The sequence below is a fragment of the Epargyreus clarus genome, unplaced genomic scaffold (genome assembly GCF_041222505.1).
Source record: "Epargyreus clarus isolate Ecla_fem2 unplaced genomic scaffold, WU_Ecla_fem_2.2 ptg000021l, whole genome shotgun sequence".
In the NCBI taxonomy this organism is placed as follows: domain Eukaryota; kingdom Metazoa; phylum Arthropoda; class Insecta; order Lepidoptera; family Hesperiidae; genus Epargyreus; species Epargyreus clarus.
In genome coordinates this window covers 2,756,899-3,311,085 of record NW_027332228.1, presented here as the reverse complement: position 1 = coordinate 3,311,085, position 554,187 = coordinate 2,756,899, and the positions used below count along the sequence as shown (strand labels likewise).

General features: G+C 35.1%; 7 protein-coding genes across 12 annotated transcripts; 2 read left to right on the top strand and 5 right to left on the bottom strand.

The window, feature by feature from the left end:
• Positions 1-6,900: 6,900 nt before the first annotated feature.
• On the top strand, positions 6,901-55,801 carry LOC140750584 (uncharacterized). The gene is made up of 13 exons (XM_073084226.1): positions 6,901-8,092; positions 14,549-14,708; positions 16,450-16,551; positions 18,250-18,387; positions 18,744-18,827; positions 30,560-30,716; positions 38,671-39,307; positions 39,385-39,544; positions 49,606-49,707; positions 51,400-51,537; positions 52,306-52,389; positions 52,975-53,131; positions 55,499-55,801. The coding sequence occupies exons 1-13, from the start codon at positions 7,298-7,300 to the stop codon at positions 55,596-55,598; spliced, it is 2,814 nt and encodes a 937-aa protein (XP_072940327.1). The 5' UTR covers positions 6,901-7,297; the 3' UTR covers positions 55,599-55,801.
• A 17,725-nt stretch (positions 55,802-73,526) lies between these two features.
• On the bottom strand, positions 73,527-85,862 carry LOC140750813 (proton-coupled folate transporter). The gene is made up of 7 exons (XM_073084538.1): positions 84,946-85,862; positions 84,374-84,530; positions 83,335-83,436; positions 82,051-82,188; positions 75,605-75,688; positions 74,567-74,723; positions 73,527-73,623 (listed from the first exon to the last, which is right to left on the bottom strand). The coding sequence occupies exons 1-7, from the start codon at positions 85,795-85,797 to the stop codon at positions 73,527-73,529; spliced, it is 1,587 nt and encodes a 528-aa protein (XP_072940639.1). The 5' UTR covers positions 85,798-85,862.
• Positions 85,863-86,319: 457 nt separating this feature from the next.
• On the bottom strand, positions 86,320-97,247 carry LOC140750903 (lysosomal proton-coupled steroid conjugate and bile acid symporter SLC46A3-like). Its single transcript, XM_073084635.1, has 7 exons — positions 96,443-97,247; positions 94,290-94,449; positions 92,131-92,232; positions 91,545-91,682; positions 89,244-89,327; positions 87,429-87,585; positions 86,320-86,407 (listed from the first exon to the last, which is right to left on the bottom strand). The coding sequence occupies exons 1-7, from the start codon at positions 97,130-97,132 to the stop codon at positions 86,332-86,334; spliced, it is 1,407 nt and encodes a 468-aa protein (XP_072940736.1). The 5' UTR covers positions 97,133-97,247; the 3' UTR covers positions 86,320-86,331.
• Positions 97,248-104,435: 7,188 nt separating this feature from the next.
• LOC140751009 (lysosomal proton-coupled steroid conjugate and bile acid symporter SLC46A3-like) lies at positions 104,436-133,494 on the bottom strand. 6 transcript variants are annotated; one of them, XM_073084798.1, is made up of 8 exons: positions 133,191-133,494; positions 128,640-129,689; positions 119,851-120,004; positions 118,490-118,591; positions 116,568-116,705; positions 108,658-108,741; positions 107,746-107,902; positions 104,436-105,299 (listed from the first exon to the last, which is right to left on the bottom strand). In XM_073084798.1, exons 2-8 carry the CDS (start codon positions 129,444-129,446, stop codon positions 105,179-105,181), a joined length of 1,563 nt encoding a protein of 520 aa, XP_072940899.1. In that variant the 5' UTR covers positions 129,447-129,689; positions 133,191-133,494; the 3' UTR covers positions 104,436-105,178. The 6 variants fall into 6 exon arrangements, with proteins under 6 accessions (XP_072940899.1, XP_072940900.1, XP_072940903.1 ...); XM_073084799.1 differs by having other exon boundaries at positions 133,241-133,494; XM_073084802.1 differs by having other exon boundaries at positions 128,640-129,525; positions 133,241-133,494.
• A 2,313-nt stretch (positions 133,495-135,807) lies between these two features.
• On the bottom strand, positions 135,808-148,303 carry LOC140750832 (proton-coupled folate transporter-like). The gene is made up of 7 exons (XM_073084558.1): positions 147,504-148,303; positions 146,726-146,867; positions 146,042-146,143; positions 143,977-144,114; positions 138,238-138,321; positions 137,636-137,792; positions 135,808-136,069 (listed from the first exon to the last, which is right to left on the bottom strand). Exons 1-7 carry the CDS (start codon positions 148,299-148,301, stop codon positions 135,973-135,975), a joined length of 1,518 nt encoding a protein of 505 aa, XP_072940659.1. The 5' UTR covers positions 148,302-148,303; the 3' UTR covers positions 135,808-135,972.
• An 18,068-nt stretch (positions 148,304-166,371) lies between these two features.
• LOC140750996 (uncharacterized) lies at positions 166,372-508,709 on the bottom strand. The gene is made up of 10 exons (XM_073084780.1): positions 508,579-508,709; positions 411,421-411,593; positions 328,935-329,143; positions 306,238-306,373; positions 234,782-234,915; positions 221,251-221,412; positions 220,108-220,224; positions 219,359-219,536; positions 168,976-169,042; positions 166,372-166,899 (listed from the first exon to the last, which is right to left on the bottom strand). The coding sequence occupies exons 2-10, from the start codon at positions 411,482-411,484 to the stop codon at positions 166,884-166,886; spliced, it is 1,083 nt and encodes a 360-aa protein (XP_072940881.1). The 5' UTR covers positions 411,485-411,593; positions 508,579-508,709; the 3' UTR covers positions 166,372-166,883.
• Positions 508,710-525,173: 16,464 nt separating this feature from the next.
• Ir40a (Ionotropic receptor 40a) lies at positions 525,174-549,062 on the top strand (the record flags this gene model as incomplete). The annotated part of the gene is made up of 16 exons (XM_073084403.1): positions 525,174-525,190; positions 533,194-533,340; positions 533,987-534,080; positions 534,464-534,559; positions 535,042-535,178; positions 538,715-538,874; positions 539,317-539,423; positions 540,030-540,123; positions 540,248-540,406; positions 541,051-541,204; positions 543,892-544,124; positions 544,416-544,575; positions 545,368-545,464; positions 546,716-546,866; positions 548,377-548,470; positions 548,860-549,062. Coding segments are annotated over 16 exons (2,091 nt in total), but the record flags the coding sequence as incomplete, so codon positions are not given.
• Between the last annotated feature and the right edge of the window lie 5,125 nt (positions 549,063-554,187).

Here is a 554,187-nt window from a genome sequence, read left to right as displayed (position 1 = left end):
CGTATTTAGCTTCGGAAGCGATTTTTCGCTGACTTATGTGACAAATACCACGATGTTACATAATTTCTTTTATTTTTTAATAACCCACACCCACACTACGAATCAGTTTGAAGAACTAAACAGCATTCCTAACTACGACTATTATAATTACAGTCTATTTTCTTGAAACTTTTGATTTGTGTGCTTCGACTTACCATTCTGTTATAAGGAATAAATATAGTGGTAGTGGTCTCACATTTAATAATATAGAAAATATTATGAGTTTAAAAAACTAAATCAAAACAAACAAAATCAAGAGTAGGTAACTCTTATTTAAAGCACAACCTATACAGAACCCGCAGTCACAAGTACTTTCAAAGAAATGACTATATTACCAAAATCCGAATAGACCAGTTACTTTCAAAGCCAATGAATTCTAAACCACGAAAGCATAAACTTTTCAGCTGAAACCGCTTACTGCGTAATATTTGATACATAAAATGTATCGACAAACATCCAATAACTGATTTGCCTGAGTGTTCCATGCAGTGCATTTCGATATTGGAAATATGCATGCATCAACTAGTTTTAACGAAACTGGTGCAAGATGAATCGTGGTTGCAGTGGAATAACGGTTGCTGGTGTATGCGTAAACAATTTACTAGATGCTTGTTTATTTGCTACTTGGGCCTGTGGATTTAACGGTATAAAGGTGGGTTGTGGTTCGATTCCGGCGGCATCACCGCCAAACCTCTTCTGCCTAATAATAGCAGTGTTAAGCGCTACTGCGTTCTGGTTTGAAGGGTGTGGTAAGGGAGATATACTTTTCCGAGGCGTTCCTACTTAGTGTTCAGGGGTAGCGACGCATGTGTGGCCGACCTCATGTAAGACACTACTTTTATCTGGGGTTGATTACAGATGTCCATGGGCGGCAGTAGCCACTGGTCGCTATATGAAAGTCAGCCGGCATTCACTCCTTTACTGAAAATATATAGCTAAATATTTGAAATGTTTTTTTTTATATCAAATCTAATATTTCAATTTTAGGTCAAAATTTAGTGTCTGCTGATTCCTAACAGCAATGTTCCTAAGCCTCACTATTGCTAACTACAATTATATTATGATAAATACGCCAAATAAATATGATAAATTGACCACCCCACAAAATGGCGGGCTCTAAATAAGTAAAATAAGTTATCCAAGCCACTAACTAAGAAATACGACAATACTTTATTAATAAGGCCGGTTTAATAAATTGCGAAATTCAATAACAAAGTGTTGACCTCGATTTGGGGTCAGTACAACCTCAATCGACACATTCGAGGGATTACAAACAAAAAACATTAGAACTTTGCAATTGCTGCCCTTTTGTACTTTTGTTGGAACACGCAATGACAGTTATCAAAGCTTTTTTTTAATTTAATATTTAAGTAAGTTAAGTTTGAAGGTGGTAGAACCCTTTGTGGTTCGACTCCGGCGGCACCACCGCCGAACCTATATCTGCCTAATAACAGCAGTGTTAGGCGCTGCTGTGTTCCGTTTTGAAGGGTGTGGTAAGGGAGACATACTTTTCCGAGGCGTTCCAGCTTAGTCCTCAGGGGTAGCGGCGCATCTTTGGCCGACCTCAGGTAGGAATATCTAATCCTATCTGGGGTTGATTATAGATGTTCATGGGCGGCAGTAGCCACTTACCATCAGGTGGACTGCATGCTCGTCTGCTACTCCTATATTATAAAAAAGGAGTGAACGAGTATGCAGTCCTGATGGTAAGTGGCAACTGGCACTCATGGACATCTGCAATCAAGAGATATTCCCAGATAAGATTAAGGACCTCCCTGAGGTCTGCCACAGATGCCTTGCTTGTGTTGCTGTTGACGCGTGAGAAGTTGGAATGCCTTGGGCAAGTATATCTCCCTCAATAATAATAACTAAACCGGAACAGAGCAGCGTCAAGTACCATATGTGCACGCATTCAACCTCATTATAATAATAAAGAGAAAAAGATAAGGTATATACAAGTAATATAACATTTAAAAAATGTGTAAAATGATTCCACCGAATTATCCAAGGGGTTTATAAAACGAATCCCCATTGTCCAATACACTAAACGGTTAGTTACGACCATCAAAAGTTAAGGGTAAGTTAAGGGTAGGGGCAACATTAATTTGTGTGGCCATAAACATTGCTTATGATGTTGACCCTCAAATCGAAACCGATCTTAACTGAAAATACATTGTATAGGAAACCATAAAATTGAAAAATGTTGTACCAATCATATACTTACTGCATCTAATGTAATCAGCGATAGCCTGGTGGTTTTGGGTATTTGGCCATTTACTCGGGTTCCAGGTTGAAATCCCTGGAACGCACCTCTATTTTTTTTTAAAGTTATGTGCATATTTGAAATGAATTACGAGTATTACTTGCTCATGCGAAGGAAAACATTCGAAAAAATATGGGGGATGTGTGAAGCTATAATTCACATTTGTCCAGTGCTGTGGTCCATGCCCTACACCTCTCACTTTGAGAGGAGACCCGTGCCCAGCAGTGGGATAGTAACGGTTGACGACGAAGATACTTACTGGCTGCAATTATTGTTTCATTGGGTATGGCTCTCGTAAGTGTAGATATCCCAGATATCATGCTTTCGATGGGTGCGTCTACTATGTAAATAGTGAACATACCGGTACCTCAAACTACAATTTTATTAAAAACCAATAGACAACTTTATATTCAAACTTGAAAATGTTTTTGTGCGAAAATAATAATATATTGTTTTATTCATAAGTTTCATTACATTAGTAGCATACTACATACTACTAATGTAATGTATACGTTACAAAAAATCTACAGCAAATTATTTATTAGATTCATTACATTAGAATCATACTACATGCTACTAATGTAATGAAATTAATGAATAGTTTGCTGTAGATTTTTTGTAACGTATACCTACTATGATGGACTTAGGTATGTACATTGGAAAAAACATTAAACAGCTCAAGTCCGACTTCAACCTGATGAGTGACGACTTTGTAAAGTAAAACTCAGACATTTGTTTATTAATGCTGTAAAATAAAACCCGCTTCCTTAGTTTCTGTTGGATTCTTATTTATTGGGACGAAACGACAGCGGCACGGCAGTGGTAACGACATGGAGGCATCATTCCATGAAATTGTACTATATGTCTCACTACACGACACGACGGATCGGCATCTTTATAATATGTGAAGTGTACACACGTAAGCTTAATGTGTTAGGATCGATTGTACACATATGTTATATCTGTCACATAGCAAATAAATTATTTTAAATTAATTGGAATAGTAGAGTCAATGTCGACGTCGTGTCGTGTCGTCCCAATGAAGAAGATTCATTCCCAAGGGTTGAACCCTTCTCATGTTCATGAAAAACTGAATTACGTTCAGACATCTTATGAGCGCTCGCCCATTGTTATTTTTTGGACGCGAAACCAAAACACGTACGTAGTTCGGTGAAATACCCTTTTATTACACGACTTGGCCTATTTTTAACATTATTACCCGCAGGGAACTTTGTACATAAAACTAGTTGTTCAGCCTTCCTTCACAACCGTGGCACGTCCAGATGTGAACGGAATACCTGCTTCGAAGTCAATAGCTACTTATCTAGTATGGTAACGAAGATATAAGAAGTTTTAGATAGACCGCAGGAACTTAAATTTATTTCGTAATTAAAGTAATGATTGACACTTAATCATTAATAAATGATATATTTCTAGGAACAGAAAGTTAATCTAACTAATAATTTTCATTTCCATCGAGTATAAAATAAAAAAAGCAAAATTTTAGATAGAGCAGTGGAAATAGAATGAGATGTATGTGTTAATGTCTTTGCATACTATTTAAGATATCACAGAACACATAATGAAATGAACATAATGAACACATAAGAAAATTGGAAGAAATGTGAACCATCTATATTTACCATGCTAATGAAGGATTAATCAAATTTTGTAAACCAAATTTGTAAATCAAATTTTGTAAAATTTTGTGTGTTATTCAGTAACCCTTATCTGTCTTTCTGGACATTGTTCAAGATTTCGTATTACGCATAGTGCTATCATAAATACAGAAATATAAAAATAAATAAAAAATACAAACATAAAAACAAATTGAAGCAATAATAATATTTTAATCGACGTTTAAAAATAACGATAAACATGCCAAAATGGCGACCATTGTTTCCGATTTATATTACGGTCGAAAATAATGCGTGACGAATAAAACTCCATATTAAAACATTTATTCAAAAGGTCCACGTGATGTTATAAACCGAGCGATTTCCATAAAAACAAAAAGAGAGACGCGTGATTTTTATACGATTTTAATGGCGTCATAAATCAGAACGATAAACTGTTATATCTGTTATGAACTGTTATATCTGATCCATATTCTGTGTATCGGTATGATGTATGGAGTTTTGAGTGCATGTTTTTATCTTTTACGCTAAGAGGTGCGTATCTAGTATTGTGCGCCTCAGGTTGTTTGCGGGTTATTTCAGCTTCGATCTTTATCGACCTTCGATATATGTCGACTTTGTATTATTTCAAAAAAAAATAGTTTTTAAAGCATTATGATATAGTTAAATTTAAAATAAGAATGAATAAATCGGATAAGGGTTATAAACTGAACGATTTCCATAAAAATAAAAAGAGAGACGCGTGATTTTTATACGATTTTAATGGCGTCATAAATCAGAACAATATATCTGTTATGAACTGTTATATCTGATCAATATTCTGTGTATCGGAGTGATGTATGGACGTTTGATTGGGTATTATTATCGTTAACGCTAAGAGGTGCGTATATTATATTATGAGTCTCAAGTTGTTTCTTGGTTTCAAGTTGCTTCGATCTTATTATCTGTCGATTCTGTATTATACGTACCTATAAAGTAACATAAAAACATAAAAAAGAAACAAATTTAAAAATAATTTTGTTTTATTTTTTTGAAACTAAAGACCAGTATTTTATAGAGCAGCAATAAAGTGAGCTGCCATAAAGTGGGACTCAGTTCGGAGTTCAGTCGATAGTGTTGGCGGCCGCCGAGGAAACCATCCATATTGACTAATGTTTCCTCGCTGCCACTTTATTGCATGCCGCTGTCTACATCAAGACGTTTTCTGCTAAAGTACTGCCGGTTTGTTGAGATTGTTTTTTATTTCGATTTGATGACGTCACACTAAAATGGGCTTGGAGTACTATCTGCTGTCTCAGATACGTTTTTGCTTCCTAAGTTGGAATGTTTTGTATATGAATCACTTTTATACTACAAAACTTGATACTGCTGTCATAAGACTGAAAAAGACTGGCTGGTGGAGCCGTAGACGAAACCCAATTTGTACTTAAAAAATAAAAACACAATTTAAAAAATAATTTTGTTTTATTTTTTTGAAACTAAAGACCAGTATTTTATAGAGCAGCAATAAAGTGAGCTGCCATAAAGTGGGACTCAGTTCGGAGTTCAGTCGATAGTGTTGGCGGCCGCCGAGGAAACCATCCATATTGACTAATGTTTCCTCGCTGCCACTTTATTGCATGCCGCTGTCTACATCAAGACGTTCTCGCTTAAAGTACGGCCAGTTTGTTGACGGAATGTTTTTTATTCCGTTGTAATGAAGGTTTTATTACTGGTTCTATATTGCATTACATTAAGGTTTTAGTTTAACTTTTAAATACATTATATAGACTTGTTAGATTTATTACTAGGTTATGAGTATCTTGGACATACACAAAGACAAAAATACAAACTTGAAGACCAAGAACAGATATATATTATGTCATTTAGATTTGCTGATTTTAAAGGAATAAAAAACAGTGATAACCTGAGAGTCGGTCTATTATATAATAGATCCGAGGTTCAAATTCTGGACACGTAAATCTGATTATTCAATAAATAATGTCCATATTAAAAATTAATCATTACTTGATCTTACTTAATTATGCTTGTAATGGCTAAGAACACTATCGTGAACAACACTATATTATGCCTTGTCATCTAATCCGCACTTGATCAGTGTGTGTTTATGGGCAGACCCATGCCCAGCATGCCTAGCAATGCCCATGGGACAATAATATGTTAATCATAAAAAAATCAATATAGTGTACGAAGTAACCTTGAAATCTGGTGACTATTATATGCAGATCAGATAGTTGTTGTAACTGTTTAATACTGCTTCTAACCAGCATTGTATGTCGATTGGCCGTATGTGATGATAATCTAGTCAAAAAGAATTAGCCTAGATTTTTAGACTAATATAAACATACACTTAAGTACTAATATAAACATACCCCATTTTTTTGTTTGATTTAAGTGTAATTGATAAAAATAATTTTTGATTTTGGTTATAATTCATAATCATATTCTTTGTAACTGTAATTTAGCCTTAGCCTGAGTAAAATGTGATTTATAACAACGACAATTATTATAATATAAGTAAAATGCATTCAATGGTAGCTTACTTTGGAAAAATTACATAATATATTTCGAGTAGGTAGTAATTTTAAGAACATCTCAAGGGTTTATTTATATCTAGATCGTGGCAGACACAGACTGTATACCAATATTTTGACAGATATAGTCTGTGTCTGCAAGGTCAAGCTAGATATATATAAATACGTTAATACCCCTTATATAGGAAAATATTAATGCTGATTGTTTATATGTAAGTACAAACGGGGCCTAATACATTCCGGTCAAACGGTGAGGACATTCGCACAACGCACTTTGCAGTCAACTCAAATCAGGTAGGTGACGTGCAAACGATCTGGATTAGGTAGGAAGGGAACTAACACCGCCCACATAAAGCGTACCTTGACCGTGCACTAATGGCAGCGCGGTCCCACTGTTTCACAATACGCCAGGCATTGGTCTAATGGGATAAACGTCTGCTTAGAGCAAGGTTGTATCACTCCCGTCCACGCAGTCCCGCGGGCTCCGTCGTTCTGAGCCGACACTACGTCCAGCCAATTGGTAAATAACACCACTCGAACGCGTATCCGTTCAATCAACTCAAGACAACGGCGAGATCCTTCAGTCTTCTCTGCAACCCGTGACACACTGGTGTCCTTATAATTCTCGTGAGAGTTCAGTGCAAGTGTCAGCGCCAGGAACTTGTCGCTCAGACGCTAATAGGGCGGAGATGGGACCAGGATAGGAAGTGTTTATAAACAAAATGACATTAGATGAATGTATGTACAATGGAACTGAGCAACATAACTATAACGCCGTAGATCGGCTCGTGGTTCTAATTAGAAGAAACGTTTAAACTCTAACCATGAACGGTATCAGCGTTTTGGTGGACAAGACTGGCGCGACAGTGGAGACACCGATCAAGGAACCACCCAAGCCGAAGAGATCGGGTGTACGGGAGAAGTTAATGCAAATCAGATCAAACATTACGGTGGAACCGATCATAGCTTGCTACATCATGTCCAATGTGTTCTCAGGATTGGCAGTACAGAACTTAAATTTGGAGAAAGCGTGTCGAGTGAACTTAGGTTATAGTGACGAAGTATGTTCAGCGCTGAACCGACGGCAAACGGAGAACTATACGACGGAAGAAGCCGAGGTGCAAAAATTGACTGCATCTGTCCAAGCGTGGAAAAATATAGCTCAGACGGCGTTTCCCTGTATATTGGTGCTATTCGTCGGATCATGGAGTGATAAAACAGGAAAGCGGAAGGCGTGTATCCTCCTGCCGATAGTCGGGGAAGTGTTGTGTTGCACGAGTTTCATTCTGAACACATATTTCTTCTACGAATTGCCGTTGGAGGTCACGGCCCTCTCCGACCTGTTTCCGTCGCTAACCGGAGGATGGATTACGGTTTGCGTTGGTGTATTCAGCTACATTGGTGACGTAACGACAAAAGAAATGAGGACATTCAGAGTAGGGGTAGCTAATTTGTGCATGTCCCTAGGTATACCGTTGGGAATGTCGCTCAGTGGGATCCTGTTACAGCAAATCGGTTATTATGGCATCTTCTTCATATCAAACTGCTTGTATTTCACCAGTTTGATTTATGGATACATACGACTTAAAGATCCGGCCATTTCAGAGGATAGACAACGAGTAAGTTCAGAATGTTCTTTTATTTCTATCTTTATTATTTATTACTTCCTGATATATGATTGTGGGTATTTGGGAATGAAATTGATAGACCCTATCCTGCAAAACATCATGTGTGTGTATATACAAAATAGTTGTATAAACAACGAAAGGAAATTAAAAATAGAATCCTATCGAATCATGATTCATGTTTTTCATTTTTCATTCTGCTGACAGGTTTTTGTGAAAATATTTAGATTTTAAAATACTTTTCTCTTTCCGTAAATGTCCTACCAAAATCATTTTTTTATTTCAAAATGAAATCTGACAGATAAAAATCTTTTTTTTGTTTGTACGGTAGATAAGTTTGAAAACCTTATGTTAAATATAAACAAAAAAGAAATAAAAGTACGGTAAGGGTGACATATCTGTCCTGTTCACACATAGTCCTTAGAATTAATTAGATGTTCTTGGGCAGCAGCCGCCATTTACCATGATTCGGACTGTATGCTCGTTTTCTACATCAAAAAAAGAATAGATAATACGAGCAAGTTATCAGAAAGGCGTGTCCTATCTACTTCTATTACAATATATGTTACAGTGGAAGTAATAGGACTAGTTATTTTGGTAACGCAGATAAATTACTTCCTCGTGTTCAATGATAGCATGATACAGCAGAAAAGGATTGGCGGTAGGCAAGTTGATTTGCCTTTCAAAAGGCAACCTGGACTTCTGGTATCTGGTATCTGAATATATTTTTAAAGATAAATTAAAATGGATCATACGTTGCGTTGCGTCAGTGATGACAAAATTCATAGAATTTACTGTTACAATGTATATGTACTAAACTTTAACCGCTCGATTTCCATCGGTTAAAGTTATTCTATTTGTCAACTTCCCTATCTGTCAATTTCGACTAAAAATTGCGGTGACAGCGACACAAATGACAAATCAATTGGCGCAGCACAGAATTCTTACATTTCATCGCTACCTTCAAAGTTACTGTTATATTTAACTTTAACGCAAACCTTAACCGGGCTTTCGATGCAACCCACCATTTTACAAATAAATTTGATTTGATTTGATCATTACATGTATTATATGGTTTATTTTATTTTGTTCTAATGTGCGAGACTTTCAGCGATCGATGTGTGTATGTGCGTTACTATACCTACTAGTTTTTTGTAGAAAGAGTATTAGATTTTATCCAGGGTCATTTCTAAATTTACTTATGTAGAACTTTTTAATCCTAATCTATCTGTCCACATCTTAGTGTACACTTTTGTGTGTAGCACTTATTACCAATCTACTGCTATGGAGATACACATAATTATGTATCTACACTTATATATACGTTTATGTACGTATACGTACAACTTAATGACATTTATGCAAGTGATTTATTTAAATGATAATATTTTATTTAATAATTATGATTTAATGCCAATATATCAAGCGCTCATAGCTTTTTTGAATACCCATTTATATTGAATTTTAAAAAGTCTCTTAACATTTATTTGCAAATTCTTAAATGCATAAAATGAGTACCATTTTATGTGCTATTTATTTTTACAATACTAAAATAAATTAAATGCAATGTAAGCTAATCATAATCTTAAATTTTAAGTAAAATAAGTAAGTTGTGACTTGCAAGCGCATCAATTTAATTAACATTTGTCAGTACTTTGTTGGATGACCACAGTAACAATATTTCATTAATCTCCCTGATCAGTGAACGGCGGCATATTAAATATTAGCCTATATTAGAGATTTTTAACAATCGTTAAATATTACCAGTTATCTTAAGACAAACATGAGATAAAGTTAGCCAAGCAAATTAAGATAAAATTAATCTACTTTTTTTTTGTCTACTAATTCGGACCGGAACATCCACAGTATAAGCACAGTGTAATTCGAATTATCTGGTCCTATTAACAAAAAATCACAAAAATAACAGAAAATTAGATCGAACCAGAACAATAAGAACTGTATCGTGGGTTCTATGGACACACAGACACAAATAGAAACCTAAATTCATCATTTAGATATATGTCTGGGAGGGGATCGAACCTGGGACCCTCTGCTCGTTAGACTGGTATGGTGACCACTCCGCCACGCGGGTCGTCTATGGACAAGGGTACCATTCTGACCCTCGCAGTAGATAACTTCTAACGTAGAGCCACACCCATTTCTAGCGTGAAGCAGCTCTACGTCTCGTTGAAATGATGAGGATGCTGGCTGACTAAAATATAAGGCGACTATATTAGTCTTTAGATATGACAATGCTGTTATATTCAGGAAGAACATTTTCTATATGGAGTTCACATACGTCACAGTCCGCTGATACATACGTCACAGTTCATGAACGGCAGTGACAAACTCGATCCCTACTCTAACGATATAAAAGAAAACCGTTACTTTAAAAATAATTTCCGGAAGAACATCTTATGATACAAATCGCGACGTCAGAGGCAATTTATCAGCCCTGCGAGGCGATTTGTCTACTAGAAGACAATGTCCTACCAGCATTACGAATGCAGACACCTATCTGAGCCTCGCGTAAAACTGATTGCGTTACGATTCTCCCCTCGAATTTGCGTAGCGGAGAGCAATTTATCACTTACATAGCATTGGGTGTCGGGGACCATGTTGCCTTATCTCCCCGAACCTTTGGTGCACACGGAGGCGACGGGAGGCGAGGACAGCCTGTCACATTGCTGTGTGAAATAATACCGAGGCGACATGAGGCGACAACCTGTTCCTGTATTATTGATTTATAATACTTTTACTTAGTCGTGTGTTTGTTTATTGTAAGGTGGTAGCATCAAAAGAAAAAAATACAGCCGAATTAAGAAACTTCTCTTTTTTCGTTGATGGATAAAAAAGGCAGGATTGTGTAGTTTGATTGTTCTGTCTTATAGGAATAGCCTTTGAGTTCATTTCATAGTTTCTTTTGGTGGCAAAAGTCACATTTTAACACAGAAAATCTTCCATAGGATGTGCATTCATGAAATGAATCACATAGGTACATACAGTTTTTGTGTGATGATTACTAAGTAGACCAAGTAGTTTTGCAATATGAAAGGTGTATGTTCCTTCTGAATGTTTGTATTGGTAGTATTTAAGCGCCTCGTTTTATTCATGCAGTGTAGATGCCTTACGTCGTCTCTATGTGGCCGACGCCTTAGAGTAGTCATTGGCAATGTCACACTGCAACAAGTGCTGGAATTAAGATTTTAAGAATATACATAAAATATAATATTTTCTGACTGCTTATTTGGCTACTGGCCAGACAGCTGGTTTAGTTAGTGCGATACATTAAAATTGTGAAGGTCTAGGTCCAAAATTCATCAGTCATCATCTAAAACTGTGACAGAAACAGAACAGTACCCTTACCATGAGTTTTTAGAATATTCCACAATTTTACGTTACGTTTACTCAATCCATTATTCTGTTCCGTTTGCTTCAGTAGACTGAGTAAACGTAACAATAAGTAAGTGCTAAAGTATTTTTGTCTGCCTCACTTGTTCGTAAAAAAGAGAGACAAAACATAAAGCGCTATTTTGTCAATAAAGACATTTAATGTTACGTTACTGAGACAATAGTTCTAACTAGACTATAGTTATGATACAATCCGCTAGGGGCACTGATTGAAATTTGCATGGGCAAATACGTAAACAAATACCAAAACAGTCATATTTGTCAAAACGTAAAAACTCATGGTAAGGGTACAGTTTGTTATAGATACAACGTATCTAATGGGAGGAGACGTCTCATTTACGACTTGTTACCAATCGGTAATAAATTGTTCTAAAATATCGTCAATCGATTCGAGATAGTGTCAGTGAGAAAACGTACGAAGGATTTTGTGTAAAAATCTTGTCAATATCCGCCCTATAACATAAATGTATCCCTTTAGTTGTCAGTCATGCACACAATCAAAGCTCTTTATGACATCTACACATACAAGCGCATATGTTTATGTAACGATACATTTCATTACATTCGTGGGGAATGATTTAATATTAAACATGATAGCATTCCATTATGATATTCCTGTCTCATGTTTGGTTTATGTCATTGTAAGTGACATGCGTTTTGATGTCTTCCCGTATTCAATAAACATAGCTACAAGTATAGTTGTGGATTTGTGTCACTAAATATCGCAGACCTGTATTTGTTTTGTACCCACGGTCTGTGCTAAATATGGATGGTTATCCAAAAACAAACGCCGAATTAGATAGATCATAGATATATTATCCTACTGACGTAGTATAACGTAGTATAATAAAAAATACTCTATCTATGAGATAGATAGAGTATTTTTTTAGATCTATTCCACTTTGATCATCTGAGTGATCATTTTACAATCATGAGTGCACTTTGATCACCCGTTCTTACCCGATAGAACTTAACAATAATAAACAATTATATAGGAACGTCGTACGCAATAGGCGGTCTTGTCGCGAATCAATCTGCTAGCGCTGTAAGCGTAATATACTAACACGCCGTGTTTCAATAACACTTTGAGGTTCGAATCTGGTGGCCCATCATCACATCTATTTCTACCTAATAACAGCAGTTAAGCGTTGCTATGTTCTGGTTTCAAAGGTGTGATAAGTTAGGCATACTTATCCAATACGCTTCTATTTTTGTCCTTCTTGTCCTCAGATGTAGCAATCTGTGACCAACCTCATTTAGGAATCTATTCTCAACAGAAGTAGATTACAGATGTCCATGAGCGGCAGTAGACACAAACAATCAGATTAACGCTCGTTTGACTTCGTTACTTCAATATTATTAAAAAAAACACGAAAACACGGTCTTGCACTGAATATTCTCCATGATATTTCTCTTCACCATAAAATACTTTATTTCATCTTACTCCATTATACATATACATTAAAACCAGATGAGATTCAAATAGATCAATAGAAACCAAATTCCACTATCACTACATTTTCAAATTTCATTTACGAATACTAGGTTTTTTGAAGTGATTTATACCACACTCACGCGGCCCATTTGGCTGAGCACCAAGTTCAGGCGAGAGGTCCCAAGACCAGTTACCGTTTAACATATTTATGCCTGATCCTAGCACGTTTATGACTTGCATATAAGTGTTTTATTTTTGGGATGCACTTGGTTCTAATCCTTGTTATATTCTCACGAGTTCTGCTTGAAACTGGGTGATACCAGTTGGTAGAGCGGTGTAAGTTACATAGCTGTCGACCCGTATTAGATGTTTTTTAAACGAGAAAATTTTCGATTAGGTTCATGCGAAAATAGTATAGTTCATTCGAAAATACCCTCCCACGGAAGCTCATTGGTCAGTAGATAAATGTAGTGCTAGCCCAGCTAAATGTCAAAACACAAAATTGCAAATCTTACGATGTCGCCGTCAACCCATTGCTGTCTCACTGCTGGGCTCGGGCCTCCTCTCAGAATAAGTAGGATTAGGCCATAGTCTATCGCGCGGGCTGAGTGCCTATTGATAGACTTCACATATCTGACGATCCGTGTGGCGGAGCGGTCACCATACCGGTCTGACGCGCAAAGGGTTCCGGGTTCGATCCCCGGCCAGACATATATCTAAATGATGAATATAGATTTCTGTTTCTGGGTCTAGGTGTTTGTGTATTTGTCTATGTGTGTGTCCATGGCACCCACGACACAGGGAATCCTAGTGTGGGGCTGTGAGTGTAGAAACTGTTTATCTTTGCGATCTGAAAGGGCTGACGCCTTGGTGTACGAAATTTCATCTCAGCACATTGCGTCGCAGTTTTTGTTTATTCGTGATTTCAGTTATTTATCCATAACTTCGGTATATAATTTGGTATAATCCTTCAATCGATTACGACATCTATGAGAACAGTCCATACATAATAACCGTATGCTATGACCAAAGTAACTGCGCCCATTATGAACCGCTAAGCCAACTGCAGAACTGAATTCAGAATTGAGTAGTTTAATGCAAATTAGTGGGTAACATCGGATCTACATGCCATGACTGTCGGCATATGCACTAACTGGCGCTCCACTTTGTTAACTAACTTATTAACTTAGTGTATTAGTTGGTTGGGCTACCTAGCCAAAAGTTGCACAACCAGTTCGTTATTGGAAATGCATACGTTGCTTGAATTTGTTTTAGTTGGGACTGATGATTAGTTAAAAGTTGTTTTATTAGACAAGTGCCACAATTTTGTAATTTGTTTTTTTTTTTAATATTGAGGATTTAAAGGAGTGTGCAGTCCACCTGGTAACTGTACTACTACTACTTCTACCATAAAGATGCGTTACGATCCTTGAGGGTAAATTTGGAATGCTTCGTATATAAGTTTCTCTTACCGCATCCAAACCAGAACACAGCAGCGCATCACACTGTTATTAGGTATAATGATAAAAAGTGGCCGTGGTGTTTCAAAAGTCAAACCACGAATTTTACTTTTACACTCTAAGTAAATTACTACTTTATTTCAGGAGCAACCAGTGGGCTGCCGTGGGTGGGTGTGCTCGTTCTTCGACGCGCGGCATGTGCGGGAGACCCTCACGGTGGCGTTCAGGAGTGGACCCCGGAGACGGAGGCTCAGGGTCTCATTACTCATTGTGGTTGTGTGCGTTATATTCGGACCTTTGCATGGTAAGAATTTTTCTTTAGTTAAGTATTATTATTTCCAATTCTGCTTTAAGTATTTTTTCTTATATGCTAATTTGTGGTTGTTTTAACTAAATCTATAGGTGTAACATAAACACTAAAGTTAATCAACTTGCTAAGTTTAGATAAAATTTATTATAGTTCACCATCAACACATTATTGTCTTCTTCATGAATACTGGTCTCTTGTTAAAATGAGTAAGATTTTGGTTACAGTCTTAACATTCTATTTTGTTGTGTTCTTTTCATCTTCTGTGACATACTTTATCTTTATATCGCATATCGTAAAAAAACTTTTGTCAGGAAATTTGTAGGCGTCATCTGAGTACTTCTGACGATGTTAAATCCCCGAAAATGTTAACAAATATAGTTTAGTTAAGTATACAAACTAGCAAATAGCAATACCAATATTTATAAATTCCATTTTCATTGTATTTTAATCAAATCTTAATAAACGAAGAAATCAAGAATCCGTCCCTAGTTTGCTATCCGTACGCTTTCAAACTTGATTTATGGCTCTTAACGAGTGACGTCAATCCAATTTAATAGACTCAAACCGCAACAAAGACGTGAATCTCAACGTAATGCCGTTACGTCAATTGTACGATTGTACCTCATACAAAGCATTGCAATCGTACCAACCAACGTACGATTTATTGAATCACAAAGCAATGTCACAATAGACCGCTGCATGCATGCATGTTTGCGCATCATTCCCGTTTGTTAGCCTTATTTGTTTAGCACCAAGTGGCATGCACCTGAAATTTAGTGGACGCAGTGTAATGTCCGTGGATTCGTAGAATCAATTGTTCTATGTCATTGTGTGCTTTGAAAACCCGAATGTTTATTGATTGATTTAAAGGTGGTAGAACCCTTTGTGGTTCGACTCCGGCGGCACCACCGCCACACCTATTTCTGCCTAATAACAGCAGTGTTAGGTGCTGCTGTGTTCCGGTTTGAAGGGTGTGGTAAAGGAGACAGACTTTTCCGAGGCGTTCCAGCTTAGTCCTCAGGGGTAGCGGCGCATCTGTGGCCGACCTCAGGTAGGAATATCTAATCCTATCTGGGGTTGATTACAGATGTCCATGGGCGGCAGTAGCCACTTACCATCAGGTGGACTGCATGCTCGTCTGCTACTCTTATATTATATAAAAAAAAAAAAAAAAAAAAAAAAAAACTAACATGTTATTGTATAGACGTAGACATGTTAAAATTATTTTTTAGGATTTTTTTTTGAAAAATCGCTGCACTTTGTAGGTTTTATCGGTATCATTTTTGAGTTGTACTATTACTATTTGTTTTCATGTGAATTCTAAAATCGACTTAAATAAATTTCTAGGGTTGTAAAGGCACCTATAAAAATGTGGTTAATCAACTACAATAAATGTAGCAAATATTTTAAATTACTCCATTGCAAATAGCCCTAAATGAGGATCGGGACTATTAAGTGATTTATAACAAGCAATACAAAAGAATATTAAATATTAATTTTAACCAATATTTCGTTCTAGATAAGTGCCCAAATTGCTTCAAGATGTCAAACCAATATTTTTATAGCATTTGAACATAATCTTCTGTTACGCAAATCATTTTAAACTACTATCTTCAATAACGAAATAAAAAAATAATACATATAAAACTTGCTTAAGTACACGGCTCTGTCGTCACATAATTAAGCTATCATTTTAAATTATATGGATGTTTATACATTGTTACGTCTATTTCAGGCGAGATGAACGTGCTTTATCTCTTCATGCGGTACCGTTTCAACTGGGATGAGGTGCAGTTCAGTATGTTCTGCACCTACAGCATCATTACCAATTTAGTAGGTGAGTACAAGCATATCGTAAGCATATAGGTGTCGAGACCATTTTTGTTCCATAAGTTTTAACATCATTCAAAAGATAATGAGAATAGAATTAAGAATAATTATGGTGTATAATTTGATCCCAATATTATTTTGGTGATTAATCAATGTGAATTAAAATTAATGTCATATGAAAACTGTTATGTAAAAGCAATCTAGAAATATTTTTGGGGCTCCGTACTCAAAGGGTAAAACCAGGATTCCATTACTTAGCCTCCGCTGTCTATCCATCTGACACAGGGTTCTATCTCCTGAAGAGTAGTTGCTTGAAATTTGTGCAGAGTGTGCATGTCTATTAAAGCTATATTGACAAAAAAAAAATAAAGCTAAGATGTGTCCCCATTAAAACAAACGGAAATAATTTTTCAGCGATCTATTACCTACATTATCTATTAAATCTTAACAGATAGCTTCTTGAAATTATGTAATGTGTGACAATGTATGTGCTTTGGTTTTGTGGCCGTTGTTGTCAATAAATACTTGTTGCTTACTCTTCTTACATGCCATACTCCAATAAACTATTTATATATTTTGCGTAAATAAAGAAAAACATCCAAATTGTTAGGTAAGTATCAATACGCAAATTCAATTCTGCGGAAAACTATGTTTAAGATCATAACCAACTGAGTACACAAATAAGTTAAACAGAAAAAATGTTCACCGGTAATTATTGCTCACTTAAATTAAATTTTAAATACTGAATTCCACGAACGTAATGACTTTAGATACACATATTTTCCTACAGCGTAAAACCTCGGTGACATAAGATTTCCTGGTATACCTACCATTGTTATAGAGTTTCTTATGCTGTTTCTTCTTTATAGCAAAAACATTTGCGAAGTTTTGGTATTCTCCAATGATAACAACATGTTATGTACAGAATAATTCTTGGAGGTACTACTTAGGTATCTAAATATATCTTTGGCGTTTTAATTAATTATTTGTTATTATATTTTGCTCCAAAGTTTTCTTTTATCTATTACTACAAAAATATTTGCTAAAGACTTCAATTCTTTAGTGCCTGGATGTTGCTTGTATTCCATTATTATGGGTAGTAATGTTAAACAAGATGTTTAGAAACTAATTTATATTTCCAGTTTAAATCCTTATTTTATTTTAGTGGTCACTACTTCCCACGGATTAAAGCGTTGTATCCTAGATCGCTTACTAATTTGAACGCTTCGTCTAAATGACCACATCTTTCAAACCAGAACACAGCAGCACTTACGGTGTTATAGAGAGACACTTGGATGGTGGTGGTACTTGCATAACCTTGTATGTTTTACCAAATCCTACAAAGAAAAACATACTAGTGAGTCATACTGTTCCTCCCGACGGCAATAGTGTCGTCACAGCCCACAAGGAGTCACTAGTCCATCATCATCACCATCTTAAACATATTATTTCTGAATAATAACAGCAGTGTTAAGCGCTGTTGTGTTCTTGTTTGAAGGGTCTGGTAATGGAGGCAGATTTATCCGAGGAATTCCAACTTAGTCCTCAGGGGTAGCGGAGCGTCTGTATTCCAGCTCAAGTAGGAATCTAATTTTATCTGGGGTTGATTCAAAATATACATGGGCGGCAGTAGCCACTTACCATCAGGTGGACTGCATGCTCGTCTGCTCTTATATTATAAAATAAATTCATCATTTGCCCCCAGGAACTCTCTTCTCCATAAGCATATTCAGTGACTTCATGAAGCTGGACGACACGGTGGTCGGCATCATCTCCTGCACCAGCAAGATCCTCGCTTCCTTCATATTCGCCTTCGCTACCACCACCACTGAGATTTATATTGGTTGGTATATTTGTATGAAGTTGTATGAAGCAAGATTTTAAATACATTTTTAAATTCCTTAACGTTTAATGTTTACTAAAGTGATTAAGTTACAATAATGTTTAAGAATTAAAAAAAAAATAAACTTTTATTGTGAATCTTTTAATAATATCCAGATATTTATAACACTTATTATTACTTTCTGCAAGTATAAATAAAAACCGCAAGCACTTTCTGCAAGTATAAAATTATCTTTAAAATTTACAATATTATATTTTACAGTTCATTATTACGTAAATAATTAAAGCAAGTTGACATGTATGTCAGGTTTTTTGTAATTATTTAAATTTAAAGTTATTAATTTTTATCTGCTTCAGCGCCGCTAGTCGAAATATTTAACGGGACATCGTTCATCGCGATGCGGTCGATCGCCTCCAAACTGGTTACCAGCGAGGAGTTGGGTAAGTGGAAGACATTGCCAGTTATTATGATAACATTAACCTTGTAAAAGCAGAGATTAGATAGTGGTTGAAACTCAGCCTCATAATCGAGGGGTTCGAGTATAAACTCCTAAACACGCACTCTAAGTTATAAACTTGCTCTCTGTAACGGCGAAGGAAAGCTAACCTAAATGATATTAAAAAAGTGATGTCTACTAATGCACACTTGGCCAGCACGGCAGTACGGCCTGATCCCTTTGATACTGAGACGTGATCCGTCCCACTCTCTAGATATATATATATATATATATATATATATATATATATATATATAGATAGGAACTCTAATAGATTGACGGTCGAAGTCGTAAGAAATTTAATGCATATGCAGTGCATGCAGTCCACCTGAAGGTAAGTGGCTACTGCCGCTCATGTACATTTGGAATCAACTCCAGATAAGATAATATATCTGAGGTCAGCCACAGACGCGCCGCTACTCCTGAAGACTAAGCTGGAGTGCCTCGGAAAAGTATGTCTCGCTTACCACACCCTTGAAACCAGAACACAGCAGCGCTGTTCATACAGCTGTTATAATGCAGAAAAAGGATGTGGCAGTGGTGCCGCCGGAGTAAAACTATCGAGGATTCTACCACCTTTAAATTTGCAGTAGCGACGACGAAGATTTCAGTGTGAGCTGACACAAGTAGCGTCCCCCACTAGAGACCTTCCACTCTTGCAGGGAATAGAAGTTATTCAAGCTTCTTGCCACCAGACATTGTATTTCTGTTGTCAATGGTAAAAATCCATGTGCAATGTACATCTCTAGTTTTTATTACACAACGTAAGATAGAGTATAAATAGATTAAATTGTGTTGCGTTGTACAAATAATACATTATTAATTAAAATTCGTGTCAATGACATATTTACTTATGATTAAAGTCGCTGTTTATGACATGTTAATTAGTTTTATAAAATACGTAATATTTTAATGTATACCTACTTTCAGTCGCACCCATGTCCATAGGATATAAACAGATCCAGAGGGTAATTTATTAAGGATTTCTTTCAAAAGTATCAGATGAAATTTTTCGAAGCTTATAAGTTAAGGTGCGTTAAGGGATTTTTAATGTGGGTGTATGATGTATGGGCCTCTCATTTAAACATTTTTAGATTAAGTGTAAAAATATGAATAATAATTTCAGGTAAGTATTGATTTTTTACATAGACTAATCAAAAATCATACCACGGAAAAAATCAGATTTATATTTTAGTATTTTCGAAATGGTCTGTCAATTTGAAATTAATTTCCATTTTTATTAAGAGTGACATAAAAATGATAGCAGTGATAGCCTAGTGGTTAAGAAACTCGACCTCGCTATCGAGGGGTCCGAGGTTCAAATCCCAGGCACCTCTAATTTTTCAAAGTTATGTGCGTATAAGAAATTAATTATCACTGTCTAAACGGCGAAGGAAAACATCGTGAGGATACTTGCATACTTGAGAAATTTATAAAAAAAATCTTAATGGTATGTGAAATCTACCAATACGCACTTGGGCAGCGCGGTGGACTCCATAGTCCTGTCATAATGAGAAGGATTAGATCATGTCTAATCCTTCTCATTATGACAGGAGACCCGTGCCCAGCAGTGGGACAATAATAGGTTGTTGATGTGATGTGACATAAACATGTTAGTATGGAATATGGGTTTACTTTAATGTTATCAAGGAAGAATACTGCTCAGTGCTGGTTATAAGAGTGATTACTAGGCTCAAAGTCTATAAGATACTACATTTGTTTACCCATTAAGAGCAAGGGCATATTAAAGAGTACATAAAGTCGGTTAAAATACGGTAGTAGTAAAATGAGTCAGTAAATAGTATAATAACATCGATTGTGTAGTCGTTGAAACTCGGCTTGTCAATCACGGTTATCGGGGTTCGAGTCCCAGGCACTTCAGATTTTCCAAATTTATGTTCGAAATGGAAATTAATTGCCTTATAGTGAAAGATGTAATGAAAAAACCTAACGCTTAAGTTTAAAAAAGTTCTCAGAATTATGACGTTAGTGCCTATTGAGCTCACAAGGATTCTTAAGGACCTTAAGGCATTTGGTTAGTTTTGTGGATCCTATGCATAACCTTCATCTTTTGGTTCTTAATATACATCAGCCCAGTTACTAAGAGCTCTCTTTTCTTTATTACACTGTGCTACAACGCCTCATTTCTTATCGTGATTTAAATGTCAGATGTTGGAAGGTTTTTGTGAACGATTGGATCCCTTCACCTTGCTGCATGTTTATTTTTATTAATCCTGTTCTAAATTACTTGCAACTTTTGTTTTTATGTGGTAATGTTCTTGTTATGCACAGATATGGATGAGCGAGTTTTAAATAGTAATTTAAAGGTGCTAGGACAGTTGGTGATTCTACTGCGACAATCCTAGGAGTGGTAGTTTAGTGCTAAAGTTGGATTGGGAGTTCACTTCCTAGGCAAACGCTTCAGATTTTTCGTATCTAGGATTCGAACGTCGGACCCTCAGATTTTCAAGCCCAAGACTAAGTTGTCGTTGCTAACAAATAATTATTGCCCCACTGCTGGGAATAGGTTTCCTCTCAAATTAAAAGCGGTTTGGGCCGTAGTCCACCGCGCTAGGCATGTGCGAATTGGTAGACTTGTCACACCTTTGAGAACTTTTCACTCAAACAAGTAGGTTTGGTCACGAAATTTTCCTTCATAGTCATAGTTTATACTTCAAAGATTCAAAGTTATGTGCGAATACTTATGTTACGCACATAACTTCGAAAAATTATGACGAAATCGGGGGGATTCGAATCTTGCACTTAATAACTATATATTCTTGCTTTCATCATCAACTCACTCAATCCATCACTGTCCCACTGCTGGGCACGGGTCTCCTCTCAGAATGAGAAGGAATAGGCCATAGTCCACCGCGCTGGCCAAGTGCGTATTGGTAGACTTCACATACCTTTGAGTTCTTTTTTTTTTTATAAATCTCTCAGGTATGCAGGTTTCCTCACGATGTTTTCTTTCACCGTTTAGCAAGTGATAATTATTTTCTAATATGCACATAACTTTGAAAAATCATAGGTGCCTGGGATTTCAACCTCGGACCCCTCGACAGAGGCGGAGTTTCTTAACCACTAGGCTATCACTATCTTCATCTATTCTCGCTTTACATATTTGTATACTTTTACTACCCAGCAACAGCATTTGTACCCCACTTGATTTCAAATTAATTCTAAGCCACAAAAACACAATACAAATGTCGATGGTCTGTCCTTAAATAGCTTTGCAGTAAGTCCCCGCAGAATGGCATTTAATTTACTTTTTGCTTACAAGTCCAAAGAAATCTTAACGATGTTAATAAAGTTCACGAAATGATTACTTTGCACAGAAGATGGCAACATTTTGGTTAGAGTATAAGTAAAAAATGAATATAAAGTTGTTAACGTTGATTTACGAACAAATAGACTCTGGGTTTGCTTGAAAACGAGTAGTAAAAGAGAACTGAACGATAAACTATTATCATTGAACTACGAAAAAAAATGGACCGGGGATTGGCACTTACAAGAATCTAGAAGGTACTTATATATGTTGGCTAGGTTACTTATATATTTGTTATAACCTGAACGTTTTTGAAGTAGATTTATTTAGATAGGTACATTTCTGTGAATTTACTAAATGATTTGTGGCAAATATTTGTTGTTAAAAAAAGTAGTCGTATTATAGAATGATAACGTATATCACTATATTATCATATATTTGTATTAAAACAATAAAGAAAGAAAAAACTTTCATTCCTAGATACTTCCGTCAATATAAGAGAAAAATAATATTTCTCATATCATATTTACATATTTAGATACTTTTATAGTTATTTACTGATTCTATGTGGACTCTAACATTATTTCTCTATCGATAAGTATCAGTTAAGAGCTAAGGTTACCGATCCCTACTCTAGCATAATTATCTTAGATAGCTTTAGATCTAGATCTATATAAGACGCAATTATAATAAAGCTCTAGAATATTTAATCTGTAGACATTAACAGAGTCGACTATAAAATATTTATTCTGTGGAAGCAACTATGTCAGCTATTACAGATAACAAAGAGTAGAGTCTGTAGAGTTAAATTATTTTATAACATATTAAATTTAGTAAGTATAAGCACCATAACTATACTTTATCTATGATCTTATAGATTAAAATGTAAGGGTTTTGTTCTCTGTTTTGTTGTTTGTTGTTTTGTTGTAAGGGTGTAATCTGTGGTTGGTGTTCCTTTGTAGGTAAATGAGTTTAATAGGTTCAAAAATATTTGTTTATAATAGAGAAACAACAAACGCGCATGGTAAGTGGCTACTGCCGCCCATGTACATCTGTAAACCCCAGATAGGATTAGATATTCCTACCTGAGGTCGGCCACAGATGCGCCGCTACCCCTGAGGACTAAGCTGGAACGCCTCGGAAAAGTATGTCTCCCTTACCACACCCTTCAAACCGGAACACAGCAGCGCATAACACTGCTGTTATTAGGTAGAAATAGGTGTGGCGGTGGTGCCGCCGCAGTCAAACCACAAAGGGCTCTACCACCTTCAAAAATGTCTGCGTTCATCTCCAGATAAGATTAGATTCCTGACTGAGGTTGGCCACAAATTCGTTGTTACCTCTAAGGACTAAGATCAAACCTCGGATATTATGCGCTTAACACTGCTGTTATGAGGCAGAAATAGGTGTAGCAGTGGTACCGCCGGAATCGAACTACAAAGGGTTCTACCACGTTCATATAAAAATAACACATATAAATTAAAACGGCTGTTTGTATATTTATCTTGCTTGGACATAATATGTATATAAAACGGGCAAGAAATAAGTAGGTACTGCCAATTTGTATTACTATATAAGTATATTATACTTATTATCGTAAAATATTATACTTATTTAAACATTATTCATTCAATGATTAATTAGTTCATTCATTAAAATTATGTAACCGATTATGGAATTATAAATGAACAAACATTCATGCTATTGAACTTGTTACTGTATACACACTATGATAATTAGAACGAGATTATCAGGTACTGCTAGATATTGTAGGTGAATGAACTTTAATAAAGTCAACTTAATTATATGCATCATTGCTAATTCTATACTGAGACTAAGTATTTTAGGGTTAATGTACTGTAAGTTTCTATAATATGTAGAGATAGCCTAGTAGTTGAAATTAAGTCTGTTGATCGAGGGGTACGAATTTTGGATCCCAGGCGCACCCCTAATTTTTCAATGTGGTGTGCGTATTAGAAATTAATTATCACTTGCTTTAACGGCGAAGGAGAACATCTCAAGAGGCCCTAAATCCTGAAAGATCCTTTAAAAAAGTTCTCAAATGTATTCTCATTGTGAGAAGAGATCCGTGCCCAGTAGCGGGACTAGGATGAGTAGATGAAGAAGCTTCCTAACGTTATCATGTAGTTACCGAAGTGCCGAAAAAGCACCGGTTTTGCTTTCTTAAGAATATAAACAAAAAACCGGAAAATAAGGTCATAGCAAAAAATGAATTTGCAATAATAAATCTTCACAGTCAATTAGGTTGTTAATCAAGATTTTTTTGTGCTTATATTATGTGCTCTGTTCAAAACCACTAACACGAAACAAACTTACCTATACCTACTTGTGATCATTACCATTTTGCTCATTTATGTTTATGTTTTTGAAGGTGGTAGAACCCTTTGTGGTTCGACTCCGGCGGCACCACCGCCACACCTATTTCTGTCTAATTACAGCAGTGTTATGCACTGCTGTGTTCCGTTTTGAATTGTGTGGTAAGGGAGAAATACTTTTCCGAGGCTTTCCAGCTTAGTCCTCAGGGGTAGGGCGCATCTGTAGCCGACCTCAGGTAGTAATATCTAATCCTATCTGGGGTTGATTACAGATGTCCATGGCGGCAGTAGCTACGTACCATCAGGTGGACTGCATGCTCGTCTGCTACTCCTATATTATAAAAAAGACATGCCGACGAATGGTGTGGATGGTCGCTAATAGTCGCTGACTGTAGTCGTTCGTCACCGGCTATCGTCAGGTGGTCGCTAATAGTCGCTGACTGCAGTCGTCCGTCACCGGCCATCGTCAGGTGGTCGCTAATAGTCGACGACTGTAGTCGTCCGTCACCGGCCATCGTCAGGTGGTCGCTAATAGTCGCTGACTGTAGTCGTCCGTCACCGGCCATCGTCAGGTGGTCGCTAATAGTCGCCGACTGTAGTCGTCCGTCACCGGCCATCGTCAGGTGGTCGCTAATAGTCGCTGACTGTAGTCGTCCGTCACCGGCCATCGTCAGCGACAAACCGAAGGCGGTTGACGAGTAGAAGTAACATTAATAATTTGTTAGGGTTCCGGTTCAAAGGGTAAATATGGAACCTTATTGTTAAGGCTCCGCTGCCTGTCCGTCTGTCACAGGGCTCTATCGCTTGAACTGTACTAGCACTACTATTACATTTTATTTTATACAGAGTATAAAATAACGATGGCTGCTATAGCGATAAATACTAAAAAATAAAATAGTTTGAATAAATAAATGGGGTCGCCATACCAAAAACTTTAAATACAAAAAAACCCTATTTTTCGACGTTTATCGCATTAATTATTGAACCGTATAAGGTAGACAGATTTATTATTCACTAGTTTTTGCCCGCGGCTTCGTTCGCGTTTAAAAGAAAATAATGTAACATACTAACATACATACAACTGAAAATTCGTACCTTCAACTTTGCTAAAGAACATCACTTGATCAAATGCATAGTTTACGATTCAATCCTTACTAATATCGATTAAAATAATCAATGTTTTGGGTCCAATAGATCGATTCTCCGAATAATCAATCTTAGATCGCCATCCCTAGTTCCCGTGGGAATACCGGGATAAAAACTATCCTATGTCCTTTCTCGGGTCTCAGACTATCTTTGTACAAAATTTCATTAAACTCAACCAGACAGACAAACAGACAGACAGAGTTACTTTCGGATTTATAATATTAGTTAAGACAATGCATTTACTTCTATGGCTGCTAAAATAAAAAATACTAAAAATAAATGAAAATTTGATGGTACGGAACTCTCAGTAGTGTGACTTCAACTCGCATTTAACCAATTATTTTTATTCACTTAACGGGCTTTAGCGAAAAGTTTACATTAAGTTATAACTATGGAAATGATCTCAAGTACTACATATATTTGATTATGTAAATATATAGATTTGTCCACCGGCAACCAGTTTATTAGGTAGAATATTTGTAATTCTAAAATCAGTAATAGATGAGACCACGTTTAATTTTCAATAAATCCATTTTTCAATGGATAGGTATGTGTTTAAATCAATTCATCAGGCGAATCGTGATTTACCAAGGTCAGCGTTTGTATTATTTCTCGTTATTTGCACTTTGTACATGGTCATATATCAATATGATGTGTGTCGTGTGCTCAGGTTTTATAAACATGCATTTAGCTTGAAAACAATGCAATGCGGTTGTTTTACAGCCTATAATTTAACCATATAACCCATTTCCTGAAGGTAACAATTTTATTGTAACTGGCCGTAGAAATTACTATTTAAGATTTAAGTAAGTCATCCTTACCTATAAGACAAAAATGTAAGAGAGTGTAGTCATCACAGTTCATCTACGAAGTTTTGCTTGATTGAGAAGCTTTAATACGCTTGGTAGACAACAGTAGATATTTAATATCCAGGAATTAAATCTGACTCAGTTTACAATCATGCTCATGTAATCTTAATAGAATCTACACTGTAGCATTGTACCGGTTGATTAGTTTTACATATTATTTAACAACATTGTAATTGTATCGTCGTCAACTCATTAACTGTCGCGCTACTGGGCACGGGTCTTCTCTCAGAAAGAGAAGGATTAGGCCATAGTCCACCGCGCTGGGCACGTGCCTGTTGGTAGCCTTCACATACATTGAGATTTTTTTAAGGTCTCTCAGGTATGCAGATGTCCTCATGCATGCTGTTTTCCTTCACCGTTAAAGAAAGTGTAAAATTTGTAATACGCACATAATTTCGAAAAAGGGTCTGGGATTTGAACCTCGAACCCCTCGATTGAGAGGTAGAGTTTCAACCAGTGTTATCACTGCCGGGAACATTATGATTATATCGGTTGACTTATATACGATGTGACCATCTTAGTAAGCTGGAATCGAAACGTATGCGTTCATTTGTTATGCGTTGGCTTCAGGTACAACTTTTTACATGGTCAAACGTGATTGGACATCTGCCTTTAGGAGCGGCAGGGATCACCAGCAAATTAACTGTAAGCTGGTTGCCTGTCCCCAATGTCCCCATACATTAAAAAATACCATTATTAAGTATATTATTATTATTAATAATATACAATCGCTGTGTATTTAAATTTTTAGCGACCTTTGGATATTTCGGGAATAAATGATGTATATGTCATTTTCAGCATTTTATGTAAAAGGCAGATCAGATACTTCAAACCGATTTAAATATATATGGAGCACTATAATATATATGAAGCACTATAATATATATGGAGTACTATAACATATATTAGCAAATTTATATGAAATCGAAATAGCATATTAATATGATTTTCAGTTATATTTATCAAAGGTACTCTTGGTGGTTAGCCTGCAGTGGCACCACCGCCGCACCTGTTTCTGTCTATTATATAACAAGTGGGTCAAATGGTGCCGTGTTCTGGTTTGGAGAGTGTGGTTATTACGAGGCATTTTAACGTAGTCTTAACGGGTAATAACGCATCTGTGGTGGATGTCACGTAGGACTCCAATCCTATTTGGGGCTGATTTATTAACAAACATGAGCGGCAGTGGCTACCATGAGATAGACATTAACGTGGTAGAACCGTTTGTGGTTTGTTACCGGCGGCACTATCGCCACACCTATTTCTGTCTCATAATAACAATGTTGAGCGCTGCTGTGTTCTGGTGTGGTAAGGAAGACATACTTTTCCGAGGCGTTCCAGTTTAGTCTTCAGAGGAAGCAGCGCATCTGTAACCGACCCCGGGTAGGAATATCGAATCCTATCTGGGGTTGATTACAAATGTCCATGGGCGGCAGTAGCTACTTACCATTAGGTGGACTACATGCTCGTCTGCTACTTCTATATTATAAAAAAAATAGTGTTTAGGGGTAATAAATAATTCTCGCACACGCGATGGACCACAGGTGTGATTTCAAGCTTTGTATGGGGCTAATATACAGGTGACTATGGTAGCAGTGGTCACCATCAGGTAGACAGAACGCTTGTGTGTAACTTTTATAAAAAATAACCTTACCTAGTATTTAAATAAGTTAGATGAGGTTTCAAATCACACAATAGAAAAATGTACCTTGTATCGAGTTGAATGAACTCCGTGAAAGTTAAACCGCTAAAGGTTAGTTCAGTGCCAACTGCGATTATTGCTCACAATGGTACAGTTATTCTATAATACTGTACAGAGTAAGCGATCTTTAAATAACCGGTTTTATTTTTAGTTATTTCTAAATTCTAGTATGTTCAAATACGCCAAGGACACGTATAGTTAGATCATTTTCTACATATTGTCTATCAATTGTTAATACTTATTTTGTTTATTATACAAGAAAATGATCATGCCGTCCACCTAATGGTAAGTAGCAATTGCTGCCCATGGACATCTATAATCAACACCAGCATCAAAAAAGATCCATGCCAAGCTGTGAGATAATAATAGGTTGTTGATGATGATAATGCAAGCTAACGAAAATGCAGATAGAGACATAATGACGTATAGATTATTGTAATTATTTACATAAGAGAAATTTTAGTTTTCACTTTGTATATTAGCGAGGCTGAACACTCATTGTTACGTAAAGATTTAAAGACCTAACGTAATGTCATCATCATCATCATTATCATCAACCCATTATTGTCCCACTGCTGGGCACGGGTCTCCTCTCAGAATGATAAGGGATTAGGCCATAGTCCACCGCGCTGGCCAAGTGCGTATTGGTAGACTACACATACCTTTAAGATTTTTTTATAGATCTCTCAGATATGCAGGTTTCCTCACGATGTTTTCCTTCACCGTTTAAACAAGTGATAATTAATTTCTAATACGCACATAAATTTGAAAATCAGAGGTGCGTGCCTGGGATTTGAAACTTGGACCCCTCGATCGAGGGGCCGCGTTTCTTACCCACTAGGCTATCACTGCTTTTTTACGTAACGTAATGTAACATAACGTAAATACCCAGGTATTTACTGTTTTTAACGGTAGATACGGATTTTGTCCTCAATTTTATTTAGGGTCATCACTGTCGCTAGTTGTCGCTAGTAGAAATAGTCACATAAAACAGTCATAAATTGCTATCCTCCATTATTAGTAATCAATCTATCCATTTTTACTTACCAAAAACCGAAATTGAACGATGTCTAATATGGACATTGTCAAATTTATAATGCCCAATAAGAATGTCTACTACTTGATTGAGCAAGTAGCCAAAGGGCAGTAAGCCACTTTCCCAAGTTCAAAGACTTCAATTATAACACGTTGAGAACTATTCTCCTTGTAAGACCACCTTACATGTATGGCTGTACCCTTACCATGAGTTTTCAAAACATCCCACAATTTTACGTTACGTTTACTCAATCCATTATTCTGTTCCGTTTGCATCAGTAGACTGAGTAACCAGGCAAAAAGACTTTAGCACTTACTTATTGTAAGTGCTAAAGTCTTTTTGCCTGCCTCACATGTTCGCAAAAAAGAGAGACAAAACATAAAGCGCCATTTTGTCAATTTAGACATTTAATGTTACGTTACTGCCACTATAGTTCTGATACAATCCGCTAGGGTCGCTGATTGGAATTTGTATGGGCAAATGCGTAAACAAATACCAAAACGGTCATCTTTGTCAAAACGTAAAATCTCATGGTAAGGGTACTGGTTCTAGCTCTCTAAACAGTTTTCTACCAGTCACGGCGAAAGCTGTGCCAAGACCATATGTTTACGTTCACATTCATACGAGTGGTTCTAGAATTATATGTTATGTCTTATTGCAATTTGATTTATATTAGGTGTGTTTGTTGTGCCGTTTAAAGTACCTCTTTGATTAAGTTCAGCCATTTTCTATGTTATACTTCTAAGAAAACCCTCTCATATACTCATACCATGAAGTTGCATAAAAATAATTTAAATAATTAAAATGGTTTGCACCATATTGGATTTAGAATTACTGCAGCTAATCATGCATTGTCATCCAAACCAAACTGAAATTTTATGGCGATTTTTCGGCAAAATGAAGTTATTCTCGAAGTTTCAATCTGTTCTTAATAAAAGAAAATATTGAGGGCCCGGAGCTAGATGTAAATCACCCATGTACATTGTCCATGACCAATCTACCACGCTGGCCAAGTGCAAATTCATGGATTTCATACATCCTTGAGTTTTTTTTCGAACTCTAAAGCGTGTAGGCTTTTAGGAACACAACCGGAGTCCTCTTAGCGCGTTGCCCCGTCGGGCTCTGCCCAGGTGAGCTTCTTGCTCGCCACACCGTCTGGTGCGTACGACGGTATGCGACCACAATTACCGCCGCCCTTCCCGGTGTCGCTTACCGGGCGGTTCGAGCTCCCACTCTTGCCGCCCGCATGAGTCGTGTAGGCTATCACTACTTACGGGTTCCTATCGATATTAGGAAGTTAATAACATATTTCTTTCTAGGCAAGGTGAACTCCCTGTTCGGGCTGGCGGAGGCGATGATGCCGCTGGTGTACGGGCCGCTCTACTCCAGGGTGTACATGGCGACACTGAACGTGCTACCTGGTGCCGTCTTCCTGCTGGGTGCTGGGATGACCGTGCCGGCTGTGGCTATCTTTGGGTAAGGATACGAAGAACGACCGTCGTGACGCTGTGTTAAGGTCCCAGGTTTGAACCCTTTTCGCCGACTCTCAGTGTAATTTAGGCATAGTTTGCATTTTTCTGATGACCTTTTTTCCCGAACGACTACAAATTTTTAATTTGCTAATTATGTTGTATAGGAAAATTCCTTGTTCTAATCTGAAATTAAAATGTGGATGAGTGCAATAATGGATACACTTCGGTATAGCAAACAAAAATATCAACTATAAGAGCTACAAAAGTGCTACAATATCGACCTACTGGTTATTACCTTTATTAACCATCTGATATATTGTATCAATAATGCCTCCTTGTAAAATAACGCCATTCAAAACATTGCACAATTAAAAAAAATGTGACAGTAATCTATTTAAAGCTTATAATAATGGATCTCAAATAAAAGTGTCAAATAAGTACAAGATTCAAATAATAATCTAACCAAACTGAAACTAGCACTTTGACACATTTTTGTCGTAAATTTTGTACTAGGTGCGACGTCCATTTGTTACGACAATGTTTAACAGTGGAATCGATCAACAAAATGTTGATAGCAACAAAATATTCAGTGAATGAGGCACAATGGACCAGTTTACACGCCACTTGCGGCTGTTTTAATAACAACTTCGAGCTATAAATTTTAAAACGACTGAAGCGTGAATGAAGCCGCGTCAACCTCAGAGCATAATTACAATTTTAACACTATATTCTTAATTACTTAATTATTTTTGCGATAAAACATTGAAAGTGATTAAAATTTACATACATACTTTGAAAGTGTTGGGGAGCTGCGTGGTGTGGTGGTATTAGTCTGACCGACAAACGATTCCGGGTTCGATTCCCTGTCAGACAGACTTTTTAACTTTATTTTTTGTTTTGAATCTGATTGTGTGTTCCTATTATTAATATGTCTGTTCATAGCATCCACAAGTCCACATCACATCAAATCCTGTCATGGAAACGACATACGTTTCGTACTGAAAATCTAAATGTACTGAGGTTGGAAAGGCGACCTGGTACAACATAAAGCGTTCTATATCGTCAGTACTCTGGACGTTTTATGTTAAATATTTAAGTTACAACAACCGAGACGTTAAAATTTACGTTTTTGAATTGCACGTCCATTCATTAAGTAATTCATTTCCTAAAAAAATAATATCGCTTGTCGTAAATACTTAGTGTTCATTAATTTCGACAAAAGAATAACGACAATTTCGTAATTGTCAACTTATACAAAGTTCATAGATTTCGACAAAAGATGAATGACGATTACTGTTGTTTGTTTAGACTACAATATGTCCGGTATTAAATGTACACTGTAGTCCATGGACATTATGCAGTGAAGCAGAAAAGGTTTATTAAACGTCAACTGTCATTGTCATTAGAGTCACGGTTGAAGAAGCGATAAATAAAGGACAGATCTGCGCGGCCAAGCGAAGCTGCGACGCGGAATCATCTTAAAGTTAAACTGACGCATAAATTAAATTAAATGCGTTTAGGGTTTGTCGTATTTTTTAATTAAATATCAATGTATGCTAACGCAGTGATAGCCTAGTGGTTAAGAGTGTTTTTTGAAGGTGGTAGAACCCTTTGTGGTTCGACTCTAGCGGCACCACCGCCACACCTATTTCTACCTAATAACAACAGTGTTAGGCGCTGCTGTGTTCCGGTTTGAAGGGTGTGGTAAGGGAGACAGACTTTTCCGAGGCATTCCAGCTTAGTCCTCAGGGGTAGCGGCGCATCTGTGGTCGACCTCAGGTAGGAATATCAAATTCTATCTGGGGTTGATTACAGATGTCCATGGGCGGCAGTAGCCACTTATCATCAGGTGGACTGCATGCTCGTCTGCTACTCTTATATTATAAAAAAAAAAGAAACACGGCCTCTCGATCGAGGGGTCCGAGGTTCAAATCCCAGGCTCCTCTGATTTTTCAAATTTATGTGCGTATTAGAAATTAATTATCACTTGCTAAACGGTGAAGGAAAACATCGTGAGGAAACCTGCATACCTGAGAGATTTATAAAAAAAAAAATCTCAAAGGAATGTGAAGTCTACCAATACGCACTAGGCCAGCGCGGTGGACTATGGCCTAATCCTTCTAACCTAACCTAACCTAATCCTTCTTATTCTGAGAGTTATAATGTGTTGATGATGATGATGATGTATGCTAAAAAAGCAAAATAAAAAAATAATAATAACGCTATTTTGTTTTTCGAATTCTTCTCAGAAAACTCTATGTTTGATAACCATCTTATAAAAAATTGGTCCGCCATATTACGTTTAGAATGATATTACTAATAAATACATTTTTCTGCCTTTCTGAAACATAAGGATGTATCATGTTTTCGTAAGCTGAATCTGGAAGTTCTATTAAGGGTAATTGCAGATGACTTATTATGAGAACTGCCTAAATGAGATATATCCTGAGCCGTTACATTAACTCTTGACCTTCATAAGCAATTGCAGTATCATATTAGTTACAAGACAGGATTATCTTTCTATATTTAATTTAATTGTGTGGATCCTTAGAAACGCCTAAATAGATTGGGTTAGGTGTCTTAATGAACCCCCCCCCCCCCAAGTTGGAGTGCGCCTTGTCGTGGTGGGGAGGGGGGGGGGGGCTCAGTAGCCCGTTGCGCTCCAGTGGCGGTTGGGATACACTGCGTCTGCCCCGTATCGGGCGGCAGTAATATCTCGACGGTACGCTGCGAGGCATTCCAGTCCGAGTCCATCCGAAAGTGAGACGGGCCCGGACGTGGGCAAACGCCGTCGGGATCGCGGACGAGTTCTATTAGCGTACCCGTCCAAAAGGCGTCCAGAGGAACACCGTGGGGTTTTAGCCGGCACGAGTCCGGCTGAGAGGAACCCATGAAGGATTTCCCCACGAAAAAAAAAAGGTTGGCTTAATGAAAAGGCCAATATAACATAATCAATACGACCTATCACGCGCTATTTACCCAATAAAACACGGAATTAAAATATTATAATATTTATTTACAATATATATTTTTACCCTACTACAGAGGGTATCGTTTTTTGAGCGTATGTACTCGTATGTATGTCTAATTTTTTAGCACGCCGTGACTTAAACGGCTTGACAAATTTTAACGTACTCGGATTCGAAGGATTCGTTGGATTCGTCTAAATTGTGGGAGTGAAAATAGCGACATAGGCAATGTTTTTGGGCAGTCGGTTTTATGGTTTTATAATAGTATAGTCCGCGCCAAACTACTAGTCCGCTCTGAAGTAGCGCGCAGGTGTAGTCAGAGAGCTAATGGGGTCGAACACAACTACAAGCATATACTCCGTAGCAACAGTAAGGGCACACTAACGCAGCTATGTACCCGCGGGCGAGCGCGGGCAGCGGACGAGTGCCGGTAGGTCCCGTGCTGTCTTCGTCCCGCTGATATCTACAATTTGCTGTTGCGACGCGACTCATTTCTACATTCTGAGCGGACTAGCAGTTTGGCGCGGACTATACTAAATTTATATTACTGTGATAGCTGCTCAGATTAAAACGGGAGATCACGCTTTACGAAACTTACGAAAACACAACTTTCACTAGGGTTAACGACTTTGAACGCCATCGTAGAATTAGTGAATGTTAAGAATGAGAACTTTCTATTAGATTTCGAATTATGTATATTTGCATTATGTAACGACTTGCGACCACATTTTATTCAAACATTTAACAACAGTGTAACTAGTCATCATGATTTATAATGTTGTGTGTGTTTTTCGTGTATACTACAAAATTCTAACAAATTTAGCATACAATATTATTCGATCTAGTCTATCTTTTTTGGTCTGAGGGTATCGGGTACTTTACCTAATACTATGTTTGCAGATGTTCGGCTTGTTAAACAAATGTTTTCCGAATATATAAATGTGAAAAATGACACATACGTAAGATGGTAAATACATATCTAGGAAGGTATAAAATGAGTTAAAAATAAATTCGCGTTATGGGTAATCGATATGTACTCGTAGTAGTATATAGAAAGTGGAATATTCATTAATACGAAACTGTTATGTTATATTTGGTACATTATGTACTTAGAAGTTTTTAGACCAAGTTATATTATCCACAACCCATTACTGTCCCACTGTTAGGCACGGGATTTCCTATCAGATTGAGAAGGATTAGGTCATAGTCCACCGCAATGGCCAAGTGCGTATTAGTAGTGTTCACATACCTTTGACAACAGTTTACAGATTTCTTAGGTAATAAGGTTTCCGTGGTGTTTTTCTTCATCGTTAAAGCTACTGAAATCAGATTCCTATAGAAACATAACTTTTCAAACTTACAATTGGGTTTTGAGCTTTAGATCCCTCGATTGAAAGGCCAGTTTTCAATTACTAGACATGACTGATTCATGTATGTATAGGAATGCAGACTATTTTTGTAAGGGATAAGTAGAATCTAGTGTATGTATATAGGCATAAGCAGTAGTGTATCTTACATGGAGCTTTTGTAGAGATAACGGAGATTATAAAAAGAAATAAGCTTTCCTTGGAATAAAATTAGAGCATACAAATAAAAGGTATACTTAGTGATAATATGGTGTGCTCTTTATAAATACGCAGTACACATCCTATTTAATCTGTGAATGTTTGCGGACTTTTTTAAATCCTTCACATTATCTCCTTTGTATAATATGAAAATATTACATTGTTTGCATAGATTAATAAAGATACTTCGCCGCCTTGAAATTGAATGAAGCCACAAACAGCTTATTATAGTAAGTTCTTTTTTTGAATTCTTGACAAATAAAAACATTTTTAGAGAAAATTTACGAATAACTAATACTGCGTAATTTACATAATAAATAAATAATTTATAATAATAATTTCAAATATTATAGGGACATTTTAGCACGGAGACGTGGCAAAACTTTTTTACGCAACTATTTCAATTCTAAACTGGGTACATTTTCTTGTTAGGAGTGAGTAATCTTTACTAATCTATGATTGTATGTATCAGCCAAATAGCTTAATCAGCCCTTTAATAAACAGCAGTATCACATCAGTTACAGTTAGCCAGATTAATTACCACGCTTTTATTAGCTTGACCTGTATGTATGTATGTATGTAACGGAATCTTTGAACTCGATTGTTACCCACTTTGAACGGTCCGATGAATTTAAAGTTTTGAACAATTATGAAGCGATGACAATACACGATTTAAATAATTTTATTCCATTAACCTCAACAGGATCATCAGGAAACAGGATTAACGATTTTCCTACTCTTCTTTTCTTTTCCTTAACTATAATAATTATTAATGTTTAATACAATATTTATTGATCTGACTAGCTGTTGCTTAGGCCATTCATCAATTGTAGTTCCGGGAGTAGAATAGAACTACGGTATCTCCTGCCTGTCGTAAGAGGCGACTAAAAGGGGATTCCGGGGTTGCGGGTGGCAAGAGTGGGAGCTCGAACCGCCCGTCCGCAACCCCGGGAACGACCCCTGTATGTGTGGTTGCATACCGTTGTACACACCAGACGGTGTGGCGAGCGACAAGCTCACCTGGGCGGAACCCGACGGGGCTATGCGCTAAGAAGACTCCGGTTGCGTTCCTTTGGAGATCCCGGAGTCCTCTACGTAGCGCCGAGGATGGCCACCGGGGGGGTTTTAGTGCGGTAAAAGTCCCACATCAACCCGGCGTCACTCCCATGATGTCGGGTACTTTTTGAAGGTTTCCCCCTCGTGAAAAAAAAGACCATTCATCAAAAACATTGTTATATCATCATAATTTTTAACTCACTACTGTCCCACTGCTGAGCACGTGTCTCTCTTGCAGAAGGATAAGGCCATAGTCACCGCCAAGTGCAAATTGGTAGACTTCAACTGTGAGAACTTTTTTAAAGATCTCTTAGGTATGCAGGTTTCCTTATGATGGTTTTTTACCCTAAAGCAAGTAATTAAAAATTAAAAATACACACACGAGAGTGTCTGTAATTTGAACCTCGGACCCTACTACGGAGAGGTCGCGTTTCAAAACTTTCTACAACTAAGCTATTACTACCAAATACGAAATACGAGCTTTGAAATAAAATTTCCATGGACTGTGGATATATTAATTGAATAAGAAAATACTTGACCATCGATGGACGTGACAATAAAATATTGCGGTTTATCGATACCTAATTGTATGTAAATATCAGTCACTTTTGGTACTTTTAGTACAAACTTAAACAGTTTTTCTTAGCATGAAAACGTAAAAGCCACAACTATTATTTTTCCCACTTAGTGAAGTAATGTTTGTCGCAATTTGGTGCAGATCACGAGAATCGCGGAAAAACCTTGACTTATTATAGAAAACAGAGGCTAAATAAAGTTATAAAAGGTCATAGTTCAAGGTAAAAAACGAATAATGGTATGCTTCTAAATCACATCTTTTGCAATTTTTTTTATGAAGTGGCAAAATTTACGAGTTTAGATTCATATTATCGCGGATTTTATACATTTTGGTACGACTGGTTTTTTGTTTTATTATTATTTGTTTCTCATGTGCAAAAAAATTGTGATTGTATTGAAGTACAGTAAATATATAATGTGAGTAATTTTAAATCGGATATAGGTAAAAAATCTTTATTTAGTAAATCTACAGCTTCATTTATACATGATATCTAATACTTAATATAGTAAAAGTACTTAATGGATTTACATTTTAAATTATAGTATTTAATTAATTGTTTTAATTTTAAATATTAAAAGAGCTTGTATTAAAATTTTACTTTTCAATCAATCAAAACTATTATGTAAATTCATTTGTTTTTATTACGTTGTTATTGTAGTTAATGAAAAAAGTATGTCTATCATATATAAAGACGATTAAAGTCATACTTAAAAGGATTTTAATTACCTTATTAACTCTTCAGCTCATAAAACCCTATCTTAAAACAGTAATTGGAAAAGACAACGTAATTTGATAAGCGAATATAGTTTCGAAGTTACGGAACAGGAAATAAATATTGATGGTTCTTTAGAAGCAACCGGGTTTGGTGAAAGATCGCAGCTGATTTGTCAGCCATTAAAATTGTCCTTACAGAGTCGGGTCTTTAACCGAGTAGAGAGGACGTGTGCATTCTCTGCATGTATTATTAAAGGTCTCGCTATAACGGACGTTCCTCATTACAGGTGGATGTATTTCGAGCAGCGGGACGACAATAAACAAGTCGAAGAAGTCGACAGCGCGAATAAAGATATTTAGTGCGTTCACATATATCAGAACTTTATTTAGTGACTGAACAAGTGTTAAGTAAAGTGTTTTGTTTATAAAAGTGCAAATAAAATCTTAAGTGGCAACAGTAGCTTCATTTCTTTTAACCCGTTTTAAAGTGCAACGGATGTCATCGTAGACATATTTGATCACCTACTTAACGATCAATCGATTGTTTGAATTTAATATCGGCTGTGTTTAGTTTATTTTCAATTCGCCGCGCTTGTTTGTGGACGCTTAAAGACTGATATGACAACATAAGGGTGTTTGTTTACATAGAGGCGAACAATCGACTAGCTGCGAGCCGAGACTCGCCGGTCGTGTGCTAATCTCCGTCTGGTGTGAGCGTGCACACTGACGACAATGTGATTGTATAGTATTATAAACGTTTTTTAAATCGACGTCCGTTCAACGGAGGCGGATTCTCTATTCTACTATATTGAACTTTTAGAATGCTCTCGCCGTAACGTTTACTTAGCGTCTCAATAGAATTTTAAACGAAATAAATAACAAAGAGAGCCAATACAATACGATTCGCGCCAAAATGGAGAAAGATCCGCCGAAAAAATCCGAAGAAACGACAGAGGAGCTGCCGTTGAAGACGGCAATAAATAATAATTTAAAAGACATGCCCTTTCTGGAGAAATTGAGATATGTGAAATCTAATATAACAGTGGAGCCGGTCTTAGCGATGTTCGTGATGCCGAGCGTGTTGGCGATGTTGGCGGTACAGAATCTCAACTTGGATAAGGCTTGTAGAGTGAATCTAGGGTTTTCGGATGATGTATGTACGGATTTGCGGCTGAGGAAACGTGCGAACCACACTTTCGAGGAGGATGAAGTACAAACCCTCATAGCCTCAGTACAAGCGTGGAAGAGCGTCATTCAAACCGCAATACCCGCTTTCCTGATGCTGTTCATCGGAGCGTGGAGTGACAAAACAGGAAAGAGAAAGATATGTATGCTAATGCCGATCTTCGGGGAGTTCATGACGTGTGTCCTAAATATGATAAACACGTATTTTTTCTTTGAGGTCCCAGTGGAGTTGACAGTGTTTATGGAGGTTATATTTCCGGCCCTCACCGGCGGTTGGTACACGATGTTTCTCGGTACTTTTAGTTACTTGGGTGATATAACATCGATGGAAATGAGGACATTCCGTATGGGAATATTGAGTTTGTGCATGACAGTCGGATTTCCCATCGGGACTGGGTTGAGTGGGGTGTTGTTGCGTTATACCGGATACTATGGAGTGTTCGCTATATCAGCGGCATTTCAACTGATAAATTTCGGTTATGTGTTTTTTGTTATCCCTGATCACACGTGGCTGGAAAATAAGGAAAAGGTTGGTAACATCCATTCAGCTTCATTTTCACTTTTATTCGACAAGACGTTTTAAGTGACATGTTTCTTTATTTTTAGAAACAACGGACCGGTTGCACTGGATTTTTTATGGACTTTTTCGATTTCCACAGTATTAAAGAAACATTGGCGATTGCTTTTAAGAAAGGTCCAAATAACAGAAGACTGAGGATAATCCTAATTTTGACTGTTGTGTGCTTGAGTTTTGGATGCATGTGGGGTATGTATTTAATTTTTTTGTTTAAAACGGCATTCATATTACTTATACTATTTCCTTGCCTGAGCAAATATGTTTTTGCTTTTTCTTTTTTTCTTGCGCAGAAACTTAACTCGTTCAAGGTAAAATGAATATTTGCGCGAGAATCACCACAAATATTGTTTACTTTTTAACAAGAATAGCGCGCACAAATAGATTAAAAATCAATATGGATGTTTTTTTATTATTCTCTAAAGCTTATCTATTTTTATTAATTTGTAAAAGCATAAAATAATGCAACGAGCATTGCGAACGGTCACTTACCGCTTGATACGCAGACTGTCCCGGGTTCGATTCCCGGCCAGACCCATATCTAAATTACGAATGTAGATTTCTGTTCAGAGTCTGGGTGTTTGTGTATTCGTCTATGTATTGTATATGTCCATAACACCCGAGATACGGAAATAATAGTGTGGGTTTTTGAGTGTATAGCGTTTTCTGTTTTGTCTGTACCAAAGTGTTTGTCTTAAAGATAGAATAGGTTGTAAAATCTCTTTAAAAAGGATTTAGGCATCAATTTTTATTCTATTGCAATCTACAGCCTATAAAGTACACCTAATTATGAATATATTTTTAATGTTCACAAACATTACAAAGATATTATATCTTTTGTCAACAAATAGTAGACAACGTATAGGCAAACGTGATATGTCCTCAGAAATCAGTTGCTCTATGGTGTTTGTAGAGTTTCGTTGTATTACTCATGTCTTAATGTGATGTTATCTATCTTTTTATGTCTGAGGTCGTAGTATGCGCATTATAGTATGTATTGTTTTTGTTATTTTATTATGAAGATGCCTTGACATAAAGTGTTATTCTATGTAAATTAAAATAGATATGCGGTTTTTATGACTTATTGAGCAATACAAGATATTATGATACTACCGCATAGTTTTTTTCAAGGGCTTTATTTTTTTGCACAGACACTAAATAATTTTATAATATAAAAGTAGGTTCAGTTACTTCATATAATTAGCTAAGTGCGAGCGAAAGACTCGTCAAAATGGGGCCAGCTGTATTGAAGATTAGCCGGAACAGACAGACAGACAGGGAAAAAAATATTATTAATACTGCATATACTTTTATATGCAATTAGTAAACTGCTATTATTTTGAAATTACAAACAGAAATCGACTTTTTGTTAAATCGATTTTAAGGCGGTAGAATACTCCAGGGTTCGTTTCCACAGCACTACCGTCATACCTATTTCTGCTTAGTAACAGCAGTGTTAAGCGCTGCTGTGTTCCGATTTGGGTGATGCTGTAAGGGAGACATCCGAGACGTTCCAAAGTCTCCAGGGGTAGCATCGCTTTTGCAACGATACTCAGAACATTATCATATTGCTGTTATATACCAATATATTAAATATAATATAAATGCCACATTTTTAATTATCCACATTTATACTCAAGGACTTCGCTAGTAATTAAATACTTATGATAAGTAACAATAATTATAATACGTACTCAGTATAAGCACACCGTACCATACGTATAGATGACCACTGTTGTATAGCATACGATATTAAAACTTAAAAACAGTATACTAAATACCACAATCCTGTACTAAGTAATAGCCTTCCGTACCCAACCAACCATTCTAAATAATAACTTTAATTGTGAATTAATTTAGTAGGTGCCATATATTATATTATTAAAGTTTCTACGTGATTTCCTGAGAATTGAATGTGAAGATTTTTAAGACACTATGAAGGTAGAATCCTTTGTGGTTCGATTATGGTGGCACCCGCGCTATACATATTTCTACCTACGTGTTAAGCGCTGCTGTGTTCAGCTTTGAAGGGTGTAAGTATACTTATTAGCGCCTCTGGATTTAGTCCTCAGGGTTAGTTCAACACTGATGTCTATTGGTGGTAGTTGCTACTTTACGGGACCTGCCTGTATAAAAGAATACTTTTTGTCTGCCACGGCACGTGTCTGATACGCTTTATAAATCGCGGGACTCAAGTTATACGGGCGTTCATAGATTCTTTACGTTAAATTGTTTTCTTACTAAATTAATTATCATGATGATCGATTGGGAGATTTTGTATCAACAAATTTGGAATAAAACAAAAACGCATTTTTTATAAGCTCTTATGGTTTGAAGCCGCAAAATGTATAGGCTTTGTAGATATAAAGTATGTGTACGAACTTAAATCTAGAGTAATCTTTGGGACCGGTTGTGACCACGTACGAAATATATTGGTTGTTTTTGTTCCCTTCTACTTTTGCTTTATTTTATTCGTCCATTGCTCCCGTTTAAAGGCTGAGCCCATTTGTACCTATAGCCAAATTTTGGGTAAAGTAAACTGCACGCTTAGCTGCAACATTTTTTAAAATACGCTTTCTATACTCACATACCTACACTAGGATTCCCTGTATCGTGGATCCATGGACTCACACAGACGAACACACAAACACCCAAACCAGAACAGATATCCAAATTCATCTATCAGATATCTGCCTGGCCGGAAATCGGACCTGGAACCCTTTGCGCGTCCATTAAAATACTAAACATTATTTAAACTTAACCAACTTTCTTAATCTTCTTATATATAATATTCTCGTGTCACAATGTTAGTTACCGTACTCCTCCGAAACGGCTTTACCGATTTTGCACCAAATTTTATAAGCATATTCAGTAGGTCTGAGAATCGGCTAATATCTATTTTTCATATCCCTAAGTGATAAGGGTTGTTCACCCTTAACATTTTTTTATTTGTATGGCAACTTAACGTTTGCCGGGTCAGCTAGTAAAATTACAAAATTAAATAAAATTGCGAGTTTTAAATAAACCTCTGCTTTTCTATCTCTATCTCATATATTTTACTTGAAACGACAGGTATAAGTTAAACAAAACGTAGCAAGGCAGCAAGTGTAATTGCATAATAAAACATTATATCAAGTGCTCATTCGTTTCGAGATGGAAAATGTATTACAACTATGGCTTTACGAGAAGCGCTTATCATTTGTGTGTACTGTTTGAATTTTGAGGGTCTTTTAGGGTTCCGTACCCAAAGTGTAAAACGGTATTTGTACGAACTTTCCTATAGAGCAAGTGGTTTTTCTTTGGGACCGGTTGTGAACATGCAAAACATGTATTGATTGTTTTTGTTCCTTGCTACTAACTTTTTGCTTTATTTTAATTCCTTCATTGCTCCCGTTATAACGAGCCAAATGTAAAGTCAAATAATGTTTATGTATATGAGTATGTAAATGATTACATACACATTATATACAAATTATTACATATACCTACATGTCATAACCACTGTAAAAACAAATTTTGAATCAAGTAACCTACACTTTTAGTTGCTTCATTAAAAGACTAAAAACTAACTCAACCAAAAAGAAATCTTAGTAAAATTACAATATGAAATAGAAATTACGTCTTTTAAATAAACCTCTATCTCATACATTCTACTTGAAAAGACAGGTACACGTTAAGCAAAACGTAGCAAGGTAGCAAGTGCAATTGCATAATAGAACATTATATCTAGTGCTCATTCGTTTCGAGATGTATGACAACTGTGGCTTTACGAGGAGCGCTTATCATTTGTGTGTACTGTTTGAATTTTGAGGGTCTTTTAGGGTTCCGTACCCAAAGTGTAAAACGGTATTTGTACGAACTTTAGTCTAGAGCAAGTGGTTTATATTTGGAACCGGTTGTGACCACGTAAAACATGTATTGATTGTTTTTGTTCCTTGCTACTGACTTTTTGCTTTATTTTAATTCGTTCATTGCTCCCATTATAAGGAGCCAGATGTAAAGTGAAATAATTTGTGTATAATGAGTATGTAAATTATTACATACAAATTATTACATATACCTACATGTCATAACCACTGTAAAAACAAATTTTGAATCAAGTAACCTACACTTTTAATTGCTTCATTAAAATACTAAAAACTAACTTAACCAAAAAGAAATCTTAGTAAAATTACAATATGAAATAGAAATTACGTCTTTTAAATAAACCTCTATCTCATATATTCTACTTGAAAAGACAGGTACACGTTAAGCAAAACGTAGCAAGGTAGCAAGTGTAATTGCATAATAAAACATTATATCTAGTGCTCATTCGTTTCGAGATGTATGACAACTGTGGCTTCACGAGGAGCGCTTATCATTTGTGTATACTGTTTGAATTTTGATGGTCTTTTTAGGGTTCCGTAGACAAACGGTAAAAACGGTATTTGTACGAACTTTCCTTTAGAGCAAGTGGTTTTTCTTTGGGACCGGTTGTGAACATGCAATACATGTATTGATTGTTTTTGTTCCTTGCTACTAACTTTTTGCTTTATTTTAATTCGTTCATTGCTCCGGTTATAAGGAGCCAAATGTAAAGTCAAATAATGTTTATGTATATGTGTATGTAAATTATTACATACACATTATATACAAATTATTACAGATACCTACATTAGTATATGTTATGCCCACTGTAAAACAATTTTTGAGTAAGTAACCTACACTCTTAGTTGCTTCATTAAAATACTAAAAACTAACTTCAACAAAAATAAATCTTATTAAAATTACAAAATTGCAATATGAAATAGAAATTACGTCTTTTAAATAAACCTCTATCTCATATATTCTACTTGAAAAGACAGGTACACGTTAAGCAAAACGTAGCAAGGTAGCAAGTGTAATTGCATAATAAAACATTATATCAAGTGCTCATTCGTTTCGAGATGGAAAATGTATGACAACTGTGGCTTCACGAGGAGCGCTTATCATTTGTGTATACTGTTTGAATTTTGATGGTCTTTTTAGGGTTCCATATACAAACAGTAAAAACGGTATTTGTACGAACTTTAGTCAAGAGTAAGTGGTTTTTCTTTGGGACCGCTTGAGACCATGTAAAACATGTATTGATTGTTTTTGTTCCTTGCTACTGACTTTTTGCTTTATTGTAATTCCTTGATTGCTCCCGTTATAAGGAGCCAAATGTAAAGTGAAATAATGTTTATGTATATGTGTATGTAAATTATTACATACACATTATATACAAATTATTACAGATACCTACATTAGTATATGTTATGCCCACTGTAAAACAATTTTTGAGTAAGTAACCTACACTCTTAGTTGCTTCATTAAAATACTAAAAATTAACTTCAACAAAAATAAATCTTATTAAAATTACAAAATTGCAATATGAAATAGAAATTACGTCTTTTAAACAAACCTCTATCTCATATATTCTGCTTTAAACGACAGGTACACGTTAAGCAAAACGTAGCAAGGTAGCAAGTGTAATTGCATAATAGAACATTATATCAAGTGCTCATTCGTTTCGAGATGTATCACAACTGTGGCTTCACGAGGAGCGCTTATCATTTGTGTATACTGTTTGAATTTTGATGGTCTTTTTTAGGGTTCCGTATCCAAATGGTAAAAACGGAACCCTTTTACTAAGCTTTCGCTGTTTTACCATCTGTCCATCGGTCACAACACTCTATCTCTGGAACCGTTATAGATAGACCGTTTAAATGTTTACAATGCATTCCTTTCCATGGCTGCTGAAAAATAAAAAAAATGAAAATTTGGTGGTAAGGAACCCTCCGAGTGTGATTACGGCTCGTACTTGGCCAATTATTATATAATATGGGAGTAGCAGATGAGTCCATCGTCATGTAATAAACCCCAGATAAGATTAGATTCCTACCTAAGGTCGGCCTCAGTTGCGTTGATGCCCCTGAGGACTAAATTGGAACGTTTCGGAAAAGTATGTCTTCCTTACCATACCCTTCAAACCAGACACTGCTGTTATTAGGTAGAAATAGGTATGGCACTGGTGCCGCCGTAATCGAACCACTTGAGTTTCTGCCATCTTCAAACTTCACTATACACTACTTCTTACTTATTACATCATAATAATACACATCATAATACACTACTTACTTACTACATCATAATATTATCCTTTATTGTTTTACGGATAAAAACATCGACTTAACACTTTTGAAAAAACCATCCGTTCCACCGCTAAAGTGATATAACATGTTCACCGAGCGTTGTTGACACATCGCATATAAACAGTTGCCGAGTAAATCATCGTGTTGTATGCATGTCAGCATGTGCATGCATATTACGGGCGCTGTTAAATCTGTATGCTGCATACATTTCTGGTACTTGTGACACTTGTTAACTTGTTACGTTTGCGGACAATAGTTACGAGTTCAAAAATAAATTCAATAAACACACACATGCACACGTATAGTTTCTTGCGCCGCTTCTTCTTCATAGCGAAATACATTCCGAAGCGGTGATAGTTTGTTGACTTCCAAAAAGTATTCTATATGAATCAATTTTGAATAAATGAGATTTGAATTTGAATAAAATAAGAATGAAAAGTAAAAGAAGGAAAGAAAAAAATAAAGTTCTTTTTGCTTGAATTAAATTAAGTTTTTTATATGCAATTCCAAAGAAAATTAGTATCATCTCGGTATATATGTAAAGGTTAGGTTAGGTTAGGTTATTTAATTCAATAGTTTGTTATAATTTATAATTCCGTAAACTATTGAATTATCGCTGTTGTTAAAGGATTTCAACTGCATAAGATTTACCTACTTATTTGAGAATTTGGAGATTTGTAAATCTAAAACTTAATATGAAATCCTTACCTCACGTTTAAATATTTTGTTTATTTTTACTAAAGTAATTGCAATGCAGTAAGATTTTTGTAGTATCTAGACTTTGTACCGATTTCTGCAAATTAGGTTAAGTAACTTTTGAGTTTTTGAACGATTCCCTTACTTTCCTTATACATCCAATGCAAGCATTTTCTACACGGGGTCGTTTATAGAGATACTGTTTTCAAGGTTGCTAGTAGAAATATAGAAAAAAAATTTACGTCATAGGATTAGTTACTTATATGTCTTGCAAATTGTAGGTGCATAAATTAATTATATTAAATTTATGAAATTGTTTGTATCAACTGACTTTCTCAAGATATTCTTTTATAAAGAAAATGTATGTCATGAACATATAATACAGTTCTATAATTTTGTAGGATCTGTGGTAGGTATATGGTCTGTGATCTTCTTAAGATTTTGAATCTGTACATATTTATATTCTCTGTTGTCTTAAATCAAAAACGACACTGAGCCAAGTAGGAATACTAACAAGCGTAGAATATTATGAATTAATCGCGAGCACCGTAATATCTTACTCAATATCGCAAATTAGTATGTGCATTGTGCGAGGTTCACTATTTTATAAAAAAATATAAATTTTGTTTTTCACGAACTTAACGTCACTGGTTTCGGTACCGGTAAAACAAATACTTTATAAACGCACCCACATAAAATTACACTTAGAAAGCTGGCTACTTCAATACCTTCTTTGGAGAATTGCATTGAACACTTCCAATGCTTAATTCAGGAAGTATCTAGTGATTGGTTCAAAGAAATTGAATTAGATTCTTGTAGTTCATGCTCCGTGAAATGCAAGTAAGAAATAGGCACGCAAATAACTTGAAGACATAAAATGTATATCTTTGGATGAGATTTAAAAAAATGTTGAAAGTGAATATTAACTTCACGCGGTCACCATATCGGTAACGAGCAGAAGGTTTCAGATTCGATCTCTGGTCAGACGGATATCAGAATGGGGAATTTAGAATTTAGCTCTAAGTACAAATACCCAGATTTGTATATTTGTCTATGTCTACGTCCATAGCTCCTACGACACAGAAAATGATCATAGCCCTTTATGAGTATAGAAAGCGTTTTTGTAATCTAAATATATATAACTCAAAGGTGAGTGACTGACATAGTGATCTATCAACGCACAGCCCAAACCACTGGACGGATCGGGCTGAAATTTGGCATGCAGGTAGATGTTATGACGTAGGCATCCGCTAAGAATGGATTTTGATCAATTCTACCCCAAGGGGATAAAATAGGGGATGAAAATATTACTTCGAAACGCGAGCGAAACCGCGGGCAAAATCTCGTGAAAGTATAAATTACAGATGTCCAGGGGCGGTAATGACGTCTTACTATCAGGTGAACTGTAACTCATTTGCCACTCAAATCTTATAAAAAACTAGCTGACCCGGCAAACGTTGTGTCATATAAATAAAAAAATGTTAAGGGTGAACAACCCTTAGCACTTAGGGGTATGAAAAATAGATAGTAGCCGATTCTCAGACCTAATAAATATGCATATTAAATTTGGTGAAAATCGGTAAAGCCGTTTCGGAGGAGTACGGTAACTAACACTGTGACACGAGAATTTTATATATAACATATTATTGCTCAGTGTGTGTTAGTGGCATAGATTAGTAAAGAGACTTCGCCGCCTTGAAATTGAATGGAGCCACAAAAGGCTTAGTAAGTTCTTTTTTTGAATTCTTGACAAATTAAAACATTTTTAGAGGAAATTTACGAATAAACAGCTAATACTGCGTAATTTACATAAAAAATAAATAATTATTTAAAATATTTTAGGGACATCTTAGCACGGAGACGTGGCAAAACTTTTTTTCGCAACTATTTCAATTGTCAAAACTGGTTACATTTTCTTGTTAGGAGTGAGTAATCTTTACTTATCTATGGTTAGTGGTAGTTAATCCTCCGTTTGCTAATGTATGTAGCGACTTCCCAGAGTTCCTCAAGAGACGTTTTTGTATCACCCTGTCGAAGTCTTCTCAAGTTTTCTCTTGGGACTGTATCACGGCCGCTCCCCGGGCATGTCCTAGCCCGGCGGGAGATTTCCCTTTGCCATATATATAATCTAGATTTAGAGGTAGGTCAAGTATTACGAAAATATTTAATTTTAAATATCTTTAAACTAAATTTATAATCTGAAATTTCAACTTTGTAAGTACTTTGAATATCAAAGGCGCCAAAAAGCTAATTGTACCTACAGTATAAAAATATTTTTACTTACGTAAACAGTAAGCTGATAATATTATATATTCTCTTTAATTATTATCGTATAAATTTCTTGCTTTATAAATATTTACGCTTATAATCGTATAGAATTAAATATATCAATTATTACGTAGTAATAACTGATATACTTAATTATACTTAATATAAATATAACATGCTAATTTTTGCCCGCTGCTTCGCTCGCGTTTAAAAAAAAATAATATGACATACTAACATACAAAAAACTGAAAATTCGTACCTACATTGGAATGACAGTGGCGCCATCTGGCGAAAATTGGTCGTACCAGCTCTGAAACCTTCGTGGGCTCATGGACAACAACTTTGCTAAAGATCATCACTTGATAAATTGCATAGTTTACGATTCAATCCTTAGTAATATCGATTAAAATAATAGTTTTTTTTTAGTCCAAGAGATCGATTCTCCGATTAATCGATCTTAGATCGCGATCCCTATTGATCCCGTGGGATTTCCGGGATAAAAACTATCCTATGTCCTTTCTCGGGTCTCAGACTATCTTTGTACAAAATTTCATTAAAATAGGCTCAGTGGTTAAGGCGTGAAGAAGAGACAAACAGACAGACAGACAGGCAGACAGAGTTACTTTTGGATTTATAATATTAGTAAGGTTAGTAAGGATAAGGATGTATACAATGTATAAATTATTAAATATGTATTATAACACCTATATAAATACTAAATATGTATCCATTGAAATCATTATGATTACTGTAAATATTGTAAGTCGCTGTCGTCAATCGACTATGAAGACCCTGGGAAAAGACCACAAAAATCGGGAGCGATTGAGATGAGTTTCATACCACTCAGCTACTTTTGACACTATAGTGTTCATCTACATTTGAAATTTTACGACGTTCATCTAATTATGGTGCTATAAATATAAACATTTGGGTGTATAGGTATTTTTGAAACCTTAATATGTTCAGTTACTTTTGGAGCTGACTGTACATAAATAAATTGCAACCGATATGTATTCGCGGAACACACACATCAAGTGACATTTACCTTTTACGATGTTAAATCAATAATAAAATAATGATGACGTATCATTGGTATTATTGTTCAATGTGCACGTTTTATTTAGTTTTTTCTTGCAGGTGAACTGAGTGTGATGTATATCTTTGCTCGCTACCGTTTCAATTGGGATGAAGTGAGCTACAGTATATTTTCTACGTATAGTCTTATCACACATTCCTTAGGTAAGTATATTTTTATTATTTACATTTTTGTAGGTTTTTTTTATAATATAGGAGTAGCAGACGAGCATGTAGTCCACCTAATGGTTAGTGGTTATTGCCGCTTGTGGACATCTGTAATCAACTCCAGATAGAATTAGATATTCCTACCTGAGGTCGGCCCTAGATGCGCCGTTACTTCTGAGCACTAAGCTGGAACGCCTCAAAGAAGTATGTCTCCCTTACCACACCCTTCAAACCAGAACCCAGCAGCACTTAACGCAGCTGTTATGAGGCAGAACGACACTTATTTCGGATCAATAACGGCGTTTTTAAGTGCCACTGTATTTCGATTTTAAGGGTGTGTTTAGGGTTCTCCTATGCCTACAAAATTAGTACTGATGTGTTAGCATGGCGTTTGTGGCTAACACCGGCACACCTATTTCTGCCTAATAACTGAAGTGTCAAGCGCTGTGTTCTGGTTTGAAGTTTGTGGTAAGGGAGACTTACTTTCCCGAGGCGTTCCAGCTTAGGAATTAGGTTGTTTGCTTTTGTATTAATTGCCACAATGACATAGGGGTGTCATTATAGTGATTCATTCTTCATTGTAGAAAGCATTTATTGTCTTATCATCATATTTTGTCTCTTTAACAGAATACTTGAAGCAATAGTAGATAGGCACTCACCAGCCAATTGATAGTGTGGCGACCTCCCGCTACTCGACAAGAGATGGCGCCACGAGTATTCTGAATCACGCTATCGAAGTTTTATAAATATCTGGCATATATACAAGTTCCGAACTGAGACTGTCGGAGCACGGCCGCTCCCCGGGCATGATCACCTAGCCCGGCGGGAGATCTCCCTTTGCCAAAATAGTTTAAGTGAGAACCCCTCGTATCGAGTGCTTGTTCAAATAATTATTATTGAGATTATTAGAAAATTCTCGCGAATTGACCATAATAGCGTAACGATGTTTGTGATGCATTACCATACCATACCATATAACTTTTTTTATAATATAGGAGTAGCAGACTGTCAGCCCACCTGTTGGTAAGTAGTTCCTGCCGTCCATGGACATCTATAATCAACCCCTGATAGGTTTAGAATTTCCTAGGTGATGTCCGGCACATATGACCGCCGGCCGCCACCCTTGAGGAATAATTAGGAACGCCTCAGCAATGTGTTTTTTTAAATACCCTTCAAATCAGTACAGTAACGCTTAACACTGATTTTATCAGGCAGAAATTATCATCATTATCATCATCATCATCAACCCATTACTGTCCCACTGCTGGGCACGGGTCTCCTCTCAGAATGAGAAGGATTAGGCCATAGTCCACCGCGCTGAACAAGTGCGTATTGGTAGACTTCACATACCTTTAAGATTTTTTTATATACTATAAATCTCTCAGGTATTCACGATTTCCTCACGATGTTTTTCTTCACCGTTTAGCAAGTGATAATTATTTTTTAATACGCGCATAAATTTGAAAATCAGAGGTGCGTGCCTGGGATTTGAACCTCGGACCCCTCGATCGAGAGGCCGCGTTTCTTAACCACTAGGCTATCACTGCTTTCCAGAAATACGAGTTGATAATGTGGCTGTGGTCTTCCGGAGTCAAATCACAAAGTGTTCTTTAAGTTTTTAACTTTTTAATTATTTAATACCGTTTAGGTTATTTGTTGTTTCATTAATTTCTTTGTAATAATTTCTAGGTACAATGTTCTCAATAAGCGTATTCAGTAAGAAGTTTGGTGTTGATGATGCGGTCCTGGGTATGATATCTACCAGCAGTAAGATATGTGGTGCGTTGGTATTCGCATTTGCTAGAAACGGCTATGAAATTTATGTTGGTGAGTATGTGTTACGAGGTAATATGTATCTGTATTTGTTACTTCGTGTGTGAGGGTAAAATTTTGCATTAGTTCTACGTTATAAAAATAAAAATTACTTTAACACATTTCACTCGAAAAATAATGCTGGCCACATATTTTATTGACTGTATTCGTGATTTTAAGAAAAAGGGGGATAATGGCGGGAAATGCAGATGACAAGTACGATATATGTGGAGGTATTGGAATTATATAATTAAAAATAACTAGCTGTTTTCAACTTTGTGATTCAAGTCTTTCATTGGAGATATCCCTTAAAATAAGCAAATGGACTGAAGTTTTCCATAATATGAATTTCATTTAGATAATAATGTATGATTAGTGATTTCACTTTAAAACCAATATGGCGGGCAAAATAATAAAGAACAAACATCATAATCATCAAATAATAATAAACTTAAATCAAAAGTAAATTAGTATTAATATGATACGTAAATCCAAATATATTAATTATTTATTCAGCGTAATTATAAAGTATTCAATGCCAAATATTTCACGAGCAAACTTTTTGCTTTAATTAAAGTACGTAATAATTATTATTTGCTTACGTAATGGAAATGTTATAAAGAAAACATAATTATTATTCCACTTATTTTAAAATTAACTTATTATTGCAATTATATCTTTGTATAGTATTTATTTCAATATTGCTACTAAATAAGAATTAAATTATCTATAATAATGTAACGTGACTGCAACACATGAAATAAATTATATTTTATTTTTCAGCTCCTATAGTTGAGATTCTCAACGGCACGACAACAATCGCTTTAAGGTCCATCGCATCAAAACTAGTTTCTCATCAAGAATTAGGTAAATACATCGAAATGTTCCTTTAGTTCGTTAAAATTCTCAGAAATGTTATCTTTCATTCTATACGGTAATAGGTTTTTAAAAATGCATATCCTACAACTGATAATAAGCAGTCATTGGTAACGGATAAAGCTGAGTTCAATGGCGACTATCGCTTGAACAACTCGAAGCTTTAGCGATTATCGTTCTCAACCCATTACTGTCCCACTGCTGGGTGAGCAGAGGATAGCTTTTAGAGAGAGATAGAGACTGATACATTTAGGCCAAAGTCAGAGGTATGTGCCTGGGTTTAGAACCTCGGACTCCCAGAATGAGAAGCCAAGCTTCTGACTTTCACAGTTTCTTTGCGAATATCGCACGTTATTAATAATCGATCTATCCAATGTTACCTTCCAAAATTCGTATTTTTTAACTTTTGCCTACTAGAAATGATCGCATTTTCATCGTGATTCAGGTCGTCCACGGTCTGTGGATTCTAATCTGATCTAGCATTAATAACAGATGCCTATTGGCGGCAGTAGCTACTTGCCTTCAGGTGGACTGTTTCCTCGTTAGCTACTTCCATAAAAAGGTTGTTTCTTCCAGGCAAAGTATACTCGCTATTCGGTGTAGCGGAGACGACGATGCCGCTGATATTCTCTCCGCTGTACTCCCGGGTGTATATCGCGTCGCTCCACGTGCTGCCGGGCGCGGTGTTCCTGCTCAGCGTCCTTGCCACTATCCCTGCTTTGGGGATCTTCGCGTGAGTTATGATAAGTATTCGGTGTAGCGGGAGGACAATGCCGCTGATATTCTCTCCGCTGTACTCCCGGGTGTACATCGCGTCGCTCCACGTGCTACCGGGCGCGGTGTTCCTGCTCAGCATCCTGGCCACTATCCCCGCTTTGGGGATCTTCGCGTCGAGTCGTGATAAAATATCAATTTTTCCATAAATTAAAATTTATGACATTTATTTATGCCTATTTATCGATTTTTATTTATATACTCATTATGTATGGTTCGTTATTTAAATTTTAATTTGTAATTATTTGTGTATTTATAGTTATTTATTAATTTCTCCTACGTTTTATTAAAAAATACAAATAGAATGGAGAAGGATAACATAGTCCACCATAATAGTAAAAGGTGTAGAACTCCCATGTATTTATGTGCCTCGCAACATTTGTATTTTTTTCTACTTAGGTACTAATTATAATAATATTACTAATTTTAATAAAATTTAATTAGGTACTACTTTTAATAATATTATAACTTGTAGGTAAGGAAAAAATGAATCTCGGACCTCTGAGAAACTAAGTTCATACGACTAAACACCGCTGTTTATATATCTTGTAGGTACATTTATAAGCTACCATTTTGTACAGTCTTTCTATCTTCAGGGACTTTATTCTAGAATTGTTTTCTTTAACATTATAGTTTTTACGTGGCGCGTGACTGGAGAAACAATTCTGTGTACTTAAGTTAGCGTTTTTAGTCCCTAGTGTATTTTGAGAACTCACGGTACGGCGGTAGAACTTAAATACTTTGTTATACAGGGTGAATTTTTAAAACGGGCCTTCAGGGCCAAATCCGAAACTATAAGGATTAGCGAAAAATGCTGAGAGGAGTTACGAGGCCGATTTTGATAAAAACTAAAACTTCATCATTACTTTTTTAAAATAACTTTTCCCCTAGCCGGGAATCGAACGAGTTCATTTTGAAAAAAAAAAAATACACCCTCTATATTATTCCACTATCTGATAGTGTTGCTTATAAGGATCAAAATCTGGGAAGTAATGATAAATGACAAACTAGAGGAAAAGCCTCAATTTTAAGAAAATACATATTTTTTTATATTAATTTGGCAGTTAAGTTCCCGCCATTCATCAATTTAAACATTTCGCGTATTAACAATTTTTTGGCTCAATGTTTCAAATCATTCGAAATGGACGTTTTGTTCTTCAAGAATTTATATTTTTATGTCCGACTTAGTTAAGGTTACTTTTAGGACCATTATAATAGATTTAACTTGCTATGGGCCGAGTATCGTTTAATACAGATGTAAAATTGTCAATTTGCGAGAATGTCTTTTTCGAGTCAAATCCGAGTAATAACTAAACAAAGAGATATAGAAAATTATATTTACTGTTGAAACATAGTTATAAACAACAAACAATAACAATTTACTATTTAATCACTTATCTATTTTTATTAAAAAATAAATCCTAAAAACGGCGGTAATTTACTTGCCAAACTATTACTTACTCATACTAAGCCGTATGTCACGGTTATAACATCGAATAATTAGTTGATTAACCAACAAATTCTTCAATGGTATGATTTACGTATGTTTCTAAAGAATTACACATAAATCATTTGTTATGTATAATCCTTAAAGATTAGTATGGCAATGTATGGAAAAATATGTATTTTCTTCAAAATTTTCCTTTTCCTTTAATTTGTCACATAACATTACTTCCCAGAATTTGATCCTTATAAGCGACACTATCAGATGGTGGAATAATATAGAGGGTGTATTTTTTTTAAAAATGAACTCGTTCGATTCCCGGCTAGGGAAAAAGATATTTAAAAAAAGTAATGATGCAGTTTTAGTTTTTATCAAAATCGGCCTCGTAACTCCTTCCAGCATTTTTCGCTAATCCTTATAGTTTCGGATTTGGCCCTGAAGGCCCGTTTTAAAAATTCACCCTGTATAGTTTTTACTTGCTATAAGCCCTATATTTAAAAGAGGTTTATTTTGGCAAAGTAACGCAAGTATTCATTGATATAAGAGAAATATACGAAAATCGGAAATATTTTGAAGAAGGTAGAGTCAGTTTTGGTTCGACTCCGGCGGCACCACCCCCAAACATTTTTCTGCCTAATAACAGCAGTGTTAAGCGCTGCTGTGTTCTAGTTTGAAGGGTGTGTTAATGGAGACATTCTGAGGCATTCCAGCTTAGTAACGGCACATCTCTGGCCGACCTTGGGTATTGAATCAAATCTTATATTACAGATGTCCATGGGCGACAGTAGCCACACGTTCCTCTGCTATTACAAAATTATACAAAAATATAAATAACTTTTTCTGTATCCGATGTTAAATGTTTTGAACTGTCACTTGTTTCAGATGGTTCTACTGTCGACACAAGAAGGACTCGAGGGAGAGCCGGCTTAATGTAACGCCCCCGACACAAAACGCACCAACAGTTGTTTGCACAACTAATTAGTTTCTGTGATATTAAAGTTATTTTACATGTGAAGTAATTTGTGAAACACTTCAAAGAAGGATTATATAAGGGTGATAACACATGACCGACTGTGAGGTAACAAATCAACGTCAGTTTGTATTGCGTTTCGTCGCCGGTGGTTAGCTGATGGTTGTCTACAGCAGTCTGCGACAGTCGAGAATGGCTATGGATACATTGACGCATGTGTATACACATCCATTATAAGGGCGCTACGCCCTTATAATGGATGTGTATAACTGTTTATAAATTATGTCCGTAATTTATTAGGAAGTTCAAATTTATAAGCAATTTTGTAAAAAATCTCTATAATTATATCATCCATGTTAAGCGGAATTTATCTTTGCATGCCTTGAACTCTAATCGGTTAAGCATTCTCGAAGAATCAAAGGTAATGTCATATTAAAAAATATTCTTTTCGGTTCTTGTTTTACGAAACACCAATAGGTATTCGGAATAAATAATGGTGCAGTTTATTTTAGAGATAGACTGGTCGCCGGTCTAAATATAGCGAGTTCCGAGTTCGATTCCCGGCTAGACAGATATTTAAATATTTTTTTTTGTAGTATTTTCTGGGTCTGGGTGTTCTGTATGTCCATAGCACCCATAACACGGGAAAAGTCCTAGTGTAAAAAGCGTTTCGGAAATCGTTACTTACGAGTACATTATGTGATTTGCTGAAATTGGTATCAACCAATGCTAGAGAGAACAGAATGTTATGAAGAAAAAAATTGTATGTTTTTCTTGGAATAGTAATTTCTTCCAATTTTGTAAAAAGAGCTGATGTCAAAGTCTTCCAGAAATGACTCAAAAAGAAGTTCATAATAATCTTTTGTAATGAATTATAATGATTTTTATATCTTTGAAGATTCTGATGGGGAAATGTTAAAATACATATTATATATGTAACTAATGATAATACTGTTCACTTCTACATTAATTGACAAACACTTTAGCTACTACTTTCCTAACTTTAGTAACTTTTATTAGTTACTAAAACTACTGTAAATAGAGATTTATTTATAAAATAAAATTCTGATACATAAAAACAATATTTCATTTATTTTCAAACCTTGTAATTTATTGAATAACAATTTAGTATTAGAAATGGACGTTGAAATAGTTTTATGTTGAAAAATACCTGTCCATTTGACGGGTTAAGAACCTGTTTTACTATTGGCGATGAACCTAAGCGAGAGAATATTTTATAACACTGTCTGTCTATCAAAAACGTAACCCGTTTCAACAGCAGAGATTAAATATGGCGGTTGTGATAAGCCTAAAATTTTTATACAACAAACATAAATAATATTCGTAGAAGGGATATTACTTTAACTTTATTCGCAGATATGTTACCAATTACAAAGGTAAATCTGTTATTATAATTTATATTATGTTGCATTTATATCTACACACATAGTATGTGTCAGACATGGCCCGTGGCAATACAAAAACATATCCTTCTATATAATGTATATGAACAATTGATCATATTTATATCGTACAAGCTGACTCGGCAAACGTTGTGTTGCCATATAAATAAAAAAATGTTAAGGGTGAACAACCCTTATCACTTAGGGGTATGAAAAATAGATAGTAGCCGATTTTCAGACCTACTGAATATGCATATAAAATTTGGTGAAAATCGGTAAAGCGGTTTCGGAGGAGTACGGTAACTAACACTGTGACACGAGAATTTTATATATAAGATGTAACACAACTGCGCAGACTTGGGTCGTGTCTGTCAAAATATAATATCATCGCGTAATTAAATGTTTAAAGCGATAATATCTCGTATTTCACTCGTTAGCAGTGTGCGGCTGCATATCACACCTTTTAATCAGACCACAGCAAATTTTATATTATGCCTCATGCCCCATGTGACAGCGTTAATCGCTTGTATCTTACCCCGTATCGGTAGGACATGGGGTTTATTCCCATAAATATAATACAAACGTCAAATACTGCGTTGTTGTTAGTTGCGTGCATTCGTAAATAATGGCCTTCGCACGAACACTGCAGTGAGCTATGAAAGATATACGACATATACTGTGCATATATAAAGAGGAATGTCCTGAACTGACAGACAGCGCGAACGGCTACTATAGGTAAAGTTTGAAATATTACGACTTTTTCGTCATATCGATTATTTTTTAGAATCAAATTTTGAATTTTATAGGGGAGTGAATAAATTAAAATTCGTATTAGATAAAAACATTTTGACAACCGTTTTGTTACAAATGTAAAGTTTGATGTCAAATTTAACATTTTAGTAAACATAAAAAGACTCACAGACACGAAAATGATTTTTTCATAATATACATTATTTCAAAGGTCTTTTTAAAAAACAATAATGTTAAATTGTAGAAAAAACTCCTAAAAAATTGTAAGCATTTCAAAGATTAAATAAACATTTCTATAAAACGAAACATACTATTAGTCTCTATTTATTGGTCGAAATGTTTTCTCAAATAACCCAATGTTATAATAAAATAATGTCTTATTTTATCTTTCGAATGACCTATGAAATCATACCTAATAAAAAATCTTTAACATGAACATTATCAGTGAAAGACTTGATTGACAGTACGTACATATATGAAATATTGTATTTCAGTATATATGAAATATCGTAACTAAAATAATATTAAATATAAAATTAGTCTTGTTTCTTAAAATAAATATTATTATTTAAATATTATATTTAGTGTCCAGTAAGTCAACCATAGTGAATATGAAGTAAGAGGAGGTTGTGTAAGCAGAACTGCAACCACGATATCCATAATTACATAGTACTTATTCGGCGAGTTAGTTCTGCCAACCGCATATTTACAGCAATTTGCAAAACACGCAATAGATGAGTATTGGTTATCGCAATAGCGAGCCTACTGTATACTTAATGTTAAATAGTCACTGCTGCCTTAGGTCATTTGTAATTTTATATAGGTACTTATGAAGAATCTTTTTAAATTTGGGTAAATTTTACCCCTAAGACCAAGTTGAAATAGTTCTTGTGTTTCTTAGGCCTTTAAACCATAACACAGCTGCGCAACATAGCTATTATTATTGACATATTGTGTAATAGTTGATTGGTTGTCTATCAAAAAGGAGTTATACTTAAAGTTGAAGGTAGGCTAGGCTAGGTAACTAGGCTTCAGATGTCCATGGGCGGCAGTAGCCACTTACCATCAGGTGGGCTGCATGCTCGTCTGCTACTCTTATATTATTAAAAAAAAAAAAGTTACACAGATTATTTTTTATATGTAAGAGTAAGCAGATGAGCATACAGTCCACCTGATGGTAAGTGGCTACTGCCGCCCATGGACATCTGAAGCCTAGTTAAGATTAGATTTCTACCTGAGGTAGTAACTAATGCGCAAACTTGACCATGATTACCTACGAGTACGATTACGTACCACACCACGCAAAGTTATGGTGTCCTGCGCTGTTCGCATCCGATTAGCCACATTTTCTACTTTATAATAACTCCGAGCAAAAACCTAATGAATTTGTATGTATGCGTTTCAAAGTCAAGACAAAGTTGTAACCGAAAGTCGGTATCAACTCGCCCGCAAAACAACGGGCGAATTTATAATTGTACGTAACGTGGCCATTATTTAGATTTAGGGAAATCAGTCCGCGCAAAACATCGCTTTTCACTTACACTCCCTCGTTTGTCTTGAGTTTTTGGAGGGAATTTGTATGTGAAGTTTCCTTGGATTGTGTGCACTTAAAGCGAGTTATTGTCTGTACAAATAAATAAAATGTGACGGGTCTATACATAGATTAGTAAAGATACTTCGCCGCCTTGAAATTGAATGAAGCCACAAACGGCTTATTAGTAAGTTCTTTTTTTGAATTCTTGACAAATAAAAACATTTTTAGAGAAAATTTACGAATAAATAACTAATACTGCGTAATTTACACGATAAATAAATAATTATTTTAAATATATTTTAGGGACATTTTAGCACGGAGACGTGGCAAAACTTTTTTAGGCAACTATTTCAATTTTCAAAACTGGGTACATTTTCTTGTTAGGAGTGAGTAATCTTTACAAATCTATGATTTTCAGACATAAAACCACAATTACGATTTTATGTTGCGCAGCTATCAGTGTCTCACAAGCCTTACACAGAAGGCAATTATTTTCCATACTCTGTATGAAATTAATTAAACTCGCATTCCATATTATTGCTGATTAACTATGTCTTTGAAATTCGCGAATCAGGATCAAGTTTATTAAGATGTTTTGAATAACAGTACGTGCGCGCAAATTGACTTTTGGATGTGTTGTGGAAATATGTCTAATTATAATTTATTATTACCATACCATGCCTATTTGTAGAGACTGTTCTTGAGTTTTGGTGAAAGGGTGTGGACTGTGGATGTTGCCCGACCTAAATTCATTCTAAGGCGTTTGTCCACCACCACCGTCACCGAGCTGATACCGAGAACGAGGTTATTTCGGGCCGATTATAATATGACGTGACGGCGATAGTTTGTCCACCACGACCGATATCGGCGGTTTATTTTGTTCCAGCTGTCACGCGTGTTACGGCAGTGTATGGACAAGTTCCTACGTGTTTTGTATTACCGGCACATAGGCCCGTCAGAATCTAGGTGCTGATCTAACTACACGACGATGTACTCGAGATGTTGGTGACCGGGATGACGATGTTCGGGTGATGGACGTGCGGTGGACAAGCCGCTATAGTAAATGTATGTACGCTACCTCGGCGCTGTCATTAATTATCGGTATCCAAATCTTATGGTCAGTTTATGGTTTTTAAGATAGAAATTCTGCAGTTTATAGATTCTGGAATTTATGAGCGTGGATTTTGCTAGTGGTATATTGTGTACGTAGAGTATCGTAGTGGTACTGATCATATAGAATATCTAGTGCTTACTCAAAAGAGGTTTAAAGGTCTACGAAGCCTATTCTTGGTTAGAATCGTGGGCTGTAGTCCAAACCCTTTTCGTTTTGTGACTAAGACCTTCACCCAGCAGTGGGAAAGAGAATGGAAGATAGAGCTGCTTTAAACATTTTTAACCATTAACATCGGTATAATTAAGTAATCATGTATAATTAAGTACAATTAAGTAGTTTTGCATTCAATGATGCTTGTTTTCATATTTATGGAAACATAATATGTCAGAAGATCCTTTAAATTCACAACTCTCTTCAGGAAGTTTAAAAACCTGCCATCATCATACCTTTGTAACTTCATAGTAGGATCAACCTGAAGCTTATGTTTTACGCTCAGCGATATGAGATTAAAACTAGGAAGAGAAAACAAAATATTTATAAATGCAAATGGTAAATAAACCTCACGTTAAACAATATTTTACCTATCTGAGTTAGTATAGTTAAGGGGTCCATAAAATATTGACAAACCTTGTCAGAATAATTGTGACAAGTGTTGATTAATGAAGACGAAATGAAAAAACTTGTTATACGCGAGTTATCTCACAGGAAGAGGGTTTCGTGCCGTAACACTATCAATAAAAAAAATATGTTCTCTCATACGTATTGTATGGGAAAATAGGTTCACCAACCGATTTGGTTCAGTAGTTTTGTAGCAAATTGGCTGTGACAAACGTACGGACAGACGCACGAGTGATCCTATAGGGGTTCCGTTTTTCGTATTTTCGTACGTAACCCTAAAAGGGGTTTCGCTTTGTGTTTTTTCGTGCGGAACCCTAAAAAGAGAAAGATCACACTGTTGTCGCTTTAAAAGCAAGTAGCATTGGTGATCGACGTTTCAAATTCCATGTCCAACATTAGCGGGTGAAAGCTAAATACAGGTTGAGCGCTACCAGCTACTTGGACGCGAAAAACTTTAATGCAGTCGTTAAAACGCGCGTTTTATACGACTGAATACAGAAGTCGCCAAGTCAGTCAAAAATCGTAACGAGGTAGACGTCATTAGTGAAACAAGCGCATTATACATAAACATTTTACCATATTTATTAAAATAAATTCTAAAACTCCGTACAGCGCTTCGTATTCAGCGTACGTGTAACCGAGCTAAAGTTTGCCTCGCCTCGCATTATAATTACTGGGACCTGGTTCTGTGATGCAACCCTGCAAAATTTAAAGGCAAGTAATACGTTTTATGTCATAAAACAACAGATTTCGTTTTTGTAAGCTTTTTATCTGTCTGTGTTCGTGATCGAAACGTTTCTTTATGTTCAGGAGTTCTTATAGGTATATAAGAAGTCCTGAACGAAACTAGATAGTTCTGTCGCGTTTGGACTCCTTTGATTTATCATGACAATTATTTTGATGTTGTCTAAGGCGCTAATGAAATTAAAAGGTGGTTCTTTCCCTATAACCTTTCCCTGGGACTTGATTTGAAGAGTAGTATGATGGAGGCGTCGAAATCGTCAGCAGTAGCTACTGCTATCTGGCCGACGTCAGATAGGACTTTAATGACATTCGGGGTCGTAGAAATACAGATAATAAAAAATATATCTTCAGCAGTAGTGACATATTACTATTATTATTAGTTTACCGTCATATTAACTGCATGATCATTTGCTACATTTGTAGCAATTGTTCCGTCATTTTAATTTTAATTTTAATTTTAATTTTACTGCAAGCATGTTCTCTCGTTTCTCTTTTGTTACAAGTTAAACTAGTTTGACATCAAGTTGACGTGCTTGTAATGATGTCTGTCTGCATCTACATCTATGTATGTTACAATAACGAGATGAGACAAGATTTCGTTAGTCGCTCTGCGTCGTACGTGCATTAATTAGACGAGTGTGTTTAACTTGAACTTAGTCTCAACGTTCACGTGTATGAAGTCGTAGTGTCGTGACGTTCGTACAATTTTGCCGTTGTTTCAGAAGTTCGTCGCTAGATGTCGCTATTGTCGCACGTACTGTGAAATTAATTATGTGACTTTAAATAGATGAGACAAATGTAACATTTTTAAAGACAAAATCCGAGGTTTGATAGGCAATTATACGCAAGGTTTGATAGGTTGGTTTGAGGAGGTACTACCTATTTCTTACGTTTCGTTGTAATTCACCTGATGTAAAGTTGTCACTGCCGCTCATAGATATTTGTAACTAACTCCATATAAAACAGTTATAGTTCTACCTGAAGCCGATCATGCTGAAGACTAAATAGTCATTTTAACGATAGGTCTGTCTGCATCCATAGTCTTCTATCAGGACGCAAGAATGTTTCAGGCAAAAAAAACTTCACCTTTACCCTCGGTTTAACCATAAATTCTATTGAAAAGTGGAAGAACCAGCACTTTTCAATTTTGTACCCATTGCACAAGTCCGAATAAATAGTAAGAAGGCATTTAAAAGCTATACACGTTAGTTAAAATGACAACTTTCTTTACACTATTTACAATATTTAAGGGTCAATAATTTATCTTAATTACCATAGATTAGTAAAGATACTTCGCCGCCTTGAAATTGAATGAAGCCACAAACGGCTTATTTTAGTAAGTTCTTTTTTTGAATTCTTGACAAATAAAAACATTTGTAGAGCAAATTTACGAATAAATAACTAATTTACGTAATAATTACATAATTTACGTAATAAATAAATAATTATATCAAATATTTTAGGGACATTTTAGCACGGAGACGTGGCAAAACTTTTTTACGCAACTATTTCATTTCTCAAAACTGGGTACATTTTCTTGTTAGGAGTGAGTAATCTTTACTAATCTATGTTAATTACACATAATGTTAATACAAGTTAGATAAGTGTGAGTCGAAGTTTAAAGCTGTTCCTAGCATTTGTGGTGATGCTTAGTCTAAATTTAATGCAACTAAGTTTGCTTTGGAACTATAACATAAGTCCGAGTTTATGCTGGTATACGAGACATTATTAACGAAACTTTGCAGATAACTTTGAGCATCTAATCGAGGATATAAACAATGCAAGTTTTTGGATGAACATTTGTCTCATAATGATGATTACTGTAGCGTCAACTATCCATTGCTGGTTGAGAGCCAGTTTAAATGACATGATTTAGGTTTATTTTGGGATTGCAGGTTGGTAGATTTTTTTCCCTGTAGTTCCGGGACTAGAATAGGGCTACGGTATCCCCTGCCTGTCGTAAGAGGCGACTAAAAGGGGGCTTCCGGGGTTGCGGGCGGCAAGAGTGGGAGCTCGAACCGTCCAGTAAGCGAACCCGAGAAGCACGGCGGCATGTGTGGTCGCACACCATCGTGACAACCACATGGTGTGGGGGGAGCGAAAGCTGCTCTCCCAGGGCAGAGCCCGATTGGGGCAACGCGCTTGGAGGACTCCGGTTGCGTTCCGGAGCCCCCGGAGTTCTCCAACAAGCGTAAAGGACGGCCACCTCGTCTCCCACGCTCCTACGTCGTCGGGTAATAATATTAGTGTTAAGCGCTGGTGCGATTCGGTGTGCTGCAATCTGAAGTGTTTCAACTTATTCGTCAAGGAGTAGTAAAGTATCTGGTGCCGACCTCAGATAGAATCAAATATTATCTGGGGTTGTTACAGATGTTAATGGGCGGCAGTAGCCTCTTTCCATCAGAACAACAACATGCCTCTTTGCTAATTCTATATTATACAGAAACACTATCACCATCGTCATCCATGAATATAGTATGAAACTTCAATATGGTTACCATATGGTTAACTTCAAAGTGGTTACCCATTCAATTCCTGACCGACGTTGCTTGACTTTGTTGAGCGATCAACATAAACATGCTCGACTATGCTCAGTCAGCATTATAATGGTTGCGTATGGTTCGATTTGTTATTTGTTCCATACAAATTAAAAATATAAACTAATATATAAACGTAGTTCATGTCTATAATTGGCACTCATACGAGCCTTATTATTATTAGTACTACTATAATATACTTCTAAGTAATATATAATTTATTGTGTGTGTTGCTGTTGGCATGTAAATAAATAAATAAATAAAACCCCGCGGTTAAAAGACGAATCAAAGTTGATTCGTCTTTAACTTTTTAGCACAATATTGTTATCAAAGGCTCAAAACGTCCAACAAAAATGCAGCCGGCCTCCAAAACGCTGACACGAGAAACTAAAAGGTCGGCCATTTTGCATAAACAGAAACACTCGTAAAGCGAAAAGAATTTGAATGAAGGAGCCGAATTCACTAGCAACTAGTACCAAAATATTTAAAACTGCAAACCTCCCCAAAAATGCTATTTCAATTTTTCGGAAGGAATTCGGGAGTTTTTGGTTGTGTTTTTGCTGAATTTCAAGTGCTGGTGGAACGCTCGTGTTTTTGCATTATCACGTAAACGTTACATCCCACTTGTGGGTACAGAGAATGACGCTTTAAAGTTCGTTTTTAAACAAAAAGTATTCTCCTATCAGGGCCGAATTTAGAGGTGAGGAGGCCCTGGGGCAACTTAGGAGCAGAGGCAGAATATTTGAACTCGATTTCTACCCATTTTAACGGTAAGCTTTATTTAAAAAAATACGTTTTTGTAGAGCCCCCTTTCTTGACACACTAGGATTTTTCTATATCATAGATGACATGGACATCATTTAGGTAATTATGTCTGGCTGGGGGTCGAACCCGAGACCCATTGCGTGATAGACCAGTATAGTGGCTGGATTGACACGCGTTTAGTACTTTGAGTCGTCACAAAATTGAATTAAATAATGATGTGAATGCAATTAATTGAATTGCATTGAAACCTTTGAATGACATCCAAATTACTTTGAATTAAATGGTGACCATTGAATGCAATTAATTTTGTTACTTTTTTAACTGCACAAAAAACTTCTTATAAATGCCGTTCTATAAAATGAATTTTATAATGAAACTTATTCAAACCGATTTGAATTGAATGGCTTTTAAATCTGCTTTAATTTATTAGTCTTTGAAAGTCTTTGAACATTGCCTGTATACTGTAGTAAGTCTAGTAGGAGAAAACGTTAATCGAATTTGAAGCAGCACTTTCTTTCAAAATATAAGGCCCTTTTCGGATTGACTTTTTTCATTTTACGTATTATTATAATTATAAATTAGATTCATGCAAATTAAAGTTAAGTGAAGTCACTCATTTGATTTTAACTAATTTTGATTTTGCTTTTTTATAGAGTCATTAAATATCAAGAAATAAATCGTATAAAATCTATTTAACATATTATTTGAATCTAGTATAGACGGGAAATTGACGTATGTGATGTGTGTGTGTGACATAATACTAACGATATGTGAATTTAATTAATATATAAATTTGTGATTGAGCTACCAATTATTAAAAAAAACAAAAACAGGACTACTTAAAAATATAGGTTATAGTTATTACACCCATACAAACATACATACATACATAAGATAAGATAAGATAAAATACTCTTTATTGCACACTTACAGTTGAAATTTTACACTACACAATATACATAACAGGTGAAACAGTATGCAATAGGCGGTCTTATCGCTAAGTAGCGATCTCTTCCAGACAACCTATGCATGAAAAAGAAAAGAGAGACAAGCGAAGAAAGGAGGATAGTGTGCGTGAAGTTAGAGAAGGAATAGGTTATAAAGGATAGGATACATTTAGTATTAGTGTTAAAGCAACAGAAATAGAGAGAAAAAACAACACAAACAAAACAATGACACGGTACACATGAAAAAGACGAAAACGAGGTGGAAAATCATACGTTCGAGTAATATTTTAAAAGTTGTTTTTTAAATGAATCAAGCGATTCAGCACGGCGTATGGACATGGGTAACTTGTTCCATAAGCCAACAGCGACTGAAGAGAAAGAGTTTTTGTAAAAGGATGAAGAATGAAAGGGAGTTTGGAGAGAAAGATTTACAGAGGAGCGAAGACAGCGGTCGTGTGCAAGGTAAAGGTATTGGAAACGGTCTTTTAGATAGGTGGGAGCGATGGGGCTGAACAGCACGCAGTAAAGCGCAGAAAGAATATGCATATTCCGGCGAAGTCGGATTGGGAGCCACTTGAGTTTAGTACGATACTCGGATATGTGATCATATTTGCGAAGACCAAATATGAAACGAATACATAAATTTTGGAGACGCTCAAGTTTGTTAAGTTGCTCCTCAGTGAGGTCGAGATAGCAAACATCGGCATAGTCGAGAATAGGAAAGAGTAAAGAATGAGTTAACGCAATTTTAGTAGCAATAGGAAGAAAGTTGCGAAGTCCCCTGAGGGAGCCTACAACGGAAAACATTCTTCGACTTACTTCCTGAATTTGAACAGACCATGATAAATGCTTATCAAAGTATATACCAAGATTTTTAACTTTATCGCAGTAAGGAATGCGTAAGCCGTCGAAGGTTATATCTGGTAACGTACTCAGGTCTACTCTGGATAGTAATCGGGAACTGCCTATTATAATAAGTTGCGTTTTGCTAGGATTTATTTTAAGACCATGGTATTCACTCCAAATTACGATGCGAGCAAGATCTTCATTTAAGTAATAAATTGTCTTAGGCAGGTCTCCTACTGTGGTTTGCTTATACAATTGAAGATCATCTGCATAAAGGTGGTAGAGAGAAGAGAGATTGAGACTTATAGAGTTAATAAAAAGAGAAAATAGAAGAGGAGACAACACGCCACCTTGCGGTACCCCGGCAGATACATCAGACCAAGCAGACTGTGCTTCCTGGACCTGAATACGTTGCCGGCGCCCATGCAAGTAACTTTGAAACCATCCTATCGCTGTTGGAGATATGTTGAACGAGCGAAGAATGGCCAGCAGGATGTCGTGGTCAACGGTGTTAAAAGCACTGCTGAAATCCAGGAGTACTAACACCGTGAGCTTCTGGCCATCCATACCTTTGCGGATATCGTCAGTAATGTGCAACAGGGCAGTAGTCGTACTATGACCAGGGCGGAAACCAGATTGGAACGGATTTAACAGGTTGTGCTTGGACACAAAAGAACTGAGTTGTTGGTGTACCAAACACTCAAGTGCTTTTGATAGGAAAGGTAGGATGGATATAGGTCGATAGTCAGTGAGGTCAGAAGGATTGGACTTTTTCGGAATAGGAATGACGTGGGCTTCTTTCCAAGTGAAAGGAAAACAACAGGATAGGAGATATAATGTCGATGATAGGAATGATCATCTTACGACTAATACCATCGCAACCAACGGAGTCCGAGTGGATGCTTTGTATGCTCAGTTCAACATCAGGAACAGTGAAGGCACGAAACTGGAATGCAGGGAATCCGGGAGTGGCAACATTAGAAAGAGAATTCAACGTTAATTGTTTTTTTGCGCTATCAATGCACGAAGTAGAGGAAAAATGCTGATTAAGAAGATTTAAATCTAAATTGGACGGACAGTCTTGGCGTGCCTTACCAACTCCCAGGGATCTTAGAAATTTCCATACTTTAGAACAGTCTTGGTTTAGAACTGAACTGTAGATATGGCGTCGTTGTGCATCCCTACACACCTTATTGCAGTGATTTCGGACAGATTTATATACATCCAGATTTTCATCAGTAGGGTTCAGCTTATACTTGGTCTTGGCGTTGTTTTTTTTAACAATAAGTTCTTTAATGTTTTCCGTGAGCCAGGGAGCAGGTAGGTGTCTGACACGGACAGGGCGAGCAGGCGCGTGCCTATCCAACAATTGAATGAGAAGTGAAGTAAAAAGAATCACTTGTTCATCCACACTACTCGCACTCTGTATAACACTCCAGTCAACCTCCTCAGCATCACGCCGAAACTGTTCAATATCTATGCCACCAAAATTGCGTCGAAGCAGTATTCTCGACTTAGCTTTAGGAGGTTTTAATTTGTAGGATAAGTAGATGAGGTCGTGGTAAGAGAAACCGTCGGCAGCATGTTGACCGTGTTTTGCAACACTGTCTGGTGAAGATACGAATATTAAGTCTAATAGAGAAGGAGAACAATTGGGGAAGAAATGTGTTGCAGAGAGTGGAAGAATATGAAGATTAGTTGCCTCAATGACTGATTTAAGGTGGTTCGATCTACCGTCATTTTTTAAAAGAAGAGTTAGAGTTATAGCACACAATTTAGATTAATCTTTTGTAACCAAAGAATGGGCCATTCATACATAGGTAGAGTACGCTCGAAAAACATTACTCTGCACAGTCGGGCAAAAGTTAGGTTTATGTTATGATTGCAAAATGTAATAGAATGTTGGGTATACTCAGTATCTCAGAAGGCTAATTTTGGCTCAAACGTATAATTAATGTGTATTGGTTTAAATAGAAGGAGTAAACAAGCGTGCAGTAGATATATCTGATATATGGTTACGTTGTTGCAGCTTCATTAACATTACTAACCTGCCTTACCTTACTAACAAAAACCACTTTAAATGACCTCTTTTGTGTATGAAACTCGCTGGTTTAGAGATGTCAATCTGGGAGTTATATGGGTGGTTTTATCATTCTTATAAAAAACGTATTTTAATAATCATATCATATCATATCATATCATATCATATCATATCATATCATATCATATCATATCATATCATATCATATCATATCATATCATATCATATCATATCATATCATATCATATCATATCATATCATATCATATCATATCATATCATATCATATCATATATCATATCAATACTCTTTATTGTACCCAATAATAGAAAATACATGTTAAAAATAAATAACTAATTTAACAGACAACACAAAAGGCGGTCTTATCGCTAACCAGCGATCTCTTCCAGACAACCTTCAGGCGAGGAGTTATTGTAGGGATGAATAGAAAAATAGGTAGGGTTCAAAACAATAATTTTAGGACTACGATAGCATAAACATGTAGGAATAAATAAAATATAGCATAAACTAACTAATTACTCGTACATAGTAAAAAAAAATATTCAAATGGAACCACTACTTTTGGAGCCTATTCAATGCAAACAAACAAAAATTCAAATCTTTCCTCTTTATAATATTAGTATAGATATTTAGCGACTAAAAATCGCCTCGTCTGTTAATCCTCTAAACCGATTGCCGTCGGATGAACGCCACAACTGACACAAAGCCGAGCATCACTCACCCGAGATCGTTAATTATTTTCAAAACAGCCTTTAAAATTCGAAAACCTCATTAAGATCCCCACATAAAGGGTTTTGGAATAAAACAAAAGGTAATTTTCGCTTATTCATTAAACGTAATTAAAAGGGGAGTGATAATGATGAAGCCCGCAAAATTTATAATGTGCTAAATAATTTAAGTTTGTAGCTGTTGTGAGTGATATGTCGTTAGGGTTGGAAGGATTAGGTGTACACAGCTGGATCTAGAGATGTATTACAAAGGGTATTACGTGTATTTAAAAGGTGGCAGTGCCAGTATGGTTCTACGGGGGGGTTATCAACGACACATCTAGGTATTTGTAGCATTGTCCCTATAGTTGCGGGACCAGAAGAGGGCTACGGTATCCCCTGCCTGTTGTAAGAGGCGACTAAAAGGGGGCTTCCGGGGTTGCGGGCGGCAAGAGTGGGAGCTTAAACCGTCCGACCAGCAACCCCGGGAAGGACGGCGGTATGTGTGGTCGCATACCGTTTTGTACAACAGACGGTGTGGTGAGCGGCATGCTCACCTGGACGGAGCCTGACGGGGCAACGCGCTAAGAGGACTCCGGTTGCGTTCCTCTGGAGATCTCGGAGTTCTTTACGCAGCGCCGAGGACGGCCACCGGAGGGGTTTTAGTGCGGTAAGAATCCCACATAACTCTGTTCGCTCGCACAGCACCGGGTACCTTTCGAAGGATTCCCCCTCGTAAACAAAACAAAAAAAAAAAGGTATTTGTAGCATAAAACAGTTTTGCGTATTGGTGAACGGGTGTGAATGCCGACTTATATGCCTATCTCTGTTAGGAGTTGCAACGCATCTGTGATCGGTTTCGGGTAAAACCCCTGTTATATATGGCGTTGGTTGGCGTTACTTAATAGGCTCTGTTTTACTACCTATGGTAATTGAGATTAACCTTTCTATAAAATAACAGTAGCAAACGAGCACGTAGTCTAGTTGGTAAGCGAATACAGCTACTTATGAAAATCATGAACAGAGTTCTACTTCCAGTCGAACCATGGATGTATTGCCAATCCTAATAGTAAAACGGTCACCTTTTAGATATTAAAGTCAGCTGACAACCACACTCTTTCACCGCACCGTAAGAGAACCGTAAGAGAGAACCGTGTAGTACTCTAGAAATAGGTATGACGGCGGTACCTTCTCGATCAAACTAAATTGGTTCTAACAAATTTAATTCCGTAAAAACAGTCCTTTAATTCCACACATAAAAAGACAATTTCAGTATTCCAACCTTGTCTACATCTCGTCCCGTTAAGTCAAGGGGTATAATTGGATTTCCAGTACTCCAGATGTCTAGTGTAGTGTATTCTAATTACCATTCCTACTTTAGTTGTACGTAAATTGTTCTGTACTGACTTCTTCCTAATTAACTATTTAGACAGAGCAATTATCCTAAGTGTTCGAGCGTCTTTTATTTGATAATGAACGAGTTCTGGAGTAGGTGAAGTTAATTTATACTAAATGTTAGCTTAGTTTAGGGCATCTATAAAATTATGTAAGATTATTCATCATCATCATCATCATCATCATCAACCCATTAACGTCCCACTGCTGGGCAAGGGTCTCCTCTCATAATGAGAAGGATTAGGCCATAATCCACCGCGCTGGCCAAGTGCGTATTGGTAGACTTCGCATACCTTTGAGATTTTTTATAAATCTCTCAGGTATGCAGGTTTCCTCACGATGTTTTCCTTCACTTTTAAGCAAGTGATAATTAATTTCTAATACGCACATAATTTTCAAAAATCAGAGATGCGTGCCTGGGATTTGAACCTCGGACCCCTCGATCGAGAAGCCGCGTTTCTTAACTACTAGGCTATCACTGCTTTAATTTAATTATTAGTAAGTAAGTAAGTGCTAAGATTATTAGTAGAAACATATTTAATTGGCTATACTCTGCCAGGTTTGGCTATGGTGCGTCTGATACTTATTTGCCAAGGGGACTTTAGGATTAAGTACATAAAAACACTGTTGTATTAGTCATTATATCAAATTTTACAGATCAAATTTTTTATGAACACATATTTATGGTATTTATATTATATATATTTGTTAATTTAATTAGTATGAAACTAGCATGGTGTCTAATCTGAAACATATTGCACATGTGCTACTCCTGAGTGGGAACGTCTAGTATAAGTCACTCTACCTTACCATACTCAAATGAAAATCTAGTAACGCATACTGTTATTACTATAAACAATAGGAAATATGCAGATATATGCGTGAGGGTGGTGCCTTCGAAGTCATACCAATAAGTGTTTTATCACCTTTGAATTATACTTATATCTTATATATATATTTCTTATGTGCGTGTGTATGTTACTGAACTCCTCCTAAACGACTGGACTGATTTTGATGAAATTTGTTGTGTGTGTTCTAGGGGACTTGAGAATGGTTTAGATTCGCAATTTAGTCCGTGCGAAAAGGGAAATTAATTTTTAATTCGTAAGTAGTTATAGAATCGGAAACTATGCATTTGATCAAGTGATGATCTTTAGCAAAGTTGTTGTCCAAGAGCCCACGAGGGTTTGGGAGTTGGTAAGACCAATTTTCAACAGATGGCACCACTGTCATTCCAATGTAGGTACAAATTTTCCGTTTTATGTATGTCATATTAATTCTTTAAAATGCGGGCGAAGCCGCGGTCACCACTAATATAATTATAATTATATTATATTTCAGTCATATTTTCCTGGTAATGACAATGATTCGCCTTTTAATTCTACCAAAATTACTTATAATTTGACTCCAATGGACTCTATATTTATTTTCGTAGTAAATTATTTACAATATTAACCTAATAGAAATACAAAAATTATTAATAAAACAGGATTTAAAATAGATATATATAATATATTATATTATAAATGTCATTTCCGCGTTATAAGTCTGCAGTAGTTCCAACATTACCAGCTTAGTATCAAATCCCTGTTGTAAATCTTTCTTATCACTACACATGCTTGTTTAGCACGGTTAATTGTATAGAGATTTACCGTTAGCAAATATTATGCAATTCATATGCAATGTTTAACTTGTCGCGACGCTATTGTTTGCATCTTAAATAGGCCATTACTGCATGTAATGGGTTAAAGGTATTTGGTATTTCTGCGAAAAAAGTGTATTATTTGTAGAAAAGATGATAAAACCTGCTATGTAATTAAACTGTTGTAATTAGGTATATTAAATACTAACAGTACCTGCGGCTCGCCCGCGTTTAAGAAAATATGACACATATAAGTGAAAATATGTTAAGTTAAATAATTTTAACGATAAAATAGGATTAATATTAGGTAAACTGATAAAAAAATATATATAAGTACTTCGTTTTCGTTATCGTGTCTATAAATTGGTCAAGTTTTTTTGATATATTGGTTTGTTGGTTGGGCTTAGTGGGTGGTTGGTTATGTCATGGTACAACACAGATTGTAATTCAGAATGATATCATTTCTCCAAAGCTGCCATTTTGTAATCGTTATTTATTGCAACAAGTTATAAATAAGAGTAATTTTTATATTTGTTAAGTTAGTATGACTTTTTGGACGTAAAACTCAATAAATAATTAAAGTAGATATCACATTTTATTTTTATGCTTAAAATAAGTAACATTGAGTATAAACATTAAACATATACTAAAATTATAACATCTATAATTACTTACATTTTTAAATACAATTTAAAAAATACACAAAAGTTAAGTATTAACTGCTATTTATATGTCCCCTTAGACACGTGTCTCTTCCTATAACGCGGAACTTTGGGGCATACTTCACCACGCTGTTCCAATGTGGATGAATCAAGTTCCCGCTATATTAAAGGTTATATTTGATTTTTTTCTGACATTATCTCAAATTAGATTTAATTTAAGTTCCAACCGGGATCTTCTCTTCTTCTACCGCTGCTTCTACGCACTCTGTGGAGTTCTTTGGAAGTTCTTTCTTTTGTTCGAAATATAGCCATCTGTAAATTACATAATTAAAATTTTATTGTCCTACATTAGTCCAAGACGGGAGATCTTATGAGCACAGTACGAGTTTGTAGATTTTCAGATTTAGATTTACATCAGACATTTTTTAAGACGATTTTCAAATATGTATTGTGTAGGTGGTTCATATGGTTTTCCCTCAACGAAAAATTAAGTACTTAATAATTCACTTTTAATATGCTATGTAGTTACAAGGACCTTTTTTTTTTTTTTTTTTTTTTTTTTTTTTTTTTTTTTTTTTTTTTTTTTTTTTTTTTTTTTTTTCTTCTCGAGGGGGAAACCTTCAAAAGGTACCCGACGACGTGGGAGTGACGCCGGGTTATGTGGGATTTTTACCGCACTAAAACCCCCCCGGTGGCCGTCCTCAACGCTTGTTGGAGAACTCCGGGATCTCCAACGGAACACAACCGGAGCCCTCCAAGCGCGATGCCCAACGGGCTCTACCCTGGGGGAGCAGTTTTCGCTCCTCCCACACCATGTATGTTTACGACGGTATGCGACCACACATACCGCCGTCCTTCCCGGGGTCACTTGCTGGACGGTTCGAGCTCCCACTCTTGCCGTCCGCAACCCCGGAAGCCCCCTTTTAGTCGCCTCCTACGACAGGCAGGGGATACCGTAGCCCTATTCTAGTCCCGGAACTACAGGGACAAGTTACAAGGACCTACCATTAAATTTAATTTGATAAATACAATTTTGAGTAATTGTGAATTAGAAAATTTAAAACCTAAATATAAAATATATCACGACGCGTATAAGCCAGCGTATAAGCCATACGCTCATGGTTCTATTTTTCATGGGGTTTATATACACAAACACACAGACCAGACCAGACCAAGTAGAAATAATTTAGATGGCTCGGAATTGAATCCAGAATATGCTTGTCCGATCGGTATGGAAATAAAGTCTGGATCTTACCCAAATATTATAATAGCCGGTACAGTCAACCCAGCGCCAAGCAGGAACACAGCGCCTGGTAAAACCCTCAGGGTCGCGGAGTATACCCTGGAGTACAGCGGCCCGTAGATCAGGGGGGTCATGGCTTCCGCCAGGCCGAATAATGAGTTCACCTTACCTACAAGAAAGTAGATGTTTTATCACTTTTAAATGTAGTGGTAGCCTAAAACTAACTATAACCTGGTTCATAATTAGGTGTCCAAAATGTAAGCAAAGGTGTTGACATATCAAGAAAATATATTTCAAATGGTAGGTTCTTATTTTTGACGATATTAAATTAATACAACAATAATAAAATAATAATCTAAATAAATTAAAATTAATTCACATTTTCCAATATTTATATTGTCTCAATTTCGTTCCATACAGTAACAATAATAAAAAACAAGGTTTATTGTAGAAATATAAAATGTAATAATGGTAACACAATCGGAATCCAAAACAATTCTTGTGCCGTCATTTTTAAGTTTCGTAGTTGATGTTATTTTCGTAACTGTTATCGAACTCGAATGTTTTCTCGTTTTCATAGCGCATTTGTTAAATTGTGTACAGTTGTTTAAGTTTTCGTTTTTTGTTGAGTTTTTGAAAGTTTTGGTTTCTCGTTAATTTTGACAGTGACATTTCTTTGTTTACATTTTGGACACCTAATTATGAATCAGACTATATGTTAGTTCAGTTCCGATTAAGTGTAACGGTTAAGTTTAATCCAAAAACGTACGAATTGCTAGAACTGACATAATTTTAAACTTCCTTTGCGGAACCTCAAATTGACTTCTCATAATAAGAAAACTGAAAAATTTAAAAAAAAGAAATTCGTATCCGAACTAAAAGAGAGTTGATGATCCTAAAACAGTTGAGGGCAAATCTTTTATCATAGCTAAGATAACTTACTATGACTTAATTAGTCATCTTTAAAAGGAAAAACCTAAATCGAAACGCGTTAGACTTCTCTTCGTTACTCTCTTTGTGCTCAACGCAAACATAAAATGGTTTACTTACCAAACTCTTGACCATTGACCAGCTTTGTCGCTATAGACCGCATCGCGATAAACGACGTCCCATTCAGGATCTCGAGGAGTGGCGCTGGAAATAAAGAAAACAATATATACTTTGATTTGTTTTAATACTTGAGGTTCACGAAAAATTGAATTGTTATTAAATTGACTGGATACACACGCCTTGCAACCCTGTACCCTTAGTATGAGTTTTTACGTTTTTATAAAAATGACTGTTTTGGTATATGTTTACGTATTTGCCCATACATTTTCAATCAACGCACCTAGCGAATTGTATCAAAACTGATTGGGAATATTTGGGAAATAAGTTCCAAGTTCTGACACAATCCGCTAGGGGCGCTGATTGGAAATTGTATGGGCAAATACTTAAACAAATAACAATTCAGTTATATTTGTCAAAACGTAAAATCTCATACTAAGGGTACTGATGACTAATGCCTGTCATTAATACTCAATCTATCCAATAACAAACTCAAACATAAAAAAAGCAATGTTTAGTGTGAAGAAACTGTCATGTGTCAATCTTTGGTGGACAAGAAAAATTGATTTGTAGCAACAGGCAACGTCAATGACTTTATTAATTTTGGGTCTACAACAAAAATATAGAACCAAAGTTATAGATTCAATTTCAGACTATAATTATTATTACATTTTTTTCTGTGTGTGGAATAGGTAGATACGTAGGTGCATAATAGAGTGTGAAAACGATTTGCACACATCTGTTTTTAATATAATGGCTGAGCACACACCCTTCACACAAGCCCTTCCTTGACATCTAAAAAGTAAATGCGTCCTCGGATTTTCTACGATAAGGAATAGAATTGTAATATTTAAATAGACTAATATCATATAGAGATATATTTTTTATCTAGTGTGTCTCATCGTGCGGCGATTAGGCGATAAATTAAATTGGGTTTAGATTATAACGGCCTTCAACTGTAATACTTATCCTGATAAGTATATTTACTACTCGAAAGTTTAAGTCATAAAAAAATAAAATAACTCGCATGATAGGCTCGCGTGCAATATCCATGTTAATGAACATGTACAGTCAGATTCATTAGTAGATGAGCAAATCAAAATTCCAAATATACCGTATGTGAAAAATAGCTAATGTCACTAATATAACATGTCATTGTTCTCTTACTTTTGACACTGTAGTGTTCATCGACTTTTAAACTTTACGACTTTCATCTAATTATGGTGTTAGTTGTGTTCAGCTACTTATGAACGTTCGAGTATATAGGCATTTTTTAAACCTTTATATGTCCATCTACTTTTGGAGCTGACTGTAGATGTTTAAACATAATAATATCTTTAATAAACGTTGTTAATATCTATAAATCAGACACAAACTAGTTCGTAATATTACCTTAAAAAGTAAACTAACGGCGGGAGGGGTCGAGATTTGGATAGGTGACCGCTGGTAGCAAAAATTGAGCGATATTCCGTTCGTGATAAATTAATTTATTTCTTCCCCAATATGGCTATCCTACTTTTGGGGAAAACCTATCAATAGAACATAAGACAGCAGTCTTTGTAAGTCGTTTCTATCTAAATTGAATAAAATACATTCGAATTTTTTGCAAGAATTGTAGGTATGAAAAAAAAAATCGTCCGAAATTGTGCATTGAAAAATTGAAAGTAGAATTAGATTACGACACGTGTTTCGTGAAATAGCAGAGTTAATATTAGATTTCCCTAACAATGTCTGATTGAATCAAGTGCGTCTCACGGTTACATTTCTTCACTCTCTTCTAACTGAGTTTGGGGAACTGGTGAATTGCAAGCAAATTCGTGTTTTCAAACAAGGAAACATATTTTTACTATTGTTTCGCTAAATTATATTTTTGTTAGATGAAATATAATATTTGTAACATAATACAACACTGTTTTTTTAGAATTATATAAATAAAATGTATATTTCATCAACTGTATTTTAAGTAAGTAACATAAATACTTATACATTTTAATAAAATATTTATTATATTTTGTTATGTTCTGTGTATCACTTCATATTTTTTCCGTAATTGCATTTATTTTAAAAAATGATAACTTTGCTTAAATTTAAGGAAATCAACAGACAAGTTAATAATTTCAACTATATAATTTTTACAGTAAATTGTGTCAGTGGTTATCATTGTAATAAATGATTATAGATAACATACTCGTATTACAGATAGTTTAAAGAATAGATACGGATAATTTATCTGGATATGTTTAATTGCATGTTTAATACAGCTGAAGGAGTATATGAAAATGCAGTCCACTTGATGGCTAGTGGTGACTATTGACACGTAACTCTAGATCAGATAGTATTCTTACGTGAACCTTTCTTATCACTTTATCATCAATATCATCACCATCATTATCATCATTACAATCATCAACATATTACTGTCTCACTGCTAGGCACGGGTCTCCTCTCAGAATGAGAAGGATTAAGCCATAGTCCACTGCGCTGGCCAAGCGTGTATTGGTAGATTTCACATAACTTTAAGAACTTCATATTTCATGCATATTTCTCGTTTAAACAGTTTTTCTGCAAGTTTAAGCAAGTGAAGATTAATTTCCAATACGCACATACGCATACACATTTTGAAAATCAGTGGTTCCTACCTGGATTTCAAACCTCGGATCATGAGATAGAGAACAAATATCGAACCACTAGATTTCTTCGGATTCTAATATTACTTCTCAATTTTCAAGTATCGATATTATAAATGTAACACTGAATTCCGATATCCGTTCCGTCAATCAGTCGAGTTAATATTGGACTTCCCTAACAACACCTGATTGAATCAAGTGTTCTTTGCAATTACATTTCCATGCCCTTCCTTCAACGGAGTTTGGAATGGAGAATCGTTGAAATGAAACGCTTATATATTTTTCACTTATGCTTATATACTTTACGTTTATACATGATTTAAAATTAGCAGGAAGTAATTATAAACCATGGAATAAAAGGTTTAAGAAATATTCTAAAGTCTATTGAATGAAGTTCGTATTGATAATACTAGTGAATCGAATAAAAATTTGCAATTTTGCAGATTTTTAGGTGACCGCAATAATTATGAGTTTATACTGTAGTAACTTATATAGACACAATGTTTATAAAGCAATGATAGCGTAATTCAGAAACTCTATGGTACTATCTTTTATTGAGTGTCATTGGATGTCAGTGGACGAAATTAACTTCGATGCTTATTTGCAATCAGACATTTACCCTGTAACACATTTATCGTATATCGACCTATTCTCAAGAGCTTTAAGTTTATCAAAAAGCCAACATTGTAGTGTTTAGTCTTTCAAGGCTAGATTAAGGGTCACTGATGCTTCATATAAAGTACACATTACAAACACTTCAGTTTTATACATATATATTTGTATTGATTTTGATTTCATTTATATACAAATACTAGGTGACCCGGCAAACGTTGTGTTGCCCTATAAATAAAAAAATGTTAAGGGTGAACAACCCATATCATTTAGGGGTATGAAAAATAGATAGTAGCCGATTCTCAGATCTACTGAGTATACAAATAAAATTTGGTGAAAATCGGTAAAGCCGTTTCGGAGGAGTACGGTAACTAATATTGTGGCACGAGAATTTTATATATAAGGTATAAAATTTGACACGAAAATCCTTAATGGTTCGATTCCGGTAGAAGTGCTTCTTATGGCAACTGCATCAGAAGTATCGGCATTAGCTAGAATTTGTTCTACTTGGAGTAGAAAAAAAAGGTCACACATTACCATGAGCGCCAGTGACTTACAACCAGCGAATTTGTAATGTAATTTATATTTCTCTTCATTTTTTTTTATAATATAAGAGTAGCAGACGAGCATGCAGTCCACCTGATGGTGAGTGGCTACTGCCGCCCATGGACATCTGTAATCAACCCCAGATAGGATTAGATATTCCTACCTGAGGTCGGCCACAGATGCGCCGCTACCCCTGAGGACTAAGCTGGAACGCCTCGGAAAAGTCTGTCTCCCTTACCACACCCTTCAAACCGGAACACAGCAGCGCTTAACACTGCTGTTATTAGGTAGAATAGGTAATCTTCATAGTAAATTGCTGAAAACACTTACATTGGACACTCATTGGATCATCATTGGATAAATGTAAGTTACCCTATTTGGAGTTAATTATAAATCGCGATAAGAAGCAGTTGCCATTTACCATCAAGTGAATTGCATGTCCGTTTATTAATTCTGTATGAAAAAGTACTTTGAGGACCAACTATCTCAGTCCTCAACAAATGCCCAAGGGGTTGGGTCAACGCTAACTTGTATCTAATTCGTTGTTTAAACCTCAACTAAATTCGAAAGTTGCACCCAACTGCTATTGGAGCGAAGTTTGCAATTTGGTTTCGTAAGTTTACGGAAATCTACTTTAGGTTACGATGGAAACTTGTGATGTAATCTTATATTTCTCTTCAAGTCCATTGCTGAAAACACTTTCATTGGATACCCATATCATGGAAGTGCATTAAAAATCATTAGTCCGCCTCAAATGTAAGTTAACCTTCTTTGATTTGATTGAAAATGACGATAAGAAACAGTTGCCATTTACCAACACGTGAACTGCATGCTCATTTATTACTTCTGTATAAAAAGTGTTTTGAGGGCAAACTATCTTAGTCCTCAACAAATGCCCAAGGGTTGGGTCAGCGCTAACTTGTATCTAATTCGTTGTTTAAACCTCAACTAAATTCGAAAGTTGCACCCAACTGCTATTGGGAGGAAGTTTGCAATTCGGTTTCGTAAGTTTACGGAAATCTAATTTATGTTATGATGCGGACTTGTGATGTCATATTATATTTATCTCCATAATAAATAACGTTGCTAAAACACTTCCATTGGATACCCATATCACGCAAGTGCATAAAAAATAGTTAATCCACCTCAAATGCAAGTTACCCTATTTGGAGTCGATTATAAGTAACAATAAGTGGCAGTTGACATTTATCATCAGGTGAACTGCATGCTCGTTTAATACTTCTTAATCCTTACTATATTAATATTATAAATCCGAAAGTAACTCTGTCTGTCTGCCTGTCTGTCTGTCTGGTTGTCTCTTCTTCACGCCCAAACCATTGAACCGATTTTAATGAAATTTTGTACAAAGATAGTCTGAGACCCGAGAAAGGACATAGAGTAGTTTTTATCCCGGAAATCCCACTTACTAATATTATAAATCCGAAAGTAACTCTGTCTTTCTGTCTGTCTGGTTGTCTCTTCTTCACGCCCAAACCACTGAACCGATTTTAATGAAATTTTGTACAAAGATAGTCTGAGACCCGAGAAAGGATATAGGATAGTTTTTATCCCGGAAATCCCATGGGAACTAGGGATGGCGATCTAAGATCGATTAATCGGAGAATCGATCTTTTGCACCCAAAACATCGATTATTTTAATAGATATTAGTAAGGATTGAATGGTAAACTATGCATTTGATGAAGTGATGATCTTTAGCAAAGTTGAAGGTACGAATCTTCAGTTTTATGTATGTTAGTATATTATATTATTTTCTTTTAAACGCGGGCGAAGCCGCGGGCAAAAACTAGTAAAAATATATTGTGAGAACCAACTATCTCAGTCCTCAACAAATGCCCAAGGGGTTGGGTCAACGCTAACTTGTATCTAATTCGTTGTTTAAACCTCAACTAAATTCGAAAGTTGCACCCAACTGCTATTGGGAGGAAGTTTGCAATTCGGTTTCGTAAGTTTACGGAAATCTAGTTTATGTTACGATGGAAACTTGCGATGTAATCTTATATTTCTTATTTATAGTAAAATCCGTGACTGAAACAGCTTCATTGGATACCCATATCACGCAAGTGCATAAAAAATAATTAGTTTACCTCAAATGTAAGTTACCCTATATGGAGTTTATTATGAATAGCGATAAGAAGTAGTTGTGATGTAATCTTATATTTCTCTTCATCGTAAATCGGGTATACCAATGCTGAGTTTGGGCCTCATTTTAATATATGTTTAAGGTTTAGTTTAAGTTTAAGCTTAAATGGGGTAAATAAGAAAAATCTGTGGCCGACCTTTGGTAGGAATATCAGCTGATCCTATCTGGGGTTGATTACAAGTGTCCATGGGCGGCAGTAGCCACATGCCATCGGAGTAGCAGACAAGCAAGCAGTCCACCTGCATTCTTGTCTGCTACTCCTGTATTATTAAAAAAAAGTCTTCTCAAAAAATGCTTTTCAATAACCGTATCACAGACGAGCATAAAAAAATTAGTCCGCCATCTTGTGGCGCCCGCCATATTGGATTTAGAATGACGTTACTAAATGAATCATGTATTGCCATCTAAACCAATCAAATGATGTTAATTCTTTTAAAATTCTATTCCAAGATTTGATCCGCACAAAACAAAAAAACTTAACTGAAAGTAGAAAACGACTTACCCATATATATTTCCAGGTCATTCCGCGCGAACGCATAAGCGAACGAAGCTACGATCTTGCTGGAACAGGATATTATCCCTAATATGGTGTCATCCAGCTTCATGTGCTTGCTGAAGAGGCTCATGGAGAAGGCGGTCCCTGCAATAACAGAATATTAGGTGAAGCTGCAAGATGTTTAAAGGTAGTCGAACTCTTTGTGGTTCGACTCCGGTGGCAACACCGCCACACCTATTGCTACCTAATAACAGCAGCATTATGCGTTGCTGTGTTCTGATTTGTAAGGTGTGATAAGGGAGACATACTTTTCACAGGCGTTCCAGCTTAGTCCACAGGGGAAGCGGCTCATGTGTGGCCGATCTCAGGTAGGAAATTAATCCTACCTACTAATTGATTACAGATGACAGTCAGGTGGACTGCATACTCCTCTGTTATTCCTTTATTATGAAAAAAAGTTACTTATTCGGTACATACCGGATATAATTATGAAAGGGAGTTTATCACAATGAAATGAAAATATCCAGTAAAAAAATATACGTGCACCTATTACAATTGAAACAACGATATAAAATTGAATAACAAATTTTTATCGTTGTGTTATTTGGTTAAAGAAGAAAAATACAATGCGTAAAAATAAACATTTACAATTATTTACATTATAGTTTTATGATTCTAGTTTATCATTATTTTAGTTACCATGATGTCATTAGTTATTAGAGTTTTATTACTCTGGTATAAATAGAAACATATGTAACTATTATCGTTTTGAAATTATTATGCAAGTAATTTTGATTATGAATAATTCACAATCGCATTACTATCTAACTACCAATTACGGGATTACGTTAAAAACTTCACTGAACCCGTTTTTAATATTCAATCTATTCAAATTTTGTCTGTCAAGGATCGAAATCAAACTAGTATCGTAACTCTGCCGATCTATCTATACAGTTAGAAATAGTTTTCAAATTATTTAATTATAGTATTATTTTAATTAATTATTTTGTGTTATTTTTATAATAATAAGTGCCCATTTATATAGTTACTGGCTGGTACGATTTTATGAATAAGCATAAAAAAGAAAAAAAGAACTCCTTTGCCGGTTGAGTTGTATTTTGTGCGGGAGTAATAAAAGTTGTAAATTGGATCAAGAAATAGTTTTATTTCATAAATTATACCAATCAGTGTTTATTTTCACATAAAATAACCAAAGCTAAAGATTATTAGCCAATAGATTTCGATTGGCGGTTAAATGTTAACTCGTTAGTAAATTGTACAAAGGCTCACCAAACAAATTGGTAACGATGCTGTATGTGGACCAAATGCTGAATTTCACCTCATCCCAGTTAAATCTGTACCGGGCGAAAAGGTAGAGTACTGTGTATTCACCTGCAAATAAAGGTAATCAAATAAATAAAATAAAATAATAGATAAAAATATATATTTCTATTTTGTAGTAATCAGTTCTGCTTTTACTTTATAGAATTCTTATGGGCGTTTTTTTTTAATTTCAAATAATTGCATAGTACATAATATATCATCTTGTATTGTCATATCTATTAGACGACAATAACATATGTATGTAAAAGACAAATTGAAAAATACTTTAACTATCTAAATATGTCTAGCGGAATATATGGTACATGGTAATGTGTGTATGTATGTATGTATGCATGTATGTATGTATATGTATATATGAGGCACACTCACGCCGGGATAGAGGTTAGAATTTAAAGCATGCACCTCAGATGTTTAGAAACAGCATATTAGTTTAGTATCGCAGGCTTTAACGGCAAAGGAAAATAGCGTGATTAAAACCAACAATCTGCATTCCTGAGCGTTTTGAGAAGTTCCAAAAAATGTGTGTGAAGTGTGCAAAACCGCACATATGATGTTTGTCTGTTTTTTAATTCTCTGGGACTAGATTCATGCCGAGCTGTGAGACAGGACTAAGTTGTGGCAGTTTTTAGAAACAGTGATTTCTTCATTCTTAAGTATGCGATTTTTAAATTTTCAGAAAAACCGTTTTTATTTTTTAAGTTAATTGAATAAAATTACGATCGTAACAACTACATCTTATGTTGTTGGTACTCGTAAATATAATGAATATTTTTTTAATATTATTAGATTATTTAGAGACCAGTAAAAAAATAATTTTATATTCATAAATAAGATCGCTATTTTTTCCACTTCTTCGGTAATTTTTAAATCCTAGCAACATTATGATGTCTAGTTGCGCCCCTGCCAAACACACAGAGAAGTTTGTTGGACTATCTTAGTGGACTATAATTAGTGTGATGGTCTAGTGATGTCTGCTGCCACTCACCCTGCATAGGTCCGAACACGACACAAACTACGATTAGAAGTAAACAGACTCGAAGCCGCCGATTATTTGACCCTTTCCTAAATGCCACTCGAAAAGTCTCCATCACTAGGGAAAAGTCGAAAAATTCTACGACAAAACCAATACACCCTTCACGTTTCTGTAAATAAACATTTGGGAATAAGATGTATTACTGACAAGTGACAACCTAAATATGTAAAATGAACTTAAATTAAAATTAAATGCAAACAAAGATTAAGTTTATTTAATTCTCTTTGTGTTACCAAAATTAAATATTTAAAAATTTAGAAACATTGGCGTTTTAGGATTCTTAAGTTATAATAAGAGACGACAATTCATTTGTTTTTATTTTGTTTGTGGATCCGTCTGTTTATCTGACTCAACCATTGACGGAACTTTTACACACAGACACAGGTTTCTATAAGCTACCATATTACCAATTTTTTATTTAAAAATATATAATTGTATCTAAAAGTTTTTATTACAGATTATTATTTTCTGCATTATTTAATTCTTACTATATAAAATAAATAATGATATCATTTGATACTTACTTTTTCAACGACTCTTCGCTTCGGATCTTTTAAGTAATAATAACCATATATTAAACTAAATAAGTAGAGACTACCAGATATGGAAAATACACCATAATATCCTATCCATTTTAACAAAACCCCGCTAAGAGCACTTCCTATAGGATATCCTAAGGACATACATAAATTCACTATCCCAACTCTGTAAGTCCGTTCTTCAACTGTGGTAATATCACCTATATAACTGAACACTCCGATGAAATTCGTGAACCATCCGCCGGTAACCGCCGGGAATATGGACTCCGTTAACGCGGCCACTTCGACAGGCAATTCGTAGAAGTAATACGTGTTTATCATAAATCCGATGCAAGTTAGAAATTCCCCAACAATGGGCATAAGAATGCATGCTTTTCTTCGCCCCGTTTTATCGCTCCACGCTCCGACAAATAAAATAATAAGCACAGGGATAGCTGTTTGAACGACGTTCTTCCAGGCTTGAATGTTCGCTGTAAATGCTTGAACGCGTTCCTCATATATCGTGTAATTTTCAGTCTCCCTCGATTTTAGCGCGTCGCAAACTTCGGCGCTGAAATTGAGGTTGACTCGGCATGCCTTTTCGAGGTTCAAATTTTGTGTGGCCATAGAAGCTAGAACGCTAGGCATGATGTAGCATGCCATAATTGGTTCCACTGTTACATTTTCCTTGATGAGTTTCAGTTTCTCCAGAAATGTACGTTGCCTTTTCTCATTTCCCACTTTATTGTCAACGCCGTCATGTTCCGGTTTCAAGGGAGATTCCTCGTTGCTCTCCGTAATGTTTAATTCTGCGTCCTTTTCTGTTTTTGCTGATTTTATTTTTGTACTAGAATCCATTGTCGTTTACAATTTATCGCAAAGTAGAGATAATAAAAGAATCATTCCACATTTCGACTTTAACGGCTCGGGATGGAAGTCAAGAGTAAACTCATTAAACTACCTGTGAACTCTATTTGTATTTCGACACAATAAAATGTATAGAAATAAATAAGACAATTATTGTTCAATATTTACTGAGTCTTGCCGTGTGTGCAATTGATAAGGTAACATCTTACTAGATACAAGGTGCTTGGTGTTGTTTATGATAGTCTTTCATTACAAGGAAAAGCAAGTGCGTTTTAATCTATTTATTTTAATATATATTTGCTACATTATTTAACAGGAGATTTTATCATTACTTATCATTAATCTTTACCTACAAATGTCGTATTTATAGTAAAATCAGCGAAGAAAACAGCCTTCTCAACAATCTTATATATTTTATCTTTATTTATGGTTTGTACGTATGTATTCGCAAGTGCTGTAAATTTAATAACTATATATAGTAATTAAATATATATCTACTTTTAAGCTTAGTTGTTAGTTATTAATCTACGTTTCTTTGGTCGTGTCTTCTTCTTCGTCTTTGTCCCTGTTTATTTGTTTTCTATGTTCGTAGAATAGAAATCTGAAAATAAATCAATAATTAATATTTTAATCTAAAAGGAAACTTAGGGCACGGACATATAGTTTGTAATAAATAATTTAATATCTTAGCCCCACATTATTATTCCTAACGCGATTAGAGCTTTCTTCATGGTGAGAAATATAGTTCTTTAGTAGAAAAAAAATAAATGCTAGGTACAGGGCCTGTAGCAGGTAATTCCATCGTGATTCGTGAGAAATGCCGGAACAAGACTAATGGACAATTATCTCATTATAAAGAATGTTAAATTACGGAAGATTTTCCTCGGAACTGGAGACAATTAAGATTACTGACACAAACGAGGCGGAATAATAAAATTAAATAGTATATTAGACTAAATTGGAACAATGAAATGAATTTATTGGTACAATATAATAATGTATGTCACTGATTCACAATTATGACTGTGTGATTTGACGACGATGATATTTTTAGGGGCTACATAAAGAAAATACAGCTAGACTATTTTTATAATAATAGTAATTGAATCTATGGGAGCTAATAATTATTGTTGTGTGGAAAAAGTGGTACATTAACTTATATAACTTTAATCACCTCCAGATAAGATTAGATTCCTACCTGCGTTGCTCCCTGTGGACTAATTTGGAATGCTTTGTAAAAGTATGTCTATTGGTGGTACCGCCGGTGTCAAAACATCGGTTTCTTCTACCTTCCAAATATCTCTCTCTGATATCATAATCAACCCATTTCTGTTCCACAGCTAATCACGAGTCTCGTTCCATAATTATAGTTCTGAATGACACCTATTTCTGCCTTATAACCGCGGCGTTCAGCGCTGCTGTGTTCTGGTTTGAAGGGTGTGGTGAGGGAAACACATTGGTCCGAGGCGTTCCAGCTTAGTCCTCAGGGGTAGCGGCGCATCTGTGAGCGACCTCAGGTAGGAATTGAAACCCATTTATACAGGGTAGACTATAGATGTTTGTTGGCGGCAGTAGACACTATATTATATAAATGATATGACACAATAGAATCATAAACTTACATGAAAACTACAACAGCTGGTATGGTCATAGCTGCCCCCATGAGGAAGGCAGCTCCAGGTAAAACTTCCATGGTTGCTGCATATACTTTCGTGTACAGCGGAATATATATCAGTGGCATCAAATTTTCAGTTAACGCGAATATCGAGTTAACCTTACCTAAAATTATATTTCGATTTCGTTAAGCATTTCACAAACAGTTTCATTATACAGGGTGAATTTTTCAAGTGGGTCTTCAGGGCGAAATCCGAAACTAGCTAAAAACGTTGAAAGGAATTACGAGGCCGATTTTGATTTGTTTTTCCTTAAATACTGATAATATAGTGTGCGTTTCTTTTTTTCAAAATGAACTCGTTCGATTCCCGGCTAGGAAAAAAGATATTTAAAAAAATAATTATGCATTTTTAGTTTTTATTAAAATCGGCCTTCGCTAATTCTTACAGATTCGGATTTGGCCATGAAAGCGCATTTGAAAAATTCAACCTGTATGTGTTTTAAGAACTACCGTGTTCTGGTTTGAAGAATGCGGTAGCATCTGTGATAGTCCTTAGTTAAGATTGTTTCGGATCCCAAAAACCTCTGATTTTCACAGTTATGTGCGTATTGGAAATCAATTATGTTCTATCCATACATTTTTATATAAAAAAGTTTTTCTCACACCTGGTGATATTTTAACTTTACTCGTAAGTAAAATGTTCGTGTAATAATTTTTATTAACTATCATCAGACAGTCTTAAAATTGTTATAAATAGAAATATATAACGGTTGTATAAAATAATTGTCACATCTTTATTTTGAGTACAATAATAAATAACATAAATATACATAAACGTACTCCAAATAGATTTATAAGAAAATTTATCATAATATTATAAAAAATAGTATCATTGTCTATACGCTTATAACTCGAAAACCACAAAACAAATACAGGTCTGTGTCGAAAACATTGGTTTGATTTATTCTATAGTTTTTAACTAACTTCAAAACGAGATTTGGTATTCATCCGATATGTAAATATGTTTGTTTGTATGTTCACGATTTTCTCAAAAAGTAGTATATCAATTTTGATGGGGGTTTCGTTATTTTAAAGCATATTTTACAAGGCAGGTTCGATAAATAATAAAATACAAAAATGTTTTGTTTAGCCAAACTTTAGCGTTGGACTGTAGCCTAACCGCTCTCAGAGAGAAGACTTGGGTCCAGCAGTAGGCATAATGGAAAGGCTAAAGAACCTCTATCTTTTTTTTAATTTTGTTTAAAATTAGAATGACATAGTCCGCGCGAGTAAAGACGCTGGTATAGCTAGTATATCATAGACTTAAGACTGGCGCTTGTTTTTTCCTTAAACATTTTTAGATTGTGCCTTCCTTTTGCTATCTTAAGCCTGTTGTAAAGATATGAAAGTTTTGCGTACAATACTATTTTCTAGGAAAGTAAAATGTTTTTATTAAAATAATCTGTTTACTTGTTCTTTATTGAGGACGGTCATGTCGTTCTAAATCCCGAACATATACTTGAAGTTTAAATGAAAGATAGTATAATTAACTGATAGTTTTGAATAGTTCAAGTGCTAGATATAAGTAAAAAAGTGTGAATGTGACCACTTTTAAAAAAATAACTTCTTTTAAAAAACTTTTAGTCGTGTAATCTGACGATGTGTTCCTTTGCAGCTGAAGCAAGTGATAATTAATTTCTAATACGCGCATAACTTCGAAGACTCGGAAGTGTATGCCTAAGATTGGAACATTAGATAGCGCATTCAAACTACAAGGCTGCAAGATATAACTCAAAGTCTAGTATAATAATTAATACCTTACCTAATTCATCAACTTCCACCAATTTTGAAACTGTCGATCTCAAAGCCAGGAGTGATGTCCCGTTTAAAATGTCGACTAATGGAGCTGAAAAACAAAATCATGTTTAATATGTTTAATATTGTTTTTGGATGATTCTAATAAGTTATGTTATAACTATGGTGCCGCTTTCACAAGCATGCGAAACTTTAACAAACCGTCACAAATTCAAATGTGTGGACAGAGTGTTTGACTTGGTTTGTGCAGCATCAAAGCAAACGTTTCTAGATTTTTGGGTTTGTGGCAGTGCCAAGCGTGAAGACGCGGCATAATAAATTAAGTATGTTTTTTTATAATATAGGAGTAGCAGACGAGCATGCAGTCCACCTGATGGTAAGTGGCTACTGCCGCCCATGGACATCTGTAATCAACCCCAGATAGGATTAGATATTCCTACCTGAGGTCGGCCTGAGGTGAGAACGCCTCGGAAAAGTATGTCTCCCTTACCACACCCGTCAAAACGGAACACAGCAGCGGCTAACACTGCTGTTATTAGGCAGAAATAGGTGTGGCGGTGGTGCCGCTGGAGTCGAACCACAGAGGGTTCTACCACCTTCATAATGTCTCTAAGATATATGAAAATGGTTTTGTCATTGTTAGAAATACATAAATCTGTCTAAACTCTGCAAATTTTGAGCGGTTGTAGTAAAATACTATACCTTAAATTTACTTACTGATATCATCATTTTATATTTATAATGACAATATTTGAAGTGGAGACTTTTATAACATAAAAGCCGTTAACTTTTTCATAATTTAAGTCTGTCAGATTAAGGACAAGCTGTACAAAAAATAGTCTCTATTCTATGCCAATAAGTACTGACAACGTAAATTGTACGAATACTAGAGAATATTATAATAACATAGTCTAGAATCGAGAGCTTGTTATTAGGCAACAGACGTTAGCTATTATTTTGTAATTTAAGGCCTTGAGCTTGCGAATAAGCTTAGCAGAAAATATCATATATCAATATATTTAAGATAGTTTATATATAAATTGTTCAAATGTAAGCAACTGCTATTATAACAAATTTTGTAGCCGTAACTATATCATTGTTATTGCACGAGAAATTCTGAAATGGAGACTTTCTTATAAGATAATAGCCTTGTCTCCATTTAATATGAATAAATATCAACATCGTAAATTGCGTAAATACTAGCCACTGTTATAAAAACATAGTCTAGAATTGAAAGCTTGTTATTAGGCAACAGACTTTAGCTTTTATTTTACAATTTAAGGCATTGAGCTTGCGAATAACGCGAGTAGAAAATCATGGTATTTTTATTATGGTATCTTCATTTACGATAGTTTATATATTAATTGTTCAAATGTAAGCAACTGTTATTATAACAATTTCTGAAGCCGTAACATTGTTATCAAGGGCGTTAACATTTATAACATGACACAGTTTGAAGTCATAAAAAGGTAAAGTTTGTTAGTAGATAATAGGTGTAAAGTGTAGCTTCATCACGACGCCTGAAGTCAAGACTTTCTTTATGCTAACAAACGTTAAATGTTATCACATTTAAAGTTCAAAGTTAAGACTTTGTTAGTAGATAAAAGGATAACTTTTTGTCTCCCTCACATGTTCGCAAAAAAGAGAGACAAAACATAAAGCGCCATTTTGTCAATTTAGACATTTAAGTTACGTTACTGACACTATAGTTATGATACAATCCGCAAGGGGGCTCTGATTGGAAATAGAGTGGGCAAATACATAAACAAATACCAAAACAGTCATATTTGACAAAACGTAAAAACATGATAAGGGTACTGGAGTCAACCCCAAAGAAAATTTAAGTTCTACATGAGCTCTGTGTTGTGACTCTTGAGCACAAAGAGTGAGGTGCCTTGTGCAAGTTTTTGTCTTTTCTTACCAAACCTTTTTGACCAGAAAGTAGTCGGCTCAGTGGCGGACTTACATATTTGCCACCAGTGGGCTATTTAAATTTTGTCGCTGTTATCTCTATAAATCAATGCCCTAGTTCAGTTAGTTCAGGGTTGCACAGACGAAATATCATTGCGACCCAATGACAATAGGCCGCCATTAAAATGTAATTAAAAAAAGTGAATATAAAATGGTTCTTTGTTGGCAAATAAAGATTGTCAAATAAAATTTGCCGGCTCTAGAATTTGCCGCCCTAGGCTTCAGCCCACTGCTGGTAGATAGAAATTCCACGGAACCCGACCCACGAATGGTTCCACCACCTTTCGAATTAAACAGAAGCAACGCTAGGAAAAATAGTTTAATAATAAAATCTTACCAATGAAAAATATCTTTTCGTTCGGAGCAAAACAGTAAATGAAAGACGCCAATATCTTGCTTACAGTGGAAATTATTCCCAGGACCGAGTCGTGCCATTGCAAGTATTTACTGAAGTAAGTTATCGAGAAAATTGTGCCTGGAAATAATTATGGATTTTTGTAGCGTTGGTATTTTAAAAACGATCTTAGTTTTGCCGCAATTACTAACCGCTATCTATGTTTATACTATGTATTCCTGTATTGCATCTCCATTTTCTGTTTCATTGTCAGGTTTTTTATAATATAGGATTAGTTAACGAACATACACTGCCACTGGATATTGGTAATCAATCCCAGATAAAATTAGAGTCCTACCTAAGGGCGCCAACATATGCGTTACTGCCTGAGGACTAAGTTGGAACGCTGGAAGGTTTCACAATCTTCAAAGTACTACACTTCACCGAGTTGGTGCAGTGGAGATTGGTGGAGCCATACATAGCTTAACTTAACTGTTTAAAAATTGTAATCTATTCAGATTGTTCGTATTTTCTAAGAGTTTAATTGAAATTTGTAGAATAATTATATAGAATGTTTTTTTCCACTTACCTATCGTGTGAGTGATAAAGTTATAAGTTTGGAATAAACTGAAGTTCACTTCGTCCCAACTGAATCTATATCTCGTTGATATGTATAAAATAGAAATTTCACCTGAAAACAAAATTACATTTAAAGACTAGCTGTGCCCCGCGGTTTCACCCGCGTTAAAAAAAACAGAGGCGCAGCTAGTTCTAAAATATAAGTAGCCTAAGTTACTTCTTATTACATCAGCTACCTTCCAATAAAAGTCCCGTCAAAATCGGTCCAGCCATTTCAGAGATTAGCCGTAACAAACAGACAGACAAATAATTTAAAAAATGTGCATTTGGTGTATACTGTACGTATTCATATTCATATGCATGTAGTAAAAAGCGGTTATTTCAATATTAAAAATAGACACTCCAATTTTATTTATATATATGGATGTATAGATGTATAGATAATGAGTTATCAGTCACCTCTCACGTATACATAGGTATGACGTATTTAATAAAAACTGATCGCCGGTCACAGTGGTCGAAATTGAACCGTAATTAAACCCAAATTGAAACTAAACATGATATCATTGATATCATCGAAGTATAAGCATGTTCAACAGATTATATTTTATTATGATAAGCTACGTACGTTATTCGAAAACAGTTTTTATCTGTTATAAAATTTATACATTCATCTCTGAAAATCCTCATTCATATTTGAAAATCCTTTTTATATAATATATGAATCTACACGCAGACAGGCATGCAGTCCACGTAATGGTATGTCGCTATATCTGTGATCAACCCCAGATAAGGTAAGATTCCTACCTGAGGTCAACCCCAGATGCGACGCTACTCCTGAGGACTAAGGTGGAACGCTTCGGAAAAGTATGACTTCTGTTAACCTTCAAACCAGAACAAAGCAGCGCGACGCTGTTATTAGGCAGTGGTAAAACATTTTTTTATAAAACACATTTTTGGAAAATTGAATTGGCTTTACAAACAATTTCGGTGTACCTTCAGTACCCCACGATTAGCATGATCAATTTTATAACAGACGCTTTGCCTATAAGTTATAATAATTATGTTGATATAACCATAATCCTAATTATCAAGGTTTAATTTATTACAATACCTATGCCCTTGGAAATAGCGACAATGTGAAGATCACTTATTTACTAAGTGAAGGACCGATAATAAATAAAAAATAAAATGTATTTTCATTAGTGATCGAAGGTATTTTCATTACAAGTAGGTTTTTTTGGTCGTGTGTATATGTATAGCCACTAAAGTTGATACAACTATTTTTGTCTCATATCAAAAATGTAGAGCGCTTCCTGGTTTGAAGGGAAAATCACTTATACGAGGCGTTTTAACCTGAGACTATTCAACCATATTCAACTCGCTTGAGCTACGATGTCACAGACTAATATACATATGGTAAATGTATAACACCCCTGAAGGTAGAATCCTTTGTGGTTTGACTTCGGCGGCACCACCGCCACACCTATTTCTACCTAATAACAGCAATATTAGGCGCTGCTGTGTTTCGTTTTTAAGGGAGACAGACTTTCCGAGGCTTCCAGCTTAGTCCTCAGGGGTAGCGGCGCATCTGTGGCCGACCTCAGGTAGGAATATCTAATCCTATCTGGGGTTGATTACAGATGTCCATGGGCGGCAGTAGCCACTTACCATCAGGTGGACTGTGTGCTCGTCTGCTACTCTCATATCATAAAAAACCCTTTTTTTGCGTCGGAGGTTAAAAATATGTTTTTGTCTGCCACGGCTTGTGTCTGAAACGTTCAATGTAGATATAAACCGAAACATTTCATTATCACTATCCTTCATGTGTTCAAAAATAAAATTTAGTAGTATGTCCGGAAAGCTTGAGAAGTATTAACCAATGAATGAAAAAATCAATGAATGAAAAAATAATTAAATGATTGAATAAAAGAATGAAAGGATAAACGAATGAATGAACTTTATTTGTAGTAACAACAAGTAGCACTTGATGTTTCAATTATCGTTACCAAAAATTTTAACTGAATATAATTTTCTAATTACATGCGTGTGAATATAATAATTAATTTACTATCACAATTTACCAAAATTGCATTTATCCCGAACAATATAATAAACTTTTTATCCTGAAATCCACGGGAATAGTTTCTTATAAATATTTCTACTAACCATGCATAGGTCCGAAAAGAATGGCGGTGACAGCCAACAAGACGATGATGCGGGTTCTTCGAGAGTTGGCCCCTTTCTTCAACACGACTTCAACCGTCTCCTTTATGTTGGTTAGGTCGAAGAAGCAGCGGACCAGATGGCCCATCCCTTTGCCCGTGTTCTGGGAAATATGAAAAATACTTAAAGGTATTTTTAAAAAGAAGAAGGTATTTTACAAAGAACCCTTTGGTTGGTTGGACTCCAGCGGCACCGACGCAACATTTAGTTTCGATGTAATAACAGCAGTGTCAAGCGCTGCTGTGTTCTGGTTTGAAGGGTGAGGTAAGGGAGACATACTTCTAAGACTTTCTAGCTTAGACTTCAGGGGTAGCGACGCATCTGTGGCCGACCTCATATCTATTCCTATCTGAGATTGATTACAAATGTACGTCGGCGGTAGTGGCTACTTACCATCAGTTGCAATGCATGCTCCAGTACTATTTCTCTATATTAATAAAAAGAGATGTGCACAATATACATATAATGCTTATAGAAAAATAAAACATCCATACTGAAAAGGTCTATACGCCTTTTTGATTTTGTATCGAACGACCTTTGCATGACCAATCGATGTAATCTTCGGAATTACACGTAGTTTTTATCAAAAACTGATGTTATACCTAGTTTATGGCAGCTTATAAAATATTATTGTGATCATAAATATCTAAATACATGATAATCTGATAATAATGTCAGTCACAGTAATAATATCATTGTTATTGGACAAAAACAAATGTGAAAGTAACAATGACTTTTCAATAATCGTCGGTTTATAAGTATTAAGATATTCATAAGAACTCATAGCCTAGTGGTTGCAAAACACGGCCTTTCATTCGGAGGATCCGGGTTAAAATCCCAGGCACCTATGATCTCTCAAAGTTGTATGCGTATTAGAAATTAATTTGCATTTGGCTAGCGCGGTGGACTATGGAATAAATACCTAACTCTGTAACTCTCACCTCACAAAAATGCTCTTCAGAAACGTCATTTCATTTGTCATTTCTTTCGATAGAACTTTCATTTGAAACCATGTCAAGGGCGTACAAAAAAAATACGTCCGCCACATTAGATTTAGACTTAAGTAGCTAATCTCAACATATACTGTCATTTGTGCCAAACGTGTATGAAAAAATTCAGCTCAATTTAAGTTCAGCTCAATTTTTAGTTCAGCTTGTTAGTGAAATAGTTTAAAATTTTCTTCGAACCCTCACATACATTTTGTATGTATGTGAGCGTTAAATATTCAACAAATCTACTAACAAAGCAAGTCAAATAAAAACTTGTAAAAACTTATTAGGAAAATAAAAAGAGGGAAAAGGAAGGGGGTGGGATACGGTTATAAAGAATGATTACAAGGTGAACATTTTAAACATCCCTATATACCGGCCATCTGGTAGAACTAGTAGAGTGAAGAAAAAGTGCAGTACTCAAGACTCAAAACGGTAGAGGGACTTTGTATCGGCGACACTTTCATTTATCAAACTGCTCCGCTTAACTACTGCACTATATCAGTCTGCAGTAAAGATAGCCTTAATAAATTAGGAAATATAGAATAGTTGTGTAAGTTACATTAAGAAAACGGCTTCTTTACGTACGTGTATACCTGTGCGAATGCCGTTAAAATATAACAATATGAAAATATTTCTGAATATAGTAAAAATATAATTTGCGCTTTATTCGCTGTTTAAGACATTTATCTTGAATGATTAATACTTTTATGACCGTGTATTCTTGGATCCAAAGAGAGAAAGTATAAAGAAACTAACTATAATATAGTATCAGTATCACCATTGAGTCTGTGTAATTACAGATCTAACGTTACTTCAATTTAAATTTGTTCTTGTTTTAGCTGAAACTGTTACTCATTCGTTACTCACCCTCCAAACGTCTGAGTTTCAGAAAAAACAAGGCTCGACTTGGCGGAGGCACTGCCGTGCCTCCAGATCAAAGTCAAGTTTTTACCGACTATCGTATTTAAGTAGATTAAATAACTATTTGTCGGTAGACTATGTGCATGACGTGGGTTCAGTGATAAATAATACGTTAATGATCTCCTTTACAAGAGCTGGCAAAAGATTTTTAATAAATGAACATTTAATTTCAATATTGCTCACCTTTAATTGTTCCACAGTCCTTTTAGGGTCTTTTAAATAGACAGTATTCAAAAGTATGTTAAAAATGTTAAGTGCACCAGCCGTTCCGTAACCGCCGTAAAAACCCCATTTCTTTATCAAAATTCCACTGAATCCCATTCCTATGGGAAATCCTACAGTGAAACTGAAATTGATGAGACCCATTCGGAAGGTCCGATTCTTATCCGTTGTGATAGCGCTGATGTAAGCGAACAAAATCAAAAAACAGACACACCAATGGCCACTAAATCCTTCGATTATTCCTTCAATGAATACAAGATGCTCCAATCTCAGCTCACGCAGAAAGTATGTTTGAAGAGCACCATTTATGCAAACTAAAGTATTGCCCACTATCGGTATGAGAATAAATATTTTCCTGTAACCGGTTTTGTCTGACCATGAGCCAACAAAGAGTGCCAAGACGCAAGGCACTGTTGCTGTTATGTATGTCTTCCACGACATCGCCCTGGTTATAAGCAACTGCACTTCCCTCTCATATTCACTTTGTCCTTCAATGGACTGTAACCTTAAAGAATCGCAAATTTCATCGGAATAATTTAAGTTTACGCGACAAGCTTTTTCCAAACTTAAATTCTGGGACGTGAGGATAGTTAAAATACCAGAGATAACAAAGAAAAACATTGTCGGTTCTACGGTCACATTCTTCAGCATGTGAGTAAAGGACTCTGCGTACGTTCTCTTTTTCTTCGGTTCTTGAGTTTGTGGTTCTTCATTAAGAGGATCTGCTTCTGTGAAATATGGTGGTACTTCTTCATTTTCTTCTTTAACTGCGGCCGCCATTGTATGTTCTTGTTTTTTTTATTTTTTCTTACATTTACGACAATTTTTTAAAACACACGTTGTTATTGTAACCGCTACACGAATATAATTGAACGTTGGCGATGGATATACTGAACTTTTGTTATGATTGTATTTTATAAGATTAGGTTAACAGCAATTAATATGTTTATCGCCTCATATTCAATTTATCGCTACCACAATCATTGGTTTTTAGATTTCCTTGATATAGATTATAGAAGGAATATTATGATTAATTTGCCTAGGTTTTCCGTTTTATTATTTTATCGAATGTGGTGGGTTATTTAATAAAAGTTTCGAGTTATTGATAGTTCTAAATTATTGATTATCATCGGATTATCTAAGGTAGTAATAACAGTCGTGTATTGTATTGCGTGGAGTTTGAAAGTGTGGAATATGTTATTTCAATGAGTGTACGGAAGTAATCCTTATAATCTTATGACCTATTCTTCTATGTGAATATTGTGATCTTAACTTATATTATGATTTATATCATTATTATTGTAAAGGTGCAATTAATGTTTGTTTTTTCATCCATTTCATGTCGAAAAAATATTATGTTGATATTTCGATGTGTTCAATAAAGACCACAAATTAAATCTAGAAACACAATAATTCAAAAATATAAGCAAAATATAGCTTTGTACGGAAATAAGTGGAAGATTTTGCGGAATAAATAAAACAATTAACCTAATTAAAGCAAGAAGTTGATTTTCATGTAGCCCATCGAAATGTTTTAATTTTCGGCCCTTAGCGTGCAAAAATCAGAGGATGCAATTAAGGAGTGTAAATCGTTTTCACGCTCTATCAGGCAAATTAATTGACGCATGGAAAATTTATAAGACGTCCGACCTATTACATACCTATTTATGAATACGTCCATTATTATAAATCAATCTGTCCAATATCTTGGCACAGATCGATTTGACTATTTCATACAAGGCAATGGAATTTTTCGATATTTGGTGGATTTTTTCTCCTCGTTGTAAAATGACCTGAAACTAATCTCTGACGCTCTATTCCCTCTACATTTTTAGTGAGTTAGAGTTACAAAAGTATGCGATGGCTTTTCGTTGGCTATATTACGTTGATCCAGCTGTAGATTAAATCTGTGTACTTAATACGCTGATGACCTCTTTTACAATGTCTGACTACACTTATTTAACAGATACAGATAATAAATTGAATACTACTTACCTTCAATTGTTCCACAGTTTTCTTAGGGTCTTTTACATAGAAAGCGTTGTAACATATGTTAAAAACGTTGAGGGCTCCCGCTGTCCCGTAACCGCCGTAATAACCCCATCTCTTTATCAAAATACCACTGAATAACATTCCTATGGGAAATCCAACTGTTAAACTGAAATTGATGAGACCCATTCGGAAGGTCCGATTCTTATCCGTCGTGATAGCGCTGATATAAGCGAACAAAGTCAAAAAACAAACACACCAGTAGCCACTAAATCCCTCGATTATTGCTTCACTAAACACAAGATACTCCAATCTTAGCTCACGAAGAAAGTATGTTTGAAGAGCACCGTTTATGCAAATTAAAGTACTGCCCACTAATGGTAGGAGAATAAAGATTTTCCTGTAACCGGTTTTATCTGACCATGAGCCCACAAAGAGTGCTAAGACGCAAGGCACTGTTGCTGTTATGTATGTCTTCCACGACATCGCCCTGGTTATAAGCAACTGTACTTCCCTCTCGTATTCACTTTGTCCTTCAATGGATTGTAGCCTTAACGAATCGCAAATTTCATCAGAGTAATTTAAGTTCACGCGACAAGCTTTTTCCAAACTTAAATTCTGAGACGTGAGCATTGCTACAATACCGGAGATAATGTAGAAAAACATTGTCGGCTCTACGGTCACATTCTTCAGCATGTGAGTAAACGACTCTGCGTAAGTTCTCTTCTTCTTCGGTTCTTGATTTTCTGTTTTTTCATTCAAAGGATCCGCTTCTGTGAAATAAGGCGGCCCTTCTCCATTTTCTTCGTTGGCTGTGACGGCCATCGTATTTGCGTGTTTATTATTTATTTCTTTACATTAACGAGAAACTTTTAAATCACATGTTGTTATAACCGCTCCACGGATATCATTGAACGTTAGCGATATACTGAACTTAAGTTATGATTGTATTTTATGAGATTAAGCTGACAACAATTATTATCGCTTCGTGTACGGTTTATCATTACTACAATCATATTTTTAGATTTCCTTGATAAACATTTAGGGATATTAGGATTAATGTTCTTCGGTAGTCCTTGTAATTTTTATGCGTTTCATTATTTTATTGCATGTGCTGCGTAATTTGTTTAACGTTTCGACTTATTGATTATTTAAAATTACATAACCCTATACCTGCGTATATTATATTTTGTGGAGTTTTATTAGTATGTCGGTTTATTTCATGTTATTTGAATTAATCTACGGAAGTAATCTTTGCAATTTTAATGTGTATCTATCTTTTCATAGTCATGTTTGCTTTATCGCTAAACAACATAGAGTAATATTTCTAGGTATTAGCAATATACATACTTCCGTGATTACTAATTCCATTATTATTAATGAAACATTGGTCATAGGCTTGATTACAGTTAAAATATTATTAATAAGGGAAGTTATTAGATTAGTCTTATCTGTCATTTAATAAGTATCTTAAGGAAACTATCCAACGTTAAAATAGGTCATATTAATATGTTAATGTTCATCTTAGCCTTGGGCTTGAAGTATAATTAAAGACGACTATTAGAAATGGGGTTATGTCCTATAGGTAAGTGATGCGTAGCTATTTCTGAGGGCTGGTTCCTGCTGCGAGTTTTCCGTTCTCTTTAAGGTTTTCGGACTTTCATAAGAGTTTGTAATTCATTTGGAGTTTATTAGTTAGTACAGCTCGAGTTTCTTTATCATCACTGCTGGGCACGTAAATCCTAAAAATCTCAAAATCGGTGTTTTAATATTTTCCAAGGCATTTCAACTTGGCAGTGGTAAGTGGCTCATCTGTGGAAGACCTCGGGTAGGAATCTAATCTTAGCAGAAGTTGATTACATATGTGCATGGGCAGCAGTAGTCCTTCCATAATATAGATGCATGCTCGTCTTATATTACAAAAAATCGGGATATTCACTGAGCATGAGCACTGAGAGGAGTTCTGTTGATTTTGAGAAAATTATTTCGGATTTATTTAAGGTTCATGACTACCTACCATCAGATGGGACTATAAAAATTAGTTCAACTAATAGAAAACAGACTGATATTATAAGTCATTAAGATTACCATCGTATTGTTGCATAAATGATTATTATTGTTATTAATTACATACTAATCCTTAGATAAGTGTTATAAGCGGTAATTAAGCATTGTCTGGAGCTACATGGCAACACATTAACACTATTTCTATGTAGTTACTTCTAGGAGGTACAACTTTGCTGCCAAATCTCTTAAAGGTGGTAGAACCTTTTGTAGTAACTTCGGAGACACCACTGCTCTACCTATTCTGCCTAATAACAGCAGTGTTAAGCGCTGCTGTGTTTCAATTTGATGGGTGTGGTAAGGCAAATAATTATACGAGATAGTAATTATTCCTCAAGGGAAGTAATCAGTAATACAATAATAAACTATTATTATTATTAAATATTTGACTAATAATAATTTGACAATCAATTTATCAAAGACAAACTATATACAATGTAAAACAAAAAATAAATTTATTAATAAAATGAATGTAAGTTACAATGGACATAATATACATCCCTGTTCCTAAATAACGCATACAGTATGTGTATAAAAATGTATAATAGACTACCTCCGCGTTTCCCAACCTGTGGTCCGCGGACTCCTGGGAGTCCGTGAGTATATGTATGGGGGTCCGCGGTGTCATCTCCGGACCATACATAAATTGCTCATTAAATGTAAAAGGGCCGCAAAACGAAAAATTAGCAAACCAGTTTTATTAGAAAAACGTGATCTAAGTACACGGTATTTTAAAAAATTAAAAAATATGCATCCAATGATGTATAACACTATTATTAATCTATATAAAAACAAAATACATAAATCGGTCTTTCAAATTATGTTTTGGGTGATTTTTTTTGCTCTTCATTTTATTAAGGGGGTCCGTGAAAAATGTGCTTGATTTCCTAAGGGTCCGTGGACTGAAAAAGGTTGGGAAACGCTGGACTACCTGATACTTTTAAAAATGTACCGGAATAATTGTTTAAGTTAAAACTTAAAAAAATCTTATAACTTTTATGACATTCGTGAATTTATGACATTTAATATAAATTAGTTAACGTTTAATATAGTAATAATATATAATGTAATGTTAAATCTTTATTGAATTAATTGTATTTAATTATATTGAAATTGTTTGAATTTATATATTTATAATATTTGCATGCTATTAAATTAATATAGCTGAATATGATACAAATGTATATATTGTAAGACCTGTAATGACTGTTATATTCATGGCAAATAAATTATTAAATGATTAAAAGAATTTAATTATAATACGAAAAATTCGATAATATCGATACCGATATTATCAATGCAAGAGTAATGGAGATTTCTATCTTATTCAAAATTTTAATTCGTATTGAAATTTTATTGGCATGACAATGTTAATCGCTAAGGGGGCTTATACACGAGCCCCCAACTTACTTTTTTTTCAAAGGTGGTAGAACCCTGTGTGGTTCGACTCCGGCGGCACCACCGCCACAACTATTTCTAACTAATAACAGCAGTGTAAGGCGCTGCTGTGTTCCGTTTTGAAGGGTGTGGTAAGGGAGACAGACTTTTCCGAGGCGTTCCAACTTCTGTGGCCGACCTCAGGTAGGAATATTTAATCCTATCTGGGGTTGATTACAGATGTCCATGGGCGGCAGTAGTCACTTACCATCAGTGTTGGCAACCTGGGAGATGGCGCTGATCGTACCAGGGGCGTAAAATTATCGTATCTGCCGAAAAATTATCGTACATTTCATAAGAACGCGTTAGTTATTAATGAAAATAGATATTTATCCTCGACAAGTAACAACTTGTTTAATTTTGTGTTATTGGACTGTATGTTGTGTGCAAAGTACTCGAGTACTTTGTGAGTACTTTGGACTCGAATACCAAAAATGGCCGACTCGGCACATCATTAGGCGCGATGCACGCGTTCCGTTTACCGTAATAGAAATATATTTTTTATTAATAAATAGCCCTTTTTTCGAAAAAATGATCAATGAAAGGCATATATATTACGTTTATGAATTCATTAAAACAGTTTCCCAAAAAAGTTTCAAGTAGCCAATTATCGTACATTTGCTTACGATAATGACTCGCAATCGTACATCGTACGGTGGTATCAAATTATCGTACATGTACGATAATTATCGTACGGTTGCCAACACTGCTTACCATCAGGTGGACTGCATGCTCTTCTGCTACTCCTGTATAATATAAAAAAAAACACGAGCGACAGCTTACGTCATCGCTCGCCAACCATCGCTTATGCGCGCTGACTGACGCGCCCATTGCCAATGACTGTTTTAAAGGTGGTACAATCTTTTGTGGTTCGACTCCGGTGGTACCACCGCCACACGTGCTTCTTCTTAATAACAGCAGTATAAAACGCTGATGTGTTACGGTCTGAAGGCTTTGGTATAGGAGAATACTTTTTCGTGGCGTTCCAGCTTAGTCCTCAGAGGTAGCGGCGCACCTATGGCCGACTTCAGGTAGAAGTCTAATTCTATCTGGGTTGATTACAAATGTCCATGGGCGGCAATAGTCACTTACCATCAGGTGGAGTGCATGCTCGTCTGCTACTCCTATATCACAAAAGAAACTGTCGTAAGTGATACGAAATGTCGCTCGTGTGAAACCTCCATTACAGTCTTCCCAAATAGGGAGCATTATCCTGTGTATTCATATACCGAAGGGAAAGAGAGCCCTCAACGCTCGATATAATTGTGTTGCTAAGTGCGTATGTCAGCCATTTTGATTTTTGCCAATTAGCGCTGTTTTATAAGAGCATACTCGTTATCAACCGATAATAAGTAATCATTGAGGCGTGTTCGACGGATTTTTTGTTGGGGAATTTAATTTTGTTAATTAGACAGCTGTTTTTCTTTTATTAAGGTGTGTATGTAATTATTATAGTAGTTATTTTGATGGTAAGTCTTTGATGCTCATGATGACCTACCTGAGGTTATATATATTTTTATATACAGGGTGAATTTTTCAAGCCAGCCAAATCCGAAACTATAAGGATTAGCGAAAAATGCTGTAAGGAGTTACGAGGCCGATTATGATAAAAACTAAAAATGCATCATTACTTTTTTAAAATAACTCTTTCCCTAGCCGGAAATCGAACGAATTCATTTTGAAAAAAAAAAACCTTCTATATTATTTCACTATCTGATAGTGTTGCTTATACGGATCAAAATCTGGGAAGTAATGATAAATGACAAACTAAAGGAATTTATCAGCATTGATCAGTTTTTGAAAAGTTATTTGTTGTTATAGCGGCCACCATCAAGCATCCTCTGTAAAAAATTCAAGTGTCTATCTATTACGATTTAAGAGATAGAGCCCTGTGACACACGAACAGACAGCGGAGGGTTTCGTTTTACTCTTCTAGTACGGAATTCTAAAAATCATTCTACAAGAGGGCATATGTGTATGTTTCAGAACATTTGAGTTATAGGGAAATAACATTAATATTTTCAAAACTAAAAATCACGCCATAACAGTTAGTAAAAACTAAAAAAGTAATAATTGTTGCAATCTAGTAACTTTGCGATGAACTTTCTCTAAGGCGCTTGAATATCGCCCTGATGATGTTGAAAAGCACAATGGAACAAAATTATTAATATCGTATATTGTCATCGGTTCTAGATAATTCTTCAAAATTTTGAATTAAACTGGACGTTCAAAGTGGATAGAAATCGGGTTCAAAGTTTCCGTTACATGGTACATACATACATACATACAACCTAATAATAATAATAGATACAACCTAAGCTAATAAAAGGTTGTTAAAAATCTGTTTAAGTTTCGATTAACTCATTCCTGAAACTAAATGATAGACTAAGTATTTTTCAAGTTGCGTAACTTATATGATTTTTATATTCCATGTACAATTCCAGTATAATTAAAAACAACAACCAATGTATAACTAATTTATACATTATTCGTCATATAATATATTTACAATTTAAAACTAAATAACAAGAAGCATTAAGTATTATTTCTTATGGTTTTTTTTTAAATAATATTAGTACATAATTTTGTTGCAAAGTCTTCTTTTTTGATTTTTTATTTTTATTACAGATCTGTTTCATGGCTAATAGATTTACAGACAGACATTTAATTTGCTATTTAAATATTCTCCCTTTATTCTCCATAAAATACCTCTTGTGAAATGCAGGGCAGGCAAATGAAAGGCAGGTAGGTTGTAAGTAAGCAGGTAGGGAGGTAGGCAAGTAGGTAGGTAGCTAAGTAGGTAGGAAGGAAGGTAGGTAAGTAGGTGTGTAGGAAGATAGATATGCAAGTAGGTAGTATGTATGAATTTTGGTTTTGTCGCGTGTTTGATTCTTCGAAGATATGTGCGTGTTTGAAATCAATTATTTCATTTTTTACTCTGAAGTCAAAATCATGAGGAAACCTTACGATTAATACTTTTCCTCATTATGAGAGACCCTTGCCCAGAATTGTGAAAGACCGTTCCATTGTCTATTTGTGTGTAATACTACTAATAATAATTGTTTTTGACCTATTAAATATTAAGATAATACCAATCTTTACTTAATACAATATGTAAATTCTAGAATAAATCTAAAGTTACATATCTATCTTAATTCTTACTTATATTTAAGATCATAACTTATATTCGTAAAAAAAAAACAATAGTTATTCCGGTTCATAAGCATTTTGAGCAGATTTCATCGCCTCTACTTCTTTCTTCTCTTCTGCCTCCAAAGCAGTCTTTCTTGCAAGGCGCATCTCCTTTCTGTGCTGAACGTAAAATGATCTGAAAATAAATATATTTTATTAATACTAGCTGATCCGGCAAATGTTGTGTTGCCGTATAAATAAAAAAATGTTAAGCGTGAACAATCCTTATCCCTTAGGGGTATGAAAAATAGATAGTAGTCGATTCTCAGACATACTGAATATGCATATAAAATTTGGTCAAAATCGGTAAAGCCGTTTTGGAGGAGTACGGTTACTAACACTGTAATAAGAGAATTTTATATATAAGATAATCAACATCAATATTACCGTCAATACTAATATCATCAGTATAAAACGTGACTACAAGAAAATTGCCCTTCTGTCTCCTTCAAGAAAGTCCCCTTCAGAAGGGGAAGGAAGTCTTAACATGTTACCTACTTTGTAATTGGCCTGTACGGTAGACTTAAGCCTTTGGTTGACGACGATAAACGTCCGTGAATGTGACAATTTCAATCCATTAAAACAGATAAACTGCATACTGGTTTGCCTTCATCATATGAACAAAGTCATTCAAAGTATCAAACTCGTACACAATACATTCTTCTGCAAGGAATAAAAATGCGTTTCTAAGCTCTACATGTTTTTCCTCTACTCAAAGCGTCGGAATTTATCAGCATTAGTCACGCCAGCGCTGCTCTGCGGCTTCTTGTGTACTCCGTCTTATTAAACATTGTACGTTGTACCCAGGTTTCGTAGGACAGAGTGAAGCCTCTTTGTCATTGGTCTTGTACCCTTAATATGGGTGTTTACGTTTTAAAAAATGTACGTATTTGCCCATACATTTCCAATCAGCGCCCCTAGCGGATTGTATCAAAACTGATTGGGAATTCAGGAATATATGGGAAATAGGTAAACAAAAAAAACCAGTCATTTTTGTCAAAACGTAAAAAGTCATACTAAGGGTACTGGTAAGGGATGAAGTTCGTTTGTCATTGGTCTTAATTGCTTTGGATAATGTAAAATTCTTTTTTGGTGCTAATTGCATAGGACAGAGTATTCGTTTCTCATCGATGCCAAGTACGGAATGAAGTTCGTTTGTCATAAGTTGTCATTTCCTAGGACAGTGTAAAGTTCATTAGTCAATTGGGTAGGATAGAGAGAAGCCCGTTTGACATGATGCGCTAATTGCATTTTACAGATTGACGTTTATTTGTCATTTGTAATATTTGGATGTGACAGAGAAGTTCGTATGTCATAATCAGCGCTAATTGCATAGTCCAGAATGAATTTATTTGTCCTAAGTTCTTATTAGTACGGCGAAGTAAAGTTAGTTGTCGTTTGTCATTTAGTGTTAATTGCATTTAACTTTGAAATTAGTACGCTATTCATGTTAATTGTATTGGACTGAGTGACGTTTAGTATTGGTCCTCATTGGTCAATATCCAACTATTTGAATACTTCAACATATGGAGCCGTTATATTTGGAATTAGAAATTACATGCGTGCAATTACCCATGCGTGACTACCCTAAGGTCTGTATTGTTAGTGTCAATTGCATTTAATTTTGAAATTAGTATGCTATTCATGTTAATCGTATTGGACCGAGTGATCTAACGTGGTATTGGTTGTAATTGGTACAATATCCAACTATTTTAATACTTCAACATATAAAGCCGTTATATTTGGAATTAGAAATTACATGCGTGCAATTACCCGTGTGCGACCACCCTAAGGTCTGTATTATTAGTGTCAATTGCATTTAATTTTGAAATCAGTATGCTATTCATGTTAATCGTATTGAACCGAGTGATCTAACGTGGTATTGGTTGTAATTGGTACAATATCCAACTATTTTAATACTTCAACATATAAAGCCGTTATATTTGGAATTAGAAATTACATGCGTGCAATTACCCGTGTGCGACCACCCTAAGGTCTGTATTATTAGTGTCAATTGCATTTAATTTTGAAATTAGTACGCTATTTATGTTAATCGTATTGGACCGAGTGATCTAACGTGGTATTGGTTGTAATTGGTACAATATACAACTATTTCAATACTTGAACATAAGGAGCCGTTATATTTGGAATTAGATATTACATGCGTGCAATTACCCGTGTGCGAGCACCCTAAGGTCTGGGCGAAATTACTCTACAGTGAGGCGCTTTAGTCTACGCCAAGGCATTACTCCCACTAACTTCTTGTGTGCTCAAACTCTAATTAAACTTTAACTAGTTAGATTAGGGTTTGATCCGGCGAATTCAGTTCCACGTACGAGCTTTGTTTTATTGAATGACTGGACGGAGTTTGGTTTTGGAGCTAAGTTTTTTTAACGGCCAGTGTTTACCCACAAAAAGTAGAAAATTGAAGATTTTTAAACACCATTTTTGGATCTCATGGATACACAGCCAGATACAGACATCAGGTTGAGAGCGGATATTTAAACAGTTCTTCAGAGAAAGCAGTTGGATAGAGGAAGGGTAATGTTGGTACCAGATCAATACCTCCTCGGATCACTTACACAAGTATGGCAGCGGCTGGTATGATAAATCCTGCGCTCGTGAGGAATACCGTTCCTGGCAGCACCTGCAGCGTTCTCATGTACAGCCAGGAGTAGAACGGCTGGAAGACCAACGCTGCCAGGGTTTCCGTCAAAGAGAACAGAGAGTTCACTTTAGCTGGAATGAAAAATGGATACATGAAACATAATATCCGTACCAAGCGTGAATAAGTTGACAAGTGGAAAATGCACAATTCTATTGCATCTATTTGTAGTATTTGGTGAGAATTATTTAAATATTTACAAGTGACATGTTTATGGTAAAAATACCCGTTAACTTACCTTTTTACTCGTCATATAGGTAATTCAAACAATCTTAATGTTTATTATGATTAAAAAATTTAAAAATGTGTATATAATATATACATATTTGTATAAGTAGGTCCTATCAATATATTCACGCCTGGTACCCATATAATGACATGGTTATCTAATCAAGAGAAAAATGTTATGAGACAATAAGACTGTGCTCAGCTTTTAGCATTATTGGCAGTAAGCTGTCGACCTTCCACTGCTTGCTGCCACAGGGATTGCATGGGATGGAGCTTTTGCTGTATTTCCAGCAATTGATCATGTGTGTTGGTTACCGCAGAAGATATCAATGTTACTATATGTACATAGGTATATATTTAAAACTGCGGTACAATTTTAAAGCTCTACTTTTAAAAATATTACCAAGCCGATATTTTTTAGTAAAACAAATAGATTCACATTTTTTTTAATTATATGTTGTTTTCGTTTCACTGTGGGGTTAGTACTTAATCTTAATTATTACTTACCTCGGTTTGATTTGAGTATCATTATATAGGAACGATTTAATATAGCGCTAGTACTTAAATAATCTGACAGTAAAAGTTTGAGTAAAATACATACCTATGTCGTGTTTTTCCACCAGTTTTGTTAGTATCGATCTTAATGACGTGAATGTTGTTGCATTGAGTATTTCTGCCACAGGAACTGTAAACATAAAAGATAAGATAAATATTTAGATTAGAAATATTTCTTTGTCTTTAAATGTCTTTAGTAACCCATCTGGATTGTCTTTGCTTTTGGAATCAAAATTGCATAGTGAAGGTTTATTTTAAAAAAAAATATAAAAATAGGTTCAGATTTTCGGTCTAAAAGATTAACTTGTTTTAAATCAATAATAAATTAATTAGATAAAAAAATGATGAAAGTAGTGTTTTGTGACAAATCACTTTCCTATTTAATATTTTTAAACAATTATATATTGTAATACACACATTTTTGTTACTTAAATATTGTTTTATTAATATTTTTATTTAATGGTTTAATTTTTGATTTTAATATTATTATAATGGTCTGTTTCACAATTAAAGTTCGAAATAAGCTTTTTTAAAAATATATTATCTATATATTGAATAAAGATACCACTTCACTTTAAAATCTTTAAACAGGACATAAATACATAATTAGGGCGAGCGAAGCGAGTCCTCTATAATTCGAAAATCTTGCAAGCTTTCCATCCCTTTTTTGAAAAAACTACAGGGCTTACAAATTTGAAACTTAACATAGTTACTTAAGGTCATGTCTAGATTGGACCAACACGATTGAAATAAGGTTTTGTACACAAAAAAAAAAACACTTTTTTATCAAATTTAAATTTAGTGTAACATTGATGGCTGTATGACTTGGATTATTTTTGTTTAAATAATGGCAGAATAAAAAAAACGTCATGATGAATGCAGACATTTATGACATAATTATGTCAATCAAAAATATGAAAATGCTAACGTGGCAGCGTTTCACCGAGGTTTCACCGGTGTATTTTAAAAGCGTTTTGTTTCAAGTTTTTCTTTGTTTTATAATATAGGAGTAGCCGACGAGCATACAGTCCATATGATGGTAAGTGGCTACTGCCGCCCATGGACATCTGTAATTAACAGATGTCGGCCACAGGAGCGCCGCTCCCCTGAGGACTAAACTGGAACGCCTCAGATAAGTTTTTTTTTAAATAATATATGAGTAGCAGACGAGGATGCAGTCCACCTGTAGTAAGTGGCTACAGCCGTCCATGGACATCTGCAATCAAACCCAGATAGGATTACATATTCCTACCTGAGGTCGGCCACAGATGCGCCGTCCGATTTATTTAGTGTCAAAGAAAAAGTTAATCTATTTACAATATGCGTACCGAAAATGTATCTAATTATTTACTATTAATCCATTCATATAAAATTTACGTATCATCGTATGGTAGGTACATCAATATAGCTCTGACAACTAAGTATAGTATAGCCATATCGTTATGAATTGTATTCTCCAGGTTATACTGGTGTACTTATAGACTGTAATACTGTAAAGTTTCATTCAAATCAGATTAATATAAGGCACAAACATCTATCCATACTCACAAACTTTCGCCTTTATAATATTCGTTGTTAATTATAAATGTTTTGACGCAGTGCAGTTTCAAAAACTCCACATATCCGATTAATCTAAGTTTTTGTTTACAGTGGGAAATTATAAAACGATCAAATAAAAAAAAAACTTAGCGACTGATAATGACATACTGTTTTAATAACTTGCGCGACTACATTACTAAGTGAGCGACTGGAAATATAGGGAGGCAACTTTAGTATTAAGATAGATTAGGTTTTTGTAATTGAATTGGTTAGGTTAGGTTGGAACATATAAGAAAATATAAAACGAAGCGAGCAGGGCGCGACAGCGCCCAGCGAGCGGGTCCAATCTGTATGAATTCAGACCTTACCTTTATTCATGATCAATGACCTGAGCACACAATATTCTACTTATTATAGTATTTTTCAAAGTGATTTTTGTATTCGAAACACTTCATTTAAAATAAAATGCTGCTCAGTATTAAAAAAAAAAACATTTGCTAAATATTGAATAAGACGCAGGACGTAATGTTTACACTTAGAAAAATATTAGGTCGCTCAAATTAATGTTTGTAAGTTGCTGTTCTGTTGATTTCTCGTCACTCGCAGCCAGTTGCTCCCTAGTAATACTATAACCAAAATTCATTATTTTTGTCATTCAAAACTTTTATTTGCAGTCACTCGTTTAAATACTACCCGTTTAGAATCCATCCGCAAATTCCATTTCCATCGTCAAAAATACTTTGTTTGTGGCAAAAAGCCCAGTGACAAATTTACAATTTAGCAACTATCACATTGTGATTTACGGAAATTCGTTCCTGTATTGTATAGAATTGGTTATGTTAGGTAGAAACATAAAAGAAAATACAAAACTAATTGAGCAGGCCACACACATAATTCATTAATTGAATTCATAAATTTAATAGTTAATTTAACAATTGATAAAAATGTTTTTTAATAGAATTAATTAGTAGCTCATTCGCAGCTTTACGGAATGTATACCTCGGAGCTTTAGTAAATTAAAGAAGTCGTGGTGAATTCAACATTCACTGATAAATTACCCAAATCGACATGAAGAGAATAATAAAGGTCATTCACCATCTTGTTGATTGGTAACGATCCCAGATTAGCTTATAATGTACTGCGTTTCAGACATCCACAATAGCTTATACCTATATATACTTAAAAACATTTTTTTGCAAATTAGACGCAATAATTTTATAAGTATGGCGGAGTTTAAATTCAAGAGTAAAAAGATACTAAGGATAAATCGCAAAAAAATTACAATCCCAAAAAATGGATCTAATATAAGTTATCCACCACAAGCATTTAAAGTGGTTCTGGTTCTGGATCAAAGGTAGCTTTGCTCTTCATAGGTCTTCTGACGATAGGTAGATTTAATAATTTATTGTTAATTAATAAGTGACCACATCATGTTTGATTTAGGATCTTAAACTGAATATACCATTCACGATACGCGAGCCCTTATAAAGCTGCGCTTTTTGCTAGTTCTATGATCATTTAACTATAAAGAATCCGTCCAATAACAAATCTATTATATAACCTTACTTCGACTTTGCGAAAGAAGCCCAATAATAATTCATTGATATTTATTTTATTAATAGCAGTTATATTGTCATTATATTTACTTTAGTTAAACAAACCAGTTATCTACGAGTCAATGACCTGTTCATTCAATTGTGGGCCACGGTTTATTAATATTATATCTTAATTGATATCGATAACGTTCTTTGAAACAGCAAACTGGAACTACTTCATCGGATATGATTTTCCTATTATTAATGATGACATTTTAACAAATATAATTATCATAAGGTTTGTATTTAAGGATAAATATTATCCTTAATAAAATTCAAACGTAGTCTATTAGATTTTTATTAAAAAAATATTCACTAAGGGCATTTTCCTATCACGCGAGATTGATGTGGTCCGCAAGCGTATTACACGCATCCTATATTTTATTACACTTCTCCTGTTATATCATGTCACGTGTGCCAAGCGCACGCGGGTCGCGACGACTGCATCGAGTTATTTCACGCGTACGGACAGAGATACGCGTGATAGAAAGACGATTTAAAGCAGTGATCGGCAACCTTTTTGAGTAGTAAATATACTAGGTAATGGCGGGACACATTCGAAAAAGGCGATAAATAAGGTAGTCATAAAATTTGCTTGGTAAGAAACGAGGATGAGACATTAGATTCTACACCTGCGCGCAACTTCAGAGCGGACTTAAAGTCTGGCGCGGACTATACGCGGACAAGGAGAGGTTCTAGGAAGACCAATTTGTGTTGCCGATCATTGCTCTAAAGCAGGGGTTCCCAAAGTGTGCGCCGCGGCGCCCTGGTGCGCCGTAGAAAGTAAAGAGGGGCGCCGTGAGTCGATCCTCTAATTATCGGACACTACAAATATTGGCGTTTTGGTCATCGATTCAAAATGAATATCCAAATTTAACATCCAAAGCATTAAAAAATTTCATTCCGTTTGCAACATCATATCTATGTGAAGCTGTGATAAAGAGCAAATATTGGATCAATGTGGAGCAAGAAATGAGAATAGCAGTGTCAAGTGATATTCCCCGCTTTGAAAAACTGCGCGGAGATCACTTAGCTCACCCTTCACATTGATTTGACTGAATAAATATCGTATTTTATTTTTGTTATCCTCAAGTCTTTCTTCTTGTTTTCCGTTTAAATTATTTTATAATAACGTATTGTACAATTTCATATTGTGGTGTTTTAAATTCGTTTCGATCAACCTAAGGTAACCACTATTATTGTAGTTACCTATTTCTTTCGACTGTCTTTTTCAAATAGTTAGCTAGGACAGCGCACAGGGCGCCGTGAAAGAATATTAAACTTGTAACTGCGCCGCGGGTTACAAAAGATTGGGGACCCCTGCTCTAAAGCATATGAAAATAACTTATGAATATATTCTGTTTGTTGGGTCAAGATCTGATATTATCAGCGTGACATGAATTGCTAGGATAATGGGCTTAAACTTTGATAATAATAATTATAATATGTAATCTTTATTACTGCATTTAGTATATTGGTAATGATCCATTTAATATCACATGTTCAACGTGAGTGATATAAAATAAATAGTATACAGGGTGATGTATACAAAAAATATTTCCAATGTGACTGAAAATATGTAGATTGTAGACATTTATTTCATATTACATTTAAATGTATATAATGTAACTTATTTGTATGTTTATGTTATAAAACTGATTAATTAAAAATATAACTTAAGGATATTTTTTATTTGTATTTGTAAAATTATAAAATATTTATTTCAGTTGACAATGTTTTCACTATTATTTCGTTCAATTGACTGTAATAAAATATTCTTAACAAAACGCGACGTAATACATAATAACAAATAGAATCTAATTTTACATTTGTTTCTTATTTTATGATTTTGAACATGATGCAAAATGCAAAGTATTAAAAGAGATACAAGAAACGAAAAGTTCATATTACATCAACAAATTTAAAAACAATATGACAAAACCACGAAAGTTGTGGAACTTGATAAATGATCTTTCAAACAATAGAATCAAAAACAAGGTTGGACCAGATAAACTGGAAATTAATACAAGATGCATCACCGACAATAAGGATATCTGCGAATATTTCAATATCTATTTCTCTACAATTGGTTCAGCCTTAGCTAATATGATCCCAGATGAATATAAAAGAAGTCAAAACAAAATTTATTCAGAAGTAAATGATATACATAAACTGAATTTTATCGCACCAGCTACCGTGAAAGAAGTCGCAAGAATTATCGATAATCTAGATCCTAACACTGGTTCCGGCATTGATGGTATCAGTACTAAATCTATCAAATGTCTTAAAAATATTATCGTTCATGAACTCACAGCATGTATTAACGTTTGTTTCGATCAAGGTATATTCCCTGACAGCTTAAAAATTGCTAAAGTTATTCCCATTTTTAAGTCAGGAAGCAAATCGGATCCTTGTAATTACCGTCCAATTTCTGTTTTACCGGTTATATCTAAAATTTTTGAAAAAGTTTTATACAATCGTCTGGAATCGTACTTAAAATCAAAACATTTTTTATATCACAAACAATATGGTTTCCGACCGCAAGCGAATACTTTATCGGCTACAATTGACCTCATAACAAAAATAAAAAATAAAATTGATCAAAAACAAATAGCTATAGGTATATTTATAGACCTGAAAAAGGCATTTGATACGATTAGTCCTCACATATTGCTAGAGAAACTTCGACATATAGGTATTACTGGAAAAGCTCTTGAAATCTTTAAATCGTATCTACAAAACCGTAAACAAATTGTGAAAATTGACAACCATCAAAGCAGTCCAAAATCCATCACCTATGGGGTCCCACAAGGCTCAGTATTGGGGCCTCTTCTATTTTTAATTTACATCAATAATATATGTCAATTAGGGCTCAAAGGAGACATTTCACTTTATGCAGATGATACAAGCATTTTTTATTTTGGACATTCAGTTGAAGCTATGATACCTCACGTTCAAAGCGATCTTAATTTGTTAAATACCTGGTTCCAAACTAATTTGCTTACAATTAATGTCGCAAAAACTAATTTCGTAATACTCTCCGCAAAAAATAAGAGAATCACTACTAATATAGAAATAAAAATTAATAATCAATTAATTCACAGAAAAACAAAAGAAAAATATCTCGGTCTTACAATAGATAATTATCTTTGTTGGAAGCCACATATTGAGAAAATAAGGTCTAAATTAATATCACTGTCAGGTCCCTTACATAACATTTCAAGGTGTTTACCTCAAAAAGTGCGATACATAATTTACAACTCTTTAGTCAAACCACACATTGATTATTTAATCGAAGTGTGGGGTACTGCAGCCAAATCCAACCTTGATCCTTTACAAAGAGCACAAAACAGAGTAATAAAGGCACTATTTAATTATAAATTTTTAACACCAACTGATAAAATATACCATGACACAAAAATTATGAACATTAGTCAAACATATATATACTATACTTGTATATTAGTGCGTAAAATTTTAAATAAAGACATACATACAAGTCTATCATTTACGAAAAAACAACAAACACAACGAATTAAACTACGGAATGCTAACTACTTAGTAACACGTCCTCCGAGAACAAATTATGGTAAAAAGAATATCGAATTTGAGGGTGTTAATTTATACAATAAACTACCAACTAACATAAAAAATGCTAAAACTATGTATCGTTTTAAAAAGTTATTAAAGTCACATATATTAGAAACATAAATTTAATTTACGAACAACAAAAACACATAAAATAACATGAATACAAAATAAATAATTTATAGAATATTATTTACATTTTAATTTACATATATATTTTTTTTTTTTCTTAGATTTTTTAAGCATTAAATTATGTTAGTGCAATAATTACTTAGTTTACTACTGACTACCATTAATGCCGCATCCAAAGATGTTTTGTTTTATAGCTCCATGTAACATAACTTAAAACCACGAATACGGAGGGTATATCAATATTACTTGATAAACGTTAACCCAGTTTTATAATAATTTCATTTATTTTGTGTCATCTAAGTAACTAGATGGTAAACTTCTAACATAACATAACTTTTTGTACCTACGCCCGATATTATAATGTTTTTAAGTTATGATTTCTCAGTAAGTGAATTATAAATTCTTTATGAGAAATAAAGTTCTTCTTAAATCGTATGTATAATCTATTCCGCTATTAGGTCACGAGGCTAAATAGCGAAGTTTATGAATAGAACACCAATTTATGTTTTTATTTATATGCTATTTAGCTTAACTGGCATTTATTGTGCAGGTATCATCATTATTCTGCATATTTGCCTTTTGTTTTCTGGACAAAAGATGCGTGTAAATAAGTAAGCAGCATGACGACACTGTGATTTTACTCATAGATTGAAGTACCAAATTTCATCGTCGTCAACCCTTTTCTGTTCCACTGCTTCGTCTTAGATTAATTTTAGGGAATGGTCCATTGAGGCTTAGTGTAAAATTGTAGAATTTATATATTTTCGGGATTTTTTTAAAGATCTTTAAGGCGTATAAATCCTTCACCGTTAAAGCAAGTGATAATACGCACATGATTTAAAAAATCAGAGGTGCATGTCTGGAATTCGAATATCGGACCGAGATCGAGATGTCGTGTTTCAACCACTAGACTGCATTTATAAAAGGTATTCCCCATATGACACGGGGCTCTTTAAGAGCGGTGCAAAAAGAGTTCTTCCTCAAAGCCGGCGATGCATTGGCGACTTGCCTGGTGTTTGCAACGGTGACTGCTTTCCACCAGCCCGTGTGCCTTATCGTTAGGTATAAATATGAAAAAAATGGAAGATAATGAAATACTAACTTAAATACATTTCGATGTCAGTCTTCACGAATGCCGTCCAGATGGAACCGGCGAACTTGCTGCTTACGGAGATGAGGCATAATACTGAGTCTTGTATTTGCAGCTTCCGGCTCAAGATCGTTATGGAGAACATGGCTCCTGAAATAAAAACATATGATTTAGGATTTATGATTTGTCTGATTTGTGTGGATTTATGATTTGTGTCCGTGAATGTGTGTCTTGTGTCTCTCTTTTTCTCTTTTATGTTCTTGTGACTCTACAATTTCGAAAATTCAGCGATACTACTTGAACTATTCTTAGTTTTTACATAATACGCATTTATTGATTTTAATTCTATTTAAATTGCCGAAACTTAGTCGAATATAGGTAGATTAATAAATTAATTAATTGTTAGGCACCTTCAGCAAGTACAAATATACATAGCTATAAAGTGTGGAATAGAAACATTATTTTCATATTGTAGTACTATAATTCGGGATGGTTTTGAGCGCCTACCCGTCTATTAGTTCACAGGCAAACGGTACAAGTTGATAAACTGGATCATCAATAAAACTTAAATTGTTTCGAAATTCTACTCTAATTTTCTTTATAAAAGTGACAAGATATTCAATTTATTTATTCGTATCCAACAATAAGTTGAGATAAAACTTATTGAAACGTACTGTATGAAAGGAGTTTGACTGGACGGGCGAGATTATAGAAGTCTGTAAAAGTTTTGCATACGAACCTTTCAAATAACATCTCAAACTCGAGCGTATTTTCAAAACAATGTTCACGTATCTGAGTTTCAATTGAATGGCACTTTGTAAAGACGTAAATTTGGGGCCATTAAAACCGCGGTTTGTAAGAGTTTAATTAAAAAATATAGGTACAGAACTTGTTCCTCTGTCGTTTTTGAGTTAACTAGTAAGTACACAAGTTAAAGTAAGATAAGTAACAGATATTCATTTTCTGAATTTTTTTTTCTTAAATTCCATTTTTAAAAGTTTGTTCGGGCGACATTAGCATACTTCAGTGGCATCTACTATAGAAGTGTAGAAGTAGAAGTAGAGAGGCTATATGGATTAACATATTTTAACATATGAGTTGAATGAAGAATGTAGGCTGCTGGAAAATCAATACCAGCAGGAAAATAATAATAATAAACATATGAGATGACATTAGATTTTTCTAGATTGTGAGAGGGAGCAGTCAGATTTTTTTTTTATTATAATTAAATGTTTGCACTCTGAATGTTGACAAAAAATCGATGTCATTTAAAGTTATTTTTTATGTTGACGCTGTTGATTCATAGCCAACTGTGTTTAATATTAAGACGTGTCACGAATGTTTTGTGGCCCAACCGTCTTGACATACGCAATCCCCATACAATATGATATATTAAGACCCTTTAAGAGACATAACTTTTCGATCAATAGGAATATGAAAATTGTTGGGTGTAATAAACTCGCTTTTGTTTGGAATTTGGCATTTGCCTCTTACTCCGTAGATTTGAGCATTGATTTGTTTAAAATGAATTTTGTCGCTTACGCATTAGCAGATTACCGGGCTACTCAATAAACTACCGCAGGGGCAATCTATGGTGCATGGCGCTCGTGGCGATGTCGGGAGTATCTCTACACACTTGCCTGCCGTGCAGTGTTAAAATGTATGTTGACCTGCTCAGGTTATTGCGGTAGGGGCAATCTAGAGAGCAAGTTAAGGTGGCAATTAAAGGTCATTCCCACTCTTATATCTACCCCATATTACCCCTGCAGCACGTATGTGAGTGGCCCGCTCAATAACATCAGAGGCGGCAAACCGCCTGATAACGTAGTGGATAAAGTTCTATTATTGTTCAAGTTGTAGATATTGAAAAGAATGTATTGTATTTTTCAAATCCCTTAATAACAAATAATGAAATATTACCAAATAGCACTTACCAAATGAATGTAGTATTATAGAGTAGCTGGTGAATACACTGAACTTCACCATGTCCCAGTTCAGTCGATTTCGTACGAATAGATAGAATATTCCGTGTTCCGCTGAAAATATAACGACCTTTAATAAAACGAGTTATGCTGGAACGATTAACGACAATCAATAAAATTATTAATTCAGCTGGAGCCATATATGATATTTAATAAAACTGCACCTTCCGTTGCTGTGTTCAACGACAATCAATAAAATTATAAATTCAGCTGGAGCTATATATGATATTTAATAAAATTGCACGTTCCGTTGCTGTGTTCAACGACAATCAATAAAATTATTAATTCAGCTGGTGCCATATAATATGATATTTAATAAAATTGCACGTTCCGTTGCTGTGTTCAACGATAATCAATAAAATTATAAATTCAGCTGGAGCCATATAATTGATATTTAATAAAATTGCACGTTCCGTTGCTGTGTTCAACGACAATCAATAAAATTATTAATTCAGCTGGTGCCATATATGATATTTAATAAAATTGCACGTTCCGTTGCTGTGTTCAACGACAATCAATAAAATTATTAATTCAGCTGGTGCCATATATGATATTTAATAAAATTGCACGTTCCGTTGCTGTGTTCAACGACAATCAATAAAATTATAAATTCAGCTGGAGCCATATATGATATTTAATAAAATTGCACGTTCCGTTGCTGTGTTCAACGACAATCAATAAAATTATAAATTCAGCTGGAGCCATATATGATATTTAATAAAATTGCACGTTCCGTTGCTGTGTTCAACGACAATCAATAAAATTATTAATTCAGCTGGAGCCATATATGATATTTAATAAAATTGCACGTTCCGTTGCTGTGTTCAACGACAATCAATAAAATTATTAATTCAGCTGGAGCCATATATGATATTCAATAAAATTGCACGTTTCGTTGCTGTGTTAACGACATTCAATTAAATTGTTTGTTTCGGTGGTATGTATAACGACAAATAAGAAATTTCGTGTTCCGCTTGCATAATATTACTGCTACGGGTTATCAACATCTTTGTAGCATCAATGTAGCATGTACTTTTGTTACAATATAATGGTTTCATAAAATCATTATTATAAGGTATTATAATTAATCTGCTCTATAATTATTGTTCTCTTGTATAATTATTATAAAATTAAGTATAACATGTTTAGGTACATATATTATAGAGTTACCTGACTGATATCATAGAGATATGCTTTTTTCTTGGGGAATTATATTGACTGTCTTAATTAGGAGAAATTTATATTATTTCTTTTATCGTTTCTTTACGATGGCATTTTATATCGAGTTAAAATTTTAAATATAATTAACTCACACATAGTCGGTCCATACAATATAAACACGCTGAAAAGTGTAAGCAACACTTTAGTACGTCGGCTGTTCGGTCGTTTCTTAAAGGCTACGCCGATCGTATCCACTACGTGCGTAGTATCGAAGAACGAAACGCCGGCGCTCCCGCTACGTTCGATCTGAAAATTTAATTTTTAATACAATTCTGCGTACTATAATTGTTAACTTAAGAATTATAACCAACATCACCTATTTTCAATTTAACCCAATTAAAACATTGGAATAATTTTACAAAAATATAGAAAATAGGAATATTATTATAAAAAATAGAAATTAAGGATACAATAATATATATAAAATTGTACCATAAGGTATTTAGGTAGGTTAGGTTTTTATTACACACTTGGTAAATTATGGGTAAGTATGTGGGCGCGCCGGTAGGTAGATCTACAGTGGTATTTCGATTCAACTAATTTAACCAATATTTATAAAAATATAGTTAAAATAATTAAATGAATAAGCGTTAATGCCACCATAGTAACAATAACACCCAAGCAAAACACCAAACAGTTCAGAGCACCACCGTGCCGTGACCACTATTGGACAACTTCTGATCTGTTGACAGTTGCGCGCCCCTTTTTTATACCATGATACAGGTAGCCAATTGTTATTACGGAGCGGTAGTTCGAAATTAATATCATGTGATTTTAAAAACGGAATATTTATATATGAAATGAAGCATTCTTCCACAAGTATTTTTATTATTATACAGGCGAAAGTCAAGGTAGCAAAAAGGATGAATAATGATTATGTACATAACAACATTGCGTCATATTTATATTAAATTAATTCAATCGATACTTAAAAACAATACTATCTACAATACTTAGCTATTAAAATGTAAGTACGTATTAGATTAGATGTAAAATACACTACGTTCAGGTGATAAACACGTGAAAATGGTAAATAATGTAACCGGTTATGTGTGTCAAACTCGTGTTGAGGGTTCCGTATTATACACAATATATTTATGACGTATATTTACATAAAAAATATTAGGTAAGTAGACAAGTTCGTTATTAGAATAATATATTTGTTATTCCACCTTTTTATTAGCTTTGATTCGATATTTTCTTAATTTATTGTTTGCGTGCGTTCTTTGCCATGTTAAATGCCCCTTTAGTCTCATAAGGTCCATATCCCAAAACGACTAGTTCCCGAGAGAACAATTTCCCAAATAAACATTTTCCCGAAAGAACAATTACAAAAAAGATAATTTTCGAAAAGGACAATTCCCAAAAAGGCAATTTCCTCCTAAGTTTGGCAGATGTAAAAAAATGTGTACCTATTTAAAAAAAGAATCATTAAGTGAAATGTATTTTTAAAAAGTTTTTTAGTCATACATAAATAAATTCATTTGATTCCATAATAGGCTTCCCACGGAGCCGAATTTCATACTCAACTGTTATCACTCGATTGGGACTAAACTTGCAACCTTGCGTGACAAATGTTTTTTTATCAATATGCCACGTGGACAGATTACATTATAATATAATAGTTGATCCACGTGGCATAAAATATTTACACACACCTATTAAAATAGATAACTTATAGATAGGTTACATGCCCTCTAAACAACTCGAAAAAGTGACGGAACCGCGAGCGCATTGACACACACATTTTTCATTTTACTTACATATTACTACATAGACAAATATTCTATTAAGGTCAGAGCTATTGGAACAATATGATAAAAAATACAATTAGTGTTTGAAAGTGCGTTTCAAGTTTCATTCATACGTAAATATCGACGTAATTTTTTGTCTCTGTCACTTCACTTGTGGAAGGAATATGTAGTCTCTTTCTTGTCAGTTACGTAATCATGGCGGACCAAACACACAAGTACAATGAATGCACAATAAGGTATTTTGAGGCTTAGAAGACTAAAATAATGTCGTTTAACGTGTACAGTGACATACGTGTGAATTACTATGCCGCGCGAGAGCGACTGGCGTCGACGTACATACACCAATTGGCGTATTTTGTATGTTTCAAGTATAGTAACATATCTTTAATTTATATCAATGACTATGCACATAAAAGTTGTTCCACGTGGCATAAAATATATACACGCACCCATTAAAATCAATTGAAAATCTCATTGAAAGTTATGTGTGACATTTGTCATTAAAGTATGCGGACGCGTCGTTTGGTTCCGGTAATGATAATTGGGGTCGTTATGAATTTACATGCATATATCTATGTAAATGATATACAAATATGTCGGGGCATACCCACTGGTGAAGCTTCAACTTACGCACTGTGGAGTATCAAGCATCATATTATTTTATTTTGGTCATATTATCTTTTTTGTTTTGGTATAGTAATTGTCTTTATTTCGTCAGAGATTCATCTTAAAAAATGTAAAAAATAGAATATGTACTAGTTATTAGCTAAGTTTATTCAATTGATACTAGGATTGCTCAAAGGTCAAAATCATACCACCCGCTACATTTTTTTTAAATATTATCATTATTATTTATTGTAACGACTCTCATACTTTCATTGCGCGTATTGCGATGAAACAAACATTGTTCAATCGTTGTTTTCATGTTACAATGTAGATACTCGTAAATTGTAGTACACATAATACGTATTATTGCGATATGTAGAAAGAACATGTTAAAAAACGTACGTTACGGGGACCCATTGTGTATGAACATATAGATGAGTATCATCTTAGGTAGTAGTGACAATCAGAATAGGATAGAAAATCACGGCATTGTATGTTACTAAAGAGATATTAATAAATAGAAATCTAAATGCATGATTTAGATGTTTATCTGGCGGGCCATACCCGGTTATTGAACCCGGAACGCTACATATCAGAAAAGTATTCGGCCATTACGTCAATTTAGTTATATGTGGTTATGGGCCAATATACGCGTACCAATATGAAATATTGTGTTTATCTTTTTTACTTAAAAAAAAAATAGATATTATTAAGAAATAACTTTCATAATAAGGTATTAAAATTCAGTCGCAAGGAGCTTGAATGAGTCTTGAAGACAAACCCTCCTAGTTATCCCATCCTAGTTGAAAAACTATAATAAAAACTATAATAATAATAATTATGCGGTGTTGAAAGTTATGAATGAAATTTGTCACTGCATATGCGAACGTGTCGTTCGGTTCCGGTAATGATAATTGGGGTCGTTACGGATAACCGGAATGGGTTGTTAACGCGACTCTGGACTTAAAATCAATAATGCAAATGGTTTGCTCATATTGTTGTTAATGATGTTGATGTTTAAATTAATTACTGAAAGCAAATATAACGGGTGATTACTAATGTTTGTTTAGTAATTTAAGTTTTTTTGTTTTTTTTTTCAGAATATTTTTAACTGTTTTATACTTTATATATTTTATTATATAATTAGTTAGTTTCTAAATTAAGTTATTTGTACATACACAATAATATATTTAAAAAAATCTCAAAGTAATCATCGTTTTAATTATTTAGTATATTTCATATTAAATTTAAATATCAATTTTCATATCAATACTAGCTTACCCGGCAAACGTTGTGTTGCCATATAAATAAAAAAAATGTTAAGGGTGAACAACCCTTATCACTTTGACGTATGAAAAATAGATAGTAGCCGATTTTCAGGCCTACTGAATATGCATATAAAATTTGGTGAAAATCGGTAAATCCGTTTCGGAGGAGTACGGTAACTAACATTGTGAGACGAGAATTTTATATATAAGATATTAAATTTAAATGTCAGCTTTCTTAAAATATAAATTTGCGTAATATATTCCACAATATGGTATTATATAAAATTCTACGTCATTAAATGATTATATTAATTAATAATACGGGTACTAACAATATAACAATGCTCATAGCTTAATAAAACAAATAAGAAAAGTAAATGACAATGAATAAATTACACGAGGATAATAATTTAATATGATAATAATATTTATATAAAGATATCATTATTGTAATATATTATGACTCCAGGCGTAAATGGCTATAGAAATTCTATGAAGTCTTATACAAACTAAATCCTTAGGGCTTTCAATCCATCTGTGGACGACCTCAGACTTTTAATTGTAAAACCTACACATTTTTGGCAGTGATTATATTTCTCGATTTATCATGATCTTTTTCAAAGAATATTATTTTTAAGATAAGTCCTCTTCTTAAAGTCATAGATTAGTAAAGATTACTCACTCCTAACTAGAAAATGTGCCCAGTTTTGAGAATTGAAATACTTGCGTAAAAAAGTTTTGCCACGTCTCCGTGCTAAAATATCCCTAAAATATTTGAAATAATTATTTATTTATTATGTAAATTCATGTAAATTACGCAGTATTAGTTATTTATTCGTAAATTTTCTCTAAAAATGTTATTATTTGTCAAGAATTCAAAAAAAGAACTTACGATAATAAGCCATTTGTGGCTTCATTTAATTTCAAGGCGGCGAAGTATCTTTACTAATCTATGCTTAAAGTGAGACTTTTATGGGCCGCTGAAAATCATGATGGCGCTAGATATTAGTTTAGTAGGTATATCATTTTTACTTCTGCAGGGTCGATTGCGGCACCATTCATATGCTGCCTCTATATAACGATTCGCTTGTATATACTTAACTACAAGACAAAAACATTTTATCCCAAAATATATTACAGGGTGAAAGCAGACGAGCGTGCCTTGCTTCTATAGAATATAAACATATACATAAAACAATGTTACGTTGCCAAGTAAAGCTCGTTAAACAGAGGTTATTATGCACAGCAGCGACCAGTGTCGAAGTTGTCACTAATTAAATCGTTTATATCGGGCGATAGTTCCAGCCAGCTCACAGGAAATGAGATAGCGAGCCGTTGTGTCTAGAATTAATTTGTAAAATTTTCCTGGATTAATGCTATCAAGTAAAGTTAAGAAATTAAAAATTGCAGTAAGTTTTGTAAATGAATGACTTATATAAATGCTATGTTTTATACATGGATCTGTACATAACATGGATGTGTGTCTTGAGGTATTCCCGGAGCGCTATGACAAGGGGCTCTTCAAAAAGGTACAAAAACAGCTCTCATACAAACCCGGCGATGCATTGGCGACTCCTCTGGTGTTGCAAATGTCCATAGGCGGTATTGACTACTTTCCAGCAGGTAGCACGTCTGCCTAATTGTTAAGTTAAATAATAAAAAATCTTAACCGGTCACGCGTGTTTACGGCCTCACGCGTGTCCCATACGCAAGCGAATCAAGTTGCTGAAGTCTCTTCACGGCCGGAACAAAATGACACAATGGAATTGGCACGCGTGCAGGTATGACGCGCGTGTAGGCGTTAACATGCATGACAGGTAAAGTGTACTTTTAAAAATATTTGTTATTAATTATATCGAAAAATGCCATGTACGTAACCTCAATTTTCCGAGTTGTTAATAATGTATACAAAGTTTATACTGTAATTAAAGGTAAATAGAACTATATAAAATGATATAATTTTTGAATATCAAATACATTTTTATTAATACAACTTTTGCGTGTGTACTAAAATTCAATTTTACTAAGAAATCGAAAGGTGGTATTACAAGTAATACTGTGGGATGTAGCGCAAATAATGGAAAAAATAATATAACGACAACTGTGGATTATAATTAATAATGCAGTTGGTAAAAGTTAAAGTACATTAAAATCTTTTGTGACATTTACTAGGTACCTCTATGTGATGTTATATATAGATCTCAGCTCGGTAAAGGTCTATCAACTTTTAAATTTATTCTGTTTTTTTTGTCGATAGCTTTTTGTATAGTTAATTAATCTTTTGGATGACAGTGTCGTTGGCATTCTATAGAGCATGTACTAACGCTGACCAGCGACCACACAGTCGCTACTATCGCTTGAGCGATACTTACTGAACAGTTGTTTAAGCCACTGGCTCACAGGCACTTGTTTTGTTGCTTTAGCGACTGTTAAGCGATACAAGTTTTTTTTTTAATTTTTTATATGATATTCTTTATATCTTTATATTATTTTAAAAAATCCTCAACATAATATGATCTGTTATCTGTCATCTTTTATTAGTAATCACGTCACGTTTGTTTGTGTCTTTTCAAATAATTATAAAAACCATAAAATAGTAAAATGTTTAACAAGGGAACTGAGACAATGGGTGCATTGAAGTTTTCTTCGATAAACGATTATAATATTTCTAGCGTATATTTCACGCTACTTCAAAGTTACTCGTACGTTGTTCAGTTTGACACGACCTGTCAGAAATGCATTCTCTAAGCGGCCAAACTATAAATGAAATAATTAACTTTAGGTTAAATTATCTTAGGGTCAATGACCAGTAGGACTACCATGAGTTTACAAAAGTATTACTCGCTAGCGACTGCGTAAAATAAATGTATGAAAAATTGTACAGCGCCTCTGGTGGTTACTCGTAGAACTAAAATCCGTAGTGACGTAACTCGATACGTATCCTATCGAAATCAAATCGCTAGCGAATGTCATTATGATCTATTGCCATACAAATTCGGTCCCATGAGTCATTAATTTGACAGACGTTGTCAAGAAATACCGTAACGATAGTAGTTATGTTATTCACTAGCAAAATGACAATAGTTTTCTATTTACCATTTCTATAGTGGCGTTTCTATGCCAACTCATGGTAATGCTACAGATCCTTCGATTAAGGTTACTTTACGGTATGTAAATTTTAAATCGTTATTAATATCGATAACATCAAAACTGTTTTGAAATGTACATAAATTATTAAGAAAATTTAAACAAGCAAAGTGTTAAATATTTTGAAAAGCTTTATAAATATTACTAGTAGCATCGCCACAACAACAACAATTTTTATGTTTTGAATTTTTTTGGTAACTAGTGTTATTCGCGTTATCGAGACGCTTCTAGAGATACTTTTTATGTTTTTATCCTTGAATTTGTTTACATCATAGCACATGCCAAGTTATTAGACATGCATCCATGCACTCGAAAAACGAAACGGTAAAACCTTTGAAAAATACATTACCAGTTCTTCACCACGTTTATTATGGATGACTCTAGGATGATTATTTTATAATGACTCAGATAAAATGATTTGGAATTCGTATATAAATACCGGATAATACATTATCTGATAGCTAGAAAAGATAGGATAGGTGAAGACACGATGCGACGACTCGATAATACTATGATGCGTGTATCCGTCTATGTATCAAATATAAACAAAAAGGTCATGGGCTCTTTCAGCCAGGCAGACATATAAATGATGAACATGTGTAGATGAATGAATGAATGAATGAATGAATTTATTTATTTGTAAAAGCATGCGTTTATAAAGTAGTTCATAACATAGTAATTGCGTTCGGCATACTCTACCGGTTGATCCGGTGTACAAATCTTTGTTTTATTCTTATAAATAAACATTAATTTACATACTTAGTTGTTCATTACAATTTACATATAAAATTTAAAAGATGCTAGATTTACTTAAGTGCTATTAGTATATGTGCTATATGTAGATCAATATCGTGAGTATCACTGCATCCGATTTCATGTGCAGTATAATTCCTATATTTTGCAAAATTTCGTTATTGAAATTTTTTAAGTAAACCCGAAGCCGAAGAAATTATATTCAATTACACAAATATGAAATAATTTTGTTAGCACCACCAGAACCAAAAAGATATTATAAGAGAGTCCAAAAAATATTATATGAAAACACAAATGAGACAGCCGGATGTCTTAATCGGTTGAGTGGTTACTTCACTCATTACATACTTAGAACCAAACTGATAAGTAACAGTGGCCATCCAACAATACACTTGTAATAATTACGTAGCATAATTTGTTTACAATCATCAAGCTGAAGTCATTCCGATGATCGATGGCACTTGAGGAAAAAGTTCTCATAATGACAATGTTTAGGCAATAGAAGTACTAGACTCAGTTACTTGATGAAGACAGTGAGGTAAGTTTCAACTTAGAAGACACAGAGTTGGAGTAGCGCCAATTAAGGGAGGTGTACGGCAAGCAGTGGACTTCAAAGAGCTATGGATAGATTGAATAGAATATTTATAAATGCATTGTAAATTAACTTGAAAAGGCAAATAAAATGGTAATTGTAAAATGTACGAAGTTATATTTCAAGTAACTAATTTCGGGGAACTACTTGTATATACGGTTGTTGCGTATGTCTAGGATTTTTGTACACGAAACCCTGACTAGTTTTGGATCTATAATAGTTTCTACTTATAAGTTCCCACTGATTGCATCAAATGCGTTACAGAGATTGATCATGAGAATCTCGAGTCGGTTAGGAAAAAGTCGGGTTATCTTAAACAAAACAATATACACACCCATGACGAGAATACGTTTTAAAGTGAGTATTTAAGTGAATTAGTCAATACATAGTATTAATGGATATAGCTAGAAACACAATTGGAATGAAAGTTTGTTTTCACATTTTAGTAGAAAATCTTGAAAGAAACTAATCCTTAGTAGAGGTTATAAATGTTGAAACTACTTATAATATAACACGTGGATGAAGACGCGAGTAGTTAACAAGTAGATTGTGATTATAGCTTGATAAAATTATTGGCATAATTTATTTTTATCAGAAATGGATAATAGACGGATTAATTTGATTCTAAATGATAACAACGTCAACGATTAAAACATTCAATAGGTACAATACAATAAACAAATATAATAGAAAATGCTACTAATATTTATTAAAATGATTAGGCAAAATAATAATTTGAAAATAAATAATTTTGTACTTACTGGTGTTAGTCCTTTGTTTCTTAGAAATTCGTCAGGCTCCTTCAAACAGAAGCATCCGTACATGAGTATTAAGATGAACATTACAGTTGTCATTGAAAATATTCCGTAGTAGCCCATCTTTTGCACCAGTATTCCACTCACTCCGATCCCGATAGGCAGCCCCGCCGTCATGCAAAAGTTTACTAAGCCAACCCTAAAGGTTCGAGATTCTTCCGAAGTTATATCACTAATATAACTGAAAACTCCCAGAAACATGGTCACCCAACTTCCAGTTATCGCTGGGAATATCGTCTCTAAAAACACTGTTACTTGAACTGGGATTTCGTAAAAGAAGTAGACGTTTATAATATTGTTTATCGATGTAGCCAATTCTCCGCATATCGGCAGCAATATGCAAAGTTTCCGCTTCCCAGTTCTGTCGCTCCAGGCACCCAGAAACATTATTATGATGCATGGTAACGCCGTGTGAATGACACTCTTCCAAATGTCTATCGACGCTATCAACTTTTGCACTTCCTTTTCATAAGACGTGTAGTTTTTATTGTTTTTCCTGATCAAGGCATCACAAATTTCGTAAGGAAATCCAAGATTGACTCGGCACGCTTTATCCAAATTGAAGTTACCCATCGCAAATCTTGATATCACGCTGGGAATAATAAGCCCTGCGAGTAAGGGCTCGACTGTGATGTTGTCTTTGATGTAACACAGTTTTTCGGTGAAGGTACCATCTCGGAATGATTTGTGATGTTTCTTGTTTAGTGGTTTTTCTTCTTTTGTCTCCTTAGATTCCTGCTTTTCGTCAGCCATGATTTGGTTTGAGTTTTATTTTTCTACAGTGTTATTCCATTTTATGTTAGATCTCACCAAGCGCGAATAACTGTCACGGCTTCAATGCACAGTGAACGTCAATGTAGGTACAATATACAATAGCTGTCTTTGATATTTACTCGTCCGATATATTTGTTTGATATCAATTAAGCGTTGATAATGATAAAGCGTGTAATGTAGATAATTGGCATTTGTTTTGTATTGGCCGGATCAACGCGTGTTCTATTGAATTTGTAGGTTATAATGTTGTTATATAGATTTTGCTAATTGTGTTTAGTTTAGTTGTTGTACTTTTATGTTTATACAAATTAACGAAGTGTTTTATTTACGAATCGAATCTAATGATTACAAGTACTTAACGTTGAATGTTATTACGTTTAGGTAGTAATAAAAATGGCGCTTTATCAGAGGTACCGGTCTATCGTTGACTTCTGAATACTAATAATAATTATTTGGGTAAAGTTTGTGATGTAATGGAAAACATATTTATTTACATTCGTTTGACGTAAGATCAAATCTGTCAATACTGCTAATGAATTACTAAGAAATGTATTGTATATATAACCGCAACAACCAAATTTTGTGGGAGGAAAATAAACAGGGTTTTCCAGCTAAAATACCCAACATATTGAAATGTTTTAAAGCGAACATTTTTATTTTCAATGACAATATAGACACGTTTTAAGAACACTTATGTAGGCGGCAGTCTGTCTGTCGGATATGTTATCAAGAATCTATTGTGGTTCGCCTCCCAATCAACCACGGCCTGTCTATTTCTATCTAATAATAACGAAAAGCGGTGTGTTTAAAAGCTGAGATAAGAAAGAGACCCGTTCGAAACATATCAATTTTATTTTTTGAGACAGAATCCATCTGAGGTGAAGGACTCATGTAGGTGAAGGATTCATGTAGGACTTCGATTCAAACTGGTTGATCAATTTTGTCATCGGTAGTAGCCAAGTGAGCTGCATAGTCCCTTGCTAATTTAAGGAAACTTGACAACTTAAAAATATACTTTAAATGTCACTTCCACAATGTTGTCTACATACATGTGAAGACACCTCATATGCAAAACAAGTCAATCTGTTTGAGCTGCAAGACGTTTCAAAGAATGAGAAATACATACATACATACATACGTTCGAAAAACGTTAGTTTCTGCCGTCGGGTAAAAAAATAAAATTTAAGCTACATTTTGCTATTCATCATGTGGAATAGATAATTGATAGAATCTGGTGTTAATTTGTATCTTTGGTGAACACATCCGGGCTATAATAATGGCCGTCACGCCAACATCGTCACGTTGAATCATGACATTAGATAATTTTCATAAATTGCTAACATTTACCGAATGAATTTTCCTGACCACAGACCGTAACATAATCTAACCTTGTATTAGTATTATATTTATTATAGAGTACCGTCAATGTTATTGTTCCACTACAGGCACGTGTCTCCACTCCGGTGAGAGTGCAGGAAATAGTCAATCGTGCTGGCCAAGTGTTGGTAGACTTCACAGACCTTTATGAACATTTTTTAAAAGAAATCTTTGGCGCGGCCCGTCGGCTTATAAAATTTTTCTTCGTCGTTTAAGCAAGATAATTTATTTCCAATTCAAAATTATTTCGAAAATCTGCCCCATTGCAAGCCTTCCCAAAAACGAACCTTTAACCCAAGGATATAATAGGATGAATAGGATAGGCCGTGACCCAAGTGTGTTTTAGCTTGAAAGTCGGAAAAATGCATTTATTATATACTCTTTTTTTTTTCTTATTCCACTTTCGAAAAATTCCCGTCTATTAAGAAGTCGAAAGTAGTATTTTAGGTGAAGTACACACGTAGCGACTTACATTAAATTCAGAATAGTCGCATTAGAATCTTTTTTCGTCTTTATTAATGAGTGAATTATTACGCATTACGTTGTTTATTCATTTTGTTGATTTCAGATTGTAGGTAACGTAACTTACATAATCAATTATATAGAGTTATAATGTTACTACTCGACTACTCGTATTATTATATTACGAATTGTTTTCTGCGGTTATATCCGAGTTAAACAGAGTAAATTTTCTCGAAAGATTTCATATTTTTTCTCGCAGTATTCTAATTCTTAACCTCATATAAAAGAGGCATATATTACTGTATAGTCTTTTCGAAATCGATTTACTTGATTCAGAAATTGGTCGGTGAGACAAACAGCCAAAATAATTGCTTTTTTTTTTATAAGTATCTACTCTCATAATATTTTATAAATTGCTTTAAAAACAGACCTTATAAACAGACACTACAATTTAATTTATTCGCATATAACATAATAAATATAAATATGTTTTAATAATGATATCAATGCCCTGTTCTTTGCATTGTTTCAAAGTTGTCGGTAAATATTAGATTAGTAGTGAACCACTTGTATTTAGTAGTTTATAGATTAATCGAATTAATCGAATTTCGTACAAATATAGCGATAATATTCTGTGAATTGAGGTGGTTTTGTTGTCAATACATTACTGTCCCACTGTTGGGCACGTAGGCTACTGCGCCCTACGCGAGCAGATTGGTGAACGACCCGCACCTTTGAGATTTTTTAATGAAATTCATATAATCGTTAAGGATGAGTATACAAATGTATGAAAAAATGTGTACTATCTTTAAAAGAAAATCCTTTAATTTGTCACATAACATTACTTCCCCGAATTTGATCCTTATAAGCAACACTATGAAATAGTTGACTCGTTTGATTTCCGGCTACGAAAAAACATATTTTAAAAAACTAATGATACAGTTTTAGTTTTTATCAAAATTGGCCTCGTAACTCCTTTCAACATTTTTCGCTATACCTTATAGTTTCGGATTTGGCCCTGAAGGCCTACTTGAAAAATTCACCCTGTATATATGATTTTTGTTTATATATGATTTTGTCTATTTATTACACCACCTTTAAATGTTAAGTTTATACCTATTTGCCCGGCATTTAATGTTGCTGTATGTATGATTTGTTTCAATAAAGATTGAAATCCTAAATAACTGTTTTTTATTATGCTATTTTGAATATCATTTTCAAATGACGAATAAGAAAAAAATGAATTCGAGATTTATTAACTTTATTTAACTTGATTTTTTAATGCTGGTATCATAAAAATAATTTGAATATTTTAATTCTAAATTGAATAAGCAAATGTACTGACATTGAAATTACCTTGTTGGATCTTAGGTATTTTATTAAAAGCTTTTTTACAACGTTTTTACCGTAGTTTTAAAACCGAAAAACATCGCGAACATCGCTTAGCAATATTAGCTAGTAAGAATAATTTTGTAATATAATATACCTACTCGTAACACATATACAAAATGTATATAACAATTAAAACACTACACCGATAAATCATAGTATTTAAAAGACCTAGTATTTAGTCAATATTTTTTATTATAACGTACGTATTATATTTTAAGAAGATTAAAGAAGTACTGGACCATGCAAACAAGTGGGCACTGCTCATGGACATCTGTAACCAACTCCATATAGAACAGGGTCCTGAGCCTACCACCATCTTTTAAAAACCATCATAGTTTAGGAAAGTTTTATTTCAATATTGCATTAACATTATTTTGTTTCTTACTACGACCTCCTTAAAACATTATTTTCAATGTATGATTAAAATAATATTGTTTTAAGAGATGGTAGTAACCCCCTGAAGCCGATCACAAAGGGGTTGCTCGCACTAACATGGTAGCTTCATTTGAAACTCATATATTAATTACACTTTCCAATATTACCACTATTCACTATAAATCACTATTGAAATTGACAACACTACACTTTTACGTTTCAGAAATAAAAATTAACTTTTATCACGAGACACATTAAAACGGCTTTATAAATATTTGGAAATCTATTTTTACAACCATCGGGTGCTAATTTATCCAATATAAAATAAAAGGTCACAATATAAAAACGACCACACAATATTATTTGCTTTGCACAAAAACTAGTCGTCCCGCGAAAGGATAAACACGTTATAGATACATCTAGCCACGAGGTTTCTTTAGCCAATAAGTCCCTGGTTTAACTACAAGCGATTAACTGGAACCTAATCCTTTTGAACATGAACTCATTAAGGCAGTTTAAGAAAGAAATACAATTTTTAAAATATTTGTTTACAAAATAGTTAAAAAAATGGTAGGAAAAACAGACGTAATTTTATTTATTTTGTCGATAAGTAATTAGCTTAGTGACGTCATTCTGAATTAATATGGCGGACGCCCTAAGATAGACGACCAATGATTATTTTACACCGCCACGGATATGGGTATAATGTAAAACGATTTTCTGAGTAGAACACGAAAACAATTGTTTTTAAAAACTTTTGTCGTATAAAAATGTTATTTCAATCACACCTTTCGTTTGTCTAATTTTTTCTCATTTTCTATTTTTTTTCGATACAGTAGATATTAAATATCTTGTTTTCTTACAGCTAAGTAACTATAAAATCTATCGCTGTAGATGTATTGGCTGCCTACCAATTGTATTCACGTACAACGATTACGTACTTAACCAATCTACCTTCATATGTTCGTCCTTTGTGCTCCATCATAGCAGACTCTTATCTAATTATAGTGACTGCTCAACTCCTTCGTATGATGTCTATTCTGGTCGCAGGAACGAAGTTTCGTCCGAACATTCGGGGATTCTCCGAAGTTTCGTTCTGCTTTTGATTATTTGATGTTTGGTTTGAACTACAGAAATAATTAGTTTTTTATAATATAGGAGTATCAGACGAGCATGCAGTTCATCTGATGGTAAGCGGTTACTGCCGCGACATCTGCAATCAACCCCAGGTACCATTAGATTCCTACCTGGGGTCGGTTATATATGCGCTGCTACCCCTGAATACTAGGGAAAATAAAGTATAAATAAAATACACTTAGCTTTAAATCACTTTATTCAGTACTTTTACAATAGTGGAGACGCGTACAATTATTTGTAAACCTGCCTACACACTAGATCTCTATATATACTAAATTTTTGGGTTGGGTTGGAGGCACACAAAGATATTTCTTTATACCTGGACCCAGAAAGAACATTAAATTTGATCAAATACTTTTTTTCTGAGATTCTAGTATGAAATGTGTTAAGGTTTTTCTTCACATGTCTTCAATTTTACAAATGTATATGACTTGCACTTAGTAAATTGCTCATTATCATAATAATATTTATTCTTAAAATCTTTGTAACATTTTTAACAACTTTTTTGGGTAACAGTACATCATCGTTAGAAAAATGATTAAAAAAAAATACAAATGACTTATATTTATATGAAAAAGAAAAAAATAGTGAAATATTGGTTAAGTACAAAGTTCAGTATAAGCATAATAATATTGGCAATACAAATAAAGTAAATAAGATCTCGCTTCTTCAACCCTGATGATGTGGTATTTCACACCTATATAGGAGTTAGGGATTTATAAAGTAGGAATAAGACATATTTTGTAACAGTCCGTGAACAACTCGTGTGATGGCATATACTCGTACATACTTTAAGTCGTGCAGTATGCGCCACTTTCTTGCCTACATATCATACGTGCGTTTGTAAAATAAAATATACACCACTAATATCACCATACATACCACCAGCACCACGTGTTTCGCTCCAAAATCTCATCATAAGGGTTAGTTTACGACGGTTTATCGTTAATTTATAACAAACTTCGTGAAATAACGCCTGATACTATTAATTAGTGACATTTTCCGATTATAGGTGTGTAAGGTATGTACGAGTAAGTTCATAAGTAGAGATATTTTAGTAAAATTTATAGATCTAATCCTATCTGGGGTTGATTACAGATGTCCATGGGCGGCAGTAGCCACTTACCATCAGGTGAACTGCATGCTCGCCTACTACTCCTATATTATAAAAAAAAAGATCGTTAACTTACTTTACCACCTCTCTAGGTATACAAGTATAAGAAGCAGTGCGATATGGGGCTCTTTAGAAAAGGTGTAAAAAGAGCTGTTTAAAGACGGCGATGTATTGGCGATTTCTCTGTTAATGCAAATATTGCACGACGGTGACTATTTTCTATCGAGGCCGTGTGCCTTATTTTTTCCTTGGGTTTTATCTTACATATAAATTTTCTTGTCACAATGTTAGTTACCGTACACCTCCGAAACGGCTTTACCGATTTTCAACAAATTTTATATGAATATTCAGTAGGTCAGAGATTCGGCCACTATCTATTTTTTATACCCCAAGTGATAAGGGTTGTTCACACTTAACATTTTTTTATTTATATGGCAATACAACGTTTGCCAGGTTAGCTAATTTTAATAAAAAAATTAAAAAATATTAGGTTACCTATTTACAATACAGTTTAATTTTAATTACAGTTTTATTATACAAAAATTTCGATTATTGAATTTATCAAAAACTATAACCGATTGTGTAAAGCTACATTACGCGCGAGTCATTCGACCAATCATCTTTTTCAAAATACACGCAATTTGACTTCTACGTTCCCTTTTGACCAGTTTCACGAATGTCTTCTTTTTCCAATGCCGCCAGCTTCATCTGTTTCGTCTCCGAACGATGTTTTACAAAGAGCCAGCTGTAAAAGAAAACTCTATTTGAAATGTATGAAGTATCCAAAGTTTCGATGTAACGTGTTGTCAAATTAATGAGTTTTGTATGAAATAAAAGTAGTAAATGATTGTAGAACGAACATGCATTTTGAAGGTGATATCATATCCTCCTGAGTCCTCCCGGAGTGCTATGACATGGGGCTCTTCAAAAAACATGCAAAAAGAGCTCTTATACAAAGCCGGCGATGCATCGGCGACTCCTCTGGTGTTGCAAATGTCCATAGGCGACGTTGACTACTTTCCAACAGGTAGCACGGTAGGTTTTTTCTACCTACCTAGGTAGGAAAAAACTTTGTGGTTCGACTCTGCTTGCACCAATACTTAGTGCCTTATAACAACGGTTTTAATCGCTGTTGCATTTTGGATTAATCAGGGACACATAGTTATTCGAGGCGTTCCAACTTAGCCGTGGCTGACCTTAGGTAGAACTTTAAACTTACTGGTTTAATACAGTTATTTATGGGCGGTAGTGGCTACTTACGATCAGGCGGACAAATGTCTTTCCCTTACAACACCCTTCAAAGACCCACATACCGCGTAATACGTAAAATGCGTACCGGAAATAAGAGTATACTCGAATATTGTGGTGCAGTTGAAGTCAGTTTCACGCAGACTCCTACCACCTTATACTCGTATATCTATACTTTTATGACATTCTATTATAGGACTACGCTTATGTGCTTTTGCGACTGTCTAGCAGATAAGTGATAATCAGTTTATTATAATAATATCAAAGATAACTAGTAAAATTGCAAACAAAGATTATCTGTACTTCGGTTATTGGCTTTAGGTTTACCCTGAACAATAGAATTGATAAACATCTTATCGATAAATATATCGATCTATAAATTAAAACGCATTTACATCAAGTGATCAGGAGAGTTCGCTGGCTAAGCTAGTGTAAATACCTAGTAGTAGAAGTTTGAAGGTAGAACCTTTTGTGGTTCGACTCCGACGGCATCACTGCCACGCCTATATCTGCCTAATAACAGCAGTGTTAAACGCTGCTGTGTCCTGGTTCGAAGGGTGTAGGGGACATACTTTTCCGAGCCGTTCCAGCTTAGTCTTCAGGGGTATCGGCGCAACTGTGGCCGACCTCAGGTAGGAATATCTAATCCTATCTGAGGTTGATTACAGATACCATGGGCGACAATAGCCACTTACCATCAGGTGGACTGCATGCTCGTCTGCTACTTCAATTTTATGTATACAAGAAACTAACAATCCATCTTATTGTTATGCCTTCCCTATAAGAAACTAAAAAAAATACACTAAAAAATTGATTACCATAAGGACTCGAACACAAAACTGCGATGCGACGCGATGCGAATTCGCAACGCAGAAAATTGCGATGCGAATTGCTGCGATGCGATATCGTGCGGCGTAGCGTCTCTCAGGGTGACCAACAACAACAACCACTGTGCGATGCGAATCAATTCGCAAGTTCTTGCGATGCGTCAAGGGAGCGCGCAGATTTTTGCGATGCGACGTCGCATCGCAGTTTTGTGTACGAACCCTTAGCTACAACTTACATCAACATGCCAATTGAAGGTATCGTCATGGTAGCGCTGAACAGGAAGACAGTTCCAGTGAACTTTGTTATTGTGTGCGCGTATAGCTGTGAGTACGTGGGTTCGAACATGAGAGCACCCAGGGTCTCCACTAGGCTGAAGAGAGAGTTCATTTTGCCTGAAAATAAATGTAATTTACGTTATTAAATATACACAATTTATTAAAACAAAAAAACCAAAACAAAAAAAAGAAAGTAATGTACCTTATGTCAGTTTCACAATTTGGACGAATTTAACGCCATCTTGTATGTTAATTGTTAGGTCTGTAGAATGTGCTAATACAAACATTACTCTCCGCAGTCAGGAAAAATTACATAATGTTCTAGAAATTGCTGAGAAGGGAAAGTTAATTTGGAGAGGTACTGAAATTTACAACAAATTCCGTGGTACTTAGAAAAAATATTTTTATGACCTATATCCATCCATACTGACCGAGTGACCACCTTGTTTTTTTAAATAATAATTATCTACGTAAGCCCTTTAGTATATGAATGTGGATCTGCAGTAGGAATATCCTACTGCAGTAATCTATCCTAGTAACCATAGTGACAATAAAAACATACCCATTTCTTCACCATGTACTAGTTTAGATGCCATGGAGCGTAATGATGTGAACGTTGTTGCATTCAGAATCTCCACGAGGGGCACTGAAATCAAAAAGAAAAATCAATAAAATATTTAAAAGAAAGAACAAGCTAACAAAAAAGGAAAGAAAAGTAATAAATTACATGACAGATGAAAGAAAGAAAAGAAACACGAAAAGAATAAAAGAACACGAAAGTAAATACAGCAATTATTGTGTAATAAGGTTATTTATATATTTGTTTCTTCGAAAATATGCGAAACCGAAACAATTTATTAACTTATAAGTTACTAGCTAACCCGGCAAACGTTGTGTTGCCATATAAATAAAAAAATGTTAAGGGTGATCAACCCTTATCACTTAGGGGTTTAAAAAATAGATAGTAGCCGATTCTCAGACCTACTGAATATGCATATAAAATTTGGTGAATATCGGTAAAGCCGTTTCGGAGGAGTACGGTAACTGACATTGTGAAACGAGAATTTTATATATAAGATTTTGTCCAAGTAAAATAAAACAATGGCTTGACAAGAAATAAAAAACATTATCTGTAGATAGATAGTATTTCATTTATTTTCTGTAAATCTTTTCAATTTATACCAAATTTTGTTAATTAATTCATTTAATTAAAAATTGACTTTTGGTGTAATTTTATTCACAAACGATTCGATTGTAAAGACCCGTTCACACTGAATGTTTCATGTAAAACATCTAAAATGCTAATGCTAATGCTAATAGCTATCTAGCCATAGAGTGACATTTACAAGATTTTCATACAAAACTTTTATCCTTTACACTAGAATAATAAAATTAATAATAGAATAATAGAATGTTTGATTATTCGATATTTGATAGGCAAAATTTGGATAGATTGAATAACGGGCGCAAAAGGGCTTAAGTCGATCTGAGATATACATTTACTTTCAATCAATGCAAGATAGTTTCTAGTGCAAAATTTCTATTATATAGATATTGTTAAAAGTCGATCTGATTTTCGATTTTCGAAATCTGATTTTCGAAGATCAGACCATACTAACTTTTTGATGTGAAACATCTATAGCCGCACGTAAAACCGATTTCTGGCATGGCGACGCATGCCGTGGTATGCATGTACGATGGTATATATATACAGTCTATATGCAGTAGTGTGTACGGTGTGGCGACGCGTCGCCATGCGCAATCGACTGTGAAGTCACTGATTAAATGAATTAAGAAGTCACGATTTGAAATAAATTCGTAAATTTTTGTATTTATTGAAAATAAATGTTTATTCAATAAATAGTCATCGCTATCTGGAAAAAAATCGTAATATTTTATTTTATCATTATGACATATTTAGTTCCTATCACAATATGTTCTTTTCTGCATATTACTTTTACAAAATAATGTCGATGTTTCACATCTGCCAGGCGTCCCGTGACGGCTCACATTTTTTTTTTCATTGTATCTGCCTAACCAGAAAACTCAGTGCAAACATGAATGTAAAACTGGTGCTATCCTATGCTACAACAAAAGTTTAATTTGTTCAAGTAAAGCGGATGATGCGCAAACTCCGTAACCCTGATGTCGATTTAATTACAACTGCCTTTAATTTATTGGTGCCCTTTGAAAAATTATGAAAAAACAAAAACGTTACTCAGCCGAGATTGTTGATTCAAATTAATCTTTTATTAATTTTGTTATCTATTTCTCTTTGATGGCTGTTTAATGTTGATTTAGCGAAGGGTTGTCTGTGGTCTTTGTTCGTTCTTTTGTTTATGGTTTTCTAGCTTCGATTTTTAATATATTTCGGCCTTTTGATACAAGTTTTAAATTTGATTTGTTTCTTTTGAAGTTAATGTATAATCATTGAAAAAAATGACCTGTTAAAATTTATTACAACTATTATTTAGCGAATTATTTAGATAACTTACCGGCATTACGAATAAAAAGAGAAGTGTTTGTGAAAGCATATTTTGACTTTGCTTATTACGCCATACCTTCGATCACTAATAAGAACTAGATACACAATCCCATACAAAAATGAACTTAAAAAGTGGCGTCAAATTGACGCTAAAAACAAAGAAAAAAAAAATTGACGACCGTGGTTTGTCACTTGGACAAGGAATTAGTGGAGACGAATTGTCATTACTTTTAATATTTTTATTAGGTCGAAGTAATTAATTTTAATGAACATAATAATAATTTATCAATGAAAGTAAGTAATATGCAGTCACAATTTATTATAATAAAAATATAATAAGTTTAAAATTAAAATATAACCAAATACAAGTAATTTAATTAAAAAATCAACAAGCTGTTTACGCCGTTATCCAACGAAATATATTGCCCACGACTAAATAAATATGTAGTAAACCAACATTTATTTCAATTATTTTTACCTGACTGCCAAGGAAGGGTTATGTTTTTCGCGCGTATCTTGTATGTTTGACTTTATTTATTTGATCGGATCTAACAAACGGCTGGATGAATGTCGACAATTAAGGTGTCATTATATTCGTCTCAATGACCCGAGTGTCCTTAGATAGGTGTTAGAAAAAAAAATCAAGATGGCGGATTTGGCGCGAAATAGTAATATTTCAAAAAAAGTTAACCGAACCTATCGAGTATGATATCAAATGAAAGGAAATTAAACGGAGATTATAAAAACATATAATTTGTATATATATAAAATAGCAAGGTGACTGACTGATTGACTGACTAAATGATTTTTTCATTTTTCAGAAATCAACGTACAGCCAAAACCGCTTAATTTAGAGTTCTGAAATTTTGCACATGGGTTCGCTATATAGCGTAAATAAGTACTAAGAAAGGCCTTTTGGAAATTCTACCCCTAAGAGGGTAAAACAGGGGATGACAGTTTTTTTCAAATCCTTTAATTTTGAAGCAACTACTGTAAAATTTAGTATTTGGCTTTCTGGATAGGAATAAAGACACACCTATTTATCCCTTTCCGAAAAATCAACCCCATAGAGGGCAAAATAAGGGTTAAAAGTTAATTTGAACAACCGTCAATTTTGACGCAAACACTATGAAATTTTGTATCTGGCTTGTTGGATAAAAATAATAAAATTCTACCCCTAACGATATAAAATAATTACTAGAACTTTGAATTACTGAAGTTATATATTGTATAAATCGTAAATGTTTTTCCGAAATAGTAACACGTTTTAAAAAAAGTTAACCATAACTATGGAGTGGGGTATCAAAATAAAGGAAATTAAAAGGTGATTACACACATATTATATGATATATACATGTGTATAACACATCGAGGTGACTGTCTGACTAAATGCGTAAGTTGCTGCGCCAGACACCAACGTAAAGGGAAACCGCGGATCTTTAGCGTGCTGGAATTTTACACATAGGTTCTTTATATAGCGTAAATGAGCCCTACGAAGATAAAATAGGATAATATTGTTTGAACATCTTATGTTTTTGAAGCAGATACCTATTATAAAACTTTTTTTTGGCTTTCTTGCTAAAAAATGATGAAACGCCTATTTCACTGTTTTTGAAAATTCTACTTCAGCCTTTATAGTGCAGTCGGGTTTTTGATTATTTTAATTAAATTACTTGCTTACTTTGTAGTGACAGAAATCCGTTGTATATTTCTTCTTAAATTTAGAGTTTTTTCCAACACCTATCTAAGGACATTTGGATATTTGAGACGAATATAATGACACCTTAACTGTCGAAATTCACCCAGCCGTATGTTAGATCCGAGGGAATAAAATGCAGTGCAGCTAAAGTCCGCTTATAAAGATACATACAAGATACGTGCAAAAAACATAACCCTTCCTTGGCAGTCGAGTAAAAATAAAAATATGGAATCAACAGGATGCCATTAATTCCCTTGAATAAAGTGAGTTTATTGGAAAACAGTCTTTTCGATGTATTTTTATTTTTTTCCGTATCTTTTTTGGCTATGTTAAGCAATCTTATTTTAGTGTATCTTTCGACAATAGACTTTATTATAATAATTCTATGACTATTGTCGCGGCAGTTGGATGAAAAGACATCATAAAATATCTTAAATAATAATTTACTTAATAATTTAATTTCACTCATTTACTATTTACTCATTGCCTATGTTTAATTATTATACAAAACAAATATTTTTATATAACAAAAAAAAGAAAAAAATAATAATTAAATTAAAGAAAAAAATATAAAACAATAGCGTCTCCATTCAAGTTAGAACAGAGTCACCATGTAACCCGAACAAATCAAGTGGGCTTGCAATAGTAAGAATTGTACGTTTAGTAACAGACTTTACAATTTAAATGGTTTATACATTCTGTTGATTTTTGTTGATAATTTTTAAAACTTAAAAATAAATTATTTACGAACGAAATAGCAGTATTTATAATTGAGTGATAGCAATTACCTACTTATAATAATAATACTTACCGAAAATACGATATTCCATCATTTGTTAGCGTACCAGACGTGTGATTTTTGCTGTTTTGAACGAGCACTGAGGCATGTTTATTCTCCGAACGTTCAAACACTACTAACCTAAAAGCGCACCCAAATGTCTATTTGGGTGCTCTTTTCGTCGCGCCATTTTTTTGTCGCTGATTGTGTATCTAGTTCTTATTAGTGATCGAAGCGCCATACCCAGTAATAGCGAACTAAACACCCAAATGAATATAAAAACGGATTCAATAATTTTTAAGGGTTTAGAACCCTTCATGGTTCGATCTGTGGTACTAGACCTATTTCTGCTTATTAAAACATTATTAAGCGCTGCTGTGTTTTGGTTTAAAGTAAGTAGTAAGGGAGAGGCACTCAAAGGCATACCAACTTAATCCACAAGTGTAATAACGCTTGTGTAGCCAACTTTATTTACCTACTAGCTGATCCGGCAAACTTTGTACCGCCTCAAAATCTATTTATCAAATATATTTCATATGAAATATAGCCTATGTTACTCGTGGATAATGTAGCTTTCGAATGGTGAAAGATTTTTTAAAATCGGTCCAGCAGTTTTTGAGCCTATTCATTACAATCAAACAAACAAAGTTTTCCTCTTTATAATATTAGTATAGATAGATGTTGATAGACCCCAGAAATATTTATTTATACTGAGAAATTAATTATGAATTACATTATCGGTGAAGGAAAAACGTGAGGAAACCTGCATAACTGAGAGATCTTAAAAAAAGTTCTCGGAGGTATGTGAAGTCCACCAATGCGCACATAGCCAGCGCGGTGGATAAGGCCTAAGACTTCTCATTCTGAGAGGAAACCTGTGCCCAGCAGTGGGACAGTAATGGGTTGACGACGACAACTATAGTAAACAGGGCGGTTTTTTTATAATATATGAGTAGCAGACGACCATGCAATCCACCTGATGGTAAGTGGCTACTGCCGCCCATGGACATCTGTAATCAACCCCAGACAGGATTAGATACTCCTACCTGAGGTCGGCCACAGATGCGCCGCTACCCCTGAGGACTAAGCTGGAACACCTCGGAAAAGTCTGTCTCCCTTACTACACCCTTCAATCCGAAACACAGCAGCGCCTAACATTGCTTTTATTAGGTAGAAATAGGTGTGGCGGTGGTGTCACCGTAGTCGAACCACAAAGGGTTCTACCACCTTCAAAGTTGTCACTTACCACTTAGTGTACTACATATTATTATGTGTAGTCAGTGTATTAATTGTGCTAAATTGCTACATTAAAATGAGGTCATTATAAATTCATACATACCCATAAACATTTCGAAGTCAGTCCTCACGAAGGCGATGAAGACAGAACCAACAAACTTGCTTACAACAGATATCAAGCACAGCATCGAGTCGTGGTACCCCCATCTCTTGCTGAACACACTGATTGAGAACAGGGCCCCTGTACACAATAAAACATATAAACGATCATTACTGATCTTTAAATCAGTTTTTGAATTAAACTTATGATGTTTGTAGTCATCAGTTTGGGTTGCGCTGGAAAAACGCTATTTAGTGTGTGGTGGCCTTTTTTACGAGGTTACCGTACATAGGTTTCTCTCAGCCACGAAGGCAGTGGAAAGTATATGTTGGACTCTACCGGTATCTCTGGACGCTACTTATCGGGACCACGGGTACGCTGAAAGCGCTCTGCGGCGACGACTACTTAACATCATCCGGGCAAATCTCTAATCGATATGTTTTAAAAGCTGTTTCAAAGATTTATTTTGTTATAGATATGTACCTTATTTTTTGCTACAATAAGTGTTTAAAACCCTATGTAAATATAAAATATATTTATTATTTGGATAGTACGGCCGAATGTAGGAATGTTCTATAACGGCTCGATTAGAAACGTATTTTCCACCGAGCCAAAATAAGCCGGTTGTTAAATAAATAAATTAGTGCTAAAAAGGTATCCTTGTATGTGTATATTCCTTCTCAGGTGTTGTATATGGCTGTTTCCTATTACATTAAAATATCTTATTTCAAGCAGATAATTGTTAACGATTTCCATGCACTAACTTCGAATTTGCAAAAGTGCTTCGCCTGCAAAGTTATGAGTGAAACCAATAGGTACCTTTTTGCATACAAACTTCACCACCCGTCATTGTCCGCATGGACGTGGCGGACGTAATTAAAACTTCAGGTTTCATACAAACTGTAGGTTAACTATGAGATTCCTCATATAAGGGCGGGTTACCCATGTAACCTTAACGTTAACAAAAACCTAACCAGCCGTGAAATCTACGATTAAGCAATTTATGCGTTGCATGGTTGCACGGTTAATCAGACGTCATTATTAACACTTAACGTTAACCGGTTGATTTACGACGGTTAAAGTTTTTGTTTTTGTAATAAATCGTGATGACAGTGACGGTTGGTGCAACACAGATATTGTTATGTGCCATCGCTGACGTCAAAGTTATTGTTAAATGTTAACTTTAACACGAGCTTTAAAGAAGCCTACGATGCAACCCACCTTTAGTCAAAAACAGAATTGGTATATTCTACTGCTATTGTCAAAGTTATTGTTATAATTAACTTAAACGCAATCTGTAAACGAGTCTACGATGCAATTTATTATTAGTGCAAAACAGACCTGCTACATTCTATTGCTATCGTCAAAGTATTGTTATATTTAGGTTTAACAGGAACATTAAACAGGCCTACGATGCAACCCACCAGTGTGTCTTCATTATATTAGCGAATGATATTCAGGTCTTTGTATGTGTATTGTTTGGCTTTTGAACAATGGTGTTGGATGTGTCATTAATTTGAAGTTTTAACGACGCATTGGGGGAATTCTAGCGCAGATTTTTGTAAGCTTCGCTAATGATATTTCGGGTGATATAGTACAAATCGCACCCTCAGTAATATAAGGGACTAACTCAAAATTTTTGTTAACCGGGATTTTAAATGATATGGGCATAAAATGAAATTCTCTACCAGTTAGCGCTGACAGAGAGAGAAAAAGGACAACAATGACCCTATTATTATATATATGTGTCTCTCTCACATTCCCTCCGCCCGCCACCCGCTCTGCGTGCTACAAGGAATCTTTGATTGCGATTTCCCGAAAATCTACTTTTTTGGATTGTGCCCCTATATTACTGAGGGTGCGAAATGTATGTTTGAAAAAAGAATTATTTTTTTATATAATGATTTTATATGACGATAGTGCTGCCGCACCCTGCGTGCGGGTGGTACATATATACATAAACTCACACCAGGGGCATATCGATTTAATCTAGTTACATCAAATTTGTAACCGAATTTAGAATAGCAATCTGCCTTGTGCATTATAATAAATTAAAAGAAATGCTTACCGAGAGAGTGCGTGATGATACTGTAGGTCGAGTACATGCTGTATTTAAGAGCGTCCCATTTTAGTCGATATCTTACGAACATGTATGTTACGATTCTTTCACCTGGAAAAAATCGCATGGATATTAAGATTAACTTAATCATCTGCTTTTGGACAATATGACATATTTGCTTATAATATATAACAGATTTTTTTTGTTGTAATTAGTTTATTATGCTAATATCCAGACATACCAGGCGGCTAAAAAAACAGTAGGTAAGGCTTATACGACTGGTTTAGGAATAGCAAATAAAAATGCAGTCCAACTGATGTTAAGATGCTACTGCTGCCTGTAGCCTCTTAACATCAGTTGGGCTGCACTTGCCTCTGTAATCAACCCTAGATACTGAGGTACCTGAGGTCGGCCAGGGTTGCGTTGTTTTACTTAAAGACTAAGTTAGAACGTTTCGGATTAGTATGTTTCCCGTACCTTAATGTTCAAACCGGAATGCCATAGTGCTTAACATTGCTACTAGAGGAAATAGGTGTGGCGGTGGTGTCACCGGAGTCGAACAGAAAGAATTTACCTCCTTCACAAAATAGGAGTTGCCAATGTACATATTATCGACTTTGCATATTTAATGTGCCTTAGGCGACACCCGTGTATGTTTGAATACCTCAAAGGGATAATTTTCAAATTTCTTACCATGATTTGGTCCATAAATGATCGCCACTATCACTAAAACCAAGATAATCTTCTTTCTCAAATTACCCTCTCGTTTTTTAAATGCTACCATGGCTGTATCTTTGACAAACGATACTAAATGTACTATTTTCACTGGTTCACTCTGAAAAAGTTTTTTAAGTATATTTTTTTGTATTTATTCAAAATAATATACATAAAATAATAAATAATAACCTATACATAGTAAAATAAGTATTTTTAAATAATATTATGGAAATATCAAAATAGATGGCAGTTCATCTGATGGTAAATGACAACTGCCGCAAATTGATATCTATAATCAACCTCAGATAGGATTACAATTTACGTGGGATCGGCCATACATGCATTACTACCTCTGACAACTAAATAAATTTATTATAATAAATTATTGTAATTAAAAGTGTATTTAATTCAGTTATAGTTACAAAAAAACCAGTACTTCTAAAATAATTACTATAATGCAGTCTAGTAATTAAATCATACTTAACGTTTATTGTCATACATATTACATGAAACTAAGGAATTCATTTGAAATTGTATAATAAGGTATAATTATATTATTTATAAAGTATAATATAAAGTAATGATTAATTATGAAATCTAATGTTTCAAATTCCTATCAGTCATTATTTATAACATTATGTATATTAATTAATTACATGTAACTTAGTATAAAATAGTTTTAATGATGTTGCAATTGAAATACTATTTTTTGAATAACGTAATATGTTGACAAGTAAATAAAATAAATGATTACCTTTTCAGTGTCTGAAACTCCAGGCTTGGTTTTGTTCTTCAAACAAAGTAATCCATACGTGAACGTTATGAAATAAATCGAGCCGGATATAGCAAAAACGCCGTAATAGCCCAAAAGTTTCAAGAGAATTCCGCTCAGGGCAGTCCCTATGGGGATTCCTGCTGTAAGGCACAAATTAACGAGACCTACACGAAATGTTCTGGATTCCTCATCAGTTATGTCACTTATGTAGCTGAACACGCCTAGATAAACCATTACCCAACCGCCAGTTATAGCGGGGAAAAATGCTTCAAGAAACATGGTGACTTCCACAGAAACTTCGTTGAAAAACACAGTGCTCAGAATATTGCTTATGCACACCATAAATTCACCGAAAATCGGTAATAAGACGCACACTTTCCTGTTCCCAGTTCTGTCGCTCCAGGCTCCCATTATGATCACCAGAAGGGTTGGCAATGTCGTTTGTACGATGCTCTTCCATGATTCTATGTTGGATATGACTTTCTGTACCTCAGTCTCATAATACGTGTAGTTTCCAGTCCTCTGTATTAAAGCATCGCATATCTCATCTCCAAAGTCAAGTTTCACTCGGCAAGATTTATCCAAATTAAGATTTTGAATGGCCAGTCTCGATAACATTGAAGGAATCACCAGCCCAGCGAAGATGGGTTCGACAGTAATTTGAGATTTGAGATGACATAACTTCTGAAAGAAATTTTTGTTTTCCAACACTGGTTTCTTTCCATCTTTCAACGGTTCTTCTTCTATTTGGCACTTTTCTTCTTCTTTGTTCGACATGATGTTATCAAATGTCCCAAGACAATGAAGTTGCTGATAACTAAAGTATGTTTAAAATTTATCAGTTGCATAGTCGATCAGCACCTTTGTGTATAAGGCTTGTTCCCAATTTAGAAGAAAAAATTTAATATAGAGAATGCTCTCTAATTTAACTTAGTTGGTATAATTATTCTAAGGTACTTATTGTAGATAAAACATGTATTTTTAAACTAAAAAGTTTAAAAATAAATGTTTTAATTAAAAAAAATGATTTTGGAAAAAGGGTATTTTCGAAGATATGCGCGATTCCCATTTTTAGTAGCATTTCTTTAAATTTTATTACAGTTGTAAGACATTTTTTATTTTTATTTTTCTTATTATAAAAATAAACTCAAGTATAAATATGTTGGTCTGTAACAAGTTCCTGATAGGGATTTCATAGCAATTAGTATAATTACTCACACCTAACAAGAAAATTTAACCAGTTTTGACGATTATCACTGTCATCTATTTTCGTGTTTGAAGAATATTAAAAAAATGTAGTTTTTAGATCATTTACGAATGAAACGATATTTCTCCGGATTTTTTCTTCGATTTCGTGTTTTTGCACCATTTCATTGCGCATGTCGGCATTGTTCCGCGTAAATTACACCATGTAAGCCATTAAATGGCTGACAGAATTGTTAGCCGTTTAAGCCATTTTAATGGCTTCCTTCAATTACAAGGCGGTGAGATATCTTTACTTATCCATGAGCAGCACTAACTACTGCTGTTATATTCTTATTGACAACATTGTATGTTTCAACCAGATGGCGCTATTTCCGATATTTATTTCTGAAACACGCTGTATATCATTTATCATTATTAAACACTAACAACTAATTGCTGTTTGAACATGCTGTTTGTTTTCCTACTATCGACCGTGAGGTGATAAAAGTAGAAAATATGATTGTAAATTATGTGTTAAACGCATTGTTTGATCTTTGATAGTTGACGCAATGTTAAGTGTTTGTCTTTCATAATGGACGGTTTACGAGAGGTTTATAATATTAATGTAACTAATTCATTGTGTAACATTATTTGTTGCATAATATGTAATATCTTGGTATAGAATATGGTAAGGCAGGTCATTTATATACTTTGTAACTGATTATAAAATCTGAGACCAAGGTGGGAGTTTATTGGTGTTAGGATAACTGGATAGATTAAACATGTGCTCGTATATTCGTATAATATTTACTTTTTATTCTGGTTCGAAGATCAATACGCTCGCTTTATTACAGGTGTTATAAAACCAAAATAACCTTTTGGGACAGCGACACATATGTGATCAACTTCAGTATCTTTACCATGAGTCTTCAAAACATCCCACAGTTTTACGTTACGGATACTCAATCCATTATTCTATGAAGGAAACGGGCTTCAGTAAACTTAGTAAACGTAACAATAAGTAAGTGCTCAAATGTTTTTGTCTGCTTCACATGTTCGCAAAAAAGAGAGACAAAACATAAAGCGCCATTTTGTCAATTTAGACGTTTAATGTAACGTTACTGACACTATAGTTCTGATACAATCCGCTAGGGGCGCAGATTGGAATTTGTGTGGGCAAATACGTAAACAAATACCAAAACAGTCATATTTGTTGAAACTTAAAACTCATGTAAGGGTACAGAGTAGGAGTTTATTACTGAGGATTGCACGACAGTAACTACTCGTATTTACCAGAGCTTCACGTATGCATGTGTGCTTCGTCAATGTGTTATAAAAATCATATTTAATTTTAAAGCCGTTCAACAAGCAAAGTATGTCTAGGATTTGAATCCTACTGCAAAAAACGTCAAAAGCCCTACTACTAAGCTTTCGCTCTTCACGAGTATAAATGTAAATTGGTCATATACGAATTGGGGTAGTGATAGTAGACACTCATTCGAACCCTACACTCAGTTCTACCGTAATAACAATTCCTTTACTCTTTCCTACTGTTGTTCTGTTTTCTTATTCACAGAATGTTCTTGTAACGTCGGTGGGGCTCGAAACTTTGTAACATTTAGAATTCAATTACATACTCATGTAGACGAAATGTATTGAGAGGTTTTACCTGTGTAAGAGGTATGTTTTAAATATAATATACTATTTTATACATAATATATATTTTATATATTAAAAATAATGTCTTTCATATATATAAAAATATATAATATATATTTTATATATAGTACCAGACAAGCATTCAGTCCACCTGATGGTAAGTGTGGTTCGCCCATGGACATTTATAATCAACCCCAAATAGGATTAGATATTCCTACCTGAGGTCGGCCACAGATACGCCGCTACCCCTGAGGACTAAGCTGGAATGCCTCGAAAAAGTATTTCTCCCTTACCTCACCCTTCGAACCAGAACACAGCAGCGTTTAACACTTCAATTATGAGGCAGAAATAGGTGTGGCGGTGGTGACGCCGGAGTTGGACCACAAAGAATTCTTCCACCTTTAGTGTGTTTTGAAAGGGAGAATCAGTATGGTTCCAGCCGGGAGGTATCACTGGGTCTATATTTCTTGCGTGAAGCAGTTCTTGCACTTCGATGGTGTTCCGAATGTTGTGATTGTAAGGGTTAGTTTCATGAAAATAATGCTGACAATTACTTATTGTGTGGTATTATTAGTTTATTATGGAAGAAATTTTATATAGAACAAATTTTATAGCTATTTGAATTTAAAACATGGCAGGCGAGTAGTTTCGTAGTTCGTATATTAGAAAAATGATGACGCGACCTCCCTCCAGGCACCGTGCACCGCGGCCACCCCATTGCCGCCGATGACACGATAAGCAGCACTGATTGGCCACCGTTACCACACAGCTCCCTCTGGTGTGCGGGTGCAATATTACGCCTTAACAGATGGATATGCAGGTATATACTGACTTATATGAGGTGTCCGTATTGGTCATCGGTAGCGGCACTGCATTTGTGATAGACTTCAAGTAGAACCCCTGCTTTATATGGTTGGTAACAGTACTCTTACCATGAGTTTTACGTTTTGACAAATACGACTGTTTTGGTATTTGTTTACGTATTTGCCCATACAATTTCCAGTCAGCGCCCCTAGCGGATTGTATCAGAACTATAGTGTCAGTAACGTAACATTAAATGTCGAAATTGACAACTGACGCTTTATGTTATGTCTCTCTTTTTTGCGAGCATGTGAGGTAGACAAAAATACTCGAGCACTTACTTATTGTTACGTTTACTCAGTCTACTAAGTAAACGGAACAGAATAATGGATTGAGTAAACGTAACGTAAAATTGTGGGATGGTTTGAAAACTCATGGTAAGGGTACAGATATCTATGGTCAGTAGCCACTTACTATAAAGTGGACTGCATACTTATTGCCTACTGTAATATTATCTAAAAAAATACAATCGTTGGAGACCCTCATCTATCGTCGGTACCTGTAAATAGAGCGGGACGGTCGGCAGCAGCTGGTGGCTAGGGTCGACGAGACTCGGCGACTGACGGCGACTATTGTCGACGTCAGTTGTCACTCGTGTAGCAGCACCCTTCTATATACACAAAGTATTATGCTTTTTATTATAATATATTCCTTTTTTGCGTACCTCATACGTACGTACAATCCTTCTAATATATAGCAGAAGGTAAATTCTTTGGACTTTTATACTATATACCAGCTTCCTTACTTTATTTACCATACTGTTATACATTTGTTGAATATTCCTGCCTACAGCAATTCCCAGGCCGCCAATAATCTTAGTAACGTTGAAATTATTCTCAAAAGGCATTCCCATTTCAACCCCTGACTGAATAAACTTATTGAGATTAATGCTCTCGAAATTGAACAATACAGGGAATTGATTTCGTTAATTGAATATCCCTTATCGTCAATACGTGGAAAGATAAAATAAGATTGGCACTGAAATTACGGCATTTGAGTGGATTTGAAAGTGATAGAAAGATTTTGTGGTTTGACTCCTGCAACACCACATCTACAATACTTTCTGCCTTATAACACAGCAGGGTGCAGAGTGTTGTAAGGGAGTCATACTTTTCTGAGGCGTTTCAACTTATTCTTTAGGAATGCGGAGAACAAGCTTGCAAACCACCTGATGATAGGATACTGCCGCCCAAGGACAACTGTAATCAACCTTACATTAGAACATATGTATTAGATTCCTATCTAAGGTTGAATAAAGATGCGTTGCTACATCTGACGTGACGTGACGACCCGCGTGGCGGAGCGGTCACCGTACCGGTCTGATGCGCAAAGGGTTCCGAGTTCGATAATGAATTAAGATTTCTGTTTCTGGGTCTGCGTGTTTGTGTATTTGTCTATGTGAGTGTCCATGGCACCCACGACACAGGAAATCCTAATGTGGGGCTGTGAATGTAAAAAGCGTTTATTTATTTATCTGAGTGGCGTATTCGAGGCGTTGTAAGTTGTAACGGCTCGGATCAGTTTTCCTTACCACACGTTTCAAAGCAGAACACAGCAGCGCTTAACAGTGCTGTTATGAGGCAGAATTAGGTGAGTCGGTGGTACCACCGGAGTCGAACCACAAAGGGTTTCACCTTCAAAGTATGAAAATAATCATAAAATATGACATTCACAGAGTAACTCCTCTGGTACCTACTTCCAATAGATCACAGCATAAATAAAAATCTGTATTCACAGAACAACATGGAAAGGTGTTTGCACGAAGAATACATATCTCTAAGTAATTCTCTTGGTCCGATGCGACTGTAAACTGAAGTTTTATCTCTATCGGGAGTTCCTAGTTTCTTTATAAATGCACTTTTATTTATAAAGTCCTGAGATACCAGTTTAGTTATAAAATTATCAATATGGTTTAGAAATAATATTATTATTCTGCATTTTGTTCGAAATCTTGCTCTGTACAGTAATGCTGAGTAATAATGATTAGTAGCAGAATTTTAAACAAAAAAGAACTAAAAAAATAAATCAAAATATTTTATTCACCGTAGAATCTTAAATATAAATAAAACCTATTTCTACCTAATAACAGCAGTGTTAGGCGCTGCTGTGTTCCGGTTTGAAGGGTGTGTTAAGGGAGACAGACTTTTCCGAGGCGTTCCAGCTTAGTCCTCAGGGGTAGCGGCGCATCTGTGGCCGACCTTAGGTAGGAATATCTAATCCTATCTGGGGTTGATTACTGATGTCCATGGGCGGCAGTAGCCACTTACCATCAGGTGGACTGTATCGACGGGTCCTACGTAAACTGGTGCAAGTGCGTTTTCACAACTTTACAGTAGAGCGATTTGAATGTTCTAATGCGTGTAACTTTAACATTATTCAACGTACATAGTTAAATTTTTAAAATGGTATAATTGAATCCTTTTGGAAAAAAAACTGCATTTATAATTTTTAATTAATTCTGAAACTTTGGAAAATAGCTGTACTTGCATTTGTGTAGCTTGTTTTTCTTAAAGTGCCACAACGCGTATACTGGTATAAGTGGCACTTACACCAGTTTACACTGTTGCATGACTTATTTAAAATTATGACTTTAAAATAATAAATCATTACTTGAAATATTTTATGCTTCATCGCGTTAACGTGGTTGTGGCCTAAAAATTAGAAACAAAAATATTATTAAATATTTTTCATTTCTTTGAAATTAGAATGAAAAATAACGAAAACTCTTTCCACTTACAGCAGTGTTACGCGTTGTGTGTACGCAACACGCTTACTGGTGTAACCTTCACTTGCACTCGAGCGTCGCGCAGTTCGGGACCACGTAGACTAGTATAAGGGACTTACACCAATATTCACAGTCCTTTAGCGCAAAATAGTATTATTTGCACCAGTTTACACATTTTTATCTCCAAAACTTATTGATTTTTGGAAAATATTTTTTCAGGATATTAAAGAATGGGTTATTTAAGTATGAATGATGCAATAAAAACGTTTTTGACATTTTGCTACTTGTACCAAAATGTCAAAAACGTAGGACCCGTCGGTATGCTCGTCTGCTACTCCTATATTATAACAAAAAAAATCTTAATTCGAAATTATTTCTTTTTATTTTTGATTCCGGGCCTAGCTATGGAGTAATGATGGTTTGAAGACGAGAATCATTGTAAAATTATTTTCGAGAATGAAATAATTTATCACCTCTGTCGAAACAACTTATATAACTTATGGAAGAAACTACAAAAAAACGGAACTAATAGAACGTAAAACAGAAGGAACGTAAAAGAAAATGAAATAAAGAATTTAAAAAAGTAATAATATTGTTTTAATTTAGTTTACATTTTATATACAAAAAAAATTAACACTAATGCGTCAGCATTACCTACTTTTAATTTTCTATTCAATTTCTCTCCTAATTTCAATAAATTTGCCCTAATTTCTATTTATATGAATTTAGCACATTATAAAGTCCTCGGGCGATAGACACGATAAATCATTTCCTACGGAATATCCGCTTTGGCTACAAAATGGCTACCACGTCCTTTGTTAGGGAACATTGAAAATTTTTCAGAAAAACTTCGCCATTTACGACACCCGCCATTGTTTCTAACGCTAATTTACTGCTTAAGTCTGAATTTTTACAGCCCCAATGCAAATATTTAATTCTATTCATTTCACGCTATAATTTTGTTGAAACTGAAATAACGTTATGAGATTTTATTCGGTATTTTAGTGTGATCTAAAATCCTTGTAAAAAGTTGCCGAGCATGTATTTTTCTATAATATACAGGGTTGGCCAGAGATGTATTGCTACCCATGAGGACTTTGCAACACTTTCAAACGAACACAGCATTGCTTAACACTGCTTAAACTATCGCCTAAAATATATCCACTAATTTCCATAAGAGGAGACCCATTCCTTTAGATATTATCTATATATAGCTTGTCATCGAAGCCTTCTTGAAGGTAGTCATGTATAAATATTGTCACATATACGGTACAGAGTAACGATATTACAATTACACGTAAGTAGGTACACATTAGTGATTAGAGGTATTATAACTATTCCCGTTATTAAACTGTTCTTGCTGAGGTCTCCGACCAGAATGTCGCTCTCTGTTAACTCGAGCGTCGCCATGATATCATCCCCACTTGACATCCCCACTGCATCTATGTTTGAACTGTAGTAACCAAATGAGTGACTTATTATTTTAAAATACTAATATAAAAATGCGATATCGTTAATATTCAAGCTTCGTATTAACGATGATAACAAGCTTCATTATGAACTCATTTGACACCTTAAAATACAACAAAATCAATAACCTTTACGAACTATATTTCAAGAGACTTAAACTGAAGTATGACACCTAGTTCATAGCTCGATCGTTTAACCGATGCAAAGTTTGTTGCAGGTACCCTGACAAAGTTCGTCGCTTTGTATGAAAGTTTACTAGTTTTGCAAGGTAGGATGCCTGGCTGTTAGGTATTGTATACGTTTTTCTGGAAAGCAGATGCGTTTATTGCTTGTCAATTTTTATTGCAATTAGCTAAGATAAATATTTTCGTTAAGAAATAAAATAAATAGAAGGTGGACCTTTTGTGGTTCGAGTCTGAAGGTTCTATCATTACACCTTATAACAATATTGTGGACGCTGCTAACTTGTTGAGGTTGGAATGGTATGATAAGGTTACTTACATGAGGCTTTCCGACTTCAGTAACATATCTGCAGCAATTTCCAGGGATGATTTCAATGTTCTTTGAGGTTGGCTACTTTCTTTAAAGTCATTGATACAAATACTAATGAGTGGACTAAAATTGGACTTCCTCAAACAGCAGTTTCAGGGTGATACTCATGAGCGGTATCTGCCCTCTTCTAATAGGTATTAAAGTGGGTAGATACCGTATTACCGTAGATTAAGTATAAGTATATATACCTACCTTTACCTATCACGATTGATTGAGTTTACACTTCCGCTTAGTATTTAGTCATAACCAATTTTATGTCTAAGATGCTTCAAAATTTGATGAAGGAAAAATTGTCAAATTTAATTTTATGTTAGTTTAATAAATATTATACAAGATATATGTGTTGACACATATCACACTTTGTATAACTGTAGCAAACTTTGTTTTGAGACAAGATGTCGAAGTTTGCTTTGTTAAAGTCTGCCTGAGATCCCTGTTTTCCTTTTTTACTTTGTTATGACTTATCTTTATTTTGGATATAACAGAGTTCACATATAAAGGACTAAACTAATCGAAGTTTTGTAAGTATTTGAAATTAAGGACTAAATGGGAAAGGGTAAACAAGAAGTATTTAAGCCTAAAAGTCCTTTATTATAATAGTTGTTAGATGATCCTAGTAGATGAATAAGCTCCGAGGAGTTGCTGCTGCCTAAGTCCTGAATCTTCAAATCGTTTTGTCGCTATTTGTCTGCACCCACGGACATAGCGATTTTTATAGTTTACCTAACGATAAAGCAGACGGGCAACCTTATGAAAAGCAATCATCGTCGCCTATGGCCATTTGCAACACTAGACAAGTCACTCATGAATCGCTGGCTTTGAAGAGGAGCTATTTTTGCATATATCTGAAAGATAATTTTGGGAGGAAGTTTATGCCGCATTTTGAAAGCATGTGACAAATATGAGATATTGAGCCATGAGTTCACCTGGATCACTCACCATTGTAAAATCGACGGAAGTGATGCTTTTTGGGGGCACCGCACGTCCTATACAGTACCCTTACCATGAGTTTTCACGTTTTGACAAATATGACTGTTTTGGTATTTGTTTACGTATTTGCCCATACAAGCGCCCCTGGCGCATTGTATCAGAACTATAGTGTCAGTAACGCAACTTTAAATGTCTAAATTGTAAAAATGGCGCTTTATGTTTTGTCTTACTTTTTTGCGAACATGTGAGGCAGACAAAAAGACTTGAGCACTTATTTATTGTTACGCTTACTAAGTCTACTGAAGCAAACGGAACAGAATAATGGATTGAGTAAAAGTAACTTAAAATTGTGGGCTGTTTTAAAAACTCTTGGTAAGGGTATTCCCAGAAAGATAACGGCTTCATTCGTGGCATATTAAAATCTGTGACGGCTCCTAAAAACTAAATTTCGTGTTCATAAGATTGTCTAATAAGGTAATACAACGTATATTAGTGGTATTTCCAGAAGTCGAACAGAGTTTTACCATATTTAAAATATGTTAACATGAATGTTATTTAGAGAATAGTATTATATAATTTACCAATATTCAGTTCCAATAGAATTTAGTGATAGGGCGGCAACAATCTTATCAATCCCTTTTCAATGAAACCTTACAAAGGGAGTATCTGTCCCTAACCCTTTCCGTATCCGTCAACGGCCGCCGTCCGGAAATCCTTGACCATAGAGTAGATATTTATTAGAAATGTCTCTATGTGGTGAAAAAAATATAAACCTATATTTTTCCTATAACACTCTTGTCAGTGTATTGTCATGAATATTAAAAAAAATGTTCATTGAAAACATAATATTATACCAAAGAATTAAATATTATATACATACACTTGATAGTAAATATAATATAACGTACGTTATATTACAATATAGATTATAAATAATAAAAAAATATTTGGTCATTAATTTTAATTTGACACGTATTTCGATCGATTCGTCTTACACACGCTCTACGCATTGCCATTTCTACGCACCACACCGTCTATGGTAGCTAACACCGGTAATTCCGTCGTAATACTTGTAATATCTGTAATACCTGTAATTCTGCGGCTATACTTGTAATTCTGGTGGCGGACGTCTAAACAGGCGAATAGGGTATAAGATTTTATACAGCCCGCTATCTCTATGACTACGCTCACGTTTTAGTGCGATTATCTGAGCTGCCTTGAAATTTAGGAAGAAACGACACCCAGGAGTGGAATTGCTTACGATTCAGCACTAATGCTTACCAGATTATTCAGGCTTTATTATTAAGACTGTCTTAGGTATAGCTGTTTTGTATAGTAGAAGTCTTTGTGGTATGAATTCGGTTGTACAATTTCTCTGTTTTATAATATGGCTACTGCCGTCCATGGCAGCATGGCGTTATCATTATCTGTAATCAACCTAAATAAGTCCTACATCTACTTGCCACAGATGTTTTGCGGATAAGTATGTCTCATTTATTACTCTTCAAAGCGGAACGCAGCAGCGCTTAACATTAGTTTGAAATAGTAAATAGTATCGTGTGAAAACTAAAGGGCCTCACTAGGACGTGAACCTGGTATGGTATTGTGGTAATATATCTAGGTTTTTTCACCAGAAGCGAGGACAAGTCTGGTCGACATATCTCACATGAATTTCTTAATGTCAGATGACCATGGACTCATTGTCTCTACTGCACGTGATGTTCTGGTGATCAAAGAGCTGGCGGCTACTTCGCCCAAAGACTGAGCCTTGCGGTGCAGCAAGGGAACGCCGCCAGCGTTTTGGGAACCATGCCTCACACGGTTATTTTAGATGGTTTGTTTTATTTATAATGATGTTTGTTTTTATTCCCCCTTTTTTGTATATATGTACATAAATATAGTTTTAATATATGTATTGTAAATATGTTTTTTTTTATGAATAATGTAATGTAGATTTATAAGACATTGTAACAAATAAATCAAAATTTGAATTGTTCTTTTTTCTGTAATATAGAAGTAGTAAATCCTGTAAATAATTCCATATTGGATTGCAGTTCTACCTAAGGTCAGCCATAGATGTCTTGCTACTGCTGAGTACTAAGTTACAATAAACCATAAATAATGTATTTAATAAATGTTACATTAGTTAAGTACATAATTATTGTAATATCAATCGTGTTTCAATATTTTCTTGTCTTGGAATAAAACTACCATACAATAATAATTGTGTAATCTTTGTAAACAATAACCAGGAGCGCCTCTAGCTCGTGTAGCGCCCGTTTGCAATGTACCCTGGAGCACCCTACGCCTGACGATGTCCAAGACGATGCTCTTAGCTGTCTCAGGGAGCGTGGCGGCGCCCCCCTGAGATGACGGCGTCCGTGTGGTAAGTTCCTATAAGGTTAAGCAGCCCCTGAGACAACCTGCGTGGTGTGTGGTGGCTATATCCATCCCAAGTCATACAGACGATTATAGCTTCGATCATAGATAAAATGGCAATCATAGCTTACAAAATAAGGATAAGGTTGAATACAAAAAAACAATGTATCATTTTCAATAATTTATTTAACAGACTTCGTCAAAAGAAACGCAGTACGATTGAGCAAATCAACGTAGAGCATGAAACTTCATCGTATAAAATGTATTTTCAATAATAACGAAACATAGAGTAAGTAATCAAATAGACCAATTCTAAAATGTAGAGAATTTCCTTGCGGCTTAGAGTAGATGCCGCTGACTTAACGCTGATTCAAATGAGTGCATTGCGACCTGATTGTGACATTCGATCTATTTAACCGATGTTTTGCCAAAATATACATTTTTGTTAGATGTCTATTTGGTTACTTCGTCTACGTAACGAAATAACTATTCTAACAGCTATTAAAAAGACGGTTTAAATAAACAGTCGTTACAATTTATTTTATTATTAGATTATGAGACACTTTCTAACAATCCGGGTTAACCCAATCTTACATAAATATTGTCTACTTTTTCGAATACATATTTTTATAATTACAGTAATTTCGTTAAAATTTCCTTTCCTTAATGCGCATTTTACTATATCAATATACATAAGAAACTATTGCTAATTAATTTTACATGACACTTTACACTATTATGTTCAAAAGAATAGTTATGTCCACTTTCAATCAAATTTATCGATATCGATGTTCAAAAAACAAATTTATAAAAATGTAGCGTTAACTCAAGATACACCATTTCAATTAAAGTTTAAAGATGCAAAAACAACGATTATGATTTTAATTCTATAATACCACAACACTAATAACATCTTTATTAGAATATTCGACATATTCCATTGTAAAGATGCCTACAATTTACAAAAAGACTATACAAAATCCTATAGCTATGGCGAATGGTGTATTTGAGTTAAGTCTAGCCTTATCCTGCGACTTCAGCCAATAACAGTATCTGAGACAGTGGATACGTGTTATTGGTTATTTCTCGTATTACTGTTCCATATTTCCCTCGCGTACACCGAACTAAAATAGCTTCGTGAGATGTGACATCCAATCTTATTAGTGATGTATCCTGTATGGTATCCTTTTGGTAGGAAACAGGATACACAATTTTAAAGTAGGTTACGAAGGTACGTTTGAAGTTATTACGTTACTAACGAAGTTATGGGAGCAGGTTTTTGGAATTTAATTAGAAAATGAGCATCAGGTTACCTGGTAATAGGCTATTGCCCTTCCTGGATACCCGCGTTTGCTGCGATGACCTGAATTGTCACATAAATACTGCTGGACTGTTTTTTTCTTAACAGTTTAACTAAGGGATAAAGCTGACGGGCCACCTGATGGAAAGTAGTTACCGTCGCTTATGGTACATTTGCCATACCAGGGGAGTGATGCATCGCCGGCTTTGAAGAAGCTTCGGAGTTCCATGTCATAGCGCTCCGGGAGAACCTTGGGAGGAAATTTATACCACGTCTTGCTCATACTCAGTAATCGCAGTTGACTCAGAAAATACAATCGATAAATGAGGTTAATTTAACTTTTTACATCACTAAAAGTACAGTGTACTTAATACAGTATGTTTTTCCATTTGATTATATCTAATACAATAACAGGTATGCTCGTAACGATTTAGGATAGTATCGATATAACTATATCCACTAGAATATATCGATAATATTTTGAAATCATGAAATAAAGTGATTTTGTTTCAAAAATGCAGTGTGTACTTTTTATTTTACATTTTTATATTTTTGTTTTTCGCTTCCTGATTATACCTGAACAAAATGAACATTTTTTGACAATGACTTTTCACATAATTTTGTTTTTAACATAAAATTAAATAAATATATTTATATTAATAAAATTATTATATTCGTTATTTAAATAATATTTAATATATGTTTTAATTACAGTAAGTGGAAGCTATTCATTGCCAGATCACAAACCATTTTTCTAAATAATTAATTATATTTTATTTTCATGTTTTATTTGTATATAAGAAATTTATCATTTATTCTTTTTTTAATCCATATTTAGTTCCAAAATTAAAAATAAAACGAACATATACATGATGTTATGATAAAAACGAGTTAAGTTTTTTTTATCATTTCGTATCTAATCTAAGCTTACAAACGAAGAATGGTTTTTAACGACAAAGTTTTACACAAATTCGTTATTTCTCGTAAGAGACATTAATACATAATCACATACAATTTTAGTTTTTTTTTGCTAAATTCTCTACTTATGAATAATTCTACACATCACACATTATGACGAGAACATTAATAGATTATTATAAGTATTTTACATCATAATAGGTATACTATAGTAGGTTTAGGTATATATTACAAGGTATTTACATACATAGCTGCGGTTTTATTCTTAAAACTACGTCTTAATATACAAATAATAAATTATTTTAGAAATACATAACTCACCTTATATAGAGCATGAGCTTTTTAAATCTACAAACGAAAAGATTCCATTCGTGGTATATTTTTTAAATAAAACAACAATTATTTTGTGCTTTCGTTTCATCAAAAATATTAAATAAATTTTACCACGTATATCAAAAAATAACAAAGTTTATTGGCAGAACGAAAAAAATACAATAGTTATTTTTGTAAACAAGTTGTAGTTATTATTGTCGAAAAATAAAAATAAAAGTATATAGAGGGCTGATATCTCGCAAATACAAATGCAATATGATAATGGATATATCATATTGCCGCATCAATGTAAGTAACCTAAGAAATGCTCATTTTGTGCCGTTTTTAAATCAAACGTTCAAAATTAACGAAAAGATTTATGAGTAAGGAATACCCTAATATAAATAATATGACCCTAAGTATATTAAAAATAGCGTAAGGTAAAAATGAAATATACACCCAGATCAAAATCGCTTATATGCCAACCCGGGATCGAATCCCAAACTTCTAACATATTAAAATGGCTCCAATATAAATATTTATTAAATAAAATATGAATAAACCGACTCAAATTTAAATTGTATTGCGGGCATAACTCGATTGAGTTGCACAAAGTACTCATTATTCCGTGATTTTGAGCAGAAATAATTTATGTTGATTTCAAATTATGCGTAATGGCCATGGAAATAAGTGGTTGGAAAACGTTATTTTATTATGGAGCGGAGTTCCAAATACGTTTATAATATTCAATTTTATATTTTGCGAACATAAGAGATTTTAATTTTAAAAAATCTTGCTGAATATATTGTTGATTACAACTCAACAATATTGCCGGCGATACTCCCTTGGTGCAATATACAATGTGTTATGCAATATTGCAATCTAGCCCACTAGACATGAATATGTAGACATGCAGATATATGAAACTGTAAGTGCAACTGCAATATTGCTCAGGTTTTTGCTACGTTTAAAGTATAAATATAGCAGTCTCCATAATTTTAATTATCAAAAACATTTCATACAATTATTATGATACTGCTGGCATGGGTCTCCTATCAGATTGAGATTGGGTTACGTAAAGGGTGGATGTAGAGGCTTCAAAGACTTGATTTTTTTTTAAATATTTTCGAAAAATCAAGGCCTATAATTCGACCTCTGGACAGCCAGCTTATTATTTATTATTATTATTTATAAGTTATTGCTTTTTTCGCGTTCTTTCCTATTTGCAATTTTACCAACACGATTACAAAAAATCATTCATTTATTTATCAATCTTTAAGAACAATGTTTAGTCGTATAAACGTTTATTTATTGCTTCATAAAATGGAAGGTACAAAATACACGGAAACGTTTCACACAATATAACACAACATTTTTCCTTGAAGATTATTATTTCACAAGGAACCATGAATAAATATTACTTACAAAGTTAAAAGACTATACATATAAGAATATTTCCCGTATGAAATAATCACTTTTTCTTTGATTCATTATTTATTACTTATTTATACTTTTTATAATATTGAAATAACAATCGAGCATTCAATCCACGTAAAGGCAAGTGGCTACTGCCGCCTATGGACATCTGTAATCAACCCCATATATTAGATTGCCACCTGAGGTCGGCTTAAAGGAGGTCGGCTAAATAAACTATCACTTTATTTAAAGAAGTCGGTTAAAAACATATCTACATACCATACCGGTCACCATACTGGTCTGACGTGCAAAAGGTCCCGGGTTCGATCCCCGGCCAGATAGATACCTAAATGATAAATTTAGGTTTCGGTTTCTGGATCTGGGTGTTTGTGTAGGTATTAGTCTCTTTATGTCCACTGTCCATAGCACCCACGACACAGGGAATCCTAGTGTGGGGCTGTGAGTGTAGAAAGCATTTATTTATTTAAACCGTACTTTTGTTAAAATATTTGGGAATATTCAGCGGGGTTACGGGATTGTCGTGAAGTTAACTATATTTGTTAATTAATTTCGGTCAATTTACAGTAAATATTACTCTGCATAAAGCTCTTCCGAAAAATAGAAACTGACAGTTAATTTATCGAAACCTTTATGTCAAATTGCAAATGTCGATTGGCTCGTAATTTTGGCTTTTTTTAGTTTGGACATTTTTTAATTGTACATCTGCCTTTTAATCTTGTTTATTTTTCTCATTTAAACAGTTTTTATATATTTACCACTAGGTACGTGTGAAGTTATATACAAATACTTAAAAAAATTAACATTTTTTGGTTACAAATCCAAAAAAGAGTCAAGTGATGTGAAAGAAACTCAACTGAACTTCAAAATAAGTAGGTTAACAAAATTTCCACCAATTTAGATTGTGACTTCTGACTCACATTTCGCATTAGCGATGACTTTAAATATTAATGCAAATTGTTTGAAACGGAGCAACTGTCAAGATGTCCAGGTGCTGACAAGCAAGTGGCCGTAATTACATTTCAGCTGCAAATTACATTATCAAATGACAAATAATTAGATATAATTAGGTGTCAGTGCCACGGTTTGGAGGATATAATTATCCTTTATTGTTTTGTGTATTTTGAATCGAAGTGGAGTGTTGGTATTGTATTCTTTTTTAAAATAATAAACAACGATGAATATTATAACAATAATAATATATTGTTTCCCTCTTTTATTCGTTATTAATGGATTTCCATTATAACGCTCTTAAAACTTTATTTCTTTTTTATTTCGAAACAAAAGCATCATATAAATAAATTAAGTTATGATGTAATTATAAGGCAAGATTTGTAATGAATTTCAGTAATAAAAATAAATATAGTTCAAAAAACTAAGAAAACCACTTTTATCAACAATTATACTAGTGATTATGAAATAATATTATTATTAAACTAAAAATGACGCTATGAAAGTTATTGAAACTAAAAAGTAAGCTCGACTTGGCGGAGGCACTGCCGTGCCTCCAGATAACTGTTGCAATTTAGTAACTTTGCGATGAACTTTCTCTAGGGCACTCGAACAATCTCGTCTCGAAAATTGTTAATCCTGAGGGTGTTGATAAGGACAATGATACAAAATTATTAAAGTCGCGTATTGTCATCGGATTTTGATAATTCTTCAAAATTTTGAATTAAACTGTACGTTCAAAGTGGATAGAAATCGGGTTCAAAGATTCCGTTACTTAGTTACATACATACAACCCAAGTTAATATAAAAGCTGGTCAAAAACAGTTAAGTCCGATAAGGCATTCGATAAGAATGCATTTTTTAAATATTTGTAACTTTAATAGGATTTTAAAACTTACACTGAACTGTCTCCGCGATTTTTATGTTTCTATTTGCTGATTCTGACTAATAATTCCATTGCTTTTGAACTGAGTAATATTTATAAACCGCGAATACAATTTTTAGCTCAAAACGCTTAAGTAAAATTCAAATAGGTACCACAAAAACAGAACCTCATTACTCGTATATGCAGCTGAAGTTGAGATCTTTTTTGTGTTGAAAATAAATTTGGATGCATTTGCTTGTGGCTCTACAAAAAGCTCTAAATCGCACAATCGACTTTAAGCCTTAATAGAAGGTAGAGTCGAGTTTAATTGCGTTGATTCATAGATGTAGAGCTTCGTTTGAACGTAACTGGGAATTTATTAGTCGCACGCTTCCTTGAAGGAAGCTTTGCTGAGCATTATAAAGGGAAGTTAGGAAGGACTCAACCGTACATCAAGACGTATTCAGAGTGTCCTTTGTTTAGTACTCGTACGTCGTACAGACCAAGTTGGCGTAAATGATGACGTAGATGTCTTTAACGCGTTACCGCAATGTATAGTAACGCATGTGGATAATTAAGTTGAATAATAAATGTAATGTTGCCTGGTATTAGCATATTTTGGCATAATGCTTACCAAGTTTACGTACGATGCGGGGTTCGATACTCAGGCAGATAAAGTAATTGAGAGAAAAATTCTGGGTCTCGGTGTTTTATATTGGGTGTTTTGTGTCATGACACTTACAATACAAAAAGTTATTATACGGTAAATTATGTAAAATAATGTATTTTTTGTATTTTTGTAAATGTTTGTACGCACGTAAACTGTATTAGAACAAAAATAAGTCAATTTATTATTACACTATGTAATTTATATGAGAATATCAAAATTTGATGATAATTGTCTCTATAAAAAGTAATATGGAAGCCATTTCTATTCGTCATAACTCTATGGAAACGCTTTAACGTAAAACTAATTACTTGGGTGTGTATTATGTTGTATAAAGGATCTTATGAAATCTTTTACAAAGCACATTTCGAACCTAATATAGTAGATTTCCTTATAAATATTCCACGAAAAGGAAATAGTGACCGAATTTTTAATATTCAATTTTATTACCTGTATTTTATACGATGTTACAAAAATAATGAAAAATATTTGATAACAATTTTAAACCAACAGCTGCCTGTATACTGATAAAAATAAAAATAAATGCAGTATGAACTTTAAAAAAAACAAGATCATGAAATTACAAGTAGATAGTTTGTTTTCTAAAACCTCTTAGGTTGATGTATACATTACGTAGCAATATTAGTTTGGTGTTGAAATAAAAAAAAAATGACACAGACTCCATGTAAAATGAACATTTATAGTTGAAGTTTTTAAATTGAGAGCCCATCTAATGCAACGTTTAGATAGTCGCCGAGCAGAGACGAATAGACGTGAGTACTGTTTTTTCGGTCGATTGTTCACGAGTATCTAAGCGTTGCATATCATATGTATACTTAATCTATAGTATTAAGTATGTAAATACTCGCGAATTATCTGCCGAGTAACTCGGCGTACAATGACGAGTATGTAAACGCCACGTTCATAATTGATTGCGGCTGAAAAATCAACTCGCCGCGGAGAACGGGTTAGACTCATAGCGAGTGTCGAATACACACGAGTACGTGTTCACATATTTATCACGATTATTCGTCTGTACTCGTTGAGTGTCACGTTGCATAAGACATTTAAGATTACGTCTACATTACACTGCTATTATTTAGCGTTTAAAATCTTATTTACAGTGGGGTCAGCTTCGCCTGGAGCGGTCATCATCGCAGGATATCTCTGAAAGAAAAAGATAAAGATTGTCCTTTAGATAACGGGCAGTTTTCAAAAGATTGTGTCAGATAGCGCTTTTTGACAGATTAAAAAGCGCACAGTGAAATATTTTAATGGTTTTCAGTTGTCATTTTTATAACGGAGTTTTTATGTTCGTTAATAAAATGTTTTAGTTTTATTTTTTAACAATATCTATTTTTAAAATACCTGTAATAAATATCATTTGTTTTAAATTTAATTTTAGTTAAACAATTTATAAAATTGACTAAGATTTTACTTGATTTAATTGAGATAAGAATGGTTCTATTATTAACGGTGTTGAGTTATCAAATAAGTCAAAATCTATTATTTACTTCCCTAGGCTTAAAAACGAAATCTTCTACATCATTGTGAAGGTCATCGTACTGTTATCGTATATCTGATAATAAATTACTAAACTATTACATTTTTAATACAAAAAGTGACAATCTTTAATGTAACATAATATAGTCTGCGCCAAATTGCTAGTCCGCTCTGAAGTTGTTGCGAGCAGGTTTAGACATACAATTTGCTATGGCGACGCGATTTATTATATACAGAGCGGATTAGCATTATTATCCTGACTATAATAGTGCTAAACTTCCCTGTATATTTAGAACAGTGAAAAACCAATTTTAATTCCTCTATTAATATTTAATCTATCTGCTGTGTTATCGACCAACGATTCAATTTTAAAAAAATGGTGCCTACAATAAATTGTAACTGTGCAATTTGTTTATTAATTTGTCTACTTGCAATTATTGTACTATGTTGCAATTTTCCTAAATAAAGTATTTTCTTTCTTTCTTTCAAATTTAGATCTTTGGTAGGCAAATATTGTATAGTTTGATTATTAATAACTGTCATTAATAATATTAAGCAAATACGTAATTAAATTTTCACAATATCAAACGTATATAATCATCATCAACCCATTACTGTGCCACTGCTGTACACGGGTCTCCTCTCAGAATGAGAAGGATTTGGACTAAGGAAAATGGATTATAACGTACATAAAGATACCAATTATTTCAAAGTTAAATACTAAAATCCACCGCATATCAATACTGAAGGTAATTTTACAATCAAAGTCGTTAAAATAACAAACTAAGGAGATAAGTAATTTGAAGTCAAATTGATGGCTCTTCGATAGCACAAAAGTAAAATTAATCTTTATTGATGAACTTTAAGAGCCTTTTCGTGTTGTTTGAAGGTAAGATAATTTAATGGTAAGTGAGTAAAAGAACTTTAGTATTTATTCAGGAGGGTATCTACTCCTTTAAGGCATTATGGATATTAAGAGCTATGTTGTTGAAGTTAAACGAAGTATAGAAAATGAGAATTGAGTCTATTTCATGGTTGAAGACAAAGATAAAGGCTCCTGTCTATCATTAAGTGAGAAATGTATAGGTTTGACTGACATTTTTACAACGGCATATGGAGGTTTGCCGTAATCAGAAGTAAACGAATGGACTTTACTTATTTAAGGTGCAGTGTATGTCACAAAATAGTCTATTGATAAGACCGATAGTTTTTGGTCTGTTGCTTTATTCTTAACTTGCTTCTCGTTATTAAGGAATAGTATGTCGATTTTGAAAAATGATCACACGAAAACCAACATAACTATGTAACTTTACTAGTGAAGAACACCTTAAGACTGTTACTGCCGTAACTGATACAATAATAGATACAAGTATAGTATCGGTACTGGTGCTATTGATATTATCGGCTATACTATTAATAGTATGAATATTTCAAGGAAACGTCCTAACTATTATTATAAATGGGAATGTAAGTTTGTTTGTATGCTTGTTTCATTTTCACGGCTTAACTACACAATCAATTGTACACACGTTGTCAAGGGTTTAGAAAAGGACATAGTGTACCTTATATCCCGAAAGGGTAATACATTTTATAAAGTAGCAGACACGATGGCGAATACTCACTTTTAAAAGAGCTTGTAAACTAACGGTAAATGTAATTAATAAAACTAACAAAGGCGGTATAACACTATCATAAGGCATCGCTGCGGTAGACAGAGTAGATTATAAACCGTTCATTTACCTTAATATTTCACAGATGGCGACTGTAGAGCACAGGAGGACGAGCAGTATAGACGCCGCAGTAGGACCTGGGAACAAAGAACAATTTACTTGCTTGAATTGCTAAGTTTGATTGGTAAAGTCATACAAAGTTTTTGATGAATAACATAGTAATGGGTTTGATTTCAATGAGATTCTAACAAAAGTAGACAAGACATTGGTAAGAGAAGAGATGAATTTTTTTACATTTTTGTTTTTGCAGTTCTTATTGAAAATTGAGCAATTTAATTTTTATCTATGTACGAGAATTTGGTGAGGGTACGTAGATGTATTTCTTTCTATAGCATGCCCTGCAGCCTAAAACACTGCACTGATTTTAACATATAAGTTATAATCCGGTATAAATATATCCGCCGGATATTTTCAACAGCGGGTTTTTATTTAGGTTATATTTTTTAATTTTTTTTTCGTACGCATGCAGAATTAAATTTGTAAATGATAAGGGGACGCGAAAGTCATACCCAAGTCACATACAGAATTCCGGGTTTGATCCCCAGGCACAGTAAATGATGAATTTAGAACACTCTTTTGAGTTCGGATGTATTTTCACTCTCCTTTACGTGTTCCACCCACGACACTAATTATCTCAAACGCACGTACAACTCGTGTAGAAAGCGTCATTTTTCATCCTTAACCTTTTACTAGAATATCTTGAAGACCTGAGGTATCGCATGTAAAAGTTAGCCAAGTACGAGTCGAACTTGCACATGGAGGCTTCCGTACCACCAATTATTCATTATTTTTTATTTTGTGGTATTTAATTTATTCTTTCTTAATATGTATGTCGTACGAAATATACACCATGTCGACAAAAATGTAGCAAGTAAAGTTATCGGATATTGGAAGTTCTGTATACTACCGATATGTAATGTATTAGGTATACTTTACATTGTCCCTGTAGTACCGGGACCAGAATAGGGCTACGGTATCCCCTGCCTGTCGTAAGAGGCGACTAAAAGGGGCTTTCGGGGTTGCGGGCGGCAAGAGTGGGAGCTCAAACCGTCCAGCAAGCGACCCCGGGAAGGACAGCGGTTTGTGTGGTCGCATATCGCTGTAATCACCAGGGGATGTGAGAGGAGCGTAAATTGCTCCCCCCGGGGCAGAGCCCGATAGAAGGGCATCGCGTTAGGAGGACTCCGGTTGTGTTCCGTTGGAGATCCCGGAGTTCTCCACCAAACGCTGAGGGGGGGGGGGGTTTAGTGCGGTAAAAATCCCACATAACCCGGCGTCACTCCCATGGCGTCGGGTACTTTTTTAAGGTTTCCCCCTCGTCAACAAAAAAAAGGTATACTTTACATATCGGTAGTATACAGTTATACATTACATATCGGTGTGCGCTGTCAACTTATTAAATGATGTGAACACAGATGGCGTTAGTGGTAACGCCTGGGAGTTGATTTCTTGTATTTGGACCCCCTTTTATATTCAAGTATTTTTTTATTTTTAGTATTTGCTGTTATATCGGCTAACGTCATATACAATGCAAAAATGTCAAATGTCTGTATATTACCGTTTAAAAGATAGAGCCCTGTGACAGACGGACAGACAGCGGAGTCTTAGTATAGGGTTCCGTTTTTACCCTTTGCGGTACGAAACCCTAAAAACGTTGAGCATATGCGATAAATAAAAGACTGACATGTCGTTAAAATCTTTCAGCGTTGCGTAAACAAAATATTCATTCCGAATCGTTAAGTCTGCCGTAAATCTAAAGACTACGTTCATAGGTGTTCGAGGCGCCTTCCTTTGTGCTCTTTGAGACAACATTTTGCACGTTGGTGAGGTTTAAGTGTAAAGATAGTATTTCCTTAGTAAGGTTTTGCAATGCATCCACGATCCATCTATGAAGTATTTTGAAGGTCCTCTGTGGTTCGAGTGGAGAGGCACCACCGTAATCGGGTTAATATAAAAACTGTATTTTGTTTTTAAGGGTGCGGTAATGGGGACCTACTTATCCGGGAAATTCCAACTTGAAGGTGGTAGAACCCTTTGTGGTTCGATTCCGGTGGCACCCACACCTATTTCTGCCTAATAAGAGCAGTGTTAAGCGCTGCTGGGTTCCGTTTTGAAGGGTGTGGTAAGGGAGGCATACTTTTCCGACGCGTTCCAGCTTGGTCCTCAGGGTTAGCGGCGAATCTGTGGCCGACCTCAGGTGGAATATGTAATCCTATCTGGGGCTGATTACAGAAGTCCATGGGCGGCAGTAGTCACTTTCCATCAGGTGGAGTGCATGCTCGTTTGCTATTTCAATGTTATAAAAAATGTATTCTCTTAAAGTATTATGTTAATATAATGCCCGTCCGTAACGTCCGTGCAAACCGAACCGTGGAGGACCGCCACGGGTCCAGTTGGTGTGGATGGAACTTCATCCTTCGGCGAGTGGTCCGATGAAGGAATGGTGACGTAGGCACCAGTTCAAATAGTTCCTCGGAACACTCACCATTGTAAAGCCGGTAGAACGTGCAGAACCTATGATTATATTAAACAGAAAATAAAAAAGTCTTAGTGCTTATTTCAGATATAAGATCTATTAAGTCACAACTTTCCTAAGCCTAAGCCTAAGCACATTAAATAGTGTGTAAGCATGAAATCACAATTTGCGATCGCTCTATTACTTGAGTGTTTGTTTTAGTATTATTTGCTAACAATGTAGCTCTTATCTTGTTGCTACAACTTAACTACTGTTTGCCGACTTATAGAAGTCATGCTAAGAAATTATTTTAAATTGTCACTGCTGTTATGAGGCAGAAATAGGTGTGGCGGTGGTGCCGCCGGAGTCGAACCACAAAGGGTTCTACCACATTCAAACATGGTGGTTTAAAACATCCGATAAGTGTTGCCCACTAATCTGTAACGTTAATTAATTAGCTACGAAGTAATTTAGTTGACTATGCTTCAGATCTTTCCCAACTGTCAAGAAAGTCCACCGGGAGAGGTAACATCCAAAACCGGCGATGCATTGGCGACTCCTCTAATATTGCAAATGTCCATAGGAGACGGTGACTGCTTTCCATCAGGCCTGCCTCATCGTTTAGGCATAAATATATAAAAAAACTGTCACGTTCTATATGTGTTGTAAGGCTGCGATACTAATATAAGTCATTTCAACTTAGTCCATCAAATTTCCCAGTGAACGCCAAAGAAAATCAATATAATAAGTGGTCTGCGGAGAATATCTGATACGTTTTCCTCGAGTGAGTCAATAAATTGGGTATTTTCTATAAATATTCAGCAATATGTTGATATTTTCAATAATACCGACACAAGGGTATATTAATACAAAACTAACATGTTCGCCAGATGTCGGCCGATCCTTATTTAATAAACCTGACCAAATGAACAATAGATTGGGGTAAAAAGATATTGGTTCTTGTTTGTATTATTAGAGACCTTTGTCAGTTGGTCGAATGGATTAAATAAATAAAGATTGTGTTATTATCGTAATTATGAGCGAATGTAATGAAAGTTTGCAGATTATTCTTAGTTCGACGGCGGTGTTTCTGTACATTAGTGGTATTGACCGCTGTTGTGTTCTAGTTTACAGGGTGTGGTAATGCGAATACATGTACTGTGTTCCAAGTTTGTTCTCATAGGCTGGTGTAGTGTTCCCGACTCAACGTCGGGATAGTGGTATCACTTAAACCCCATTTGACTCGCTGCCCCAACCAACCACCAACTAACAACCAACCAACCAACACGCCCGTCCTCACCGACGGTCTAGCATGACTGCCCCCACACAGTCCGCTCTCATTCCGTGTCGTATGCGCTCGAGACAAACTACCGACAAGGTGATACACTACAGCTGGGTTTAAGAAATGCACTTGTGCGTACTCAGGTCAGACTGTATTCCTATTTGGAGTTGATTGAATACTATGAAGATTATGAATGCTTTTACCCACAAACCACCAAATTCATTAGTATTTATTTGAATCTTATACATAATACCATTTAACGCTCACAGCTCACATAAGGATTCCCTGTGGCTGAGATACAGTTGGCCATTGACGAAACACAAATACCCAGACCCAGAACATAAATATATGTTCATAATTGAGACATCTATTTGACCGGGAATCGAACCCGGAACCAACTTCGTGTTAAATTATGGTGACTGCTCCTGTTATCAAATTATTGGAGTTTGAAACGATAACTTTTAAATGGACCATATTCAAGTAAAATCATCATAATAGTTGACTGGTGTTCAGTAAAACCATAAATGTACTATAAAAATAGTCGCTTAGCTATAAGCACTTGTATCATAAGATTGATCTATTTCTATCCAACAAAAATATTACCCGAGCATTGTCTAACACGAAACAAATCTTGAAAACGTCTTATCTCCTTACTTCACGTTCGGTCCTTTGACAAGAAAATAACTTTCCGTGGGCTCCTTCAACAAATACAGAATGTTGTTTTATGATAAAAGCAAATATAAGAAAGGAATACGCAATAAATACTGTTTTATCTCCATCTTATCCGTTAAACAAGCAGGCTGTATAAACAGCCGCGGTTGCGTCGGTTACACCGCGGGACGGACTCAAGTATACTCGTACTCGGTTTGTGTACACTGTTTTCTCGTGGAGTTTGTTTTGTTGAAATGTTAAAGCGAAATATGTTACTTTTTGTATGTGGATAAATGCAGTCTTGCAGTATATTGAAGCTGTATTTCGAGGGGATTAATTTAAGCATCTAATCCTAATGGTACGGTGTGAATGCCGGATCTTCGAAGTTTTGGAGTTGAGTACGTATTTTCGTTAAATTTGATAAAGGTAACTTAACAAATGGGAGAAAATATGCTTAAAATTATCAATGTTTTCAAAGTTTACATTATTTATCTTTTTAACCGCCGTGTAGCATAAGCATTAAACCAGAAGTCACAAGTGCTTGTCTTAAATTTAAATGTATCTGATTCCACGAGGTTTGCTTTTGTTTTATTTTGTGGAAAAGTCACCAAAAAATGTAAACCAACCCAACCAAACTAAAAAAGTATACCAAAAATGGAATAATGCGAAACGATACATACAATATTGTGATTTTTTTGGAATTGTTTCAGTTTCTACACGTAAATAAATTAACACGCGTATATTTTTTATTTATACAAGTACCCTTTTATTTATTTTCTTAATTTATACACTAAAAACGTATAATTTCTTACGTACTTACAAATGAATGTTATTTTTATTAATACAGTCAATCGTTTTTTATTTCGGCCGCAAGCATAAGATGACTTGGCCGTTACTGAGATGCATGATTATGTAGCCGATTGTACATAAGAATTGAAACGCCTTGCAGGGGAATATAAAAGAGGTAAACAATATTATCATATGTTGGAGGTATTATTCCGAGGTTGTTTATGTAATAGGTCGATAAATGGACTAGTAGCTATATAGAAGATAATAAAAATATTTGTTTGTAGCTTCAGATTAAAAGCTTTTTTTTATAATATAGGAGTAGCAGACGAGCATGCAGTCCACCTGATGGTAAGTGGCTACTGCCGCACATGGATATGGATATCTCAACCCCAGATAGGATAAGATATTCCTACCTAAGATCAGTCACAGATCCACAACCGCCGGAGTCGAACCACGAAGGGTTCTACCACTTTCGAATATAATCACGTAACCCTATTATAAATTAAAAATCTCTAAAATTAGCCCCAAAGTTTAAGTTATTCAAATACAAGCGCAGTTTGGACTATTACGAGGATATTTCGCTAAATTAGAAAATACGTATTAATATTTACTAAAATGCCATTTAAGTAACATGAACAGCATCCTTATAAACTCAATCTCCCAACTCCCCCCGAAATCGGCGTACAATGACCCAAGCAATTGTCACCTTACAACAGCACACATAAATAATACAACGCAATAACACCACCGTCAGCTAACTGTGGCGTGCCACTGTTATTACTTCCTCATCCCACCCCCACATCCCCCACTCCCCCAAAACACCTCCTTATCCTCCCAAACTCTATCCCCATCCTACCTAATGCGACATTCTTACGTGACAACGATTTATCCAGCGTGTATTGTCCCCCTAATTTATGACCGGGCTTAAAACCACGGCCGAATTATTTTATCATGTGTGTGTTTTTTTATTACTGATGTAGTACATGAGCATGCAGTCCAGACGGTAAGTGGTCACTGCCGTACATGCACATCTGGAACTAATTCTATAAGGAGTTGGGGTTCTATATTATGAAGGCTAGAATACATGCTAAGATAGTCGCCTTATAGGTAACTCAGTCGGCATCCACATGTTTCCACCGAAACGCAAGAACGGGTTCACGCTAGAAATAATTCCACCACCGAAACCGAAAAGCAACAAACTTTTCATGTTAAATAAGTGTGGCATCTACCGCGTCCAACCATATTCGTGAGAGTTTTTTAATACTTTAGTAGTAGTGGCACTTCATTAGTTTTTTTTTATGATACTGAAGTATTATAAAAAACGAGCATACAGTACACCTGATGGTAAGAAGTCATTGCCGTACCTGTGCTTAACTCTATACAGAACAGGATTTCTTCTTAAAACCGTTAACATGATGTATTTTCACTCCTTAAGACTAAGATTGGCACTTTATGAATACAGCCGGAACCCACATTCTTCCATCAAAACGCAAGAACGCCTAAAAATAGGTATCTTCCTGATCGAACCATATTCATTCTATCATCTATGAAACAACATTCTAACACGAGACAAATAACCAGTGTTTACAGTCCCCCAAATTTATGACCGGGCTTTAACCGGCCGAATTATTTTCTCGTGCTCAAACAAAAAAACAATAATAATAATGTCCAGGGACAGACCAATGCAAATAGGCCCGGGATGTTAGCTCTGGTTCCCCGGACGCGGTTTCCAATGTTTTGAGATAATTCTTGCGAGTGGATTTGTTTTAGTATGCAAATATTTGAGGAAATAACATTTGTTTTGTAACACCGTAGGTGGTTGGTACGTCCTGTTTTTATGGAAATGGGGAAATACGACCGCGATGGAAAGGGGACACTGGGCACACAAGTACATTCAGTATTAAGTACTTTTATTTTTAAGTACTTTCGTTTTTACTTTTCGATTATGTTATTACTCATGAATGTAACTGCCTATATAAAATCTTCTAAGCCTATAGTGGCGCTACCATCTGATTACCTTGTAATAATGCTGTTAGGCTGCTGATTTGAGGTTTGAAGAAGGTTTTGAAGAAGAAGAAGACACGAACATGCTTTGTGCCAACTTGATTTACAATTTCACTTGATTTTATTGACAATATGTATGTTAATTAAAATGTATACATTTTTAATATTTTTGAAAAATATTTTTTTTCTAATGGCAATGACCCAACTATGGTTAGGTCCGTGCCGGACACACTAGTCGTATTTAAGATCATGTCAATAGTGACCAATTAACATCAAGTAGGTTGCAGACTCTTTGCTATTTCCATTAAACACTAGTAATTATTATCAAAAATAAAAATCTAGAAATAATGTAACTGAAACGGACTGACGTCGCTTATATCATTTCCACCGTATGCCGTATAAGGACACCCCATATGTTAAACTCTGTCATTACTTTTCCGATGTAGGGTTTTTTTTTATAATATAGGAGTAGTAGACGAGCTTGCGGTCCTGATGGTAAGTGGCTACTGCCGCCCATGGACATCTATAATAAACCCCAGATAGGATTAGATATTCCTACTTGAGGCCGGCCACTGATGCGTCGCTACCCCTGAGGACTAAGCTGGAACGCCTCGGAAATGTACGTCTCCCTTACCACACACCCTTCAAAAGGGAACACAGCAACGCTTAACACTGCTGTTATTAGGCAGAAATAGGTGTGGCGGTGGTGCCGCCGGAGTCAAACCACAAAGGGTTCTACCACCTTCAAAATTCCAATGAATTCCAAAGAATGAGACACAGATACATACAAGGACTCAAAGAACATTACCCTCCACGGTTGTCTAAAAACGTACATCCTTAATCCTATATATAGATACACCTAAAACGTACACCTATATAGATACACCTAAAACGTGACACAACTTTTACAAACACGAGTTTCAAACTCACCGAAACTCACTGAAACTCGCCGAAACTCACCTAAAAGTTCATCACTCCGCGTTTTGAGCTAAAACCTAGGTCAAACTCATTTATCCCGAGCCGTATAATATACAAGTTCTCAAGTTTGGCCCAATCTAAACTAACTTAGCCGAATCTAAACTTACTCGACACGAATGTGGTAACATACCTAAAATTAGTCACCATATCGACTCGAGAATAATTTAGTTCTGAACAGACTAAAGTGGGTTCATTTAACCGCGATTAGAATAACCCCTTGTTATTAGTTCCGCTTGAGTATTTTTGATACAATCTTCGTATGAAATCAATTTGTAATATTGCTGTTGATTATGTAATGTCTGCGTTTAAATTCAGGATATATTATACTAGCTGACCCGGCAAATTTTGTACCGCCTCAAAATCTATTTATCAAATAATTTCATATAAAATATAGCCTATGTTACTCGTGGATAATGTAGCTTTCGAATGGTGAAAGAATTTTTAAAATCGGTCCAGTAGTTTTTGAGCCTATTCATTAAAACCAAACAAACAAAGTTTTCCTCTTTATGATATTAGTATAGAAGTATAGATTAAATTTAATATTATTAATGAGCCACATTAATATAAAATGAAATCTTAATCAAATCACGTTTCGCTCAGCTGTTTATGGGTATTTATCAACAGCTGGGAAAAGCCTGAATTGTAGGTACTTCTCCACTGTTCTCAATTTCGTGTTGGTGAAGAGGATACAAGTTAGCTACCAATGAAGAGGATACAAGTAAGGCTTCCGTCATGATTTTAATATCCGATACTATTAACACCGGGACCAATAACTTAACATGTATTCTGAAGCATGGAGGCCCCTTGAAATTAGCTACCAGTGGTCACCTATCCAACTCACAAGCCGATGTAGCTTAACTTTGTACATCGGTTAAGACTTATTAAAACCGTGAGCTAGACAATTATACATTAATACGAGTAAATGTATATAGATAGATATTCTTTCATGAACCTACACAACATCAACAAACTATAATACATAATAAACAACGATATAAATCCAAAATCCAAATAATAAACAGAAAGCAATTACATAAAATAGATTTGCGATTAAAATAACCCAGTAGATTACATTAATTCGACTCAAAGCTATTTTTGTTGTGCGAACTACACAACTAATGCGGGGAGCCCGTCAGCCATCTTGATTTATGTACGGGATCGCGTTTAAATCCTTGTAACGCCTACTTAATGGCAGCAGTTAACAAGAATTAAGATTGTCAAACATATGTTCCGGAAATATCGCGTGCGAACCGTTTGAATTGTGCGAAATTGTTACTTACTTAATGTAGCTCTAAAATACGCTGTTTTCAATAAAGCTGTCCTCTTGTAGCTTCTGAAGGGATGAATAAAAACAATTCTTAATGCCAATCTATTGTATATTATGTAAGAGATAAGGAACTCCTGTGAATAATTTAATTTTAAAGAAAAAATGGAATTGTTATTATGATGTACAAATCAAAGAACTGAACTTTTTATGTAAATGCGAAAGGTAGTATTTTTTGAGCATATTCTCAACATATGGGTACATGTCTCGCTTGTTGTCATGCCCCACGATCCAAGTAACTTGACGGATTTCAAAATATGAGGTGTACCTATTTGGATTTGTCTAAGCAACAAGAGCTTTGGGAGTGTCATAGACTACATTTCCTTCCTTCTCAATTATTTACCTTCAAGCAGTGGAATGTTTGTATCAGTAGGTAATCACTAGTAATTCTCTTACGCATTATCAAACGATTTTGAGAATTTTGCCTTCTAAGCCCCTAAGGCTAGATGCGACGGTTAAATTCGTCGTAACGGTTAATAAACACAAACTATGCACTATTGTACGATACGCTATGCACTCATAGATTAGTAAAGATACTTCGCCGCCTAGAAATTGAATGAAGCCACAAACGGCTTATTTTAGTAAGTTCTTTTTTTGAATTCTTGACAAATAAAAACATTTTTAGAGAAAATTTACGAATAAATAACTAATACTGCGTAATTTACGTAATAAATAAATAATTATTTCAAATATTTTAGGGACATTTTAGCACGGAGACGTGGCAAAACTTTTTTACGCAACTATTTCAATTCTCAAAATTGGGTACATTTTCTTCTTAGGAGTGAGTAATCTTTACTAATCTATGTATGCACTATTATAAAACTATCATAAAAATTAATCATCGAATTCTAAACCGTCACACCAAAACTCGCGTAACGTCAAAAACTTGATTAATGCGCGAGATCGGGCTCAAATCTTCCTAATTCCGACGTGGCAACGCAGTTAACGCGAATTAAGATTCCCAAACACGTGTACTATGCGAATTAAGCTTTGTTTAACGATACGGTGCGAGTGGGCTCCGTGGATTCGTTCGTAATAAACGCGAAGTGTTTATTTTAATTGCTGAAACTTAACGCTATTTTATGCTATTCGTTGAAATTACCACGTTTCTCACGCTATTCACGGGGATTTATAGAAATGAAAGAGGAACTGAATGAATATATTAAAAAATGAATGATTCTATGATGTTTATTTTTGTATCGCTGGTAGTCGTTTTACTTTTAATGATTAAAATATTTATTTCTTATGTTATTGTATAACCTCATTACAAACTAATGTACTGGAGATTTATAAAATATTTAATTTGAATAAAGATATATTAGTCCACAGTTATAACCGTACAAAGCATTTGGGTCTGTTTTCGCCGTTAGTCCGTTAGAAAATAAATGGAATTTTAATATACTCACGATAATAAGTTTGTAACAAAAACACTATTTTTAAACATATTAAACATATTTCAGTCAAACCAAAAAGAACAATATTATAATGCGTGCATACACTTGGTTATATTATAATGTTTCGCTTAAGTTCTAAAATTCAACTAAGCCTCTAGCACTGCTTGGAAATTTTCAAGTAGTCCGACGAAATTAAGTTTGCGAACACGTTACCTAATACGAGTTGAACGACGGTTAATCTCTGTTTTACGGGATGGTGGCAATTGCTTTCGGGTCTAATATCTGTGTAATATGCAAGTGTTTATTATCATTAAAGGTGAGCGTAATCTTAATTATAATTAGGTAACTACGTAAGGGATTAGGTGTTTGTTGGCTGATAGTTTTATTATTCGAAACCTTTACATTTCGATAGGGTATCGATGTCGTTTTTATTCGCTGCTGTTTTCCGATATAACGATGCGATTAGCGGAATAGGGTACAATGTTTTGAATTCGTTTTCAGAAGTTTTTAGTTTCTGTGACAAATATTAAATACCGAGGCAAAACCCGTTTTCAAACACCTGCAGAGTTAACTAAAGCAGTTATAGTCTGAATAGCGGTGGGATATATCATGCAAAGTATGCTTGGAGTTGGCAATTTGTGTTGAGAAAATAATTGTCAAATTGTTTCCTATGCGAGATAAGATGAACTGTATTTAATAAAGAATACCGAAGTTATGAGGGAGGAAAGATAAGTTGAGAGGCTTAGGTGTACTATACTGACTGCGTGAGTTCGGCTGGAATTTGATTGAAGCACGACTGTGCTGTGAAGATATTATAAGTATTACTGAAAAGACTTTTCTTTACTTCCCTAACAAAGAAATACATTTTCGAAAAAAAAGCTACCCTTCATATCCCGAACAAAAACATAAGAATTTTCAAACGCAATACATTTTAACTTTAACTTGATAAAACTGTCCATAATCCCCGTTTATTTTTACAACCTCATAACCTATCTAAGATCGGGCGAGATGAAAGGTCCTGCTTTCAAACAGCCCTAATCATAATTCACTACTTCGTTGAGTTTAAATTGAATTAAGACATGGCGATAAAAGTGTAATTACCATAAAAATCGGGTTTAGTCATTGCGGAGAAGAAAATAAGTTGATGGGAGGGTAGGGGCGGAGCTTAGCGTAATTATCTCGGGTCCGGACTTTATCCAGGATTATAATTATGTTTAAGGCCGACAAGAGGTATAACTGCGTCGTTCGAGTGCGTCCCTACCCTAATTTTGTAAAATGTTCACAACATTAAATCATTAGACATCGCAATAAAATATTTTTTTATTTATTTAAACATTTCTGTAAAAATATGAAATTAAATAATATTTGCCTTTGCCTGACCGGGGATTGAACGTGGTCATACTTTGCTTGAAACACTTATTCACTGATCACAACGATATGTCGGCTGTCGATTAAGGTTCTGTTTATACTTACAGACATTGGATGTGTCAGACACGGGCCGAGGCAGACAAAATCATATTTTCCTATACAATATTTTAACAGACAATGCTATGTTACGGTAGATATAAACACGCCAATACACATTTTATAGAAGAACGAGCTTTTGCCCGCGGCTTCGCTCGCGTTACAAAGTAATATTTTCATCCCCTATTTTATCCCCTTGGGGGTAGAATGGATCAAAATCCTTTCTTAGCGGATGCCTACGTCATAACATCTACCTGCATGCCAAATTTCAGCCCGATCCGTCCAGTGGTTTGGGCTGTGCGTTGATAGATCACTGTGTCAGTCAGTTACCTTTGAGTTATATATATAGAAAAAAGAATACTTCTTGCATGTCACGGCACGTGCCTGCAACGCTCTACGTCTGTAAATGTAAATTGATCTTAAATGGGCATGGGCATTTGTTATAAATGGATTATTACATATGCATACAATTTGAAGGTGTTAGAACCATTTGTGTTTCGACTCTGGGGGCACCACCGCTACAGTTATTTCTACCTTATAACAGCAGTGTTAAGCGTTGCTGTGTTCTGGCTTGAAGAGTGTGGTATGGGAGACATACTTTTCCGAGGCGTTCCAGCTTAAACCTCACGGGTAGCAGCGCATCTGTGGTCGAGCTCAGTTGGGAATATCTAATCCTACCTGGGGTTGATTACAGATGTTAATGGGCGGCAGTATCCACTTATCATCAAGTGCATTGCATGCTCGTCTGCTACTCACAAAATATGTTTAAGAAAATATGCGTTCCAACTTAGTCGTAGTATTTAAGAATAACATCATAAAAGTTTCTTATAATCAAAAATAATAGAAAATAGGGAAAATTCGTAAGCAGTTTAGGAGAAACGATTTACATAGCAAAGTCAGAACGAGAAAGTGATTTTCACTACAATCCGAGACCGTACGACCCGACTACTGGATTTATTACTTTTATTGTGCTAAGCTATTTCTATACAACTAACAAAAGAGAAATCTGGAGGCACGGCAGTGCCTCCGCCAAGTCGAGCCAATGTATTTTTAAACGCTCCATTTGTTTTTATATTTGTAAGTTGGAATGTGGAAGTACCTATTTTTTATAAGACTGAAGTAGCATACAACTGTGCAGTCCACCTGATGGTAAGAAGCTACCGCCGGCATCTGTAATCCAGATAAGACGCACAATACATTTATGGTCCACCTTAGTTAGGAATCTAAACTCATGCTCGAGGTTGGCTATACAGGCATTGCCCTCAAGACTATGTTTAACCACCTCATATGTATCCATTATAAGTGATCTGAGTATATTATATCCCATACCTTTGAAAGCGGATTACAATAGCGCTTAACTGCTGCTGTTTATTAAACAGAAAAGCTATAGCGGTAGTGCCTCCAGAGTCGATTCATAAAAGAGTTGTAGTCAGCCGTAGCCACTTACAATCTATCAATATGAGTTTTTACGTTTTTACAAAAATGTCGATTTTTGTATTTGTTTGCGTATTTCCCATACATTTCCAACCAGTTCTGTACTGTTTGACTGGAAATGTATGGGATATACGTAAACAAATACAAAAACACATTTTTTTTGTAAAAACGTAAAAGCTCATACTAAGGGGTTGTACATCATGGGGTATTGATATTTCTACATTATCTTATATATAAAATTCTCGTGTCACAATGTTAGTTACCGTACTCCTCCGAAACGGTTTCACCGATTTTCACCAAATTTTATATGCATATTCAGCAGGTCTGAGAATTGGATACTATCAATTTTTCATACCCCTAAGTGATAAGGTTTGTTCACCCTTAACATTGTTTTGATTATATGGCAACACAACGTTTGCCGGGTCAGCTAGTAGAATATAAAAATAACTCTATCATCTTGAGATCTCTGAATAAATGATGATGATTTAATCATTTACAACAGAGTTTACAAGATACAGTTTTCTCGTATTTATTCACGCATTATTTTGGTATAATGTTTAGTGATAAGAGTAAATTCTCTTTATATACTATGACATTTTAACAAGTTCATTTTCGTTTCTTTGTATTTAAAATAATTTATTATAAGATATATGTATTTTAAGAAACCACTATCATTTCAAGAAAGCAAATATTATTAATTATAATCTTAATTATTTATAATCTAGAGAAATTTTAAATGAAAACAGGAAAAAGTTGAGACAGTACGTATATTCAAACTTTCTTAATGTTCTAGTACTTTACAAGTATGACTCCTGAAGCAAAACCACCAAAATAAGAAACAGAATCCTTTAAAATATAGCGGCATTTAACATTGCCGTAATGTAAATTTGGTAAAATCCTCCGTTGTTCGACTATATCTGCTTTATACCAATAGTGTTAAGCATTGCTGTCTTCTGGTTTATATAGTTCACTTGTGCGTCTATGATCTATGACTTGCAGTGACCACTTATGACCTGTTGGAGTCTAACGTCTTCTATCCTACTGCTGGGCACGGACCTCCTTTCGAAGTAAGGAGAGTCGTGCCAAGAAGGGTTTAGACCATAATCCACCGCAGTGACCAAGTGCATTTTAGTAGGATTCACGCATTTGCGATTTTTAAAGGACTCTCAAGCATTTAGGTTTCCTCACGATGTTTTCGTTCACTGTTTATGGAAGTGATAATTACTTTCACAAAGGATCCTTTTGTTTCTGGTATAAAATATGATAGATCTGACTCATGAAGCTTCATTACAAATTAGAATTTACAAATTCCCACATTGTATTTATATTTAAATGAACAGGAGTTCAAATAGAATTTCAATTTAGCTAATCGTTCTTTCAAATACGAATTTCTAGTTTGCCCGGCCATTAATTGTTACATGCCAATTTGGTTTCGCGCATTCAATGTAAAATTCAAATGGAACATTCAAACTACACTTTAAATAATTACTATCCTTTTCACGTGATATTTGAAATATTTGCTGCGATATTTGCTTTACCTCTATTTATTTTGATAAATGTGATGATATTTTAGTTATAAAATAAATAATTATAATAGTAATTAAACTACGAGTGTATCTGTTAATAACTGAAACTTAAACAGCTATAAATTTGTAGATAATTATGGTTTTAGAGTAATATAAAATAAACATTATAATTAAAAAAAACTACTTTTTTGCGATTTATGTCATTATTAAAAAAAATATATATAAGAGTAAGGAATGGAAGTTGCAGTAGCAGATAAGTTAGTGGGAGTTTGCCATTTGGAAAAACAGTCCACGCATCAATAATATAAAAAACAACAATAGGTTACTGATGAATTTGTGGTCCTAACAATACCGAAAAACACTCAGCGTCCAAACGTTGAAACAAGCGGCAAAAAATTAGAAGCAACGACAAAAAGGAAACAGCCACGCCTAATGGGCTCAACTTCGGGAAACACTTTAGCTAAACATTTGCTAATGGAAATGGAAGGCAGCCAGCGCGAAGTGTAGTGAGCGGTGAATCACTTGTTTTTTACACGCACACTTCTCGTGCCAAATTGCGGACTTAATTTTGCGTTGGTTCCATTTGTTGGATGCTAGAGTGGCCGATTTTTTTATTGTAGACCGCGATAAATATATCAACTTAGAGGATCAAGGTAGATTAACTATAACGTATTTATACATAAATAATATTTTATCGTGTTTGAGTTTATTCATTTATTAACTAGAATTAAAAAATAAAGGCAAAAGAATATTTTTATGTGTAATTCTAATAAATAATTATTTTAAAAATATGTTTTCACACACAATTATCATCAGAGCGTACGATACAAAAACTGAATCAAAATAAACTCGTCACGTTTAGTGCGCTCGAAACCGGGAAACACTTTAGCTAAACATTTGCTAATGGAAATGGAAGAAATCCACGCACACTTCTTGTTATTAGACATAGTTATAGTTTGATAAGATATTTTATCACGATAAGAAGTAAAATTCGTTAGCAAATAATGTAAAAATATGTTGTAATCTTTGATTGCGCTCATTTTATTCATTACATTATATTTTAATTATTTAAAAATCACCATTATATCCCACAGCAATAATTCAATACATTATTAAAGAAATTATGATTAAGAGAATAGAATTTTTTATTCAACTATACTTAACACAAACTTTATTATCCGAGAAAATGATAAAACAGGAAGGCTCAGATAAAAATAAAATAATCCCGGCTAATGCTTATACTAACCGTTTGCTAATTCAAACTATTTGATAATGCTAATTTTCAAATGGGAATGGAAGGCAGCCAGCGCGAAGTGTAGTGAGCGGTGAAAATATAATTTTTCATTCAACTATACTTAACACAAACGTTATTATCCGAGAAAATGATAAAACAGGAAGGCACAGATAAAAATAAAATAATCCCGGCTAATGCTTATACTAACCGTTTGCTAATTCAAACTATTTGATAATGCTAATTTTCAAATGGGAATGGAAGGCAGCCAGCGCGAAGTGTAGTGAGCGGTGAAAATATAATTTTTCATTCAACTATACTTAACACAAACGTTATTTTCCGAGAAAATGATAAAACAGGAAGGCACAGATAAAAATAAAATAATCCCGGCTAATGCTTATACTAACCGTTTGCTAATTCAAACTATTTGATAATGCTAATTTTCAAATGGGAATGGAAGGCAGCCAGCGCGAAGTGTAGTGAGAGGTGAAAATATAATTTTTCATTCAACTATACTTAACACAAACGTTATTATCCGAGAAAATGATAAAACAGGAAGGCACAGATAAAAATAAAATAATCCCGGCTAATGCTTATACTAACCGTTTGCTAATTCAAACTATTTGATAATGCTAATTTTCAAATGGGAATGGAAGGCAGCCAGCGCGAAGTGTAGTGAGCGGTGAATCGGTGCTTTTTACACGCACACTTCTCGTGCCAAAATACGCGTTTACTCTTGCGTGGCTTACTACAGTTTGGAATGGGCAGTGATACTGTATAAAAGGATATAATATTGGAAATTTAAATCTAAAATGGCTTTTGATTACCTGAAAAATCTAGAAACTCTTTAATATAAAATACATAATTTAACTTTATAGTTTTAGTATTGAAGTGTCACCGATATACTTATTTTTTGCAATTCTTGTTTTAAGGGAACAAGACTAAGTAAACTATACACTTATATGGAAGGTTAATAGAGTAAATGAAACTACTGATTATGAAGATTTCTATAAGACTCAGAAAATTTCGTCAAAATTAATTTTAGTTTTCGAGACAAAATAAAAAGTGAAATTGACGTACTAAGAAGCTTTTAAAATGTCAGCTTGATAGAAAACACGAGTACGTGACAAAATTGAGAACAATGTAAAATTTATCAGACAATAAACTCAAGTTAGATCTATGCTTCTACGTTCGGAGCGTACTGATGTGATCCGATAGAAGTGCATATCGTGAGTCTTGAAGTACATTACGAAATAGCAAGAAACAAGAATAACTACGAAATTGCAAAACTTTCGAATTTATTGTCTAAAAGCTATATAGGAAGATTATATTCTTATTTCATGCAACTGAGAAAAGTGTTAAGATTTCAGATAGTCAGCTGAAATTTAAAGGAGGCATGACACCGCTGTTGAATATACTTGACTTGATCGAATGAAATTTAAAAAATATTTTTCTAGTGTTCATTATAAAAGGAGTGCAAAATTGTAAGAAAAATATTGCAAGAAATCCTGCACGCCTGAGAATTGTTTGAAAAAAGTATTCAAAGGTTTGTGAAGTTTATCTCGATTATGGCTAGCGCGATGGAAGAACACCTAAGCCCCATTCTGAGTGGAGACCACGCACCCAGCAGTGGATATTAATGGGTCAGCCAGTTACAATCTTATTGAGTAGAAATACATGTTAAAGACAAAAATATACACTTACTAAGATACCTCAAATGCCATTAAAGTAAGTTTTAGTTTCCGACTTTATGCGGTAAAGGAAATCTTATTCAGCTCCTTACCGCTAGCTTCAAAATAAATATTAATCATGGCCGGTTTAATAAGCCGCGTACCCACTCGTGAGTCGTAACTGTAATCATTGCTGTTATTTTAAACAAAATTCATAGTGTGGCTGTGGATGCGAGCTTGTCGCAAGCACAACTCGAACGGTGAGCTGTCGGTTCTTATCGCAAATCAAAAGCCGCGCACAGTACGGCTCGAGGTTACGGTTAAATCTCCTACAGTGAACACGCATATTGCTCATGTGTACACTTTAGGGCATGTTAAGGCTTTAATATTCTAAGGATAGTCGGCGCGGGCAACAGTCACGGACGTTCGCCAGCAGTCGCTTACGACACGCAGCAACCAGCAACCGCCCCTAGTCGCTGACGATCGTCGCCATCGGTCGCCGACGATTGATGACGATCGTAAACGACGACAACTGCTAACGACAGTCGGGGACGGTCGTCGGAGTGAGCAGTCACTTATTCGATCAATGTTTAATGTCTCTCGTTTGACCTTCCCACAGTATCAGTTCGGTTACACTAACAGCCCTTAATGAGCACCCAGCCTTACGGACGGAGTTTCAAAGTTTTAATGCGGGCGAGTGAAAAAAGTGCAAAGCAATAATTCAAGAGGTCTCCGCGATCAGGTGCTCCTAACTGCTCTGATTTACTCGACAACTTGCTGAAATTTCAGTTTGTTTCTTTTTCAAATTGGCTGATAATGACGGAGGGCCCGGCTTGTTTTATTAAAGTTTCAGGCTTTACTTTTTTCTGATACGTAGTATGAGATTGAGCGTCACTGTTTTACAAAGAAAATGATTCTTAAGGTAACGGTGATGTAAAGAAGCAGTATCTAACGTAGAAAATGGAATGTAACTTTTTTATGATATTAAAGTAGCATCCTGTTTAGGTCCTTAGTCCATCTGATGGTAATTGGTCACTGCAGCCCATCGACATCTGCTACTAGCTTCATACAACTATGAGAACTAGGATGGTCGCCTTATATATAAGTCAATCAGCATCGAAATCCTTCTACTGAAATGCAGAACTGTTTTACGCTAGAAATAGGTACCAAGGGTATGGAAGCAGGTCTGTCATCAGCTTCAGGTGGAAATTGTCCTATATGCAGTTGGTCAGCGGTGTCTATGAGGAGTAGTGACCATCTACCATCAGGTGGATTACAGCTCATTTGTTACTCCCAATATTATAAAGAAAACCCTCACTCTGATGACCAGTTCATTGCACAATCTTGCGTTCGATAGAAGAGGATACAATAGGATAACGGATAGGATGGATATAAAAGAAATCTAATCAAAAGAAGACATAATATTTGAGAATGATTACATATGTGATATCAGTCATACATGTATTTCTACTCCCGAGGACTAAATTAAACCACTTTATAGGGTACTTGCACAAGTAATGCCTTAGTTGAAACATCTCATATGCTTAAACGATCCCAGAGTACTAGGATTTATCTTACTTTTGATATCCAAGAATTCCAAGCCTGGATATTTGATGAAAAAGATTTCTTATTCCATATCACATCCATTTCATCCGTTCAAAATATGTGACGCGATTATGAAAGTGGTTCCATTTGGGGTTTTTATTAAAAAAGTTTAAACGTGATTCTCACCTTGGTAGAAAAACAAAAATATCACGCGCTGTTGACGCAATATATCTCAAAATGTACGCTTTGTTCTGACTTTTTTTAATTTAACAAAAGAGTGGTACGACTCCCGTGGAAATTGCAAGAGTTTCCGCACAATTAATGTTCGCGTTTTTCACAAACTAATGCCGTTTAGGTTTGTATTGGAGTCCTACTTTTTTATGGAATTGGGACAAATGAGAGTGCAGTCCACCTGATGATCACTTTGGACGTAGCCGAATCTAAATAACTTAAGTCCTATCTGAGATCGGATACATTATTAATAATTATCAACTTATCAAATTTCCTACGAAAGGATGAAATTGGCAATTTCGATTTTTGCCAGACAAAAGTGAATAGTTTAATTATTAATTATCCAACACAGGAGCTCTTAATATAACATTTGTAAGCAAGAAATAAGTGTGATGTTGGTTCCATACAACAAGAGGCTGAAGCGGTATAGACAACAATTCTCAATTTTTCAATTAAAATAAAAATATCACACACACTCTTCCACCAGCCTACTCATGATTCCATTATATTTCAAAAATCCATTTGTCACACTTTTTTAATTTAACAAGTATGTCATAAGCACCGCTGGAATTGCCAGTTCGAGCACAATTAATGTTCCCTTGTTTTCACCAACTAATACTTCGAAAGCGTTATTTGGACCAACTTTCCGTTATTTATTTGTAAACAGACCGTTTTGATTTCGCGCGAAAGTTCAAAAATTAAATATATGGGTTACAACACTCGATCGTAGGAATGGGATTGTTATTGTAACTTTCGAACTTATATTCTTTTGTTTCGCGCCCAGTGACGTCGCTTCGCGGAGTTATTTTTTAATTAATTTCCGATGTTCCGTTGGTAAGTTTCTAATTCTAAATGGGTTTTCTTTTACATCAATACAAGTTCTTGTTCACGACTGTACTTTGATGTTCCATTTACTTCTCTTTGTTTTAGCGTTAATGTTTTAAACTTTGAGCAAACCAGTAAGAAACTATTGTGGACATTAAATTTGAACGTTCACATTTTATCAATAGAACTATTGGCGGTGTCATAAAAAGTTAGACAATGTTTAGTTACGTCCATTATTAATAAAATAATAATCTTCTTATCAATCTTTTTATTTTTACTTACCAAATCGATCGAAATTTGAAATAGTCCAGTATGAAGAAAGATTCTAACCTTTTTCATTTTAAGGCAAAAAAATAGATATATCGATTATGAAAAACGGCTTTAATATATCTGTTAAAATTTTAAAGTGTTTATTTTATTTAAATTTGTGTGTTAATTTATTTATTTAGTATATTTAATGCAATAAAACCTGATTATTTGTTTATAAATATTTGTATTAAAATCATAATTTAAATATTAATTTATCTTTTAGGCTTAAACTGGGATAAGAATACTCGATTTTTTGTTAAATAGTAAAAAAAATGTTAAGTAGTTAAATAGTAGAAAACGAACATGCAGTCCACCTGATGGCAAGTGGCCACTGTTACAGACAATAGACATGGCCCATGTAACTGTTTGTAACCGCTAATCGACAGCTGTAATCAACCCATATAGGCTTAGATCTACCTACCATACCATATAGGATTAGATCTACCTGAGGTCGGCCACAGATGCGCCACTACTTCTAAGTACTAAGCTGTAATTCCTCGGAAAAGTATGTATCCCTTACCACACTTATCAAACCAGAACACAGCAGAGTTATTAGGCAGAGATAGGTGTAGCGGTGGTCCCTGTAGTTCCGGGACTAGAATAGGGCTACGGTATCCCCTGTCTGTCGTAAGAGGCGACTAAAAGGGGTGGGAGCTCGAACCATCCGGCAAGCAACCCTGGGAAGGACGGCGGCATGTGTGGTCGCATGCCGTCGTAAACACCAGGCGTGCGGGAGGAGCGTAAAGTGCTCTCCTCAGGGCAGAGCCCGACCGGGGCATCGCGCTCGGAGGAGTTTCCCCCTTGAAAAAAAAGGTGTAGCGGTGGTGCCACCGGCGTCGCCCTAGAGTTGTACCACCTCGTATTTACCTTACACATGTGAAACAAATATATAGGTACCTACATGGTTCTGATAGGTATTTAAACTTGTAAGCATATACTCCCATGATGTATTTGACTAATGAGTAAAACGTTCGCTAATTACACGCGGATTGATTAGCTCAATTAGCTCTATCCTGTTTCAGATTGATTAAGCGTCGCCTCGGGAGACAGCAGCCACTTGTCTTTGTCTCATCGTACTGTAATGTATGTAATTATCTGTTACGTAACTGTTTGTTACGGTATTTTTGTCGTCATTAACATCGGTTATCATCATTAATTCATTACGGATATCGGTTTCCTCTCGTTATAAGTCGGCACTAGTCTATCACGCTGGGCAAGAGCGTATTGGGAGACTTCACATATTTCATACACTAAAGCAGTGATAGCCTTGTGGTTGAAAACTCGGCCTTTTAATGGTTGGGTTCGACGATTATTCAAGCCATTAGAAATCACTTTTTATTATACTTATATTTCGATTTTCAAAAAATCTGACAGGGATTCATTTTATTTATCGTATTTAATTCGTTTATTGTTTATTTTCTGACTAAACTAAATCGTTTATCGAATCGTATCGAATAATATTCTATTAAAAATATTTTTAAAACAAGATTTTAGAAAGATACCCGTATTTTTTACATGCATAAAACAAATTAGTCTGTTAACTTGGGGCGCCCGCCATACTGGACTTAGAAGAACGAACTTAATCATGCATGTATCAAAACCAAACATAGGAAAATCTATGGAATTTTGTTGTTTTATATTCTGCTGTAAGATTTGACTCTCTCAAACATACAAACTAACAAAGAAGGTTAAATAAAACCTTTTAAAAATGGATCAAGTAAAGAATACACAGGTACACATAACTTTAAAATCGAGCTTCCCGTACAAGATGATAATGACTAGTGGTGTGGGCTGGAGCACCGCCAAAGCGATATATCTGGCAACTTAGCGCTTGTCACCTAACGACCTTTGGAGATCCACTTCGAGACCCATACACATGTGGAGCACAGAACTGCGAGGTCTGACTTATGTGCTATTTCTACAGAATTTGGTTTAATATGCGTCTTTGTTCAAGTTTCACATTAAAATGTCAATTAATTCAGACTGTAGGAATGATTATATTGCCAACCAAATAAAATCAATGAACAAACAAATCAAAAACGTGGCGTACTAAATGCAATAAAAGAATCTGATGAAACATCGTAATCTACCATCGTCACATTACTTCAAATGAGATAGATATATGTCAAATGAAAGAGAGTAAACAGGATAGAATAATTAGCGACTTAACTTGTGAAATACTTGGCCCAATATCTCGTAAACTGAAGTTTCAGTCGTCGAGTGCATGAAAACAATTTACGGAAGACAATTTGCTGTTTAAAATTGTTTTTGTATGCCGTTGTTTAAAACTTCCATAATAACTCTATCGGCGTCGTCAAGGCAGAAACTAATAAAATTATGCAAAGTCGAAATCCACGAGAAGGAGGCCCGAACACGGCAGCGCTTAGGACGCGTACACACTGATGTCTTATGCAAAGGAATAAAAAACAAAAAATATATTGTAGGATTGGTTTTATGGGTTGGTAGAATAATATATGAATACTGACTTAGTCGTGGCTTGGTTTTGGTAAAAAGTGACGTAATTCGTAAAAAATATTATGAAAAAAGGAGTTTGTAAATGATATACAAAAAGTTGGTATATTTATCATAAATATGTATTTATGGTACTAAAAATAAAAGTGTTTCAACGGTAATAAATTTTAAGGTTAAAATATAATATATTTTTGAAAAAAAAAAAAAATTGTAACTCCACTGCAAATTAGTTCCATATTTAAGTATTAATAAATCGTTGTAAACAAAACACGAGAAGACAGCATTAAAATTTGCAAAGGTTAAAAAATTATGAAAACCTATTAAATATAAGCTATTAAAAACTACAGAAGGATATTCATCTTCAGTTATGACTTCATTCTTCATAACAGCCAGACTTCTTCATAACAGCCAGTGATTATAATTTATTACTACTGACATCCAAAAGGATTACATTTAATCTTCATCAGGAAACATTTCACTTTTATTTGAAGCTATTGGCTTCAAATAAAAGTGAAATTGAAAATTGTAGCCACAATCCTCTACAAGTGTTTAATAAATTAAAGGTTCTAGTGTGGCCAGAGCCTTAGCTCATGTATTTTAGCGGACGGCGTTTTAATTCATCTAACAGGGTAAAAGTCACGGCGTCATTGTACAAATGTTTGGTTTTAATTAACTGCTTTCGTTCAGTTTTAAATTGCAATGAGTTCCGAGTGAACTGATTTAAATACAAGTGTACGGATTGATTGGATACCGAGTATTGGTTATGGTGGAAAATTCGTTAATTTTATTATTGTTGCAAATTTTAAGAGGAGTGGATGAAATATGAATGTTTTACGGTCCATTTCATTTGGTGCAATAAAAATTCCATCGACTTTATTGAAAACGTATTGCATTTTTTTACTCGTGATTGACTAATGAATATTAATTTTACCCTTGATAACGCACTGGGTAAAAGTATGGATCTAGGTACAAGTATACAAATATCCAAGATATACTTAGATGGAAGATACTTATAAGTGTACTCGGTTGGGACCTACATCTGAATTTTGATGGCAGTCCTATTTCATGGAGTGCCATTTTTAATTGATTGATTGATTTTTTTATTTGAAGGTGGTAGAACCCTTTGTGGTCCGACTCCTTCGGCACCACCGCCATACCTATTTCTGCTTAATAACAGCAGTGTTAGGCGCTGCTGTTTTCCGTTTTGAAGGGTGTGATAAAGGAGACATACTTTACCGAGGCATTCCAGATTAGTCCTCAGATGTAGCGGCGCATCTGTAGCCGATCTCAGGTAAGAATATCTGGATATAAATCCTATAAGGGTTTCATTACAGATGTCCATGAGCCAGTTAACATCAAGTGGACTGCATGCTTGTCTGCTACTCCTACATATAAAATATATATATATATATATATATATATATATATATATTGCTTTGAAGTAGAAGACGACCATGCATTACACCTAATGGAAAGTGCTTACTGCCACCCATGGACATAAGGTCCACCAATGCCACTTATGTGGACTTAGATGGTCGTTTCATATATAGTGAGTCAGTCGGTTATGTAAGGGAATGTTTTTATATAAACTATTTCTTCTGTGCTTCTGTGCTTTGTACTGTACAAATGAAGTTATAGCTACTACTAATAAATCGTTGGTGACACATACACTAGTAATTTGACAGAGGTACAAAGAACGAGCCAAGAACATTGCCAACATGAAGAGTCTAATTCAACAGATTCCGATGCAGTGACAAATGTTGGGTTTTTCCGCGCCCGGCATCAGTAAGAACTAAAGGCGCTCTAAAACCAGCGATTTGAAGAGACTTGCTACGAAAATAATGATTTTTGAAATAATATCTAAATATTGAGTACCAGGGTAGGTAGAGGCGACGACGTGCGACACGGGAGCAGTTTTTTCAGATAAAGAGGAAAATACAGATTTTGTCCACACTTGTCTCGAAGCTCAAACGCTATTTAATGCAAATAAAATTAAAACACAAACAAGAAATCCATAATTATTTCAATGCACAATATGAAAAAGTACCTGCAATAAATACAATAAATCTAAATTCTGGTTAAAGACATTTATTCTCAAAAGAAATATACATTTCACTTTATTAGATAACTTAATTTAAAATAAACAAATAGTGAGCATGTAGTAAGTAAAACATTAAAACATTAATAAATGTATAACACCTATCTGATATCTGTATTGACAGACAAAAATATATGCGCGCGTGGCGTTTTTCGAAAACAGCTTTTATGTCAGCTTCATTAGCGTTTTTTTAATTTCCGTAAATAAAAAGTTTTACGTCAATTTTAATGCAAACATGTTCAACCGAAGAGAAGCGTAATAATATATAAATAATAATTTGTAAAATATACTTCTCAGGTAGTTTTGGCGACCTAGCAATACTTAGATCTTCAAGTATACTTCTGCAATACGCATAGAAAAGATTACATAAATTTAGACCACTATGGTACGTTGATCTTCAAATCGCTACAGCTATGGCCTTAGCTTAGTCCTCACAAAAACCGTTCCGAAGAGGAAATTCAAATTGAATGACAATAAGATTGACGGGCCGCGGGCTGATAGCGGACCCGTTTCATTCGCTAAGGTTTTATGTATGGTTTAAGAACGGTATTACTTTTTCCATCTTTCGTGTGAACGGAACGAAATGCCGAAGCGAATGTTCTGTTTCGATACGTATTGGCACCGTTTGTCACGAGATTCGAGTAACAAGTACAATTGCTCACTTTGAAACGATTTGTCGTTAATTTTATATGGGTTTTTAAGATACATTTTAGTTGTGACCGTTGAGGATTTACCTATTTCAATAATTAAACCAATGTCATATATTACTTCGAAGGTGGTACAACTCTTTGTGGTTTGACTACACCACCACCGCCACACCTATTTCTACCTCAAACACCAGCAACCTTAAGCGCGGCTGTGTTCTGGTTTGAAGGGTGTGGGGTAAGGGAGACATACTTTTCCGAGTCATTTCAGCTTAGTCCTCAGGGGTAGCGGCGTGTCTGTGGAGGACCTCAGGTTGGAATAAATATTCCTAATTAATCCTATCTGGGGTTGATTATACATGTCAAGGTGGAATGCATGCGCGTCTGCTATTCCTATATTATATAAAAATAATAATGTATGTATGTCTATTAAGTTTATAAATAATAAAGACTTACATAACAATAATTATCAATAAACAAAATGCACACGCAAACAAACACACATGCACGCATGCAGGCAAAAAGTCACGCACTCACACATTCACATACACATTTTTGCCTTAAATCATCAATGTAGACCTGTTGTATTGATTTGTGTGTGAAGGCTTACCGCTTACATGTGTTAGTGAAGCAGTACGAAGCAATGTGTATGTAAACTTTATGGTCCTATATTTTCCGCTGCGGAGCACTAATCCGTATTAAACTTTGCCCTGGAATCTATCCAACTGCGTGCAAGAATATTCCCGATACAATGCAGTGTACCTAAAAGTACACTCTGGTGCATTCAAGTTCCTTTGTATTAAGGGCAAAGAGTGTAATAGTGCTTGATTTGTAAGTGAAATATTTCAATAATGTAGAAGGTACCTACTGTTAGCAAATTATTTTTATTATAGTATTATAATATTATTTTAATAAATTATTTGATGTTATTTAGACGATAATAATTACAAAGTTTAAAATAATAATTTATATTTATGTCATACTGGCTGGAGATATTTTAGAAGCTAAATAAAAAAAAGAAAGATATGAGATTCGGAATTTAAAAAAAACACACGCGTGTTTTTTTTGGGGGGAACATTTTGATGATCGGAGGTCAGGAAAAGGAGCTATTGTTAATTTATGGTTAAAGACTTTATTTTCTCTTAAGAATTTGGTATACTGTACCGCAAGCAGAAATAAAATTAATACCTTTGAAGCATTGGTTTAATCCTTTTTACAGTACAACGTACGGTTCTTAAGAAAGAGACGTTTTTATCTAACGGCGGAGGGTAATGTTTTTCGGGCGTATTTATGTATGTCTCATTCTTTGGCAAGCTCGGCGGCCCAAACGGCTTGAAGGATTTTAACATATGAGGTGTTGTTGCTTTGTATTTTTGGGAGTAGCATTGACTATATTTTTGAGCAGTCGGTTTTTTTATAATAATTATGTTTCTTATGCTTTTAAATTATAAATATGCGATGTACATGATGTCGGAAATGCATTTCGTGATAGAAAATTTGCAAAAAGTATTTCATATTTTGTCCAAGTGAAATTAAGTATCATTGAAATTTATTATTATTCCTGAACCATTATTTATTAATTATAATGTTTTAAGTAATTAAAACGAATGATCAAAAATATACTGAATTACACGATTGATGAAATATTTGAAGTGTTTTATTCGATATTATTTAAATTTATGAATACCAATTTATAGTAAAATTATGATAATGTTATAATGAGATAAACCTTTATAGCGTAAGAGTACTGTCAGATCCATTAAAATGTTTATCGGATATCCAATTAAACGTGAAGTACCTTAACCCCTTGATAATAATATGAAAATGCTCGATATTCAAATTTTCCGGTTCATCAATCCACAACCGGTTTTGCGGATTAAGTAAAAAGTCGCCATCCATTTGTATCCAATTTAAAATCAAATTAGAAATAAAATACACTTTCTATTTCATTCTATCACGTGCGAGTGGGAGATCGCGGGGCGAGGCGAGGGGAAAATTTGCCCATTTCCCCCGACCGGGGAGATTTAGCCCAAATCGAATCCCGTTCTTCGTCCGGAATAGCCTTAATTTAACGGACGAATTTGTCTAATTCCAATTCTTATGCTGTGACGAATGTAGTGATTTTTATTCCGGCTCCGTTTTTCCGTAGCACAGGCACGAGTGCCGCCATTTTGTCTTTTTTCTCTTGTGCCCTTGTTGCGTTTTTCTTAACCCGTAGCTCTGAAGTACGGATTCTCGCATTTAGATTGAGTATTTATGTGTCACGGAACTGTTACGGAGATAAAATGGAATCAAGTTTCGAATGAGTTTAAAAGATCTGTTGCTCAACGTACGAAAGTGACCGAGATTGATTTTTGTTTGACGTGTTTTGTCATTTAGTCATTTATATTTACTGAAGAAGAAGGATCCGGGCATTTAGCGTTTTTCATGCAGTATAGAAAAGGGAAATAGCATATAATTAATATTGTACTCTTCCGATGTTACAAGTATCGAATTAAAGAAAGATCACGATCAACATGGTTGATTCACTAAGAAGCTTAAACGTAAAAAGTATTTCGGTTTAATATATTCTGAAATTAGCCTTTTAGAATAGAAAAAATATAATGGAGCACAAAACTCCTACATAATGTACAAAATAAAAAGAATCAAATTACAATTTTTGAAGAAAATATTTTGAAGTCCGAATTTTTTACTGGCACTTGAAAGATCAAGTGTTTTATCAACTCTTGGCTGTTTTCCGATCAAATCAAAGCACGAATAAAAGGGAATTCCTGGAAGTATTTGTCTGCAAACCACTTAACGAACTTAAATGAGATTTTTGCCATTAGTAACGTTTTCCGGCACGAATGTTAGGGTGTTGAAGGGTGGTAAGTAGTAGTGAGCGCCTTGGCTTTAGCGTTCATAATCTAAGAAAAAAAAAACTAACAGTACGTTACTTCTTTATACCAAGATAATTATGGTATGGTATATAAAGGTTATGTCCTAGCCTTTATTTTCCATACCGCATAACACTTTAAAACTTGTCAAAGTTTGACGTTTTTAATGGCTTTCTTATACAATTAATTTATTTTAACTATTCATATTATGTGCATATCATATTATGCTAGTTACAAAAAAAATACAGGTGATGTAGAGAAAGCGTACATGTAAGTATACAAAAAGCACACGTAGCTTCTATATTTAATATAAAACATTTTTGCTGCAAATGCATGATGCTAAAACGCACTCTTCGAAATAAACTCCATAACCTTTTGCTATGTATTAAGGTGTGGTGTAGAGCTGAGCCTTATGTTATAAAAGTTAGTGTTAGAGTAGTATTAAGTTAGTCATAATAAAGACGTCAACCTATAAACACGCCTCTCAATACATAAGAACCTGCTACCACATTACAAAGGAATATATCAGAGTCATAAGGCAGCAAGTGTTGCTATTTATAAAGCACTAATAAAAGTAAGCGAAATTTACATGTAACCAAAAGACCGCTTAAAAAAGGTAAAAACATACAACTCCAAATTACTGCAGCCGCTGTAACAAAAATAATAACTACAGGATTACGCAACACACCCGCGCCTAGGTTTAGTGTAAAAATATCAGATTTGCCAGTTTAATTAAACCGTTTAAATTTAATGCGGCAAAGCTTAGCTCTGAAGTGGAAATTTGCGAAAATTTACTCTAAATTCGGTGTTGGAACAAATAGAGAGGTAGCTGAACACCGCCGCTGGCTTATTGTGGTGTAAGGTATACGCTGTAGCGGGTAACGTTATATAAGTAATTGTATGACGCAATTACCACAATGTCTATGAGATATTTCAAAAGGTTTAAGCTAGAATAAATAGTTTCGTACAAATCTAATTTTTTTGTTAGTCATATGTTTTTACTTAATTTTATAGTTTACCAGAAATTAGCTGTATGATTAACAACCTTAGAAGAATGTTATTATAACTTTAAATTATTTCATTACATGACTTGTATATTTTGATTAAACTCTTGATAATAATGCTAAACGTGCGGAGAAATATGGCAATGAATTATTAATAAAATGCTTAAGCATATTTATCTGAAATAGACTAACTATCAAGTAAAATAAAAAAAAATGTCAGTAAATAGGCGCCGGTTTAAGCAGAATAAAATCAAATATCGATTATGTAAAACGACGATGTAAAACGACACAAAACAACTGAAACATGTAATACTAAGAACATTCTGAACATAACGACACGTGATATTAAAACGTAATTTTAAAAAAGAATATTAATATTAACACGTAATTTTAATATGAAGCGACAACAGCATATAATGCGCAATACTTTATATTTAAAACGATCATAACAATGTTCCGCATATGATCTGTAAACATTAAAGGCAGGTGTCATCAATGGCAGTTGTTGCACCATGAATCAATGGTGTCGTTCGAATTATGTATGGACATATTTTTTCCAACGTTTTTAGTACTTTTATAAAGTAATTGACCTTTCATACATGCCCGTTTGCAGAAATTAATCTTAACCGTTGCCTTCCACCATCTTAATTGTTGCCTTCAGAAATTGTAAATTTTTCGAGGAAATCATTGTCAAAATTTGAATTTTGGTAGGCAAGAATTAGTAAAAATTTGAATCCCACTTAAACTCGGTTACATGTGTTGTATTAAGTCATAATTCGTTTTAATATTATTCTGTATATTCCAACAACCATTTACGTGACAACCACATCTACTTAAATGAAAGTATACAATTGCAATCAATTTGGTTGAAAGCTACTATAAACTACATTTCCTTTATACGAGAATATAAAATGTGTAACATCTAGCATCTCTATAGCATTCTAAGATTAAAGAAATCGCTATCGCTTATGATCCAAATAGTCCGCGTTCCACTTATAGCTTAAACCGCACAATTCCTCACTTGTATTCGTGAACTTGTTCTGAATCCGCGCGTACTACGAGTCCGCAGTGTGCAACTGCACTTATCGAAATTAAACTTTAATCGATTTCTCGCAAATAAGAAATATGAACTAAAGCTCTTGAATTTCGTTCGATTTATTGTTTTACTGATAGTATAATTCAGGGAAATCTGATAATTAGGTGTTCAAATAATTATGTAGTAGTAAAAAATAACAGATAACAAGGCTAGATAAATTAACATGACGTAAGTTACAAAAGAGGATTAAAAGTAAAATGTAATGTAAATACACTTAAAAATGAATTAAATTAGTGTATTAATGAATTAATAAGAGTAAATGTAATGGTAATTTTGGATTTTACAGAATTAATGTCAAATTTCAAAGATCCTACGTAAGATCTATTTGACTGATGTATTAACAGAAAGTATATATCTGGCCTTAGAAGTCTCTATAACATTCGTAGTACGCTCCTAACTTACGTCTATCCCGCTATTTCGAACTTGTTTACATTAACTTGTTCTGAATCCGCAAATTCGCGCAAGGAAGCCGCAGTGTGCAGGTGCACTTATACAAATTAAACTTGGATCGATTCCTCACAAATTGAAAACAAATGTGATTACAATTCTAATTACTTTAATAAAGTATTTTAAGAAGTTATATATTAAATGCCTACGCGTGCCTATATTACCAATTGTCTGTATGTCTGTATGTGTCTATATAACCACTGCGGCAATAATTGACATTATGTGGCGACGGTAGATTTAATACAGTTTAATACAGTTTTACTTGTATTAATTTAGTTTTGTAAAGCCAGCAAAGAAGTAAATCCATCGCTTAGTTACGGACGCCTTACATAGGGTCGACCGCCCTACCTACAAAGTGAGTCAGCGTCAGTCTGTCAGTCCTGTTACCAACAAAATTTTGATAAAATCATTACTTTTTTAACAATATAATTGTATATTTGCGTCAAGGTCTTTATAAACTCTGTTTATACAACAATTCTCGCTTGCGTTTAACTTACGTCAATCGCGTTATTTCAAAGTTGTTTACGTTAACTTGTTTTGTTTTAAATCCGCACATCCGCGCAAGCACACCGCACTGTGTGCAGCTCCACTTATCCAAATTGAAGTAGAATCGATTTCTCTAAAATTGATACCATATTTTTTATAATATAGGAGTAGCAGACGAGCATGCAGTCCACCTGATGGTATGCGGCTACTGGCGCCTATGGACATCTGTAATCAATCCCAGATAGAATTAGATATTCCGTAATGAGGTCGGCCACAGATGTCCCGCTACCCTAGAGGACTAAGCTGGAACACCTCGGAAAAGTATGTCTCCCTTACCATACCCTACAAACCAGAACTCAACAGCACTTAACACTACTGTTAATAGGCAGACATTTGGACGTAGAAAGTAAAATTATCTAAATCCCGCACAAGCCCTTCTCACAGATTTCTTCTCACAATGTATGGATGTGGTTAAGGTGATACACTTATACGAGTATGTCGAATTAATTTGAAGATAGTCTTTGTGGTACGATTTCGGAGGCACCAATAAATGTCTTCCATTTGAACTTGGTACTCAGAGGTAGCAACCGTAGCATCTGTGGCCATTATTAGGTAAAAATATAATCTCATTTAGACCCAATTACGGCGATTCGGTAGTTACTTATATTTCGTAACAAACAAACGTGGAGTAGGTATTTGTACAGTATTCTATTATTCTATGTCAACTTAACCCGTTGTCAAATTAACAACATTTCCACCGGTTACACGAATTCGTTGACATTAAATAGAGAAACAGCAAATTATATTTACTATAACGATTGGTTATTATCTGCACTGCTCATTGTTTGTTTGAAATGCCTATTTATACAGACGAGTAACTACAGGGTTAACAGTTTACAGTTAATAATTATGTATAATCAGCTCGCGAACTTAAAACAACAGTTTCCATGCATTGAATTAACGAACAATAATTTTCTGTTGTGAACAAACAAAATAGTTTATTGGGCTTGTTATTTGTTTTTCATAGTGCTTTTGTAGTTCAAGTGTTATTGCGTATTTTTTATAATATAGGAGTAGCAGACGAGCATGCAGTCCACCTGATGGTAAGTGGCTACTGTCGCCCATGGACATCTGTATCTGGGGTATACCCCAAAAACCTGGGGTATACTCTACCCCAAAAAGTTTTAGTGAAGGTGGTAGAACGCTTTGAGGTTCGACTCCGGCGGCACCACCGCCACACCTATTTCTGCCTAATAACAACAGTGTTAGGCGCTGCTGTGTTCCATTTTGAATGGACTGCATGCTCGTCTGCTACTCCTATATCTAAATTATAAAACAAAGAAAAACTTGAAACTAAACGCTTTTAAAATACACCGGTGAAACCTCGGTGAAACGCTTTGTGTATAAAACCTTATTTCAATCATGTTGTTCCAATCTAGACACGACCTTAAGTAACTATGTTAAGTTTCAAATTTATTAGCCCTGTAGTTTTTCCAAAAAAGGAATGGAAAGCTTGCAAGATTTTCGAATTATAGAGGACTCGCTTCGCTCGCCCTAATAAAAATAGTATGTCTTCTTCACCACACCGCATCAGAGATGTAATGCGACTCGTGAGATAACGCCAATCGTAGAACCATTCAGTGCACTACTTGTCACGTACAAAACAAGACAATTTCGCGAGTGTCACACTATCATTCAAACATCATATCAAATCATATTATCACGCAATAAACTTAATTTCTTACAAAACCTCTATCATTCACAACTATCAAAAGGTGTCCCCGACATCTTTATGACGGCGCAAAGACGCGGCTTGCAATCAACCTCAGATAGGATTGGATATTCCTACCTGAAGTTAGTCACAGATGCGCTGCTACCCCTGAAAACTAAGGTGGTACGCCTCAGAAAAGTATGTCTCCCTTACCACACTCTTCAAACCGGAGCACAGCAGAGCTTAACACTACTGTTATGAAGCAGAAATAGGTGTGGCGGTGGTGCCGCTGGAGTCACCACAACGGGTTCTACCACCTTCACTATTTATAATTAAACCTGCGGATTATTAGCGGTAGAACAAATAAAAACCTCTGCGGCTAGGAGATTAACTGTTTTAAATTCCTTTTAATAATATCAAGCAGATTTAAATCTAGTCTTTTCAAACAGACATTATTCACGCTTTGACAATCTATCTTTTTACCTTAAAAACAAATTCCAAAATCGTCACGTGACACAAAAGCAGATAAGCTAGTGACAAATGGCGGGCTCCTGTCACTCACGTCTCTATTTGAATAGCTAAACGATTATCAAAAGGAATTCGCCGTTTTTTTAATACTTTTTTAAATTCAAATGATTTAAATATGTCAATTTTAAAACTAAATCTTCTCAAATCTAAATCGTACATTTTATATCCTTTTAATACAATCTATAGAAAAATAGAAAATTAAATTAAATTTTACCTCAACTAGCTAAGTACTATAATCAATTTATTTAATATAAAATACAAGTATTTTACAATACATAATGCTATCGACTATGTACATTGTAAAGTGAAACTCGAGATTCATGCGAAACCATACGTCTATTCAATTAGTTCAAATATTTGCCAACAAAGCATTAATAAAGGAATAAAAAAACCAGAATCAATTTATTCTGAGCTGCCTCTGCTTATTCAGTAAAAACAAAGGCTCTATACTGCACACACGACGATATGACGTATGTAGATAATCTGCGATCATTATTACGAGTACGTTCTGCAGACTGTCTTTATGCTGATTATATCTTATGAAGAGTCCGCAAGCTTCACAAACCGCCATGAACTCATATGTGTGGATAGAGTGTTTGTCATGGTTAGTGAAGGTTTGCAAGCGCTTGTAGCTTAGTTTCTAATCAAGGAACGCCAAGTGTGTGTATGTGTGTGTGTGCTAAAAGTGATAGCCTTGTGGTTGAAACTGGGCCTCTCGATCGAGGGACCTCTGATTTTGTCAAAGTTATGTTCGTATTACAAATTATTAATCACTTGCTTTAACGGTGAAAGAAAACATCGTGAGGAAATCTGCATACGCACTTGGCCAGCGCGATGGACTATGGCCTAATCCTTCTCATTATGAGAGAGAGCTGGGACAGTAATGGGTTGACGGCGGACACCGAGTGTGGACGCGACGTTAGTATTCGTCGCTTCTTTGAAAAAAGAGGAATCCTATAAAGAACACTACTAAACTATTCAATTCATTATTCCTCTACTTATTCAGTAAAAACAAAGGCTTTACACTACACATAAGACCCCGATATAACCGCGATCATTATTACGAGTACGTTCAGCGGAAAGAATGTCTTTATGCTGATTATATCTTAGGATTCCCCGCTTCTTTATAGAAAATTTAAATTTTAACAACCGCAGCAAACTTTTTGAATAAGAAGCTCGGAGTAGAAAAATATTTGACGAATATATCTTATATATAAAATTCACGTGTCACAATGTTAATTACCGTTCCTCCGAAACGGCTCTACCGATTTTTTTATTTATATGGCAACAACAACAATATAATATAGTTTTCGAAGGAAAATTAGATGTTATTAATTAAGTTCGTCGGAGCATCACTGCATCTTTGGTTACTTAAAATATAAAATATAAAATATATAGAGACAATAAGAAGATAATTTGGAATTTCACGTCAATATTTATATACATGTAATTTATACATACTCACTTTATGAAAAAACACGTTACGAGTATCTCTCGTTCTGTAGCATTACCATGAGTTGGCATAGAAACGCCACTATAGAAATGGTAAATAGAAAACTATTGTCATTTTGCTAGTGAATTAGAGGTGCGCAAAATATATCACTAAAGTGAAAAGAGCGAGATATATCTTTTGAACTCAGTGATATATATCACTCTTTTAGCTCACTAGCTCACTTTAGCTCAGTAGCTCTATAACGATATAAGCGACATTTTATATCAGTATTTCAGAGAATCAGATCAAAATCTTTTGACAACATTTTTGATTCCTATAATTAATACAAAACTGGCAAGAAATTATATATGAATTTCACAGCCAACACTATTTGTATATCCCTGTTTTCATATTCTTAGCAAAGAAAAAATATTTTAATTTAGTGTTTAATACGTCATGCATTTGACTCAAATCAGACTCTCTCAATGACTCCGACTCAGAATGACTCCGAGTGAGTGATGAGTGTGACGCGGATATAAAGATATAATTCAAAATCGTCGGAGTTGATGAGTGATTAGCTCTTTGGTGAAGATATATATCTTTTATATCACTCACTCGCGAGCTACTCAATTCTATAGTGAATAAAATAACTACTATCGTTACGGTATTTCTTGACAACGTCTGTCAAATTAATGACTCATGGGACCGAATTTGTATGGCAATAGATCATAATGACATTCGCTAGCGATTTGATTTCCATAGGTTTTTTACGTATCGAGTTACGTCACTACGGATTTTAGTTCTACGAGTAACCACCAGAGGCGCTGTACAATTTTTCATACATTTATTTTACGCAGTCGCTAGCGAGTAATACTTTTGTAAACTCATGGTAGTCCTACTGTTCTTATGCGTACTTTATATTTAGTGTACGGTTTTCTTATTTTCTTAAGAATCTACCTATTTTTCGGGAAAAGCCTATAAATCACTCCTCGAAAAATCCTTACGTCTAACTTTGAGTGAGATTCTGATTAATTCATTTAGCTGTCTACAAGAAAGTTCACACATGCAAACAAACCAAAAACTAACAATATTTAATTTGCTAAGATAGAAATGTAAAGATTATTTTTATTTATTCTTTCTGTTATTTGTGTAAGTTCTTTTATTCAATGTTTACTTCATTCAATCATTTATAAACTTATTAAATTTTTTTAAAATGCTTACCAACGCTTGGCACACAAGTTATACATAACATACATATATTGCTATGTTATTATCGATTATTCATATTCTTATTAAGGAGATGGATTAAATTCATCTACGTAGCATCCGCGAAGCTCTCCAATGTAAACAGCTCCATCGATATTCGGGCTTTATCCTAACAGATATACATAGACAGTTGTTTACATTCGAAGCGGTTACTGCAATTTTAGGATTATGAACAATGTTATTAAGCGTTATAGAAGATAGATAGATGGATTTAGAAATTGCTGACGTACTTTTTTATTAAAATGTTACCAAAGGGTTAATAGTGACAGCATAAGAATATAATAAATCATTATAAAATTGACAATTAGACTGAAATAATTATATTACATAACGGTTTCCACATTTATACCCTGAGACTATATCTTGAGTGTTATGTGTACACACACTACCTTACGTATACCTGCAAGGTAATAAAACAAACAAATCAAATGAGATTTTCAAGTAATAAACTCTAAGTATGAAACTACGAAAATCCAATTTAAAGAACCGCCCGTGCTACGGACGCCGCCATATTACGACCGCAAAATATATTGCAGCAGAAGAGGGAAATCTTTTCTTTCCTTTTTTATAATATCGGAGTAGCAGACGAGCATGCAGACCACCGTAAGTGGCTACTGCCACCCAGAGACAACTGGAATCAACCCCAGATAGGATTAGATATTCCTACCTGAAATCGGCCCCAGATGCGCCACTACCCCTGAGGTTAGTCCTCACGCCTCGATAAAGTATGTCTCCCTTACCACACCCTTCAAAACGGAACACAGCACCGCCTTATACTGCTGTTATTAGGCAGAAATAGGTGTGGCGGTGGTGCGGCCGGAGTCGAACCACAAATGGCTCTACCATCTTCTAAAAAGGTTTCCTATAAACTTGCTAAAGATGCTTCTATACATGTATTAGCTAGTTGCCGTAACTAAAATAATTTAGATAAAAAATTGTAAGCAAATTAATGAAAACAAATTCAAATGCAATTTCAAACACTAACCAAAACTGTAAATGCTTATATTTAAGAAATTTACCATGCTATGGGCATTGCATTATTATTACCCCAAAATTTAATGCAATTTTGAACCAATAAACTTAAAAATGAAATTGCAAATATCTAATTTTTAAAGACAACCGTGTTTCTGTCACTGCAATATTACGGCCGCAAAATATATTGCAGTAGAAGAGGGAAATATTTCCCATAAAACTTGTTAAAGATAGTTTCATATATTTTTTAGTCAGCAGCCTTTATTGATAAAATATAAATAATCAAATAAAATTTTGAACCTATAAACTTTCAGAAATGCAATTGAAAGAGACGATCGTGCTGCAAATATTACGACTTCAAAATATATTGCAGTATAAGAGGGAAATCTTTTCTTTCCCGCAACAGTTGTTAAAGATGGTTCCATGCAGGTTCTTAGCCATTAGCCATTACAGAAGCAATTTAAATAATAACAAACTCACGTTGCATTTAATTACTGACAAAGAGGTTGCACGTTCATTTTATAAATGTATTTGAGGGAAGAAAATGTTTTAAATGTATGTCTTAAGTGGAATTTTCCTGACTATGATTCTACCTTATAACAGGAAAAACTACCCTCTTGTCTGACGAGTGGGTTAACGGGTACACGACGCGTTTCAACTTAGTCTTCTTCCTTCTTTCAAGTTTATAATCGACGATATTTACAGGCAGTTACTACTACTTGGACTAAATGTTACTTTTCTATTTATATTTAAAAAAATCGTGCAAAAAAATTAATATCGAATTTCTACGTCTATGAATACTGCAATTATCGACATCCAAAAATCAGTACATTTAAAGGCCATAATTACATTTGTTAAACTTAAAAGTACCTGTAATAAAATTTTACCAGCCGTTAAAAAACAAGCACCAATCCAATTTGCATTTCGCTGTTGCACATCAAACGGACATTTGGCAAATTTGCACAGCGCGTGTATTTCGTCGGCGTCGAAACATCGACGCAAATGATCCGAAACCGGTTCATTATCGCTCGTATCGGAAATTAATTCCGGCGGGTCGTCAAATGTTAGGCAAACGGTATCCCGCGTGTACGATTGTATGCGATACGTGTGTTTGGAAATGCATTCGCGATAAAACGGTTGGAGAATTATTACTATTCACAAACTGCATCAAGGAGCGCGCTGTTTGCTTTCTAAACATTAACTTTGATGTTTCTGATTGAATATTTTGGCGCTCTATAATCAATTCCTATACCTAGTCTATGTAAATTTACTTAATATATTATTATTTATTTCTCATGTGGAAGTTATCGGTATGTTGTCAGTGGTTACCACGTATTGTACCTGCCTACAATAGGTGACAACTTCCTTCCTTGGCAGCAGTTTCGAGGTGAAATTGTTCGTCGTCACTAACACATACAATCACATACGGTAAAATCTGAAGATGTATTTCTCACATAATAATCTATTTTAAAAGTTCTTAACTTGATGAACTCAAATTCATTTATAGATAGAGGCATCCTTAATATGCATTAATTAAACAAAACCCGTATTTCATTCATTCTAACTAATCGTGTATTTAACGAGTTACTATTCTTTACCAGAGAGCCTGTTAGAGCATTTTGTGTAGAAAATAAAAAGAAAAACAGTTTCTTAAACACATTTATTTACTGTAAGTGCGCTCTTTGCTGGTAATTAAATGCAACGTGAGTTTATTAATTATTTAAAGTGCTTAAGTAAGTGCGAGCATCTCACATGTGGGAAGTCTTTAAGAACGTTGCGGTGGGGAAAGATTTTTATTTTGCCGGTGGGAAACATTTTTGTAATTATTAAATTGTGTGTAACGAAATGGTAGTAATAGAATTTAGTTTTAATTTTTTTGTGTTTTTGATTTTTGATGTATATTTCAAAAAGGTATGATAGAGTAGAAGAATTAAAAAAAGAGGAACATGTTTTGAAAATAATGATTTTCAGCCATTGTGTTGATGATAAAAATATTGGATTTTAAGCGTCAGACAGTTTTCTATTTTTAAAAAGTATGTGAAGTCTTACTTATCCATACTGGGTTGTAGACTATAATTATAGAATAATGAGTAGAACTATAATTATGTATAAACAAACTTTGTAAAATATATATCCTTAACGATAAAAATGAATTATATCAAATACCTATACGTTATATAGACGCATCAGTTACGAAGGGATACTTCAAATTCCAAAGCTCAAATATTCCTTTCTTTTCACCCCCTGAAAATATAGTTAAGGACAAAAAAATACCCGACCTAAGACTCACAAAGTTAATTTGAGGCAGCCCACGATCTTTCTGCGAAAACTAGACTCCAAGTAGGTACGTACTCAAATACTTTTCCCCTCGGAATTTCTTTAAGTTCCGAAGAGTTCGTCGCGATTATTAAAATTTAAATTTTCGATAAAGGAACGGATCCTTTACGACATAATCAGCATAAAGAAATTCTTTCCTCGCGCGCGAAACGTAATAATGATCGCGGATTATCATCTATATTCGTCATATCGGGGATTTGTGTCTAGTGTGGAGACTTTGTTTTTGCTGAATAAGCTGAAGAAAGGCGGGGAATAAATTTAATTTCGGCTCTTATTACAAAGTTAAGGGATCTTTGTAAGTTAACTGGTATTCAGAAAAAGTTTATGCCTATGTTAAGACGTAGAATCGGTCTATTACGATGCTTATAAGATTTTCAAATAAGATTTAGAAATGACGGAGATTTTGCGAAAGCTTCTTAAGTTTTCTGAGTATTTATTTTATTTATTGTTTACTTTAATGATAAGGCTGACGGACTTCGGATTATTCAACTTACAACACAAGATTAGTCACCAATTTATCGTCGATTTCGGAGGAGGGCTTTTTGCACATGTTTTGTAGAAACATAGTATAGCAATCCAGGATTACCTCGATTTCGTGGTAAAAACAACGAGATTGAGAACCATGAATTTCATTTTTCACAAAGTGATTTGAAACTTTGCTGATTTTTGTTATGTCTGTGTGAAAGTTACTGTATGTATTAAATATTGTATGTTTCCCAAATAAAAATAAAATAAAATAAAATAAAATAAAAGTGATGTGATTGGGAAATTCTTACGTAGGTATTATATCAAATAGTTCCTCGGAACACTTACCCTTGTAAAGACAGTAGCAAACGGAACCTATGTCACCTATGTGTGAAAATAGCCCTCACCTGATAATATATTCTCACAGAGCATGAGAGATCTATAACGAACCTCACCTGAGATCTCCCATAATTGCTTTGCTATCCCAGAGGATTAAGGACATTGTCTCTAGTCCTTTCAGTCTGAAATACAATATCACGAAGTATTGCTATTTTGTGGTAGAAATAGACTGAAGTCGTTTTTCGTTTTCCCAATGGTCTTGCTCATAATGACCTAAGAAACTTTTGATTATTAATATTTAAACAGAACTTATTAAGTTAAGTGTGCCCCCTGTTACTTTTGATATATGATATGAAAGGACCAATTGCAAAGATTATTTTAACTTCATAATTTTAATTAAAGTTTAAGTCTTAACATTTTATAATATAAAAGTAGGCATAATTAAGTTTTCACTGTCATAATGCATATCACATAAACGATCGTTATTACGAATCAAGCTATTGAATATGTTTATTTCAAATATAGATCTTTAGTCTCAAGCATTAGATAGATTGATTATTAAGAGCGAGAAAAAGACAATTAGACTACACACTTAAGATAGATTGAAGAAAAAACTGGTGAACGACTTGGGAAATTGTATTGCCATTCAAGTCGCTAACGTGAGTGACAGCCGACCGCCATTTGTCACTCCATCTTATCTAGCTTTGTGGAGCTACGATTTAAGGATTTGTTTCTTAGAAAACTTAAATGTAGAAGGAATAGGATAAGAACATTAGTGATTTATCACTATTTTAGGTGGCTTACGAAATTATAATTTTGCTGATTTTTAATTTTTTTAAAAATCCGGATGCGCATGTCGGGAATTTTAGCCTCGCACTTCCAATTACGTAGCTAAATCTACGCTCAGATGAAGCTGCGATGCGTATTCGCTGCTGCAACAAACAACGCTGCGTCTACAGCAATACGTAGCCGCTACTACTGTCAGACGAATCTGCGTCTACAGCGAGATGAAGGATATTATGCACTCAGATGAAGCTGCATACAGTCAGACCAAGCAGCGTCTACAGCGAGACGTAGCCGCTACTATCCAGTGACGTAGTAGATTTTAGTCAGACTAAGCTGCGTCTACAGCGAGACGTAGCCGCTACTATCCAGTGACGTAGTAGATTTTAGTCAGACTAAGCTGCGTCTACAGAGAGACGTAGCCGCTACTACCCAGTGACGTAGTAGATTTTAGTCAGACTAAGCTGCGTCTACAGCGAGACGTAGCTGCTAATACCCAGTGACGTAGTAGATTTTAGTCAGACTAAGCTGCGTCTACAGCGAGACGTAGACACTACTACAGTGAGACGAAGCTGCGTCTATAGCATGAAGTAACCGCTATTACAGCACAGTACCAATATGGTCATATACAAACAAGAAATATGGATACAACAAATATAGTACAAATATGGATATATTTCTACTGTGATTACAGTCAGACGCAGCTGCGATTGCCGTTAGACGTTGCCCATTTTATAATTAGAAGAAGCTGCATCTACAACGAGTCGTAGCCGATTGTAAAGTCAGATGAAGTTACGTCTAATGCGAGACGTTTAATTGATGTTGATTTAATGAATTAAGTTTTTAATTACTAAATACTCGCTGTGTAATTAAAAACTCAATTGATAACATTATAGATGTTTCAATTTAATGTCCGTCTGGACTAATTTTAAACATAAAATTCAGGTATAAAGTTCGTTTTGAAATTGAAAATGATCGCCTCCCTACCTACAGCGGCCACAAGTACATGAGTTTTGGTGCTTCAATAAATAAAATGAGTGTTTATTTTGCAAAACAAATACGACATATTCACGAGTGTGGTGTTTCGTGTGTACACGAAAGTAATAACATAACACGCAGACCAGTTTTTACCGCATATAAAACTTCAATAATATAAACTTGTATAAATTGCAACATAATATAAAATAGTGTTTAAGTTGGTTTGTACTATTTACATGGAGACATAATGCTGTTTCGAAATTAAAAATAAGCACATATCGCACGCATGTATTTATTCGCTGCATTGTCTTTGTATTCGTGTGGCATGCGTGACAGGAAAAGTATCCACGCGGACCAGTAGCGGACGCGCTCCTAGCGGATTGTATCCCTTACTATGAGTTTTCACAACATCCCACAATTTTACGTTACGTTTACTCAATCCATTATTCTGTTCCGTTTGCTTCCGTAGACTGAGTAAACGTAACAATAAGTAAGTGCTCAAGTGACGATAAACGTTTTGTGTCCCTCACATGTTCGCAAAAAAGAGAGACAAAACATAAAGCGCCATTTTGTCAATTTACACATTTTGTTACGTTACTGACACTTTAGTTCTGATAAATGCGCTAGGGGCGCTGATTGGAAATTGTATGGGCAAATATGTAAACGAATACAAAACAGTCATTTTTGTAAAAAACGTAAAAACGCTTACTAAGGTTACAGATCCCCTCGCGTACATAATGCGTGCACACATGTGACAGGAAACAGGCCCTACAGCTGCTCCTGTTTAGTTTTAAATATACGATCACAAAGTTAAAATAATATCTTCAGTTTTACAAGTTAAACTGCTTTTAAAAAATATTAACAAGGCCTTAAGACTTTTTTCTTCACGGAAACAAAGGAAACGCGATAATTCGCCGTAATGAATATTTAATTATTGTTTTTGTTTTTACCATAAATCTGCCTAATTAATTCATTGCTTTACACGTTTTTGTACTATCCATAAAAGGGAGAGAATGGGGGATTTTTAAATTTCCTTTTTTGCTCTTTTTGGCTTAATCTGTGTAATTTTCATGGAATTTTCACTTAAGGATAACGAATTGGAGTAATATCAGTTGACATTTTCTTAGAATCGCTATATTTTTATAAAACGTATTTCTATCTCTGAGTAAGTTAACAGTGATGATTAAGGAATTATTTTAGTAAAAAAACAAAGCCTTGTTTTGTTTTGCATCGATGAGTGATTTATGCAATATAGCTTACATAATATGGCAACATTAAATTTTGTAGGATTAATATTACTAATATTTGGTAATTTAGCTAATTAGTGCATCCGAGCAATATTATTTTACATCATCATATTATTATCTTACTTATGAGAAACTGATGCCTTTAATTATAATACGTGTCAGGTGACCTTATTATACAATACTTACAGTATTGCATCTGATATAATTTTTCTCCATAGCCACACCATCCAAAGTGATGGTAGATTTTTGACGTTCAAAAAGAGTTCTATATGAATCAATTTCGAAAGAATGAGATTTGAATAAGGTGTAACCTAATTTATTAATGAGTATTCCGTGTCTATTCAAGATTGAATTCATATTCGAAAAATCATATTAATCATTATTTATATAATTTACAAACTCGTATTCGCGCCTACTCATTTGTACTTGGCGAGTATTTTTTTGTTCACGAGGGGGAACCTTCAAAAGTTATCTCGTAGGGAGTCGGGTACGTGGGAATTTTACCACACTAATGTACACCTGACATTAGAATATACTGCTTATAGGTAAATTGGGAATAACAATCTACATTGTTCTTTGTCAAAATCAGTATGCTTGCCTATAACCTTATTGTACGATGTGACGGACGTTCAATATACAGTGTCGACCAGTTTATTCCTGTGGGATTTATAAGTAACAATATGTACAGAGCTAACTCACTCGCAACACTAGTCCATTGCACACAAACTTGCTTCAACGTAACTGCATTCACTATCGAATTGTCTCCGAATGTCGCTGTGATTTTGTATGCAAGTAAATACTGACGTTCTGAAATATCATTTCACAAGAATTGTCTTCTCAGATAGTCCAAAGACGTAGAACATTCCAATTCGCTACAAAACTGGATACTGTAAAAATTTAAATACGAACTTGGTACAATTGTGAGTCAGTCGCCTTAAATGACTTGTATAATAGAAAGTTAAAAACGATAAGCGAGAATTTAGCTAAGGATTTTGACCTGATATTTTAATAAGATTTTATTTTTAATTGACTTCAACCCTAAAATCTAAGAAGCTTGTAAACGGAGAATGGTCAGATCTAGTATACACCGTTAATTATACAATAATTGTATAAAAATTGCCATCTTGTCGACATCGTTATTTATACACAATGTAGGTATAATTGTTTAATGCGTCTGATTGTGGTACGTAGTGTCGCAACCGAAATGTGACGAGGCGATTTATACTTTTTGAAAACGATGACTTGCGGGCAACCTGGAATATTATTTCGTTTCTTGTGTTAATTTCCAACTGTTTCTTGTTTCTAAATATTGCGCCTCATATCAGCTTTTGTAACTTTATCGCTTCGTTTTTCACTTTATTCGCTCTCAATGATACAAGTACTTAAATCGGGGTATTATCATTTTATACAATCTGAATTTTAAGAGAGTAGGTACATCGTCAAATGCAGTGTTATTTTAAATGGAAACGGCTTAAAATCCAAGTGTGGAACTTTAAATGATTCTTTTACACTAAATTAATATTCAGTGTTGTAGTCAATATTCTTTTACATTGTATCGGAACTGGATTAACTATCTGACTATATATTTAACTGGATTTTCGACGTAGTACCTTACTTCAAGTAACAAAACGCGTATAATTAAGAAAGGTTAACACTTAGAACCGACCGCCTGACTATTTTGGGTATAAATCATGTATAGTGAACTATTTTTGTTTTTAGAATTTTGTATATAACTTCAACTGGAAACGTTACGACAAGTTTTGGTCTCTGAAAACAAAATAATTTGAAATATATTTTTATGTAAATTGTATAAAATAAATATCGTATATTGTTTTTTAAATAACATTTGATTTCTCCACAGGCGAGAATAATATAAAAACTGGCCTTAAAATCTATGCAACACAGGAATGATTATGAAAATCCACATCATGTATCTTTATATAGGTAGCCAAAAGCCTATTGTACACAATCCTTAAATCTACATACGTTAAAATCCACATACTGATTGCACGGATATATTATCAGATTGCGCCTAGTTAGTACAGCTGTCTTCTGCTCCCGTTGTCAAGGCGTCAAAGCGTATACAAGCAAACGCATGTTTACTCGCAGCTAGCGAGTAAACAATGCTCGCACACATCGCCTGCGTACACTAAACATTACCTTTGCTCGCTCGACCGAATTCAGTCGACAAACGGGCAGTGAGATGCTGCGAGCAAACATTTGAATGATTGCCTTCATATACCGGCTCGGCTTGTTTACAAGCCAAGCTCGGATATTGTTTCCAATGTGCGTGATCCGTGATATTGGGTTTTTAATGCGGGTTTGTGTAATGTAGGTAAGTTATAGGCAGGTACGAGTGTGATACTACTTGTGCTTGTATTTCATGTATTTGAGTTGTACAAGCCCAACTCTGTTATTTACCTACTTGGTATCCATGATATGACTTATTAATTCAACATTATGAATTTAATTGTTTTTTTAGTATTTTTACTTAAGAATGTAATTGTAAACAATAGTGTTTTGATATAAAAATGAAGAAGTCACTTATATTAGATATTATAACTATTGCATATTTTTTAATCAAAATAATTTAATTCTCTTCATGGCCCATTATTAAGGAATAATTAAACGAGAAAAGTGCACGAATACAGTTTAAAATAAGTTGTTAAGAAATATTGGCTCTAGAACTTGTTAACTGTTGTAGCTCAGTTCCTTTCCGTTCCTTACCTTTGTTCGTTCGACCGGAATATTCGGACGAGAAACGGGTAATGAGACTCTGGGAGTACATTTTGAATGACTGAATTCATATAGGACGGCTTGTGCTTGTGTACAAGCTAAACTCGGATAACTGGGGTATTGGGACTCCGTTGTTAAAGCCTAATCCGAATGAGAAGTTTGAAATGCAAGTAGATGCTTGCAACAGATTATAGTGGGAAGGCAGATAAAGCTAAAAACAAAACGAGACAAGCAAAGAAGCTTTACTGTCGAATAGTGTATGCTATCTGACTTTTCCGTTGCTTGTGGTGTTTGATCAAATATCGGGTCAAAATGTGCTTGATAGTTTTTAGTTATTTAAAATAATTAAACCTGTTTCCGTAAGAATTATATTTATGTTGATCGAAAGCTGTATACATTATACAATATGATACAAAAGGACGTCTTGATTAACGACTATTTTGTTGGTTAAACCAACAAATTGATTAAAACCGAATTTTTAATCGGAATTTTTAAACCGGATAGTTAATAAAGAAGAAGTCGAAAAGCAGTAAATATATCGTTTCCTGAATCAAAATTGATTAATCGAAAATAGGTTTAACGTTTACTCATGTTTTCAAATCAAGTAACCAAACTACCGACTAACAAACAAATAATTAATTATTGCTTCTTATTCCCAATTCGCAAGCACCATATTTGTCAAACAAACAAACATTGGCAACAAACATTTGAATAATTGCCTTCATATACGGTTGATGCCATTCACAAAGCCGATGCTGAGGGAGAATATCGGGATTTCTCGTCACCCAATAAGCTGCGTCGCTCTGCGTTGCAAATTTTCACAATCGCAGATATTACGTTTGTGCGAGTACTAGTTAGGATTACACCATCGGGTTTTTATTGTGTTCTGTTTATTGACTTAGTGACGAATGGAAGATCTGTTGTATTTACGGTTAGAAGTATTAGTACTCCATCTATAAAATGTCCAAGCAAAACATTTATGTCACAATATGGTTTTAATTAGTAATTTATACCATTAAGATCATTGTAGGATTTTTTACGTTTAGTACTAGTTTTAGTTCTACCGATTTTGAGCGCAGGCCCGAAACACAAATATTTGTCTAATATTTTTTTTTATAAGCTAAGTTATTAGACGAAGTTTAAAAGCTTCCCGAAAACGTGATATTTTAAAATATATAATTTTTAAAAGTCAACATAATTGTATTCATAAAAGAATTCATTTCAATATTCACTTTGTTAATTATATTAATGGTTTCATTGCTTTGTAATAAAAGTTTGTATGAATGATTTTAATGGAATAAGTGAAAAATTGAATATATTTTTATAAGTAATACATTTTACAGACGTGTTGATTTTGGTTTATCTGGTTAGAATCATAGAAAACATGGAAGTGAAATACTGTTTCAATTATTTACATTCATTTACGTTCTACATTTGCCCTGTTAGCGCAAATCTACCAATGCACGGCTTTGTTAGTTGTAGGGGATATAGTGTGATGGACACGTACAGCCGAAGCTTAATAACCCTAAAATCCCAAAATAATTGATGCCACGTGCAATGCAAAACGCACAAAAAAGTTTTTTTTTTATTGAATTCAGTCCACTTAATAATGACTAGTCACTATCACATAAGAACATTTGCAACAGACGGCAGATAGGATTGAAATGAGGCTTGTCTCCGACGCGTTGCTATAATGTGATTAATTTCCAGGTTACCAGGAAGTTGAAATGCTTCTAGTAACTGTCTCTCCTCTCAATCATCGAACCAGACAACGAATGATTAGTGCTAAGGTATACCATATCCTACCATAAAACATACCTTCCTATGTTGTATGTATCTATAATATGTATATTAAATCTTTGAGATTGCTCAGACTACTTGAATATGCCTTTTGCAAAGAGATAAAAAATACTAAGAGTATCATAACCTAATCAATATAATTCAAAATACATCAGAATTGTAATATCACGGGCCATTTACGCAAATAGAGCTCTCAACATATTTTACTTTAAAATATCTTCAAAATCCAAGATAACGATGTTTACACGGATACCGGTGCGATTTTTTAGCGTAATATATTTATTCAGTTGGCAAGAACCACTCGCGTTTCACCCGAAAGTTCCCTCGAGGCAAATTGCAACGCAAGTCAGTTGCAGCAAATATTTGAATTGTAGAGTGGGATTGGTTTGCGTTCACGTATTCAAAGGCACTGTTTACATCGAAATATAAAAATTCCCCGCGATTTGAGTCAGCTTAGTAGTCCGGTCGGAGATAGAAGGCTCTCGGTGGAACTTGGATGAATTTTTCATGAGACGCTTATTGATTGACAAGACCAAGTGTTTTAGTTCTATTAGGTATAGTGGTGCTAGTTGTGTACCTTGGGGAACGCTCTCATATTGAGTACTGTGTAATAGATTTTGGAGTTTTATTGGATGGGATAATGTCACGTATGTTTCATTTCTTTGTAAGTAAATAAATCTCTTTCAAATCTTACATTAAAAAACTCCTCATCACTTAGTATTCAAACTGATAATACTAATTAAGTATCGAAAGCTTCTTATCAATATTGAAACATGAAAAATTAGTCAAATACTAACATTGATAGAAAGTTCCGTGTTACTAACGCTGATACACTATCACTCCAATCAGCACCGGATACAAACTTAAACGTTTGTAATTTTCTAGTTCGTTGCAAAATGAAGTTGAAATCCATTGGCTATAAGCAAATAATGCGCTCAGTGAGCCGCGTCGATCTGTAAAATGCTTTCAACGGATTCTCTCGTGATTAATATCGAATTTCGCTTCACGGTGACAAAATAACGGATTTAAATTACAGCTCAATGTTATCAGCTGTACGTCAGTTTCGTTGCTTGCATATGCATATTGTGTCGTTATTGGATCAACGGAAATTGTTATTCACTTGTACACCACATTTTCGTATTAAATTTAATTAAAGAACATCGGTTATATTTCCAATAAAGATATTCGTACATCAATACGTGTAGTCTATTGCAGACAATATATTATGCAAGTACAATAATTCTGTGACACATACTCGTATTTATCTTTTAACCTAAGGCTAATTGCTTTTAAACTTGGGCGAAATAATTATTATCTATGTGCAAATTGCACTACTTATAATCTAAATCGACAAGTCTGAGACAATGAAGACATTACATCAAACTATTATATACTTGTAATTTAGTAATGTTTAAAGACGGACAGCCCTTACTCTCAGTTCACTAGTCTGTTCAACTCACCTCTTCGCTTCACTTTCAATATCCTTGTTAATAATATATTAAATGACACAATAATTAGAAATAGCAACATTTAATATTACGTGTGTTATATATTAAGCACATACCTGCGGACCCGTCCCTCGTTCCAAGAACTGACGCGATCTGAGGACGTTCCTCATTGATGACCAGCTCGGCTTGTTCGCTGTACACCGAGTGCACTGTCGAGATGCAGGTCAGCCGTAACTGGCCTCTCTCGAAGCTGTCGGGCCGCACCATGAACGACAACTGACTAATTGATGCAACCTGTTGAGGTCAAAGTAAATTGTCAGTATTACCAGGAAATAGAAGTTTATCAAGTGTACACAGGAAAGTTAAGAGATAATATTTGGATTCTATTGCCGGTTTTAGTGAACTTTTCTGCACTTTGGAAGATGTTGAATTGTCAGTCGTATAAATATGTTGGTATAAGTAATTAATATATTGTAATATGTTAAGTTGATCAAGTGTAGCATAGGACTTTGTGTGACGCATAAAATTCACACACCAGCATAAAAAAGCAGTTTTACGATACAAATACGTTATATTGATAGATATACACTTCAAATTGCTTCCGAAGATGTTTTGAAGCAAAAATGTTCCACATAAATATATACGAGTATATATATAACTTTCGTAACAAACTAAACGTAATGTTTGATTAAAATTACAGACGTATAAGACTTGGAGGTTGTAAGAGTTCGCATTAGCTACAATATCAATCTGAAGCATTACAACTTAATTTCAGGCATTATACTCAAGGGTAATTTGGAATCTGTAAATCAAAATATATCTAACTGGTACCATTAAGAGACTTACTTAGAAAAACGAACTTTACCTTTTTGGAAGTTTCTGTGGTAGGCATCGGATCCGTGACATCTTCATCTAAAGACCCATCACTGCTTCTTGGAGTTGGAAATACTACTGTATCTTGACTTGGTAATAATTCTCCATCCTATAGCAAAGAAAAATTTAAATAGACTTAAAGAAAAACAATCGACTAATGAGCCTCATTCCGTACATATTAATGAAGGATATTCAGCGTAATCTGCTTATTCATCTCCCAAACAACAATAAAAACATAACACGAAATAATGAATATGTTCAAGAAACCGAAACGTTTGGAGATGAAAACATCGGTCGTTGGCAAGATATCATTAATCAACGTCTGAAACCAATTAGAGAATAATAATTGTTCTAAGAAAATCTCGGATATCTACTGAATTTATTGTTTAACGTGAATTAGTTATGGAAAATTTATGCGAAGCCTCGAATTACTTTCGGCTATTATCTGTAGTTCTGTAAGAGTTATGGCATCATAATAAATCAATATAATTTAGATGGAAACTTTGCGTGTAAAAGATTTATCTTGTAAATGAAATGTTTTGCTGTAAGTTGCGTTTACAAGTTTAGCACGACATGCTGTATCAAAAACTTGAAAAAACCTATTTCGTTCTCGAGTGTAGCCAAAAGTGTAGCAATAAATGTGTCAAAAGCTTTTGACAAGTCTTGAAAGTTCAAAAGTCGTGATTTTGTCACATACATAGAATAAAATTCTATCTTCGGTCTTTTTTTTATTTTTTTACGGTGTTGTTATTACGGTAACACCATATTTAAAAAATAAAACTAAAATAAAATATGTAAAGCTGTGATTTTATCAGTGAGTGTAAAACTTAGATTTTATTATCCTTACAAGAAATAAAGGCTGATTATCACTTTCTATTTTGTTTTATATTTTATTTCATGTTAATAAGGTTAATGGGGATTTGTGAACCTTTTCAAAAACTTTTCCTCATATCCCCATCATGGGCATCAATGGGGATTATGGGACAAAAAGTTCACTAATCCCCATTGATGGGGATTTGTGGAATAAGCCTTTTTTTATTAAATAAGTGAAATTAGTGAATATCAAGGTAACGATTACTTAAGTTTGTGATGGATTGTTTTAAATAGTATAATATAAGTACAATAAAATACGAACCTGTATAGTATCTACGAAAGGTCCAAATGCCTTCCAAGGACTGAATATAATGTTATTGTTCTCGTCACCAGGTGCAGAGGTGCTGCGAGCAGAATGCGGAATATCGATGGACACCGCTGGGCTGGGTAAGATCCTCTGCTGAATTATTGGCTTCCCTTGGATCTAAAAGCAATAATTCAAAATTCATGTTTTAATCTAAATTTTGATATCGATGAAGGAACAAATTTACTTAGTGTGATGAAGCAGACAAAAATATATGCACTCCACTTAAGAGTAGAGTACGTTGCTGCCCTTTATTATCACATCCAAAAGAACAAAAGTAGAGTATTTGTCTCTTCTGAATTTATTTTCTTAAAATATAGTTCTCGTGTAAGTTGCTCATGCATCATGCAGTGGAAGGTAAATTCCACGAAAATAAAGATTTCTGTGATTTATGGCTTCATTTTAAAACCATTATTCTTATAAGAGCAATGTCCAGTGCAGTGCTTACGTAAGTAAGCATATGGAAATGAGAAGTACTTCTGAGCGAACCGGAATATTTTTTATAATATAGGAGAAACAAACGAGTTAGTCTACAGCATTCAGTAAGTCTACTATCTACTACGCTTATACATATCTGTAATAACTCTAGATAAGATTAGATTCCTATCTAAGGTCGGTCACAAATGCGTTGCTAAACCAGAGGACTAAGTTGAAATGCCTCGGGAAAATAAGTCCTCATAACCACGCCCTTCAAACCAAAACAAAGCAGCGCTTTATATTGCTGTTATTACGCTGAATTAGGTATGGTAGTGGTACCGCCGGAGTCTAACCACAAAGGCTACCTTCAAACTTCACCTTTAACCTTAAAACATAATCAATTACTTTAGACATTTCTATTAATGCAGCTCGTTCGTAAAATATTTTGAAATTGAAAATATTAGGTCTGTGGAGAATCGGGGACGAAATAAATCGAGAATCGAAGTGTATGAACAAATAATATATGAGGACGTTACAAAATTCTATTACGGTTCAGTCTCTTGGGATGTTGGAGTCAGCCTCTACCTTTATTACATAACTGGGTACGGACAAACGGTTTGTGCAATCACGAACGAATAAACTATAAGCGATAAACGATAACTTCATGGAAGAAATGCATTGCTAAAAAGTCAAAGGGCATTTACATCATTTTCGACTCTTTGTTGCTTTCAATAACATCGTTGATAAGTCATTTTATAATGTTTTTATCATTTGTCAACGAATAATCCTTTCATTCGGTGATCACTTTAAGTGAGACAGGTCACTTTATTGGGTAAATGTCGATTGAAAACTGCACTTCGTTGAAATATGACTTAGCTAAAGTTCTTGAGCTTCGTATGCTTTTTATAATGAATGAAATATCCTCCGAGGAAATAGCTTGGCTTGTTCAACGTTTCTTGCTAACAGCTATTAGGGCCATTAAAACTAAAGCGATCAAAAAAGCAATTTATTTCTCAATGCAGTTAAATTGTGGAACGTGTATGCTTTTAAAGCTTATGTATCCAAATGGTTTCCAAGAATGTTTGCGCTTTGAAAAATGTTTTTTGTTTGATTTGTGAATTATGATGAACATTTATCTACTGGAAATTTTGTTAAAACATAGAATACAAAAATGATAAAATCCTTATCCTTACTAATATTATAAATCCGAAAGTAACTCTGTCTGTCTGTCTATCTGTCTGGTTGTCTTTTCTTCACGCCTAAACCACTGAACCGATTTTAATGAAATTTTGTACAAAGATAGTGTAAAACCTGAGAAAGGGCATAGGATAGTTTTTATCCCGGAAATCCCACGAGAACTAAATTTTAAGTTTTATGTATGTTAGTATGTAATTTAGTTTTATGTATGTTCTAATATAATATTATTTTCTTTTAAACGCGGGCGAAGCCGCAGGCAAAAAACTAGTACTTAATAAGTTAAGACAAATAAGATATTTTTGTCATAATGATGATGACACCTTATGGTATTTGTGGAGAGAGTACGGATTAGTGACCAACCCGTGTCGGATTTATCAAAACGGCTTAAAGTACCCTTCGAAGCATATATTTCCGCGTATGTAATTTTGCCACTAGCGGTCATCCATCCAACTTTAGACTGTTCCTAACGTCGCTAAACTGTACACTACACAAGCTAGATAAATCCTTAAATTCTGTGAAATAGATATTTAATGTCAAAAAGATATCCTAAACAAACAAAAAAAAACTGACTCTAACATTACTACACAGTAATAAACGATTTAAATAAAATCTCTTTAAGTACACAGTTCTACAGAAAAAATAGACCGAAAAAACAAGCTCTTCACTCCGGGATTTCATAATTAAAAGACCAATTATTACATCAGCCAGTCTCCTATTTACTTGTGAGAAGTGGTCGGTGGACATTGATAAACATCGCCCTATTCGATTCCGGGCGTTAGACGCTGTCACTGATTAAGTGACGTCATCGCTCATCTCACTCGCGGCGGACCGGCGAACAGCTGACAATGAAATAGATATCCGCAGTGTAGTTTATGAGGAATTGTAATCGAAAGACGATGACGTATAAAGGATGAAGTAGAAAGGATGACAGATAAGCGATGGAGTTGATAAAGAAAAGAGTGAATGAGGGTTGATATAAATAGAGAAGATTCTGATTGTATATAATAAGCGAGAAAAATATAAGGTTTTGTGTAACAAGGGAGTTATACTCTTCAGAGACGTTCCAATTTAGTCCTTAGGGGTAGTAACGCATCTGTGGAAAACCTCAGATAGGAATTTTAATCTTATTAGGGTTGATTATAAATGTCTATGGACGGTGGTAGCCAATTACCGTCAGGTGGACTGAAACATAACAGAACAGTTTCTTTTTTCCTATAAAAGTTATTAGAAAAAGGTCTGAAATCGTTGGTGTAAGGTATAAAATAATGTTAGTAGGTATGATAAGGTTTGCGAGCGTACTCTAACTTTGCGAGAAAATTGCAGCAAAAATTTCACTATTTTCAAGATTACCTGAAAATTTCAGGAAAATCAATATGGGCGTTGTGGGAATGAAAAGATATTTTAAAGAATTGAATATTAAAATTACTGGAAGTATTTTCTCTTCACTGTTCTGAATAACCAATGAAACAAAATTAGTAATTTCATTCGGGATTTTTAATATTTTCATACTCATATGTCTTTGTTAAGACTTGGTTTTAGTATTTTTAATGTGTTCTTCTTATTCGCTGTCTATGAGAGATTGTAATCGTTTGAAGATGGTGGCCATCGTATAAAATATGAAGTGGACGCAATGCATCTAGTTGATAGAAAACGTCAGAACAATAATGTAACCGAGCGGAAAGCATCGGGCTTTGTAAAAGAAGGGAAAATAAGAAGAAGTGGGAACTGAGGTATTACCTGATCAAAAAAATATTATACTCGTATATTGGATTTGAATTTAATCTATGAAATGAAATAAATATTTATTGTTTCATTCATAATTTAGAATGTGGAGATTGAATAAATAAAACATGTTAAGATAATCTAACGGTGTGGCTTGTTAACATCATCATCATCAAACCATTACTGTCCACCGCGCTGCCCAGGTGCGTCACACATTGACAGTGGCAATTTTTAACTTATTCCATTTATTCCGACTTAAAAAGCTCAAAATACATCACAACTTATTCAAAGATGAGAGATAAAGTATGTCATCTATGATTGATTTACGAGTTTCTGTCCTCAGCTTCTCACATTTATATTACTTCCATAAAGTCGTAAAGTCGAAATTGTAGAAGTGCTTACTCAGGTCGCTATAAAACCTACATTTTTTAAGCCTGCTTTACTATGAGTAGGATAATAATTTTACGGTTTTCATTACGAATTAAGACTCTTACCCAGCTTAATTAAATTCTATTCTTACTCGAGGACTTTAAGTATATTGCGAAAAATAAATGTCACATATTTTTCATAAAAGCGACTTCGCTGTTAGAATTAATCTGGATAGAGAAAATTGTTTTGCGAATAGTTTCGTGGCGAGATACATTTCAGGGATATTAAAAATAAGAGCATAATGAAACAAGAATATTATATTATGAGGAAAATGAAAAATGTTAAGCGATATAGAATGATTTGTTCTGTAATTTAATTCGATGTTTCGAAAACAAAGGAGATTGTTTAGTGAGAGCCTATTAGGGCCTGTCAGTTTCTGTAATATTTTCTTTTTCTTACAAATCCTATTATTGTGTATCTAAGGTATAGCTTTATGTTTCTTTTGGAAAATAAATATCAGTTTTTGTTTTCGAATACCTTCAATGGGATTGTTTCATTCATAAGCTTTTTTATATTAAGCGTGTAATATTTCTTCATACATATGTTTTGACATGTATTGATTGGTTAGAGAAAGGTGAAGCTTTTCAAATCTATGTGTATGAACAAATACGGTAACAATGTATTATTCTGGTATCATAGAAACAACAAAGTGAATACAGAATAATCGCTCTGGCAACCACAAATTGGCTCTAATCATTACTTACACGGTAAATTTACAAGGAGCGGTCATGCTCTCTAAAAACATCCATGATTCTATTGAGAATAAAAATAGTTCTAATGAGGTTCATAAAAAGCAATATTACAGTAACAAGGAAAATTTCTACAGTCCGTATATTTTAAACTATCTACAGCTCTATGTTTTTTTCAACTTTATAATGCACTCACAAAGGTTTCTACGTCAATATTAAAAAAGCGTAGGTTGATCAGCTTGTCCATCTGTCGAACGGCATACAATGGATGTCTGATAACATTTATCAAAAGAGGCGCTTGAACTTGGGCCGCCCGCGTGGGCATGGAAAAACACGTTTACAAATTAAATTTACAAAGAATCATCTTTCCAGCTTTGATATTTTTTCGATTTTGGCCACAAAGACTGACAATTTTATCAGACTGGCCGGTTTTATCTTCGATATTCGAAAGAAGTAGGGATGGCGATTCTTTCCTAAAAATATTGATTCGAATCGAGGCCCGAAGAACCGATTCACCGAATTGATTCTCGAAAAATCGATCTTCGATTTACTTTCGCCAAAAAAGGGCGCAGATGGGAACAAAACGTCATCAGGACCACACAAGCACTGAAATACGCATCCGTCAGCAAAAAAGTCTATAACACATTCATCCAACTTCGAAAAGATCTCGATTTTCTAGGATGAAAGATCGATTCACTGAAGATCCATTACTGAAGATCGATTAAAATAATCGATTTTTTGGCCCAAAAAATTGATTATTCGATTAATCGATCTCTTCGCATCCCTAGAAAGAAGTAAGGACTAATAGCGAAGGTTGACCGGCGCGCCAGGCCGTCAAACGACGCACAATAGACGTCAGCCGCCATTTATTCACAAAGGAGCGTTCTAACTTCGTTTTGTATTCTTCTTGGGCGTTGAAAAAACATGTTTACAAATTGAAAGTGTCAGCTTTGATGAAGGTTTTTTTTTTTGTTTTGCAGCGAAATATAATGCAGATTTCATGGGTGAAGTATGAATTTTTTACTATTTTGGTCTTCGTTTTCTTTACTTTTTGTAAATCTTTTTGAGCTTTCCTGTTATTCATTATATTATTGGGTACTTAATTAAATACTTATGTATTTAATTAAGTACATACATTAGGTACGTACATACATTTTAACATCTAACTAGTATGTTAAAATGTAGGTATGCCCAGTAAACTACAATGGAACAAAAACAGAGGTTATTGAAGAACAAAACAGCATTAAGAGTCATATTTCAGCAGTTCAATCCATAAGGATGACTTCATTAAAATAAAAAAGACTAAAACTACAAAAGATAAAAAAGATAATAATGTTAATAATAATAATAGAAATTCTCGTTCAAAGCAATAATATGGTTACGTTATAAATTCCCTAATGCATCGCGAGAATCCCAATCAGTAAGGCGAAGGTAAAGTCATGCATGCGAAATTTATTCCAGTCTCGTTCGCTTTTGACTCTTTGTGTTGCTAATTCCATTTTATACTTTTCTGTTCTCCTGTCATACCTTGCGGTAGTGCTATGGGTTGTTGTTGACGGTTTAACGTTAATGCATACACAATTTGGATGTTAACGGGTTTTTAATAGGTTAAACGGCATTATAATAAAATAATAATAAAATCATTTATTCGCACAATGATATAAAAATAGTCAACACAAAAAAGAAATGATAATTAAACACAATAAAACCTACTCGTAAAACAAAGTAAAAAAAATAATAACTTAAAAACACTAACATAAGAATTTTGACAAGTGTGCTGCAGACACAATTTGGATGTTAACGGGTTTTTAATAGGTTAAACGGCATTATAATAAAATAATAATAAAATCATTTATTCGCACAATGATATAAAAATAGTCAACACAAAAAAGAAATGATAATTAAACACAATAAAACCTACTCGTAAAACAAAGTAAAAAAAATAATAACTTAAAAACACTAACATAAGAATTTTGACAAGTGTGCTGCAGCATAACACAGCGAAATGGGCCGAACTCAGCAATGCCATTGCCGGCATTACATGTTAAAATTTTAAAAACATAACCGTTTTAATATTTAGATGTTATATAAGGTAGTCATTGCCTTTTAAGCGAGTAAAATTAAACTGTAGTGGTTTAAAATCAAAATTTACTAGCAACGTGTGAGAAGTCAAAGATAATTATAATTTATTCATTGTTGTTTATATTTGAAATACTTTATCTGATGTTGTAATTATCCTTAGAAGATTCATCACATGTTTAATGTATTTAAATTATATTTAGTTTATTTTCTACACAGCTATGGCATAACTATATGTTTTAATTGTACAGGATATTTTTATAAGACTAAAGTCAGCAGCTTCAAAAATTACTTGTGTTACTTTTAATAAAGAAACAAACAATAATCAGATAAATGTTTAAGTTATTTATTATTTCCGAAACAAATGCAAACATATTAATTCCTTTGAATTTATAAATGCAACACGCTTCATGCAAGGACATATCGAATGTGTAAATACGGAGTGTTGAGAAGAACGCGTAAATAATACGAATAGTGGAACGCGCCACGCATAGCAATGACGACGACGTCCATCAAAAGCGCACTGAAACGCCACGCCGTGGAGAACGGGAAAACAGATATCGTAATAATGCAAATACGGTTTTTGGGGTGTGAATGATCCAATATCGTCTTCTGGGTCAAATCTTCGCTCATCTGTAAGCGAGGCTTGTGCCGAGGTGCGATTATGTGAACCGATTCTGTCACTTCATGTTCTCGTTCTTTAGATAGAAATGCTGCCTTTTTGTTTTATATTTGCTTTATCGCCCTTTGTTTTATTTAGATCACTACACTACAATATCGGATCTATTTTTAGCAAGTTTATAACTTTGTCTTTTAATAATAAATTGTTACATCAGAACAAAGAAGTTCTTTGAACTTTCTTTCCTTTTAATGGCAACTTATCAACTTAAAAACAAAGGTGTCACTTTATCGAGGTTCAATCATTGTTCAAGTCCATTATCCGTCTTAAGGTTTCATGATTGTGTAATGGATACCCTGCGTCCATTCAGCGTTCAAAGGCGAATGAAACTTTCTTATCGTGAAATAGCACCCTTTCAAAAGTTTCTTACACAAATAAAAGTCCACGCTTCAACAGCCTCTTTTATCCTGTTTCATTGTTTTCCTAACAAATTGTTTTGTTTGGGAACTAAAATTTGATCTGCGTTCAAACGGACAGAATCGCAGATATAGAAATAGAATAGCAGATAGCTCGTTTGCATTCCAAGAGATAACAGTCACTGCCGCTCATTAACATTTGTAACTAATTTCATATATAGAACAAAAAATCAGCTAAAGCCGTTTACAGATGCATTGGCACTCCTACATACTGAAAAGAAGATTATACCAAAGACAAAGGTGAAAATCCTAATTAAAATAATAACAGAACCAAAAGTAACGATAATAAAAAAACAAATATATTGTTTTTTGACGGAATTGACATAGACAAACTGGTCCCGCTTGTATAAAATTTGGGACAAAATTCGACGGCATATTTGTGAACGGCGGACATTATCCTTTACATTGTCCATTCATAAACCTTTTACCCTCGCATTGTTCGCTATCTTTGTTGCGTATGACATTTTGTTTGACGCGCCTGCAGCTGATAAGTAAACATTCATTTATCTTTTTTTTCCTATAAATAATCCTTTCTCCCCTATAAATAATCCTTTTCCTATGAATTATGCCTTTCCCTTTGTACGTGTGAATAGTTGATAAAAGTTTTGGATCATATTTTGATTGATCCGGTATCGATTGCTGACATGTTTAAGAGATTTCTCTACCTTGTACTTTCAGTTATAATATAGGTCTCACATATGACGGGACTATGTTAGTCCTCAAAAGTGGCAACGCCTTTATGTACCACTTAACGTAGAACCCTTGTTTTATACAGAGTTGGTCACATAAGTTTATGGGCGGCGGTAACCACATGCCCTCAAATGACTGTACTGATTTCGGCTTTATTTGTATACATAAAAGGTATTATAGGTAGGTAGAAGAATTTATTAACTAGAAACACAAAGATATAGGTTATCGCAGCTATCCAAACATTCAAAGGTCAAATGCAGGAAACATCCCCTCATACAAATTAAAAGTCCTAAAGTATATTTTTAAGCAAAGCTTTCCGTAGATAAGTAATAAAGAAAATAATTCAACATAATGATAGTGGTTAAAAATAATAAATGAAGCCAAGAAAAATGTACGACGACAGGAGAAAAACTATTTAAATTAAAATAATTAAGTCAAATGAAAATGTGAAATGTAGGAATCCTATGCAGAGCCTCATCATATCATTTTTAAAACCAACAAGCGAAAGAGGTATATTTAAGTTAAAAAAACTTAATACGAATTTAATTCTTATTCTATTAATAAAAATAGTTAATGGAATCTAATATTATATCTTAGCCATTACCGCTATGATAGATATACCTTTTGTTCTACAGATTACTTCTAATTCCAATCAATAATTAATTTATGAATGTACGGGTTGTTCTGCTGTTTAAAATCCGTGTTTAAAAGTGTAAATGTTCAGGCATTTTTTACATATTTTTTTCTTAAATAAAAAAGACCTCTTTTAGTCCTTATAACATCAACTAACTGTCAATGAAAGTCGTGCCGGTCCAGACAGAGTTTAGCTAGAGTAAAGACAAATATTTTTTTTAAATAAATGTTTTTTTCATTTTTTATAATTACTGTATATACTTTCATAGGTATTTAGTAAAAATCTGTTATTTGACACTTGCTATTTAACAGCCACTTCAATTTAATTTATTTGTACAGATTAAACAAGCAAAATCAGACCGATCAGGTCATCCATTTTTCTTTTTGGACCAATAAAGCAAAATCAAATTTGGAGTTTACTATTAAATTTGTAGTATAGGGCGGTCATGTTTGACTGACTCTAAATAATTTGAGGAGAGTTCGCCAAATAATGACTTTGACCTTTGGTAAACTTGTTTTGCCTCTTAGTTTAGTACCTTAGTAGGTTTTCAAGTGAACAAAGTTGGCTTTTCGGATGTTTATGGTTCTACGGCTAGTAATAATGTATTTTTGACATTAAATCAATCTTGGGATTGCTTAAGATAAAATGATTTTATCGACGTTAAAAGTGAGTTAATATCAGAATTTTTAAGATGAAGCAAAAAAATCTTATAAATGACGAAAAAATTAAATGAAAGAGGTACAATAATTATGACAGAAGAATAAATAAATGAATACCAATTTTAGATAAATGACGAAACGTAGATAACTGTTAAAATAGAATAAGTACATAATTGTATACTTTGTAACTAATATCATATTGATATTATAAAAAATAAACTCATCAAAAATAATTATTCTCTTCTTGGACATGAAACGGTAACTTCTTATTAAGACGCGGTGAACGAAATGTTTATTAATTTTATTCAGAGCAGTTACATTGCCTTTCATTTGAATGGCGAAATTCAATTTTGTGCGAAGCCTTAATGCAAGGAATCAAATCAAGTTGGCGATAGATTTTATGGGGCAATGGAAAGTAGTTTAATATATTAAATCGGTTTACTGTGCTTGATTTATGAATGTGAAGGCGGTAATACTATATTTGACGGCGAATTCTGAAGCTTATCGAATACTGTCCTGTTTTATTTGGTTTATAACAGTAGAATAGTGAAATAGAGCTCAAGCCGATTACATACATAATAATATAAATATATAGTAGTATACACATAAATGAAGGTAAGAACATGTAACCAAAGGTATAACTTAAGGTAGAATCCCTGATTGTATACATTTTCATGATAACCACTGAGACGTAGTGACATTTTTCTATTTAAAGAACCTATAAAGATAGACAGATTGACCTTATAGGTTCAATGAAAATATTTATGTGCCAAAAAATGTATAGATTTTAATTATGCTTCTTAGTCAATGACTTTTTCTTATTTTACATGTATAACAAAGTTAACAATAAAGGACGTTAAATTTTATTTTAAATATTCAATTCAATTACTTCCATAGATTCATTCTACCCTATCAAGTGAATCGTGCTCCTATGGCCCCACCATTGAATAATTAATTTTCATGAGTGCATAATAGTGAAAATTGGATTTTGTACACAGTTTTAGTTCTTTTTTAACCGGTGATTGATTTTGTAATGAACAAAGGGCTCGGCTGAATGCGTTGACCTCACGATAAGTTCACACGATTTTACAGTACGATCACTGTCGCTTATGGACTGTAATTAGTCCTTTTAGTCGACTACAAATACGTTTACACGACGAGGAGTAACAAGACATTGGAACGCCCCGTATAAGCAGTTTTATTACTTCCAGAATGCGGTATCTATTTTATTTGTCATTGATATAATATTATACATTAAAATTGTAGAAAAAAAATTGGTATAGAATAAAACAATTAAAGAAAATTGTACTAAAACTGAGACTGTATATATTACTACTACTGTTTTCCAAAATTTTTATTGACTTAAGGTGATGGAGATTTTGCCCTATCTATTAATTATAACTACCCACTTTTACGATTTCACTTCTCGCTCTTGCACACGCTGGCAACAACGCAATGTGTCTGAATTCATAACGGCGAAAATTGAATTTCACGTACAATTTTAGTTCCTGGTCAAGCGGCACTGGATTTTACGGAATAATAAATTAACTGTTTAGCGTCCTGTTTAATATTTATTATTTATGTGTACATTGTACAATATATAAACTAATTAGATATATTCTCTATAAATCATTAAAATGACTTAAAAAAGAATGATATTTACATTGAGACTATTGGTTTATTACAAAAGTTTTTGTTTCTGTTTAGAGTATTAATTTTATCGTAGTAATTGAGCCATTGTTTGATCTATAAATTATAACGATTCTCAGCTATAATTTTACTAGAATTCCGCTCGCGGCGACAACAATGCAATGTGTCTGAATTCGTAATGGCGAAAATTGAATTTCGCGTACAATTTTAGCTCCTGGTCAAGCGGCACTGGATTTTACGGAATAATAAATTAACTGTTTAGCGTCTAATTTAATATTTCATATTTAGTTACCGCAGTTGATGATAATAGCTGATAATTCTGAATAGAGTGGAGGTAATTGTTATTAGCAGCTTTCAGGCTGAAATTGGCCAAGTTATGTTTTGTGTGTTTAATTTGTTCGATGAATTATGTTTTGTATATATTGTTAGTGTGATTTTCTGGTCACTGATTACTTGTTAAATTGAAATATATTGATGTAATTTTATACAGAAATGTTTATTATTAATAAATAGCATTATTCATTAATTTTATGTTTTACCTCTGGGCCGCGAAAGGTGGGATACCTTTCGTGGCACCGTATATAATATTAGTACCTATTGTTGATTGACAATTCACGACCAAGTTCATCCAAAACCATAAAATTAACTGTAGTTTTTAAAATCCTTACGACATACCGTTACACGAAATCTAGCTCAAAATAAAACTGGTAGATATCATAACATTTCGAAACATTAAAGCTTAAGTCCGTTTACGAAAGAAAGCAACAAACTTGCACATTCACACAAACGGAACCGAAACGGCAGTTGCCGATCATATCAATTGTTGAACACAAAACCATTTCACGGCAAAAGACGGTGCACTCAACATTTGTTCGATGCGATCGAATTCGCTCAAACATGAAGGCATTGTGAGAAGATACGGGTCCAGTCCAGTTTTATACAATTCAAGTAATAGTTTCAAGCTGTATTTTAAGGGATTTTGCTCCCAGATCAGCTTAAACGAATTGAATAAGATCTTTACTGAACTTTCACAGTCAAAGTGGCACATTTGGTGAATGTTAGCTTCTTGGCTCTGTGGTTATTTTATCAACGATTTCTTAGCATTATAGTGTCTTAAAATGGTAATAAAGTTTGTATGAAAATCAATTATCTCAATAATCTAGACTAATACTAAGTCCACAAATACTCTAGTTATTTTCAGAAATTTAAGTAAATAGACCCTATATAAGTTTGTAGCTAGATATTAGTATTGTTGAAAAGGATAAATTAAGATTTATATTCTAATCTTAATTTATCCTTTAATTTAAATAAGTATTCAACATCAGGTGGAGCTACATCATTTGTCACCTCAAAAAGCGATCTCGAATCTACAAGAAGATTGTGTTAATATTGATGAGTAGCAATACTTTCCGGGCATTAGCTCGCTCATTTATCATGCGATGTCACGACGTCACGTCGACGTCACGTTGACGTCAGCGACACGAACCCGCGGCTAATTGATAATTATTTCAAGCGAGACCAATGAACCCCGAATCTCTTACGAAACTACGTGGAATAATTTAGGGGATGATACGTTGAAAACCAATAAATGGAAGGTATTCTATAATCTGGATTAAGGTGATCGAGGGAAATTGTAGGGAATGGATCCAAAACAAAATGTAGATTATGAAAGACAAGAACGTGATGAAAATATTTAAGGTGACTTATATAAAAAGATCTGGCATACACCCGATGGTTATGATCACCAAACTTAAACAAGGTCAGGGGCGATTATAAATTGTATGGGCATAACTTCATGTGCGCTTTCATGCTTTGGAGACATGTTAAGGCGTCTGTCCTACGTATTATCATTAGGTAGAAGTCGTTATACTTTATCGGAGATACTGTAGGAGGCCTTATTGTGGACGATTCCAAACATCCGACACGTGTTGATCACAAATGTACCTTCTTCCACCCATTCCCATTATGGCAACATGATGGTCAACACTTCAGGCTACCTCTGATTGCGAGGAGAAACCCGTACCTTATAGTGCGATATTTTTTATTTGGCAATTTGTAGTTATTTAAACTGCAACTGATCGTTCAAATCTAGTACTTCCCTGGGCTCAATTTTGTCCAACACTAACATTAACAAATAAGCGTATAACATGTACACTATCTACAGTAAATAAAAATGCTTTCCTGTAATGTTTTCTGTAAATTAATTATCCATGTACAATGCCACTTACGTCTCGTCCATTAAGCAGCCAAGTTAGGTTGGCGGGTGGGTCCGCTGGTGGTGACGTGCACTGGGCTCGTAGCGTGTCTCCAGACGCATACCAGCCCTTCTCGGCCTTTATTGACGGCCTTTCTGGTGGTAGTTCTGTGGACAAAAGGAGTTGTCAGTGAATTATATTAAAACAACGCGTGTTAATAAGCTCTTAGACTTTCCAGAATCGTTTAGCGAAAGGCTTTCAAAAGCGTAGAAATAATTCTTTAAAAATGGAAAGTTTACTTTCACACGACATGATTTCGTTCGAAGCATTCGGCGTTTGGTCATTAGCTATTCTGGTTTACGTACAGATACTTCGGATCACTACCAAATTGGAATGATATTCGATATTTCTGAGAAGTTTCGGGCAATTACCATTCTAGGATAGTTACGGATATATTTAGGTCATGAGCTATACGAAGAATAAACAATAACCTAACTTCACTCTATATGACTTAGATATTGTCAAAAAATGAATTAAGCTTTAATAGTTGTGATAAATGTAAAATTTACTTTCGGAAGGAACCGAGACTTCGCACGTATTACGGTTTAGTGAGTTCAAAATTCTCACTACTTTCACCGTTTCAGAAACTGATAGTTAATTTTTAACCGACTTCGAAAAAGGAGGAGGTTACTCAATTCGACCGTATATATTTTTTTTTTTTTTTTTTTTTATGTTTGTTCGGCGATTTTTTCGCGATGCCGCGACCGATCGACATGATTCATACACCATTGTATGCGGCTAGTTTCACAGGGGGTCCCATTTGGAGGAAATTTGAAAATTTCCGCCAGTTTTCCCGGAAAATTGGAAAAACCCGATTTCATATAAACTTGAATAAGTCGAGTTTTTCTTAACCAATTTTAATTTTCTTTTTTTCATATGAAAGGGTGTTTCGTTGCGGTACTTTCCTACCTTAACATTAGTACGCTCTGATGATTAGAATTTAAGTTATGGGGTGGAACTCATCATCACTACCCCTGCTTTTTACATATTTTATGACAACTTACCTTCTGTCCACTCAATTCTCATGAAACTTAAAATGAACATTGAGTGTCTAGGTTATCATGATATGATGGAAAATTTGACCTTCAACTCTTCAACCCTGGTAATGCAGAAGTGCCTCCTGCCTCAACCATACAAGTTAGGCATTTGGAACTTATGGATATTTAATAAAGTCGATAAGTTGAGATATATGATGGAAAATTTGACCTTCCACTCTTCAACTCTGATAATGCAGAGGTGCCTCCTGCCTCAGCCATACAAGTTAGGCATTTGATGCTTATGAATATTCAATAAGGTTGATAGGTAGAGATATATGATGGAAAATTTGACCTTCTACTCTTCAACTCTGATAATGCAGAAGTGCCTCCTGCCTCAACCATACAACTTAGGCATTTGGAGCTTACGAATATATGATAAGGTCTTTGAGTAGAGACATATGATGGAAGATATGACCTTCAATTCTTCAATCCTGATGATGCAGAGGTGCCTCCCATGTAAAGTATATAGATTAGACATTTGTTGTAATGAAGTAGCTAGACAGAGATATATGATGAAAAATTTGACCATCAACTCCTTTTTCTTTTCTTAACTATTGAATTAAGGTAAATTGGACCGGTTCACTCGCAGAGTTTTACCACCTAGTTTGATTTATTTACTTATCTGTTCCTACCTAACCTAGCCAATAATTAGTATCTCATAAAGCTTCGCCTATAGTGTTTCGTATTGAATTGGTTAGGTTAGGTTGGAACATATAAGACAATATAAAACTAAGCGAGAAGGGCGCGGCAGCGCCCTGCGAGCGGGTGGGTCCAATCCGTATCTATTCAGACCTTACCTTTATTCATGATCACATTTATACAATTTTACATAATATTAATACAAACGTTAGCATATCATCACTAAAAAGGGTGAAAAAAAAACACTTGGACACGCTGTTATCAAACGAAATATATTGAGCGCCGACTTCAGAAATATGTACTAAACCAACATTTATTTCAATTATTTTTTACTTTGTAGTGACATAGAAGTCGGTTTTATTTTTTTGTTAAATTTTTTTTTTGAAACGCTGTCTTTGAAAATCACGTATACTTATTATGTGCGTGTGAAACCTAGATTCTTACCGTAATAAAACCAAATGTATGTTACATACCTACATATCTACACACAATATTCATAGCCACCTTAAACGTAATAAGGTACACAGGATAATGATTAGTGCCTAAGAAATCTTGTTTGTACCAAGTTCTCCGTTATTCTAAGCGTCAACAATTTCCATAATTGCCAACAGCGTACCTTAGCCGAGCTTCAAATCCCTAGAGGGGATTATAACGAATCTTCACACAACCGACGCTAATACTTTGACCTTTTCAAATACCACGTATGTTTACTTATTTAGTTTAAACTTCAGCTTAAGCGGGGAACGTGAACAGGTTACTTAATTTGTGTTCAAGGAATAAAATGTGTAAATATTGTGGTGTTTGCAGATAAAACAGAATTGAATTGAAGAACAAATGGTCGAGATGAAGATTATACGTAATACTTAGTTTTACTTTGAGATTTTGTTAAAATACATGTCTTACTTCACAGAAACAAAACCAAATTCATTGAATTTTTTTGTAAATGTTGCACCTAAATAACAATCTTTTATAAAAATGAACAACGGATTTTTCGGATTGCCTTTCTTGTTTAAAAATATACTTTGTAGTGGTATAATAAATGATTTAATAATACGTTTTCTGTAGAAGTTTAATATTATACAGGAATATCAACAGTCCATGAAGCGGAGCAATAATTATACCGATCTGACCTTCGAAGGATTCATCGATCTTCAAAAAGGCAATCCTATTTACCTATAGCTGGCATAAATCAGTTTTGCGTTCCAGTGGGAGTGTGTGATATTCATTTATATGTGAGAACTGACTTATGTGTGAGATGACCATCTTCGTCCTCATAAGTGGCAACGCATCTGTTATCGGTTTCAAATAGAACCCGTTCTTTAACAAATGTCAATAAGCGTCAATAATCGTAGCGTCAGGTGGATTCCAAGTTCGTTTGCTAAATACAGAAATCCTAACAAAAAGATCCTAACATACAGTGTTATACGTTCAGTACCATTGGGTAGGTATCTATCAGGAGAAAACGTATAGTTTTCTTGCAAAACAAAAGCCTCATCAACGTCAAACTGACGCTAACCTTCGATTCTCATAATATTAGAATTTGTTTCTTCCTCGCCAGAAATCCAGTTCCAATATGGCGTGTATTCCTTGCTCCGAAATAATATTTGCCTCGAGCCTCGAGGCGTGCTAGGCTCGTTAACTTCCCTGCATCGAGTGTTGACATTGTCAGTTCGTTGGACACGGGCTGGGACTGTTTATTTATTTCTGCAATTTGGGACGTTTCTTTAATGTCGGAGTTCAGCTCGTCAAAGTATGTTATATTCGTATATTTTGGGGCTATAGGTACTTTCGTTGATTGTATATCATGGTAATGTTTTTGGTGCTTTTGTTTTTTTATAGTTCCTAGAATCCTTCGGGTTACGAGAAAGCGCCATCTATTGCCGTGTCAATTGCTATGCCACTTGAAGATGTAAGGAAGAGACAGTATCTATAGATCACCAGTAGTGGAACACAAGACGGAGATATTTTCTATTCAATATTTTACTGTCTACGGGATTGCGTTACGTTACAATTATGTCAATACACTATTAAGCAGCAAAATACTATTTTGTCCTCTGAGAATGAAAGGGGCTTAGGCCATTAATCATCGCGCTACGCAAATGGTAGATTTAACACTCCTTTGAGTGTGTGAAGTTTGAATATGTGAAGGAGCTTTTTATTAAATCTTCAAGCGTCTCTTCATGATAATTTCCTTCAACGTCAAACAAGTGATAATTAATAAAAAAAATCTAACACATATGGCGTGCATGTACGCATGGCACGTGCCAGGGATTTCAACCTCGGACTCCCCGATCAAGAGTTTTAAGCATTACGCTATCACTGCTATGTATGTCCAGTTGTTCACTCCCAATTTCCTGCAATTCGCTGAACGTGAATTCGCCATATAAATAACGTGAAGTTAATTAACAGTATTGTGTTACAGGAGATAATTAGTTAAATTACACCTGATATTGGTTGATTTATAATGAATTTCATTTCCAATACTATCACTACAAAGCCGCAAATGAAATAACACATTGAAATTTACACAATTAACTGTGTTTGAATATTTTAGATGGAACTATGAATACTGTTTGACTGAACAATAAATTAATTATTAAGTTAAACATTTTGTAGCGACAAGGAGGAGTTATGCAACAATGTATTGTAGAGTTTTTAAATGAAAATTTGATTCCAATACAATGTTTATAGCGATAATTTTTTAATGATTAATTATTAAGCTAGTGGAAATAAATTATTGTAATATGCATACTATGGAAATATAATTCCAGGACATTGTTTTTAAACATGCTAACATTATTTATATACATAATTTCCTTGAATGTTATCGGATGTTTTCTACCCCAAGAAGATCTTCGACTAGGTTTAATATATTCAAGCGGGCATGCAGTCCACCAGATGGTGAATGTTAACTGCCATCTATGAACATCTGTAATCAACCCCAGATAAGATAAGAGTTTTATTTGATGTCGGCCCTCTATCTATAGTTGCACTGCTATCCTTGTGTAATAAGTTGAAACGCCTTAAAAAGTACGTCTCCCTTACCTATAAATCAGAAAACAAAAGCGCTTAATATCGCTTTTACAAGGCAGAAATAGGTGTGGCGTTGACGCCACCACATACATGTATCCTCGAATGTCCTCAGATGGATGCGGGCACGCATCAACTTCTGATCATCTATATTTTCCCCATAAATATTAAGTAAAGCGTTCGAATAATAAAATAATTAATATAATAATATTTACATGTATTGATCTAAGTACAGTATTTACGAATTCGAAACATGATTATATTCGAAATATGTAACAATAATTCTGAGAGCAATTTTCGAGAATGAAATCTTTTAAATTATCGCGTGTACCTTACCGTAAATGCTTGTAAAATTCCCTTCGTATTTACGGCTAATACGTACTAAATTGTGTGAAATAATGTTACGTACACACAAAACACTAAAGCCTTTTTATTGTTATATTCCAATTGAGCAAAACGTTTTGTTGTAAAACATTGCTAAGAAAAGCTGCTATTACGGGGCTTGTGCAAGGCACGTAAAGTGAAGTAAAGGTTTCTTGTAGGGTTGTCAATATTTTTGCCGATTCTGAGGGATGCCGTTTGATTTAAAACTAACAATCATTGTTTAATAGCGATATAGAGTTAATGACATAATTAATGGATCTTCTGTTATTTATTTTAATTTTGATTAGGCTATTTGAGTAAATTAGATATACGATTTGTGTTTTGTGACGAAAAAGACTCACTAGAAAGTTTGCATTTTTAATCTATATTATGAATTTAAAAAAAAAATAACAAAAAAATACAATAGACTTCTATGTCACTACAAAGTAAAAAATTATTAAAATAAATGCTGGTTTAGTACATAGTTCTGAAGTCGGTGCTCAATATATTTCGTTCGATAACGGCGTAAACAGCGTGTCAAATATGAGCACAAATTCAGAAATATGTACTAAAGCAACATTTATTTTAATTATTTTTTACTTTGTAGTGACATAGAAGTCGGTTGTATTTTTTGTTAAAAAATTTTTTTCAACCTTTTTAGTGATGACATACTAACGTTTATATTAATATTATATAAAATTGTATAAACGTGATCATGAATAAAGGTAAGGTCTGAATTCATACGGATTGGAACCACCCGCTCGCAGGGCGCTACCGCGTCCTGCTCGCTTAGTTTTATATTGTCTTATATGTTCCAACCTAACCTAACCAATTCGATACGAAACACTATAGGCGAGGCTATATGAAATACTATACTATTGGCTATATTATTGGCTAGGTTAGGTTGGGACAGAAAAGTAAATAAATCAAACTAAGTGGTAAACTCTGCGAGTGACTCGGTCCAATTCACCAAGAAAAACTACAACGGAAACGTTAACTATATTTGATATTTATAACAATTATACCCATCGATTGAGGAGTTACATATTTTGTCTCAAGAATCCACTCTGATCCTCATCCTATTTAAATGGGACCAACTTGTAGCAATTGTCCACACACGAAATTAAAGGTATTAAAAAGGTTCATAAACGGCGAAGTTATGGCTGTTATATTTACATGGGTTCAGGAGTTCCCCTCATTTTCTCCAGAACCCATAGATGGATCCTAACCATATCGATATGGGATCAACTTCCAGCTCGCCTCTACACAATAAAAAAAGAATAATTAAAATCGGTCTATTAACGGCGGAGTAATTCGTGTACATACACAAAAAATATATATACCGGCCGAATTGAGAACCACCTTCTTTTTGAAGTCGGTTAAAATGCATTTAAAATATAAATGTGGTAAATTAAAATATGAAGGTGGTAGAACCCTCTGTGGTTCGACTCCGGCGGCACCACCGCCACACCTATTTCTACCTAATAACAGCAGTGTTAGGCGCTGCTGTGTTCCGGTTTGAAGGGTGTGGTAAGGGAGACAGACTTTTCCGAGGCGTTCCAGCTTAGTCCTCAGGGGTAGCGGCGCATCTGTGGCCGACCTCAGGTAGGAATATCTAATCCTATCTGGGGTTGATTACCGATGTCCATGGGCGGCAGTAGCCACTTACCATCAGATGGACTGCATGCTCGTCTGCTACCCTTATATTATATAAAAAAAAAAAAAAAAAATACCAGTATGAAAGCTTGTTTATAATTATCTTATCAAATTCACTGGAAGGCTTAAAAATTCAGCCACATAAAAGCGTACCTTTTTATTGTCGTAGCTGTCACATTTAAAAAAATCATAGCTTAATTTTAAACAATTGTCAACGCAATTTAGCACAGATTCCTACATACACTTTAGAGTGTACGAATACAAGGTATCATATCAAATATATACCCAAAACATCAGTAAACCGAATAACGGTCCGATATTGCCCCAACTTGGCATCCGACGGACGTTTTACGACGGCGTCCGGTGAATGCAAAGTGAGCTGAATATCAAACCTAGGTAAGAGAAAAACACATTTGTGGGCTGAAACTTTAATATTGGGGATTTCGAACTATCGCCTTTGCATACTTAGAAGCCTGTTAAGATATGACTGACTGCTCCAGTTTCGTTTGCAATGTCTTTTGCAATTTTTAATGAAGCTGCAAATACGTCGACTTTTGATGGTGGTAGTAAGTTCTTTGTGACTCGAGAGACATCTGCCACACCTTTTTCTGCCTAATAACGCTGTTATTAGGCAGAAAAAGCTTTTAAGCGTTGCTGTGTTCTGGATTGAAAAGTTTGCTAAGGGATACATACTTCTCCGAAACGTTTTAGCTTAGTCCTTAGGGTTAGCAATGTGTTTCTTTTCGACATCAGATCGGGCTGAGGTCTTATCTGGGGTTGATTGTTGATACGCGGTAGTGGTCATTTTCCATTAGGTGAACTATATGCTTTATCTCTTCTATACAATAATAGAAGCTGTCATCAATATACCTATTGAAAATGATTTGTATTTTCTGAATCTTTCAACGCTTATCGCCCACCCACTCGCAGTCTGAGTTGACGTCAGGGATGTAGAACATTTTATAGGCGGAGTTCGAACCCCTTCAGGCATTATTGAATCTGGATTAATTGAATTTACGAGTTCCAGCCCCCACTTGTGGTCGAAGTGATTGTTCTACGTATGGGATCGTAAGATACTGGACTTGAATTATGAGCGTGTGTACGGACTAGAACTTAGTTAGTTTAGAGTTAATCAAACAATATTGAAACGTATAAACTAAGTTTATTACCAGACTGGCTTTATATCTTGTTTCAATAGTAGCGGAGGCAGTATATAATGTATAAAATTATCCTCTATATAATGTCCTCTGTGGGAATATTAGGTAAATTTGAATGTGGTCTAAATCTTGTTTGATGACGAAAAATATTATTTTCAAAGAAATCATAAATACAAATCAACAATTTCTATTATTTTTAACAGTGGGTAGAAGTCTTAGAAAATGAAAGAAATCATTTCATTCATTAATATTTATAATTTGTTTAATAAATAATCTATTCCTATAACTAATAACCTATTCTATGTGTATTAAAGGTTAAATCTTTGAAAAATCTGTCGTTTAAGGAAAATCTAATCGTCTTATCTCTTTCTTTTTATAATTCCATTAAGACGGTACAAATTAGGTTTAATTAGTTTGACTCTTTGACTTTTGTATGTTACACGTAAATCTAATTTGAAGCACAAAATCAAATAAGCATTAACTTAATTCGCAGTTGAATTTAGTTAAAACATCACATGTGACTTATTCAATTATAAAGTTTAGAAATTTTGTTACTCACTCATCTTAATTTACTGTAACTTGAAAATCAAAGGCACGAGTTACCTTCATTAACATTATTAATGTTTATACAGAATGTCATTTGTTACTCAGGAAAATTTTGATAGTTACAGGTTTCATTTTGTTAAATAGTTACATTTGAAATAATATAATAATAATCAGGAAAATTATTAAAAAATCTTTACAACTCCTACTTCAATCACAATTACTTGAGGAGGCTGTCAGAAAAATATTCCCATAATTATTTAGGTGGATAGTGAAGTACGGGGTAATTCATATGAAATGTTTTCAATGCGAAACTTTTAAAACATTTAACAAACAAAAGCCGGAACCAAAAGCTTTAAACACTCCGAATAATAGCAATACTTGTGAAATATCCATCCGTATTCGCGGTAACTCTAGAGAAAGGTTCACCACCTTCCTTCCAATCATCAAAAATGACGTTATCAGCATATCAGGAAGCGATGGACATATTCGATTCGACCCGAATGATTTATCGAAGCGATCGCGGCAAGCGTCTCGCTCGAACTGTCGCGATAATCGATATTCGATCGTTTCACTTTTACGCTATCGTTGGCCCATGTCGGTTGCAACGTATGTAATTTTTTATCCTCATCTGTGGATCGGTTGCCAAATGTTCAGTATTCAAGAGATTTAATGTCTAACGAGCTTGAATTATTTGAAATGACTCCAATTGGTAGAATTACATAAAACGGTCTACAGGGGAAATTCTGATTGGTCCTTTGTAACTTGCGCTCCCTAGAAGTAGGAGTAAGATAGATAAAGTTTCGTGTGATGCTTCGAATTTGTCAGGGTTATTACCACATTTGTGATTACTTGAATACATCATGTATTTAAAAGTAAATCCAAGTATAATCTTTATGTATAATTTTATTGTTTTTAACTGTGACCTACAGGGTCAAATTTAATTACTATTTTTTCGTTTACTTTCCAAAGACACGTTGATCTGTAATTTTTCATTTTTTTCCTATATGCCTTTTTTGATCTTTGATGACTATAATTATTGATTTTTAGATGCTTTTAAAAAGATAACTCGATGATAAGAACACGCATAACAACAAACTTAAACAGTGTTAGTAAAAGCACCACTCACAGCTTTGGGTTTATTGGTCCGTACCAAAGCAGGAAAGGTAAACCAAAAGGAAGCAATAACTAACTCCACGCAGAGCAATTCAGTTAATCTATACCTTGACGCTCTAACGATATATCCCGGGTTAGTTCAAGTGAAATGGAGCCCGCGGACTCGCCGGCAAATGAGCTTTGCCTTCGAGATCCGGTTAGGAATGAACGCAGTAACTTAATAGAATCCTAAACAAGTATAGTATTTTACATTTATCAACCTGGCCTCTAAGTTTTATTAGCTCAGTGTTATAAGATTAAACAATTTAATATCTTCTTGGTTTGATTTCACATTTTCTGTGTAACTTAATAAAATCCTAAACAAGTATAGTATTTTAAATTTATCAACCTGGCCTTTAAGTTATTTAGCTCAGTGTTATAAGCTTAAATGATTTAATATTTCCTCGGTTTGATTTCATATTTTCTGTGCTGGTTTAAATGTTTGTTCTAACTTTATCTTGAGTTACCAAAGATATCCTACTTTTGTAATCCTTTATAAAGTGGTCTATTAAAGTTATTGGAGACAATGACCACTTACTATAAAACGCACTGGATGATTTATATTTGCTATTTCAATTTCATATTAAGACATTGCTATGCTAAGTTACATAAATTAAGTCGGTAACCTTTCAGTCCGCTGAAATTAGAGTGCTATCTTTAGTTCCCGCAAACCAATTTCGCTTGAATTAAATGTACAAATTATCAGTAGGAGTCTACATCTTTCGTTCGTCCATGATACACGTACGTGGTGTAACTTATAGGTATTTACTAGTTACCAGGATACAACTTTCATGTTCCTCAGTAAATTCCCCAGATTCGCCAATATTGGCCTGTTTCTGTGATCCTGTTAGGAGGAACGTAACTTTATCTTTAGGGAGGCTAAATAATTTCGGAGAATCAGGAGTATTTCTTTTTCCGTTAAAAATGTTGCGTCAAATTTTGTATTGTAAGAAGCAGGTAAAAAATATTTAAGTAATGTGTAATCAGAAAATAACGTAGTTGAATAAACACCGTATGAAATAGCTTATATTTTTTTCTCCATTGTGTATAATATAAATGCATCAACACAATTGACTTATAAACCATTTGTCATTTTTTAAAGTCGAAATATCATAGTCCAAAGGATCCAAACAATTATAGATTATGTCCACGTGATACCTAGTAAGTGGAAACTGCTGGATAACTACTTCATGGACGACTGTCGTCGATCTTGAATAGTATTGAAGCCCTTTATAATCTCGATCATAGATGCTTTGCACTGAGAGTGTGCACTTTGCACTAAGGTTGGAATATTTTTGTAATGTTGCTTTGCGTGTAATGTTCAGATCCAAAAAACATAGTATTTATATGGCATAGTAAGATAAAAGTTGCGGTGATGTTACCACAATCAAACAAAGTTCTACAGCCTGATGGTGATGGGTAGACGTTAATATAGGAACACACATTATTTTTGTAGTACGTTCCCGTGAAACGATCTGAGTAAGATTAGTATGACGGCCGTATTACCCTATTAATTTTTGTGTATGGTACCTAGTCCACCTGATGCCTAATAAGTGAACACTACCGTTCATGGAAGACTGTAGTTTATCTAAAATAGTTTTGAAGTTCTTTCTAATGTCGACCACAATTATTTTGCTACTCAAGACTAGGTTGACATGCTTTTTATAATGTTCTTCTTCCAGATCCAAAAAGCACTGCCTGTTTTACGCCAGAAATCAGAGTGGCGGTGACGTCACCACAGTCAAACAAAGTCCTACGACCTGATGATGATGGGTAGACGTTAATATAGAAGAGTAGTTGATCGAAAATAGTATTGAAGTTTTTCCTAATGTCGACCACAGATTACTTGCTACTGAAGATGAGGTTGGAATGCTTTTTGTAACGTTCTTCTTTCCAGATCCAAAAAGCACTGTATGTTTTACGCCAGAAATCAGACTGGCGGTGACGTCACTACAGTCAAACAAAGTTCTACGACCTGTTGATGATGGGTAGACGTTAATATAGAAACACACATTATTTTCGTACTAAGTTCCCGTGAAACGAGTTGAGTAAGATTAGTGTGACGGCGGTATTACGCTATATTTATTGCGTACGGTTTATGAGGACCATAGTTTATTGTATACCGGCTGTTAGCAATGGTTTCGCGTTTGGATTTATTTTATGCTCCTCTGATTTAGTAGATCGTTAGATTTCGTTCTTATTCTTCCGTCCAAATATTGGCAATTGACGTACTTACTCTGATTTGGTTCTACTTCAACACAATTCTATTGAGGTTTTCTGTCTTTCTTTTATTTTTTCTATATGTAATAAAGTAGTAACAGACGAGTATTTATCTGATGACAAGTAGCCACTGCTGCCCGTGGACATCTGTATTTAACCCTAGAACAGATTAAACTCTTATCTGAGGTTGGCCACAGGTACGCCACCGAGGACTAAACTGGAATGCTTCGTTAAAGTATGTATCCGTTGCCAAACCCTTCAAACCAGAATACAACACCGCTTAACACTGCTATGCAGAAATAGGTGTGGCGGTGGTGCCGCCAGAGTTAAACCCTAGAGGGTTAAATAACCTTGTACGCGTCATACTATAATGGTTTTTAAATAATCAAATAATTAGTGCAGAATAGTTCTCCCAAAATAGGACACAAAATTCATAACACATTTAACAGAACCAAAACAAAATAAGGATCTTTTAGAAACATACATACACCGCTCCAAAATTTCAGTCGCAACAAAATTATTCGCACATTTCAAAACTAAAACACATTAAATCAAACAAACAGACGGCGGGAGTAATTTATTTTCCAAAAACGGAAATGGCGGAGTGGGCTAAGTAAAACCAGTCCAAAACATTTGGACATTATTAATGCAAATTGTATGACACCGATATGTGAAGTAAAGAATTTAAAGTAAGTAGAGTAGGCGGGATTTAAATTGCAAATGTATTCGGACCCAAAATATACTGACATTCAGGACTGAGTCGTGTGTGGCCTAAAATAGCGCGCCATCTTTGCTCGGCATTCGCTTACGACATAAGCAAATATAGAATAAACTTAGAAAATTTTACGAAATCCAGCAGCTTAAACTACAATTTACCAGCGCCACATCTATTGCTGACGTGAAGCAGTTCTTCTGCGTTTGGGTAAAAGGGTGGTAGTGCCGGTGACTTTCTCATGATCTTAGTCCTTAACTTAACATCAGATGGACTGCATGCTTACCGAATTCAATCATATGAAAAGGTACAAAATCAAATTTACGGTAATTCTTTTTATAAACTTCTTCTTCATAAAATAAAGTAGGATAGAATTCGTAAAATTTAACCATTTAAGATCAAGAATATAAAAGTAATTGTTATTTTAAGCATTTTAAAAACTAATTCATACTAAAACCTTATCATCTTTAGAAATGCAAAATTGAAATGTGAAGCACCTACGTAACGCCGTGTTCACATAACATCAGGGTACAAAGGGGACAGAGGAGCAATTAGTAATGCAAATAGGACACCGATATGTGGGGTTGGCAAAGAAATTCATTTTGAAGTGTATTCGTTTGATTTCCAAAAACCCATTGCACGATCTTTATGACTGAGAGCTTTAGGTAGAAAATTAAATGAATGTCGCAACATCGTGAGGTGCAAAAACTGGAGACGATATAGGGGATTTAAATTGCAAATTGGGTTTCAAAGCAGACAGCGGAGGTGCATTAAGAACGTATATCAAATGAATGCAGATTCGGACCCTAAATATAAAAACACCTTAACTTCCGTAACTGAATTCTGTTTTAATTTTTTCATTTTATGTTAGCATGTGGATTTATTGTTTGATATGACTAGGAAATTAATTTCTACTGAATTCTTCATTATATAACTGTAAAAAGTGCCAAATATAATAAGTTCTGCGTCTGAATTTATAGAATATCGAAAATAATTAAAAGTAACTTTTTGTATGTAATTGTGAGTTTTTTTTTACATTTATAATATTAGCACAATAAAAAAGTAAACAAAAGATTATAATTAATAAGTAACAATGTTATGTAATGCAATAGCTATTTCTTACGTGTATAATTTGTGTTTGTAAAACAGTTTTACCTTAACTGTATTTTTACATACTTTACAACTGGACTGCATTACTCTCGCTAAACTTTTAATAAGTCATAAGTAGTTTTCTACAAACGTATAATATAATAAGTATGATAAAGGATTTCTATGCTATCGACACCAGTTCAATCGTTACTTTCCTCCAATACCAGTCTGTTATCAAACCCATTCGAGCATTAACCGTTTGATCTTACATTGCATTCTCTACTTTATCCAGCAAACTCAAGCATTACAATCGTTAGAACAAAAGTATTTTTGGAAACAAACATTTGTCAGAACTGAAGGTAATCCGTCTGTCTGTTGGTGCGTCACACGTCCGTAAAGTCGGCAATTCTTCTACTGCTGATTGACAGTGGCTGATAAGCGAAAATCTCCGCTGATGTAAAGGGATTACGTTAGAGAATCGCGTGATTGATGCTGACGACACTAGAGGGGAGATGTTTGATGCTGGTGATAACGTTTTGAACGATAAAGGAAATAGGCAAATTACTCAAGAAAAAATGTTAAATTGGAAGACTGAAACAGAGGTGACGTATTTCGGAGTGAACTGATTCGTATAAAGAATATCGAAGATATTGAATAACACGTACTTGTAATAAAGGAAAGCTTGGATAGTAGTACAATTAACGGTCTGTAGCATGAAATTAATCATTATAGTCATCACAATTTAATAGGCCTATTTTGGCACATGCCATCCTAATGTCATTAATGTCTTAAACTAACTTTTTAGTAGGCAGTTTACGACCACGTGACGGCCAGAGCTTGCGGATTCATAGCATTTGAAAGAAACCATAGTCGATTATAACCATAACTTTCAAATAATCGAAATTTGGAATTATCATTACCTAATTACTTATCCCTTTTTCATCATGACAACAATAAAATAATTAAGACTTTGTTTCTTAGTGATAAAACGAAAAAAAATACACTTTACGAGCGATGCTTTATTTAATCTTCTAAACATGATATTTTTTTTAAATTACACTAGAATTTATTTTCTTTTCTCCTTTTTATTAAATATTTAGATGATTTAGAAAAATATTAAATAAATATTCTGTTTACAAAATGTTAAGTAATGTATACAATACGATGTGGGATCGAATCGATTTGTACGTTACATGCTTAGAGCCTAGCGATGGCATGTGTCAAAATGGGCCTATTAAATTGTGACGACTATAGTTGTAAAATTGTAAAGATAACCAGTATTAAAATAATATTGGGTGAAGAATATTATAATATTCAATTCGTAGAGATAACGAAAAAACACAACAAAAAGTTTATCATACAGCTAACTGCACTTAACGGGAACATGAAAATACCCATAAACAAAGATAACAACAAGGAGACTTCATGATGAAAAAAGGCGATAAATCAGGAAATTCCGTAAGAAAATACTTATTCCACACGCATTAGCCGACAAAATTGTTGGCTCCATAAAAAATCGACCGTCATAACGCAAGGGGACGAAATTATTATAAATCTTCATGACATTACCATGGAGTAACTTAGGGAACTTTGCTCTTTCGAGAATTCGCTCGGTAAGTGGGCTGTAACTCATCGGAGCATATACGGAGCCTACCACAATTTTACTACTTGTTTTCGGTCATAACTCACTGAACTCACTCACTTGGATTTCGAAATAAAATTAGCGAAGATGTACATTTGTAAATTGTACCTTTAATCTAGCTTTATTATGTACCTTGAACATATATTTATATTTAAAAACAAGATCTTATTTTGAATACTAAATAAATCATCTTTTAAAGGAAAATTATATCATAAAAAATAAATATGAATTTTAAATAAACAAGCTTCTCCCAGCAGTCTATGAGATTTTTTAGAGAACACACAAAAAGAAGCTTTTAAAACACGTCTAAGCAAATTCTCTCTAAAAATTTTGAGTCAACGAAGCGTATAAAAGTAGATATTCACATTCGTAAAGAAAGTAAGAAAATTTAAATTTTTCCCTTTAAGGTCACTTACAGCAAATGTTTTGCCAAAGAAAATTTCTTTTTGCACCTACAGAGATTCTTGAAAGTAAAAATTATTCATGTCATTAATAGTTACTTTTATTCCTTTTATTTCATAATCATAAATTATTTTCTCGAGTATATCTTACATTAATAAGCATTTTACAGTTACATTAATTTCCAAAGTTAAATAGAAAACATTTTAAAACATACATAAATTAAAATTGTCATTCTAAGAAATCGTCTACAATATGTATACAAGGAGTACGTGAAAGATATAAATAATAAATTTGGTCAAAGTTTCAAACATTGGATCAAATAATTTGTCCAAGAAGTCTATAGTGGTAGGGGACATGATGAATGCACGTCACCAACTATTTCTGTAGGGTTACAAGTGAGAAATAACGCCAATGACTCCTGCGGAGGTAATGGTGAAGGATCGGAAGGTTCGCTTAGTTCAGCGGACTTTTTTGTAGCAAAATTAATGGTCGGGAAAATCCGACGTAATAAAAACGGAATGAGACTAGTACATGTTTTATAGAGACGAATTGACATACACAGTTTTTATACCCCTCGTAGCACTTACATTATTATATTTACTAAGGTCGGCTGACAAAGAATATTCTCGTGTAATTTAGCATTGAAATGATATCTAATGTTACAATTTTGGACTACGTTTTGTTTTGTAATGGATATTATAACTATACTACAAGCAGATGAAACCGAACAATAAAGCGTTTCTATTGAAACAGTGTAATTTAATTTTGCACAAAAATAGTTAGCAGATCAATAGTATCTACAGATCAATGAACTACGTGAAGTCACTCTCATTGCTTTAGTGTTTAAATCAAAAAGCAAACTATTCAATGGGTACAAATGGTAGTAAAAAATAACTTTTTCTAAGCGCCAGAATTGCATTCACTGCAAATAGCGTAGCTTCATCAGCTATGTGACAATATCTATGACGAATGCCGTACAAAAGCGAATGTTTTCATCCATCGAGATAACCATTTAAACGTATGCTCGATTCAGTTGAATTGCGAAAACGAACGCAATCGACGTGAATCGACAAATAAAATGAAAAAAGAATCCGTAAAAAGGGACGTATCCATCTCTCCCCGAGTTCCCCTCGGCTGTTGAATTCAAATATGGCAACATTGGCAACTAATAAAATAACGTTCCACGCCGGCCAATAGGTACACGGGAATATTTCATATTCCAACATTTTTTTCACACGCGGCCGAGATCAAAAGCGTAGATGCCAACAATATTTTTTCAGTTTTGTCGACACTCGCCGCTTGACATTTTTTACAAAAATGTTACGTATTTCATACGATGTAACCGAATGATGGTTTCGTATAGATTTGCAGGTGGGAATGACTTTTTGCGATGTCACTATATTGTGAACCGTACAAGTTTACTTTATTCCCCATTCTACCAAAAAGTAAAGTGGACACAACTGGATGCACATTACTGTTATAAGTTTTAAATAAATACTAAACCGAAATTGTCATAACAGTAGTGTCCACCATCTATTTGTTGATGTTTATATGGAAAAGTAAGGTTATTCATGCAAATTTAAATCGACTACATTTTATTTATTTTTAGTAAGTAGATAATGTTAATAAGAATCATTATATTTATTTTCCGTAAATAGACCAACAGCCATCAATACTTTGATAATGGATGATCTAATTACACTGTAATAAAATAAAAACAAAGTCATTAGGTACTACAAAGTTTGTCCCTGTAGTTCCGGGACTAGAATAGGGCTACGGTATCCCCTGCCTGTCGTAGGAGGCGACTAAAAGGGGGCTTCCGGGGTTGCGGACGGCAAGAATGGGAGCTCGAATCGTCCAGCAAGCGACCCCGGGAAGGACGGCGGTATGTGTGGTCGCATACCGTCATTAACACTACATGGTGTGGGAGGAGCGAAAACTACTTCCCCAGGGTAGAGCCCGTTGGGCATCGCGCTTGGAGGGCTCCGGTTGTGTTCCGTTGGAGATCCCGGAGTTCTCCAACAAGCGTTGAGGACGGCCACCGGGGGGGTTTTAGTGCGATAAAAATCCCACATAACCCGGCGTCGCTCCCACGTCGTCGGGTACCTTTTGAGAAGAAAAAAAAAAAAAAAAAAGGTACTACAAAGTTAATGAACCCCCGGCAATATAGATGCTCTTAGAAAGAATAAACAGATCCACTTTTCCCCAGATAAGTCAGCGTCGTAATTAGAGATGTTCAACCTTTCTCTGTTGTATTTTGAGTATTTTTAGGGTTCCGTACCTCGAGATGAAAAAACCAAACCTGTCCGATCACTTCGTTTTCCGTCCGTCCGTCTGTCAAGACCCCTTTTTCTAAGGAACGCGTGGCGATATTAAGCTGAAATTTATATCATATACTTTACATAGGTCTGTCTGTCTGTCCCTTGAAGCTGTGAACAAAGCAAATTTGTAAGCCAACGCAATTAAAAGATACAGTAGTTGGTGCCGCAAATATCCGCAAATTTTCGAAACTCGCTGGGAATCAAGTCCTAAAGAGTACTTCCCGTGAACTTATTCTCTTGAAATTTGGTACGTAGCAATGTCTTATAGCATAGATAAAGGAAAAATTACGGAAACTGTAAATTTTTAGTAACATTAAAAAAATATATATATATTTATCGCTTTAGCTATTGAACCGTAATAGGTAGACAGTTTAAATTTTCACAATGCATGAACTTCAATGGGTGCTCTAATACAAAATACTACAAATTAAAAAAAACTAAATTTTGGTCGTACGGAACCCTCCGGGCGCGAGTGCGGCTGGCACTTGCCCAATATTTTAGGACATAAAGTCAACAATTTAATTATAATCTCTCTAGATTACAATACTGATAGAATAACAAATAATCTTAAGTAAAAAATAAGGAATATTAATTCTACGACGACACAAGCTGACTTTAATGTATCCACATAAACATACGTGATCTGGGTATAAAGAAAGCAAGCAACGAAAATGGAATTGGTTTGACTGTACACCGTGAAAATAACACATGATAGTGCTAATAATATAATAGTTATATATATGAACATATTCTTTGAAATTCTGGAGACTTATGTTTGGAAAAGCAGGCATGCACTTCGGGTTTTATAAAATTAGGAGCAGAAATATTATTAGGACGAATTAAAAGCACTCATATGAGTGACAGTCCTCCGTAAAGATGGCAGAATTCTTCGTGGTTCAAATCCAAGGGCAACATTGTCACACCTAGTTTGCCTAACAGGTGTAACAGGTGTTCTAGTTTAAAAGGTTATTTGGTAGCTATACATATAAATGTTTTCCAATACTTATCACATTTCTATAAGCACGAATGTTCTCACCACAGATGGGCGCTCCCGGAAATCCAAAGGGCTAGTCCCTTTGGTTCCGAACGCATTTGAAATTCCAATGTCGCTAACTTCTTTAAATAATCGCAGCTTTGAGGCCCCCCTTGACGCGTTTAACGGAAATTTGATACAGAGATTATTATATTACGCTTCAATACTCTTTTGTTTAGCAGAAAAAATATTCCTCGTGTACCTATTATCATTAATCCATTATCGTCCCAATGCTGAGCACGAGTCTCCTGCGATAATGAGAAGAATAAAGTCAAATCAGAGGTGCGTGGTATTTGAACCTCCGAACCCTCGATCGAGAGGTCCACTTTCTTACCCACTAGGCTATCTCTGCTTTTGCGTGTACTTAAATAAGTAAGAAATTGTGAGATCCTATAAAATTGATGGTAATTAGTTAAAGCTACGTAATTTAAGAATGTTCTATAGGCAGTTGTTCTGGAAAAAGAAAATCGTTCTCGAATGTGATTGAAGCCAACCCACCTGCTCTTACCCACTTAACTGTGACGCGTACTGAGTAGCGAGTTGACAGAAATAATTTAATATTTATGATTATAATTCCACTTGAATAATAGTTTTAATTACTTCTATAAAAAAACCTTGAGCTAATAAAACACTTTCAGCAAGATCGACTTTTGATTATAGGCAGAAAAGTAATATTTGACATAAACATAACGCAACTTCGGCCAAGCGCTCGCGAAGTACATTTATCGACTGCGCCACTAATGGCCATTCGCTGCAATACATTTTACTTCGCCACTCACCGCGTAGTAACGGGCCATTACGTAGGTCACTTCTAAGAACCAGATGCGATGTGGGGACATTTTGCGATTTTGTTTAAGCCTAAAAGTCATATGAAGGGTTGTTGTTGTTATGAAGGGAATGTTTTATAACAATCTGATTTAAAAAATTAAGTGAAGATTATTATATTACACTTTAATATACATTTTCAGCTAATAAAATGTTCGGTTGTACTTAGCTATTAGATAATTAATAAAATATTGAAGTGTAAAAACTTTTTGAGAACGAATACTTCAAGAACTTGTTTAAAATTTCTACACCATTGAAGATTAAGTCTATACAGTTTAATCAACTATGTTAAAAATATTTTTTGATATCAGAAAATAACCTTTAAGGCATCAGATTATAACGAAATATAGCGAAAAATAATATTTGACATAAAGTAGCAACGCAGCTGCGGCCATAAGCGCTCGCGAAGTACATTTATCGACTTCGCCACTAATGGCCACTCACTGCAATAGATTTTACTTCGCCACTCGCCGCGTAGTAACGGGCCATTACGTAGGCCACTTCTAAGAACCAGATGCGATGTGGGGACACGTTACGAACTTGATTATTTGTATAAGTCACGTTATTAGGTGGTTTGTCTTTAAAAGGGCATTTTTAAATGTAGTATTTTAAGATGTTCTTCCCAATAACAGACCATAATAAAACGCTTTTCATGATTTATTATTAACAAATACAGCAATAATGTTGTATATAATCTTTTCATTCTTTACTTGTATAATTGCTTCATTTATATGAGTAAAATAAATAACGCTCTTTTTATTGTACATTTATTATCACGTTTCAATTGACATTTATTTTTTTACATATAAGGCACAGAGTATATGACTACGATCGCCGCCTACTGTCGACGCCGAGCATCAAAGACTACCAATCACATGAAAACTAATATCCAATTGAAACGGTACTTTAGCATAGTAATAACTGTTTATTTTTTATGTCTAAAGATCTATGTCTAGGTGTTTTTATAATATCCAATATCCTTTACGTCTATAAAACCTAAAATATAATAATATAACTTAATGTTAATGAATAGTAAAAACCTCACTATGGAAATAAAAATCCAGAATTTAAATGATGAATATGCTTCGGCACTAATTGCTACTCACTGCAATCGATTTTACATCGCCACTTAACGCAGTAATGAGCCATTACGGAATCACTACTAGGAATCAAAGAGGCGATATTTGTTAGGTAATTCTATAATACTTTTTAATTATAAAATATATCTTTATAATATCTTATCTTGGTAGAAGTCTACATACAATTTATTTTGAAACAAGCTATACCTGCAGCTTCGTTCGCGTGGTTTCAAAATTATAACGTAAAAATTAAATACAAGCGTAAAATAGACGTACATTATACAACTCGATAAACCCAAAGAACAGACCAATACTACTAATCCATTATATTCGATTTAGTATAGATTATTATACAATATATAATTTTACAATATATTATTAATCCATTGAATTCAATTTAGTAGTTTTCGTTTGATGAAATTTAAGACACAGACAAACAGGCAGACAATTTTTCAAAAATGATAGACATTACTACTATTATATACTCATGAAATAATTCAATTTTGTGAATAGATTGTAATTAATTACAAAATTATTATAAAAACAATCTACCTGACTGCTTAAAGATATAGCCGATAACCAGAGTTTAGACCCAGAGACCCAGAGTTTAGATATTAAAATCCATCAACCCGTTTGGTCTGCAGTGTTACCAAAGAATAAAAGCTACACATACACGCTGTCCAGTAAACATAAGTACAAGAGAATTAATGAAACCAACAAACAAACAGATAATTATACGTGGAGTGAACATTTATCGACTTCACCACTAATAGCCAGTCGCTGCAATAGATTTCACTTCGCCACTTACCGCAATGTAATGGCCCATTATGCAGGCCACTCGTAAGACTATGGCTGCAATGTTTGAACGCATAAATAGTGGTAAATGAGCAGAAATAAATATGTGTAAGCTAATAGTTCTATTCAACAATAAAAATGTATAAGGCAAATAATATTTTCTTAATAGCATAGAAACATACCTTTGACTAAAAATAAGTTAAGACTACTTATCTCTTGTATTTTTAGGAATATTACTTTAACAAAATAAGTGTTCTTTAAAAACGCTCCCATTCAGATAACTGACTCAGTACTCATAGATTATAGACAAATATAGAAAAAAATCATCATTTTGAGATTTGTCTTATCGGAGACCAAGCCTAGACTCCTCAACATAGTAAACGCGTATGATGACCATCGCACGTCATTACACACCAAAACAACGCGAAAACATTTTAAGAAATCAATAACTTATTAATAATGTAGTGAAGTAGAAGAAGAATAAGTAAGAAGAGCTCATTCCAGGTAAAACATTTCACACGAAGTAATAACGAAAACAGTAAAAAACTGTAGTACTCTGATGACCTATCTACAATGGACTATGAAATGTTGATTTAATTTTTCAGCCGACAAAATACCACAGAATCAGATTATTATTAAGTAGACAAGTAGTTAAGTAGTAAAACAGCCCATAATAAATGTACAAAAATGTAAGCGTGTTTTATTTCAATGAAACAGATTTGACAATTTCGTCTACTGGAATATTAATTTGGAAGCGTAAATTCAAGAGATCGGATGTTTTGGGGTCTTTAATTTTATTAACATTGGCCGTGGTCACGATTTATAAAATACGTACCGTGGATTCCAAAATGGAGTGGAAATTCTTGTCACGGATTGGGACAGCCTCGGAAGGAATTATAGAGCCTGGCCGGCGCTTCTTGAAGCAATTTCCTTTCTAAATCCGTTCGTAGCAAATTAGTCGGGATATGGGGCAATACAGCACAACTGCGGACTAAATTGTAATTTCGTTTTGTGTTTTGCTGTCTCTAGTTTCGATTATTAAGGGAGTAATAATGTGATCTTTTATATAATTTATTTCGGTATTCTTTGTGTCTACGGTAAATTCCTAGTATGGGATTCAGAGGGTAGAGGAGGGTATTGCTATTTAGGGATACAAGTATGAAATAATGCTTAATTTGGGATTCGAGTTAAAAAAAATATATTTCCAGATCTTTAAAATCAAAACTATTATTAATCAAATTTATTTTCAATCTTTTAAGGTAAATCTTTAGGTAGAGTCCAAATTAAAAAAAAAAACATAAATTCACTTGTATACTTAAATTAAATACTAGTTAGTTACTAGGTTACTAGTCCAGTCGATTTTATCGATCGACAAACTGTTAAGTTTATTTAGTAACTACAGCTGCTTTTACTATTTACTTAACAGATTGCCGGCGGATGTCTACCAACTTACGTATTCAGTACAATTACTAGCTGATAATAGCTTTTCTCTTAGCATACTTAACGAAAGTCTAGCCCTCGAAACTTAGTTCACAACTATGTTTTCACATTATCCCGAACATTGGATCTCAACTATTTTCAAACTCTAACCTGAACTAAGTAAGTATGCACCAGTACACAAAATTAAAGCGCAATTGACCTAGTATTCATGACCGAAATTGAACGAAGCTCGTAGACTGCTACTCGTACGTGTAGACTAGGCAACTAGTTTGTTGATCGCGATTTCGACATTGTTTATGAGAACAAAAACATATTTGTTGTGGATTCTGTCACATGCTTTAACAGTAAAGGATAAAGTTACGTGGTTGAAACATGCCATGAAACATTAGATGTTCACTTTATCCAAATCAAGAATAAAATACTTTATTCCTCCACACATTTAGAAAACTGTGGCCCCACTCCAACTTATTAACTAAGAGCGGTCAAAGAAACTGTAACCAAACAAAGAAAAACAGCGCATTGTTTCCGAAGATTTCCGGGCGATACAGGGAGCCATTAATCAATTCATTAATAAACCACTAATCAACCTCAAGCTCCCGGGGGACCGGACAAAAGTCGCCATCAATTCGACAAATCCGATTGAAGTTAATGACCAAGCTCCACAAAAGGCATCTGGGACCATCAAAGTGATGTCAAGGGAAATGCTGTCTTATCAATTTAGGAAAGAATAGAATGTGAGGAAAATTCCTTTAAACTCGAATTACGTTGATTCGGTGCTCGAGCGGTCGTCTTTAATCCCGGCCAGTGATTTGATTTCATTAAGGTCTGATGCCTAACAGATTTGCCTCATAGTCGGGGAATAGCGAGAAACACGAGAAACAGACGGTTGCGATAGCAAGATTATTAGAGAAAATATTCGCTTGGTACGCGGCAAATGATTGTGTTTGATATTTGGAACTTATAAGTACGTAGAATATTTATGAACACGCAGAGAAATATACAAAATTACAAAGTAAGTCACCAGGACCCAGAATATACTCGTACATTAAAATTATTTATATGGACAAAAAAACGCCATCAGCTCGCCGGCTTGGATAACTTTTTTACAGTTACCTAATGATATTCTAAATATCACAATTGTCGAAAATTTGGAGAGAATTTGGTATTAACACATGTGTATGTACATAAACTTAAGCAACTACTTTTGCTTATTAAGCCATTGTGACTGAAATTCACTTGCATATTCCCAATTCAAAGGGCATATTCAAATTTCCGTTCCATTCGTCATCATTGGATAACATGACTTCAGAGATGTTTTTCGTGATTTTAAAACATCTGACAATATTGGCTTAAATTATATCTTCCTCCACCGACTGAAGCAACGCGATAACGTATAAAAAGTATTCTCCAAGCTTTATTCAAGTGTCGATAAGGACACATGCCCAGTAGTAGGGCAAATAGATAAATTTTAAAACACGTGATATTTCTTATAGTGGATGACATAATTCGCTTGGAGTACGACAAATACCTTAAGTTCCTTTGACATAGCGCTTCTAATGATTTCTTTGCGACTTTATAAATAACACCTGACAGTCTGTCTAACGACACCAACTCAGGGATTTGTTCGTACAAAACAATTTTATTTTCAACATTATTATTATACTTATTTCTTCTAGTCTTAGAATTTTTGTCTAGTGTACTTAACGTCACTTTGAGTTTAATGTTAATGTTTGTCATAAATTATGTATGTTGTTCATTGCCTAAATAAATTTTAAACTTTTAAAAGATAAATTCTATTAAAATTGATGCAAGGGAGACAGCTCTAGCTAATACAGCGACAGCGACACCGACGGTCACCGGACGTTCGTACATTAAAGCCCTAAATACATTATATTCATTATACATATATTCTTACCAGTTAATATTATATTCATACCAGTACTTCTAAATATATCACATTATTTGAAAGTATTTCCAACTTTTGACTTTGGCTGATAGGCGGCTAAAAGTGCTTCATTTATCTAAATGCAAAATATATTTTGAACCACAACCGCACGTATGTGTACCGCCCAACAATTACTAAATCACTTAGTAGAACGTGAAAAGTCTTTGAAATATTTTCAGCACAATCGTCCTTCGGTGGTCGCGAGATAATGGAAAAAATCCCCCGGCATTAATATTCATAAGCGAACACAAGAGTTGGTTGACACTTCGCCATTTTCGGACAAAAGTCACGACAGCCACGTTTGTTAGTTGTAATGAGTTTCGTTAAAGTTTTTCGGCTTTTCAAAATTTAATCCACGAAATTCGTAAGCATTCGTCAACCCATTATTATTTCATAGCTGGGCACGGGTGCCCTTTACAGAACGAGAAGGATAGAATATTTTCCACCATACTGATCAAATATATGTTAACTTAACAAGCCTTTGAAGTCATTATGAAGGGCTTATAGAAATATTGTAGTATCAGTGATGAAAATGGTTGGTTTCCTAAAAATAAAACATTAAGTAGAGGTAAGAGGACATTTTTAACTCAATATAAGGGTACTACAATTAATGAGGGTAGTTGACAGTAAAATTAAAAATATCTGTACTTAACATTATAGCTCACCGCTAATTCGATACCTTGGAAGGAGTAGGGTCATTAGATTTAGTTTTGACATTGGTAATAAGTTATTGGCCCTCTCAGATAATTAAAATTTATCTGAGTTAATTTTTAGAATCCGTTACTGTAAGAAAGTGGAATAAAAGAAGGAACAACGTCACTCAACTTGCTATTTTAAAATTAAAGACGATTTTTCTTTTTTATACCTTCGAATGTTCAGTAGTAGCCGTGAATTATATAATAATAAAGTTGAAAAAACTTTATAAACCTCATTACAAGTAATAAAATTGGCTTGCCCCATTTTCGGACAGAAGTTAGGAGGTAAGAAAATGGAGCGGCCAGGTGAAGTAGTTCCTTGGAACACACCACAATAAAACCAGTAAAACACAAAGAGTATCTTTCATATAGATACTTATATGAGTATGTAGTATTTGACACACTTTAGTCAGGACTTGCACTCGAATGTGAAGCATACACAATGACCTCAACATTAATCGTTTGTCAATTTGTTGATAAATCAGCAATTTGTTTTGTCACATCACAACTTGATCTACGATTTCAGTTATATTCAGAATGAAAATCAAAATTTATTTTCACGATAATTTCGTTACTGTTTCACAGTTTCACTCTGAGTCTGACTTCGTCGTTTTTACTGAACCCATAAATTTCACTAGATTTCTGCTCGCGATTTCGTTCGCGTACAATTTAAAATGTCAATCTACGGTATAATTTATTGAAATTATATATATTTTCTGTATAGACTTGTTTCACAGGAAATTTCACAACATTCTCTAACTTCCAATTAATGATTTGATGTTCTTCTTTATTTTTTTAAAGTGTTCTCCTACAATCATGATTTTAATTAACGTTTGAAGTATGCGTACTCGATTTATTGTGGAATTTATTGGATTTTGCTGTCGTTCAAATTTACTCAAAATTAGATTTTTTTATATCGATATTTTTAATTGGTTCTACTAATAAAGACCACCACCACCATATCTATTTCTGTCTTTGTGTCGGCTATGTTTGCTGCAATTCCTAAAATGTTAGGTTATACAAAGTCAATTTTAGTTTGAGGAACGAACTGGACTAGGTTATATTTAATTGACCTAGATACGATTTGGGAATGTGCAACATTTTTTTTTAATATTCTATTGATGCATACATGTCTACGTAAAGAAAACGAAACTTCCTCTAAGGATATGGCATGAGTTGGAAGTCTTAACATTTTAAGAACATTGAAGGGTTGTAGAATCAAAAGTAACCATATTAGTCGTCAGGAAAGGCAACATAGCTGTGATCGGCTTCATGTAATATCTCTGTTCTCTACGTACTTATTGATCACTTACTATCAGGTGGACTGCATGCTCCTATAATAATTATTATGAAGAACTATCGTCCATGTAGTCTCAGGATGTTTTCTTACACAAGTAAACGACGGGTGTGGAACATTCGTATGTTCTACATACCTCGTGTGATTCGTATCTCACATTTAAATTAGGCAGAATGCCTTTGCTATAATTGCATTAAAAGTTGGCTAACTGGAATTAAATATACAGTTCAACGCACACATAATCCGAACCGCATCCAGTACATACGTATCCGTTACCGCCCACCGCTTTGCCTTTATCACGTAACCGCCATTATATAAAACCAACTAAACAGTTGGTTTGAATTCACAAAGACCTTCCTATTCGCTAGGTAATGGGATGGCCTAACCCTAAGCTGTGTTAAGATTAAAATTGTATTACTGAATTTTAGGGTCGCGCGGCTCGGAATTGAAAGGTGTAGCGTAATTCATAAGTTCTCAGAATTTACTTCAACGGGAAATTATAGGAAAAATGAAATTATAGTAATAATAATAAAGCTATATTTTAACTAATCCTTTGAACTGAAAATGTGTTGATATTTTTACTTTTAAGATAACCTAAATAGCTAACTTAATCTAGTTTGACATAAGGTATCACTTCATTAAATTATTACATTACGTCACAATCACAGATGTTTAGCATGGTTGTATAGTAGGCTTATTAAATTAAATATACCCGATGTCAAGACGAATGTGCAGAGCAAAGCTACCTAAAATTAATGAACCATCTGATAGTACGAAACGTCAGTATAAAAATTAAAGATTGCAAAGTAAATATTGTAGTTAACCTTAACGCCCGTAATTAATTATCTATCTAATTTTAAGCCATCAAAGATCAAAATTTCAAAACGTCTAGTATGAAGAAATTGTCAACAGCCTGTCTGCAGTAGGCAAAACGTTGGATAGATCGATTATTAATAATGCGCGTAAATCCATATACCACAAATATGTACCTATGTGAGAGATTAAAAAAAACTGAAAAGCATATGAAGTCCTAATCCTTCTCATTCTGAGAAGAGACTATTGCGGAGGACAGTAAAGGTTTGATGATAATGAAGTATCCATTAAGAAAGTTAATATGCGGTGACTTTAGGATAGTTATGGCTGATGTAAAGAAGTTATTGGATTTGTTATGAGAATTTGACTAAGCTACTGATAACTTACGTCATTTTTGGTATTAAGATTATTCTACAAACGGACGCTAATAAACCCCTCTGTACTTTTTAAAGCCCTACTAATTCTAATACTGATATTAATACTATTAGTCTCAAACTTCTTTCAATTCTGCAAATAAGCTTGATTAACAAATAGAGGAAACCATAGCACACGTTAAAGTACACAGTACACGTTCACGACTCCGCCCACTTAACAAAGTTAATATGCGGTGGCTTTAGGATAGCGGTTCGGCTCAGTGAACAAATATCAAATAGCGCTGCGTTTTGAAGTTTCCTTAAAGTATAATTAAGCTGTGGCCGCACTAGTTATGACTGACGTAAGGAGGTAATTGTATTTATTATGAGAAGTTTACTTAGTTATGGTGGTATGACGATCATTTGTCTTTTGGTACTAGGATAGCGGGTTTTATTCTACAAACGGAGGCTAATAAAACTCTCTGTAGTTCAGATGGCACTACTAATTCTAATACTGATATTCATAATAGCAGTTTCAGACTTCTTTCAATTCTGAAAATAAGCTTGATTAACAAATAGAGGAAACCATAGCACACGTTAAAGTACACAGTACACGTTCACGACTCCGCCCACTTAACGAAATTAATATGCGGTGGCTTTAGGATAGCGGTTCGGCTCAGTGAACAAATATCAAATAGCGCTGCGTTTTGAAGTTTCCTTAAAGTATAATTAAGCTGTGGCCGCACTAGTTATGGCAGATGTAAGGAAGTAATTGTGATTGTTATGAGAAGTTTACTTAGCTACTGATACTCGTAACTTACGTCTTTTTTGTATTAGGATAGTGGGTTGTACTCTATGAAATAATTCGTTGAAAGAACCTGTGGTTCATAAAGTACTACTATTTCCCATACTGATAAATATAATAGCAGTATTAAGGACTCTTTCAATTCTTAAAAGAGGCCTGTTTAACATATAAACAAAAACTGCCATTAAAATATAAAATTGCAATGAGGATAGAGAAATAAGGATCTATTAAATTTTCATAAATATTAACAAATGTTTATAACACACTCAAAGATTTGACCTACACAAACATCGAAACTGGAGCACTCTGTGTGTAACAACCATGTTTTTTGTGACATAAAAGTAGAAACTGAGCATGCAGTCCACTTGATGGTAAGTGACTGCCGCCCATGGACATTGCAATCAACCCCAGGTAAGATATCTACCTGAGATCGGCCACAGATGCGCCACTGGACTGAGGACTAAGCTGAAATGCCTCGGAAAAGTATGTTTCCCTATGTACCTATGTAACATGTGCTTGCTGCTGTATCACGTTGATAGCACACTATATAACATAGATATACTCGTAACACTGTGTTAAAGGTTTTGTTTATGTCCTTTCATTTTTAATACCTTCCAGCATCATTTATGCTGAAAATATTTTTACTACCAATGATAGAGAGGCTCTTACCATTAACATTGATAGCTGTTTCAGTTTTCAGAAAACATAGATACGAGTACGTTCCAGTTACCGAGTGGAACGGCCTTTATAAAGTTAATAACGCTGGCTTTAGGATAGCGGATTAGCTCAGTGAGCAAATATCAAATAACGTTGCGTTTCAAGCGGTTTTGTGAAAGTTCACTTACGCTTTGTTTAACTAGTGAAAACTTGCTTGATATTTATTTAACGATCTTGTGGCTTATTGCAAATTTACTACTAGTGGAGCTACTTTTCCGTTAAGCTTATTTGCTATTTTAATATGTAACGGGTACTCATGATTTTTGAATTTATTTTGCCGGTATTAAAAAACCGTGTATCGTGAGTACCTGTTGCATATTAAAATGTCTTATTTTTCATAAACTGCCACTTAGGATTTTAATGTGAATAGAGGGGAAGCATCGTTTGGCATACGTTTAAATATCGTATTTTGAATAAAGATAACACTATTTATATTTCATCTCAAGTTATTTACATTGTATAAATACGTGAACAATACTCGTATTAGTACTTAATCATATTCGTATCTTTAAGTTTTCTAGATGAGAGGATTTGTAAATAATTGGAGGCAAAACGAAAACCACCAGAACTACTAGAAAAAATATTTCAGTTTATTTCTTACTCAACATAATTACAATTGAACTTTTCTTCTATTCTTGAATTCTAAGGCTTTGATATCTCACTTTACACGGGGAAAGCTATTCTTAAATTTTTATTTAAATGTCAGATATACGAACTTAGAAGTGCCTATAAATATTTTATTAATATTATTCATATAGCTTTCAACCACTCAACTCACGCCAACTCAATACATGAACAAAAAGTTACATCAAAAAAATATTTGCAAAGTTATAAAACAATTTAACGTACCTCTTCATGTTGAGGAAATACATGAAAATTGAGTTATGTGAGTTACGGAGATGAACACACTTTTCTGAGGAAATCGAGTTCCCCGGCATTAAAGGGAACTCCGTCCTAATTGGAATAAGCGGGGATACCTATCCGTTCTGATGATCGAGTCTGGAAGAATTTTTGGTGCCGGCTTAAATTTGATTACGAGGGGATTTGGTTGCGTAGTGGTGAGTTCGTACCACCAGACTTTTGGGAAATAATTTACGGATTAGAATTATCGATTCTAAGGCCCTCATTGTCTGAATGGGTACCTGATCTAAATCTTACTGAAAGTACGATAGTTAAGAAACTTTAGTGTTGTTATAATTATTGAATAGCTACAATGACTTTATTTAGATAGGTAAGTTTGTAAGAAGATTATAAGTAATTCAGTAATGAAACCTATGTGAATTATAGTCTTAATGCACACATTAAATTACATGCGAGAACATTTAAGGATTTAAGTGTACCCACGTATACATGGACAGAAACGTGACAACGGCATTGCATTACATCTCAACAGATGAACGCGGATCTGTTCGACAATTACAGCAGTAATTACGGCGGATGTTTCCCGTAATCTCGAGTGGGGCGTAAGAACAACTCTAGTAATTTGTATAAAATTAAATTTCGCTCGTAAAAGGACCGTTTCGCATTTCCTACGATGGAACGCTTGACATCGAGCACTTTGCGTGGAGCGAAATAGCTCTATACTCACGTGTCGTTGCGTATAATCTGTATGCGTATTATATTCATGATTATTATTTTTCCTCGTGTTTTATTTTAAAATTACTCCTATTATGTTTAGAGAATTTTACATAAATAGAGGAATTTAGGAAGAAAAAACACAATTGTAGTTTTAATTAATGTGAATATTTCCTGTAATTTCGAGGTCTTCTGAACAGTCCTAGCTATAATTGTAAAATTAAATTTCGCTCGTAAAAGGACCGTTTCGCATTTTCTACGGTGGAACGCTTGACATCGAGCACTTTGCGTAGAACGGAATAGCTCTTTATACTCACGTGTCGTTGCGTGTAATCTGTAGGCGTATTTATGTTCATGGTTATATTTTCCTCGTCTTTTATTTTTAATATTTTTTGAGAATATATGGGTACATAAATACTGGAACTCAGGAAAAATAAATAAACATCTGGTTATTTCAATACAAAACAGGACAAAGATCGAAACAACTACTGTAATTAATGTACATGTTCCCTGTAATGTAGGGACCGCAAGAACATATCTAGCAATACATGTAAAATTAAATTTCGTTAATTTCGTAAAAGGAATTTTTAGGATATCATGATGGAACGCTCGATATTGAGCACGTTTGCGTTAATCTCCTTTTTAATCTAACGTATTGTGTGGTCACAGGATAATTATTATCTTACATATACATATTTCATAAAAATGATGGATGATTTTAACTACCTACTTCGTAAACTAAAATAATTGAAATTGATTGTACTTAAAGAATAGCCGTTGCAGTTTTATAAACACAGTAATGTTAACTTATGAAACTAAGTTCATAGAAAGTTGTCCTACACAAAACCGAGTTAAGGTAAATAATAAATGCATATAGAATGAAACAATGAAAAACTTAATTGAATTTATTCAAAATTAAATTTCGCTCGTAAAAGGCGTGTTCCGCTCCGCTCGACGAAGGAACGCTTGACATTGAGTGGGCACTTTCGCGTTAACAGAATATTTCCTTCGCCCATACCGTTCGTACAACATACAGGCGAGTTTAAACCTATGAGATCCATTATTATTTTGTATTTTTGCATATTTATTGTTTATAATATTTGAACTATGATTAGCTGGAAAAGTAACCAAGTCGCATTAATTTTGTCGTTAGGAGGTAGACCGGTCCATTGCCAGCACTCATAGTTTAGTGACTTTGTTCTTTAAGAAATGAAAATAGGAAAATATAATACAAGATAGCAACGTTTATAAAAGCTGATAAGCGTGAGTGATGTAGCTGTAACGTTCGTACGTTCAAGCTATAAAAGACCTACCACTTATAGTAATTAGGAAATTTACAGTAGCAAATATATTTTATTACTTGTTTTTTTATAATTATTTGTATTGACGTCTGAATTTTACCAATCTAATTTACGGCAGCTTCAGCACTTTAGGCTTTGACATAATTGCCTATAAGTGTATTTAATTGAGGACGTAATATTAAAATCTATATATCGTTTACTAGATATTTTTAGGAACCTAAATACAAAAACTTGCGCGAGAATCCACATTATTGTTTCTGGCTCCACTTTGGTAAGGGTGTAAGCTAAAAAAATTTATCTACTGAAGTGCACTCGCCAAGATCAGTTAAAGCGGAGTAATTCGGAGATAGGTTAGGTTTTTCTAGAATTTTACGGAGGGAATTTTCCGTTCTTTCATATGTATTTGAAAAGCGCTGCTTGTTATATCACTGAGTGATATTCAAGGTTTTTAAACGAGATTCCATCCATGACATTATCATGATCCCTCTATACATGGCCTTTCGTTTTCAACAGAGATCCTACATGTTTTTAGGATTATAAGCTATGTGTAATTAGGCATTTATGAGCAAACTAGTGGTCGCCCATTGGTCGAAACTCAACCATAATTATATAAAATTATTATCAGAAATAAACATAATCAAAAACAGTTAAAAAAAAAGTATATATGTGTAAGCCAAGTACCTTCGCTTAATTTGCATCCATGTAAGTTTTATATGTTAATGTTTTTTCATGATAAAATATAATAATGTTAATGTGTTATTCTATAGGAAAATATTGATTACATAGTTTGCGAATTGTAGGTGTTTGTGTAAAATGCGTTTTAGTGTGTGTAATGTTTTTATTGATTTAATGTACTTACTATGCATTAATAAAAATATATTAGCATTCTGCTCTTCTTCTCTATATAAACTGTAACTGTGGCAAATTTCATACTCGTCAGTCCGCGAAATTTTCATAAAAAGGGGTTTTTTTAAAAAAAAGGGGTTTTTCCTTCACGTATTAATATAGATATAGATAACGTTCAGAACAATTCAAACGCTTTCAAAATTAGCAAACAGGGATTTACAGAAATAGACAAAACATTATTAACATTTTTTAAAATTCCTTAGTGAAATAAAAGATAGGTTGTAAAAGAGAAGTTTCCACGGAATTGTACGAAGTATCTGCAGAAAATGCAGTCGACACGCTACGGCAAATCCAATTGCTATCGACGGCGGAACGTAATGAAATTTGCCGCACAACTGTTCCTAGTCATGATATTAAACGGATCTATTATTGAGTTTATTAATAAAATTACAATGAATTTAACACACAAATTACAATACTAAACCTATTAGAGTATGATCCAAGTGAATAAAGATTAGAATGAAAAGTTATGGGTGTACTTAGCCAAGTATGGAATGCACATCAATTGATGTCTATTACAAAGGAAAAGCCCTTGTAATAAAGGAGTTTCTACTGAACAATACGAAGTATCTGCAGAAAATGCAGTCGACATGCTACGGAAAACCCAATTGCTATCGACGGCGAGACGTAATGAAATTTGCCGCACGACTGTTCTTAGTCACGATATTAAGCAGGCACTGGATGTATTATTAAGTTTGTTAATAAATGTATAATGAGATTAACATACAAATCACAATGAAACCTATTAAAAAAATATCAGAGTTAGTAAAGATAAAAAATAAAGTAATAGGAAGTTTATAACAAAGTGTAAACTGTTTATTTTTGTTTTTGTTATTATTTTTCTGCATAATATAACCTTAACAATATGTTTTATTTTTTTATGTTACATCAAAGTTCTTACAAACATCTACAAACGTCTTAATGTCAGAGAAGCTTCAAGACCAATTGCTGTCTATTTATTACAAAGGAAAAAGACCTTGTAATAAAGGAGTTTCTCTGAACAGTACGAAGTATCTGCAGAAAATGCAGTCGACACGCTACGGCAAATCCAATTGCTATCGACGGCAGGACGTAATGAAATTTGCCACAAAACTGTTCTTAGTCATGATATTAAGCAGGCACTGGATGTATTATTGAGTTTTTTAATAAATGCATAATGAGGTTAACATACAAATCACAATAAACCTATTACAAAATTATCAGAGTAAGTAAAGATAAAAAATAAAGTAGTAGGGAGTTTATAACATAGTGTAAACTGTGTATTTTTGTTTTTGTTATTATTTTTCTGCATAATATAACCTTAACAATATGTTTTTATTTTTCATGTTACATCAAAGTTCTTACAAACGTTTACGAACTTCGTATTATCAGGGAAGCTTCATGACCAATTGCTGTCTATTACAAAGGAAAAAGACCTTGTAATAAAGGAATTTCTCTGAACAGTACGAGGAATCTGCAGAAAATGCAGTCGACACGCTACGGCAAATCCAATTGCTATCGACGGCGGAACGTAATGAAATTTGCCGCAAAACTGTTCTTAGTCACGATATGAACCAGGCACTGGATGTATTCGGATTTGTCCTTAATACACGCATAATGAAATTAACGTACAAATCACAATGCTAAACTTTATTAGAGAATAACTCAAGTTAATAGAGATTTGAGTCGAAGATGACATGTTAGTAAAGTGAGAACTGCGTATAAACAAAAATATTTGGCATTTCTGTAGACAGTTTACAAGAATCTTATTTCTTATATTGTTAGTTTGAATATATAGTCTGATTCATAATTGGGTGTCCAAAATGTAAACAAAGAAATGTCACTGTCAAAATTAACAAGAAATAAAAACTAACAAATTGAACAAAAAACGAAAACTTTAAGAACTATACACAATTTAACAAACGCGCTATGAAAACGAGAAAGCATTAAAGTTCGATCACAATCACGAAAATGAATAATATTAGCTACGAAACTTAAAAATGACGGCACAAGAAATGTTTCGGATTCAGAGTGTGTTACCATTATCACAGTTTAATTTTCTACCATAAACCTGTTTTTTAATTATTATTACTGTATGAAAAGAAATTTAGGTAATATAAATATTATAAAATATGAATTAATCTTAATTTATTTTGATTATTATTTTATTATTCTTGTATTACTTTAATATCGTCAAAAATAAGTAACTACCATTTGAAACGTATTTTCTTGATAGGTCAAAACCTTTGTTTACATTTTGGACACCTAATTATGAATCAGACTATAGGTATGAAATTTAATGCGCGGTACACAAAGTATACTAATATATAAACGATGATAGGCTAGTGGTTAAGAAACTCGGCCTCTTAATTGATGGGGTCCGAGGTTCAAATCCCAAGCACGCACCTCTGATTTTTCAAAGTTGTGTGCGTATTAGAAATTTAATATTACTTGCTTAAACGGTGAAGTAAAACATCGTGTAGAAACCTGTATACCTGAGAAATCTTATAAAAAAAAATTAAAGGTATGTAAAGTCTAACAATTCGCACTTGGCCGGCGCGGTGGACTATGGCCTAATCTTGCTCATTCTGAGAGGAGACCCGTGCCCAGCAGTGAAACAGTAATGGGTTATTGTTGATGATGCAATTTTTTTATCACTTAAAATTAAAAAGTAACTCGCTTTCTCATAGTTATAGTTATTTTATATACATAGCACGAAAATTGACATAAAACTTTGAATGAGATAACAATATTTTAGCCACCATTTGTGATTCTATTCTTTAATAACTAGAATTATACTTAGTAGATAGGATTGGATGAATTGGCATAGAATGAGGCCGTTGCTTTTAGATGTCAGTGGTGTTTTTATTGAAGCGTAAAATGTTAGACCTCTGTAGAATTACTTTTTTTTATAATATAGGAGTAGCAGACGAGCATCACTCCACCACGGTAAGTGACTACTGCCGCCCATGGACATCTGTAATCAACCCTAGATAGGATTAGATATTCCTACCTGAGGTCGGCCACAGATGCACCGCTACCCCTGAGGACTAAGCTGGAACGCCTCAGAAAAGTCTGTCTATCTTACCACACCCTTTATAACGGAACACAGCAGCGCCTAACACTGCTGTTATTAAGTCGAAATAGGTGTGGCGGTGGTGCCGCCGGAGTCCAACTATAGAGGGTTTACCACCTTCAATATGGGTTCTACCACTTATTTTAATTAATTCAGTTTATTAATACAGGCCAGTTGTTTTTTATATTCATTGATTTAATTTATTATTGCTTAATAGGGGAAGGAAACCAAATATTAAATTACTGTCAGTAAATGGAAATTACAAGGAAAAAACACCGAGCTCTTTTATTTTTCGAGGAATTCAAAATTGCTTTTGACAAGGAAATAAACAGAAATAATATTTCGTTCAATTACAAATAGTCACGTAACATATTGTACTAAAAAGAACATATAGAACTTTATCCTTACGATATATTGGAAGGTGGTAGAACCTTTTGTGGTTCGACTCCGGTGGCACCACCGCCACACCTATTTCTGCCTAATAATAGCAGTGTTAGGCGCTGCTGTGTTCCGTTTTGCAGGGTGTGGTAAGGGAGACATACTTTTCCGAGGCGTTCCAGCTTAGTCCTCAGGGGTAGCGGCGCATCTGTGGCCGACCTCAGGTAGGAATATCTAATCCTATCTGGGGTTGATTACAGATGTCCATCGGCGGCAGTAACCACTTACCATCAGGTGGACTGCATGCTCGTCTGCTACTTCTATATAATAAAAAAAAAATTAAAACTGGGTACGTATATATACCCTATTGTGTGATAGTATTACCACATATGGTATAATATCATAACTTATTGTAGTTGTACATAATATTAATATGTTTAGTTGTAGCTTTGCAGAGGGAACATGTTGGCTCGTAGATTTTCCCGATGTTCCACCCAAGTAAAAGTAACGCTTTTTAAAGCTTACTGTCAGAGCTTTTACACGGGAATCTATGGGTCAACTACACCAAGAAGTCGATTGGGACCCTACGCGTACTGTACAATAATATATTTAGGATGGTTTTGGGACTGCCCCGGTTCTGCAGTGCCTCTGAAATGTTCGCGCAGAACCATACAGATGGCTTTGACGCTATAATGCGCAAGAAAACCGCGGCATTGATGAGAGCTGTAAGGGCCACTCACAACACCATTTTCATGGAGGTGCAAAATTATGCCTCGCCTATGTGGCGGAGCTTTGTGAGAAGGGTTATCAGATAGGAGATAGTTCTTTTGGTAGGCCTCCACACATAGCTCTATTAGTATATTATTATTATTAATTAGATTGAATTAAATTGAATTGTAATGATCATAATACGTACTAATACTAGATTTAAGTTCTTACTAATACACATGGATCAATGTTATCTGTTTAATTAAAAAAATTAAATGAAATAAATTTGCAAAATGACGTCATTAAAAAAATAAAATACGAACCGTTACGTTTTTTTTTAATTTTTCTTAGTTAAATAACTCTTTTCATCTTTGGATATGATTTTGTATCATTCGAATAAGGAACATAACACTCAAAGAATCAAAGAAAAATACAAGCAAACATAATATTTATTCTTCCCCAGAACACGGAAGCTTTAAGTCGCAGTCAATATGTCAACAGTGTAACCTCAAATAGAAAACCAAAACAAACAAACACACACATACGTACGTATAAACACAAACATGCACAGAACGAGAACAAAGAACATAATAACATTAGACGCTCATTTGTTCTTCATAGTTACAGAACCGGGATGGAACTCTGAAGAAATTCTGAAGTTTGTTTCTTAGTGGCAGTGTAATGACAATGTTCTGCGTTTGTGGTCTCGGTCACGAGTTTTATTAGTGTTCTGTTTGTGATTTTGTACCGAGAAATACCGAGAAATTATATCAACCGAAATTCCGGGAAATAAATGAAACGATAAGGCCATTATGTTTTGAAATTTTCATTATTCTACAGTTTTTTAGATTACAGTAGCAAAGAAGGACCTCATGGTACATGGTCTCTCTTGTCAACGAAAATCTGTAATCCATTTAGAACTGAGGTACTATCTGAAATCAATTGCAGAACTAGTGACATCCCTGAGAATTATCGTAAATATCTTTTCTTGGAAGGCAAAATATTAGATAAGTTGATTTATTACATTATATACTAAACCTTAAACAAGTGGTATTTTTTATAATATAGGAGTATCAGACGAACACGCAGTCCACCTGGTAAGTGGATTCTGCCCCCCCCCCCCCAACCCCAGATAGGATTTGGTATTCTACTCCTGAGATGGATGCTACTCCTGAGGACTAAGCTGGAACGCCTTCGAAAAGTATGTCTCCCTTACAACATCCTTCAAACTAGAACACAGCAGCGTTTAACACTGCTGTTATAAGGCAGAAATAGGTGTGGCGGTGGTGCCGCCGGAGTCGATACACACCTTTTACCACCTTCAAAACTTCAAGTTAATAACAATATTTTCACTTAATATTAAGAATATTATAGAAATCAAAAACAATAACTAATTGTTACTGCTATTACACAACTAGAACTCAACTATGCCTTTAAAATTAAACGGAAAATGAGCAGAGAAGTCTTGCAAGATAAGATCCAATTTAGCTCGGAGGAAACTAGTTAGGAACACAATAACGTAAACGTGTCACCGGTTATCAGGGAAATAAGGCTCTGGTTAGACCAAAAGCGAGTAAAGAACGTTGTAACTGTAAATACTACAAATAATATGCAAATAAACACAAAAGAAATATGTATAAGTGATTAAGTATTTTTTATATATAAAAAACTAAATAACTGCGAGTGAAGCCGAAATGTCTCCGTTATGAAATCTCTTGTATATTAACTGTCGAAGTAACCAACTTGTACGCAAACTTGACCACTACCACTCTTGGACGTCAGTAATCAACCTCAGATAAGATTCCTACCTGAGCTTAGCCAAACATATGTTGCTAACCCTCATTACTAATTTGAAACGCCTCGAATCAGTATGTCTTTCTTATAACACTCTTCAAAGGACGCCAACATAGCAACATTTAAATTTGCTGTTGTTAGGCAGACATAGGTGTCGGTAATGCGTCCGGAGTCCACACGGTGGCTTCGCAGTGGGTTGTGTTTCCTTCATCCTTTCAACCTATTTCCTTCTGTTATCAATCTAAAACAGTAACTATTTTCTGCTAATTATTTAATACAATACAAGCACAAGTAGAAGACAGAGTACTTTGCGAAATTTGCAACACATCTGCACGGTAGATCACCACAGCAGGCGCAACATGCAGCAATGAAGAAGCGACTACAAGAAAAAGAATTATAAGTAGTATAAATTATAGATAAGTAAAGATTACTCCTAACAAGAAATTGTAACCAGTTATGACCATTGAAATTGTCACCGTCATCTATTTTCGTGTTTGAAAAATATTAAAAAAAAAATAGTTTTTAGATCATTTACTAATCAAACTATATTTCTCCGCACTTTTTCTTAAATTTCGTGTTTTTGCACCACTTAACTGCGCATGCCGGTATTGTTCCGCGTAAATTACACCATGACAGCCATTAAATGTCTGACAGAATTGTCAGCCGTTTAAGCCATTTAATGGCTTCCTTCAATTACAAGGCGGTGAGATATCTATATGTATCTGTGGTATAAATATTAAGTATAGCCCCATCGCAATGCGACAGGTGGCTTACTGTAAAAAATCTGTTTGGGTATATTTTTCGCAGGAAAGACAATTTTCTTGGGCGATTGCCTGGCTATAAATAAATCCGAGCGTAACGTACATATTTCAAAGTCGCGACCTGCGACTGAACGACGTATCCTTATGATTTATATGCACGCAAAACCCTATTTTACAAATCTTTGGCCGTTTTGGATACGATAAATAAGACTTATTTATCTGCGGGCATCGAACTTTTATGAAGAAAAGATTATAATAATAAAAGATGAATGATTTGTAAGATTTATATTGACACGTATTATAGAGGTGGTAGAAATAGAATGCTTCAAACGTGAGGACAACTATGCTTATTTTAAGGTCTTGCGTTTCTGCAGAACGGTGTGGAATGAATGATTTACGTATCATAGCCTTCTTACGCTGTTTGTCCACCAATCATCGATACCGAGCCGATACCGATAATTAATGACGGCGCCGAAGTAGCGTACATACATTTACTATAGCAGCTTGTCCACCTAACGTCCGTCACCCGGGCACTGTTATCCCGGCCGCCGATATTCCGAGTAGACGGGCGTGACCGCTAGATCGGCGCCGAGTTTTTGACGGGCCGATGTGTCGGCAATGTAAAACACATTTGAACTTGTCCATACACAACTGTCACACGCCGATATCGATCGAACAAAATAAACCGCCGATATCGGTCGCAGTGGACAAACTATCGCCGTCACGACAAAAATAAAATCGGCCCGAAATAATCTCGTTCTCGGTATCGGCTCGTTGACGGTGCAGTGGACAAACAGCTTTAGTATAGCTTACGTATGATAGCCATCTTAGTCCTCAGGAATGGCAACGCATCTGTGAACGAACGGCTTTCGTTTCTATCTAACTTTATATAGAACGGGAGTTCTAAACTCTTGTGCTATATCGAGATGGGTTGCACGCTTGTTCGCTACTTCAATAAAAAAACTAGTTTAATAAAATACTATTATTATTATAGCACTTTTTGGTCTTTCTGAGCTCTTATTTTATGATTATTTGAATTCTTTAGTAACGAACAACGATTGATTTATATTATTTCATGACCATTTCTCTTTCCACTCCGATCTACATCCACTACAAAAGTCACTTCAATAAAACTAAAATACTATTACATAAAATTTCCATATCCATTTAACTTAGTGAGTTTCAATCCAATAACGCTACGAGATATATCATCGTATTACAAAACTTTTTTCCTTTAACAAGTGTAAGTGCAGATATCTGGCGGAAAGCCAGCCACAAAACCAGATAAGCTCCCAACCGTTAAATAAATCGATCACATTTTAAAAATGCACTCAAAATACAATTCCCGGTACGAATGTCGATTGGAGATATCGAATCAAGTTCTCGTGAACAGCTGTGCCTTATCAAAGGATGTACTGAAATGTAAGTGTGAGTTTGAATTATTTATGTGTTATTGGTTAGCACTTAAGGTACTATTGAAGTAGAGTTTCGAGAATGAGTACTAAAAGGAAGCAGTATAGAACCTAAATATAACTCAATCGTTGATAGAAATATGACAAATTTATAAAAGAATTTACTTTTGGGTATTAGAAAAACATCATGAAATTGTTTCCTATAAACTAATACTAAATACAATTGGAATAAGTGAAACAAATTATCGCTTGAAGTATTCATATCTGGCTAAAGACTCAAACCTATTTGTGGGTTCAGATAAGCTACAGATCTGAGATTTACAGTGACATCAATCATACAAGAAAACAATAATTTATAGAAAAGATTTGAAGTAAAACAAGAACAAATTTGGGAGTTCATCAATAACGAAACATTGTTCATAAAAGACTATTACGTTATCGAGTCGTTATTTCAAATATAATTTATTTTCTTTTCATGATTTAGCTTTAATTTAAATTTGGTTAGCGAGCTTGCATGCTAATTGTATTATAATCGAATCTGATGGCAGTAAATCGACCAAAGTTACGCAAACGTTTCAAGCCATTACACAATGACGTGCTAATTACAAGCTATTAGCTGTTTCTACGTAATCAGAAACATATCCTATAATTTGTGCATGCAGTGATTCCCGACATAGGTCCTACAATTACTGGTAATCCCGAACATCGCGGGGAACCATTTACCTTAATTGTGCAACCCCATTGTACCGATGGTAATCACATCAGATCCGAGGGTAATGGACTAATTACATACATTTGGCTAAACAATAGCAGGCATTAAGCAGATTTCACGAAGCAATACAATAACTTAAGTGTATTACTCGTAGATGTGATCTTGTGTTAATGCTGAAGATGTGGAAATTAACGAATTATAAGAATTTTATCGTATTTGGGGCGGCATTAATATTGACACAAAAATGTTACAGAGTGCTTGTCTAGCAAAAGAACAAACATTATAATAATGGAAATGGTGATTACTATAATTTTCAAAACTTTTAAAGATGTGCGCTGGAAAATGATTTGTAATTTGGGAACCTGTATGAGTTATTAAACTTGTATGAATACTCTATTAAACAAAATTATGGTACTAGATTAAAACATTACTCGTTTTATACAATTCCATTTGAAAATAATGTCGCTTTATTGTCGTAAAATACTTTAAAAATATCATATTTGCCAAAGTTTTCGAAATCATCACAACAATGCAAACCAAAAATAAACAGTCAACAACATGTTTGCAGTTTATAAAACCAAATCAAACATTCACCGCTTAATATCATACACCTATTTCCCTGTAACCCCATTCAATCCCGAACGTCATTGAAATCCCATATCGTCTCGGTAATGGGCAATCGCTTGCAGAATTGTACGTACAGAGGCGGGCGTTAAATCGTGGGTTTGGGGCCGAAGGCGCTATCGATCGACTGTCGTGATCCCTTCACGAAAGATTGTATACGTTATTTAATCGAGCTTGAATGGAACTGATCTTGTTAGTGTAGAACTTGAATGAGGATGGAACTTTTCAGGATATGTAAGTAAGTTCAGGAAGTAAATTTCAAATGTTGTTTCTGTTTTAACATTTGAAGTTAAGTTTTCATTTCCATGAAATGAAAACTTAAATAAATGGAACCCTAGTGTCTCCAAAGTCAAACCATAAACGGTTCTATCATTATCCACATATATAATATCACTAGATATAATTAGAATCTATTTGATTGTTTCTTTACAAAAATACATTTTTTTTCTAATGAGGTTTAAATTTTACGAAACGTTTATGAAATAGAACAGATCTATCTATACAACTAAGCTAAAAATGAAGAAGTACACACGCTTAAAACCTACAGAACTAAGAACGAAACATAAATAGACACTAATGAGCACAGCAGTCGTCATTAGAGCGACATTGGAAGGAGTGTCAAAGTCACTTGTCCCTTTAGTAACGTGTGCTCCGCAGTTTTTATACGCTGGAATTTATAACGTATTAAATTGTTACGTTATAGTTTATTGAAGCAGCAGATTTAACCCACCTGATGTTGTGACTGTTGATCATAAACATCTGTAACAAACTCTTAAAGGGATATGAGTCTACTTGAAATCGATCACGGACGCGTTATTATACTAGAAGATTGAAATTGTTAATGTTGGCGATAAAAAATACCATTGAAAAGTAGTAACAAGGAAGGTCTAGGATTAATGCTCTAATTATTATTAAAGGACCATTCGCCATTTTGTCATTCAAAATCGAAGCTCAGATACCAACATGATAACAATCCTTTCATATAGGTTATTTGTTTTCAGACTACGTACGTCAAGCAGAACTAGTAAATCTCCGACTAAAAATAGAGAATATAGTTTACTGCACATTTCTCTAAGAATACGTAAACTGAAGGTGGGAAACTCTTTAAAAATTCAAAAGAACGGACTGTTGAAATTTCGTGAAAATCTCTTCCCAACAGGAATTCTTCACGAACACCCTTAAAAGTTTTCATAAGGAAAGTTTCTCGGTTGTATGCCCGATATTCCGCCGGAGTTGTACAAGCGTATTGGAAGGTTTCTATCACAAATAATGCTGAATTATAGCTCGCTTTTAATAAGTGCAGGTAACATAGACTTAGTAGACGGATGTTTTCGTTCTTATTACGTCTACTTGTTAAATAATATCATGTAGATCTTCTTGGCAATAACCTTTTTAAGTTCTTTTACATAGGTTTACTTATAAGAAAGGTTTTTTCTTTTGAATTTGGTCTCTAAAACGTGGAAGTTGCAGAAAAATATGCTAAACCGGGGATTAAACGCTGAAATCATGCACATTAGATAGACCTAGTTTAGGCATAATATCTCATATATTTAAACAAAAAAAATAAGCTGATTTAATACTGAGAGACAATGATATTCCCAGCAGATTTCTATACCACGCATTACAATGACTGGATCAAGATTTGATAAATCAAAATGGATGGAACAAATCAAGCTGTCAAAGACGATTCACTCGTTACCCATTCCGTTAGTATACATGGAGTTGCATAAACACTTAAGCAAGGCATGTTGACAATGTGCTTCCACTTTAGGAACGCTCGAGGTCCCGTGTAAAGACGAGACGCGAGCTTAATTTGACTGAAAGGTACCTTTCAAAGCAAGAGCGACATTTCTCGAGCGAATATGCACCGTTGTCTAATTTTGTGGAAAGCATCATATTTGGTGGTGGGTTTTATAAGCAGAATTTGATCAGAGATACTTCGTCGCCTGCCTTTTACTTTCCTAAGGGTGGATCTCCTCTCAGAGTGAGAAGGATAAGGCCACAGTCCATCGCGCTGACCAAGTGCGAATTGGTAGATTTCACACACCTACGAGAACTTTTTTTCAAAAGTCTCAGGCGTGTAGGTTTCTTCACTATGTTTTATTTATATCTTATATATAACAAGTTATAATTATTTGTTATACGAACATAATTTTGAAAAAATCCAGGTGGCTGTCTAGGATTCGAAATTTGAAAACACCAATTTAAGGCCAAGTTTATGGTATCACTCGATCAATGATTATTTATTGTGCCATAAATGGACAGATCACATCAAAAGTTATGAGAGTACAGATACTTGGTATTATAAGACGCTTTATGTAATAGCTTGGTTAGCATATACATGACGTCGATATTCTGCACTAGAGAATACTTGTGTTGTAGCCAAGTATAATCTTTTACTATTTCAATATTTTATCCAGTCATCATTGTATTATTTTATTGGACCATTGCTGTAATCGGGTATGTTACGGATACCTTAAAGTAAACAAGCTAAGTAGTGATGGGTAAACTACACACATCTATGAAAACTCTTTTTAGAGAACTAAGTCATGATAAAAGAAAGAAAGATGATAGAAAAAAGGAAGGGACTGGTTTTCTGTCGATATTGTTTTCACCATTAAACCAAGTGACAATGAATATTTAGTCCTTCACTATTCGACAATTAAGCGTTGCAAGTACTTCGTCAGCAATAAAATCATATCCAATAATAAAGTTGATTAAAACATTCATTGTTTTTGATAAACATTCAAGAAGCATCAATCACATCGATACTGTTTTAATTGAATAGAAATATAAACGACAAAAGATGAATAGACAAAAACAGAGCCAAATAATGCACATTCACTGACTGCAACCAGGTCACGAATTCAATAAATCACTTGTAAAAAACAATATAGAAACTTTAAAATCGTAGCCTTTATTCGACGGGTAGCTACATAGCTACTTGTCGTACAAACGAATTTGAACTATTTACTAGGATATCTCTTACAAGGATTGTGAAGATTGATAATGTTTCTTATACTTATAATGAAATGTATTTCATTGTGAATATAATTGTGATTGTAATGAAAAATAATGGCAACTTATTACATTGCAATTACGTTGATTTCAAAAGCATGGACAGGCAATAAACGATATAGAGTATTCCAATATGATTCGCCTTTAGAATATATTTTAACTTAGCTTAGTAAACTATAATCGCATTTCATTTCATAAATATATGAAATAATATAATCAATACTTTTTGTTACTGTAACTTCTAGTGTAACCGGAGTTATATCATATTTTACAATAACATTGACATTTTCTCGTTCAATCGTCGACGGTGTAGCAGCAAACTTATAAATCGTCCAACTTTCTATTCGGCCTACATATCCCGATTTGGGGCTCTTTGTCAGCTGTGACAAAAGAATTCATTACATCGAGACTTGAAAAGCCGTGCAGTGCAAATACATACGAGTACGTAACTTAGCCAAATGGGTCAAAGGCGGAAAAATTTAATTAGTTTCACCCACTTTCCGGTTCCTCCACAAACGACATGTTCGTAAAAGATTCCTTTATTTCTTTCGTTGTGTTTAGAAAGAGCGACGTTTAGATTTTATGTCCAGTATAATTACGATTTTTAAATCGTTCTACTCTTTACGGATTGCGAATATGTACAAACATTGTACGAGCGCAAGTTTTTGTTTGTATATAATTACGGATGTTCCAGCGTATTTAAAATTCTAAAATTGTGTTTATTTGTTACAAGAAAACGTCGATATTTTTAATCTTATTCATTTTATAAATTCTTATTATCACGACAGTCTCTTTTTAATTATCTAATAATTAGAATCACAATAGTTTTCTCATACACGATAAATGACAGGTTAGTAATGGTTGACGATATGGATAGCCGGAAACCGAACCTTTAGTTTCTGACCTAATTTCGACTAGAATCGGAACCAATTTTTTTTAAGACTTATATAAATGTAACAACTCTATATATATAAGTATAAGGGCACTAGGACAATTTACTTCTATAAATTTATGTTTTTTGATCAATAGGTTCGGCCGATTTCTGGCCGAAACCTAATCTTCAGCCAATACCTCTTTTTTGGCTTAAGCACGGCCGAAGCAGAAACCGAAACTTCGATCAGTCGCTTGGTTAATGATTCCGTTGTTTTTTCTATGCTATAATCATTCATTATTCCTATAAGCCTATAGTTATATAAAATCAGAAGAGTTATATAACAGTATTTCATCAAATTATTATGAAATAAGAAAAAGATTAGTAAAATTCTGTTTCAGCATCAAATTTTAACCCTAAAAAGATTTTTGTTTTACGTCATCTATCACTTTTCAACAAGCATTGTTCTGTGCGACGTTCGTTATTTTCGAAGCTCGATTTTTCCTACACTTTTAGACTAGTTTGAAAATACTTACAGTTCGGTCGTCGGCGGAACGCCAAACTTTGTTCTTACAACGCATTTTGAGGGTAGTTAACTTCAAATGAGAGTTACACGAGTCACTTCCCCGAATTTATATCAAGAGTTGCATGCCGCTACATTTTTATTTCCTTGGAACAAACAAGGCCAATAATGTGGAATACTCGGGGGTCGTAATGTTGCAAAATGCTCTTGGAAGACTTCGTATGCAAGGCAATCGAGACTCTATTTCCTTCAAGTTTGTTGATACTAAGATCCAACTCGCTTTTATTGTCGGTTATCATGTCATAAGCGTTGCATTGTATTTTTAGAAATTTTATGTCTACTTTGGCTCGCTTTATGCTGTAGCTATACGAATTCTGTGCGGTTGGTTAAGCTATTCTTTACGCTATTCGCATATTATTTGCATTTCATAGACATATTTGTAACATAAAAAATCCTTAACCTTTAAATTGAAAGCGGATACATTCATTGAAAATTCAAACACCGTTTGATATAGATTTATTTTACACCCAAACGTAAGGTCACTAACGCCTCCGTAGCGACCAATCAAACGAAGTTAAAAGCAAATTCTCGAGTCTCGAATGCGACTTAACTTCGAATTTTATTCCGTCTCCGGAGCGCTAATGGCGTTCGCTTTGAACAAAAACTCGCTTGATTAAAATCGTTTGTCGTAATAAAAGGAGCACTAAAAAGTTACAACCGTACGAAACGGGAGACCGGTATAGGCCCGTAAAATCGATCACCACCGATACTGATCACGGCGGGGACAAAAATTTAACGTCGAACTCGAGATTACGGAGCAGATCCAGTTAATTTAGTGTCTTGAATTACAGGAGAAATATTAAAACTGTCGCGTGCCATCTTCATTGAGCGTCAGTTTCGTACCAAATGTGCCGTGGAAGATTTGGATATACTCGTAATTTACATGACGTCAATGTCCTGCCATTAGTGATGTCACTGCATTCTCCTTCTTCGTTGTAGTATCAAAACCGACCCTATTTTCGTTCTCCAGCGGTTCAACGACGTGTGATATTTTATTTCTTCAACAATCTGACACGAGATTAGCTGTAAATTGAGTTTATGACGAAATCAAATATGCATGTCTTCCACCTCGGCCGTCCCGACTTCTTTCACGCTTCACCGTATTCATAAATTCAGTATTCGCTTTTATTCTCATGACTTGTCATCCGAACGTATCTACTGATCGGCGCGAATGAAATATTATTCCACGCGAAACAATTCTCTCCTTTCACTTATTTACTCGGCTAATTCTGTTATTCCAAGCTGTCCTGATGTTCGGAGCAAAAAGAATTCTCGCCGCAGAGAGGAGCGTGCGGGAACGAATCGAAAAACTCAAATACAATCCGAGCGGCAATTGTTTTTCATTTAAACGTTTTCAATTTTCTGAGGCGCTCGCTATCGATGTAGAGAGTGGAAATTTGTTTTTTAATGAAACGTTTAGCGGTTAGGGTATACATTAAGAACGACGTTAAGACGTTGTCAAAACCACCCTTGCCCCATCAGTACGTAAGTAATTGCATCGTGACGATGCCAATTTCGTCTCCTCTCTCGTGGAGTGCTCTCACGAAAATCCGAACGTCAAGTTGCTTAATATTTTTCATATATTTAAATGTGATTTAGCATATCCCTTATTTCGAGATTGCTGCATGAGAGTGGGAAACGGGTAATAACGGCTTTTGTGATGTTGATGTAGTTTGCCCTCCCTCGGCTCGAGATGGTTACGAATTTTCAATTTAGCCCGGGTTAATAACTTTTCTACTTCACTTCACTTTGGATTTGTGAAGATTTTACGATAATATTGGCCCAGTATGTTTCTTCTCACAATGTTCCAAATGACGTAGAGCATTTACGTGAAATTCATCGGACTTTTTTGTTTTAGACCCAAAAGTTAAGAGGCACAATCTGCTATGCTAAAAAAATAATACATTTTGAAACCGGTGTGGGCACTTCACCCACATGATCATTATTTATGTGTATTTAGAAAGTAAGACTTACCTGTGCTTTATAGACTATCGCTGTGTGCATTTAGACTTTATAGACAATTGTTAGTGTTTAAGTTTAGTGTCTAAGTTCTGACTATCGTTCCTTCACTCCTTCTTATTTAAATATGGTAGATTTAAGTGCGGACTATTGTTTAGCTTTAAGTTCTAGTGTTAGTGCATGTTAAGGACCCTAAGTTTCTAGTGCTTGTGCAATAAACTGTTTTTATCGTACGGACTTGTGCATCATTTGCTTAGCCCTTCCTGCACACTCATTAGGACATTTTCACCGCACACTCACACCCATCTCCATACCGGCAATCACATTGCTTCCTTTCTGTTATATGGCCACTGCTCAAATATATCACAGTACGATCCACTTGACATTAGTTGCAATATTTTAATCACACATAATATAAGTATTTCCTTACGAAACTCTTCAAACTAAAACAATTATTTTATACCATTTTTACCAGTCAAAATTTGTTATTAGGGTGGTGGTGTTACGGTGGAATTACGAAAAATACTACCCCGATTTGCCAATATCGCGGAAAATCACTAGGAAAGCACACATTTCCGAATCAGATCAACATTGGCGATAAACACAAATGCTGTTGGAATTGAACTCATAAAGCATACGGCGTGCAATAAACCACTCTGGGAGGCAATAACAGTTAACTGGTGCCAAGCGGATATAACCGGATATGGCCGGATATAACCGGATATAACAGGTGATTACTGCGGACAATTAACGCGTTCGAGTAATGTCGGAGCGCATTAGTGTTTTTTAATGTTCAACTAAAATTTATAGAGTGCGGTACTGTTTTAGTGTTAATTTAAACCACTTTACGCTTTAATATTGTGCGAGTCAGCATAATTACTTGTGAAGTCGCGACGTTTTTATGTGCGGCTAATAAAATGAAGCTGGATTGGTGCTTAAATACGTTTGAGTTGATTCTTGGAATATTTTTAAATTCTGGTTTTATAACTTTCGATGGAAATTTTATGCTTTTGCCTGTAGTGAAAATTGTAATAATTCGCCAAGTATGAGTCGAACTCGCACATGGAGGCTTCCGTACCACATGCCACATACCATATGTTTTATTGTATTTATTATAATAGTTGTTAAAGTAGAAAACGGATTGTAAAAATGTATTCCTAGTAAAGTTTTTAGCAGTTAGATTGAACAACGCCGAAATATACCGGTATGTTGTATGGATGCTTCCTTTAATATTCAATTTTATTTTATTTTTACTATTTGTCGTTATAGCGGCCATCGTTATGCATCCTCTGAAAAAGTTGTAAGTAACTATCTATTACGGTTCCACAGATAGGGCCCTGTGACAGGCCCTGGGACAGACAGCGAAGTCTTAGTGATAGGGTTCCATTTTTACTCTTTGGGTTCGAAACTCTAAAAACATGAATATTGTTGGCAACCCATCACTGTTTCACCGCTGGGCTCGGATCTCATCTCAGAACGAAAAGGGGTTTAGTTCATATCTAACCACGCTAGCCAAGTGCAAATTAATCGATATTTTGAGAACCTTTTCAATCAATATACTAAATTTATTATTTAAATTTAAAAGAATTTAGTTAATTTGACACTTAATATCATTGTCGTACTTTTGTGGCGTAATCAAATAAATTTAGATGATAATTATTTTATATATTTTGTAAGTAAAGCTATTTATTCTTATTACTTATTGTACCAAAATAATTTATATCGCATCGATCATTTCTTAGCGCTTAGTACGTTACTTACTCGTACGGTAGATTACGCATGATAGATTCGTTTCTAACATGTTACGTACAATCCGTACTAGTAAATAATTACTGGGGCTGCGTACACGAAATATTGGTTAAAACTGTTTTATAATATAATTGTTGCAAAGGAGCATGCAGTCCATCTGATGGTAAGTGGCTACTGCCGCCAATCACAAATTACATAATTTGTGATCAACCCCGGATAAGATAAGAGCCCCTCCTGTACCCTTACCACGAGTTTTCAAAACATCCCACAATTTTACGTTACGTTTACTCAATCCATTATTCTGTTCCGTTTGCTTCCGTAGACTGAGTAAACGTAACAATAAGTAAGTGCTAAGTGACGATTAACTTTATGTCTACCTCACATGTTCGCAAAAAAGAGAGACAAAACATAAAGCGCCATTTTGTCAGTTTAGACATTCATTCACCAAAACAGTCATATTTTATGTATCAAAACGTAAAAAGGTAATGTAAAGTAAAAGGTAAATCATGGTAAGGGTACTGAGGTCGGCGACATATACATTACTACCAGTGAGGACTAAGTCGGAACGCCTCGATAAGACTCTGTTATCACATTCTTGAAACCAGAACACAATATCGACTATAGACACAAAAGGTGTGAACGATGTGGTCCGGAGATGAAGCACAATGAAAATAAAAATTGTGTCAAACCGACTGCGTTTTTCGACTTTTAGGGACGTCAAAAAGAAACTACGCTTCTCATATCGATATAACAAAGCAGTTATCCATGTCGATACGAAAACCAAATATCGTTTACATGCCTTTCTCCAAATAAAACTAAGAACGACAGTGTCTATATTTTATACAATAGGAGTAAAAGACACCACGACACTAAGAAATGTACTACCCACTGTTTACTACTCGTTTTATTTATTATCAGCATAATATAAAGGACTACACCATTAAATAAATTATCCTTTCTACACTCCTATGAGTGTTCTGAGTTTCTACACTCCTAGGACTATTCTTATATTATATCGACTATTCTTATATTATACTACACTAGGAATTTTCTTATATCGTGGGAATGAACATACACGAAAACAAATAACATTCAGAACAGGTTTAACTATTTAGATATCTGTCTGATCGGGGAACGAACCTGGAACCTACTGTCAAACCGATATAGTGACTGCTCCGCCCGAGTTATCAAAATAGAGAATAAAGTACTGACCTAATAAAATCAATTTTCTTATACGTAACATATTATTGTTGTATTACGTAACTCATACGTATTCCTCGGCATATGTGGCGTACTTTCTAAGGTTAAAGCTCAATTTAGCGATTTAAGGGATAAATTGGAAGATTGCTGATTCATTCCTTCAAAATCTGCGTTTCTCGCAGCGTATTATCGGGATTTTGAAATTTTGTATATTTTAATATTCCATGATTTTAACAAATATAATTTAAATTTTTCAGTGGATATTAAACATGTCTTTTAATATACTATAGTACATTGAAATGTACTAGAACACTGTCTACTGTGGACTAAGTTAGATAAGAATAACATAAAAAGAGTAACAAACAAAACCCAGAGCAAGAACAGATACGTATACCTATTTGAGTTACTTTTTAAGTTAAAGTTATTATGGAATGCTTTTTAATTTAAATTTCATAGACGAAAATAAAACCCACGACCATCGCTTAATTATGTTATTAAAAACTATGACATAATTAAAAACTATATGTAGAAGTCAGTTCCAATATATTTTTTTAGGTTACACACTTTTTCAGTTTACATTTTAATACACATTTTAAAACACGCATCACGTATAAAAATATACCCATTGAATACGCTTGCGTAACATCTCCGTAATTCTATACAGCAATACCATTATAAGTACTCGTATACAAAAAGCATTTGACCGAGTTTTCCGAGCAGTGCGGTCGCACCGCACTGTTTTATTCTTCTGTTCAAGCGGTTAACACTTAGTGTCACATGATTATAACGACGCGCATCATCAGATATTACAAGAGTTTGTTCTTATTATTTCAAACAAAATGTAGACATACGAGTATTTAGGTCATAACATTAACTCACTTAAAATCTGGTAAACGCGCCACAATACTTTAGCGCTATTAATTATTGTCACGCTTCATTTTAATTTGCCTTTTGCTTTTCTTGAAGTAAAACAAACAGCAAGAACAAAGTAGAACGAGACCCCATGCATAAACTAAAAATGTCTATGTAAACTTAAGTTTACATAAATATATGGAAATATTGGATAAAGATTAATCTTTATCCAATATTTCCACTGCGTATAAACGCGTGAACGACGAAGATTAAATAATGTAAGCTCGCGTAATTCTATAGAGCAATACCAATACAAGTATATAAAAAGCATTTGACCGAGTTTTCCAAGCAGTGCGGTCGCACCGCACTGTTTTATTCTTCCCGCAGGGTGACACAAGCGCTTAAAACTTGGTATCACATTATTATAACTATGCAAACCATGGGATAATAAATGCTGTTTTTTATTTTAAACAACATGTGCCCATATATTTTAGATCATAATATAGGAATGTCAAGTCACAACATTAACATACTTAACATCACTTGAACACGCGAGAATACTATGTATTCAACGCTTATTTTTACTCATGAAAGATGATTTGATAACTCAATTTTTATGCCTCTTGCATTTCTTCAAGTAGAATAAAGAAACAAAACAGAATAGAACAAAACAATTCATAAACGAAAAATCTCTAAAATAAATTCTTTAATCAATATTTCACCTACGTATGAACGACAAAGATTAAATAATGTAAGCTCGCGTAATTCTATAGAGCAATACCATTACAAGTATACAAAAAAGCATTTGACCGAGTTTTCCAAGCAGTGCGGTCGCACCGCACTGTTTTATTCTTCCCGCGGAGCGACACAAGCGATTAAAACTTGCTACGCCGCGACACGGTTTTAATTAAGCACAGCGACGAACAAGCAGTGAACAAATGGTTTTTACAATGGATACCATGTTGAGAATTTATTTACGATAGATACAAACTATTAATTTGTTCGTTGAACTAGAATCCTGACGATGTTAAAGTCAAAAAACTAAAGGTTTTTTTGGTAATGCAAATATGCATTGATTAATGCGGTTAGAGTTCGTGACTGCAGTTCAACTAATTTCAGCATACAAAACATTTCAAATTGCGAACTTGATAGGCAAAAATTAATTACTATTGATTTTATTAATAACGATTGTTATCCTTTTGTCGTTATATCAATCAATTTTGTATTGTTAGAAATATATTCAAATTATTTATTTATAGTATTATTTTAATTAATTTGTGTTATTTTATATATGTTATTTTTAAAATAAGTGACCATTTATATAGTCACTGACTGCATGCGTTACAAGATTGTATGCATTAGCATTAAAAAAAGTGAGAGAACGCTCTTGGTGGGAGACTTGTATTTTACGCGGGAATAATAAAAGGTGTAAATTGGACCAAGAAATAGTTTAACTATAACAATATATAGGCACTATTGTTTCTTTTTTATGTTCTTATGATTTTGTTGCAACTGCGCGTAGTTTTACTTCGAATTTGGTCAAGTTCAAGAGATGTGTAAACATCTGGAGGCACGGTAGTGCCTCCGCCAAGTCGATCCAAATTATTTCATCATTACTTCAGCTAATTCAATCTATGAATTAGAATTTTAGAGCCCCAGCGGCGATTACAGGCAGAATTATGCGAAGTGAAGCCGCAAGTCGGCCGCAAGCCTCGTTATGTGTTATTAATGCGCGTTCACACTCGATAATTGTCTGCACTGATTAATGCGGTCAGAGTTCGTGACGTCACTGCAGTTCAACTAATGCAGTTACGTTAGAATATCATTATATAGCAAGTGGTGTTTGCTTAGAACGGCGTACTCGTCTAAGGGGGCTAAAAGTTTAGTGTAGAATTATGTATCTATTGCGATTAGAAGCACACACAACAGAGCGCGCTGCCATTTTTGCATTTTTTTCACGATTATTGTAGAAAGTGCAGTGTACCTCATAGTTATTGCCGTCCATGGACATCTGAAAGCGCCTCTTTGTATCATGTTCTAGCTGAAGACGATCACAGATGCGTTTCAATCTGAGAACTAACACTTATATCTAAGTCAACTAGCATTCACAATCTTCCACCAAAACGCAAGGACTACTTCTGCTAGCAATAGGTATGGCGGTGGTAAATCATTGGTCAATATTGCTTCTACCACCGTTCAAAAATGCATAATACTACAGTATATAAACTGTTTATTTCCATGTTAATATAGCATCCCAATACCTGCACCATAAGTATCAACTCCCCTAATCTTCTTTCATTAGCACATCTGAAAGTGTACAATGAAGACGTAAACATCGGCCCAGGTGGCGCTATAGGCAATCTCGTTTGTCTCGCTTGGTGCCACCGAACACTAATTGGGCCATTTACCCTGTTAATCCAAGTCGGCGATTTAATTTGTTGCGCTGAACTAGCCTGTTTGGGAAATGCTACGGAATTTACAAGGTTGCAAGGGAAATAAAGGTGCTTGTATGAAATTATGTAAGCTGATATAAAAATATATTGCTGAAACGGTGAAGGAAAACAGCGTGAGGAAATCTGCATACTTGAGAGATTTATAAAAAATATATATATCTCAAAGATATGTGAAGTCTACCAATACGCACTTGGCCAGCGCGGTGGACTATGGCCTAATCCTTCTCAGTCTGAGAGGAGACCCGTGCCCAGCAGTGGGACAATAAAAGGTTGATGATGATAATGATATAAAAATAAACTTTACATAGCTCTATTGTTTCGTGTATTAGCGGACATAAAAATATACTCATAGAGCGATGTGCCCTGTTTTTGTGTTTAGATAGGTATATTAAAGATGTTAAATATAATAGAACCTTGCCTGTTACAACACCGATACCACGGGTGCATTTATTTCAATATATATTAAAAATATCCTAATCCATAAAGTTCTCGTGTAAAGTTAAATATTGCCGTGGTCTTAACTGAAGAGTCTGGTAAAGCAAACAAACTTACACAAGACATCTTAATCTAGTCCTGAGAAGTAACAACGAATCTGTCTGTAGCTAACTTTAGGCACGGCTATAATACACAGTGCGGGCGGCAGTATGTAGCTACTAACTAACATAACAGTACACAGGCGGCGAACTACAGACTATCAGTTCAAGCAAGCTACTTTGTTAAAAGACAATCTCATAACAGTCTATACAAATAACGAAGTTACTAAGCACCCCGTTACCGCTAGAAGCGATACAGCTAAAAATGAAGCTGGAACCGGAGGCACTAAACATAACTAAGCTAACGTTGGCACGCCGCCACCTGCAGTCGACCTGGCGATTTAGCTTTATGCTCTTCGGTTTAACCGAGTACCTTCAAATACCCGATTTAACGATGTGCAAAATAGAAAAAATGTTGAAGATAGAGTTACAAGATAAAATTCGCACGGAACCGAAAGTTGTGAAGTATAGTAAGTGCTACTTAGTTGTTTAAATCGTTTGTTTAATAAAATTGAAGCAGGAGATAAGCATATTTTTTTATTTGGTAATAAGTGCACTTTGGAGTCCAAAAATATTTGATATAAACCCAAATTGATTTAATTTTTTTCAATGTAGGCAACATTTCTACGCTTTAAGAGTAAGTTAGAGTTAGATTTGCCATATATACCTATATGTCTCTTTCTAATCATTAACTTCAAGCCAGATGTATGATTGTGTATGTTTACCTCTTTCATCACATCAAAAAATGTTTTTTTTTTTTTTTTATAATATAAGGGTAGCAGACGAGCATGCACCTGATGGTAAGTGGCTGCTGCCGCCCATGGACATCTGTAATCAACCCCAGATAGGATTAGATATTCCTACCTGAGGTCGGCTACAGATGGGCCGCTACCCCTGAGGACTAAGTTGGAACGCCTCGGAAAAGTCTGTCTCCCTTACCACACCCTTCAAACCGGAACACAGCAGCGCCTAACACTGCTGTTATTAGGTAGAAATAGGTGTGGCGGTGGTGCCGCCGGAGTCGAACCACAAAGGGTTCTACCACCTTCAACTTCTTTATATTATAAATAATGATATTAGTTGCATTCTTGAGGCACCACCGCTACACCAATTTCTGTCTGAAAATAGTACTGTTAAGCGCTACTGTGTTTTGATTTGTGGGTGTGTTATCCAAGAAACAGTAACAAGAAGAATTTCAACTTAGTCCTCATGGATAGTGTTTTTATCCGTCCTTAAGTAGTTTTGATATTGTTGATGACAGGCCATAGAAACTAGAGAACGCTTACCATCAGGTGAATCGTAAGCTCATTTGTTAGTAGGACTAACAAGGTAATAACAAAAGTAATGTTGGGTACATTTCCACAAAAAGTTTTTTTAATTGCAAATACTATAATGAGTTAATCGTTCCCTTCTGTATAAAAAGTATTAAGTTGTGCTTCTCTTTGTCTATCCACAGAGGACTAATAAAGAACTAAATCCTCTCGCAAATTTCAATTTAATTACAATTACTCACGGTTAGAAACGGTACGTAGGGAAGTTGTAGCAAACTTCGGGTGAGACCACAGAAGCGGGAACAATGGAGGAGCGGGTGGGGGGCTATTTAACTCTATGATATGCCTGCAACCTAAAATACTATGATTATGTCAGGAAATTTAATTAATTACTTTCTGTGACATTAGAGAAAAACTAAAAAAGTAGTTCTGAAAGGTGAAGTCTGCCAATTCGCATTTTGAGTCCGTTGGACCTGAACACCTCACACTCTGAGAAGAAACCCGTGCTCAGAAGTAATGGCTTGATAATGATATTCATAACTTGTTTCAAAGAATTAAGATTGTCAAAATGGCATTTTTTTTTTTTTTGTAATTAGTGTTCAAAGGAGGTCCCAGAAAACACCTGGGCACAAACACACACACGCTAATGCTCACACACATTTACTTCTCTGTAAAATGTAACATCCCTCATATATTACATTTTTGTACAAAATAAAGATATTTAGATATTCAAATTCAAATTCAAATCTTGTTTACTCAAAATTGATTCATATAGAATACCTTTTGAAAGTCAACAAACTACCACCGTTTCGGAAGGTGTTTCGCTATGGAGAAGAAGCGGCGCAAGAAACTCCATATATTTAATATATTTACATCCCCTAATCTCTTGACATATAAGCTGGCTAGGTACAAAACAATAACTATACTGCCTATCCAAAGATCTTTGCAAAACGCTCGCTCAAGCAACAAAGCGCCATCCTTATCTTTTCCTCATTTTTTCAGTGGAGCGAAAAAGGGACAGAGAATAAGCCATCTAGGTTAATAACCCGCCGAGGATGTATTGTCTAATTAATGAAACCGTGTTTTTTTTCATCACACTTAATAGAAACGGTGTTTCTTACCGTCTCTGTAATGGCTTCGTACGTGTGAAGTTTATTAAGTAGAGAGTTAAGTGTTTTTGTTCTAAGTGAATGATGCTTCATGTACTTATGGATTTAGATTGGTTTTCGTTATGTAGAAAGCTATATTTTGGTTTTCATGGCTAAAATTGTTTTGAATTGAAAAAAAAAACAAAATTCTGCTGATGTAGCTCTCTATTGATAAAGAATAAATAAAAATAGATCCGCGAAACAGCGAATTCTTTAAGATTTTTTTGTAATAATTAAATTAATTTAAGTAATTATCTCAATAAGAAATATAAAAACAAATACAATAATTAATAAAAGTTATATCTATAAAATATGTGACAAACTGAAAACTTCTTTTGCGACAACGAAAATATTGTCGAATATTTTAGTACCTAAGTCTTAAAGAGTCGTCAATCATAGCTTCTAAAAATATCTCCGTACACGTACGCCCCCGCGCAAAGTGTTTCAAATTTACGTAGGAAGCAAGGTAACTACAATAATAATATGAACTATGTAGATTCTAATATTTTTTTCTGTTCCTTGGTAACTAAAAGCTTTCTCTGAAATCTGGTATATTATTCTCTCTCTTTTTGTTAATAAAATGTAATAAAATAACCCGTATTTATTGATTTTTTACTGCATAACTATTTGAATTCGTTTTATAATATGTGTCCTTCTTTCAAAACAACCACTGAAGATCATACTTCAAATAATAAAAGAACATTATTCAGCGACATAACCATAAAAGCAATCAGAAAATAAACAAAACGTTAAAATAACTTACAATCATCGCAGAATAGCAACAATTTACTAAACCGTCGCGGCTATTCCGTGTAATTGGAAAAATGTAACCGCAATACAAAAGGATGAAAATTTCTAATCCGCCATATTGTTTCTAAACCACACTTGTGCTTCGCAGATAAAAAGAACGGGTGAAATTACTCGCGAATCGAAGACCGTCGGATGGTGCCGCATTATTAAATTTTTAGACGAAGCCTGTTCGCAACTTGTATTATACTATTAGGATTTATTTTTAAAAGTTGGTCCGGACCCCACTTTGTGGTGCGACTCCGGCGACGCCACACCTATTTCTGCGTAATAAGCAGTGTTAGGCGCTGCTGTGTTCTGGTTTGAAGCGTGTGGAAGACATACGTTTCAGAGGGGTTACAGCTTAGTCCTCAGAGGTAGCGGCGCATCTATAGCCGGTCTCAGCTAGAAATATCCAATCCTATTCAGGATTGATTACAGATGTCCACTCCTATATTATAAAAACAATTGAAGACTTCAATATTCTTTCTTCGCTTTTTTTAAATATTGTAGTATCAAACTAGCATGCAGTCCACTTGATGGTAAGTGACTAGTGCCGCTCCTGAGGACATCTGTATCAAATCCGGTTAAGATTCGCACCTGAAGTTGGACATAATCGCAGAAGCAATCGATTTATGCCAATTCTTATACTTCAAAGCATATTAATGAATATGCTAGGTGGAAATAGGGCGTGTCATAGAATGAGACATAAATAAATACGTTCAAAACATTCGTAAATTCAATACATCCATTAATCAGAACTCCAATTAATACCACATTTTTTATGGATTCATGAGTTTCGTTCATAAATGAAAAGGTATTTAAATTAAAAAAAAAAAAACAATGGTGCAAATACCATATTTTTCGGGGTATTCATATTTTTTTCCGTAAACTCAAAAATAGAATGCAGGTTTTTGGATATGCCAAACGTAAAAAATGGGTTTTATAATTTTTCGAATTCGATTTCCATTTCGGATAACAAGCGCGTAAAATTTAATACAACGGATAGGAATAATAAATATTTTCTATTAAACAATAATCCCTCGGATCGAATTAATTCCTGCGATCGAATAGACTGAACAATGGCAGTGACTGACACGATAGTTCGCGTCATAGAGCAGATATTGTATAACCTGACGTAACCTACGTGTCACGTAGAGGGTTTCGGGTTCTGTCCTCGGCCAGGGAATCTGAATGGTGATTTCGACTATTCTGAACGCGGATCTTTGCGTACTTGCCTTGAATATTACGTAAAGTATATCTCTATTACTACACACTTCAAATCAGAACACAGCTTTGTTAAACTTTCTTAAGGTGCCTTGTAACATATTCGTATGGATTTGAATTTTCTAAAATAAATAAATAATAATTATTATTATATTATAAGCACTGTCAAAGTATGTCAGAAATAACTGTGGCAATGGTGCTTCTGGAGTCGAAGAAATGGTCTACCTCCTTCAAATACATACACATAAAGCGTTATTACTCCCAACTATTGACTTTACAGAGCATTAATCCAGGTATTCCTACCTATATAGCTAAGAACAATCCCTTGTATCCATCCAAAATCATCCAGTAAACATATCTCGGTCGTACTGGGCAGTAACGTGAACACAATAGCTTCGACCTGTCCGCAATGACCAAACGCCTACGTCTTGACGGCTGCAAGGTTGATAAACTGCCTTCGGAAATGTATTAATGATTTATTCATTCGGAATTAATATTCCGTGTGAATTCCCAATTTATTCGGGGGTCGGAATTTTATTTTTGTTGTATTCAAAGTAGTTTTTAAAGTTTAAATTAATGTTTTATACATGTCTCCACAGTATGGTTCGTTGTACTATGCTATACACATACCCATAGATAATTGTAGAAACATCCAGATTAAAAACAGATATTTTCATTTAACATTAAAATGTCTGCCTAAAAGGGAGTTGAACCTTGATTCCTCTTTAAAATAATATGTACTACGAGAAACAAAATTAAATAAAAAAGAAAAATAATAAAGAACAAATAAATATCTGTTATAGAAACGTTATCTCCCGGGAATTAAATGTGGCGCCAGGCAGCCAGTGGACAAATCGGCGAATTATACGAGAAATGTACATACCTAGATAATTGTAAGTAAGCCCACGTCTTAACCCTAAATCACTTTCAACAAATAGCCTCCGGCCTCAAGCTCGGTTAATTTGAATATAATAGCTATAGCGTATAGTGACCAGAGAACGCCTACGTCTTGATGCTAGCTGACAAACTGTCTCTGTCGGAAATGTACTTTGAAGATTTATTCACTGGGAATTAATTTATCCGAGTTGATCCGGAATTTATTTATGGGATCCGAGTTATGTTTGTTTATGGTTAAGCTTTAAGCGCATTTTAATAGAAAACTAAGTCTTTCTGTAGTTTGTGCTGGTGCAATCTCGGTTAATTTGAATATAATAGAAATAGCGTATAGTGACCAGAGAACGGTAACGTCTTGATGCTAGCTGACAAACTGTCTCTGTCGGAGATGTACTTTGAAGATTTATTCACTGGGAATTCATTTATCCGAGTTGATCCGGAATTTTTTATATGGGATCCGAGTTATGTTTGCTTATGGTTAAGCTTTAAGCGCATTTTAATAGAAAACTAAGTCTTTCTGTAGTTTGTGCTGGTGCAAGCTCAGTTAATTTGAATATAATAGATATAGCGTATAGTGACCAGAGAACGGTAACGTCTTGATGCTAGACAAACTGTCTCTGTCGGAGATGTACTTTGAAGATTTATTCACTGGGAATTAATTTATCCGAGTTGATCCGGAATTTATTTATGGGATCCGAGTTATTTCTGTTTATGTTTCTGTACACTAGAATCGCGTAAAAAGAGCTGGAATGATTATGATGAATATTTTAAAAAGATAATATGAAAAAGGGGAAATATTTTATCTCAAATGGTAGACAAATTCAACATATGTGAAATCACATGTTAAAAACTGTCCACTCATTTGAGCTGTAGGGTATGCCAACGAACGACATATAACATACATTTTTGCCGCGTACGTGCAGAATGTGGAATGAACTTCCTTCTTGAAAACTTGACATACAACATACATACACCCAAAAAACATTACCCTCCTCCATCGGGTACATTTGCAAATAAACGTCAAACTGTTTTAAACTTTTCTCTTCCCGGCTTCTTAGAGATTAAGCGGCAAAAAGAAAACAAGTTCCTTACGCATTAAGCCTTACAGCTGTCGTCTTAAGTAAAAGCTTTCAAGATTTTATTAATTTTATAATTGTTTTTTATAATATAGGAGTAGCAGACGAGCGTGCAGTCCGCCTGATGGTAAGTGGCTACAGCCGCTCATGGACATCTGTAATCAACCCCAGATAGCATTAAATTCCTACCTGAGGTCGGGCACAGATACGCCGCTACCCCTGAGGACTAAGCTGGAACGCCTCGGAAAGTATGTCTCCTTTACCACACCCTTCAAACCAGAACACAGTAGCGCTTAATACTGCTGTTATGAGGCAGAAATAGGTGGTGCCGCCGGAGTCAAATCACAAAGGGTCCTACCACCTTCAAACACCTTCTATTTATCTATTATATTGCATCTATTATATCTATTATATTGTATTGACAACGACGACGAACCCGACACCGCCTTCACTTTCACCAACTCAATTATCCACATTTAGCAAAATAACCACTTAAAAATCTCCTTTCAGCTCACAATCGAGTGGTTTCATCCCCTTTCGTTAAGGATTAAACAGCACGAGTTGTTTTCTTTGTGTATTAAGCTGGCAGTTGTATCTTTACAAATTCATGCAACCACTCCGCTTAACTATGGGGAGGGTGGTTCTTTCAAACTTTGGGGACATACGCAAAATTCGAGAAGAGATTAAAATACAAAATGTTCAAACGTTACTCCACTAGTATATACACCCAAAATATACAGATCCAGGACATACAATAGTAAATTTTAGACTTAACAGGGAGAAGTTAACAATATTAATTCGTAATCATCATTTTAGTTCAATCATTAGGATTTACCTTTTTATTTGGATGCGGAAACCCTGCATACGTTCCTCTCAATCGCAGGAGCAACAGAGCGGAGATGACGGACTTTCAGGGCTTTAATACGCTCACGACAGTCCGAGCCGGGAAACGTTGCCAGCAGTCTGGTAAGTGGCTGTTACCATGGGCATCTATAATTAATGACATATGGAAAAGTTTCTACCTAAGGTCAATCACAGGTGCGTTGGACTCCTAAGGGCTAAAATACATGAATCAGCCGCCCATGCATACACTTATATCGAAACGCAAACTTCACGCTAGAGATCGCCGTAGCGATCATATAGTCCGCGTAAAACTGCTAGTCCGTTCTGAATATAGAAATGAATCGCGTCGCCATAACAAATTGTATGTCTACACCTGCTTGCAACAACTTCAGAGCGGACAAGCAGTTTGGGCGGATTATACCTACGTAAGCCAGACGTACAGACAACTCCGAAAAACCTTTTAAATAAGACTTATATCCTTCTTTAGCCTGCAAAGCAACAGATTTTAATGGAAACCATTTCGATTTAAAGTAAAAACAATAATCAACTTTTGACATCTCACCCTAGTTGCTCAACCATTAAGCTTTCATACATTCCCGTTACAAGAGGCCTCTCATTCATTCAGGACAGCCTTTTATAGAGGGAAGACCTTTTATATAAAACTGTGGATTTGTTTACAAATAAAGAAAGGGATGGAGGATCTTTTGACGGAATCTCGAGTTGCAATTAGTCGTGACTATTGTAAGGCGGTTACTAGTGTTGTGCACTACTTTAATTTATATCGATAGATTTGTTGTCGATTTTTTCTGCAAAACTGATATGTATTATTAATCAAAATACAACAAAAAATACAAATTTGTTCTTATCAAATTGTATTGTGTAAAATGTAGACTATACACTCAGGTTACTTGATTGAGAACTGAACCCACAACTCTCAGTTTAATAGACTGGTATGATTACTGTACCACCCGAATCATAAAATAGTATACCAATGATTGGCTTACTAATGAAAGTAAAATTGAAACATCTTCCTAATTAACAACAACTTATTTCTATCCCTGTTTTGGGCAATAATCTTTAAGAACTTTTAACATGATTTGTAATAAAATTCCCAGAGACAGTTATCCTCGCAAAATTGTTCTTCTAAAGCAAATGATATAAATTCGAAAACGCATAGCACAGAAAATTTAGAGATGCCAGGCTAAAATGGTTTTCAAACCACTGCCCACCTCTATATAAAAAAGTAAAGCACTTTCTCCTAAATATACAGGGCATTGCATATAATAATGTATAATCGAGACGAGAGGGCGTTACCGTCGCCACACCGGAAGCGGCACATTACGTCATTTCCGGTAACGCAACAGCACATTACGCTCCACTCGAATTACATCACATAAATACATTACGTGTAACTCTCATGAGGTTACACAACGGTTACAAATTAAATAACATTAGTATTTAATTACTGTTGTATTCTATTCCGTCTTCACTTATCTTAAAGTTATCAATATTTGCTTTAGCGGAGCTCTTCAAAAGAAGTATAAAACGACCCCTTCTTCAAAGCTGGCGATACATTAGCCACTCCTCTGATGTCCCAAATGTCCATAGGCAACTATGGCTGCTTTCCATCGGAGAGCCCGTCTGGTTATCATCGGGTATAAATATAAAAAGTTACACCAAATAGTACTAATATCTTACTTGAAGTTGATCAAAGATAAATTACAAGATTATTATAGATATGCTCAGTAAGTAGTAACCATAACACATCAATTAAAATAATCAAACTCTAAGGATTATTTTATTTAGATGAGGTTTCCTTACCACTCAGCAGAATCGTAACATAAAAGCACAAATCTTATTAAATACAATAAATATACATGTAAATTACCCAAGTTAATTTTAACGACTGATTACTGTGTCAGGGTTGTAAGGACTTCGCGCCGGAAGCAGGGTGACACCACTTCCGTTTTCACTTCCGTTCCCGCCACCTGTCAGCCACTTGCGAGTGGAGATAATGCCTTTATACTAACTAGACAGTATGAGAATTGGATATGTAAAAAAGAGAACTTTTATGGGGTTTCAACCCTTATTTAACCTGTCAAGGGTTGATTGTCTAAAACCGTAAAACAGGTGTTTCATTATTTCTAACCAGAAATTAAAATGCAATTGATCTGATTTCTTCAAAATCTGCAAATTTCATTTTTTAGTATAACATTTAATAAACGTTTCATTTTGCCCATAATTGAACAATAAACAGACATGATTTACTATTGTCATCGGTTTATCTGACGTCACAGTGACGTCAGCGTCGCCACACCGGAAGCAACGCGTTACGCCACTTCCGTTTACGAGAGGCCGTCAGGTACCGTCTACAAATAATTTAACATTGTGGTAAATACCTGTAAAGTTCTAAACACATGAAACCTTAAAAACAAACAAATCCGAAGAATATTTTTTCTGTTACCTAATCTCACACAAGTTACTATGTACTCGTAATAATTTATTTCGTTTTATTATAAAGTATAAGGATTATTATTATACTTAATAATAAAAATATTGTTTGGGTATCAACAATATCGTAGAACATAAGTAAAGACAGTTCTGTGGTAAAAAGTGTAAGACCTACATTATTATATTAACAATATCAATGTCTCGTAATTATTTAAATTAAGAAATTAACGTCGTAGATTCATCAAAATAAATAATACTTATCAAAAATTAAATTGCCGTCGTAGTCAAAGTAGTAGATTCATACGAAAAATTAGTAAGCATAATTTTAAATCGCAACAATTATTTTAACGAAAAAATTGTTATCGTAGATTCATCAATATAATTTATAAACTTAATTTAAAGTTTCTAAAATTATTTCAATTGAGAAATTCTTGTTGTAGAGAATTAATTAAAGTTTATAATCAAAATTTAAAATTGCTAAAATTACTTCAATTTAGGAATTCTCCTGGTAGATTCAACAAAGCTAACAGAAATGACTTCCGAGGAAGGACACCAAGTCGCCGTGCAAGACGGCGCTGCGTCAGTAATTATAAACTTTGCTAATATCTCAAAGCGGGCTGTGCATTAATCTTGCGCAAAGTGATCGAGAGCTCTCCTTGTAAGATAGTACGTTACACTACCAGTTCTGTTCTAAAAATTAAAAATGTCAATGTTTTAAAATTATTTAAATTGAAAAATTCTCATTGTAAATTAATTATTATAAAATATCAAAATCCCATAAAATTATTTCAGATGTACTCGTGGATTCATGAAGACAATTAAAAGCCCCTAAACCGAATTCAACGGAAGAATTCTCATTGTACTTTCATAAATATAATTTATAACCAAATTAAAGATCGCTAAAATTACTTCAATTGAGAAATTCTCGTGGTAGTTTCATTGAAGCGATCGTTCGATTGATCTATTTATCGAAGCTGACTTCCTAGGAAGGACACCAAGTCGCCGTGCAAGTCGGCGCTGCGTCAGTAATTATAAACTTTGCTAATATCTCAAAGCGGGCTGTGCATTAATCTTGCGCAAAGTGATCGAGAGCTCTCCTTGCAAGATACTACGTCACATTATCAGTTTGCTAGTTCTGATAACTCAATCAATAGGTTTAGTTTACGTAGTCTGTCGTATAATTGTTTCAAAACCGGTTAATCGACCTGTAATACATTTTTAAGTATGTATATATTTTCCGATCCGAGGTTCGAATGCCAGGCGCGCCTGATTTAGATATTTTTGTATTAGAAATTAATTTCCACTTGCTATAACGATGAAGGAAAATATAGTTAGGAGACCTACGTACATACTTGACAGATCTCAAAGTTCTCAAAATATGTATGTGAAGTCCACCAACACACACTTGGCTCTTCTCATTCTGAGAGGAGACCCGTTCCCAACAGTGGAATAACAATGGATCGACGACATATATTGTAAAATAGTGAAAAAAAGAATTCTGATTTAAGAGTTAAATTGATTACAAATCGGGAGATCGAAATTCAGCTTACTCTATCAACGGACATCAATTAAACAATCAACATCAGTGATAATAGGAATTCATAGAACCAATCGATTACTATTAAAAGAGCTATCGCGAAATCAATCACTCGAATCATTGGAATCGATTTTCAAACAGGAGTCACGTTTCGGCGCTAATGAATAGTCGCCATTTTGAGCCATCAATAATAGATTTCAATCCGAGTCAATTGGATCTGACCCGACGCTGCCGTTCACTCATTCAACGCAATAATACTATTTTATGAACGAATTTCATTATTCATTACTTGTTTGGTGAGTCAATTAAAAAAAAGCGCTCCTTGTACTGAATTGATTTGATTGATTGATTATTTCAAATTTATATTTCATTATGATTGATTTCATAATATCTTGTAACGGTAGAATCCAATTTATTTATTATTAATTGTCTGTTTTTCCGATATTGATAACTTGATAACTGATGATTTCGTTTTGATAACTAAAAAAAAATACGAAACTAATTTTTTAAATATTTTAGCGCGAAAAAGTAATGATGGCCATTAAAAAATTCTGACATAATTTTGCTGTAAAAGATTTAACCGGCTTAGTTTGGGTATGACGTAAAAATATTTTATAAAGTTCCTCAAAAGCGGAACTTTTGTAAAATCTACTTTAATTTCATTGCAGCGCATACAGCTATCGTTTTGACATCGACCAATAAATCGTTCTTTTCAATTCCGCTCGAAATTCTAGTAGCTGCGGCATGCATTTTAAATATGTTTTTTTCTGTATTTTTTAATATTGAGAATAATAAAATTTTATATTCAACTCTCTTAAAATAAATCTTATATATAAAATACTCGTGTCACAATGTTAGTTACCGTACTCCTCCGAAACGGCTTTACCGGTTTTCACCAAATTTTATATGCATATTCAGTAGGTCTGAGAACTATCAATGAGGCTACTATCATTTTTTCATACCCCTAAGTGATAAGGGTTGTTTACCCTTAACATTTTGATGTGAAACATCTATAGCCGCACGTAGAACCGATTTCTGGCGTGGCAATAAATAGTCATCGTTATCTGGAAAAAAGTCGTAATATTTTATTTTATCATTATGACATATTTAGTTCCTATCACAATATGTTCTTTTCTGCATATTACTTTTACAAAATAATGTCGATGTTTCACATCTGCCAGGCGTCCCGTGACGGCTCACATTTTTTTTTTATTTATATGGCACGTTTGCCGGGTCGGCTAGTAAGCTTATAATAGTAGAACTTTATACAATTTGGTAATCCTAGATACAAGTAGATAATAAAAAGTAGCTAAATTTTAAAAGTGTCCATAAGATTTTTGACAAGGTTTATTCACTGTTATGTAATGAATTATTGTTTTAGCTTACGTTAACTGGGTACAAAAATAGATCTCTATTATAGCGGAACCTGTCGAGTCCAAAAGGTATTAACCAACCATACACTGAAATCTCTTGGTCTATTCCAGAAATTATCACGTACGAACATAGCGACATATGGTTAATGTTATATAATTATTTAAATAACATTTTCTTTCGTATAGAACTCAAATTCAATAAACCAAAGGATCATATGGCATTTCTGCTTATTGTTCTCCATTTAATCAAATAAATTCTTTATGGCATAGGAAATGGTAGCCAAGTCTCCAATTCCATCTAGTGATAAGTGGATTTTATACGAGGTCGGTAAAAGGCGTGCATGTCGTAAAAGACGAAAGAAATCGTGAAAATCGGATGTCATAAGAGAAAGTGCTCTACTAGTATACTGATAGTACTTGTGTTCCGAATAAGTGTCCGGTGTCTATTAATGGGACGTTAAGGATGGTTTTCCACCAGAGACTTAAGAGGTAGCTAAGCGGTGAACAAACCTTAAGCGAGTTAAGCGATTTTGCGATATCGTGATCCTAAGCTCGCATCCGTAGCTTCAATCCTTAACTCAGATCCCACCATATAAAAAAAACGAATCGAGAATTAGCTTAGCATAGCTCTAGATTTGTATTGTAAGAAAACTAAGCTAAGCTACCTATGTCCATAGCTTTGCTTAGAGGTGTGTAGCTAAACTTTGGACATGGTAAATCATGTGATGATGACATACATGACATGTAAATCACAAATGTCAATAACAATGGTACGCATAGTCATATCCTACAGAGTGTAAGTCAAATGCCCTGTTAAAAGTGTAAAGACACGAATAAAAATATAATACTGTAGTGAGCGAGAAATAAAATACTGGATGCGGTGTGGTATGTGATAGGATACTTTGTAATATTATTAAATCTGCTACGATAAAATTATATTAAGTTCTAGGAGTAAATATTACATTCGAAAATATTCCGTAATACATAGGTACCTTCCGTATTTTGGACTAGTCTATATTTACTTTAGAATGTTCTCTCTTTTTTATCTTATTCCTTGGTTTAAAAGTACCCTATAATAGGTAGACTGCAGATACTTTGTAGACCCACGTTAGTTCAAAGCTAATATTTAATTTAATTAAAAATAATCACCTTAAATTCATCACCAAATATCGCTTATATGGTTAAAATACTCCAAATACCATCATATATGCGTAAATATCTATTTATAATGCATTTTATTATACGCGTAGATATGACACAGACAAAATTTCAACGTGCCACTACCATAGATTAGTAAAGATTACTCGCTCTTAACAAGAAAATGTAACCCTTTGACTTTGAATATTAAATAAATGTAGTTTTTAGATCGTTTACGAATGAAATGATGTTACTTCGCACTTTTTCGTCGATTTCGTGTCCACACTGGGCATGTCGGCATTGTTCCGCGTAAATTACACCATGACAGCCATTAAACGGCTGACAGATCTGTCAGTAGTTTAAGTCATTTAATGGCTTCCTTCAATTACAAGGCGGTGAGATATCTATACTTATCTATGCCCACTACTTACCATACCGCACCCCGAGCCGTAAATAAACCTGTTTCAATTGTTACCATTTCTCGGCCGGTGAAATGGTGTATTTTGTTTGTACTGTTTAATTTTTTGCGTTTTGTTCGCGATTCCCGAAACAGGTCAAACTCTTCGTTAGGGACACAAAAGTGGAGTTTAAGCGGAATTCTTTTCATAAATTTCAACTGACGTTACGTTTGGCTTCAAGGTTGAGAGTATTCAAAACAGGTTAGATGTTCACAAGCTTTCAATTTCAAAGGGATGTTGAACTGAGGCCCGGTCTTAGTGCTTTACTATTTCGTGATTTAGCGATGCTTTGGGAAAAGGTTCGGAATGTAGGTCGAGGTGAGAACGGAATATTATGCATGGATCCTGTATTTTTGACCTTTGATCTAATATTTTGGTTATTATAGCAGCTGTAATCTATCGCTTTATTTAGCATTATAATAAATAATATTGAGAATAAATTCCAATAGAATTGATAAGGAATTATACTATAGAATATAGAAATTTAGAATAAAAATAAATAAGATGAACTTAGCACGTCCAATGTCCATTGTATCAATCAAATAAATAATTAAGATTATTTTATGAATATTGCACAAAAGATAAAAACGTAATATAACAACGAACAAAGCATTGTTTTTAACTGCTTCTAAGTTGTTTTGTCTATTTCATTTTCTTTTTTTTTAATTTTACCACATTTTGTGTACTAACTTAGTTAAATCTATTATCTATTCGTATAGCCCCAAAATAGAATGAATCTATCAGAACCTATCTAAAACATTTAAGACTATGTCATTTTGATGAAGAAATTGTTATCCAGATGTGGACCGTTTAATCCACCAAACATGATATATGGGATATAAGCAGCTTTTACTGCGAAAAATACTATAGTCGTAGATTAACCAGAATGTCAAGAAATATTTAGAGTATACCATTTTGACATAATTATAGCTACATAAATAAAATTACCTACATACGTAACCCTAAATCCACCAAAAATGACTTACATCATATATGCAACAATTACTTGAAAGTGACTTACCAACAACATGTATATAAGCAGACCGTACAGCTGTATGGAAGGAGGGCGCGTCGGCTGACACTTCGCAGCGGTACCGGCCGGCGAGGGCCCGCGTGGCCTCCCTCAGGACCACCTGCTGGGACGTTGATCTGGACACCTGGAACAATAAACGAGTTTAGAACTTGGGCTTTTGTTTCATGTTCGTAATCTTCGATTCACTACTGATTCAGAGTAACTAGAGAACTATTTTAAAATAATAATTATCTGAAAAAGGAAGTCATGTAAACTATGTCAAACCCACAACAATAATTTAGCCGAATAGGACTACCCGCATGGCGAAGCGGTCACCATACCGGTCTAACGCGCAAAGGGTCCCGGGTTCGATCCCCGGCCAGATATACCTATATACAAATTATGAATTTAAATTTCTGTTTCTGGGTCTGGGTGTTTGTGTATTTGTCTATGTGTGAGTCCATGGCACCCACAACACAAGTAATCCTAGTGTGAGGCTGTAAGTGTAGAAAGCGTAGAAAGGTGGTAGAACCCTTTGTGGTTCGACTCAGGCGGCACCACCGCCACACCAATTTCTGCCTAATAAAAGCAGTGATAGGCGCTGCTGTGTTCCATTTTGAAGGGTGTGGTAAGGGAGACATACTTTTCCGAGGCGTTCCAGTTTAGTCCTCAGGGGTAGCGGCGCATCTGTGGCCGGCCTCAGGTAGGAATATCTATTCCTATCTGGGGTTGACTACAGATGTCCATTGGCGGCAGTAGCCACTTACCATCAGGTGGACTGCATGCTCGTCTGCAACTCCTATATTATAAAAAAGGGTGTAAATAATTCAACGACACCTCATGTGTTGGAGTGGAAGCAATGAATGAGACATACACATAAATACATACAATATACGAGTACATACGCTTGAAAAACTGTTGTCACCGCGTGAACCATATTATTATTTAATTTCTATTTTAGTATTTCATTTTATTGTAGTACTTGTTTTTCTTTTTAGGGTTCCGTACCCAATAGGTAAAAATGGAACCAGAAACGATACTGTGATTATAATATATCTGGTATACTAACTATAACCATATCATATGGTATAATAACGAGGCTATTGCAGTCTTTGTAAAAACAATTGTATAAATTTAATGTTTGGTACCTCTGTTTATGCTTTTCTATTTGATTTCCATTGCCTTCCGAGATAAGTTCTTGCGTTCTGTTTAAGTTTCGTTAGATTTCCATCCGAGTTAATCCCGGTTAAGCCACACATCCCCGGGATTTCCTTAAGTGCATTAATTGCAAATATTTTAAGACACAAATATATTGCTTCTAAATATATTCTTCGATCGTATTTCAAGGTTTTTAATGCCTATTGCCTATTTAATGCCTATGAAATAAATACGTTTCCAGGAAAAATAAAAGTAACTAGGAAATCTATACATATAAAAATCAATTTCTGTTCGTTAGTTTCGCTAAAATTCGAGAACGGCTGGACCGATTTGGCTAATTTTAGTGTAGAATAATTTATGGAAGTCCAGGGATGGTTTAAAAGGTAAGTAAATATGAAATATATTTCATAAATAGATTCTGAGGCGGTACAAAGTTTGCCGGTTCAGCTAGTATTATATAAAACACCTGACCTTTAAAAGCATAAGTCTATGTACCTACCGCCTACAATTTAGACAAATCTAACGACACCTCATATGTTAAGCTCGTCAAGTGTTTTAGTGTGCAGGATGTGCCAAAGAATGAGACATACATACATACATACAAACACTCAAAAAACATTACCGTCCGCGTAATAAATTATTTCCTCGTGTTCATCTAAAACTTATGACGAAGCAAACGTTCTGGTAAGAATAAAAATAGTCTAAAAAATAATCAAAAACATTTAAAAAATCATACTTAGGCAAATAAATTCTACATTTATATGAATAAAATTCCACGAATATGATCCCCTAACCACGCTAGAGGCGGAGACTAAAACGAAGAGGTTATAAGTTTTATACACAAAGACATAACGTTCATAATAAAAACTCCCTGTAAAAGATTTTATTGTGAACGAGCTGTGCCCCGCGGTTTCACCCGCGTTTAATTGTACTTATACATTTATGCGCGGAATGCTAATTATTTTTCTAAAATAAAAGAAATCTTTATCCTTACAACATCAGCTAACTGCCAGTAAAGGCCCCGTCAAAATTAGTCCAACCGTTTCGAAGATTAGTCGTAACAAACAAATAGACACACATGCAGACAATAATTATCACAGGCAGACAATAATTTCAATAATTATCTTAGGGCCGCATACTTTCATTCTGTTTGTTATCAGTACAGTATATACCTTCATAAGTATAGTAAAAAGCTGTTACTTTGGCGTAAGGCGTCCCCTATTTTACAATGTGGTATTGTACAATGTTATTGTAAATCACAATAACATAGTACAATACTTTTTATTGTACAATAAGATTGAAAGGCCCTCTGAATCCAAAAGAGCAATTACATTGCGCAATAATACGAACTGTTTAATGTTTTCGTGTTCAGTCGAAAATAGTATTGATCCCGTGTTCTGAAAAATATTGCGTTAAACTGACTTTACACGGTGCAATGGAAAAATATGGTGCAATATAAATTAAACTTTCAGTCAACTATTGTGCAATTTTCCATATTAAACCTAAACGGTCAATAATATTGCACAATTCATAATACTGCACAATATAATTGACCGTTTAAGCGGCCTCTTACAAACAGACACTTCAATTTTATTTTCATGTATAGATATCAAGCCGTGGATACTTTTCTTGTCCCGGCATTGAGGCTATTGAGAACGATTGCTCAATTATTCATTACAAGCAATGTACCCATTATTTTATTTCTTTCTTCCGAATAAACGGTAGAGACTCGATTCTTTGCTCTTTAAGCATGTTTGGTGTATTGCATAAATATTGATGACTTGTTCAAATAATATTTAAGACTGGTATTTTGGAATATGCTTTTACTACGAGTTAAGCGTTTATATTATTTTATTAAAATTGTTTATAATCAATATGTCAGATTTAGAAATGAAACAACCATCTTGGTCTTTAGAAGTCGAATTTTTTTGATCTGTTTTAGTTAGAACCCATTCCATATGGAGTTATTCACGTCAGTTACAATATACTGTTGGACTGTAAAATTGTTTTCTAATCGAATCTTATGCGATAAAAAAGAAATATTATAATAAATACCCTTGAATGTCCCACTAATGGTCTCTCGCTATAACTGGGACTATCCTGGAGCTGAAGGAGAGTATTGTATGTTGCTTCAGCTCATCTCCACAAATTGACAGAAGGACACCAAATCGAACACCAATTCAACTGACGGTATCACATACCCTCCAAAGCAATCAGCGGTCAGCCATCCAACTCCTGACCGAACACGACTTTTAACTTAATAGGTTAGGAATTTAGCCACTAGTGGTCACCCATCCACCTCCCAATCGCACCTGACTCTTATCTTCGTAGAGCAGTAAAAATGTATTCAACTAGAGTTCATACATATCTAACTCCATATTATATTTCACTACAAACATTTTTGACCCAGTTGAGACCTGCTTAAAAACGAAATAAAACAAAAGGTACGGCAAAGAACCAGAGGCCCTCAATTTCTTTTGACGCCCTCTCGTTCCCTTTATGACGTTGTAAATAGAAGAAGGAGAACATTCCCTTATATAGCGCACACGTTATACTAATGGTGGAGTTAGAAGTCTTGGAAAACAAAACTACTGAATTTGTTCATATACCATAGTTCATACACGTGAATTGACATTTATAAAATACTAGCTGGCCCGGCAAAGGTTGTGTTGCCATATAAATAAAAAATATTACGGGTGAACAAACCAACTACTTAGGGATATGAAAAATAGACAGTAGCTGATTTTCAGACCTACTGAATATGCATATAAAATTTGATGACAATCGGTAAAGCCGTTTCGGAGGAGTACGGTAACTAACATTGTGACACGAGAATTTTATATATAAGATATTTTCTACACTCATAGTACCACACTAGGATTCCCTGTATCGTGACTGCCATGGACACATACATAGACGAATAAAAAGCCCAGACCGAAAACAGAAATCATTTTTTATAATAAAGGTGTAGCACATGAACATGCAGTCCACCTGATGGTAAGTAGCTACTGTCGCCCATGGATATATGTAATCAACTCCATATAGGATTAGATTTCTACCTTAGGTCAGCCACAGATGCGCCAATACCCTTTAGGACTGGAACGAAGCCGCAAACTTCCAGCTGGAATGAAGCTGGAATGCTTCGGTAAAGTATGTCTCCCTTACTACATCCTTCAAATATTAATCAAAAATCCCAAATCTCAATATTCATTCAGATGTTAATCATTAGATGTTCTGTGAAAGCCCGTCTGTGGTGAATCCTAAATTTTGTATGAAAATCCTAAGATTTATCAACAACTATATACTAGCCAACGACCACCCTAATTTAATCTTAATTTAGGATGCAGCGCATCTGTCTTTTGAACTTCAATCCTATTTGAGGTTGAGACCATAGCCCAAAGTAAAATGGTTTAAAATCTTAAAATAAACATGAGTTGAAAACTTTTAAACAGTCTATAAAAAATCTTTAAGGCTTTAGTAAGATGCGACATAGATCTGTAACAAAATAAATGTTGCAACAAAATTCGGTTAAAAATAGAATACACATGAGAACAAAGCAAAGATACTCAATGGGTGTTCAAAGTCAGAAAAAGAAGTGTCATTACGATTCGATCTACAATAAACCATTGACTCCGCCCTAGTTCTTTCATTGTTTCAGATAATGAGAACCTTCGGGTGAGATCCGGAGTCTATTTATTTCGTAATTCTAAAACGGATCGGTAGAATGTGGGCTTTATAAAGTTAATGGAAAGTAAAGATTAACTTTTTACCTGAACGTTTTACACACGTTTTCCCAAAGGAGCATGTAGTCCATCTAACGGTAAGTGGCAACTGCCACACAAACAAATCTGTAATCGACCCCATATAAGACAGGAATCCTACTTGAGGTTTGTCACAGATGTAACGCTCGCTACCCCTGAGGACTAAGTTGAAATGCTTCTAATAGGTATATAAAATAAACTCTTATTTTACATACCTATTAGAGATACTTACATACATACTTATTACTACATTCTTCAAACCAAAACACAGCAGCGCTTTACAGTGATGTTAATCAACAGTAATAAGTACCGCGGTAGTGCTTTCGAAATCGAAACATAAATTCGAACACCTTCTAACTACTTGCATTTATAACTAGCTGTGCCCCGCGGTTTCACCCGCGTTAATAAGAAATAACGCGGGTGATACCGCGGGGCAAAGCTAGTTCTAAAATATAAGTAGCCTAAGTTATTCCTTATCAGATGAGCTACCTGCCAATAAAAGTCCCGTCAAAATCGGTTCAGCCATTTCAGAGATTAGCCAGAACAAACAGACAGACAGACAGACAAAATTAAAAAAAAATGTTATTTTGGTATATGTACCGTATATATATTCGTATGCATGTAGTAAAAAGCAGTTATTTTAATATTAAAAACTACAATTTTATTTATACGAGTATGTATAGATACTTATGCAGTTGTCTCTATCCCAAATCCCATACAAAACCCATCCTTCATCCATCAAATATATTATACAGAAAATTTATGAAAATATACCCATAATACTTAGATTCCCAACCCACGTATTTACTTACTGCTTAGTCGTCGTCCATTTAATAAAGCGATAAAAAAGCTCCAACAAAGCTCTGAGGCAGTCGGGTCGTAATTAATGCGTGTTTTTTCCATGCCAGTGTCCAGCAATATCCTACGTCCCACTTCGCTTATTGAAACGACATCGGAAAATGGCGTACGCGATGTGTAGTGGAAGAGCCAAGTTCTGCTCGCGGGAGTGCTAGTGCTGTATAATGTAATTTAAATTCACGTCACGCTTGAAACACTGAACTACGTTTAATTTGTACGTCTATTGAAACCGCATTTGATTTGTCAATGTTAGTGTGCAGGTGAAAATATTCGAAATATAACTAAATTTAATTTAATCTATACAATCAAGACACTATTTTTCAGTGAAAACTATATCTGTCAGTACCAAATCTCCCTTAATTTTTTAGAACATCACTCATATAATATTTTTAAGGGTATCAAATGCTATTTGTACCTTTCAATGTGGCAATTATCCAGGCTATACTAATAGCACAAATCCGTTATTTAAACAGAAGTGCCATGCTTATTAGCGTGGCTTCAAAGATTTGGTTAAACCATTTAAACACGTATTGAATCCCCTACAACTAGTAGTTTTACTTGGCCAATAACTGCCGTGCGCCAAGACCCATCCCACTCAATGACCCAACTTGTTTACACTGACCGCGTTCATTTTAATTTCTTTCGCGACGTCTTTTATCGTCTTCATTGTCGAGAACTTTGAAACCTTTTTGTCTCCTTTTGTAAAGATAATTTTATAAGGGAATTACGTTTTTTGTGGGAATGAAGCTATATAAATATCGAGACGACAAATACTTTCTTTTTTCTTGGAAATAATGATATTAGCAGACAGTGTCTAGAATTTCCGATGAATTTTTAACGGTTTCTTACCCAAAGAATTGAGAGCTTTGAACTGGTAAATAAAATTAAAAACTCCGCGAATAAAACCATAACCAAGTAAAATTAAAAATAAAATATTTATTGCACATATTCCACCTTTTTCCACAAAGTTGGACATGTAGTAGGTAAAAATCGATTGTCCCTGTAGTTCCGGGACCAGAATAGGGCTACGGTATCCCCTGCCTGTCGTAAGAGGCGACTAAAAGGGGGCTTCCGGGGTTGCGGACGGCAAGAGTGGGAGCTCGAACCGTCCGGCCAGCAACCCCGGGATGGACGGCGGTATGTGTGGTCGCATACCGTCGTGAACACCAGATGGTGTGGTGAGTTTCAAGCTCACCTGGGCGGAGCCCGACGGGGCAACGCGCCAAGTGGACTCCGGTTGCGTTCCGTTGGAGATCCCGGAGTCCTCTACGCAGCGCTGAGGACGGCCACCGGGGGGGTTTTAGTGCGGTAAGAATCCCACATAACCCCGTGCCGCTCCCACGGCATAGGATACCTTTTGAAGGTTTCCCCCTCGTCAACAAAAAAAAAAAAGGTAAAGATCGATGCGTGTGTCGTAATAGTTGCATAAAATTATTATATTGTGAGGTCTAGTTACATATTAAAATGATCTGAAATTTTCTATATAGGTACATTTTGCTTGGACAACAAAGCATGGTTAGCTTGGTACCGTCCAACACCAATATGGTAGACGCCCAAAGATGGTGGACTACTTATGCACCCCCATCACGTCATAATATCAAATGTAAGAGTTTTTTGAGAAGAATACGTAAAACTTATTAAATTTTTTTGAAGTCAAAACTTCTTACATGATGGGTAAAAAATATTAAACTCGCGTCAGGACACGTGGCCTCATCGAAAATTCGTAAGACGGCAAAGTAAACTCCAAAAGTCAAAACGTCATCCGTTGTCAGCATAGAAAAAATATGTCAACGGGTGTCAGTTTCATTTTTTATTTATTATATTTTATTATTCAGGTTACGTTATTTCTACAAAAAAAAACGTCTTTAATACGCGGGCAAAGACGCAGCTATAACTAATATACTATAAACATACTTTTTAGGTCAAGTCAATAAAATATACTTGTTCGATCGCTGATATAGTAAGTGACATTGAGTTAACGTTTCAACCCCTAGTTAAGAGGGGTCGTTAAAACATTTTTATTCCATAATACAACACTGAAGAGATCATTAAGATAATGAACTGGTGAGAGTGAAATCTCTTTAGTTCTTAAATAAAATATGACGTATACGCTTAGAAATAAAACTCGGTGGTATAGAAATTCAATTCAGTAGAAAATGATGTTGAACATGAGAGAAATTAATATTCTATTATGTGTTTTAATTTGTTTTATTAAATAAATAAAGACATTTGGTCAAAGATTTAGGAAACACCTCATCATAGGAATCACCTTCAAACCAGAATACAGCAGCTATAATGATGTTTTACAAGTAGATGTTTTAAAAGCAAAATGTTATAGAATTGAAAATAAGACGACATTGCAACAACTTTTAGCAATATTTTATTACAATTTAAGCAATTTTTAAACGTAAATAAAAATACCGTTTTGAATAATATTTCCTTCCTTTTTTTAAGCCAGCATTACATTGCATTTACAAAAAAAGTAATATTAAAATGAATATAACTTAAAATAAATAGGCTCCTTAAGTGCTTACACAACTTAATAAAAACCAAATTAACTTGTTCAATTCCATTCACTCAGAAGCGTTCCCTCGTTCATGGTTCAACGCTATTAGCCCCGTTCTGCTTTTTTAGTTATTAAATTGCACTCGAACGTCCAAAGCGTTCAATTCGCTATGAAAGTTTAATGCAAAAATGCTTTAGATTTCAATTAAAGCGAAAATCACAAGACGGAACATGCAGTGCATTGAATGAATGAAATTGAACGAAGTTTGTTTTGTGTTAAGGGCGGTTGTGTGTTTGAGAATGTGGTGATGCTGCAATTATTTCAGTATGTGCTTGAATAGTCCTTATTCTAACACATATTGTAAAAATATTGTGTTTGTATAGTCCGTAGAATTAGTACTTGTAGTTGTAATGCTTCATCCGAGATATACACGTAAGTTTGGTTCTATTTAGGGTTAATAATTAAGTATTAAATTTCATTTTCTCATTATTCTCGTAGATATTGCCTCATAAAAATATAAGTTGTTAACTTAAAATACCTATGATTATTTGAAAATTCAAAATATTGTCGCAGTTTGCTCCTAATATTTTGTGCAAAAAGATTATTTCCCAAAATTGGGATATCATAAACGTTCTAAACCATACCACATATCATTCACTCAAAAAAGCATTCACTCATTCATAACGCAATATGGGTCGGCATTTTCTTTGGTCCAATTTTGACTAATAAATCGTACCAGATTCCACTCCGAACAATTCCATTCCGTTTTATCTCAAAGGCTTAATCGCAAAAACTGCGGCATTAATTTCTTTGAAATTTTAACCGATTTTTTAAATGATGATAATTCTTTTAAACTTTTATTCGTAAAATACGTTCATGTTTAGAACCACAATGTAGGTACTTATATGAATTAGGAATAAATCAGTAGTAAATTTTGCTGTTCCAAGTAAGTTTGCTGATTTAAGGACCTGTAGGACTACCATGAGTTTACAAAAGTATTACTCGCTAGCGACTGCGTAAAATAAATGTATGAAAAATTGTACAGCGCCTCTGGTGGTTACTCGTAGCACTAAAATCCGTAGTGGCGTAACTCGATACGTAAAAAACCTATCGAAATCAAATCGCTAGCGAATGTCATTATGATCTATTGCCATACAAATTCGGTCCCATGAGTCATTAATTTGACAGCCGTTGTCAAGAAATACCGTAACGATAGTAGTTATATTATTCACTAGCAAAATGACAATAGTTTTCTATTTACCATTTCTATAGTGGCGTTTCTATGCCAACTCATGGTAATGCTACTGTTCCCAAAGGATGATACACTAGAACGAAGTTAAATGTTAGTTAGGAGTTAAATAATTTTGTAAATAATATTCAATGCAATCCCACTCATGTTAACCTGAAGGTTTACGTACTCTGAAAATGTCAGTAATTTCGAGTAACTCTCTTATGAAATAATTCCATGCAGAATAAATGATATTAATAATTTGACAGTTAAACTTTACTCTGTATAATTGTAATATAATACATACATAAATATAATGGGATACTTTTCTATCGGATTATTACGTCAAATTATGTTTCGAGTGGATTTAATACGTTGTCGGATAGTTATATCAAATGTACAATCGAACATTAACCTATAAACATTACATAATTATTAACTGACTATGGTCAATAATACTTCAGATTCTGAGAGGACTCAGGGCCCCCTGCCGAGGTCGTTGATGAGGAGCTATTAACAAATAATGTAGAAAGTAGTTCTGCGTTCAGTTCCGTTTATTTTCTCATATTCTTGTTTATATGAGTGTGTATGTATGATAGTACGCTTGAGTAAGAATAATATGACATCATGCGACCGTAACACAAAAAAAACCGAAATTCGCTTAATCATTCACTCCAATATAATATTAAATAATTAAAACGTGTAGATTGACCCGATCACTCAGTCGTTTGCTCAGTAAAGCATACAAATCCGCGTTCAATTCCTTATATGTTCTTATATTCCTGTTCATATACTTGATCGTCACAACATTCATTCATAACATTAAAAAACCTCAAATTCGCTTAATAATTCACTCCAATATAACATTAAATAATAAATGAAGCATGTAGATTGACTCGATCACTCATTCGTTTGCTCAATGGATCATACTCGTATCAATCCCCGTTCAATTCTTTATGTGTGCTAATACTCTTGTTCATATACTTATACTCAAGCATCCATAACGTAAAAAACCCCAATTCGCTTAATCATTCACTCCAATATAACATAAAATAATTAAAGCGTGTAGATTGAACCGATCAGTCATTCGTTTGCTCTGTAAAGCATACAAATCCACGACCAATTATTTATATGTGCTTATATTCTTGTTCATATTCTTGAGCGTCACAACATTCATTCATAACATAAAAACCCCAATTCGCTTAATCATTCACTCCAATATACCATTAAATAATTAAAGCGTGTAGATTTATCCGATCACTCATTCGTTTGCTCAATGAAACATAATCGTATCAATCCCCGTTCAATTCTTTATATGTGCTTATGTTTTTGTTCACATACGAGTACTTATACTCGAGCATCACAACATTCATCCATAACATTAAAAACCCCCAATTCGCTTAATCATTCACTCCAATATAACATTAAATAATTAAAGCGTGTAGATTGAACCGATCAGTCATTCGTTTGCTCTGTAAAGCATACAAATCCGCGACCAATTCTTTATATGTACTTATATTCTTGTTTATATACTTGAGCGTCACAAAATTCATTCATAACATAAAAACCCCAATTTCCTTAATCATTCACTCCAATATAATATTAAATAATTAAAACGTGTAGATTGACCCGATCACTCATTCGTTTGCTCAGTAAAGCATACAAATCTGCGTTCAATTCCTTATATGTTCTTATATTCCTGTTCATATACTTGATCGTCACAACATTCATTCATAACATAAAAACCCCAATTCGCTTAATCATTCACTCCAATATAACATTAAATAATTAAAGCGTGTAGATTGAACCGATCACTCATTCGTTTGCTCAGTGGAGCATGCAACTCATTCGCGATGCATTTCGCGAGCAAGCTTTAACATTAAATGAACCTGACTGCGCTAAAGCTCGATTTTAGCGTTTAACGCTTAAATGGAAATGATGATAGATTTATATGTTGGAAATTAAACTGTTTTATATGTTACAAGCTGACCCGGCAAACGTTGTGTTGCCATATAAATAAAAAAAATGTTAAGGGTGAACAACCCTTATCACTTGGGGTATGAAAAATAGATAGAAGCCGATTCTCAGACCTACTGAATATGCTTATAAAATTTGGTGAAAATAGGTAAAGTCGTTTCGGAGGAGTACGGTAACTAACATTGTGACACGAGAATTTTATATATAAGATTTGAAGTTGGTTGAAGTTTATCACGTTGGTACTTAGTGAGGGCTATTTAGGACTTATATCAGCCGTGTAATACAATGTTATGTAGATTCAATTTTTGTGACCTTTCATGTTAAATCGAAGGGTACCTACTAATATACTTTTGGTCAATTTTAAGTACCTAGGACTACTGTCATCCTGATAACCAGTGGGGCGACACGGTCGGCATCATAGACTTAGATTTTTCGCTACGCTACTCGGCATATAAGTTCCAGGTTTAATCTAGAGATTTAGTCAGGCACGCCTCACACAAAAAAGAAAGACTTAATTGGAACTAAATATTGATCTAGTGTGCCAAATAACACACCAATAGAAATTACGTAAATATATCTATCTATATCTATCTTACGTAATACATATCGGAACCGTACCGTTTCCAAAATTTACAACATTTATTTTAATTACGTTACATTGTTGTATAACATCAAACATTTGAAAAAATACAATAGATAGTGTAAATAACTTAATAACCAATAATTTATCAACATAAAATGTTTATATTCAAAATATTCACGAAATCTGTCATAGTGTTGGACGTAACGCACACAAGTGCAACTTGCTACAATGCAATGTAATATTGTCTATCGCCTTTTGTGAGTTCGTTAAAACTAGATAAAATACCCGTTGTCAGCGAGTATTCAACTGAAGTAGCTAGTTGACTTAGACCAAAACAGAAAGACAACGCCGCGCGTAACATTGTAATAAATCACAACTTGCAATTTATGAAAGTGAATATTAACGCCAGGTTAGATTTTCTTTTTTTTCTTTAATATAGAATAAGCAAACTAGAATCTTATAGTAAGTGACCGACGATTATGGACACTTATAATCGACTCCAGATAAGATTAAAAATTATTACCTGACGTCGATTACAGACACATCGCTACCCTTGAGAGCTATAAGAATGCCCCGTATAAACATCGACTTACATTTTCTCTTAATATTACATAATCTGAGTACGGAAACTTAACATCTCGTCTCATATTCTTATTTACTTATTGTACTAAATACAATAAACTTATTCTGCATTGTATGCGACCAATTCATTATGCAACAGAATTTGCAATACTTCTAAAAGTATAATAATTTCTGTTACAAATGTCTGTGTATAGTAGGCGAAGTCTATCTTTTTAGTCTAAGTTAACAGTGTCAAAACAACGGAGCCAGCAGCGCTGCGGCTACACTTTTACATTACAGATAGCGCTTCATTTCCGGGACGAAACAATAACTCCAGACCAGACAATGTTAACTGATTACGAAAACTTTGTGCAACATTTTACTGTATTAGATAGTGTGGTTAGTAATATTTAGTTTATGATACTTTTTTATCTTTGATTTGATTTCTGTTTTTATGAGGTGTGGTTCGATTACGGGGCACCACCGCCACACATTTTTGCTTGATAAAAAGTTACCTAGCAGATAGATAGAGACCCCTATTGTTTTCCGGTTTGAACGTTGTGAGTAAGAGACCACGAGGCACTGTAATAAATATGAGTTCCAACTGAGCCCTCAACAATAGCAATGCATCTATGACCCACTTGATATATATTTGGGGTTGAGTACTGTCTGTGGGCGGCATAAGCCTCTTAGATAGGTTGCAACGAATCTGTAACTGACCCTAAATAAGTCGCTACTTATTTTTAGATCAGTTGTAATGCTTTGATCAATTTATAGAAAAAATGCACGAATGTTAAACTTCTAAAAAGGCTTTGTTTAATCGCACTTACATATTAAGTGCGTGCTTACATAAAGCTATAAGTCATATTAAGTGCGATTTGTATTCATCAGGAAAATAAAAGCGCATGAATAAGTCCAATAAAGACTGCATTTTTTTCTCTAACAAGTTCGTTATTGCAAAGTGTACAACAAGTACAAGTGTAACTTATAATTAAAGCAAAAAGGTAGGATTTTCTGAGTAAACGAGCTTTTGCTCGCGGCTTCGCTCGCGTTACGAAATAGTATTTTCATCCCCTATTTTATCCCCTTGGGGGTAGAATTGATAAAAATCCTTTCTTAGCGGATGCCTACGTCATAACATCTACTTGCATGCCAAATTTCAGCCCGATCCGTCTAGTGGTTTGGGCTGTGCGTTGATAGATCACTACGTCAGTCAGTCACCTTTGAGTTATATATATTTAGAGACAATCAGTAACTACTTATTTCAAAAACAAAAAGCCGACAACTTAAAAATATAGCCTTTGTTACTCCCACAATTTAGAAGAATCCAACGACTACTACCATCACGTTAAAATCGTTAAATCCGTCGACACCTAACTATTCGCAGTCGAGCAAAAACGAAAACAGTTTTAAAACAGTAAATCAGTTTTGCAACAACAGATAGAATAGCTACCTATAATCTGCATAAGAATTGATAGACCAGTTTTATCTCTAAAATGGAAATTTTAAATTTGATTCAACATCGACATCTGTCCCGTACTTTTTATCTCCGCGACAAATTTTTCTGATGCTATTAATTTTGATTCAATTCGCATTGGGTGTGCGTTTGCCAAATTTTAAACGAGTTCACTCCTTTTTCAATTAATCCGTTTGATATTTCATGAATCCGTTTTGAATCTAATTTGATTTTCATTTAAACGCGTCGGGGCTAAACTATTTTGACTTAACGGGAACTATTTTTGATGTATGGGTACTTTATCAGAATGCACACAACGATTTATTAGTTTGTTTAGGCGGATTTTATTTATGATGAAATGGATTTGTTTTTGAAAGATATTTTTATTGTATGTATGATGCCATCACAATATTACTTTAATATTACTTAGGTCAAAACTTTCGAAAAATGTAGTTTATAATTTTTACATAACAGAAAAAGATAACTTACATGTAACTTAATAGATAGATAACTTTCTTTTTCTTTGATTTTGTAAAAAATGGCGAATTGCATCTTCACACTGCATTTTGGAACAACAGTGACTTCGAATCTCAAGACCGGTATGACACGCTCCGTTGAAAAAAGCTTGTTGTGGCCGTGGTTGCTCAAAGTCATGCGGATAAATCCGGAATATAACCGCCCGTGAGAAGCCGCCATTACGAAATGTTTGCAACCACATAACACGAATCGTTTACAAACGGGGCCTATCAAAAGAAGCCATTACAAATTACGATCTTATTCGTATCCAAAAGCGGTTGGAATAGCAATAAACAGGCAATAAAGATCGACGACAATGAAGGTGTAACAGTAATCGTTTGTAGGCGTAATCGTTTCAATCCGAATCGAAACGATTTAGAATCGGGGTGAAATCGATTCGGCTGTTGTATCGTTATTACGATGCGGTATCTGGTAATGGAAGCGACACTATAATGTTGGTTCTTACATCCCTAATGCTATGAAATTGGGTTTTAAAAATAAAACATGTATTTATCAGTATCATGTATGAAATTTTCTTTTTGGGGTTCTGTGTATCATATGACAAGAAATAAAACTATATATGCGACTATCCGTCCGTCTATTTCTTAGTATATCTCATTTATTGCACTTGATTATTTATTATTATTTATTAAGACTACTAGCATACTACAAACGCAGTGATAGCTCAGTGGTTAAGAAACTCGGCCTATCGATCGAAGAGTCCGTGGTTCAAATCCTAGGCACTCACCTGTGATTTTTCAAAATTATGTGCGTATTAGAAATTAATTATCACTTGCTAAAACGGTGAAGGAAATCATCGTCAGGAAACCAGCATATCTAAGAGATTTATAAAAAAAAAAGTGTGTGTGTGTCAGCTACGACGCACGATTGGAGTTTACTCCTTACGAACGATAATTATGATATATATCGAATAGAAAATAGTTAATGACGTTTTAATGTTTTATATATTGCTAATTATTTTTATTGTAATAATTACTTTCATATGGGATTTGAACTTACTGTATTTTAAATTAATAAAAGCACTCTTGATTCATATTTTGGTTAAAAACGCTACTTCCTTTTTGAGAGGATATGATGATTGTAATAAAAAGGAGGGATTATCATTGCCGCCCAGCGACATGTATACATGTTCGAAACGAAATGTACCGTAACCGTCCACGGACATGTATACATGTCCGAGTTTAGCACCTTCGTATTTGGCTTATTTTAAATTATCTATGTTTTATTTGTGGCTAAAAATACTTTTAATATGTAGTCTGTGAACCTATTTTACCGATACAACGCATTCCTTCACGTCATTAGTACAAAAAAATAAAATTATGACATTTCTATTCAGTGACTTCACTGGTGTTGCGCGTAAAGTGTGGATATATATGTTTGTCTCTTTCTACGTAACGCCTCAACTTTTCGTGTTACACTTGATTTTACTCCTCATAAAATTTCCGTACCGGGCCTTATAACTCAAATCGTTTCTTAAGGAGTAAACTCCAAAAATATCTTAAAGGTATGTGAAGTCCACCAATACCCACTTGGCCAGCACGGTGGACTATGGCCTAATCCTTCTCATTCTGAGAAGAGAGTCGTGCCCAGCAGTGGGACAATAATGGGTTGACGATGACTAGCATACTATTTAAATATAGACATAGTTTGGAGGAAAGATGTTTTTGTGGACTTTTATAAAATGGTAAAATAAAAAATTTAATACAAAATTAAATCATCAAATTATAAAGTGTATTTGTGTACACTTGTACTACTGCAGTTAAACCAGCTTAATCGTAGATTTTAACCAGCTTCAATTTTTCAATGGCTTTTACAACATTGAAATAAAATGGTAATAAAGTTTTAAATTCTGTATTACTCGATCTTTCATACATACTTATACACAATGTTTCCTAATTATTTTTTTGTACAATTATTTCCATATATGTGTATATACGAGTATATTATAAGGTTCCAAATTGAAATAGTTATGTAACATCTACTTACATAGCCTTAAATACATAGAACAACTTCATAGCAAAATATATATTATATGTATAGGCAACTAAGGGAACAGTACCGCAGGGCTACTTCCGAAGATAAATATTAGTGGAGACCCACAACCCGAGATTATCTTGGCCATTACCGGAATTAAACTAAAAGTTCTCGACCCTTCGGCGTTACGTTTAAAAATAGTTAAATGGGTCACTTTGTGTTAAATAAACTTTTTTTGGCTAGTGGTTTTGTTATTCTTGCAATAAATCTCATTTCACGTGACAAGGAACCTAAAATTTAATCGACAAGTTTATTTACCTATACCTAGTCAATATTTTATTAAAACTAACAACAGGTTTGTTTTTCAAAAAACGACTGCACGTTCGTCTTGTGTTTCAAAGATTATCTAACGCAGATGTATTCACACAAAGGACATTTACTGCCTGATACTCAATTTAGTATCGTCTACATAAGTCTTACTTACACGATTACATACTTACATACTTATACGATTTAATTTATGCGTTCCACATAAAACAACAATAACCGATTTATACAAGTTTCATATACCAAAGACGTCAAAATTCATATTTGTTTCATTGTCAAATTACAATATTTGTTAGGCAAAAAATAATAGATTGATTATTAATAACTGACCTAAATCTATTCGATTGTGTTCAGATTACCTATAGGAAGTAATACAACCTTGGTAATCGTAACTTCTCAGTACTAAAATATGCATTTTATTATTCACGAGACAAGACTACTGTCATTACGAAATGAAAGCAAAAATATTCAGTGATTACCGAAATGGAGCAGAATAGAAAAACAACAAAGTGATCGGACGAAAACAGCATCATTAACTAAAACGATTTCAGCCCGCACACGATCCATCATTCTGCCAGTACTAGCACGATGCAAGAAATACGTGCATAATAAGCACTTTTGTTGATGCTATTGTGAATTTAAGAATGGAAGAGTCAGGCCGACCATTTGATAAGATATTAGTTTCAGAATCTACGTCTATTCGTGGTTAACGTGTTTGCTGCGCAATGAAATACAAAGGTGTAATAATAAACACTTTTGTTTATGATTTCTGTTTTGAATTTAAAAAATGAAGAGTCAGGCGGACCATATGATACAAATACAAATATTAAATTTTTACTTTTTTATCTGATGATAACATAGTAGTTCCAAAAGAAGCACGATATATGATAAAATACAAAGATGCGTAATAAGCTATTTTTTTATACTTTCTATTGTAAATTTAAGAAGAGAAGAGTCAGGCGGACCATCTGATGAAAATAAAAATTTTACTTGTATTTCTGATGATAAGATAGTTCCAAAAGAAGCACGATGTATGATGTTATGTAAAGGTGCGTAATGAGTACTTTTTTATCCTTTCTAGTAAAATAAGAGTAGGGAAGAGTCAGGCGAACAATCTGATGATGAAATAGTTCCATTACAATCATGATGTTCAATGAAATACAAAGGTCTACAAGAAGCACTTATTTAAATCCTTTCTATTATAGATTTAAGACTAGGGAAGAGTCAGGATGACCACCTGATGATAAGATACTATCTTAAAGATAGTACCTAGTTCCAAAAGAAGCATTATGTGCGATAAGATGATATGGTGCCCCATGATAAGTTACCCATGATAAGATGACATAGATCCGCGCAACCATGTTCAATTAAAAAATCTTAGATTTTGAACAGAGGATCAGCATTTGAAATTATATAAGAGAATAGGTTGTGAGACATCCAAAATGGATTGCCTGAAGAAAATCTACATCCAGATCACATGTAAAAAAGAAACCAACAGTTCCTCCATGTTTTAGATGATACTGGTCTGATGTTGAAAGTTGACGATGATCCCAAAAGTTAAGAAAACAAAAACTCGAAGTAACGCAAACTACAAAAACTTGGCAAAAGCGAAGAAGGGAACGAATTATCTCGTAAAAAACGATGAGTTTGTTAAAGCACTAATCATTTTATTGGGCTCAGTAACTATTAACTGTTTTTGCTCGGAGATCCCTAGAAGAATTTGCTTCGTTTTGAAGAAAAATAACAAAGAAATAAAAAGCTTGTTTTTAAGGTTTTATTTTTGGTTACAAAAATAGTAACATGCTTTTGACTTAATGTTAACAGCCTTTAGTCATTGATTTCTATGGATATCTGTGGAGATCTATAGAGATGTATTTGAATAGTCCAAATAATTATGAAGCTATCTCCAGAAAGTGATTTTATTAGCATCTGTGCTGTACTAAAGATTCTTTCATAAAATTTAGGAGTAGCAGACGAGCATCTGTATCTATGTCTAAATGCCTGTGCATCTGATAGTAATACCGTACCGTGATGGTAGTAAAAAGGTACCGCTGCCCATGGACATCTGTAATCAACCCCAGATAAAATTACATAGATTCCTGTGGTCGGCTACAAATGCGTTGCTCTTGAAAAGTTGGTGCGCGGAAAATAAAGGTACCCTTGAAACCAGAACACAGCAACTTAAAACTTCTGTTATTAAGTAGTCATAGGTGCAACGGTGATGCATCAAGAGTGGAACCACAACCCTTATTAGCTATACGTAAATTTCACCATCGTGCACGGGGATGCACGTAAGACATGTGAACGGAAACGAACAAATATATGAGATGGTATGGTTTTAGTGGTCGTAAACCAAATCTTCCTAACAAAGGTCGGCAATAAAACATGAAAAGTGCGTTAACGACCGATAAAATTGTGTTTACTGTATATCATTATTGAGGTTGCCTGCTTTGTGTTATGGTAAAGATGAAAAATCAAATAAAATATGTTATATAAGGTAAGCTCTTTAGAGAAGGATAAGGGTTATTACCATCATAGATGGTAGTATATACTAAGCTCATGAAAAGATACAGTAACATTATGGTGGCAATAGACCGGATATGAGAAGGAAAGTTGTCATCCACAAGTTATTACCAATTGGTTATAAGTAGTTATTAAGTCTGTATGAAATTTGTGTCAATCAATTCGAAAATTTTGACAATTTATATTTAATCCCTGTGAACAGATGTAATTCTTGTAAAAATAAAAACCTGACTTTAAAATAATAATGAACTAAAAAGGAAGCTAATCCAATGTCACACTTGCAATTTAAACAAATCTAACGACACCTCATTTGTTAAAATCAAAAAATCTATGTCTATAAGTATGTACATAAATACGCTCGTAAAAAAAATGTACAGTCGGGTAAAAAAAATCTTGAATTTCGAATACCTAGCAACGCTTCAAAAAGTGTTTCATTCCTGGGGAAACGGCAAAAGAAACTCCATAATACAACATAAATCTTTCCCGTAAAAATACCTGTCATTTACAAATGAATAAAAATGAGAGATGAATATAAAAATGTTTTATCAGGAAGTCTACGTTGGCATTACTCTATTTAGTAACTATCAAGAGCGGCTAATATCAGAATAATATTTTCATATTTTACTGTAAACTGGATAAAACTATTTTTATTTATAATGTAGAAGTAGGTAAGCATGCAGTCCACCGATGATAAGTGGCTTCTATCACATGGTATTTAATCTTTAATCAACCCCAAATAAGGTTAAGAGTCCTGCTTGAGTTCGGCAAGAGATGTACCATTACCAATGAGGAATAAGCTGGAATGCCTTGGAAAAGTATATTACCCTTTCTATACCCTTCAAACCAGAACACAGCAGCACTTAACATTGCTGTTATAACAGAAATTAGTGTGGCGGTAGTGCCATTGGAGTTGAATCACAGAAAGTTCAAGTTGTATTTTAAGCCAAAGGTTTTCAACCACTGGCACAATATATTTATTGTGGAAGTAGTTAGAAACCTTTGGGTCTTCGGAGCAACATGACGTAACAAAATTTATAACGCCTGAAACGTGCCAGAACCCGGGGAACTTTTAAACAGTTTAGTGAGCAACTGTTGTAAGTTACAAATTGAATTTTCTAAGCAATTGCTACACGCAACTTGAAAACAGTGTACACCGTGCTACTTAAACTTTATATATTTTTAATCCTATAAATTATAATTATGGGGTATGAAAAAGTAGTTTTTTTATGGTTTAGACTGTCCGTATTTTTTGTGAGTCTTAAAGTTAGGCTTTAAAAATATTTAATTTGTGAAGTAAAAGAGGCGTAAGACTATTAATAGGTGTACGAGTATAAGGACATGCAATTTAATTAAATATTTTAATTCAATTTATTTCAGATATATACGCAACAAAAAATTTTTACTTAAAAAAAATATTTATAAAAGGTTTAACTGTATTTACTTAATTCCATTTTTAATAATTAAATCAAGGATGAGTAATTTGCTGAAGGAACAAAATTGCTACTGGAATCTCCATACAATGTACGAGATTGTATTGGACAGTTTGAAGCCTGTTCGAAGAGCTGTGAAGTACAACTACTTAAGACATTCCAACTTCATCTTCACTATTAGCATGGAATATGAGGTCAGTTTCAAATAGAAATTATTACAGTGACCACTTTACATAAACTAGGTTTATAATAGAGGTACCGTGATATTTCTACTATAGTAAAAACTTATACAATAGTATTTTTAAATAAGATCTAAGAATAACATGACATAATATAATTTACTAAGTGCGGCGTGCCTTGGGAAACTTTTAAACAGTTTACTAAGCAACTGTTGTAAGTAACAAATTGAATTTTCTAAGAAATTGTTGCACGCATCTTCAAGATGGGTGTATACTTATATATATATGTATAATATATATTATATATATATATATATGTATGTATGATGGGTGTATAGTTTTATTCTCCTAGTTGTGAAATGGGAGAAGCGAATTTTTTTATTAATTGTTTTGTTTTCATTACTTTTGATAACATTAGTTAAACTGGTAAGTTAAATAATCACTTTGGCCGCCGACGCAGGCCTTAACAAAATTACACACAAAAAAACAAAAATTCTAACACGATATAAACATTACAGTCTCAGATCACCCCTTAAAGTGTACCAACCCCAAGAAACTTACAAACTTACTACACTATTTCAATTTATGGGACGGGGCTGAGGATAATCATTTTTCAAATTCTATTATTACGCTCACTACCCTCTTCGCTAGTTATTTTTAATGAAGCACGCCGTTCCACTAGAATTTTTATGACCCCGAAGTTTTAGTAAAGTTATTAGGAAATGAAATTTATGGGATCAATTCTTAGAACTTTGCAGTATGCTATCTGGTATAAAGTAGCGGTGAAGTTTGATATTTTTACCCGCTAATGCGACGCAAAGCACATGTACGTAATGGGATTTTGATGCTATTTTTGAGATTCCACCGCTTTTAGCTCGAGTAGAGACGAGAAGAGAAATGTGTGAATTCGTGATAAATGTGACTGAGAAATTTTACTTGAATCATAATAATTTTGAATATAACACAAGAGTTATATATAATGGAGAAATGTTGTTAAATTGTATAACAGCAGTGTAAGGCGCTGCTGTGTTCTGATTTGAAGGGTGTGGTAAGGGAGACAGACTTTTCCGAGGCGTTCCAGCTTAGTCCTCAGGGGTAGCGGCGCATCTGTGGCCGACCTCAGGTAGGAATATCTAATCCTATCTGGGGTTGATAACAGATGTCCATGGGCGGCAGTAGACACTTACCATCAGGTGGACTGCGTGCTCGTCTGCTACTCCTATATTATAAAAAGAAATGAAATATGAAAATCATACCCAGTGCATTAAGTTTAAATGCATAAAGCTATGGTTCGACTGGGGAGATATCACAACTACACCTTTCTACCGTAAAGCCGTTTTTATAATATTTTATAATGCCATGTTATAAGACAATTCACTTCTTCACAAAAAGGTTTAACATACAATAATGAACCATTTTTTTCTAGCGGGGAACACCTTCATGGGTTCCTCTCAGCCGCAGGGGCAGCGGAGACGATATACCGGACTAATACCGGCTAAAACCCCACGGTGTTCCTCTGTACGCCCTTTGTCGGGACCACGGGTACACTAGTAGCACTCATCCGCAGTCCACAATAACAAATCTAAGCTAATGGAACATCAGTTCATACTCATACTCTTTTGGTATTTAAAAAAAAAAAAGTACTCACATCAACATCGATTCCCGGCTGCGCGAAGATCCTGGTAAACGGGTACTCTTTCGGCAGGTAGCTGAAGAACTCCTGCCTCCCCCGGTACCACTTCACACTGTACAGGGTTTCGTTACCCTCCAGTGTCCATTTGCACCCTAACAGCACTGTGTCCCCCAATCTCACTGCAGAGGGCGCTATTAACTGCACGTCTCTTAATGCTATTGTATCTGGAACAAGAGAAAGATATGTTAAAAGATTAAATTGTATGTAATATGTAAAATAAATAATAACGCTTTCTACGCTCATAACCTCAAAATAAGATTTTACTGTATCATTGGTGCCGTTAACATACGCAAAGACGAAGACACAAATACCCAAACCAGAACAGAAATCTAAATTCATAGTGGAGATATCTGAAGAAGTAGCAGTGAACCGCACCTGGGATCGTCTGCTGGTCAGACCGATATATTCAGAGGTACCGTCGCTACTTCAGTATTATAAAAATAAGAGCATTAATAATCTAGGCTCGAAGAACTTCGGTCGCATTATTGTAAAGCACTTGGTGGCCTCCACGTACCCTTGAAGACGGTCACCAGGAGTGTTTTAGTAGATAAATATACCACATGACCCGTATAGCTCCCGAGACGAGGGAGCTTTGAAAACCTTTGCAAATTTCCCTCTCGTCGACAAAAAGAATATGTTTGAGTGTTCACTTTACGATCTAAATCTCCTGGTTTAAAATCTCATATATTTTCTTATATCTTTAATTACACACAAGTTTTCAAACCGAAAACCGTTTTAATAAAACGTAAAAAGCTTAATACTGAGTGCATGCACAGCATTTAGTTTACTAAAGTACAGTTTTACTAAAATAAATTATAAAACGGCTCTAAAAGTTCCATCGCTCTCGCAAATAAATATCGCTCGGACATAAAAACATTTTTTAACCCTAAGCAATTAATCAGCGCTGTGTTTTATCAGCCTAAAACACTGGGTTATCGTCGAAAAGCAATCGCTTGTAGATTAAATACAATTGTACGATTCAATTTTGAGAAAAATAAATACTGTACGCCCAATCAATTTGCTATACTGCCTACAAAAACATTTGGTTCGAGTGTCGTATTTTTCTTTTATAGACGGCCTACGTACAAATTTGTGGGCGGACTCTTAACGGCTGTGTAAAAGTACTAGGTTATTTCTGAATTAAAGATTTTCATATATTTATTTATTATGTAACTATATTAAAGATCCTCTCTGAACGTAACATTTTTATTGCAATTAAAATCCTTTTTCTTGTCACGCGGGCTTATGCGTGCGGTTCTAGTTCATGTGTGCTATTCTCATACTATGGTTTCATACACACATACTCGTACTTTACCTGTCGAGTAAGGCATAAGCATGCGAGACGCGGAAAGACTGCAGCAAGTTATGTCACACGTAGGACACGCGTGCACTGTCCCTGTAGTTCCGGGACCAGAATAGGGCTACGGTATCCTCTGCCTGTCGTAAGAGGCGACTAAAAGGGGCTTCCGGGGTTGTGGACGGCAAGAGTGGGAGCTCAAACTGCCCGGCCAGCGACCCCGGGAAGGACGGCGGTATGTGTGGTCGCATACCGTCGTGCACACCAGACGGTGTGGCGAGCGTCAAGCTCACCTGGGCGGAGCCCGACAAGGCACCGCGTTAATAGGACTCCGGTTGCGTTCCGTTGGAGATCTAAGCTCGCGTGAAAAAACAAGTAAAGAAAATAAACAACGTAGAAATTTAATGCAATAATAATAAACACATTTATAATAATTTAATTATTTTGTCACGATAAAACGTCTGTATAACATTTTTTCATAGAGAATTGCTCACTCAATATTTTCTTCTTGGACTAAAAATGAATATGTCGACTATTAAAATAATATTCACATATTACTATTGTACAAAGATTAAATTCAATAGTTTAATCGTGTTATCCGGTGTGATATTTCAAAGCAAACGTCTATAAATCACAGATACTACAAAAGTTGCATAAACTTTCAAAGCACTAACGTCAAATACTTCGCCCGGAGTTCCGTACACAAAAGCTTAGCCGAGAATTCAACAGAAAACAAATTTTGTTCGTCATTTTATCGCATAAATTTGTTTTCAGCGATCCTATGCGATATCTTTATTCGAGCGTAATGTTACTCGGGATCTCTGGAGGCTACTAGATATATTCTTGAATTCGTTTTGTATCCGAAAATAGGAATAGATATTTTATAACGCTATAAGTGTATTAAGTGAGTCTTGCTTGCTTTTTGACTAAGATTTTTGTTGTCCGATGGTGAAGGGTAAGGATTTTGCGCGTATACATGTATGTATAAATACGTACGTACGTATGTATCTATGTAAGTCTCATTCTGTAGCATGAACTACAGCCCAAACTCATTCAAGGATTTTATCTTATCTTATCTTATACGGTGTCATTGAAGTCGTCTAAATTGAGGGCACGACTATACTTATATTCTATTTTTAAGCAGCTGGATTTTTGTTATTATAAAAATTATCTAGTAATCTTATAGCAGCGCACCTAGGTTTAAAGGATGACGCCTTAACCAGAACCCTTTGCATCTCAGGACGGTATCGTTAACCTTTACCACATGGATTTACCCTTTAATAAATCCCTTTAATTGTCATATTAACAGACTCCGTACACGTTGAATTCAGAAGCTGAAGATAATTGTATTACTGTTAGCAAGGGAGCTTTAATTCAATAAGATCGTGGCATATACACCTTAATAGACTTATTCAGAACTAGGTGCTGTATTTAAGTGATTATTGTATTTATATATTGAAATAGTTAAAAAGAAGTGATATTTAATATAGGGATAGAAAACAAGCATGCAGTCCACCTGATGGTAAGTGGCTGTCGCACATGGACATCTATAATCAACCCCAATAGACATAAATAGAGATAGATAGATATATAAAATATATCTACTCGTATATATCTATGTAAAAAATAGATTGATAGATTAGATTCCTATTCAGGAGAGTCAAGCCGCACTTGACCATCGCGGTGGACTATTCCTAAATGCCTCATGCTCTGAGAGAACATTGCCCAGCAGTGTTACAATAATAGATTGACGATATGAACATTGAATTTACGTAAATTATTCCTAATAAATAATTATAATCAGCAATCAGAAATCGGGTTGCAAATGAGCAAAACCAACTATTGCTAAACCACAAAATTTTCTACATGTCATTAATAAAATTGAAGGTTCGTGGCTGTCAAAGTATTTTACCACCACAGCCACAGATGCCGCACTATCCCTGAGGATTAAGTTGATATGCCTAACCTAACCACACCACAACATAAGTAGCGTTAGCCACAACATAAGAAATTGGTGTGAAGTAGTGCCGCCGGAGTCGAACCACTGAGAGTGCTATCTTTAAACTCTATCATTTCAGAAAAATATTTTGGGTTCCGCACTTACTTAAAAACCTTAAATCCTAGTTACCTTCCGAATACTTACAGATAAGATATTGATAAGAATATCACGTTTGTCATATGGTGGCATACAAATTGAGTCAATTAAAATTAAAAATTTACTTAAATTAAGATATACATTAGAAACTGATAGATTATATCTATTATTAAATTATTGTTTATATGAGGCAATGGCATACTGAATTTATCATAAATAAAAGAGATAGTTAATTGGATAAATTCTTCTAGTGCCCCTTCTAGTACCCTTTAAAAGATGCAAATATGCACACGTATGGAGTTTCTTGCGCCGCTTCTTCTCCATAGCGAAATACCTTCCGAAGCGGTGGTAGTTTGTTGACTTTCAAAAAGTATTGTATATGAATCAATTTTGAATAAATGAGATTTTGAATTTGAACAGTGCATAAAAGCATTTGTCAACTAGCCAACTACGTAGTGTTTTTTATACATGTTACATTTTAATTCTTTTATATTACTTGCACTGGTTTAAAGGCACATTACTAAATAAATGAATAACATTAATTTATTTTCACATTTTCATATTGAATTTATACAGCACTGAAACTCAAGTGTCAGTTAATTCCTAAGTTGATTTGTATTCGAGATGGGCAGGCGTAGCTAACCTTTTTCCACGAACAGGGGATAATAACATTTGGTACCTTATTAATACCGTGTACATTAACACCTGTTGTATAAATTGGGCTAGTGTTGTTATAACGGGTAAGGTTTGGATAATATGATTAGGTAACAATGTTACAATATTGTTCATCTTAGTACCTACACGGTATTCATGTATAACGTGTCGTCTTTGTAAAATTAATCAACGTAATCGGTAAAGCGATTTCAATGTTTTTTTAAGTATATTTATCGTCACAGATCGTTATACTTTATATACCTTTGAAAAATTTTAACTTTTTTTAAAGCTAAATGGAACCGAAATAGGTTCCTTATGATGGTTTTCCCTAATTACAGGTTTAAGTATATGAATTTTTGACTCGATAGTAGGCACTCTTAAATAAAAACAGAAATGATACTGATACAATAACTTATCAATGTTCTTGACATAATGTTATTGACGTAACATTTTGACATTTCTCATTTAATTTCTTAGTCTTAACTCTATACCACTGCCAAACTGCTAGTGATTCAACAAAGCCGAATTAGCAAATTTTTAGCCAATCTGCCAGTTGCTTTTTTTCATTCACATTTCTGCGCTTCGAAAATTCGGTTCTCTTTGTAAATTGTCAAAACCCTTTATTAATTCATTTTTATGTGATAAGCTTGTCGAGTTATGAGTCCGAGGACCATCTGCCTTATAACAGCAGTCAAGTGAAGCTGTGTTTTAATTTTAAAGGTAGGGTAAGGTACTACTTACACGAGGCATTATATACTTTTGAAGGGCATAGGGCTTAGTAACGCATCCTTGGCCGATCTCAGGTGGCACTATTGCGTTAAGCTTACTTACATTCATCAAATGTCTATATATCTATGACTATATGTCTATGTCTATAGTAATGTTTCGTGATCGTTTCATATTTAAGTTTTATTAATAAAAATCTGAAACATCATTTTAACAGCAAATAACATAATGAATTTAATCAGTGACAGTATCTGAATGGGTTACTGTTATAATAATTCTAACAAAATTGTAATACTCTCGCTGACTCCATAATTTTCCCTTTGGCATACTTCAAGCCACTCCAGCGCAGATTAGTGGCCAACGCAAATATAACCTCACTACTAAAACACTTAGCTGTTTATACAAACTTATAGGCATGTTATTACCATGCATGATCTCATGAATCCCGCACGCCAATAAACATTCTATTTACCGGGAAAAACTGGCGCGTTGCCACAACTCCGTTCTAACAGGAATCCCGGATCGACGGGTGAAATTTATATAAAACATAATTGGTTTCGTATCGGTCAGGGCCTATTTCGGTAATGGACAGCGTCCATTGCGTCGGCTGAATGTTTGGTCTTAGGAAGCAAGCACATTGTTGATTAAAGATTGAAGACTTGCACACTGCGGAGAACACAATTTTAAGACCGACGGTCTGTATTTTTTTTAGCCAGAAACTTTATATTAAAGTATGTGAACTCTTCGAAAATACATAAATGTATCGTAGGATGAAATTAAGTTTTTATTCACATGTTAATAAAATTATAATGATTAGTTTTACCCAGTTATTATGTTAAGTTAAATTTAAAGTGTACAAAACGTATAAACAATGCGATTACCGTCACTTTCTTTTTTTTTCGAGGGGGAAACCTTCAAAAGGTACCTGACGACGTTGGAGCGACGCCGGGTTAAGTGGGATTTTTACCGCACTAAAACCCCCCCGGTGGCCATCCTCAACGCTTGTTGGAGAACTCCGGGATCTCCGACGGAATACAACCGGAGCTCTCCAAGCTCGATGCCTCGATCAGGCTCTACCCTGGTCAAGCAGTTTTCGCTCCTTCCAACCATGTAGTATTTACGATGGTATGCGACCACACATACCAGGGTCGCTTACTGGACGGATCAAGCTCCCACTCTTGCCGTCCGCAACCCCGAAAGCCCCCTTTCAGTCGCCTCTTACGACAGGCAGGGGACACCGTAGCCCTATTCTAGTCCCGGAACTATAGGGACAGCCGTAACTTAACCTGGAATTCATATTTAAAGTTTTTTTTTTCGAGAAATAAGTTTTATTTTACTTATTATCTTTTCTCATTTGAAATTTTCAGAATTATCTAATTTAAAACCGTTCTCCTCTTAGTACAATGTGCGTGGGGTCTAAGTCGTCCGGGATTTTTTCGCAATTTCTCCGAGCGCGGGATAACAGTAAGGACCTTCGGCCTGCTTTCCGGGATCGAAATCACTTGGAAAGGTGCTCACAAGTTTCAAATCTTGCGTTTATTTGCGTGAATGGCGAATGCTTAGAGAAAATGCTATCGTATGATACCCTTAGGATACGATACTTTTGATATTTGCTATGTTACAAGTTTATTTGGGATTTCAGAAACATCTTATTCTCGATGCTCATAAGTGTTCAATAAGACTAAATACATTCGCACGATACTTTTATGTAACGCTGCATACCGCGGTTTTACGCGCGTTTAAAAAAGCGTTCTCATTCTGTCTAAAATAGAGAAGCCTGAGTAACTCGTTGTAACATTAGCTGATTGCCAGTGAGAGTCCTGTCAAAATCAGTTCAGTCATTTCGGATATTACCCGGAACAAATAGAGAGACAGACAAAAACAAATAGTTTTCGTGTCGTAAGCACCGTATAGGTATACTTTCATATGCATTTCGTAAAAGCTGTAATTTTGATATTACAAACGGACATTTACTTTTTATTAATGTATATAGATCATTTGCGTGAATGGCAAATACTTAAAGAAAGAAGTACTTTCGATATTTGATCTGTTACAAGTTTATTTGCGAATTTAGAAATATATTACTTATAGTTTATTTTTATTAGTTGCTCTATGAGTCTAAATATACTTTTACGATACTTTTATTATTAGGTTTCCTTTTATTACTTCTAAAACACTTTTGTTACACAAAGACTTATTGATAAGTCTTTTCTTCTATTATATATTTTTTTCTTTACTTTTTTATCAGTTTTTGATCTAATTATTGATCTACTGTCCGTCTGTCGTGTTGTATGAGTAGGTACAAGTTGATCTTGCTTCACCGATTTAAGTGGTGTCCCACACAAGTCTTAAAAAAGTGTTGTACTTTAATTTTGCCTCAAAAATGCCTAGATATTTTCGAATGGCTGCTCACACACAACAACGCATACTTGTATAAAAATGAAAACTATAAAAATATGTTTGAATAAAACCCACAAACAATACAACCAATAGAGGTATCTATCGGTATACCAAACGTTCGCGGTCCATACATCTCGTAATTCTATTTGAAGCCGTCGAGCGGACAGTTGTTCCCAAACGTTGCAATTGACAAGCGAGTATGGAATACTATTTGAAACAAGTTTCAGCAAATAAAAATATCTTTACGGATACGAATTGTTGCATTTGTTTTTACAATTTGGCGTAGTTTTGTATTTGTTTTTACAATTATGTCTGACATGCATGGTGCTGGGTTTGATCCCGGGCCAGACATTTTAATGATAAATTTAGATTTATCGTATGGGTCTGAGTGTTTATGTACTTCTTTGTTTGTGTCTATAGCACATAAGACACATATTCATATTGTTGAGTTACACGGATAAATTCATAACATATAAAACTACAAAATACTATAAAAAATATGTTCGAATAAAACCCACAAACAATACAACCAATAGAGGTATCTATCGGTATACCAAACGTCCACGGCCCATACATCTCGTAATTCTATTTGAAGCCGGCGAGCGGACAGTTGTTCCCAAACGTTGCAATTGACAAGCGAGTATGGAATGCCATTTGAAACAAGTTTCAGCAAATAAAAATATTTTTACAAGCGAATACCGACTTCGGGCACGTATTGTTGTTTGTTTTTACAATTTGGCGTAGTACACTGGTCTGACACGCAGGTTTCTGGGCTTAATCTCCGGTTAGACATTTGTGTGTGCCTAAGATACAGATTCCTATGTTGAATTAGAACTATAGGAATTTGAATAACACAATTTCCTTGTTCTTATGATATTTTCGCTACGTTTTAAATTACTTTTTGATGTGAAACATCTATAGCCGCACGTAAAAAAGATTTCTGGCGTGGCGACGCTTACCTTTAACTACATAGACAAATGTTCTATAAGGGACAGAGCTATTAGAACAATGTGATAAAAAAAGACAACTAGTGTTTGACCTTGCGTTTCAAGTGTACGCAAACGTAAATATTGACCATGTAATATAGTGACCAATGATTACTTCAGTCAAAACGGGACATCGATTTTTTTATGTCAAATACTTTTTACTTGAAAAAATATAGTTAAAAATAATAAAAACACGCTTTTATGATAAAATTAACTAAAAAGTAGAAAATAATTTTCAATCTAGGAATCATTTAAGGAACAGTTAATAGTATAATTGTGCAAAAAATGTGGGGCGCTTTATGAAAACTGATAAATGGAGCACCCCATGTTTTTTTTTTCACAATTATAATATTTACTGTTACATAATTGACAATGGCAACGGTTCATTTCGGAGACGGCACGAAGCATCGAAAAAAGGGACTGTCCCGTTAAAAACGGGACGTATGGTGGCTTTCCCATTGATCCGCATGCTTGTCACAGACAATGAAATAATGGAACAGAAGGTAAAAAATGTCCAAAACTGTCGATAATAGTTTTAGTATATCGTTTACGTAGAAATGTTATAGTACAGTTTAACTAAATAAATTATTATTATATAAATATATAATTTGAAAGAATGTATCTATACAGATGTATCGACTGGTTTAAAATATACGGTTTAAAAATTGTTTATATTTATTATCATAGATTAGTAAATATTACTCACTCCTAACAAGAAAATGTACCCAGTTTTGAGAATTGAAATAGTTGCGTAAAAAAGTTTTGCCACGTCTCCGTGCTAAAATATCCCTAAAATATTTGAAATAATTATTTATTTATTATGTAAATTACGCAGTATTAATTATTTATTTGTAAATTTTCTCTAAAAATGTTTTTATTTGTCAAGAATTCAAAAAAAGAACTTACTAATAACCCGTTTGTGGCTTCATTTAATTTCAAGGCGGCGAAGTATCTTTACTAATTTATGTTTATTATTTTCAGTTTTATTTTACACACGACCATTAATTGCAAAGTTGTGTTCATTTTATAAATGTACTAGTAGCCAATTCTCAGACTTACTGAATATGCATATAAATTTTGATGAAAATCAGTAAAGCCGTTTCGCAGGAGTAAAGTAAATGTTAGTTACATGCGAATTTTATATATAAGATTCGAATCTTACCGTGGTCTTTTTGAGGATTAATTTCTGGCTATACAAAGATTGTTTATAAAATTATGTTTAGGTTAATTTATTCAATTAAAGAAATTTTAAAATACCGTATACTATCCTATACAAATTTTATGGTAATATTTTTTATTATTTACCACAGGTATCGAAGAAAATTTAGAGATTAGGATACTGAATTTCCCATATATCGATTTTATTTTATTAAAATAAACTATAGAAAGTTATATTTTGACTAAAAACACACTAATATAAAAATTAAGCAGTGGGATCTTAAACTATAACATACGACATATGAACATCGTGAGCTTCAATAAAATGTCACTTCTGTTCTGTTGATCTATGACCATGCATTTTGCGTCTTTATCACTTTCATTGACAAAAACATACTTTGTCTCTTTCTGGTTACTCACGTAATCATGGCGGATCGAACACGAAAAATAAACAAAATTTAATAATTTCTCTTCATTTACGTGTGATAGGTGATTCCATGAAGCTTGTTTCTTTTTCGAGCATAATTTTTGCATTTACGCATTGCACAAGAAGGCATTTTGAGGCTTAAAATTCATAATAATGACGTTTAAGGTGTTCAGTGACATTCGTGTGTATTACTACGCCGCGCGAGAGCGACTGGAGTCGTTTTAACTCGTTTTACACCACTTGACGTATTTTGTATGTTTCAAGTTTTGTCAGCTTGCGGCGTATCTTCAGGTTATAGATAAATGCTTGAAAACAAATTATTTTTCTGATAATAAAATGTCTGACCGTGATAATTTAGAGAGTGAAAGTGATCAGCCTCCTGCAAAGAAAGCAAAATCACACTATGACACACCATCAAGTCATCAGTAAGTTAATTAAATTTTTATAATTAAAGTATGCATTTATCTGTGCATTAAGCACGCGTATATTTGGTGTCTTTTGAGCGCCAGCAAATGTAAAATCTACTATCTTGGTAGATTAAAATTCACATAAATTTCATTGCATAGGTACAATGTTTTTAAATTATTAATTAATTTTAATTTCATTCTTATTGAAATTAATGCATTAAAACAATTGATCAGAGAATAAATTTATTAAGACTGACAGAATTGTATTTCAAAATCAGCTGATGGCGTGCAGCGCACGAAAGTTTTTTCTTATTTGTTATAAATATGAACCATAGATTATATGAACATTAAAAAATTAATTAATTTTTCTAATCATAGTGGCATTTATTGTGAAACATTCATTATTGATACTTATAATTTACGATTTTAGTAATATATTGAAATAACTAGTTATAATTCCTATCACAATATGTTGTTTTCTGCATATTACTTTTACAAAATAATGTCGATGTTTCACATCTGCCAGGCGTCCCGTGACGGCTCACATTTTTTTAAATATGATATTGAAATAAACATTGAAGCAAACGAGTAGTAGTAGTCGTAGTCGAACTACAAAGCAGTCGAACAACAGTTTTTTAAACTTTTTTTTCGAGGGGGAAACCTTCAGACGGTACCCGATGACGTGGGAGCGACGCCGGGTTATGTGGGAATTTTACGCACTAACACCCCCCAATCGGTGGCCGTCCTCAACGGTTGATGGAGAACTCCGGGATCTCTGACGGAACACAACCGGAGCCCTCCAAGCGCGATGCCCCGATCGGGCTCTGCCCTGGGAGAGCAGTTTTCGCCTCCCACACCATGTAGGTTTTACGACGGTATGCGATCACACAATCCGCCGTCTTTCCTGGAGTCGTTTACTGGACGGTTCGAACTGGCGCTCTTGCCGCCCACAACCCCGGAAGCCCCTTTTAGTCGCCTCTTACGACAGGCAGGAGATACTATTCTGGTCCAGGAACTACAGGGACAAGTAATAGTAGTCGAACTACAAACAGTTACTTTAACCAACTGTCTTTTATGCGTGCACAAATATTTTCCAAAATATTGTAACGAACCAAAATGGTCCGGAAAATTCATATTATTTAACTTAAAACACGAATAATGCTATTTGCATTTGATTGTCACCAACAAAAGCAACGAATGCAAAATACTGTTACGTGCAAAAATTCAATTTTGAATAATGCTTAAACAAAATTACTCACGATTCATTTTGCTGCAGGCCATCCGTTTATTTGCATTTTATTATTTGTTTCGTTATTTGCATATTGTTATTTTAAAATTTATTTTTACATCTAAATGGTTGAAGCTCGGCCGCTCTATCGGTGTTTGAGGTCCAAATCGAAGGCAAGTTTTGAGTTTGGCAGGCTTTGAGTTTTCAAACTTATGTATTCAGATAGCTTTATCTCTGTGACATATCAGTTGCTATTTCTTAACGAAACGTTGTGTACGTGCGTAAGATTTCTTAAAAAAACTTATAAACGGTGTGTGAAGTCTGCGAATTCGCACTTGACTAACACGGTGGACAATTGTCTATGTCCCTCTCATTCTGCGAGAAGACCCGTATCCAGCAGCGGGAGAATGCGTTGGCTATTTATGTGTCGATAAAAGAAATTTAATTTTATATACAATTCTCAAACATGTACATTCCGTAACGATATTTTCGATCACCATTAAAGCAAATGATAATTTTAAATCCACGTGATACAAATAATTAAAGGTACTAAACCTTGATCAAATTGGGATTTAATGCAAATCCCCGAAGATTTAAAAAATGTCATCAAAAACTATTTATGCTTAAACTCCCCACACAGTAGTAAAACATTGATAAAATATTATACCTACTAAAACTACTAACACAGACGGTCAACGCAACCATAATCAGACTGAACCCTTCTTTACGGCAAATCCTAATAACTCCGACATAAGAAACCACTTTGCCGAACTAGATTCCTCGCATCAAGTCACGTTCAGAGCTATTGTAGGGGAAAATATCTTTCTGAACAGTAATATTTTCAAAGATTTGGAGACTAAATATTATTTATTTGGCGTATAGGCTAGCGATATGAAATATTGAATCATGGTTTGAAGCTGGGGAACGTTTATCTGGTTTTTGGAAGTATTACAATAATGTCCTTCCTTAGTTCTACGTGAAGAACGAAGAACGTGGATGCCGGATGACTTACTTAATAAGCAAATAAATCTGTAAGTGGCTGCTACAGCCCATGGATATATGTCATCAACCCCAGATAGGATTAGATATTCCTACCTGACATCGGCCACAGATGGGCCGCTATCCCTGAGGACTAAGCTGGAACGCCTCGGAAAAGTCTTCTTACCACACCCTTCAAACCAGAACACGGCAGCGCTATACACTGCTGTTTTAGGCAGAAATAGGCGAGGCGGTGGTGCCGCCGGAGGCGAACCACAAAGGATAACCTTCAATAGTAACTTGAAACAGCAACATAATATCTTCCATCCCATTATTAGCGTAACCTGATACAAATTCAAAATGTCTTATGAAAAGGGTATAATTATGGGCTACAGTTTTCAATTGGACGAAGAACAATACTTATTGCCACGTTCGCAATTACCAGTTTCAAACTCGGCAACTAGATTAATTAACACTCAAATTAATATATTTTCTGTATAGAAACGGCACTTGTGTTAGCGGCAGTGCCTGGATAATTTATTAAACTTTGTACGGAAACAGTGTGATTAACGCCTGTATATTTACGACTCGAATTAATAATATTATTATATTTCATATATGTCGTCGTTTTCCTTATCTCATTATTGTAGAGGTACTAATAGCTGGACATGGGTCTCCTTATAGATTGAAAGGCCATAGTCCACCGCGCTGACCAAGATCGAATTGGTTAACTTTACACATCTTTTAGAAGTATTATTTTTTTTAACTATTAGTCATTTAAGTATATACTTAATAATCTTATAATAAATATACATATTAAAATAATTAAAAACAAAATTTTGATACCCATTATCCATTATGGGCGTACATAAAAAATATTGGACCGCTACCTTGGGACGTCTGCCATATTGAATTACGAATGACGTCACTACACTAATACAATGTCATCCAAGTCATACGTTATTGTATAATTCCCACTCAATCGGGTCAACTGTTGTAAAATTCGGTTACAAGATTTGACCCGCAAATATTAACAAACCAGGCAAGATTGTTAATATTGTAAACCGGTTGTAATAACACCATGCACTGCAGCTTATTTATTTAATTTTAATATAACAATAGCACATAATAAAATATGTGTGAATCAATTATGAGCATACATTTCATTTATTAAAAGACCAATTTGTATTCACAAACATTACTGTAATGCAAATGCTCAAAAAATACTCTTACATTCGATACCGAAAACCGAAAATATTTCATAATTGGCAAAATTTTCATAATATGTAGTTACAAACTTTCGGTTTGCGGTTACAGGTTTCGCCGCTGACAAAGTATAATTTATTGGGAATTTTTGATAAGCCCAAATTTGTATTGGTGCTGATAATGAATGGGAATTCATTTCGTGACCAGTTATCATTAGGCTGACTGCATGCTCGGATACTATTACAATTATAACACAACCTTCTATAATTGTGTGTAATAGTAATATTAAGTTCTTGCGCTTCGGTACTAGGATATGGATGCTGGCGCTACCCAGGGTGAATTTTCAAATGGACCTTCAGGGCCAAACCCGAAACTATAACCGAAAGGAGTTACGAGGCCGATTTTGATAAAAACTAAATCTGCATCATTAGATTTTTTAATTCTATTTCCCTAGCCGGGAACCGAACTAGTTTATTTAAAAAAAAACACCCTGTATTATTCCATCATCGGATAGTGTCCCCCTGTTCTATTTGGAGTTCATGCGCATCAGTTAGTGATTAATGGGTGGACTTTTAGCTGCTTTGCGACTTCAATCTTATGAAAAAGGAAGAAGCACTACTCTATGAGAAGTGGACCTTATTATAGAAAGTTCCAGTTTAGTTATAGTGGTACATTTGTACCACTGTAAATAAAAAAAAATATTTATTTTGCCTGAAATCGTGGAGTACAGAAGAGATATTAAGCATTGAACATGTGACTACAGGCTTAACTGCTACTTCAATCTTTTAGGAAATTAACAAGTGTACATGTCACATAAACAAAACAGCAGACCTTTCGAAAGGCAACCGGAGCAACGCTAACTAATTCGCCCGTTTAAAATAATTAACGACGCCGGAATCCGCCTTCTTTCGAACTTACTCAAAGCTCGCAAACACCTGAGAATTTCAACAAATTTTTGCGGCATACCGTAATTTTCAAGCAAATTAAGAGGGGATCAGTGTTTTCGACAGCATCCTCAAAGAAACTTTTGATTTCTTTGGAAAGGAAAGTTTACGCCTTCCGTTTTACATTCCTATTAAAATTTTCTGTGGCGAGTGTTTATGTTTTAACAACCTCACTGCAAACCTTCTTAAAGAGTAAATAATTTTCTTCAAAAAATATAAGAATAACGAAAATATTTTTTTAAGTAGAGTGCAATCTTATTTATTTTCCACTGTTGATCCTGGAACTTAGATATTGCACGATGCGAAGCATCAGAGAGTACTTTACGATCGAAAAATTTTTTTCGCTTCATTTTGGCGGCTATTTTTATTATTATAGCCTTGATAGTTCACGGAATCAAGATATTTTGCATACTATTGTCGAGATAATTTAATGGAGATTAATTCCATACTTTTTAAAAATTGATTTACTGCAATAGAATTGGAAAAAAAACACCAAAATAGATCAAAAAATTTTCCTGTCCGTCATGTGTGAAACCTGAAAACACTGTAACTTGTGAAAAAATCCATCATTTGAGTTAATTTTTTTTTTTTTAATTCTAATCGACGATTGTAGGTCACTGAATGCGAATGATTAATTAATTCAGTGTCGTTTAATTGCAATTAATAAAAAACGAAAACTACAAGACTGTATATCTATAGATATTATGTACATTTATTCCACCAGGGGCGCTTGTGCAGTAACTTGTGCAGTAACAGTAAGTTAATTTTGAACGACTTAATTTTTTTTATATCACGGCGTGCGTAAATGGACGTAATATAAAATTTTATACAACACGCGGACGAAAAATGTTTTTCTGACTCGTGTGATTGCAGTCCTCGCCTGCGGCTCGGCCTGCAAACTCACACTTGTCAGAAAAAAATTTTTCGTCCTCGTATTGTAATGTACTATTTTTATACTTCATAATTAAATGAGCATTATGAGTCGTGCACTTTTGGATTTTCCAAACTTTAATTGTTCATTCACTTTACCGGTGCCAGAAAAGGTCTAAATGCTTATTAACATACATAGATGTCGCAGACGCGGGTATGGCGCGGCAGATTTCGCGATTCGAGTTTAGATTGACCACCAGGCGCTTGCTTATTGTTCCATGCTTATGTTCCAGGGACCACTAGTTCAACGAGAGAACTCGCGTACAACTCCATACAGTTGATTTTACCGCGAGCGCCAATCGCGAGCTCCGCTGCGAGCTTCACCGTACCCACTTATTGTACGTTTTCATACAAACATTTTCATACAATGTCAAATTATATTTAATATTACGTCGCTGCGCCCGCCACCGACCCTGTATTTCAATTGAAACAAGCACTGCACATATCTCTCAAAGATGTACGAAATTTACCAATTCATAGTAGACTAGGGTTATAATAGAACAGCAGGCGAGAATGCAGTTCACCTGATGGTAAGTAAGCTACTCCCACCCATGAACATCTGTAATCAACCCCAGATAGGATGATATTCCTGCTTGAGGTCGGTTACAGATACGCCGCTACCCTTAAAAACTAAGCTGGAATGCCTCTGAAAAGTAGGTATGTCTCCCTTACCACAACATTCAACCCAGAACACAGCAGCGTTTACCATTGGTGTTATGAGGCAGAATTAGGTTAAACCTTTATTTTATTGAAAGAATACCCTACCCAGCAGACAGTTATAGATTGATGATACGTTTAAAATGTTCGAATTCTGCATCGACCGATCACTCGAAGCTGTTACGACTGAAATCTGCCTTCGATAAAGAAGATTGAATACCAACGCTTTAAGCTAGCTATTTTCTAGCTACGATTCTCTGTTTGTAATATGAGAGGCTACTTGATCTGAGATGCAGCTGCTCCACGGAAAACCTAAGAAATCGGTGCACTCTATAGAGTTCCCAGGGCCTCACTTTATACATAGTAAGAAAGATTAAGTGAGTAGAAATTTCACATAACCTGTACTTTCCCCCAGAAGGTGGCGTTTAGAGTTGTTCGACATAGAAACCAAAAAAGGTATTTTCTAAGTGGTACTATTTTGAAATTAACTATATAATCTTTCTAATAGACCTGTAACATACTCCACCACATGGCTCTGATTTCAATTCGTGGAGAAAATTTTTTAAATATTTTCGAACAGATTATCTGGCCGACAAAGTCTCTCCAGCTCCCGTCATATAATATACTATGACCGACAGAGTAATGTCACCTCCAAAGCACAAATTATATATGATATTTAAATACTACCGGTCACCCATCCAACGAACGCTCCCAACGTGGCTTAATTTTGTACGAGTAGATCTGTGACAATATACGCTAGCCACAAGAATGTTTGCTATGTAGATGTAAGGTTTTTCTACAAAACCATGGAATGAAGAAGTCAACTAACATAATACGGGGTTCAATTCTTACAAGTTTCTACTACTATATCTAAATCCTATACGAACGGCTATGATTTGAATACGCGATATTAATATTCAACATTTTATATTCAGCACACCCTTAGGTAGAGGGCCTCACCGGCGACCTCAGACCCTTCCGGCTTAGCCTTGTAAGTAAACTTCCCGGGTTTGTCCCCTAAATTGGAAGGCTTTAGTGGACACCGGTTACGGATTTATTTTCAAAATATCTAATTAAAATTTGTTGTAACGTTGGTGTTTTCGATAAACACAAGATTATGACGCGTCATACAACTCCACTATTGTTCCATTGTTGGGAGCTTCTCAGAATAACCAGAATTTTCCAGAGAATTTTCCAATTTTAGCCGAATATGGATTCGTTGAATTCATACCTTTAAGGACTTTGTCTATAACTTTTAAGCAAAAATATTTCGTCTTAATATTTTCTCATTATAACAAATATTAAATTTGCGCTTCGCGTAATATGGACGTAATATGAAGTGCGTGCTTAGGTTTCGAACATTGAATTCAATGTGAAGGACCGAAATATATTTTTAATTATACATATATACATTTAGTTTTCAAGACCCACGCGTTGGAGCGGTAACCATACCGATCTGTCATGCAAAGGGTTTTGGGTTCGCATCCCGGCAAAAATATCTAAACGATGATTTAAAAAAAAAATTCTGGGTCTGAGTTAGAGTGTAATTATAGAACCCACGACATAAATACCCCAGTATGGAACAATAAGCATAAGAGGCATCAAAAGCGAAATTTTTACCGAATTTATATTACAATGTTTAAGAATTTTATATTATTTCCGGCGAAGGTCAAGGGGTACGGTCCGCAGTCCCTTCGAGATCGTATCTCGAAACTTACCAAAAGTTCAGAGGACATCCCGGAAGGAATACAATACAAAAGAGAGGATTTAAAAAATATTTTCCTTACATTTTTCCTATTCCTTTGTAAGCGTGTTTATTATTTTCCTTAACTACGATGTACCGGAATACGAGTGAATGGAAAATCTTGTCATTTTCTATTCTATTTTAAAATTGTTTAGTACAACAAGCTATATTTAATCTTTATTACCAGCATCGCAATGTTGATCTATTTCTGGATACAAGAGTCGCCTCTACAAGATAACTTTGAAATAAAGAACTATTTTCGAGAATTCTCAAATATGTAGGTTTTCATTACGATCCCTTACGACAAAAGTTTATTTTGAGTACTATAACTACTGTGTAAGTCATGTTTAAAGTTAAACGTGTTAAGCATTGTATTTGAATCACGTACTCTCGATACCATCATCATCAGGGTCTCAGAATGAGAAGGATTAGGCCATAGTCCACTGCGCTGGCCAAGTGCGAATTGGTAGACTTCACATACCTTTGAAAACATTTTTTTAAGATTTCTCAGGTTTACAGGTTTCCTCGCGATGTTTTCCTTCACTGTTATAAGCAAGTGATAATACTATTAATTAATTAAATGAAATGAAATAACTTTATTACGTAATGCATTGTACACACACACATATCAATTACAAATTACTTAAGTTGATTACAAAATAGTGGGATATAGGTAGATACATTTAACAATCAAGATACATAACAAGACAACACAGCAGAATAAAAATACTAAAGTTAATTAGGTACGTTACAGCATATCCCTATGCTTGTATGTATACATTGCACACGGAAAAGGCACTCACTCAGCATTAATGCCATGGTGAGTTGCACCACGGCGCTGATTTTCAGTGAGCCCATAGAGTGACTCACGGATATGCGTACAGCGAAGAGAAGTAAAAGGAAACACGTGAGCAGCTGAGTCAATTAATTGTTATATCGCGGGTAGACGCATTTTGTTCATACCACCGGGAGTCTTTGGTGGTGCTCAATTTGAACTGTGCTTGTAAATAAAATACGCATATTATTTGAAAAATCAGAGGTTCGTTCCTGGAATTTGAACCTCGGACCCCTCGATCAAGAGGCCGAGTTTCTTATTCACTAACAATTGCTGCTTTCTTTACAATAACTATTTGCTTACCGTTGATGAATAAATTTATATCCTTGTAAAGATAAATAAGAAAATAACTATTTTCTTAGGATATTTAACTACTCAGTTACTAAACCAGTTAAAATCATCGTCGCTAGACAAGCAATTACTGCAAGTGACAATAGTCTGTTTCAATAGACCTTCCCGATTGGCTTACCTCTAGAACTCCTAACATCAGGACTAACATTCCAAAGCATATTTAATAGGTCTCAAAATTGTAAGACTTAAGATTACAAGCTTTCGTGGAATATTCTACGTTAATTAGCTTCATAATTTAGAGTTCATTCTTCTCCACCGCATAAAAATACCTCGCCAGATTGTGATAGTAATAAATAAGTGTTTTCTAAATGACTCGTGAATTACTCCGCACGCCGAAATTTGTGCTATTTATTAATAAACATATTTTTAGGGTTCCGTACCCAAAGGGTAAAAACGGAATCCTATTACTAAGACTTCGCTGTCTGTATGTCTATCCGTCTGTTCGTCTGTCCGTGTGTCACAGGGCTCTATATCTGGAACCGTAATAGATTGACACTTGAAATTATTAACGGTGGCCGCTATAACAACAAATAGTAAAAATAAAATACAAAAAGGGGTCACCATACATACCAACAATAGCAGAAGAGAACCCCAGATAAAATTGGATTCTTACCTGAGGTCGCCCACAAATGCGCCGCTACCCCTGAGGACTAAGCTGGAATGCCTCGGATAAGTATGTGTCCCTTACCACACCCTTCAAAGCAAAACATTGCAGCGTTTCAGGCTGCTGTTATAAGAAAATAGATGTGGCGGTGATGCCGCCGGAGTTGAACCACACAGGGTTCTACCACCTTCAAACATCAGCCATTACTTTAACGACAACTTCTAAAAGTGATAACTACTGGCCATGGACATTAATTTCATATAGAACATTTTCTATCTGAATCCCACCACAACTCTTGCGGACTAATGTGGTCGCCTTATACACAAGTCAGTCGATATCCACTTTCCACCGAAATGCAGAACTGCTTCCCTTTAGACATACATGTAGCGATAGTACCTGCCAAAATCACTTGCCTGTACTACATTTAATCCCTAACACAAGATACTATCTAATATTGACATGACACATCAAAAGCGTCATAACTTTAACAATATCGGAACCGATTAAACACGTATTTAGTCCGTTAGAAGGATCAAAGGAACCGACAGACGCTGGTAAACCATTCTTGGGTAAATCCATTGAAACAAGGTATTGTCAGTCGCAGTAATTGCTTTCTTGGCCGCATTGGGACGATCGGGTTGCGACATCGGTCAGAGCTAGATTGATCTAGCTTTTAGATTGTAGCCTTTGGCGTGTGATGTGTTTTTAACTGACTGTAGATTATAGTGTTATTCGAGCGTATGTATGTACGTCTCAATCGTTAGCACATCATTTAGTCCAAACGCCTTGACGGATTTGAACTTATAAGATGTCGTTGGATTAATCTAAATTGTAGGAATGACATTTTTAAGCAGTTAGGCTTTTGTTTTCAAATAATTAATAATAAACATCTTTTTGTTTACGAGGGGGAAACATTTAACCCGACGACGTGGGAGCGACGCCGGGTTATGTGGGACTTTTACCGCACTAAAACCCCTCCGGTGGCCGTCCTCAGCGCTTGGTGAAAAACTCCGAGATCTCCGATGGAACACAACCGGAGTCCTCCGAACGCGATGCCCCTATCGGGCTCTGCCCTTGGAGAAGCAGTTTACGCTCCTCCCGCACACCTGGTGTTTACGACGGTATGCGGCCACACAACCCGCTGTCCTTCCTGGGGTTGCTTTTTGGACGATTCGAGCTTCCACTCTTGCCGCCCGCAATCCCGGAAGCCCCCTTTTAGTCACCTTTAACGACAGGCGGGGGATACCGTAGCCCTATTCTAGTCCCGGGACTACAGGGATAAAATAATAATAACCTAGTGTTAAGATACGTATATTCATTAATAATAATGAATCAGTAAAAATGTTTGCCTATCACCATTGAAAATTAGACAGTGTAAGTAGGCAAAAATGGCCATTTCTTTGACTTTTAGTCTTCGAATTCTAATTCTTCTTTAACAACATAAATCTTGTATAACAGATTTTATTACGATTATGCCTATTTTACATACTTAGTTAATAATAATGTTGTGACTTTCAGAAGCTTAAACTTTAACATCATAAACATGTATACAACTTTCCTTACATTTTCAGCGCCGGTCCGTCTAGCTTCATTTAACGACAATATATTTTAAAGGAAAACAACCTAAACCCTCATTCTTAGTCGTTTACACCGGATTTGTGTATCCATGGATCAATGTTCCTCGGAAATATTACCACTATTAATATAAAAAAGTCGGTGGCAACGTTATCGGGTGTTACCAGCCGGTCGGTTCAAGGGTCACCCGAATAAATATGGATTAGCTGAGGGATATAGGGTTGAGAACAACGTGTGTGCGTTAAACGTGGGTACAATAGGTTGGATACAAGTATAAGCAAAATCGGACATATATTTTTATGTAATAGACAAGCATTTCGAGCGTGAAGCAGATCGATGAAAGGGCGTTGATGACGGCTGACTTACACGTGAGGCGATATTTGAAGGTGGTAGAACCCTCTGTGGTTTGCCTCCGGCGGCACCACTGCCACACCTATTTCTGCCTAATACCTTGTTGTCTAAGTTGTTTAAAATAGTAAATGTGTGCACTGCTCACATTTACTATTTTAAACATCAGGATATAGAGAGCATTAATACCTATTTCATAATATTTTTCTTCTGTCGACAGAAGTAACTTTATATATTACGAGCTTTTGCCTGCGGCTTCACTCGCGTTACGAAGTAATATTATTAACTAAGAAAATTTATACAAACTTATATCCCCTATTTATCCCTTGGGGGTAGAATTGATCAAAATCAGCCAAATTTCAGCCTGATCCGTCCTGTGGTTTGGGCTGTGCGTTGATAGATCACTATGTTAATCAGTCACCTTTGAGTTATATATATTTAGATGTATATCCCGCTTGCCTATATTAACTTAGGTTTTCGAGAAGTTTCCAGACCCTACAGTCAGGATAAATATAGATAACGGAAGGGATATACGACAACAACATTTTGTCTGTGTGTAAAGAGGGTAAAATATGACGAAAACGTGCCCTAAATCTATTTTGTAGCCTTGGTCCAGTCCATAAATATATTTATCTACATGCTTTTTAGTACTGCACCATTAAATTATAAGTAGGTATTATATTCAAAAATGTAGACACACTCGACAGATTAATATTCAAAATTTATTATATTTATTTAATTATTGATTCCAAACATGTTCTCTAAATATAACATATTATATTGACAGTGTTGTAAGAGACATGAGGAAATCTTCATGCTAGAATTCCGTAAAAAATTAAAAGTTTTCAAGGGTGTAAGGTTTAAAAGAATTTCCGAATCCGCATTTGATCAGCATGCTTGAGTAACATCTAAACGTGAATCTTCACTCTGGGTCTCCTAACCCTCAGTAAAGGAAAATAAAGGAAACAATAAGTTGAAAATTATCATCACTTTTGTTACATTCATCATAGGCACGTACGAGAATGAAATAGAACTTTCTGATACACCAGCATAGTGATCTGTGTACAAAATTGTAGTTCATATAACACACAAACAAACAATTGGCAACACCAAGCCAACATTTGCCAAACACGTCCAACATTTGAATCAAACCCATTGTCAGTAACCGAATCAGTAAACTCACTTTGATAAAGAGGTATCTTTATACGACTATTACCTATGATAAATATATTTTTTATATTCATCATCAGCCCGTATGAGAATCAAATAGAACCCTCTCACACACCAGCACAGTGATCTTTATTCAAACTTAGTTTATATAATACAAAGTAAACATTTGGCAACACCAAGCCAACATTTGCCAAACACGTCCAACATTTGAATCGAATTCATTGTCAGTAACCGAATCAGTAAACTCACATTGATAAAGAGGTAGCTTTATATTATTGGCATTCATTACTCGACAATGACACATTCGCAGGTTCCTTGGCCGCGCTCCAAGACCCATAAATTGCCCCAAGATCCATATATCGCCCGATTCGCCGGGTTCGATCCCGTCACGACAACACATTGGCCGAGTGGCAAAGGTTATGTCTTGGGGATTCGACAAATTAGTGTGAAGTGTGGAGTAGTATTTTATAACGTGGATATATGTTGTCGTATTGTTATAATGTTATCGTTGGATTTAAACGTGTATGTAATAAAGAATCCTTTCATTCAATTAAATTTATTTATCATACAGGAAAAGTACAAATATGAAGCAATAATCGATCAGTCCAACTGATGTTGTGTAATAACTTTTGATTTTAAGAATCAACAAGAACTATTTCAAATATAATATATTTAATAATTCCATCTCGTATGATTACAAAACAAATAAAGTATGCTGAATGTTATATCTACCTTAGCTACTCTTTGAAATCAGAGCATGGCATTTGTAATAAACACCAAAAAGAAGTCGATCAAATCAACATCGCTATCCCTGAGAAATAAATTGAAAAATCTCAAAAAACACCTCCAAACCTTTTTTTCATGGAAACACAAATACATACAAGAACTTAATTAAAGTAGGAAAAATCTAAATCCTTCAGGTTCAGAATTCGACTCCAGACCCTTTACATATCACACCAAAATCTCAAAAATACTTAAAAACCTTGAAACTCGCAGCAAAACTCCAACAACATTGATATGAAGGTAGCTTTATGATATTGGCATTCATTATTTGACAATGACACATTTGCAGTCGCCTTGGCGTCGCTCCAACCCCCATATATCGCTCCAAGACCCATATATCGCAGGCCTCGATTTATTAGGTTTAACGATGTCAGAATGACCTATCAGCTCCAAATGTTATACCTAGGTGTTATGACTTGGCAGCTTGATATTCTCCTAAGATTTTAATAACAGGTTTAAAAGGTAGTAGAAGGTAGTAGAGTATCTACTATCGGTTACCATAATCAGACAAACTTTGGGAAGCTGGTTGTGATGGGCAAAGTAGACTGGAAAAGACTTGGAAAGCCGTTGGTGTGACCCCATAAAATATATTACGAAACTCTGTAGTCCAGATGAATGCTGGTCTTAGACAATCCGAAGACGTCAGTAACTTCGCAAAGAAGTAGAAACAGTATTTTTTGATCAGAGAGATACCATCGCCACACCGACTTCTAGCGTGAATCGGGTCTTCCGTTTCGGAAGGCGTTGGTGCTGGCTGACTTACATATGAGGTGAACATCTTTGACGGTGTCTGATACATTTCTGATTGGCTTTAGGTAAAACCTCCGTTTTTATGAAGTTGTACTGGCCATCCTACCCGCACGGCGTCCAGACTAAGAGTGACGTGCCAGATCAACTGACATCTAACTAGATGTCGCTGGACGCGCCCCACTACCCCACGCCACACCAGTACTCGTGTCTATGTTTAGTGTCTAATTATGAGTGTATTTACTAATACACTACAGTAGTGGCCACTCGAAATCAATTCGAAAGTATATTATATTAAACAGAACTTATGAAACTAACATAAATAATTTAATTTCTGATCGCTGAAGTAGAAAAATTGGTAAACTCACTTTATTCTTAAATTCGCTCAATTATTTGTTCGCATTTGTTCAAGTTTCATGATATTGACGAAGTTATACAATACAACAATTGTTAGACGAAAACTCGATGCTGGAATCGAAAATTATTTTCGTTTAATATCAATAGTTTTGTCGCAGAACAATAAGTACTAATATAGGTACATACATACACATATTCCCTACTCTTCCATTATTTCACATGTCATATTTTTCGCTCGCATACCTACCTGAAAATATCCAATAACCATTTTATTGACCTCCCTCGTATAAAACAGTGCATACTAAAGCAAAGTCAAACTGGTAGTGCGTTTTTAGATTAAAGATTTTTATCAATTAAACCCTTTTAAACCCTAAAAAAACAGTACATGGCAAATTATTCATTTTTAACAATTTCACTTAAAGTTTCACAGATTACGGAATTCAGAAAATTATAATTTCAGCTCTGATATTGTGTAAATATTAATGACATACATTACACCATATTATTACGTCATTCTGCTTTATCGAGAAAATGGCTATACAAATTAACAAAGCTTCGTATTAAACCTTCACCAAAACAACCAATGACTCGTCGTAGAAACAGCTGTAGCAAAAGTTATTAACGGATTAAGTTGATACTAATTGCTTTGTGAGACCCTCTAAGTTTTGCGGTTTGATCTCCGAGTAGCTATTTCCAGTCAATCTAGATCGATAATTAATATCGTAAGTTATAAATGCCAACTGGTAAATGAAAGGTAACCTCTATTAAATCAAAGTTGCTTTGATATGTATTTCTGTCCTAGAACTGTAGTAAACACCTATTGTGTTTATTATTTGAAGGGTATTTGAAGCCCTTGTTTGAAGGGTACAGTAAGTCATAGATGTCAATATGGTCTGCTGCACGTCTATGTGCGGTATTTTTACTTACCGTCTGGTACTCCTAATATCGACTACACATGCGTTGCTACCTCCGAAACTGAAAACTAATCGCCTTACTACGCCCTTCAAACTAGAATAGAACAGAAATGGCACAGTTGTTATAATGCAGAACTTATAAGGCAGGCAGAGCTGAATTAATAAGGTTTTTACTATGTTATAAAACATAATGAAAAGTATATATATAAGTATATTTATTTTGATATCGTTCAACACCATTTATTATCAAAATAAATAAAACAAAACATTTTGACAAAAAGTGGAGTTGGCTGATCGATATGTAATGTGCTAAAAAAATCTCGTGCACAGACATGCAACACAGGTATACATTTACATTTAATATAAAAAGGCCGAGCCTTCCAATTTTAAGTACGTTTAAAATTTACCCAAAAAATCCTTTATAAGCGGTTTATTTAAATTCGCCGTCCGCACAAAACTGGCAAATATGAACATTTAACGACGCCGATATAAACTTGGAGCGCGGACCTACCCGAATCTCCACACAATCATTAGGAGCCGTTCGTTGCTTATTGCACCCATTAGACGAATAAAACAATCGTTAAACCGAACCTTGACCGAAACAAAACCAATTATGTTTTCTATAAATCACTCCGTGTGGTCTCTGCGGGCTGTAGTTTACTGTATAGCATTCTGAAGGAAACTCTATTTTCTTAGTGGAAATGCTCATAACACTTCGGTGCTGGATAGAAATTTTATTTTTTTCAATCGCTCCAAATCTTGGGCCACGAAGTACGCTGTAAATGAGTGTTGAAACTCTAAAAATACCTCGAATACTATCATGCTTGTTATGAACAGAATCTTCTCAGACTCTAATACTACAATTTACTTGCGTCTCTTTTAATACGCATAACTTCTTTATTTAAGACCTTACACGTTTCATAGGTTTCAAGTAAATCTTAGCATCAAGTATGATCTTTTCTGTAAAGAAAGGAAGAAAAATCTTTTCCGTAAAGAAAGAAAAAATGTATTATTTCAAGTTGTCTTTGTAAGTAAAATGTTTGCTAATTAAAGGTTAAGGTTTTAGTTTTTACTATGCTTACTAATATAGCATATTTTACTATAAGCGAATAATCTATAAGGGTAACGCAGTTTTTGTGGCCTCTCAGTTATACTCTAGCTCTGTTCGTGAGTCCTGCCTCGTACCATTTATGTGCCATTGATGTAATATTTCGGTATTAACCTTTGCCATTTCACTTGACTTTTCTCTTAAGAATTGCTCTTTGGTTTTCGTTTTTGGCATTGTTGCTAGAATTATACAAGGAATTGTAATAAAATCTGGCTGTGGTTCTGGTTGTGGTAGAGGGGTCACTTGATCGTGTCTTTCCAGGTTTGTCCTTGTTTGAAGGGATTGTTTGGATTGTTTTTTTAAGCGCCTGGGTGAAATCCAGACCACTTTGTTTGTTAGGGAGAAAATTAAATAATTGATTAAAAGGCAAAGAATAATACGCATTGAAACACACTACAGCGCTCACAATACACGCCATGTGCCTAAAAAAATGGATGAGTACCTCCCTGGGAGTGGATAAACATCAAAATTTCTAGTGTGTGTTATGTTTGTCTTTCGTCAGCTATTTAAGTCAAGCCCTACAACAAATCAATTTTGGGTTCTAACGTAGCCAACTATAGCCAACTATTGAGTTATCTCAACCCATTCATCAACATATGTGTGGAAATTTAAGGTGGTAGAGCCCTTTGTGGTTCGACTCCGGCGACACCACCGCCACACCTATTTCTGCCTGATAACAGCAGTGTTAGGCGCTGCTGTGTTCCGTTTTGAAGGGTGTGGTAAGGGAGACATACTTTTCCGAGGCGTTCCAGCTTAGTCCTCAGCGGTAGCAGAGCATCTGTGGCCGACCTCAGGTAGAAATATCTAACCCTATCTGGGGTTAATTACAGATGTCCATGGGCGGCAGTAGCCACTTACCATCAAGTGGATTGCATGCTCGTCTGCTACTCCTATATTATAAAAAAATAATAATAACCACCCAACATCAAATAAGTTACACAAGTAAGAGCCCGTTCCTTACTTCAATAATATAACTAAAACTTAAATCACTATCGAAAAAGTTATCCAGAAAAAAGGTATTGTAATGTTAGCTCTACGTAATAAAAGCTAAGTCTAGAACAAATATGGGTCTCAGGAAGGACGGCCGTACATTTTGCTCATATTAAGTCTTATCCCCGTCTTAGGCCTGTTTTTTTGCCTGTTTCTGTAAGCCTTATACCATCTAACTAATGATACTGGTATTCCGTTTTAGTAAACCGCTTTTGATAAATATTAATGAGTTTATTTAAGACTTATAAAGTTATTAGCCTCTTAGTGGTACGAAATTTAAGGAGCAACTTAATATCTGAAATGAATGATTCACTTACTTTACAGTGAAGGAATACATCATTAGGATTCTCGTATGCGTAAGAGAAACCTATAATGTTCTTAAATAATTTTAACTTGTCCTAGTCGACTAATCTGCACAGAAGTTGCACAAGCACAGGACAAATTTGCGAGAGTGGCAGAATATATCAATCGCATACCTTTCCACATTCGAGAGAACTTTTTCTAGGAATAGGATATAAAAAGTTGGCCTGACTGGTCTCCCTCTTGCACATCAAAAGTCTGAATTTTTTTTTATAATTTGAACCTGACGATAAAGCAGACGTGCTACCTGATGGAAATCAGTCAACGTCGCCTATGGACATTTGCAACACCAGAGGAGTCGCTAATGCATCGCCGGCTTTGAAGGAGAGCTCTTTTTGCACCTTTTTTGAAGAGGCCCATGTCGTAGCGCTCCGGGAAAACTTCGGGAGGAAGTTCATTCCACATCTTGCACGTCCGTGGCAAGAACATCCGTGCAAACAGAACCGTGCAATTACCGTTATTGGTACGAAAAACAGTAAGTTTTAGTATATGATGGTTATGGGTTAACTTTCCAAAATAAATGATGAACAAACTTTTCCACTCCACAGCATCTTTTTATTCCGTTCCAACTGAGTCTTCTAAATTTGAATACAAAGCGTACCTACCGAAATTTTCTTATCAAGGGAAAGGGCAGCTAGGCTAACAAGAGGAAAATTTCTTACTCAAGAATACGGATCACCCAACTGAAAGCCGATATGTATTTGAAATCCTATTGTAGGGCATTTTGATATGTTGTGACGTTTCCAAACCCTTTTTTGTCAGACTAAGCCAGCATATTTTGATGCGTTTGTTGGCCCTTGAAGGGTAACTACGCGCGACTTACTCTCTATGGGGAATTTATGTGAAGCTTAATAGTGGCGCTTCCTTTTGATTACGATGTGTTTATGTGTTATCATGATTGCGTTGAATAAAATTTTGGCTTTAAAATTTGCAAATGGATAAATTTTTTTAAAAGAGTTTTCAATCTCCCGGAGAAGGTTTAAAATTCAAATAATTTTGGTCAAAATTAAAATTTGATATATAAAATAAATAATAATAAAAAATAGTTTATGCTATTTGCCCGTACACGTTGGTAATATTATTACCAATTTTTTGTCCTGTGGTCACCTCAGGTGGGATAAAAATGCATTTGCTATCTTTACAAACTAAATTGGAATGCCTCGTATAAGTATATCTTTCTTACCTTCTTATACAGTGAATAAAGCAGCTTAACACTGCAGAAGACAGCAGCGCTTAACTCTCCTGCTAATTATGCAGAAATAGATATAGCTTACATTGTAAAAATACAAAGAGTTCTGCCACCTACAAATTTAATATAGATAATTATAGAAAATATTGTACAAGAAAGTGTACTAAAATGTACTAAATCTAGACATTAAGAGGACACATAACAAAGTGTCGCCGCGACGCCAGAAACATTTCTGTGACGTAAGTGCTGAAATAGTCTAGTACTTTGGTACAAAAAAACCATTTAGCTACGATCGCAGATAGGAAATACTATGACGGGCTCCACGGTCTGTTACGTAGCGTTCGGAGTTCAATTCCAGTACAGGACTGAATGATAAAAATAGATTTGTCTGATCCTGATCTGGATCGAGGCGTTCATTCGTCTTTGTGTAATTAATATTACTCATGATCGGGGAATTCAAATAAAGTTTAAGCGTCTTCAAAGCTTTATGCAAATATATTATGTTATCTTGCAAATAATTCCAATTTTCCTTCTTCATATACTGCATGGGAAAGTGTGGTAAAGTACGCTTCAGGCATTTCCCTTATTATAGACAGAGGCTGATAAACAAACTGTTATATAACATTGAATACTGTAGAAATTTTTTGAACAGAAAATTGTTGTTACGATCTTTAACCTTTGTCCCGTCCCGATAAATCAATATCACATTTAATGGTAACATGTTTTCTTAAGGCAACACTGATGACCTAGGGCCCAAGTTGCCACTAGGTAATTTCTCTAATGTTATTGTAGAATTACTTTAGTTTTACCCCGAATATTTTCTTTAAGGTGTAACAAAAATGTTAATGATAAGGGCGGGTACATCAATTGGGGGTTTGTTAATACCCACACAATCATCCCCTGTTTGCTCAGACCCGCAAAGAATCACCCTTGACGTGTTTTCATGTAAATGAGGAAACATTTGAGGTTTCAGCAAATATATTATTACTGTGAGTGTTGAAGATTTGGATGTGAACGCAGATATTAAAATGTGGAGTAATGAAAGAACGGTTTCCACGGATTTAAATTTTTTAACGGACTTGTTCTTGAAGCTTCAAAAGATACACTTAATAGCAGGCAATAATCAATCTTAGCCAATGACTTCCTAACAAAGTTTGAAATTTGACAATTATTGCCTGGAAGAATTGTCAAATTTTGAACTTTACTGGGAATAAATTAGCTAAGATTGATTATCAGGCATTAATCGAATTAGTTACAGATTACAGTAACTATAAAAGAGATAAACATTGAAAAGTGTATTATGATCCTTTTTTTAATAAGATTTAAGTAACAAATGTGAATGGGCATTCCACATAATGGTAAGTCACTGCCGACCATTGTCACCTGTAACAGGTGTCCTAGCTGAAGCCGATCACATAAATGTTGGTCGTGCAAAGTAGACGGTCTCATAATAATCAGCATCTACAAAATAGTATCCTAATTCCAAGAATCAATACACATAATATATATTAACAACAGAACATCAGAATTTGTACAAAAAAGATAACAGAAAACTGGGAACAATTACGCAACAGCTATGTGGCCCAAGGACAAAAAGGGAAGTTGATATTTAGTGACAGCGGTCCACTCCCTCGGGGTTATCCCGACATCGGGACTTATCCGACAAAATCGGATCGGCTTACACCGAGATCGGAATACGCACCGCATGTCGAATATCTGCTCAGATGCGAATTTGAAATCGGATGACACAAAAAGTGTGTTGAGATTAGACGTTTTTTATATAATTGTATACTTTGTGTGTTTTTAGAAAAGTTTTGGAGAATTTTATTAATTTTAGTGTAATTTTAAGAAATACCCTGCTAAGAATCGAGCTTGGAACCCTCTAGAACACTTTGAACCCGAAGATTTCTGTCCTTCGTCTATCTGTCCTTTAGCACTTAATTTTCCATGTAAGTACTGTTCAACTCTTAGCTACGGGTCTTATAATCCAACTGATGGTAAGTAGTCACTACAACTCATACACATCAGAAACCAAATCGATATAAAACAGGAGCACTAAAGCCGATCACAGATGTGTCGCGTTTCCTGGGGGCGGAAATAGACGTGTTTTATGTAAGGCGGCTAGATCAAATAAACGAGAAACGTTTTCGAAGAGTCTGCTCAATACGATTCGGCATTGACAAATAAGGGCAGACCCATATTGTCCACCGCCTGTATATGAAAATATACAGCTAAATGCTAACCACAGTCGTGTTATGGATCTGTCGTAACTTTGGACATGATATAAGAAATAGTGTGATATATGAAACACGATAAAGTATCTAAATTCTGCCCGCGACTTTATACGTGGTTTTAATTAACTATATATGAACAGATACTTTTTAAATAATAATCAAAGCAGCAAGCAGTCCAACTGTTGGTAAGTGGCAGCTGCAACTGTAATCTCCCCCAGATGAAATTAAATTTGTACCTGACATCCGCCACAGAAGCGCTGCTACTCCTAAGGATTAAGCTATACCTCACAGAGCACAGCAGTGCTTAACACTACTTTTATTACGCAAAAACAGGTATGACAGTGGACTCGCTGGAGGCGAGGTTTAGAGAGTTTTTATAAAACTTACCGCAATAAAGAAACTCAACCAAAAGATTATTTATCCCGCTCACACAATAGAAAAAAAGCGAGAGAGGGACACAACCGCGATTTTGCATTACAATAATTAGTGAGATAAATTCCCTATACTAGAATTCCTATTCAGTCGCCCATATGAGATCTCTCCTATTATTTTCATTAACAAGCCTGCACGTGACCAAAATAAAGTGGTCTTTGACGGTGCCAACGCGTTTGACTCATTTTTCCGACCGTAGAGTATAGGAATCAACGGAGCGGATTTTCACGGCAATATTCCTCATTCTTTGATGGATATTAACAATTTTTTTGACGTAACTGACAAACAGCGTATAGTCCATCTAGCACGAATAGTTTTAAACCTCTACAGACGTTTGGCTTGATCAAAAGCTATGATACAAGCGCTTGCAAACCTACACAAACTATATCAAATGCTCTATCCACACAATTGAATTTGTGACGGTTTGGCAAGCATGCTGACGCGGCATGCAAATGAAATTGTTGTAAAACTCGTCTCAATAAAGAAAGTAAACCAAAATCAGCTTCCCTCTCACACATAATAGAGAAAGAGCGTGAGGACCAGAATCACCAATTTAGATTAAAATATTTAGTGAGATGAAATACCTGTACTAGAATCCATATCTAGCCACCCGTGTAAGGCCTATCCCATTATATTCATTAACTAGCCCGGACGTGACCAGAATAAAGTGGTCTTTGACGGTGCCAACGCGTTTGACTGATTTTTCCGACCGCATAGTAGAGGAATCAACGAAGCGGATTTTCACGGCAATCTTCCTTATTAAATTTACCAACGGATATTCTGTGACGGATATAAACAATTTTTATGTCAGAACTGACGGGCGTGCAGATCTTCTGACAATACAAGTCATTGGTGCTCATAACGTATTCCAAATTCCAATACATTATCTTTGCGTCCTAAGAGGACTTTCTGCGTTATGGGAACATGTTCTACTAGTTCTACCTTTTAGGTCCATTTACATACCTTTCAGATGTATTTTTTGACACATGGGCACTGACGACTTCAGACATTTCCTAAAAAAATCAACAACGACCTTGTTATCTTTATATCGATCCTGGAAGCTAAAGGTAAGATCTTAAATTATAAAAGGTAGATGTCTCATTCGGTCGACTCCAGCAGTACCACAGCCACACCTATTTCTGCTTAATAACATAATTTTAAACGCTGTTGTCTTATCGTTGAAGTATGTGGTAAGGGAGACATACATTCTAGCTTAGTCCTCAGGGGCAGCGGCGCATACAGATGCAGTCGACTCTGTGGTCGACCCTACCCAAGGTCGACCACAGAGTCGACCTTGGGTAGGAATATAATCTTATCTGGAGTTGATTACAGATGTCCATGGGCGGTAGGCCACTTACCATCAGATGGACCGGATACCGTCTTCTGCTCTTATGTTGTAAAAAAATCCTAGCGCCAAAAGAATTATCTGCGTTATGGGAACATGTTCTACTACGTTTCAGATGCATATATGTCAACATACATGGGCAATGACCGCTTACTGAATTTCCTAGAAAACTCGACAAAGTATATCGGTATAGAAGCACGAGAGACTTTATTCATGTGTTCATTGAAATTTCTTTTCTGGTCTTAAAATTTCTAGTTTTTTACTCAGTCGCGTTTTATTTTAACATCGTTCGTCTTGTTACCATTATTGCTGAACGTTAAACAGCTTTTATGAATTTCCGGAGCAGTAAATCCATGAATGCACTAACAATTATGTGTTTACGTCGTTTTCAAACATTGTTGCGAGCATAAATTCGTTCTTTCGTAATAAATCTCCTACAGAGTTGTAGTGTAGTGACAGTAATAATGCTTCATGTTTCATGCATTTTAGTGTTATTGCATTGTTATCGTACTTTAATTTAGTTGTTAAATTTGACCTTATTGAGGAATTGCTGATAGTGTCTGTGATAGACACACTCGTAGCAAAGACATGGAGCTTACTCGGTGTTAAGTGGTCACTGCTGTCTTTGGGCTGACAAGAACTTTATATGGCCCGATAGTGTATGTCTCCTTACAAAATTACAGGAACTTTTGAGTTTTTTATTGTTACAAGTTTCGAAAAACTTTTAAAAGGTTTCGAGCAAGATTATACTGGCTTCTACCAATGGGAATCAACCGAACTATCAGTCAAATGTGCCGGAAGGAAGTTCGCATGTAGTTTAGCCACTAGCAGTCACCCATCTAGCCCCCAACCTCGCCTCACGAAGCCTTACTTTTTAGATCGGTTATGATATTCCAACTGGGATACACCAGTCCTCAACAGTATACGTAAAGACATAAAAAGAGCAGTTCTACCGCTGCTTTTTAACTACGAAAAATGTTTCCACCATAAAGGTCATGAATCAAAAATGTTAAGCCAAGTAAGTTCTTGCTTAAGAATTGATGCTACTATGGCGGTCACTAGAATAATCTTACAGACAAAGGAGTCCTAGTTCAATCTCACTCCAGTCAGACACCTAAGTTTTAGATGTCTATTATGAGTCTGGATATTTGTTTCATCTAAGACAAGTAATTTTACTGTCGGACTGTATATGTATGAAGCGCCTTAAATTCTTCCGTTTAATTAAACTACCTCCCAATTTACATACAGCAAAGCCGAGTTAATAAGACGAAATTTCTTCAAAGAAAATCATATTTCTCGGAGAGATTGAAGCCGTTCTCACTAAGCTGGAAATTCAGGCCGAATATTTTAGGGCATTACAACTTTACCTAAAGCCGAACTACAGTACGTCCCAGCGGGACAGTCCGTCTTTGTTCCCGCATCAAAACGCCACAAAAACTGATATTTGTTGCTACTTAGGCGGGCCGCTAACGTCAGACCTGATTCCGTTGCTGAATTAAGCTTCCGGCACTATACGAGATTGGAAAAAACATGTTAGCAAAAAGGAAGCTCTATAAGAGTATAAGGTATGTACTCCAGATACTATCAGGGATAAAACTGGCGGAACCAAGAACCTGAAGACGTATATCACAGTTTTCATAATAAGCTTTTAGAGGTGGTAGAACTCTTAGTAGTTCGACTCCAGAGGAACGCCATTATTCCTAATTCTGCCACATAGCAGTGTTAGCACAGGTATGTTTCGCGCTCAAGGATGTATTAATTCAAATGTATTTATCCGAGACGTTTTAACATAGTCCTCAGAGTTACCAAAACAACTGTGACCACAGTAAATCTAGAAGAATCCAGTCTTATCTGGGGTTCGTTACAGAAGTCCATGAGCGGCAGTAGCCACTTACCGTCAGGTAAATTACACACTCCTTTGTTACTTCAATTGTATAAAAGTACCGATAAAAGAATTCAAAGAATTTAAGTACAGAGTATATCATGGCGTTTGGACTTACTTTTTAACAACCACTCCGAAAAACCTGATCCGGTAACTTAAATCAGAATCGTTTGCGGGCACCGTTACAGCTCATGTTTTTTGCGGTCAACCTCAGATCCTGATCATAAATTTTTGCGCGTAAGTTCTGTAAAACTTGTGCCAATAACGTTTACTGAATTGGCCTAATAAAGCCACGGCAAGGGTCGCTCCCGCGTGGGCCATCGCCTTTTCGAGTTGTATATTACAAGCCACAAGCATTTATATGGAAAACGCTTCGGAATGTATCTCGTTTGTGATAAGATCAACCAGCATTACGCTGGCTTGCTTGTTCGGGTGGGATTTGAGTCGCGGTTATTAGCGTCTGGGGGGCCGCGACCAAAACTTCTGTCAGCTATTTTGGTACGTTATCCGGTTTATCGGATGGGATTCGTTTTTTGAATGTTGTCAAATACTAATGAGACTACTTATTTTGTGAAAGAATTCTATAAGACATGAAGTAGTCGTAATAATTATTATTATTAGCATAATCAGGTACATTTGAAAACGACGCCTCTAGGATTAGTTCTAAATTAGTCTCAGAATTAGTTTTATATTATATGTAAGGGAGTCATCGTTTTTCTATTTCGTGAAGCTATTTAAATTAAATACATCAGAATACATGACGTAAACTGTTTATTTGTGTGTATGTTTGCCCGTGTGTCTAAGTTGTGTAAAATGAAATGTAGCAATCTTAGAAATGAATTAATTAGCGGTGTTTATTAATAAACAGCATAAACAGTATGGGATATAATCTTTATTTGAAAAACAAATACAATGTTAATTCTATGGAAACGTGAATAAAATCCCAGATAATAATTCGTACTCACAGACTATGGAATAATAAAACAAATATTAATTTATTAACTATGCACGAAATACCCAAATCCTAAACAAAAATTAACTACGATTTACACCACTTAATATTCTGTACGTAGTGCGACTACACAATAATCTAACTTCATAAATATTCAAATCGTCGACATCATAAATCTGTTAAACACTTTAATTTGTTTGAATAATTTATTTTATTTGCGTTTCGTATCGAATTTGTTACTTATGTGACCGTATACGCGAAAGGCAAGCGTTTTATTAACTCATTATAATGTTAGTTAGTTGTAGTTTGACTGCCACGGTACCATGGTCACACTTCTGCTTTGTAACAGTTTCAGTGGTGTTGTATTATAGTTAAGTGTGGTAATGGAGAAACGCAAGAGGCTTTCCAACTTAGTCCTAAGTGTTCGCGACGGCCGATGTCAGATAGGATATCTATTTGAAAATTATAGTTATCCGTAGGCGGTAGTAGTCGGAGTTACTTAGCACCAAGCATGCCTGCTCATCCACTAAATTCATTTCGTAAAATACAGCGATAACTAAAGGCGCATTCTTATCACGCGTGTTACGTCCACACGCGCGTCTCATTCGCACGCGTGCCACTTGCATCCTATCGTGTCATACACACACACACGGATCGCGAAGAGTCTGCAACGAGTTAATTTATGTGTGTGGGTGAAACGCGCGTGCGGGCATTAACAAGCGTGACACGAACAGTACCCTTACCATGAGATTTTACGTTTTGACAAATATAACTGTTTTGGTATTTGTTTACGTATTTGCCCATACAATTTCCAATCAGCGCCCCTAATGGATTGTATCAGAACTATAGTATCAGTAACGTAACATTAAATGTCTAAATTGACAAAATGGCGCTTTATGTTTTGTTTCTCTTTTTTGCGAACATGTGAGGTAGTAAAAAAGACTGGAGCACTTACTTATTGTTACGTTTACTCAGTCTACTAAGCGAACGGAACAGAATAATGGATTGAGTAAACGTAACGTAAAATTGTGGGATGTTTTGAAAACACATGGTAAGGGTCCAGCTCCCAAAAAATTTTATACAATAAATAATTTCAGAGGATATTGTAAAAGTTCGAATTTTGACAAAACATTCCTAATATTCCTCGCTTCCGATAGAACAAGTCCCCAAAGCATGTCACATTACTCTAACTTAGCCCTGGAAACGTTTGTATGAAGAAATATGTTCTGCTTACTTTTCACTTAAGTTCTAAAGAGACGACAAATAAGTGAGGGTAGACACGTATAAATAACGATTTGGCTCATTACGTCCCCGTGAACGTATGTCCCTTTGAGGAAACTTATATTTTATAGCACTAGCTGTCCGTTCCTTAATCTGGGAGGTAGTGAAAACATTAATGTAAGTTTCGTGCGTAAGTTAGATATAATGGGAATTAAATACTCAGATTCATGTAAATTGAGTTCTTATAGCTCTAGCTATAGTAAGAGACAATGAACGTGTCAGACAGGGGTCGTGCCAGACAAAATTATAACTTACTATAGAGTGTCACCGGCGACAGGTCGCGACATTCAGCAGCCGTTAGTCACGGTCATCGACTGTTGCCGCATGTTGTCGGCGATTCTCGTCGGTCAACAGTGACTAACGTTAGACAGCGACAGTCAACAACTGTTGGTGACGGTCATCGATTGTCGCTGCATATTGCCAGCGATCCTGGCCGGTCATCGGTATAACGTCAGGTAGCAACAGACACCGGCAGTCGCTAGCGGTCGCTGGCGACAGACCGCGACAGCCCACAATCGTTGCTGACGGTCATCAACTGTCGCCGATTCTTGTAGGCGATCGCTTAGAACTGGTTACAACAGTCGCCTCTATGGCGTGGACTTGTCGCCCGTGTGTTATCCCCTATTTGTTTATTTATTTTCCTCACGGACCCCTAAAACCTAACTACGCCATACGTAAGAGACTCGGATCATAAAAGTTACTAAGACCAATTAAGTACACCTATACAAAAGTTTGTTCAAGTTAGGAACACGTTAGGGCAATCTCAATTATTTTTTGTTCGAGTGCAATTAAGGATCGACGGTAATTTTCTTTTTGTGGTGAGTTCTGTTCACTTTTATATTTACTCTCTGAAACCTAGACTAGAATACACAGACGATTTTTGTATAAACAACATACCATAGAAACATTCTTGTGATATTAAAATCGGAGTTGGACAGAAATACCACTTGCAATTGACCATAGTGGGTATTTACTCATAGAGTATTTTTTTTAATATAGGAGTAGTAAACGAGCCTGCAGTCCACCTCATAATAAGTGCCTTCTGCCACCCATGGACATCTGTAATCAACCCAATATAGGATTAGATATTCCTAGTTTCGATAAATGTGCATATAAAAGCTTTAAATGACCCGAAGATTAGCTACATCGGAGCGGACTAGCTGTTTTACGCGGTATATACCAATACATTAAGTATAATCGTGACATTTTTCGCTTATGTGCAATTAAAGGTAACACGTCACGTTATTTCAGTCACGCGTCCCGTTAAATGGCGGAGTTATAACAAACTGGGAAAGTTAGTTGCTCTAATGATGTCATAGTTTTTGCGATAATAACTCAAGGTGAGGTCTGCCCTTTTTGTATCTGTACGTGATTGTACTTCGAGATTATTTTCTATATGTTGTATATTAACGGGATCGTGTAGCTTTTTATACGTTAAGTCATTCAAAGGTAAGACGTAGGGAAATAAAACAAAATATATTGACATAAAATATGTTTTAATCAACAAAGTGATTACCATTTTGAATGGTAATAAAGAAGGTATGGTTCGACCAGGGAAATACCACCGACATCCATTGCTATTATGAAGCAGTTCTGCTATTCGTTGAAAGGGTACGGATGCAGGCTGACTTATATATACTCGTACACGACCTCCGTAGTCTTCATGAATTTCCATTTCCATGAGTTTCCATGAGTGTCCATGAGCGACAATAATCATTTACCAAAACTTGCAATCTCGTTTGTTACTCAAATATTTTCCAAAAAAGAGCAAACGTATACCATGGATATTTGTAACCAAATACAAGTCTTACCCGAGGACTAAATTAGACCACCTATTAGAGAAATCATACTAAATTACCCACTTAAAGGTATTACAGGTATGAATGGTAAACTGCCAAAAATTTCGCGGAATCCATTAAATGTAAACCGTGGCGTGGCGTGCATGCGTTCAAGGAATCGATTACAAGCTATGTAAGTTTGAATAGCTAACGATCACGCATAAGTTGCCAAGCTAATAAAACATTCGAGTTAAGATAGACAACTATTATTACAATTTAAATTGCTTGGCAGTCTATATTGATATCACTCCTTAGCTCATATGGATATTTGGGAGACGACTAAGACAGAACACTAGATTAGGTGGTAGCCTTTGTGGTTCAACTCCGGCGACACCACCACCACACCTATTTCGGCCTCATAACAGCTACGTTAAGCGCTACTGTGTTCTGGTTTGAAGGGTGTGGCAAGGGAGACATAATTTTCAGAGGCGTTAAACTTAGTCCTCAGAGGTAGTTGCGCATCTATGGCCGACCTCAGGTGGGAATATCTAATCCTATCTGGGGTAGATTACAGATATCCATGAGCGTCAGTAGCCACATAGCATTAGGTGAATTGCATGCTCGACTGCTACTCCTATATTATAAAAAAAAGATTTGACTCCTATATTATAAAGAAAAATTCCATGACCGTGAATGGGACAAATGAAAGACCCCGATTAATTTATACTAGAGACCCCTAAAACCTGTTTGCATGAACCGTATTCAAATGAATATGATTACAAGCTATGAACACTTAATCGTCGCATGTAAGGAAGTTATTAGCCACAACATGTTGTAACGGCAGTTTTCCATGACTAAATAGTCACGTTATTCGGCAAATAATATAGCAAATTTATTCATCATACAGCATTTACTAGCAGGAAAATATAGAGAGATGTTTTTTAGAAACCTTAAAAATTGAGCAATAAAGTTTTCCAGATTTATTCTTTTACTTGTTATTCTAATTTAGTTTTTAACTAAGCAACGTGATTGGAAGATAGATAGGTGATCGTTAGTGGCTAATTTTCTTGCCCCCTTTCGTGCTTCAATAGTTAAAGCCATTGGTTCCAAATGTTATCATTGGGTTATACATAATAGTCATTAATATGTTTGTAATTCTTATGGAAGATTTGAAACCGAACACGAGTGACATATTCAAGAAACAGGGAGACCTTCTTTTTGAAGGGAGAGAGGTGCCTAGCAGATATAAATCATCATCATAATCAACCTATTACTGTCCTACTGCTGGGCACGGATCTCCTCTCAGAATGAGAATGATAGTCCACCGTCCACCGCGCTGGCCAAGTGCGTATTGATAGACTTAACAAATATTTGAGATTTTTATTTTATTTTATAAATCTCTCAGGTATGCAGATTTCCTCAACATGTTTTCCTTCACCGTTTAAGAAAGTGATAATTAATTTGTAATACGCACATAACTTTGAAAAATCAGTGGATTTGAAACTCGGACCCGTCGATCGAGAGGTCGAGTTTCTTAACCACTGCTACAGTAGAGATATGTACATACTTAACAGATAAAATAAATACTTAACAGATACAACTCAAAAGTATTTTATTTATCTCGATCGACTTTCCATATTCTACGAAGTTCAACAATGAAACATCTGTTCACTGAGCTTCTGAAAACTATTTCCAAGTTTATTTACACGTTATGATTTTATATTTCAATACCAATGAATCCAGCTGTTGACTTATTTAAACAGATGTCATTATTTAAACTTTTGTAAAATTTTATAATTAATGTAAAATTAGTTTTCAATTTTAAGACATCTTAAGTTATCTGTCATATAATAAAAATAAGTACACAAATAGCTTAAATCTCAGACCTTTTGTTACCATTACCTTATAAAATATGGCTAGAAATCGTGAAGCTAATCTTATCTGGGGTTAATTAAACATGTCTATGGGTGGTAGTAACATCCCACATAAACCCATGCCACTCCTACGGCATAGGGTAGTTTTAAAAGGATTTCCCCCTAGTAAACAAAAAGATAGCCACTTATTATGAGGTGAACGGCATGCTACTTTGCTGCTACTAGTATATAAAATACATTTTTTATGCACTTAGTTCACGAAGTGTCTTTTATTTGCAGCAACTTTAATTGTACTCCAATAACCAACAAGTCACAGTCAATTGTTACTTGGAACTCATCTGAAATTCTGAACAAAGCACTGAGTTTTGTATTTACAGTGCGGGTGAGACGTCTTGATAAATGCGAGGGGGAATTGCTTCCGCACTTGCTTACTGTACTCGTAAAACGGTCTCGATACTTGATTAGCAGATTTCTGTCTTTGTTCTTTATCATGTAATCTTTTTATAATGTTTTTTTGTAATATGGGAGGAACATACGAGCATGCAGTCCACCTGATGGCAAGTGGGTTTTTTTTTGTTTACGAGGGGGACACCTTCAAAAGGTACCCTATGCCGTGGGAGCGACACGGGGTTACGTGGGATTCTTAGCGCGCCAAAACCCCCCCGGTGGCCATCCTCGGCGCTCCGTTTAGGACTCCGGGATCTCCAGGGAACGCAATCGGAGTCCTCTAAGCGCGTTGCCCCATCGGGCTCCTCCCTGAGCATAAGCTCGCCACACCCTCTGGGGTGTACAACGGCGTGCGGCCGTCCTTCCCGAGGTCGCTGGCCGGGCGGTTCGAGCTCCCAATCTTGCCGCCCACTACCCCGGAAGTGGCTACAAGTGGCTACTGCCGCCCATGGACATTTGTAATCAACCCCAGATAATATGAGATATTCCCACCATTTGAACCCAGAACACAACAGCGCTTAAAACTGCTGTTATTAGGCAGAAAGGGTGTGGCGGTGGTGCCAGCGGAGTGAAACCACAAAGGGTTCTACCACCTTTAGTTATTTGGTGCCATTTATACCACTTAACACAAACCGATTTCAATTTTAATCCACCCCAGATATTACTTGAGCAGACGGATGTTCTGCTACTGAACATCTGATAATATCACAATATAACAAGGCTTTGTATTCCTGTTGTAAGTCAGAAATAAGTATGGTACCACCGCCTCCTGAGGCAAATAAAGGTTCTACCTTTAAAGTACCACACAAAAGAGTTGAATAAAAGTTAAGTGCGGTGTTCTTTCTCGAAGTGAGTGACAATCATGACGCTTTCCAGCTGAGTCCTTGATAGAAATTCCTAATTAAAACTGTACTTGGTAAGAAGTATCATCTGAATCGTATGTATTAAATCATTGCGGTTGAAGTGAGAAGTAATTATTACGCGTTTTATTACTGTTGAAGTGATCCTGTAATTATTCTGGGAATTTCCGAAATTCCGTATCATATTATACGAAATGACAAAACATTTAATTCTCAGTTTGGAGTTTACGAGATAATGACAAACTGGAAATGAATATTTATAATGTCATATATAAAAATAAAGCGTGTAATAACGCTTCATATTCTCATACATACATTAGGACTATTTGGATGTGTGGGTGTGATGGACACACTGAAACAGGTGCACAAATGTTTAAAATTAGAACTGTGTTCAGTAGGACTACCATGAGTTTACAAAAGTATTACTCGCTAGCGACTGCGTAAAATAATGTATGAAAAATTGTACAGCGCGTCTGGTGGTTACTCGTAGAACTAAAATCCGTAGTGACGTAACTCGATACGTAAAAAACCTATCGAAATCAAATCGCTAGCGAATGTCATTATGGTCTATTGCCATACAAATTCGGTCCCATGAGTCATTAATTTGACAGACGTTGTCAAGAAATACCGTAACGATAGTAGTTATGTTATTCACTAGCAAAATGACAATAGTTTTCTATTTACCATTTCTATAGTGGCGTTTCTATGCCAACTCATGGTAATGCTACTGATTTAAAGAGTGTGGTAAGGTGGGGTCACTTACTCTAGACTTTTCAACTTTAAACTGGACGTAAAAGAAAGGAAAGAATCCTCTTCATTGCTCTCACGACCAAAAATAATTCAAGCAAGTGTTCACTATTCTATTTAGAATAAATTACAACTGTAAATTATAATTTATGAAGCAATAATAGTCTAGTGGTTTGAAATCTTCTTAAACGGGGGTTGATGACGACAATTAAAGTCCATGGTAAGTTACTTAGATACTATTCAGAAAACGCACATTTACTAAATAAGAATAATTTAAAACAATTTCAAGAGAAAAAGATTACCAATTATAATAACGAAGGTTATGGACTTTAAAATAAAATCATATTTTTGTAGGGAAAAAATAATTTCACTAACAATTATTTATTCGCCACAAAATATTCATTTCGCGTATTATTCCAAGAATTGTTCTTCCGAATGGATAACTCACAATTTCTGTAGAAACGAGCAAAGGGCGGGCTCATTAGAAATATACTTAAAACCTAAATTTCCCAAGCGGCCGCTCCGACCTTACATCAACTGTGATGAGGACAAATATAAAAATTACAATTTACCAACTGTAAAAATTCTACAGCTTTTAGTTTAATTGTCGAGAACTTGGCTCTAGCACTTAGTGTGCAACTTAGATGCTTTGTATTAAGTTTCTCATTAAGTGTTTGTTATTATCCTTACTATATTTTCAAGTGATTCTTACTATACGGGTGAATACACTTTTTATTTTTTTTATTGATTACTATTTCACGGGGAAATTACACTATATTTAAATAATAACTATTATACGGAGTAAAGACACCCTAACTAATTAATTATGATAAAGTCTGACACACAGGGTTTCGAGTTCCATCTCCGTTTGGTCAATTTTTTTTTGTTCTAGTTATACGTGTGTTTGCACTTCAATGGCGACCACTTGAAGGGAGTCCAATTTGAAAGCAATGATTTTAAAAAAGGTTTTTTCATGACCACACTAGGCAAAAGGAGTACTGGGCGTCACCTATAGAAGACAGCAGGATTTGGATGCGGGATATAAGACTGAATGTCGCCAACTAAAGGAAGGCTATATTTAGCAATGGACCTCCAAATACTGACTTAAGGACGAATTATGACGTGTTCCTATTATTACATATCTGAATAAAACGAGCATGTTTAATTTAGCATGAGTTATACATTAGCATGGGTTATTGGGCATTGGGTGCCAAATCTGTAAACATCTGTTACAATATAATTACAAAAGAAAATACTTTCAAAAAATAATTGTACACAATCCCGCATATTCCAAGCGTTCCATTTGCACAGATTATCCCGTGGCAGGCAAAAAAGACGCCGCGTGGAAGGGCCATCGGCGCCGATGAGTACGAACAAATAGAGCGCTCTTTTTTTTTATAATATGGGAGTAGCAGATGAGCAAGCAGTCCACCTGATGGTAAGTGGCTACTGCCGCCCATGGACATCTGTAATCAACTCCAGATGAAATTAGATATTCCACCTGAGGTCGGCTTCAGATGCGCCGCTACACCTAAGGAACGCCGCGGAAAAGTATGTCTGCTTTACCACACGCTTGCAGCTCAACACTGATGTTATGTGGCGTCAATACTGAGAAATAAGTGTAGCGGTGGTGGTGCCGGAGTGGAACCACAAAGAGTTCTACCACCTTAAGAAACATTAAACGTTGTTCAGTTGTTCGTTTACGCCAAGTATAATCGACTAGCTACGCTATGCTTGCATGTAGCGTCGTAATTGGTTACCTGTGATCATTAGATAAAATTGGTGTTTTACCTACCAAATCCCATCCCACCCATCAACATTTGACAGCTTCTGAATATGAGATTGTTGAGATTCGATTTTATATGGGCAAATACGAGATAGATTGAATATTGATAACGGGCGTTAGTACTTTAATGATCAATGTATGTATTATTTGTTTGGTACGAGTACCTTCTTTACTTTGATAACATAACAAATACTAAATATTAAAAAAATGAAAATATTGTTTGAACCCTCCGTGTACACGTACTGCTCACACTTAGCCAATTATTACTTTACACATTGTTAGACAGTTTCATCGCATTCGGACATTGCGATTGGTCTGATATTTCGGACTGCCTATTTGTTGCCTCTATTTGTATCATAGCTCGTTGTCAACCTATTAATATTCGGGAAGCAACGCGATCGCCCGATAGACTATTATCGATGATGGTGCAAATACCAAACCGAATTGAGGCGACAGTGTTCGAAACCGCGGAATTATTTGGACAGAATTATTCTCTAAATCTACAACATTTAACGACCATTTAGGCTTCTCTGGAATTGCTGGGAAATGTTAGTGTTGGAATTCTTTGGAACAATAAAATTTACGTTTATTTCAATTTGTACTTATCGTGATGGTTACTAATGCCTGTTCTCAATAAATGGCCCATCCATTTTTACTAAGCAGAAAATTTCAGATCTCTATCTTCGGCAAAATAAATGATAGATTGAAAATTAATAAGCTATATCTAAGTATCTCTAAATAGAAGTCTGTTTATTATTAGAAATTTATTAAAATATTTTTAAAGCGGAATAAATAAAATAGCTTTAAAACGTAAAAGGGCCAAGTTCTTTATTTTTTACATCTTCATTAATGATAATCAAATAACATTCTCAATATTAAGTAGTTTTTATATCACATTATGAAATACGCTAAGATAAATTTCAATCGTCTAAAAAATCGTATTGGAATACAACTCTCATGAATTTTCTTTTCATTTATACTATAATCCACTTCAAGAAGTTTCTAGGAAGCATCCCAAGGAATCTAACATCTAAAGCAAGTAATCATAAGGTATTCCTTATGAAATATTCTACAATTTTCTATGTTGAAATCATCTGTATAGTAGATTTTATATTGCAGCGTCTTACGAGAAGAAGTCTAAGAAACATCTTGTATTTTGAAATTAGTTTTTCATAGCAATGCTGGCTTTAATATTTACGTTACGAGGCCGGTATGTATCTGCTTCAAAAACAAAAGATGTTCGATTTTCGGGAGATATCGCGCCAAAAATCTGCCATTTTTTTTTTTTTCTAACACCTATCTGAGGACACTCGGGTCATTGAGACAAATATAATAACACCTTAACTGTCGAAATTCATCCAGCCGTTGATTATATCCGATCAAATAAAGAAAGACAAACATACAAGATACGCGCGAAAAACATAACCCTTCCTTTGCAGTCGGGTATTAAAACAAGTGTCAAATATATATACTTACTGCAAAAGAGTGAAATATAAAAATTGGTTCTTATTTTTTAGTCCTGGGCCAAAATATTTCAAGATTCATCATCTTACTTCCTGGTTACTAGTTTTCTCGTTGGCACTAAAACAAGTCTCTGCTGCATCCTTTTAAAGCAATCTCGAGACTCCATAGCCTTCATCGATTATAATCCATCAAATTTTAAAACGAAAACTTCAGCGCGTTTCCATGCCATCGGAATATAAGAAACCTGAGAGAAGAAATTCCTCTTGGAAATAAGCCAATGTTAACAATAAAAATATATTGTTTAGCAAAATCCCTTTAAAAATATTAACATTCCTTGCAACTTCAGTGCAATATAGAAGACATTATAGTTAAAGAATAAGTTTGATTGTAACCGATCAAAAATCAGTTGAATTGGGAAATGTGTTTAATATTACATTTCGGATTTGTCTAGTTATGATTAAGGCAAAATAGGTTATTATGTCCGTTACGTACTTATGAAAGGAAAAAATAGTACCCCTAAAAATTCGCTCCATACCAAAAATCATTATTGTAAAAATCGGTTTATACAAAAAAAATCAGCATCGAACTCGCTGTTCTATTCCAATACCAGAGAATTGATCGAAGTGACCTTAGACCCGTATTATATTCGTGATCTCAGGCCGTAGCAAAATTTACAATTTTATGACACGGTTCAATATAGCCCTAAAATATACTTTGTTATGGAACCCATTTAGAACTGCTATCTTATTTGGACTAGTTCTTACAGTGACCAATTAATATTGGTCCAAAAGTGTGAATTCTTTGGAAAGTAACGAAATAACTTAAATTGTTTGCCGTTCAAAAATCAAGTCGTTTTATTCAACATTTTTTATAATATAAAATTAGCAGACGAGCATGCAGTCTACCTGATGATAAATGGCTACTCCCGCCCATTGATATCTGTAATCAACCCCACATATAATTAAATATTCCTACCTGGGGTCGGCGAGAGATGCACCGCTACCCCTAAGGACTAAGCTGGAACGCCTCGGAAAAGTATGTCTCCCTTACCACACCCTTCAAACCAGAACACAGCAGCGCTTAACGCTGCTGTTATGAGGCACAAATAGGTGAGGCGGTGGTACAGCCGGAGTCGAACCACAATGGGGTCTACCACCTTAACCAATCCCAGCACCACATCACCACCTTAATCAATCTGTTTTATTGTAACATACAACTAAAGGAAATATTCTAGTTTCCACTTGCAAGTTCCGCTATCCGTCATAACATGGACCAATCGCGACTTATTTGGATATGTAAGTGTACGCAGTGATTTATCACTGGAAGCTCGATCGAGCCAGGATCCGTTTCAAATACCTCTACGTCATGATCAACAACTTTGATAATTCAGTCGACCTGAGTCGATTTAGGTAACCTAGTAATGAATCTAGTATTCATAGGCCCAGGAAATAACCGGCGATCCTTGAATCATTTTATTTGTTTGTATTCATGTTCTATTTTGCTGAAGAACAAAAGATCTTGAAGGTTTGAATACAATTTTTCATCATGACTATTTTCTCATAATATATTCCTTCCCCATTGAAGTAAGTGATAATTAATTTCCAGAGTTTCCTGGGACTAGAACCTCGGACCCCTCGATCGAGAGGCTGAGATGCAACCACTAGGGTATCTCTGCTTGAATATGAGCGTTACCATGTATGTTTTTATCGTGATAGTGGCAATACGATAGTTATAGTCGGTTCTAGATATAATTGAAAATTTTAAAAACTGAAGGTGTGAACTGTGTTTTTTTTTTAATTGTGGAAAGAATCAAGCTTGTAGTCCACCTGATGACTAATGGCTACTGCCGCCCAAAGGACTACTAAGGTATACCCCAGATAAGATTATATTCCTACTGAGCAGCAAGTTGGAGTGCCTTAGATAAGTATGTCTTCCTTACCACACTCGTCAAAACTGGTGTAGCGGTAGTTAAAGTATAACACAGCAGCGCTTAATACTGCTGACTAATTTATAAGACAGAAATAAGTCTAGCGGTAGTGCCTCCACAGGCGAACTACAAAAAGGTTCTACCAACTCACAGATTTACAGATAGCTACATACACTTACCATCAGGTGGACTGCATGCTAATTTTCTACTACATAAGAAAATATTTGACGACCCGCGTGGCTGAGCGGTCACCATGCCGGTCTGACGCGCAGAGGGTCTCGGGTTCGATCCCCGGCCAGACAGATTTCTAAATGATGAATTTAGATTTGTGTTTCTGGGTCTGGGTGTTTGTGTATTTGTCTCTGTGTGTGTCCATAGCACCCACGATACAGGGAATCCTAGTGTGGGACTGTGAGTGTAGAAAGCGAAAGCGTATTAAATTTTTAGCATGTCTAATCATTCGCTAATTCTCATAAAATGCACCATTCCACTCATCTAGATACGGCGCGTGGAGCGGTGATTTATCACTAGATCAATAGCCGAAACCCTTTGTATGTGGAGAACGATTCGAATACGATTCGCATTCAGCGTCGAATGCGTCGACTTGAACACTTCACTGGCCATCGAGTACCCTTCCAAGCAGTATGTTAATATGTGAGAGCGGCATTTCATCCGCGTTAAAAAGTGGATTTCATGGTTTAATTATTTCGCGCGGTACCTCGTTTTCTACACTAATATTATAAAGAGAAAAACTTTGTTTGATTGTAATGAATAGGCTCAAAAACTACTGGACCGTTTTTAAAAATTCTTTCACCATTCGAAAGCTACATTATCCGAGAGTAACATAGGCTATATTTTATATGAAATATATTTGATAAATAGATTTTGAGGCGGTACAAAGTTTGCCAGGTACTAGTCTCATATAAAGGTAGACTAAGTTACTGCTTATCAGATGTCAGTAAAAATCCTATCGAAATCGGACCAGCCGTTTTGGAGATTAGCCGGAATTGTCAAACATGTGACATTATATTTCAATTTTGTTTATTTGTATACTCGTACATATAAAATTGAGGATCGGCAGCAGTCGCTTGCGAACGACGCTTGCAGTGTTCGATAGTTGCTGATAACTATCGCCGACTGTTACCAGCGATGCGTATCGCTCGTATGTTACCTCCCATATCAGTACCCTTAACATCAGTTTTTACGTTTTTAAAAAAATGACTGTTTTCGTATTTGTTTACGTAATTGCCCATACATTTCCAATCAGCGCCCCTAACGGATTGTATCAGAACAGATTGGAAATATATGGAAAATACGTAAACAAAAACAGTATTTTTTGTCAAAATGTAAAAACTCATACTAAGGGTACAGAAATTACCTATCTTTAAACAAAACGACATGAAAGTACAGAAGCTATGTACGCCGATACTCCACATAACTGGTGTATTAAATCACGTTTTTTTCGACCAATCCTTTCAACCTCGATAATATTTTACCCCTTTACAAAGAACAGGGGTTGTTTTCACGCAAAATATTTTCCTTGGCTGGCTCGCTACGAACGAATTAGCCGTTAAGCTGGGTCGCTACGTTACGTAAATGTATGGTGCGGAAACTTGCTGAACGGTTTTCTAGAGGTTCGGGAAATGTATGTCTTTGTAGCTGTGATAGGCAACTTGCGTTAGGTCCAGGGTTCAAGTCCTAGTGATTTATGATTTTTTTAATTATGGGGTATGTGTATAAGAAATGTTAACTTACTTTAATCGAGATGTAAAACATCGCGGTAACATGTCTTAGAATTTTGAAAAGCTATTTTCTGAGTTGTGAGAAGATTACTTAGTCGTACCACAAAATAAAAACTCGTACTTGGCCAGGGTGGATTATGCCCTTACACATCTTTCACTGAGAGAAAAACTGTGCCCAACAGCGGACAAATAATAAATTTATCGCAACCTAGGATAAAAGTCGACACTATCAAACCATTACTGCATGTTTGTTTTTGGTCGTTTCAGGATAACAAGCATTAATTCCATTAATAAAATACTTTATTTAAAATAATAAAGTACTTTATTTCTACAGTTCAGTAATTCAGTTAATGAATTTTCTCTAGCCAAATAGTTTTCCATTCGATTTAGCACTAAAGACCTTGTATTATATCGTAATCATAATGTAAAATGCTTTCATGTGATCGTACGCAATATCAAATGGCTTAACATATTCAACCAATGAATACTATTACAAATGACGTTATCACACTATTCACGTTTGAGGCGTTTACAACTTGTTTAGACAACTTCTTTCTTTTAAGGGTGGGTTGCATCATGTAACTTTAACATTAACTGAAGCCTAACCAACCGTGAAATCCATGGTTAAAAAATAATTAGTGCACCATTTTAGTTGAGGTTGAAATTACGTCATAACTAATATTTAACTTTAACCGCTCGAATTCGGTCGGTAAAAGTTACTGTATTTGTCAACTTCCCTATCTATCAATGTCGACTAAAAATTGCGGCGACAGCGACACAAGTGACGTTAATGACAAGTCAATTGATGCAATACAGATTTTTTAAAAGTTCCTATTATATTTAACTTTAACGCAATCTTTTACCGGACTTTCGATGCAACCCACCCTAAGTAAATCAAATAGTAAAGTTAGAATCAAAACCATAAGAATAACGTGAAATAAAAACGTTTGTACTCATTTCAACGATAAAAACGAGGATAAAGCAGATTGTTTCTTAAAACAATACACGCGACACGCGTTTACAAATTGTATGTCGAATTGGAAGTAATACGCTATTTCTTTTTAGATCATGGTTTTCGTATAATATACTGGTTTGACTGTCAACGGTCGAGCGATAACCTATATAAATAAATCGAATATTCGCTTTAAACTTTAAAACTTTAAACTTAAACAATAATGCAATTGGCAACCCGCGTGCCGGAGCGGTCACCATACCGGCCTGACGTGCAAACGGTCCCGGGTTCTATCCCGGCCAGACAGATTTCTGAATGATGAATTTAGGTTTCTGATTCTGGGTTTGGGTGTTTGTGTATGTGTCTCTATGTGGGTTCATAGTACCTACGATACAGGGAATCCTAGTGTGGGGCTATGGGTGTACAAAGTGTAGATCACTATCTACACTTTTGTCCTGACATACTGTCGGTTGCTTGTCAAAAACATATATGTAAGTTTTACTGTCTATTTGACATAGTAGACGGAAGATGAGGAAAAAAAAATACCTAAAACTACCCCCGTTGACTTGATTTTAATAAGGCTTAATTCACTCATCAATTCGATCTACTACTTATAATTGGCATAGGTACATGCACATATGTAGGTTATTTCTTTCTTACGTAAGTGACAGTTATTCTGACTATTTCCAACCGTTCCATTCACAAAAAATACTATTAACATTTCGACAGCGATTCAAGAATTTAAGCCGAATTAATTTCCTCAAGATTGTACTTTATTATTTCCGCACTTAACCGCCACTTGCTTATATTTAAGAGTGAAACAATGCCCTAAATAAAACAAAAGCGAAATGTAAACAAGGAGATTAACCCGGAACACTCAAACGCTCTTTAACTTTAAAAGCGTCTTTTCTTGCCGCTTTTTTCTTTTTGACAAACGTATAAAATATAAATTATGTCATACGCCGTGACGTCATGCCTTTTAACGTTGCTGTTTAGGTGAATGGTTAATTCAAACGCTCGTTTACTATATCTTGAAGATTACTTAAGTTATTACTACTTTGACGGAATTGAATTTAAAATTTATATAATTTTTCATGAAATTTACTTCTATCATCATCATCAAAGGCAGTGATAGCCTAGTGGTTAAGAAACTCCTCCTCTCGATCGAAGGGTCCGAGGTTCAAATCCTAAGCACGCACTTCCGATTTTTCGAAATGATGTGCGTATTAGAAAATATTATTACTTGCTAAAAAGGTGAAGGAAAATATCATAAGGAAACCTGCACACCTGAGAGATTTATAAAAAAAAATACAAAGGTATGTGAAATCTACTAATAAGCACTTGATCAACGCGGTGTATATGGCATTCTGAGTGGAGACCCGTGCCAAGCAGTGGGGCAATACTGGGATGAAGATGATGATGATGAATTGATAGACTTAACACACCTTTCTTTGTTAGGATCTCTCAGGTGGGCTGGTTTCTTCGCCATGTTTACTTCCACCATTACAGCAAGTGATAATACATAACATTCTAAAATAGCCATTTGTCAAGTTTTATAGTCAGTATTTGCAGGCAATATAATCTGAAAATTCAATTTAACTTTCACATTTTAGCAATTTTATTATTACCCTCCAACATTAATACGAAAACGCGTCAGTATTAAAGCAAATTTCACAAAAGCCTCTATCGATGGGTGGCTGTCGATAAACGCAAGGATGGACAAACTGAAACAATATTAAATTCCCATACAGAACGGATATAATGATAGCCAGCTCACCGTAAGATGAGCCTTTGACTAGTCAGCCAAAGCACTAACTATACTCGCTCTAACGTTAAGTACTAGAGCTATATCATGTTTATGCTATTGTGAAGCTGTCTGCCTTACTGTTTGTGTAAACACAATAATAATATTTGGCTAAGTGTGAGTCGAACTCGCATTGGGTTCCGTATTCACCAAACATTCATTTATTTTTTATTTTTAGTATTTGTCATCGTAGCAGGCGTAGAAGTAAAATCATTGTGACAATTTGAATTGTCTACGTATTATGGTTCTATAGATTAAACATATAGCAGTTTCTTGTATGAGAACCTCAATTTATTTCCAAGCTTTTTATATTTTTAATTTAGTTTATATTTGTTGTTATAGCGGCCACCCTTATACGTACTCTAAAAATTTCAATAGTTTTTCTATTACGGTTCAAGAGATAGATCCCTTTGTCAGATGGATAGACGGACAGCGGCGGCTTAGTAATAGGGTTCCGCTTTACATAAAACCGCTTTTATCGTAAACGACTGATTTTGATGGAAGTTGAAATTAAATTAAATTTAAAAATAAATTGAAATAGCAATATTAAATCAGTCTTAATTATCACTTTTTTATTCTGACAAGACTCGTGTCCAGAGGGACAGAATTTACGTTGACGTTGATGATTATGACGAGTCTAGTTGCGTTTTTAAATGTAGAAGTAAGTTGAATAACTATAAGTTGAATAACTTACTTCTACATTTAAAAATATTTTCCCTTCAAAATGTTCGCGTAATGTTGACTTCCTTCCACGCTTGCAATAGTTTAACCCTTCGTAAGCCCTTAAATTAAAATGTCGCTTACCGCTTGTTTGTAGGTGTTGACCTGATTTTAGTCTTAAATGTATCGTTTGAAGGACTTTCTACTTGAGAATTATGAAAATACGGGTTTAATAACATTACATTACATTTTAATAACATTACGTTACATTAGCGTGTAATATTGTGAGGGATATTCGAATTATAACATGTTTGTTATGGAGTTAGTTTTGCTATTTTTGCTTCATCAACGAAATACAGGTCATCGGCGTTAACAAGAAATTGGTAAATTATCTTACATGTTAAACATTTTTTTATAATATAGAAGTAACAAAAAAGCATGATGTCCACGTGATAGTAAGTGGCTACTGATTCCTATAGATATCTATAATCAACCTTAGATAGAGTACTACCGGAGTACGGCTACTCATGCGTTGCTACGAAGACTACGTTGGAACGCCTCGGATAAGTATGTCCTCTTTACTACATGGAACACAGCAGCGCTTGACGCTGCCGTTATAAGGCAGAAAACCTGTGACAGAGGTGCCTCTGGTTAAGCCACAAAGGGTTCTACCTTTGATTGTATCACCGTATATCTGAGGTCCAGGTAATCGAGTCACTTGCTATAATTTGTTTGTTCATACTCGTACACGTTATACGTGAAAGTTACTCGACCAAATTAAATATAATGAAGCCCGTCTTTTCCATAATTTTATTAATTAGTGGTCTCTGGCATTACTTGTATTGGATACTGTTCCGAAATCGATATTAAACAGTTTTAATAAATGTTCTTCGCAACAATCCATGTCTGATATTCAAGAAATTTAAAAAAATCATACCCTCATTCCTCCTCTTTTTTCTGTTATCCATTCCAACATGGCACCTGACTTCTAACAAACACTCGGTCTTATTTCAACGTATAGTTACATTTCGTTTACATTTTACATTCATCATCACCATCATCAACCCATTACTGTCCCACTACTGGGCACGGGTCTCCTCTCAGAATGAGAAGGATTAGGCCATAGTCTACCGCGCTGGCCAAGTGCGGATTGGTAGACTTCACATACCCTTAAGATTTTTTTTTATAAATCTCTCAGGTTTGCAGGTTTCTTCACGTTGTTTTCCTTCACCGTTTAAGCAAGTGATAATTAATTTCTAATACGCACATAAATTTGAAAATCAGAGATGCGAGCCTGGGATTTGAACCTCGGACCCCTCGATCGAGAGGCATTTTAGATTACTAACCGTTATTTCGTGACAGAGTAAGCCATTAAAAATTGCAGTAAGTTCCATTCAGTGGTATCCCTTGTCTGTAACCCATTCCAAAATGGCGTCTCTAACTCCAATTTTATTTATACTTGAACACGAAGTTAAGTTCTATTATGCGTACAGTAAATAAGGTTACCATCAAACGCCGACAAAGAAGTGTTCAGCTTATCCCGTATTCAGGCACCGGAACGATAGTTTAGGAAACAATTTGCAACTGACGTACCGATCTTAAAGTTTCCTCGCTACGTGATAAAATTACGAACCCACAAGAACCTACTTCGAAATAACACCACATAAGTGTGTTTATAGTAGACGACGCGACTTACGACACGACGTAAAACAATCGTGTACTTAAATCATTTCTTGTTTAAGTAGCAACAAATTATTTCGAGTTTCAATTTGGCAATAATTTACTGATTTTATCATACTGGTTTTCAAATACTGTAACTCTTTTTGTAAATCTACGAAGTGTATTTTTTTGTTCTTGTATACTATTTTTATAGTAATTGTATAGTACGTACTGTATTTGTAATATTCTTAAGTATTTTAACTTGATAATTTACTCGCTTTGAGATGGCATATTGTTCTAAAGATATTTAATTACGATATTTCAATACATTGTTTACAACACAAGTTTTTTTAAATTACAGTCATTTTAAGAAACGCAATAATGTTTTTTTAATCAATCGCCTGGTGGAGAATGTTGCTGACTTGTTCTTATTGTTTCTTCCATTCGTCATTAGACCATTTATTTATTTCTAAATTTATTTATAAAACTTTCAACTATTTCATAATCGTAGAGGCTAAAGGGTACGTTTAGTAAGTACGCAAGTTGCAGCACTTGAACCACGCATGTGGTTATGAACAACTTTGTGTTAAATTCAGACGTTGTAATCCCTTTTATATTTAAGACTACTTTTCAAGTTTTCATTCATGAATTAACTTAAGTTACGAGTAAGTATGTAGGGAATTACTCGTAACTTAAATACAATTTAAGGGGTATCTTGATATAATAGTTGCAACAAATTCATTGAACCCGCATAATTCGATAGTTGGTACCACCCACACACAATTCTGTCATGAAGTTCTTTCATTTCAGTAGTAGGATGTGAATGACAGCTAACTTATATAATAATAGCTGACCCGGCAAACGATGTGTTGCCATATAAATAAAAAAATGTTAAGGGTGAACAACCCTTATCACTTAGGGGTATGAAAAATAGATAGTAGCCGATTCTCAGACCTAGTGAATATGCATATAAAATTTGGTGAAAATCGGTAAAGCTGTTTCGGAGAAGTACGGTCACTAACGTGACACGAGAATTTTGTATATAAGATAAGGCGACCATTGTGGCGACAGTTGTGGTTGTGGTGGTGGTTTGGCAAATGTAGCAAAGTTTTTGTGATCGGCTTCAGGTAGAACTCCTTTTATACATAATTATATGTATATCTATGATATTGAGTTTTACATACATAATTGTAAATTTAAACTAATACAACCTGTATTATTACATTTATATATATAGTTTATCTCAAATTTTATAAACTAAAATATTTTGAAAACCTTTTTGTACTTTCCTATTTACTTGGTAAAGTCCGTCAACATTTACAGTAACTAATTGTATCTAGTCAATCCTAAAACTGCATTGATGAAGCTCTAACTCAAAGAGCAGACGGCTCAGCTGCTAAAAGGCACTTTTGAAAGTCTCACCTCCCAGTCTGAAATCTAGTTAAGAGGGCAATTAAGTCTGAGCGGAGATAGATTCGTAACAGATCTCTCGTATTAAGAATCTTGTTCGCCAAATTATTTTATATACATTTCCTATATTGTATGACATCGTTTTTCAATCTAATCCTCAGAAGTAGCAATGTATCTGTGGTTGATTATAGGATTCTTCTAGTGTTGATTACATATGGCTATGGGTGGAAGTAATCACTATTCATTAGATAGACTGCACGTTTGATAACTACTTTAATATGTCAATGCCACAATTAAGACGAAAGTAATGACTAATAACAACGATTAATTTTATGTATTGTAAATGTGATATTCGATTAATAATTATAATAATGTATTGCATATTTAGGCAAAGATGGAATTCCGTAAATCAAAAGTGACCCGTCAATCAGTAATTGATTTATAGTAAGAGCAGGTAAAGGAAATCGGTAGGTAGGAGCGTAGCGTAGGCACCAGACCTGGGCGGAGCCCGACGGGACAACGCACTAAGAGGACTCCGGTTGCGTTCCTTTGGAGATCCCAAAGTCCTCTACGCAGCGCCGCGGACGACCACCGGGGGAGTTTTAGTGCGGTAAGAGTCCCACATAACCCTGTGTCGCTCCCACGGCATCGTTTGAAAGTTTGAAAGTTTAACCAAAACAAAAACAGGTTTCAGATAGATTTTCCGGGGATTAGTGAGAGGGTTAAAAATGCATTGTGAACGGAAAAAGGTATTTCATCGGAAAGGCTTTTAGCAATTCAAAATGATACAGCCATCGGGGGACGGCGTCATTTAAATTTTCAATCCAATCTCGTTATACTTGCACGTTATACATATTGTTGATATCGGTTCAGTGTTGATATAGGATTATGTAACGTACCTATAATTTACGTGGCTTACGGTATTCGTTGTTAATGAAGTTGCATTTCATTAATGGTTTTTTATTGGTTGTTTGTATCGTTGTTAGGATTTAAGGATTTTATAAGCTGTTATAAGTCTTCCAATAATAATACAACCTGTATTAGTATATTTATATATATTTTATCTAAAAGCGATGTCGAATTTTAAGGCTTAAAACACACTGAGGAGTATTAAACCGTGCGTGAACGCAGAGTCCTAGTAAAATTATAAATAGTTTTTTTACAGCAAAGCGTATTATTAGACGCATGCCGTGCCAGAGAAAAAGTATTCTCCTTTTGAGCGTATATTAACGTTACTACAATATATTCACTCACATCACATAACTGTAACGTCAGATACGGGTCATGCCCTTTAAAACTTGCATAAAAATATAATTTTGTCTGTATATCCAAAGATTTAACAATTACTTCATACCAAACAAAAAATTGTCAAATGATATATTTAGTAGGCAAAATTAGGATAGATTAAGTATTAATAACGGACTTTAAATGAATAGTGTTGATGACCCAATCACTCCTCTGCAAAATATTCTACACAACAAGACACCAACTAATGAAGTCGTATCTCATTAACACACTTTCCACGACGTAATTTTACGCCAACAGCAATACGTAAGGCAGTTAGCTCAGTAATGACATCTTACATTACCTAGGTATGACATAAAACATAGGTCAACGTGGTCTTTACATTGTGTATGAATTCTTAATATGTCTGCAATCAAAGGGTTAGCCTAAAGTAGAAAGTATAACGTTGTATACTACTATATGGCATCTCTTTAACACCAATTTCTATGATCCTACTTTAAACGGGAGGCCTGAATCGTGTTCCACCAAACTAATCAAATATGGATTACAGCAGGAAGAGAGTAGATATCTTTAGTCGAGTGCTATACGTTAGCTCATGAAGATTTTCTTACGATATTTTCAAAATCTAAATACTCGTATATATAACTCAAAAGTGACTGACTGACATAGTGATCTATCAACGCACAGCCCAAACCACTGGACGGATCGGGCTGAAATTTGGCATGCAGGTAGTAGGGGATGAAAATATTACTTCGTAACGCGAGCGAAGCCGCGGGCAAAAGCTCTTTTCTAATATTTTGTAATGCGAAATTAAATTATAATACAAAATAACGTTAAAAATTAAATTCGTTTGAGATCTGAACCTAAGACCCGCAAGTCGAAAGTCCGAATTTCAAACCACTAACCTATTACTGAGAAATATTTCATATTTAGGTTTGCTAGATATGATGACCCGCGTGATGAAGTGTTCACAACACCAGCTTAACACGCAGTCATTTCCGAGTTCGATCCCCGGCCAGGCATACGCACATCTAAGTGATAAATTTAGATTTCTGTTCCGAGTCTTAGTAAGAATACTTGCAGATAGCACTCAGAATCTCCTTTTTATTTTGTAACGTAAATATTCTCACCGACATGTCATGTTTAGGGAATTCAACGTAATAACGTTACTTTTACGTTATTACATCAAGAATTCAATTTCAAAGTTTGATAGACGTTACATTCTCGTAATTTTGTGCAATGTCTAATTTTCTTATCTCGAGAGTATCTTATGTATGAATTTATTATAATACAACTCTTTTATTAAATGTACCAGTGATAGCCTAGTTGGAATCTGGCTTATCAATCGGGGGACGAAGGCTCAAATCCCAGACACTTCTAATTTTTAAAATTCTGTTCTTTTTTAAATAGTATATTTTAATGAAGGAGTAGCAGATGAGCATGCAGTGCACCTGATGGCAAGTGGCTATCGCCGCCCATGGGCATCTGTAATCAACCCCAGATAGGATTCGATACTCCTACCTGAGGTTGCCTACAGATGCGCAGCTACCCTTGAGGACTCTCTGAGGAGTAAGTACTCGTATGTCTCTCTTACCACACCCTTCAAACCAGAACACAGCTGCGCTTAACACTGTTGTTATGAGGCAGAGATAGGTATGGTGGCGGTGCCGCCGGAGTCGAACCACAACGGGTTCTACCACCTTTAAAAGTTAAATAGGTTAAATATATTGTCATCTAGTTTATCAACGCCCGACCTAAGCTTTCACATCACAAGAATGATATTTTCCTCATGAAAAATATTTTAATAAAGAATACGGAAAGTCTGGAATACTAGAAGATAAAGTATTATGATCATACTCGTAATAGAAAATAATCTAACAATAAGGCAGTTTCATAAGAAATTTATTAAAAACAAGTTTCTTTATTTTATAGTAATATTTGTATAGTGGTTGCAGTTTTAAAATTATTTTTTCATACTCGTTTATCTTAAGAAATAACTTTTTTTATTTTTTTTTTATAATACTATGGCCGGAACTTTTAACTCTTCATAAACCATTTTATTAATCCTAATCTACCTTCTGACTGCAATTCATTGACATCACTATCATCATTGACATTCGGCCGAATGTCGTGTTACTTTCGGTAGGTATTAAAGAAACTCATTTCTAATTCAAGACAATATAATTGGTATATTTTATTTACATGAAAGATTAATGCATTTAATTATTGAGGCATCGTTCTAGCTACTGTTTTGCGTAACATAATCTTAAGTAATTACTATACATAAAGTAAACCAATAACGTCACGTTGATTAAGAGCAGTAGCGGTGAAAAACGATCATACTTTTACGAATTTTTATTTCTAGGGGCTTCTAGTTTTTAAGGGGAGGTTAGCCCCTTACTTATATATCTTTCAAGTTTATCGTACTACTGGCTCACCTGTATATTGTCGTTCGGATATTTAACTTTCCAACAGATCTTCTAAACTACGAAAATTGTTTTTCCAAAAAACAACTTTTTAACATCAGAATAATTCTGAATATAGATTATTTTAATCAGAAAATATCAAAAAATGTCCAACATTGAAAACCTCCCTATTCAAACTCAAAAGCTGGAAACAGTATATTTTTCAAAAAAATATCCTCTAAAAACCACGACAAAGGTTTTGTAAACAAAAAAGTGTTATCAAAAATTCGGCAAAGCAAAAACGAACTGTGCATTTCACAAAAATCCCGCTGATATGTCTGTAACGTCCAAAATCTATACAAATAAATAAAATCGGAGTGTCTGTTAGTAATGCAAAAATTCCCTTCACTAAAAGCATTTGAAAGTAAATACAATCGTATTTTATTACTAAATGATAACATTTTTTTATAATATGGGAGTAGCTGACGAGCATGCAGTCAACCTGATGATAAGTGACTACTGCCGCCCGTGGATATCTGTAAACCACGCAAAATAGGATTAGATATTCCTACCTGGAGTTGGCCATAGGTGCGCCGCTACCCCTGAGGACTAAGCTGGAACGCCTCGGAAAAGTATGTCTCCCTTACCCACACCCTTCAGACAAAAACACAACAGCGCTCAACACTGCTGTTATTAGGCAGAAATAGGTGTGGCGGTGGTGCCGCCGGAGTCGAACCACAAAGGGTCCTGCCACCTTCAATTTCATTCATACTCCATATAATTCGTATTTAATTTTAACCACATTTCCGTTAAATTTGCAAATACGGCAAAGTTACCGAATATCAATGAACCTTTATTTTGATAAAGATATTGCAGTTAATTCAATTTTTACAGAGATTCCATGTATATCGGTATACGGTAAAAATGTCGAATATAGACAGTAAGCTCCTCCCATGCATCATATTGTTGGTCAAAACACGTCAACAGGATAATAAGCACGTACGGGATTTGCTAAGGACGTACGACGACTGGATGAGACCGGCGAATAACTTGGCGAACAATGACGAGTGTGTAAACACTGCGCACGATTTCATAAGCATAATTGTGTTAGTATAAAAAATCGAATGGACGAATATTCGTAGAGAGTACAGGATATACCCGAGTAAGTTATTTACACATTTGAATAAGCTGTTTGTCTGTACTCGAAAAATATCTAAATGTGTGATTATTTGTTGTCGTTTTTTCTACACTAAGATTGTAAGATTGCTGTTAAACGTATTTTTTGCAAAAAATATTCGTTTTAATCGATTTTCCAACAAACTCCATGTAAATACGGCAAAAAATCCGAATATAGAAAATAAGCAATCGCAGAGCTATTCCCATGCATCATATTGTTGGTCAAAACACGTCAACAGGATAATAAGCACGTACGGGAATCGCTCTGGACCTAGAAAAACTGGATGAGACATCTGAGAATTTGATTTTTACCCGACCGTGCAAAGTAATATTTATTTTTACTCTCCATTTATGTTGAGTATATGTATTTTGTACGTTCTACAGCCTAAACGGCTTTGATAACTTTGAAAATTATGATCAGGTGTTATTTTTATGTTTTTATACTAATACTAGTAGTCCATACTTATAATTCCACAAAATTAGAAAACTTTTTAAAAAATAATTTGTCTTATTTTAGATTTTTTAATTCAACATTTTTTACATTCTTAATGTAATTCTTACGTTACGTTAATATAATTCTTATACAACATTTCGATACTCGAACAATTAACGAAAATGCTAGCCAAATTATGACGAGTCTGTTAATGCTACGCAAGAATATTTCATGACTAACTCTCTACAGAGATCCCATATGATATCCATACAAAACTTTTAAAGCATAATTTTTAAACATTACTTCATCAATGGATAGTACATCCAGCAATTATACATCTTTGACTTTGAGCTCAGGAGACGATGCTCCCTATTTGACGACGGCATCGAAATATAGTCAGCTCTGACAGACAAATATCTCACAAAATAACCATTACCCTACAGCGTACGGATAAGAATGCCCTCTTTTATTTCTCCGGACTTCCTCTCCTCTAATAATATATGTATAAGGGACAAAGGTACTCCATGATACTTACTATAAACTGCCTTTGTATAGCATCTCCCTTGTTCAGTGTACGGCGTTTCTGGAGATAATAAAAGATAGGCGGTGATTGAGAAAGATATAGGATGTCCCAACACCTCTATTCGTTTTGATTTGTTACTCGTATGTATTGTATTTGTATGTTTGTTGCGTGTACAAGTATTTATAAGACAAATAACAGGAAAATGATAGACCAATACTTTAGCATCCCATATAGGTATATGAAATAAATCAATATCTTGTTTGTTGTAAGCATTAAAATATTCAGAAAAAAACACGTGTAAAATTAACAAAAATATATGTTTTATAACCTAACCTATCCAAATATAGTAAAAAATTTAATAAAAGTGGCATATATCTATATTATATAATTTATTTGGTATTAGTTCAGGTTAGCTAGAAAATAACTGGGGTATTTTACCCAACTTAAATTTACTTGTATTGTATTTACTTCGATTGCTATTTAGTCGTACTATAGGGAACTCAAGATCAAAATAGTTGCACGTATTTTTACCTAATAACAGTATGAGCGTTGCTGTTTGGTTTTTAAGGGTGTCGCACATGAGGCGTTCCGTTAGAGAATTAAGAACGCGTAATTCTCAGGAGTAGGAACATGTCTTTTTGCCGACATTGGGTATACCTAATTTTATCTAGGGTGGATTTTGAGATATCCATGTGTGATAGTTGCCACTTACCATCAGGTGGACTGAATGCTTGTTTGCTACTCATAAAAATAAAAATTTACCAATCAGCCCATCATTGATTGTTGAAATACGGGTCACAAGCCAACCCGTTTGTCGGATGTTTTAAACCGCTCAAAGGCCCAAAGGTTTAACAAGTTTAAGCCTTGTTGGGGTTGTTTTAACGTGTCATAACAACCGGTTCTGACTGCCTAACGAAGAATGAAAATGCTGAAGCCTTACTACAAGCTACGTATACATTTTTATGTAATATAAGTTACTCTAGTCTACTCTACCTCCTAGCTTTACCTCTTATAGTAACCAATAATAAAAAAATTAATGACCTAAATACGACCACACATCGCATATGGAATGATATTAAAAGTACATTATCATCAACCCATTACTGTCCCACTGCTGGGCACAGGTCTCCTCTTAGAATGAGAAGGATTAGGCCACAGTCTACCGTGCTGGCCAAGTGCGAATTGGTACCTTTGAAGACATTATTTTAATGTTGCTGTGATAGCTAACAGGTTAAGAAACTCGGCCCTTGATCGAGGGGTCCGAGGTTCATATCCCAGGCACGCACCTCTGAATTTTCAGTTATGTGAATTGTGGGTATTACAGTTTTAAAGACAAAAGTAGAGACGGAACTCTACATCGATCGTCATAGATATCCAGATAGCGACGTCGATGCAATAAATTCAAGCAATTGCTTCCGCACAAACACTGATCGGCTTGGAAAGAATAGAAAACCCTTTTTAAGATGTTTGTAAGCGATAAAGGGTCTAAGGTCTGCTTCACATAGTGGCATTGTACAATAATAATGATATCGTAGCGCAGCGGATACCGGTCTGACATCGAATGGTCCGGGTTCGTTAAATAGTCTGACAGGCATATAAAGGGTGATCCATTTCTGTACTGGGGCTAGATGTATGATTTTCAAGGTGAAAACCTTTGTGTTTTGACTTCGGAAGCACCACCATCATACCAATTTCTGCGTAGTTACATCAGGGTTAAGCGATGTAGTGTTCGGCTTTTGGAGTTCGCTTTTTCCGATTTTCCTCTTCTCCATAACGAAACACCTTGTGAAGTGGTGGTAGTTGTATTGACATCCAAATGGTTCTCTGTAAAGAACCTACTTTGAATAAAAAAATGATTTGATTTGAGAGTGTGATAAAGGAAACAAGTATGTCCGTGCACAGTCTACGGTCAACCTCAGATAGGAGCCTAATCTTCTCTCGAGTTGATTATAGATGTCTATGAGCGGCATAGTCCACTTTCTATCAGATGCATGGTTCAAAAATATTTGCTAGTTCTCCAATAAAAATCTCGATTAAGTATATTAGTCGAATCATATAACTTTATAGATACAGAAATATACATACTTAACTAGAATATAAAGCCTCAAATCGTTAGGTAATATCCCGTCAGCTAACGTACGAATGCTTTTTGCTGAACTTTTTCTTCGTGAAACACTGCCAGATGTATTGCGGAATATTTCAGTGGAATCGGAGCTTTCAGCGGTCCCTCACTGAAACCTTGGGCCAGTTTCATTCGGACTTTATTATTTAAGGCGTTTTAAAGAAACGAGTTACGTAAAAAGTTTCAGATGTTTAATGTGTGTAGATGGAGATGGAACATCGGTTTTTTGTTCTTGAAATAGTTTTCAGTTTTACATGAAATAAATGGAGTTTTTGTTTTGTAGTGTCAGAATGACGTACTCGTCTGCAAATTTACGATACTTAAATATAAAAGCGGCTGAAAGTTTTGTATGACGTTATGGACTAACCTTGGAAACAAAATAGTCAGATTGGAGATTTTCTCGCAAAAAATGTAGAAGTACTAAAATATTTTTTTATCCAAACATATTAATCGTTTCAAATACGAAATCGAAAAGAGCTTAAGGAGTTAGATGAAGGTGGTAGTACCCTCTGTGGTTCGACTCCGGCGGCACCACCGCCACACCTATTTCGGCTTAATAACAGCAGTGTTAAGCTCTGCTGTGTTCAGGTTTGAGGGGTATAGTAAGGGAGTAATATTTTCCGAATTATTCCAACTTAATCTTCCTGGGTAGCGGAGCTACTGCGGCCGACCTCTGGTCCTACCTGACTCCTCAGGTAGGAAACTCAGATAAGATTAGACAATCTTATCTGAGTTTGATTAAACCATACCCATGGCGGGCGTAACCACTTACCATTAGATGAACTGCATGCTCATCTGCTACTTATATATTAAAAAATATGATTGTAGAGCGGATACTGCAAATTTTCTCCCAGCTTCACACTGTGGCGAACTCCCGCTACTCATCAAGAGATGGTGCCACGAGTATTTTGAATCACGCTATCGAAGATTTCTAAACATCTTGCATATATACAAGTTCCGGATCGGAGCGTGGCCGCTCCTAGGGCATGCTCACCTGCCACCTGCCTCCTTTTGCCAAAATACCATCTCAGACTGATTGACGTTTAAAAAATACGAGCTTTTGCCAGCGGCTTCGCTCACGTTACTAGGTAATATTATTAACTAAGAAGATTTATACAAACTTTCATCCCCTATTTTATCCCTTTCTTAGCGGATGCCTACGTCATAACATCTACCTGCATGCCAAATTTCAGCTCGATCCGTTCAGTGGTTTGGGCTGTGCGTTGATAGATCACTATGTCAGTCAGTCACCTTTAAATTATATATATTAAGACTGCAGAACATATAAGTTCAGAACATATAGTCTCATATAACGTAGGTGAGCTTTGAGATTTTTGACTATTCATCTCCTAAAAGGGCTTAAGAGATGAAAGCATACAATCCTATAAGTCTCCCGCACTGAACTTGCTTTGTTCATTCGATCCGCTCTATTACTTCGAATTTAAATTTTGGTTCATGGTTACTGAATATGATACAATTTTTGAACTGTTGAATGTTTCTGTTATATAATAAGTAATGATAGTAAAGTTATTATATTTTGATAATATATGTAAAATGGTATTTACCAAATGAATTATACAGTGATAAAAAATATTTTATATGTTTATATTTATATTGTATGTATGTACAGGTTTATTTATAAATAAGTAACAATATAACTTGTTATAAGCGGCGTGTTCACACATTTCTGCTTTATACTTATATAAATATAATAATTAAGATAAGAAAACAAAAATAAATATTTAAAAATCATAAAATAAATATTTCAAAACACATTGTAGCCCTGCGGTAATATAATGTACATATACATATTATTTACAGCAACACTATCAATTCGAAAATTATAACAGTAAATAGTAACACTGAAAAAGTTTGTATCACGAACCTAGGAGTACTGAAACGGTTTTTGAAACGCCGGCACTACGTCGTTACGTAACGTTTCCGTAACAAGCGTACTGAAACAGCCTTCGCCAAAACCGCTATAAATGAGTAAGGGCGAGATTGAACGAACAGACTACAATATATTACAGTTTTATACCTAGAACTCTAGAATAAGAGCCTTGTAACCTATAACGCTCTCTAGGCGTCCTGTACTAAATCTTATATGTATATAAAATTCTCGTGTCACAATGTTAGTTACCGTACTCCTCTGAAACGACTTTACCGATTTTCACCTAATTTTATATGCATTATCAGTAGTTCTGAGAGTCGCCTACTATCTATTTTTCTTACCCCTAAGTGATGAGGGTTGTTCACCCTTAACATTTTTTTTATTTATATAGCAACACAACGTTTGCCGGGTCAGCTAGTAATAATATAACAAGTTAGCAATTCAATGTTTTTATTATTTTATTTTATTTTACACTTGAATACATCAATCAATTTGATGGTTATAGAACCCTTTATGCTTCCACTCCGGCGGCACCACCGCCACGCCTATTTTTGCCTCATAACAGCAGTGTTAAGCGCTGCTGTATTCTGGTTTGGAGGCTGTAGTAAGGGAGACAAACTTTTTCGAGGCATTCCAGCTCAGTCCTCATGAGTAAGAGTAGTAAGTGGCGCATCTGTGGCCGACCTCAGATAGGAATATCTAATCCTATCTGAGGTTGATTACCATCAGATGGATTGCATGTTCGTCTGCTACTCCTATCTAAAAAAATCGAGAAATGTCAAACTCAAAAAGCACGCTCAATGTTGGCGCCTCCTCACTGCACCTCTCCTCACCGTTACGACATACCACTCGCAAATAAAAAATACAACTTAACTCGCCAGTTACAATGTGTTTCTTGTGTTGTGATTGCCATTGATTCACACAAAGACGACACAAACACCCAGACCCAGAATGGGAATCTAAATTAATCAAAAAATGTTTGGTTGACCGGGGTTCGAATCCGGAAGCCACTATATACAAAATAACGGAACGACATGAAGTTGGATGGAAACTGCTAGTGGCTTAATTTTATGCACGCTTTTGTGCTTCAAACTAAGCTGAATTTCAAGTTACTATCATTGGATAGTATGGTGAAGGCCTTCAAGGATCAGAACCTCATTAGATATACGTTATACCTTTTTTTTGGTAATGAGGTGGAACCTCGTGGCTGTTCACAGCATTGTGTAGAGGACTCCGGGATATCTAAAAAAACTCAATCGGAATCTTATATGAGGTCGACGGCAAAACCTCCTACAAATACTTGTAATACCTTTACGTTTATCTTTCCTACATAAAAGATAATAAAAGCAGTATTTTTTACATTCGCAGAAACTCGTAATAACAGGAAAGAAGGTTTAAAATTATATCATTGAATTACATTCTTATGCACTTCGTCGTCTATCGAATAAAATGAACTTTTTTATCAGGAATGCTGATTAAAGGGGAATGCTCAAAGGAGATGAACAAACGGGGATGGAATACAAATAATATGTAACGTGGAAGCGGGATAGACGGTTTGCCACAGTCGGAGCCTATGAAGTATGTGACACTTTAGAAATAAACTGCTACTAACGATTTTGAAGGTGGAACCCTTTGTGCTACGACTCCGACAGCACAGCACACCTTTTTCTGCCTCATAACAGCAGCGTTAAGAACTGCTGTGTTCTAGTTTAAAGGGTGTGCCTCCCTTGCATACTTTTCCGAGGCGTTCCAGCTTAGTCCTCAGGGGTAGCAGCGCATCTGTGGCCAACCTCAGGTAGGAATATCTAATGTTATCTGGGGTCGATAACAGATGTCTAATCTCAGAAAACGACAATGCACGTCATCAACCAACTACTCTCCCCGCGTTGGGCACGGGTCTCCTATCAAAGTAAGCTTAGGCTAAAATCCAACTCGCTAGCCAGATGCGAATTTGTGAGATTTGTCGTCGTCAACCCATTCCTGTCACACTATTGGGCATGAGTTTCCTCCCAGAGTGGGAGGTTTAGGTCATAGTACGAATTGGTAGACTCAAACACATAATTTTTGGAACTCTCAAGCGGGTCTCTCAAGAGGAAACCTTCCTCGCGATGTTTTTCTTCGCCGTTTAGTAAGTCATAATATGGGAATAAAGTGGAAAACCTTATCTTACCAGACCCAGAACAGAGCAGCGAATTATCTACTATTAGAATAGGTGTGCTGAAAGTACAACTGTAATCTCACTTCGGAGAATTGTACCATTTTTAAAAGTACTGCACTTTCTAACAGAGACTCAGTACGAGTTCGACCGATTTTTTCGTACAGATTATATTATTTTGGTGCACTAAGACTTGGGTACTAATTAATGAGATAACAAACCACTTACAACGATTTAGCCTATAAATAATAAATACTGTACATAATTAATGACCTAGCAATTTCAGCAGACAATAAAAATGTTAAGTCACTTCTTTTAAAATATCTCGCTGGCCGTGTTTAGGATATTCGAGGCCACGATGTCTAAAGGACCTTTTGGGTATTGAAAATAATGGAAATCTTACATTCAAATTCACGAGTTTTTGCCTGTATAGTATGAAATCGTTAAAAAGACACGAGAAACTTTCGAAGTTAATCTCAAGGACAGTAAGGCATTTTTGACTGATTTCTGATAAAACTCTAACATCATTTTGTGCTGATTACAGAAGTCCAAGAAGTACAGTAAGCTTACCATCAGATGGGATGCATGCTCCTGTTATATACACTTATTATATACACAAGAACGCTTTACACTACTGTTATAAAAGAGAAATAGTTGTGGTAGTGGTGCTTTTGGAGTCGCACCATAAATGTTTCCACCTTCATATTCATATAAACGTGAATGCAGTCAACAGTATATAGCACGTCATAAAAAGCTCATAGTTCGAACAACGTTCTCTAAAATCATAAAACCTTTGTATATGCTGAAAGTATTCATCGTACATTACTGTTACTTTTCCGAACAGAATTTTTTGCTCCAAGGTTCCCGATAGAGGTTGATAACACCTGGTTTGTTATGTAGATGCTCGCCCGTTCCTCTTATTGGCATAATTGCAGATACGAATCGTTCGCAATTGACTGTTTTGGTTATATCAGAGGATCTTGTACACAATTACATGTTTTTTTATAGGTATACAGTCAATCTGATTTAATTAAAGTAATTATGGTCAATAGGCTTCTAAAAGCTTGAAAGGATGTTAAGCCATCAATCCAGATAGTGATCTATAGATATCAGTCGCTAAATCTAGTTGAAAGCCTTACTAATGGTTTACAGACATTATAAGTTATTCCAACTAGTTACATTAGAGCAATGTGGTGGACAGTGGCCCTGGGTTACCAATCCTTAAAAACAGAACTACGCAAGCCTAACACAATTGTTATGAAGCAAACATTAGTAGCCACTGCAATTGAACGACAAAAAATCCTAACATCTTTAAATCCATTGCTCCACACAGCCACAAATAAAGTTAGTTCACACACTGTACATCGAAAGGAAATATTTGCGATGACACCACAGTTAAACGCAAATTTGAATATGCAACAAAAAACAAAAACCGTGTACAACCTTCATAAACAATGCGTGCGAGTAACATCGTAAAACAGTCGTGTTTGTCCAAAAACAAAGCGGACAAGATTAACTGAAACGGCGAGAACAAAAAACGAATAGGAGTGGAATTGTACAAATCGGGCGAAATGCGGCCACGACCCGTGCACTCTTGTGAGTTATACACGTATTATACGTAGACGAGTTATGAAGAATTGCTTTAGTAGATTTTTAAGTTTTGGGAATTATAATAGTATATCAATTATAGTGGATCGCTGGATGGTAAAACAAAATATCCTACGTACTATCTGTATTTATAGGTTTTCGTCTATATTACTATGTTAATCAGTATGCACTGTCAAAAATTGGTATTAATAGAGCTGAATGCCTACTTTTGGTAATGAAATTTCATGTGAACGCAAATTTATTCTTTGAATGTGTATACCTTTAGATATAGCCAAGTACAAAAACTGAGGAAGCCTTTCCCTTCCCCAAGAGATATTATAGAGACCGTTAAGAATAAACCACGGAGCAGCAACAACTTTCAATATAGAACAGTCGAAAACTAATCAATCAAATCGTATCATTGAGCATGTTGTAAAAATGTGTGTTACATATACTGTAAATTCTCCGATGTCCGATATGTAAAAGCTATCTTTTTCAGTCTGTATGTGCTTTGCACTGAATATTTCAATTTCAATTTAAAGTCAAACGGAAACAAGGCACGCATCAATGAATCGATTAGGCTTTGCCTCTAAAAGTCGGTTGAAAATGGGCCAATGTGAGGCTTTTACACCACTACCAGCTACTAGCGAGGAAATATATTCTTACATGGTATGTGGTTGATAGAAGACGTTATTAACATTAAATGCAATAAATAAGAATAGTTAAGAACACATATTTTTAAACTTTAAAGCAATGTAATAAGACTACTAATAAGAGAGAATACACAAGAAAATAAATAATAAATTGTTAATAGAAGTTCTTTATCATGAAGTAGATAGAACAATTTCAAAATTCCATACAATATTAGTAACCAAAATGATTTTGATGAAAAGAGAGTTTTTTGAGAGTAAACAGCATTTTTGAAGCATGTTTCGAATTATAATTCAGAGACCTTAAGTATGTATGAACTTAAAAAACCATTTAACGAATGTCGTTGATCCAGTGACGGTGGAACACGACGGTATCGGAGGCTACAAATCTCTCGCTTGGAATATTGGCAACGCGGAATAATACTAATAATGGCGGGGCTGGGTCAAAGAAAATCATTTCGAGACGGCAACTTTGTAAGAAAGAAAGTTTCTTCAATATAACGAATTATTGGATTTGCAGACGTCGCGGGAGAATAATCTTATCGGATGTCCGAGAATGATATCTTTTTTCGGCGTTACTTATTCGAGTTCGCGGGGTAATTTCGCTTTTGGCGTGTTTTGTTTGATTAACATGTAAGCCAAGTTTGATGTATCCTTCGCAGGGAGAATTATTCGCTTCTCAATCGGATATGATTCTTTTATTTTTCCTCATACGGATTCTGTTACGCGCCCCAGTTTTCGTATTACATCCTGTAGCATTACCATGAGTTGGCATAGAAACGCCACTATAGAAATGGTAAATAGAAAACTATTGTCATTTTGCTAGTGAATAACATAACTACTATCGTTACGGTATTTCTTGACAACGTCTGTCAAATTAATGACTCATGGGACCGAATTTGTATGGCAAATAGATCATAATGACATTCGCTAGCGATTTAATTTCGATAGGTTTTTTACGTATCGAGTTACGTCACTACGGATTTTAGTTCTACGAGTAACCACCAGAGGCGCTGTACAATTTTTCATACATTTATTTTACGCAATCGCTAGCGAGTAATACTTTTGTAAACTCATGGTAGTGCTACTGTTTTCTAATTCTATCCTGAATCGTTGATTACTCATGAGCTACTTATAATAATGGACGTGCTTTATTTACACTGTTATTTTCTTTTCCTTTCGTGTTATCATTTATTCATTGATATTGAAGATTTGCTTTGCTTTCAACCTTTAAAATTATTCCTTTATATTTTTCATGTTCTCTCGCACGGATTTCACGGTTGCCGCGTATTTACGATGTTTTTTCAAAGGTAAGGGTGGATAGTCTATATAATTTCCAAATGTTTAATTTCCATAATAATTTGAATGAAATATAGCTTACCTTGAAAATTCCAAGAATTGTTATTAGAGTGAATTCATTTAAAAAGCTCTTACAATTAAAGTTAAATTAATAGCATTAAAAGAATATCGTACGGCCTTGAAATATATTAAACTACTTAACTGAAAGATATTTTTTAAAAACAAAATCTCAACTGCTTACAAATATAGTTTATGTCACTCCCACAATTTAGTTGAACAACAACTCATATTATGTTAAAATCTGCCAAGCGTTTAGACTGTTGGGTGTGCCAATGAATGACACATATATGCACATACACATGCGTTCGAAAAACAGTACCCTACGCTTTCGGACGAAAAATAAAACATTGTCACGAAGATAAATTACCGAGTAAGACGAAATGTAAACGATTTATGCATACAACGTTTTAAAAGTTCCGCGAGACCCGTAGGAAGTAACTGGAGTAACTCCGTATCATATCTGTCTACTCCACACTAGATAGACTTAATGTTCCTGAAGTAACGTCTTCATTAGGCTCCGTTCAAACTCCACAAACTCACTGCTTGGACTTAGTAAGTCGCAAACAGTCTTAAAATAGATGTGGGCTCAGCAAACTTATAAATAGACTATGTTAAGCAGTAGTTGAAATGTGGCCTCTCATACAAGGAGTCCCAGGTTCGAATCCCTGGCGCTCTAATCTTAAAAAGATCGCTTTTAAGATAAAAGAAAATATTGTGAGGAAACCTCCATCCAAAGACATTTTAAAAATTAGGTTTTCAAAGGTATGTGAAGTCTACCAATTCACACTTGGCCCTAGGGATGTATTATAGCCGAATCCTTCTCATTCGGAGAGGAGATCAGTATCCAGTCATAGATTAGTAAAGATACTTCGCCGCCTTGAAATTGAATGAAGACACAAACGGCTTATTAGTAAGTTCTTTTTTGAATTCTTGACAAATAAAAACATTTTTAGAGAAAATTCACGAATAAATAACTAATATTGCGTAATTTACATAATAAATAAATAATTATTTCAAATATTTTAGGGACATTTTAGCACGGAGACGTGGCAAAACTTTTGTACGCATCTATTTCAATTCTCAAAACTGGGTACATTTTCTTGTTAGGACTGAGTAATCTTTACTAATCTATGTATCCAGTATGATTATTATGATGATGGTATTGATGAAGTTTTCATGCAAGCAAGCAGATGCGTGAACGGATGTTTAAAATAGCTGAACAAACTTTGACTGTACTTGTACACGTAGAAGTTTAAGAAGAAGAATGTAATAATGTAATTAATCAGGAATTCTCTGTATAACAGACCGATATGATGGCGATTAGGATACGGGTCATCCTACTTCAAATATGGTTAACTGATGGAGGACCGGATACTTTGTAGTCTTGATGTTGACTTATAGGAAAACTCTTATAAGAAGAGGATCCCCTGGACTCATATGAGTCTTATATCAATGAAGATATGTCTACACATGTCTGATGCACACCAAACTCCAAGAGTGAAAAGTTAACTGTGAAAAATCCTAAGATACAATGTAACCACATTTACGTGCTACTCGTATGTTACGTATTTCCCACAAAATCACTACATCTGCCAGAGTTTGTGAACTAAGTTGGGACTTGTAATGTTGTACAAAGTGGCAAGTAGAGAAGGAAATGAGATCTTTTAATTTCTAATTGTCCTTAACCGTTTAGAATTTCTAGAATTTAATTTCATACAATGTGCCGAAATGTTCATTCATTTTAGTATGTTATTATTCAGTTTATGAAAATTTCTATAATTTTACTGTAGTACCGTTTAAGTAGAATTTAGTAGAAGAGAGCCTGCTCTAACACAATTTGCTTTTAGTTACATTACTAACAAACTGAGTCTGTAAATAAATTAGGAAATTGAATCTAATTTAACTCTAATTTTTCATCGATAAGTACAGCGTGTAATTTGAATGATAACACAATATTTGGATACTATTGAAGTAATATTCTAGTAAGGCCAAGAGTTGGTGTGTAACTTTTCATAGGTTACTAGTAGGCCCTTCGAATTTCCACTAATTAGATGACGAGGTTATGATGATGGAACATGTCACTAGGATACTGATCATCATTAGTTTGGAAGCCTGTCACACGCCTGAATCATGGAACGATATAGAAGAAATTCTTACCCTTTGTATATAAATACAAATTCCCTTAAGCGTATCATACAAAATACGGCGGTTAAGTATAATATCTACATTAAAAATTCATTAAGAAACAGTTTAAGCTATAAGCTACGATTAAGCCACTGTAATAACAACAGCAAGTATATGATAAAGATAAAACGGGGTGCTCAACAACCTTCTTTGCTAAGTTATTACAGCTCTTTGAACAAACCGCTTTACTTAACCGCTATTATCAGACCATTATCCTCCCAACTTATGCATCTTTATTAAAATTGTGTAAGTAAATAATCTTCCTTCGGATAGTATTTTTATATCAGCATAATCTTAAGCGTAATATATTTAGCGTTTCATGAAAGTATTTTTCGTGAGAACGCCAAGTTTGTGCTCTATTAGAATGTGGATTACATTTTTGCAATGTGATAAGCGTCTGTACGCCAATATCTCGACACACTCGATTGAATTTTGATCATGAAGAACTTACTGTTCTGAATAGTATAACAAATGTAAATACAATCTACTCACGGTGCGGCCAGATATGATAAGGAACTTATACAAGCTATTACAAATACATTTTCGAAGGTGGCAACTCATCTATGTCTGACCGAAAATTTTATCTGTAGTTGATTACAGCTTAAAAAAACAAAGTGGCCTGTTGACTTTAGATTGGTTACATGCTCATGTACTACTTTTATTATACAAAAGCTTATATATAAAATTCTCGTGTCACTATGTTAGTTACCGTACTCCTCCGTAACGGCTTTACCGATTTTCACCAAATTTTATATGCATATTCAGGAGGTCTGAGAATCGGCTACTATATATTGTTCATACCCATAAGTGATAACGGTTGTTCACCCTTTACTTTTTTTATTTATATGGCAATACAACGTTTGCCGGGTCAGCTAGTATATTTACTAAAATCTTAAGGTGCATTTATATCTAAAGACATCGCACGTGTCAGCCACGTGCCGTTGCGGAAAAAAATACATCTTCCCTAAAGCGACCGTGGCAATCAGGCCTTACTTGTTAAAATAATTTATAGAAAAAAAATGATGAACAAAATTATTTAACTGAGTCGACACATTCAATGTCCATAGATATAAACGGGGCATCAATGTTGAATTGTTTGACATTCAGCGACTATCACAAGGACTATAAACTCAACATCCAGCCGGATTCAGGTGCATTCACTTAATCAGTTACTGTACGTGAATTGACTGTTACGATCGACAGAACCATTGCCTCGCGAAAATTGGATGAATTTCTGGAAACCGAGCGTCGGACTTGTTGCCTGCCAATCTGGAAGACCCAATGACACCGGAAACCTACCTGATTGGATGGATTTGGATTTATCGTCGAATGCTGAGGGATTGTAGAGCACTCATGCAATTGAAATGTTGCACGTGTTCCGTATATCAAGTGAAGTCTGGAGTATTCAGTTGATGGGCGCTTGCTTAACAGGTTGAGAATCTGGTACGGATTGTGTAAATACCTTAACATGAGATAGCGATCCAATTGCTTGGCGAATGCTCTTAATTTGAGTTGTATAGAATGTGTTGATATCCATCTTCCACGAGATGGATCGTAATCTATTAGTCAATTACAAATTATATTTTTTGTAGAAATCAAATGATTTAATTCCTATTTAATACTCAGTCGTTTTAGCTGTAAAAAGTTGTAATCTTCAGAATTAAAATAACAAACGCTAAGTTAACTTGACTTACAATAAGTAGAATGTTTTGTTGGCCTATTTTCTCGAAATTTTGCTTGAATACTGAACAGGTGCAGAAACAGAATAGGTACAGAGACTGTCGAATGAAGCAGGTTCAATATGTTCTCTGCTCGTGTCAATTGGTCTAGGTCTAGTAGAGAGGGAGATTTCGTAAATGCAGCTTTGTTTGCCATATTTCTGTATACGTATTGAATGCAAATTTGCACTTTTGCAATACTTTGGTGATATTATAGTAGTTCTCATAACGCATTTTCGTGCCGAGGACCATCAGTTATAAAATTTATCATAGATAGTAAGGGATGGTTCAGTAATCTGTTTTTGGTCTATGGCCATTTTATATATGTTCACACAGTATGAAACGATCAAGAGAGAAATAGAAAAGCCACTTTTTCAGATAACACCATTTATTCAAACAGTATACTTTATTAAAATTAGATATACTTGTCTTCGTATTTGCAACGTTAATAATATAAGAGTAGAATTAAGAGAAGAGGAATAAACCGAATTTCGAATCAAAGTCTTAAGATCCAATCTGATTGTTTAAGGTTTCCTAATATCTGGGGATATACTGATAATGATCGGCTAGACATTTTTCGGGAAAACACCCCCAATAGTTCAACAAAGAATAATTAAGCGATACAATCTATTACTGTGTCAGACTGAATTGGATCCATTGATACGGGAGAATTGAGTGCCCGAAATTCAGACCTAATTAAGCTTGGCTGATTTGATGTGGCTCTGTTTTGATTGTCACTCTACGGATGTGTTGCTAACAGTCTTTTAGATGACAAAATTTTGAGTTGAGATGAACTAATTATTAAAAATGCTATAGTTAAAAATAATTAACGAAGTCAAAAATTTCAAATAAGAAATGAGTGAAATTAAATAACAAATATTACATTACAGTTTAGTAGAAATACCAAATAGGCATAGAGTGAGAATATTTTGAAGATTTCCGATGTTTCTTCAATTGGCTACTTGACACTTTTTGGGAAAGTGTTTTAATGAATTAGTATACGTATTATATATGCCTTTCATTGATCACTTTTTCGAAAAAAGGGCTATTTATTAATAAAAAACAAACTTTCTTTACGGTGAACGGAACGTCGCGTTAAATCAGGCGGTCAAGTGTCATTTTGTGGCGAAACGTCATTATACTGTAAACAAACAACGCTCGGAAGAAAACAGGGAGTTATTTAGCTTTTATAACTAAAATTGAAATAAATGACATAAAATTGAAATAAATGAATGAGTTATAAGACGTGTGCAGTGACGATGTGTACAAGTGCGATCGCTAAATATCCTAACAAATTTGCTTATACACGTTCCTAAACCGAAATCTCATGAACGTTAAAAGAACTTGCAAACAGAGGATACAAACATATAAAAGAAGTATTAATGAGAAAAAAGAAAAAGGAGTGATTCCTCTACTCTAAATCATCAAACCCGGATGTAATCAGAACAAAAGAACAAGTTAAAGTATTCATATACTTAATATATGATAAAGATGTCTACGATAAGAATAGAGTTAGAATAGTATTAGTTAAGAATAGAATAAATGAATTAAAAAACGTCTACGAGAATTCTGTATTTTAAGGCCTCATTCTGTAATTAATAAGAAACAATTAAACTATTTCGATGACTGAGTTATTATTACTTGTGCACGGCTTAAATTACAGGACTGTATAATTAAAAATAAATGATTTGCTAATTTTAATCTTTTATTAACCGACTGCTTTGTTTGTTAGGTTTATATGGGTCTATTATTGAGTACACACCGTAGAACTTTAGTATATATTTAACATTATATGTTACATTTACAATATTTACTACAAATAACCTCAAAGCATTTTGAAGCTGTTATTTTTTTGTATATTGAAGCTCTTGCTAAGCTGAATATTTGTGCTGCTTGAGTGTGTACTTTCTTCATTTTTAAAATTATTTTCTGTAACAACTAGATATATCATTTTTATCATTGTCATTTTGAGAAATCTGTAGTGCAATAACAGCAACTGTATGGTCATTTTCCTTCCTTCATCTTGTTGGGTAGGTTACTCAAGTAAAGAACTACTATTTCCCATTTCCTTTACATTATGTACTTCAGAGTGCTGACCACCTTCGAAACTTTTGGTTCCTCACTTTCTATGACTCCATATTAAAAATTCTACTGAATGTTTGCTGCATCCTTGGGAGGCAGGACAGTCATCACATTTAATAATACTTTGTTTTTCATGTACAGTCATGGACACTGAGCATGACTTTTGATGTACCTTGTATTCAGGACAACTTTTACTTTTCATGAAACACAAACTTGCCTGCCTCTTAAACTGCACATACCCTATAGCGTCGTCACTATACGACTGTCGCGAAGATCTGAAAATATAAATATAACCAATAAATAACCTTAAAGCAGTTCACATAAGAATATAAGTATAGTTTAAAAAGCTTGATAATCACTTAAACACAACCTTTCTTCTATCGGAAATCGGTTAAGAAATGTTTTAACTGTCCGAAATGATTAAATGTAAATATAAAGAATATTTTACTTACGTTGTTTATTTGTGATTTCCATAGGTTATTTCACGGAAGTTTTTGTTCGGTTCACAACATAAATTCAACCAACTCTAACAGCAAACGATATAATTTTTATTTGTCTTGTTTATTATGCGTGTGGTGACGTCACATGACATTTCAAGCAGCACTATCGCCGTTTTGGAATTTGAAACCCACAGATAAAAAATTGAAAATTTCTTTTTAGACATAAAAATACTGTAGAGTGTATTAAAAATTAAACGAAATATTGCATAATTTATGTTTACTTATAAGCTATCATATCAAACATATTTCATATTTTATTGTTATAACTGTCAAGCACCCAATTATTAAAGCAAATGATAATTAACTTCTAAATATCTGCATACTATGAAACAATTAGTATCACCAAATTTAATATATTGCGGAATGTGCAATAATCAATATTGAAACTTATGAGGATAATGGTTATTAAAAATATATATAGGCGACGAATAGATAACCTTTGGGAAATCATTGAAAAGCACGTGGTGTTGAAAAACTTAATCCTCTATATTCTATTATATACATTAGTATAATTTACAATAATAAAGGAAGTCAATAGACAAATAACTAACGTTAAATTAGAAGTATCATTTGATAGATGAGTGATAATTAAGAAGTGCAATCTATTAGAGCCTAACTCAATTGACTCTGTTACGATTCAGGGGAATTGAGTGAGTTCCCGGAATACGATCAATTAAGCTTGGGTGCGATGTGGCTTACTTTTGATTATGAATTCACTGATCAAATTGTTAAAGTGTTTATAGAAACTTTTGGTAGGAATATCTCTCCATACTATTATTTTTAAATTTATAATGAAATAAGTTAAAAAATTCAGATGATCTCTTCACATTATGATTTTTGAATTTTATTAATAACCAAACTAAGAATTACTATGAGTATCAATAATCCTACAATAGAATTAAAGAGAGCAGGCTTATGATAATTCTGACCAATAGTCCATTTTATTTCAATTTTGTGACGTCAAACACTGGAGAGCAAGTGACATATTTGAATAATTAAAAAGACAAACTGTATGAGAATTTCATTGAGAATTCATTTTCATCCCGTATATTAGCATAAGTAATATACGGGATTTCAATCTAGAATATGTATTTCTTGTTTTTCGAAGTGGTAGTAGAAAAGAATGGTTCCGTGCTATATCAACGAAAAAACACACTATAAAGAAACTTGAAGAAGCTAGAAAATGCATTTCTAGTTTTTCAAAGTGGTTGTAGAAAAGTATTGTCTCTATACCAATGAAAATAAAACACTTTAAAAACCTTTACGAAGAATCCTCAGAATTCTCATCTTATTCCAACTTGTCAGAAGTCTACGAACTTCTATTTAATTATGGTAGTTTACGTGTTCTACTCTAAAATATGTCCCATATAACAGATAGATCATCCCATTACTGCCCCACTGCTGGGCACGAGTCTTTTATAGATAACAGATAGATGTTAAAGAAACACTAATCAGTACCCTTACCATGAGTTTTTTTGGTAATTGTTTACGTATTTGCCAATACAATTTCCAATCAGCGCTCCTAGCGAATTGTATCAGAACTATAGTGTCAGTAACGTAACATTAAATGTCTAAATTGACAAAATGGCGCTTTATGTTTTGTCTCTCTTTTTTGCGAACATGTAAGATGGACAAAAAGACTTGAGCACTTACTTATTGTTTCGTTGACTCAGTCTACTAAACAAACGGAACAGAAATATGGATTGAGTAAACGTAACGTAACATTGTGGGATGTTTTGAAAACTCATGGTAAGGGTACAGTTATGTGTTTTCCTTACCATTAGTTACACCCACACGAGAGCACATCAGCGTAAGCAATTTTAATCAAACATTAGCTCTAATTGCGTTATTCATGATTTATGCCTTGGATCGCCTCCAGTTTCGTTGAAAAGTTAATCAGCTAAAAGCCTTTTTACTTCCTGGATTAAGAAACGAGTTAATTTATGGCGAATTGAAGATTTTTTCCTCATTAACCTCTCTCAATTAGGATTGTGATGTCTGGTCCTTAAGGGAATATTCTGCGCGATTTGAAAGTCTTTAACCACCTGTCTAATAATCGACGATAACATTTGAAAAGTTATGGAACTAAGACGATGAAAGTACTACTACCACCACACCTTTTTCTAACGTGAAGCAACTTTTAGGTTTCATATAAAGCGATCATCTTAGTCCTTAGGATGAAAATCCGTCGGTCATCGGCTTTAAGTTGAAGGCTTGTTTCATATGTAATTTCAAAATAGGAAAACAGGAATTAAAATTGTAGCTTTTTTCAGTTTATAGTTACTCGCTAGCTATATGACAAGGCGCTTGTAACGACCGAACAGAATTTAAGGGCGCGTAAAGTTAATCCATTTGTGTTGTCTCCGAATTATTTCTTTTCAAGCGGAAAGTAATCCGTCAGCCCTGAAAAGAACCGTTTAAGGTATCGTTGATCCAAAAAGTTCGAAGCAAAAATCCATGCAAAAAATCTTATCTCTCATTTGCTTTGTAAATTTGGGTTTTAAACTTTGTGAATTTTTATTATCAGAGTTCATTGGGGTTTTGAATTGTGTCAATTTGGATATTGTATATCACGTTAAATAAAACTTATTTATTGATATTTATTGATGTGATGATGGAAGATGGAAACCTGGATAAAATATGGTAAATTGAAGATAGATAAAATGTACAGGATGTAACGAAATAACATAATGATATAAAATATGTTTATTTGTCTCATGATATTGTTTTATAAATCCCTTGATATTCATAATATCTAAGATATCATCGAACTTGGTTATTGGAAAGAAGCAGTAAAAACGGTTACAAACTCGGCCTTTCAACGTTACGTTACTGTTGTATTAATTACTAGCTGACCCGGCAAACTTTGTACCGCCTCAAAATATATTTATCAAATATATTTCATATAAAATATAGCCTATTACTCGTGGATTATGTAGCTTTAGAATGGTGAAAGAATTTTTAAAATCGGTCCAGTAGTTTTTGAGCCTATTCATTACAATCAAACAAATAAACAAAGTTTTCCTCTTTATAATATAAGTATAGATTGTGACTTGCATTTACGGTGAAGGACAAATCATGAAGAAATCTACTTGCCTGAGAGTTACCAATAGCCAGCGCAGTGGACTACGGTCTAAACCCCCTTTTACCTTTAAGAATAAACCCGTGCCTACCAAACAATAATAGATTGACGACGTTATTAAAAACGAATATATGAAGATACACATTCGGCGCCGTCAAAACAATCCATTTCAACAATAATTAATATTTAGAATGCGTCATAATCAAATCATACGCGTGTTAATCAAACCAAATTCCGAAGCATTCCGTTAAAATGAATAATTTAAATTAATTCTAATTCAAATCAAAATCCGTCGGTATGTACCGTTGCGGTGTTGCGGTGAATGTCGGATGTGTGGTGTGCAGATTGTTTCCATACGTCACACATAACATACCAACACATTATTACGTACATAATTAATGCATTATTATTATGTGTAAATGGGTGACAATTTATACGATGCTAAAACTGATAAATGTATGTTTATCTAGTTTTAAATGTATGTTTTAGTTGTTATTTTATGATTATGCGTCTTAATTTTTTTTCGAGCAACATGATACTTTATTATCTCGTTCATTTTTTTTTATTTTTGGAGACAGTAACAAGTAACAGACAGTAAGACAATAACATTACTTTTATGTTTTTTGATAATAGTGCATGTTTAGGCTTACTGTATAAAATTTAGTCTGTTGCCGATGTATTTTTTTTTTGGTTTTTGATTATTTCATAATCGTGAATTAATTCCTATTCTAGATTGTTTTGTAAGGAATGTTCAATCATCATTAAATTTTAATTTAACAGTGAAGATAAGCGTTGTTATTCAAATGTACTTCCTACCTAAGTCCTGAAGTCCTATCTAAAGTCACACATTCTTGGGTTAGCCTTACGCTCTACTGTTGTTCCCGTTACATATTTCAACAATTCTAATTACGTTAAGGTCACTTACCGGTAATCCACCCGAAGAGGAGGAACCCGATCACCTTCACAACACTAGCACTGAGCGTCCCCATTTTGCATCCGTCTCACTCACACACACTATGTTTCCTCGATCCCTGATGTTCCATCTCACCACGCTAGGGAATATGGTACGTCATAGTTGAAGAGGGTCTCCTTTGTAACCTGTAACAAAGAAAATAATTTACAGTTGCCTTCAAGATTGCGTGGGTTTTAACGCTCACAAAGATGTAATGTAGAAGACGTCGTCACGATAAAAAATATGGTGTGACGATCGATAGGATAACGATAAAAATAAATGTTCAAAAATTAGAAGAAAATAAATAAGGCTGTAATGAAGAGTTTTAATGAAATTCTCAAATACCTACCAAGTTTCAAAAGAAACGCCTCAACTGAATATTCGGTCTATCAAGGCGTTACGCAAGGCTGCAGACTGATTGTGTATAACAGGACCGCATTTTACATATAAAACAGATTCATAAACTTATTGTAATTATATTAAACCTTTATTACAATATAGAGTCGTTTCAAAATACAGTTTCAAATGTATAGATAGATGGCGTGACATTAGTCTGATTCTGCACGTCGCCACGCCGGTCTGACACTTAGACAATTTACAGCTACCTATCAAAAAAATAGTCAAGAGTACCAAAATAGCCAGCGATCACATAGAAGATATGATTTTCATTCATTATATTATGTAATTTTGCAAAGAAAATTTCTAAATAAGGACAAAGCAGAAAAACTGCATCCGTGTGCTTTAAATGCTAAACAATAACTCATTTTTATTTCGTTTCTTGCTTTTTTAAGGTTACGCGTTTATTAATTCTGTCTTTCTTTTAGGTCCTTAAAATTTGAACCGAACCATTTAATTTGAAGGCAAATTTATAAGTAAAAAACATTTAGCACCAAAAAACACGAAACACGATCACGACACAAAATCAGATTTGGGCGCTTGTAAAAAAGCGCCAAGTTTTTCATCTTCCGTGCAATTTATGGCGCGATGTGTTAACGTGTTACACCGTGAATGATTGATCGCCCGCGACATTGTACACGGTGTGTTCCCGTTTCGTTACTGGGTTGTTTCGTAACACAAGTTGGTAAAAAGGTTAAGCGTATAAATACAGTTGGTGTACAGATTAAGCTGTGTAAATAAAACTACGGTGATATGGTTTTGTTTATAAAAGTTTATTATTCAAGCTTTATATTTGTATTGTTTTACTGAGAGGTGGTGGATATTAGCATTTGTGTAGTGTTCCCGACTCAACCTCGGGATAGTAGTATCACTTAAACCCCATTTGGCTCGCTCACGCACCAACACGCCCGTCCTCACCGACGGTCTAGCATGACTGCCCCCACACAGTCCGCTCTCATTCCGTGTCGTATGCGCTCGAGACAAACTACCCACAAGGTGATACACTACAATTTGATTTATTCAGTGCGTTGTAGGACGCAAATTCATCCAGTAAATACCACTCGAACTTTCCTGATAATGCTAGGTAATTTCGCTTGTGATCTTGCATATCACGGTACATGCATAAGTAAAATCAGAATTCTCAAAAAAATCCCGCTCGGTGCACTTGTGAAGACTGAAGAACACAAACCTTGTGTAATTGTAACATTGGTTTACTTGGTAAGTCTATAAGAAAGCTATAGCTATAGGAAAGGTTGAGCACAGTCAGAAATTGCAAGTGTGACCATTACACACTAAATTTCATCCGTGCTTATGTGCTTCGGAGGGTACATAAAGGCGTTTGGTGCGTTAGTATGGGTAGAAAAACTTTCTACATCAATCCGCAATTGAGCAGCGTGGTAGAGTTTGCATCAAACATCACCGTTGAGAGGAAAAACTCCTTTTCAATAATAAGAAACAACATGGATTACAGTTATCGATTTTTCACTTGTTTTTTTTTTAATGTCTACCGATCACAAAACAAAATAAAAAAGATATACAAAGAAACAATATTTTTGTAATAAAGCAATAAGTTTTTCGTCGTCCAAATAACAAGAAGTTACGAAACGATGTGTAGACGTTTATATCGTGGATGATTGATCATTACAACACGTGTACGTTCCTCCAGTTTCGTTCCAGTAATATTAAATATCTGAGCTAGACTTCATACGAATTTTTCTTAGTTACGTTTAATATAAAATATACAGTTAAATAAAATGTAACGCTCAAAGTTTTTTTTTATTATATCCTTCTTATTATTGAAACTTTATTTAAATTATTTTGTAGACAAAATTAAAATTACGGTCAGAGATGTATAAAAACAAAAATACAATTCTATAAATTAATTATTGTTTATAACAGGAATAGTGACGAAATCACCGCAAGCCGCAACAGAACCAACCCTACGGCAGGGGACAAGTGATATAAAAGGAAAATATTACCATGAATAAAGAATTCCCTTCATAGTTTCTGGCATCTTTTCTTTTCCATGATACTAATATCCTTGGAAATAGCTGCGAAAGGGAAGAAAAATAAGGTTAACTTTCGCTCACTATCTGTTGACAATAAATAATTAGGTACTGATATAACCGTATATTTCATGAAGATTAGTACTTTATCTAAAACTTTTTACATTATAAAGTTAACAGCCTACTAAACGCTAAAGCAAGAGTCCTATCCGAATATGATGATACCGACCATTTCTGCTAATATAAACGCCGTTTGTTCATTTTTGAATTTTTTATTGTTAAAAAATCGGACTATAATGATATAGGCAAAAATATTTTCGACCTATTTCATAATTGCCTAAACTAGAACGTGTTACGTAATATAACACATCTATAATTCAATTTTAGAAGGACCTTTCCATGGACCACATTGCTACTTACTTCCATCGTTCGATATAGGTACTAGCTGCTACTAACTTCCGTTGTTAGTAGTAAAACACGACTTTTCTATAAACTGCCCTTTAAACTAACCCGTTCTAACCTTTTATATACTTACTGTCCCCGATCTATTAAAGAGTAGGCTGGGGTTTCTTCCACTTAACAAAGGAGTAGTCGATCTACTACAATAAAGCAACCGATATTGTGTCCGCACAATGCGCGACCCGGGCACAAACCGTATAAACCGGTCATAATGTACCGGATAACTTAATTAAATAGATTCGCCAACCGTCCGGGACATTTTTCAATTGGATAGTCTGACGGATAGTGGAATGGTCGGGGTAATTGAGTCTGTAATTGGATGTTCAGAAAATCTTTTACATTGATAAGCGTGTATTGTTTTATCGTTTAAAGTACGTGTAAGAAATCTAGACTTAAGTTTAAATGATTCTTAGTAGATTAACGGCTGCAGCGCTACGACCTAATGACTAATTCTGTGTATGAATATATATTGGCAAAAATAAAAAAATAATTTAGTGACTTTTATCAGCAAATTAAATATTATATTAAAGAATTCTTAAATACAAGATTTTTCTCAAAATTCCAAGGGTTTGTGAAGTCTTTTAAACTATATATAGCTACAATTGTACAGCATGGCCGAAATACTATCAATCTGAAAATACCCTGATCAGTGGGATGGTCCTCATGATGATGAAGCCTAACACAGATCAGAGAAAAATATATAGGTACATACATTTATATTTTGATAAAAAAAACTCGAAAAACAGGCAGAGTGAATAAACAGGCGTGACTTGGCCTTACCACTTTATTCTTTTGTAAATAAAAAAGATGAGATGAAGTAAAAAAGATACAGAAACTTTTTGAAAAGATTGAACTAGGAAAGATAAATAAATTGAATAAATTCGCCAGCCGCAAGAGATTTGAATGAATGAGCTGGGTAACTGCGGGTTCAGTGGAATAATTGGGCCGGATAATCGAATCATGCTCTTATTTCTTCATACTTGTACAAGTCTATCCACTTGTATCGTTTTGATGGAGACAAAGATTCTTACAAAGACGTTGAACTAAAAAAGTAAACAAAGGAGCAAAGAAAAGGAAAGAGAACTTAGTCTTATAAAACATACGAATAATGCATCCAGTCTTTAAAAAAATCTAATATTTGAGCGTTTTATATAACGTAAGAGAAGATTCTTTCTAGAAGGTTTTGATAGGATGGATCCCCTAGAAGAGGATTTTCAAAAATGAATTTCCTAAGAATGGGGAGGAATTGAAGAATTGGAAGCAGAGTAGAGAATGTTTGTAACGTATGTATGAAATGATAATAAGGATTGTAACAAAAAACAATATTGCAGTGACCACAATTTGTTCGTAAATATGGAAAACGTGTAGATATTTCACAAACTATGGCGAGACTTACTATTCTGTCACACAATTCCGCAATCGTACAAAATGGAAACAAATTTCAAGTTAACAATAATTTTGAGACATTTTCATTAAAACTCGAAATGAAACATAAGAGGGTAGAAGCTATAATTTTCTAAGTTCGTATCAGGAAACGCCAAACGAAATTAAGAACGGAACCGAAGTAAGTCACTTTCAGAAGAGTTATGGAGCAAGTTAGATTGATACAAATAACCAATGCTATTGTAAGGGTATAATCGCAATGGGTTAAATTGTTGGCGTTTATCAGACCTTTTGTGCTACAGTATCATAGGTATTAAATACCCTCTGTTTGATTCCGGCGGCACCACCGCCACACCTATTTCTGCCTTATAATATCAGTGTTAAGCGCTACTGTGTTCTGGTTTGAAGGTGGTAAGGGAGATATACTTTTCCGAGGCGTTCCAGCTTAGTCCGTAAGGGTAACGCATCTGTGGTCGACCTCAGGTAAGAATATCGAATCCTATGGGGCAGGGGTTCCCAAAGTGTGCGCCGCGACGCCCTGGTGCGCCGTAGAAAGTAAAGAGGGGCGCCGTGAGTCGATCCTCTAATTATTGGACACCACAGATATTGGTGTTTTGGTTATCGATTCAAAATGAATATCCAAATTTAACATCCAAAGCATTAAAAAAATTCATTCCGTTTGCAACAACATATCTATGTGAAGCTGGGTTTTCAGATGTAGCTGTGATAAAGAACAAATATCGCTAAGGATCAATGTGGAGCAAGAAATGAGAATAGCAGTGTCAAGTGATATTCCCCGCTTTGAAAAACTGCGCGGAGATCACTTAGCTCACCCTTCACATTGATTTGACTGAATACATATCGTATTTAATTTTTGTTTTTTCTCAACTCTTTCTTCTTGTTTTCCGTTTAAATTATTTTATAATAACGTATTGTACAATTTCATATTGTGGTGTTTTAAATTTCGTTTCGATCAACCTAAGGTAACTACTATTATTGTAGTTACCTATTTCTTTCGACTGTCTTCTTGAAGTTAGCTAGGACAGGGCACAGGGCGCCATGAAAGAATATTAAACTTGTAACTGCGCCGCGGGTTACAAAAGATTGGGAACTCCTGCTATGGGGGGTTGATTACAGATGTCCATAGGCGGTAATAGCTACTTACCATCAGAAGGACTGCATGCTGGTCTGCTACTCCTATATTATAAAAAAGTTTCTTCTGTGTTCAAATCAAGTGTGAATAGGCTACTTCTAGGAAGCGTATCACATCTTAGGCGTCAACAACGCTTAGCTTACCATAAGGCGAGATCGTGGCCAAACGCGTGGCTGTCCACTAAAAAAAAATAGTATGACGATTTTTTTTGTAATCTAAAAGTATCAAACGAGCATGCAATCCATCTCATGGTAAGTGGCCATTGTTACCTTTCTGCCGAACAACAATATTAACTATGATCTGGTTCGAAAGGTGTGGTAAGACATACTTATTCAAGGAGTTCCATTTTAAATAGTCCTTAGGAGTAACATAATACACCTGTGGTCGACCTCAATTTATGATCTTATATGGGATTGATTTCAGATATGCCTAACTATGGAATAGTAATATAGAATTAAAAATATTATTTCATGACGAAATCAAGAAACAACGAAAAAAGAGGCCTAAAACCTCTTCACAATTCATAATACTATGAATAAATCTTTAGAAGTTCACGAGAAGACATACGGTCCATTACGTTTATATCGGCTTTTAATCTGTTCAATATAACTTCTAGATATCCGACAAACATTGTCGGAGCAATATTTCATAAAGATCTCTCAAATCACATTGATACCGCCTCGGGCCTGTATTAATGGATTGCTCTTGATCTCGAATAGATTTTAATCCGATGTCATTTCTTAAATGCCTTGAAAACGCTCGAAATAAGGCCTTGTTTTACTACGATAGGGTAAGGCGATTAGCGACGATTAGCAAATATTTATACAGAGATAAAATATACAGTGATTATATATACAGAGAATAAATAATGATTATTCGGTCTCATCTAAATAGTGTTTTTTATTTAAATGTTTACTTATCTTGTACCTGAACATAACTACAGCCCACACATCACGAGTAGGAAAACGTCTCCTTTGAACTTGCGAGAGTATGAAGGTGTATGGTGGTAATGTCACGTTAGTTTAGCATAAGCATGGAAATTATTCTTGTATTCATGTATTATGACATGGGCCTCTCAAAAAATTACAAAACATGCTTCAATACTGTCAATGGATTGGCGATTCCTCTAAGATTTCTCTTTACCTACCTTATTACTAAGTAGGGATGAACGCAAGCTAATGTATAACTTAAAGATTTTAGCTAACCTTAAGGCATCCAAGAATTATATACAACGCACTTGACGAAGTGGTCACCACGACACAGTGAATTCTATTCCTGAGGATGTCAATGAAGAAAGCGCGTCTTACAAAAATACAATGTAATTGCTCATTGCTCACCACCATAGATTAGTACAGATTACACACTCTTAACAAGAAAATATAGCAAGTTTTGACAATTGAAATTGTCACTGTCATCTATTTTCGTGCTTGAAAAATATTAAAAAAAATATAGTTTTTAGATCATTTACGAATGAAATGATATTTCTCCGCACTTTTTCTTCGATTTCGTGTTTTTGTGCCACTTAACTGCACATGTCGGCATTGTTCCGCGTAAATTACACCATGATAGCCATTAAATGGCTGACACATTGGTCAGTCGTTTAAGCCATTTTATGGCTTCCTTCAATTACAAGTCGGTGAGATATCTATACTTATCTATGCTTACCGCTTACCAACTCACAGTCAAACAAGTGCACAATTTATTTTGTCGACTTTACAATGTAAATTTCATTCAATTTCGGAGACGGATTGTGGGGAAATATTTTGAATTCATTCACTCGACCGCACAAACTGTTCGTCTTTAGTAATTACTGGCTGTCGAGATTGTTTAACATGATAATTAAACAGTTTCGGGAATTGTTTCTTATAAACATTTGAGTGGTTTAATTGTTCGAAATTTAAATTAATGGGACATAATTTAATTACTGAGTAAATTTTATTTATATTTTTACACGAATGTGGTCACGTGGTTTCGTCTGAGTAGATAAGCATAGATTTAAGTGTAGATAATATCTTGATATATTTGAAATAAACATCAACAAGAATCAATTTGAAACATTTTTCAGCGAATAATAATTGGAAATACTGTGCAGGTTTTGATAAAGTTTTCGATAAAGGTAAGTAGATATATTTACAATCAGCAATTTAGAAAAAGTAATTGAAAGTTACTTAGATTTACGTTACAGGTAAAAGGATACGCGGAAACATACGGACAAGAATTCGTGCGAATATTCACCTATAATACGGAAAAGGCACGTAAAAATACACGAGCGGGCTTTTGCGTGTTCGATGCAGCTGCAGAATCACTGAATATGCATCCAGTGTACAACTGCCTAACCTTGCTTAAATCTAAAAAGTTCCCTAAAATATTAAAACGCCAGAGGATTGCCCAAAATTTCCATCTCTGGCAAAATTTATCTTGAGCTCAGGAGAATTTGAATTATACACTGCCCCGCCGGGACAGTTGGATCGTCCACAACAATTCCACAGAATTTGAAAATCTTTACTTACTTCTGTTATTTTATAAAGGTAGGTAAAATTTGGTTCAGAAAATCCCACTTGAACGTAAGATTGTCCAAAGTGTCGTCACTATCTTGTACGAATAAAATATTTAACGTACTTAAAGACGCATTCAACACACAGCTCACACTAGAATCCCCTCGGTCGTGGGCGCCATGGACATGGACAAGAACTAATACAGAAACACCCAGACCTAGATCTAATATCCAAAATCATTCAGATGTCTGTCTGGCCGGGTTAAAATATTGTGGTTATGTTTTATAATTTATCTAAATATAGGGTTGAATAGGAAGTATCATTTGTGGGAATAAAACTAATACAAGTTTTATCTATACATGCACATTTTAAAGGTAAATAAACCTATCTGGAGACTTTAGCCTGTGGACTTCAATATTTTTTTTAAATTCATATACCTACCAGTTTATTCATATTTTTATACCTTTACATTCCTTAATTACATTATTTAATGTAAGCATTTATTTTTAATTTATATTTTAAATAAAGAACTACAACAATTCAGTTGCAAAATGTAGCGTTATCTGGGCGTTTCGTTAAATTCAACGTTGCCGCGTTAAACGCAATCCGGAGCACCTGCAGGCGTTCCGATTGCGAGTGACGTTATCACGTCGTGTAAATGCACACAATTATTCTTAACGCCTCGCAAATTCGCTTTTTTAACGTACGTTAAAATGACGTTATCCGCGCGGCGGGATTGCGGAAGAACGACGGTGTAATGTAATTACAATGTAATATATTACATTCTTAAAGTTGGTGTAAATTTTTGTCTACACTATAAAAAGTAATGTTAAATAATTGACAATATACAATATATATTATTGATGATGTTATGTATGATGATTATTAGTGATGTTTTAATAATAGAATATTTAAATTCCTTGTAAATAAAATAATTGAGATTGACAAAATTCGTAACGCAGAAATCGAAACGAGAAAGATAGGTATTAGACTTTGTATTACCGCTCCATCGTTAATGTATTTTAACTTCGTTTTTAGCATTTGATACTTCATTTAAAAGATAATATTTAAGCAGGAGTTCACAGTCTCTCAGATATTCCACCCCTACCGAGCGATGTTCGGAAAGTTTAAAATTTTATTACAGTTAAGGTGCAAAACGTCTGACTGGTCAAAACTGTTTCCGCTTTCCCGAACTTTGCAAAATCGAACTTTTCCGAAGACACTTCGAAAGAACTCCGACGAACGGACTATTCTATTTGACGTCATTTGGACAAATGCAATCACACTTTCTTTTTGGGAAATTCGCCTTGTATTTTTTAGAATGTTACGAGTATTGTGTGTTATCGACGCGAATGACAATAAGTCAGAATAGAACATGCTGTTTAGATATGACAACAAAATTACAGTTGCCATTATTATCCAGAATTTGTTATTATTTTTGCCATTCCAAAAAAAAATTAAATTACTAAAATACATTGCAATTTTACTTCGTCTAAGATTTGTATATTCTAGCCAAACTGCTAGTACGCTCTGAAGTTGTTGCGAGCAAGTGTAGTCATACAATTTGCTATGGTGACGCGATTCATTTCTATATTTAAGCGGACTAGCAGATTTACGCAGACTATACCTAATATAAGCTGTCAACCGAATTTACTGTCATACCGGTAACAATAACTATTTCCACTAATATTAAGTTTACGGCAGAAATAACCTGTTATTTATGACTACAGGTATAGCATTGGAGCATCTTGATTTGCCGCAGACATATATCACACATTCATATCGAGTTTTGATTTGTTTCGAGGTCGTAAATACGTGGATTGATAGGTGATTTGGTTCTATACAGTAAAAGATACATCAAATGAATGGAGTAAATTAAATAATAAACAAGCATTTACTATATTTGACGTTAAAATAATATCTGTATAACGCTATTGAATACACAGACACGTTACATTAATTAACGGTTTCATAACAAACTACACACTTCTATGGTAGTATTGCTATTACTACTATTTTCTCATTGTTCTAGCATTTACAGCCAAAATAAAAGTACTATTTATGAAGTATATAACAAAAAAATACCACACATTTGAAATTGCAGCAGTGGTAGTACGTAACACACATACGCGTTTTTTTATTTTTCTGATATTATACTATTTAATACTTTAAATAACATAACACATAAAAATAATACTATGAGAGTTTTGTATTCATTTTATGTATTATAATTTATATAATAAACAAGAATTTAATGCCTTTGAATTTAAAACAGTAGCTACTAAACCTTATTGAGAATACAGACACGCTACGGTAACTATACTCAGTTGCGCTTTCAAAGTAAACAACATGTAGTTTGGTCTGCTGTTATTACCACCTACTGATCTACACTAAACCTACTGTTATTTTAGCATTTACTGCGTCAATAAAGCTGTTGTTTATACGGCTATAGGTAATATAGCGGAGTCGATTCGCGCGCATCTGGAATTGCCGTAAAGATTTATCGCGCATTCATATCAAGTTCAGATTTTTCTGACGTTCTACATACACATAATATTGTTATTTAAATACTAAACAAACATTTAATCCATTCGATGTTAAAACAGTAGCTGATAAACATTATAGATAATAGAGATACAAAGACACCACGGCAACTAGGTATACTCAGTTGCGCTTTCAAAGTAAACAACATGTAGTTTGGTGTGCTGTTATTACCACATACTGATCTACACTAAACCTACTGTTATTTTAGTATTTACTGCGACAATAAAGCTGTTGTTTATACGGCTATAGGTAATATAGCGGAGTCGATTGGCGCATATCTGGAATTGCCGTAAAGATTTATCGCGTATTCGTATCGAGTTCAGATTTTTCTGACGTTCTAAATACACATAATATTGTTATTAAAATACTAAACAAGCATTTGATCCATTCGATGTTAAAACAGTAGCTGATAAACATTATAGATAATAGAGATACAAAGACACCACGGCAACTAGGTATACTCAGTTACGCTTCCAAAGTAAACAACATGTAGTTTGGTGTGCTGTTATTACCACTTACTGATCTACACTAAACCTACTGTTATTTTAGCATTTCCGGCGAATATAAAGCTGTTGTTTATACGTCTACAGGTATAATAGCGGAGTCGATTGGCGCGCATCTGGAATTGCCGTAGAGATTTATCGCGCATTCGTATCGAGTTTTGATTTGTTTCATGCTCGTAAATTCGCGAATTTAGTGGAACATTGTATAAAGTTTGCGCTTTACAGATAAACTGGATATACAATATTGTCGGATACCGAAGATTTGTATTTCATTGGGTTTTCGATTTAGCATAAAATTGTCGGATTGTACCAGAATCCACCTCGTTCGGAATAAGGCTTCAAAGGCGTTTTATTCTTTACTGTATACCATTAAAATGAATGTACATTTTATCACCCCTTTTGTTATTTTGTTTATCATTCTCCACCTTTGCTGCTAGTACTGGTTAGTAACTTGTACAGTAGTGTTATTGTAGTACTCTTGCAAAACGATACCTATTTGCTTTAGTATATTAATTGATGTCCTACCGATTTTATAGTGTTGCATCATATTCCTCATATTTATCCATAGAGTAACTCTTAATGTCGTCGTAAGTGTCGATAGCATTTATAAAATAATCACTATCAACAATCGATAATCAACTTCAAGCTAAAGTTTTTTCTGTAACTATACGTATACATAGACGTAGATAGGTACTTTTATTATTACTGCAGTGTTCCATATATCAACAACCCATTACTGTCCCACTGCTGGGCACGGGTCTCCTCTCATAATGAAAAGGATTACGCCATAGTCCATCACGCTGGCCAAGTGCGTATTGGTAGACTTCACATACCTTTGATTTTTTTTTATATAAATCTCAGGTATGCAGGTTTCCTCACGACGTTTTCCGTCACCGTTTAGCTAATTTTAGCAAATTAATTATCATTTCTAATACGCACATAACTTAAATAAAAATCAGAGGTGCGTGCCTGGGATTTGAATCTCGAGCCCGTCGATCGAGAGGCCGAATTTCTTAACCACTAGGCTATCACTGCTTCCATTCACCATGAATTCACCTTTAAGGAGCACAAGAATTAACTAAATTACCTAAGTAAAGTTTAAATTCTAAGGACTAGCAAACATATACTACTCCTCACTAAATATTGAACAAGATAAAGTTCATTATTTGCTTATTTCTGCTTCACTTCTATTACACATATAATCATCATACAGTACCAAAGCATTTCATCGAACAGCACTTGCGGGCTCCAATTGAATTTCACACAAAAATGTACATTTTTGACCCAGTTAATCGGATGAATTTGCAAGCTAATAGTCAATTAATTCAACGGGCATCTGAAACCACAACGATCACAGTGAGACCCAAAATCACAGTCCTATCGTTAAATCAGCTAATGCTTAATTTTGGGTCGTGGCTAATCTAGCGCTTGGCCTGAATGGGACTGGTGTTCGATTAATTGAAAATGGGTATCTCAATTGATTGGGGATGAATAAATTTAATTGAATATGATATTAAAAAGAATGTTATCCGTGTATCCTTGCGTGTTTTGATAATCTTTTTTCATGATCACTTAATTAAAATTGTTCCGTACACTACCGTACCGTAATATTTTTAAAGCAAATAAACATAAAAAAAGAAATTAGTAAATACTACCTATATGTGTACATAATATAAGCAGCTTTACAATATGTATAATATTTAGTAGAATTGCATTTTTTCAGAAAGAAAACGGATAACATAATACTATAATACTATATATATACTATAAATATGAAATAACAAAATAAATACTATGTTTACTTTATAAACAATAATATATTTCGTCAATTTATACAAAAACCGTATGCATATTTTATTAATATAGGTATATTTTCAAGAAAAATCAAAATACAGTCTTAACTATAAACCAGCTTATCATACGAATACAAAAATATTTATAATCTTATTCAAAAAGTATTCAAAAAAGTGGTACACTCAAAACTACTTCAAGAGACATTCTGGCAGAAGTCAAAAGTCCACTTAAGGCGGCGCCAAGAGACTTCGCAGATAAAACGTTGCAATATGAGAAATGGCCGCTGAGAGTAACTTAAAGTACTGCCATTGTGTACTGAACTTCAATTCTCATGTGCATTTTGTTCATTCGTCGTAATATAGTATATTACGACGAATTAGGGAAATAATACATATACTAAAACAATATGTCTAATAAAGCCCTCAGTTTTCGTAGCTCTTAATCGATATAATTTCGGTCATGGTCAAACGTGGGATGCGTGACCACTAGTGTCAAAATATATCTGTTTGAAAATATCTGACACAGGCTGACGACTAAACCGAACATTCCTTTACGAAACCACATTGGAGCAGCAGTAGCAGTAGCTGAGTTCACTCCAAGTCTTCCATCGTTGCGGAGAAAGTGATGTGAAATAAAAATGGTTAAAGCCATTTCTAGACTATTAAGTCCTGATAGTCAGCAGGCGGCTCCAAAAGCAAACCAAGATTTTAAAAAATCCATACGCGTTCATAAGTGGTTAAACACCACTAGCATAATTAGAGATCGTAATTAGATTAATACTTAACACGTCATAAGTATCTGTACATCGATACGTGCAAAAAGTATTTTAAGAACGTACAATTATATAGTCTAACCAACAAACATTTTTACTTGTTAATTGAAACTTAATGGAATCTGAGATGCTAAAATCGCGCGGCATAAGTAAGAAGTTCACTTAAGTCAGGAGACTTTACAAATAAAAACATGAGAAATGGCTAGACTTGGAGTGGTTTCAGATGTTGCAATTTTGCTTAAACGGACTTTAAATATGCGCCATGTGAAATCAATATACAATATGAATTCTAATTTTGGTGAAATAAAGTGACAAAAATCATGAACCCTTTACTACCCCACAGCTCGGCTCGAGTATCTTCTCAGACTAAATCGTGTCATAATATATCACGCTGCCCAATACAGATTGGGATATTTTACAAATCTTTGAACACTTTTTGGGACATCTTTTAAATATATAGGCTTGCTTAAAAAGTTTTCTTTAAACATTCATGCAAGTAAACATTTTATAAATCTATTCATATGTATATGTTCGAGAAGTTGAACCTCAAGAATTAAAAGTCAAATTCATTGCTATTAAGGCAATCAATTATGTTGCCATTAAGGTCTATCCATTAACTTAGAAGAACTAAATGGTGTCAACAAAGATGATCTCTTACTTAAAAGTACTAATGACTGTAAGATAGTGTACAATATAAATGCACTTCCAAAATAAAAACTATACACTATCCAAGAAGTAATATGTATGTGCATTTTGATTAGCGGTTGTGACGGTTATTTTTGGTAGCGTTCGGATCCAACTTGCTTCTAATTAATTCTCTCGTAAAAACAAATAATAATCCGGAAAATTTAGGCCACAATCCATCCCGATGATAAAATACTGATTGATATATTTTACAAATTTCGTATATGACATTGTAACATGTAGGAATCCTCAGAATCTTTTGTCTTTAACCATTAATCCAAGTAGCAATGAATGTAACATGCACATACTCCCCTGAAGTTCGAACACAGATCTCAAGAGTTAATAGCCAAGATTTACTATCATAAGGCTATCACTTCTTGTATCTAAAAATGTACAAGAGCTAATAGAGAGAACAAAAACGATACACGTAATTTAGATTAAACACTAACTGAAATAATGTACAAATTAGTATAAAATACACTTCCAAAATGAAACTATACAAGAGTAAATAAATTAAACCTTAATATTGTAATCTGGCACACTTAAAAGCGCGCGGCAAAGTCACAAGTCCACTTAAGGCGGCGCCAAGAGACTTCGCAGATAAAACGGTGCAACATGAGAAATGGCCGCTGAACCGAGTGGGTGAGATATTGCGATTGTGTGCAACGGTGTTCTTCACAGTCGTAGCGATGCTAAGCGAGGTTTTATGTATGTGCATTTTGATTAGCTGTCGTGACGGTTCTTTTGGCGAAACGGACTTGCTTATAATGGAAAATCCTTTCCTAGCTAAAAATATTATGAAATTGAGTTACTTGAAACAATAACGGATAAGTCAGCTAATTAAGAATCATAAAGCACTAACCTTTTAGATATCTATATGGTTTTGTATACAAAAAAGAAATCCGGGATGTTTCCCATGAAAAGAATTTTGCTTTAATGTATATAAAGTATATAAACAATGAAGACAATTCTTGCTGTTAAGAATACTCTCCGCATCTCCCAAAACGCTGAAGTTAAATGACATTAAAAATAACTATTTTGAAATTAAAACAACATTTCAATTTAATAACAGTAAAATAAAATCAAGTTCAGAATTATGAAATAATGTACTTTCAGACACAAAATGTAGTGAAGATCCAAACAGAGCACTTTAAACTTCGTTAAGTAACTGTGACCATAACGAATAACGAACGGATCTTCTCGGCCAACCATCAACCATTCCTGGCTCAACATTGGCTACATTACTTTTTCACTAACTTCACAGCGAAGGAAAACATCGTTAAGAAATCTGCGCTTCGAGAATGTTGGGGAGAGCATGAAAAATGCGCAAAAATTTCGAAGATTAATTCATCTGTTCGTTCGTCGTCGCTGTCCTTTATCTGAGTCTGCCGTTCAGTAAACATTTAAATGACGCTCAATAAAGTCACTCTATTTTGATATTAATTAAACTTAATTTATGTCTTCAAATTTTTTTTCACTTTCTTGTTTATGAATATTGAAATTTCGACAACATTACATACAACCTAAATAACAAACAAACAAACGCTTTCTACACTCACAGCCCCACACTAGGATTCCCTGTGTCGTGGGTGCCATGGACACACACATAGACAAATACACAAACACCCAGACCCAGAAACAGAAATCTAAATTCATCATTCAGATATCTGTCTGGCCGGGGATCGAACCCGGGACCCTTAGCGCGTCAGACCGGTATGGTGACCGCTCCGCCACGCGGGTCGTCCGTTTAATACTACTAATCCGTCCGTTTAATAATACGTTTTAATCTTTGTTTGTTTTTCTTACTGTGTGACACCATTGCTTTATTTCCGAAGTACAAATTATTACAATATCTAAGGCAAGGTGTCTGTTAATCTTGTCTACTCAATTTTTAAGACTCTTATCATGTTACTGTGTTAATAATCAAATTGTATCAACCCGAGATTTCTAAATACGCTAAAAACTATGAGTATTTGCCAATTACCTCCGATTCTATATTACACTTCAATCACAAAAAATGTGCAGTAAAGCAAGCAAAATGCGCAAAAATATTAAGATTAATTTATCTGCACGGTCGCCGTCACTGGCCATCTTTTATCTTGCCCTGCGCTGAATTACTGGAGATTTCGCGAATATATTGGCCAAACAGCGCTCGGGATTTGTAAAGTTATGATATGTGACTTTGTATAGAAATTCTTTAATGAAGTTTATTCATACGTGCTGTAACATTGCTCTTAAGTTTACAGATTTGACTTTATTCATGTCCGTCATAAGCTGAACAAATTATCAATAAGATCTTGCAAATCTGCCTTGTGGAACAAAATAGTAATAATTTTATATTCCACTTCCTTTGTATGCATTTCTATACTTCTACAATGCCTTTTCCCTTTCTCAAGGGTATACAAAGACAAGTAAATTTAACAACTAAACCAAGAACAGAAATATAAATTTATTTTTTAGTAAGTATCTAGCGAAACCTTGTTACCCGCAGGTAACTCAGCCAAGCATACTAACGAATAATCTTCTAGTAAAGAAAAGTGGAATCCTGTAAAAAATCCTAACTATAGAATCAGTAGCCACATATAAACAGAACTTTAAAGTATTCTTATTATTTTTAACTATTTGAAAGGTTTTTTGGTATAACATAGGAATAGCAGACGAACTTTCAATCCACCTAACGGTAAGTGGCTACTGCCGCCCATGTACATTTGTAATCAACCACAGATAAGATTAATTTCCTACTTAAGGTTAGCCATAGATGCGCCGCTACCCCTGAGGACTAAGCTGAAATGAGTCTGATGTCACAGATGGGCCGCTATCCCTGAAGACTAAGGTGGAAAGCCTCGAAAAAGTATGTCTTCCTTACCACGCCCTAAAACCAGACCACAGCAGCGCTAACCACTGCTGTTATGAGGCAGAAATAGGTGTGGCGGTGGTGCCGCCGGAGTCGAACCACAAAGGGTTCTGCCAACTTCATAATGTACAATTCTATATAATCATGTCTTATCTCTAAGACAGTTAATTTCCAGTTAATTACCTTCAGTAAAATTAAGTTCCGTATAACGATCAGTACAACGTAAAATATTGTTCATATTTATTCATAAGCAACTACAGAAATGTTATTTTAATTGGCTCTTTAGAAGCTCTCATTTAGTTCTCCAGAAGGCTTAAGAAAAGTTTTTATGCCCGCACGGAGAAAAGTGAAATGTTAATAGATCCCCCGAGAGTCTTGAGAATTTAAATGTGATTTACTATCTATAGGACTTGTTGCATCGCTCACCGGTAACTAAAAACGAGTATTTTAAACGAACGAATGCTTTAAAATAATAATGTAACGCAAAAAGAGACTGAATTTAAATCAAAAGATCTTATGCGTATTTGATATTTATTAACAATTGATTTGAAGACGAAGGAAAGCTTTATAAAGTAACCCAAAAAATAAAGTAAGTTGTGCAAAGTTTATCAATCCTCAAGTTATTTGATGTAATACAGCCTAAACTCGTTATATTCTGAGAGGCGATCACCAGCACTTGCACGCAAACACAAATATATTGTACGAGAATATCATCCAGAAATATAACACGGATTTGAATGATAAAATAAATATGACATAATTAGTTGAATATGTATCATTAAAATCAACCTGTCATCAGTCAATTTTTAATCAATTTCAGTCGAGTGACTAATCGTTTTAAAAAAATTTTTTTTTTTTATATCATGTTAATCAGTAACAATAACTTATCTATCTTTCATATCTATTTCTCCGTTACTATTCGTAATTATTAGACTACAAAGTCGGCAAAATCTAAAGGAAAATCTAAATCACGTAACTCGATTACATTTACAACTTTTCTCATTAGCAAATGCACTGGCACGTCAAAAACAAGTCGTTAATTACTTATAAGAGTCGAAAACACGAAAAATTTCTTGCAATACCCAGCTAAATGTTGAACAGACGGCTAATTGTCGCCTGCTAATTAGGAATTATGGGCCCGTTCATCTAACAAACAGCGTAGTTAACTAATTTATTTGGGCAGTAGTGGCGTCTCCTTCCTTAAACGGGGGACATTAAGCTTGGCGTTTCACTGTAACCTTTTCTTTTGTCAGTTTTTCCTCTGATCTCTCTGCCAGCTTAAAGGAGTTTGTGCTAAGCAATGTATTGGGTGATGGTGTACTGTTTTTTAAAGCGTGACTTGTTTAAATCGTGTTGTACAAAGTTAAGTAAAGTCGGACGCGGTTGAAAGCTGGATGGGTGACAGGCAGGGTGTAGATGCAAGAGTGGGAGCTCGAACCGCCCGGCTAGCGACCCCGGGAAGGACGACGGTATGTGTGGTCGCATTCCGTCGTATACACCAGACGGTGTGGTGACACAAAGTCACCTGGGCGGAGCCCGACGGGGCAGTGCGCTGAGAGGACTCCGGTCGCGTTCCTTTGGAGATCCCGGAGTCCTCTACGCAGCGCCGAGGACGGCCACCGGGGGGGTTTTAGTGCGGTAAAGTCCCACATAACCCCGTGTCGCTCCCACGGCACCGGGTACCTTTTGAAGGTTTCCCCCTCGAAAAGAAAAAAAAAAAAAGGCAGGGTATAGATGGAGCGTTACGCAATCGTCCCCAAATTTTATCATTAGGATAGTAGTCATCAAAGTTTGTTTAAAGCTCAATAGGAGGTTTGAAAACATTAAAATAAATCTGTAGTGGAACAATAAGCCGAACTGTACACCTTTCATAATTATCTTCAGGTACCAGTTCCTAACAATTGGTTATGGTAAATAAATTCGTTAGCCGTTCTATACATAATATTAACCTTTCGCTTCGATACACACAAGTAAATTGATCTGTTACACGTGTTTTTCTACCTCAATTAATAAATCGACAGAATCATTGATGTTAAATAAATCTTCACTGCGGTTCCCAATTACGAAACACGAAAGGTTTCTATACGAAGAGAAAAGGCCAATATTCCGTAAATTAATTCTTCGAATCGTACTGAACGGTATGAGTCGTATAATTTATAATATTATGTCTTATTTCAAGATATTTATTAATTAAGATGCGATAAATATATTTCATGCTATAGGTTTATTTGAAAACTGTTTTGGTTCATGGTGTGCAAAAGTATATTTAAAGGATAGAGAAATAAAGCTTTCTAAAAAAAAACTCATACTAGGATTCCCTGTGGTGCTATGGACACACACAGAGACAAATACACAAACACCCAGACCCAGAAACAGAAATCTAAATTCATCATTTAGAAATCTGTCTGATCGAACCCGGGACCCTCTGCGCGTTAGACCGGTATGGTGACCGCTACGCTACGCGGGTCGTCAAGCTAGGTAAACAGACATCGTAGATAATAATTAACGGTTTTGAAAATAGAATTATATTGAAATATATATAAAGACAAGAAAGAGTCACATACACGCACACCCTCACAAACACATACAAACTTAAAAGATTAAAACTTAATCTACCAAAATGTGTTACTTGGTATGAGTAAAGAAAAAAATGTTCTCTACCACTCCTCTACACTGACAGCCCCACACAAGAATTCCGTGTCGTGGGTAAATATCAATATGGGTGACCATAAACTCAAAAACGAATATACGAACACGCAGACGCAGAATAGATATCTAAATTCATCATTCATATATTCGTCTGGCCGGGGATCGGACCCGGAACCCTCTACGCCTCAGACCGGTATAGTGACCGCTCCGTGTGTCTCCGTTGAGTGTATAAGATGTATCAAAAACGATGATAGTATGAAAGAAAAAAATGTAGTATGTCTACAAAATCTATTTCAAACTTATCCACACGAATACACCACACAGCTTAGATAATATGCTTCTGCGCTGTTGGATCAAACTCAACCGGACGCGATACATGCTCGTTTTCACAGTCCATTACGTTTTTTCATCGGAACAAAGTTGAGCTGATCACATCTTATCAAACATGGATTGAATGTAAGCCAAAATATCGTGGATTTCTGTGGAGATTTTGTAATGTTACTATTTAAAAAAGGTTATTGTGTTATATATTGGCCTTAACTAACAATAGGCATTCGCCTTAACTAAATTTATCAGGAAGAAATCCGATTCTGCACCGCCGCCGTGCCGTGGGAACACTGACTACGCACCTACGTTGCCACCTCATAGTCCCGAACGTGGGAATTCACTCTGGGCGTTAACATTGCCCCAGCAAGTCACTTAGGATAGTTAGTTATAATTTAGGTTAGATTTAATCCAACACTTGTAATATTCGGTTTTGATTAAATACATAATATATAAGTAAATCGGTCTTTCTGTATCCTGGCTGCTGCATCCCGACGCAAAACATAACTATTGTAATAACGTTATGAAGTTGTTGTAAAGTGTAATCGAACGTAACAATATATATAACTGAGGTTCTGAATATTCCAGAATTATAAATTGTGAAAATGAATTTTACTTCACTGAATTTTATTTAAAAAATACATTCAATATTTAACTCATTTGTCAAGGGTTTATTTGTTTTATTGAACTTAAATCAACAAGAATCAATTTGAAACATTTTTCAGCGAATTGGACATACTGTGCAGGTTTTGATAAAGCTTTTCGATAAAGGTAAGTAGATATATTTATAATCAGCTATTTTGAAAAAGTAATTGAAAGTTACTTAGATTTCTACGTTACAGGTAAAAGGATACGCGGAAACATACGGACAATAATTCGTGTGAGTATACACCTATAATACGGAAAAGGCACGTAAAATACACGAGCGGGCTTTCGAGCGTTCAATGCAGCTGCAGAATCACTGAATATGCACCCAGTGTACAACTGCCTAACCTTGCTTAAATCTAAAAAGTTCCCTAAAATATTAAAACGCCAGAGGATTGCCCAAAATTTCCATCTCTGGCAAAATTTATCTTGAGCTCAGGAGAATTTGAATTATACACTGCCCCGCCGGGACAGTTGGATCGTCCACAACAATTCCACAGAATTTGAAAATCTTTACTTACTTCTGTTATTTTATAAAGGTAGGTAAAATTTGGTTTAGAAAATCCCACTTGAACGTAAGATTGTCCAAAGTGTCGTCACTATCTTGTACGAATAAAATATTTAACGTACTTAAAGACGCATTCAACACACAGCTTCATACTAGAATCCCCTCGGTCGTGGGCGCCATGGACATGGACAAGAACTAATACAGAAACACCCAGACCTAGATCTGATATCCAAAATCATTCAGATGTCTGTCTGGCCGGGTTAAAATATTGTGGTTATGTTTTATAATTTATCTAAATATAGGGTTGAATAGGAAGTATCATTTGTGGGAATAAAACTAATACAAGTTTTATCTATACATGCACATTTTAAAGGTAAATAAACCTATCTGGAGACTTTAGCCTGTGGACTTCAATATTTTTTTAAATTCATATACCTACCAGTTTATTCATATTTTTATACCTTTACATTCCTTAATTACATTATTTAATGCAAGCATTTATTTTTAATTTATATTTTAAATAAAGAACTACAACAATTCAGTTGCAAAATGTAGCGTTATCTGGGCGTTTCGTTAAATTCAACGTTGCCGCGTTAAACGCAATCCGGAGCACCTGCAGGCGTTCCGATTGCGAGTGACGTTATCGCGTCGTGTAAATGCACACAATTATTCTTAACGCCTCGCAAATTCGCTTTTTTAACGTACGTTAAAATGACGTTATCCGCGCGGCGGGATTGCGGAAGAACGACGGTGTAATGTAATTACAATGTAATATATTACATTCTTAAAGTTGGTGTAAATTTTTGTCTACACCATAAAAAGTAATGTTAAATAATTGACAATATACAATATATATTATTGATGATGTTATGTATGATGATTATTAGTGATGTTTTAATAATAGAATATTCAAATTCCTTGTAAATAAAATAATTGAGATTGACAAAATTCGTAACGCAGAAATCGAAACCAGAAAGATAGGTATTAGACTTTGTATTACCGCTCCATCGTTAATGTATTTTAACTTCGTTTTTAGCATTTGATACTTCATTTAAAAGATAATATTTAAGCAGGAGTTCACAGTCTCTCAGATATTCCACCCCTACCGAGCGATGTTCGGAAAGTTTAAAATTTTATTACAGTTAAGGTGCAAAACGTCTGACTGGTCAAAACTGTTTCCGCTTTCCCGAACTTTGCAAAATCGAACTTTTCCGAAGACACTTCGAAAGAACTCCGACGAACGGACTATTCTATTTGACGTCATTTGGACAAATGCAATCACACTTTCTTTTTGGGAAATTCGCCTTGTATTTTTTAGAATGTTACGAGTATTGTGTGTTATCGACGCGAATGACAATAAGTCAGAATAGAACATGCTGTTTAGATATGACAACAAAATTACAGTTGCCATTATTATCCAGAATTTGTTATTATTTTTGCCATTCCAAAAAAAAATTAAATTACTAAAATACATTGCAATTTTACTTCGTCTAAGATTTGTATATTCTAGCCAAACTGCTAGTACGCTCTGAAGTTGTTGCGAGCAAGTGTAGTCATACAATTTGCTATGGTGACGCGATTCATTTCTATATTTAAGCGGACTAGCAGATTTACGCAGACTATACCTAATATAAGCTGTCAACCGAATTTACTGTCATACCGGTAACAATAACTATTTCCACTAATATTAAGTTTACGGCAGAAATAACCTGTTATTTATGACTACAGGTATAGCATTGGAGCATCTTGATTTGCCGCAGACATATATCACACATTCATATCGAGTTTTGATTTGTTTCGAGGTCGTAAATACGTGGATTGATAGGTGATTTGGTTCTATACAGTAAAAGATACATCAAATGAATGGAGTAAATTAAATAATAAACAAGCATTTACTATATTTGACGTTAAAATAATATCTGTATAACGCTATTGAATACACAGACACGTTACATTAATTAACGGTTTCATAACAAACTACACACTTCTATGGTAGTATTGCTATTACTACTATTTTCTCATTGTTCTAGCATTTACAGCCAAAATAAAAGTACTATTTATGAAGTATATAACAAAAAAATACCACACATTTGAAATTGCAGCAGTGGTAGTACGTAACACACATACGCGTTTTTTTATTTTTCTGATATTATACTATTTAATACTTTAAATAACATAACACATAAAAATAATACTATGAGAGTTTTGTATTCATTTTATGTATTATAATTTATATAATAAACAAGAATTTAATGCCTTTGAATTTAAAACAGTAGCTACTAAACCTTATTGAGAATACAGACACGCTACGGTAACTATACTCAGTTGCGCTTTCAAAGTAAACAACATGTAGTTTGGTCTGCTGTTATTACCACCTACTGATCTACACTAAACCTACTGTTATTTTAGCATTTACTGCGACAATAAAGCTGTTGTTTATACGGCTATAGGTAATATAGCGGAGTCGATTCGCGCGCATCTGGAATTGCCGTAAAGATTTATCGCGCATTCATATCAAGTTCAGATTTTTCTGACGTTCTACATACACATAATATTGTTATTTAAATACTAAACAAACATTTAATCCATTCGATGTTAAAACAGTAGCTGATAAACATTATAGATAATAGAGATACAAAGACACCACGGCAACTAGGTATACTCAGTTGCGCTTTCAAAGTAAACAACATGTAGTTTGGTGTGCTGTTATTACCACATACTGATCTACACTAAACCTACTGTTATTTTAGTATTTACTGCGACAATAAAGCTGTTGTTTATACGGCTATAGGTAATATAGCGGAGTCGATTGGCGCACATCTGGAATTGCCGTAAAGATTTATCGCGTATTCGTATCGAGTTCAGATTTTTCTGACGTTCTAAATACACATAATATTGTTATTAAAATACTAAACAAGCATTTGATCCATTCGATGTTAAAACAGTAGCTGATAAACATTATAGATAATAGAGATACAAAGACACCACGGCAACTAGGTATACTCAGTTACGCTTCCAAAGTAAACAACATGTAGTTTGGTGTGCTGTTATTACCACTTACTGATCTACACTAAACCTACTGTTATTTTAGCATTTCCGGCGAATATAAAGCTGTTGTTTATACGTCTACAGGTATAATAGCGGAGTCGATTGGCGCGCATCTGGAATTGCCGTAGAGATTTATCGCGCATTCGTATCGAGTTTTGATTTGTTTCATGCTCGTAAATTCGCGAATTTAGTGGAACATTGTATAAAGTTTGCGCTTTACAGATAAACTGGATATACAATATTGTCGGATACCGAAGATTTGTATTTCATTGGGTTTTCGATTTAGCATAAAATTGTCGGATTGTACCAGAATCCACCTCGTTCGGAATAAGGCTTCAAAGGCGTTTTATTCTTTACTGTATACCATTAAAATGAATGTACATTTTATCACCCCTTTTGTTATTTTGTTTATCATTCTCCACCTTTGCTGCTAGTACTGGTTAGTAACTTGTACAGTAGTGTTATTGTAGTACTCTTGCAAAACGATACCTATTTGCTTTAGTATATTAATTGATGTCCTACCGATTTTATAGTGTTGCATCATATTCCTCATATTTATCCATAGAGTAACTCTTAATGTCGTCGTAAGTGTCGATAGCATTTATAAAATAATCACTATCAACAATCGATAATCAACTTCAAGCTAAAGTTTTTTCTGTAACTATACGTATACATAGACGTAGATAGGTACTTTTATTATTACTGCAGTGTTCCATATATCAACAACCCATTACTGTCCCACTGCTGGGCACGGGTCTCCTCTCATAATGAAAAGGATTACGCCATAGTCCATCACGCTGGCCAAGTGCGTATTGGTAGACTTCACATACCTTTGATTTTTTTTTATATAAATCTCAGGTATGCAGGTTTCCTCACGACGTTTTCCGTCACCGTTTAGCTAATTTTAGCAAATTAATTATCATTTCTAATACGCACATAACTTAAATAAAAATCAGAGGTGCGTGCCTGGGATTTGAATCTCGAGCCCGTCGATCGAGAGGCCGAATTTCTTAACCACTAGGCTATCACTGCTTCCATTCACCATGAATTCACCTTTAAGGAGCACAAGAATTAACTAAATTACCTAAGTAAAGTTTAAATTCTAAGGACTAGCAAACATATACTACTCCTCACTAAATATTGAACAAGATAAAGTTCATTATTTGCTTATTTCTGCTTCACTTCTATTACACATATAATCATCATACAGTACCAAAGCATTTCATCGAACAGCACTTGCGGGCTCCAATTGAATTTCACACAAAAATGTACATTTTTGACCCAGTTAATCGGATGAATTTGCAAGCTAATAGTCAATTAATTCAACGGGCATCTGAAACCACAACGATCACAGTGAGACCCAAAATCACAGTCCTATCGTTAAATCAGCTAATGCTTAATTTTGGGTCGTGGCTAATCTAGCGCTTGGCCTGAATGGGACTGGTGTTCGATTAATTGAAAATGGGTATCTCAATTGATTGGGGATGAATAAATTTAATTGAATATGATATTAAAAAGAATGTTATCCGTGTATCCTTGCGTGTTTTGATAATCTTTTTTCATGATCACTTAATTAAAATTGTTCCGTACACTACCGTACCGTAATATTTTTAAAGCAAATAAACATAAAAAAAGAAATTAGTAAATACTACCTATATGTGTACATAATATAAGCAGCTTTACAATATGTATAATATTTAGTAGAATTGCATTTTTTCAGAAAGAAAACGGATAACATAATACTATAATACTATATATATACTATAAATATGAAATAACAAAATAAATACTATGTTTACTTTATAAACAATAATATATTTCGTCAATTTATACAAAAACCGTATGCATATTTTATTAATATAGGTATATTTTCAAGAAAAATCAAAATACAGTCTTAACTATAAACCAGCTTATCATACGAATACAAAAATATTTATAATCTTATTCAAAAAGTATTCAAAAAAGTGGTACACTCAAAACTACTTCAAGAGACATTCTGGCAGAAGTCAAAAGTCCACTTAAGGCGGCGCCAAGAGACTTCGCAGATAAAACGTTGCAATATGAGAAATGGCCGCTGAGAGTAACTTAAAGTACTGCCATTGTGTACTGAACTTCAATTCTCATGTGCATTTTGTTCATTCGTCGTAATATAGTATATTACGACGAATTAGGGAAATAATACATATACTAAAACAATATTTCTAGAATAAAGCCCTCAGTTTTCGTAGCTCTTAATCGATATAATTTCGGTCATGGTCAAACGTGGGATGCGTGACCACTAGTGTCAAAATATATCTGTTTGAAAATATCTGACACAGGCTGACGACTAAACCGAACATTCCTTTACGAAACCACATTGGAGCAGCAGTAGCAGTAGCTGAGTTCACTCCAAGTCTTCCATCGTTGCGGAGAAAGTGATGTGAAATAAAAATGGTTAAAGCCATTTCTAGACTATTAAGTCCTGATAGTCAGCAGGCGGCTCCAAAAGCAAACCAAGATTTTAAAAAATCCATACGCGTTCATAAGTGGTTAAACACCACTAGCATAATTAGAGATCGTAATTAGATTAATACTTAACACGTCATAAGTATCTGTACATCGATACGTGCAAAAAGTATTTTAAGAACGTACAATTATATAGTCTAACCAACAAACATTTTTACTTGTTAATTGAAACTTAATGGAATCTGAGATGCTAAAATCGCGCGGCATAAGTAAGAAGTTCACTTAAGTCAGGAGACTTTACAAATAAAAACATGAGAAATGGCTAGACTTGGAGTGGTTTCAGATGTTGCAATTTTGCTTAAACGGACTTTAAATATGCGCCATGTGAAATCAATATACAATATGAATTCTAATTTTGGTGAAATAAAGTGACAAAAATCATGAACCCTTTACTACCCCACAGCTCGGCTCGAGTATCTTCTCAGACTAAATCGTGTCATAATATATCACGCTGCCCAATACAGATTGGGATATTTTACAAATCTTTGAACACTTTTTGGGACATCTTTTAAATATATAGGCTTGCTTAAAAAGTTTTCTTTAAACATTCATGCAAGTAAACATTTTATAAATCTATTCATATGTATATGTTCGAGAAGTTGAACCTCAAGAATTAAAAGTCAAATTCATTGCTATTAAGGCAATCAATTATGTTGCCATTAAGGTCTATCCATTAACTTAGAAGAACTAAATGGTGTCAACAAAGATGATCTCTTACTTAAAAGTACTAATGACTGTAAGATAGTGTACAATATAAATGCACTTCCAAAATAAAAACTATACACTATCCAAGAAGTAATATGTATGTGCATTTTGATTAGCGGTTGTGACGGTTATTTTTGGTAGCGTTCGGATCCAACTTGCTTCTAATTAATTCTCTCGTAAAAACAAATAATAATCCGGAAAATTTAGGCCACAATCCATCCCGATGATAAAATACTGATTGATATATTTTACAAATTTCGTATATGACATTGTAACATGTAGGAATCCTCAGAATCTTTTGTCTTTAACCATTAATCCAAGTAGCAATGAATGTAACATGCACATACTCCCCTGAAGTTCGAACACAGATCTCAAGAGTTAATAGCCAAGATTTACTATCATAAGGCTATCACTTCTTGTATCTAAAAATGTACAAGAGCTAATAGAGAGAACAAAAACGATACACGTAATTTAGATTAAACACTAACTGAAATAATGTACAAATTAGTATAAAATACACTTCCAAAATGAAACTATACAAGAGTAAATAAATTAAACCTTAATATTGTAATCTGGCACACTTAAAAGCGCGCGGCAAAGTCACAAGTCCACTTAAGGCGGCGCCAAGAGACTTCGCAGATAAAACGGTGCAACATGAGAAATGGCCGCTGAACCGAGTGGGTGAGATATTGCGATTGTGTGCAACGGTGTTCTTCACAGTCGTAGCGATGCTAAGCGAGGTTTTATGTATGTGCATTTTGATTAGCTGTCGTGACGGTTCTTTTGGCGAAACGGACTTGCTTATAATGGAAAATCCTTTCCTAGCTAAAAATATTATGAAATTGAGTTACTTGAAACAATAACGGATAAGTCAGCTAATTAAGAATCATAAAGCACTAACCTTTTAGATATCTATATGGTTTTGTATACAAAAAAGAAATCCGGGATGTTTCCCATGAAAAGAATTTTGCTTTAATGTATATAAAGTATATAAACAATGAAGACAATTCTTGCTGTTAAGAATACTCTCCGCATCTCCCAAAACGCTGAAGTTAAATGACATTAAAAATAACTATTTTGAAATTAAAACAACATTTCAATTTAATAACAGTAAAATAAAATCAAGTTCAGAATTATGAAATAATGTACTTTCAGACACAAAATGTAGTGAAGATCCAAACAGAGCACTTTAAACTTCGTTAAGTAACTGTGACCATAACGAATAACGAACGGATCTTCTCGGCCAACCATCAACCATTCCTGGCTCAACATTGGCTACATTACTTTTTCACTAACTTCACAGCGAAGGAAAACATCGTTAAGAAATCTGCGCTTCGAGAATGTTGGGGAGAGCATGAAAAATGCGCAAAAATTTCGAAGATTAATTCATCTGTTCGTTCGTCGTCGCTGTCCTTTATCTGAGTCTGCCGTTCAGTAAACATTTAAATGACGCTCAATAAAGTCACTCTATTTTGATATTAATTAAACTTAATTTATGTCTTCAAATTTTTTTTCACTTTCTTGTTTATGAATATTGAAATTTCGACAACATTACATACAACCTAAATAACAAACAAACAAACGCTTTCTACACTCACAGCCCCACACTAGGATTCCCTGTGTCGTGGGTGCCATGGACACACACATAGACAAATACACAAACACCCAGACCCAGAAACAGAAATCTAAATTCATCATTCAGATATCTGTCTGGCCGGGGATCGAACCCGGGACCCTTAGCGCGTCAGACCGGTATGGTGACCGCTCCGCCACGCGGGTCGTCCGTTTAATACTACTAATCCGTCCGTTTAATAATACGTTTTAATCTTTGTTTGTTTTTCTTACTGTGTGACACCATTGCTTTATTTCCGAAGTACAAATTATTACAATATCTAAGGCAAGGTGTCTGTTAATCTTGTCTACTCAATTTTTAAGACTCTTATCATGTTACTGTGTTAATAATCAAATTGTATCAACCCGAGATTTCTAAATACGCTAAAAACTATGAGTATTTGCCAATTACCTCCGATTCTATATTACACTTCAATCACAAAAAATGTGCAGTAAAGCAAGCAAAATGCGCAAAAATATTAAGATTAATTTATCTGCACGGTCGCCGTCACTGGCCATCTTTTATCTTGCCCTGCGCTGAATTACTGGAGATTTCGCGAATATATTGGCCAAACAGCGCTCGGGATTTGTAAAGTTATGATATGTGACTTTGTATAGAAATTCTTTAATGAAGTTTATTCATACGTGCTGTAACATTGCTCTTAAGTTTACAGATTTGACTTTATTCATGTCCGTCATAAGCTGAACAAATTATCAATAAGATCTTGCAAATCTGCCTTGTGGAACAAAATAGTAATAATTTTATATTCCACTTCCTTTGTATGCATTTCTATACTTCTACAATGCCTTTTCCCTTTCTCAAGGGTATACAAAGACAAGTAAATTTAACAACTAAACCAAGAACAGAAATATAAATTTATTTTTTAGTAAGTATCTAGCGAAACCTTGTTACCCGCAGGTAACTCAGCCAAGCATACTAACGAATAATCTTCTAGTAAAGAAAAGTGGAATCCTGTAAAAAATCCTAACTATAGAATCAGTAGCCACATATAAACAGAACTTTAAAGTATTCTTATTATTTTTAACTATTTGAAAGGTTTTTTGGTATAACATAGGAATAGCAGACGAACTTTCAATCCACCTAACGGTAAGTGGCTACTGCCGCCCATGTACATTTGTAATCAACCACAGATAAGATTAATTTCCTACTTAAGGTTAGCCATAGATGCGCCGCTACCCCTGAGGACTAAGCTGAAATGAGTCTGATGTCACAGATGGGCCGCTATCCCTGAAGACTAAGGTGGAAAGCCTCGAAAAAGTATGTCTTCCTTACCACGCCCTAAAACCAGACCACAGCAGCGCTAACCACTGCTGTTATGAGGCAGAAATAGGTGTGGCGGTGGTGCCGCCGGAGTCGAACCACAAAGGGTTCTGCCAACTTCATAATGTACAATTCTATATAATCATGTCTTATCTCTAAGACAGTTAATTTCCAGTTAATTACCTTCAGTAAAATTAAGTTCCGTATAACGATCAGTACAACGTAAAATATTGTTCATATTTATTCATAAGCAACTACAGAAATGTTATTTTAATTGGCTCTTTAGAAGCTCTCATTTAGTTCTCCAGAAGGCTTAAGAAAAGTTTTTATGCCCGCACGGAGAAAAGTGAAATGTTAATAGATCCCCCGAGAGTCTTGAGAATTTAAATGTGATTTACTATCTATAGGACTTGTTGCATCGCTCACCGGTAACTAAAAACGAGTATTTTAAACGAACGAATGCTTTAAAATAATAATGTAACGCAAAAAGAGACTGAATTTAAATCAAAAGATCTTATGCGTATTTGATATTTATTAACAATTGATTTGAAGACGAAGGAAAGCTTTATAAAGTAACCCAAAAAATAAAGTAAGTTGTGCAAAGTTTATCAATCCTCAAGTTATTTGATGTAATACAGCCTAAACTCGTTATATTCTGAGAGGCGATCACCAGCACTTGCACGCAAACACAAATATATTGTACGAGAATATCATCCAGAAATATAACACGGATTTGAATGATAAAATAAATATGACATAATTAGTTGAATATGTATCATTAAAATCAACCTGTCATCAGTCAATTTTTAATCAATTTCAGTCGAGTGACTAATCGTTTTAAAAAAATTTTTTTTTTTTATATCATGTTAATCAGTAACAATAACTTATCTATCTTTCATATCTATTTCTCCGTTACTATTCGTAATTATTAGACTACAAAGTCGGCAAAATCTAAAGGAAAATCTAAATCACGTAACTCGATTACATTTACAACTTTTCTCATTAGCAAATGCACTGGCACGTCAAAAACAAGTCGTTAATTACTTATAAGAGTCGAAAACACGAAAAATTTCTTGCAATACCCAGCTAAATGTTGAACAGACGGCTAATTGTCGCCTGCTAATTAGGAATTATGGGCCCGTTCATCTAACAAACAGCGTAGTTAACTAATTTATTTGGGCAGTAGTGGCGTCTCCTTCCTTAAACGGGGGACATTAAGCTTGGCGTTTCACTGTAACCTTTTCTTTTGTCAGTTTTTCCTCTGATCTCTCTGCCAGCTTAAAGGAGTTTGTGCTAAGCAATGTATTGGGTGATGGTGTACTGTTTTTTAAAGCGTGACTTGTTTAAATCGTGTTGTACAAAGTTAAGTAAAGTCGGACGCGGTTGAAAGCTGGATGGGTGACAGGCAGGGTGTAGATGCAAGAGTGGGAGCTCGAACCGCCCGGCTAGCGACCCCGGGAAGGACGACGGTATGTGTGGTCGCATTCCGTCGTATACACCAGACGGTGTGGTGACACAAAGTCACCTGGGCGGAGCCCGACGGGGCAGTGCGCTGAGAGGACTCCGGTCGCGTTCCTTTGGAGATCCCGGAGTCCTCTACGCAGCGCCGAGGACGGCCACCGGGGGGGTTTTAGTGCGGTAAAGTCCCACATAACCCCGTGTCGCTCCCACGGCACCGGGTACCTTTTGAAGGTTTCCCCCTCGAAAAGAAAAAAAAAAAAAGGCAGGGTATAGATGGAGCGTTACGCAATCGTCCCCAAATTTTATCATTAGGATAGTAGTCATCAAAGTTTGTTTAAAGCTCAATAGGAGGTTTGAAAACATTAAAATAAATCTGTAGTGGAACAATAAGCCGAACTGTACACCTTTCATAATTATCTTCAGGTACCAGTTCCTAACAATTGGTTATGGTAAATAAATTCGTTAGCCGTTCTATACATAATATTAACCTTTCGCTTCGATACACACAAGTAAATTGATCTGTTACACGTGTTTTTCTACCTCAATTAATAAATCGACAGAATCATTGATGTTAAATAAATCTTCACTGCGGTTCCCAATTACGAAACACGAAAGGTTTCTATACGAAGAGAAAAGGCCAATATTCCGTAAATTAATTCTTCGAATCGTACTGAACGGTATGAGTCGTATAATTTATAATATTATGTCTTATTTCAAGATATTTATTAATTAAGATGCGATAAATATATTTCATGCTATAGGTTTATTTGAAAACTGTTTTGGTTCATGGTGTGCAAAAGTATATTTAAAGGATAGAGAAATAAAGCTTTCTAAAAAAAAACTCATACTAGGATTCCCTGTGGTGCTATGGACACACACAGAGACAAATACACAAACACCCAGACCCAGAAACAGAAATCTAAATTCATCATTTAGAAATCTGTCTGATCGAACCCGGGACCCTCTGCGCGTTAGACCGGTATGGTGACCGCTACGCTACGCGGGTCGTCAAGCTAGGTAAACAGACATCGTAGATAATAATTAACGGTTTTGAAAATAGAATTATATTGAAATATATATAAAGACAAGAAAGAGTCACAAACACGCACACCCTCACAAACACATACAAACTTAAAAGATTAAAACTTAATCTACCAAAATGTGTTACTTGGTATGAGTAAAGAAAAAAATGTTCTCTACCACTCCTCTACACTGACAGCCCCACACAAGAATTCCGTGTCGTGGGTAAATATCAATATGGGTGACCATAAACTCAAAAACGAATATACGAACACGCAGACGCAGAATAGATATCTAAATTCATCATTCATATATTCGTCTGGCCGGGGATCGGACCCGGAACCCTCTACGCCTCAGACCGGTATAGTGACCGCTCCGTGTGTCTCCGTTGAGTGTATAAGATGTATCAAAAACGATGATAGTATGAAAGAAAAAAATGTAGTATGTCTACAAAATCTATTTCAAACTTATCCACACGAATACACCACACAGCTTAGATAATATGCTTCTGCGCTGTTGGATCAAACTCAACCGGACGCGATACATGCTCGTTTTCACAGTCCATTACGTTTTTTCATCGGAACAAAGTTGAGCTGATCACATCTTATCAAACATGGATTGAATGTAAGCCAAAATATCGTGGATTTCTGTGGAGATTTTGTAATGTTACTATTTAAAAAAGGTTATTGTGTTATATATTGGCCTTAACTAACAATAGGCATTCGCCTTAACTAAATTTATCAGGAAGAAATCCGATTCTGCACCGCCGCCGTGCCGTGGGAACACTGACTACGCACCTACGTTGCCACCTCATAGTCCCGAACGTGGGAATTCACTCTGGGCGTTAACATTGCCCCAGCAAGTCACTTAGGATAGTTAGTTATAATTTAGGTTAGATTTAATCCAACACTTGTAATATTCGGTTTTGATTAAATACATAATATATAAGTAAATCGGTCTTTCTGTATCCTGGCTGCTGCATCCCGACGCAAAACATAACTATTGTAATAACGTTATGAAGTTGTTGTAAAGTGTAATCGAACGTAACAATATATATAACTGAGGTTCTGAATATTCCAGAATTATAAATTGTGAAAATGAATTTTACTTCACTGAATTTTATTTAAAAAATACATTCAATATTTAACTCATTTGTCAAGGGTTTATTTGTTTTATTGAACTTAACTTGTATATTTCATGATGTTACAAATGTTTACTTGTTAATATACATTCTGCTAATAAATGGTTATAAAATATATTAAATCAATGGACGAACTTTTCCAATTTTTGGCCTAAATGTCATTTAGTTCAAAATCCGCCTCTGCGCTGTTGGATCAAACTAATCTGGACGTGATACAAACTCGTTTTAACAGTGCATTACCTTTTTTCATCAAAACGAACTTAAATAGATTATACTCACACCGGGAATGGAGTCTGTATGTATAGTACGTATAGTTGTGTCATTGCTTTTTTTCACATTTTCGCGATACGGATAAATTAGTTTTGAAATTATTTATTTATTTTATCCATATTCACCTTTCTCGTCGTTCGGTCGTTTAGTAGGTCATACAACATTGATTTTAAAGATTTATTTACTTGTTACATCCCAATTACCAAAGATCCGCCCCCAATAAATATTCATCAGCTTTCATCACTAAAATAATTTCATTTATAACATTTAATACTTCGACAAAATGTAACAATTTGTGTTTTAAATATTGACATCTATAAGTTACAAAATATTTAAACAAAGACTAAATTAAATTGTACAAAGCAACAAATAAACTAAATGTCTCAGTTGCACAAAGTTCAGGAACTAAATTACTGTTGTAACTGTAAATTAAATCAACATAAGTGGTTCAAACTCCAGCGAACAGTGTGGGCGACGAAATTCATAAAACGTAACAATTCGCCGGAAGACTGTCGGCACAGCGCTTTGATCCCGCGTTGTTATGACAGGAATCTAGCTCGCGAAGCCTAATCATTTTAAGGTCGTATGTATCATTCAAGCTTTAAATATATGGTGTTATATAAATAGATTATAAGTTATGATAATTACTAAATTAGACAAATGATAAGGCTGGTCAATATCAGTTCCAAAGTCAAACACTAAAAAAATCAGATAAAAAAACCAAAAAGTGGGAATCAAAATACCTAACAAGTTACACTTACGATTGGAAAGCTGACTTAACTAAAACGAATTTAAATGAATGACAAAATAATAAAGAACTAGCAGCAATAACATAAAACAAAAATATGATACGAGCATATCAGACATAGTATGTTCAGTTTTACGATTGGAAAGCTGATATGACTAAAACGTGAATTGAAATGAACTACAATAATAAAGAACAATATATAATATATATTTTAGAATAAGTTACGAATATAGTTTAGTTACGAATATTCTTTATGTACCTATATAAGTTTTACAAAATGTAAATATTTATGTGTATTCTCAAAATAATAAAATTATTCACAATCATAAAAAAGAACTAACAACAATAGCAAAACCCATAAATTTGTAATACATCAGACAAAGTATGTTCATCCCAATCCAATAGACCAGCCTTAAAGAGTCACTTCTAAACCTGTTAATAAAGACCGACAATATACAACAAAAAATCAACACACAAAATATGAAAGAAAAATAAATAGAGAAGAGTAGGAAATAATCCTTTTACCGAACCAAATACTGTATCAAAGCCCTTTGTAAAATCCATTCCATTTCACTTAAAACAACGGAATAAATTGATTTAATGTTACCAAAAATTGTTAAACATTACCCGAGATGTTAAAAGCAACGATGCTTACCCCAGAGAGTCGAGTAATCATAAAAAGGAGTCTCGTCTCAGCCATTTTCCTGCAAATATTATTTCATATTTCTTTGCCTCAGCTCCTTTGTTTTGCATCTACTTTGCGTTTGTTCTCTAGAATCTTGTGGTGAGTACTGATATGAAATTGTTGAAAGATATTTCTTTTCAAATAATGCATGCTTTATAGAAGTGATTTGAAATCCGGTCTCTCGCTGTAATGATTCGTGGAACTAGCACCTTTGAATTCTCTCTGTGAATGCGAAGTTAAGTGCGTATTAAGCATTAATTGCAACTTGTTTGGAAAGTAAAAAAAACATCATGAGGAAACTCGCGAAAGTTTTAATGTGGATCTTTAACTTGGATTGCATGGAGGATATAGTCCTCTGACTTAATTCTTCTGACTCTGAGAAGAAACCCTCGCATATCATTACAATTCCCAGAGTTGTGAGCACCTTGAGTTCATATATAGAGACAAGTATCCGGAAGCTCATTTACATTAATTAATTTACGTACCTTATTTTATTACGCTTGATGGTAATTTAGGCCCAGAGTCTCCAAGCGTAAAGACACATGAACCACATGTCAATTCAAGAGCGCTATAATACAGGGATCTTCTAAAAAACCATTTGGAACCTCTAGCACAGAAAATGTCCTTAAGCGACGATGACTTATCAACAGGTGGGCCATTTGCCTATTTGCCTAAGGTTATGGCAAACCTTTTCAAAGAAACTCATTCAGGCGCAATGAAGCAAAATATTGTTACTCCAACTTCATAACAAATAGGTAAATACAAAACTTGTTATCCAAAAAAGAAAACAAAGTATTTATTAAAGTAAAAATTTAATGAAATATAAAAACTTAATTACTTGGATTTTTAGCCCTACATTAAAAGCGTGCAAAAATAGAAAATCAATTTTGCTTTACGTTCCATCAGTACATCAATAGCCATCTTGACCCAAGTGTCGCTGCTTAAAGATAACCCTGACGAAATAAGGAAACAAAACAGCCTGCAGATCCTATCGGTCCCATCGAGGGGGCCTCAGCAACGAAACTAACTTCCCCGAGTTCCTCGGAACTCGGGAAACAGAACTTTAGAGGTATCAGATACAGTCGTGTTTAGAACGCTTCCGAGCCAATAGGTCGCGTTTACTTCAGAGATAAGTTGGGATAGTTTTAGGTCAAAGAACTGTTTCCCGTATATTACGTATCGTGAGCACCCGAGCTTGAGACTTACAATTCGATAGAATGGTAATAGTCGATTATCGATTCAATCTGTTGTAGATTCTGATGTATCGCTTTCAAAATGTATACTTATAATAATAACACTGTTATTTTCATAACATTTCTAAACTCATATTTCATGTATTGTGCCATAGACACACACAAAGACAAATACACAGACACCCAGACCCGGAACAAAAATCTAAGCCCATTATTTAGATCTGGATCGAACCGGAAACTGAGTACTAAAGCTCAATCCTAATTGAATATGTTGTGTCACTTACCATTCACGAGAGACCTCAATGTGGAGAAGGAATTGCGATCGTGACTTGTTTATAAGTGGTTCGTGTCCTTTATGGGGTTGGTTGTCATATAACGTGGATATAGAACTGTTTGTTAACGTTGTGTTTTGGTCTGCATATTATGAAAGAGAGTGTCTGAGTCTTATCTTACGTATTCTACGCAAATATATTAAATACGTAATATTCCCAATTATTTCTATCAAAATGGGTATCAAAAACAAAATAATGTAGAATGAAAACAATATTTTTATTAAAAAATATATATAAACTTATTAAAGTCCCTTCTTCATGATTAGTTATCTGTTACACAATCTCTCAATTTAGCAATCTTAGCTACACAATATTACTGACAATAGAAACAAATTAAATTTCACTTTAAAACAGCATTACAATTTGACAAACTCCGAATTACACGAACAACAAAGAAATAATGCCTATCCCATTACAACACTCGTTCATAATACGACAAAGACAATTCAATTACCATTAAACAGATAAATTATTTACAAAAAAGGACCAAGGATTAGGAACTTATTCAATTATGCAGATGTAAATGAACACAAACACGATAAGGCAGATGTCTCACTGCAGACGATTCAGGTGAAAGAATGAACAGAATCTATAATCATAAATATATCTAATATCTATTACGGGTTTTTTTTATGACTAGATAAAAGTGCAGGTGAGGTGTAAATCCTTTGTATAATACAAATAATTATAAACATTGAGTTGTGTGTGATTGACGATGGTAGCTAGAGTCAAATGTGTTAAAACTTGTAATTTGACGGGGCGGTAACTCCACTATGACTACCCTATTACAGCAATATCAAATGTTGTTGTTATTACATTTGTGGCTGTGGTAAGCCAAAGACAACTATACAAAAGATTTCAAATCGATTATCACGAGCGACACATCCCGGGGCATCTTACGTCCAATCCTATTCAGAGTTGATATAAGATGTCCATGGGCAACAGTGACCACTTAACGATGTATTCGTTTGCTATTTAAATTTGATCATATTAAAATCGAAAATAGCAATGACGGCATCAAGCAATGAAACATCAAATTTTACAAATATAAGAAATTGGCTTTAAGTATTTACTTAAAGCCAATTTCTTATTTAGAGCGTATTTACGCTCGCTTTTCGCCTTCAATCTAACAAGCGACTGAGGGGAAATGTATTTTCGGAAAAGCGGATACGGTTCGACAAATGAGACTAATTAAGAAATTGCCGGATAACAGTTGTATGAGAACACTTGATTATCTAATATTCTTTCCTGAACAAATAAGTTAGTAAATCATTGTACGAGCATTTTGGTAAAAGCTATTTAAGAATGAGGAAAGTTATGACTTTTATACTCTTTTAATTGCGAATGTAGGGTTTTTTGAAATAAAAGTACATATTTATGCATATTTATGTTAACAACAAATACAACATAATTTAGAACAATTTTCCATTATGCGAGCTTACAAATCATCTGATAGAAAGTGCATGCATCTGTTAATGGTCATCTGTAAATAACTCTATATAGAACAATACCCTTACTATGAGTTTTTACGTTTTGACAAATATGACTGGTTTGTTATTTGTTTACGTATTTGCCCATTCAATTTCGAATCAGCGCCTCTAGCGGATTGTATCAGAACTATAGTGTCAGTAACGTAGCATTAAATGTCTAAATTGATAAAGTGGCGCTTTATTTTTTGTCTCTTTTCTTTGCGAACATGTGAGGCAGACAAAAAGACTTGTGCACTTACTTATTATTACGTTTACTCAGTCTACTGAAGCAAATGGAACAGAATAATGGACTGAGTAAACGTAACGTAAAATTGTGGGATGTTTTGGAAACTCACGGTAAGGGTACAGAGCTCCTGTAGCCACATATGCATCGCCACTTCGGAGACGTTAGTTCTCAGAAGTGGCATATACAAGTACGTATGTAGATAAGTCGGCCAACATCCCGACCTTTCCATCAGAAAGCAACAAATACTTCACGTTAAAAATATGTATAGCGATAGTACCTCCCCTGATTCTACCAACTTTCAGACTCAAAGTTACATATTGAAACGTGGATGGATAGAAATTTCGACGACATACTCGTAAACAGCGATAGCGCCATAATTTTACGAATTGTGAGTTCTGGTTGCTTTAAAATGATAACTTTTATATGAGTGTTATAATCAATTTGCTAAAGTGGTAAATAAATAAAAATGCCGTAATTAAGGTTTGTTTCTGAACTAACATTAGTTGAGGTTAACGCGAAAGTAGGTTAAATACTTGGCATCGCTTGTAAGTACAACTACAGACTTACCGCAAAGGGTTTACCGACGAAGTGCATAATTTAAAATACTAAAAATAAATTATACAAAATTGTACATATTTCATTAATAATTTAGATTGCAATATTTTATAAATATTTTATTTTTTATTTTTATACTTTATTCGCTAGTTCCTACTTAAACTTAAACCCCGACTACTGGTAATGCTTAAAAAAAATTACAAAATAAATAACCAAAAAGCTCCTTGTAAATAAATTAATTAAATGAAATTAAAATTATAGTTGTCCTCACTAAATTAACATATAGATTTAGGTTAAAAGTGAAAACAATACTTCAAATCAACATAACATTTATAAAGTTTATAAGGACACTTTAGAACATGGCTACCCAGAATGAAACACTTCAACATCCTTAAATAAAAGCGATTCTTAATATAACAAGCAATTAATTAAAAAGTCCCCTAAGCTACATTTCTCTCAAATGTAGACCAAAGTTGAATAACAACACAAGTTAGTATAATTTCGAAGCACTCAAGAACTTACCGCTCATGAAATACTCGAGTGCGTAAATATTTGTGGCAATGGTTCTTTTATTAGTTCAACGTTTGAGTAGGTTGTTTCGTCTTTTTAAAGATGTATGAAAGATAGGTTCTGTATGTTTGCTTCACAAAACTCGAAAATCACTTCATAGAGTAAACATTTGTTTTAACATAAGGTATATAAGATTTATATAAGAGTATTTTTATATACTTTTTATTCGCATATTCCCTTGAGACACACTCAACGTACGTATTTAATTAAATAATGTTTTCTCGGTAAATATACATATAATGATTTCTATACTACTTTAATTTGCATTAACATCTACATATTTTTTGAATAATTCATATCAAATAGTAGGAAAGATTTGGTAGTATTTAAAACAATGATTATTTAATATAACAAGCAATTAATTAAAAAGTCCCCTAAGCTACATTTCTCTCAAATGTAGACCAAAGTTGAATAACAACACAATTTAGTACAATTGCGAAGCACTCAAGAACTTACCGCTCATGAAATACTCGAGTGTGTAAATATTTGTGGCGATGGTTCTTTTATTAGTTCAACGTTTGAGTAGGTTGTTTCGTCTTTTTAAAGATGTATGAAAGATAGGTTCTGTATGTTTGCTTCACAAAACTCGAAAATCACATCATAGAGTAAACATTTCTTTTAACATAAGGTATATAAGATTTATATAAGAGTATTTTTATATACTTTTTATTCGCATATTCCCATAAGATTCATACTCAAAGTACGTATTTAATTGAATTAATCCAATAATGTTTTCTCGGTGAATATGTAATGATCTCTATACTACTTTAATTGGCATTAACTTCTACTTATTTCTTGAATAATTAATATCAAATAGTAGGAAAGCTTTGGTAGTATTTAAACGATGACTTTTTAATATAACAAGCAATTAATTAAAAAATCCTGTAAGCTACATTTCTCTCATATGTAGACCAAAGTTGAATAACAACACAAGTTAGTATAATTGCGAAGCACTCAAGAACTTACCGCTCATGAAATACTCGAGTGTGTAAATATTTGTGGCAACGGTTCTTTTATTAGTTCAACGTTTGAGTAAGTTGTTACATCTTTTTAATGATTTATATTTTATATGAGTGTTTTGATATACTTTTTTCCTAAGTTTCCAGGAAATCATAAAGCCAAGGACATATTAATTTGAATTACGTTTTGTCGGTAAATGTATATATATATATATATATATATATATATATATATATATATATATATATACTCTAGAATTGTTTAATTTACTTTTTCTTCTACTTTGTTCTTGAATACGTAATTACATAGATAAGTAAAGATTACTCACTCCTAACAAGATAATGTAACCAGTTTTAACAATTGAATTAGTTGCGTAAAAAAGTTTTGCCACGTCTCCGTGCTAAAATTTTCCTAAAATATTTGAAATAATTAATTATTTATTAAGTCAATTACGCAGTATTAGTTATTTATTCGTAAATTTTCTCTAAAAATGTTTTTATTTGTCAAGAATTCAAAAAAAGAACTTACTAAAATAAGCCGTTTGTGGCTTCATTCAATTTCAAGGCGACGAAGTATCTTTACTAATCTATGCGTAATTATGGCAAAATATGGCCAGATTGACTGACAAAAGACAAATATTTAATATAACAAGCAAATAATTAAAAAGTCTTAAGCTACATTTCTCTCAAATGTATAACCAAGTTGAATAACAACAAAAGTTAGTATAATTGCGAAGCACTCAAGAACTTACCGCTCATGAAATACTCGAGTGCGTAAATATTTGTGGCAATGGTTCTTTTATTAGTTGAACGTTCGAGTAAGTTGTTTCGTCTTTTAATGATGTATGTATATAAAAGTTTGCGAGCCGTATGTTTGTATCCGCAAATATAAAAAAGTAGTAGTTAACATAATGTCTTTTAAATAAGCTCGTATTCGTATATTAGCATGTTTTAATATATTTTTTAGTTTTTTTAATAAGTCAAAAAGTTGTAATAACTTAGTAACAACAACACAGAAAATGCTATAACTATATTAAATTTTACAATATTTGTCAAATTTCATAAAGTTGGCTCTATAAACCTGAAACTAAAAGTCACTAAACTCAACAACAAATCATCAAACCATAAACTCAGTAGGGCCATGCAGGCACGAGCCTAATACCTATGGACACTCTATACAATAAACATTAATATCAGTCGCTTAGCCGAACAGCCGCATAGTTCCCTGCGATTCCAATAAGAGCTTTCGTTTGAACCCGAATGTTTGCGAGGTGCAGTGATACGGCAACGCGATGTTTGCTAAAATTGCCACGCCGGTCTCTCCTCGCTTCAGAAGATCAGGAATGCCTAAGTTGTTCTATTTTTGCTTATATTTTAAAGGAACACAACACCTATTTCTAGCGTTATCCTTTGTGTATCACTGGACATGAGTACATCCTAGGTAACTGTCACGTATAAGGTGACCATACTGACCATGTTAGGAGTGGAGTCGATAACAAAAAAAAATAGGAGTGCCAACGCATTCAGGCTATTTGGCTTCAGGTCCCTGTTCTATATGAATGTTATGTCCATGACAACATTCACTGTCATCAGGTGGACTAAATGCTCAATTCCACTCTAATTCTATAAAAATAAAGGTAAAACTTTATGTAGAGGTACCACAGTCAGAGTTACTTTTGTGTTACAATAGCATTGATAAATGCCGCTGCGTTCTGATTTGAAATCTTTAGAGAATCTCTCTAAAGTCTTTTGGAATACTAACTAAATTTTACCAAACTGCTACCTCTAAAGACTAAGTTAAGACGTCAAAATCCTCACCACTATCTCGACTGACGCTCAGCACTTGTATTACAAAGCAGAAATAGATGGCGCAAATAAGGAATTTGCGCTTACAAATTTTAAATTAAATTATTTTAATTAAAACAAATTCACGACTCGTATCAAAATCCTCTTTCTCGCAAACATTAGATAATTACTCTTGTATTATATATCAATTTACATGTAATCCACATCCTCATATTAAATTCGGCTTATATCTCGAAGGATATGGCTCTTGCCTAAGATTTCCGTAACAGAGGCGCTTCATCTCGCTTAAAACTGTGGATTAAATTTGTTTACAATGTTTCTGTAAGCTTATTCCATTTTAGTAGGTACCTCTTTAGTTTCAACTTTATAATACTTTCGTATTATCTTGTTATTATTTACCCTTATACTCATTTGTAATTGTTTTGTAATTAGAACGGTATAAGAACAGTAGCAGTCAGATTAAAACATGTACTACCTACTACCTGTGATGTTTTACCTGACTGCCGAGAGTAGTTTTTTTCGAGCATAAGGCATGATCATTCTTTGTCACGCTCTACAGCCCAAACGGCTTAACAAATTTTACCAAATAAGATGACGTTGGATTTGTATTAATTGTGGGAGTGGCGTATAAACTAGGCAGTCTTTTTTGTTTTGTTAATATAATAAATCCCTACTTTACAATATTGAAGTAATAATATTTTACCAACCTTAAACAGATATCTATGTGAATATCTGGGCCTTAACCTCACAAGACGCATTCCAAACTCAAATGAGATATCAGACCATTTGTAGCAATTCCAAGAAATCACCTTTGGATTAACAATCTAAAGTCCAGTCAATACCCATTTCGACTCACTGTAACCAATACCCGATAGCACCAAAAGTACAACCGTAGTTGATGATTAGGCGGGGAAATCGGCCTAGCTTTGATTTTGGCAACACAAATACTGCGAGCTGCCACTATTGCGTCCCAGCTCGCAACTTCCAGGATTTCACCAAAGCTCATATTGGAATCACTCGCTACGAACAATATGTGCGGCTGTTCTTGTTAATGGTGGTATTGGATGCTTTTGAAAATATTTGACACGAATATTTTAAACACAATGTTGGAAGGATTTTAACTATATAAATATTTTTGTTGGCAATCCCATTAGTTTCATAATATTAGTAAAGCCTACAAATATTACTGCACCTAAACTTATGAACAGTTAAAAATCATTAGCTTAAATTAACGAAAATTTCCTAATATGACTATTCAGCCTTAAATAGAATTATAGATAAAATGCCAGATATTCCTTATTAAAACGAGATATAGCACTGCATGACGAATATCAAAATACCAAACAATTCCAAGAAATTACCTTTGGACTAACAATCAAAAGTCCAACCAATACCCGTTTCGACTGACTGCAACCAAATATCGGATATCACCCAGAGTACAACCGTAGTTGATGATTAGGCGGGGAAATCGGCCTAGCTTTGATTTTGGCAACACAAATACTACGCGCTGCCAGTATTGCGTCCCAGCTCGCAACTTCCAGGATTTCACCAAAGCTCATATTGGAATCGCCCGCTACGAACAATATGTGCGGCTGTTCTTATTAATGGTGGTATTGGATGCTTTTGGAAATATTTGACACGAATATTTTAAACACAATGTTGGAAGGATTTTGCTATATTGAAATATATCTTGAACCCATTACCATTAGTTTTATTGTATCAATAAAGCCTGTGAATATTACTGCCACCTAAACCTATGAATAGTTAAAATGTTTAGCTTGCAATGAACGAAAATTTCCTGAAATGTTTAGTAAGCATTAAATAGAGAAATAGCTAGAGGACATGATATTCTATATTAAAACGAGATATACCACAACATGACGAACATCAAACCATTCCCTACAATTCCACGAAATTACCTTTGGACTAACAATCAAAAGTCCAACCAATACCCGTTTCGACTGACTGCAACCAAATATCGGATATCACCCAGAGTACAACCGTAGTTGATGATTAGGCGGGGAAATCGGCCTAGCTTTGATTTTGGCAACACAAATACTGCGCGTTCTCAGTATTGCGTCCCAGCTCGCAACTTCCAGGATTTAACTAAAGCTCATATTGGAATCGCTTGCTACGAACAATATGTGCGGCTGTTCTTGTTAATGGTAACATTGGACGCTTGTGAAAATTAAAATATATAACGCGAATATTTTTTTAAAAGATATGTGAACACTATCTATGTTATTTCTTTATAGATGAAAGAAATCGTGAATGGATAATATTGATTTGTGCGTACATTAACTTCGACCTAAAAACTTGCGTAACGTTCCTATGTTTATCCATTTTCAACAACTATTTAGTTAGGTGGTAGAAGCCTTTGTGGTTCGACTCCGACCACCACCACACCTATTTCTACCTAATAACAGCAGTGTTAAGTGCTGCTGTGTTCCGGTTTGAAGGGTGTGGTAAGGGAGACAGACTTTTCCGAGGCGTTCCAGCTTAGTCCTCAGGGGTAGCGGCGCATCTGTGGCCGACCTCAGGTAGGAATATCTAATCCTATCTGGGGTGGATTACGGATGCCCATGGGCGGCAGTAGCCACTTACCATCAGGTGGACTGCATGCTCGTCTGCTACTCTTATATTATAAAAAAAAAACTTAAAATATTGCATAGAAACCCGAAAACTATAAGCAATATCTTATAACAAAAATGATTGAAGACTTAATAAACACGATTTGAGTAACAGTAGGTATTGAGTACAATTGTCAATTATTATAAAAACCTTGTATAAAATAAAGACTAAAACTTGTTTTAAACCCACAAATTTCGCAGATATTACTTACATAGCAAGTACAACGTGCATCCGGGCTGCCAGCCTGGAACGTAACTAATGGCCACTGGATTGCGAGTTACGTCACACGTTCTCCACCGGTCATGTTACAAATTAATATATTAATGAACTCCGCTATTGTATAATACAATAAAAGGAATTGTCTCTTTCATGGCTTACGTCATCGCGAGGTCTTTAAAACGGCTGATTTACACAGTGATCATCTTAGTCTTTATCCTCAGCTACATTTCAATCTGTTTTGAAGTTCATGATAAATATTCATAGACGGAAGTAGCCACTTACTATCGGGTAGCCTATAAGCTCATTTGCTACTTCTATCTTCAGATGTGCCACACTGAAGGTGGTAGAACCCTTTGTGGTTCGACTCCGGCGGCACCACCGCCACACCTATTTCTACCTAATAACTGCAGTGTTAGGTGCTGCTGTGTTCCGGTTTGAAGGGTGTGGTAAGGGAGAAAGACTTTTCCGAGGCATTCCAGCTTAGTCCCCAGGGGTAGCGGCGCATCTGTGGCCGACCTCAGGTAGGAATATCTAATCCTATCTGGGGTTTATTACAGATGTCCATGGGCGGCAGTAGCCACTTACCATCGGGTGGACTGTATGCTCGTCTGCTACTCTTATATTATTAAAAAAAAAACGAGACGCAGTTCCCCGAAGATCTTATCCAGCCACTACAATTTTCGTTAAACCTTATTAACCAGATCTATCTCAAAATAGTTAATTACGAGTATTTTCAGGCATTATTTTGTTGATACCCTGATTTACAAGGGTAGCATGAAACTACTTCCTAACAATCCGCTACCAAAAATTACAATGACAATTATTTTAGTGATAACTTAAAATTATACCAATAGATTACGAGTATCATATTCCTCAATAAGCTGTGTAGTGTATGCGTTTATTCATACCCTCACCTACACAGACAATCACTGTCTCGTTCGCACCACGTCAGTTATACGAGAGCCACCGGCGAGAGTAGACGTGTTGGTAGTCTGTCCATTAAGTGCGTGTACGAGCCTGTGAGATATCCCTCTATTGGACTGGTTTTACAAGTGGCGACGAGTAAAAAGGTAAATTATTGTTTATTTTAGAAAAGGGGAGGAGAATAGGTAATAAAACAACCGGCAAGTCAATTTAAATTACAAACATCTGTTCGTTTGTTACTACTTAATGCAGGTAGTTTTATATTATCTGCGCTTTGTTGTTTTATAAGTGTCGTTGCTAGTATCTATATAATCGCAAATAAACGATTCTATTCTAAAAAGTATTACGCAAACCACGTAAGAACATTATGTATGTGACTTATACAGAATGAGAATATGAAAAGAAAAAATATTTAAATAATATTTAAGTAAAGGTAGTATAATTTCTTCTGTTAGGTAGATAATACTGTCAGACAGAAACCGTCAAATGAAATTCATATATTTCTTGTTTACATCGGAAGGAATATTTTACTTGGCAAGTGATGTGACGGACTTTAACTATACCGACGGGTAGTCCTATATAGTAGGTAAAAAAATAAAATTCGAAGGATCATAATCCTTTACATATACTTAAATTAAGTACGTAATGTACACGTAGATACATCATAGTTGTAGTCTCCAGACAAGAAAATATTATCTTTTTATGCATAATATTCGCAATATATTATAAATAAATGTATGTTCCCTAAATAATATAGACATATAAAATCTGTTTAATTTAACTTAATTTTATTTTATTCTAGAAAAATCTTTGTTTTCCTTATTATTTTTATTGTTATTTGATATACCTTGTACTCGCTCTTTAAGCAAGCAGTTTTATATATATAGTATAAATACTTGCACTTAGTTTTTCCTTATTATAGACTAATGTTCTTTTAAATTATAGTTGGTGTAAACTATGTTGGTGTTAAAAAAAAAATAATAATAAGTAAACCATAAAAAAAACATAAACAGGTGAAAGACTCTGACTATATACCTACATATAACAACTTATCTTCAGTTACTTTTAATAGAAAACATGTTGCGGTTTATTGAAGTAATAGCATTTTATTTCATTAACGGAAGGTTACTGTATTTGCGGGCAGATAAGATAAACAGAGTTGTGGGTTCGACTCCCATCCGGGGACTTTTTGGATGTTTGAAATAGTGTGGTTATGCATGTGTAGACTGTCCTCGCGCTATGATTTGTTTTGTTAGACACTTAAAATACCTTTTTATTCCCTCATTTTGGTAGCAGGTTACCACAATAAGGTACATTGTCACATTTAGTACATGTAGCTGTTAATAGATTGCGTTATTTTCAAAAAAAAAAAAAAAACATAAACAACAAACCAATCAATATTTGATGAGTTAAGTATTTGATGAGGTTACGTATGCTGCCAGTAAATTGGTAGGTTATGTATGCTGCCATTAAATTGGTAGGTTATGTATGCTGCCATTAAATTGGTAGGTTATGTATGCTGCCATTAAATTGGTAGGTTATGTATGCTGCCATTAAATTGGTAGGTTATGTATGCTGCCATTAAATTGGTAGGTGATGTATGCTGCCATTAAATTGGTAGGTTATGTATGCTGCCATTAAATTGGTAGATAGTGTATGCTGCCATTAAATTGGTAGGTTATCTTATGCTGCCATTAAATTGGTAGATTAAGTTATGCTGCCATTCAATTGGTGGGTTATATTGTTGCTGCCATTTTATGGGTGGTGTTTTCAGGTCACCCCGTCAAACCAGGGAGTAAGAGGGTGTCATCATGGCAAATTTTATGCCTGGTCCGGACAAGCTGGATGTGGAAGGTGATACCTCTGCTGTGGGTATTCGTTGGGAGCGCTGGAAGAGGTCGTTGCTAATTTACCTTGAGGCTGCTGACATTCAAATTCCGGAAAAGAAAAGGGCAACTCTGTTGCATTTTGGAGGACCAGGACTTCAGGAGATTTATGCAAACCTACCTGGGGCTAACGCAGTTACGTCTGTTTTAGCTAGAGCAGCACCATCTGGAGAGTTAGAATCTGTAGCAGAAAGGCAAGATGTATTCGAAACTGCACTGAAAAAACTCGATGAATATTTTCTGCCTAAGCAGAGTAAAGTGTACGAACGGCATTTGTTCAGACAATTGAAACAGGAAACTGGCGAAAAAATGGAAAAGTTTCTAGTGAGATTACGTAACCAAGCGGGTAAATGTGGATTTGAGAAACCTGATAATTTCATTATTGATCAAATCACAGAGAAATGCACGTCAAATGAACTCCGCAAGAAGATTTTAACTATGGGAGACAAAGCTACCTTAGACGAAATAATGACACTAGCAAATACCCTGGAATTAGTGAGTCATCAACTGGATGTATACGGAAAAGAAGTAAATGGAGCAAAGAACCAAGAAGTAAACCAAATTAACAATAATAATAGCTATAGAAAAGGTCAAATGTATTCTAGTGAGGCGAGGACCAGTTCACAAAGTATTTCACGCTGTACTAGATGTGGGAGTAAATTCCATAAATCTACCGACTTGAACTGCCCAGCGAAGAATAAAACCTGTCATTCATGTAAAAAGATAGGCCATTTTTCAGCTCATTGTAAATCTAGGGACTCTGAAACAAAGCCACAAAAGAGGAAATACAGTGGTAATCAAAGTAGTAATACATATACAGGAAAGAGACTAAGAGATCGGAGAGGAAAAAATGTTGATATGGTGGACGATGAAGAAGTGGACTATGTTTTTCAAATAGATAATGACTCTACTGTTAGGTGTATGGTTGGTGGAGTGGAAATCGATATGCTCATAGATTCTGGGTGTAAACCTAATCTCATAACAGACAAAACATGGGAAAGGCTGAAAAGTGGTGGTGTTAAGGTAAAGAACCAAATCAAGGACCCTAGCAAAATTCTTCTTGCTTATGGTAGTCAGTCTCCCTTGACAGTGAAAGGCTCATTTGACGCGGAAATTGAAGCAAATGGCCGAAAAGATTACACCACCTTTTACGTAATAACTGGTGGGACAAGAGACTTACTGGGAAAAACGTCAGCGCTGTCTTTGGGAGTATTACGAATGGGTATTGGCATCAACCAAGTCGACAACGGGAATTCTACGCCATTTCCGAAATTCAAGAATGTCCTCGTAGAAATACCAATCGATGATTCTGTGAAGCCCATTTCTCAGCCATGCCGAAGAATACCTATCCCTTTAGAAAAGAAAGTCGATGATAAAATCAGGGAACTTCTGAATCAGGATATAATCGAAGAGGTGGAAGGTTCTTCAAGATGGGTTTCGCCCATAGTTCCGATTCTGAAGGAAAATGGAGAATTAAGGTTGTGCGTGGATATGAGACGTGCAAACAATGCAATTATGAGAGAAAACCACCCTCTACCAACCATGGATAAATTGCTTCCCAAAATAAATAAAGCAAAATTTTTTACTAAGCTGGACGTCAAAAATGCTTTTCATCAGGTTGAGATTCATCCTGACTCCAGACATGTAACCACTTTTATTACTCCAAATGGTTTATATCGCTATAAGCGATTAATGTTCGGCATCACATGCGCACCCGAACTATTCCAGAAGATCATGGAGCGTATGTTAATTCAGTGTCGAGGAGTAATAAACTTTATTGACGACATTCTCGTTTACGGTGATAATGAGCAGGAACATGATGCTAGGCTTGATGAAGTTCTGCGGACACTAAAGGACAACAATGTGTTACTTAACGAAGGAAAATGTATTTACAAAACGCAGAGCGTGGATTTTCTAGGACATCATCTAGAACCTAATGGCATAACTCCTCTGGATAAGTACGTGAAAAGTATAATGGATTTTCGTGTGCCTCAGACCATAGAGGAGCTTCAGAGTTTTTTAGGTCTCCTTAACTACATCAATAAATGGATTCCTAATTTGGCTACAATATCGGAACCTTTAAAAGAGTTACTGAGGAAGAAATTGGGAAAGAATGCAAATATTGAGAAGTTTTGGCAGAAAGAACAAAGAAATTCTTTCGATAATTTGAAGCAAATGCTTACAAAAATACAATCGTTGGGGTATTACGACGTCCGTGACAAAACTCAGGTGATAGCTGATGCAAGCCCGGTTGGACTGGGTGCTATCCTTGTCCAAATTGATGGAAATCAACCACGCATAATTGCTTTTGGAAATCGAACCCTTACAGATTGCGAGCGAAGATATAGCCAAACCGAGAAGGAGGCTTTGGCTTTAGTCTGGGCGGTTGAACATTTCAACATATTTTTATTTGGTAAGGAATTTGACCTTGTCACGGATCACAAACCGCTGGAGGTCCTATTTGGAAAGAAGTCCAAGCCATGCGCACGTATAGAGCGTTGGGTGTTGCGCCTGCAATCGTACAAATATCGGATTATGTACAAGCCAGGCAAAAATAATATAGCCGACCCGCTATCACGTCTATGTAAATTGAGTAGCAACCATCCGGATGATGAAGTTACACATGTGTGTCAGGTGGTTACCTTTGCGCGACCACAAGCAATACCAATGAGCGAGATTATTAATGCATCTGAGACTGATAAGGAAATTTGCAATGTTCGGAAAGGGCTCTATCAAAATAACTGGGACGACTCCGTGAGAAGTTATAAATTTTTTGAAAGTGAGTTATGCTTCTATAATAATATCCTATTACGAGGAAACAAGATTGTAATACCACACCTTCTCCGTAGGAGTGTTTTGGACGCGGCGCACGAAGGTCACCCGGGCATTGTTGCCATGAAGGGCCGTTTGAGGTCGAAGGTCTGGTGGCCACGCATTGACAAGGACGCAGAAAACTTAGTGAAATCGTGCAAAGGGTGTACCTTGGTGGCTTTGCCTAGCCCGCCTGTGCCTATGAAGAGACGAGAACTGCCTTTGGGGCCCTGGATAGATGTGGCAATGGACATTTTAGGGCCACTTCCAAGTAATGAATATCTTCTGGTTGTAATCGATTATTACAGTCGATATAAAGAAGTAAAAGTGACCAAATCCATCTCAAGTGCTCAGGTTATAAAAATTTTGAAGGAAATCTTTAGCAGGCTCGGGTTTCCTGTTTCTATAACAGCCGATAACGGGAAGCAGTTTGTAAGTGAAGAGTTTCGTGAATACTGTAAAGAATGCAATATTCGACTGTACAATACAGTTCCATATTGGCCTCAGATGAACGGTGAGGTCGAACGACAGAATAGGGACATTTTAAAACGATTGCGGATCAGTCAAACAGAACGCAGAGACATGAAAGATTCCTTATACGAATATCTAATGATGTACAATAGTACACCTCACTCGGTGACTGGTCGAACACCATCAGAACTGTTTTTTCAACGACAAAATAGGGACAAAATTCCTACATTAGAGAATACAAATGAGAAGAAAGAAGATTCGGATGTGAGAGATAGGGACAGGATTCAAAAGGAATTAGGTAAAGAGTATGGGGACAGAAAGAGGAAAGCTATGGAGTCAGTGATAAGCGAGGGTGAAAAAGTTTATGTGAAAGCCATGGACAAAGCCAATAAATTGACACCAAATTTTAACCCGACCCAGTATACTGTGGAAAGTACCAATGCAGGAGATTGTGTAGTGAGGAATGACGAAACTGGACAATCTTACAGAAGAAATGTCGTTCACTTAAAGAAGGTAGAAGGGGAATGGAAAGCTATAGTACCGGAAAAGGAAGACGAAGTAGTTGAAAGAAGTTCGGAAAAATAATGAAGTATGTGTAGAATCTATTATTTGTTGATTTTGTTTGGTATGCTGATTATTAGTTAAATTAATAAAAAAAAATGTATTAAGGAAGGGATGTAGTGTATGCGTTTATTCATACCCTCACCTACACAGACAATCACTGTCTCGTTCGCACCACGTCAGTTATACGAGAGCCACCGGCGAGAGTAGACGTGTTGGTAGTCTGTCCATTAAGTGCGTGTACGAGCCTGTGAGATATCCCTCTATTGGACTGGTTTTACAAGCTGCTAAGAACATATTGGTGCTATCATCAACAGTGATATGACGTAACTCGCAATCCGGTCTCCATTAGTTACGTTCGAGCCGGGCAGCGCGGATCCATCACGTCTTGTGCAGATACGAACCTACGAGTATGTACCGTTCTATATAATGTAAAGGAATAAGACACACATTATGTAAAACATTTTAAGTGGATTTCTTTGTGAACTTTGAGATTTACGAGATTGGAGTAGCCAACCCTCTTGCTCCGTGCGATGGTAGGTGGTCACAATCTGTGATCAACACCATGTGGAACAAAGTTCTATACATGAAGCCTTACAATGATACGTACCCATGGAAACTAAGGTGGTCGTATTTCATCACAAATGAACCACAGAGAGTTCTACCACCTTAAATTTTATAGATCCAATATCGATGCTGTGTTTTGGTTCAACGGGCGGTTAGAGTTTGTTATTTATTCCAGCGGTTTCCAATTCCGACCACTATTTGAAACAGTATACTAAATCTAATTTAGGAATTTTCTGAATAAATTAAGTTTTTTTGTGGATTTAATTTTTTATGTCACTTTATGCAGATGCACCGTGCTAATATGCAGGCACTTATTTTTTATAACACTGATAAAATAAAATAAACGTGACATTCAGTAGTATTAAAGTAAAATCCTGTTTTAAGTAAAATTTAAAACATGAGATATTTTTCCATCTAACAGAATAATCATTTTGGTACTAAGCAGTGTTGGACGTCTGAGGGGAAGATATTGATCATACTTCCAGACAAGTCAAGACGGAAAATTGAGTCTTCAGGTGAGCTTCAACAACTCACATCTCAATTTCCGTCTGGTCCGGCTGCGGGTGACCAGGACTCGTCGTCGCCGAGAACAACCGTCCAAAAGTCACAAGTCAATGCACCCAGGAAGACTCGCAGGCGTAACTGAAGCACCAATTTCTTATTGTTTATGTATGGAATTCTCTGAAGGTACCTTCTCAATTGGTCGTACAATAGTCTGTTGTTGGTATGTATTGTTCGTCGGTACTTCGTTATTCATAAAATAAACTGTTATCACTTCACTTTATGTTGCATTGCAATGTAACTAATTGTATGCTCTAGTAGCATTTATTTTTAGCTGATAATTAGTTGCATTCATTTTATTAGCCGATACATCAACGAAAAGTCAGCACTCATTAGTGACATATGACAGTAGTGACAGCGATCTCGATAATGACTTTAGACTAATGTCGCTACGTCCAGAAATTGTATTTCACTTTTAAAGTTTTAGTGTTTATGAAGGCAATATTGTTTTATCTTTTATTTTTGTTTTTCTGTTTTTTAATAAAAAAAAATTTCGGCATTATTTCTAATTTTTATTAGTGCATTAGTTTATAAATGTCGTAATGTAAAATTTTGAATGTAAACTTATTTTAAATATGTATTGTATCACTTCGTAGAATAAAACTTTCTTCCACAGTACCAGTGAGCAGGGGGTTTGGCAGTTTTGTTTATTTTATTTTATTTTTGTTTTACATATACTATAATATTATTTTATATTATTACAATTTGATATACAATTATTTATAGTTTGATTATACTCATACATTACATATTATGAATGATTTGGTTGATATTCAGCTTAACGATAATTTTTACTCTTGTTCTTCCACAGACAATAGTTTTCTTAGCGCAGATGGCGATTCTTTAGGCACAATAACACTGCATGATCAGATTTCCGCATTGTGTCATCCCAATCACCTTAACATAGCACACATAAACGTATCGGTAGAGGGTGTGGCGGTGTTGCCATATATCTACGCTCCGGTATTTCCCACAAAGTAGTCAGCGCATCTCCTTCCGAGTACACTCAATCTGCAGAATATTTGTTTATTGAAATATCTGTTAATAAGGTTAAAGTTTTACTATCTGTTTTTTATAGCCCTAATCTTACTGTTGATTACTTTGAACAACTTGATTTAATTCTTAGCGAGCTGTGTCCTATATTTGAGCATGTAATACTAATGGGTGATTTCAATACATGTTTACTAAAAAATGATTCCCGCTCTTCTAGACTCACATCACTTTTAAATTCTTTCAATCTTGAACTCCTGTCTCTTTCCGCTACTCATACATTCCCTAATTGTACTCCCTCGCTTCTCGATCTGATGATCGTCTCATCCCCGGATAATGTTGTCAGGCACGGGCAACTTTCTGCCTCGTTTTCGTACCATGATTTGGTCTATCTTTCTTACCGCATTCGTTCTCCTAAACGTAATCCTCATTATCTTCTTCTTCGTAGTTACAAGGGCATCGATCTGGAGGCATTGCGGCATGATGTTCGTATCTTGGACTGGTCCCCGGTGTACAATGATTGCAGTATTGACGGAAAAGTAAATAGTTTTTCAGCGGCTATCCTTACACTGTATGACAAGCATGCTCCACTGCGACGTGTCAAGACTAGGCGTAAACCTGCGCCTTGGATCACTGCTGAAATCAAAGAACTTATGGCACGTCGAGACAAAGCCAAAAGGAGGTATAAGAGGTGTCCCACAGATCGTAATCTTACGTCTTATAAGGTATTACGCAACCGCTGCAATCGTCTGTGTAAAGATGCAAAGAGACGCTATTTCCATGATTCTCTCACCAATAAAAGTACAGCTGATGTATGGAGATTTCTAAAATCTGTTGGTATTGGCAAATCTCCCAATGCAGTTTGTCAAGATATTGATCTAAGCGATTTAAATAATTATTTCTCTCACTCATCGACAGTTATGGATCCTTATATCAAATCTCGGACTTTAGATTCATTGGCAGATTTGTCAAAACCATCACATCCTAGTTTTTGCTTTTCTCTTGTCTCAGAGGAAATAGTAAAGAAATCGGTACTTGCCATTTCTTCTACTTCAGTTGGGAATGACAATATGTGCTCAAGGATGATAGTACTGATTCTACCTTTTGTCCTTCCTATACTCACTCATATATTTAACCATTCTTTATCCTCTAGTACTTTTCCAGCAGTGTGGAAACAGGCGCACATTATCCCGTTACCCAAAGTCACTTCTCCTTCCATGCTATCTCACTATCGACCCATCTCCATCTTACCTTTTCTTTCTAAAGTCCTTGAGCACATTGTTCATGCTCAATTGTCCTCTTTTCTATCTGTTAACGGTGTCCTCAACACATTTCAGTCTGGATTTCGCCAAAGCCACAGCACTACCACTGCTCTTTTAAAGGTGACAGAAGACATACGCTGGGCTATAGAGAATAAGCAGCTAACACTATTAGTATTGTTAGATTTTAGTAACGCTTTCTCTTCCGTTGACTTCGACATACTTCTAGGAATTCTCCGATCCATCAACATTTCTTCAACCGCCATTTTATGGTTCGATTCATATCTTCGGGGCCGCTCGCAGCGTGTTCGTGTGGACAATTTCTTTTCAGACTCTTGTGAGCTGCACGCGGGTGTGCCTCAGGGTGGCGTTCTCTCTCCTTTACTTTTTTCAATATTCATCAATTCTGTCACAAATGTAATTTCTTCCAAATATCATCTTTACGCCGACGATTTGCAAGTTTACCACCACTTTCCTGCGGAGTAATGTGACTTAGCCATCACTGCAATCAACGAAAATATAAGTCGGATTACTGAATGGTCTAAGTCCTTTGGTCTCAAGATTAATCCACATAAAACGCAGGCGATCATAATCGGTAGTAGACATGCACGGAGCCTAATAAACTTTTCATCATTGGGCTCAGTAAATTTAGACCGTACCCTTATACCATATAGTGATACAGTCAAAGATCTTGGGCTTATCATCAACTCCACCCTCTCGTGGAATGCACACGTCAGTGCAGTCAGTAGTAAGGTGCACCATTCATTTCATTCGCTAAAATGCCTACAAGATGTCTTGCCCTTGAAAACTAAAATTTCTCTCGCTCAATCAATAATTCAACCCATTATTGACTATGCTGACACCTGTTACCTGGATGCTACAGAGGAGCTACTTAACAAACTTGAGCGCTTGCAAAACCTATGTATTCGTTTCATCTTCGGAATTCGTAAGTTTGACCATGTCTCACACTTTCGCAAGGATCTCAAGTGGCTCCCAATCCGCCTTCGCAGAAACACTCGGATTTTATGCTTGCTATATAATATCCGTTACAATCCAACCTCTCCATCCTATCTGCGAGAGCGTTTCTCTCCCGCACGTCCTTCTATTGCTCCCTGTAGAACCCATTTAAAGACTCTCCTTAACTTCCCATCACATAGAACCAGTTCCTATTCCAACTCCTTCACTGTTCATGCAGTCAGGTTGTGGAATTCGCTCCCTCCAAATATACGCGACTCTAAAAACGTCCATATCTTCAAGAAAAGAGTAAAACATCACTACCTTTCCTTAACCGTATGAGTATGAAAATATTATGTATCTAAGTATTAAATGTATATGTATATTTTATGTGTATTTTATTACTTTATATTTATATATGTTCATATATTATAATATTATTCACGTTATATATTATGTTAAAAGTGCACGCTTACCAGGTGTTAACAAATTTCCAATCTCAGGTCTGCTGGAAGAAATTTCTTTAGAAATAAGCAGTGCCTTTGCACTAAATTTTAGATATAGCTCTCTTTTATGTTGTATTTTTGTGTACATAAATTAATAAATAAATAAATAAATAAATAATTTGGCTCACCCTGTATATGCTAGAATATCGTTCAACGCAGTATCTGAACATCTAGTTTAGCATGATATGTATAATAGTTAATGCACGTTGGATAGCAAATACCGTCATATGTTCCGGATTGACGTTGCTACTATAATTTACCCTAGGTACAGCACTATAACCGGTTAATGACATAATATACAGAGTGTATTTTATTTGGACTTGAGTGGACGAATCCAAAATAATAAAGAATACTGAAAAAAATCAAAGGAGTCTCGAAGCCGATTGTAGCAAAAAGTAAAACTGTAGGATTTATTTTAAAAAATATATGTTTCGATCCAGGAGAAGCAAATCAAAGGCAGAAGAAAACAAACCCAAATTATAATTAAAAAAACTATACTACGTTCTAGAGGGATGACTGCTAGCAGAATGGTTAATACACCTTAGATGTCCAATTGCATTATAATTGGTTTGACGTTGCGAATAAAATTCTCTAACAGACTTAAAACACATCGGTAGTCCTATAAGTGAATTCAACAAGGAACTACACCTTCCTTATAGATAGTAATACTTACATACTTATAAACTACTATGTTATCCTCCCAACTAAATCCCATACTCCTCATGTAAAAAAACAAATCAAAAGTCCCAAAAAACGCGTCACAGTTAAGCCGATTTAGCCAACAATGTGTTATCAACATGAATCTTTCAATCTCATACGATTAACTGTAGAAACAAGGAGAGAGGAGGAGAACATTATAAAGGATGATAGACGCAATAAACTCGTGATTACGATGCTGTAACGCAAATGTGTAGGGTCCCTAAGGAAGCCACGTTGATGTCGACTGGGTTTGAGTAGACGCTAGTGGAATAAACCTAGCTTTATTATAAAGCTTTCATCCTATTTAGCCCCTTAGGGGACGGATTCAAAAATCATATCTTAGTGCTCATCTACGTTATTATATAAGGAATTTCTTGTTGATACCAGATAAAACGGTATTTTGAAGGTAAAACTTGTAAACTGTATGTTATCTTTAAGATTTTTCTAACACGTTCGAAGTAGCAAACGAGGATGCAATCCACTTGTACAGTGGTAAGAGGCTACTGTTATCCATAAACGTCTGTAAGTAAACTCCATATGCAACACATGTCATATCTGAAGCCGATCACACACGAATTGCCTGAGAACTATGACGGTCAAGTCAGCTGGCTGTCACACCATCTCGCAAAGAAAAGCAAAAGCGCAAAGTATTTTCACGGTCAAAATTGGACGATTAATATCTTATACAGAAATTCCTTGTATGCCTAAGAGATTGTATGATGGGCCATCTATATATACTATATATACGTTTTTTTATTTTTCTTCTCGAGGGGGAAACCTTCAAAAGGTACCCGACGACGTGGGAGCGACGCCGGGTTATGTGGGATTTTTACCGCAGTAAAACCCCCCCGGTGGCCGACCTCAACGCTTGTTGGAGAACTCCGGGATCTCCGAGGGAACACAACCGGAGCCCTCCAAGCGCTATGCCCCGATCGGGCTCCACCCTGGGGGAGCAGTTTTCGCTCCTCCCACACCATGTAGTGTTTACGACGGTATGCGACCACACATACCGCCGTCCTTCCCGGGGTCGCTTGCTGGACGGTTTGAGCTCCCACTCTTGCCGCCCGCAACCCCGGAAGCCCCCTTTTAGTCGCTTCCTACAACAGGCAGGGGATACCGTAGCCCTATTCTAGTCCCGGAACTACAGGGACAATACTATATCTACCTAACCTGATATTCTGCGATACCGATACATTCTTCATCCACCAAGTATTAGTTACCTATATATTTTTATAACATAACAATGTTTATATATTCCTGCAATAACAATATAGTACAAGCTAGTATATTCCAAGCTCAAATCTCACGTCAGGTCTCCGGAGACGTCAGCGTGTTGACACCTCGACTGTCGCCTTTGAGGCAAGACAAGATTGTTTTAGAATTATTATTATGAAGCATAATGCCACTGGAATACATTGAGTTATTGAACTACAGATAAAGAGGACGTATGAACAATAAGTCACTAAAGTTTCATAACAATTGAAAGGATAGTAAATTAAATGATATAATTAAAAAATAATGACAGAAAGAGGAAACTTTTCTTAATATGACTAAGCGTATCGAAATATACTATTCCGAGTTTCATACATTGCACTCATCATTTCACTCTTTAGCGGTAGAAAAAGTTGTCTATATTCTTCCTCACGATTCAAACTATCTTCATACCAAATTTCATCTCAATCCAATGAGCGAGTTAGCCGTGAACGTGTAACAAACATAGTTCCTAAGTAACAACATTAGTATGGACTCAACGGGCACGCAATTTTATACACAACTAGCTGACCCGGCAAACTTTGTACCACCTCAAAATCTATTTATCAAATATATTTCATATAAAATATAGCCTATGTTGCTAGTGGATAATGTAGCTTTCGAATGGTGAAAGAATTTTTAAAATTGGTCCAGTAGTTTTTGAGCCTATTCATTACAACCAAACAAACAAACAAAGTTTTCTCTTTATAATATTAATGTAGCGTTCTAAATACAAATGAAAAACAAAAACGCTTCATGTAATTCTATTCTACTTCACGCTATTCAAACGTAAATAAATCCTAAGATTATGCAAACAGCAATGAAATCTGCGTGCGTAATGAAATATTTATGCAAAAGTAGTGGTGGCTAATTAGCGCGGTGGTCCGGACATTAATTTCATTGTTCAAAGCCCGCTAAGGTAATACTGTTTCTTATTTTTCTCGAAAACCCTCGGGTAAACGGTTCTAGTTTTTGTTTCAATTTAATTGTTTTTTTTCCCTTGGCGGATTTTTCTCAGTCATATTTTCTTAGATAATAAGCCTTGAACAAGTCTTTGTTCGTGTTGTGTAAAAGTTGAGTTTTACGTTGAATTCTTTAGGTATTTTTTGTTGTTTTTTATAAAACTAATACGGTAAAGGTAGACTTTCGAGGATGGCGATTAATAACTAGTTACTCTACGATTAATAACTACTAACACGTATGTTTTAATACATTTTATTGTCACGGCTCACTAGCGATATCGCTATGACCAACAAGGTTGATTTAAAAGTGTGATATCGTTTGATTAAATGTGAGATTACAATTTTTTTAAATTATTTGTTCAAATATTATTATTTTAGCAAATAATTTAAAATTAAGACGCAAACTTGATTTTGATCCAGATCTTATCATTAGAACTTAAATTAGAATATTTCTACTACGAATAATCGCAATATAATTCAATGGCAAAAGCCCTATCAAACAATCGTTAAAAATACTTTTATTTTTAACAATTGCAAATGCAATTCACCTGATGCAGTTCACCTAATGTAAAGCTTTAAATCAGATAACTCCTCAAAGGATTTTGTAAATTTCAGACGTAACAAAGCCTTCATGATAATACAATAGAAATAAAGTACAATAGTCTTGTACTGCAAGGTTGATATAATCTCGTCTTCATTGCACAGTGGATCCTTTGGGATCGTATTTAGAATCGTAGACATGCCCTTTCATTTGAATTACATACATAAATAAAATTGGCCTCTCTTTAAAAATATTATTGAACCTTTATAAAAAAAACTGACTGTTTAAAAGTATTGCCTATGTTAAAATCCTATCACATCCTATCACTCCTACAATTTGATGAATCCAACGACACCTCATATGTTAAAGTCCATCAAACCGTTTGGGCTGCATACCGTTCCAAAAAATCGGACATATTGCCGCTGTTAAGTAAAACAGAAGGTTAAACAGGATTGACAAACGAGCAAGCAATTCTTGATTGTAAGCGGATATTGCCACCCATGAACATCTATAATCAACCACAGATAAGATAAGATTCCTGAGGTCGGCCACACATGTGTAACGTGCAACTTCTGGACAACTTGGAACAGTTGGAAAAAGTATGCCTTACCATACATTTATGAAATCTATAAGCAGTAGTAGGTACTTACCATCAAGACTGCAAGTTTGTTTGCTTATAATGGTGGTAGAATCCTTCGTGATTTGACTTCAGCACACCACTGCCACACCTATTTCTTCCTCATAACACCAGTGTTCAGCGCTGATGTGTTCTGGTTTGAAGGGTGTGGTAAGGGAAACATACTTTTCCGAGGCGTTCCAGCTTAGTCCTCAGGGGTAGCGGCGCATCTATGGCCGAGCCCAGGTAGGAATATGTAATCATGTCTGGCGTTGATTACAGATGTCCATGGGCGGCATTGCCTCTTACCATCAGGTGGACTACGTGCTCATCTGCTACTCCTATATTATAAAAAATCGTTATAAACGTCTTATAAACGTCTCTCTTATAAAACTCCAAGATGAAAAAATAAAGAAATACCTTCGCAAGGCTTTGTAGAATGAAATAAACACCCGGCCGCTAATTACCGACCACTACTTCTGCATTAACATTTCATTACGCGATATAAAGAGAAATTAACGCTATTTGCATTATTGCGAGATTTATAATTTTTTCAGCTTGCCTGTTTCCATTTCCGTAGTTTTTTGTATTTTTTTGGAAGTACAACCAACCAGGTAACGATATATTTTGGAAAAAAAATACTTTTCGTACATTAGTAACTAAATCTATATGTGATAGGAGTAAATTAAACAGGGGCATAGTACATTTTAAAGGTGATAGAGCCAGTATTGTTTGAAAGGAGAAATACCACCGCCATACCTATAACGTAAAGATGTTCTTACGTTTCGGTGAACGATCTGTATGCCAGCTAAATCTTATATATAAAATTCTCGTGTCACAATGTTAGTTACCGTACTCCTCCGAAACGGCTTTACCGATTTTCACCAAATTTTATATGCATATTCAGTAGGTCTGAGAATCGGCTACTATCTATTTTTCATACCCCTAAGTGATATGGGTTGTTCGCCCTTAACATTTTTTTATTTATATGGCACCACAACGTTTGCCGGGTCAGCTAGTTATATATAAGATGATCGTGTAAGTCAAGAGTAGAAAACAATCTGCGGTCGACTTTAGATATAATCTTTGTTCTATATGAAGTTGGTTACAGGATTTCATGAGCAGTAAAGACCGTTTACCATCAGTTGGACCGCATGCTCGTTAGTTACTTCAATCATAAAAAAACATCAAAATCGATTTGTTATTTAGTTTCTGGAAAGTGTATCAAGTCTATCAATCCGCACTTGCCGATTATAATAGACCATAGCATTTAGTCTTCTCATTCGAAAATACCCTAGTATAGTAATTAAGCACAGTACCTTTTGAAGATAATAAATTATTGTGAATACCCGCAAAATGTAATTTTCCTTTACAACAATCGAATATTTAGTTAGTTCCACGCTATTTCCCATGATACAATTTCCGTCATAAATAATAGTTGTGCAGATATTGTCTAAATTGTACTGGTTTTACTGCAAAATCTATATTGAGTATCTATATTTAGTAAATACATCTATTTAATGTATATTTTTTTAATTTCCCACAAGCAATGAAACGCTTTTTTTCTGAGAAATACAGTAACTTACAATGTTTTTAATTCAATATGCTTTTTATGTTCCATAGTATCATAGTGGTATACCATACATAAGCTTTTCTTCATCATTTTAATCAAATAATTTGGAATGTTTTAAAAAAAACTGTTACAAGAATCTACAATTCTTTATTTTGTGCGTTTCTATAAGGTCAGATTTTCTTAAAATACTTTCATACTTTGAAGTCACTTACCTACGTTCTTTAACGAACATTAAAACAAAAACAGAACCTAAATCCAACTGCTCAGTCTCATCTACTCGTAGAATCAATTACAGTATGTAACCCTAAGTCCCAGCTTCAGAAAGCAATCTCTCAGAAGCGTTCCGAAGCACTTGCTCAATTACTAATTCCCTTACAACTGATGTTGTGGATCCATTATACCTACGTGTTTCCTAGATATTTGTTAATCGAAATACGTCATAAGTAACCACTAGTAATCACTCAAATCCATCAGTTGTTTAAGTGCCAAGCCAATGAGCGGTCATAATTATAATAGTATGAGATTTCAATGCAAAAAAATCGAAAGCTATCGTTAAATGGACAAATGGCGATTCAAATTAAAAAAAAATACAACGGCTTGCAATCCCGGAGTGCCGGCAGGAGCGAAAACTTGAATATTAACGTTGTGCATTTTTGTTATTTTAAAATGGTTAGGGAATAATTTTGCAATTGCTTTTATTATCAGTATTATTTCATACACAAAAAAAACATTTCAAAGGTATGTGAAGTCGATCAATACGCACTTGACCAGCGCGGTGGACTATGGGCTCGTACACAAAACTGCGGTGCGACGCGACGCGAATCCGCAACGCAGAAAATTGCGACACGAATTGCTACGATGCGATATCGTGCGGTATAGCGTCTCCCAGGGTGACCATTCTTCCGACAACTGTCAACCGTACGGAACGTATTTTGAAAATTAGGTCATGACATGGATCGTAAAAAGAAGTGTGCACTTTTGTTATTGCTTAGGAAATACAGGAAAAAGTAACAAAGAAGATTTTGAGTTCATCCATTTATCATATATAGATAGATAGATAGATAGATTATTTATTTCAAGAACTTAAGCAACAACAACAAATTATAACACACAATAAACAATGAAATCCAAAAATACACATATGGAAACACAAACTTAATTATGAACTTATTGACTAAATTTTTTTAAGAAATAAAATTACACAAAATATAAAAAAAAAAAAAACTGAAAATAATAAAGTAAATTAAAAAATAAAAACAAACAAAATACATAATCGAGTGTTGCAGCTAAAGTCTGTGAAAAAGGTTCCGGAGCTCAGAAAAAAACCGAGATTGGATCTCGGCAACTGATTTTCAGCCCGGACCATATGCGAACGTTGCTCGGAAGGCTGTGCAGTATACATCGTGCCAAGTGTTGTAAACGGGAGAAAAAAAGAAAAAATTCTTCTACCCTTTTTTTTTATTAATTTTATATTAACCTACTATAAACATTGTGATGCTCAATAAGTGCCGTTTTGCGTATATAATTTATCTTATATTTAGTTTCCCAAAGAACAGGCGCTCCTCAGTCAGTAATATGAAAAGTCTAAGTATACGTCTTCCCACCCAACAAATACAGGTCTGAGCATCTTCACTACACGCTGTCTCAGAACGAACTAAAAATGGCGTCAACAAGTGTGACGAAACATCGCAGGAATGCGCGATGCGAATTAATTCGCAAGTTTTTGCGATGCGTCGAGGGAGCTCGCAGATTTTTACGATGCGACGTCGCATCGCAGCTTTGTGTATGAGCCCAAAGGCTTAATCCTTCTCATTATGAGAGGAGACTCGTGCCCAGCAGTGGGACAGTAATGGGTTGATCATGATGATAAAAGTATTATCATTTATGTGGTAAAAATACAATATTCCTTTATTGCGCTATCGTACACAAACATGACAGTCTTACGAATTTTCAATCAGGTCACGTATCCTGATGTGAGTTTAACATTTTTTATCCATCACAAAAAATGCACAACGCCGCTAAAGAAGTTTTCACTTGAAAAAAGTCTTGAAATATTTTTCTATTCGATCTTAAAAATGATTTACAAGTTGTTTATATAAAGATGGGAAGATGAGCTAAGTCTTACAGCCGGACCATATTGGAGAAGGGTTGCGCTAGATAGGAAGCAATGGAAACAGCTAGAGGAGGCCTATGCCAAGAGGCACTTTGAAGTCAGAGACATTATATAGGAGAAATATTATATTTGCAGTATAAGATATCAAATAGTTAAGTTTTCAGTTTTTCTAAATTATTTTACATTAAATTTTGTAAGATTTTTGTATGTTATGTTCTCTACTTCTACAAATAATTATTATTAATTTATTATTAATTAATTATTAAATGCTATTTTTATTTTATTTTATTTATATAAAAATATTATATTTTTAATATTACATACTCACTTCGTACTAAAATCAAACCACGCAAAAAAGATACAATTTTCTTATAGTTGTCTCAAAACTTCTCACATTCCATATCCTTTGTATATGTTTAAAGTTTGTACCCGTATGTATGGGACTTCGTAACTCCCTACCCAGTTCTTAACTATGTATTATCTGGGTCAGTTTGAGGATTCTTGGTCAAGGGTACGTAATGGCTAACATTATCCATAGTCCTATACAGCTCAACCTCACTTGAATTACTTGTCTCTGAAAAGATTTATTGAAGAATTTTTAACTACCTCCTAAGCTTTTTTCCTCCAGTCTCTAAGCGTTTTCGCTACCTCCTAAGTAGCGATTAATATTAATATAGTTACTAATACTCGTTATGTAATGAATAAGGATATTAGGCCTAATTTAAGATATTTATTAAGTGACGTTAGTGTAAATAATAACTAAAATGGAATGCTTAATGTTCTAATAATACAATTATTTTTTATGATATAGGAGTAGCAGACGAGCATGCAGTCCACCTGGTGGTTAGTGGCTCCTGCCGCCCATGGACATCTGTAATCAATGCCAAAAAGGATTAGATATTCCTACCTGAGGTTGGCCACAGATGCGTCACTACTCCTAAGGACTAAGCAGGAACGCCTCGGAAAAGTATGTCTCCCTTACCACACCTCTCAAACCAAAACACGCAGCGCTTAACACTGCTGTTATTAGGCAGAAATAGCTGTGGGAGTGGTGCCGGCGGAGTCGAACCACATAAGGTTCTACCTTCAAAGTAAAGATGCAAGTCTGTTTTAAGACTTATTATATTATATGATTGTCTTCAAAACTGACTTAAAACTCCAAATCCGTTTAATATTAGCATTTAAACGTCTTCATTCTTTCCCGCGATATGGAAATGAAAGTCTTTCGAATAAAGCGCTAAAGTTTATTTAACAAAGAATTGTTCTTCGTGTTGCTAGTTCCCAGTACTCCGATTAACTTTTGTAAAAAGATTAGTCAATAAGCGCTGTTCTGTAAACAGTTACTGTTGCTGTTCGCAACAAAAATCACAAAATTCAAATTTAGTTGGAATGGTAGCTCTATATTCAAATTTTGGATTCGGGTAAGCGTAAAACTATAAAGTTTTTCACGCGAATTAAAGTGTGCTATCGAAATAATCAATAATTATATTGATGCCCTACTTTTCGACTCATTAATTTCCAATGAAACACAAGTACAGATTACATTTTCGAGTACAGATTACAGAGCGAAAAAAAACTATTACAAACAATATTTGGAAATACGTCAAATTCTAATTTGATAATGCTGTATAATCTAGGCAAGTTAGCGAGCTATAAGTCTAATCTCTATTTTAGTCTATCTATCTAAACTACAAACCCTTTTAACTATGAGACCAAAAAATTATAATAATAAGCAAATGTTCATTATTTTTTACTTATTTTTATTCATTTTATTATTTTCAACAATTTACTTCAATTATATGACACAACAATAGATGGCGTTGGGGTGATGATGAATGATACGTAAACAACGTATAATAAAATTAAAATAACTATATTAAAATATGTTTTATGGTTCTTATTTGTATTTATTATATTACCAGTTAAGGTTTCCCCCTCGTAAACAAAAAAAAAGTAAAAAGTACGGTTTGACAGTTGGATCTAAAATTGCCGAAAAAATCTGGTTTGTTGTAAGGAGACCCCCTTTAATATTCAACTTTATTTTATTTTTAATATTTGTTGTTATAGCCCTGTGACAGACGGACAGACAGCAAAGTCTTAGTAATAGGTTTCCGTTTTTACCCCTTGGGTACAGAACCCTACAAATTATGCTACTTTTCTTTTCACCGACATATTAGTTATTTATTTCGCCGTTAATTCGCATTCTTATAGTTAACTATTTACAACAACCTACTTCGACACAAATGAACCTACAATTCAAAAGTAGGTCTCACTGAACATTAAAGTTTAATAAACAGAGCATTGACGATACCACGATCAGCTCGACATGCCAGGACAATGCCACGAGATAAAGCAACAAGCATCCAATAACTAACGCTCCACAAAGGAGCCTTTAATCTGGATACAGTTTAAAATTTCATTCGTCCCAGCAAGTTTCCTAGACAATTCATAAAGTGAACAAAGGCTGCGTCGTCGCTCGGTTTTGTTCACTCTAACTTCTATTGTGTGCCTGACCCATTGTCTGTGTTTAAGCGGAATAAGTTACCAGTGCATTGGACGTGATAACACGTGATCTTTACGCAGACGCCTCAAGCATCGGACTGTGGAATCTTGTGCGCTAATGACGCTTTTCTAACCCTACGTTTTATACTCTCCTGGTACTTCTAGTTTACAATATATTGCTATTTTCGATTCTTAAGACACTTTTCTTATTAATTTGCTATTAAGTGACACTTTGCGTTTTTAGTGTTTTTTCGGATCCTTATTCACTTTTAAACCGATCTTTTGAAAAATTATTTAGTTTTATACTCTCCTGGTACTTTTACAATATATTGCTATCTTCGTTCGATTCTTCAAAGGAAAGACGGAAGAAGGGTTTTTCTTATTAAGTAACACTTTGGATTATATAAATAAAGCATGTAATTTGCTTTTTCAAAAATATGTATTATATTGCCTAAGTATCGGTTCTAACAAGCGCTTATAATGGACGCAGTTTACAGTGTCATCCAGCGAACTACCGTGTAACAAAATACATATTAAGAAATTACTTAGTACTTCATCAAACAATAAAACTACAAAGAAAATTCAAGACCTTAGCGGAATAAGTTATTGGCATTGCATCTAGCTTAGTGATATCATATCTTTACGCGGCCCGCTATAAGATCGCTATAGAATCTTGTACGAGCGCACTACGTATTTTTCTATACGCTCTAAGCTTTTCTAAGCTGTGTTATTTTCTGCTCTCCTGGTACCTTATTCTACTTGACAACAATATTATGGCTTACTCTCTTGACTTTTGAACTTAGGTTTAAAGGTTAACCTAGGTTAAAATATTTTACCGTATTTAACAGTAAAACATTTTCAAAATAAATTTGTTATGTAAATAGTTCACTGTCAAGTTCATTGCGAAAAAAATGTTTAGAAATAATTTCACTTGTACAGACAAAGATAATGAGCGGATTTTTCTATTTTCAAAAGATTAATAGACGTTAATCTTTCATTTTCATTCTATGGATTCTTATGTACATCCGTATTTTGTTTTCCCTGCATGTGTAAGTATAAATAAAGTGTAGCCTCTTACGAAGAAGTCATTAGGAGGAAATCATATAACTAACATTTCAAAACATTTCCCTTTCAAATATTTTTCAATAAGTATGTATTTGTTTATTTTTAACCGACTTCCAAAAAGGAGGAGGTTACTCAATTCGACCGTATATATTTTTTTTTTTTATGTTTGTTCGGCGATTTTTTCACGATGCCGCGACCGATCGACATGATTCATACACCATTGTATGCGGCTAGTTTCACAGGGGGTCCCATTTCGAGGAAATTTGAAAATTTTCGCCAGTTTTCCCGGGAAATTGGAAAAACCCGATTTCTTTCTTTTCTTTCCCGATATAAACTTCAATAACTCGAGTATTTCTTAACCAATTTCAATTTTCTTTTTTTCATATGAAAGGGTGTTTTGTTGCGGTACTTTCCTACTATAACATAAGTATGCTCTGATGACTAGAATTTAAGTAATGGGGTGGAACTCATCATCACTACCCCTGCTTTTTACATATTTTATGACAACTTTCCTTCTGCCCACTCAATTCTCATGAAACTTTAAATGAACATTGAGTATCTAGATTAACATGATATGATGGAAAATTCGACCTTCAACTCTTCAACCCTGGTAATGCAGAAGTGCCTCCTGCCTCAACCATACAAGTAAGGCATTTGGAACTTATGGATATTTAACAAGGTTGATAGGTAGAGATATATGATGGAAAATTTGGCCTTCAACTCTTCAACTCTGATAATGCAGAGGTGCCTCCTGCCTAAACCATACAAGTTAGGCATTTGGAGCTTACGAATATATGATAAGGTCTTTGAGTAGAGACATATGATGGAAGAATTGAACTTCAATTCTTCAATCCTTATGATGCAGAGGTGCCTCCAATGTAAAGTATATAGATTAGACATTTGTTGTAATGAAGTTGGTAGACAGAGATATATGATGAAAATTTTGACCTTCAACTCCTTAGATCTGATGATGCAGAGGTACCTCCAGCCTAAACCACATGAATAAGCCATTTAGTGCTTTCACACATATTTTACAGGTCCTAAGCAGGTACATGTAATGAAAAACATGACCTTCAACTCTTTCACTCTGATAATGCTGGTGTGCTTCCAAGTTAAACCACAGGAGTTAGCCATTTTGTGCTTTCCTATATGTATTAACGTTACTAAGCAGACACATATGATGAAAATTCAAGGTCTTAACCCTGATAACTTTGACCGTAAAGTCTTCAATCCTAGTGATGCAGGGACACTGCTGGCCTAAACAACAGTAACTTGATAATCACTTCTTACAAATATAAAATATGATTAATGAATACGCTGTAGTTTTCCTTAACTATTGAATTAAGGTAAATTGGACCGACTCACTCGCAGAGTTTTACCACCTAGTTTGATTTATTTACTTTTCTGTTCCAACCTAACCTAGCAAACAATATAGAATTGCATGTAGCCTCGCCTATAGTGTTTCGTATTGAATTGGTTAGGTTAGGTTGAAACATATAAGGCAATATAAAACAAAGCGAGCAGAGCGCGGAAGCGCCCTTAGAGCGGGTGGGTCCAATTCGTATGAATTCAGACCTAACCTTTAGTCATGATCACCTTTATACAATTTTACATGATATTAATAAAAACATTAACATATCATCACTAAAAAGGGTGAAAAAAAAAATTTTAACAAAAAAATAAAACCGACTTCTATGTCACTACAAAGTAAAAAATAATTGAAATAAGTGTTGGTTTAATACATATTTCTGAAGTCGGCGCTCATATTAGACACGCTGTTTACGCCATTATCAAACGAAATATATTGAGCGCCAACTTCAGAAATATGTATTAAACCAACACTTATTTCAATTATTTTTTACTTTGTAGTGACATAGAAGTCGGTTTTATTTTTTTGTTAAAATTTTTTTTTTATTTATTTATTTATGCCGGGTTATTGGAATTGCTTCAAAAATACATGAAATCAATCAATGATGTAAAATTGCTAAAAATACCTACAACTTGCCCTGTACATCCGGCAAAATCAAACAAAATGCAAACAAAAAACCGTGATAACTTTTCGCTATTTTAGCGTAGTGAAGTTTGATCCTACGAATCATTGAAAGTGTCAAATTCTATGTTTTGGATAGGCTTATAACTGTACACTGAACAGTGGTATCTTATATATAAAATTCTCGTGTCACAATGTTAGTAACCATACTCCTCCGAAAAGGCTTTACCGATTTTCACCAACTTTTATATGCATACTAGATGACCCGGTGAACTTCGTACCACCTAATTATGTGTGACTATCTGTACCTCGTGGTTTCACTCGTGTAATTTATGTATTATGTCCATAAACTACTGGTAAATATTAGGAAATGGCCACAGGAGAACAGGAAAATAAAAAATACAATTAAATAAAATTCACCCTACCTCTCTGCACTCTGTTATTTTTTTACCGACTTCAAAAAGGAGGTGGTTATCAATTCGGCCGGTATCTTTTTTTTATGTATGTACACGAATTACTCCGCCGTTAGTGAACCGATTTTAATAATTATTTTTTTATTGTGTTATTTTTTATTGTAGGTTCTAATGAAATTACAAAGTCAGTTCATCATTGACTATTTAAGGGTCTGATAATGTGGCTCGGAGACAAAATATGTAACTCCTCAACCGATGGGGATATTTGAGTTGTGTTTGAAGATATTTGGTGTAAGTTCTAACGAAATTGCAAAGTCAGTTCATCATTGACTATTTAAGGGTCTGATAATGTGGCTCGGAGACAAAATATGTAACTCCTCAACCGATGGGAATAATTGAGTCGTGTTTGAAGATATTTGGTGTAGGAGGTTCTAATGAAATTGCAAATCATTGACTATTTAGTTAGGTTAGGTTGGAACACATAAGACAATATAAAACTAAGCGGGCAGTGCGCGGCAGCGCCCTGCGAGCGGGCGGTTCCAATCAATGTAAATTCAGACCGTACCTTAATTCATGATCACGTTTATACAATTTTGTATTGTATTAATATAAATGTTATTATGTCATCACTAAAAAGGGTAAAAAAAAATTTAACAAAAAATACAACCGACTTCTATGTCACTACATAGTAAAAAATAATTCAAATAAATGTTGGTTTAGTACATATTTCTGAAGTCGGCGCTCAACATATTTCGTTCGAATTATTTTTTACTTTGTAGTGACATAGAAGTCGGTTGTATTTTTTGTTATTTTTTTTACAAACACGCGAAAAGAAGTACCTATAACTTCAATAACGGTTTTTTTTAAAGAAAGTTTATTTACTTATAGTACTCTAATCGGGTTGTTGAATAGCTAAAAATGCTGAAACAGGTGTGTAAATAGAAAGGCGATTTATAACAGTCTTAAGGGTTGATCTAAAAAAACAAACAGTGACTCAGATGCTTCATTATGTCTTATGATAATTTTCTTAGTGCTCCAAATTAACGGATATTAAATTAAAGTTCCATACCCGATTAAACGACCCTAAAGGTTGATTTTCCAAAAACGGTGAAAAATGTGTTCTATTATTTTGAATCAAAAAGCTAAATTCCAATTTTCATAGACTTTGCTTCAAAATCTGCCGATTTCTAAACGAAGTGTCTTCTAAAGCCAAATGCAAAATTTTACAGTTTTTGCTTCCAAATTAACGGATTTTAATATAAAATTCCAACCCCTACTTAACCAACTTAAGGGTTGATTTTGCAAATATCGTAAAATAGATATTTAATTACTTTCTATCGAAATCCTATCAAATACCAATTTTCATATAGATTTGCATCAAAACTGGGGGACTTTAATACAAACTTTCAACTCTTATTTATTCACGGAAACGCGGTCGAACAGGATAAAAAGTATCCTATGTCCGTCTCCTGGTTCTAAGCTACCTCTCCACCAATTTTCAGTCAAATTGGTTCAGCCGTTGTTGAGTTATAAAATGCTTCACGAAAACGCGGTCGAACGGGATAAAAAGTATCCTATGTCCTTTTCCTGCTTCTAAGCTACCTCTCGATTAATTTTCAGTCAAATTGGTTCAGCCGTTCTTGAGTTATAAAATGACTTCACGGAAACGCGGTCGAACGGGATAAAAAGTATCCTATGTCCGTTTCCTGGTTCTAATCTACCTCTTTACCAATTTTCAGCTAAATCGGTTCAACCGTTCTTGAGTTATAAAATGACTTCAAGGAAACGCGGTCGAACGGGATAAAAAGTATCCTATGTCCGTCTCCTGGTTCTAAGCTACCTCTCCACCAATTTTCAGCCAAATCGGTTCAGCCGTTCTTGAGTTATAAGTGGAGTAACTAACACGACTTTCTTTTATATATATAGATTCAGTAGGTCTGAGAATCGGCTACTATCTATTTTTCATACCTAAGTGATAAGGGTTGTGCACCCTTAACTTTTTATATATTTATATGGCAACACAACGTTTGCCGGATCAGCTAGTAAAAATATAAAAAGTGTCACTCTTACAATTGAGACGAATCTAGCGGTACCTCCATAGATTAGTATAGATATCTCACCGCCTTGTAATTGAAGAAAGCCATTAAATGATTTAAACGCCAGACAATTCTGTCAGCCGTTTAATGGCTGTCATGGTGTTATTTACGGAACAATGTCTTACACGCGCAGTTAAGACACGAATTCGAAGAAAAAGTGCGAAGAAATATCGTTTCATTCGTAAATGATTTAAAAACTACATTTTTTTAATATTTTTCAAACACGAAAATAATTGACAGTGACAATTGTCAAAAGGTTACATTTTCTTGTTAGGGGCGAGTAATCTTTACTAATCTATGGTTACTTCTTCTTCTTAAAGTGCCTCTCCATACTATTGAAGGTTGGCTATCAGCTTCTTGCTACCCTCTTTGCTTTTAGCTCTGCGAAATAGCTCAGCGGCGCTGGCTATTCCGGTCCACTCTCGGATGTTACGTAACCACGACTTCTTTCTCCTGCCAACTTTCCGTCTTCCAGCGACCTTTCCCATCATTATGAGTTGGAGGAGATTGTATCGTGGATGTCGAAGAACGTGGCCCAAATAGGAGACTTTCCTTTGTTTTACTGTGAGCATAAGTGCGCGCTTCTGGCCAACTCGCTCTAGAATTTTGACGTTGGTCACCTTCTGAGTCCAGCTTATAGACAGCAAGCGTCTGTATGTCCACATTTCAAAAGCCTCTATTCGCTTACGGAGGTCTTCTTTTATGGTCCAGGCCTCACATCCGTACAATATAATGGGCCAGATGTAGCAATGAAGCAAACGAGTTCGTAGCTTGATATTGATGCTACGACTACATATATGGTTACCTCATATTATAATCAGTCAGGTCGTTTGGGCTCCCTTACAAAATTATCCTCCCCAGGGTAAAAAGTAAGGAAGCATTATATCTAAATAAGACACATGTTGAATATAAACGCCATAAAAGCGGTGGGTAAATAAAGTTCCCGTAAACGACGATTGGGGGGAACGAACTGTACTTAATCTGGGATAATATCTAATCGTGTAATAGAATAGAAACAACTTTCTCTTGATGTTATGGTTTTGTATTGAGTACTTTTCCGACTGGTAGGTAAGCAGAACATTGGCAGAACTTCATTAATAAGTTTACGTACTGACAAAAGCATAGCTATTTTCATCTAAGGGTGTTTTACTTATATACCTGAGTTTAATATTTTCCTTTATTATTTCACGACTCGCCGGATTACTTTTGATTATCAAAAGAGGTAGTCTACATCATGATAATAAACATTTCTTAAAAAAAATACAGATTTAAAAGGTGGTAGAACCCTTTGTGGTTCGACTCCGGCGGCACCACCGCCACACCTATTTCTACCTAATAACAGCAGTGTTAGGCGCTGCTGTGTTCCGGTTTGAAGGGTTTGGTAAGGGAGACAGACTTTTCAGAGGCGTTCCAGCTTAGTCCTCAGGGGTAGCGGCGCATCTGTGGCTTACCTCAGGTAGGAATATCTAATCCTATCTGGGGTTGATTACAGATGTCCATGGGCGGCAGTAGCCACTTACCATTAGGTGGACAGCATGCTAGTCTGCTACTCCTTTATTTTAAAAACGAAAGATTTCTAAGAAATTATTGAATAAATAATTATTGTAGTTTGAGGAAATAAGGACACTGTCATACTTTAGACAAATCTAACGATACTTCCTGTGATAATAGCGTCGAGCCATTTGGGCGTACCAAGGAATGAGACGCTCAAAAAACATTACCCTCTGCTGTCGAATAAAAAAAGCAATGAATGTCGAACCAAAGACTACGGATATTTAATGAAAAACACTTGAAATAAATTCTTAAAATATTATTCCACCAAAAACAAATTAATTTAATATAATTTATGAACAAATAAAGTGACTGTTATATGTGAGATATTTTAATTAATCCTAATTATACCGTACGTTTTGGTTAGATAAATAACGCACCAATTATATTAAATCCGAAGCTGAGCTTAATAAGCAGAGCTCAAGATGAAATCTTAGACCTAAAATTTGGTATAATTAAAGCAGTGACCTTGCATACCATGAGGCTTAATTATAGAGCATCAGGGGTGTATTAGGGGTAAATCACACTGTTACCCTGTGTCAAGTTTCAGTTTAATGAAGACTCGCGTGATATCGTACTTATCTACTAGCAGAGGTTCTCGGGTTCGATTCCAAGCTGAATAATTTAGATACGAATTGAATTTTTATTGAACGACCCGGGTGCATTTTACTGCGGTACATTACTATTATCTCATAGATAACTGCCAATAGAATAATTGTAACATTTAAAATATCAAGCACCCCACGCTTTTTACTCTCAATTGAATTATTATTTCACTTAAACTTAAATTTTGTTATAATTGTATTTTGAGGCGATACTATAATATTAAATTCTTTGTCATTAAAATTATTTAATAGTTTTTATTTCGATTAGCATATAAAGTGTGTTTTTTTAGTTTTTTAAACTATTATTTATTTGCCCACCAAGGATTGAATAATAACTATGACTAATATGAATAAATTCACAAATATTAATCCGGTAATTAAAATAAATTAAAATTGAATTAAAATTAAATAATAATAAAAATCACGTCTAAATCACACAATTATATTTTTAATTATATGAATCAATCAAATTAAATCTTTTCATGAATAAAATTTGTCTCATACGCGTTGAATACACTAAAATCTCTTGTGTACGATTATATTGTTTGCAAGCAATTCTGACCCGAGTGCAGCGAGCTCGTTACAAGAAGTGAGTCAAGTGTAATGTTACTGGAGAAGTGAGTCAAGTTCAATTGTGACCGGTAACGTGTGACGTCGGAAACGGGACAAGGGAATACTTGTCAGTCGAGTATTACTACCCCTTGCCTTTAGTTAGATGTTACGGGACTTTCTTAGAGAATTTGGGCGTACAATTTTTATGAAAAATCGAGTGTGTTATAATATATTTCTTATTGAAAGCAGTAAAGTGGTAGAACCCTTTGTGGTTCGACTCCGGCGGCACCACCGCCACACTTATTTTTGCCTAATAACAGCAGTGTTAGGCGCCGCTGTGTTCCGTTTTAATGGGTGTGGTAAGGGCGACGTACTTTTCCGAGGCGGTCCAGCTTAGTCCTCAGGGGTAGCGATGCATCTGTGGCCGACCTCAGGTAGGAATATCTAATCCTATCTGGGGTTGATTACAGATGTCCATAGGCGGTTGTAGCCACTTACCATCAGGTGGACTGCATGCTCGTCTGCTACTCCTATATTATAAAAAAAAAACGCAGTGGATTTGATTCCCCAATTAAGAGGTTTGAAGATCGACGTGTACTTTAATATTAACTTCTTTGTCATTGTAAACTCGGTAAAGAAATACATATATACATGTACATAAGGTCAGCATCCGCCACATATTATTTATGTCAATCAGCAGCGTAGATTTGATGTGTTCCAGTTTAGAGTGTGGCACGATAGATATATTCATTTGAAATAAAATTGTGAGAAAATTTCCCAAAAGCAATTTAATATTTCTTGTTTGTGTCCATTTTCATCTTGACGTCAAACCCGCACAATCAAACCGCTTAACCCAAATTACTTTATTACTATAAAATAAATAATAACCCAAAAATATTTCAAATAAAAGCGAAAGTTCTGGCATTTCGTTAACAAAATACATCAAAAGGCGTGAGTACACACCAATTTAACGGCTTTCATCCGTTCTGTGAAAGACAACGCGAATGAAGGTTAAAAATATTTTGCCGAGGGCCCACTTAACCCGCATAGAACCGGCAACCATTCGTAAGATAAAAATATTACATTAATTACATTTTTATGAATAACTATTTAATAAGTTGGTGAAATCTACAAATTTGTCGTTTATTTTTTATGTAAGCGGGTATTCAGTACCCTTACCATGAGTTTTCAAAACATCCTATAATTTTACGTTACGTTTACTCAATCCATTATTCTGTTCCATTTGCTTCAGTAGACTGAGTAAACTTTTGTCTGCCTCACATGTGCGCAAAAAACAGAGACGAAACATAAAGCGCCATTTTGTCAATTTAGACATTTTATGTTACGTTACTGACATTATAGTTCTGATACAATCCGCTAAGGGCGCTGATTGGAATTTGTAGGTATAGGCAAATACGTAAACAAATGCCAAAGCAGTCATATTTGTCAAAAGGTAAAAACTCATGGCTACAAAAGGGCTTGACAACATAACGATACAACGTTACGTAATTTTAGAGTGACTTAAAGAGCTTTTCACTTGACTAACGTTTATTAATTATATATCAAACTAAGTTTGTTTCTATACCGAACTGACTTCTGAACTAGGTGAGCCAGCACTTCACGAGTTTTAAGACTTTCCTTTGTACATTATATATTAAATACCGTGAACTGGTTATAATTACGAAGGGATGATACAGCTATTTAATTATTTTATGGTGGTAGATTTTTATTTTATGTGTTTAAGATGGTATGTAGGTTTGGAAATGGGTTAAAGAATAGCAAATGTGTATACAGTTTTACTGACTGATTGCCACCCATAAATATTTGCAATAAATTCCTGAGAAGAGTAAGATTCCGTCTGAAGTCAATCAGCTTTACTTACGTCTTTCGCGTCTCCTCGTGTACCATATTAAGCCGATTAATAAATTGTGACTGTAGAATACCTCGTATACCTAGATATCTCTACACCGTATCTCATTACATTGAACACTGTAGCACTACCATGAGTTCACAAAAGTATTACTCGCTAGCGACTGCGTAAAATAAATGTATGAAAAATTGTACAGCGCCTCTGGTGGTTACTCGTAGAACTAAATTCCCTAGTGGGCTCACACTCGTAACGTAAAAAACCTATCGAAATCAAATCGCTAGCGAATGTCATTATGATCTATTGCCATACAAATTCGGTCCCATGAGTCATTAATTTGACAGACGTTGTCAAGAAATACCGTAACGATAGTAGTTATGTTATTCACTGCACTTTATAGCAAAATGACAATAGTTTTCTATTTACAATTTCTATAGTGGCGTTTCTATGCCAACTCATGGTAGTGCTACTGTTGTTAAATACACAAACCGCTACAGTGTCAACAAAATCTTACTATCGCGGAGTTATACGGGGCGTAAAAAAATGCCTCTTTTTAATTTTTCGTTTCCAAATGTGTTAATACATAAACTCTCAATGGGTCATAATAATATTTTGTTAAGATAACAATGATAAGCTTTTTGACGTTAAGAAAGTTGTTATTAAGGTTTTATGTAATGATATACGTAATACCCATATTAGTAATACTGAAGTAGTTTTAAGCCTGCAACATTAATCAAAGATCGAATATCGAATTTTATACAAATCACTGTTTTATTATATAAGATTGAGCTTCGTTTTCATACATAAATACTTCAGAAGTCAATTTTCGGGGTGATTAATATTTTGAAATGTTTCCAAAATTACAATTTCAAAACTGGAATTCAATATTCAATTTTAAAGTAAAGTATTGAAATAAAAATTAAACTAAGAGTTATGTAAAATATTTTTATATGAAAAATGACATTCAAATTTTATCTCGTAACCCCTCCTACGAACTAGCGATTGGCGCGAATACCCGTAGCATCTTCTTTTTATAATATTAAAATGTCTATATATAAAGCCAAGCGGTTTTTTTTTTAGAGACGCTTTCTACACTGAGCCCCACACTTAAATTTCCGATGTCGCTGGTGTCATGAACACATAAATACGAGTACACAAACATCCACACTCAGGACAGAAATCTAAATCCATCTTTCAGGTATCTGTCTGACCGGGGATTGACCCCGGTACTCTGCGCATCAGACCGATATGATGACCGCTCCGCTACGTGAGTTGGGGCAGGGCAGCTATAAAAATGTAGCTGTATAAATCTTAGCTTTATATACGACACAACCCTTAAACGCCTCAAGGAAACAATAGAGTTGAGATCATTGATAAGACACACGGACGCCGTTATCAAATATCTTTAATATTAGTTATTGAGTGTACGAGTTATCGGAGCTATCGTATTGTTACCATTGCGTGGGTTTAAGTTCTAACTTACGATAATAGTACGATTACGATTTATACATATAAATACCGTTATATATTATCAATATGAGAGTATTACTGTTGTAGGCTGTGGGCAAATAAAACTATTTACTTTTAAGCAACTGAGTTACAAGTTTGTTAGGTATTTAGTGAGCGACCCCGGGAAGGACGGCGGTATGTGTGGTCGCATACCGTCGTACGCACCAGACCAGACCATACCCGGTGCCGTGTACCCGGTCCGGTACTTAACGAAACTGTCCGAAAGTCCTCGGGGGTAACAGCGCATCTGTGGCCAATTTGAGGTAGGAATCTATCCTTACCTAGGATTGATAATAAATATCCATGGGCTTTAGTAATCACTTACGATGAGGTAGACTGCATGTTCGCTTGCTACTCCAGTGGCATAAAAATATATGGAATAAAATAAAATGTGAATCTACAAAAATACCTATAATATGAAACGTATCTTCCAGATCAATCGTACGTCGTAAATCGTTAACCCTCATGTCGTATCAACGTCGTGGGTAACGAAGGTACCCGTGTGATAGGATCTGAAGTGGGGTGAGCAATTGTTTCAGATATTCCGGAGCTGATTTCAATGTGTTGTTTTATTGCGGAGATAACGTGTCATTGTTGATAAATTATTGATATGTTTATATATCTGAGGGCTTTGGGTGATATCCAAAGGGTGTTGTGATGAGCGAAACATATTTGTGTAAGAATAAAATCATTCAAGTATTACATAAGCACTGGAAGTGGAAGATATTTGATTTGTTTATTTTTGATACCTTGGGGTCGACAGTCCTGGATGGTGATGTCGTCAGCAATATTTAATTTATTACCGTTGATTTTTTGCAAAAATATGTAACCCTTAGAAATTAATTATCACTTGCTAAAACGGTGAAGGAGCACATCATGAGGAAACCTGCATACCTGAGAGATTTATAAAAAAATCTCAAAGGTATGTGAAATGAGAGGAACCGCGTGCCCAGCAGTGGGACAGTAATGGGTTAATGATAATGATGATGATGATTTAACCGTCTACTGGCGACTATCGCTCAAGCAACTAGCCCTATAGGCTCATTATTAATAATTAATCTCTCTAAAGTTTTCCTACTAAACATTGAAAAATGAATGTATGGAATGAAAAAATGGTTCAATCTCGATCTTTTGTTAGCAAATCAATTATAAATCATAGGTACTCGTCTATTTTATAAGTATAATAAATTACATTTCCCTACAGAACTCCCATAACACTCGAATTAATATAAGAAGCAAAATATATCAATAATACCGACACAAACTTTGTACTTCCTCCCCGTAATCTTATTAAACATCTTTGAGAACTGGAGCGGAAGAAAAAAATAATTAATGATACATATTTTCATGTAATCACAACAACTTTTCAAAGTACAGAATTTTGAACGTGTATTTACTCTTATGTAATATCCTAGCTTCCGCGTGCGACTTCGTTCGGTTGGTTTTTAAGTTGAAAAATAATTGAATAGATAGTAGGTGGTAGATCAGGCAGCATCACCGTCACACCAATTCTACCTGGCGCAGTGATAAAACGCTGCTATGTTCCGATTTTAAGAGGGAAGGAGAAGGGAAACATATTCAAAGCGGCCTGATTTAGTCATCAGATAGCAACGCATCTGGTGCCAACCTACCTCAGGTAGGATCCTCATTTTATCGGGGGTTGATTATAGATTATATCAATGGTCAGCAGCAACCAACATCAACTGAACTGCGTGATCGTTTGCCACATTTATATTATAAAAGAATATATAACACAGATTTATATTATTATCATAAAAAAAATATAGCTCAGCTTTCTTCTTATAAAACTGCCGTTAAAAATATAGAAGACTCTAACTTCCGTTCCAACTTCTTTCCTATAACTACAACATTATTGTAAATTAGAACATGATCCCTACTCATATCACTTAACATCCGGCTCGTTCCTTACAATTGATATCTTAACCTAACCAAACCACATTGACCCATAAACCAACAGCACCTTGGCTTGACGCCACAGCCTCAGAATCTTGCGTAACGGGACCATGGCTTGGCAACTTGGCTGTGGTTACCTCGAATCAGAGCAGACATATGTGAACATAAATACGATGTGCATTTGGCAGCAAAAATAGGTAAAAGTTATGACCATGTAAATTCAGGCGATTAATTCTGAAGTACCTCCGTACCTCAGGCTCTAGTGTCGATTTTTTTGTGTACACTAAAATATTTTGGGGGAATATTTTCATTTTCAGTTAAAATTGGAAATGCCATGTCTACCACATTTTAATTTTTGATAAATGGATAGTTTATGATTTAACTATAACAAGATTTTTTTTCCTTTTCACCCTTTAGAGACGAATTTTCAAAACTCCTTTGTTAGTGCTCATGAACGTCTTGAGAAGCGTATGTGAAAAGCTATATGCATCTGAACTCATATTAAATTATGCATTATCTGTAGGTCAGTGAGCGCCAAAGTTCTGTTATAAAATAATATGTAAATAATTTACGAAAAGATTCAACAACACAAAATTTTTTAAATTTTGAAAATACTTCAATTGTGTATTCTAAAAATTTAAAATCGTATATATCAATCAATCTTTCTTTTGGAACAAGCCTGTGACATGATAATATTACATGTTATCTGTATTTATGAAAATTATTCAATCAAAGAAGAATAATCAATTTCACCGTTTCTAAGAATACATTCTTCTTCTTCACAAGTTAAACGTTATACTCGTAATTTAATACATCATGGTTCGTAAAAAACAAAAACAGATATTTATTGTATATATTTAAGTTTCATGTCCTTATATGTTCATGTGTTTTTTATGTTATGTCTATGTGAAAGTAATTGTATGTATTAAATATTGTATATTACCTATATAGCTATTAACAAATGCACAAGATAATACGTATTAAACAATAGAAGTAAAAAAGCGGATTGATTTTTTTTACGAAAAATGTTCCATTTCCGTGATCAATACAGCAAAAGTGATCTCAGGGTGATCTTTTAAAAAAGTAATCTACACAAGTGTTGCTTTATGAAATTTATCCCGCGCCAAATGTTGCCGCTACAATAACCATTGCTTACTTAGGGCAGGTGACAAGATGTGATTAATCGCGAAACCGAAAATGTTTACCACCCCTGGGATCGAAAATAAATCCATCAATCTTGTTTTATAAATTTTCTCCGTTTTGTTCTACTCAATTGGCGTTGCTGCGTACAAGTTTGCTTTGGTTCGACCCATTACTGTCCCACTGCTGGGCACGGGTGTCCTCTCAAAATGAGAAGGATTAGACCATAGTCCACCGCGCCGACCAAGTGCGTACTGGTAGATAACTTTTTTAAACTTTAAAGTATGCAGGTTTCCTTACGATGTTTTTCTTTACCGTTAATTAATTTCAAAAAGTCGTCAAATTCTATTTAAACCTAAATTTAAAGGTATATTAAACGTATCTCGATAGTCAAATCGCATTATATAAGAGACTTGAGTTTCACTTTATTATAGCTAAAGATCTCCCAAAGTGTAAGAAATGTAAATGGAAATTAGGAGATCAAAGTTAAAAAATACAATATATAACCAACCTCATTCATTCAGAATCCGATTCTCGAGAGCCATTGTGGGCTTTGACGTTCAGCGGATACTGTGACAATGGCAATGTACAATTGCAGCCAACTGATTGGAGCCAATTGGTTGGAGCCAATTTTGAACACCAATTCGAGGTCTAAAAGGTAAAACGATTTCAATATGATTTGAGGTTATCATACCTGATTTGACTTTATCACTGAAATTTTCATTTTGGAGTTTTTGTGTTTATGTCCATTTCTTAAGTAAAAAATAACAAATAATTTTTAGCATAATAAAAAAATAATAAACAATCATTTTATTTTATTTAATAAAAATACAATGGTTGTCCATAATAATTAGTTCATTAATTGATCAATCATTTTCTTCTTATGTTACTGTTTAAAGGCACGGAGTGCTCTGGGTGGGGGGGAAGTCAGCGGATACTGTGACAATGGCAATGTACAATTGCAGCCAACTGATTGGGGCCAATTGGTTGGAGCCAATTTTGAACACCAATTCGAGGGGCAGTCCAAAAGGTAAAACGTTTTCAACACGATTTCAGGTTATAATACCTAATTTGACTTTACTGATATTTTCGTTTTGGAGTATTCTTGTGTGTTTGTCTGTACGACATAGCTATTTTACTCGAAGACTATTGTTACTACACATGTTTCTTGGATGATAGGTCTGTACACTTCCAAGATTGCAGATAGCAAAAGTATCATCAAAGGGAGCCTGTACCATCCAGTCAATGATCCCGAAAAACAGAATAATATATGTAGTCGTATACCGTCGTAGACACAAGACATGAGTTTTAGTGCTGTAAAAAGCTTACATAACCCCCAGTTTCTCTCCCCAAGCATGGAAAGTTCTATTATACCCGCTTTAAAAATCACAATATATGCGCAACTTATAAAAAAATGTGGTGGAAAAATTGAAGCAAAAAAACGAAAGGAGCACATATTATATATTTATATATGACATAAGCAGAAATATCAACGGATTAATGTCACCAGTGCAACAACTAATTCCTTAAAAAACAAAAAATCAGACGAAATAGATGTAATTTTGCCAAGGAAACACGTGCTTCATACTGTACCCTTACTAACAAATGCAGAAACAGTCATTTTTGTAAAAACGTAAAAACTCATACTAAGGGTACTGAAACCAACCCGAGCTCACACTGGTCGCGTGGACGCGTGTTCAAACTTTTAAACAAAACAAGTAATTGTGTTTACTTTTTATACACCTTCGATTTCCCGCCCCAAGAGTTAAATAATGGCTTAAACGCAATTTAAAAGCGACGCTCTCGTCATTTACATAATCCATTCGTATTTATTTTCGGCAATAATTCTCTCCGGCGCCGTTTTTTATGTTAAAACATCACTTACACAAGGCATTGTTTATTTAAAATGTTTCACAATCTGCGACATTACTAAATTTAAGGCACTTGTCTCACTCACAGTTGCACTGAAGCGATTAAATTGAAATAAGTCGTTACTCATTCAATCGAAACAAGATTAAGCTCTTAGTATTACAATACGGAATGTTTAATTTTTTTACGACGTTTTTTATAAGGGTATATATATAAGGGTACATATTTATTTTTTTTCTAAATGAAGACGAGCAAGAATTAATTGTTATGTACCTACTTATGTATATAATAATTCTTATACATAAGTAGGTACATAAAAAAATCAAGCTACCAAAAAAATGGTTATAACCCCCTCGCGTACATTAACCATGCTGTATAGAGAAGTGGAACTGTTTGTTTCTCAGCACCATAATTATAAAAATAAATATAATACAATATTATTAATACTTTCACAAGTTTCGTTACACCAACCTGATAGTCAGTAGCTACTGCTGCCACTGATCATCTAGCCGCTATAACAACAAATACCAAAAATAAAAAAGTTGAATGTGAGACAAACAAGACATCAGCTTCCAGATGTTACCATTAATGCCACCTGTGTTCACATAATATAATAAAATGTCAGCGCACACACTATGCATCACACATCGGTAGTTTACAGAACTTGCAATAGATGGCGTTACTTGTTACTTTTATATCGAACACGGTGATTTCGTACGACTAAATATGGTAAGAAAGAATAAAATAAATACCACAAAAAAAATGGAAAATTTAGTAGTTCGGAAGCCATGTGCCAGTTAGACTCGTATAGTCCGCGTAAAACTGCTAGTCCGCTCTGAATATAGAAATGAATCGCCTCGTCATAGCAAATTGTATGACTACACCTGCTCGCTAAAACTTCTGAGCGGACTAGCAGTGTGGCGCGGACTATACTTGGCCAATTATTATCATTTACTCGCTGGTGATGAAACAAATTTTTACCTTACAGTTGACAAAATATTTATGGCCATCCGTTTATTATCGCGAATAAAGATTTTAACTCCGGGATAAAGTATCGAATGAATATTTAATTTGATAATCAAGGTTTTATCTCGAGGACAAATGAAGAGTGACTCGAAATTAAATTACAAAATTATTTTATACCTTTAAATAAATAGGTGAAGAGTATTTTACAATCAGTTCCGTATTTATTTTTAGGGTTCCGTATCGAAAAATAAAAGGTACGGAACCCTGTGTGGTACGGAATTCACGTTTGCTTGTTCGACTCGCACTTGGACAATTCGCATTTGTCACCACGCATTTGTTGACAGATTTTTTTCGCTTGGTGGCATTTGACGAGATTTAATATTAAAAATAATAAAATAACAAAAAGTACAAAAATAACAGACCATGATTATAAGCTATTACTAAAATAATGTCAAGAACAACCCTCATAGGTTTTCAGACATTTAAATAGTAATTTTAAAATTTCTGAAATATTTCTCAGAAAGGACTTATTTAATTTTCGCTTCAGTCGAAAGAATCAAGTTGGTGTCTTGATAAGGAAATTTAAGATGGAACCTTTTTATATAAGTAACGTAATTTGATGGATGTACTTGGTGTTATAAAGTAGGTATTGCACTCAATTTAAAGAAGGATTGAATGATTGTAATTATTTAGACGTTTGGTGAATACCATCTGACACCTTATAAATGAGTGGAACATCGAAGTCCTCAAAAGTGGCAACATATGTGTGATCGCCTTCAGTCAAGCATGGAGGCTGTGACCACTTATCATCATGTGGACTGCGTGCTCGTTAACTACTACAATTTCATAAAAGAAAAGGTACGACGACCCTTATGGCTCGGTTACTACCGATTAGATAGAAGAAGGTTCTAGATTCCACCACTGATCCCCACCATCACTGATGATGAATTCAGATATGGCCGAGATGTATCTCTAACGCCCGTTATTATTCAATCTATCCAAAATTGTGAGTAAAATCGAAATTTGTCAATTTTTGCGTCCTAGAAACACAATCCGTCATCTACCTACCCGATAGCAGCAAATGCGTTGTTACCTGAAGACTAATTAGCCCTAGCATAAGCCGTATCACACATTTCAAACGAGACCACAGCAGCACTCAACAGCGAACACAGCTATTAGTAGGCAAAACAGGTGTGACGGTGGTACCTACAGTCGAATTACGAACACCTTTTAGATGTGCAAATTAATATGCTATTATGCATTATAGACAATAATTAAATAACATTCGGTTCTCATTACCGTCTGCCCTCATTACTCAAAGTGCAGTGCGACGTTACCTCTCAAATTGGATTTATTGCATGCAATGGATATATTCAGTTTGACGGCTTTCGACAGGTTTAAGCTTAAACCCTATGTTTGTTATTTAGTCGCAATTTACATCTAATGGACTGTTTTTGTTATATTTGGTCAATGTATTATGAAGTGGAAATAAATTATAAAATACTTCAAAATTAAATTCTGATTGTTGTAATAAGTAAACATTAAATTGAAAAAAGAAACAAAATGTATAATAAATGAATGAAGTACAAATTAAAAAAAAAAACAGTTGAAAATGTAATTTAAAATGTTCAAAATAAAATAAATAAAGTAAAAGACAAATACGAAATGAAATAAACATTAAATAAATAACAGTTAAAGAATAAAATCACAAGTCCAATAGAAGACAAGTAAAATCCAAATAATTGATTCTGATCGGGTTTTAGAACATTGGAATTTAAATTTATTTAGAATTCGAAATTCGAACTCATTTCACACGCTTGATTACAATTACAAAAAGAGGTGTTCTATGATTTTTTTCTTGTATAAGCAAAATACCATGCAGTTCATCTGATGGTAAATGGTCACGGTCTCCTATGGCCATCTGTAACCAAGACCAACTCCATACTGAACACTGGACAGGGTGTAGTGACAGCCTGCCTGCGACAGGCAGGTTCGAGTAAGAGGCGTGTTACTTTGATGATGTCTATATTGTTACTGTCCTAATACTAAGCTTAACCTAACTTTATATAAATAGGAGTCTTACGCACACTACAAGGGATATTACCCGAAGCCGCAACACTTGCAACTGCTGAGGGTTACCACCGTCGTCACTAAGTATCTAACCACTAAGTATCTTTTACTTACAAATTATAGAAATTTTATTTCATGGTGATCTGAAATATAATTGAGAATTACAATGTAGTATCCTTCTTCCCACTCGTCGGCATCGCGATTGTTTAGCCTTTAAAAACAAAAAAAAGTTTAAAGACCACTGACACTGCGTATGACAGTGACAGCTCCGGATTCCTCACTTCTTTTTCGCGCTTCCAAGGCATCGTGATACTATTTTTTCAAAGTTTTGTTAAACGTGTATAGTGAAGCAAAGCTAGTGAAAAAATGAAGAAAATGGAAACTAGGAATGAAGAATCACGTCTGCGTAGTTGTAGTCGCAGTAGCAGGAATTTACGAAGCAATTCTTCGGATTGGATCACCGGTTCAGAGGTTATGTACAAATTACTTACCAGGTATGTAAGAAAATAATGCATTATTCACCTTTTACAGTATGTGTGCACGACTATAAAAATGCCTAAATAACTAACATATTCTCAGAAAGAAACTATATTGTTCGAAAAACTTTCTCGTATTTACAACTTCAAAACTATTCATGCACGCCAATCTCGCTGTTGCACATTACAGACACCAAACGGTGCTCATATTCGCCATTAACCATAAGATGCTTGCATTTTTATGCATATAATTTAGCAATTAATGGTCCAAATATAAAATGCACCCGAGCCATTGAGTACGAGATACTCGTTGCGTCGCTTTGTCGACACTAAATGTTTCCCATGTTCACCATTAAGCACGAGATGCTGGCCCTAACATTTATATGTGGCAAATGTTTAAATATAGAAAGAGTCACAACCGTCGAGTACGAGATACTCCTAGTGTTACTTTGTTGACACTAAACGGTTCACTCATTCGCCATTGAGTACGAGATACTCGCGCTAACATTTCTATGTGGCAAGTGGTCGAATATACAAAGCATCAGAACCGTCGAGTACGAGATACTCCAAGTGTTACTTTGTTGACACTAAACATTTCACTCATTCGCCATTGAGTACGAGATACCTGCGCTAATACTTATATGTGGCAAATGGCTTGAATGCTTCCATCACTAGCTATTGCACTAACAATACACAGTATAAAGCATGAATGATTTATAAGCACCAAGCTAGAGCTGCTACAACACAAGGTTATGCCAACCCTGTTATACCAACTCTGACAAAATAATTTTCAGAACCAGCTATAATTTCAGGAATCATTCATGGAGTTATTGCAAATAGCAAAACATATTTGTAACTTTATGACAAAACAGTGTCCTAACAGAAATGGAAAATATTATGTCAACATACTGGGACAACAAGTGAATACAATAATATCATCAGAGTTCTCTAAAATTGGGAGGTATGTGTGAAGCAACTGGATGAATAACATATTCCAATGAGAACTGAGGAAATCAACCTGGTACATTTTGATGCTCTTCTCAGAATAACACTTTAACTAGTGCTACCTATAAAGGTCATAATAGGTAATTCATGCTCCAGCACAATACACACGATAAAAATATGTGCAATACATGGTGGAGAACAGAAAATAGGAATCATCACATTGCTGGTGCGCTAACCCATAACAAATATAACCCCGTGCATATAAGAATCTTATCAGGATTCACCGCACAGCATGATGCTCATGAGCTCATGTAACGGAATCATACTGAAGACATTGAAACTCACTTAGCTGCATTACAAATGATAGAAGACTAACTATCTTATCAGAAAACAATGTCTAAAATAGACATTTGTGACATAAATGTTTTATGCAGCACCCCGTTGCCAATTTAAAATTGGTTGAGATTGGTCGTTCCACACAAATCAATTGTGTTATATGATATTAAAATTTAATATATGGCGTCAAGATAAAAATCTTACAACATTGATGACAAAATTATCTTTGTATACTAGTTAATCCAATGCTCGATCTCAAATGGTAATAGATGTGCTCTTCACATTATCACATACACACTGGTGTATATACATGACAACTGTTTCATGTTAACCTGAAATAGAACAGAAGGCATGCTCTCTCAAAAGAACCACCTCAGGAGGACAATGATTAAGCAAACAAGACTCCGGCTTATTGATACTGACACATATCTGTCCAATATATTTTTAGTCACATGAAGAAAGAATACTATAAGTATCTCATATATTGGAACCAGCGTCTGAAGTCCTAGCTTTGATAGTAGCATTCTGTGTTAATACCTCAACACAATTGAGCAGAGTTCATTGATTTCTTATGGATACTCTATAGTTCCTACTCAATTTCAGCTGTTTTTTAAGCAAATAACAGGTACCTATACATGGCTCAAAGTAAACAATATTACATGGGTTATATTGTAGTACCTCTTACTCACATATATACAAATTATGTATAATAAAATTTAATCAGTTACCAGCTATATAAAGCTGTTTGATTTGATATCTTGTGGGCTAGGTATATGAATATCCTAACATCCAGATTAGGTGTATTTCAAGATATTGCGGATTTCAGGAAATACTCGTATTATTAAGGTATAACTCTAAGGAGATTTGTATCAAGGAGTACAATCAGAACTATAATGCACCACTTAACTACTGGTACAGAGTACCTACTTAAAGTCATTGAGCTTACATAACATATATAACTCTATTATATATAGATGTAACTTGAATTGAAGTTTTTAAATTATCTATTTAATACACTGGTTTACAGTGATAATTAATCAATCCAGAAGTCTGGAGTTGTCTTTGGACACAAATACCTTTATGATTTATTCTAAGGCCAGGTACTATAACAATACCTGCAATACTATAACAATACAAATGTGCTAAATAATAAATGTCCATACTTGTAAATAATTCAAAAACCTTGTTTAGTATTACTTATTTATATGGCATATGTGACATAAATGCAAATATGTGAATGTCAAGAGTGAACTTTATGTACAAATGTGAGAATTTATACAAAATTAACATCTTGGATTTCGTTACACTTATGTTTCAGTGACTCAATAGGAATAAATACAGTAATAATTAAAGGTTTGGAAGTTCAGTCCACAAACATATGGGTAATTATTAAATATCTGCACATATTTTTCACTTTTACATGTACAGTAAAACTGCTCAAAATATGAGGCTGATCATCATGAAAAAATTGACTAAAGATTATTGGTGCCTATGTAATGCTCTACAACAGAAGCCTGGTACTCCCAACATTACAAAAAGCAATCAAATATATTTATATACTACTTATATTGTTTCTTAAACATTTCCTTTAGCAATACCAGGCTTATATAGAAACATGCATCATACATTTATACACCAGTCATCAGGTCAAAAAATAACACAGCAGTCCATTAATCCTGGAATAAAGACAAGCATAATATGAGAATTGCTATTGCACTTAAGTCTTCATAATGTCTATGTTAGTTACACTAAAACTGAAATTGTTCTCATTTCATAATGAAGCTTAGGCTAAGGGTAAATAATGTCCACCATGGTAATATGTGACACATTAATGATATAAAAGTAATAACAATATTATTATATCATGTGAATGGCCAGCCATTAATATGATATCTTCTTTGGGTCTTTTATGCCTAGTGTGTATAGATGCTCTTATAAAACATAAAACAAAGAAAGTAAGCTGCATGTCCAATCAATTTTCAAATGTAAATCTAGCATCCCTAGAATTAATAGGAATTCCTTATTCCTTATAGGAGTATCTGTCTATTGAAATGTATTATTTATAATGATTGTTAATAAGTGTAATTGGTGCATAACCGTTCTCCTTAACATTAAACAATAAATTAATAAATAAATTAGGGGTATGTGTGAGGAACGTTACTATATAGGACACACATGGCAGACATCTGGCCTGGAACAAAGAAAACTATATTATATATACAAATTATTATTATAATTATTATATATAGAAGATTTATCTACTTTCCTTTTCTTAAAGAATTAAGATGGAGAAAAATGTGGGTAATAACTTTATAATTTATCACTGTCAGAGCTGTAACTAGAACCAGTTGTGTTAGTAATCATTACAGGCTAAGTAAGCCAGAACGCCATGGAAGTTATAAAATATTTGACTTATTAAAACTGAATTAATCCTGGAAATGCTCAGCATAAATACTTATGAGTCAAGATAAGCTTTTCCGGTCTAGTCATGAATGGGGTTTGAAATAATCATATACATAAATACTGCTATGAAAACTGATATCAACTTTTACATACACATAACTGATAGTTACACACATTTTTACGGAAAGATGTTAGATGGAAAGTCAGATTGGATTTCAAAAGGAAACACATCATAAGCTTTCCAACCAACCATATAGATATGTAACTTTACAGAGGGCATGCATAAGCATGGTACAGCAAAAAGTATAAGTAACTTTTGCAAATCTGATATATACCTACAAAAACAGGAAGTCATATAAAACTAAAATGTTTCATTTATCTAAGAATGATCATGTCCCTCCTGAACATGCACACTAATATAAAGAAACAAAGTAGGTATAACATCCAATATTATACCGGGTATACCTACAACATAAAATATAAATTTATCTCACATGGGGCATATATCATCCCAAGATCAAATCAAATACCCAATCATAATTTGTCAATAAATAATGGTATTAATTCCTTAATATTCAACATGAGATGGCTTCCTATTTTAATAATATTGGAATACATACAATGTACCTACTGGTACATTTAAGTATAGTATTATATAAAAGTACATTATTATATAATGCACATCACATATGAAACATATTTATACATATATTGCTATATAGCAAAGGAAATAGTATTATTTGTGTCAATAAAATTGACCAAGTATTTCATTCTACACATAATTATGACATACTATGGAGGGTAGAAAACATATTTTCGACCTTGTATGTATTTATTTTTTGTAAGGTGCAAAAGCTTGAATTGGATAATTATTAATACTGACTAAATCACAATATTACGATTATTATTATTATTATTGGCCAATTTTAGTAATAATATATTTAGAGAAAAATATTGCATTATTATTGCACTGAATATTATCTCATCTAATTCAGAGGGAATCTCACTTAGTACTATGTGTTTCAGAACATTTCATCCATATTATACAGTAAGAGTAAATATTCAGTTAGCAATCCTAATAATTATGTATATTTTATAATTATACCTAATTAAGAGAAAAAATTCTTATTAATATGATATTTTCATATTGTATTTTTATATATATTTTATTATTGAGAATAAATCTCACTAAGCACTATGGATTTCACAACATCTCATCCATATGATGCAGAACAAATAAATATTCAGCAATGTAATTAAATCCATATAATAATATATATGTATGGTAATAAATCTTTAATTTAATTACATGTCCCATTGTTGCAGTTGTCTCTAAACATCTACATTGTAATTCTCAATTATATTTCAGATCACCATGAAATAAAATTGAAAATTAGACGAGCTTACCTGTAAGCGAAGTCTGATTATAATTTTATGAATGGTGATCTGAAATATAATTACCCACCCTCCCAAAATCAAAACCCATACTGCAACAATAAGAACAAAAGAGTCTCCTAGATATAGACAGCATGCATATTATCAAGGAGACTAAGTTGGAAATGATAGACTCTAAATTAAGTGAGGAATCCGGAGCTGTCACTGTCATACGCAGTGTCAGTGGTCTTTAAACTTTTTTTTGTTTTTAAAGGCTAAACAATCGCGATGCCGACGAGTGGGAAGAAGGATACTACATTGTAATTCTCAATTATATTTCAGATCACCATTCATAAAATTATAATCAGACTTCGCTTACAGGTAAGCTCGTCTAATTTTCAATTATTTTAAATCCAACTGTACCACAGAAGTAGAGATACAAGAACCAGAGCATCTCATTAAGGAGCCGGATTAAGAAACTCCAATAGCAAGATTTTGAAATCCGCAAGTTCCAGTAACGGACTTGGGCCGGGATGTTTAAGTATTTTACTTTTGTTTACTCAAACGGATTCAAATCCGCCTGCGAGTACAACTGAACAAAGCTAAATAGTTCGACTTCGTACTACGAATGCTACCTTGATATTTTATTGTGACCGATGTTTTTTCATGGTGTTGTGTAACCTTATAAGTCAAAATCCAAGCTCATTTTTTTTATAATATAGGAGTAGTAGACGAGCATGCAGTCCACCTGATGGTAAGTGGCTACTGCCGCCCATGGACATCTCATCCCAGATAGGAATAGATATTCCTACCTGGGGTCGGCCAAAGATGCGCCACCACCCCCGAGGACCATGCTGGATAGCCTCGGAAAAGTATGTCTCCCTTACCACACCCTTCAACACTTAACACAGCAGCGCCTAACACTGCTGTTATAGGGCAGAAATAGGTGTGGCGGTGGTGCCGCCGTAGTCGAACCACAAAAGGTTCTACCACCTTAAATACCAATAGCTTTTAATAATTAAATAAATTATATTAAAAAATATGTAAGACTTTCTCGGAAAAATATGTAGGAAACCCGCAAATCATTGTCATGTTTATAATAAACGTATCTACGAAGTATTCCGGTAATCAGCTTAACATTAATATCTGCCTACAGACATCTGTAGCCGATTTCATTAGATGGAATCATATAATATGCTTTTATATATTTTTTATTATATAAGTGTAGCAGACAAGCAGTCTACCTGATGATAAGTGGCTACTGCTACTGCTAATGGATATCTCTATTCAACTCCAGATAAGATTAGATTCCTACTTGAGATCGACAGATGCTAGCCCTGAGAACTAAGATGGAATGGCTCGGAAAAGTATGAGAGACATACTTATGTATTTCAATGAAACACTGAAAGTTTTTGAATCCGATATTCAATCAGTTTATCTTATTTAAATGTCAACATTTTGTGAAACTTTCTTTCGTCTGTTTGAACTGTTTTTACCGAGAGACAACTCGATATTTAAATTATTTTTAGATATAGTTTTGTTACATCATAAATTAGAAGTAAAAACATGACCTTATAAATATTAATTAAGCTTATGAGTAATTTAACAAATCATATAAACATATATGTAGCATTGCAGCAATATGTAAATATAGTATCGTTCCTAAGCAACATACATAGAATATTGACGCAATATAAATCTAGAACATGAATTTAAGCCCTGCGTCTGCCAAGTTGCGGAATGCCACGAAAGTATGAAATAAAAGATTTTTTGGAATTGCAATACGAAAGTATAGTACGAAGAAACGCAGGTACAACACAAAATGAATATAGCACATGAATTCTACTCCTGACGTCTGCCAAGTTGTGAAGTTCCACGTACAGTAAAAGGTTTTTATGGAAGACTTATGACAAGAACGAAACTAGCAGATAAAGCAAGGTAGGGTATAAATCGATTTTAAAATAGACTGTGCCCCGCGATTTCATCCGCGTTAAAAAGAAATAACCGCGGGGCACAACTAGTTCTAAAATATAAGTAGCCTAAATTACTCCTTATTATATTAGCTACCTGCCAATAAAAGTCCCGTCAAAATCGGTTCAGCCATATCAGAGATTAGCCGGAACAAACAGACAGACACACAGACAAAAATTGTAAAAAATGTTATTTTGGTGTATGTACCATATGTATATTCATATGCATGTAATTACGGTTATTTCAATATTAAAAACAGACACTCCAATTTTATTTATATGTATAGATGTATAAATAAAGTAAATTGTGTATTTAATGTTGGCTTTAAAATTATAACTTAAATTATGAACCTGCGTCTATTAATCAATAAGTACAATAAACCATTAAAGCTTCTGTATTTATCATTCTTCAAAAGTATACTCAATATATTATTATACCTAAAAATTTCCAAATAAAACTGATCTAGTACGATTTGAATTCGCACATGCAGGTTTCTTCAGGATGTTTTCCTTCACCGTTTAGTAAGTGAAAAATAATTTCTAATACGCACATAATTTTGAAAAATCAGAGGTATGTGCCTAGAATTTGAACCTTTGAACCTCGGACCCCTCGATCGAGAGGCCGAGTTTCTTAACCACTAGGCCAATCCTGCTTATGGCTATCACTGCTTATTGGTTATTTACTTCCGCATCGACTAATAATAATACGGATATAACTTCGTGAAATCACAGGTCGAAATAAGTAAATCGTACCATGGATTCGAAATTTAAACCCTCTGATTGAAAGGCCGACTAAGCATTCACTGTTGCTATTCAAAGATACATCGAAGTTATTTTTACGTACTACTAGCTGACCCGGCAAACGTTGTGTTGCCATATAAATAAAAAAAAAATGTTAAGGGTAAACAACCCTTATCACTTGGGGTATGAAAAATAGATAGTAGCCGATTCTCAGACCTACTAAATATGCATATACAATTTGGTGAAAATCGGTAAAGCCGTTTCGGAGGAGTACGGTAACTAACATTGTGACACGAGAATTTTATATATAAGATATCACTAAACGTTGTAAGAATGTAACTCTTGGACTGTATCCAAAGACCTTCTAATTGTACGATTAGACCGGGATTACACCTAATCGTGTCTCCTCACGAAGTTTACTAGTACCGAACGTTTCTTAGAACTCGTTAGTGATGTTATACGAGTACATCGAATGATTGCGTATCCTAATCTTTATATCTTTATCTTTTGTACACATATAATTGTACTCAAATAATGGTATTGTACAGTCCGTCTATTATTTTAAAATATTCAAATTTCGCGTATTAAAAATTATTACTTTCTTTAACGGTGAAGGAAAACATCGTGAGGAAACCAGCGTACCTGGGAGATTTATAAAAAAATCTCAGAGGTATTTGAGTCTACCAATACGCACTTGGCCAGCGCGGTGGACTATGGCCTAATCCTTTTCATTCTGAGAGGAGACCCGTGCCCAGCAGTAGGACGATAATGGGTTAATGCTGATGATGTGTGGAAGTCCACCAATAAGCACTTGGTCAGCGCGGTGGAATATAGCTTAATTTCTTTCACTCCGAAAGGAAACCAGCAATGAGACAGTAATGAGTTGACCAACAACACTCATTGGCATTGTAAAATGATAGAAGCATTAATATGGTAGAATTAGAATGCAGGAGGATACTCTTATTAGAGAGAAAATCATAAGCGGCAAGTTAATAATTTATAACACGTTAATTAGGTACAATTGGAGGATGTAGCTTTATTAATATACCAAAAAATGGTACGTAAACGAGTTAACGAAAAAGGAAATCAAAAAGTAGGCGAATCGGTGTAGTGTATCAATGTGATCACAACCGTTCCACGTAAGCTAATAAAATTTACCTTAATATTTTTTGTATCGATATTCATAAATTCGTCATTACAAATATAATCACGAATGTTATATCTCTCTGGCTATTTAGCTTATTTGGAGATAACATTTGACATTAACTTTTGACATGTTGATAACAGATTTATTAACAGTGACATATTTTTATACTCATCTATAGTTTCTTGGATTATCTCGAACATATGCTTCCTTATTTCTGATGTTAGGAAATTGCCTAATTAAGCATCTAAATATAAAAGGTGCGATACTATAAATCCATAAATTTGACCCTAAGTTAGGTAACGTATAAAGTGAGGATACTCGTTTGTATTAATAAAACTACCCTACGTATTTAGAACAATACTGTAATAATTGTTAAAGTACGTTCGTAACAAGATCGTAGATTGGTTATTTACTTCTGCATCGAATAAGAAAAGTAATCAATCATAGAAGATAGCCATAAGTCTACATTCTAAGACATCAAAGAAAGTCGGAAAATAAACTAAGTCATTTATAAAACCACCATACAAGCGATGCATAATTCAACGCTATACCGCTCCATTGATAATAGATTTGTTTTGGTTTACTGTGATTTATGTAAATGGAAATGTGGCTATTCCCAAAACAACAGCGGCGAAAGATTCTGCCAACGATTATTTTATTACATTGTAAAAAGGTCCGATATCTGACGGGAGGGTATGCTAAAAATTCGTGTCATCGCGAATCAATTTCGGGGAAAGTTTGCGCAAGTGGTTCGCTTACCTGTGTATACGATCACAACACTCCACAACACTGCACTGATATTTCACTGAACTGTCACCGTTTCGCGGGTTCGCGACGCAGGAGTGAAGGGGCGGCGTACGCTCCGCTCTCCCGACGTTGCCAAACTGGAGCTGTTTCCATCCTAGCGGGAATCGAGACCGCGGCGCGCGCATCTGTCTACGAAAACGGTAATTCAAACACATTTATCAAGCTAATTCTGTAAATTGTACTAAATAATGACGTTAGGGTGCTACTCTCCAGTGTACTCAGTGATGATATCGGCATAGTTTGGGAGTCGATTGCTTCGGATCTCTGATTTATAGCGGGTCCAGTCATGATTCAATTTGAGAGCACTAAAGCCGGCTTGCTAATAACGGACGCTGTAAGACGCTTTATAGTGAGCTTCATCTCCGTTTTTTCTTTTATCAACTTGAAGCTTTAAGAGATAAAGCGTGTAATCTCTCAGCCACAGAGCTCTCGGATGCAATGCGGGCGTTTACGTGTCTATTATTTTTAAAAGAAAATACTTGCTACAAACATATTTAGGTCTTTCAAAGATAACGATTAGGTTTTTTTTATAATATAAGAGTAGCAAACGAGCATGCAGTCCACCTGATGGTAAGTGGCTACTGCCGCCCATGGACATCCGTAATCAACCCCAGATAGGATTAGATATTCCTACCTGAGGTCGGCCACACATGCGCCGCTACCCCTGAGGACTAAGCTGGAACGCCTCGGAAAAGTCTGTCTCCCTTACCACACTCTTCAAACCGGAACACAGCAGCGCCTAACACTGCTGTTATTAGGTAGAAATAGGTGTGGCGGTGGTGCCGCCGGAGTCGAACCACAAAAGGTGTTTAATCCAAATTTTACGGAAAGCCCATGTCCACCGGTCGACCTCTGAATACTGATTAATCAATATTCTATAAGTGTAAAACTTAAAACATTTACCATAGCTTTTAAATTAAAATTTAAGCGGTTAAATCTTTAACCTTTGAACCTAATCTTTGAACCACTGTGCATTTATCTTTTGTATAGTAAATATTTTCTCTTGCAGTAAATTTACGAAAGATCTTTTACACGGTTGATATGGGTAATGTCATCCCATGACATTTACGTTTGTGAAATAATTGTAACGTCGTGACAAGTTCACAAATTAATATTGTTTCTAAGTTATTATAATTCGCTTAAATGAAATATAATAAGATTATTTCTTTATATTATCTTCTTCTGAATTAATTTTGAAGATTAGCTTTCCATATTTATTTACGTAAAATATTTAAAAACTCAAATTTGCAGTTAAAATTTCCTAATTTTGTTAATCTGTTTATAAATAATGGCACAAAAATTAAGGTGTTAAATCCGTTAATCGACATTGTTGTTTGGTTCCACTCTGGAGGCACCACTGTCACACCTATTACATCCAAATAACAGCTGTATTAAGCGATGCTGCGTTCCGTTTTGAAAGGTGTAGTATGGGCTGCATACACGCACATATACCTCAGAATTAAAACAATATATATTTAAATAGATTTGTTTCTTGGTTGGGAATAAAATCCGCAACCCCCCTGCAAATCTAACCAATAATTGACCTCATCACGTTGCTCGCAATAACCACTAACATCTTTCTACAGTTGATAATATAATCTGGCAGCTCAATCTGCTTAATACGAGTAATATGGCTATATTAATGGCGGACTTCATCTGCGATATGTTTTTTCTTTGTTTACCAACTAGAAGCCAGCTCGTTTCGTAGCGGGTGGATAAAGCGGGTAATCTTTTAGCCACAGGGATCTCCACTGAAGGCGATTTCATTTTTATCTTTTAGATAGTAAATATTTTCTACGTTGTAGATATAGAATTAAGATATAATTAAATTTGGGAAAATAAATTTTACAATATCCAAGGTCGTTTGACCATAGCACCGTCACCGAGCCGAGAACGAGATTATTTTGGGGCCGATTTTAATATGTTGTGACGGCGATATATTAAAATCGGCCCGTCATAATCTCGGTGCCGATCTAGCGGTCACGCCGATCTACTCGAAATATCGGCGGCCGGGATGACAGTGCTCGGGTGACGGACGTGCGATGGACAAGCGACTATAGTAAATGTATGTACGCTACTTCGGCGCCTTCATTAATTATCGGTATCGGCTCGGTGACGGTGGCGATGGACAAACAGCGTAACAATTTCTGTTCTCATAGTAACTTAGTAACTTGTTGAGTGCCCTCATAGCCATACTTAACACCCATAAATAAAATTAGAAATCCAACTTCAGTTCTTTTCCTACCTGGTCCGAAATCTAACCAATACCCATCTATGGTTACGTATACACCAATAGAATGAAAATAAAAACATTTGATTCTCGGAGCAACATCGGCGCCCCAAAATAAAAGAAATAGATTAATAATGATGATGAATATTTCGCATATTATACATCGACATTTGATTATTGCTGCCTACTGTCTACTACTGTCAAATTGCGATTTTTGGTAGACAAAACATCGATAGATTGATTATTAACTATGGGGGTAAATAAGAACGCCTCATATAACACAACACACACAAAGTATAACAGACATAAAAATCCTACCGTCAAAATGAAATCTTCCAAATGGAGTTTCAGAAGCACCTTTTGTATTCTGTCTACATGTCATTGCTATTTGTGTTGTAGACTTGCTTTGTTGATGTTATTAATTGATAATTTCGTAATCAATCCATGAATGTCGAAATCGCATAATCTCGGGCGATATTATTGAACTATGAAATAACTTTAAGTTTAACCACGGGAACACATTTTTAAGGTTGCAATTGATGAAAATACCAAATACCGTCATTTTAAATGTATTTTTTTGTCGTAAATAATGTATATGTTTACTTGACAATCTTTTACGAAATTAGAATGATTATAAAACTAAAATCCGACTGCTTTAAATCCTTTAGCCCTTTGAGGTGCGGGGCGTGCCAAGAATGAGACATACATAATTATATATATAAGCATTCGAAAAGCATTACTCCCCATAATCCGGTAGAAATATAAATTAGCTCCATTTAGTAGCTAACAACATCATGCACTGTCTTGTGACTTTATATTCCCCCTAATAAATTAATAATTGAATAAAATGTGTTGTACAAATAAAATGTGTCGAATTTAAAAACCTCTAATGAAGTAAGCCATTTTTTACCATTCCCTCCGTAATAATTTAATTGAGTGACACTTTGTCGGTTTGTATTTGCAACATAAACAAGGCGGGCGGCGTGTTTGCGTTATTAATTGATATTCCGTAATCAATGACGTTTTGTCGGACTCGCTTAACTGCGGTTGTCGGAGAATTTGGTTCCGTTTCGTTTTGTCGGAGATGTGACTGTTCTATAAAACGATTTTATTATTGTACAAATAAATAAGACGATGTTTAAATATGGTAAATTTAAAAACGTCTAATGAAGTAAGCCATTTTCACCATTCCCGTAATAATTTAATTGAGTGACACTTTGTCGGTTTGTATTTGCAACACAAACAAGGTGGGCGGCGTGTTTGCGTTATTAATTGATATTCCGTAATTTGTTTGTTTTTTTTTTTTGGTTTACGAATAAATGAAATTAAATTGTGTATGTGTGTTATGATAACATAAAAAACATCTTTTACTCAAGGCATGTGAAAGTAGAGATGATAGTTATAACTAAATTACAATTATAAGAATGTTTGTTTTTATGGCTACACTTTGAAACAGCGAGACAGATTTTGAGTAAACTTTCATTGATGATATAAGATAATGTCAGGTAATGTTATAAGCCTCGGGTAATTTCTCAATCTATCATCAACCCATTACTGTCCTACTGCTGGGCAAGGATCTCCTCTCAGAATGAGAAGTGTTAGGAGGTGAGAAGGGTTAGGTGTTAGGTGCCCACCACGCTGGCCAAGTGCGTATTGGTAGCCTTCACATACCTTTGAAAACTTTTAAGATTTTTTCAGGTATGTAGGTTTCCTTACGATGTTTTCCTTCACTGTTTGAGCAAGTAATAATTAATCTCTAATAGGCACATAACTTTGAAAAATCAGAGGCCTGGGATTTGAACCTGGGACCCCTCGATCAAGAGGCCGAGTTTCTTAAACACTAGGCTATTAACTAACTGAACTCTTATTATTTATATCTTGATATAAAATAAATTTATATATAGATTTATGTATAACAAGCCCATAAAACGCAGGTAATGCAATTAAAAATAAATTGCATAACTCGCTCCGTAGTGCTTCGTGCAAAATAATTTTCAATTTCAATTACTTCACATCACAATCACTTATTTACTTACGATGCATTGTTTTTGGGTTGTCGAGTGTTAAATTTAATTATTAATTTGCCACTTGATACGACAGTTATACTGGCAGAATGGACAATTAATATTAAAAATTCAACCAATATATAATTTAACAAATGGGAAAATTGTGGTTTCACTGCGAAAGTGAAGTATCTTTGATTATTTATTTGCAATTTTCAGATTGCTGTTTATGGTTTTGAAGTGGTGGTGCTATAGCCACGCATTTGTCATTAAACTAGCCTATAGTCATACATAATTTTGAGAAATTTAATGTTTTTGCTAAGGAACAAAAGGGTTTCCGAAAAAACACATCTATAAATCTGGCCATTTATGATTTTTTATATAAAGTCATAGAGAATGTCGACAAAAACAGGCCAGTAACAGCTCTATATATGGATATATCCAGCGCTTTTGACTTTGTCAGACACGACATTCTTTTGAATAAATTATTTAAGTATGGGATAAGAGGAAAGGTATTGGAGTTAATAAAATCATTTCTTTCGGATAGAACCCAAATCACCCAAATATCGAACATTTGTACAAAAACCAAGAGTGAATGTGTATTCTCGTCTTCTCCTCGCAATACTCACTATGGTGTACCACAAGGAAGTGTACTAGGCCCACTACTCTTTCTTATTTACATAAATGACTTGCCTAACAGCATTAACTATCCTATGTCATTATTTGCAGATGACAGTGCAGTTGTGTTTAGTTGCAAAGATAATAATAAATATGAATGTGAAATAAATAAAAGCCTGAGTAAAATCATTAATTGGCTAAAGTCTAATAATTTATTGATTAATTTGAAAAAAACACATTTTATGAATTTCTATCAGCGTAAATGTTCAATAAACCCACTCAACATTAATTTTAATGGCGAAAGTATTGAAGAAACTAAGGTCACAAAATTCTTGGGCATATACAGGGTGTTTTTTCAAAGGGTACCCAAATTGACACAGATGGTTCAGAAGCGGTTAAATAACCGATTTTTGAAATAAAATAATAAAAAAAATGTTAAGAAATATTGAACCATTTTATCCCCTAAATACAGAACTCATGGACATGATTTCAACAACGAAAACTATCATTCATAAGTTCTGCTATTTATTATCACACACTACTCTGAGCGCTCGCACACAAACATAAAAACTATGCAGGGAGATATCGGTAATATTCGGCTAGCGATCGCCTAGTTTCGTACAACCCCTTTCCCCCTCGTCCTCGCAGACAACTGTGATGCGCACCCGCCGCCCGCCGGCCGCCAGTGGCGCTAGTCGACCGTGACCGATTTTCGAATGTGTTTGCTATTTTTTATGAGTGAAAATGGCGGCACAAAATCAAATAAGTTATACGAACCGCGAGTATTATGAGATGGTACGGTGCTACATTTTAAATGGTAAAAGTTTACGTGGTGCGCAAAGACTTTATGAAAGTGACTCTTTACCGCGTTTACAAATACATGGAAATAACTTAAGAGTACCTAATACGACGACGATTTTAGCAGCTCCGTTAGACTCCGTTAGCTCCTTTAGACTTTTATTTATGGGGAGCAATTAAAAGACTTGTTTACGTTGAGGAAGCCCAGAGTTATGAGAACCTACGCAATAAAATAATTACAGATTTTAGTGAAGTGAAAAGTGTCCAGACACAAATAATGTTAAAAAACAATTTAAAAAAGCGTGCTCAGCTATTGAGAGAAATGGACTCCACTTTGAACAATTTTTGAAATACCAGTGATATGTAGACAATGTAAATACCAGTGTGTTTTATAAGGGACATTCAATAATTATGTAATTAGGTAAGTTAATTTGCTGTAAATAGTTGATTCCAATTTTTTAAATACGCCATAAAATTTATACATTCGTTTTAAAACAATAAAGTCGTAATGTGGGTAGTGTGTATTTGTTCATTATGACGGTCCTAAGGCCTTGTGTGCGTGTCAGTCTCAATGAAGAACCGCGCGTCGGCATACTTGTATTACGAGTTTGTGTGCGTTAGTGCTAGTGTCATTATCAATGACTGCGCGTACTATGCAACGGTTGTCCATAATGTACGCAGAATTTGGAATAACTTAGAATTAATGTAATTAAATAATTAAGAGGGATTTTAAAGTTTTGACATTTTGTACATAACATTATTGATGTCTAGAATATGGTAAAAAAATTTGGGTACCCTTTGAAAAAACACCCTGTATATTGACAATGATTTGAAATGGAAAAAACATTCAGAGTACATTTGCAAAAAGCTTAATCAGTTTTCATATGCACTGTATATTCTGTCTAAGACTGCAAACGAAAGAGTATCACTTACAGCGTATCATGGTTTTGTATGCTCTATACTACGTTACGGCATTATCTTTTGGGGGAACTCTACCATGCGAGAAGACATATTTAAAGCGCAAAAAAAATGCTTACGTGCAATTGGAAAAATACCTATCCGTGAATCATGTAAACCGTACTATAAAAAATTCAATTTGCTTACTTTTCCTGCTTTATATATATTTGAAGTGGTGAAGTTTGTTAAAAGTAATCCTTCTATTTTTAATGATTACATAAAAAGTGAAAGACATAAAAATCAACTATGCACAAAAAAATCAAAAACAGCTTTATTTAAAAAAAGTATATTTGGAATGTCAGTTAAAATTTATAATAAGGTGCCGCGTGACATAATGAACATAGATAATATTAATATTTTTAATAAAGAATTCAAAAAATATTTAGTAAGCAAATGTTATTACAATATTGAAGAATACTTATGTGACACTATCTAACAATAATCCAATTCTTTAGTAATTCCCTTTTTTTAATGTATGCCAAATTATGACAATTGTATTTGAGTTTATATTTATTATATTACTGTATTTGATTAGTATTAATTCGTATTGACATTTTATATTGTATTAAGTATTTTCGTGTAGAATGATTGATATTTAATTGTAATTATGATAACGAATGAATGATATTAATTGTATTAATGATTTAATTTTAATTTGCACGCCTTACAGGCAAAAAATAAGAGGAAATTGTACCTATTGACTTATTTAATACCAAATTGTACCTTATTTTTTTGCAAATAAAGATGATTATTATTATAGTCGTCGTCAACACTTCACTTCACTTCACTTCACTTCACTTCACTTCACTTCACTTCACTTCACTTCACTTCACTTCACTTCACTTCACTTCACTTCACTTCACTTCACTTCACTTCACTTCACTTCACTTCACTTAATTTCTAGGATTGGTTCGAGTTGGTTGGGGAAGGTGGATCTGTAGTCCTCAGATGTGGCATATTGTGATAATCCTTCGTAAATTAAGCTGTAAGAAGTTATTTTAAATTCACTTGATATTAAAAAAAAAACGAATATTGAGATGTAGAACATTTTAAAGTACACACCTTTCCCAAAAATACGTAACCGATGTTCCGTGAACGACCAAAGTTATTTCTCACTGCTAGTAGAACAAGTGTTTGTCCATCACACAAACATGTGTTCCGAACTGCGAAAGTACTTAAAAGCTTTAGTACAAAACCGTATTGTTAGTTCACGTTACTGCTTTAAGCTCGCCGCACATAACACTTATGGTATATTATATAAAAATAACCATATAAGCTTTAAAAGCTTTCGGCATTTGTTTACTCTGACTGGAATTACGTTTATTTGTGGATTATTTTTTAAAGTGCTAGAACCCTTTGTGGTTCGACTCCGGCGGCACCACCGCCACACCTATTTCTACCTCATAACAGCAGTGTTAAACGCTGCCGTGTTCTGGTTCGATGGGTGTGGTAAGGGAGACATACTTTTCCGAGGCGTTCAAGCTTAGTCCTCAGGCGCATCTGTGACCCACGTCTAGTAGGAATATGTTATCCTATCTGGGCATCTGTGGCCGACCTCAGGTAGGAATACCTAATCCAATCAATCTGGGGTTGATTACAGATGTCCATGTGCGGCAGTAGCCACTTACCATAAGGTGGACTGCATGGTCGTCTGCTACTCCTATATTATATTTAAAAAAAAACCCTTAAATAAGCCACTGCAATTCGAAAGGATGACGTCACACCAAATTCTACGCAAAAATATCTAATTAAAACCGCCTTATAACCCTCACTATCAAGGAATTCACATAGCATCCCACGCCTCACTTAACCATTTCAAAATTAAATTTTAAGGTCGCGCCGAGATGCATGCCGACTGTGTCCCGAACCCTTTATGAAGAAATGAATTAAAACAGTGGGTTTAGCGAACATGTCACGGTAATTAGACGAGGTTCAAAGGACTATTTTAATTGCGCAAAGCTTAGCTAGTGTTGGCAGTCAATAGACGAATGTCGATAGATTATCGATAACCGCCCAATAGCAAGAATATCTAATGTGAATTAAATAGTCGGTGATATTGATTTTATTGATACTGTCAATCACTCATCGATAGTTTCGATAGATTATCGATAGCCGCTCGATAGCAAGAATATCTAATGTGAATTAAATAGTCGGTGATATAGATTTTATTAATACTGTCAATACGATTCAACGTAAACGAGAATCAAATAATATCGACATTATCGCGTAAAGAAATTCTGAATAGAATTAAATATTCGATGCCATCAAAATGTTTCAGACAAATATAATCGATAGGATCTTATCGATAATTATATCCAATACTATTGAAACTATTCTAGAATCGGTAGCCTAAGTAAATTAATAATATTGATAATAATTGTATTCTAGAACTTCGATAACATCGTTACTATTGACAGTTTATAACTTAAGAGTTGCAAGTTCTTTAGTATTGATAGCACTATATGAAGACAATACTATGTTTTCTAAATTATTCTTAATCAATTGTAGCGGTAGTATCAATACTATCAATTATCGGCTTGTTATATGAAAGCTGTCGATAGGATTCTATCGACAGTGCCACATCACTACTTAAAGCCCGTAGCAATTCCATCTGTGAAATAATTCAAACAGTAAAGTCTATCTGGGCGCGTCAATGTGCCATTCAAAGGATATCAGCCCTGCAAAAGGGACGTGTATAATTACTTTAATTGGCTCGAGAAAAGAGAAATTGTTTCTACACTTCATCGTCGAAATAATGTTAATGTAACGAGCAGTTTTTAGTCTATTTTTGTGTAATAGAAGGTTTAGTTGGGTGTTTTGACGTTAGATTATCTTTTAAACAAATTAGTGATATATGGTTATTAGTTAGTATATAACTTAAAACGAGTTTGGTAATAAACTGCGGAAGGTAATGTGTTTCTAATGTATGTATGTATGTCTCGTTAACATGTGAGGTGTCGTTAGATTTTATGCTAAGTTATTATAATTTAAAAACTAACCACGCTAAAATCGCACAAGGATAATCGTTAATCCTGATTCCTGACGATCCTGATAAGGAGAATGGGATATTTTTTTTAAAATCGTGTATTGTCATCGGTTCTTGATATTTTTTCAAAATTTTAATTATTCGGACCATTGCAAATGGGTAAATATCGAATTTAATGATTTAGTAAGAATACATACATACATGTCAAGCTAATAAAAGCGTGATAAAAAGTAATTGTATTTTCTGTATATTTAGTACCTAATTGTTATAATTTAAGTAGTTCATAATTTAAAACGAGTTTTTACGTTTCGTATTTACACTCGCGTCGTGAAGGTGTTTTTTTTTGTTCTCGATAAATACCAAGTTATAGCTATGAAATTAGCTAACATATACTTTATACATGCGGTCACTATTTTTTTCAGTTGCTATTTGTCTATTTGCAGCTTGAAGTCCAGACGGTAAGGTATGCGGCCACGCAATCCTAAGGGGATATCAGTGGACTGTATGGTGTGTGACTGTAAGGTATGACCCAATCCTCGTCCCAGCAGATGAGTAGAAAAACCACCAACCTTGCCTTCCAAGTCCATCTGCGGACTCGAATCGTGTCAGCGGTGATGCGCACGGCGCTGTCACGGCCTGATCTTCCCGAGGAATAGTCTCTGCACTTCACAATGAACACACGGTAGCACGTGGAAAACAGGAGCGGGAGGGCACCTACAGAACGTCTGTACGCTCCCGCCGAGAGCAAGACTACTGGTCGCACGAAGCGACATTGACAAGTCCTGGTGGATATTTGCATCTACCCACCTACAGTTGACAAGGATTGAACACTATTAGTTAACCTGCGTAATAGTTTGCTACTTCTACACATACTCGTAGATTAGTAAAGATTACTCACTCCTAACAAGAAAATGTAACCAGTTTTGACAACTGAAATTGTCATTTTCGCGTTTGAAAAATATTTAAAAAAATGTAGTTTTTAGATTATTTACGAAGTAAATGATATTTCTCCGCACAATTTCTTCGATTTCGTGTCTTAACTGCGCATGTCGGCATTGTTCCGCGTAAATTACATGACAGCCATTAAATGGTTGACAGAATTATCAGCTGTTTCAGCCATTTAAATGCTTCCTTCAATTACAAGGCGGAGAGATATGTATACTTATCTATGCTTCTACACAATAAAAAAAACCCTTCATCATTTCTCAAAATTTTGCCAAAACTAACTTTGATACACAATATTAATAAAAAGGGTAGTACGGACAGTCCGGAGCAATTTTATATTCCGGTCGCGTACATTATAATGTTGGTGTGTCATGTAGATGCCCACGCCCGTCCTATGTACACACCGCTTTATATTGGATACCGCTTGTTGTGATACCCTGGGAAAATATTTATGGAAAAACATTGACCTTCGCTAGTGGGTAAAAATTCTGGAGATTTTCCCGGACACAAATAGTTCCGTGACAATTATTGGAATGTGATTGATGAATACGTAAGATCTTGTTGATGTTGGTATCAATATTGCCTTTTACTTTTTACGTAAAAGTCCAGACTAAGGTCGTAGAAATTAAATAAACCTACGCCTGAGATTTTTTTATATAGGAGTAGCAGACGAGCATACAGTCCACCTGATGGTAAGTGGCTACTGCCGCTCATGGACATCTGTAATCAATCCCAGATACGATTACATATTCCTACCCCAGGTTGGCTACAAATGCGCCGCTACCCAGGAGGACTAAGCTGGAACGCCTCGGAAATGTATATGCTCTTACCACACCCTTCAAACCCTGTTATGAGGCAGAAATAGGTATAGCGGTGGTGCCGCCGGAGTAAAAGCACAAAGGGTTTTACCACTTTCTAAAAATAAATCTACTTGCCTGAGGATTTTTTTTAAAAGTTCTGAAAGGTGTGTGAAGTCTACGAATATACTCTTGGCCGGCACGGTGGGTTATAGCCTAAGCCATTCTCACTTTGAGAGGAGAGCCTACCTCAAATAAGATTGTAGTTCTACCAAAGATCTTTCACCGATGCTTTGTTCCGGAAGAACTCATTGGAATGTCTCGTATAAAAATGTTCCCTCACTACACGCTTCAAACAAGAACACGGAATTAATACACAAAATTCATACTACTTTTCAAACCATTTGTTTGTTTGGTTGTCATGAATAGGCTCAAAAACTACTGGACCGATTTTAAAAATTCTTTCACCATTCAAAAGCTACATTATCCACGAATAACATAGGCTATATTTTATATGAAATAAATTTGATTAATAGATTTTGAAGCGGTACAAAGCTTTCCGCGTCAGCTAGTATAATATAAGCATAGATACGAAATTCTCGTCATATTCGCTTCACCTAAACCTAAGTACATATTGAGGTAAGTCCGTGTAGGAAGCGTCTGAGACCGACATTATACCGGAAACTTTGAGAAACTGTGTCATCATATCAATATGCACCTACGAACTACATGTTACCTACATAACTTAGTCGCCTATGCTTAGACGCTTCCACTAATGTTTCCAATACTTTAGTAGGTATCGAACCTGTACCCTTACCATGAGTTTTCAAAACATCCCACAATTTTACATTACGTTTACTCAATTCATTATTCTGTTCCGTTTGCGTCAGTAGACTGAGTAAACGTAACAATAAGTAAGTGCTCAAGTAACGATGAACTTTTTATCTACCTCACATGTTCGCAAAAAAACGAGAGACAAAACATAAAGCGCCATTTTGTCCATTTAGACATTTAATGTTACGTTACTGACACTATAGTTCTGACACAATCAGCTAGGGGCGCTGATTGGAATTTATATGGGCAAATACGTAAACAAATACCAAAACAGTTATATTTGTCAAAACGTAAAAACTCACGGTAAGGATACTGAACCCATTTCGAGTTAAATTAGTCACAAAAGGCATTATTTTAGGTTGATAGCGTCACTTAACGATTGACCGTCGTAGGGTCACCTTACCCTGATGATGCTCCGTTTTGGAGCGAAACACGTGTTGGTGGTGGTATGTATGGTGGTGTATATTTTTAAATTTTTGCATCTGCACGCATCCTTTGTGGGAGCGAGGGCGGCACATATTGCATGGTTTATACCATCATACATATTTATAGCAGATTGTAGCAAAGTACTTTTAATCTTAACTTAATTACAATAAACAATATTTGCGTTAATACAAAACACATCCTAAAGATTTATCCGACATAGAACCATAAAGGTATGGTATACCGCAACGTAAATTACCGTAATGCAGCACATAAATATACGTAAGAACGTAAAGGTTCCGATCGATGGGCTCGTTAAACTTCGATGGAACTAGGGATGTAAAGATGTATCGATTTTGATACTATCGAGCACAAAATATCGATATTTCTACGTAGAAAATATAGTTGATATGATATGACATTGAAATAATTGAAGTATTGATGTAGAAAAATTTAAATATTTTAAACACTGAAACGACTAACGCCCGTTATAAAAATCAATCCAGATTTTACCAAAGGTCGGCGTTTGACAGTGTCCACTACGTAACAATAGTTAAATTTGAAACTTTGGTAAGCAAAACATTGATAGATTGAGATACGACTCAATAATGACGGGCGTAATATGTCGAAATAGAAATGACCGAATTGATAATACGAGTATGAACATTTTCGGCAAATATAAATATCGCTATTTGTATCGATAATAACACCAACCTGCATCCCTAGATGGAGCATCACTATTATAGGGGTATTGGTTTATTGGCACCATCCATTCGAACGTTTCTAATTTTTTGAGATGTTTTATGATGATTGTTTTTTAATTTTATACGGGGTAGTAAGCAATCAGTGGTAAGAAGTGGGAATATCCACGCGTCTTGTGTAGATCTTACTGATGCGCGAAGTTAGACAATGTAGGGAACAGTCGGAAGCTGGATGAGTGACCAATAATAATACCAAGCTTTATGTGCCCTTTTTTACGAGGGGGAAACCCTTAAAAGATACCTCGTCATGGGAGTGACGCCGGGTTATGTGGGACTTTTACCGCACTAAAACCTCCCCGGTCGCCGTCCTCGGCGCTGCGTACAGGACTCCGGGATCTCCAAAGGAACGCAACCGGAGTCCTCTTAGCGTGAGCTTGTCGCTCGCCATACCGTCTGGTGTGTACAACGGTATGTGACCACACATACAGCCGTCCTTCCCGGGGTCACTGACGCAACCCCGGAAGCCCCCTTTTAGTCGCCTCTTACGACAGGCAGGAGATACCGTAGTCCTATTCTACTCCCGGAACTACAGGAACGAAGCTTTATGTGCCCTATCCTATGCCTATGCGATATCGTGCTTCAAAAATACGTCAACCGTAAATTGAACCTTGGAAACCATTACTTTTACGAAGGCACACATTGTAATTTTATTATATTGGAGTAGCAATAGATAGATCTTGCAGTCCACTTGATGGTAAGTAGCTAGTGCCGCCCATGTTATTTTTTTTTATAATATAGGAGTAGCAGACGAGCATGCAGTCCACCTGATGGTAAGTGGCTACTGTCGCCCATGGAAATCTGTAATCAACCCCAGATAGGATTAGATATACCTACCTGAGATCGGCCACAGATGCGCTGCTACCCCTGAGAACTAAGCTGGAATGCCTCGGAAAAGTATGTCTCCCTTACCACATCCATCAAAACAACACAGCAGCGTTTAGCACTGCTATTATCAGGCTGAAATAGGTGTGGCAGTGGTGGCACCCGAGTCGAACCACACAGGGCGGATTTCAATCGTTCCCTCCTTCAATCTTTAAGCATTTGTACATCTCAGCTGAACTACAAATGTACTTCAAAAAATATTAAATAATATACTGTATTTCAGTCTCCCCAGATACGAACGAGAACTTAATTCAAGATTCATGTAACTTCAAGCATTTAAGTTTTAGAAAATTCTGTCTCTTCGATAGCAGCTTTGTTCCGTTACTTAATGTATGCAAAGCTACGGCAAGAAGTTGGAATATTATAAAGAAGGAAAGAAGATCCCTTTGTTCTTCGATTCTGCTATTGTTCTATCTTAAATGAAGATAAAAGTGGAATAGTGGTCATTAGGGTTCTAAAGAAACCCATTGGAGTATGTAATGGCTAGTACACAATTGTATTGAAAGGTAGTATGAGTCTTCGTGATTTTGGACCAGCCAGATAGTTTGAAAAGATGGTAGAACCAGAATATTTTGACACGAGAATACCACCGCCACAGTTATGTCTTGCGTTTTGATAAAAGTAGGTGGATAACAGTTGACCGTTGATATGAGATGACTGTTTTTGTTTACAGGAGTGAGAACGCATCTGCTATCAACCTCAGGTGGAATACATTCTCTTCAAGGAGATAGTTACAAGTGTCCATATTCAACAGTTATCACAGCATTACCATCATCAGATGGACTGCATTCTCGCTTGTTGCTGTAATCGTATAAAAACTGTATGCTGATAGACTTGACAAACTGTACAAAGAACTCAAAATATTCAATTTTCTTCGCGAAGTGTACCTTAATTATCAGAGCTAATAGTAATTCAATTTCTAATAGACACGTCTATATCCTAGTGGTTAAATATCGGGCTCTCGATCGAAGGATCCTAAGTCCGATTCTCAGCCACGACTTGGATTTTTCAAAGCTATGTAAAGTCGATTATACGCACCCTCACGTCAATAACCCGTACGGTGGGCTATGGTCTAATCAAACGCACTCAGATAGAAGACTCCTTCCCAGCAGTGGGACAATGATATTTTGACGACGTGTTTACCCCTAAAATTTAAAATTCGAACTTGGAAACCTAACTATGGTCACTACTCAAGCCGAGCCACGCGTACGCTCGTTAAAAACTGAGTACCTACACAAAAAGTTCACATTGAAACCGTCAAATAACCCACAATATCTCGTACACAAGTTTGAACGCAAAATAAAAAGTGCAGTACATTCATAAAAAATAGTTTTAAGCTGTTGCGTTTTTAGTTGCGCTGAAATAAAACATTTTCAAAGTTCTACTAAATAAATACGGTTTTTTCAGCAGCCGCCTGTCATGTCCGGCCGTGGTTCGCCGCGTCACTGGTTTCTGTAAAAGATTAACATTGTAAAAGATAAGCTGCGTTCATGCTAGCTGGATTTAACGTGACTAGTTTTGTGTATTCAATGGGTGTTTCTGTAGAAGATTAACATTGTTAAAGCTTTGTTTATAGTGGTTCGATTTTAATAGACTACAGATATTTTATAACATTGAATGTTTGTTCATCTTTATATGGTTTCACGTCACCCAAGATACAGGAAAACTCTAACAATTACTTTAGAAATCGTTATCGATACATTATAGTGATGCATGTCTTAGAAAATATAAATAACGAATCATATTAAGGTACATTGAAAATAGTTAATTTAGTTAATTATTTCCACGAAGTCCTTTAAGGCCGATAAAGTTTCATCGCCCAGTTACTGAAACAGTCATGTAATAACTTAATCATTATCATTATAATGACGTCCATTACCCACAAATTAGCGGATCATTAACCAAACGATTGCGCCATTAGCGTTGAGAGATGCCGCCATTATTGTAATAGATATTTGTTTTAATTGTCTGCGCTGGCCAATTTTTTGGCCAAAATATTTCGGCCATGTCCGGCTCGAAGGACCAATCAATGACACGCAAGGTTAAACAAACTGCAGTTTTTTTTTTATAATATAGGAGTAGCAGACGAGCATGCAGTCTACCTGGTAAGTGACTACTGCCGCCCATGGACATCTGTAATCAACCCCAGATAGGATTAGATATTCCTACCTGAGGTCGGCCACAGATGCGCCGCTACCCCTGAGGACTAAGCTGGAACGCCTCCGTGGTGCCGCCGGAGTCGAACCGCAAAGGGTTCTACCACCTTTAAATCGCGCATAATTCCTACCTTTATATCGCGCATTATTCCTACTTTTATGCATTTCAAACTCTTATAATAGAATCCTAGATTTGAAACCACGACACTTATTTAAAACTTAAACACCTGAAACCTCTATGCCTGCGAGTCTTACATACCATAGTTACAACTTGTTTTATGTCTTACTGGTGAACACAGGCCTCATAGCACGAATAAGGGAGGCCTGAAGCGTACTTTATGCTCCTATCTGGATTGATTAAATCAGGTATGGTTTACCCAATTAAGGCACGCTCTCAATCTCCGATACGGTTTAGGAAGGCATATATTAAATTAAGCTACTAACGTTCATTAATGTAACTCTTAACCGCCTAATATTGCTCAACGTTTATCGGTTATGATCTACACAAGCCGCGGAAATATGCCCACTTAAATAAATTGATTCAATATACGACATACGAGAACCAAAAAGTATTTTTTCCGATTGTGTTTCAATTTTTCCTTCTATTGCATTATCAGAATTGAAAATTCCAAGCGTGGAAACGCTTCTAACATTTTCTGTTCAAAGTGCTGGTTCGGGAAAAGGCGATTATGTTCGCTTGTCATAATAGCAATATGCTCTTTAGCTGCTTGTAACGTGTAGCGAAATAAATGTTGTAGATATTTTGAAAGGAAGCGAATAAAAGTTTTCTTAAATTCATCAGGTGATTGGTGACAACGTGGAAAAATGTGGTACCTAAAATAAGATACATGCCATTTATAAAATATGATTAGGTAATTGCTTATATGGATAAATATTTTTTGGTTAATACACCTTAGGATTGCCATTTAGTAGAAATGCAGCGTACTGTCAGCGTTTTCTGGTTTAAAGAGTGTGGTAAGAGTTACGCAGCAGCAGTGATAGCCTAGTGGGTAAGAAACTCGGCCTCTCGATCGAGTCCTAAGTTCAAATCCCAGGCACGCACCTCTAATTTTTCAAAGTTATGTGCGTATTAGAAATTAATTATCACTTGCTAAAACGGTAAAGTAATACATCGTGAGGGAACCTGCAAAGGTATTTGATGTCTACCAATAATCACTTGGCCAGCGCGGTGGACTATGGCCTAATCCTTCTCATTATGTGAGGGGACCCGTGCCCAGCAGTGGGACAGTAATGGATTGATGATGAAGGGTTATACGAATCGTTACTACTTAATGATCAGATGTTTCGCATGTGTAACCCACCTCGATATAGACATTTAATCTTATCTGGAGTCGATTACAGATATTTATAGGTAGCAGTAACCACTAACATCAGATCAACCGCATACACGTTTACCACTTCTAATTAAAAAAACACAATTTAGTATTTACAACAGTTTTAATTATAACTAAAAAAATCCATACTTCGTAGTTAACAGCACCATGTGGTGTGCTTCTAAAATGATTATATATTCAAAAATATTAAGCACAGAATTCTCCCATCGATGTTTCAGGTGAAATCGATTCCCTTGCCGTCAAGCGTGTAACGACAGTTGATCTAACCTCCGATCTCATTTCTTAAAAGCTTTTGAAGATTGCGCCCCGGAAACGAGAAACCTTTTCTTCCCATGGGTGCCTTAAATGGTTGCGGGTCTTTATCTAGCAACTTGGGTATCTCAACTTGTTACTGCTCCTTTTTCACATGAGACAGAATACAAGACTATAAGTTTTCTGTGGTTTGGTCAAAATTTTAACTCCATAATAAGAATTTTAAATTTTCAATTTTTTCACTCTTTACGCTCATAGATTGAAGAATCAACAGAAGAATGAGTCGTGGTCGTTCCACACATACACATACAGACACACACACAAGGATAATGAGAATAATACACAGAACAACAACGAAATCTGTCAAAACTGGCTCGAACCTTATACCGTCGGCATTCAGCATAGACCACCACGCTACACAAGCATTTTAAAGTTTGTAATATTTTTAACATGTTCACAAAGTGTATGTTAATAAATAAATTTAAGACTACAGGGACAGATATTTTCACAAATACCTGACAAATTAAATGTATTTTTCAAACTTGTTTCATAAAAATATGTTGATATTAAAACAAATAAAATTGGACCTATTGTTGTTTGTCTAATGACAAAATTCCTTTCTTGTTTAAACGTACCACTCGCTTCACAAATTTGTTACTTTAAAATCCGTAATAATTTTATCACGTCACAAAAAATAATATTATTTTTTTATATTATTTAAGCCAAAAAAATATGTAACTGCCACCTGTGAACAATGAACATATTTAACCAGGGCCGGTTACAGATCGTCTTCTAATAGCATTGTCAGGTCCCGCTGTATTGTTATTGGAAAAAGGTAGTACATAAAATACAGTTATATAAAGTATTCTTACTCAAATCTTAGATCTACAGCACATCTATTACCCATTTTGAAATTGAGTTTCTATGTTATTTAAAGTTTATTTCAAATACTCATTGACAGTACTTCCCAGTTACCATTAAGTGGACTATATACTGTATTTCTGATTTAACTACGTATAAAGTAATGACAAAAATAAATATCACACTTTATTTAAATATTAATGAAGACTAACAATCTCTATGGCAGGCTTTCAAGGTCACCATACCTTTTATTCATAATTTTACTTTATTAATTTCACTATACAACGCACGGTTATAATGTTCTTTCCAAAAAATACTAAAATAAGCGCATTTCTGTACCCCATAGCATTTACAGTAGCTACGACTACGCTACAGCTACGCGACTACGCGGCAGCTACGAAACTACGCCGCGGCTACGCTGCTACGAGGATTCTACTGCGGAACGCCACAGCGTAGCCGCTGGCGATCAACATTGTACATTCTTTGCTAAACGACTTTATAACAATATTTATAACATTCTTTTACCAAGTTCCGCCTTGTTTAAGTAACTTATTGTTTGACGTAATCAATTTTAAGTCCATGTAAGCCCGCGGCAAATCTGCCCACTACGTTTAGTAACCATATGGGCTGTTCTTGGAAAGTCATATAAATTACCAAAGCCATATTATTTTGTACGATCTCTTGCTTGCGGCAATCCTCTTCTATATACTCTTATGTATTTGTGTATTTATCCAACCTCCACGCAACGTTTATTTCTTCTAGCGAGGCAAATAAATTATATTTTGCAGTTTTCTAAACCATAATTTATTTCTCATTAGCCATACACTCATAATGAATAGATAACATTAATATTGTTTTAATAATATAGGACTAGTATGAAAAAAAATGTAAAAATAAAAAAACAAAAATTTCTGTTGGGGCCCGTTCGTTACTTACTCTGACTAAATTGGAATGCCTTGGATAAAGTATGTCTCCCTTACAAACTTCAAACCTGAATACATAAGTGCTTAACACTGCTGTTATCAGGCAGAAGTAAGTATGGCGCAGGTGTCCCCAGAGTCGAACCACAAAAGATTCTACCACCTTCAGTGATAATCAGTTTATAACATTTCACACTGTTAACGCTCAGTGCCTAAAATTTATCATTATATTTCAATAATGCAACTCCATTTTAGGAAAAATATACTGAAATTTGTTAGATGTAAAGTGGCGTATTGCACGTATTCGATTGCCATCTCAGTTGTATGGTATAAGTCATAAGGGAATTCCTTAAAATTAAAGTATTTTTTTTAATCTGTGGAATAGTAAGGTTAGAGTATGTTGCGTTAATTATCGAGAATTCGTTATCCAAAAGACTAAGTTATAATGCAAAATACAAAAAAAATCAAATTTACAAATCGTACAACTGATCATATTATTATTAAGTCTTGATCACTGCTGCCCACGGACATCAGCAACCGACGCTGAGTCTTAGCAGAAGTTGATCACAGACTCATCTGAAAACTTAATCAACATCTTAATTAAACAAACATTACACATACATAACACCGCGAAAGCGGAACCGCAATACACATAATAATATATATAAATACTCGTGTTACAATGTTAGTTACCGTACTCCTCCGAAACGGCTTTACCGATTTTCACCAAATTTTATATGCATATTCAGTAGGTCTGAGAATCGGCTATCTATTTTCATACCCCTAAGTGATAAGGGTTGTTCACACTTAACATTTTTTTATTTATATGGCAACACAACGTTTGCCGGGTCTGCTAATAATAATATAGGTAAATACAATTCACCGCGAATTTCACCGCGTCGTATATTTTCACGAAGTACTTTGGAAAGAAAATTATGTCGATCTCTTTCCATCCGACTAGCAAACGTGTTCCACAGAACTCAGAGCGCCTCCATAACCGCAGCGCCTATGTCATTGCATAAAAATTCGATCTCAAATGAATAAATCTCTTTGAAATAAAATAACCATTGAACGCGCAGGAAGACGGAAGAAAATCGCTACATCTACTCTAAGGTCGTTTATCCACTGCACCGTCACCGAGCCGATACCGAGAACGAGATTATTTCGGGCCGATTTTCATTATGTCGTGACGGCGATAGTTTGTCCACTGCGAGCGATATCGGCGGTTTATTTTGTTATAGCTGTCACTCGTGTGACGGCAGTGTATGGACAAGTTCCCATGTGTTTTACATTGCTGGCACATCGGCCCGGCAAAAACTCGGTGCCGATCTAGCGGTCACCCCGATCTACTCAGAATATCGGTGGCTAGGATGACGGTGCTCGGGTGACGAATGTTCGGTGGAAAAGCGACTATAGTAAATGTATGTACGCTACTTCGGCGCCGTCATTCATTATCAGTATCGGCTCAGTGACAGTGGCGGTAACTCAGTCCACTATTAGAAAATACCGCTAAATTAACAGACCATAGCTCATCATTTAGACCACGTCCTGAAGAAGCATGTAGACACCTCGGGGAGCGGGTGAGTTCCGCTTTCGTCGGTACGTGTGATGATGTACTGAGAAATGGAAACCGATTCGATTACATTTCATTTTTATTTCTATTAAAATTTTACATCCATGTAATACCTAATTATACTTCAAAAATTAAACGTCAGGTAGGGTAGACGTCATGTTATAGACATAAGTTTTTTAGTCATAATAAAAGGTAGACATGATAAAACTAAGGTATGTTTACGCTTAACATACCTTGTAAAGTTCATATAAAGGTATTCAAAGTCACTGTAACTTTTTGGTTCGTTTTAAAGACTTTTTTATGATATTTTTATACAGCTCAAGTTGTCTTAAAGTAAAATTATTACATAAGTATCTATAAATCAAAAACTATGTAAATTTTCCTCAAATTTTACTCAAGTTTAATACCTTATTTTTACATATCAGGCTTTGCAAAATTATAACAATATTTTAGCAAACTTTTACATAAAACAAAGTGCTTGTAAAAATTAAAAATTGTCCGTGTCTTATCAAAAAAAAAAGCTTGCGAAAGGCTAAAAATAAAGTCGTTATATCATTGTATATCTTACTTACCACAAATATTCCCTATATCGACACTCAAAAGTTCTAGACTTCACCTAAATCTCACATTCATATTTGACTCACAAATCAGTATTAAAACATTTTTAACCCTTACTAACCTTACCCCTAATAAACCCGTATTGTAAATCTTCAAAATAAAACGTCTCCACATTTCCAACAATATTACGTCACAATACAATGAGCCACGCAGCTACGTTTATGACAGACAGTTGACATTTCGTGCCAGTGAATTATTTATGTTGACGTCTGTACGCTGACAGATTTTAAGCTTAACACGAGGTGGAGTTTATGAGGCTTAATTCGTTGACATAAATGTACGTTTTAATTTTATTAAGTAACAAGTAAATTTATTTTTATGTTTGTTTTATTATAATGTTGTTTTGACCGTTATTATGTCATAAGCTATGAAGATAAATGTTGTTATTTTGCGAGTGTGCGTAAATATATACCTTGGACTTTCATTACCACGCTTGGATAAGGGTACTTTTACATCAAAAATTTTAGTATGCGAAGTCGAAGCTAAGCGAATGAGATGTGTTATGAACTTTCTATAACTACTGCCACATGGACATCTGTAATTACACAGTTAACTAGATTCCTACCTGACGTTAGTAGCAGCTGCGTTGCTATCCCTGACTATGTGGGAATACCTCGGATAAGTATGTCTACTAAGAGAGACTCTTCAATTCTGAGCTTTAGAGTGCTATCATTAGGTAGAAATAGGTGTTGTCCCTCTAGTCTCGGGACCAGAATAGGGCTCCGGTATCCCCTGCCTATCATAAGGGGCGTCTAAACGGGGCTTTCCTTGCACGCGGCAAGAGTGGGAGTTCAACCGCCCAGGATGCGACCCCGGGAAGGGCAGTGGTTTGTGTGGTCGCATATAGCTGTAATCTTCAAGGGATGTGAGAGCGCAAATTACTTTGTTCCCCCCAGGGCAGAGCCCGATAGTGGCATCGCGTTAGGAGGACTTCGGTTGTGTTCCGTTGGAGATCCCCGGCGTTCTCCACCAAACGCGGAGGACGACCACCGGGTGGATTTTAGTGCGGTAAAAGTCCCATATAACCCGGCGTCCTCCCTTCGCCCATTCCGCTTCGTCAACAAAAAAGAAGACGTAGAAATAGGTGGTGCCGCTGGAGTCAAACCACAAATAATTCTACCATTTCCTATTTTTTTATGTATAAAACACATAAATTTTCAACCTAGTAAAGTCAATCAAATCCTATACTCGTAAATAACACTTACAAGTCTCCATACGTCTCCGTACGTCCATATGTTTATCAACCCACTTGAGGCAAGGTGCTTAACTAGAGGGTAACACGGCAAAGCTTTTAAACCATCGGTCATGTAGGCCTTTCCGATGAAAAGTAGCCACTTACCTCGTCAAACGCCAATCCATACCGACCCTAGTATGCGAGGACGTTATACTCTAGTGCACAGCGTCAAAGATTATGCTGTAGATGGTAAACATGTTTCAGGTATAGGTTTAAATAAAAAAAATTGAAACAAAAATTAGTTCATCTAAATATATCATAGTGATAATAATTGTATTGTTGTATAGGGAGTTAATTAAATAAGTCATAATTGATGACAATGGATAAATATCGTGCCATGTGTCGTGGGTGCCATGGACACACACATACACAAACACCCAGATCCAGAAACAGAAATCTAAATTCATCATTTAGATATCTGTCTGGCCGGGGATCGAACCCGGGACCCTTTGCGTGTCAGACCGGTATGGTTGCCGCTCAGCGTGTCGCGCGGGTCGTGTTACTATTTTGTTATTTCGCCGCTACATGGCGCCTCGATGATGATGCAATTAAATACTTCTTTTTTTTAATAAAAATTACTTAAGTATTTTCTGAAAAGCTAACTACCAAAACATTTTTGTTTCAAATTATGTGCTTCATTTGATTTGCTTGAAAGCTAAAATATACTTAGGCTATATTTGACGTTGGCAGCGGATATTTTCATATTTTTGTAAGAAATGTCGGAATTGTTTGCTGTTGCGTTTAAATGCTTTCATTAAACAATTAGTCCACCATTTTATTTTTTCGCGGCACCTATTTTTTTTTATAATATAGGAGTAGCAGACGAGCTTGCAGTACGATGTTAAGTGGCTACTGCGGCCCATGGACATCTGTAATCAAACCCAGATAGGATTAGATATTCCTGCTTGAAGTCGACCGCAGATACGCCGCTACCCCTGAGGACTAAGCTGGAACGCCTCGGAAAAGTCTGTCTCCCGTACCACACCCTTCAAACCGGAACACAGCATCACCTAACACTGCTGTTATTAGGTAGAAATAAAACCCTTACATACGTTACGTCGACTAGAAAAAATATTTAAGATATTATTATTTAGATATGCCACTTCTGTACACAATTAATCTATGTCTGTTTAATAGCCGAAGTTTGGAAAGCACACGCCAGAATTATTTCATATCCACGTGAGTTCGGACTGGCGTTTCTGTTACATTTATCACTTTCAACGGCTCTCAACTAGATTTGGAGCTTGGGGCCCCCATTAGTGTTCTAGAAACTGATTAGTTTGGGGCAAAACTCATTAGTTCTCGATCTCAATTAGAGAGATGAGAGTATTTTATATGTTTTTCTTTTTTCACTTCCTTCGACACGGGCAATGTTTTTTCGACTTCCAAGACATAATATCCAGAAACATGACGAAACTCCCGAGGGACTTCGCTACAGCTATCAAGGATATAGCCGAAGGGTTGCCCGTGAAATCCCTAACTATTGTTAGGGGTAAAACCACTAGTATCAGGTAAGTTTTATTTTTACGAAGACGTATAAGTCTAATACGTATAAAAAGGGATCGCTAGTTTTATCTAGATTTTCCTCTATCTTATTTTATACACTTGCTAAGGCAGTTTTCACACTGAAGACAACCGAGCACCTATATAATCTCAAATTATATAATACGTATACCAAAACATAAAGCACTGTTTTGGCGATTTAAACATTTAATGTTACGTTACCAACCCTATAGTTCTGATACAATGCGCTAGAAGCGCTGATTGGTATTTGTATGGGCAAATACGTAAACAAATACCAAAATAGTCATATTTGTCAAAACGTAAAACCTCACGGTAAGAGTACTGGTCATTTCTCATTGCTGGACTGAACTGAACAGGAAGCATCATTAAAGGCTATTTTCCCACTAAAGATGTGTGAGGAAGCTAATCAATAGTTGTGTATGATCCACCAATAGGATTGCTTCACTTTCAATGCGTAGCTCAGCATTTTTAGATCAAGGAGTGCTAAGGATTGGCTCAACGGTTATGAGATATAACCCGCTACGAATACTGTTAAGTGCAATAAACCAAAGCAAAATCTATAATCTTGAAGTTACGACCAAAAATATTATTCTAAAGAGACTTTGGAATACTAAATGTATTTTTATTTCACAGATTGCAAGATATGTTTCAGTTAATGTGTTTGCTCAATGCTTATAATATACAAGTAATTAATTTGGACATGATGACAGCAAAAAATAAGGATAGGGTGAGTTTCACAAAATAAAGCACTAAATTAATTGAGATGCAATACTATATATGCCCCGCTACTGGACTGGGTCTTTCTGAACAACTGGAAAAATGCTTGAAGCGTACTCCAACAAGCAATATATTATTATGTACATTATTATATATAATTATGTACATTTTATTATATTTACTTTCCAAATTGACAGTTAATTTTAGGTAGTTTTATTTTATTGTGTTTTTGAAGAATATACTTTTCCAAAAATTTACATAAGTATACAGAAATACCTTAATAGTTTGAACAAGTTACTGACACCGGAAAGCGAACCCGGGTCCCAAAGAGAAATAGGAATGTACGACTGTCACTCCTCCTATCTACCTCTTTAGAGTCATCTTATATTTCAGTACTACAAATTCCTGAAAGACGGATTGGACACGTCAGATGAAAGAACCAGTTTAATACTATGCGAGCCGTATGAGTGCGAGAAAATACTTTCAGAGGTAACATAATATATATCATATAAACTATAGAAATAATATGACAAAATTAAGATTATACAATTCTTTTTAATTCAGCTGAGGTGGTAACTTCATAACCTATTTCGATTAAATAAACCTTTTAGCAAACAAACGGCTTTTTTATTTTAATTACTTTGGCAAAAAATTAAAGGCATCTTGAAAGAAACACAAGGTTATGTAGGATTCTTGCCTGAAAAGTAATAAATACGTCGCCGTTTTGATAATGGAGGAAAACCTTCAAAAAGTACCACAACATCTTGAGAAGGCATTAGATTATGTGACATTCTTAACATAGTAACAAGCGCGCATCGGGTAAACTACATATGATTTCGGTCTGCCACTTCCATTAAAACGAAAACCTTATACTAGCTCATAAATATTCCAATTTATTTCTAAAATAATAAAGTAATACTAATTATGACCTACTACTAACCGGTAGGTATATATGTTTTATTATAATTCAGTTAACAGCACACAACCTTATCCATCGGTCCATCCTCTACATCTTCTACTGGGCACACGGGACCGTCACCCAAGAGTTCCTTAGCACGATGAAGGAAGCCATGAGGATTGCTGTCATCACGAACCCTCGGACAAGTGTGTAAGTACCTATCTAAATAATATAATAAAATGTTTTAACTGACTTCGAATAATCAAATAACCCAGTGGTAATAACCTAGTGGTCGCTATGGTTAATTCGGCCTCTTCATCTTAGAGTCCGAAGTTTGAATCCCCGGCGATCTCTGGTATTTCAAAGTTATGTACATACAATAAGAAATCAATTATTACCTGCTTACGAAACAATGATGAAGAAAACAATCTAGGCTGAGAGTTCCTGAAAAAAACTCAAAGGTGTATGAAGTCCAATCTGCACTTAACCAGCACCGTAGACTTTACCCCACTAACTCTTAGGAGAGATCTGGGCCCAGCATTATGGAAGTAATGTATTGGAGAATGAGTATTGGTTACAGAGAGTTTGTTACAGATGTGCCAAGTTTCGCAGTGGCTGCTTGCCATCAGTCATGGACTGCATGCACTTTGTTCATCATCATCATCAACCCATTACTGTTCCACTGCTGGGCACGGGTCTCCTCTCATAATGAGAAGGATTAGGCCATAGTCCACCGCGCTGGCCAAGTGCGAATTGGTAGACTTCACATCCCGTACTGATTTCACGTACTTCACATACTTGCACATTTGTTACGTCAATCTTATTTATTGTAGACAGTTAACTTTACTTATAACCTATACTTATAAATTTTAATGTACTACCTAAGTTTTGCACCATTGAAATTACAAGCGAAAATTCACAACTAAATGCAGGAAAACAAGAAGTCCAAATCAATTCGATAGTTTAATTGGCGACAATTAGTGTATTTAGCAAATTGCGTTAATTACAATATTATGTTAGAGACCAAATGACCAATAAATCAATACGGTAGAACCGCACCGTAAATCAACAACGCTTCAGTAAATAATAGTACCACCACAATACTGAAATTACCTAAATAACAGTATATGATACTAGTTAGAGGGTTACAGATTTGATCCTCGCCCAAGGAAACATAGCTCAAGTGAAAATGTCTTCCTCACATGTTCGCAAAAAAGGGAGACAAGACATAAAGCGCCATTTTGTCAATTAAGACATTTAATATTACGTTACTGACACTACAGTTTTGATACAATCCGCTAGGGGCGCTGATTGGAAATTGTATGGGCAAATACGTAAACAAATACCAAAACAGTCATATTTGTCAAAACGTAAAAACTCATGGTAAGGGTACAGGTGAACACGCCCGGGGAGCAGCCGTGCTCCAAATGTCTTACATCGGAGCTTCTATATGTTCAAGATGTTGAAAAACCTTGATTGCGTGATTCAGAAATGTGTACATTTACCCATGTATGGCTGCAGACGGCAGTGGGCAGTTATCATCAGATGATATCCGCTGGAGTGCATAATCGTATGCTTCTACTAATTTAAAAATCAATATTAATGCGTTCAAGTAAAAAACTTGAACTTTTTTGCCTAAAACATAAACATGGTTAACAAATCTGTTATTTTGATTTTAAATTGAATTTATTTTGTTTAATATACTCCGATAAAAATTAGGAATTCTGGTAAAATAAGAAATTGTGAGTTACCAAAGTTCTGCGCTATTTATAAACTTTAATTGTACATGAATTTTATTAATCGTAAATTAATTAGGAATAATCTATGGTTGTAAGAATACAGTAATAAGTTTAGTTAGAAATTAACAAAACTCGAAACGATTCTATCGCCTAAAATTAGTTTCGAATTATATTAAACTTTCGAAGTCGACGTTCTGATTTAGTTTTGGCAAAAGACGAAGAAATAGACACAAAGCAACTAATTTAGTTTTAGTTGAGAAAGGAAAGCTTAATTGCGTTTTTGGTTAATTTTGTAATTATATTTTGGTAATTACTTTCGTGGTATATTTTAATTATGTACCATTGTTACAATTTTACGTTCATCATATTCCTATGTGTTAATTAATTACCACTTATGATATTAATTTCAATATTCATAAAAAAGACGCTTTCACATACATAGACGAATACACCAACATCCAGATTCTAAACATAACTTTTAATTCATCATTCAATACCTGCTTGGCCGGGGACCAAACCCGGAACCCTCTATGTCAGACCGTATGGTGACCGCTGCACCACGCGTGTCGTCATTTAAATACGTTTGTTAGGGTTTATCTATCAAAAAATATGACATAATTATTATTATTAGATTTTTTCTGAAGGTAAACGGTTTATGTTCGGTTTATTTGTGCTGTTCATACAACAACCCCATACGGTTTCACTTTAGTAAGCCACGATATATTGTATACTACATGCTTGCTTGCTACTTTGACCTAAACTAAGCAAAAATTGACCTGTTTTTTTGAAAAATACGTCTACTAATAATGAAAAATAATGCCTCCTCAAATTGCACTCTTGATTTGTATGCAGATGATCACTATTAAACATCAAATGAGCTGCTTATCTGCTATTTCTATAATATCAAAACTATATAAACATCATAAACAAATTACAATTATACGAAACTACTCCTTTATTACAAGTACAATGAACGTACGTGAACAAACATTTTCCTTTTTCATTATTATTTTCTTTGGCAGTCAAAAATATGTTTCGGCCAATTCACAATCGGCGCTCAGTCCAATCGAATTACAAAGTACGTGATTGGCGAAGCTTGTCTGCGAAGAAAAATGAAATTTTGAAATATGTTCTGGCAATCAGGCGTAACCTACAGGATGGATTTTGAAACAATATTTCAAAATTTATGTTTAAGAAATGTCCGGCTTCTTTTTTCGAAAGGGGCTAAGAAAATAAATATTTACTCTTCGACACGTATACATATCTAATAGTTGTACATTAGAGAAGTATAATTATTATTAAAATAACAAGTTTATTTGCGAGAAAAAAAGAAGTATATAATCGTGTAAAAATCATAAGAAAATAACGATTTACTTCGACACATACGCCTATGTAATAGTTGTACATTAGAGAAGTATAATTATTATTGAAATAACAAGTTGATTTGCAAGCAAAAAAAAAGAATATAATCGTCTGGTTATTTTTCGATATTTAGATCTTTACATTTTAAAGGTTCGATATTTACATTTTAAAGGTCCCAAATCAAGGTAGTCAAAGTGCTTTAAAAATATGAGAATTAGTGAATTCAGTAACGGTCATCTAAATTATAATAAGCTAATGAGCTTTATTCTATTACTTGAATAAATTAATTTGATTTGATTTAGTAATAAAATATGGACACGAGATTTTACATAAGCCTACGATTAGAAACATGATAACAGTGCCATTCAAATGTGTTGTAACATAATAATTAATAAGCATTAATTAATATAACAAAATTTGCAACAAGTAAATGGTTGCCTGAAAGAGATCGCTATCTTAGTGATAAGGCCGCCCACCTTAGATTATTTTAAAATTTTGTATTTGCTACTTTTAATTTTGGTGTACAATAAAGAGTTTTGTATTGTATTACATTATATTTGTATGAAAACTATTTTTATATTACGCATAAGGAATTCTGGCCATAGAACATAGTATGCTTATTCCTTATAACCATTTTTTTTTAAGGTTCCGTGTCTACTACAATCAGGGGACATCCAACCATATGCACCACCTCTCCCTGGTCAACTGGTGGTCAGGCCGGCTGTACAAGTCACCCTTACTTCCACCAGTTGATAAGGTCTACCACGACTTTCATGGAAGGGTTTTTGATGTCCCGGTATTGCACGTTAGTGATGTTTGTGTACTACCCATGGTGGTAAAACCCCTTGTGTTGACTCCGAAGGCACCACCACACCTATTTTTGCCTAATAACAGCAATTAAGCGCTTCTGTGTTCTAATTTGAAGGGTGTGGTTAGGGAAACATATTTTTTGGAGGCATTCCAACTTAGTCCTCGGGAGTACCGGCGCGTATATGGCAGACCTTAGGTAGGAATCTAATCTTATCTGGGTATTGATCACAGACGCCCATGGGTGACAGTAGCCACTTACTTACAAGCGGACTGCACGCTCGTCTGCTACTACTACATTATATAAAAAATATAATTTTAAAATCTGTTTATACTATTAATTCTTTAATCAAAAGTTTTTTTTGCCGAGCCTCTACATCTTTTCTCTTCTTAAAGAGTTTATAAATTTCTGTCTCTATCTTTGCTTTCCAATTTAACAGGCTCCACCATGGCACTTCGTTCAATACAAAAACGACTCCACAGTGAACGTGACTGGTGGCCGCGATGACAAGTTGCTAGCTCTCCTCGCCAACAAACTAAACTTTAAGTAAGTCACTTTATTACTATTAACACTGCGTAAATGTTACTATCAAATTAGTCTGAATAACGTTAAATTACTGTTTGAGTGTTACCCTAGTGGTTAAGAAACTTGACCTCTCGATCGAGGGGTCCGAGGTTTAAATCCCAGGCCAAATCCAAATCCAAACTTTTGATTTTTCGAAATTATGTGCGTATTAAAAATTAATTATCACTTGCTAACATGGCGTAGGATTTATAAAAAAATCTCAAAGGTATGTGAAGTCTACCAATACGCACTTGGCCAGCGCGGTAACTACGGCCTAATCCTTCTCATTCTGAAAGGAGACCCGTGCCCAGCAGTGGGACAGGAATGAGTTGATGACGACTGTTTGATTTTTGTTAGCTCCAACTGCGGAAGGTAATGTTTTTCGAGCTAATTTGTCGAGCGAAAATGGTTGTCTCGTTCTTTGGCAAACCCTGCAACATCCAACCTGCAGATAGATCTAAATTATGGAATTAGAATATTTTACGTAGTCGGATTTTTTTATTTACGATGGTCTAGTAAATAACTATGTTTTACTATATGTATATGAATAATACGATATATCACATGACCTAACTTATTTATTCACAGATATAGATATTACGATCCGCCCGAAAGGAGTCAAGGCTCAAGCATTTCTGGAAATGGAACATTCAAAGGCACTCTCGGATTAATATGGAAACGCGTAAGCTAACCTTCCATATTTTGAAAAGTACAAAGATTCGATTTTCGAATTTTGAAAAAAAAAACATTCTATACTTTTCGCGGAATAACATATTTATCCCGAGCTGAACAATTTATGTCTCCAGAAAGCAGATTTTTTCATCGGTGACGTCACGATGACCTGGGAGAGACTCCAGGCGGTAGAATTCTCTTTTCTAACCCTCGCGGACTCTGGTGCCTTCCTGACACATGCTCCGGCGAAGCTGAGCGAGACGTTGGCCATCATCAGACCTTTTAGATGGGAGGTATAAACAAACTCCAAATTGTCAATAGTACTCAATTAATATGACAGCACATTAAAATAGACATAGAAATAATATCGCTAGTGTCGTAAATTTGTTTTTTACCACTACCCTCACTTAAAAGTCGACGGGCGGTCGGCTAGTTTACTCGCAGTACGATCGTAGCCGCCGACTGATGCGCACGCGTTCAACGTACTCGGTGGAACGGCGTTGATTATTTTAATTGCACGCTCGTTTGTTATTTAAACTCCTTTTTTATCGAAAACCGTTGATAAGTAACATAGAAAGATACTACTTCACCGCTTTTAAATTGAATGAAGCCACTAAAGGATAATTTAATCGTTTATTGTTTGAATTGTTGACAAATAAAGAACTAAACTTGTTTTTTTTTTAGAAAATGTATGTATAAATAACTAACATTAATACGTAGTTTAACGTAATAAATAAATAAGTATTTCAAATATTTTAAAGACATTTTAGAACGCAGACGTGGCAAAATTTTATTTACGCACACAATTTCAATTCTCAAAGGTTATACTATCTTGTTAGGAGTGATCAATCTATGTACTCGAATTTTACTCATCTAATTCGAAAATGTGTAAGCCTCCAAATTGTGACGTCACTAAGCTCATCTTCATGTCTGCCAGGTCTGGCCTCTAGTCTTCGCGACCCTACTCGTCACCGGACCAGCGTTATGGATGGTGATCGCAGCGCCATATCTTTGGCAGAGTCGCCGCTGCGACCAGATCGAACTGCTGAACAACTGCTGCTGGTTCACCACGACGATATTTCTCAAACAGTGTGAGTATTTTATAAGATTACTAGCTGAGTTGGCAAACATTGTGTTGCCATATAAATAAAAAATGTTAAGGTTGAACAACCCTTGTCACTTAGGCGTATGCAAAATACTGAATATGCATATAAAATTTGGTGAAAATCGGTAAAGCCGTTTCGGAGGAGTACGGTAACTAACATTGTGACACGAGAGTTTTATATATAAGATTATTATATGATTTAAACTTCTAGGAGTTGCAAACAACCATGCAGTCGACTAGATGGTAAATGGTAACTGTCATTTGTTAGTAACCACAGTTAAGATTATAATCTTACCTAAAATCGATCACATATGCTTCGCTACCTCTGAGGACTAAGTTGAAACGCCTAGTTTATGATGTTCGAGTGTAGATCACAATTTATTTACTGGTTCTAAAATAAACTAAAGTCATAAGTTTCCTTAGGTTCCTAAGGTTAGTCCTTAGTTCCTTAGTTTAGGAGTAACTTTAGATAATGTTTCCGAAATGCATGGAGTTCGTCATGTTCATGGGTGGCAATGGCCACTATCATCAAGTGGACTAAATGTTTTTATTGCACACAAATTAAACGTTGCTAGCTAAAACATGCAGTTTAAAAATATTAAATAAAATGCTGTAAAGTTCAACCGTTTTAATATTAAAAGCTCCGTCCAGTATAGAACTGAATCAAAATAGTAAAGGACTTTATGAAAAAATGTTATCTAAACAGGACTTAATTTGCTTACTTACCGCTTGTATAAAACTTTATTTATACAGTTACAAGAAAAAGAAATACACAAACCACTGATGTAGCCAATGTAAAGAAAACTGGTCAAGTGCGAGTCGGGCTATCGCATATAGGACTGTTCCGTATCTTGTGAACAATTTTGCATCAACCCTGTGAGATGGTATACAGGCTTGTGTTTATCATTGTTTCCAAGTGAATCAAATAACAAAGAAGGAATATCAGAATTTTACTTTTACTTGTCCATTAATCAATTAAAAGAACAAAAAGAATAGGATAGGATTTGCTATACAGATGCACTCCATAAGGGAGCTATGTGAGTAAGGTGTTCTGATTGAGAAACTGCAAAAAACTGCAAAAAAGGGTCGACTCATTCACACCAGTCACGGGTCTTTAGCTCGTATTCGTAAGCCCAATCCTTAGCTCGCATCCCTCTTTATTAAAATATGGTGCACTTATGACCACTGCGACAAGTCTCTGTAATACCTTATCTACCAAGTTTTGGTAGAATTTGAAAAATAGTTTCATAGCTTAGCTTTGATCTCGCTTATCGTTTAGCTATCTCGCACATTTATGGTGAAAAACTACCTTTATTCCATAATTGCAAAAACAGTTTTCCAATTATCGTACGGATCCCTCAAAAGAGTGTACTTGTAGAAGCAAATTGATCTGAGCAAACTTTCGTAGCAATTTTATTTTTACTTTCAGTTTACATCATAATAACGTTTCACTTTAATGTAACTACTTGTACCGTTGAGTTCACCAATTTATCAATTTTTCTCAAACTTTATATATTCTATATTTATTTTACTCTTGTAAGAGACAGACTCACAAGGCAGAAACGCGTTTACTGTAATGCATAGATAACTGACTTAAGGTAGGACCGCAATCCTATTTGGGTTTCTTGAGCAACTATTCACACAACAAGCAATGTATTCAAGTTAGAAAGGTGTAGAAAGCCTTTTAAAACAGAACACAATAATAGGGATGGGCAACATTTTATAAAGTTACGGGTCAAATTTAAGGATGTCAACAAACTCGCGTGCTGTAGGTAGTACAAATTAGGTAGTACGGAGCCGTAGAACATAACAAAAATGCATAGCGTTGTTTCGAGCTCCTCTTTGGAATTAACGAAAAAAGAGATATTTGCTTACCCCTTAAAATGTACCGCCTCGGCCATGTGTATTGTACTCATACATTTTCTTGAGTACAATACTCATGGCCGGGGCGGTACCTTTTATTTTTTTGCTGCCCATGTAAGGGCACTTGCGACGAAAAAAGATCTCCTAGTAAGTCTACCTTATAAGTTTGCCACCCCAGAAGACGCGCCTGAGGCCAAATCTTAACTAAAGATGCATCCTACGAGATTCATTCATTTCTTAATACGTGTGACTGGCTTTAAGAAGGGCTCCAATAGGCATAACGACAAATTTTGAAAACCCCTTCTATAACGTAGATACATGTCTACCGATTCCAAAAATCGTATTATTTCGGTAATAAATTCAGTATTAACGAAAATACTACATTTGTTTATAGCCATTTTGAATAAAGCGCGAAAACGCTCGCGAGTGTCATGGCGTCCGTTGGTGACGTCACGTTAGAACATCCCATACAAAATTTTAAACAATTCAGTGGCATACCCAAAAATGACGACATTCGTGCCCCGTTTTAGACAAGGTGGCCGATTGCAGTATTTTATACTTTTATTTATTTGAAAATGTAATAAATCTTAAAGTTTTTTTAAAGCTGAGTCATTTTTGAGAATCCTTTCAATATATTGTGGTTTCTTAAATCATTTATTATTTGATTATTTAATACTGTCATCATGCCAATTCTACTTAAAGTTGATTTCTAATGTCTAATGGCAATATTAATAAGTGAAATAATGAGATAAACTGCTACTTTAATTTCATTAAAAGTACTCTTGATTAATTTAAATCATATCATTTCAGCATCCAGCAAAGAGCCATCAAACACACACAAAGCGCGTCTCGTGTCAGTACTAATATCTCTCGGCGCTACATACGTGATAGGTGACATGTATTCTGCCAACCTGACGAGTTTGCTCGCGAGGCCTGCGCGGGAGAGGCCTATTGGGACGCTCCAGGCCTTGGAGGAGGCCATGAGGGACAACGGGTATGAGCTGGTCGTAGAGAGACATAGCTCTTCCTTGACCATGTTGCAGGTAACTTTTTGCTTATTTTGTATTCCTTTGCGAAAGATATCTAACTATTATTAATTTTATCTTTACTAGGGACTAGTCCTTAAAGACTAAAATGCATATTTTCAAACTAAAGTCGCTCAAAATCCGAATGGGGGCATAGATTTTTAAAAATCTAACCGTTGCCGTTTTAGTTTTTATCAAAATCGGCCTCGTAATTCCTTTCAGCATTTATAGATTCGGATTTGACCCTGAAGGGCGAAGGGCCCATTTGAAAATTTTTCCAATGTATATTTTTTTCATCTTTAATTGTAGAATGGGACGGGTGTATATGGTCGTCTCGCTCGGTTGATGCGCCGTCAACGCATCCAACGCGTACGCAGCGTGGAGGTGGGAGTACGAATGGTGCTGTCAAAGAAACGTATTGCCATTTTGGGGGGAAGAGAGACCCTTTATTACGATACGGAGAGATTTGGTATGAATAGCTTATAGCTTTCTGTATTGACGTGACAACGTCTTATAATTCGATGGAGCCGGCTGCACGCACCAAAAAATATGGCTCATGCGGCGTTAACTCGCTCTGAGGCGTTCCATTTAAGGCTTGAAGTGCAAGCGAGAGCGAGGAACGAGCGATAAAGAGGCACAATCGGCCTCCGCGTTCGTACCTATTATTTATACCTGCTAAGCATAGATCCTTTGCGATTTAACACACACACACTTTTTACGCCTTAGTTATGTAGTTTTCCTTCATCATAAATACGGGAGATACTTTTATTTTCTGATATGCATAAATGTATAATTTTGAAAATTAAGACATGCGTGCGTGGTAGTCAAAGGAAATTCAGGAACAAGCGTTAAAATAAATATAGGTGTTCGATCTTATTCGGCTGTAAAATTGTAGCGAAATTTACTAAAATTTGCTTAAATTGTAAATTACGCTTGAAGCTAATAGAAGTCTCTATCGGAGCATATGTTTCACAAAAAATAGAATCACAAAAATCACAAAATGAAAGTTGGTACCATTGGATTAGCTATATCAAAATAGCTAATTTCACAAACTCAAACCATTACCGTTTCGAAGAACTTCCATCTTTTATCATTACGGTTCGTTACAAACCTTCACATTACAATAACAAAACTATATTATTACCCTGTCATATAACGGGAAAATACTGCCTCATTCGCATTTACCCACAAGGGTAATTTACCACCGGCGATAGCGAAGTTGGGAAGTTTTATCTGAATTCACCGATGAACTTATTTTTAGGTTCCCACAACTTTCATCTGAGCGAAAAACTCTACACGAGATATTCGGCCATTGCGTTGCAAATCGGATGCCCTTATCTCGAAACCTTTAATAGTGTGTAAGTTTGTTTTTTTTTATAATATAGGAGTAGCAGACGAGCATGCAGTGCGATAGGATTAGATATTCCTACCTGAGGTCGGCCACAGCTGCGCCGCTACCCTTGAGGACTAAGCTGGAACGCCTCGGAAAAGTCTGTCTCCCTTACCACACCCTTGCGCCTAACACTGCTGTTATTAGGTAGAAATAGGTGTGGCGGTGGTGCCGTCGGAGTCGAACCTCAAAGGGTACTACCACCTTCAAATTTAGTTTGATTTTAATATATCCTTACTAATATTATAAATACGAATGTGAGTTAGTTTGTTTCTTTGTTATAGCTCGCGCCAAACTGCTAGCCCGCTCTGAAGTTGTTGCGAGCAGGTGTAGTCATACAATTTGCTATGGCCACGCGATTCATTTCTATATTCAGAGCGGACTAGCAGTTTTACGTGGACTACGCTTTCACACCTTAGCTACAAAACCGATTGTCAGAGGCGCGTATATGGAGGAGTATTCTGTCACGGCACAACAGACAATATACTATTTTGTACTGCGTGAAAAATACTCTTAAGCACCTTTATAATGTGTATTTACATCAACGCGTACACGCAATCTTATTTAGACAGTCGTTTAATGAGGTCTTAAGCAGAAACGAGCTTAATATCTAACTAATTGCTTAATTCATTCTATTAAATCATTTATATAATATTAACAAAGCGTATTTATATAAATTTAATTAACTGAATTTTAGGATTGTTTTGATTTTCTTGACAGTATTTTTAAGATCAAAGTAACATAAGTATAAACACTATTTATTCTAAGTAAATGTATAAACATTTACTAAAATAATTTATAATGTTAAAGTTATAAGTGTATTTATCGCAATTTATGAAATGAAGTATGTTTTTTTTATTGTCGTTTTGTTGTTGTTTTATTATTAAATTTTTAATTTGTTTTAGGTTATTTTTTTTTGTCTCTTTCTATTATAGTATCTCATTTGTGTTGCAATTATCCGAATAAATGTTTCTTTCTTTCTTTCTTTCTTTCTAATTATTTAATAAATACTCCGTTTGTGGACAAATAAATATGTTGTTTTTAAATAATAAACACTATTTTAGTTTGTTTTAATCGTAGAATAAGGAGATGCGGGCTAATAAAATAATATACCTAATTTTATTGAAGAATATATAGGAAATGGAATATAAGTTTCCTTACAAACCATCCAAATGACTCTTTAATTTTATATTTAAATTGTCGTTTTATTTATTTAAAGGGTCATGACTCTATTCGAAGCAGGTATCCTATCAAAGATGACCACGGACGAGTACAAAAACTTACCAGAACAATCTAGAAGATCGGAACCTGTGACAGAAAGCGATCAGAAGAACAGTGACGTCACTGATAACACTGCAAGTACATCGCAGGTAATGTAAACAATAGATAAATATTTAAAGATCAAAAAATCCTTATTAGAAGCAAAGAAGTACTTTCAAACCTCATATTACCTAGCATATCTATACTATTTAAACCAAAACGAATGATCCAAATACATTTTATTATGTAACGGGTACTCACGATATGCGTTTTTTATATTGCCGATATTTCGACCCAGTTGCATGGATCGTCGTCACGGCGAAACTGAGGTGGAGGGGAGAAACCGTTGACAAGTACTAGTGGTAGATTAATCTATCTACCCTACGTCTAGTTCGTTTTTCTTTTCTAGGTTTCATATCGCGACACACAACACTGACAATATCCTTACGCTCCGTACTTTGCACTATTTGTGACTTGCATAAACTAACCACTGGATTCCACGTTTGGGCTAACTTAAAACCATCTTCTCTATTGAAGTTCCTAGGATGTTTCTTGATCTCTATTGCTTCTCTTACTAAACGAGGAAAGTAATGACGCTCAGTGGAGATCACCTGAGGTTTGTGTAATTCAATCCAGTGGTTACAACCTGAACTGAGGATGTGTTCGGCTACCGCAGATTTCTTAGGGTCATTATTTTTGACTGCGCTGATATGTTCCTTAATGCGTTGTGATATGGCTCGTTTTGTCTGCCCAATATACGAGCTACCACAACTACAGTCAACCTTATAGACCCCTGGGCACTGGTATGGAATAGTATCCTTGGGGGAACGAAGATAGGCCGCGAGCTTTTTAAAAGGCGTAAATATACTTTTTATGTTATATTTCCGATCTAAAATCCTCCCTATCTTATCCGTGACACCTTTCACATACGGGAAATATGCGGAATGCCTTTCTACTACGCTGGTGGTGTTATGATTCCGTTCACGTAACTATAGCCAAACGAACTGAAGATGGTTTTAAGTTAGCCCAAACGTGGAATCCAGTGGTTAGTTTATGCAAGTCACAAATAGTGCAAAGTACGGAGCGTAAGGATATTGTCAGTGTTGTGTGTCGCGATATGAAACCTAGAAAAGAAAAACGAACTAGACGTAGGGTAGATAGATTAATCTACCACTAGTACTTGTCAACGGTTTCTCCCCTCCACCTCAGTTTCGCCGTGACCACGATCCATGCAACTGGGTCGAAATATCGGCAATATAAAAAACGCATATCGTGAGTACCCGTTACATAATAAAATGTCTCAATTCCGCGATAATTTTAGTCTAAAATCATATGATCCAAATACTGCTGCTACAAGGCAGAAATAGGTATGCTGAAGTTGCCGCGCGTTAACAAGATATTCCTATTTCCTTTAAAAAGGCTAGCACATCAGGCACGCATGAATGAAATTCCTCTCTACGAAACCTGAACTCACTGTCCTTCCCTGAACATTATTATTCAAATACATATATTTTAAAAGAAAGATACATAATCCCTTCTTCGAAGCTGACTACAATGTCAACTCTAGTGACTTATATACATATGCAACATTGCTAAAAAATCGTATTTGGATTTTTCTAGCCTCAAACGGAATCAACGATAGGTTTGCAGCCAGTATCTCTGACGATGCTGCGCGGCGCGTTCTGTCTTCTTGGGATAGGATACTTTCTTGCAGGTCAGTTGGTAACTGTTGATTTTCCTTTCCAAAATGGAATGTATTTTTATTTTACTAATTTTTGGCCAAAACTATTGTATTTTTATTTGTCTCATGTGTCATACGTCAGACGTGATTTAGGATATAGCCAACCTTCCTAGAAGATATTCTTTGAAATCAGATCAATTTGTATATCATAATTTTCAATACCTATATAATATTAACGCTTAATATAACGTGAGTTCAGCGACCAATCACACGTCGAAAAGATTAAAATAAATTTCTATTCAGGATCAGTTTCATTACTTTCTCCTCATCATGACTCTTAAAACCCAATTACACTAGTTCCTGTGATGCCTGGTTGTAGACAATGTTAATTGGTTTATTTAAATAACAGTTTTTATTTCCAGCTGTGACCCTCTGTATCGAAATTCAACTCCATCGTAAGCAAAGGTTATCAACGGTACCGATATGCACCGAACCACACGCTCTGGTCAGCAGAGTCAATAGAATCAAGAAGAACATTACGAGACGAGTCAGAAGAACCTTCAGGGCTATTTATAGACATATCGATAGGGCACTGGGACCAGGGGTCGTTTAAATTCATTTTTTAATTGCGAAGGGTAATGTTATTCAAGGGTATGTACAGTCAGCTTCATTATTTGATGAGCAGATCAACATTCCAAAAATACCTATACACACAAACGTTCATAAGTAGATAAACACCCTTTTTTTGTTTTTGAAAGGGAAACCTTCGAAAGGTACCCGGTGCCGTGGGAGCGACACAGAGTTATTTGGGATTCTTACCGCACTAAAACCCCCCGGTGGCCGTCCTCGCCGCTGAGTAAAGGACTCCGGGAATTAGCTGACCGTACATACATCGTATTCTTGGTTCATAACGACTTACAGCTTGATATTTTAACATAAAATATATAGTTGTTGGATTAGTTCAAATAATAGGAATGAAAGATGCTTAAGCAATCTGGTTTTATTTTTATATAATTAAAGTATTTATAGGTACATAATAACGGTTTCTACTACTACACTCACAGCCCCACACTAGGATTCCCTGTATCGTGGGTGCCATGGACACACACAAAGACAAATACACAAACACCCAGACCCAGAAACAGAAACCTAAATTCATCATTTAGATATCTGTCTGGCCGGGGATCGAACCCGGGACTCTTTGCGCGTCAGACCGGTATGGTGACCGCTCCGCCACGGGGGTCATCATAATACATATAAATACGTTTGCGTTTAACTTTTAATATAATAGTGATAGATACGATATAGGTAGCACGTTTGTCTCGCACTAATCAATTCCCTTGTATATTTCTAGGTTGTCGCTGGCAGGATACTGACAGAATTTCACGTAGGTGCAGATAAATTTGTAATGTGTCTTGATTAAAGCGTGGGAATGATCTACATATTGCCAAAGCAATCAGGCACTCAGATCTTAATATATAAATAGCTAATATTTCAACTTCATATTCAATATTCAAGCCGTGTGGTGTCGGCCCCGAATAGCACCACTCCCTTTCTTCCCGTGGATGTCGTAAGAGTCGACTAAGGGACAATACCAGGAGATGGGCAGCAGCATCTTCCTGTGTAAAATAAATAACACCCACTGCGGTCACCAACACGCATGCCAGGCGCGGTGACTATGGCAATAAACCCCCTATGAAAGGTGCAGAAAAGCCACGGCCCCCAGTCCCCGGCGGCCCCGCTATTCCGGGCTATGGTAGCGGCCAAGGTAACGGCGGGGCAGGGGGTGCTAAGAATCCCCGGAAGAGAGTCGGCTACCACACACGACGACTTCTGCACCTGGCAACATACAATACCAGGACACTGAGGACCGACGAGAAGATACAGGAGCTGGAAGAAGAGATAGACAAGTTAAACTGGAGTGTTTTAGGATTATCAGAAGTCCGAAGACAGGGGGAGGACACGGTAATCCTTAAATCCGGTAACTTGTTCTATCACCGGGAGGGCGAACACCTGTCTCAAGGAGGTGTCGGGTTCCTCGTCCACAAATCCCTCGTAAACAACTTGGTAACGGTCGACAGTGTGTCGGCAAGGGTAGCGTACCTTATACTCAGAATATCTAAACGGTATTCGCTGAAGGTCATACAGGTATATGCGCCGACGTCGACACACCCAGACGATGAGGTTGAGGTTATGTATGAGGACATAAGTAGAGCCATACATACCTCAAAAACCCATTATACCGTTGTTATGGGGGATTTTAACGCAAGACTGGGCGTGCGGAATGGTGACGAACTGAAGGTGGGGCCCTTTGGAGTTGGACAACGAAACCATCGAGGCCACTTGCTTGCCAACTTCTTGGAGAGGGAAGACTTCTTTATGATGAACTCCTTCTACAAGAAGAAGGCACAGCGAAAGTGGACTTGGATAAGTCCCGATGGTACCGTTAAGAACGAGATAGACTTCATTTTGGCAGACAAACGGCACATATTTAATGATGTCTCTGTGATCAACAGGGTGAAAACCGGAAGTGATCACCGGATGGTAAGAGGCACATTAAATATCAACGTTAAGCTCGAACGGTCACGCCTGATGAAGTCTACGCTCCGCCCAACACCTGTCCAGATCCAGGGCTCCGAAGACTTTCAAATTGAGTTACGAAACCGTTTCGCGTGCCTCGATTCTTGCGTTTCCGTGGACGATATTAACACCCAGGTTGTAGCAACTGTCCACGAGGTAGGGTCTAAGTACTTCAAGGCCCCCTCCGGTGGTAAGTCTCGAGTTCTCTCAGAGCATACTCTCGGTCTTATGCGGGAGAGACGAGAACTATGTGTGCAGTCTCCAACCTCAATGTCGAAATACAGGCTGCTAAATAAACAGATCTCCCAAAGTAGGCGACGCGATTGGCGTTCTTATAACGCTAATCGCGTAAAAGACGCTATTGAGCGAAACCGCGGCTCGAAAGTGTTCGCAGGAGATCTGTGCATTGGGCAGAGTCTGTTGACGAGGTTGAAGACCGAGTCGGGCACCATAGTTTCGTCTAAGCCCGAAGTTCTGAGAGAAATCGAGAATTACTACGGACAGCTGTATACTTCCGCACGAGTTCCAGCCCGTAAGATGGTGAACGACAAACGTGCCAAGCTGACCCGACACTACACCGAGGACCTCCCGGAAGTCAGCCTGTACGAGATTAGAGGGGCTCTCAAACAGCTTAAAAACAACAAGGCACCGGGAGATGACGGAATCACAACAGAGCTGCTAAAAGCTGGCGGGAAACCCGTACTAGTGGCGCTCCAAAAGTTGTTTGATTCCGTGATCAATAGCGGAACTACCCCGGAAGCGTGGAGCAGAAGCGTAGTGGTACTGTTCTTCAAAAAGGGCGATAAAACCCTACTGAAGAACTACAGGCCCATTGCGCTTCTGAGCCATGTTTATAAGCTCTTTTCGAGGGTCCTCACTAACCGTATTGCACGCAGGCTTGACGACTTTCAGCCTCCCGAACAAGCCGGATTCCGAAAAGGCTACAGCACCATGGACCACATACACACGCTCCGGCAGATTATACAGAAGACCGAGGAGTATAATCTGCCGCTATGTGTTGCCTATGTGGACTATGAGAAAGCCTTCGATTCTATCGAGACCTGGGCGGTGCTGGAGTCCCTTCAGCGATGCCAGATCGACTATAGGTACATCGAGGTGTTGAAGTGTGTATACAAAGCCGCCACCATGTCAGTCCGAGTACACGACCAGAGGACGAACCCTATCCAATTGCAGCGGGGAGTCAGACAAGGCGACGTCGTATCGCCGAAGCTGTTCACCGCTGCGTTGGAAGATGTGTTCAAGCTGATGGAGTGGAAAGGTCTTGGCGTTAACATCAATGGTGAACACCTCACACACCTTCGATTTGCCGATGATATAGTCATCTTGGCAGACTCGCTGAGGGACCTCAGTAAAATGCTAGGAGACCTCAACAGTGCCTCACAACGGGTGGGTCTTAAGATGAACATGGACAAGACGAAAATCATGTCCAATGTCCATGTCACACCCGTACCGGTAGTTGTTGATGGCACTCCTCTCGAAGTTGTCGACGAGTACAATTACCTGGGACAAACGATCCGGATGGGTAAGTCCAACTTTGAGAGGGAGGTCACTCGAAGAATCCAACTCGGCTGGGCTGCGTTCGGGAAATTACGGAGCATCTTCTCGTCCAAAATTCCTCAGTGCCTGAAGTCGAAACTATTCGAGCAATGTGTGTTGCCAGTGATGACCTACGGCGCCGAAACGTGGTCCTTTACCGTAGGCCTCGTTCGAAAGCTCAGAGTCGCTCAGCGTGCTATGGAGAGAGCTATGCTTGGTATTTCGCTACGAGACATGATTCGTAACGATGAAATCCGTAGACGAACTAAGCTTACCGACATAGCTCTCAAAATTAGCAGGCTGAAGTGGCAATGGGCCGGCCACATCGCTCGGAGGACCGATAACCGATGGGGAAGAAAGGTCCTCGAGTGGCGACCACGCGGAGGCAAAAGGAGTTCAGGCCGCCCCCCGACCAGGTGGACCGACGACCTGAAGAAGACGGCGGGAAACCGCTGGATTCAAAGGGCACGGGACCGGTTGGAGTGGCGCCAATTAGGGGAGGCCTATGTCCAGCAGTGGACCTCAAAAGGCTGATGGATGGATGGATTTCAACTTCTGTGAATGAATGTGCATGCCGACTTTTTTATAATATAGGAGTAGCAGATGAACCTGCAGTCCACCTGATGGTAAGTGGCTTCTGCCGCCCATGAACATCTGTAATCAACCCCAGATAGGATAAGGTATTCCTACCTGAGGTCAGCCACAGACGCGCCGCTACCCCTGAGGACTAAGCTGGAACGCCTCGGAAAAGTATGTCTCCCTTACCACACCCTTCAAACCGAAACACAGCAGCGCTTAACACTGCTCTTATGAGGCAGAAATAGGTGTGGCGGTGGTGCTGCCGGAGTCGAACCACAAAGGGCTCTTCCACCCTTAAAACTTATCACAGACTTAGGGACTTAGGGACTTTTTCTTATCACACACTTGTGTCTTTTTCTTATCACACGCTTGTCATTCGAACCACAGTATAAGTAATTGATACTTTTACTGTGTTAGAACCCAGCACAGCTGTTATAAGGGTGAAATGAGTATGTTATTGTTACCCTCGAAGTACTACACACATTTTTTAAATCTTGCAAAACAACAACATGATAACTAAACACAAACATATTATTTATCTATAGTCCGTATCTATATTATTTAAACACACTGGCGCTGAAATAGCCCCACAGGAGACATTACTTCTAACACCTGAATTATTATGGCCCCTGGTAGCTTTAGTTTGCACATTTGTTTATAATTTATTTATTATCATGTTTAAATCCTTAAATTAGCCTTAAAATTAATGTTAAGTCCAATTAAATCAATGTTTTAATATAATTAGAATGAGTTATTGTAGTAGGTATTATATGTTTGTAATTTACGAGTATTTTGTGTAGTTGTGGAAATTGTTGTGTATTAAATACATTATATGTGCAAACTTAAACGTATTTTAAATATTTATTAACTATTTAACATTATTCAATAAATTATTAGCAAAAGAGCAAGCAGTTAATGGTAATTGACGTCCATGGGTATCTGTAATCATCCAGATATGGATATTATACTATTTTCTATAATATTTATTTCAACAATAACCTAATTATATCCGGCTTGTATAATCATTGTTGCTA

Coding starts and splice junctions, on each gene's coding strand:
- LOC140750584 (XM_073084226.1), top strand. CDS start 7,298: ATGAACGGTATCAGCGTTTTGGTGGACAAGACTGGCGCGACAGTGGAG. Junction 30,717..38,670: donor CCGGCTGTGGCTATCTTTGG/GTAAGGATACGA, acceptor CGTGATGCCGAG/CGTGTTGGCGATGTTGGCGG. Junction 39,308..39,384: donor GGCTGGAAAATAAGGAAAAG/GTTGGTAACATC, acceptor CTTTATTTTTAG/AAACAACGGACCGGTTGCAC.
- LOC140750813 (XM_073084538.1), bottom strand. CDS start 85,797: ATGGATTCTAGTACAAAAATAAAATCAGCAAAAACAGAAAAGGACGCA. Junction 84,531..84,945: donor AGCGAAGAGTCGTTGAAAAA/GTAAGTATCAAA, acceptor GTTTATTTACAG/AAACGTGAAGGGTGTATTGG. Junction 75,689..82,050: donor TGACCTGGAAATATATATGG/GTAAGTCGTTTT, acceptor CTTTATTTCCAG/CGCCACTCCTCGAGATCCTG.
- LOC140750903 (XM_073084635.1), bottom strand. CDS start 97,132: ATGCTGAAGAATGTGACCGTAGAACCGACAATGTTTTTCTTTGTTATC. Junction 91,683..92,130: donor CTTTATCACTCACACGATAG/GTAAGTGGAAAA, acceptor AATTATTTCCAG/GCACAATTTTCTCGATAACT. Junction 87,586..89,243: donor GGTGGAAGTTGATGAATTAG/GTAAGGTATTAA, acceptor ATATAATTTTAG/GTAAGGTTAACTCGATATTC.
- LOC140751009 (XM_073084798.1), bottom strand. CDS start 129,446: ATGGCTGACGAAAAGCAGGAATCTAAGGAGACAAAAGAAGAAAAACCA. Junction 118,592..119,850: donor ATTGTATGGACCGACTATGT/GTGAGTTAATTA, acceptor TTATATTTTCAG/CGGAACACGGAATATTCTAT. Junction 105,300..107,745: donor CCAGCCGCTGCCATACTTGT/GTAAGTGATCCG, acceptor ATTTATTTTCAG/ATCATTTTACGTTCAGCACA.
- LOC140750832 (XM_073084558.1), bottom strand. CDS start 148,301: ATGTCGAACAAAGAAGAAGAAAAGTGCCAAATAGAAGAAGAACCGTTG. Junction 146,868..147,503: donor GAGTTTCAGACACTGAAAAG/GTAATCATTTAT, acceptor AAACTTTTTCAG/AGTGAACCAGTGAAAATAGT. Junction 138,322..143,976: donor TGACTTCGAAATGTTTATGG/GTATGTATGAAT, acceptor TTTTGATTTCAG/TGCCCCTCGTGGAGATTCTG.
- LOC140750996 (XM_073084780.1), bottom strand. CDS start 411,484: ATGGGGACGCTCAGTGCTAGTGTTGTGAAGGTGATCGGGTTCCTCCTC. Junction 306,374..328,934: donor AGCCGGGAATCGATGTTGAT/GTGAGTACTTTT, acceptor TTATTGTTCCAG/GTGTCCAGATCAACGTCCCA. Junction 219,537..220,107: donor CCACAGAAACTTCCAAAAAG/GTAAAGTTCGTT, acceptor TGACCTCAACAG/GTTGCATCAATTAGTCAGTT.